General features: G+C 37.1%; 6 protein-coding genes across 28 annotated transcripts; 2 read left to right on the top strand and 4 right to left on the bottom strand.

The window, feature by feature from the left end:
• Positions 1-18485: 18485 nt before the first annotated feature.
• Positions 18486-95348, bottom strand: COBLL1 (cordon-bleu WH2 repeat protein like 1). Of its 3 annotated transcripts, none has more exons than XM_027678721.1 (14): positions 95279-95348; positions 53435-53614; positions 46795-46996; positions 45646-45874; positions 43933-43971; positions 42832-42926; positions 42468-42707; positions 36926-37070; positions 35804-35872; positions 30091-30349; positions 27545-27630; positions 24543-26170; positions 23733-23915; positions 18486-20777 (listed from the first exon to the last, which is right to left on the bottom strand). In XM_027678721.1, exons 1-14 carry the CDS (start codon positions 95320-95322, stop codon positions 20691-20693), a joined length of 3486 nt encoding a protein of 1161 aa, XP_027534522.1. In that variant the 5' UTR covers positions 95323-95348; the 3' UTR covers positions 18486-20690. The 3 variants fall into 3 exon arrangements, with proteins under 3 accessions (XP_027534522.1, XP_027534525.1, XP_027534523.1); XM_027678724.1 differs by lacking the exon at positions 95279-95348 and adding an exon at positions 72842-73011; XM_027678722.1 differs by lacking the exon at positions 43933-43971.
• Positions 95349-121718: 26370 nt separating this feature from the next.
• SLC38A11 (solute carrier family 38 member 11) lies at positions 121719-142935 on the bottom strand. Of its 2 annotated transcripts, none has more exons than XM_027678719.1 (12): positions 142751-142935; positions 140296-140413; positions 139803-139877; positions 139071-139205; positions 137310-137375; positions 135469-135575; positions 135236-135315; positions 127930-128000; positions 126887-127048; positions 125068-125180; positions 124236-124367; positions 121719-122571 (listed from the first exon to the last, which is right to left on the bottom strand). In XM_027678719.1, the coding sequence occupies exons 1-12, from the start codon at positions 142778-142780 to the stop codon at positions 122326-122328; spliced, it is 1335 nt and encodes a 444-aa protein (XP_027534520.1). In that variant the 5' UTR covers positions 142781-142935; the 3' UTR covers positions 121719-122325. The 2 variants fall into 2 exon arrangements, with proteins under 2 accessions (XP_027534520.1, XP_027534521.1); XM_027678720.1 differs by lacking the exon at positions 142751-142935 and adding an exon at positions 142497-142611.
• A 34191-nt stretch (positions 142936-177126) lies between these two features.
• On the bottom strand, positions 177127-250730 carry LOC113965373 (sodium channel protein type 3 subunit alpha). 5 transcript variants are annotated; one of them, XM_027678703.1, is made up of 29 exons: positions 250506-250730; positions 241933-242178; positions 241096-241347; positions 235269-235585; positions 231490-231608; positions 230619-230708; positions 228864-228992; positions 228269-228360; positions 226967-227239; positions 226605-226668; positions 225558-225699; positions 225205-225411; positions 222023-222322; positions 218535-218882; positions 216649-216781; positions 213976-214214; positions 210930-211103; positions 209330-209686; positions 207802-208287; positions 197661-197781; positions 196908-197062; positions 195685-195858; positions 189937-190059; positions 188198-188479; positions 185815-185868; positions 184520-184657; positions 182703-182807; positions 181343-181613; positions 177127-180509 (listed from the first exon to the last, which is right to left on the bottom strand). In XM_027678703.1, the coding sequence occupies exons 4-29, from the start codon at positions 235533-235535 to the stop codon at positions 179314-179316; spliced, it is 6039 nt and encodes a 2012-aa protein (XP_027534504.1). In that variant the 5' UTR covers positions 235536-235585; positions 241096-241347; positions 241933-242178; positions 250506-250730; the 3' UTR covers positions 177127-179313. The 5 variants fall into 5 exon arrangements, with proteins under 5 accessions (XP_027534504.1, XP_027534500.1, XP_027534502.1 ...); XM_027678699.1 differs by lacking the exon at positions 228269-228360 and adding an exon at positions 228081-228172; XM_027678701.1 differs by lacking the exons at positions 228269-228360; positions 241933-242178 and adding an exon at positions 228081-228172.
• Positions 250731-263486: 12756 nt separating this feature from the next.
• On the top strand, positions 263487-341507 carry SCN2A (sodium voltage-gated channel alpha subunit 2). Of its 7 annotated transcripts, none has more exons than XM_027678678.1 (27): positions 263487-263769; positions 285037-285356; positions 288203-288321; positions 290841-290930; positions 292641-292769; positions 293448-293539; positions 294445-294717; positions 298199-298262; positions 298831-298972; positions 299758-299964; positions 301386-301676; positions 304855-305235; positions 306339-306471; positions 307984-308222; positions 309090-309263; positions 310987-311343; positions 312977-313456; positions 323862-323982; positions 324352-324506; positions 326566-326739; positions 328815-328937; positions 333707-333988; positions 334512-334565; positions 335605-335742; positions 336382-336486; positions 336653-336923; positions 338179-341507. In XM_027678678.1, exons 2-27 carry the CDS (start codon positions 285090-285092, stop codon positions 339372-339374), a joined length of 6057 nt encoding a protein of 2018 aa, XP_027534479.1. In that variant the 5' UTR covers positions 263487-263769; positions 285037-285089; the 3' UTR covers positions 339375-341507. The 7 variants fall into 7 exon arrangements, with proteins under 7 accessions (XP_027534479.1, XP_027534484.1, XP_027534482.1 ...); XM_027678683.1 differs by lacking the exon at positions 293448-293539 and adding an exon at positions 293260-293351 and having other exon boundaries at positions 304855-305202; XM_027678681.1 differs by lacking the exon at positions 293448-293539 and adding an exon at positions 293260-293351.
• Positions 341508-343026: 1519 nt separating this feature from the next.
• On the top strand, positions 343027-445815 carry CSRNP3 (cysteine and serine rich nuclear protein 3). 8 transcript variants are annotated; one of them, XM_027678711.1, is made up of 6 exons: positions 343027-343127; positions 374221-374392; positions 418411-418581; positions 434064-434323; positions 441247-441543; positions 443057-445815. In XM_027678711.1, exons 2-6 carry the CDS (start codon positions 374245-374247, stop codon positions 444098-444100), a joined length of 1920 nt encoding a protein of 639 aa, XP_027534512.1. In that variant the 5' UTR covers positions 343027-343127; positions 374221-374244; the 3' UTR covers positions 444101-445815. The 8 variants fall into 8 exon arrangements, with proteins under 8 accessions (XP_027534512.1, XP_027534511.1, XP_027534514.1 ...); XM_027678710.1 differs by lacking the exon at positions 343027-343127 and adding an exon at positions 359960-360069; XM_027678713.1 differs by lacking the exon at positions 343027-343127 and adding an exon at positions 361936-362038.
• A 10723-nt stretch (positions 445816-456538) lies between these two features.
• On the bottom strand, positions 456539-476432 carry GALNT3 (polypeptide N-acetylgalactosaminyltransferase 3). 3 transcript variants are annotated; one of them, XM_027678717.1, is made up of 12 exons: positions 476321-476432; positions 473446-473533; positions 466199-466791; positions 465185-465357; positions 463839-463988; positions 463348-463582; positions 462479-462596; positions 461905-462105; positions 461019-461150; positions 460272-460373; positions 457535-457687; positions 456539-457073 (listed from the first exon to the last, which is right to left on the bottom strand). In XM_027678717.1, exons 3-12 carry the CDS (start codon positions 466705-466707, stop codon positions 456951-456953), a joined length of 1896 nt encoding a protein of 631 aa, XP_027534518.1. In that variant the 5' UTR covers positions 466708-466791; positions 473446-473533; positions 476321-476432; the 3' UTR covers positions 456539-456950. The 3 variants fall into 3 exon arrangements, 2 of the variants coding, with proteins under 2 accessions (XP_027534518.1, XP_027534519.1); XM_027678718.1 differs by lacking the exon at positions 476321-476432 and adding an exon at positions 475867-475972; XR_003533535.1 differs by lacking the exon at positions 456539-457073 and adding an exon at positions 459708-459889 and having other exon boundaries at positions 457632-457687.
• Positions 476433-480313: the final 3881 nt, after the last annotated feature.

The following is a 480313-nucleotide window of genomic DNA, read 5'->3' as shown; positions in this document are numbered from 1 at the left end:
TGCCGGGCGCGCCGGGCGGAGGCTGCTCTCGCTCCCGCTGCGGAGGAGGGGGAGGCGACGGGGAGCGAGGGGGAAGCGCCGCCCGGGCGGCACCGAGCGCCTTCCCCGGCACACGTGCGCGGGCGGCGGCGGCGGCGGGGGCGGGCGGCCGCCGGCTCCGCGCTGCGACGGGGAGGCAGCGCTTGGGGCGGGCGGGGGCCGAGCCGTGCCCTTCGGCCGCCCCGCAGGCTCGGCGGAGGAGTCAGGCGGGCCCGGCAGGTGCGCGGCTTCGGGGCCCGAGGCCGCGGTGTGACCCCGTGGGGCCGGGTCGCCGAGGGCAGCGGGAGCCCCGCCGAGCGCGCCCTGCCCGCCTGTGCCTCAGCCCCTACCCCGAGCGGGGGTCCCGCAGCCGGCGCTGCCCTCGGCCTGACCCGCGACCTCCTGCCCCGGGCGGTGCAGCGGCTCTGGCCGCACTCCGCCGGACGGGCCTGGCACTCGGCTCAACGCCTGACAAATCATTAACTAGGCTGCCCCATCCCTCTGTGCTTCGGGAATTTATGGTTATGCCTTGGAGAAATAAGGAATGACCGAGGCGGAGGAACAGACCCATTGCCTCGTGCCAGAAAAGCGGCTCGTGGGCTCCCGGCTGGGCCCAGGACCCATGTGCAACCAGAGCTCCGAGGACAGCCGAAAGGGAAGACGTTTTCCCTTCACTGCAGCCTGCACCTGCCCTGCTTTATGTACACAAAAACCTTTTTGGAAATTCCGTGGCCATCCTTATCAGCATTTACCCTGTTTCAAAATACAAAATGCGACTTGGCTGTATGAAGAACAGTTTGATGGCAGCAAGCAGAGTAGGTAAAATTGTGTCCGTCAGTTTGATAGTCAAAAAAGGAAAGGCCAGCCCCTGGTAAAGACAGCTGGATCTAAAAACCTTCTGACTGTCCTTGGCATGCTCAGGGGCAGTAACTGAGATGTCAGACTGGTGAAAATACAGAACGTTTTGAGGCAAGTGCATTGCTGTTTTCCTGAAACCACTGAAGAAATCATCACACACAAGCCAAAATTTCAATTCTGGAGAAAGATTTTTCTGTCATAGAAGCAATACTTATGGTTTTCATTTTGGCTGAGTCACAGATGATTTTGCAGGACATTTATTTTCAATGAAACGAAGGATTCCTTGTCCCCTGAACAGCTCGTTCTCTTATGCTGACAGCAGAAGTATAAGTCTGAGTTGATTAACAGTTCTTATATACAGAGTCTGGCAGATATATCAGGAATTTTACAGGGTCAGACAATTGACTGGATTTGCTTGCTGCTCGAGAACAGCTATCTTTTTACACAACTGCACAGACTAGATCACTGTGGGTTTTTTTTACAGGCATAAATGTGGCATGTTAAACCTCATTGTCTTCAAAACAATGGAAGGAAGGACAACTGGTATAGGTTCTCTACCTAGAGAACTGAGGTCGGGAAGAGATGAAAACCTGCAGATGGCAATTGTATGCTGATACTCATCAGCATTTAAAAAGTTCAGCCACAAAAAGAAAATATGTTTTGACTTTTCACCTAGTCTGTGCAACTTGTTACATAGCTGCAACCTGACATACATGGCATGTTTTTGTGTCTTTGGCTTAGTCATGTAATTGTTTTAAAATGCCAGGCAAATAAAAAAACACAATTAGAAGGAATAATAGCAAATAAATTAAATACTTCTATTTTTCTGAATAACTTAGCTAAGAATCTAATTAGTCATAACAGCAACAATACCACTTGTAGGAAAGATCAACAAAAAAATGAAATGCTATTATAATTTCACTTGCGTGTAGTAAGAAATAAATTAAATTTTTTTCTATATATCAGAGCCTGTTCTGACGCTGCTGTCAGTGTTTTCTGTGGGAATAGCATTGTATGAGGAAAATACAGTCAGTGGAATACAGAGGCACAGAAGGACCTATGTGATTGTTCCACTGTAGCATTGGAAATGTTGCACAGGTGAAAATGTGAAACTAAAGGTTGTCCTGACTTACTGTTTCTCTTTGCAAATAACTCCAAGAATAAAAAAGGCTTCCTGAGCTTGGATAAAGATATCTGAGAGCATTTGACCAAGAATCTGTTCAGGCGTAACCTTTTGTAACTCTTTGTTTGAATAAGTACAAACCCAGTAATCTCTGAACAATTAATAGAGTTAATATTAAAAGGCTGGCAGATTCCTGCTAAGTCCTGACACCAAAACATTTGTTGAGCTGTGTGACTTGATTTCCTTTTCATCATAAATACACCTAAGCTGCCTAGTGTGTTTTTTGATATTTGCTATGCTTGTGCAGCACAGTGGTTCTTGTTCTAAGACTTACAATTCCCCTAAAACTAAATTTCTGGGCATTCTTCAATACTCAACTCAGTAGGTTTGGGTTTTTTTCTCTTTTAATTTAATCTTTGTTAGTCCTAATCAGATCCAGATGTTTACCAAGTAAAATTAAAATATATGTTGAGAAAAATTTCAATGGATTCAAGCTATTCAGTATGCACCCCACTTCCAGAAAATCAAGCTCTTCAGTTCTCAAAAGCCTGTGTGCTGTTTAGAATCACAACACTTGATTAATGTGACAAAATTATGCCTTTAATTAGAGTAAACTTTCACAGTTATTCCTGACAGAGTGAAGGTTTAAAAAAATCCAAACCACCAGTGATTATCTTTGAAAACTGTGGAGGGTTTTGTTGGATTTTTTGTTACCTCTCCACACATTCCCCCTTGCTTTTATCAAAATACTCACAATATGATTTTGTATGCATAATGGCTTTACCATAAAAAGCTTTACTACAATTTCTTAAAGATGGTTACGCTAAGAAAACTAATGTCATACCTTTACACCATCTTTTGTCTTAGCTGCAGGAGTAGACAAAAGAATTATCTCTACTGAAGTACTAGACTGAAGTCAACAGAACTGGCTACTTTTTCTAGTGCAAGGCTGTAACCAGTCCTTAGTCTTGTCTCCCTCTACAATGTTTTCTCTGAAAGCCCCCCAAAATAAATTGCATCAGAAGTAATGATACAGAGGATAACCTTAAGAAAAAAGTGATTTGTTCAGTAAAAAAGGCATGCCCCAATTTAAGTGTATTTATTATCTTGATGGACGTAGAATACGTTGAACACATATTATGATCCTGGTACAACAAGCTGTGCGTTTTTGCTCTTGAGTATTTCAGAAGCGCATTTTTAACTTTTTAAATGGGCCCAAGTACTTCATGGGAGCCAAATTTATCCATTGAGCATGAGTAGAGATATCACTAGCTAACTTCTTGCCAGTAGTGCAAAAGTCTTTGAAAAGTATCTGTAGTTGAATGTTTCGTGAGGAGTCTTTCCTACTACAGCTCGCATTGAATGTTAAGTTTAGAATTATTATTAAAATGTGTATCTTTTATTGCAGATAAGGAAAAGGTTCCAATGGATTACATCAGTACCACCAATCTCAGTCATTCCCACAAGCTGCTTTTCAACCTAGTCTGAAACTCACTGTGTGTACAGTAACCCAAACTGCAGCACAGTAACACTCTGGTATTCCCCCTGACAAAATGCTCTTTTTCAGTACTTACTATCAAGAAGCAGATTTGCACTTGTGTTTTCTGTTGTTGTTTGGCTTGGGCTTGGGATTTTTTATCTATTGAAAAGCATGAATACTTTAGTGTACTCGTAAGAAACTTGAGTAGAGGGATGGATTTTATTGCTAGCTTTGACAACAGTGTTTGCTGTTTCAATAGCAAGTTCTGTGATTCCCTGTGACAGCTTTGTCCTCAGACAGAACATCCCCCTGATGGAATTTCGCCTTGAACTGTAACATAGGATCAGAATTAAATCCTGTGTGGGGTTTTGAGAATAGGAATGATACCCTTCAAATCAATCAAATCAAATCAAATCAAATCAAATCAAGGGCTTATGATTTCTGAAAGGTCGTTGTAGCTAAGAACAAATAATTAGGTTCAGTGTAGGGTTGACTGGGTGGCATGTAGGGCTTGTGAGGTGCAGGTCAGACAATGTGACATACTGGCTTTTGCTCTCTGCAATGAGGCTGCATCAAATCAGTCACTCAGCAGTGTCTGTAATAAACGATGCATCTGCACTGGCCAACCTTGAACTTCTCTAAGGCATAAAGTTCTCTCCTAGAGAGAACTGTAATAGTCCAGGGTGAATATTACATATGTATGGGATACAGTGGCTAGGTCTGCATCTAATGGTAGTTGAAGGTTGTCAGTTCACTTCCAGAAATAACTGCAGCAGTATATTATGTGGTTCATTTGTCCATAACTACCCAGAAGATTACATCTAGTCCAGTAGACATTGAGGTACTAAGGGTATTTCTGGAAGTGAATTGACATTGGATGACTTTAAACATCACATAAATTATAAACTATTTAGCTAAATTAAACAGATGATGTTTCACAACAGCAAAGAACTGCTGATAATTTTTACAGCCCTATTTCTGGAACTCCACCTTATACAAAGAACATAATTTCTGATTTTACATGCCTTCTGAATCCTGCACAAAACCACATAATTATCATGGAGGGAAGGTTTCAGGTGACTATGTTATCTGTGGTACTCCTTCTGTTTATCCTGCACATAGAAGTTCAGTTTCCATAATGTGAGTTGTTGGGAAATCAGATTCAAGATACTTAATGCCAGTCATTTTTTAGAATGAGAAACAAAATACAAGCATTAACCCTCCACAGAAAAACCAACCAACCAACCAACCAACCAAAAAAACCCAAAAACCAACAAACCCAAACCAAAACCCAACCAAAAACACCAAACAAACACAAACCAACCCCCCAAAAACCGAAGAAGAAACGTAGAGCTAAAATGACTTTTCACAAACAGCCACATAGTCTCAGCCATTTCTGAGCTGCTGCCAAGGACACTGAAACAGTAGAACCAGACAAAGCACAGTAAGACTCTCCAGATACACACAAAGAGGAAGACAAGTGTCAAGTTCTTTTGGGCTAAAAGAAACAACATACCTGGTCATACTCAAGGCAGGCAGCATTCCACTTCTGTTATCAGAGTACCGGGATGTTTTATGAAATTTAAAGATAAAATGAATTCTGTATTCTGAAAAATTGATGTACAGAGATTCATTTGCCTAAATGCAGACATCTAATACCAGTTTAGATACCTATTCTACCATGCCTCAAGAAGGCATGGATTTCCTGTTCATCCTATGTCACATGTGACACGTGTCACAGTGTGGATGTTTCAGATATCATTAGGCATTAAATATGGCAACAGACATTTGTATTTAGATGCCTGGATTTCACTCATATTGTTTCTTTTCTGCTTCTATAACATACAGCTCACAATAGACTATCCACGACTTTAAGAAAGTGAAAGTCTAGTAACATTGGATATATTGCAGTGTAAAGGTGGATTTTGAAACCTTTCATCAGATCTAAGGAGATTTTTCCTAGTTCTAGGAACAGTAAGAAATTTAAAATGTGTGCATATGCATATCTGCATGAATGTGAAGGGAGAAGGAATTCTTCTCTTCCAAAATCACTGGAAGAATTTAGCCCAGATTTGCACCCCCAAATTGCACCAGCCCTGGTTGAGCAAAGCAATTTCCAAATCAATCTACCTGTGCATGTGCAATTTAGAATACCTTGAAAATGGGCTCTGAAATGGAAAGCTCTGCTGAACCCTGATGATAGAGTCATTATGTTCCTGCCAAATGACAGAAACCAAACAAATGCTTATCAGTCCAGCTGGAATTCCTAAGGTAGTGCCACTGTATGATAACATACCTGCCATCATTTTAATACATCACCTGGTAGGACGTTTAGTACTCTTTGGAATTAATTAATCACACAGAGAAGGCCGTTTGCTCTGTCTCAAGAGTTTTTCCAAGAAATCTATATTCAGGAAATGAGGTATTCAATAAACCTTTGAAAAATCAGCCTACTGTTCATATTTTAAAAGCATTGTGCTGACTACTTGGAAGTTATTATATTAAAAGGTTATTAATGCAAATCTCTGTAATTCAGGAACCCTATCTAAGCACTTATTAAGGACCTAATTATCACAACATCAGTGCACCTAACATTTTAATGTATTTATTCCCTTCATACGGATGAGTAAATGTTTGCATCTTTATGTGCCTGAACACATTTAAAAATTAACCCTAAGTTGGTATTCAGAGTACCTGACTTTAGACATGATACCAAGTTAGGCTGGCCATCACCAAGAAGAAAAACAGAAGACTCCAGGGGTCAACTGAAAAACCTAAAGGGTTTAGTGCTGACAACCATCCCAGGATAATGTTTTGTTTCCTCTGAATACATGGATAACCTAAGGAGAACTGTCTTCTGACTTGTGCATCTCGTTTTACTGTCAAAAGTTAGACAATGCTAAGTGATTTTCTTAAAATCTAATGGAATTTGTGGCTGAGCAAGGAATGCAAACTCTGAGTCCAAAATTAGTACTCTAACAATCAGGCCATCCTTCTTTGTATAATGAAGGTTTCTTGTTTCTAAAAATATAAAAAGGTCAAATGCATTAATACTTTGGTAGTCCAAACAATAAATCGGCTTTAGATCTGGTCCAAAAGGCAATTTTCCTTTGAGCTGGAGAAAAAAGTACCTTTTCCTTTGATTTCATGTTTATTGAAGCTGTGCTCTGGAGTCGTTTAGTAGCTACTCTATTTCATTTAAAAAGTGGTTTTTTTCTAATAGTCCTAATTTTACCATGACAGATAAATAGTTTCATAACACTAAATGTAAGCAACCTTCTAGTTCATTTTTGTGTGTTTATGAAGGAGATATTACACCATACATGAATAATAACATACAAGATAATTCCAAACAATTGTGTTACACATAATGGCCCTATAAAATCTATTTAACCATCAAAAAGTCTTACAAAATTTCCCTTGAGGTATTGGGGGGGATTGAGAAAAACACTGGCTACTGAACAAGTTCATAAATAATTTTCACCTGACTTTGAAGAAATTTAACATTTGATGTATCTGAAGCATTTGGGAAGGATCACAAACTGAGATCATATCTAAAATTAAGAAAATTGTTATAGCCACTCAGCCCTTTTAAATTCAACCTTCAGTGCTCTCCTTCAGTTCCATAAACTTTTCCCAATCCATTACACTTGTCTGAAAATTCAAATATGAGAAAGCAAAATGGTTTTTGGTTTTTTTACATTATTTGAACTTATTTTATAAAACAGTGACAGTGCAGTTTTCAGACTTAAAACCCCCTTGAGCTTCCATCCTATCATTCAAGAAGAACTACCAGTCTAACACATCCCCTTGTCATAATGTCCAGGTCTTTATACATCCACACTAGACATAAATTTGTTATACTTTCTTATGACTGGATTTCTGTGCTACTGGATCATTCCAGATGACACACCCATTCCACAGATGGACGAAGCGCGCAGTCATATTTCTGTCAAATTCACCACAGCACATGATAAAGAATCTGCAGTAGTTTTATGCTTTTGTGTTGTCATTACAGGCTGTGGGGGGACAGACAATAACTAATTGGCAAAAAGCCTACTGGTGAAAGTTCAACCCATTGAAAACCTCTTAAAAAATGTGAACTAACAAAGTGAGTTTGAAGATTCTTCTTTCTGTGGCAACTCTTCAAGGCCTCAAGCCCATTTTGACATGTTGTCAAGCCATGGCTACAGAGCCAATAACACATATTAATCATATTAAACCAGGATGTATCACTGAGGGTGATACATGAAACTTACTGACATATTGTATTTTGTGCAAGTTCCTTAACCAAACTCTAATTGATATTCCCCAGCCTGCATGGTTTTAGTTGGAGAAGTTACTTTGCAGTGTAGCTGGAGGTAGCCCATTAAATATTGCATTCGATCCAATGTAATTTTAGTTCAGCAACAGGTGAAGAGAGTTAATTCTTGCCTGGGCTAAGTTTTGTTTCATTGCAACTTGGATTCAGACAAAAGCTGGTCTGAGTTTCCATGGGGAGTAAGAAGCCACCATCTAATACAAGACTTCCAAACACTTTACTTTTAAAGTGTCTTTAAAAGAAAGGTGTATTCTAATATATTTTATTATAACAGTCCCTTCGAAACATTTCTCCTTTTGTTTATTTAAAGGGAAAATCTACCATTAAGTGATTTATTAAGATATTAAAACCCCATTCCATTTTCTACAGAGTTTGGCTGGCTCTCAAGCAAGAACGTAGGCTTCTATTATAACATATTGGGAGCTTTCAGAACCAAAGCAATTCGTAATAAATTTATTCAAATTGACACATTTCTGGTTACAATGTCTTCATTATTTCTTCAGAGTTGTGAAACATGAATTATACCACTGTAACCACAGTACTAGTCAAGGAAATCTAATTTTCTGTGAAGTCTGTTTGTACAGTCATCATGTAGCTCAAGGCATACATTTGATTATTTTCTTGTACTGTTTCTTATATTGGTGTTATGCCAAAGGCTATGGTGATATTATTACCTCATTACATCTAATTCTAAAAAATATTCTTGCACGGCAGGTTCTAAAAATATATAGCTACATAACAAATTAGAAATAATTACATCACTAAAATCTATTAGACATACTTTGAAGAAAAGTGTATTTCACATTATTTTATATATTTCAAACACTTTTCTCTTTAAGCAGTACATGCATTTTATCATCATAGCCAGCAAGCTAGCCAATATTTTATTCAATTCAAATTAAAGCTGAATTAAATTAACACAGAATAGAATTCCTGAATCGTGAGAACACAATCATTAAAATGATCAACATAAACCAAAAAAGAACTTTTTAAAGCAAAATCAAAAGATTCTCCATAAGTATATTTTCTCTCATACTTTATTTATTAAATTCTTCTAACAAGAATTAAGTGAATTATAATAAAAAAAAAAAGTTGATAGCCTCTTTTACTGCTTCTTAGGATGGAAAGATTTTTTCTCTCTCACTTTGCTGTCAGAAATGAAAGCCTGAGCTGCAATTATTAAAGGTCTGAATTTGCATTTTTCAGCAATCCAGAGAAATGAGAGCAGCTACTGTCATGAGCATTACCATTCTAAAGTTCTTTGTATATAGATCTTCTAACTAACTTGTTGGTCAGCTCTTTGTTAAATGCCTTGCCAGTTATCAGATAATCTTATAGTAGATCAAAAAGAACAGCAAAATAAAATGATAGTTTTGTATACTCATAGCTGGTAAATCCTCTGTAAACTAATGCAACTGGATGCAGTGCCCAGTGCTAGAAGCTAACGCAGGAAGCTTGCGGAAGTTAAAGATGTATTATTGGATTAGTTTGTAAATAGCTATTAAGATCTTTGTCTCCAAACACAGTTCTCTTTTCCCCCAGTTCTTCTTGTTAAGACAGCTGGACTGGACAACCTCACAGAGCTAAAAACTCCCTGAAGCCAAGATCTCTCAAGCTTAATGTATTTTGAACAGCTGTTTGAGGATGAACACTAAAGTGAAAAAGACCCCTGATAAGACCTTGTTGGCCTGAACTACCAGTGAGAAGGATTGAGAGAACAGAGAGTGCAAGATCCCTTCTGGAGTAGTGGAAAAGGGTGCCTTCTCTGCCAAAAGTCAGACTAGTTTAGATGGTTCTTTAGGTAACTGAGCTGATTGAGTAAAATAGGCAATGTCAGCTTTATTCTATGAATGAATCTTTCCAGACCTGCCATGGAACACGTCCAAAACCAGCTCAAGCAGACACCTGCTGAAACTGTGTCAGGAGCTTATCTGCTAAAAGATATCAGGAAAAGTGAAAGCCAAGGAGAAGTTTACTGTTCCTAGGGAGGTTTGAAGTATGCATATTTTATTTCCATTTTCCCCTACAAAGTGCATTACTTGTATTATTTTTCACCGTGATCAGATATGTGCATATCTCTAGTTTTCACATGGAGTCAGCTGGGAAAAGCGGAGTCTAGCATAGCATCCTCTGATAAGTCTCTGCCCTGTTTAAATACTGTTGTTGCAGCAGTTACTGTGGAAGACTTCAGTGTAGGGCTACGGCCAGTGGCAACCTTGTACAGGGCCTTCACCCCAGGGCCAACCCATTGCCCATGTTCAGTGTGCTACGAGACAGAATAGCAGAGGTGAATTGATGCAGTGGGTCCTCATACTTTTGTCATACTTTGGAAGTGAGGCAAAATTGTATTCCTCTGCACAGGCAATCAACACCATGGGAATAAGTGTTTGCTTCCTGGTCCTGCACAGGATGGGAGAACAGCTGAAAGACAGTGTGTCTGCATGGTGTAGGTTCCCTGACCATTTCTTTGTCTACCTCTGGCAGATTGATGGCATGGTCACTCTTCAAAAGCTCTCGGTACACCTTGCTGTGCTATATATGCACTGCAAGTGAGTCATGGATGCGCTAGAAGGGCCTTCCAAATCCGTGAGAGGTGGTGTGGTGTGACGCCACAGTGAGGCAGACATTGTGGAGAACTCTTCCGAGTCTCCTGCACAGATGTGGACAAGATACTCTGACCTAAAGAGGTTTTCTGAACTGCTTGGCAGCAGTCACCTAGAGCAGGTGAGGTATTGCAATTGTTCCCAGAGTTCAGGGAATTAATGCATTTCCAGTGTCCGGCTGCTGCATAACTAAGGAAACAGAAACAATTTAACAGCTACTTCAATTTGTTTTCATATCAGGATTCCATTTTTCAGGGAGCAATAGTGAGAATATATCAAATTGTTGACCCTTTGCAAGCAGGTTTCAACATAAATTAATTGTTGTGTAAAAAAATGAATTTTATGTTTACAATGCTATTTGTCACTGAAATGGAGGCTCAGTTAGAGTCTCAATGATTTACTAAAGACATTTTAAACATAATGTCCAAACAATGCTACATAAATTAAACATGATGTAATTGAGTGTAACATTAAGTGGTTCATCACTGTTGATTCATGTGGAAATCAGTGAAATTTTACTGATCATTATGCATTCATTCAGTATTAATGTAGGTACCATATGTGCTTCCATAGGGATTCTACTGTTACTAAGCGTTCATTAAGTTTTAATGTACCATTAAAAAGGCATCAAAAAACCCATCTAAAAATACTGCCACAAAGGTAGTTCATCTAAAGAGAGTTAAAGCAGCATGTTTCACTTTAACATTGCAATACAAAGTAAGTTGATAATGAATCAGCAGAAATAGTTCAGAAGAAAATAGCATTTGATTGCAAGCCAGACTAGAAAGAATGTTTGAACTAAAGGCAATACATTCTCCCTGTATTTCTGGACAGATACTGTAATTATAGGCAAAAGTATTTATCATGCAAGTACATGGTCTCTAAGTTGGAAGTAATAAACAATTATCACAGTAAACTAAGCAACCTATATACATCATATATATATATACATATAGCAACCTATACATCATATCCTTAAGGTTTTAAGCTCTTTTGTTCACTGGCCTGAGAACTGAAAAGATTGCCTGTGATTCAGATGATCACACTTGTGAATAAATAGGATTTAGCAAGATTCTATTCAGCTGGATATTTAGTGCTTTAGAAGTGTGACCCCAAACTTCTCTCAAACTCTTGATCTTGAACAGAGTACATGTATCCTGCAGGTGATTTGCTACAGCTACAAAAGGAGGCAGATTCAAAAAATAAATGTGTCTAGGAGAAAATATTCTCTTCCCAAGATATTGAGATAAATGAAGCATAAGCCATGCTCAGACCTAGATCTTTGTTTTGATATACCTTGATGACATTTAACTGATAAACTGGCAAAAGTGTATAAGTTTCAAATGCCTATGGTACAACTTCTTATGTTATGTAAGGATATGAGTGGCACAGAGAACATGAATGGCGACTGATGAGTTAATGTCTCTTTCAGAAGAAGAATTGGAGGGGATTAAATTAAGCTACAAAGTGGAAGTTCACAACAAACAAACAAAAAAAAGAGATGGTTCTTCAGACAGTGTGTCATTTAGACAAAGAACTCCATATCACACTGTGCTGTGTAGCTGCTCAAAATTTACAGGAGTTGAAAGAATGAGTTGCTGAGTTTCAAACAAGACTAATTCAGACTATTAAATACATAGAAACCATCTTCACTTTAGCATTCTCAGAGCCAAAAATTGTGGAAGGTTGAGCATGCTTTTTATATTTTATAATCTTATGTTTTTCCCTAGGCATAAATTTTCCATCCTTGTCAAAAGCCAGGTAACAGGCTAAATGAACCCTCAGTTTGGCACAGTATAGCTTCAAGACTATTGCTTGAAGATACAGCGATTAATCTTGCCTTTGTGTAGCAACTTTTGTTTTGAAACATGGTTATGTCATCCTGATCAGTCTTCCACTTTTGTTTTTTACTGTAAAGCAGCCCCATTCCTTTAATCTTTCTTGATATGGTTTCTAAAGGTCTTATAACTCTTGTTTTATTCTCTCTCACCCAAATTGCCTTCCACCATTAGGTTAGCACTCTAAGAAGTCAGAATTCAATCTACAATATCTGCTGCTTTTAACTGTTTGTTTTTTGGTTTGTTTTTTTTTCACTTGGAGATTATGTTGCTTTTACCACTGGTGATCAGGCAACTCACATTTCACATCACCACCAAACTATGTTTTTAAAGTAATGTAATAGTTACACAAAATTAGACACACTTTCCTTTTCCTGACAATATGATCTAGCAGACCCTTCCTTACACCTTCTTATACTTTTATCTTTAGCTGGTGCCAAACACTATGCCTTTTACATCTACTGAACTTCCAAGCACATCTGACAGCCTAAAATATTTCTTTTCACTATGAATTTTTTTTTGAAAGGCATTAATAGCAGACACAGTTTAAATAAAATAAAAAACAAATTAAACTCACCATTAAACTCACTCATTTCCAGGCAGAGCCCTGAAGCCCACTTTCCCCCAGACCTCGCTCTCTCAAGGTTCCTTTTCCTGATGGGCCAGCCCCAGGTGAACTCCATGCATACAACTTGTGCCTGTGTCTCAAGGTAGCTTCTGATAAAGCTCTTAACACAGCTCACTGTAGAGCTCTGGTAGAGCTCTCTTACTCAGATGTGTAAGAGGGGTGCCATGCACTTAGCAGCAGCTACACAAACTGGAATGCCCTCCTCTTTCTACGCCTCAGTTGTCTTGGTAAAGGGAGATTCAGGTAAATGGTGCCTCTGAGACCTTTCTGTCCTCAGCATGCTGGAGATGGTCAAAATATGCCAACTCGAAGAGCTGGGACCACCAACAGCTTGACTGCCTGTGGGCTGTATGCCAGCAGACCTTCTGACCACTCAAGAATTGCCCCTCCTACTAGTGAGCTTTTGATAAGGGGTAACAGTCTGATAATCCTAGAAAGTGAGGCACCTAACTGTGCAGCTGCCAGGGTGCCCACCTTTCTCCCAGTTCTCTGCAATTTAAAAAGGAAGTCTTCTGCATTTCACTTCTTGAGCCTTTGCTTCACATAGGTGCTGGAATTTAGGATTGCAGCAGCTTGACACACATACCATAGGGATTTCCTGGTTTGCTAAGTGCACTTTGTAGCTGCAGGTGGCCAAATACACTTCAGTTTGAAAAGCACAAGTGCTTAATTAGCTTTTAGCAATTGAAGAAATTAAATAGTGTCTGCTGATGGGACCAATCATGCTGTTTAACAAAGGTGACCAATTGCAGCTCTTCCTGCATTCCATCTCCCTATTTAGTTCAAGTATTTAATTTAGAAAACTGCAATCAGCTTAATTATTTAAAATATTATTTTTACTGTATTTTTGATAATTCAGAGCTATATAAAGCCTTAAGCAACTGTGAAATAAATTCATTTTTCCTTCCTTTACCACTTCAGATTAAGTGTGATTGTAGCTTTCGTGTCTTACTTCTTGCTCAGGATCACACAGGAAAAAAAAGGAAAAAGAGAGATTAAACTAACAGGCAGACATATATAGCTGAGAAGAAATTATGAAATTCTGAGTCCAGCCATAGTTTTTTTTTCTTAACTAGAAATATATTAACCATTAGTAAGTACTCTAGTGGTTAATGTACACCAGCACTAGCACACTAAGTACACTAGTACTTGCAAATAGCCCCTGTTGGCCAGATTTATATTTTAACAGCTGTTGCAGCTGCAGGTTCTATGGATTTAACTCTCCCTCTGCCCTGAGCTGACTGTACACTTCAATGCCTTTACTGCTCTGGATGTTCACTATCACATACCCAAGTCCAGTCTTCAATATTCCTGTTAACTATTCTGTCACTTGTGAAGATTTTCTTGTGTATACTGTTTTTTAGCATGTTTCTGTTGCTCTGGCTATGATGATATCATATATCACAGGCAAAGCAAGGTCTGTCCTGCTGAGTACTTAGAACAACTAGTAAAATAGATGAAGAGGCTGAAGAAAACTCCATCAGTGTAAAAAACCAGGAATTTCTGAAGAATACATTCTAGTCTTCTCTTATATGATACATAAGGTGTCATTGTTTTGTTATGTGTATTAATAGCAACCCAACTCTCTCTCAGTAAAGAGTGGACATCAAGGGTATTGTACCAGTAGTTCTGAGGAGTATTCAAATTACTAAAGACAAACCTAAGAATTAGCTTCCCACCCTATGCCTAAACTCCTGTGCCCAAACTCCTGTTTTAAGCATTGTTTGGGAATGCCCAGATACTCATGGAAAGCAATGCTTTAGAAATAACCAAGCAGATAATTTGTTGAAACAGAAGACAATTGTAACAGCTGCTATTATCAAAACAGCTACTAAAAATACACTCATTGTACAATCACAAACTGGTAACTAGTAAACACCACTGGCATTTGTGTATAATGACACTGCTATGTTATGGGCAAAAGACTGTTCTCAAAGCTTAAAACATTCACAGAGGAATTTGCAACTTACATCCAAATTCAACTCTTTGGCATTCTTTTTGGCACTAGAGTTGTATCTGTTTCTGTTGGGAATGATACAGCCCTTGTTATTTCCAGGTTCATATATGCACAATCACTCTGAAATAACATTACCAATACAAGTAGCTGAAATTTCCTAACAGTTTTAGTGTCCTTTTCAGATACAGTTGTTTCTCCTTTTCCCAATGCTAAGAGATTTTCTTCCACCACTGTAAGAGCAAATGCAGAACATCCTGTTCTGTGCAGGATTGCATTTTCATCTTTGTGCCAATTACATGAATGGCTATCAGGAGTCATCAGGCTTCCAGAGTTAAGCTTTTAGTTTCTGGCTTGTCCCACATGCTTCAAAAGGGTATGTTTGTAGAACCCTTAAGGTAAAACAGAAAACATAAAACATGAGGTGAAGGGAGAAGCAGCACTTCCTATTGTTAGACACTGATGAAGAATACCAAATTCATTTAACATCATCCAGTGGGAAACAAGTGAAATAATTCCTCAACTGATAATTTGCCTGTAGATTACTCCTTTGTATAGTAAACAGGGGAGGAGCAGAAATATGTTTCTGGCTGTCCTCAGAGACATACTGATTCTCCAGATCAAAAAAAGCAAAACATCTTTTTCTCTACCTTATCCTTTCTCCTTCCCCCTCCCATTATTTTTTTCCCCTTAAGTGTCTTGAATAATTTAGGAATGACTTAGTCCATTAACAGTTTTGGTGGTCTTTCCAGGGTCATGGAGGGACGGGAGAAGGAAGTGCTCATCTCTTTCACTTAAACACTAGTAGTTGTGAAGCTTAATTCAGTTAAAAAGAGAAAACTATACATCTCTTCCGAATATGCTCCTTGAAGACATAAACCCATAAACTTAAAAAAAATCTAAAGTGCTTGTGTTAACAAGTAGGAATAGCTGACAAAAAATAATGCAGCTTTACCTAAAATATATCGCAATAGACTCTTGACAGAGTTCCTGTGTTAGTTCCCATGCCACATAGCTCTTTCAAGGAAGACAAACCAAAATTAAGTATTTAAGTTTTTAACAAGTGTAGTTTCCCGTTACTTGCAAATTTCATGTCATTTTAACAAGAACATCTTCCCTCTCACAATGCTACCTAAAGAGAATTTTTAAAGAAAAAAAAATCCATCTTATTTTCAACTGGATTATATAAAATAATTCACATAGAAAGCATCCTTTTCAATTACAAGGTGTAAAACATTTCCAGTGATACTGCTACAGCTTTGCTTTATCATCAAAATAGACTTCATAAGCAATCTGTCTACAACGAGTGATGTTTCATCTACCCTGTCAGCGGCCAAGCACTAACAGAATGTCACAGCTTCTGAACCTCAGACCATTCACAGCACCCACAAACAGTTGTCATGCCTGTGATTACAGCAGCTCCGGTCCAAACACACTATTTTGACTTCAGCCTCACATTCTGTTACCACAGACAGACAAATTAAGACACATGTTCCCTTCTGCAAAGAGCTCTATTTGTTTGGCTACCAACCCATCTACTTAGTCATTTACAGTTAGTCTCCTGTCTAGTTGTAGTTATCCAACACCTGATAGACACAGCCTGGCCAAGAATTCAAGGAAGTACACCCTGCTGCTCAACAACATCTTTCCTTTGTTTCTATGTAATAGAAGTCTTCTCAGCAACTGCATATTAAAACAGGATTCTAAGCAGCTCCAACTGAAAAATGTTTGCTTTAGCTGGTAACAGGTGCCTGTAACAAACTTTAAAGTATTCACAGAATCACAGAATATGCAGAGTTGGAAGGGACCCACAAGGATTATTGAGTCCAACTCCTGGCCCTACACAGGATCATCCCCAGGAGTCACACCATGTGCCTGAGAGTATTGTCCAAACACTTCTTGAACTCTGTCAGGCTTGGTGCTGTGACCACTTCCCTGGGGAGCCTCTTCCAGTGCCCAACCACCCTCTGGAAGAACCTTTTTCTAATATCCAGTCTAAACCTCCCCTGACACAACTTCTGGCTATTCCCTTGGGTCCTGTCACTGGTCCCCACAGAGCAGAGATCAGTGCCTGTCCCTCCTCTTTCCCTCACGAGGAAGTTGTAACTGCAATGAGGTCTCCTCTCAATCTCCTCTTCTCCAGGCTGAACAGACCAAGTGACCTCAGCTGCTCCTCATACGGCTTCTACTCAAGGCCTTTCATCTTCACTGGCCTCCTTTGGACACTTTCTAATAGCTTAATATCTTTCTTATATTGTGTTACCCAAAACTGCCACAATATTCAAGATGAGGCTGCCCCAGTGCACAGCAGAGCAGGACAATCCCCTTCCTCACCTGGCTGGCGATGCCCCCCAGGATATGGTTGGCCCTCCTGGCTGCCAGGGCACTGCTGACTCGTAGTCAACTTGCCATCAAGCAGTACTTCCAGGTCCCTTTCTGCAGCACAGCTTTCCAGCATCTCATTCCCCAGTCTGTACATTCATCCAGGGTCGCACCATCCCAGGTGCAGAATCCAGCACTTTCCCTTGTTGAACTTCATATGGGTGGTGACTGCCCAGTACTCTGATTTGTCGAGGTCTCTCTTAGCTGCTTTTATGTTATATTTTCATCCTTTACCTAGTATGTGTGATACAATGCCTCTTGGTCCATATCCACATAATATTCATGTCTTCCTTAGAGATCTTCATATTGCTTGCTACAATAATGCTAAAATTACAAGCAGCTAGAAAAACAAGGGCAATGATTACTGAATATATGTCCCAAAAATGGAGACAACAAGTTGTTTAACATCTTTCAGCTGCAAGTATGAGAGTTCTTGCCTTGATCTTACAACCTCTAGTCACAAGAATATTTCCAAAAGTTATCTGGTGATGCTGCCCCAGCAAAACTCTCCCTTCTGCAGGGTACATCTGTAGTCTAAATTTTATTCTTCTGTAGAATAAATAAAAAAAAGAAATCTTCTATAATAACAACTAACAAGATCTCTTTGCTTTTCTAGCCCTCCTTTACTTACAAAGCCCTGGAATGTGAACTAGATGAAGATGGCACTGTACTACATGGATATCTGCTGCTTCTTCAAAGAACTCGTAACAGTAAGTCACAGTGCACCTTCACTGGGGTCAGCTGTTTTGTTCAGACAATTACACTGACTATCACTTACTTCAATATCCTGACTTTCCTTCCTAAACATTTTGACTGCCATGCAAAAGGAAGGGGATTATCAGAAGTATGGCATAAGTAATTGCCTCCTGTTGGAAGACAGCCATGATACATGTGCAAACTGTAAGTATTCTTGGGCCCAAAACCAAGTCTGTTTACTGTGCATGTAAGGCATCCATAATAAAAATTTACTGTTGTCTAACCTGGGCTTGCAGTTACTAGAAACACTTACTTGAACAAACATGTCAAGTTCACCAACAAGAGTTTCTCTAGTAGAATTTAATAAAAGAGTATAAGAAAAAATGAGTGTCTAAAAATACAACAGCAAGATTTAAAAATGTCTTACATACACATGTTGGAAGAAGAGGGAAAGAGAAATTTTTGCTAAACAGTATTGCCAGCTACTAACAGAAAGTCTCATTAAAGAGCTTCACAGTACTATAGCATGTGTAGACATTTCAGTTATCAAGCAAGTTCAATGACACAAACAAGAAACCTTAAAATTCAAGTGCCGTGGTTTTAGTTTAATCTCTGATACACAAGATGATATTTACCTTCAGGAGTTCACATGAAAAGGTAGTTTATTTTTAACATATGGGACTAAGAAACATACAGTACAGTTTTGCATTCAAAACCAAAGAAAGCAACAAAGCATGGTTATTTGAACTTTACCCAAAACAAGAATAATTGGACTCTACTGATTTGGTTGAAAAAGTGAAACATCATACCGACTTGTACTACCACAGATGGAGATTAAATTAACTTTATGAAATAACTTTGGTCACCTTGGCAGCGAATACCAAGGTTAGAGAAAAAACCTGTAAGATCCTTGCACCCAAAGTACAAGTAAGGAGACTCTTTGCAGCGCAACCTCTCTCTGGCAGTTACAGATCAGCATGTTGTGTAGGAACGCTTAAAACACAGACTTCAAATACTGCAACAAACACAGACACTGGAACCCTGGGAGTGAGTTACAACTTTCAAGTCTGTCCCTCAAGATGCAGTGAAATCTAGAGTGTAAGCCTCAGTTGGAAACTAGAAAAAACCCCACACCTCTTCTATCTCACTGTTTTCAAGTGAAGTTGAAGCGTTCTTTCACAGTCAGATCCTGAAACAGATCTTTTGAACTACCATGTGGGCTCCCCCTACCCTTGGATTAAGCCCTTGACTGGAGGCAAAACAAGGAAGAGACAGAAGTGGTAACACACATTGACAGGGGACTAAGATACAGGAGAGTAAACAGGAGAGAACAGCAGTGAACAAATGTCCATCAACCCTCTTTATGAATTTTTATTTACTAAAATGTTCCTTAAAGAGTTTGAGCATTAACACTGTTACTTGTAATCAATAATTGACTCTGTAGGTGGAAAGTAATTAGACCTCTTTGAGATTATTGCACAAAAACCTGGCAGCAAACAATTAATAAACCTTTGAAATGCACATATAGATCAGTTTCTGAAATTGAGTTACAGAATGTTTCTAAAGTACAAAATATATATATTGTTAAAGAACAGAAACGAAATACAATTACTTTTATTTGAATCAAGTCCAGCAAGAAAATATTTTAAAATGGCAAATACCCCAGCACTTCCTGCATGCATCCATAATCTAGCTATTTTATCATGGGTGTTATCATATTTCCACTCCCTCCCCAAAATGTATAATCTTGACAAGAAATTCAAAATAGGTAAAATATAACACAAAGCATTCTCTTTTAATATATATTCCCATCTTGATATTTAATGCTTCATCTATAAATAGACAGTCTCTGACACAAGCATGATTTGTAAGTGCGTTATTGTGCTGTTTTAAGATTAAAATATTTCACATGAATAAGTCCAAAGCAGTTCATTCTTTAGTTATACTTCAAGTGAAAAAAAAATAAATTTCTTCTATTTCATTAAGTATCAAAACTGGAATTTGCATTTTATCAGTACGTGAGTATATGCTGATGACTACTTCAATATATATGTAATTCACAAAAAGTATTGCTTATCTGAGTGCTAGGTAAATACTATATACAGATACCCAAAGAGAAATGTCATGTAGTGCTACTGTTAATAAAAGTTTTTAAGTAGTACAAAAATTTTCAATAATTTATATCCTGATTTTTTTGTGTGTGTGCTACCAGGAAAAAATTACAGGAGAGTTAAAAAAAAAGTAATCAAAATATGTATCCCAGTTACTCTCTGCTAAAGGAACAAAACCATCTATTTTTTAGACAGATACAAAGTATTGCATTTAATTAAGATATTCTAGTAATTACAATTTTAATTTAATAAAGGAATATGGAGGCAGCATGTGGTAGATTTAAGTTCTTACAATCTGTTAAAGTAATACACAATTGAAAATTAATGATGTGATCTAGAATTCTTAGGTTGCTTCCAATCTGTAATTTCAGCATAGTGCTACATATTGTTCAGTCTTGAGGCTAAAATCAAGAATCTTTGATTCTCTTTCTATCATAAGCAAAGCTCACCTGCACCTTTTCTTAAACCTTTTTAGCAGCATAGTCAGCTTTATAAAGAGGAAAAGGCAAAATATTACCATAATTTACATATGCTAATAATCTTTCCAAGGCATCAAAAGACACAGCTTGAAATCCTTATAACTGCTGACAAAAATATATTAACATATACTTGCATTTACAGTTAGTGTAAAGTTGGCCTATGAAGCAGTAGTAAAGTGCAGAATATATTGTATAATATCTACTGACTAGCTTTTGCTTCTGTGGAATACAAAGGATTAAGTCTGGCTCTTCCATTAACAGCTATGGTGTTTGATGGAGGACCAACCTGGAGGCAGGGGAGAGAAAAAAAAAAAAGAGAAAAAATATTAAAGAAATATTAGCCTAACTTTCCATATTTTTCTCTCTACAGTATGTTACACAGTATTACTTCAAGGAAACAGAAATACTGTTACTTCAGTTAGCATTTTTCTCATTGCAGTCAATGACCTCCTATATGATTTCCGTACAGAGTGTATATGCTACAGAAGTGGAAATATAAGACATTACTTAAAAACATATTTTATTAAAAACATATTTTATCCTATCTAAAAATTCCATGTATAACTATTCAAAACATGAATTTTTAGTCCTTCTCCAGACCCAGTTGCAAAGAAATACTTGAAAAACATCACTAAACTAAACACTTTTTATTAACTATTGAATAGAGCTGATTTCTTTCTAACACTCCTTTATACCATGGTAATGTTTCTTTTATCAGGAGCAAACCATAACTTTTATGATAGGCAGCAAAGGCCTAAGTTTCAGTGGAGCTGCATAAACCAACGATTCCAACTGGAGTTAATGGGAGTTGTGGAGGCTCCACAGCCATAAGAACCACATACCAAAGCACAGTTTACTAAACACAATGAAAACATTCTCAAGAGAAAAAATGGTTAAAAAGAAACCTCACTTGACCCATTTTAGGTTAGTAATTAGTGAGGGCCCTATTGAACAGGAAAGACCAACAACACAAAAGGCCACAGATCTCAGCACTGCATACTCACAACATATTAAGTAAAACAGAGGGTGAAAAAAAAATTAAGGAATTTGGCTAGTGGTACCAGGATTTTATTTTTAATGATTCTCACACAGAGAGAAGCAAGTACCTGACAGACCTCTCTCACAATTCAAATCGATCAGATTATCACTCCTTTTCCTGACTGCAGTACAATACTGGAAGATACGAAGTGAATGCATTTTAAAAGTCCTTTCAATACTAAAAATCACTTCTGGGTGAAAAGAAGTTATTGATACAAAATGTTTCATTCCTCTATCCTCCTACTGCCAGTTCTCCATGTTAAACATAAAATGAGACCATGTTTTTGTTAAATTTGCCATAGGCCAAGAAACTTCTTTCTGCTGTCAGACATACCTGTACCACAGCATATGTGCTCTGGGTGAGAGTGAGAAGAACAGCATGTACAATTTTATGTTTGGCAAAACTTCAGTGAGTTCTTCATTACATTTTGTTTGTGTTCCAGGGTTTTTTTTAAGGCCTGTTTCAGGTTTCTGTGCTGCAGACTGCTCTTCTTTATGGTTATGGCCTCTTCATTATTATAATTTCTCCTTAAAAAGTACAGCCCTCTCCTCACTCCAGCCTCAACACATAGTGCACTGACAAAGGACATATCCCACCCACAGAAGAGAAAGGGAAGGGAAAACTGACTTCAATGATCATTTCTCTCCCTTTCCACATGCCATTCTTGTACCTACACTGATAAAGACTATATGGGTCAAATTTACAAGAAGGACATTTGTATTAAAAAAGAATGAATATCTATGTAATGAAGCTTTTCCTTGTTTTCTTTCTAGTAGAAATAGTTTTCTTGAACTTTGAAAAGTACATTATGGACTTTATTTTTTAAAACAGTTACAAGAAACTGGGCCAACAGCCATGCCTATGCATATTTCCCATAGAATCATAAAGCAAAGGTGACACACTATGAAAAATGAATAAAGTTCTGTATTATTCAGAATGTAATTATGCATTGGAGGAAAAAAAGGCTTTGATGAAAATACATGCAAACAAAATCCGAACAGTATTTCTGGTAGAACAGATAGATTTGACCTCTAACTGATTCCGAACAATACAGCATTTTCTTAAATCTTATACTGTTTTTAAAGTGGCTGTAGTTAGTGACATGTAGTTAGAAGTAATACTACTCATATTATGTACCATTTTTACTGACTAGAGATCAAAAACTACTTGAGTATGCTTGTAACTTTTACAGGAAACTCAATCTTCCTGTTCAGTGTAGAAATCATGGAGGGCCTATAAGCCTCAGAGAGGCTGTTGCACCACTACACTGAAACAAAACCTTATGTATGAAATGTTCCAACATCTGACCATCCACTGAAAGAATTTGACCTGAGGGTATCAAAGACTTCCATAAAACAAACAAACAAAAAAATCCCTTGTATCTACTCACGACACATCATTTGTTTCTTTCAAGTTTCAAGCGGAAAAGGGAAGAGAAAAAAACTACTGAATTTCTTTAACCTTCTGCAATGGGAAATTATTTCTTAATACAGAATGCAAAATACTAATGTAAGATCAAGAAAAGTTTGTTTGAGACTATGATTGTCTGGTTGCAAATTTAAAACAGTACAGATTTTTAAAGTGTGCAATGTTTTATCCAATGAGACATTTATAGGTTAATTTTAGGAAAGAGAAAAGAAAAATTAAGCCCCAGTTTTAACCAGAGGGGGCATGGGGGAAGATGGTCCTACAAGGACTGTTGACAAAACATTGAGAAATGTCTTAGTAATGATGCCAAACAGCAGCAGGAGGCTTGAAGAACATTTAAGAATTATCTGATAAAAGTCTAATAAATAGGAAAATAGTCTTCAGAGCTGTGTGTTATCTGCCTGCAAAAGATTGCAGCCACTTCATGTCTAGAGTGAAGTTGCTTAGCAATTTTCTAAAGCCATACACTCTCAAACATAAGTCAGATTTTATAAAAGATATGCCTAATTGATAACCTAGAGAATTGTTTCATTTCAGAAAGATTTGATTACATTTGTACTGTTTGAAAATACAGACATTTGAAGCTCTGCGTGTGCATTCACCAGTTTATTCTGCAAAATTGACCCCTCTTCCTCACCTCCTTTCCCATTGTTAAGAGACCTCCTGGTAGCACTTTGTACCAAAGCTAACTGCTTTTAGTGTCAGGCATTAGTATGGCAATTTTAGAGGAAGTACCATGAATTCATTGTTATGGATGCAGTGATGAAAACTCACCCTTTTCAATTTGGCAGCAGCTTCTCCAGAACGGATTGCAGCCAGCAAGCTCTGGTGGATCTGTTCTGGGTCAGAGCGCGGGAACGTCATCGCGGTTTGTCTCTTAGTGACAGGGGGTGGGTGGTCAGTGGAAGCACCTGACTGTGCCTGACTCTTCTGCTCACTATTCACATTGCTGTCTTTCTATAAAGGGACGAAGTGGGAGGAAAAAGAAACCAAAAAATTTTAATCTGAATTAGTTATAAATGGAAAACTGAGTCAACCTGGCACAAGGTTGCATAGCAAACTGCTGCCGTTCTAGTTTGGTTGATTCAAGATTTCAGAGACCAGCCACATTCCCACTGGAATAGTTTCTCCCTCAAATAATTATGCCAGCAAAATTTTATGCCTCCATTCAAGTGTGTTTGTAGCATGATCACTTGAAGCCAAATTAATCACACCTCTCAGAATTAAATTTAAGAAATTAACACACAAAACCATAAGGAACAAATCATAAGCACTCCAAGCATAAAAATAGGTATACACAGGATAAATGACTATTTAATTTACAGTTCTTTAAAGCGGGGGATGCTAATTATGGCAAGAAATAAATATTTCAAATCATCTGAATTATATTGGTCTCATTTTTAACATTCTCTGTATTCATGGACTTCATTATAATGCTGTTCTACTGCTGGACACCACTGGGTGTTTTCACTGTACGAATACAGCGCTTTCTGACCAGGGGAGTGGTTCACAGACAAGCCTTTAGACTGGTTGCACTAGATGGCAGTGGATCAACAGTCAACCAGTATTAGAAATAAAGTTTACCTTGTCCATTAGACTATTTTGTGGCCCCGCTGGTAAGGTCTGTAAGGAAGGGCTTTTCACTTGAGGCATGGAGGTAGCTGAGGAGAATTCAGCTGCCAAAGTGGCAGAGGAGAGTTCAACAGGAAATTCCTCTCTAGGTGCCTGGCTAGTGATTGTACGCGTCTTATTGAATGACTGCGACCTTTTGACTGCAGAGGAGACAGCAAGAGCAAAAGGAGATGGTCTTGAACTGGAGTATGGCTTTGGAACTGCAAAAGTTCTTAGAGTTTTTAGGTTCAGTGGTGCTGGAGGACAGGGGGGATAAATTAAAGGTTTATTGCTTTTAACAGGAGAAGTGGAGGATTCAATGTTTTTTCCATCATCAACTTTTTCTTCATCTGCTGGAGGAGAGGAAATACTTGTTTTATGTAAAGCCAAAGAAGTCAGATCAGGTGATGAGATTTTTTTCCCCATCTCTGTATTCTTAGCTTCATTCTGAATTGAATTAGGAGTACAAATGGTACTTCTGGCAACTGCAGATGTCACATAATGACCTGAAGCTCTTCGTTGCATCTGCAGATAAAAAGAACTAGGCTTTGTTGTAGGACTTAATGCATTTGACTTGTCCTGAGTCTCAGAAGAAGCATTTGTATTATCCAGGCTTAGCATCAGTGGGACACGCTGCTTGAAAGACTCCTTTTCCATCTGGTTGCTCTCAGTAGTAATCTCAGCTCCAGAGGTCACAGTATGTTCAGAAATGCTGTTCACTCCCTGCAGCAGATCATTCGCTGCTGCAGCTTCATTTTGTGAACCAACCTGTAAATGACCCACACTTTTTGACAGATGAGGAATTTCAGCTTGCACTATGAATTCTTTGGGGTCTTCATGCTTCAGAGAATCTTCCAAAGTAGATACCTCTTGATCCTTATGATCTGATGGAACTTCTGGTTCCCAGTTCTTCATTATTTCTAAGAATTTTGGAGGCACTATTTTATAAGTAGTCATGCCAATTTTTGGTATGTAATCCCTTGTAATTTCATTAGCAGGCTTAGGTTTAGGTCTGGTGTCCTGTCTATAAAAAGGGTGACCTTTTACAGAAAAGTCATCTGGAGTTTTTGCAGTTGTTTCTGGTGAAACAAAATTACTGCCATTTATACAGACGTGACTCTGGTCTTTTATGGGAATTACATTTCCATAGGTAACTTCTTGTGTCTCAAGATTTTGTTCTATTGACGTATCTTCATCCCCTTGCTGCGTTCCATGCATCACTTGAAGAAGGGGGTTGTTTGTATCTGTGTTATGTTGAGGGACCAATTCTCTGAATGTGGATGATTCAACACCCTGAGGAACAATAATTTCTTTCTGAGTAGACCTTCCCAAATTGCTATCCAAAGGACCTGTCTGGATTGCAACATCCTGAGTTTTTACTGTATCCAAGCTGCTTTGATTTGTTTTGTCATCTTGCTTTTCTGACATCAGTTGAGGATAATTCCTATGACTTACAGAGATGTCATTTTTACATGCCTGGAAGTTTGATAGTCTGTTAACTTCGAGCTTGTTATTTTCTGTAAAATCTACTGGTTTAATTTCAGCTGTCTGAAGTTCTTTCCCTTCTTCTGTTGTTGGAAGGAGTTTTGTATCACTGTGATCTTTAAGTTAAAGAAAGATTCCAAAATTAATACAAATGCCAAAAAGATTCAATCTTTCTCCTTACATCAAGAAGCTCTGCATCTAATGTATTTAACTACGACTGGCTTTTCACTGACATTAAAAATTTCCTTAACACTTGCTTTTAAAAGCTATTTAAAGATATAAATATATTTGAATAATATTGCCAAATAGTAGTATTCTAACTCAGGTATTCTTCCTTAATAAATAGGCTACTGGTGCCATGCATTGACTTAATAGAAAAAACTATTCTAGAATCATTTAAAAAGTGCTAATGAATTTCGGTTGATTATATAGGCATTGGTGACTCAAGAGCTCAAGGACTATTCAATATCAAGTTAGATACAGCTTTTATTTAGTTCCACACATTTGTGGCTTCTGTTCTTTAGTTTTAATGTCACAAATCTTATTTGTCAACTACACCTTATGTATTTGTACATGGAAACAACTGAAAAACATATGGACAAGAGCAATTTTCCAAAACTATTTTTCCTACTCTTTAGTTGGTCTGATAATTCAATTTTCTACCCCTGGACTAAACACGTGATCGTCTCCAAAACATGTGAATATTTGAGTCAAATTGTTTTAAACACAATATTGGGAAAAATTAAAGTCTTCGGGAATAATCATTTGAAGTGGTTATTTTGCGGGGGAAAAAAGTCCTCATTTCAAGTATGTTATAAAATGGAGGGTAAAATTTATATCACATATAAACAGGACTCATGCAGTGTTGTTATGATTTATAAACAGAAGTGTACTGAGTATAAAAGACTATGGAAGGCCTGATATATAAATCTGAAAATTAGTGTCACAAAAGGGTAAAATAAATCAGTCAGGTCACTAAATCCACAGAAAAATTTACGGTCCATTAGATGCACAGGATGTCGTCATTTCATTTCAGATCAGCGTGTCACTTTCTTCTATTTGTGCTTAAAAATATTTGCATTTTCATGCAGAAAACTCACACTAATTTCATAAGCAAAGACCAAATGATGGTCTCTTCTTCTCTGCTGGGGTATGGTACCCATGGCACCCCACATGGCAGGATAACCTTTGTGTCCAGCCTTCCCTCTCCTTGGCACTGTCCAACCCATCCCGCCCTACAACAGCATGATGCAGCTTTGACTACTGCTATAACAAAAATATACCAAAAATAACCGCTCCCAAATAAAAACCCTGCATCCAATTCTTGCCACCTCGTCTCAAAGAGAATACACCAAAGCTATAGAAAGTGTAAAGAAAATAATCTGATGATAACAATTCAAGAGTTGACTGTATTGTCATTTCTTCAAAGGAATAGAAAAGTTCTCTTCAACCTTGCTTTGAAGTATTAAAAACGAGTGGGAACTACTCACCATTGGTTGTATTTTGATCTAAAATTTTAAGCTTCCTGTCTTTTTCAAATCCAGCATCCTCACTGCTTATCTTAGTCTGTAGTCCTCTGCAAAGCACAACAGTACATTAAATATGCTGGTATCATTCATTTCAGTAAACACCAGAAACGATGCAAGAGAACTGGCAATATTCTCCAAACACAGATGGACAAAATAGAATCGCTCTGCCAAACACTGGAATACTCGACAGAATAGATTATTTTATTTTTTATAAAACAAGAGGAAATGCTGCCATGATATTCTACCAAAATGACAAGCAGCTCCACTTGCTTGTGTAAGCAGATGATCAGTTTTCCTTTCTCTTCTCCCCCTCCTTTTGCTTACACGTGCAGTTTGAACAAGCCCCTTTCCAGTAACAACTCCTTTTCAGTGAAGCCACAATGGTTTATCACTCATATAACAACACTAGTGTGAAGTGCTCTGACATGCCCCACATCTAAAACATGCCCTTGATTTTGTCCACACCACAATACACAGGAAGCTGCATGAGATGCTGACTGTGTATGAACACATGAACTGTGCAGTACAGACTTTTCAAAATAGTCCCTTTCTAGAAATACTTGGAGAACATCCACCAAACATATTACTTGCATACTAAATATTTTGCAAATGCATAAAGTATCTGTTCCCCTCAGATCATGGGGGACAAGGGAACTGCACAAATGTTGAATAAGGGGAGGTGGTGGTGGTGAAGATATTAAGTCCTTGGCTTAAAAAGGTAAGTGAAAAAGGCAAAAATACTTAAAATTTCTCTACAAAAAGTTATTAGAACTTCCAACTTCCATCTTTGCACTTTCTGTAGTTAGAAGTACTGGCATTATGAAGATTCCAATTCATTTGCCACATCAAATGCATTAGTTGTCAGAAACCAGTGCCTTGAGCTGACACATCTGCTTTGAATCATTTAAAATGATAAATTTCTCAATAACCATCCATGCACATGCTGCTTTATAGTACCAAATATACTGTAAATGTCCAATAAACCACTGAACAGGAGTGTATGCTCTCAAAATTATTGTTGGAAGAAAGTCAAAGCTCAGCCCAGCACTCTGTACTCTTGCTTATCTTCATTCCTTTTAACACAGCTGAGGGACTGAGCTACAACTATTAACAACAGGCTGAATTGGTCTTTTAATAGAAAAAAAAATAATCAAAAACCACCAAACCCAAAAGCCACAAAACACCACAGAGTATCATTACAGAAATTAGTGGTTTTGACTGGAATATTACACATCTTTCCCTGCTTTGATCAAAGTACTTCTCAAAGTAACTAGATCTTATATAAAAGATCTGAATTATCAAAAGTTTTCCAGAAATATAATGTCAGAGAAACCCTAGTTCTCATTTTGGAGACCCTCTGATATTTCAGGAAACAACTGCCAAACTCTAAAGCCAGAGCACAGTACAGGCTTAATGATACTCACCAGGATTATAAGGCATGAAAGGCTACTGCAAATTCATCGATGGGGTGGGGAAGAAACATCCCCTGGACAACTACCCAAACTGGCCCAATAACAAAGGTCTGACAAGTTGAAGACAACTTATTAGATCCCCATAGAGGAGACACACCTAAGTAACTGGGACAATATTTGTCAGGACAGAGCAAAGATTTTTGCAAAGTCACATTTGGCCTTGGACTCACAAAAAAGTCCCTACAGATACAAGTCAAAGCTCTCCTTACTACCTTGAAAGTTCTTCACTACTAGGGCAGTCACATTTTGGCTTCAGTACAATAATTGAAATAGTTCTTTCAATTTAATTTGGGAACAGTAGCCAGTTTAGTTGCCCCAGGGAACAGAGAAACAGTGAATTACATTAACACAATGGGACTTCTCTGGACAATCAACATTTATTTCAAGCAGGCACTAACTCATGTTGGGAACCTGCTGAGTCAGGTACTTTAACAAACATGCTGAAGGGCAAAGGTACAGCATCAACAGAAGGGAAAAAGAGCGGTTAAAGAAACTAATGTGTTTATTCTTTAAAAAAGCAGAATTAACTCGTTTTCCTGAGAGCAAATGGATTGAGACAGGTCAAGACAACATATAAGGAAAGGAAAAAATAAAAATTAAAGCCAAAAAAGTGCAAGCAACAGATAACCATGCCCAAAAAACCTGAAATGGCCTATCTACCCGTTTTTCCCCATCTGTAAGAAAGAATTTGTGTATTTTTATTTAACTATTAAATCCCAATTTTTTTTGCAGCATACTGCTTAATGAATAGAGTATTTTAGAGCTGGGTTCAGCTTTACTGGGGTCCAGCTGTTTGAGTAGTAAGGAAAGGGAGGCTTAAACAGAATAGCCTACAGAACACTTCATTGTCATTTTTGTTGAAAAGCTTCATGAATTACTGTGCACAGAAGAGTGCTGCAATGAAAGCTAAGCATATTAAAGCTCATCTCTCTCACAATTCTCTATTCAGTGCTCCACAATAAAACAGCACTGCGTTTTATTTGCCTCCCCCATTGCCTCCCCAATGCTCCTTTCTTTGTCACAAAACGTACTTACTTGCCATCTGTGCTCATATTTTCTTGTTTTTCTTCCTTGAAGCTTTGCGAGTTGTCTACGGAAACACTGCCAGGAACAGGAGTTGATGGAGCAGGATCATTTTTTTCATTTTCCAGTGGTACCTCAGCAGAGCTAAAGGCTACAGTAACCTCTCCTGTCCTGGGAGAGATATTGGTACTTTCACTGTTCTCTCGCTGTTGCACACTTATCTCTTCCCTTTCATCAATTTCTTCCAGGTTGTGTTCTGAGCTCCTTACACCTACACTCAAAAAAGAAAACAAAAAAAGCAAAAAAAAACAAAACCCAACAAAACCCCAAACAGCCCACAGCTCTCAATGCAGGGCGTAGACACAAAAGGACTGTTGAAGGCAGCCTAAATAGTCTGAAGAGGGAAAATTGACTTTTTTTATAATTCAGGTAAGTTAAAAAAAAGAAAAAGAGGGCAAAAAAAGAAGAAAAAAAAAGAGAGACCCATTCAGACTTTCAACTTCACAGTATTCTTTGGTTCTTTCCAGTTCTCTCTTTTTACACATCTGGTTTTGCATCTGTAACTATTGTATAACATTTTCCTTGTTTAGCCCAAGTACTGGATTAAGATACATCAAAATATATTTAACATTCTCATAATCCCAAATTTCATGGGGGCAGACAGTTTCATTTCCCCAGATTTCTTATACTTCCATTAGCTCTCCAGTGAGTTTTAAAACACACAGTTTCTCTATAATAGAGTAGGAATGCTAAAGAACTAAAGAGCAAACCAAATATCAATGTTGCCCATGGTTTGAACAAGTTTCATCATCACTATCAAAAATTTCCCATAACCATCCTAAGTGTATTAAATCATAGTTGGAAGTGTCTTGTGCAGTGTCTCATGTTACAGTAGGAAAAAAAGTTCATAGAGAAGTGTTAATCCATAAAAATACTGACATTTTGCAGCCAGAACATAGTTAAACTAAAAGGTTTAGTTACTGGATTAGGACACACATAAATCAGCGTACTTGAAGTTGAACTAATAAATGCATCTATTTCGATTTCCAGAAGGATTAACCATCACTAGCTTTACTTCCCTGCCAGCAATATATTCCTGTCACAAGATGATGATTCACATTTATCAAATATTAGTAAGCAGGCCATTCGATAAACTTCTTGGCTTTTAAACTTGCATTCTATATACAAACATAGTAATTCCATCCATATAATGCAATATGGTGCTGTGGAAGACTACTGGGAACAACCAAGTGTGCTTTGCCTGACCTGTCAGCTTTGCATGCACTGATACCTGCCAGGTACAGACTTTGCACTTGGGCAGTAATGTTTCAAACTTTTCTAAGTAGTATCAGTAAGTTTCCAAGTGTGAACCAAGCCAACAATCGAAACAAAAAGCAAGGAATACCGGAAAGTCGCATATCCCAGAGTACAAAAAAATCTTAGACTGACTTTTTTTTGTAGTGGCTAAGATCCCACAATGTTTCCAGTACTTCTTGAGAAGTACACTGTTATAGAAAAGTAATAAGAGGACTGTCTATATTGAAGAAAGGCTCAGTACAGAACAGAAACTTAGATTTTCCCAATAGGGTCATCAATTAAGAGGTCAGTAATACCAAAGTTACTCATTCACTGTTACAGAGCAACTTGTACAAAAGCCAAACACTTCACCACTTAATTCTTGGTATTATATTGCATTTTTGTAATAATGCTTTGTTGATCACATTAAGCAATGTGATCAACATGTGCCATAGTGCTGAATGCAGAGGTGATTTAGATCCCCAGGGAAAGAAAGGCAAAACTGTAAAGTGGTGCAGGTGAGCTCCTTCCATGTGGTTTCAACACAGGTACATACAAATATGCCACACTGGTATTACAGGGACTCCTAAGAATTTATTAGTCACGAGGGCCTTTTCTCCCTCTTACCTGCTGACAACCCCTTTCATCTCCACCTAGGGAAAAGTCATACCCAGCAGTCTCATACTTAAGGAGATCATTTTATTGATAGCAGTATTACTTTATGTGTGCAAAGATAAATATATATATCAGAATGCACAACAAAGCATAAGAGAAGGTGAGCAAACATCAAACCTGCTGAGACTATTCCACAGCCCATAACTGGCTCTCAGGAACACTGTCTCCTTCACTGGTGAGAACTATTATGCCATGGGCCTGAGCCATCACCACCCACAGGAACAAAGACTATGATTTTCAGTCTAAATACTCTATGGAAACCTGAATTACACAAACAAAGCACAGCCAGGACTTCTGACAAGAGAAATGGAAGCATTCTCGAGTTGCTATGGCTTTGTGCCCAGGCACTGCTGTCATCTCTCCGCTGCTTTTCCTCTGGAGAGGAGTGTAACAAAGGCTCAGTTGTATCTATACTCATGGGATGGAAACTTTGCTTGGGTTGGTAGGAGACATTCCTGACATTCCTACTATATGAAATTCTGTTCTTTGCTGTGCTAGAAACACTTCCAAGCTTTGGAGTGGACTAACCTGACCTACAAATGGATAATACCAAACAAAACAAACCCTTACACTTTTTCCAAAGTGCTCTACTTCGTTTGCCGGTATTAGATCAGCCTTGCTTGCTAGTGGGTTTTCATCTATTACTGGATCTCATTCCAGGCCTGGGCCACCACTGCTGCAGCAGAATAAAGTCTGAATGTATTTGATACACAAACAACATTTAACAACCATCCTGCACATACATCATGCAGTTAACTCCCTAGGGGAGCAGTTCAGATTTTGACTTGTTTCCAAACCCTCAGTCTATAGCTTTTATATGCAACATATCGCTAGGAAGAACTTAAAGCAATACTGGCTACACACTGTGGCCTTATTGCTTATACACTCTATATGTAGTTCCATATGCAGTATATATTGCATTTGTATCTGCACATAGTTTATCCTCTCTGAACGTTCGTCATTGGGTTTTAATTAGCCCTAAAACAACATTGTTAAAGCCTCCACTGTGACAGTGAAGATATACCTGATGAGATGACTGACATACCAACTGCAAGTCTCCTTTGAGTAGTAAGAACACTCTTTGCCCTGCAGAGAACAGGCTGCTGCTGCTCTGTGAGCTGTTATGCTCATAAGCACCGAAGCCGGAAAGCCTGACTGCATCATGCAAATCTGCTCTTGACTCTATAGCCCTTAACAAGGTTCTTAAGAGATACTGTAACCAATAGGATTATAGCAAGGGATTTGTTTGATGGAAAGTTATTTAAAAATCTGTAATTTGAAAATATTTTTTTAACACCATTTTACCTTCTTCCCTGGGAAAAAAAAAAAGACTAAGCATTAATTAAATTTTGGGAAGGGGAACAAAAGTCATAATTGAGAAAGAGAATTGTTGTTTATAATCCCAAATGTTCAAATTAATTCTCTGTCAAGGTTTATTCTAGTAGATGTGTGCCTTCAAATTATTTTTGTCAAGATACAGGCTTTTTACACCCTGGGAAAGCTGTCATTTCACAACAGAAATGTTGCCTATTCCATATTATATAGCTTCACTTAATGTATATGTGTCTAAATAGTGCATAGCTAATAGACACCAAATTGAATATTTGTAATGGTTCATCTTAGGGCAGAAGGTAATACTGTATTTGCAGCTTAGTTTTTTTTTTTTGCTTATATGCAGAAGTAGCAATGGATAAGAGAACTACTTTGGAATGCCAGTCACAGCCAAACAAAAGCTCACAATGCTTCCCAGAAGCCCAACAATTAAAGCAGTATTAATCCAAATGGAAGGAACTGCAGGCTTAAAATTATGTCCAACTTCACAATTAAAGAGATATTGAACTATTTTATCCATTTAAAACAATATCCAAATGTGTACAATTTTCAGACCAGGCATAGGACAAGTGTACTGCAGCTGATTGTGCCACAGGTTAATATGGGCTTTCACAGCAGGAGGGGCTTTGCTAAAAGGACCCTTTATACATAGGCCTCAGGACAGTTTCAGAGATGCCACCAGAGAGCAGCAGTATCCCATGAGAAAAAGAAAAAAGAGGCAATGAAACTGTACTATGTGACTTGTATCTACATTTAAAAAAACTGCACTACATTAAGTGTTCAGCAAAGGCCATTGCATGAAGACAGCAGGAGAACTAGAGAATGATGCCTGTCACTAACTGTAGAGGTAAATCCTAGGGCTCAACACAGACTATTTAAGCCCAGTGAAGATGACTACATTTTTCTATTTCTTTCCATTACAGCTTAAATTGGAATATTTAATTATAGAACTCAAATGCCTCAAGTAGATGTTCCTAAATCTATGGAAAAACAAACAGCCATTTCTATGAAGTTCAGGGCTGTTTATTTACACAGCACTGGAACATTACAGTGACAGGAACTGCAGAAATTCTAGCACAGATCTATAATCTTAAGACAGAAAAAAGTACAAGAAAAACAAAAAACTTAATTTTAAATCACAGTATGATAACCTTGCTTATCATCTTAGACCCACTGCATGTAGATAAACAGTTTTGAACACAGAAAATTAAGAAATAATAAACATAATAAACATAACTCACTTAGGATTGATTACTCTCCTTCATCTGCTACAACTAGGAAAAGGAAAGGTTACAGCTTCATTACATCTTCGGCCTCAGACTGCACAGTATAGGTTCATACTCTCACATATTGCGTTATCTATTCTTTCTATTTAATGCCTTTTCTGACAATTTAAATAAATTGCCCTAAACAGAAACCAAGCCCAACTTTACTGATTACTGATCTTCATTTTTTATCCTTTGCCAGAGACCCAGCATCCTAGCAGGTGACTTTTTCAGCTTTTGTGGTACATTTGTGTTTTCTTGGTCCAACCAATTTGATGGTACACTGGTATCCTGAATAAAACAGCTGGAGAACTTGCATAGAAACTGAGTATTTAGCCTCATATAATGCCAGTGGCACTCCACAGGCTTAGCATTTATAGATTTCATTCTTAGTGTAATGCATTGAAGAGCGATTTTTCCAGACTGCACTGGCACTGATTATTCTAAAAGCTTTTAAAAATTTTAGAAGACTTTTAGATGCTGTACCCAGTATCTGAACCCTACAGTCTGGTGCTTACAAACAAAAGTACTTCACAGCACAAACTGCCTAAATTAAAAAAGCATCACGTTCAGCAGCTAAATAATTGTATTTTAAACATCTATACTTTCACATATCACATTTTTTCCATAACACCCAACAAATAATGTATGAACAGCTATTTATGCATTCAGTTTATATTTACAACTTATGTTTTCAAAGGCTGTTCAGATGCCAACCAAAAGGCGGACGCAGATTTGCTCCTGCCCCAGGTTACACAGGTCAAGGGCAGCACAAAGCAGGGTTCTAAAAACAAGACTGGGCTTTAGCTTTTGAAAGATTTGTTATGAGGTACAAAAAATCATATAAATTATGTCTACATAATTCTTCTCTACAACTTGTGAGGGAGGTGGAAAAACAAGGATAATGTTTAGTTTATTAAATGTAAAGTACAGATACCAGTACAAAATATATTGTATGTGTTTCTGTAGACATTAAAAGTAAAATATCTTTATTTTAGAAAGCCATATTTGTACTTCAAGGGAAAAGTTAATTGATCTGAAAAATTAAAATTAATTCTATTCTTATTACACATCTGCAGTATAGTAATTTATTGCTATGAATTATCATAACTTGCTATGAAGTAGATTTTGTCAATGCTTTTGGAAAAAGAACCAACCTGTTTCAGGCTGCATTTCGGTGCTTCTTCCTTCCACTTGAGTGGAGGCTGATTCTGTTGTCTCCATTACTGCAAAAAGTGAAGCAACAACCTCTTTTATTTCCTCTCACTTTCTGCACCAACAAAAGTTCTAGATAAATGGTTAGATTATGGTCTTACAGACTACTGAGTTCTTCAAGAAATACATCTTCTCTTAAGCAACTATTGCGCATTGTCACATTTTCCAGATATTTTAATCTCAACTCTTTGGTATTTTTGAACCAGAGAATTGAATTTTTGATCAAACAGAAGAACCACAAAAAACTAATATAAAACTTATCTCTAAGATTCTTCTTGTCAGTCCATTTCCTGTTATACCCTCTCTGACACAGAGAAGCTAATCTTTTCTCCCCACCCCAAGCAGTCCATCTGAGCAACACAAACACAATTCTATACTTAAACCAACTATAATTAATTTGGCATTGTCTGTGTTTTCCTGATCTGTGTGCTCTAAATACCTGCCTTTCTCCCACTTGTGGGAAAATAACAGAAGACTGGTAAGGAGGACTGTAAACACACTCACGTGATTTGCAGCAGGGGTGCAAAAAACCACATATATGATACTAATTGTTGTTTAGTCCTGTGTGTTTGACAAGCAGAACACCTGCGTTTAGATAACATGGCCTGCGACAGATTCACAAGGCACCTTATCAAACATGCTGGAGATCCCTGCCCTGCTGTGGGAAAGATCAAAGCACAGTGGTTGGTAAACTCCTCCTGTGTGAACCCCTGACACAGAGGGAAAATCGCAGGTTTGTCAGTCCCCTTGCACGGACCGAGCTCTGAGTCCCTGCTCGGGTGCCTCTGCCCAGGTGTGGCTTCGAGGTTTCCCCTGTTGGTGAGGTAACAAAAATTAATTTACTCTTTGCATCTGCAGTCCTGTGGTTGCTCCTGTGTCCTTCCTGTGCCAGTTCACACACACTACGTAAGCCAGTCCCATAAACCAGCTCCTTACCACACGAAGAGGTTTGGCACTCATATTTTAACTTGAAATTCTTGTCTCCTAAGGTGGCGTTGCTTTAATGTTTAGCCAAACAGCTATACTTTCTGTTGCCTTCCAATTAAACAGCATAAAAAGATTACCAGGCTCATTACTGCTTTCACTTTGATCTTCTGGTGCTCTGGAGGGTGGTGAGGGCGCCTTGCGCTTCATCCTCCTTAGAGAGGAGTTCACGGAAGCAGTGTCACTGAGCGGCAGGGAACCTTTCCGTACTAATCCTGGAGGGGCCTGGGAAGGGAGACAGGGGAGGAAGATTATTAGCAATCAATGAAAAACAGCAAAATAGCTTTAGTAATTATTCTCCAGAAGTATTTATAATATACATTTGGGAAAGAGAGAATATATATCTATTACCAAATGTATTACGTTTTTCATCTTAATTCCTCCAAGGAGTTGTTTAAAAAAAAAAAAAAGATTTTCTACAGTAATTGAATATATTCACAGAGGTGCAACATAGATCAGTAAAAGAAAATCAGTTGTTACATATAGTATAAATGAGAATTTGAATTCTTTTATGCCCAAAGGCTGTCCTACAAACCCAAAATAATTCTTTTCTAAAATCATTGTAGAAAGAAGCTTCACCTACACCCCACTGCAATGACAGAACACATTTCCTTCTCCATTCCTTCAACAGGAGTCCTAACTGGGCTGTATACTCAATTATTAGAAATTTATTTCCCTCCGTGAAGTACTTCAACTTTCATAGAAATTTTTGGAATGCCCAATTTCAAAACTCATATTGGAAAGTAAACCGTCTTATAATACTTATCAAAGTTAAATTTTAATAAGTTGCAAAACAATAATTAATAGTACCTACTGATGTTACAGTGTAGTAATGTCCTCTCTATTGTAGTAAAAAAGTTCTTAATTCACAAATAATCAAAACCATTAAAAATGGACAAAGGATACCTGTTAAAGGCCTTATATTTTTATGATATAGCAGCCCAATTGCATTTTAAGTTGTTTTAAAAACACATTCTGTCTCAAAGACAGTGGTTGTAAATTTGCCTGCCATTCTTAATTGCAATTTGCCTTATGCTGAAGAAACCTTCTATATCCACATCTATTACAATGATAATGTTCAGGATCCCAGCAATAAAGGAATGCATTTTGCACTAGACACAGCTGTCTTTTTCTGTAGTAATTCTAATCCCTATCACTTTCTACTCAACAATACGATAAAATTCAGCAGTAACATTCATTTCTGGCTAGAAGGATCCACACAGCTACTGGATGGGGGCTCATCTTCAGAGAACTTCTCTGTGCTTCAATTAATTAGCCCACTTCACAAAGCACAATATCAAGGAACAGAGATGGTAAAAAAACACCTACAAATTCCTGTTTCACTAGCAATCCTTTTGAAAGCATCACAGTCAACAGAACTGTTGACAGTCTTAATTTCCATGGAATAAAACACTAGTATTTAGAAAGCTACCACTGAACAAATACATATCCTACAGTAAGCAGGATATTAAAGAGCAAAAGCTAGAGTATTTGATTGTACACAATCAAATCTATAAAGAAAATTACTCACAAGAGAAAAGATACTGGCACAAGATGTCTGTCAGGCAGTGTTTGGCAGCTCCTATTAGATCTCAATAGAATACTTGAATGAATGAACTGAAATGATGAAAACTATCTTCTGAGTCACCCTGGGCACGCTCGGTCATCTGATTTGTCTCACCTTGATACCAGGTATGAGAGATCCATAGATATTATACTGCACTGTAAGGAGCAACACTGCCCAAAACATTCACACAATTCTTCAGACATCACTCTAAAAAAAAAAAAATCACTTGCCAAAGCAAGCAACTCAAACCTTTTACAGCAAAGCAGAACTCAGGGCTTAAAAGAGAAAACACAAAGCACAAGGTGAAATGTTCTTTTAAGAACACCAGAGGACAGGGACATACTCTACTCCTAATTAAAAATACTTGCATGCTTGAATAGTCTTTAAACAAGTCAGTTTCTTGATTAAAATGTCACACAACAAAAATCACTTTACACTTTTATAGTTTCGTATTCACAGTTCCCAAATAGTTCTCAAAAAGGAAAAACAATTAATATTCAGCCTTTGAATTTATTCAGGAGAGGATGTCAAATACAATATTATTTCCCCAAATGAGGGGGTTTTTTTTGCTAAGATAATTCCTCCTTGCATTTGGGCAGTTCTATTTGTCTCCTCTCTGGTAGCTGCTGGCTGCAGCCCCTCTGTTCTGCACAAAGACACGTTTCTCTGCTCAAAGGTCTCACCCTCGTCTGCTTCACACAGGCTCCCTCAGCTGACTCGGCTGGCTCAGAGCTCTGCGCACACTCGCTCAGCCAAACAGATGTCACCAGAGTTCCCTTCTGCACAGAATGAGTGTGTGTGTTGGGGAGGGGAATAATGTTCTCAGCATAAGAGCACAAATGCTACTAGAAGATTTTTATAAGCCTTTCTACTGCCCTTTGCATCCAAAGAAACAAACGACTTGCAAAGAGAGATTTCAAGAAAGAACTAAATGTTCCAGTTGAGGTTCGAGTGCTGAACAGATTTTCTCAGGAATTATTCAACATATGAATATTAAGAGCTTTCAAATCCTAACAAAGGCTGTAATGTGAAAATAGTACTTTAAACAGATGGAAAAAAATTAAAATAATGTTATTAAGACATATCTGACAAAGTTGTGGAATATACATCTGGGTATTCATGTGTCATACCAACTGCCAATGATAACCAATGCTTTATCAGTTACATTTAAATTAAAATTTTTTTTAGAATCATTAAACTAATTAACTATGCTTGTGCAGAAACACCAGTGGACTCTGTCATAACTTCCAGAACATATGCCAGAGTTCTACTTTTAACACTGTACACCCTCCTCATCCTGGAACAAGCAAGGTTGAATATGAAACTTCTTAGTCTCAAATATGTACAGACAAATTTGGCACCAAATGCCACACTACCCCAAGCAGACACTTGTACATATCAGTGTTTCCCAAGTTCTAGCCTCTGTAAGCAGTAGCAGACATGGTGCCTTGCCCTTCTTAGCAATTCAAAAAACAAGTAAAGGTATTTAAGACATAATAATTTTGCAGCTGGAATGGAAGAAAACATAAGTATTTGGGAAAGAATATAGTAGTAGTGGAGCATTTCAGTGTGCTGGAAACCTTACCTCACACACCACTAGTACCTACCTCTTTTGCTCCATACATATCTTAGTTTAACAGAGGACATACACGCAACTGCATCATGTAGGGATATCAAAGCACATTGCTAGCCATATTGCTAGTATTTCTTTCTCCCCTTTGTACAAGTATGCAGGTAAATGGATGTCCAAGGTGTAAGAGCAAAAAAATGTATTTGCTCCTACATTGAGTGTATTCATGCTCTCAGTTTCTATTACATGACTTAAGCTTCCCAAAATAATTAAACTTAGACAAAGTACTACAGAGGAAGTAATATACCTCTGATCTATTGGAAAGAAAGTACATACAGAATTTATTTGGAGCAACTCAGCTGGTGATATTCTGTCCCAACACACGATATTACTATTATCGCCTAGGATTTATCCGCACCCTTGCTGGTACAGAGGCAAATACAATAAAGGGACAAGGTTATGCATTTGATGTACTGAAAAGTGGATGCATGCAACATTCAACCACCAATTCTGAAACATCTCAGAATAATAGCAAATGATTCTCATGCAAACTTCAGTATAGGTAGTCCTGAGCATTGTCTTCTCCGAGGTGGCCCTGACTCTACTCAAAAACTACCTGATGTCCATCGTATTCACTGCATCATTGCCCAACTTTTCCTTTAAAGGGCTGACCATGAAGTTGAAGGCAAGAAAGGCTCTGGTTTATTTTTTTAAGCATGGAACTTATCCCTCCCAGAAATCCTAACTAAGCTATTCTGTGACAGTGACTAAAAAAATCTTTTCAGAAGTACTTTATTGATTAGCTGCTTCCCATCCTTTCCCTATTCTCCCATCTTCTCCCTTCTCTTTCTTTTCCAACGGGTAGACTGGAGATTTAAATTTCTTTAGGGTTAGGGTTGTGTAAATGGACTGCTCTTGTGCTGCAGGAAGGTCTCCGGAAATGTCTCAGCACTCTTTCAAGGAGCAGCTTTATTCTCCAAGGAAGTATCTTACAGGGTCCCTCTCAAGAGTTCCCTTAACAAGTTGAGCAATATGTACCATTCAGTCCAAATTCATTAATTAGATGATATTTATTGGAAAGTAGATACCAAAGGACAAAATATTTTATTTGAATTAATTCAAAACACAGAGCACATTTAAATCTGTGTTTTCTGATAAATCACTGTGCAATCAAGTCAGAATGAAATAGAAGTCACCTTAGAAGTCTTTGGCATGCATTTCCTAAGGGGGTTGCACAAAGTAGTACAAAACAGAAAATCCACACAAAAATATAATTTGTGCTGTCCTCTCTTTGTGAGCTATTCAACTTCAGCCAAATCACTTCAGATGAGTAAGAAATGTCAGTACAAAATAATAAATCTAAGCAATTTTTTGAGTGACAGTCAAGCAGTCATACGTTACTTTTAGACATAATAGGATATTAATCATTTAAAGCATGTTGACATTAATAAATTATTTTCAAAAAATTTGAATTCAATTAAAAGACAAACATAGTGAGGTAAAAAAAGATCATTATTTTCTTCTCTCCCCCAGGTTCCTTTTATTAAAATTTAGAAAGAAACCTTTGTCTTCTTCAAATGATAAATGATAAAGCTTTTCAGCAAGGCACAATACACAAAGACAGAACTTCTATTAAACAGTGCTCTCTTGTGGTTCTGTGCATCAGTGAAAGACTAAATCATTGTATAAAGATAAAGGAAGTCACAGTCTGAAATTTGTCTCCAAGTCTAACTCAAAATTAATCCCTCAGACTTGTATTTTAGTTCTGCATTTAATTTTTCTAGCATGCCAATAACCTCATATCAAAAAACAACCTTTAACTGTATTCACAGCAAAGTATGAAATAAATTAAAAAAACTCCAAAAAATTTTAACCTTGTGCAACGCCAGGATAAGAGTTAATGCCTCAATTCTACCAAATTCCATTGGCAGAATTTCTTCAAGTCTTGGGATATATAGGTTACTTAAATATGTAGCCCACATCTCATAGCTTCGATAAAATACAGCCCTATTTGATTAAAATAAAAACGCTACTTTGACTCGCTGGGAGCACAACAATGTTGATACCGCTCCTCAAGAGGCCCACCTTTTTCTAACTATGTAAAGAACAAATTATTTATTATCCCATGTAACTAAAATATTAAAAATTAATAGAAATATCACAACATCAATTACTAGATATGATAAAGCAAGACCATGTTCTCACATGTAAGTATATGAGAACAAAAGAACAAAAAGGTGCTTACAAGACCAACTTATACAAGAAGTTCGTTTTACCTTTTCAAAATACAGCAGCTATTTTGGATCTGAAGTTTAAAAGCAATGCATCTTTCAATTCCTATAGTTATTTTCAAGCTAAATTTTTTAAAAGCAAGTACTATACTTTTATTTCCCATTTATTTCGAGCCTCATCATATACTAACAACAGGCTTGTCAGGATTATTATGTCTATACCTATGAAGAGAAGTGAAGGAAATGTAACTAACCTGTGCATTCCTATCAAAGCTGTTGGATTTCACAATATCAGGTGCAGGTCTGACTTGGGCTTGTGAGAGTTCCTGGGGAGCACTCTGGGAGTTTGGCATAGGTGGCAAAGGAGCTCTCCGTTTCTTCGGCATTTCTGATGGCAGAGTGTTGGAATCATACTGCTTGCTGACAGTGTTAGATCTAGTGATAGATGCTGGTCTTGGCTTGCTCATCAATGGAGTTGCCGGGGCACTGGCAGCCTTGAAGTGCGGGAAATAAAAAGAAATCCAAGTTACATACACTTTCTGGAAAACAATCAACAGTATTGATTGTTCAATATGAATAAGTTTCTAGAAGTTGTGCTGATACAAAGTTACGCCTTACTTGGTCCCTTTTCTTCTTGTTTCGTTGAAAAAAGCTGAAAAATCCTTTGTTTTCTTTCTCCTTCAGAACATCTATGTTTTCAGATTGGTAGGAGTCTAAAATAGAAAACAAAAGTTCTAGATATTATTTCATGCAGATATTATTTCTCCTGATTCTTCCTATTTCACTGAGTCATAAACCTCCTGCAGTGATACACAAAACACATCGTAAATCACCTATACTAATACTTTTTCTAGGTGCTGCAAAATGAACAGGTCTCCCACCATCCATGTTCCTCCTGTCCTTCTCAGAACTCAGGTCAGATGAGTTTCAGCAGCTCTTAATACCCCTAGCACTTACTCCAGCCCATCCCACTTGTCATATGTTATGGTTCATACTACAAAGGCTGTAAAAGGGAAAAAGAGCACAGTCTTTTCAGCCCTCTATTCCTGACAGCTTAAATTCCTGGCAAAGTGTCAAGTGGGACAACCCAGGCCCCAGCCTGCACATGGTGTGAGTATGGAGAAAGATCACCCAAAGCCTCGATCGGTCCTGCACACATAACTAACTGTGTGGCAGTCACAGTCTAGTGGCTTGCAGAATTTGTCCTCCTTACATTTTTTTTTTTCAGAGAATAACAGAATATTCTGAGTTGGAAAGGACCCACAAGGATCACTGAGCCCAACTCTTAAGCGAATGGGCCATACGGAGATCAAGCCCACAACCTTGGTGTTTTTATCACCAGCTGAGCTCATCCCGGGTTTTATTCATGCAGAGGATTTGTAAATGTAATAGTTGTCTCTTTTTTAATTTTTTACTGGAATGAACTTTCTTAAAGAAATCCCATTGAATGCAAATGCAATGAGCAACAGAAATCAGAAAAGCTGGTACAAGTATCAATATAAATGTGACCCTTAATGTAATAAATTGATCTAGGATAAAACTATAAAAAATACTTTCTATATAGCTGGGCATATCCATTTCTGCACTATCATTTTAAATATGCATTTAAGATAGGACAGACATATTACTCGTGTCACAGTTAAGCAGTTGTTACAATAGGAGCAGGTGGTAATGTCACATATGTGCTACAGTTTCACCGCCTATTTCAGTAAATCATACCTTGCAAAGACCGTAAATTTAAATCAACTGGTGATGTGGCTACAGAAAGACAAAAAGAAAGACAGAAAATATGAATCTGAATCAAGGATGCAGTTACAAGTTATAAACACAGAAAGCCAAGCTGAACCTTCAACATTAGGGAAAAATTAACTGGCTATTTTGCTGAAATTAAAGGATGTGCATCTTTACTGCCTAATACTGTCAGCCATCCAAGAACTTGAAACTGGAGACATGCAACACAGACTGGAATCTTGTTCGTAAGGAGGGAGGCTCCACTTATATTTCTGAAGCAAAGAGAAAAATCAGTATTTAGAATATTTTGCTCTGTAAGTTTTGGATTGTCAGGCAGTCCAAACTTGGAAGACAAAGAGGAATGTAAAAGCAAAATATGCTAATCAAATAAAATTTGAATTTAAATTCTATTAAATAAAAAGTATATCTCACCATTTACTTTTATAAAGATAACTGAATATTCAGAATTTTGAACCTGTCTGCAAAATTGAAATGCTGAAACTACTTCGTATTAAGAACTGAAGAATATCTAAATTTCCTAGTAGGGCACTGCCAATATATGCCCTTGTATGCCATCCTAAGCATTTCTGGCTGTTGATACAAATGAGGCACAAGTCATATTGTGCAAAATGCAGCTTTGCCAGTCTGTAAATGAAAGCAGTAGGTAACCAGACAACAAACCAGACAATGCACTATGGGCACATGTAGTCAAAGTAACATGTTTAGACAACTTAAAATACTTTGTTTTCCACTGGGGAAGAGAAAGATATATCATTTTTATTTTCTCTACGGAAAATGGACATATTGTCCAAATCTGCCACTCTGACCTTTAGGAAGTAACTGAGACAACTCTTAAAACTGTAACCATGAAAGAGTAAGGTTACCATATTTAGGTAAAAGAAGGGTAAAGACACAAACAAAACCCCAACAAACCCCCCAGGTTTTAGAGCAGAAATAAAGTGAAACAAATACAATCGTAGTCAAAACCAGGAGTCAATCAATATTACTGCTTTCCACATTGAGGTAAAATTTCCTGTGAGAAATGTCTAAAACAGATCAAACCACACTGTACAGAATTTTTAATCATAGTACAATAAATCTCATGAAAAACAGAGCTGTCCAGCTGAAATTAAAACCTGGACTAGGAATGTCTGTACAAAGATTAGGAAGTTAGTTCATTGTGCCCGTTGGACCGCAGTTAAAAACACCATTATTATTCCTTCACAACCTATAAAATTAGCAAGCAGCACTCAGAAATATACATAAACACCATCAGAATATTCTAACACTTTTAAAATTTTAAATAGTTTTAAAGCAAAACTAATTTTCTCTAACGTTTCCGTTCGTTTTAGGTTATCATGATCTTATGCTTATGAGCTAAGGGTAAAAATGTTGTTGCATTTTTTGGGAAAGGTGTGAGGGAAGAAAAAAAAAGCTTTGCTTTTAGTGAGGATTTGTACTCAGCTACCTTTGTTGGTACTTAACACTTGCTTAGAAAATAAAACTTCTATACAGCATTTCCAAAAACAAAAGTCCAGGTAAACCTGTCTCAGTTCCAAGTTTGTGGAAGACTAATGAAACATATACTAAATTGCTAGAAAATAATTTCTTCAGAAGTAAAAAAACCCAATTAAATGTATACATTATTAAAATATTAAGCAAATATCTTTTATATAATTGCAATTTAGAAAAATATCTTACCTCGACTGATATCCATGGCATATAGTTCTCTTAGTCCAAGGTCATTAAGAGATTTTGTCACATCAAGGGGTTCTTGAGACTGGTAATTCTTCAACAGCAGAGTGTGTGAAGGATCAAACTCACATTTGCTACAGATAATTGGTATGAGTTCTTGAAGGGGTGAATGTGGACTAACTCTCACGACTGTCTTCTGTGTCTTCTTGTAGTTTATCACTACCCTTACCGTTTGCTAAAGAGAAGAAAATGCCAATAAATACCAGCAAAAATTCTGAAAGAACTGGCATTTTCATAACAGCCTCAGAGTAACCACAGGAACTCCACTTATGGCCAACTTCACCAGTGTTCTAGGTTCAGAATCATTGCATAAGAAACTAAGAACTATTCTGCTATTCCCTCTAATGCAAGGAAAAGACAGGTGAAGCAGTCTGCTTCTCCTTTAGCACCTGCCATGTGCCTGTGCAGCAGGGTAGGCCTGGGGTGAGGTGCCCTGCGAGGTTATATTAGGAGCTGCAGAAGTCTGGTGATAAGCCAGGAGTGAGTATGTGCACACATGTAGGAGGAAGGTAAAAGTGCAGCAGAAGAGCACTTCTGGCCCTCTGCTCAGTGCTTTAGATAAATTACAGTATTCTTCTATACAGTAGAAGGACGAAGTTGGAAGGAAAGATTTAGGCAACATCCAGAATTTGGTTTAGTACTTCTAAAACCTTCTGCCTTCTTAAGAATATATAAATAAAGCCAAGTAAAAAGAGAGTACAGTATGCATTAAAGGAAAATGAACATACAGTCAGAAGGGCACATATATCACAGCATGACAGATTGTACAAGATGTTGATTTTCAGCTTGTGGAAGGCTGTATTCAGCCACACTTCATCTGCAGAAATATTCAAAATGACAGTAGGGTGGGGAATTTCAAATAAGATTGTAATATTTCCTTATTTTGGCAGCAAAGACATTTGCTGCAACAAATTCAAATATATATTACCTAAGAGGAGGTTATCAAGAACATAGAGTGAAGCATTTCCCAGAGCTGCAAGGTGAGAGGATTAGAGACAACAGGAAAAGCTGAAACAAGAGGCCGAGCTACCAGCTCAACATGTTGAATACAACAGTGACTCTAATTTCTCAATATGCTTTAACTTTAGTTCTCACCTCTGGTATAACTGGAGCAGGTTTCTTCTTATCTATTTGTTTTGGCTTTAAAATCACCTTTTCCACTTCAAGCATTCCCACTGGCGTGTTGGGTTTGAATTTAATCTGGCTACTTTCTGCTGATACCAACTCTATAGTATAACTTGATGGATTTAAATGATACTGTGCACAGAGAAAGACCAGCAAGTCCATCATGGGCTTCCTGTAAAAGACATATGGAATTGTCACAACAGGTGACAATTAAGCAGGTTATAACAAAACATGCTGCTAAACATTTAATTTAGCTCATCCCTTCCCTTCCATGACTAAATAATTACTGCCAGGCACCAATTCCAAATATCTTCAAGATTTAAAAAAATAAAATTAAAAAGAAAAATGTCAACCCCCCAAAAAAACACTAAAAGGAAAACAAGACCAATTTGCACAAAAGTATGCCAAGTGCTTGAGCAAAGGGGGAAATTTTTGCTTGTGTGAAGCAAAGCTTTCCTGAGGTCAACAGGGACATGTGGATTAGCCACCTCATTTGACATTTAGTGGGAACTTTAACAGTGGTGATAAATGCTTTGCTATTCGTTAAGTTCTCTCCTGAAGCTTGAAATTTTTATATTTGTTCAGAGTTACAAGGAACTTTATTTTCAGAAAGTCCCTTGTATGAAGGGATGAGGATGAGCTTTTTGGAAGGAGCAGGAAAAATAAAATTTGAGGAAGTCACCTTTTTAAGGAGGTTTTGCATTAGGGATCCTCAAATTCTCTAGGTGTTTAATATAGACAGAGGGAAAGAAGCTAAAGGACAATATAGCGGGTGGATACAATTTCTTGAGAAGCTCTGTGTGATGCATCAGATGTCCTTTCCACAATGAAGCCCGGCAAACTGAATTTGTCATGTGTAGTCAGTAATTTTATGTCCTTGTTCTCACAGTGCTCAAGGAAGAACATGCACAACGGCATATTAAGACATGCTGAGCATTTCCAGTTGTTACTGAAATAAATTTATTAAATTGTACTTTAAAAAGAAGTGCCATAAATGTTTAAATAAACCAAAGGTAAGGACAGTATACTAACTTTGCATGTTACAGCAACTGAATAAGGTTATAGTACTATCAGATCATTCCTCAATAATTTTTTTTGAGTTGGGTAACCACCTGTAAGGACAGTTTCTTTTTTACATTCTCTGCATCTCTCAGTTACAGCTACAAACACAGAAATCCATCACCTGCTCTGTCTCACAAGTGTATTATGAAAATAATTTAAAAGTCTGTGAAGCAATGAAATGGTATGTTGAAAAGAATGCTGAAGTGTCTATGAGAAAATTAATACAGGGTTTGGCTGGTATGGCTTTATCAGAAATCTTGAACTCTAGATGTAATCTCATAACACATGCAAGTATCCTGGTAGCATAGCCAAATGTGGAAATAGAGAGCTTCTACAAAGAGGACTCAGGCCAAGCAGAATTCTAGATAACAAAGAACATGAATACGTTTATTAAGTAGAAAGTTAAAACACACTTTTCCTATGATACAGTTCTGTAAAAAGAATTAAGAATGACTCAATGTTAGCAATTACTGTGAACACTGAATTTTTCCTCCCTTTAATTTACCCTAGAATATCATTCCTGTTTTCACTTCGTCTTTAAGACCAAGTGTTCCTTAAGCAAACTGTCTTCTGATCTCTGGCAGCAGGGCTGGACTCTCTCTGGTCCACATGCTACACTTCCAGAGGATGGAAACTGGAAGCTGACAGATATAGATACTACAGACATATTTTTTCCAGAGGAAAGTCTGCTTTAGGGGCAGAAGAACACTTGCCTCAGGAGACAAAGGAACAATAAGACAAAACAAAACATACAGAAATCATACTCCAAGGTATCAAAAAGTAGTTATCAGATGGTCTGAAGAGGTACAGAAGAATGTCATATATTCCCATGCTTTCATCTAGATGATATATATAGTAGTCTGAGGAATACCATGCAAAACGCAAAATAATAACTACTTCTCCCTCTTCACATAGCTAAACCAGAGAGTTTATTTCAATTCATCTCCTGCTAGAAGAAAGAAGGAGGAACTCCTCCATTTCTTGTACTTCTAATCTCTAATAAAACAAATACATCCATCTCACCCTAAAAAAGGGCTGCAAATGCAAATCATATCATTCCCCCATCTCACTGGGGGCTGGGCACGGCCAGGGAGGAGGGAGTCAGAGGTGACTGCAGATACGACTTCTGCAGTGACCTTTCTGGTTATCAGCATATCCAATAAGTTACCCATTACTTTTTTTCTGGTGCATTTTTATACACTGACTAGCTTTAAAAGCTGCTCTTCAGTTACTGGAGAACAGTAAGAACACCAAAGATGACCAGTGTGAGAATTCCCAAGCAAAGATCACAGAAAGCCATCCTATAGAAATTCACCACAGTGACAGGGGCAAGCCCTCACATTAACCAGTGACACAAGAAGTGACAGAATGATAAGTGAGAAACAGCTGCTCACAAACAAGACGGGTACATGCAAATTAGTACATGAGAACAGTGATTCAGTGCAAGTTTAATTTCCATTGGTACTTCCAGAAATGACCTGCTTGACTAGAAGATGATGGACTTTAAGTACCCCCATCCTTCACTGGAGGCCAAGACATCTTCAACGACTGCTTTAGAAAGGTATTCCTACACTGGTACAAAAATCAAGCTTTTCTTTTAATCACATCCTCCAAAACTTGTAAAACTATTTTTGCTAAAACCTTCAAGGATTGTAGATGGGAGAATACATCTATCACAGTAAATTTAACATAATTAATATTTAGTAAAATGCCAGAAAGTGGCCATCAGCTGCCTCAGACTACATCATCTCTTTGTCCTGTTTTATCTAATTTCAGTAAAATACTTATTTTAAATAACTTAAGTTACTTAAGTTCTGGAAATCTCTGATTTTAAATATATTTACATATTCCCACACCCCTTCATCTCTCATCTGTTTTCCTCTGGTTATTCCTACCTGACTAAATAACAATAAAAAGTGTCTAAAAGCAGCCTCTCATTACATAACATAGTTAAAGGATGAACCTTTACCAGAATGTATCAAACCATGTTATGTTTGTGAACAACAGTATAAGGTGTACCTTCAAATACTGAATCAAGTGTTTAAAGGAAAAACTGCATCAAACTTCCACACTCCTCTCCAAAAACAAGGGTTAGAAACTCGCTACTTAAAAAAAAAAAAAAACCAAAAAACAAAAACAAACAAACAAACAAACAAAAAACCAAAAAGAAGAAGTTAAGATTCTGATACAATCAAACTTTAGGAACAAAGCCTTTCCATCATGAAACTTGCACTAAGCACCTCTGAACAAAGAAAACTGTCAATAACCACCAAAAGTATTCCTAGGTATGGATGGAATATTAAAAAAAAAAAAAGAGATAGAGAGAAGAAACCTACACACACTGTGGCTTGCTATAGATCTCCAATTACTTAATTACTGTGGCTTCATGGTCTTCCTTGAAAAAATATTTACTAATCCTATTTGCTAAAGAGAAAAAGACATTTGTTGTTATGGAGAACAAGAAAACCCACCAAAACTCCCAGAATTTGTTACAAATAAATTTAAGTACAATAGGTTTAGAAAAGTAGGGCAACACCACAAAGCTTGTTATTCAGTAGGTAGCTATACAGAGTAAACCAACAGTTTATTAATGACTGAAAATACTCAGAATGGATCAAATGAAAACTCACAAAGGACTCATATAAAACAAATTCAGCAAAGCTAAGGTCTCTCTAAAAGGCATCTGAAACTGAAGTCCTGAACACACTACCCTGCAAAACTATGTTTGACACACCGTTTCCAAATTAAATGAATGTCACAATCATATTGGCCCTTGAAATTGCCAAGTTAATTTATTGATGCATACAACTGAAACTAATTACCCAACTTCAAGAAAAATTTCTCAAACTCTGCATTTCTTCTCTGTGGGAAACCAAAAAACTAAATTAAAATGATTAGGCTGCTAAAAAAAAAATAGTTCTTCAAGTTGGTTTGGGTTTTTTTCTTCTTTGGCTGTAGAAAATTCTTCAGTCATATGCTGTAAAATCACTCTGAAAAACATTCCAATTAAAAAAAAAAAAAAACAACTTCACTCATTTCTCTATTCCTGCCTCAGAACAGTGTACTTTCACTTCCTCCCACTCATTGCTCTTACCATGTTTGGGGGGGGGGGTTGGTCGTTGTTTTGAAATAACTGTTTGCCTGGATCCCCCTCCAGGAATTCTGATGTTAGGAGAGTGCACACATCACTGTCAGATCCTGAAGAGCTGAACTGAATCCCTGTTGCAAACTACTACGAAGTATAAATTGGTGTTGAGGTTTAAATAAGAGATTCCACCCATGCCTGAAGTTTCAGAACGAGGGATGAGTTATTTCAGTTCCCCTTCTTTTTCTCAGTCTTTCACTTTAGTTATTTGACATCAGCACAAGAATCAAATATTCTTCTGTCTTGTAACTTTTTTCTCTAAAATTCCTTCTGAATTTCATTCTGATCCTCTTTTGCTTACTTAAACATACTCAGGATTTTGATCTCTGTAACACCTTGCCTTGTGTTGCATAGCTCTTGCTATCCACTATGCCAAAGCAGAGGGAGCATACCAACCCAACTTTATCTGAAATAGAGAAGTTTCTTCTAGTGGACTATAGAATTTGAACAAATGGCTGTTCAAACTCACCATTTTGCTTTTTCTAGTACGAGATTTAAAAGGTATTCTCTCCTCAGGACATTCGAAGCTGCTCATCTCCAATTAGGAACAGGAAAGAGACAAATTACCAATTTGTCTGTTTATGTCATTTCCAGAGGGATCTTGCCTATTTGTTCACAAAATATGACTATCAGGATAGAGCAAAGCTAGACTAAATGATAGTTCGAAACATGTTTCACAGTGGATTGCAGGTCCTGCATAGTATCTCCTCTCATTCCGAGTGAGCTGAGCAGTGCTAATATTGGCTCTTATTTGCAAGAGAGACATTTATGAACTCAATCACATACAGTATCTGGACTGAAAAATCCCTGTAATTGCAGGATAATAAAACTTATTGGGAAACATATGCACTTCCAGATAAGCCTGTGAGGCCTGTCTTGAACACTGAGTACACAATGTAATCTGACCAAGTGAAGATACATGCAACACTCCTTTCCAGCACTTTGTTCTGAGCAAAGCATGAGGGAGGGCCATGGTACTCATCAGTGTGGACAAAGGGAGAGAAAAGAAGAAAGAGAAGTTCCTGACAGTGTACACATGGAGTCTCACCTTTAAGAAATTTTAAAAACAAAGGTAGGTACTGTATTTCCAGACTCCAATGTTCCTTGTAAACATGCTGGCAAGAACACCATAAAGCATCAGGTAGTCTCTAATTATTTCAGAAAATTTCTTCTGGGAAATAAAATCTCATATATAAGGTATCCTGAAAACCACACAGAGTCAAGGGGAGGTGTAAAAAAAACCCACAGGAGTTCATCCACTGCAGCTCTGGTGAACAAGCTCATATTTGATGCCTAAACAATGACCTCATGAACTCTAGCAAATGACACAGAGTACGAACGGACTCAAGCCAGACTTTATCTCTCATTAAGAAGTGAAGTAGGTATAAGCACACATTTACATCACCTAGTTTAAATGAATAAGTAAGTAAATCAACCTTCTTGCTTTCAGTAGCAAAGACATGGGTGATACACTAACATAAGCACAATACACAAACAGGTTTGTTTATTACAGCTTAGGATAGCAACGAACTAGCATCTGAGTTGCTGTGATCCATACACAGCCTTGAACAGCAGCCTCCTTAGTAGACCTGCTATGATAATTAACACAACATTTTAATTCCCAGGATTTATGATTTCAACCTAACAGTAAATGTCTTATCTAGGAAAATTTAGTGCATCATACAAAACAGTATTTTATTGAGATTTGTAGTGACCAGAAAAAACAACAGGTATGGCTACACATCCTGAGAGGTGCCACACAGAATTTCTGAATCTCAAAAAAATATTCTTCCCAAATGGTAGATAAATGTATAAAGTAGATGTTTCCATATCTACCCAAAATCATAGTAGAATAACAGAATCGTTTCGGTAGAAAAAGATCTTTAAGATCATCAAATCCAGTCATTAACCCAGCACTCTGAAGTCCACCCTTAAACCATGTCCTTAAGTACCACATCTTCATGTCTTTTAAATACCTCCAGGGATGGTGACTCAACCACTTCTGAGCCACCTGTTCAAATGCTTGATAATCCTTACCATAGCTAATTTTTCCTAATATCCAATCTAAACCTCCTCTGGTACAACTTGAGGCCATTTCTTCTTATCCTATCATTTGCTGCTTGGAAGCAGAGACTGACCACAACCTCGCTATAACCTCCTTTTAGGTAGTTGTAGAGAGAGAAAAGGTCCCCCCGAGCCTTTTTTCCAGGCTAAACAACCCCAGCTCCCTCAGCCACTCCTCATAAGACCTGTGATCTTGACCCTTCACAAGCTTCACTGCTCTTTTTGGATGCACTTTATTCTCAGGCTTACTTAACTCAAGTGTTTTACCAAGTGATTAAAACCTGGATGAAGGCTGAAGTAAACTTGAGAAAAAAAAAAAAAAAATTCTGTGTAATGTACCTCCCATTAACTGTAGTACACTTGATCACATCTCCTGGCAGGACCACTGATAGTTCAATATCTTTATCGATTACATTCTCTTTCTGTTCCATGATGAGGTTGGTTGACTCTATGTTACCAAATGGAGAAACAGCAGTGGGTGTTGCTTCAGAAGGAGGAGATGGTGCTTTAGATTTTCTTCTGAAATAAATGGATAAAAATTGAAAGTCAATTATGTATTTATACATATGATTCCATACTGACAAACTAACAATTCTCAAAACAGGAATGAATCACAATTTATCCACAAAGAAAAAAAAAAAGGTCAATAAACATCAAGCCCAAAACAAGAGTTTTTTATATGTACCTTGAAAAAATTAAATTAGTTACTTTTTTACCTCCCTTGCGTTATGCAAAGAACCCTAATTGTGCATTCTGCAAACAGATTTACTGAATTAGTATAAACAGAAATACTGTACTATGCAGTATGAACCCAAATTGCAGTGTCAGTGTACTTAATATAGAATAGATATGGGAGGAAATAGTGATATTTTTCCTCCCAAAATTTTTCTTTTTATTATTAAAATTATTCAAACAAATCCTACCAGCTCCACATTATTTACCTCTATACAGTAATAAAATAACAGTATAACCAATTCTACTGTGTTGTAATATTTCTTGACATTTCAGTCACAATCTGCTTTCACATATTCTCATCTATCCTGATTTCCTGTTTTAATTATCTTGATACCTTTCCCCACTTAGTGACTAGCCAGTGTACTCTTGAATGCAAAGAGCGATCACTAAATAAGTTTCACTTCAAAAAAAATCCAAAACAGCATAAAAGGAAAACTCTCTATATCTCTTAATATATTTATGTTACAGTAAATTCTGAAGGCAGCACTCTCATGTCCTACAACATATAGTCCACTATATGGAAAAGATACTATTATTAAGAATTTTACCATTAGAAACAAAACCAAACCACAGTGAAGACGCATTACCTCACGAGACCTTTTTAATTTCTTATAAACATTCTTCTAAAAAGCTTGAATGGAGCCACATTCACAGAAAGTTAATATATTTCAAACATAATACACAAAGTTTCCAAAAATACACTTGTCATTTAGATTCTGGAGCTGTACCAAAGTTTGTTTGCTTTAAACCTAACAAAAGAAATTAACTTCTACAATTGTCTGACAGAATTAAAACAAAAGATCTAGAGTACAACAATTAGAAACACACATCTTTCTTGGGAAAACAAAGTTTAAAGTCACTCACAATGAAGAGCAAACAAGGTCCAGAGCAGCATTGCAAAAAAGGACTGAGTACTGAGACTTCACATGACTGACCTGTTGCTGAAAGTGCTTAGAGTTTTGAACTTCAGAACTCCGTGCTGAATAATTAACTATTCACAGCCCCTCAGAGCTAATCGAGAGCACTCACAGGCGTCCCAACACACTGAATGAGGATCTGCATTCAAAATTTATACCGCTTCTCTGTTAATGTTTTAAATTAGTTTGGTGTGCTCCACATACAATTCAAGACGTGCAACATGAACCGAAAATTTAACTTTGGTCTCTAAAGCAGCTTGCCTGTGTTGTTTCAGGCTTATGCGAACACTGTAAAAAGTATGAATCAAATTTCTTTTTACTCCTCCCCAACTTCCTTAGGGTTTTTTTGCATGATTTTTAGCTTTCATATAACTGCTAAATATAAATTATTAGCTAATACAGAGCATCAATACAACTATTAAAAAGAAATAAAACACCTTAAACATAAAAACTCACCCTACAACATCAATACCAAAAAAAATCCAAACCCAAAGTGAACCAATACTGCTTGTCCCCTTCTTTCCTCTTTCTCACATCTTTAAGTGACTTCAAATAACTGTCAAAAGGTATTTATCACAACTGAACTCAGAATTTAATCTTTGAAGAAGTGTCACAGAGAGACTTGTTTGCAAATGTTACTAGACTCTATTTTCCATTGAGCAGACAAATGCAATTTTATCACTGGAACTCTACTATTACTAGAGAGTGCTTAATGACACACAGCAATAAATGCATTGTACACATCAGAAATATGGCTTTACTCATACAGTGTCTAACTTACACTGCAGAGAGCTAAAACCTGACCAAATATTCTTATCAAAACATGTGTGCAACAGCTGGAGATATGAAGCTCCATGTATCTGTAAAGAACACACACACATGAGATCACACAGTCTAGTAAGATTGCTGAAGCCTCACATCCCCCACTGCAGAGCCTGGTGCCCCACCCATCTCTAGCACTTCTGCATGAGCTTTGTGATTAGTTATGCTTATGTCTTCCACCCCACACAAAGGAGGAAAAATCCCCAAGTGTACTTTCTCAGAAGTCACACCGTCTGGCAACCTTTTATTAAACAACAGGGATTCCAATGCTTTCATTTTCTGTTTCCAGATAGCATGTTTCTTTTTACTTCCCTTCTCACCAATTCTCCCATCTCTCCTTCTTAGCCCAAAGTATTTGCATTTGGTCTTACAGCTTTCTTGTTATTTGAGTTTGTCTCTCTACCTTCCCAGAGCAGCAGTTGCCTGACAGGTAGGCTGGGCTGCACTCCCAGCCCCAGAGCTGGTACCGGACAGCAAGAACAATTCAAGTGACCATGATTAACATATACGGGTGATGATGGAAATACACTTGCAGGGACAGTTTTAACCTACAAACCCCTTCCTCTCCCTATTTTGCAGTTCAAGAAGCTGACACAGGTGGTTTTCTCACCAAGGCATCCTCCACACATCACTTCATTCAAACACTAAAAGTAACTCCAAGTCTACACCATCATTTCAAATACTTCTCCATCGTAAACAACAAACAAAAGCCTGGTTCTCTCTTGCTTCTTCACCTTTACCAGGTACTCAGCAAACAGAGAGCAGTTGATTTGTAATGATTTTGTTAAAAAGACAGAGTTGTTAAGCTAGTTTCTTCTCCTGATAAGGGAACCCATTATTTTTAGTAAGACCAAATACAATCGTAACACAGAGAATAATTCCCAGTCATATGAAAACAACACTTCAGAAGCCAGAAAAAAGGTGTTCAGTAAATAGTCTCACTGACAGCACCTTTCATGTTCAGATAGCTTCCAGATGTTCTAAGGACCTAAGCAGACCTGTTCTAATTTTCAAAGTAAACCTTAGAAGAAGTTAGAACAATTAAAAACCTGCTATTCATTTTCTTGGCTACTATAGAATTAAAGGAAAGCTGCAGGAAGAATCAAAGTGCAGTTTATTTAGCTACAACAAAGAGGAAGTTAAAAGAGAAATTTTAATCGAATGAGGCCACAACTCACAATAAGAACTCCTCTGGAAATTGTGCTGCAGTATCCTACACAATGTGGGTCCTCACTCATTCCTTGTCCCCAAGGGTCCCAGCCCCATCAACTGCCTGACCATACCTACACCAGACATTCAAATTGCCCACTCTCAACTCTGTAAGGGATGTGCTCCCCACTGTTTATAATCAGATAAATAATCACAGCAACATATTATCTTCTATGTAAATCTTCTCTAAACAACTGCTTAAGACAAAACAGAAAAATAAAAAATAAATAAAGGTTTCTTCTCTGATTCTTCCTAGTCCTGGAAAAGGCAGCCAGAGGAACACCCACAATGCTTTCACAGGGACCCATATAAGGTGGTGCAGCCTGGGCAGAGTTTCTATTTCCCTTGTTACCAGAGCACCTGGAGGCCACTGTTTATGCCAAGTCTTTCAGCTGGCCCTCATCTTGAAGAGATTATAGTGTTCTCCAGAGAACTGATTCACATCTCTTAGAAATTCAAATTTCTGAAGTCCCCCCTGCAATTCCTGCCTGTCTTTGTGACAGAATACAATTTCTATATTAAAGAATTCCTTCAGCCAAATGCAGACAGAAGACATTATCATTTTGTTAAGAAAAACAGTACATCTTTTTAAATCAAATGCAAGGCCACAAAGTCAATATTTTATGTGCTTCAGATCCCACTTCTACAGAATAAAGTGTCATTGCTGTATCTCGACAGCTTTGCTGCTTGCCAAAAAAAAAAATAAGAGTCAGTGATCTGAATGTGTGGAAGCCCTTTTTAAAATAAAGGTCTGACACAGTAAATAAATAATGCATCTATTTATTTGATTTTCAAAAAATTCCTGTTGTTAGAAAGTTTCAAACAGTATATTTTTAACTATCAGTAACTAGAAAAAGGCCCTATAAAATACTGAGAAATACTTGAACTGACAGTGACCTGGATATCCCAGTTGTCACCAGCACTTCCTTTCAATAAGAAACACTTTCCAGAAAAGATAGGAAATCTATCTGTTGTATTTGTGTACAACCAAAGGCCACAGCATTAAGGAATATTACTGTTTACAGTGCTTAACTTCCCATTTGGAACACAGTTACATAAGACCCAACACAAAGACAGCTTGATAGCACTCTCACTGAAATTATTTTGAACCTAACCTCCAAGATCAGAACCTTTTCTCAAGTTTTCTATAGCAATCACCAAGAACAGGAAAGGTCATAAAGATCTCACTTGCAATTCAGTCATCTCTAAGGTACTGAAATAGTTCATTAAATATAGTACAGTAAAAACCTTCTAAGCACAACAGGTAGAGTTCAGTTGATTAATTTGATTTATGGCAACATCAAGAACATTGGCTTATACACAAGCCACATTTTTTTTAATCAAACTTTATAAAATGCCCAAAGTACAAGCAAAACTTAGTTTTATTTTCACTCAAAGTCAGAAAAGGATCTAACTCTACTAAAATTACATTGAGAGAAAAAAGGCCACTGCAATAAAGCTTCTTCTAGAGCTTTTCTTGTCTTTGACTTCTCACCCCAAGCAATGATTATAATGCTTTTAACTATTACAATAATGCTGCTTCACTGCCACATCATAGTAGCAGACTGCCAAAACCTCACATAATCTTCTCAAACAAGAGTTCAGGCCTACATTAATAACATCAATTTGGGATTTTTTTTTACAATGATACATCCGTTTTGGCCAACAGGTATACAAAATATTTAGGCCCCTAGTTTCACATATAAGCATTCCCAGACCAATACTCATTTTTAATACTCACAGAACAAATTTGTCTTCTACACTAAGTTTATTCTGTTTCATGTTTGGGGTTAATGGTTTCACTGCAAGTCTTCAAAATCAAACACTACTTGCTAGGAAAATCCCTGGAGACAACTGCAGCATCACTATCTGATCTGCTTACGCTTATCATAGTCCAGCAAATGACTGAAGTTACCAAGGCAAGTCACTCAAAAAATCACTGCTATATATTTCAGGCATATAAATAGAAGACCTCTTTAAAAAAAAATTCTATTCATCTTGACTAAATTATTACCTGGCACACAGGGTTCTATAGAAAATTTGGGATGGCATAAGCGCTGCAAAAAAGGTTACTTTTAACTTAAACATACTGTAGTATTCTAATATTTTTCCTTAACATTTAGCAGCCAAAATATTTTCTGTACCAGCGTCATAGCATCTATATAACATGACTATCAGCCTTGACACTAGGTTTTTATCTCAACATCAATAGCACTGCTTGATATACAATCTCTCTCTTTATTTCTACTATAAAAGCACCAGCTAGATGTTAGGATCAAGCTCTGGATCAATGAGCGTCAAACACTGTCCATTCTTAGGTTATCCCTTCAAGCCAGGCTTATGATACATGTAGGACAAAATAAAGGAAAAATACTTGCTGTACATGCTCCTTAGAGAATTATGATCTTTCAGGTTCTAAACTCATCCTCTCAGTTATTTGGGCAACACTCTGAGGTCATATTGTAAGGATATTGTGTCTAGCAGGTGGCTCAATAGGTACCAAGGAAAAAATAGTTCAGAAACACATTTTAATTTCAGTTTCCAGGTAGAGGAACAAACATAGCCAATTTGTAAATCTTTTGTAATACTAGAGTATTTTACAGTGCATTTGTCTATACAGATTCCCAAGACTGAAAGGATATCAATATTGTAAATAACACCCGTATTTTAAAAATAATAGATAAGAGTGAGATGGCACTAGAAATAAGGCACTGGGTATATAGCTCTGCCAACAAAATAATTCATTGTGCAACTGATAAATAAAATGACATGGCAGTAGTACAGCTATGGGTGATAATAGTATTAATAAAGTGATCTTTGAAGATTATCTCTATGGGTTTACTCAGAAAGGTTCCAGCAAACAACAAAAAGTAAAATGCATTTCCACTGTCTTTTCATACATAATTTGGATCAAGAAAATAAGGCATCCCTGGAATCAGGACATGTTTTCAAAGGTCTTGCTAGAGAAAAGGTTTCCCTAGCCCATGGGATGTGTGGATTTACCCCCTAGATAGCCTCATTGCTCTGAAGAAAAGATTTTTTTTTCAGGAAGTCTTATACTAGAGAGAAATAAATCACAGAACTAGGACAGTAACCATGACAGTAAGGTGAAAGCTTAATGGAATCTTCGGATGTCTGGTTCACACTAAAAGCAAGAAAGGAGCAAATGAATCCTTTGGTTCCCTCCAGACCATTTGGAACAGACACTTGCCCCCTCTGATTGTCTGTCCCCATGGCAGTGGCAGTCTTGAAAACAGAAGTGACTGTATTTGAGTCATAATTCATGCAATGTTTCTCTTATTAAAAGGAAAAAGGGGCAATTCAGAGGCAATGTAAACACAGATCTGCATGATGGGCATGTTTTCAATTGTGCCCCTCCTAGCATTAAAGGGGCACCAACTCCAGTATAAACATATAATTAATGAAAGTACAAATCTAAAACTTTTCTAGAAAAACTATTCAGTCATTGTCCTCCAAAGCCAAATTATAACTAATATTACAATGATCTTTTCAAGTTCACTTAAAGCATATGAAAGACCCAACTCCTGAGCACAGATCTTGTACCATCCAAAGAAACATGGTTAGCTCCTGTCTAGGCATAAGAATTGCCTTGCTGTTAGGAAGACAGCCAGGAGCTTCAGAATCCTAGCAGGCAACAGAGGATAAAAAGACACTTTACCCTATAAATTACTATAAGTTTATTATTACTATTGAGGGATTATAGAAATGTGTTCTGATACAAAAATTTCATTCCAGTACATCCTGTTGCACCAAGAGAGGTAATTCTTTTTCTCCTAAAAAAAAACAAACACCAACCAAAAACAACAAATGAAGAAATATCGTGGAAAATTATTTCCGATGACATTACTTCTAGGGAGGTTAAGAATTTAGACTTCTGAAGTAAATAGGGCAAAATAAAAATGCATAATATATGTATTTGTACTATATAAAATACAAAATAGGACAAAATACAAATACAAACTCGGCATGTCTATGTGTGACATACCTCTGCAGTAAGCAGATACTCAAATCTATTTGCAACCTTTTCATAAAGTAAAAAAAATGCCAAAAGGAACCCAGATTTGCTACCAAAAGAAATAACAAAAAATCTGAATGGTATTCAAAACTATTAAAGCCTCCTATGACTCACTTAGCCTTTATTATATTTGCAGTTATGAAAACAGCCTGCCAGAATGGAAGGAGTGCAGGCAAGAGAAAGCAGTAAATCTGTAACAGTAATTGAGTAATATATAACTGGTTGAATAAACAGGAAAAGAAAACAAAGAGCAGCTTGATCTGAAAGGGGGAGCTTAACCTTTGATACACTAATAAATCTAACAAATACTTAAAACTCAGGCAAACACATGTCACCTCCGCTAGGAACAAACCCTCAAATCTTTTTCAAGAACTGCTAAAAGGTTGCTCATACAGATGTTTTTCTTCCATGACTAGTAAGAAAGTTCAATTAGGGGCTCTCAAATAGAACAAAACCTGAATCTGTCCCTCTGGCCATTATCTCCCAGCCATGAAAGCAGGTATAACAGCACTGTCTTTTCAAAGCCTGCAGATGAAACACCTAGCTTTGCTCATGGCTTTTTCAGCTGCTATTCTGAACATCAATAGATGTAAGAATTGTCAATTTAACTGAGCTTTGCTGCTGCTGCTTTTCTCTCCTGTTCAAAATAATTTTTTAGAAGTAACACTGGAGGCTGGCACTGGATGGATTTAGAGGCTGGGAAAGGTAAGGAAAGAAAAGCAGAGCAAAAAGAGGCTAATATGGACCCCTCCCTTTTCCCTCACATACACACATGCCTCCAACACAGGTACCTGGGTACAGGTACCAGGCACACTCAAAATCCCCTGGATCCATTTCTTACTGGATCCTTGCAACAGACAAGGAAGAAGGTATTTCTTCGAAGAAAACTGGCTCCCTGCATGATGGTGGTAACACGACCCATTACTTCCATTAGAAAGCCTCTGCACTTTCTGTAAAAAGGTACAGAACTTCAGCATTAAATAGAAAGTAGGAAAAAATTCTTATTTATATAATAATTAGTACAATTATCAGCAGTCTGCTCTGGGGAACGTAAAGAACCTTTCCCATACAACTATGCTGATGAATAATTTTCTCCAACTGCTACACTTCACTCCTGTATTCACACCCACATCCTTTTCAACTTTCACTACCACAAGTTTACAGCCAGTAGACTTCACTGCTGAGTTTTTAACACGTTAACAGATGATTTAGTGCCAGTAGCATACAGACTTTTACAAGAAGTTCAACTGAACTCTATTTCTTAAATTCTTTCTTTGTTGCTGTTAGCCAAGTGCATCTTGGCTTTGTGCAGTTATTTAGGTACTTAGTCCATTTAGCACACAAAATTGTTATAATGCTTTCCATGATAAATGAAAGAGATATACAATATCCAAGGAATACACAGAATACACAGCAAGGACTCTACTATATTAAACACTAAAATAATTGACTTTTGCAAGTTATTACAAGCGACTAGTGGGTTTTTTTCCAAACAAATTTTAGATCAAAATCAGAAGAAAGCAAATAAAAGAAATCAGAAAAACCTTACAGCCTCCATGAAATAACAGCATTCCTCAATTAAAATAATCTCAGTAACCTCATTTAAGTTTCAAGGCACCAATCATCAACTTAAAATAAAATATGCAACAGCTTCTCTATCAGAAATGTACCACTGAAATTTCAGCAGTCTGTATACCTGAATAAATTTATAGATCTTTATACATCCTCATCTTTGAGCCAGAAGTGGGATTTTAAAAAGCTTTTGTGTCTTTGACTAAAAGAATCACATGCTTTGTCTGAAAAAGGACAACAGACATGAATTATTCTTTCTTCTTACAGGTCTGTATTTAAGTTCTGGCAGTTTATGTACTGCCCTACACATGAATTCTGCATTCCCTCAAAGAGCAAGGACTTGTATGGTGCTGCAGGTATATAATTATCGGTAAATATTTTTCTCACAGCAAGTGTTAGGAAAAGTAAGAGAACATAAGTATTACTTTGAAGCCATTCTGCTGATCATCTAAACAAGGAGAAGGAAGAATAATAGCTAAAATTGATTATACTACTACTGCTTACCTTCAACATAACACAGGTTCTTCTCCATTAATATGAGGTGAGTTTCTTTCAATAGCATATGGAGGTAGAAGGGAGGGACTGTGTGTGTGCATGGCAAGCTCACTGCTTCCTTCCGCTACTGCTGACCTCAGTAAGCCTACCTATTTATAATCCCACCACCTGACCAAACAGCCTACAGAGTACATCTAGAGATTTGTATAGCCTGTAATCCTGACATATCTACTTCAGCCAATTCAAAAGAGAGTATTAAGTAGCTTTGTTATGTCTTCTGTGGCTTTATATCATAAAAAGAATCCAATCCTGTTTTCCGCACCCCTTTTATTTTTGCAAAACAAATTTAATGGGAATTTTTAGAATTAGGACTCATCCTTCTCTTCATGCATTTTAGCTTTCTCCATTTCTCCGCTTGTAAGATACCAAACTAAACAGCTCAGGTGAGCAAATTTTAGTGATTAGTAGAATATTCATACAGCAAAGGCAAATACCCATTTACATCCAGTTAATTTGATCATCAGTACTACCTACAAAATTATTGAAGCTTAAGATCTTTACAAATCAATTTCACAAACAAGAGCACAATACTTATGCTACCAGGAAAACAAACAACCAACTCAGCAGTGTTTAAAGTAGGATAATTTACAGAAGCCTGACCTCATATTCAGTTAAAACCAGAAGCTGCTTAAAAGCAATTCTCAATTCAGTTACCTTTTCCCAAAGTCAAACCTAATGCATACAGCCATGTGAGGACTGCTTACAGCTCAGTCTGCCCAGGGAGTGGGAAGGAATGCAGTCAACAAACTCTTTGGGCAAGTGCTGTCATCAATGGCAACATCCTGAAGGTTTCTATCACTTGTAAACGTTGCTTCTAGATCTGTATCAGGCCACAATGTGTTTCGAAGTGGGTTGAGTACTGCTTCAGTGAGAGGATAACATCTGCCTGAGTGCATGTGTGCTGAGTGAACAGCATTACTGACAGTTCCTTATCTAACCTTTCTTACCTGAGAAGTCCTGTCACCCATCCCAGACAAAACAGAAATCGAAGTCAGCTTTGCCTAAACCTGTGTAAGGTTGAACGAAACAAACAATCGGATCAATTGACTGTATTCAAGTCGACTGCCCTCTGCAACCAAACTTCAAAAATTAACAAAAGAATAAAAATCCCTGAAGCAATTTCACTTGCTGGATAATCTGGGGAGGGCAATAATGCAGATGCAGCCAGGCTTGCAGGACAAGACTGCCAGTAGCAAAAGTTCCAGTGTAGACAGGGTACCAGTGTTGGCTAAAACACCAAGATATTGCCTATGGCCAGTATGTCCTACCCAGGACAAAACACTGAGAATTTCACTTGGAGGCATTAATTACTATCTGGGTCTAAGGGCTATAGCTAGAAATATACAATTAATACAGTAATAAAATACCTGATTTTTTTAGTCCTGCTGTTATTTTGCAGTACTAAATTTTACATACTGTTTATCCAGTTAGCAATTTACTTTTTATGGTTTTCACAGATTAAGCAGTAAATTTATCACTGTTAAAAAATCATATGGCTTTCATTCAGGGAGTGACCAATGGGATTTTTTACTACTGACCACAATAAGCACGTGCCCAACATTTCAGATAGCCTGAAAGGAAAGAAAGGAAAGGTTTTCCACTTCTACAAGTATGTACCTGGCTATTTCCCCTGCATCTCACAGAGGTTACTTTTACTTTTTCCCCCACCAATATCACTCAGCATGGACTACTGGGTTTTTTTTTGGTTGTGTGGGTGGAGTTTTTTAATTGTTTTGTTGTTGTTGTTTGGTTGGTTTAGTTCCTAGAACACTTGTGGAAGGTAAAATGTTAGGAATTTTAAAAGATGGGGCATGAAAAGAGCTTACACAGGGTATTAGGAAAAAAAAACCCAAACCACCATGTAAGGTTTAAAAGTTTGATAAGAATTTGGATTAAAATTTTAAACTGCTTCTCATTTTTTCATAAATTATCTACTTAAAGTTCTCATTATGGCATTGCTGTGTAGCAAACACTTCTAAAAATGAAACATCAACTGAATTGTATCAGCAACAAAAGGCAATGCATGTGAATGGACCATAAACTGAGATTTATTTTATTTCTTGTGTGTATACTTTAAAAGAAGCAAACCATCTAATTTTGCTAAATAGAATGATGCTGTAGTGCTAAATACAAAACACTTTCTAAAGACGTCCCTGTACAGGTCATATTTTACTACAGATGTTTCATGATCTATAATCCATATAATTGTTTCCAAGACCAAAAGGACATGAAGACTTGTATATACCAGTGAGGAAAACAAAACAAAACCTTCCCAATATTCGTTTTTAGATCTTTAATACCTTCAGATTCACTTGTCTGTGATTACCCAGAGCATTTAGTACTTTTGCAAAGGGGAGAAACAAAAAGAAAAAAAAAAAAAAAAAAAAACACAAACCACAACTCTAAAAGCCCAATAGGCTGCTAGACTCCAGACAATGTGTATCAATTATCTGCATATGGAAAAGCTTCTCAGAATTATCTGTTTATAAAAATCCCCAATAGAGACATATCTGTGAAGCTGAGAGCTCTTTGAACCTATTGTCTCTCGTTATAAACAAAAGGCTGTTTTTTAAAACTATCTGATATTTCATCTAACCCTGAAATAGTAATGATTATTTTTTAAAATAATATCCTTTAGAAACTGAAGTCTGAAAGCAGCAAGAATAGCAGGAAACCTAGATTACTAGGCTAAGAATAGGCATTCCTCCAGATAAAGTTCCTGCTTTATTAAATACTCTCTCTTCAGTTGCTTTGTACCTACTGAGATGACATCTCATCTGTGATGGACCAACACAGCCAAGTCTCCAGGGACAGGCAAATAGTTTTGTTATATCAAAAAGAATTGGAGAAGAGAGCATAGACAAGAGGCTTCCAAATGGCTTGGAAGCAGACCAAGAACTTGTTTTTCTATGCAAGTCACACATCAACAAGGAAAGTAGATTTTAGATTGTATAATCACTCAACATTAAGAGGGACTTAATTATTTTACCATTAGTTAACATTTGGCTTAAGGATTTTGTGCATCATCATTAAACAATTCTGTTGCATGTTCTCTTTTTGCTTACTTGGAACAGTTAAAACACAACAAATTAGTACATGTACAAAAGGTAAATCTAAGAACATAATGACATGGTCTCTCAGCTCTCATGCCCCTTATATGAAAGCCACACCTTTGACCATCCCTCTTGATTCTCTCTGAGTCTTCTTCTGTTTTATTATATCCTTTTGGAGATGACAGAGTCTATAACTGGATTGTCAATATAGATTTATACACTGGCAAAATCATGTTTTCTCTTTTCTTCTCTATTCCTTTGCTAATGTACATGGCAAATTGATTTGTACTGAGTCTATCTAAAGTGAATTTAACCTCATTTTATTATCCATTTATTTTTGTAAAATTCTTCTGCAAGTCTTCAGTCATGTCTTCTCTTATTACTATGAATAATATTTTTTTTTACTGTCAGCAAAGTGCCACCTCATTATTAAGCTGCTTTTGTAGATTATTAGCATGTTGAACTAAGAGTTCCAGCACAGATACTTGTGGAACTCTGAGGTGGCAGCCCCTCACCTTCATAGCAGACCATTTCCCATATCTCTGTTCTTATTTTGGGTCAAATTATTTAACCTTGCAAGGTTTACCATTTTATGGCATGTTGTTCAATTTCCCTAGAAGGGTGTGGGCTTTTTGTCTTTTAAAAGATGAGCATGACTGTGCCAGTTGGCTTTTCCTCATATGTTTGGTCGGCACAGCCCTTAGACTCTTTTTATATTTTTACAGCCTTAAGACATTTACACTGTAGATACACTGCTATATCAACAATTCTTCATTTTATTCTAACTGTGGTTGTTGCATCAGTCTGCAGAGAAACAGATTCTGTTCTTAAATTCAGCCACCAAATTTATAGTTTGTCTTGAATACTAAGGTAGCATTTAAGAGACCTCACCAAAGCTGTCCTAGTTGTTGTGCAAATTCAGAACAAAAAGAGTGTGCCTACTCAGAAAACATCTGCAGACAAAAGGACAAACTCATATTTTGGGCCGCCTATCGACATCATAACTTCCCTTAAACTGGTGCCTGACCCTTTCACCTCTCTACCTCAATTACAACTTTTATCCTCACTTTCACATTCTAGATCTTCTCTCTCTACCCAGCACAAAAGGTAATATGCAAACATTGGCACATTTTTTTACCTTCCTGAGTCATTATTTCATCACAGCTCCTAAAGATCTGCCTCACTATCTCAACATTGTTTCAGTATGTTCTTCTGTGCCAATTCTCTCTTGCACCCCTGAGAGCAATTTTTATAACTTTTTCCATGGGACCACCACCTTCTTCTCACCTGAGGCTCCATTACACCTACAGACACCTGACAATTAAGAATCCATAATATTTCTTGGTAAGTACATGGTAGTACATTACAACTTCCCTCATTTTTAGGGTCAAAGAAAACCACAAATCAAGGGACTTGGGAACGTTCGTGTTGATTAAGCTCTATAGAGGAACACAAGGGTTAAGAAGTGGCAAAAACCCCAGTGTCCGATGAGCAAAATGCTTCAATTCATGCTCACTAGGTCAGAGAAAGAGAGAATACTAATAGAAGTTATCCAGAAGCTTTATTCACTTAAAACCAAAAAGAAATGCAAACTACAATACAATCCTCAACTTCTGAGTTTTGGTGATTCAGACATACTTGAGAGTATGACTTTGAGTATGACACCAAAATTAAGGGGTCAATAATCACTCAGAAATTACCATTTTGAGAAGTCAGCATCTCTTCCCCCCCCAAATATGGAAGTTACTAAACAAAACTGAAACTGAACAAAATACACATTACGACATGGTGATAGTACTGCCACGGGGCTCATGGTTGCCAGAAATAAAAGATAAGAAATTAGAGACAACAGGGGTTGTAAACGGGGGGACTTTTTTCAAATATTTTTTGTGTCAACTTGATATAGCTAGGTAACAGATGGTATATTATGTTTTTCCTGCCTTAACACAATTTAAAAACAAGCTACAGATGGCTATAATGAAATCCTCATTAACACACTTATATTTTCACAGTTCAGTATGGCAATAATGAAACTTTCAGGTCTGGAATTTCCTGTTGGTTAATTAGCGGTTAGGTTAATAGCCTGAGGAAGTGCACAACCCAAAAAGTTTCCTTGTTGTTTAATCATATAATTACTATATTCATATTTCTGGGAAAGCTCTCAAGACAGATTTAATGTCACAGTAAAGTTACCTTTATAACCCTCCCTGTTTGTGAAACAACAGTATTATTTTATTTAGCAGAGCGTGTAGGCAGGAAAGCCATGAACAGGCCTAATTCAGCTACCTCTGGGAGGTTTCAGCTTGTTTTTATTTTAGAGATACCAACTTAGAGAAGTCTTCCAATACATATTACAGCAAACACATTGTACAGAAGAGCTGGGATCAACAACCACTGGTCTACAGCTGCAATGCCAGTTTATAATCCTCTGCAAAAGCTTGAAATATGATATATGCTTAACAATACACCAAGATATCCCTAAATCTCAGATCTAGAAAGAGAACAAAAAAAATAGAATCACCACAAATCTTGTATTCAGGTTATTTCCATAAATTAAGCTGCTGCTATAATCACAAGGTGGCACAATGCCAGCTGCAAGCTGCATTATAAAACACTATGACTACAATAGTAGTCAAAGATGTAGAGTTCAGCACTAAAACCACCCTGGATTTCAATAGCCACAAACTAGTTACCAGCTGATGACAGGGTGCCTTCATTACTGTTCTACTTATGCTGTAAGATTAAGGCTGTAGCCCAAGCCATCCCCCCCCAGCCATGCCTTCCCTGGGTGGTGCAGCCACACCCCCACACAACCAATACCCGCGCTCGGTGCTGTGGAACAAGGAAGCCAGTAACTTGGCAGAACCAGGTCCCAAAACATTACTGAATGTTGCTGTTGAATTTTTTTCTTTTTTAACTCACATCACCAGAAAACTACATTGAGAACGTGTGACACCCTTGTCACGGGGCACAGACCAATGGAAACAACCACACAACTTTTTGAAGCGCTGGAGGTTCAAAAGAGGATAGCCACTGCCAAACCGTCCTGAAAGGAACATAATGTGGAAAACTTGAGTTGTGACTGAAGTTACACAGTCAAAAAGAGACAGTATCCAATTATTTAAAAGTTGTCATGCTAAAAATATCTTTTAAGCCCACCAAACTCACTTATGACAGAGAACCATAGGGAAAGAGAATTTGGATTCTCTAAGAATCCCATTATTTTGATAACTATTCTGTAAGATTCTGGAGCCCTCACATTTCTTTAGATAACAATTTATTTAGGCAACATTAAGGAGAATTTAAACAGTATTACTTTCCTTAACCAGCAGAAGCAGGAGCCATGCACAACAAAGACTTTCTGGAACACTAATGTCACTAAGGGATTCAACAGTCAAATACTCCCAAAAAAAAAAGTGAAAAAAAACTCTATGTTTTTAGAGATCTGAGAATTACAGCTCCAAAATGAGTTACTTTGCTTCCTTAAATCACTCTCAGAGGCCTAGAAAGTTAATCAGAAAATGACAGACAAAATAAAACTCCCTCAGTGATTTTCTTCTGGAAAATCCCATGTTTTAATTGAGAAACTTTCAGATCCAGTTTCACATACAAGTTTTCATAATTATATCCATTCCCTGACAGAACAGTCTGTACTTTTGACAGATCTTCTTATGGCACTGGTGCTGTGAAAAATTTAGCTGTAGCTTTAATGAGAAGTTAAAAAAGTTTCTTGTTCTGAATATTTACACGTAGTATAATGCCGCCTTTAAAATCTGTACCGCTGGTCAAGTTCAGTATCACTTGCTCTTCTCCTTACAAAACAAGAAGTTAAAAATAATTGCAGTGTTTCAATGCTAAACAGTTTGTGAAGCAAGGACACCTTGTGTTTGCTTCATCCAGCACTCCCTCACTCCATTCTTCAGAACAGTGTGGTGTTCTCTTAATCTTTTGAGTTCCTGTGCTTATCAGATGATAAAAAGAAAAAATAAAAATAAAGAAAAAAGCAAACATTCTACTACAGTTATAAACTTTGTCATGTAAGTTTCAGGTACTTCCTCAAATTGAAGTAAACACAAGACAATGGAAAAATTATACAGTTAATTGCACCGGGGTAAGTACTAAAATTTGTAATGAAAAGTCTTCCCCTTTTAATTACGATATCAAACAATTCAGAGCAGAGTTTGTTGTACAGAAGCTGAAACTGATTTACAGGAAGGCCTTCATTCCAGAGGGGTAAGAAGTCGTCTGAGGAGCAAAAGTCCATGGTTGGACTTCGGACATCCAAAGATGGCATGTGGGAAGGAATATGCCTCAGGTTCCCTACTACCCGTAAGACAGGAATGAGGAAGAAATACAGTGTTCTTTCTTACTTACTATGCACACACATAAGCTACTTAATTCAGATAAAAACATATCTTTGGAATCAGTATCACAGACAACTAAACTGGGATCGTATCACACCAACTTAATATTCAGAAGTACAAGTGCTCCAGTCGTACTCAGTCTCTATTACATGTGTTTTTTACCCAGCACAGAGTACGTCCATCCAAGCCATGACCACTCACAGTTTCTCCTGGAGAATGCTGTGGGAAATGCTGTCAAAGGCTTTACTAAGGTAAACAAACTAAGGCCCAGGTAAACAACATCCACTAGGCGTTGTCATAGCAGTACACTGGGTTGGTCAAGCCTTCCACAAATCCATGCTGGCTGGGACTGATCCCCCCCCCACAGTGGTCCTGTGTATCCTGCATGATGGCACTCCAGATAATTGCATGGGTATACAGCTCCCCACACAGTGCTATACCACTTGTGCAGACTGTCTTCTCTGTGCAATAGTACAAAATATGCTTAAAAAAAATTTGTATATTAATATATCCCAAGTTCTTAAAAGCTCTTCACATAGCAGGACTGTCAGCTTGATTTTCTACCAACTCAGAAAAGATTAAAAGAAGAAGTGATACAAGTATTCAAACACTTCTATTTGTATGGACTACAAATACTGAAATTCTATCAAATTAAAAACCTTGCAGAGAAAAAAAAATTAATGAAAGCAGAGGAAAGAAGAAATTCCAACAGCACAGTTTAAAGAAGCTGAGCTCTGGTGGACACAAAGAAAAAAAAAAGAAAGAGAAAAAGGAAAATATTTCCTCATGTAGTAAGAGACCTCTGATGCCATAGTAAGTTCACCAGTGTTTCTAGGAGTCTTGTCTTGATGTGCTGCTAAAAAAGCATCATATTATTGTAGTTATGTACCAGTCACAGAACATTTGGTCTGCTCTACCTGATAGTATCTACTTTGAAATTTAGGAATGCAATACACCAAGTTTTTATGATTCAGTGTTTTACTTTAGCCCTGTAAACATCGCAAGCCTTCAACAGAAAGGAGAACAGTTACAGTAAGTGGCTATTTCTGGCAATTTTTTTTCTATCAAACATCAAACAGTCCAAGTTAGACACAGCATATCCCAGAACTGAAGGAACAGTATGTATCAAAACGGGAGGGGGGAGGGGGGTGTTTGGGTTTTTAGCTCTGTTTTCCCTGTCCCCTTGTGGGCTGTTTGTAGAAACAAAAAAGCATCTTTTCATAAAGGTTCCTAAAGACAAAGTTTTACAGGTGAGTTCTTGTGACCATTTTTTTTAATTTTACTTTAAAGAAAGACATAAACAAAAGTACCTATCAGAAAGATATGGCAAGGGCTTACAGCACAGTCACGAATTTTACTTTCACAACAGCAAGCAGAGATTTTCTTTGACCATGAAATGAAATGCCATCAGAAACACTAACAGGCTTTTATTCACAGGGCTGACTTACAAGAATTTGATACAAAGTATACAAGTTTTTAATTGTATTTTCTTAAAACAAAATTGCAGTCCTTTTGTGATCTAAAGTCTTGAACTGAGACCTTTCCCCAGGCAAAATTTTAATATAGGAAGGACTCAAGTCAGGACCTGTGATACACAAGAATGTACATGCATGTGTACATTTCAACATTTCAGTATTGTGTCTTCTGTTTTAAGAAAGAGCATTCAGAATTATCCATGACTTACATTTGAGTCATTTGAAAAATAAACCCCAAAATCTAAAGTACAATTAACTTGCTCCTTCCATTGCAATTTATAGCAGCTTGAAGAGTTTCTGCAATAACCACCTTAAATCACAGACACATTAGTTTACACATGCCCAGTACTGCAGAAGCCTGATGCGGGTTAGAAAGAGCAAACAAGCTTCCTAAATAAAGACAAGTAATCAAAACCTTCTCTGTTGCTTTCCCTCACATCCACTTCTTCTACCTTTGGTTGTTCCCATGTGGAAATCCAGACTTCTAAAAACATGTATTTAACTGCAAGTATTAAACCACTCATAACCGTTTTACAATAATAAAGTACAGTCTTTAAGCATTTTATTTTTAAGCCTTTTGTTCATAGTTTTGCTTAGATATTTACTGCATTTATAATAAAAATAATACACAAAAAAGCACAACACTTCTTTTCAAAGAATGAAAATCTTTCTGCCAACACTAGAAAAGAAAATTCAATTTTTAATTCTCACTATTAAAGACTTTCCATCTTTAGTACAAGATTTTGCAACAAACAGTACAACCTACAGGTATGGACATTAGTATCAGATATTTCCACTGCTAGCTTTAAGATTCTGCAAGAACTCAGACCCCAAATTCATACACATCTACTTACAGTTCACATGCAAAATATATGAATTGGGAAAAAGAAATATTCACTTTCTAGAAAAGGCCAAGTATAACTTTTTTAATTATGAGACAAATGTGACTGTAAGCACCTGCTTACCAGAGAAAGCCTAGACACATTAAATACACAGCTTTATACTTACCAAGCTCTTACATTTTTCGTTTCTATCAGAGAAAAATACAAAGCCCTCAGTGAAGACGCTGAAGTCCAGAGGTGTCTCAATAACACATGCTGAGGCTTTGCCAGCCCAGACTTGATTTGTCCCTTAGTCACTCATCCTGCCTCTGCTCAGCAAGCAGCTCTGGGGCAGAGGCAGCAAGTGCTTGTGAGAGCGAGGGAACGGAGGCAACGCCGTCAGGCCAAGAACAGAGACACGAGTGTGGGAAGTGCCTTTTGTTAAAATAAACACTTTTGCAGTAAAAAAACATAGAAAGCATGGTCAAAGTATTACAATAAAAACTCTTACAACACTGAAAGCACTGATTTTAAACAGTCAAAAATGTAATCAAACACTGTGCTTGGACTACGGAGTGGCAGGCCAGGTTTTGGGCTTCTGGGGAGGGATGGTGGGCTGTGGCAGTAAGCCCAGCAAACTGCTGCTGATGCCTGCACTGAGCAGTGATGTTACTGCTCCCACCTGGACAGAAAGGGGAAGAGAGAGTGTTCTGCTGTTCCCTGACAGAATGACAGTAAGAAAATACAGATAGATAAAACCCTGCCTTTCATTCAGAGATGTTAGTTATCCTCACAGCAAAGCAGGCTGTAAGGAAGAAAACAAGTTCTCCTCTCCAAAGCATGCCAAACAGGTTCAGTGCTGAAAAGTTCCTTCCTGTGCACTTGCTTGGCGTGAAATATCCTCAACACTGTATTACTTCCCATATGTGAAAGCCAGTCTTGAACACACAGGTACTTACCCTGCCAAGGCAAAGCACTACTACCTCAAAGCATAATGCTGCTTTTGAAAACAAAGTCTCTCTGACATCCTTCAGTTGAAGTCAACAAAAATGCAGATGTCTCAAATGCAAAATAATATCGACTGTCTCCATAAGCAATGCTGAGCTTACCTAGACAATCTAATTGTAAAGGTAAACCATCTTCCTAGAAAACTGACTACCTGGAAATAAACTATTTGCACACATAACATCACTGGAACTGATGAGACCAATTAACGCAGTCCTTCAAGCTACTGCTGAGAATTGACATGTTTTACTTTCCAGCTCCAGTGTGATATTTCCTTTTCAATGACCAAGCCAGTCATTGCTCAGTGATTTGATGTGGTAGGTGAATAAATTGGTATTGCTCAGAAATCCTTTTCCTGGTTCTCCATCTAAGCACGTTTCAGCAGGGATAAATAACCCTGAAGTTAGGCAAAAAACTGTGCTGTACTATCTCGGTTAGACCAGGTCTGCAGCCAGGAGCACAGACATTTTACAAGTCCACAAGTAATTTTGCCTCTGGGGATGAGGCAAGAGAAACTGGTTGGTTTAATAGAAGCCATGAAAAAAGAAAGCCACAGGGTGGCACTAGAGGTAGGCTGTATTTTGAAACTACTTGGCTGCTTATTCTTTTCTGGGTAAATCAGAGTTTATCTAATCCCATCTGCATAAAACAGGAGAGTAGTTAATTAGTTTTCCTTCAAGCATTGTACTGTCCAGCAAGAAATATCCCTAGATATAAATCACATCATAAGAGAAACACCTACTTCAGAATTTTCAGAGTATTTTATAAATTAATGAAATGGCATTTAAGAGCATTAAGACAAGACTGCTATTGTAAAGATAGGTTAGGAATTGATACCTATTTTGGGTTTGTCAATTCATTTTGGAACAATTTAAGAAGAAAATCTCCATAAAGCATGTGCATTTTCATACATAAGCTAAAGAATTTTCTTCATACCATGATTTTTTATCAATGTTGCGACGGAAAAATCTCAGACAGTTCTCTCTTCCTCTGAGAGGAAGGACAGTATTAACCTATGAAAAAGTCTTAACACTGCATTCAACACCATCACATTCTTTTAAAACATTTTCATTCTTATATATAAAAGAATCATACATCATTTCATCCAAAATAGACAATTTATTACAGTAATGTTTCAAAGCTAGACTTCAGAGTCTATTTAATCTGCTTTGTTGGCTGCTTTTACCCCAAATTTCAAATCCCTACTATTTGAGTTAAAAGCAAAAACAATTGCAAGAAAAGCAATTCCTGTTCATTTAGTGAAGAAACTGATTTTCAAAGGAGATTTGGAGGTCATCCAAGATTGCAACAGTTACTTTCTACTTTATAAAACAAAAGTCCCTTCAAGGTATAAATTTGATATTTAAGTAGATTCTGAACCAACAGATAATATATGACTATGCACAACCACTTCAGTTGCTGAAGTCCTCATTCTAAGTTTTCAGTTTGAAAGTATGATCACTAACAGTCTTCCTTTGATGTTTCTAGTAACAAATGAAAATAAACAAAAAGTTTTATTTTAGTTCAGTTGCACCATAATATAAATTAGAACACCAATTCATCTCCTGTCATTTTTCTTACTCCAGAGGGCAAGAATTGTAAAAAACAGAAAGTTTTATTCCCTCAGACAGAAGTTCAAGAGTGGTCTGGTAATTGTTCCAACTGCCAAGTGGAACATAAGCCATTCTTTCTGCTACAAGATTGCTCCCTGTATTTATATATGGAGATTATTCTGCTATTAGATAGCATGACATTAATATATTGGCAAAGAAATATGCCAATATAGCTGTGACTTTAACATTGGATAAAGTAGATGATTATGTAATAGCATTGATTGCCAAAGCTATACAAATTTGATTTGAGTATATTATTTACCAATTTGTGGACTCTTACACTAAGGCACTCTATGTGTTAGTAAATGGTTTCAGAACATATGCCCGACAAATACTAAATTAAAAAGTTAGTGACCTGATAAGATAAACTGATTTTGGTACCAAAACCTCAGTGCCTGGTGTCAATGTCGCTTAAAAATGTAATAGAAAAATTTAACAGAAAAGTAATTAAGGCACCTCCTCCTCAAAAAACACAAACAAACAAACCCACTAGCCAACCACAGAACACAAAGGAAAATACTACTGTAAAGACTTGTCTATTATTATTTCCTCTGACGGATTGGGAAAGCAAAGGCTTCTGCGGAAGTGTTGGCATGTAGACACTGCATAACCATACTTAGAACACTTCATACAGTAACTTCCCAGTTCATCAATTACATGAACCAGGACACTGTTTGCATATAACACTCCAAGGTCATGTGCTGATGCAACTAATGGAAATGAAGTCCGTTAATTCTAAATAAAATAACTATTTAAGCAAAAAATAGACACACTGGATGCAATCTAAAAGTGCTTCAAATAAGCTTCTCTGTTCCCCTCTATTGACACCTATACCGTTATTAATAGAAAGCTAAATCAAAGTGGACAAATTCGGGAAGAAGGTGCATTGCTCATCAAGGCCATAACTTTAAAAGTATGGACTTTGAGAAAGCTGTGTGTAAGAAGATACATGGAAGTAACTAGCATGTCTTCTGTTTGAATTCTGTATTCTTCTGTTTTTTATTTTCCTTACTTAAGACAGAGAAGTGTTTGTAGTTAATTTGTACATATTTTGCACAGTTTTGGAATAACGTCTCTGGACAGCACTAGGAAACTTATGCAATTAAACTGTTAATTTTGCTTATCGTATTTCTAAAAATCAAATTGCTAATCATAACTTTGAAACTAGCCAATGCTAGCTCTCACAGTTTGTCATGAGTACTGGAACAGCATTTGGTCTACGATGTGCCATTACAGAATTTTCAGGTCTAGATGGGAGGTCACACACACACAACATCTCCAAGGGAAAAAAAAAATAAAAAATCAAATACTAAAATTTTAAATAAAATCAAATACCAAACAAACTATCCTGTCAATCCTAGTCCTGTCTCACCCAATGTAGAACAAACAAATAAAACAAACAAATATAATCTATGTTTTCACATCTCAGGTATCTGAGAACTTCATATCTATTTATTTATGCAGATGACTAAATAGTTCCTTCATTTTTCAAATATCTTTGAACAGAAGTATTTGTTCAAGAACATAAAAGACAGAAATTAAATGGCTGCATAGCTTTTGTCACTGCAATTCAAAACATTTATGTCCAATTCCTAACAACCACAGTATCACACAATTTTACACCCTTCCTCAAACTGCAATCAACATTTAGCCCAAATTTCAGCACAACCCACAGGAATTTAGATATAAGAAATTTTTAAAAGCAAAACAAAACCCTCCACACAGCTATTCTTAGCCAGCACTGTGAGGCACATTCTTACATTCCCATGGAAAGTTAACAGCACAAGGAGCATGGCTGCATGTTCCCTTGAGGCCAGGCACAACGGAACTGTTGGACAAAGAACAAGTTCTGGTCCCCACCACTTGCACATACACACAGATCATGGGAACTTACTTTCTCTGGGTCACTTGGCTACACAGCTGCATATGTGTAATTTGTTTTTAGAGCGCAAATGTCTTCCTTTAAATGAACAACCAATTACTCCATGATCAAAAAAAAAATCCAGAAGAGACAAAAATATCTGTATTGCTAGTATGGTATACTTCATAGCATAAACTAAACACACACACAAAGTCTGTTTCACTGAACAGTACACAACTACCTTATGAGTACAAATTCTGCCACATTAAAAGCTTTAGACAGGTGACTACTATCATCATATCAGTCCCAGGAGTCCAAAAACCATGATGCAGAAGCCCCATCTCTGTCTCTTGCTGGCATGACTAAAAATGACTTCAGTATTTTTCTAGCAGAAATAAATTGATTTTATTATCTATTTAAAAGACAGGTTAATAACAGCTATCAATAGTATCTAATGGATCAAAAAACTACTTCCACTCCTGGACTTCTACTCAGTTTCTGCTCAGAAGTCACAAAGACTTCTTTAACAATTTCAGTAGAACTAAGGAGTGAATGTGGATGGAAAACTGTTGTAATCATGTAACTGCAGCTACCATAATACACAAGTGACTCTGTGTTGAAAGTTCTGGGACAGCCACAAATTAAGTTTGTTAGACAAAGCTGGTCTAGTATTGACTCAGATATATTAAGAAGGACCAGAAAAATAGGCTACAGTTCTATTTGTCACTTCATATATGTATAGAGGCTCAAACAAGTTGTGGCTTGCTGCTAGGAGAGATCAGAATTCACCTGTCAAATTAGGAGTTACAGCAGGTAAAGACAGAGGAAACAGACTGAGTGATTCTGGATGTCTTCACCCTCCTCCTCCTCTTCATAAGGTTCACCGACCTCTCACCATCTTCTCCATCTAAGGATCAGCCATTGGCTACACAACCTCAGTGGATCCCACTGCTAATCACAGTATGAATTACGAGGACACACCTTCTAAATACTCACCAGCAGCCTGGCTGCTTTGCTAACCAAGAAACAAAACTAACATGGCTAAATAATGGATGTTCATAAAACACCTCCCAGCACTGCACTATTTCTGTGCATGTGGTCACATGGTTACTCAAGCTCACCATCGTCTCATAATTCCATTTTCTGCATATTTGCTGATGTGAAACAGGGTTGACCAGGGAGTATCTCTGTCATGGTAACATTGCAGACTATGGGAAACAGTTTTTCAGACTGCAAGTATGATCCAGCAGCCTTTAAAAATATTTTATACTATTAGCTTTCTGGTGTCAAAGGTGGCTAATAAGGATATCAGGTGACTATCAAAAACAAAGAATCAAAACAATGACAAAAGCTTCTGAGAAAACTGCAAGACAAATTTTACAGCTAGGCTGAGCCGTCAGTTCTCTATCTTCAAAATTAGTAATTAAGGCCTTTTTTTTAGCCCGAATTACATGACAGCATAACTTTATCACAACTGATGCTAAGTGATGCAGCTAAGTGACTGCGTGAAGGAAACGACAGAATCATAGAATAAATCAGGTTGGAAAAGACCATTAAGATCATCAAGTCCAACCATAAACCGAACACTGCCAAGTTCTTACCTTCTTCACTGGAGGGATGAAACTGCCTTTTCAGGTTGTCCACTCCTGTTCATATACTTTTAAATTTTTTTAAATATGAAAAGGATCAAAGGAAATTGGCCTTTCCATTTTGGAAAAGGTACATACAAGCTTATTTGCCAAAGGACCCAGTTGCAAGCCTTGGTAGCCCATCCTCTTTTATCATGTAGCTTTCTGAAAAATCTCAGTATTTTATTGCCAAATTCAAATCTGAAACTCCCACTTACAGAAACTTAAGGAATGCAAATCATCTCCTTCCTTTCTCAGCATCCTGTGCCTCTGAACATGACACTGTTATACGCAAATTACCAAGCCTAGACATTTGAAGTGGCACTAAGCAGACAACATTGAGGTCAGCCCTTTCAATTCTTTGATATGGCAGTTTTATCTCTCACCAGTCTTGTTTATTTCCAACAAAATTATAATAATACAATTTATTTCACTGGATTTGCGGGATATGATTAAGCTTAAAAGCAAGTTGAATGATCTCTTATAATTACTATTATTTCAGTATTGCACTAATTGCAGCAGGAATCCTTACCCCAGCTGACCAAATTAAAATAGAAGTCAGTGTATCAGCTGGGACTGTGAAATGCTATGGTGCAATGCAACTATTCTACCTAAAAGTCAGCTAGTCAAAACAGGTCAGATCAATAAAAATAGGTTCAGACCAGGTTAGAGCACCTTCCGGAAAATACTGAACTTTTTCTATGACAAAGCCAACATCTAACAATAGGAACCAGTGGTATCCCTGACTCTTGTAGTTTAAAGCCTTACATGATGCATCAGAGGTGCTACAAAAAACATGCTCCTTACAGGGTTTTTTAATCTTTTTATTTATTTTTATTATTGAGGACCTTTGTATGTCAAAACGGAAGTTTGATCAGTGAAAGAATCCATCAGAATTTTAATTTCTTCTTGATTTAATTCCCAGGATATCAGTTATTTTTCTGTTAATTGTAAGGTCAAAGAGGACCCCATGGAAGCAATAAGCAGCAGGAACTAAATAAACAGAAGGCCGGATCTTTAATGCAAATGTGTTTCCTGGAGGAAAGGAGTAAATCAGTGCAGATAATGTAGTACAGAAGCAGGAAAAAAGTTTAAAGAAAAATAAAAATCACATGTTCTAAAACAATCTGTTCAAAAGATTTCTCACTGGAACATAAGTAGCTCTTCAAAACCAGTGCCCTGCTGAGGAATTTACATACTTGCCAAGGTTTTAGTTACTAATCAAAAGCAACAGCTATTTGCTTTGTGGATGAAAAGTTGTAGTACTTGCTCAAAATTAAAAGAAAAAAACAAACAAGCAAACAAATCACAATTATTTTAAGGTACAATACAGCTGCACAGTGAGAACTGTCTGTGAGAGTGTGTAACTGAGACAAGCACCCCAGAATACATCCCACTTCATTAGAATTTTTAAGAAAAAGAATACAGGCAGTACAATTAAGAGGCCTTCAGAGAACTGAACCAGTTCAAAAATGCTTAATGCTGTTCAAATCCACCAGTTACAAGGTCACACCAGGATAATTCCACAGCATGTCTCCTGATAACCATGCTTCTGGCCTGTTAAAGAACATCATCCATTTATATGAACAACTAGAATTTAAAATTTTTCTTTAATAACCAGAGGGGAAATTATATGCATTTTCCAAAATCACTGGTCAACCCTAAATCATTACCTATCCTTATTAAATAAAGTACTGCTACGGACACTAAGATATCTGATAACTAACAAATATCTTTTAAAAAAGTAGTTTCTGGCCCCAGAAAAGGTTCCCCTTCATAGAAATTATTTATCTCTACATATAATGGGGTATCCTCCTAACTACATCTAATATAACTTGATCTGTACTACAGAACTCCTTGTGCTTCAACAAAAATACTTCACTCCCAATTAATACCTACAACCGTTTAGTACAGAAAATAAACAAACTCAAGATTTTGAGACTTCTTCCTCCTATTCTACCCCTGTGAAAAAGCAGAAAGAGGCAGATTAGAGAGGCCTTACATCTTCAAAAATACATCCATTAATTGTTATTGGAATACAGTCAAATCCTAGTTTTAATATAAAGTTATTTTATCAACATTTATGATTTTAAAAAAAAATTAAAAGTGGGTATAATAAGGAATCAGAAATTATGAAAAGGGGATACCAATAGGTACCCCAAGAGCCTCCATAAGCCTAAGAAGTTCCTGCAACATCCTTCTCACAGAACTTTAGCAAAATGTAGATAAATGATGGTAAAATAATGGAATGGTCATGTTGAATGTCAAATTCATGAAAACTATACATTTGAAAATGAATTTATATTTCAGTATAAAGCACAATTGATATTAAAACAATACTAAGTTTATGCTGTAAAGCTTTCAAGAGTTAAGATTCTTTCAGGAGTGAAGTATATCTGGTTTCCCGCACAGTCCTGCACAACTGACTCACCATTGCTGCCTTCTCCCTTTCTTATCAGGCTCTTTGTTCCTCTGCTTCCAGCAGCAGCATGGACTGGTTTCCAATCTGATTCATGGTCAGGATTCTTACTGCAGGGAAGCTAACTCTGCACTTGAATACAAATACTAAGAGGCTGCCAACTCTTTACTAAGCAGCGTAAACTGCTATGCTAAAGTCACTCTACCAAAACAATTCCAGCTTTGAGGACTTATAAAAAAAATTTCTATAAAAACATATCTATATTATAGGAATATCAATATAACCTTTGTCCATATACTCATTGTTGTTCCAGATTCAGCTACTTATGCAAAAGAGAAATTTACTTGTATTTCCTTAATAACAACCTCGGCTACCCTACAGTGTACTACAGATCTACCATGGGGGCTGGACTAGACCATATTCAAAGGTCGCTTCCAAGCCAAACAATTCTATGATTCTATGATTTCCCTGAAGAGAAAAAATAAACTGATGGAAATCAAAAGCATAAAAGCATTTTGGCATACTTTCTTCCTGAGGAGAGAAAGTGTACTTGGATATAGTGCTTAGAAGAATAAAAACTATTAAATTAATTTCAAAAACAAAGGCAACACCATTCCAGTCGGCATTAAGACATAGTAGAACAGTACAATGAGTGCAATAGGGGCAAAGAAGCACTTTAAAAGAGAATATGAAAAGAAAAAAAACAAACAAAAAATGGCTTAGGCTATCAAACAAAAATTTAAAGGGCCTATAAGTGAACTGTTCGCAAAAACATTGAGTAGAAGGAAAGCTGAGACCCTGCAAGGGGAGAAAACCACCTGGCCATTTCCAGATGCCATGACTAATGGGACACAGCTTGAACTGACGGGGTTTAACAGGCACTGGGGAAACAATTCACATACCCCTCAGTAAAACCACCTTTGACTTGAATACGGCAAAGGGGTTTTCTACTTGTTCTAAGCACCATAAAGAGATAAAAATAACCACATTCTGTTTGTCCTATTGAATAGAGGATTAAAATAACTGGCAACGTTTTAAGTCATGAGCTAGAGGTGGATTCACCAGGTCACAATTGGAAAAGGAGAACTGCCAGTCCTTGATAAGCTTAGCAATTACCATTCTTTTATATACAGAACTACTCTAAGGGAGTACAGCTTCCTTAAACAGCAATAATAGCATATCCTTTGATTTATACTGCAGTTCTCCAGCAATACAACCAACATCCTGTTTTCATCTTAAAGTACAGCTGGGCAGTTTGTCTATGGGCTTTATTTATCAGACCCTATAACTGAGTGCCTTGTCATTATAAGAAACAGCACCCTTCAACTTAGCAGTATTTTATCTTCCTGGTTCTTTCCTTATGAAAATTCTTACATGATACCAACCCAATCTACAGAGCACATGGATGCATACCAAGTGCTCTGAAACAATGTTACTTAAGTTTATAAATGTTAACTAAAATAGTAACACATTTCTCCCACCCAGGAAGTCATGTAAAAAAAAAAACCACCCAAGAAAATTCACAGAAAAAGGAATTTCTTACTTTATGGATTTCAGAGAAAAGGACAAAAATATTGCTCAAATTATCTAAGCTGTAAGATCTCCTAAAGCCTTTAAAACACAAATTCCCGATATCTTACACCATCTCTGTAAAGTTCTCCCTGGATTTACAAGTTTTCCCTGAATATAACAGCAAATCTTTGTAAAATGCCTAAAGGAATATATGTTTAAAACATTTGATTAGAGATCTCCCAGATTATTCTGTGTATTTAATAATTCTGTATCCTGTGTCATCGCAACAGTCAGAATCCTGTCAGAAATGCAGTATTTTCCACATTCTTACCCATGAAAGTAACCAGCCAAATAGCTTTTTGAATTATTTATATGCTCATACTCTGTAACCATGCAGTAACTCATGAACATGCCATTCATATGTTGTCACACTTTAGAAATAGAAAGACCAAGAGTGCTTAACTGTTAACCACTGGATTTGTTTAAAACAGTTTTAGAACAAATTCGTGTTTGTTGAATACATTAAATCACTAAAACCTTAAAAAATGAGGAAACTTTTGTTAGCTATATCTACAAGACATCAACATTTTTCATCCATTTATCCTCAACAAAATGGTAAGCAGCATATCAGTACAATCTCAGTGAAAACAAAAAGGCAATTACTAATACCCATATAGGGCCAACTTCTTATGTAGTAACTAATGACCCCCATTCAAGAGCAATAAAGAACCTAGGATTTGTCTACACCGGCCAAAAAAGGCCGTGTGGGGTGAAGAATAGGCAAAATTACACCAACACTGCTACAGCAGAAGAAGCCAAAGTGACAAGGTATGCAGATCAGAACATCACCTAGGCCAGAGCTTCTACTCCTGTCCTTAGTGGTAGAAGCTAGGTCAGGGACAAGCTGCAGATAGTTCATTTCCTAAAATCTCTCCAAAATTTGTCCTGATTTCTCTGATTTTAACTGCAGTAGATCAATGCTTTAACAGAATGTTGTCATAAAACTAAAGTTAACACGTGGAAAATCAGAGGAGTCAGTCAATCTGGATCAAAACTACATGGGCAGCTATCTACACAGATCATAGAAGCAGAACACTAAAACTCAGTTGAAAACTCTGAACTTTTCAGAAGTCCACCTTCACCTTATTGAGTGAAACTTCAAGTGCCAGTAACCCAAAGCCCACTCTCCTAAGTGCCACATTTTCTCTCTCCCACTAAGTATGGGTTGGATTTTGAATGCCGCACAAAGGAGGAAATCCATGGAAAGAACACTGTCTTCTTATCAGAGAAGAGACTCAAATTGTGGGTAATAGACATCCAGCTGTTCTTCTGACACACATAAAATGACAACGATCAGAATTTTTGAAACTTTTATTACATGGATATAAAGTCACTAACATATTGCTGTCAGTTTAAAGCAGAAAGGCTCTCTTTGGATCCAGAAATTCAAAGCTGACACTTCAAAAACATCCCAAACTACAAGAATATCCTAAGATGAATACAGGCAAAGGACCAAAAGCCTTGTCTAACCTTAAAAAGAGAAAAAGGAATTACCCCAGACTTTCATGATGACCAACAGTTTATCACTGGCTTCTTCTGACTGAAGAAGAGGATATAAAGAAGCTGCAACAAATCCATTCCACCAGTTCAACAGCAGCAGCAAACCTACTCAGTTTAGAACAAGACATGGAAACTTCCTTCTACCTAGATAGGCCATAAGGGAGTAGAAAGGTATGCAACTGCTGTTAATTATTCAATGACTACCAGAAACCAATCAACCAAAAAAAATGGCAAAGAGGAAGAATGAATCTCCATATCCAGTGTCAGATCTCTGAATGAATTGATCTTTCTCATAAAGAGTCACCAAGCCACTTCTTTCTCCCTTGTCATTTCAATATTTCAGTGAAAATATTTGTTAATTGAGTGATAAACACAATGGTACATAATACTGGTATAGCTACGTCAGTTTGAGGATGTGATTCACCTTTTCTGATGGATTTCATTTTACCATCAGGAGCCAAAAGTTTTTTTTAATGAGTTGAGCTAAATGACTGAATGTTTACAATTTCAACCAATGCTATGCCATATTTAGCTATGCCTTCTTATCTTCGAAAAAGCATCACATGCTCTTTTACAAACAGACTGGAGATCTTTCTACCATATTGAGCATTTATTCACATGATACCACAAACTGACTCAGGGAAACACTCAGTGTATGACTGAGATGTGAAATGTGATGTGACAGGATGTGGGAAGGGTCAATAAGAGCAGATAAGAGTTTTCCAGATCTCATTACGCTTTTTTAACTATTTTAAAATGAAAGTTAAAACATTTTAAAATATTACTTCTAACCTTGGAGCTTTTGATTCCATGTAACAGAAGAACTCTTTATACACTCAACCATTTTTCCTTTACAGGAGTATGTTGTTAGCAAATAAATTGCACACTTTTCAATTAACTAGGGTAGAATTTTGCAACAGTATTTCTATCTTAAGTTGCTAAAGTTCTCCCAGGTGGCTCTGACAAACATTTTTACAAAATAAACAATTCACTGGACACTTCATTTCCTACTGCAGATCTCTACACCATGAGCAGGAAGACACAGTATCAGCTTGTCTGAGAATAGACAGATTTCAATCAGGAAAGGTGAAGAAATATTCAGCTGTTCTTCTCTAGTGAAGACAGCATGCAGGATAGCAGCCTCTTATGCAGGGAGGCAGAGTGGTGACTGACACTATATAGGTCTTTCCACAAGACCACTCAGTCAGGGTACCAAGTAATTTTACAATTTCCATCTACACTCAACATATACGAAATACTGCTTGGCATTGTATAGGATGACGTCAGCATTTATGTTATGTGTCATTACTTCCAAACATTCTCAATTATAACATAAAATCTTATTCTGGATTAAGAGCTGGCAAACAGTCTTAAGAAAAAATAAATCCTGTAAACCTGTTAGCTGGCAGGCTTTACATATTGGAACTACAGAATCCAGGAAAATTTTGAGGTAAGTGAAAGCAGGAAGAAGATCTAACAACAGGAGCCTATAAGCGGTATCTTAAAGCCCACCACCAGAAAGAAAAAAATAAAAACCTATTGATTTGCTTGAATATTTCTAAAACTATCATAGTACCAAATCTCCATTTTTTTTTTAAATAAACCATTGAATATTTTTAAGGTTTCATTTAACATTTACAATTTATTGTGCTTCTTTCCTCCCTTACTCATTTGAGATTTATGGATAAAGATGCATTAGGGTAGTGTATTTTGGGAGGAAGACTGGAAAGTTTGTAAGAATGTTTGGGCAGTGGAAATACGAGAACAGTCAAAGATGCTTAGAAATAAGACAGAGATTCCAGCAGTTCAGACAGTGATGTCAGATCTTTATTACTTTTCCAAAATAAGCCGCTTCAGATTCTCTCCTATACCCCTCACAATTGCCAACCAGCTCTGAAGAAGTGCTTATGAAATGCTTTGGTTTTCCATATCTTCTACATTTTCACATTGCCTTTCTACAAAAGTGAACAAGCATTGCCTGCCATGTTGAGAATATCTCGACAATACCTATGGTGGAGGACGGAATATGTGTCCTTCACTGCAAAAGAAGCATCAAAACAAAACACCCAAATTACCTAGATTCCAAAATCCTCTGAACCCTGCAGTTATCGCTTGGCAGAAAATCAGACCCTTCTCCCTACTCCCTCAAAAAACCCCAGTCAACCATCAAGAAACAAGAGAAGCATTAAGAAGCTAAAGGAATAAAGACACATTTGACCCAGTTCCATCAGTTCGTTTCTACAACAAACATCTTGATAGCCTGTCACGCAGACATCAAATTAAACATACCTAATTCTGAGGAAGGACAGCATATAATACATTAATAAAATTACTGCTACTGGCCCAACAAAGTCCTAAGTAAACTCTGATTTAGTTGAAAGAAGAAAAAAAAATCCTATTTAATGTCTCTAGCTATCACTGCCTGCCTTAAGACCTCAGCTCCAAATCCTGCAATGTCCAAGGCATTACTCAGCTGTAGATAAGTGAGCAGATGAGATCAACAACTGCAAAGACAGTCAATGACCCTGCTTTAAGGGCCATTTGAAAGGGCCTGGGAAACCCTTCTCCCCTTAAACACTGTGGCAAAAATAGTCTCCATGCCCATATAAGTACAAGGGAATAAGATGCATTACGCTTGGTAAAATGTGACATGCAATATTTAAACACAAAGCCACATTTATAAGTAGAATCTATAGTTTCAGAGTGACGTTGGGGAGGAGGAATCAGATACAGGGAGAGCCACACACATACCAAAAAAAAAAAAAAAAAAAGTCCCACGCTAGATGGGCCCAAGCTGAAGGCCCAAGCTCCTCTTAAATCTGAAAATTTAAAAGAATGCACAAAGTCAGAATCTAAAAAGGTCCAATTGTCATGCTGCGTTGTAACCCCTTGAAGCAAAAACAAAGTACTTTTTTTACTAGTAGCTGTGGAGTTATAAACTTACTTGAAGTCTAAGATTCAGCAAAAAGGGACTTTCTCCAAGCAGTGAGTACTTTTAAAACTAAATGAGGTAAATATAGCTCAAGGAGGGTGCCAAGGATGGAATTAGTGAGGCTGCTTTGTAATGTGGGTGGAAGGAGAGGATCAAAATTGCAGGCAAGGGGAAGTCAGAGACCATGAATCAGAGACTGTGAGAGAATACAGAAAAGTTTATGTCTGGAGACTTCAGAGATTAAACAGAAAAAGCAATAATTCTTAAAAAATTCATAAGTTTGGAAACCTAGGAAAATTTTCAACATATAGTGGTACCTGATTTCTGAGGAATTAAAGTTTCTGAATTGAAAAATTTAAAAAAAAAAAAAATCAAAGCCCAGATTTCTGGCATGGTTTGAACTTCTGATTTTACACAAATGCCTGAAAGTCATCAGAAATTCCACTTCTGGAAATTCCACCTACAGCACTATCATCATCAACTAACACACACCTAGTGTGGTGACTTACTAACTAAAGAAGTAAAAATATCCATCCATTTCTACTCTCTCAAAGTCAAAATGGTTACATATTTAACTTTGCACGACATTAATTTCTAATGAAAAGGACAAAATGTTTAAATCCACAGCTACTAGTAAATAAAGATGTACTTCATCTTTGCTTCAAGGGGTTACAACCCAACATGACAAGTTTAAAACATTTGTTTTCTCAACTTTGTTATTAACAGACATCTTGGCTCCTCTTTTTTTTACTAGATACAGAGACAAAACATTTTTCCTCCCAAGTAGAAAGAGCTTTCAACATTGCTGTCACAAGAAAGTTAAACAACAGCTACCTCAGGAGATTACCTTCTACCTGCAATATTACATTCAGTTCTTTCATCAGTCTAGTTTGACAGTACAGAATAACTGATCTGGGCTTTACAAAAGTCAAGAGCAATACAATGATAAACAAACAACTGGTAAATAAGTGAATGAAAAAAACACACCAAAACAAAACAAAAAACACAACCCAAACTTGGCACACCAGATTCTTCCTTACTGTCCTTCAAATTACCTTGATACCTATGTATAAAAAGTTTCAGAACAATAGTAACACATAGTTGCCATTGCCACTCTACTGATGGTCCCACATCCTTGAATGTTGCTACTTAATTCACTTTATTCGGCAAAGCTTCCAGCACATCAAACTGGAGGGCATGGAGGGGACACAGACAGACAAAAAACCAAACTAAAGAAGCAAACTAAAAGTCAAACTGAATGAAACATAAAAAAATACAATTCATTTTGTGAAAAGAATAGAAGAAACAGTTCCTCCAGATAACTTTGTCAGTAGTAAGTCTGTATTAAAGGGACAGATGAAGATGCTTATGCTCTTCCCACAGCAAAATATTTAAAAGTTACCTGCTAAACCTCATGTATAGAGCATCAGTCTCTGGAAGAAAATCCATCTGAAGATCTGACATGAAATTCAGGTACAATATCAAAAGGGAAAATTAGTTCTCAATATGAAACTAAGGCCCATGAAAAAAAAACAAGACTGTTAAATCAATACATCAATAATTCAGGAATATTAAACTGAAAATGGATTTAATTTTAAAGAAAAATACCCACATTTCTAGTGCTGTTCCTTTGAGATAGGATGGTGTTTTGATTGTTGGGGGGGTGTTTCTTTCTCTGTGAGAAAAATTCAAGCTCACTACATTTCTTGTTTAACATAGAGCGACCATGTGCATTGTTTGGGGAGGACGAGAGGTTTATCTGTTATTAAATAAGATTGAGCTATAGTTTCCAAGCCACGTAACTCTGTTTCCAGAACAGAAATGAAAATGAAAGAAATATGCAGAAAGTATTTTTAAAACACACCTAAGAAAGCACAGCTTGGAAGCTATTTCTTCAATGAGAACCTCTGTAAAACTAAAGCTTCCAACAAAACCAATGCATTCTCACAGGAGAAAGCTTATGCCTAGCTAAAAATACTCACATACTCTATTTTCTTTAACTGAAAATAGCAATCCTGACAACTCTAGTCTTGCAGCCGAGTTGACATTAATGCAAACTACCAAGGGAGACATTTCATAGATTAGGGATCCATCCTTTAACTACCTATTGCACTTTGATCATTTACAACAACCAAAAGGTACAAACAAATGTACATGCCCCTTCTGAACTCGACAGCCTCCTAGAAAATAAAAAACAAATCCAGGAACTCTGAATTCTGCAAGGATTCCCATGGTATTCCAGTTCTGCAGAAAAAAGCATTTCTTAAACCATGAAAAAAAAATTCACTTTTATCCATCAGTCTATCACCATGGAGATTTTAAGTCAGAACACATCTACTGGAACTCCAGTTAGTAAATATTTAAGTCTACTTTCATGAAGAGTTGCGTTTTTAATTGTGCATCCTTATTTCAGGAGAGAATTCAGGTGAAGCATCATCATGTTTTTAATTGGTTGTTACAGCTCAGAACAGCAGGGGTGGTTTTCCCCCTTGAGCTCTCCATTGTCCTATACTGCACAGTAAGAGTTTCCTCTTCATTGTGCTAACACTGGGCACAGCCACAGAACTCTACAGGAATCTAGGAGCCAACATCTTGGCTTCTTGTCATCCTCTAATGCCCTGACGTCAGCTCTGAGTTTTAAAGCAGTACATAGTGACAGCAAATACCCACAGTGAAGAGCAACTCTTTCTCAAACAGCAGGCAGCTATGTGAACTTAAGTCAGAGTAGCAGGTCAGCTGTTGGGGAAGCAAGTGAGAGCCAGGTGAAAAGAAAAGAAAGTGCACAATCAGATCGGTTTTAACTTGCAAGCATCCATAAGAGAAGACCTGGCATTCCTTATATCCACTACATTAACAGAGCAACTCGTCATACTGACTTGTTAATTTCTAGAAAAAAGAATAAATATTTAGTTGAGCATGATAACCTTGCTACAACTCCAAGGGCTGGCTGGATAATCTGGCATCTGCTGCTCCCCAGCACACATAAAACTACAACAGTGGCAGATAGAAACAACAGCAGTCAAGCTAGAAAAACTTGCATGCTTAGAATTTTTTTTTCCAAGCTACAATGAAGATAGTCAGAAGCGGTACTGGCCTTCATGAGACCTATTTTTATGTTGCCAGACCACAGGAGAGAACACTTATTTGAGACTTTAAAATATTCTGAGTGAATTATTTTATCTGTCAGATGGCAAGAGTCCCGAAGACCTTCAGTTTCCTCTGGAACCTAAGCTTTTGGTCCCCTGCAATGAACTCCTTTCTTATTCCACCCAAAACAGATGTGCCTACTCAAAATAAACAGTGATCTTCAGGTTTACATAAACACTGTGACCTCATTTAAAGTACACAAAACAAAACTCAAAACAAAAAAAATCCAGTAACAATAGAAAGAAAAGCTACCATAAGATGACACCAAAACCCACCTTCCAGTCTCAAGCACTTCTTCCCCTCAAATGCTTTTATATCTCATGATCTAGCTCTCGCTTTTCTTTTTCACAGGATACCATCACACTTGGACAAAGTTTTGAAATAACTCTGCTGATTTCTCTATTTGTGTATTACGCTCCCACACATTTTTTCACCCTAGTATCCACATTCCTCAACCCTCTAATGTTTTCTTGATCTCATTCCCACAGCAACACACTCCAACAGTGAATATTAGCGCTAACTACTCCATAGGCACCCAGCTATGACTTCAGACTTGACAAAGTTCGAGGAATCAAACCGGCGTTTAAACATAACATTCAGTTAATGGCACCAGTGTCATGCAACTATTTGATATTGCCTTTGTTAAGGTAGATGCACTAAAAAGAGCAACATAATCACCTCAAGAAATGTTATGTGTACACGAGAAACTCAGCTGGTAAATTGGCCCCTGGAATGATTAGTATTCAAGTGGCTCCTGATGGGCATCCACCCACCAAGGAGCTAACTCCCTGCTTCAAACATCCAGCAATCTCTATAGTCACAAATTCTCAGAATTCTTTCCATTTTGTTATTGCTCCATTAGTTGTTCTTCATCAGGGTCATGGGAGTAAGAAGAACACACTATTATCTTTAAGACCTCAGTCTAGGAGATGAAGCTCATCTGAGATGGAACTACTTGTTAAACCCATGACAGCCTAACCTCTGTCCTAGTTAGCACTACCATTTAGTAACACAAGTACAAAAAGTCTTGCTTTTACTGATAAAAGTTTATACAACAGTACAGCATACAGAGGAATAGCAACAGCTAATTCATTGCAAGAGAAAAATGTAGTTTCAGTCCTGACCTAAATTTCACTAAACTGAGCAAATTCAGACACACACCCAACCCCAGTCTGCTGCTGTGGCTTGGCCATAGAATGCTTGGTTAGAAGCTATTGCTACACTTTCTGTCTCTCCCCACACTCCGCAACTGGGAGGACTTCCATTTATACTTGAATAAACCTGTGGCTATGCTGTGAACTAACTCAACGAAACATAAGGAAGAGAGCTCAAATCAGTCTTCCAACCTTGATGCCAGACGCTTGCCAACACTACACCACAGCTGATGTCTCCAGAGATTGAAATTATTTGATTAAAAACTCAACAGTTTACATGTGAGAGAAAAGGTAAATTTCTTGTTCTTCCTGAAAACATCTCCCACTTCCTGAGACAGACCTGGGAACCATGGGAAAAAGACTTCTCTCCTTTCTCCTTATTAATTTCTTCAAATACATTCACTAGGCCAAGCAACAGTGAATGGGAGCATGAAGACACACACCAGGAGTGTTTCTGGCAGTAGGCAAACCAAAGCTCTTTGGCTCTGCCCTCTCCCCCATACAACCATGTCTATCTTCAGCCCCTGGAGAGCAGCTCTATCTGCTAAGCATGTTTGCCTTAGTCTCACAATGAAAAGGACAAAACAAAGAGGGTTTGCTTGGCTAAAGCAGGTTCGAAGCTGTTATTTTGTAAGTAAGAATATAGCTTTAAATATGATTTAAGGGAACAAATGAAATAATGTGAAATTCTCAGAAACTCATTACAATTGAATTAAAGGTGGATCTCAATGTGCATTCTAATATTTCAAAGGATATCAATCTTCTGTTCACCTAAATCCACACTTGCTCCAATATTCTAATGGCCTATTAAGCTATAAACACAGTTCATGGTAAAATCCTGTGTCAACTACTGACATCTACTTGTAATGTAAAAACTTATTTACTCCAGGGTATAGAATATCCAGCAACAGGAGGAAAATTGTGTTCAAAAGGTGGGATACCAACTACAGTCACTTTTTTTATGTGCCAGTATTAAATCACACATTTTCCTATCATCCCATAACACAGACAATACATAAAGCCAATTCAACTCTGTAATGAACAGCAGCAGACTGTGTCAACTGGCCTGGCAGGAGCACACTGTCATGAGTGCTACTCAGGGTAAGATAGATGAGCTATAAAAATGCCTGAAAAGTAGGTCCAGCCAAGTTTCTTCTGCTAAAAGAAGAAACTATGTGTCATTACCAGCCAGTAACTAGGCACACCTCCTATTCATCATATTCCAAAAAATTCCAGCTGGGCACACTTTCTATTCACCATATTAAAAAAAAAAAACAACAGCAGAAGCTGGGGGTTTTTTTTATTTTATTTTTCCTGTTTCCCGTTAAGGTACAGTGAGAATAACAAGGCCATGTTTTTCACCAAATTCAGACAAATATTTTTATCCACAACCAATTTTAATAAACAATTTTTCAATAGGATAGCATAATCCTGTACTTAAAAAAAAAAGTCTTCCAAGATATGACAGAATCCTTTCCTAAAGCTTGTTCCCATAGATCTGATAACAGATCTTCTATATTGAAGAGCCAACAGTGACTAAGTTATGTAGGAGTTCCAAGACTAAACAAACATCAGTGCTTGAAAATTAACAAAACACTTTAAAGGCCTCTAGCCTTCTTAGCAGTGAGCATAAATAAATTTTCTAAGCTGTGAAGAGTTAGCAGTAATTACTCCACAGAACTTCAAATAGTGATTTAAGAACACATTAACTGGTAAACAGTTTTCAGCTGCAGATTATCAACACTTTCAACCTGGCTAGACAAGTTAAGAAGATATATCACATCATTTGGTAATACATTTAAAGAAAATTGCTATTTCAACTGAAATTCTTCCCAGATTGCACAATTTTTCCTATCATCTCAGAGAACGACAGTAACTGCTTACTATTCAAAAATGTATCCGTGGACCATTTTCAGTAAAACTGTAAGTTGCCATTTTTGGTACAACCACATTTTTTTCCTCAAATCCAGCATTTTGATGAGCAAATGAGACCATCTCCAGGAAATAATTAAGACTGCCAATAAAGAACTCTCGTAATAAGAAAGGCATGGTAACTTGATTTTCTAAGTACCAAATTAAACGGGAAGAGCTGATAAAAGGCCTGAAAATACACCTGCAGGGCTAACGTAATGACCACTGCTGTTAGCTACATGTTTCTCACAACTGAGATGTGGATGCTGACAGATGCTTGAAGTCACATAAAGGGAACAGACTACTTTTCCTGCCTCAGATGTCAAGCAGCAGCCAAAATTCACTATACCCAACAGCATTATGGCAGGCAACAGGCCTAGTGAAACTGTCAGAACAGCTAAAGTTTTAATTGTGTCTTTTTGCTTGTTTTCATGTTTCTGCCCACACATAAAACTGAGGACCTTCAAGACATACCGTTTTAGCCCCTTCCTAATCTGGAATCAAGCCCTATTATCCTATACGCTCAGTCCTTCCAACTGTGCTTATATACCCAGAGTCTTAAAAGTGCATTGATTATCTATTCTGTAATTATACCTTCTACATTGTTTAACAATATAAAGTTCATTTCTCAATGGCTACATATAAATGTGGAATGGTGACAAGGCCTTAAGTGAATAAATACCCAGCCTTTTTTGAGTCTTCCATATTCACTACAGCCATGACTTCAAACTGATTTGATTGCTGCTGCAAATACTACAGTAAATTGCCATCATTTGCATCTGTTTATCCTATAGACACTTGGTCAGAAAACCAAGTAATTCATTTTTGCATATAGTATGGAAGCTTTAAGAAAGTCTTTATATTAAAAAATACACTCACCATGTATTTTGTCTCTTCTATTTACAGATAACTCCAGCAGTCTCGCCAGTAGTTTGATTCACTCAAGTTCCTACTGAAGTTATTGAGCAAATTAATTTTCTTCAAACGTATCTGACTACTTAAGGAGAAATTATCCTCCTCCTAATCTATAACTGGGGTAGTTTTACTTAAGATTTAAAAAATATATTCTTTAAAGTTACATTTTCTGACACATTATAAGCAAATGTTCTGAGAGGCCTAACATTTAGAAAGAAACAAACCAGCCCTTTTACTAATCCCAACAGACGCCGCTTATTTATTTTCCTTGCCCCCCAGCGTGGGAAGTTACCAGAGCACCGAGGAGGGCCCAGAGCTCCCACACCGCCGCCACTCTCACCCGGAGAGCTAGAAGCTGACTCCGCACACCTAAGGATGCTCCGGCAAGTGTTGACCCGCAGAGATCTCCCCGAGGAGATTTCCCCAGCAGAGCCGCGCACCCGGCGGGTCCCGCGCTGGCAGCGCTGCAGCCCGGCACAGGCAACGGGACGGCGATGCTCGTCCCTCGCTCGCCGCTGCTCGGCCGGGCACCGCCGAGGAGGGCGTCGGCGGCCCGGCGGGCTAGTCCCGCAGCCCCGGCCGGGGGAGCAGCCCGCGCTCAGCCCGGAGAACCGGCCGAGATGCCGTCGAGGCTCCGGACGCGGCGCTCCGCCCGCTCCCGCGGCCGTTCAACGGTCGCGCCGCTCCATCTGCCCCCGCTGCGAGCCCGCCCAGGGCTCCCCCCGCGCCCCCGCCGCAGGAGCCCCGGGCAGGGGCACAGCCCGCCCGCCCCCCGGCGCCAGGGAGCCGCCTCTCGCCCCTGGCTGCTTCCCAAACGCGCACCTACAGCCGGGCGGCACCGCACCGGCCTCCCGGACCCGAGCTGCCCCCTCCCTCTCACCTCGCCCAGCCCCGCGCACGGCCGCGGCTCCCCGTCCGCTACCCCTCTGGGGCCGGGGCTCCTGCCCGAGCCGTGAGCTGCGCTTACCCGCAGGGCGGCGGGGCGGCTGCGGGCCGAGCGCGGGCGTCCATGCCAGCGGCCGAGGGAGCGCAGGGCGGGCGCAACCCGGGGACCCGCCCGCACGGCGCCCCGGCTCCCCGCCTCACCTGCTCGGGGCGGGCTGGCGAGGGCGGCCCCGCCGCGCTGCCCCCGGCGCCGCCTCGCCCCCGAGCGCGGGCATTGCCCGCTGTTTACAGTGCGGACACGGGGCGCCTTCCCGGGGCGGCGGCCGCGCTCAGGGCTCCACCAGGCTTTTGCCGCTCACGGAACCACACCTTGGGTGGAGGGGAAAAAACACGCACACAAAAAAAAAAGAAAAAAACCCAAACAAACAAAAAACTTCGCGGCGAGAAATTTGAAACGCGGAACCTTCCCCGCTCCGGCACACGCGAAGACACAGAGACTCCCTGTTCCCGTCCCAGCGCCTCCCTCCCGCCCCCGCACACCCGGCTGTCCCTCCGGGGGCGGTCGGATCGGGGACTCCGCTCGGCCCTGGCCCCGGGCTGTCAGCGGCCAGCGGGGGCAGGGCCGCTCCTCTCGGCTGGAAAATTCCTCTCCCTGAGCGAAGCGTCCCGGCGGCCGCCTCGGGCTCAGCTCTTCCCCATTCCAGCCACCAGGGCGCAAGGCGAAATCCCCACAGGTGGGGAGAGCTGAGCGCAGAGCCCGCGGTGGGGACTGTCCTGCCCGGCCACCCGGGCCGTGCCACCCTGTGCCACTGACGAGTGCTCCCGGGACTCGGCTGAGCCGCGATATACCCATGTCACGGGTGACGGGCCACCGGTGTCAGGAGCGGTTTCAGCCTGATCTTCACTTTGCTCGTTGAGCATGACAGCACCTCGGCTTTTCTATGCAATATGTAGTGAGCAGATCTGGCTGTTACGTGCTGCTTACCTGTGTCAGCACAGACTGCCTTTCCTGCTGTGCAGTGGGACCAGGAGACGATATTGCACAGTAAATACTTTATGCAGGTAATATTTTGGCCAGTGCTTAACAGAAGTTGAAAAATAGTCAACGCAAAGCATTTATACCTTTGGTTTTTTCTCCATAGGGAAGAAATACAAGGTTGCATTCTTTTTGTCCTTTTTCTGACTATTTCTAAGATTATATAGCTTAAAAAAATTAATATAATTCACCAATTGATTTTAACATTCATAATATTCGATGTTAATATTAATAATATCTACTATAGTACTGTATATAGCACAGTATAGATATTGCACTTTAATAACATTTTGCTTCTCCCTGTATGCCCTTCTGATTTGTACTGTGCTTCTTCAAAAAAGATTTTCGTCTGCTTTTATTTTTTGCTGCTTCAATGGAGACTAAACTTGAAGTCACCTGTAATGACAGACCCTAGAAGTTGTTCACACCCTGAATAACCACATGCCATTATCAGACACGCCCCATTAATCTGTGTTTGTTTCTTAAACCAAAAAATTAATCACTGGTGAGTCAGATGGGATTTCCCTGGTCCAGTTTTCAGAGAGACAGTGTTCAACGAATTGATCAATGAAGAACAATCTCATTAAAGACCTTATGTAAGTTTTTGATCCGTTTTCTCTTTTGACAGTCCACTTTCTTTTCTCATGGTCCTCAAATTGTTTGGCCCTTTCCTAGATTAGGATGAAGGTTGACAAATTCTTTTGTTATGTTGACTTTTTCTGCAGTCAGGATACAGTAATTTTCTGCATTCAGTTCGTAGCCTCCGTTTAAGTACAAAAGAACTTCACGTTTCTAACCAGGTACTTTTTGGGCAAAACCGTTACATGACAACATCTTCTAAATGGTAATGAAACTCCCAGGTTGCAAAGTGTGAGATGATTCAACACTATAGTGCTGTTTTGACTGAACTGAAGACCCTCATAGGTGATTGTGTACTAGTTGGAATAATGACATACATTGGTGTCATGTCATCCCTTCTAATAAACTTTGCTGCACCACCAGCAGATAAGGAATGGTTGTAGCAATCCCTTTGCAGTCTCATTTGAAAACCAATATATCCTATAGTCTAATTGTTTTGGCAAGTACTAATGCCACAAAGATTGCAATCTATAGAATAGCTCACGTGGGCTAAAAATAGAAACTCAGCAATGCCAGGCAGAAAAGTGACATCAGAGGAATAACCTAAAAAAAATTACTAATGGTAGCAATTTCCAATACAGCCTGGGGGATTATCTTAAAAAGCAGTTCACTGAATAATGCCGATCTCACTTTAAGAGGGGAGAGGTTATGCTTATTTTCTTACATTACCACATCTCTTATTCTTATCTTGGTTGTTAACTAAACACATCTGAAACACTGATCACTAGCAACATTGTAGGCTCTAAACTTGAGTGCCTGCAGGCCATGTTCTGAAGTGACAGTTTTATGGTAACTAAATTTAAAATAGGTGGATTTATGAGATACTGGAGATACCATTTGTCTTAGTTTTTAGAAACAGATTCTGAACTCCTATGGTATTTTGTTTCTTTATCAGTAGAAAATGAGTTCTGTGTTTGAGTTTCAAAAGATGATGATGGAGGCAAATGTTCTTTTTTAATTTTTCTATTTTCATAAAGTTTCCAACTTAGCCCTGACCTCAAGACATTTTTCATATAAAACAAACATAACTCTCATACACAATAAAAAGAGGACTGCATTAGAGAATACCAAGTGGGATATTAACACACATATTCATTGTCTCTCCTATTGAATAGTCAAAGAAAAAAAACACAACAAAACATTTAAAGTTCTCTATATTTTCCAAGATAATTTGTGAAGATATCATTAACAATTATTGAAGTGGCAGGTTATTAATTGCACCATTGCAATAATGTCATTTTTTTGTCGATGGGTTGAGGTAAAACAATCTTTTATCTGGAGGCATTAATCCATGTGACAAGTCACCACCCACTGCACTCTGTGAATGTGCTTGGTGCCACTGTATATTTAGTATAAATGTTTGCAGATTAATACCCAGTTCTGATTACTGTTAGCATAACCTTCAAGTTACGCATGTCATGAGAACTGTTAATTGCAATTGCTATTTGAAGAACTTTTCTCTTCCGTACAGACATGAAGTTCCAGGCAGCTTACTAACTATTGGATTTTCATATAACTTAACATACTAAAAACAAAGCCCTGCCTGTTCTGAAAAAGCATCAATATCCCATGGCATTTTTCATAACAGTCAGGAGTTGTCCTAGAATGCTTTAGTGGTGGTGGTTGCTCTCCTCTGTTCAAGAGGTTGCCAGAAATCTGAATACAAATATTTTTGAATAAAAGATGCTGTAGAAATGTAATAGTATGATTTTCAAGCGAGTATGCCTATTATTTCATGTGGTGAAAACTACTTGAAGTGTTAAATAGACCACAGGAGCCTTGCAATATTTTTCACTATTGTAAAGGTCTGCTTACAAGATCTTTTTAAATTTCTTAATATATAACAGGTTATTAGTGTCATTTTGTGATTTAAAGATATAACCAGAATGTACTCCTATTGTACACGGAAATCATACTGTGTCACACAGTAATTGTTTTGAATAATATTGTGCAAAGTAGGTGTGAAATAGAATATGGAATTGAAAGGTATTTTTTTGTTAAATTAATTTTTTGATGCATAATTCAAATATACTAGAAAGCTGAGCTGTTTTATTCTGTCAGTATAACAAACATGATAAAAATCAGGGTTTTACCCTTGTAGTATAAAGATAAAACAAGGAATTATTACATGCTCCTTCCTTTTCTTCAATGAAAACTAAATCTGTATGTAATTTTTTTCTACAAGAGCAGGCAATCAGCTTACATCACATCCTGTTCAATAGTCACCTTTTTTGTGTTTGCATTCCAGAATGTGGGTTAGGTTTTGGGAAGCATGCACACACATGTATATAGCTATTGAAAGTATTGCTGTAGGCACAAGGACAGGTTTTTGTGCCCATTTAAACTGTGCACTTAATTGAAGAACACTGTAGCCCCGTACTCGGCACTTGTGAGGCTGCATCTTGAATCTTGTGTTCAGTTCTGGGTCCCTCACTACAAGAAAGACATTGAGGTGCTGGAGTGCGTCCAGAGAATGGCAACAGAGCTGGGGAAGGATCTGGAGCACAAGTCTTATGAACAGCAGCTGAAGGAACTGGGTGTTTTTACCCTGGAGAAAAGGAGGCTGGGGGGACCTTACTGCTCTCTACAACTGTCTGACGTTACAGCCAGGTGGGGGTCGGCCTCTTCTCCCAAATAACAAGTGACAGGACAAGAGGAAATGGCCTCAAATTTTGTCAAGGGAGGTTCAGGTTGGATATTGGGGAAAATTGCTTCACAGAAAGAGTCAGGAATTGGAACAGGCTGCCCAAGGAAGTGGTGTGGAGTCACCTTCCCTGAAGGTATTTAAGACATGTAGATGTGGCACTTGGGGACATGGTTTAGTGGTGGATTTGGCAGTGTCAGGTTAATGGTTGGGCTTGGTGATCTTTGAGGTCTTTTCCAATCTAAACACTTCTATGATTCTGTGATCTCATCTGTAAGTACACAAGAGGAATAGTAAGCATTTTGTTAACACCTTTCTTCTAAAGAGCTGGGGGAACATCTCTAATTAGTAAAACATTACCATCAAAGAGAAGTTAAAAATATAATTTCTGTTTCTCATGTTAAATAACCTCAGTGCCCGGACATTACACAATTTGCTAAAATCACATCTAGTTTGCAACACAATTGGGATAGCACTAATTTATATCACTATTATTTGTATATAAAAAGAATTATTTCTCTCATCCCACAAAAGGAAACAGTAGAAAATATATCAAGTTAGAACTGTCCTATCTATGTGACCCAAACTAATATTAAAATAACCCTACAGGTAGGTTTGTTCAGGTATACAGTGCTTTGCAATGGAGTCCAATTACAGTAATTAAAGCGCCACAGCCTCCCACAAATTCCACTAATCTAAATACTGTTGCACATACAGTGCTATTTAGTCCTTATGTTTAATGCTATTTTTAAATAATTTATACATAGGTCATATCTATGCTGGCCATCTACACAAAGACAGGCTTCACCCTGAGAAGTAGATGGATCATGTTGTTCTAAATTGTAAGTAATGGAGTTGTCTGTTTAACACTTTGGCCTGATAGTTGAAGTACAAATAAGTCTACAAAAAGGTACCCCATATACTGTCAGATACAGGACTAAGTAATTTTTGCCTTTCATATAGGGTTTTCCAATAGTCACTACTACACAGAAAACTGTCCCAAATATTTTTTTGCTCCTAATGTGTGTATTACAGGCATTTACTTTCTTAGAGATACATTGTCCTTTTAGGTCATATTTAAGACGAGCATGATGATACCATGATGCATTCCCATTACTACCATTATGTTTTCACTCTGCTAGTATTTTATTTTTGCCTTTGGATCATCAAAGCGAATGTTTTATCATTTACGTGTCATGATTTCTAAGTTATTTTGTTTGTTGAGCAGTATTTTGGGGATGCATTAAACAACAATTTTCAACAATTGTTGAATTAGTGAGTTTCACAATTCACGTGGAATAACTTTGTACCCAAGTTATATTAGAAAGCTTCAGACAATGCTGAGTAGTGAGTGATTTAAGATATAGAATCACATATGCCATGAAGTGTCCTACTGCAATGCTAATTATTTTTAGAACAGCTTTGTCTAAAGCTTTCAAATCATGTTAACCACAGTAGTTGCAATGAAGGACAGATATTAATGAATATAAATGTTAGTCTTAGCTAGAGTTTAGAAGAAACGACAAGTTCACTAAATTGCTACCATGCATTAAATTTACAGAGTGTCCATATGAATGTACACATATAACTATGCTGTGCAAAAATCCTCAACACTGAAGTCTGTAAACTCTAAACAGTAAAAAATATTTCTGAAGAAAATCACCTCCAGGAAAAATACATTCATAGTATCTGTTCAATTGATTAGTAATGCATTAGCTTATAGCTTATTTTATCATATATCATCTCACTACAAGAAACATAATCTCCTTTTTCTAGTAGAAAATTACTCTTAGATCCAAAAGAGATTTGGGAATTTCTTAAACAGAGATACAGAAAATGTAGCAATAGCTAAGCTATCAGTAGAGGAGTTATCTTAGGTCCTGAAATCTATATTGCTGTAGTTGTACTGTGCCATGAAAACAAGATGTATTAGCCAAGGAGAAGCCTTATGCTGCATAAGTATGTATCTCTTGGTACTCAGCCAGCTCATTCAGAACTAGCCTGGGTAACTTTATAGGGCTAATGCTCTCTCTGGACATCCTTGGAGGTGCTACATACATTTAGTGAAATCTAGTGATATATGTGAAGCTGCTTTTGAAGCATGGAGAGGGAGTTAAACACTTAACTTGTACATTATGAACTGTGTGCTTTGATTAGTGTCCTGGTTGGAACGGCTGGGACCAATTCATCACTGGATGGGTGCAACCCAAAACCGTGTATTCTATAGCCTTCCATGCCATTTCCCCAGAAACTGTTGTCAGTGGAGGCCTGCGAGGTGGGGGGATGTTCCTGTCCTCATACCCTTTTATGGAATTCCCCGCTCTGATGCCCTTTTATGGAATTCCCCTCTCTGAGGGAGGGACTGAGCATTATCATGCCCTTTTATGGAATTCCCTACTCTGAGGGAGGGACTGAGCACTCCCGCCTGAACTGGAGAGTATATAACTGGGAGTTTGGGAACCTTGCCACCTCTCATGGGATCCAGAGGAAGACTGCAGACCACTGCCTTCAACTAGACTGCAGACCACCACCTTCAACCAGACTGAGACCACCACCCTCGACTGGACTGCAATCACCACTTCTGACCAGACTGCAGCAGCTCTCCCACCAGCAGGTTTATTCCCCTCTCCCTCTGCTTTGGACTCGGGGGTGGGCCAAGGTACACCACTCTTGTTCATACCCTAGGGTGCTGGGTTATACATTTGGGTTTTGTGGGTTAAAACCAATTGTCTGTCTGTATAATTGTACTTATTGCATTATTTTAATAAATTGTTATTCTGACTTATAAATCTCTCTTTTGAATTGAGTTCATTTTGCCTTGCTGGTTAACTTTTAAACCAGCACAATTAGACAACTGAATAAATGGGGAGAAGAGAGGGAAGAGACGCTCCTCCTCTGCAATGCTATAGGAAAGAGAAGCTGTTCTATGTGCAGCATGCTTATTCAGGTGTGCTTTGGGGACCTTCTGCTGGAATGGGCCCAACAACTGAGCTCCAAAGGGAAGTATTTATCATGTCTGTTTTAAACACAAGGTAGTACTGAGACATTCAGCACAGACAAATCAAAGATAATTTTCATCACATATGTGCATACAGTGAATTCTAAGGACTTGGAGAAATGTATTTTTTGGAAAAAAGGCTCATTCCACCTTCTCATGTTGGCAGTTTCAAGAATACAACACAGCACCAAGTTCTATTTAAGTCACACTGTAGGCACATATGCTGCTTCATAGATCCAGAAATTATTAGCGTTCTAAGCTTTTAGAAAGCTGGATTTTTTTTCCCCAATAAACCTATGAATAAAAGTCATGAACAGATACGTGAAGGTTTGAGTCAGAGTACGTGGCAGAGTTTATCAACTGTGATAATTCCCACAACTGTTTCAAACACATTGGACGGGAGGCCAAGGCTATGTATTACAGGTGAATGTGGCTTTAAGTCTAGTATAAGCCTCATCAGATGGAGATGAAATGTAAGTTCCAGAAATTCTTTCAGGTTTTCATCTGATAATTATTAGTGATCTGAATTGAGAGTTTGCATAAATAATTTCAAGTAATTTCAAAGCCCAGCTTTGACTGCTTTTTTTCTGCAGTTTGCCAGTGTCTCCTTGCAGAATTACCTCGTTAGTGAGCATATATATGTAGCCAACACAGCTTGTGCAAACTTGTCAAAGACAGTTTGAAACTAGCAGCTGTGTGAAGCTCAGCTCAGGCTAACAACTCTGTTTCAGAGCCAGGTTTCTGGATATGTAGAAGTGAAGTTATTTGTCTCCTTGGCTATGCTTAACTGCAGTACACAGGACAGGATAGCTCAAAGGTAGCACAAGTTTATTCTCTGATATGTATCCACGAGTATATATCACTGTATCTACCCTGTAAACAAGAAGAGGGTAATTAAGCAGCAAAGTAGTCTCACACATAACAATACGTTGCCAGCAACGCAGACTGAGAAAGCTGCCTTGCCTTTGTGTGTGTTGTATAAAAACATAACTTGTAACCATACCTATTTGCTATCGATTTATCAAACTGCAGTGTATATATTCAGCATCTTGAAATGCTTGTAATTTAAGAAGTTAAGTTTTAGCTAAGATTAATTTTATTTAAGAAATGTATGAAGCATTTTGTAGCACTAGTTTTCGCATTTTTTTTCATTGAGGGATTGTGTCTATACACCATAGGAAGCACATTTCTTGGCATCAGAGATGCTGTTCTTTCAATCTTCCTTCCTTCCAAATTGCTGTGCTAAAATCATCACTTACTCTCCACTGAATACGTCACAGTTCAGAAAATTTCATTTCTATCTTGACACAGACAGGAGGGAAAAATCTAGTTTGGATTTTTTCTGTTTACTATGGCATAAAAACAAATATAATGATGCTTAGAATCCTCACATGCTCATTACTATGTATATGTGCAGCAGTTTATGTTGCTTTTTACTCTACATTAACATCTATTAGTTCCCTCTAGTTAAGTACTGTGTACTAATCAGAGACAAAGGTTGCATGAAATTGTCCAAATATTTTCATTAAAAATAAAGTTTTTTAAAAAAAAGCTAGACTAGAGCTTTAAATTCTTTGTATGGAATCAGCAAAAGAAATGCCCTTAGCTCACCCGGTATGACTTGGGCATTAGACCAGAGTTAGAAGACTCTGCAAAATTCTGTTCATAGCAGTACAACCGCACAATTAAAACATCTGAAGATTCAGCTTTTAAGTAGCTAATTAAAGGTATTTTTAAGCTTTTTCTTTGGAAAGAAGAACTCAACTAAATATGGCAAAAAGATTTTGAATGCATCAGTCAGTCCCACTCCATGACCAGTGTGCAGGTCCAGCATCACACATTTATTCCACAAGATGTGAAATTGCCATTGTCATTCTACCTGGAGCCATAGGCCACTGAGCTGCTGTTAACAGCACTATAGCTATTTCTGACTTTGTGGAGTAGGTCCAGTGTTTTTCTCAGAACTAAAGGTTAGAAAATTAAAAGAGCACTCATTTTATCTCCCCTATCTCTTCCTGGAGAAGATTGGGCAAGTTAATGGGAAAGAAATTCATCAAGAGTTCTTAAATACAAAGCACCATCTCTGGCTCAGGAAGTTCCTGAACCACATACTGCTTGATGATAGGAATATTTATGGAAGTATACATGCTTTCCCTTCATTTATAGTGTTCCCTCAACATCCATTTTTGGACATTGTCTGAGACAGGATACCAGGCTAGATAAGACATTCAGTCTGACACTGAAAGGCTATTCTTATGTTCTGTGGTTCTTTAGATATATTTGGTGGTCTGACTTGAAAACAGAAAGGCCTCATTTTTTAATAAAGGCAAAAGAGTGCTATAGATGTATGTGGTTTCTTTGAACTTACTGTAATTACTATTTCAAGATTTTGCCTTCGGTCTTGTTTTTTACATTGTAATGCACCACACCTTTCAAGCACTTAAGCATTCAAAGAGCTGGTAAAGGCAGTTTGGTGGTGTTAGAGGGTAAATTACAGCTCTGGTAAATGACTTGCTTGGGTACTGACTTTAGAAGCTCTATGTAAAGTGGTGATCTGAATGGCCTCATTAACAACTTTGAGGTCAGTGTGCCTGAAAGTGAAGGCACAAGGACAAGGAGATGTTTTATCTCTTCCTAGCAGTGTATGAAATGCTTATTGACTGGGTTGATCCTTAGAAGTCAGGCCATTATAGTAAAATACAAGTTCTTGGGCTTCATTCCAGGCTAAGATTCACAAAAATAAACACGTATATGCTAATTAAATGCATCAGAGTCTATTTAGGCCAAACAGTTAAAGAGAAAAGACAGAAACAGGGTTGAGCTGCCCAGATGTAGAGGCAGGATAAAGTAAGGGGAAATAAAATGTAACCTTAAATGGCTTGTACTCTTTTTTTTAATCATTTTATTTCTTATGAAACTACATTTGAGAAATAGGCAGCTGTTGACTCTGATCAACGTGAAATCAATTTGAGCTGAGCCACACAACCATTTTTTAAGTGAACTAACTCGTCTCTTGATTTTACAGACAGAACCCTGCTGCATAACCCGTTTTAAGTAATTCAAGATGCACCTTAGAAGATCCTTGGCCCGAGGGCAGAAAATTTTTGAAACGTTTAAAGAGAATGAAAAAAGAACAGGAAGATAAAGCTGCACAGTGGCTCAGACGACAGATTCCTGTGAGGGCAGAAGGAAATTGTTTTAAATTATAGACTGTGATTATCAAGGTTAAAAGGAAACATGACATTTTTCAGCATAAAATATGAAGACTCAGATGAGAGGAAGAGAATCAACAGGTAAAAATGTCTGGCAAGGCCAGATTACATGGTTAAGGAACACAAAGGTGCAGGAACAAATTCATGGCACAAGTAAAAATAATGTCCTTGGGCTGGACAGAGGGTTAACCTTGCTTACTGAGGCTTTCATCCCCAAGTCACTCTGCCCTCTCTAGATCAGAGTGACTATCAGGATAGACTGTATAACTATTACAATAGTTATATCAACAACAACAATAATAATATCTGTTACTTCTTTTTAACTTTCCCAAGCCACCTTTTTTCCATTTCATGTGCCACTGATGAAAAAAATGCAGAGTGGATAAAGAAAAGTGCAATATGAATTTTGCCACAATCTCATCCTTAGTGAAGACTAAAAGAGTTTAATGCTGGTACTCTGCAAGATCTGATGACTTTGACCAACAGTCTGAGTCAAAATATCAAATTTGTTACTGTCTTAATGTATGAAAAGAACAGAAGTGATGCAGCTGCATCAAGTAGGATCATTCCTACATAAACCTGAAAGGTAGCAAATGTGAATCAGAATTTATGTACTTCAAACTGAAATGGCAGAGACAACTAAATTCCTAATTGTCTAGACAACTGCAATTTCTGGTTGGAATTACTGAATATAAAATTAATTTTTTCCTATGTATTTCAATAAAATAACAGTTTTTAAATCCTTCTTATGATAAATTATATCTGTTACAAAATAAATTTTCAGCTGACAAAAAGTAAACTCTAATTCATAAAGATTTAAACTGCTGCTAGTTAACCTGAATACATCTTATACAGTTAATATGATGCTTCTGATTTGCGAATCAGACTAAATATATGTTCTGTTGAAAGCAAAGCAAACAACAAAAGTGAATCTGTTGTATTCTAAGTCACATCACAGAAACATGTATTGCTTCTCCAGTTAAATCTAACGGAAATTACTGTCTAGAAAGAAGAGAACCTATTCTACCAACTCAACAATGCAGAACACAGACACAATGGACGTCACAACCTACTGACTTCAAGGGCAAGATCAAAATGCTTTGTGATTCTTAGGGTTGCAAATTTACCTGATATTTCAAGGTTCAAGCATAGGTGATTTCAAGGTTGTTAAGAAGTCTCATTTTTCAAAAGCATAGTTATTTAAGTCTCCATTTCTCTTTAAATTACTTCACAAAAGCAGGTAAAAGACTGGACTTAGAGAAGGATTACTTAGATAGGGAATAATGAGTAAGGGGGAACTATCTCAAACTATTTAAAATTTACGTGGAAGCTTTTTAATTTTTGCTTCCTAATAGATTTTATTATTGTGGACAACATGTACGTTGTTTTATACATGACGTGATACTATCTTGCATATTTTTTATTTTATAAAGACTTTTTGTCCTAATGCTACATACAGCAGGTTTTCTCATGCATAGTTGTTGCTGAGACTTCAATCAGAAAATCGTGCCTGTTCACCTGCACAAGGCAGAGAGCTGAGAACTGCTGTCCTATCTTGTGAGCGAATTTGTACCAGAATTTCCATCTGTGCTATGTATGTGCCTGGAAGGATACCAATAAAAGTTACTGATCATTGCAAAGATCACCCCTAACTGATGGTTCTTTCAATATAATTTTTGAACACATTCCACAGTTTAAGTTCGAAGAAAGATTTGAATCACAGTGCTGAAGGAGAAAAAAAGCCAGGAGGCAGATTTCAGAGTAACAGTTTTGTAATGTATTGAAGTTCTGCCCTTACAGATGTCCATTTTTCTAGTTTTAACTAAGTCTCTCTTCTTAACTCTAAATTAAATCATGAGATATATTTTGAAAGTTACTCCTGTGAAAGAATCCTAGACATCTGGGGCTTATGATAAGAAAAGAAGCCCTTTGCAATCTTCAGCAAAATAGAACATGGGGGAGATAGCGAGGGTAGCGTTCAGAATTCATTATCACGGTTGCTGTAAAGAGGATCTTCTCTCAAGAGCTGTAGCAACTACGTGTAGCTAACTGTTAGAAACAGGAATCTAAGTTGTACACAGTAACTTTAAAAATGACTAAAATCTGTAAGCTTTCTCTGATGACTGTGCAAATCAAATATCATCCAAGTAAAAAACAAGAGTACAGCACAGAAAAGGTATCCAAGTTCAGTATGATATGACAGAGAACAATACAAATCTGTAATGTGCTTAAGCCATGAGAAATTTAACCTGATGCTGGGGAGAAGAAAGTGAAATAATATTTCTTAAATCCTTCTGTGCAACAGAGCTTATTCCTTGTGTTTACCCAGCAAAGTGGCCTTTCCAGAGATCTCTCCAGGTTGCACCAGATACCAGCGAGTATCACACATTGCAAAATGCCATGGCAGACTGCAATCTGATTAGAACTGTAGCATTTCATTTCTAAACAGTCTACATCAGTTACAGATTAACAGAAAAGATTTAAATTATTGAAGGAGAAAATTAGTAGCTGGTAAAAGCAAGGTATGATAAAAGCACACTGGAACTTACAGAAAAACCTTAGCACATGATTGTACTATATGTTTTAGTTTAGCATACAGTTTATCATTTTTTGTGAGAATTCTCATCGGGACTAAATATACTTTCCAGAGATTATTAATTTGTCCAATGAAAAAACACAGAGATTTTACTGAATTGTAAAAGTCATCTCAAAACCTCTGAAGTCAACTCTCAAATTTACATAATAGGCACGACAAAAAATGTGACCTATTTGGAATAGTGGAATTATAATCTAATCTAATCTATTTAACTTTTTATGATTGCCACCATGGGACTGGTGGAAAAGGCACAGGGTGGTAATGCTTTTTCCAAATTCTGCTAGAAATCTTACCTCTCATTTGCTTCAGGATCTACTTCACCAGCAGATCCTGCCTGAATAGTACTCATATTTAATCTGCAATACATGGCACAGAAAATAAGAAGATAAGATCCCTCACCAAACTTACAACAAACAGCAAGTTCCAACAACTCCTCCAGTCCTCCCTTTCACTACCCAAGGGCATACAAAAGTTAGGTAACTGTTGCAATTTAATCTCTTTAGCAAAATTTCATCCAACTGACCTAAGAGTATTTTTTATGCTCCCATACCTAGATATATGCACTAGGCACCATAAGCCTGATATTATATAGCCTGTTGTAAGGATGGGTGGAGTCTACAGAAAGAGATCTCTGTGTCAGTCAGCAAGAAAAGCTTTCCTGAATTTCTTCCACCTGGCAATGGCTGTAACCCTAGTCACATGTAAAATTGTTAAGGCTCATAAACCCTTTTACTGGAAGTGTGAATAAGCAGAAAGGCCCTTGTATTAAAAATATGATTGAGAGCATCAAGTCTTAGCACACCATCTGCAGTGAGTGCACTCAAATATTTATTATGTAAGTTTCACTAAGGAATAGTCAATAAGCTTTGTCAGAGAGCTGATGAGAGTTCAGAGGAGAAAGCTGTGTGTCAAGCAGCTTGTGACAGTATAAAGAGACTACAGAAATATATGGATCTAAGTGGAGAGCTATCAGGCACTGAGAAGTTGGAATATGGCATTCAGTCACTCTCAGTTTCATGAATACACGCTGGATTATTGCATGAAGGGAAGCTGCAGCTCTAGCAATAGTGTTCTGCAATACAGGTGTGCCTGCTGCCAAAGATGACCTTCCTGACAAGTACCTTATTCTCATCTCAGTGCCCTGGATTCTCAATTATATACTTCATAGTCACTTTGACATAATGAATACTCATGGCTAGGCTTCACGAACGAAGATTTGAGAATACAGACTTCCTAGAATATTGTCTTATACCTTGTGATAAGAATGAATCCCCAAAAGTAGAATGCCTAGTCTCAAAAAGAGGCAGAGGCTCCTCTTCTTCTTTCTCTGTTTCTTAAAGCTCTATTTTCAACTGTTAGAGACTGCTAACTTTCTAACAGTCATCTTCACTTCCAGAGCCATCCAAGGATCAATAACTATCTCATGAATAGGTTCTTAAGTGTTCTGTGCTTCAGCTTGTCTCTTGTGCAGAATAATACTGCCCTGCCAGTGTTTGTTCAGCAGTTGCCATTGTCTGATACAATGGGCCTGGGTTACCATATCTCAGACCTGTTCTTCCAGCTAGTCTACATTCCTTGCCCTTGCCACTTCCAGGATGGGGAGATCCTTTATGGAGATACTTCCTGAGCCTGCCAAAGAGGCATGCTCCCTCTTCGTCAACAATAATAATTTTCATAATAAATTTAAAACTGAAACAAATACTTTGAAAAATATTTGATTAATAGCCCTGATAAAATGATATTTTTCCTCTTATGCTTCTTCATTCCAAGAAAATAAAGTATCACCTTTCTACATTGTAGATTGATTTCATTATGTCTTTTCCAAAATTTTCATATTTGTAACTTTTGTTGCTCTGTGCAAGTTCTGTGCAAGGTTTGTGGCATAACTTTATTAAGGAGGAGTTTAAGAGTTTTGCACTGGGCACAAACTATACGTAAAAATTATTAAAGTGCAAAGGGTTAGAAATTAATAATAAGAATAACTTAAGACACTTTATAACTAAAATGAAAAAAATAGTTCAGCAAGCTCAAAGTACTTTTGCTTAGGGAAATGTCTGACCCTCTCTTACAACTCTTCTCACAACTGCATTTTTCAGCTGTTTCATATACATGAAGCTGTAGGTTCTCAGTGTCTTCACGGATGTCAGGTATGCTCAGTAAACCAAGTATCGTAAAGCTCCTGATTCATGCACCCCTAACTGAGATAACTGTAAATAATCCCTTCCCTGTCAATTGGATAGGAATGATGTACTGAATAGTATGAATGCCCTCTGCAGGTCGAACACAGAACTGCTATAATTCTGGAATTAATTTCAGCCTGTGTGTTTCTTAAGAAGGAACTACATAAACAGGTCTATATTAGTCCTTATTAGCCTGTTCTGACATTGTCTGAAAACTGTAAACGGTACAGAGGCATCTCCTGGTATTGTTGATAGACAGCTGATCATCTATCACACACTTTTCACCACTCACAAAAGCAGATTGTGTCTATATTGCTGAATTAGACAGGAACCTGAAAAAGATCGAACCCTGGCGTGGTTTGACTGTACCAACCAGTATTCTTTCCCATATCCTCTGTATAAGGCTATCTATAAGTCTTTTACCAGTCCCAGGAGGTGCTGTGTATCCTTCCCATAGTTCTTAGTACTTTGAGCTCTCTCACACACATGCACATGCATGCGCACACAAATTATGCCTAGAGCCAGAGTAGTATTCTATTTTATCCAGGCAACATATAGGGCCAACTAATGCATATTGTGGATATAACTAGTTCTGTGCCATTTGACGTCTGATCTAGAGACCGGGCTACTCTCTCTAAAGCCTCAATAACCTATGCAAGAGCCAGGTTTTGAGATAATCAATACTGCATTTTCCTGAAGGGCCAGTTTAGTGTGGGGCCACCATTTGTTAGGTGGCCCACAAGCATCAGGTGAAAACAGCTTCCTGTTGAAGCTGTTATCAAAACAGGTGCTAAACCACTAGGCTTATATAGGCCTGCTCTGAGCCCGCTGCTGTCTTTGTCCACTACATATTGCCAGAGGTTTCAGAGCCTCTGTCACAGCAATCTCCTGTTCTTCACAGAAAAACAGCAGTCAGCAACTATTGCATGCCTGAACTCTGTGACATTCAGCCCCATGACCTCCATCTCAGCATATTCATGCTGGTTTTCTGACTGACCAGGTCTGCTGTGGATGAGATCAACAAAAATATAAATATATGCACTCAGTTTAAGATAATAATGATCTCATCCCTTAGCCAAGAATGAATGTGAATGAAACTGTTTGAAGACCATTACAAATTCAGAGCAGGAAACAAGGCTTTTAAACAGAGTCTTTACTGGAATAAGAAGGCTGATGGGCACCATGTGAAGTGCAGTACAAAGCAACAAAAGTAGTAAAAATCAAACCCAAGAAAGGATGGCAGTGTGACAGAGAAAGACTGCTTAACTTTAATAGTCACCATCATTTTTTTGTTTCCACAGTAGCTCCTGACCATTTCCATGAGAACATGCCTAAAGCATCTTGCCTTGGGGTAGATTGACTAATAAATGGCCTTGACTTCAAGCTGCACATGAGCTGCAGCTCTAACTTCATGTGCAGTACAGAGCAATAGCTGTATTCAAAGGCTCTAGATGCATAGATAAATTACTTGCTTGTACTTGTCCCTAACTTGGCCGTGGAAGTTCAGGTATTGCATACAGTCCACAAAATCAATACACACTGTTACAATGCCTGTCTGTTCACTGAATACATGAACAAATTACTTCATTCCTATATTTGAAAAAGCAAAGAGAGGTGTTCTATATACAAGAGGCTCATCTGTCTGCAGAATAAGAACTGAGGAATAGAAAACTATTTGATCAGCTTTGAGTTCAAAGACATGTCACAGCGTACATAACTTCCAAAATGGATTATTGTGACACTGGCAGTTACAAAAATACCTTTCTTTTTCTCTTCATGCCTACAGCATACCTGAAAGTCAGTCAGGCCCACATGCATGGCTTTGGACTTGCTGGGTTGTCTAATTCATTCTCAGTCTATCAGAGGTCTGAAGACATACTTGAGGTCCATGAAAATCACATTGTATGTATGTGCACACAATTTTGAGTTAAATCCTAATTAACATTTTAGTAATTTAATTTTTTTTCTGCTGGAAATGCAGCAATCTCAGTATCTTCCAGCAGAAAACTTAACAGAGACATGTTTCTCATGGATACTGCAGGTGTGCTGAGCACCAACTGAAGAGTGTACAGATCAACTATGGGAGCTGTGATTACTTGAAAATGCTTTTCCAAAGGTCCTGTATTAAGGTGCCTCCTGTTATGTACAACTTAAAAATAAACAGATAAATCTTTTTTTCCCTGATGCATGTGTTGAAACACTAATGGAAAGTTTATTTTAAGAGTAAGTCTATGACAATAGGCCTAACAGCAAGAGACAAAGACAGATACCTTGTTTTATTTGCATGTTGTTCGGCAAGTTTTTCTCGTTTCTAAAGTGCATTTTCTCCTTTCCAAAGAATATGCGGGTGGTTTTTGTTTTGTGTGTATGCACATATAAAATTTCTACCTCCCAAACTCCACTGTAGTGCACACTACCTGCATGGAATTTATGTAGCCCAAACTTTGTTATTTGTCACAGACTTCTTATATTAGTAGTGACTTGCGCAGCTGTCTACCCTGATATACAAGTTTGCATTTCTATATCACATCCCTGTCCTGGCCAAGACCAATCTAAATCATCCCTCCCTCATAAAATGCCACCACCACTACACTATTTGTCAGTTTTTTGGTGTTTTGTCAAATCCCTCTCTCCTTTCCACCACAGCTACCTCAAGGCAGTTACTGCCAATGTTAAGCTTTTACTGTTCAAACAAACTTCTTCATCAACTTGCCAATATATTTAATTAAAAACAGACTATCCACCTTGGGTGGGGCTTACACAGCTCCCAAGTTAGGTTCATTTTCACACTCTGTTGCATAAACTGAAGTGGGCATTTATCAAGGTGTCTGCAAGTGAAATATCCAAGAAAGTAGGGACTGTAAAGCTGCCAAGTTTCAAAGTACCTGGGCATACCATCTGCAGAATCTAGAATATAGCATGTCAACAGGTTGTCACAGCCATAGACTGGGACATAGCAGGATAGCAGAGCATGTTAAGCTTACTGCATTTTAACACAGGCCAATGCTTACTTTCTGAATATCAAATTAACATTGAATCTTCTCATTTGCAGATGGTCTTATGGTTAATGTATTGAGTATAAAATTTCCAAGGCTCTTAAGATTATTATGTATCATTGGAGCTTAACTTCAGCTCAAGCAGAGACTTTATTCAAAAAGCAACCAATAACATCTGCATCTACCATCACTGCTTAAATATTATTACAATTATCCTTAAATCTACCAGACAAACCACCTCAGTTTTAAGATAAAACTGTTAACATTTGAACTGAATCTAATTAATATAATAAGATAAAAGACAAAATTAAAACAAACAATTATTGCTAGGAAAAAAATAGTAAGAATTCAGAGACTGATTTCCAAAAAGTGTTGGGTATTCTGTTCTTCCACCCTTATTCACACTTCCATTTAATTCAGAAATGTGCATAATAGTCGTACTGTAAAGAACAAAAACAGAAATGAACTGAAAATTCACCATAACTCAGTTATGCTGCGACTAATTTTCGAGCACCATCTGCTGGTCTGCTTCTAAAACAACAACCGAATTTCTCAACTGCTGGTATCTCCCGGATAAATCATCAGGTCTGTATTGACTTATTACATATTTTGTTACCTATTTATTAAAAGATCCCATGAGTCATGTACTATCATTATACTAGAGGAAATAACAGAATTCATGTAATAATGGATGGCTATAGAAGAGATGTGTTGGGAAATTAAAATGGCTGCTCTGCAGTTAACATTAGTTGAGACAAACTTGTCACAGTGATGTTTTTATGCTGAAAAGGTTTCTAAAGTACATTGAAAATGAAAGCAACTTGGCCACTGTTTTCTCTTACCATACCATATGTCACCCTTACCACAACTCTTGTCAGCAAGAAGAGATATCACTGCAATCTTTTATTTCTTGCAGATTCTCAGCACTGCAAAGAGTTTTAGAGAAACTTACAAAGACAGAACCTCATCCTCAAATTCATCATCATGATTATTTCTTGCTCACCTCTTGTTCCTAGCAATATAGTGCCATCTGTTTTTCTTGTCTTTCTCCTTATTCCATTCCAGAAAGACTTCACATTTCCTCTAGGACAGGATGAAAATGTCCCATGTTAGTAGGAGCCTGGATTCTGACAGGACTAACTTAAAAAATTTGGAGCTCTATTCTTTCCTCCTTCTCCCGAGGAGAAATATATATGCTTAATTTGCACATACCAAAATATTTTGTAATATAAAAAAGCTGTAATTGCTTTTTGTTAAAGATAATCAATTTCTCATTTGAATTGCCTTGTAATGTCCAGTTTAGATTAAGACATTTGAATCTTACAACTTTATTCCCACACTTCTGACAAATATATTCAAATACCACAAAAACACATAATGCACTAAAGGGTTTTTTTTAAAACATAAAATAAAATAAAAATAGTTTCAGTATCAAACTGGAGATACAACTTGCAAGGCCTAGATGTAAAACGCTGTCTGTTGATCTGCTGAACATTTACTTATCTGAGTGTCTTATTTTTGAACAGCCACTAAAAATTACCAATTGAATTATTTATTTATATCCCATGAGTAATTTGTCTACTGCCCAAAATATTTTAGCCAGTCTAGATATAGTCTGTGTAATGATCAATATTTCACAATAAATCAGAATAAAATCTTGATTCCTACAATATTCCAACACACACTTAAACCTTTTTTCTTATTTTCATGTTGAAGTAAATAGGACCACTTCTGCATTTTTAGTTAACCATATATGTTCATAATTGAGACTTTGGAGTCCTGTGGAGGGTCACAAAAATTTAAATTCAAGTAAAAGAGCATGCAGAAGGCTGGTGTTCATGAATGAGTCTTTTCAGCATTGAAATATGCTTAATACTTCAAGGAAAATTAACACTTCGTACAGGGGAAAAAACCCCAAGTTGTTGGTCTGAATCAAGATGACTGTAAAAAGAGAAAATGCAATCAATTCTTAATATCCATTGATAATTCGCAGGAATCCCAAGGACATTGATACAGATTTTCATTTACAAGAGTAGTGGTAGTAGAGTTAATCCAAAAGTGAAGATCCTGGAATAACAAGTAGAAATGTTTCTGCAATTCCTTTAAGACATTATTCCAATTAAGACATTATTTTTGCATTTGCAAAACAGCACTTTAAAGGTTTGCTTGTGCTCTTTTCTTTTTTCACAATAAAAAAAAGGTAGGTATACTACAATGAAAATACACAGACAACTTTTTATTTATCGTTGTTCTATAGAGAAGGAAAATTTATAAACATTTTAACACAACAGCTTATCCAGTTTCCTGTTTGTATCAAGTTTACTTCATCTTCTCACACTAACAACTTCTTTCTCTTGGGTCACAGTGATATCCTTCATAAATTTGTACCAGTCCCATGATACTCTGTCTAGCACCTACTGACATCCTGATGCATGGGATATGTTATTTTATAATTCTACACTAGCACTGTTCCACTTATTATAGGAAATGGATAGAAGCTGTTGCACAAGTTCTTAAATCTCATCATAAGCAATAACCACTTATAAAACATTCTTATCTCAACAATTTAAAAAAACAGTCCACTGTAATGTAATTTACATTGTTAAAATACTGATGAGAGTTCCCAGTTTATATCTAACTATAGCACAACAAGCACAATGTTGGGGTTTTTCTTGGCTCTAGTTTTGGAAGCATTAACCATCAGTTGGGAATATTTGCAAATTTTCAACAAAGTTCCTTCCTCAGTTCTATGACGCTCCTCTTTTGATGCCGTACTGAAGTTTCAGGATGTTTTTCTTTTTGCATCCTGCTTTAGTTCCAAGATATAAGCCCTCATGGAAGCACCCTACAAGTTTCACAGTCTTCCAAGGAAAAAAATTACAATAGAACATCCATCTAAGGAAGAACTGCACCCTAATAAAAGAAGGTGGGAACAGATTACCAGCAATTAATAATACAAAGTAGCAAGCAACAGAACTCAGAAAATCTTTTAGAACAAATTCTGTGCCAAGAAGTCCACAGTTCTTCACTTTTACAGATTGAGTTATGTGTATGTTAGAGGAAACAGTATTTCTATCTATTGAAGATCTGCATTTTGAATGGTTATACTGATTTCCTGGTTCAGCTGGTGTTTGATAGCAGAAGCTGCCAAAGTGAAAGACTAGTTTCAAGCTTCCTTTCATACTTCTGCATTTCCCTGCCCTTTCAGTCAATAGTTGCTGTGGACTTCAGAGCAGACAGAGGTAGCTAAATCAATTCCAGAAGCTTGAATTGGTTTATAGCAAGCAGAATTGTTAATATCCTTCCGTTGTTATTCTTAGACAATACAAGACTGCTTATTCCCAGAAAGTACATAAAAATATTAGTTCTTTATTTAAAACAACAAGCTCTCTATATAATGTTATCTCTATTTTTCATGTGCAAAAAATGAAATTTCTTCTCTTGTTCAGTTTCACAATGAGTAACTTCTCCATGAAATATAATGGCATGGGCCTTCAGTCACCCGCAGATCCATGGGATCCACAGCTATGCCATTCCCTCTGTTAAAGCTTCTCATAATCTCGTCTTTGCCTACAAAGTTAGAATACTGATCCAGCTCACTCACTCTCATGGTCTTTTCCTATTACAATGCCCTGTAAAGCACTTAATGCAATAGACTGGAAGCACAGAGCTGAAAGAAGGAACCGCGAGGAAGAAATGCGTGCTTTGCCATTGATTCCCACTGCTTTTGTAGCTGACCTAAATTTAGAAAATTGACAGTGCTTCATACTTCTATGGTCTAGATCCCCTTCCTCTCTCCCAACATGCTGGTTTCAGGCTGCTGCATCCATACGCTTTTCCTACAGCTGGGACAAGTACAACAGAGACCACTAGCAACAATTTAATATGCCATTATATTTGCATCTCACCACTGAGGTCTACTCATCTAAAACCTAAATGAAATTACATCCGATTTATGAAAGAGTGGAAATGTCAATTATCCTATGATAATTGGCTAACTGTACACTTGCACTTGTCCCACCTTTCTAGGAAGGCTTCATGGTGGTTTATGAAGTCCCTGGAAGGACCAGCACCAGAACAGCATAATATGACCAAAGTTTAATAATTACTGCTTATGTTACTACAGCACCTAGGAGGCCCTGTCATCTATCAGAAGCCACTGTGTTAAGCAGTATGTGAATACAGAGAAAAAAAATAAGACAGCCCCTGCCTCTAGAAACAAAAATCATGAGAGATGGGTACAACATATTGCCAAGCAATCTCAGGCAGTCAGTCTTGTCAAAACAGCACCATCCCCACTGTCAGCTTTTCTGCCTCCCTCAATACAAAGGACACTGCTGAAGAACCTGCTAAGTTTACTGCTTGTGGCAGGCATAAGCTTCCCAACTGAAAGTTAATTTGCATGACCCCATCTAAATGCAGGTTTTACAGAATGACATCTGTAATTTATTCCTACAGTGTCTAACTTTCTTTTTGTCTTCAGGTCATTATTCTGTCTCTGTATTAATACAGTAAGTTCATGAATCTTATTGGGAATTTCCAGTGTTTAGTGGTGACCACTGTCTCTTTTAGGAAACCACATGTGAAAATTCAGACTTTCCCGTGGTTTTCTTCAAGCTGTGTTGCATGTGATTTTGGAATTCTATACAGTGACTGTAGCTTTTTCATACAGTATTGTCTTATGAAGAACCTAGAATCAGCATTTACTTAGGAAGGAAAAGAAAGATAAGCAGAAAGAGAGATAACCAAATAATCTAATTTCTCTCAATAAAGAGTTTTGAGTCATGTACTAAGCATGTACCTTAATCTCATCTTCTCCAGTAGCACGGAATGGCAGAAACTGGAAAGCTTCTACTTATTTCCTTCACTGGCCTGAATTAAAACCTAGTACATTTTAGAATTTACACCAATTAAAAAAAAATCCAAACAACTGTTGCAACACACTTTCGAGGCTGAAACTTGAGAATTCCTTTTAAAATTAGATCTCCATGTAACAGAGTTACTACAAGAATATAACTGTTCTGTGCATTATGCTTGGTTTTTGATTTCTCCCTCATTCCTCTTATGGGAACATGTTCAATCCTATGTTTTTCACTCACAATACATTTGTTTAGTCTGCCACTTTTATGTCTCTCCCTAATGTCTACTCAGTGTTCACATCAGCCTCCGAACAAATGGTCATGCTACATGTAAGTTTTGTTTGCCAATGAGTCACAAATACTAAACAGTGTATCTATTAAATAGATAAATATCCTTCCCCTATCAGATCCAGATAATGTGTGTAATATGAGATATAAAAGTGTTGTGTGTGAAAAATATATAGAATTATGTCCATTTAGCAAACCTGAACCATTTTCCTCCCCCCCTCCACAGAGATTCTTGAGGAGGCAGGAAAATTCTCTAGGGAGTCTAAGGTAGTACATGGGGTTTGGTCATCTGACAGACTTTCAGGAGGAAGTATTTTGTGAATGTGCAGAAGTCTGTGATTGACAAGAAGCACACTGCTCTAGAAAGTCAGAAGCTGTCTGCTTAGCTCCTGTGAAAATGGTAATTGTACATCTGGTGACCTGAAATGCCTTCTCAGCTGGAGAGAGGGACTTGGAGAAATTGTGAGTCACAGCTGTTCATGTAAAAATCCTGCCAGCAAGCACTCGTGGAACTTCACTGTTCTCTTTCTGCATGGACTCCATGACATTCTGTCACCACAGAGCATTTGGAGCTGGGAATATTGCTGCTCCCAGGACTCCTTCCACTTCTGTGCACAGCACAGCTCTGCTTGAAGTACTATGATTTTGGTGAGATACTGCATATGCTAAGGCCAGTGAGAGGTTCCCAATGGATTTTACAAAGTTAGAGCAAACCCCAGTCTGCAATGTTAACCAGACAAAACAACATAAAAATCTGAAAATTACTGAGATGAAAAAGAAAACTTTATTGTACTGAAATATAAAGAGCCAGGGGTTGTGATTTGTTCAGTAATTAAGCGATGCTACATACTTCCAGCTTACCAACCAAACCTTTATAACTACAAACCTAAAGCAGACCCTTCACTGCAAATCTGTCCAATAGTACAACACTGGGAGTAACCAGGTTTCGTTCATTCTCAGTGAGCTCTGCTAAAACTACCAGACTGTAAATTGCTGCTTTTGCCTTATATTCTTTTAGTCACAGAAAGACACTTTAGCCTAATTTAAGTATATTCACTAGTAATTCTTTATTGTGGTTATACTCTCTTTGCCGTAGTGTTTCCTGTTAAGTTTATGTATCTTTCTTTTCTATATCATCAAGACTTACTTACTGTCATATTTATAACAGCTTTATTTTTATATCCTTAAATACTGCATTGCTTTAGTGATATCTACAAATTTATTTTGGGGAGTCTTAGGTGTTTCAAAAAAAAGCACTGGCTATCACAATTTTTATTGTTAAATAAAAAGGTGCTTCTTTCTGTATTCAGACCTCCGAGGCCTTAAGAAAGCATAGAGCAGGTTGCTGTTATTTGTCATTTCAATAAAGCTAAGTTGCACTATGCAATACTGAAAAGGAAGTGACCACAGCTTTTATAAAGCCATTACCCAAACAGCAGTTAGCTTTATGGTATCCATGACATCTGACTTCCCTTTTTCAATATAGTTATGACTGGGAGAGCCCTATCATCACCTGGAAAATTCATGAGTGAAAAGCACCAAGCATATGATTACAGGAATGCAATTATTTTTAGCAAAAGAATCTTCTAAGAGCAAAAGAAGCTTTATCAGCAATGAAAACATTTAATGGACCACTACTACCTCTGACTTTACACTTCACAAAATAGAAAGAATAATGAAACAAATTTTCTTTAAATTTGCATTTGTAAAGTAGAAAAGCATAGAAAGACTCATCCTTCATAAAGGACATGCAAACACAATTTAATATCAACACAGCCTCAGCAGAATGTTTAAGTTGGACAGGCAATACTACAAGACATTGTAAATTATTCCACTGACACTCTAAAGCAAAGACAGCTTATAATTAAAACTTGAAACAAAGTAACACACTTCAACAGTGGGAAAAAAATCAGAAAAAAAAGAAAATAAAGCTCATGAGAGATTTCCAATTCATCAGAAAGATGTCATTAGCTGTCACAAGGAAATATTATTTAGGTTTAACTCCATTTGGCATAGAAGAAAGTGAATCTCATCCACAGCTAAGACAAAATCAGCTATTGCTGGATCTAAACTGGTGAAAAATATACTCTGTCAACTGTATTAGGTATGTGGACAACAGAAAAATTATTGTCCTCAAAGCTGACTCTATACAGGGAAATTAAAGCAGAATAACACTCACAGTTCTCTCTAATTGCTTTACAACTTAAGAAAAAATCCCAAACAAAACAAATAAAACAACCAAAACAAACAAGAAAACCCCACCATTCTAAAAAAACCCCACTAATTCTTAAAACATTCATTTTGGAAACACTACTTTTAAAAAGTGTGCTATTCTTACAAGTATTATTGCCATCTATTGACTCTTGCTTAAGATCTACTTAGGTAGAAGTCTTGAATGAAATAGCTTTGTCATGAAGTATGAAATGAAGACAAAAAACATCCCCATTAAGCAGCATAAAAATGAAATAGCCTTTTACATCTAGTTGGCAAGAGGAACCACAATGACCACAATAATGCAAAAATTAATTCAAAGTGTACAGTTTGATTTCATAACAAGACATTTTCAAAATCCCAGCATTGATATGACTGAGGATACTCATATTACTCAACTTCAAATTACTCATATTCTATAGGCATATGTGAGTCTATTTATAAATATATATATGTATATACGTACATAAATATACACATATATATATACATGAATCCTTGATGTTACATGAATTTTGGAAAACATAACAAATCGCCAAAATTTGACAAACCATGACAAAATGAACAATCATATACTGAAAAGAATCAGAGGACTAGAATGATAATCAATGTCTTCTCACAGCATTTGCTCAAACTGCACATGCCTGATACACAGTAATGTTTAATTTCAGTTTCAGAAATAATAAATGGGGTTATAAATGTAAGAATCAAACTGTGTTTGCTACGCATGTAATTTTTTTCTCTGTCAGTCTATAAATTTTTACAATGACAACCTAGTAGAATCTTTTTAAATTCACCTGTGTGGATTTATTCATGTGATATCTTTTAATTAGAAGACCACAAAATGTAACAGTTACAATTAAATTGTGTCAGTTACACTTCAGTCAGAATACAAAATTGCCCTTGACTTTAAGAACCACTATAAGGGAAGCTTTCAGCACTAAAGGACAGTTATTGCAAAATCAAAGACAGACTTAATAAGGGTCTTTCAATTTAACAGCAGAGTTCTAATACACAGAGATCCAGACATAGTTTTCCTCAGGACTTCAAAAAGTCCTATACTACAGTGTGCTAATAAATATACATGAAAATATTATAAAATTAATGTAAATGAAATTAAATCAATGAAACATGGGAGTTGTTTACATTACAGAACATTTAATTTATAGCTTTTAAACAGCATTGCAGACCAAGTTAAAAAAATGCAATCTTTTTTTTAGGCTTGCAAGTTATTCAAGTAATGTCTGCTGAAAGGCACCTCTGAGAATTTGTGTTTCAACAGTTAAAACTCAAGTCTTACCTGGAAAAGGATGGCAGCATAAAATCAAGTACATAAACACAGTTATACAGTTTAAAATTCTTAGTGCATTTCAAAATATGCACTAAGCTCTTTGTTCCACCCTCCTTTAAACTGGCACGTATGGCTCACTGCGAGATGTACCTGATCTAGTCTGGAGACTGGTGTGGTACCTATGGTGGCAGTGTACTGTTGTGAACAGAAACATTACTAGGAAAGCAGTAGAACATTTCTTTTCCATGGCTACACTCCTGGGGGTGCAAGACAGTCATAACAAATCCAACTGCCATCACTAGCACACCAAGAGCAAGAATCAGGCCGGATATGAGGTTATTGGAATGGTTCCATCGCTCCTTGGACAGCCTTAGATAACACGCTGATGGGATGATAAAAACAAGTGGGGTAGCACTCAGAACTCCCTGTGTATGGGAAACAATAGAAAAAAGCCTCATAAGTATGCATATTTAGATGTGAAGAACCAAAACCTAATTTTTAAATATCAGCTTCACTACTGACTAATTGTTTAGGCAAAAAAATACTGCATTGATGGAATGGTTGCTTTTGACAGATTTGTATATTTGGCCTGAATAGGTGTGTGTTTGTATGCACACATTTAATTACTTTTACTGATATCTACATACAGAGGTAAATTTTCTGCAAGTCTAATGTAAAAACAGAGGGGGAAAATGGGAAAGAAATTACCAACAGTTGTTACAAATGAGAAAATTTAATGGAAACATACATCCTGAGCAAACCAATAGGAATATTGATAATTTTCATCTAGTTATAATTTGGAAAAGGTTAACTGAGAAGAAACTATGTAGGTAATTATTTTAAAAGGAGGGTAATTGGGCAGCTTATCTGCATATTCTGACCTGTTTTATAATATTACTGCAAGCAGGACCTACTAAATCACTGCTACAAAAGTGCTCCTTATGGACCTCTTAGCAGAAACTGCACTGTGGATCAGAACAGTGTACATGTATCATAATACACATATGAATGTATCATATATCATACATGTATTATGTAGCCTAAAGAACAATTCCCTCCATTTCGTTTCATCACTAAGCATGCAGTATATGATTTGAAACTGTCAGTGAATGCAGGGACAGGGATGTAAGGAGGCAGTTCTAAAATATTTCTGCATAGAAGCAAGGGCTGCCCTTAAAAAGTTTCCTACATCTTCTAACTTTCACATTTTCACATATTTTTTATTTAAAGATAGATGACCTAAAAAGGTAAACTGTTAAGACATAGATTGGATTTTTTTTTTAATTTAACATTTCCTTTTATTAAATGTACATTCTGTGCAAAAATACTGATTTCATCTGTTAAGTCTACTTAGTCAAGTAGTCTAGGTCTTAAGCAGACTACATAGCAGTTCCAGCCAGCCAAAGTTACACAATGTGTTAAAACTGGTTCAAGGCAGCAAGTACCTTGTGTGGGCTGCATAGTAAGCTCCAGCTCTGCTATGAGGGGATACCAGACACAGGAATGTCTACTGGCAAACAAAGCAGTTCCCTTAAAAGTCATACACCCAGATTCTAAAATTACTCAGTTTTGTTCCCTGCTAAGTCCAAACCAGGGAAAAATTCCAGTTACTATCTCTCTGGTCTCACTACTACTGGTTCTTTCTTTCTACACCCCTCTTTTTTTTTTTTTGCCCCTTTGGCACAAGGCAGTCACTAGGATCTGTCCCAGTGTTTAGTAATTTGCCAACTTCATCAGAAGCAGAGACCAGAGAAAGAAATGCTAGATTTAATATCACTATGCAGTTTGGATGAGTATTTTAGTGATTTCTTCTGTAGTTTAAATTCATTTGTTAAGTCGTAGCCATTTGCCCTATCTCCAAAATTGTTCTAAAGGTCCTCCCCAGTCATATGAACTTCACTTCCTGAACTTCCTTTCTCCTTTATTTACCTGATTTTGAAGCAGTGAATAATTCCTTTTTTTCCCGCCAACATTACTACTGACTACTACGTCAAATTGTGTAAGATTTTCAGTAGAGCTGTGGATTTTACAGTGTTCTGTTTTACTAAAAAGTAATTTTTAAAATATAAGAGTATAGAGGTTCACTTACATTCAGCTCTAAAACTATTCCAAGGCAATCATACACTAATGATACACCAGTCGCCACAGCAATGATAACTACTGTCACAACAACATGGAAAACTGTTGAGAGGTTCCCATGGAAAAACACATTGGCAACCACCTGAAACAGAACCACAATTTTTAACCTTGTTTTTGCTCCTTATGTTATCAAACAGATATGTTATTCGAAATCTTCTAACCTTAGGAAACTAAAAGAATGTATGAGAATAAACTGACTGAATTTTACTTATCTTGATTCAAGGAAACATCTCCATCTGCTTCCAAAAATAATTCATAACAAGCATTACTAAAATTGCTGAACAATTCCAAGACTGACTTAGTTATACCTGCAGGATTTAGAGGATACTTAACTTTCTTCTCATTTGCCCACTACAGAAAAAAACCAAATTACAATTATTTATTGAACAGACATTTCCTAGATGGAGATGTTTCTAAAAAAAGAAAAACTATTAAGTGTAAAAAGTATGCTATTTTTGGCTATTCTCAACATAGAAACAACAGTGGTATTTATGCCAAACTTGGAATTTTAAGCAGTTCTGATATTATTAAGCAGTTCTGATATTATTAAGCAATTCTTAATATGACATTGGGTAATACAATAACGAATGTAATGCAACATTACATGGCCAGTGTCTAAAGAGTACAACTAGTCCCTTATATTCATAGCATGTATCAGGATAAAATATGGTGATATTTACTACAGATCAACCGTAGACTTCAGCTACAATATGTATTAATAATGTGAGAATATTATTATTATATAACAACATTGTTAAAGGGAAAATGTAATAAATTCTTACCTCTCTGGTTACAAAACATTCAAGGGGGAAGGTCAGAATTACAGTAACTCCATAACAAAACCTTCCAAATGTAGCAAGGTTGTCATCTCTACAGTAGTTTTCAAATATATCTCCTGAGGCACAGGAAAACATAATTAGCTTGAACTTCACATCATTTGCCTATTTGCAAATTGAAGTGCAGATTACTGGAGTTACTGGAGTAATTGAGACTTTCTGATCCCCTCTCCTGACACACATCAAGAAACTGCAGTTATAGTCACAAGTTGCATCCAGGAGAAACTTTAAGCTTATGCTGCTAGTAGCAGTGTTTTTCTCTGAAGTAGCATTTATCTTTAAAAAATATCTTAAAACATACATATCAGAGTTTGTAATCTGTTATCTCCCCCTTAACACAGATTTTGTGTGACATGCTGGTGTTTGTTTAAATAAATGTGACAGATTCAGAAAGAATCTGTGTAAAAGGTACATTTCCTCTAAACTGTAACTCCTAGAACAACAGTTACACAAAGAAGACCAAGAAGTTATCTCTAAAGAATTGCATTTCCCTGGTAATATCTAATCTTAGCTGGTAAGCTGTAGCGAACAATTTCAAATATTCTGACTCCAAAAGCCCATTATAACATATGGATTATTACCTAGCAAATCTTATATCTAACAACAAAAGCATTAGTAAAGAATTCAAATCATCATCTTGCTTAGCGTTTACCACAAGGAATCTGTAATAATGATCTCTGAGGCACAAGTGACAGTGCAAGACAGCGAAGAGATGACCCATCAGGTCTTTTCTATCCAATTACAACACTGTCTCATGATTTACTAATTTTAGGCTCGCAATGGCACTGAAGAAGCAATGAGGTGTACTTTACAGAAAATAGCCAAAAGGTGTAGATGGGGAGACAAGGTAATATGGAACCTGCTTACACTAGAGTTGTATGTTGAGGGACAGCTGCATCAGAATATATATTTTAAATGTCTCAGCTAGTCTGCACTTAGTCCAGCTACAGTACATCTAGTACATCTAGAACAGTAACTTACTCTGCTGGAGTAAGAACTGGAGGCAGGAAAAAAAGGATAGATCAACTAGTAACCCCCATCATATAATTCCTGTCTTCTCAACTACATGCTACTACTCATCAGAAAAGGAAAAGGCTTGGAAGCCTTCTACAATCTAGAATGTCACTATTAAGTAACAGAAAATCTGCTTGCTTATAAAATGTGTATTATTCCTGAAAAGGTAATGCACTGAACAAATTTATGCCTTGTCTTTCTGAACACACCTTTTTTACTTCAACAAAATTATGTTAAATAACATGATGCAACATCGGTTATATATTTGTACTTTTATGTATATTCATATACCCACAAAGGGGACAGTAGGATTAGCTACAGCAGAAAAGCTGTTGTAAAGACAGGAAATATCTATTAGTCAGAGATATATTAGCACAGACAGGAAAAAATATAAGAAAACGTACAGAAAATATATACCAGACACCCTGTAGAAAAATCAAGGCAATTTTTGTTCTTACTGCTCTCTCCTGCAGGACCATGTGACTAAATCACAGATTTTTAGTCCTCAGAAGTGTTTTGGCTATGGAAGTATTCAAAGAGGACTTTCACCAGTGATGCTTATACTTGGGAATCTGACACCTATTAATATGCAGCTGACACTTTTGTATCCCATTTTGGTTGTTGGGTAACCATGAGGAATGTCCATACATACTATGGTTTTTGTCACTAAGATATTTACAGCAAGTCAGACAGAAAGGCAGAAATGTAAGGATTATAGCAAGCACCAAAATGGAGGGACTGAGCAGTTTACCTTCTGTGTATCCTGTAAAAGTCATATATCCACATGCAGCGAACACGACACTGATTACAACAGCCAGTGAGACAGACGCATGTGTGACTTGAGACCAGTTCTTTAATGTGGGTTCTTCCAGAGACCCATATATTAAGAAGCTGTTATGGTTGCAGATGAATGCTGAAACACACAGGACAGTTCAAGCAAATGTATGACTTCACACATAATGCATAGAGAGACACAGCACTGTTTGAATCTACTTATTATTAAATACAAACATTAATCCTGCAGTGAGTGGCACAGATAAATGGCCAGAACTTTTACTTGCTTAGTTGATTTGATGACAGTGTATAACCATCCTGATTCTGATTACACTACCCTTAAATGTCATGCCATTTCCCACCCTCCACACCTCCATTCCATCTCTTCCTGCTCTTCTTTTGCTTAAGAACCCAACAGCAGATTTGAGACTATTTTTTTTTAATCCACAGAGTCATTTGCTACTTTCAGACTTCCTATGGCATCCATTTGAGGCAGCAGCAAGCATTGGGAGGCCTCAGATTATCACAACTCTAACAGGAAATAATATACCAGATCCTGCAGGCAGGAATAGATTTCAGAATGAGGACTTTTCTGCTAGAGGTTATCCAAGGGAATGCAGAGCAATCACAGCCTCCTCAGTTTATCAGTTAGACTAATCCCATTGATGCAGGTGCTTTGAGATGAGCTGGATTCACGTGCCCACCTCTGTCTCTGCTACAGTGGCAATAGCTAGGGGGCAATGGATGAGGATAATGTCTTACACCATAAAAATGAAATTCATATGGATGACTCAGTCAATTTCACTTTTTTTCCCTACCAGCTTAACATGAATATAAAAAAAACCCCAAAAACCAAACAAATAAAACCCCCAAACAAACAAACAAACAAAACAAAAACAAACAAAGAAACAAACAAACAAACAAAACTAAACCATAAAAAATTCCATTTCTTGGTCCAAAATATTAAATGATTTCTTACAGCTGATCTGAATATTGAAAAAACCAGAAAAAAATACTTACCAAATGACATCACTCCAATGGCTTGTACGGCATTTGATTTTGCAAATGTCCATGCATTTTCTGATTTGGGTCTAAAACAGATATTTGTTTTAATAGATTATCTTCTTTTCAATTATCAGTTATTAAAAATTACTTTAAATATTATGCTGTAATACAGAACTGCTAGTCAGATCTCCAGAACTCTGAAGTAGGTCCCAGTGTTCACAACAACTTTAAACTGGGGAGACACCTTTCACACCTCCCTTCTTTTGACTCAAGTATTTCTGTAACCAGATTTCACAGTAAAAAACGTCAGCCTGTTTCAGTTTTGTAAATAAACTCTTCAAGTCATCATATACCAAGAAATAGCAACAGGGAAAGCAAAGGCTGTTACTAAGGTTATTTCAATCCAAAATGTCTTCTGACTAGTTAGAGGTAATTTCTACCTTTGAATTTGCACATGTAATCCATACAGCCTAGAGATATCTTTTCCTAAGCTACAAATCAAGTGAGGCAGTCTACCTTTCTTTATACCAGTACCAACTATTCCTCACAGTAAAGAGATTCTGCTACTTTCCAAAAGACAAAAGAAAGTGTAAGAGGGTATAGACAAAAGAAAGTGTAGGAGAGTATATGGAGACTTTTATAATCAGGTAAGACTATAATATTCCCCATATCTCCTTCTTTAAGGTATGCCCACAGTTTTGGACCACAGTTTGGTAATTGTAATGCTTAGAGGAGGACCACAGAAAACCAACAACAAACTTTGTTAAAAAACATTTACTGCGTGAACTTCATCTCTGAATAAAGAACCAAAATGAAGAAATGGGGAAGGACACAAAATATCCTTTTCCAGAAATAAAATTTCCTAAAAACATTAAATGAAATTCACAAGCCAGTTAAACATTGTACTTGTGATATTAAAGCAGACAAAGAAACAAACAATGCAGAGAAGCTTGCTCTTAAAAAGTTGGCTGCTACTAACTTTGATTGCTGTTTTTATTTAGAGGAAAAGCTGCTGCCACCTGAGGCTTAGTTGCTCTTTTCCTACTGCCCTAGAAAGCAGTATGGCACTCAGGCCACTTCTGTGAAGGTAACAATGACAGCTTTGTCTCTCCCTCTCTCTGGTGACAACTAGCTGGTTTTGACAGCTATAGTGGCATATGCTGTGCCTGGTTTCATTGCTTTCAAATGTTTACATTCCACCTCCAGCTCCTAAAATTAAAAAAAAAAAAAAAAAGTTGCTGTTTCCCCTTTCAGAACTCTTATCTTACTATTTCTTGAGTGCTCAAATAGTCAACCCTTCATTTTTAATTAAACCCCCCCAGATTTACAGTATCTAATGCGCATTCAGTTCAGACTTAGACCACCTTTTCAGCTCTTAAGCTGTGGTTGCTAAGCTTAACTTTGAAGTGAACAAAACCTGAGTATAAAAAGAAGTTAATTTTCTTTGTCCTCAGATGTAGTATATTGTTTTGATTGCTGTAAAATACTGCTTCAAGTCTTAAGCAGCTGAATACGGTGCTCCTAAAATATCCTCAGACTCAGTATGTAGATGTAATAAATACTGTGGATGAAGTAGAGATATCTGGCATTTGTCTTGTGAAATAAGACTTCTGACCCTATATAGCTGCTGTAGTTCCTTAGATGGGCTCCCTTAACTTTATGCCACTGATTTCAAATCCCTATCACTAGAAGTGCCTGTGGAAATAATTTTGAGTGTATTAATTTCAGTAAAATATTCACAATTGATTGGAAAAATATCAATAATACTTCAAAATAAAAATAGCATATAGAAAACTAACACTACAACTGTTCCACTCTGTAACCACTAGAGGTCAGCTTTGATAGAAAACATACAGAACGAAAATTTGGTTTATATTATCTTTTGACAGCAGAACTTATCAGTTTTCTTTGGCCCTTTTCTATTAATAATTAAGAATTAGATTATCTAGTACCTTATAAACCAAAATATTTTTAAATTCACAGAAATAAAGAATGCTTCTGTCTGAAACACATTTAATATCTGTTAAAATGGTACATCCTGTGCAACATTATAGCTATATTATGAGCTCCTACAAATAAGGATTTTAAAAAAGGGAATGCAGAAATTTGGGAATTTAAAAAATTAAAAAAGGGAATTTAATTTGAAACATTTTGAATAAAGTGGCCAAATAATAAATTTAAAAAAATAAAAATCACAGTAGCTAGTTCTCCCCCAGCACAGTGTTAGCTTCTGCACCAGCAATATGCAACAGAACAAAATACAGCTTTACTTTAAGGATGAATGGCAAATCAGATTAGGAGTATTATTTGGGGGAAAAAATCCAAAAGAACAAAATCCTGCTTATTTAGCGGCCTAAGAAGATAAATTCCTTCCATTTTAGTTGCAGAATAGAGGAAGAATTTCAGATCCCTGATTGGAACACTACCAGCAGCTTGTAATGTCCTACAATGCATGTTGGTACAGATGTACTGTTTTCTACAATAGCTCATATACTGCTGCATGTGCTTTGAAAAACATTTTCCTACTGTGGGAATAGAGGGATCTCACACCATGAAAGCACTCAGTAAGAAATTTCATTTCCGAGAGTCAACAGCTGTAGAGTTGTGACCACATCAGTAAGAAATTATCCCCAAGTTCAGTCTGCAGGACATATAGACTTAAGCAAAGCTCCTGGAAAAGGGTGCAGATGATATGAAAGTGTTTATAGAAAATAAGACTTCATAGTCAGAAAGAGAAAACTGTGTCAGGGAACAGTAGGCATTAGTTATGGAAGAGCCATATAGTGAACAATCATACAAAATTACTCACAAGGCAAAGGGTAGCTAGTGGAAACATCAAGAGTCAAGGTAAACATACACACATTGATGTAAATATAAAGGTCTGTGTAGGCAGATGCACACACACCCTGAAAGAGTGTGTAGAATACAGGGTAACATCACACCTGTTGTGCTCTTTCAATCCTGCTGCAACTGTTCAAGACGGACTTTTTTTTTTTGATGGACTTTGTTCTGACCAGTTTGACCTACATTCTTGTTAGGGGTTGCTAGGGGAAGATTTTAACTGCTGCTTATACAAGAATAGCAGTAGCTGCAAAAATCGATGAATGACAAAACCAGCCAGCTCTCTGCTCCTCACTCAGTGTATAAAAACACAGGCTATGCCTGCATGAACAGAAAGGTTTCTTTCATGCCAGAGAAGAAGTATTAGATGAAACAACAAAAGGTAACAGAAGAAATACATTTTTGATACTAAATGTGCTTGTTGACAGCTGTACTGCCTATTATATATAGTAGAAGCTTTAACACAAAGTAAAGCCTGAGATGTGATTCTTGGAACAAAAATAATAAAAGATTTAGGAAAAAGACAGTCCAAGGGAGTCCCCAGACAGGAAAAAGTTTCAGCTGAAACTAAGACAACAGCAAGACAGACTGCAGGTAGTGAGGCTTAGTGATGAAGAAAGCCTAAAGGTTAAGAAGATAAGGCTCTACTCAGTCTTCAGCATATGTAAGTGAAAGTATAGTATAATAAGCAGGTCAGTGAGTTTTTAAAAGTTTTGAAAATATTCATGTTTCTCTACATAAGAACGGGGGAAATGAAAAGAACAAATGAACCAGGCAAAGGTTAAGACATCCTAGCAGGGTGAAAGGAATTTCACATCCAGACCATGAGTGAGAGTTGGGCAAATTTGTTTGGCAGTCTAAAACAGCCTATCTTCTACTTCTTGTAAAATACAGTATAATATTCCCCATCTATCCATGTTATGCAAAAATCTTTTCTGTCATTTATGTAGGAACACTACCAAATATAATACAGTAGCAGAGTGCATGAGAAGCAAAACATCTCTAAGGAAGGCAAAAAAAACACATATCCCTGATTTCAACCCATTTTGTGGGTATGAAACATTGACTGGAAAAAAAAAAGTTAATTTCTACAGAGGCACAAACTCATATTTTTGGCAGGGGAGCTACATGCTGGAATGAGTGAAAAATTTCCATTGTTTTGAATTGAAGATCAGGGACAAACCACCAAGTTTAGATACAAACGGGCAGTCAATCCAGGAACATCTCACAGATTAATTCAGGTTCAATTCAATTATTTAGATCTTTAGGAAACTAATGTTAAAATTTAAATTTAATTCTATTCTAAGGTAAAATACCTTTTTAGTTCTTTTTAAGCTTTAAAGGTTTAAAGATATTGAGAACTTTATAGATGCTATATATAACTTCAATCAATACAACAGAAAGAAAACGAGTACAGCTCACATCAGCCTTGGATTTTATATTAATCAAAGTCATCTCGTGAAAGAACATAGACAAGGAAAAGCTATTATGTCAGCCCCACTTAGTTACAAGTGTTTTAATTCTTCTTTCTTCCTTAATGAATTACTTAGCAATTCTGTAAATATATGGGAGCTTAGTTTTATTTTTTAATTTCATCACACATTAAAGTTTATCTTTGCTTACTATTGGATTTTTTTATATGAAGGAAAGAATCAACTTTCATGGTTTTTCCTGAGCACTTGGTGTTTCATCCCTACGATCAGCTCTTGTTGAGTAATTCTCACATCCTCTTTACATGTAGCAGATGCTTTTGAAGTTTTTCCTAGAGACTTATGTACTATGTAGACACTGACATCAGGACATTCTTTGTAAAAGAACACCAAATTAAATTTAAATGATCCATCTTTATAATATAAAGATAAAATATTTCTTTTTACAGCAATGAATGTTAACTTCATGCTGCAAAGCTGAAACTATTTTATACAGTATTAACATACTGAACATTTACTGTTTGAGATATTCTAACCTATTGTTTTTGATCACAGTAGGTAAATACCCAGCTATGAGCAGATGGAAATAATGATCACATCATCAAAATGTTTTTTTATCCAACATCTTGAAATATTGAGAGTAAACTCTAAGTAATCCAAAACACTGGATTTTATCTGCAGGTTCATTATGTCATTCAGGCAATAATAATCATATGGATGATAGTAATCAAAAGCAAAACTGAAAAACAAAAGGCACCTCGGTTTCTCAGTTTGGTATTTGTTATAAAAGGAAAAAAATTAAACTAAGTATCTATTAAACTATTCCTCATCATAAATACAGGGGTTTTTTCCTCTAGAGAACTAACATGACAATAACAGCCCTATAATGTCCCTGGACAAGCCGCTCCACTCAAAAAAACATCAAAATAAATTACATAAATGGAAGTGTGGCAACTTCCAAACAATACAGTTGTAAGGGATCTTAAGACACTTGCATTTAAGATACATAAATCTTTCTTCTCTGCTTCTCAGAGGGAATACCACAGGCAGGTGGGGCATCATGAACTCACTTTTATTTGCAGAAAACTTAAGGCAGCCATTGAGCATGATGAGAAGCACAGTAAATGACAAGAAGAGAAACACTAAAGGAATTGTGTTTGTTTAGTCTATTGAAAGGATCCCCAAAGTGGGACAAGTTTTTCACAGGTGTTTTTCAAGCATCTGAAAAAGAATGAGCAGTTTGCTGTCCTTCTCCACTGTGGTTAGGCCAAGAAGCAACCTATATAAAATGGAGTAAGAGACATGCGATACACATTTAGGAAGAATGCATAAGAATTGGAATGGGAAACCATGGAATTACCAAGAATAAATCACCTGTCATCAATGACAGGCACATAATCAGTTCAGCCATATAACAGTTGTAGGGATTAAATATTCTTGGCCCAATCGAGTCTCTTTGGAAACTCCAAATTATATTGTATTTTAATAAGGATTCACAATAAATGTGTTAATTCACTCATTTCATTTGTAATGTGATCAGACCCATATTAAAATAAAACAGTGTTCTTTATTATCACAGAAAAAAAATGAGAGATGGCATACCAGTATACAACTAACAAAATAATAGAAGAGGGTTTTAATAATTAACATATCTGTCTATACTTAACTGTAAAATAAAAATAGTTAAAATAGTAAAAGTAGAAAATGTAGACATTAACAAAATATTTGAAAGGAAAAAAAATTCTAACTAACATTTTATTAATTTTCTAGATGCATTTTTAAAAACAAGAAATGTAAAGGCAAAAATGAAAGTCTCTAAAGAATTAAAAAGTAAAACTTCAAGAATCACACAAAACCCAACATTACTTGTTTCAAGAAAAAATAAAACCATGCAATCCATATTTTTCAGTGCATCACAACTGTGGAGAAGAAACGTTACCATAGTAACAAGGTCATCAGTAACTATTATATATAGCTTCTTCCTTTTTTGACAGGGGATTTTGAGATTAACCTTTCAAATATCCCTTCAACACACAGTATGAAAAACATGCTGCTTCAGAAAGATGGTGGGGAGGGAAGTCCCACACTGTTCTGAGTGCGTCATTTTGTGGATGATAGACAACATCATCTGGGACAACTTTAGAAACTGCTATTCTAGGCATCTTCCTAGCATTAAACCTGAATACCCTGCAATTAACCCACGTATCACAGCAGTAAAACAAATGAACAATTATGCATAACAATGCTGAAACAATCCTGGTGGAAGGATCCACTTCTTACAGGCATGTAAGATATACCATATAAACCTGTTCCAATAAATAAAACAGCACATTCAGAAACAGCTTTTCATATTTATTATATCTTCACATTTAAAGGATGAAGAAAAATGCAGCTCTTCTAGGCCATTAAAGAAAAAGAATAGATTCATAACACTTTCTTGCAATACAACTACAAAAATATTGTCACAACATATACTTACGTGTACTAAATGGTCTAGAACATTCCAATGCCTAATGTTAAACACTACTTTTAAAGTATGAGTGCTGGAAAAGGTTTGCATGCTTTTTTCAAATAACAGAGTAATTTTTTTATTATTGTGTTCATTTTTTAAAATTTTCATTATTTGTATTGATTTTTATTATGAAATTATTATATTAACAGAAGAAGAGATATTCCTAAGATAGTAGCTATCTTCAGGTTGTAAATATAGGCCTTCTGACAAATGGACAAAATAAAAAAAAAATCCCAAATGACAGACAACCTCACATGTCCATTCAGGACACAGCTGCTGTTAGTCATATCATCTGCAATTTCCAATTAAACTGGAGGGTTTTTGAGACTTTTTCTAAATTTGCTTACATTCAAGAGAAGAAAAGAAAAAGAATAAAGTATATTTAGCTCTTCATTTTGTGTTACTATTTATAAAAATTTTTCAAATATCTGTCTGTCCCAAAACAGGCATGTTCCAGAATTATGCAAATATATGCAAGAGTGAACTAACAGATTACATAATCAAAAATCAAATTTGTGGCAAGTGTAAGAATACTCACACTTGTGGACTGAAGGTTACAGTTCTCACCATCACAATTATCAGGATGACAATGGTTAAAATCAGAGAAATAAGAGATATCTGTAAAGATAAAAATATTACTGCAGTCAGTAAGATGCTGAAAGGTTGTTCTTTTAGCAGTATAATGTATTTGTTAATCATTTTACATTAAGTTATGACTGGCACTTATTTTCTAATGGCATACAAAAAAAACCCAACACTGTTATGATTTACCTTTCCCAATTTTGCTATGTCTTGATATAAAGATATGGGTAAGGTAAAGATGATGGTGGTAAGAAGAATTATGAAGTGACGGTCAGTAAGCACGTTATCCAGCCCAACTAAAGAAAAAAGAAAATAATTTATTTCCTTAAGAGACTGACATGAGGAACAGATTTATTACATTTGAAAGTTTAGGAAAAAACAAACTTTTGGTGATCAAGCTTTTACCCCCTTTACTCAAGCTAAGTAACACTGAAAACTAGGCATTAACTAACCTTTAGGAAGCCATGCACAGCATGTGCATAATCAGAAGAATTCTGCAAATTCAAGGCAAATGCATAATTTATGGGATATATTAAACCAAAATTAGAAAGTCTGGCATTCCTACATATGGAGTAGTGTTAATGGCTTTCATCATGTCTGGGTCAATGTTGGGAGACTGCAAGTAAAACATTCTACTACTTCTTTATGCCATTTACTCTTGAGGATTTTTTCACACTGTGTGTTGACTTCAGTTACTGGGCTGTTGAAGATAGGTCAAATCTTAAAGAACGATCCTAAAAAAAGTTAATTTTGAGGTTTCTTTTGAACACCTTTCTTGCCATCAGCTGACTTCCACTTGCAAAATAGATTACCATGTGAAGGCAACAAGTTATAATATTCCATCCAATCAGTGGGATTTATTGTATGACTGCTGTTTTTTTTCAAGCCAATAACAAAATAAAACACATAGTTTCAGTCAGGCTACCATAAAGCCTAGGCTTGAATGAACACTTGCTGAATAATTTTGGCTGGAAAGTGACTGGCAATTGACATGGAAAAATCTGTGTTCCGTTCCCTCTTTTCTTTGAGAGATTATAATGCTTTCCCACATCTTTCCAGGTGGGTATTCTACCAGACAGGTAAAAAGATTTGCCATGCTGGGGGTTCCTCCTATGACAGAAGTCGTATTACACATAAATCATTAGATATTCACTGTCACTATCAATTTGATCAGATATGCACAGAACAACAGAGTGTGACAGTAAACTACATGCACACCTTGCAGGCTTCACATGCTGAAAACTGTAGTCCTCCTGTGGAAATCAAATAGTTCATACAAATACTAATTTACAGTTCATTGCAGACATGTTATCTTTTAGTTTAATTTCCCAGTGAAGAATGTTTTAACTTAGCTGGCTTTGTGCTAAAGTAGGTGACAAACGAGCACACAAATTGCTCTACTGATTCTGCTGTGAAAACTTAGAGTACAGGAAGGGACACAAGGGCATGAGTTAAAAAGCTCAAAATGCCACATCTGGTTTTGCAGTGAATATCTAAGAGAACTGAAAGTTACACACACAGTTCATGACCAGCTACTGCAGATACACTTAAGTAAACATTAAATTCATTATATTATTTGCAACTCATCCTGAATTATTCACCAGATGAAGTGCGGTTTCAAGTGCACTTCAAATGACCATTACAGGAATTATCTGAAAAAGATGACAAGAAATGATGACGTTGTAAATAAACAATTGGGGAAGACCCACTCCTATTTGCTTAGTATTTCACTGAAGCATGTGGTCTCTTCACTGACACGGTCCACTGATAACCAAAGACTAGGGGTTTTATTTAGGAAAGACTTATTGAAACCGAGAAAGAAAATACAAACCCAAAACCAAAAAACAAACAAACAAAAAACCCCCCAAAAATTCAAGAAAACCCACTCATAGAAATAGGCTTCAAGTTCTTAACTTGAACTATATTTAAGAGCAATTTAGAAGCAAGGTAACAGGTAATCCCCAAATACTTATGCTACACTCCTATCCAATACATAATCCCCCATTCTGAATTTTTTAAATGCCTCGTACCTCCAGGAATTCTCTGAAAAACTTTGGTTAAAGTGTCTCCTGTTATTATGTTGTAGCTGATCATAGCTTAAAGAAAAATAATTTTTTTTGTTAGTACAAGTCATATCCAAAATATTTGATAAACACTGAACACACATATTTTGCAGACTTCAGGAACACATGCCACTATACCTCTTATACCAATCCTGGCTAGCACCAACAAGTTATAAGTTTCAGGTTTAAAACAGAATTAAAAAAATTATTTAACACTTCCTTTTATTTTTTTCTTTTTTTTTTTTTTAAACAGGTACAACCTAAACAATAACTCAGCCTGATAAACAAGGCCAATGTGCTGACTTGAGATATAAACTTAGTTCAGAAGAGGCAAAAAAGGCTTTTTAAAACAGTTTGTTTCAAATAGCAATTCTTTGTCAGTTTATTTTCAAATTCTTGTTTCTATTTAGTAAAGTTCCTGTGTTAGTCTAATAATTAGCCCTGCAATGAAATACAAGGGACTTTCTAGCTTATGCAAAAAACTAGCAAAATCTTTAAACCAGAAGAAAGGGGAAAATAGATTAAGATATCAGATATGGACTTCCAGTCCTCCCTCTCATTAATAAGTGCTGTGGACTTAACATTCACATGTCATTCTTGTATAATTCTACACTAAAAGTGTGTAAATTTGTGCATGTGTGCATACATATAAAATATATTTATACACTCGTGTGGTATTCAACAGTCAGACAGCATACATGTAGGTATTGACCTTAATGCATAAATATCCACTGTTGTGAAATTGTAAGTCATTAACACTACTTATAAAAATTAATTCAAGCACATACAAGTGTATAACTAGTTCCGTGATAAGGACTGAGACCTTTACAATTCTTTTTCATATTATCTAGAAAGTAGATGATTTACAATGGGGGATAATTACATGTGTAACATTGTTGCCTGCAGTAACAGTAACTTGACTCTCGTAAAAATCTCAGCTATCTGTAATCGGACTGATCATTCCCAAAGTAGGAATTTTGACCTGGGACTCTTGTCACTAAGTCCAGACTCCTGGTATCCCAAGTCACCACCTCTTGCAGCCCCATGTGTGAAACTACCAAGATTATATAAGATTTGATTTGATCACTTTACTCCTGTAAGGGACAGATTTAAAATATCACTTTATTTCAAACTTCTTGTCTCATAAATTCCTGCCCAAATTATACCTGTTTGTTCTTTTACTGTTTCCTCTTCAAAGAAGTCTTGACTGCCCTATTTCCCAGTAGCTTGTTGGGTGTGAGGCTGAACTAGTGCTTTTGGAGAGCAATGACAGCACACAATATTCAAGCAAGAGCTGATTAGTGGCTTTTTCAATTACAGTAATATTGCATCTCTGAAAAAATAGTAATTCCATATACTCCTAAAGCAGTGTTTTCCTTTTGTTTCAGGTACATCAACTTTGTGCTCTGTTACTCATTCTAGAACAGAATCCCCTTTGCTGTTTTTCAGAGCTACTTTTGTCATTCATTTTTACATGTGTGATCATGAATTTCTCCGCTATTACATTTCAGTTCATTTCTATTATTCTGGTCCTCCAACTCATTGAATTCTTCCTCGGTCATTCTTCAGAACACACAAAGTAAATTTAATTATTTTTTTGAATAGTAGAGAGGCATATATAGTATATTCTTTACACAGTTCTTAATATTTAACCAGTGAAACATTGAGGCAATGTGAAAAAGCTTGTTAGTTATAAAACTCACACATTGATACTTTATGTGTTCTTACCAATAAATGGATATAAAAACTGAAGAGTTGAAAGAATTATATAACCTGCACGACCATAGGTTTTTCTGACCAGCTCTTGATATGTGTTGGTACTGGACAGATTTCCTCCTTTGATTAGTAATATAATGGAATAATCTGTTAAAATATAAAGTACTGTTAAAGACAATATGAACCAACTTGTGGTTGGTTACTTCTCATCTTCTTTCACTCCTTAAAAGAGAAAGTCTCTTAAAAGGAAAACAGAGGTATTGGGAAGATCAGGGATTAGAAATCTCACAAAATATTTCAACCCACCAAATCCAGGAGTTATAGGTTCATGTTGGAAGGAAAATATTCCAAATCATAGTACAACCAAATGTTTGCATTCTGTGGTACATTTAAAAACAGTGATATACAACCCAGTCAAGGATCAGTCTCCTAATTAGGGTAAAAACAGTGGACTAAAACAGGTCATTATGAGGCACAAATAAAAACATTCTTTCAAATGTTACCTTGACTAGTCTAAGAAACTAGGCTTTATGAAAATAAATGCACACAAAAAGCAGCTTTATATGTTGTACAGTGTAATTCTCTACTTTTACTAATCTGCTCAAGGGATTAGTGAGGTAAAGGAAAAAATTAGTAATTTTTACTCTCATAGATATACTTGTTTAAGGTATCATAAAGCTCAAGAACAGCCAAAATGTCACAGGACTAATTTTCCCTTTAAAACAGAAACTGCCTTTAGAGTACCTGTAATGTAGGCAACCACAAATAAAAGTAGTACTCCTAGAGGAAAACCAGCTTCCTTCATTGAATATGGCAATCCTGCAAAGAAAAGGAGAGACTTATAGAAGAACCTTTACAAATAATTATTTGTGACAACCAAAATAAAGAAATATTCAGATTTCAAAAAAAAATGCTAGGAATCTCCAAAATTGGACCAGCATGCTTAATAACCTCAGAAAGATCATTTTCAGTGAACAAAGTGTTCCCCAGGTGTGAAGTTCAGTTAGCACCTGTCCAACCTCTCTGATCATTATGGCCAAGAGGCTGTGGGGTATTAGTCACTGAGATGTGATCTCAGCTGACCCCTTTGCATTTTTGCATTGTAAGCAAATAAATATAGAGAAAAATCTTTAGAAACAGCAGCAGAAAGTAAGATGACAGTGTTATTCTCCAAGCTGGATAATCATGCATGAATAAACAAGGCTGAACACAGGAAAGCAAAGAAAAGTAGACTTACCTATAATGCCTGATCCTATGATTGAATTGACAATGTTAAATGCAGCTGATGCCAGATCACTGTTTCCTCCTTTTTTCCTGGGCTTACTAAGGAGGGCTATTTGGTCATCTGTTTCTACCTATTTCAGGAAGACAATGAAAACACTGTACATGAGAAAAAGAGCTGAGAACTAGGATTTTACATGTAGTCTATGAAAGATAAAGAACACCCACTTTTCATAGACTCAGATTTGTAGAGGTATTTTGATAAATAAATCCCATTTCTTTCAGTGAGAAATCAAAGGGGTATTAGGCATCTAATTCCTGTATAAGTCTGACCCATAATCTTCTGTAATTCTTCTCTGAAAAATAATAAGTGGAAGGACAGAAACGTATATAAACTCAGAGGTAGGCTGCTAAACAAAGAGCTTTTTAGTCACATTTCAAAGGCAGAAATGGGAATCAAGTATTTTTGAAAATACTTTGGCTAATACAACTGGTCAGTAAAAATTGCCCCTGAATCAGGGAAACGAAATTAATTTCAAGAGTTACTAGCAAAGCTTGTCAACATTTGGATATACTCTAAACCAAAGTCTTATCCAATATTTTAAATATTTCTGTGCCATTCAATGGTTTACTTAATTATGAATAGTTAATGACACTATAAAATCAGCTAGTCCCAGAAAGTTTCTGTGGGAAAGTCTGGTACAAGCCAAAATTCGAAGCACAATCTGTAGCAAGTGGCTTCAAAAATTAAATTTCTAATCTTCATAAAGTATTTCTTCATAAGCAAGCAGTGGTCCTTTCCTCAGATCACCACTATACTGTCAGAGAACATTTTAGAATTATTCATTAGAAAGACAGTATTTTAACTGAAGTTGTGAAATTCAAAAGAGGAACACTTAATGAAGAAAATGCCTGCCTCTGTTCTACAAAAGCAAAACATGGTGTACTTAGTCTGAAAGTAAAACCACTGTTTCATGGATGCAAGAGCCTATTTAACTTATATAGCAGGTAGTACAAACTCAGATGCTTGTCACTAATCCTCCTGGAAAAAAAAAAACTACTGAAAAATCTAAAAGTCATCTGTAGATAGAGGCATAAGCTGACAAGCATAAAAGTGCCTGCCTCAAGGAGAGCTACATATTTAATTGGAACTTTCAATCCTTAAGCAGTAGTAACATAAGAGTAATACTGGCTCAGATCAAAGGACAGTATAGCCTGGTATCCCATTTCTGAGAGTGACCATGGAAGGTGCCTAGGGAAGAGCATAAGGACATAGGAAATAGCCAGTTGGCAAATAATTTTCCTGTCCCAGCTTCTCTCATTTTGTGTATTCTGGATTTCCCAAAGTAGACGTGTTCTTGGCGCATCACATCCCTTAATGGATTGCTCTTTGAATTTTCCCTTTTTTGAAACAATGTATAATTTTTAGCATCTGCAATGTCATGTGGTAATAAATGCCATGTTTTAACTATGCATCATATAAACAGAGAGGTATTTTTCTTTGTTCTGAATCTTTCATTAAGTATATCCACCTGGTATCCCAAAAATTTCTGTCATCACAGACAAACCAACTGCTAATTTCTATCTTCTTCATATCACATGCAGTTTCATAAGTAACATTCTCCCTCAGCTGTTTTTTATCTAGACTTACTGGTGCTACATTTTTATCTCACTACTGATAGTGACAGGAGCATCCCTGTCATTCTCTCCTGAAATTTTAATGCCCTCTGCTACTTCCAGCACTGTACACATGGAATTGCACTGAACTAGAACAATCCAGTTCCCTCTCTTCAGTTGCTACAAGAAATGAACACATTGTGCATTGTGCAACTCTGGTCCCTTCCCCACTTGGAAGTGACCTATTTAAATGGGCAAAAAGGAGAAGAAAGGGCAACAGAAGATGTGACAGAGGTGAAACGGCTCCGGTAGCGCTCTCGAAGGTGCACCTGGCCTGCAGACGAGGAGGGACGTCTGCTGGGAGCCCGGCAAGAAGAGCTGTGCAACGCAGGAGGCTGCGGGAGAGGGAATGGGAGGCGTGTGTCTCTCGCTATGGCACCCACACTGCCGGGCACGGCAGGAGATGATGGGGCACGGCAGGACCACGCTCACGCCCTGGTCCTCACTCGACACCGAATTTCAGCCGTGCCCAGCAGCCACCCTTCCCCTGCCTCACAAGGATAAAGCCCCTCAGAAAGCATTTTTTCCCCTCCGTGGTACCTATGACTTTCTCCCTTATACGAGTTCGGGGACAACCGAACAGAGACGAAGAGGCCACCGCTGCCTCCAGCTCGGCCGTGGAGCGGGGACGTTCCAGCGGCCGGTCGCGCTCAGCCGCCACAACCGGCCGCGCTGCCTCTCGCACTCCGTGCCCGTCCCGCGGACACGGGCCGAGAGGGGTCAGGCGGGTGCCGGCGGGCTCGCTGAGCCCGGAGAGCCCCCCGCCTCGCCCGCCCCGGTGTCAGCCCCGGTACCTGGCGAGCGGCGGCCGCCGGCGGCTCCATCGCCCGCGGGGCGGGGGGGGCGGCGGGTCCCTCGCGGCGCCGCTGGGCTGCGGGGGCCCCTCGGCCGCCGGCACGGGCAGGGACCGGGGCGGCGGGGGCTCCCCCGGGCGGGATCGGGAGGGTCCCGCGGCACCTCCGCGGGTGTTGGGAAGGCGGGTGTGTGTGTGCCCGGCTCGCCCGAGCCCTGCCCGCCCCGCACACGGACCTGTTGGAGAGCGGCCCGGGGCGCGAGCAGCGCCCAAGCCCCGCATGGGCGGGCGGGGGCTGTGAGGCGGCGGCCCCTCCTCCGGGACGCCCTTCCCTGGAAACGCTCCAGAAAGTAAGTGCCTCTGCCTCGAGTCTGTGAGAGCTCGAGTTTACCCAGTCCTTGTTTATCCCGAGGGCACAAGGAAAGTTTTCTCGGTGGGATGTGCAGCGAAAAACAGCTCAAATGTCACTGCTGCTCATTCGTGGTTGCTTTTTAATTTCGATGTTATTGGCGAGGGCTCGCCACTGCAGTCCTTGTTTGTTCTCCTCAGAGAGGGCAAGCTGCTCTTAAGGATGCTAAGTCAGATAAAGAACACACCGAGGTTCCAGTGCAAGTACGGGAAGAGGCCAAACTAATTAAAGATGCAAAATGACAGTGCTGAAAAGTTTAGAGTCTGTAGATACCTCTATTACCTTGAGCAGCCTCCATCAGAAAAATGGTTTGTCAACATGGAACAAGCCACACAAAGAAATGCACATTTTAAACAAAAACCTTTAGGAAGTAGTAAGCACTGATAAAATTGGAGACAGTCATGAATTTTGTGAAGTATTGCTGCACATAAAATTTACGGCCTACAAGAGTGAAAAAACACTTTGGGAACTTAGTCCAGTTACTAGAGGGCACCATCAACTGAATGTGAATCCAAAATTTTCAACAAGATTAGATCATTATGGGGGAAAAAATCCTTGAGAGATGACAACTTAACAGCAGAAGAAAATAGAGCATGATAATTTCCTTTCTATAGTCTTAGGAACTCCTATATTTGATAATACTTTATAGGGTGAACTGTGGTGGTTAAAGGAGCACATGTGATGTGGATCAGTAATTTTGTCCTTAAAGATCTATGATGCATATGATTTAATATGGAGAACAAAGTGCACATGAAGAGCATATATGACATTTTTGTTCAACAGCTTAAGCACATTAGCTTCAACTCCTCCAAAAAAAGTCTCTAATCAGCTCCATGACAAGCTACAAGCTGACATGTATTCTTGTGTGACCAGTCAGATGACATGACTCAGCAGAGAAAAGTTTAGAGGCATAAAATGCAGAGAAAATTCCTGTGATTTATAGCAATGTTATTTTCTTTCTTGAACTGTACAAAGAATTCTGTGTGAAAACACATAATGAAGCTGTTTTAAAGCAGAATGTAGTAAAGCATACAGTATGTTTTCATGACAGTCTTCTACCAGACTCTCTATGTTTAGTACTGTAGCAACTTCCTCACAAACCCACATGCTCTACAATAGTCCCTCTGAGTTATGTGATTTTGTTTTAATTCCCATTTGAGGTGTGCATTTGTTACCTTAGAAAATACTTTCTGTTTTATGCAAATACTTTCTCTTGTATGTCCTTGCTATTAATCAGATACTTTCTTCAGACATCCTTTTGACACAAATTAAGTGAAGCTCCCACTGTGCAGCTCTTTGTATCTGAGTGGGACGGTGCCAAATGTGGCACCCACTTATTTAAGAGCCCTAGAATTTTGGTTTTATCCGTCATAGTGGCTTGATTCCAAGTAGTGTTTGTAAACTTATCAGTTTTAATTCAGTATACTAACAGTGAATTAGGGAAAAGAATTGGCACATCCCAAAAGATTGGGTAGAGGGGCTTTTTTTGTACTATGACAGCTCTGTGCTCCTTGCTGTGCTTTGGGATGTGGTTATTGCATGGAAAGCTTAACACTGGTTTTGGTCTTAGAAGCGTAGCAGTACATTCTGAATGAAATAAAATTACAGGATGCACTGAAAGTCCATAATCCAGTGTTTGCATTATGTTCCATGGGAGTTTGCTGCAGGAGAGTTTGTACAATAATTTACCCCTCTAGTTGCAGTGCAGGGCCGAGCTCTGAAGGATGCCAACACAATTAAACCACAGGGGTAAGACAATTACAAAAAAAAAAAAAAACAACCAGAAGACATCTTCCAAGAAGATGGACACAAAGGAAGTCGTGTCCAAAAAAGGAAACAGAATCATAAATCCTCATGAAATGTGGAAACATATTAAGGCAGGCTAAAATGAATTAGAGCAACAACCAGCAAAAATGAATCGTTATCAGTAACTGTAGTATTTATGAACAGAAATCCTGAGGATCCACAGAAAATTAAGGCTAGGTGGGAAGAGCAATCGTAACAAAATCAGAACAGAGAAAGTAGAGAGGGATTTTTTTGTTCACTGGAGAATATCTTGGGAAGTTTTCCACAGCAAAACACTTCCCACAAGGAGGGCCAAACAGAGGATATGCCTTATATTGAATTATTAATACAGTGATGAAAAATATTAGCAATAGTGATTTGGGATGATCAGATGTATTCATCTTGGAATCATAAATTAATTTGTGTCTGGGGAAGGAATTCCTAAGTTTTTATTTAATATCAAGAGTAGTAGTGGTATTGGAAAATGAAAATTGTGACATAAATATGACTTCCTAAAATGACTCCAGAAATGATCTGGGAAACTGTATATAAACGTACCTGACACCTCCACTGGGCAATGTAGTAGAAACTATAATAAATAATAGGATGGGATGGCATTGAGCTGTGTTGGCAGAGCTTTGTGGACAAGCCTGCACTGTTACAACTTTTGTTTTGCCAGTGTTACTGCTTGAGAACTAGATTTCTAAATGCCAATAAAACCACTGTCACCTTTCACAAGCATTAAACATATTAAACCAAAGAAGGCATTAAAAAAAAAAAACCAAAGAAAACTCAGTACTATAACTTTTGTGTACTCCAAGGATATTGTCTCGATCATCTGAAAACATATAAGGAAAAAAATTTAAGATTACACACAAAGCAGGCCTAGAAAAAGAAAAGCCATGTGATGCAAAGTGACAGACATAAAAGAGATAATTCTTTTCCTTTTATGTCTGTCTTTAAATGAAGGAATAAAACAGTAAACAATCAGCATTTTTTTGGTAGGGAATGATCTTTATAATCACATGTCACTTTAATGTCAGCTTCACTAGTCCTTCCTGAAAAGGTCAGTAACCTTTTACTTTTTAATAGTGCATTTGTCTGTGAGACAAACATATTAAAAAAGGACTAATGTTCTCAACAGTAAATTAATTTAGATGTAAAATACCTAATCTGCCAGTAAGAGATTATGGACCACTTTTAAAAACAATTTTGTTGAGAAGTGAGCTTTTGTGATGTGTGTGAGCAATGAGTGGAAACAAATATTGTTGTGCCTCCCTGCAAGTACGGTCAGGACTACAGGGGAATGTAACCTCCTAATAATACAGCTGTAGGCAGTTCTGCTTGTGTTGCTTAGTTGATGATTTTAATAAACACTAAACACATGGTCTCCAGTAAGAGTATATAGAGCATTGCAGAAACTACTTAAAAAAAATTCTGGTTTGACGAAAATGTTTGTTTACACCTGAAAACTTCTAACCTGGCCTTCATAAGAACCTGTACTCTTTGTGAAGTTAGTGGACAAACACTAAACAACTGAACTGGCAGTTACCAGTACAGTTTTTCCTCTCCTATGAGTTGAAGCTACTATAATCTGTTTTGGAGAAGTGTTGGTAACCTTTTGTGGATGGTTCTCATTGTGGATCCTGTGTCTTCAGTCTCATGTGACAACATTTTCCGCCTCATAGCCTGCGCAGTTGTGGTCAAAAGAAGCATAGGGAGGAAAAAGAAATCTCAGACTGCAACTGGCTATACACTATTAGTTGGTTGTGACAAATAATAAACTATTTATTTGATTTAAAACTCACATAAAACCAGCTAAATAAGAGAATTTGAAGCTTTACATATGAATTTTTCCTATGGCAAATTTGAAATGTAAACTCATTGTTTCTCTCTCTGATTCATTAACTCATGGGATCTGTATCTGGGCAAATCAAAACCAAAATTCTTCTGGTTCAAAATAGCCACAATGAAGCCCAGAGGGCAGCCACGCTGGTGTGGGAAAACTCATGACTCTGTTACACCCTATAACTCTTCAGCTAAAGTGTATGAACTCAAAAAGAACTTCTTATTTGCTTTCCTAGAAGTTTCTTTCATCTTTCTTGAAATTTGGAGGGTTTTTTTCCCTTGTGTACTTTTGACTTACAGCAGCTCTACTGTTGATTATTTACCATAATTGAGAAAGTAAGAGATTAAATTGTTACTCCATATTCAAACTACTCTCAGTGGACAGGTTGTCGGTACAATTAACTATGCTTGTGCTTAACTGAGGGTTTAGGATTGAAGTTGATGTCACACTTTTACCTGCTGGACTGCTCTCATTGGTGGGGAAAACTGGAGCTGAACCCAGAAGTCAATTATGTCTGCTTGATTGTTTACTAGGTATGAGCTAGAATTTGAGTGAGGAGGAAGTTAAAAAATTGGAATTTGCTTGAATGTTGCAGTAGCGAGTCTGGATATCTCCTTTGGTGCTGCTTGAACAGATTTGAAAGGGTATGAGAAAGCAAGCCAAGTGTGGCACTTCACCACTTGAAAAACACCTTTCATCACCAGTCTGATTGGATGTGTCTTACAAATCCTAACAGTAGTACTGAAATTTTTGTGCCACGTGTCTCAAACTTGTTATCTACCTAAAGATACATAACTCTGCTTATCAGAGTTATGTTATTAATGTAGGTATAAATCTTTCTCAGAGGCTGTAACATCTGGCTAATTCTGTCTCCAAGTGTTGACTATATAGATATCTATAAGTTGTACAAAAGATGTAAAATATTTTCTGGTCTACAAGGAAGCTGGTTTCCTTACCTCTACACTTTGATCCTGAACATGTGAATGACGTCAAAAGAAGTTCCCAAACTTCATTTAGTAGGGCTGTTGAGTTCTGGAAAAGTTTGCTATTTCTACAGTGCTAATATAGAACTTAATATAAAATCTGCAAGGGGAAAAAAAACCACTCTGAAAAAGGGTACTTTGAATTGTGAACTGATTGTGGAATTTTCACAAGCAGACTCTTCAACAAATGCTGATATCCCATCACATTTTGCTTACAGGAATGCAAAAAGTATCTGGGGGAAGAAAAAGTATGAAAAAAATCTTCCCCTCTCCTCCTGTCCCCCCAGAGTGAGTGTGCCAGCTTCCACCAAGCCTGGTGCCAGGCATGTGGAAGAACAAACAGAGTAGTTGGGTAGCAGTGAGGAAGGCATATGAGAGAAACAGAGTCTGTCTGTATCCCTGAGGACTTGATAAATTGGGGTGAAGTTGGGAACCATTTGGAAGAGTTGCGAACCATTGGGATTTATGGATTACATTCTGCAGACAAACAGGTGAGGCAAAGAGTCAACCACTTTAGAGATTTTCTTCTCCCATTTTACTTTGCTATTTCATACTAAAATTATCATTTTTATTTGAAGCTGGAGGTAAATGGTAACAGGTTCTGGTTTCCACAAACCAACCAGGTTTGTAGTAAAGGAATGTGCTTGAGAAGACTTTTACAATTTCTTTTGCAAAAGTTTTGGTCTCTCAAAAACCAAGTCAGTGTTTTTAGCCAGGTCTACCAAAAAGGTATAAACAAACTATACTGATATGCCTCATATTCAGTGGATAAATTTTGATGCTGGTAGTTGGTTGAGAAACCTGACTAGTTCCCAGGAGAAATATTAAAGAAATTTTAATTCATAAAGATATATAAGAACTGATTTAGGTAGCCACCTTAAGCTGTCTCCATAATAAGATTGCTCAGTTATGTCACCTTTGGTGCTGACTAAACAACAACAGTATTTGGCTGTAGCTTTGGGTTATTAACTAGTCTGGTTTACCCTGCTTCTCCGTTAGATGCTTCGGCTTTTAGTATCTACTATCTTATTTTCCTCTTTTGATCCTGGATCTTACAGTTTTAATTCATAACAACCTCTCATACATATTTAAGTTACTTTAAGCCCTTACTGTCAGGATATTTTTTTCCTAGATGATAGATATTGGTGTCCTGATAATGTTTAAAGAAATTTTAATGTTCAGTGCATAAAATGGGTTGCTTACTGAATATGCAATAACATATAAATTGGTGATGTCAACAGGAGTTGAACTGTGGGATCTTCAGGCTTCTTATTTAACCTTCTTTTCTGACTACAGGACTATAAGCATAAAAAAAAATGCTACAGAATTACTTTAGATTAAAAAATATAAATATAATAAAGAGAAGTAGGAGACCTAGAGGCAAGAAAGTAAGGTGCAAGTGACTGATAACTTACTAGCCTCCAGTTTGCCTGAAGGCATTTGGTGTTCAGAGAATGAAAGGTAAGGACACAGAGGCATGTTTGGCAGGCATATATCTATGTTTAAGGGTGTTTTTTGTGTAGCGTTCTAAGTTTCTTTGCTTCACGCATGGTTTTGATTTATGCTGAGTGCGATGGCGTTTTGGTTACGCACTGGTCAGCTTAACTGGTTCTCTTTCTGAGATGAAGCAGAAGACAGTTCTGGTATTCTGCTGGGTGTTTGTGATTCACTGATGGCGTGAAGCCATGTGCAATACTAGAGCTTTTACTGTAGTATTTCTCCAGTGCCTTAACAGATCCTATACAGAGGTAAACTAAGTTATTTTGATTACTACTTATGTGCTTTTATTTTCAAAGGGTTAAAATAGATATTACAGTACTAATTTATGTTACTGGGTCTTGCTGTTTCGGCTGTGCTTTTAGCGCTTTAATCTTTGAATGTCTTCAGAACAAATACTATTCAGGGGCATGATTCCCTTGATTATCAAGGAATATCTTCTATGTTTTTTAACATGGATGGTGAACTGATTACTTGTAGTAGCATAAAAAATGCTGCCCTTAATATGGTAAGCTCTTGGTTTATTCGGAAAACTAAGGTGAATTTACTGAACATTTTTTTCTAGTTTAGAACACAATATACTTTTGAGTATTAAAAAACCCCTTTCCTCATCTTTTCACGTGCATATCCCTTGTATCCGTAATACACAATTGTGCTGGTTTAAAAGTTAACCAGCAAGGGAAAATGAACTCAATTCAAAAGAGAGATTTATGTCAGAATAACAATTTATTAAAATAATGCAATAAGTACAATTATACAGACAGACAATTGGTTTTAACCCACAAAACCCAAATGTATAAACCAGCACCCTAGGGTATGAACAAGAGTGGTGTACCTTGGCCCACCCCCGAGTCCAAAGCAAAGGGAGAGGGAATAAACCTGCTGGTGGGAGAGCTGCTGCAGTCTGGTCAGAAGTGGTGATTGCAGTCCAGTCGAGGGTGGTGGTCTCAGTCTAGTTGAAGGCAGTGGTCTGGAGTCTTCCTCTGGATCCCACGAGAGGTCCCAAGGCTCTGAAACTCCCAGTTATATACTCTCCAGTTCAGGCGGGAGTGCTCAGTCCCTCCCTCAGAGTAGGGAATTCCATAAAAGGGCATGCGGATGCTCAGTCCCTCTTCCATATAAGGGTATCAGAGCGGGGAATTCCATATAAGGATATCAGAGCAGGGAATTCCATAAAAGGGTACAGGAACATCTTCCCACCTTGCAGGCCTCTACTGACAGCAGTTTTTGGGAAATGGCATGGAGGCTATAGAATACACAGTTTTGGGTTACACCCATCCAGGGATGAATTGGTCCCAGCCGTTCTAACCAGGACAACAATACTAATTCTTTCCTGAAGTTCTTTGCTAGTGTTTTTAACTCCTCTTTGCAGAATGGAGTGGTTCCTGCTCAGGTGTATACTCATACACGTTTCTAAGCTAAATCGTGAGGAACTCACCCAGCAAGGGTTAAGGAGCACAGCTTTTTGCTGAGCCTTGCAATTGTGTATTACCCCAATCCTCCACGCTCCCGCTGCAAATTCCCGCTGAGATTCCCTGCATTGTTAAGGAATAGCGTTACAGGTCCGCCAGGGTGCGCGGGCACCAGGGGGCGGTGTGGGGCCGCACTCGGAGGGTCCCGCAGAGCCCCCGCGGGCGCGGGGCCCGGTAGCGCTCACCCCGCTCGGGGGTCCCACTGCCCATCCCTGCGGCTCACACCGCCACCGGGGCAAAAGGGTGCTATAAACACGGCCACAATCGAAAAGAAATGGTGGAAACAGCGTCTGAACTCTGAATCTATTGTGGGCGTTTTGACATGCTGAAAGGATTTACCAGGGATGGAAGATAAAAATAAAATCAAGTGCTACTGTTCCAATTATTTTTTTTTCTAACAAGAGATTGTCATATTATAAAAACATGACAAAAATTATGTGCAGTAAGTGATAATTGTGTCAGAGATTAGTCAAACCTCCTGTCTTTTGTTGAGATGTTCATAACAATCTTGGTAACTTGGCATTCCGTACAACTGTCTGTCCAGTTATGAGTCTTGATAATTTTCAAACTCATTTCCCTTTGTTTTGTTTTTTCTTTATTTTTCTTTGTTTCTCTTTGTTTCTTTGCAGAGTGTGACAGTAAAAAGTAAGATGTTGCAAATCTGAGCAAGGAAGTTGGTGTTTGAATCATGCTATGTAAGTATTTAAGATATTTGCGGTGTAAAATGTTACAGGCAATAAACTGATTATAGTTTATTTATGATGTACCAAGTGGCAGCATATTTTTGCTGTACTTTTGGAAACTATTAGAACTCCCCATAAGTTTTTGCTTGTTTGCTATTTTAAAATATGATTTACAGAGAGAATATTAATGAGGAAAACTTGGACAAAGTCGGTGGTGTCACTCCTAAATGCTCTATGGTATAGTATGAATATAGCATAAGAGCTAGTCAATTCCATACACCTGTAGGATGTAATGGATTACTTTGTTATGCTTCTTGTGTGTTTTTGTTATTTGTAGGTGTGACTGACTTGTTTGTATGTATCCTGTAGTAGGTTCTACAATAATGCAGGTTTGGAGCACATGGGTATGTGAAAGATTGTTGTGTTTTTAGAAGAAGTAGAACAGGTTGTTTTTATTTTGCCAAAAGGCCTAGCAAGGGGAAGGAAAAAAGAGGGAGAAAACTAGAAATGGAGTGTGGGAAGTGATGATTTGAAAATGGTAGGACAAAAATAAGTAGGAGGCAATCAGGCTTATCAAATATTGCTTTGCTAATGACTTTCCTGCCATTTAGTTTCTCTTTTGACTGCATTTGCAGCCTCTGAGATTTTTCTTTCAGAAGCATTTTCTGATTTGCCAATCCTACTGTTTTATCTTAGTTAGGTGATTAAGTGCTTCCCAATCACCATTCACTTTGTAATCATATCTGATTGCTCATCTTAATCCTAAGTGAATACATTACATTGTGAAATGCAGCCAAGAAGTATCTGGCAAGAGTTGTTGGCTTTATTTTAGAGAGAGGTTGAAGAGCTACATGCAGATATGATTTTCTTATTTTTACATTATTGTAGAGAAGTGAAGAAAGAGGAAAGGTCTCAAGAGGAAAGAAAAAAAAAGGCAAGCAGACCTCCAATGTGTTGTCAACATGTCCATTGAAGTTCAGTAAAATAGCAAAACTCTTTTGAAGTATATATTTGATATAATCCAAGGGATTTGGTAAACATATAGAGAGCACTGTAGTCCAACATACTCCTACTGCTATGTAGGGACTCCATATAATCACTTACAGAGAGATTTTCCATTAGCAGTAGGATGTGGATGTACCTTAAAAATCTCTCTTCTTTGTCAAAGCACAAATGACAGATGGTATCAGTGACACCTTAGTTCTGTCTTCTGCTTCAAAATAGACTTGCTGTCAATTAATGCAGACTATGGGGGGAATTAAATTTGCCTATCTATTATTTATTTGTTAGTTAATACTTAGTATTATTAGCATTTCCCATTTGTTTGCTTGTTAACATTTAGCAGAATAAATCCTGACCCGTGACCAGGCTCCTACCCATTAATATACTGTGATGAATAAGATCAAATAAAAAAGTTGCATTCAGCATTCTATTTATTTAACATCATGGTACAACAGTAAAAATATATAGCAATATTTTCCAAAACACTGAAAATAATTAGGAATGAAAAGGATTGTATTTTCAGAAAGTTATTCCTGATTTCAGCATAATCTTCTCTTATGATGTTGCACCTACAGTTCACTATCTGTGCATGAGTTCCCTATTGCTAAAACAAGGATAATGATATTTTCCGTTTTACAGAAATATTGTGTAGAAAAACCCATTAACATTTTATCTCAGATATCAATGTGTTATATGCTATAGAAAATGCTACAAGTTAACAACAACCACAAAAAACCCCCTCATTACCTTTATTTGAATTTGGAAAAAAAGGGAAAATATGTATTTTCAATAAGAAGTTAAAGAATAATTTCACTTATATCACTGAGCTGAATTTTTTCCACTTTTGATCCATTTGGAGAATGACTTCTGTAGGAAGAAATCTGAGAGAAGTTAGAAGTTGCTAATGTGGAGCCTGCATGAAGTTGCTAAAAAGGAAAGCTATGTAGGAAGAGCCTATAATTTTCGTTCCTATCTTTGGATTTGGATTAATGCCCAGAATAGTGACAAATAGAGCGTCACTCTCTGGGGAAAGACTGAGAACAATCTCCATTGGCAATAACAACTAAAGGAATAGATAACTGTGATTATAACAATAAAGTGTTTGCTAATAAAAACAATCCTTTTCTATTTTCAGTACAGATAACTGGCAAGAGAGACTTTTGTAACATTTTCAATGGGAGGAAGAAAAGGAAGTGTTGATAACTGTGTGTGTGCAACTGTGTGAATATATGCATGATATATATATGCACATATCTATGTTCAACAGACAAATTCAGCTGGAGGTATTACAGAATATCTTGTATCTCTCAAGGCCAAAAACATACTTTTCCTAGGAGAGTTACTGAAGAGGCACTGTGTTAAAGAGCTTGGCATATGAGGTGCATGTATACCCGAGAACATCTTTTTCGTAGAAGTAGGAGTGGCTTGTAATACAGTAGTGGTGTTTCATTTGTCCTCTCTGTCATTTAATCTTCTTTGTTAAAAAAAAAAAAAAAACTAACAAAAAACAAAGTACAGACACACTCTAGTTTCAGTGTTAAGTACTTCCACAGACATTTTAATCCCATTTTGCTGTTATTGCTATCCCTTCAGCACCCTAACTTTACCTCCTGCTCTTCAAGAAACACTACCTCACCTGCTGCCCTCTTTCTGCCTTCAGAAGACCTAGGCCTACAGAAAACCACCTTGTGCTGTCTGAGTTGATAATATCCTCTGAAAAAAAGGGTAATGGACTTTTCTGGCTGTCTTTGAAGCCTGAGGGAACAACAGAGGTCCCTGTAGGTCTCACTTCCCTTATTCAAAATTCAAATCATTCTGTCTCTCTGTTTTGGAGGTAAAGTATTTATGACTGTAAGATGCAGTGGTTCTGTCTTTTTTTAGGAAAGGTTTAAGAAACTGAGACTCTGGCAAAAGAATAACAAAAAGAGGGCTAAATGGAGCAAAACTATAGTATTTTGTAATAAATAACTTCACAAATGGTTTTTAAAGCTTTGTTGGGTTTTAGTTTGTTTGGGTTTTTTTTAACATGTTTGTATACGTGACAAAGGGAAGCTCATACCACCTAGGTCTGTGTATGGAACAAGATGTTACTAACGTCCTGCATGAACAAAAGTTCCCCGGTGTGTATGGAGATAATAGTTGTATTATGTTTGAATTGTTTGGATTCCTTGTAGTGCTTTTGAAGCATGGTGGATCTAAAAGGAGAATGTAGAATTGTAAGAAATCCACTGCCAATGCTGACCAAAAAGCATCCAGAAACAAGACGGGATCTGAACAGTAGACATATTTTCCTTATCAAATGGAGAATTTACTTACAGCAATGTCAGCTTTTAAGTATCCCTGCCACTGTAGTATTCTCTGATCTTACAATTTTCCTCATTTCTGAGCACCAGTACCATCTTAGGAAAGGGATAAATTACATGTGGTAAGGGTCTGTCAAGGTTGGGTCTCTGTTGAAAGAACAGCTGACCACTGAATCCACTTCATGCATGGTATAACAAAAGGTAGTCTTCCAACACCTCTTCCTTCATTATAGAAAAGTATGCTAATGCAAACATGTATTTAAAGTTAGGTATGTTATTTATTAAGGTTCTTGCATATCCTACACGTTTTTCCCCAGTACATGTAAAATTTGATTATGACTATTGAAACAATTTCATTTTCTAAAAGAATTTCACAGTCTTACCTCTTCTATTTGGGGCACTCCCTACCGTGCATGTGGAGTAAAATTAAGAAAGATACAGTAAATAACTAAAATATAGTAAATATTATGCTTTAAAATAAAAAGAAGCATTTCTATTTACAGGAGTAATTATCACTATGTGATCAAATATTTTAGGCAATTTAACATATTCTACATATAAAGAGGCAGTATTATTTAAGGCAAAACCAGAGATATATATGCATATATATATTTTTATAGTAGAACCAAGGGTTAATAGGTATTAGCTGGTAGAGAGATCTACTTTTGGGCTGAAAGACTGCAGTAACTCAAACTAGTGACATTGCTGGGGAGGTAAAGACATGCTCTAAATATTAACTGGTATGAAATATTTTGTTGAAGCCCATTGTTGACACACATTCTTCAACAACAAGAGTCTGTTTGCAAGCAGAAGTAGGAACGTGTGATGATACAGCTGAACAAAATACAGTTCTCCATAGTATGTGCAGTTGCTAAGGATATAAACCTGTCAGTGATATCTCATTTTAGGAGTTCAGAGAACGAATAATAGCTCTATGACTAACTATTAATGATATGGAGTGAAAAAGAAGCACTGTTGGGTAACAGAAGGCAGAATCATTCTACTATATGCAGCGATGAACATTACATTGCACAAACAGTACAGCCTTGAAGTAGGGTGGGTGGAGGTGCAGCTGGGTGGGAGGCAGAAAAGAGGATTGAGAGAATATGATTTATGGGTGTGAAATAAAATCCTGTAAATAAATTTTTACATCAGAAATTTAACACTAGAGATGCTGCAGACTGAGCTGTGAGTTTTCAGATGGTCCCTGCTTTCAATTTTGGATTAATGGCAGTCATTTCCACAGCAACCATTAGTGACATTGCAGAAAGGACTGCAGCTAGAGTTTTTCCATTGTTAGACATAGTTATGGATGACTGTTTTTGTATTGTTGTTATAAGATGATCCTCTATCGATTCCTTTCCTCATTTCCTCAATACATGTTTTTACTAACATAACATATGCAAATAAGCATCAAATTTGTATAACTGAAATCTAGCTGAACAGCCTTGCCCAGGCTTTCTAAATGTTGATTTCCTAGCAGGGCAGTAGAGATAGCATTATTTAAATTCTTTTAAAGATTATTTTAAGATTACTGGTGCTGCCTTAAAAACATAAGTACAACTAATTATAAAATTGGAAATATCTGCATGATCCAGATGATCGCCAGTCGGTTATTGGTGCAGTTAGAATCAAAGAATTGTTAAGGTTGGAAAAGACCCCCAAGATTATTGATTCCAACCTTTCACCAAAGACCATCATATCAACAGTTCACTAGATTTGGTTCAGGAGGGCACTAATGTGGTCACAGTCATTATAGGCAGGATAAGCATAGACCTGCTTAAAGCTGAGAAAAACACGTTGTGAAGGAGTCGAATATCTTGATTCCTGCTACAGCCAAGGGATGGAATCACATAATGAGTTACAGAAGGGTATTTTCACTCAAAATGAAAATAACATTTTTATTATTATTCTATGAATAATTATTATTGAACCGTAATGTGATATTAAAAGCTTGCCTGACTGCTTTCTATTCTCTCAGTTCTATTTGCAAAATAAATATTTAGTAGTTCTCATCTACAGTGTCAGTTCAGAAAAGAACACTTGCAGGTGTGTTAAATCTGTTTTTTTTGCTGAAGTCTCCAGCAGCAGCAAATTAAGGCCAAGGAGTTCTCTCCCATGCCTGTAACTGCTATGTCGCTCCTTTCCCATTGTGCATCTCTGTATGGATGAGATTGCACGCTGTTAGAACATCTTGAGCTACTGCATTACCACACTAGCACACAAGAGTGCAGTGTAGGGGCAGACTGAAAAGATGTTGCAGCCAAGAACACAAACAAAACTGATTTAGTAAGTCTAATTTTAGGTGCAAGAGCCTTAACAGTTTCTTTCCAAATAATGAGAAACAAGCTTAAAACTATCTCAGTAGATATTATACGTTGTGCAATGTTCTTTTCAGTGTTATTTTTTTTATCTGTTTCTAATTTGTAGTTTGTGTGTGTATAATTTTTTTTTAAAAATTCATTTTTAATTAATTCATTAATTCATTTTTTCTTCTCAAATTGTAAGATATTTCAGCCACAATTTCCATAGATATTTTGCAGATATGTGTTTTAACAGATTTCACTGCATTACATTTTTTTAATTGATGTTTAATAATGTTAAGAACTATTTATTCCACTGAAGGTGAACACAGTCTACAAAGAAAATATCTAGTATGACACATTTTAAAAACACTTTCTTGTGGGATTTGTTTTGAATAGCTGTTTCTAAAAGTTTTATTTCCTTTAAACTAATGAAAGTTTTTGTATGTACAGCATTTTGAGGTGTTAAGTCATATAGTTAAGTCCTGCAACCCATCTAGTACCTAAACAGGCATAAATACTCGGAGTGGGCAGAGAATGACATGCAGCTAGATACATGTGCAAAATGCATGCTACAGTATCAATCAAATCACTTATGAATAGCAATGAATCAATTTATACAATATGAATATTGGGCAGCCTTGGCTCCAGAAGTATATGTCACCTTTTACCCTGCTGATTGCATGCACTGTACTCAACTAAATTAAATTCTCTGTGCCTTGAGCTAGATGAAGAAGGACCTTTTGAGTAGTAAATCCTTGACAGCAGATCTCTGCTTAGTATTGTAGAAGCTGACCTAGTCTTTCCTGACAGCAATTAAGGCATGAGGGATTAAAAAAAATTACATTTTTACAAGGATTTTTCTTGGCTTGTTACTTCATTTCTCCCTCATATATCCAACCTGAAGGACCAGTGAGTGAGGGGGTTTATTTTGTTTGAATTGGGTTTTTTTGTTTGTTTTTTTTTAAATTGTGCTTAACTTTGGATTTATTTGGTCTAAAGGTCACTTGATGGAGTTAAAACCCCAATGACATAGACCTTATATGCAGACAATCCTGATACCAGAAATGTTATATCAGTAATTTAAATTATTCCTCTGAATAATGCACTTAAAAATACAAAAGTGATTGTACATGGCCTAAATTAACTAAAATGTGGAATTTTAAATAGTAAGACTCTTTGTCTCACAGCAAGGTTCCCTATAGAGTAGGTAGGTCTCACAGCAAGTTTAGCCTACAGAGTCAGAATTTAGGCATGTTCCCCATGTGCTTTACTAGCAGTTCAAAGTGGGAAAAGGGGTTCATGATAGAATTTGCTTGGCTTTCAGAAGAGTCATTTTAAAATTTTGGCTTCTTGTTGCAATACTAATATCAGAAAGAAAATCCAGCATAACCTCATTGTATAATACAAGATCAGCAATGGTAAAAACAGTTGTAATGTTTTAGCTTTTATATACTGCCCAACATTTGAGATGTTTGCTTTTAAACACTTTTAGTCTGCTTCCATATCTGTATGTGTTTGTGGAGACCTAGTTCTGTCGAAAGGGAACTGGTGATAAAATATGCATAGTATTGTTAATAGTACAAAGATAACCCAGTATAAAAACCTCTTCAGAAATTTAGAAAACAGACTGAGGACACAGTAACTTAAACCTGTCTTTACATAAACTCTATTTTAAATCCATGTGCTCTTAGGCTTTGTAGCACTCATGTTTCCTCTCCATGTTGCTGCAGAAAGCTTTTGGTTGCAGATGGTCAAATAGAAAAACTGTACTCACGAGTTATTTAATTGTATTAATATTTATGGAATTTGTTGAACCAAGAAAAAAATATAAATAATTAATTTTAAGCAAATAAACTGAAGTTCTTATGTTAATTGCTGAAAAGTAACATTACAGCACAAAATTCAGTTGGAGACAAGTCACTAATTGATGTGTGCCCTGAGTTTTGATATTGGGGCCAGCACTCTTCAACCTTTCTGTCAATCACCTGGTGATGGGACAGAGTGCACCCTCAGCAGACTTGCAGACAATACAAAAAAGGTGAAGAGTTACTACACAATATTGTAAATCCAGTGGTTGTGCTGCCATTTAGATGGACCTGATCAGGCTGGGTAATAGAGCAGAGAGGAATCTCACGATATTCAACAAAGGGGAGTGCCAAGTCCTGGCAGTACATGCTGGTGGCCAAGTGGCTGGAAAGTGGCTATGCAGAGAGGGATTTTGGAGACCTGGGGGACAAGAGGTTGATCATGAGCCAGCAATGCACCCTCACAGCTAAGAAAGCCAACTGCATCCTAGGCTGCAGCAGGAAGAGAACTGCCAGCAGATTGAGGCAGGTGATCCTTTGTACTCAGTGTTGATGAGGTGATATCTCAAGTAGCATGTCCACTTCTGGGCTCCCCAGTAAGAGAAATATGTGGACTTCCTGTACTGAGTTTATAGAAGGACCACAAAGATCATTAAGGTCTTGGAGCATATTTTCATATGAAGAGAGGCTGAAAGAACTGGCACTTCCAGTCTGCAGGAGAGAAAGCTCAGCAGAAGTCTTATGTGTTTAAGCACCTGTTGGGAGAGAATGAAGAAAAGGCAGCTAGACTTTTATCAGTAGTCCCTAATCATAGGATAAGAGGTGATGGGCACAAATTAAAACGCTTGAAATTCCCTGTGAACAAAATAAACCCCTTGTTTTTACTGTGAGGATGATCAAACATTGGAATGAGTTGCCTAGAGAGGTTGTGGGGTCTCTGTCTGTAGAGATATTCAAAAAATGTCTGGAGTAGGTTCCTGCACAGCCTGGTCTCTGTGACCCTGCTTGTGCAAGGCAGTTAGACTAGATGATCTGCAGAGTTCCCTTCAAACCTAAATGGTGGTTTCTCTTACCTTCAGATAATATGGTGGAAAAAAATTATCAAAATGGCTGTGTATGTACATAAATCCTAAGTGGTTGTGCGTAATGAATTGAAATGTGGAAAGAAGCTGTGGTGGAATCTGTTATTGGCACAGCAATGCATCCTGTGCTTGTGTGCTTTCCCATAAACTTACTGAACTGTGCTTAGACCAGTGGACTCTGGTATCTTTCCCACTAGGACTTTACTGCTCCATACAAATTCGTGAAAGAAACTTTCTAGTTGCAGCTTTTGTGGGACAGTCTGTCAGCATATAATAGAATATGTTCATCTGACACTGTGGTGTGACAGTAAAAAGAAAGAATGACCTAATAAAACACACAATTTTCACTTAATATAAGCAGGTTTGATGGAAACATTTACAGACAATGTAAGACATTTAATGCATTGAGAGATTTAGAACTGAGAACTATATCAGTCATAACAGCTAGATGACCACTATAACACAATTTCTTTGCTTTCAACCTATAGAGCTCAGGTTTTTTTCTGTTTTAAGGCCTATTCTTACAGAGATAAGTAAAAACCTATAGCAAACAAATTTTTATAATTGTTTTTATTCATCCCCACCAACTCAGTGAGATAAGACTTTACAGTATATGAATTTTATCTCAAACCTGATTTTTATAATTATTTGTGTTAAAAATGCTTTTATTCTTTTTATTAGGCTTTTCTGCCTAGTTACGAGCATGTATAAAGTGTCAGTTTTCTGCTGTAGTAGATAGAAATTTTCTGCACTTGTAATCTACTGCCAGTGGTGCAGCTACTGGCAGTAGATAATGTTTTAAGCATTTGCATCAGTGAGCACATTTTACAGGCACTTTGAGCTATCCTACCATGCATTTGAAGGAAACACTGTGTCTCTTCTGACCACAAATTGAATTTACTTGCAGGTCTTCATTTTATAAAATATAAAAAGATGTTCAGTTTCTGCCAAATTCAGTTTTGTGTTTTAAAATCTCTCTTCTTGAGATAAACTGAAAGGCATTTTGAGTCAGGAAAGCTCTTGCTTTCCTGTAAGAAAAAAAAAAAAGCAGGTTAAATATGGGAGATGAATACTGGGGGGAAGCAAGGGGGCACATGTAGAATTGTTTTTAAGTGTTCAAAACCACACAGAATTCAAACCTAGAAGTTGGTGGGAATCAAAAATTACTTCTGTTTCCAAGATAAATTTGTCTCATCCTTCTCCATCCCTCCCCCTTTTTTTTTAAATTATAGTATTCAAACCAATCCTCTTCTACTGTCCCATTAAGTGCTGTGTCATGAATAGTGAAGCTCTGGTGGGTCCAGTGCTGAGCAACATTTTTCACATTCTCCCCTTAAAACTGACCAGAAACAAATATACTGAGAAAGAAGTTTAAGGATATGTAGAAGTGAAATTTAATTTTGTTTTATTTTCAGAGGCTATAATTAATAGCTTCTTTTATTCCAGGGACTGTTTTAGCTGTGTGCAAGCAGCACTTATGAGGTCTAGAGAACCTGCAAAAAAGGGAATGATAGCCTAGAGAGGAGGAGGTGGGCGCGTTAGAATTTTGTGAATTCCTGGAGTATATTAAAATTTAGGCAGTGATTCTTGTTTCGTAATAGGATGCTGCAGAATGTTTTAGTTTTTAAACTATCCTTGTCAGACAAGTCTTCATGCAAAATGGTACTTTTTGTTCATGAAGATTCATTCTTTGAAAAAAGCCCCAATGTATTGTCATAATTTAGTGAGTTTTCAGTAAATAGTGAATAAACAAATGGCTTTCCACATGCCACGTAATGTCTTTTCTAGTGGTGTCAGAAGTTCATGGGTCCATTGCTTTTCATGCTTTTTAGAGTAGTAGTGGTCTATTTTAATTCTGCTAATCCTGTATCTAGCTATGTCCTCTCTCTCTCCGTCTCCCTCCCTCTCTCTCTCTCTCTCTGTCTTGTAGGGCCTTTGAAGTTCTAGTCCTAGGAAGATTTATTTGTGTAATGCTATATATAATTAAGCAAAAAAGAGGTCTGATCTATTTTTTTTATGGAGCAAGATCTGTTCATAAGTGGGTTTGCCATACATTAAGAAATCGTTGCAAAATCTTTTGTGCTCCTTGATAAGTAACATCTGTATGTGAAATTAATATGCATCATGTGACTTGTGATACTTTTTTATCAAACTGTTTTGCAATGTAGATTTTTAATACATGTGCTTAACTTTTATACTCTGAAAATGAAACTACTAGTAAAGTTGACACCATATGGTGTTTCCATTCTGTAGCAGGGAGTAGGTGTTCACCTGCTGGAGTTCGTGGCTCCAATGTGAAGAGAATAGGGAGAAAACAAAGGGATCATGTCAACAGTCTGTCAGCTAACCCAGTAAACAGAGATGGAAATGTCAGCAGCTTATCTGCCAGGGGCGATGAATCACTTGTGTCCCTGTCTGGATAGAATCAGGATGGAGAGAGCTGGCTTGCCAGATCATCTGCCCAGAGGTGCTGTCCTGAAAGGGAAACAGTCTGCTGGCTGATAGGGTCCAGGTTAACCTGTAATCTTTTCTCAGATGGTACCATAAGCAAAGGAATGATCTAAGAGAATGAGAGGATGGTAGAAAGAAGAAATTTAAACATAACTTACACTAAGGCAGAATTCTTCAATAACAAGATGCATATCATTTAACACATAAAGTTGTTCTACTGGTGAAAAAAATACTAGAGTCAGGCAATTTGAATTCCAGTGTATGTAATCTCATGTGCATGGTAATACACTGAATCCAAAGAGATGTTTGTATGTTTGGGGTTTTTTTTCAACTTCTAATTCTTGTTACTCTCTGTTTCTTGAAGGAGTTTCGATTCTTTTTTTTTATTATTTTTTTCTAGGATTCTAGTAATAATTCTAATAACTCCTCCTTGGGAGAGTAAAAGAAGGTGTGTAAATCATAGTAAAAGGAGTGATATTACAGAGCTGTAGCTTTTATACAAGTATTCTGAGATTGTGTGTTAGGCTTTGCATCAATTATTAGATTATGATATTGAAGAGAATAGTGTGCAAGCCATATTATCTCATTGCATTTTAAAAATGTAAAAGGAATACCTTCTGCATGTAAGAATGTGTAGATGATAATCTCATTGCTTCAGTATTCAGTTGGATGAGAAGAGGAGGCTCAGGGGAGACCTCATCACTCTCTACAACTACCTGAAAGGAGGTTGTAGCCAGGTGGGGGTTGGTCTCTTTTCCCAGGCAACTGTCAGCAAGACAAGAGGGCATGGTCTCAAGTTGTGCCAAGGGAGGTTTAGGTTAGATATTAGAAAGAATTTCTTTACAGAGAGGGTGATCAGACATTGGAATGGGCTGCCCAGGGGGAAGTAGTGGATTCTCCGTCCCTGGAGACTTTCAAAAAGAGACTGGATGTGGCACTTAGCGCCATGGTCTAGTAACCGCAGCGATAGTGGATCAAGGGTTGGACTTGATGATCTTGGAGGTCCCTTCCAACCCAGCTATGATTCTATGATTAGTGCATGAAGCACAATTTTCACTCGGCATTATTTAAGGTCTGAAATTGTTTCTTGACTTTTTTTTGTCATTTTGTCTTACAACTTTCAGTTTGCCAACTTTTTTTTCTTTTCTTCTTGAGTGAGGATGCCAGAATGCGATGCAAGATCATTCCCAGGCTACGATAGGGGTCTATGTTACTTTTGGCCAAAACCATCCACATAGACTCTGCATGGGAATGCTCCGTTGTATTAGTAGCATCTCATTTACCTTTGGATACCTGTATTTTATATAGTACTGATTTTTTTTCTGTCTCAGAATGTCATATAAGCCTATTAAAATACTCTGCTAGGCATTTGATGTCAACACAGTTACTTTGATCAAATAAACCCGTATTCAGAAAAAAGTGATGTTTGGCAAGACTTAGTTCTCCTTAAGCTGTTCTGATGCTGATCAGTTATTCTAGCATCTCTAATTCTAAACTGATTGCAGTCTTTATTATCCATTCTATGATTTTACCTAGGATCAGTGTCAAAATAACAGTGTATATTTACATGTCTGATCTCTTTCATACTTTGCAAATACTTTGTGTTAATAAGAGGAAAAGGTCAAAGTAGGTGGTAATTAAAAAAGAAAGAAATCACGACAATTTGAAGAGTGAATTTAGGATAAATATAAGAAGCAGAAAGTATATAAATGTACAGTGAGGAAATATTAATATTGACATTTCTGCACTAATGGCAACCTCAGCCTCTATTCTTCGATGTTCTTTTAATGCACCAAGATCAGGTATTTTTATAATCAGATAATGTATTTGTATTTTGAATAGTATTTGAGCTTTTAAATGTAAGTGCACAAAGGATGGCAATGTATACCTAATTTTAAAGGAGATCTAATGTCCTGTGACTACTTTATTTCCCATCCTTGGTTCTTATCAGTTATTCCTTTTATGAATGCTAGAGTCTGTGGAAGCAGAAACCTTGTATTTATGGTATTGTGCACTTGTCTGTAGAATGCCACATTTTGTCATTTTGTCATCAAAATATTTTATATGCCTTACATAAAACAAGTAGACTTTCCATGGGGAAAGTCTAGAACACTTTTTAATGTAAATGTTACATACATTTGTGTAACACATACATTTGGACTCTGAACACAGAATGAAGTCAAGAAAATATATAACAGTTTCAGCCAGAGGTCTGAAGTTCTGCAGAGGACAAGCTCGTAACTGGATATAGTCCTGTTTACTTCAGCCTTTGTGCTTTAACTAAAAAGCCATCCTTTGGAGCAGTGACAGGGATGGAGCTAAATTTACTGAGTATAGTTCCTTAATATAACATATATTAAGTTCTTGCACCTTTATCTTCCAGAATGTATTTCAGAATGCTGAGTATTAATTACTTGGATTCTTTAGCTTCCTTGAAAAACAGGTGCTGTAATGTCCCTTGGTCCTTTGGCAGTTTTTCCTGTGTCTCCATGTGTTTGCCTGGTTTACAAGCTCTTTGGTCCAGAAATTATTTTCATTTGTGTATCACTTTTCAGCTTGTAATAAGGATCACGTTCAATAAATAACAATAAATCCATCCTAAAACACACAGTTAAATAGTAATAGATGCAAATACAATGAAAGAAAAATTACTATTGGTAATGTGAAGTGTTTTTCTCTTGCAAGTTGAGTGCCTTAATTTTTAATGAATTCCCTACAATAATAGACAGGTCACAGCTTATTTCTTACTTGAAGAATGTTCTGTGAAATTACGCTTTCTTTACATGGTTTATAATTGCCCAGCCTAGTCTCCTGAATTGTTTTACCTCTACTGTTTTTGTATATTTCTGCATATGCTTTAGTATCCCTCTGTAATTTGTTTTATTCTCAAAAATATGACTGTTAATTATCTGCTGTTATTTTGAATTCTAATGTGGCTTTGTATTAAACATTAGTTAATGTGTAACTGGGTTTTTTTCACGGAAATTCAAGAAAAATAAGGGTTTGTTCTTTCACACTTGTTTAAATTTTAATTGCCTTTTCAAGTAACAAGCTTCAAGCTAAGACTTGCAGATGTTGAAAACTAGGTCATCTTGTTTATGCACAAACCCTGCTTGCTGTACTGCAGAGTGATGGTCTATAAAAACACATTAGAAGGACTTTCCTAGGATTAGGCAAATCAATAAGAATGTTAGAATAACTTTATTGCATGTTGTCATGAAATAACCGTTATATTTTATTAGTTATTGACCTATTCTGGTTTTTACTTAATTGGATTTACTTTACTCATCCATAGTCTGATATTTAATTTTTAAGGAGATTCTTCACTAAAAATGTAAGTCATGGAATCATACTGGTATTTAATCAGCATTGATCCAGTGCTTTCCATAATTTGATATCATTTGTAGGGTACCTTTACACAGGACTGGTCACCACAAATATAACAGGATCATGCCAGATTCCATGGCCATACATGACCATTACATAGTCTTTTTAGGCATGAAATTAATGTAAAATATGGTGATGTAAAGCTCTTTCCTTCATTCAGCCCATGTTAGTCAGACCATATGCCCAGTCAGCGATTCATTTTGCTAAAGTGATCTGTACACAGGCCAAAAGTTTTTCACTGCAAACTCTTATTATTTGGCAATTAATCAGAAGTATGAGGGCAGTGGTAAAATGCTGACATCACAACTACACACGAAAAAAGTGTTTAGTATTACAGCAATAGTTTATACATAGTTTGTACTGATTTTTCTGTTTAAGCTGTCATTTATGGAGAGAGTATAAAAAATTTCAGGATCACATGAGGTAAGCTAGGGTGAAACTCAAAAGGTGAGATCTTTGAAAATTTTGTTCTGCCTTATCTGTGCTGCCTGTTCACAGCCAGCATCATCAGTGAATTGATTCTAGTGAGTTAAAATGCAACCTGGTTTCCTAATGAAGCTCTACTTGCAATTCAGTTTTGTTTTCTTTTTCTGAATCTCTTGCCACTTTATGGCAATAATACAAAAGATATTAGGAAAATTTTATTGGATTTCAGTGTGTTTTATGTCAGCTTGGCAAATAGCATAAGAATAATGCTTCATTTACCCCTGCTATTGCCCAGTCTTGTTCAGAACAAAAAAATGCAAAGCTTTATGAGAACTGAGAGAAAATTGTTAGTGTTTTATTAGTCTTAATTTTTCTGTTATTTATCTCAGATTCTGTAAATGAGCAGAGTGCTTATGTTAAAATCTGTATTAATACCAACCTAAGAGACCAAGGGTCTGTCTCCAGAGCATACCTTTCTTTTGTATTTTTCACCTTTTTATTACTCAGAAATAGGATAAGAATAGATATACTAGAATCTTACTGCAATGCTTGGTAGGTTGAGTATATTGTCCATGTGAAAGGCTTATTATCTCTTTCCATTTCCCTGCTTCCTCCTGTTCTGCTTGATATCTTTGCATCTGCTTCTATTTTAGAGACATGTATGTATGTAAATAGATGATCTTGTACAATTTGTGATTTATTTAGTGATTCCTCCACTTTCTGGTAGTGTGTGGTTTACTCAAAACAGTAGAACTTTAAACTCACTGATAGGACAGAAATGGAGGAAGTTGACTTTGTTGTTTAGAACATTGCTTACTTAGGAAATTTATTTTATTATTTAAGATTAAATTTGCAAAAAGAACTAGGCTAGGTTGATAGTGTTCTGTTTTTCACCAGATGACTGGGTTTTAACAGAACCTCTTCTTTATGACAAAGGCTATCTCCTTTAAATACTAAATAACTGAACAGTGGAAACAATCCTATTTTCATCTGAAATTTTCAGTGATTCAATGTGAGTGATACTGTAGTAAGTAATTAATTATCAGTTGTGATGCCACCACTTTCACTTTTCTTTATATACTGGGTTCTTTGACTTCACTATGTGGTCTGCTGTGAATCCTGAATCTTACTTTCTCTTCTTTCCCCCACTACACCATGAGGGAAGAAATAACATTTCCTAGTTGTTTTATTCATCACAAGATCAAGACATATTTTAAAGAAAACCTTAAGGCTTGAGGCACATTTAAGAGCATGTTCAATAGCAGCCAAATGACTGTCCAGGGACTAAAACAGAATTCAACCCTTGCTAGCATTTTATTGAAGTCTAACCTGTGATGTCTTTTGTTCATTTATGCACAGATCTCAGTTGCATCACTTGAGTAGCTATGCAGTGCAGTCTGTACAAATGCCATAAACTAATTGGATAGGATGTGTAAAGTGTGGCAATAATCTCTTCATCTCATCTAATCTCATTTAGAATTATTAAAACAACATTATTGTTTATCAATGTTGTTGATAATACTGGCTGTGTATGTCTTGTCAAATGCTAGATTGGAATTGTAGGTACAGGTGATGTGTTTTCTTTGAATCAATGTTTAACTGTTAATTTTATAAAGAGTTTCCACTATTCATAACTAGAGAGAGATTTTCATTAGAATGAGAACAAATAAAACACATGAAGTGTCATAGCAGTTTGGGAGTTTCTGCCAGGGACCAACATTTCATGACACTGTTGAAGTTAATCACCAACTAATATAATTTTGTTATATGGCTTTGTATTAATGTATCAATATTCCACGCAGGACAGATAGAAGGGCTGTTTGCATTTTAGAGCAGTATTTAAGCACATTTGAGATTATTTTTCTTTGATGGTCATGATTTTCTGACAGTTTTATATATATATATATATATATATGTATGGGAAAACCCTTTTGATGTTTGTACCACTGCAGATGCCATTAGGTCTTTACTTTTGCATTGGTGCTTGCTCTATGCCATGTACAATTTAACTGGCAGCCAAAGCAGTAACAAAGTTGTTACTCAGCACCTCACAAAAGTGGTTTTGACTGATCTCTCTTCCTGTGTTTGGAAAAAAAAAAATCTTTTTTTTTCCTTTTTAAAATTTTTTTTAAAATTACACTAATTTATTGATGTAGTTAAATCATAATTTATAACTGCATTACTATTTGTTTCAAAGTCACCAAGTTTCCAGCCTAGAGTGTCTATCCAGCTAGAATTACTGCTGTATCTTGGGCAATATTGCTCTGCGGTTACTTCTTTAGGACATAAAATAATCATTGTATATGTCTCACCTACCAGATGGTAGGTTGTATTTGTATCTTCCATTTGTCATTCAGAAACCTTTAGATAGTTTATATGCAGATACAAGATACTAATTTTTCTGTAATAAATTGTAGAGTTGATATTAAAAAGTGTATTGTAGTATATACCCACAAGATGGCAGGTTAACTTTAGCACATGTGACCTTTAGCATTTGTTGAATTTTGGGTTTAGACATGAAGATTTTGTTTTATTGATGTCAGAAAGCCTCTGCCTGCCTGTTAAATGAGAGTATGTTGGAAAGAGTAACTATAGGCAGAGAGTACAAGCACCTCTCATTTCTGCAGTTGTAAGGATTAGTCATTTAAACAATAAGTATCTGAGAGTACTGAACCACTCTTAATTTCTCCTAACTTTACCAAAACTCTGTCTTCTCTGCTAACCATTTGAAAGATAAAATATTTGCTGTTTACAAATTATCTGGTAAAGGGTGGAAGAACATCTGACATAATCTCTCCCTATGACAACGTGCCTCACTTAGTGGACGAGGGAATGGCTATGGATGTCGTCTACCTAGACATTACTAAAGCCTTTGACACTGTTTCCCATAGAATTCTCCTGGAGGAACTGGCTGTTCATGGCTTAGATGGGTGCACTCTTCTCTGAGTAAAAAACTGGCTGGATGGCTCAGTACTGGGGCCAGTCGTGTTACATATCTGTTTTGATGATCTGGACAAGGGGAGTACCCCCTTGTACCCCCTCAGACAGTTTGCAGATGACACCAAGTTGGGTGGGAATGTCAGTCTGCCTGAGGGCAGGAAGGTTTTACAGAGTGAACTGGACAGGCTGTATCAGTGTGCTGGAAAGTGAAGAGAAAGGAGATATTCACTGTGTCTTGCCCAGTGTAAGATCAACTTAAGGTAGGGGCATGCAGCCCCATCTCAGAGCTGTGAGGTGCTTCCTAATTCCACATTGTATGCATAACCTGAGGTAGATACATAGAATAAGAAGGAGGAGATCCCCTGCTCCCATCCTGTTTAGTCTGTCTCTTTTCTTTGCTGGGATGCATTTCACCTGCTTGTTTCATTATACTGTTTACTGCTTCCCTTCACTGAGTGGTACTGTGACAGTAGTTTAGCCAGTTTCTCTGTGATTTTTGGTCAGCTGATGTTTGGAGGCTCATAAAACTGGCAAAATGCTGCAAGCTGGACACTGTTAACTGCAGACAAACAGTGTGTAATAATCCTTGTTCATTTCTCCTGGAATAAAAGCAATGTGCGTTAACAATTGCTGCCCATTTTAAATTATTTCTGTAATGACTGCATTTTCAGATTTTGACCATAAAGCATCCCTTTTATGATTTTATGATCAAAATTGCATTTTGAAGAGTGTGAAGCATGCCAATTAATGTACATTTTCAAGACACTTTTTTTTTGTTTGCTTTACTGATTCATTTTCATAAGCCTTTAATAATAAATCTAGAACTTTCTTTAGATTTTATCTTTTGAGAACTGTTGTCATTTTCTTTGTTTTCTGTTAAAATCAGGCTATTCAGAAATGTGCTGTATGCATTCAGCAGCAGCAAAACAAAGCTTTGCATTCTGGCTCATCGCCTCCATTGCAGGGGCAGACAGGTGGTGATGTCTTGTCACCATGACTACATACAGCCCTTAGGGAGGGCTCTTGTAAGATGATAGTAATTCCTGAATGGGGGAAGGGCATGAAGATATTCTCCTTCTAGCTGTGGGTTCCTTTGTATGGGTTGCACATGATTACATGCCTACCCTGTCTACCCTGTCACGTGCATGTGTGCTCCCTGAAATGCAGAAAGGGGAAGGAATACATCACTGCAGACAGCGCAGCAGGGGCTGTTCACGTTTGCCATTTAAAATCTTCATGTGGATTGGAAAAGCAAGAGGACAATCACAGTTGGACTGTGAGTTGGACACAGCTGGAGCTTTAGCATTGTATGAACTAAAGGTTTTCCCAGAGTTAGGCACTTCAGAAGGAAAGGTATACCTGTGCTGAGGTGAAAGCATGTTAACATGGCAGTGTTTTATGGCACTGGTCTGAATGGGAAGAGAGAGCTCTGTGGCTATGACCGCTTCTAGTGGCAGAAAGTAGACATGCATGGTGGGAAATGTTAATGAGAATAAATGGGGAAAGTCCTTCAGCTCACTCTTCCCTCAGTATGTTCCAGAAATTTAGGTAAGTAGAAATATGAAGGGTGAGTTTGCTTAGGACCCACAGACCACCAGCTTTTGCTTGTGAAGGAGGCCTAATAGCATTTTCAGTGAAGAAATGTGGTTTGACCTTGTTGGTGTCATAGCAGAAAAATGAGATTGCATCATTTTTGGCTTCAGATTCAAGTGGCTTATAAAAATGCCACCTAGTGAATTGCCAGTATTTTCCTTCTACATGCTTTCTGTGGCCTGACCTGGTGTGGCCTCATTTAAACTTCTGAGCTCTGCCAAGACCACAGCTGGAGTTGATATTGCTGCAGGATGCTTGTCGTTTCAATTCCACTCCTCCTTTGCAGCAGTGCAGGTAAACATTTCTGCTACTGAATAGGGAGAGAGATACTTGAGAGGTATGTAAGAGAGTTACTATAGACTGAAAAAATGGTGAAGCACTGCCAGACTTCAAGGGACAGAACACAGTAATTGAAAGCTGGGATTTTTTTGTGGTTTACATGACTGAAATTTTACTTTAAGGACCATTCAGTTGTCGCCCTGTTCTGTCTACATCTAATACCAGGTGAAGATGAGCTGTGGAAAAGAGTTTGTAATCTGTGATATTGCTAGTATTATTTAGTGTTGGAATTTTCAGCCTGAAGTTCAGCCAGGAATGCTGTACACAGACAACAGAAAGGTGTGTCTGCTTCAAATTAATTTGAAAGAGAATATAGTGCTCTAGGAGAGTAAGATGCAAAGAAACCCTGCCTTTTTAATGGACAATTATTTAGAGTGAATTGGCTAAACGGGAGAAAGGACTACAGCTAGTACTTGAAGTGTGTAAGTCCCCATGTTGAATAAGAGTTACTACCTGGATCTTCGATTCCCAAGGGGAGAAGCTCTGTGTATGTTTTCAGTGAGGGAGCAGCAGCGAGCTACAGACAACAATTGGTCTCCTTTGTACTCCATCTTCAGATGCAGCATTTCCTTCAGTCTGCTGTTTGTTCCTAATGATTCTGGAAAAGAAAAAGCAGTGACCTAGAAAATACAGAAATATCATTTTACTGTAAAATATTTACCATCTCTAGCTTCAGCTAGACAAATTCTGCAAGATGTGAATTGGGAGCAGCCAAGCTAGTAAACTGCAGTGTCTTCCAAAACTGTCAGTTGCATATTTTAATCTGAAGTACAACAAGAACGTTCTTGTATACATGCACAATCTGTAAAATAGAAACAGAATTGTTTCTATTATGCTCCACTGACAGCATAAGTGTTCTGGGCAAGTATTCTGAGATTAGCAAAACAATAGGGGGCTTTGTATTTTGGTTACCTACGAAGTTTTAGGACTTGTTTTTGCACACCGATCATAGAGACATACAAATTGTCAGTGTCAGAGTTCTGGTGAACTCAGATCACAGTATGCCAAAAAACTATGATCATGCTGGATCTAGGAACTGAGAGTTCCCCTATAGGGCTGCCCATTGAGGGCCAAGTACCCCTTAAGGCTATTTGTACTCATATATTTCCATATATATGGGCAACAAGCAGGATATTGCTTCTTGTCCCCATTTGGAACTCTTGACATTCTTCTGCTGTGTATCAGGAACCCAGAGGGCAGGGTGGAGGATGCAGGTAATTTAAATACCACTGCTGTCTGCCTATTGCACAACCTGGATGCACAAGGTAATTTGTTCTCATTCTTTGGTAAAAAAAAGAAAAAAGAGGAAAAAAAAAGTGTGCTAAATGGAGCAGTTACAGTTTTTTCATTTCTAAAACATCTAATTGAAAATACGTGTGTAAATTAAGCATTTAAAATACAGATTCTGGATTAAAATACTGCATTATGGTAAGTGAAGATAACAGTAAAATAAAAATCATTGCTTGTCCTAATTTCTGAACAAACTCTGCAACACATGAATTAAGGATGTGCCCGGTGCAGATGGGAGATGTTAGTAACATCCTTTCTACACAGAACACATTCATGGAAGTAGCATATGCTCTGCCAGTTTTGCCTCTTTTCACTTTCAGAATTTGAAAGGAATGTGCTGTTCCCTGGACTTGCAGTAGCAAAATCTCATCCAAAGAATAAATGATACCTAGGATATGTGTCCCACGTGGTAGGATCTGACTACGCCAATTAAAACTACTATCCCTTTTATCTTCTGTATATTTTTGTGGTTATGTATTTAATTTAATGTTTCTTAGTTAAGAGAGAGAATTTATACAGCTTTTACGTTGCATACTTTCACATGCTTCTCAGATCTTTCTCTGCTTATTTGCATGAAGAGGTAGGATAAGGCCTTTGGTATTCAGCAGAGACAAAAAGCTGTTTTTTTTTTCTGGGTCAATCAATTTCCTTCCTTAGATCAGAGCTGGGATCTCTGAAGTGTATATCAGAACTGAGCTTCCTGCAGTCGTAAAATTAGACCCATCACTGTCATCCCCCTGTAATAGCAACAAGAGAAAAAATGTGAAGAAGTGTAAATTTTTGTGGCTGTTCAAGTCAGTCAATCAGTTCAAATTCTCTGAGGAAGAAATTCGTAATACAACCACTTACAGTGTTTGTATGACATAATTAAAAAACCTGTGCATGTTATCTTTGAATACAGCTGCTATTATATGGCATGTTGTTAAACTGTTCTTTTGGTTTGCTGCATTTGATGTCACTGCATTAATCTGAGGGAAAAAATGGCATGACCCACTTTGATTTAGGATGACCAGTTTCACTCGTTAAGATCATACTTTGCTTGTACTTTGCTGTAAGCACATACCTGGGGCTATGTCTCCTGAAAGCAAACCTAACACTTTTACATCAGGAAAATGGTGAGGCAGAGTGTTTGTGGTCCATGTGCAAGCTATAAGGCTTTTACAATAAAGAGTAAATAACCCTCTGATGCTGAAATTCCCAGGAGAGGCTTATAGTTTTATAAAAAACCCAGCATTGCCATGGAAGGTCTGGTAAATCCTTTTTGTATTTTTAATGTGTGTTTCCTACAAAAACAAAGAATACCTTTTAGGGGTGATACCATTTTCCCTGTTACCCCTTAATGTAGGTTATGAGAAAAAAAAACATTAAATGGCTTTTATTATACAGGAAATGTACTTGAAGTGTAGAATGCTTGGGAACGAATGCCTGCTTTACTGCTATAAATTGTTCATGATATGTCTTTTCTCATATGCATCAAGCATAGCACTTGCTGCAGAGATGCATGTGATTTGTCTTCTCTCCTGAGATGGTAATTGGCTTCAGTTTATTTAGGCTACTGCAGTACAATTTATTTTCTTAACTTAACCAAGCCTCATGTTGCAGTATGTTTTCTTCTATGAGGGTGAAGTATTTAATTTGTTAAGTGTTGGAGAGTGTGCGTTACATCACAAAGATGAAGCACACCCCTGCTCTGTGGTGTTTAGTGGAAACAGATCACAGCACTCCACCATCCCCCTTTACCTTATCTTGTCTTGTTATTAAATTGTACGTGAACTAATCATGATCTTTTAGAAAACATCCATTGTAACTAGCTCAGTAATTTGAACACATGACTAATGAACTGTGGTTGCTATTTGTTTTGTCTATTTATAATTAAGTATTTCTGTGGTTTTGAGCCTCACTCGCTTGGTGTTATTTATCTTTTTGGAGGCTTATCTTTGTCTGGATAACCAAACATTCTTCAAAATGGCAAAAATTAGAAAATAATAAAAACTTATTTTAAGTATAAGATTTTGTTGTTAGTTAATAATCTTTCCTGCTTAGATTTATGTGGGTTTTTTTAATTTTATCTATCTAGATGAAGAACTAAAGAGATGAACATCAAAATAACAAATGACACTTCAAGAGAGTTAAGCCCTAAATGTAAAAGCCTTCACACAATTGTGACAATTCATGTATCAATAATAATAATAATAATGTATCATGTAAATCATATACTAGAGATGAACCCTCTGAGGGCTTTCTTCATTTTATTTATTCCCATCATGATTTTATCTTCCAAATGATTAAATTTGTTTTTCAATAAAGTACAGTATGCAGTTAATGATGGACTAAGAAGTGTTGAGTACTCACCATTTCCATTAATGGATTAATGAATTTCACAGTAAATACATTTGACTACTCAGGATCTTACCTTGCCATAATGGCAGTGCTGCTTGTCTTTGTTGTGGCCAGTCTGCTCCTTCTTGGAGGAAATGGTTGGGCTTTTTTTGCCACCACACACTGATCTTTCCTCCTTTGTTAATATTACTTCAGTGCTGAATTAGCTTCAGTTAATTCTGTAAGCTCATTACTCTTTCATGACTGTGCACATGTTAGTACTGCCGCATTAGTGCATGTGAGACACCGGGACTTCTGTGAACACTTGCTTGGGAACAGCATTAAGCTGTGCTGCCCCATGAATTAATTTGTAATGGACTGAATAGGAATATGTCTCCTTTCTGGGCATCCATGTGGAAATTTTTTCATCTAAAAACTCATTAAGGAAAAGTACTGAGCAATGAACTTATACTAGGAGAGTGACCCAGCTCTACTGTCAGCATTACTAATGCTCTCGTTTTGGCAATACGTGACAGATAAGGAGTTTAATACAGAGTGGAAGGCATTTTGTCTGTGATTGGACATGTTGAAAATTCACCTGGATCACTATAGTTATACAATGACGATTTTAGGATCTAATAAAATACGGGGCCCCCCTTTGCTGACTGGAAACAAAGGAGGACAAACAGTGGAGAAGGGCTACATGTACAATGTGGTGGGAGTATATGACTATGCTTGACTGGAATAACCATCACTGCTGGCTTGTCTGGTAGCACATAGAGAGTTCTTTCAAGTGGGAAATGTCTTTCAAATGTTCTGGAAGCATAGGAGAAGAGTAATGTGAGATTTAAATTATACAAACGTGATTGATTTCTGTGGGAAAAGGAATAGGTAGATGGGAAGAAGTCGTTCACAGAAGTAGCAAAGGGTAATTAGGAGGACACACATGCCCTCAAAGCAGTGAGCCTATTTCCAATCCAGGTTAAACCAAGACCCTCAGCCATTCCTGCTACTGCACCAAAAGGATTGTCAGTGTTTTCGCACGTATAGTACTTGGTAATGAAGATGGATACAATAACCTTAATTTGCAGAGTACTGTAAGAGACTCCAGGTTCCTGAAAATGAATTATGAACTGTCATTCCTCATCAGAACACTTGCCAACCTGTTCACAGAGCAAAAGTTCTGCGGATTTTAGATGCTGTTTTGAACAGGTAATATGAATAGATAAAAGTAAAATACAGTTGTTAGATATGAAGTCAGGAACCATAGAAGCAGAAGAGCTCCAAAAGTATCTGGAAGTAAATTGAATCATTTATAAGGTTAGATGAGGTAGTCAGAGGAGCGGCGGAATAAATAATGTACGTGACTTTGACTTCAAGGATGTGCATACTGGCACTGACAGAAGGTAGAGGATTCTCGCATTTGGGCCTGCAGGCCAGGTGCTTGTAGGGATGCCCAGCCAAATGTGGAAGGCCATGTCTTGAGCTTTAACCCTGTATTCTAAGAGGGCCAGGGGCTAATGGTATGAGCAGGCTAGACAATTCTGCAGGTTCTTAGTAAGACATTTTTTCTGGTGTAGGGAAAGCCATTCATATAAGCAAGTATGGCTTCCCTATTGCATGGTAGCCCAGCTCAGAGACTGCTGCAGCAATTGCTGATGCTTATCATATCAAGAGATTTTAATAGATTGTAGTGTTACAATGTTCCATCAGTTATTTCATGGTTATATAAGCAATTCAATATTTAGCCAAAATATGGGTAGTATGGCATAATATCCACATATTAAGAAACACTGAAAACATGTCAGTGAGCAAACTCCAGGAATATTCTACTTACTACTAATTTTTAAATATAATAATATATTTTAAATTCAATAAAATAATATGGTGTTCCAATGCCGTATATCGTTCTGCCCTTGAACAGCTTGACAACACTCATATTAAGTCAAAAGTTATCGTGTAACATCCAGATATTATGGTTATGCACACTGCTTAACACAGCTGAGTTTCAGTATGGTTCCTTTCTTGTGAGATCAAGTGAAATTGTATTTATTACTTTTGAGAATTGCTGAAATAAAAAGAATCACTGTACAACGAAACCCCACTTTATCTGTTTGCAATGAGCACTTTGGCTGAATGTTACATGGGGCCAAACAAAGGAACTTCGTTGGTGAGTTTGTTTGCATATTTAAAACATGAGCATTGCTCATAAAACATGAGCAGCTTTGGTGGCAATACTGTGGCAAACTAAAACAATACCTTAGGTACTGAGCAGTGCCTTTATGGTTGAGAAGGGCTCTTGAGGGTTGACAGAAAGGCTGTTAGGTCATCCTGTGTTATTCTCAGACAATATGCTGGTGACAAAATGTAGAAATCAGCAGAGTCTGATCAAAGTTCTTAGATTATTTTTTTTTAATTATTTTACCTAAAAGTTAAAATAAGGTGCTTAGCCCTGGTGAAAAAGAAAGCATTTTTTATTTGCACCAAAGCCAGTTTTTGTCTTTCTTTAACCAACAGAAGGACAGAGACAAAGCAAAATTAGCACAATAAAAAAAGAAATCTTTATTTTTTGGCTCATTTGTAATATTGTTTGCGTTGTTTATGATAATAACAATTTCCTGCATGCATTTCACCAACACATTACAAGTCAAAAGCATTTGTAAAAGAAAGATTCTACATTTCATGTTAGCTTGTGTATGAAACACAAAATGTCCTGATGTCCTTGGTTATACAAATGTGCCATTTTTTTCTTGGGAAATATTTTATTTGTACAAGCCTAACGCAGCATGATTCAAAAAAGAATAAGAATAGACTATGTAAACAGACACTGCAAGTTAGCAAGGATTTAACGAACTATGAGACTATCTTGGAACTTCCGATGCAAACAGTGCTAGAAATTTGCACAATCCCCTAATGCTTTCCTTGTTATGTCCTGTAACTATTTGGAAACAAGCTGGGTTCCAGATTTACACAATTTACTTCACATTGAAATATATGTAGATATAATATTAAAACAAGATAGTCTACAAATACTCACTTTTTTTTCCCTCATAGTGTGATGATGCCGGTTTGGAATTACTGTGGTTAGAAAATAAGCCATGTGAATGAGAAAAGAAATATAAGAAACAGTGATCTAAACTTGAAGACACTTTTCTTATATACAAAACTGTTGCCAAATGGTATTTCTTTACATTATTTATATATGCTAACCACATTTTCAATAGGTTAAACAGTTTGTAATATGGCCTGTACAGTCTGATTCTACACCATATAGCAGCCACTTCAAATTTAAAATGCAAAATTAAAAAAGCTCATAAATAGTTGCAAACTATTGCTTAATGATTTGAAAGAATGAGGTCTGGTTGGACAATTTGATTCACTTCACCACTGACACATGGTTTCCTAGAGTGGAGACTGTGGACAGTGGAAGGACCAAGGTACAGCAGCAAAAGCATTGCAGTGCATCAGTGATACTCTCCTAACTATCTATAATGACACAGAATATAACATGTCCTGTTGAGCTCTTGTGAATTAACCATACTGTGGTACATATATGATGCAATTCAATGTGGCAAAGCCATTTAATTCTTTTCTCAGATATGCACATCAGTATGCAAGTAATATTTACATGGAAAAAGGTATTTTATGGATTCATTGGATGTTGGCCATAATGAGAGAAGACAGCAACCAAAGAACAGTCTAGGAAAAAATCTGAGCTGTTTAAAAAAAAAAAAAGAAAACAAAGAGAGCTCCCAGATATATTTTGGTGAAGCTATTTTTCTAGTGCAGAAACCACACAATATTTTTTGAGCTGTAAATATTTTAACAAAACCATGAACTTGTTCATGTTTAATGATTCACATAAAAATAAGTCATTGCAGATTCCTGTAAAATAGAGGAGGCTTTCCAGGCACATTAATCTGGATGCACATAATCTGGATGCAGCCATACAAGTAGTTAGAACACCTCAAATTTAAGAGCAACCCTGACATGAAAGTTCTTAAAATCTTTAGCTTTGTGCAATGTCATATTTTTATTTATGCATGAGTGACAAGTGCAGCATGCCTATGCAAATCACTTTTATCTGTACATTATAGAGAATCTGAGAGTAGAACTCCTGGTCCTCAAACCTCTTTCCCCAACATAAAACCTATTACAAAAATAGTCACATATAATAGTAAACAACCTGTGAATTAAAAAATGATAAATACACTAATATCGATTTTGTAAAAATATGACAAATGTAGCTGTTGCATTACAAACAGTGAAGAGAATTACTGTTCTACATATTGTGAAACATAAAGTATCCTTTTGCACTTATTTCATGCTCTGTCTTCTCTGTGGAGCCACTTTTCCCCTCATTCTTAGCAGTGTCAGCTGTAGTGAAAACAGTAACCTCTTGTCAAGTTTTTTACCCTGATTGACAGAGTCACAGTCTGATGATGGAGGTTCACTGTTTTGTTATAGGCACTGACCTTAAGTATATATATAATGTATTTATATGCACACACATGCGCGCGCGCACACACACACACATATATGTGTAAAAACTGTCAGTTTGGCATAAACCTCCTGCAGGAGTCCAGTTGTTGCTTCATTCTCAAAGACTGTAAACATGTTGTCCCACAAGAAAAATGCTTAGATCATTTTTTTTTATTTTCCCTGATGTCTTTACCTTTGTAGTTCTTTTCTGCTTTATCTTTCTCATATTTTTCTTTGTCTGGCTTTGTTACACTGTCATAAGAAGGTGGGGAAGTTGTAGAGGAACTCTCATCTGTTTTTTCTGGAGTGGAGTTCCCCTTTAGTTTATCAATAATTATCTCTTTTATAACTTGTCCATCTCCTTCTTTGTTTTTATTTCTGTTATACATACTAGACACCTGTTTAACTTTTTGCCTTAAAAGATAACATCTGTAAGCACGCTGAATGATGACAGCAGACACCTCCTCCTGCTTTCGTTTCAATGTGGTTGTAATTGGTTCGTAGGAGACTTTAGAAGGATTGGCTGCCATAAACCGATCTTCCATCTGTATTCTGAGGGCATCCATCTCCCCACTTTCCCCCAAAACACGCTTTGTGAAAGCAAACAGGATGTCGAGGCAGTGAATTCTGTCACCACTCACCATGGGCAGATCCATTGCAATGAGCTGGACTTTGTTTGGTTTTGCGATGAGAAGAGGTGGATCTAACGAAGCTGCAAAATCTGATAGTTTACTATATTCTATGAATTGTGTTGCATCGGGATCAAATTTCTCCCAAACCTCATAGAACATCTCAAAGTCGTCCTCGCTCAAGGGTTCAGCGCTTTCCTCAGTAGCAACACTGAAGTTCTCCAAAATCACAGCAATGTACATGTTCACCACTACCAGAAAGGAGATGATAATGTAGCTGACAAAGAAGAAAATCCCAACAGAAGGGTTGCCACAGTCACCTTTCACAGAGCTCCCCGGATGATCTTTATGGGGATCACAGTCGGGCTCCCCACTGTTCAGAATTGGGGCGAGCAAACCGTCCCAGCCAGCAGATGTGGTGATCTGAAACAGGCAGATCATGCTGTTGCCAAACGTTTCAAAGTTGAACATGTCATCGATCCCAACTTCCCTCTTAACATAGGCAAAGTTGGACATGCCAAATATCGCATAGATGAACATGACCAGGAAGAGCAGCAGACCAATGTTGAACAGAGCAGGAAGAGACATCATCAAAGCAAAAAGCAGAGTGCGGATTCCCTTGGCGCCTTTAATGAGGCGCAGGATTCGACCGATTCTGGCAAGTCGGATGACTCTGAATAGTGTGGGGGACACAAAGTACTTCTCAATCATCTCAGCTAAGAACATACCTAGAGAAAAAAAAAGTAAATAATTAATTCCAATTTTAAATTTATTCATTACCTATAGAAACATTTATGTATTTCTATCTCCAAAACAATCAGTATAGGGAGTATATGTTATAGGAAAACATTATATAAGTTATTACATTTTATTGAAAGCTGTTATTAAGGTGGAAGCATCCTTCTTGTGTTGAAATGCTATCTCAGAGAAGGGAAATAACTAAAAGAAAGTCTGCCAGGAAAGAGAAATTTATGTTTTAGATACAGTTAATTCTTGAAGCTGAGCCTATAACCGCTGTCTTTTATGAAGGATGATGTTGGCTTAATTTTTGCAAATCGGTGATTTTTTAACAGATCTACACTGTATCAGCAAATCTCTCTCAGATATGTCACTCTTTAAGAGTAAAGGTTTGTCGCATGCCTCATTTGCACCATGGAGAGTCATTAGCTTTTAACTGACAGAAATCTATTTACCAAGATCTCAGCAAAAGTAAAGAAAAATCTCACCTCTTTCACATAGTTTTCACTTTTCATACTGAAAGCAAACCTGTGGTTAGTTTGTATACATCACTGAACATTACTCTTTATATTTGTGCATGTTAATCTAATGTGCCAAACAGTTCCTTTATGTCTTTTGATGTGGAAAGTGACAGTAAATCTAATGGGAAAGAAAAAAATCTTATATGCAACATTTCATATATTGTATGCCATAAAGTATGAAGATCTGAATCAACATGTAAGTCAACGAGGAAACAAAATTTCATATTCGGTATCAAACATTCTTGAAACAAATGTTCTCTATTCCTTCCACTAGTTCTTTCTGGAAAGGGAATTGCTCTTACCTACTATGGAGAGAATCACAACGACAAAATCAAAAATGTTCCAGCCTATAGTGAAGTAGTAATGGCGAAGTGAAATCAATTTCAGCACAAATTCTCCAGTGAAAAGGATAATAAACACCAAGTTAATCCGGGATAAAATTGTTTCCATTTCTTTACTCTGGTCATCTGTTTCTACCATCATTGTGACCATGTTAAGGCAGATAAGTATCATGATGCTGATGTCAAATACTTGTTTGGTTACAAAATCAAAGATCATGCCTTGGAATTTGTTCTGCAAAAACAAAGATTGAATACAGTTTATACTATGAAAATATTTGGCTTTACAAATGCCAAATGGGAAAGCAACTCCCTTCAAGATTTAGGAGTGCAGAGCTAATAAACAATATAGGTGCTAATATATGCCCAACTCATGCTGGTTTTTGTCTCATCCTGTTAGAGTGAATCAAGAAGTTCAACACTGCTGGCTGAAGAAACAGGAAGGGAAACAATGCAATAATAAGAGTAATAAAAATGACAATTGATATTATTGGTGTAAAAAAAGCTGTTATAACTTGATAGCCAGCAAGAGTACCAGCCGAATAGAAACTAATTTTCTTATCTTTATTCTCAGATGGCTTTAGAATGCTAGCCCTCTTTCTTCCTTAAACTAATTGTGCTTGGTGAGATCATTAGACCACTGAAGTTACATGTCTCAAACACATCATGACTGCAATATCCTAGTTTTTCTTTAGTACTTAGCGCAATGTTTATGGCCATATGTCTCTCCTTAAGGCTATTTATAACTGCTTGGTGCATAAGGTGCAACAAGTAGTTTATTTTTTCCAAACACTGTAGGAGTTCAGTAAATAACAAGAGTAGTGTCTTATCTCAGAGACAAATTTATCCTAGTTTATGCTTTACTTCCTAGGGCATTCTTTTATTCCATAAGATTTTCTGCATCTGTCTTTTTCTTTCAGATTAGGTGACCACTGCCCTTTCTGTCTTCAGCAGCAAGGGCCAGTGCGTCCCCATTTCCTACAAATTCTCTGTGAGGAGAAAAAAACAAAAAATGACGTTTATCCCTGGTAACAAGAACCAATAGATGATCCAATCAACTGATTTTCTAGGACTTCGGCAGGAAATTTTGAAATTTATCACATTAGCGTCATTAAATCGTACAGTTCACACTTCAGAGTGTATGTTTTTAAATGAAACGTGAATTATCTAATCTGATGGATTCAAAAGGGGACAAATTCTACATTTACAAGAAAAAGAGTGAAAAAACTATTTTCTTGCCAGACATATAACTTTCTCTTTCTCTAATATCATAATTCGAAATGAGTATTTAATATTAGGAGTATACGAATCAAATTGCTCTTACCACTGGCCTCGGAATAGGTTTCTGTGGCTTTTTGGATCCAAGTTTTTTCATTGCATTGTAATATTTCTTCTGTTCTTCTGTCATAAATATATCCTGACCTCCAAAGTAAAGAAATAATATCAAAACTAATTATTATCACGTCCACACATAAAACATTTAACTATGATATGTTTCTCTGTAATATAACATTTATATTTTATATTTTAAAAAAGGGTTTTTTTCAGGTATTTATAGTGTGGATGGCCATATACATTCCTAACACACAGAGAAACCCCAGTACTAGTGCCTTGTCGGGTTGACAGTAGAGTTTTTCCAATGTCTTCACGCTCATATTTGCTGACACGGCTAAAATGGTTATTTCTCTACTAATACTGGTAAATAACTTGCTGATTAGGATATGTTTAGGGAATAGAAGAGTGACTACTGTCTTCCATGTCCTGTATTCTATATAGATTTTTAGGATTACAGCTAGACAGGTCTATAAGTGGCATAACTTTGAGACAAAAGGTGTGTCAAGGGAGGGTGTCTGTGTCTAATCTGTGGGTTTTAATGACTAAAAAAATCACCTTTGATATAAACTTAAGAAAAGTAAACCATATCATGCCATAGCAAATTATAATTAAACCACTACTGGAACCTTGACTAACTCAAATTAGCGCTTGTTTGCAGATGCAAAAGCTGCCAGTCAGATGCGCAACTGACTGACTGAATTTCAGTATAAGTAAATTGTGCTTATTGATGAGTCTGCACTGAGTCAGATGGAAGCACAATGTCAAAGTCACTGTCTGCTAAACTGGCTGTCACAGCCTGAAGTATCATCATAATTGATAGAAAGTAACCCCAGATGTGTTTATGACTCTTTTAGGAATCTAAAGAATATTTTCACATGGAAAAAATTCTGTAGTTCACAATTTTCTATTACCATATATTCAGTTTAGTACTGCTGTTTTTTATTTGGTGATTGGATAAATGCAAATCATATGAGACTGCTTTTTCACAGCATAAAAAAATTTAGAATGACCCTGAGGTTCTAGTTCTTTTTGGCACTTGAAGGCTAAGAATTGTGATGCTTCCAAGCATCTTAAGTGTGATTAATTGTATTTTTAGATTTTTAAAGTTCTTTAAAACAGAACTGTATGCATTATCAATAGTATTATTTTAAACATACTTGTGTGTCAAATCCATACAGAAAAAACACCCTTCCCATTATACCTTTATTATTGATAAGAAATTATAGCTTGTATTTGTGTCTAATGACTTCATCTCATTTCTCACAAAAGCGTGTTAAAAAAACAGAGCTCTTTTGTACACATTTCAACTTGTATCTATAAGCTTATTCATGTAAGGGCTGTTGGATGTATTCTTAACCCACTCTTTAATCAGTTTGCAGATCCATTATCCACTGTGTGAACACAATGCCATACTGCATCTTCATTAAATGTCAACAGTTTATAAGATTAATTCATTTATCTTAGTTCTTTAAAGTTAATGAAAAAAAGAAATTATTCCATGGCAGATAATATTACTTCTAATCAAACCAGTAACACACATTCCCTTTTTTCGTCTTCATTTTAGTTATTTACACAATCTGCAAACTATTATGAACTGACTCTTAATTTGTGCCTCTACATTTGTCAAAATGCTAAAATACAAAGGTCAAAATCACATCCACAGATTTTAAAACAGATCATTATTAAAAAAGAGACATTTTTATTCAAGGTCTTGGAATTACTTTTGATTTTCATTACCCTTAAATAAATAACTTATTAATTATAGCTAATAATTTATAGCACCATGGAAACATTTTAAATACTTATCTTCTTTTTTTGTTGGTTGAAGTTGTCTATAATGACACCAATGAAAAGATTCAAGGTAAAAAATGATCCAAATATGATAAAGATGACAAAATAGAGATACATATACAAGTTGTCCTCATACTTGGGTTGATCTTCTACCTACAAAATATTATAAATTTTATTACCCATGAGAATACTAGATGTAAAAAACAATGTATATCATTTATAACTAAGTATATGCTATCCCAGCTAGAAAAGCTATAAACTGCACTAATTTATTAAAGAGATCCAACATGTCCACTCCTATCAATATTTGGAGAACTGGAAGCTGACAGAATTATTGCTCATATGGAATTTTCAAGTAAATGTGCCCACAGATATGTTTGTGTATGTAACTATATAAAAAGTTCCTCATATAGAAGGAAGAAGTAATGTGGGACTTAGAGCAGCCATTAGTACTTAAAATTTTAACAGCAGAAATCTAAATATTTTATACTATATTCAGTATATTTTCATGCAACAAAATCAGTAAATTTTCCTATCGCCTAAATCTCCCTGTAACTCTTTTGGTCTTGCATGAGCATTCTTACATCCAGCTTAGAACAGATGCTTTCAATACATTTCTAGTGAATATATGTTTTGTGAAATCCATTAAATTGAGGCAAATGTCAAGGAGGATTTTGCATTGTCTTGATTCTTCTGGTTTCCACATCTCAACATTTGCACCTCTACAGCAGGAATGAGTAGGAATGTAGAAATTCTGAAGATAATGAAACATGATATTTTAATCTGGGAGACAATATCACTAACATGAGTATTTGTACAGGTTAGACACAGTTTTAGTTTTGTACAGAAGATAAAATTCTAATCTCCAGAAAGCTTAACATGTGATCTTCAACCTCAAAATCCAATTGCTCCTAAATATCTAGACAACACAACTGCTCAACCTAAGGAAACAATTAAATACACAGTCATAAATTATGACACAAGATTAATATATTCCAGATTTAATAACTGCATTATATAATCTCAAATGAATTAATTCCCATGATTACCAAAGGAACGAGTTAAAAAAACTCTTCTTTGTTCTTTTACATTAACATTAGCATTTCAAAAAAAAAGTCTGCCTAAGTTAATTCAGCTTATTTGGCCTAAACAGAAGGAAGTGGGATTAATTCTTTCCAGTAAAAATTTTAAGAATCGAAAAAATATGTATTGGTCCTGATTATAATTTTTCATTCTATTTTGTGTGTTGCTGTTTAAATTCTATATATCAGAATATAAGCAACAGATGATCTTTAAAGTCTTACACTTACATCTCGTGAATCAACAGCAGCATACATAATATCCATCCATCCTTTGAAAGTAGCCTAGAAATAAAACACAGTTGTTTATCTTCCCTGTAAAAATTCAAATTAACTAGGTTATTTATTTATTTATCTAGACCGTAACTGTTAATAAAATCAATTCTAAATTTATAAACCACAACTAACAACACAGGCATAATAAAACATTTTTCATATGTTTTTTGAGAATGTATTTTTTAGGTATTTCAAAAATGTTAAAAACCAGGCTCCGAAGGTCTCAGCAAGGCCACAGTGTGTTTGGAGCTACAGATGATTATTTGGCAGGTGAAGAATGATAGACTTAGACAGACATTAATGCTAGAGATGTTTAGGTAGAATCCACTAGAATCACCCATGGCTGCAGCCATTTTGTTAAGTTTACAGCATGAATTGATGAAATCAGCAATACAACTTATAGACAGATACCAACATGCATCTGTGTCTAAACTGACATGGTATTTTTAGAAATGTTTTAATCCCACATAGCTAAAAGGAATAGACTGTTAAAAGTAAAAATATACATTGGTTCTTGAGAGATTTGTTTTACAGAAGTCCAAAAAGTGAACTGTGAAAGAGCTGCGATTAACATCTATAAGAATTTGGCTGAGTTCCTATAGAGACTTTGTCTAGATAAAGAGTAAAAAAGATCTGCCATCTTTGCTCTAAGAAGGTGATTTTCATGGATGCGGAATGTCCACTTTCTAAGGAACACCAAAGGGTTGGTGTGACATGCTGGCTGGAAGTGTGAGTGCACAATTATTAGCCAGGGTTTCTATCTTTTTCACAATAAAGAAAAAAGAACTAAAACACATGTGAAATGAACAGACAAAGAGCATCAGTCCTGAGGAGATTCAGGAGAAGAACCATCCCAAGGAATATATTTCCATCTGTGCTTGCCAGAAGTAGCTCTGGTACTTTGGTACAGTTGCCAGTTTTCACGGCAGAAAACTTGCACTCTGGAAGTGTTCATATCATCCTGAATCTTGTAGTGCAACAGCAGTTTACTGGGAAGGTATGCTTGGAGCCAGGCTCCACAGAACTTTCTGGCTCAGTTGACAATTGTCAGCCATTCAGTGCACTTTGCATAGCAATATTAGGAGAGGAGGAGAGTTCAATAAGATCAATAAATGCAGAATAAGAGTGGAGGGAGACTGTTAATGGAGACAATCAGATGAAGAGGTGAAGATGCTCAAGGATCTCTTAGTCTCTGCAAGAAAAGTAAAGGTCAGAAGAGAATATTCAAAAAGGAAAATTTTGGAAAATCAGGACGAAGAAAAAAAAAAGAATGAAAGGTTCACAGTATTGAAGTAGTCATTGAAGACCAAGACTGTCTGGATATGTCATATGGATGAAATTCAGACAGAGCTTCAAGAGATTAGCAGTTTTCCTTGCTTCTTCAGAGGCAAGTATTGGTAATAAGACAGTTCAGTTTAATCTCCAGTACAAGAGTAGCAATGAGATCTGAAGTCAGAGAATCAGAGTCATCATTCAGTACTACTACTCAGGACATGAGAGCCACATTGCCTTTAGAGGCAAAACATTTTAAGCCAGGTAGTTAATTTTGGAATTAAGGTCAACTAGAAATACCGACCTACTCTGAGATAAAAGGGATAAGCATACAATTCTTAGATAACTTTGAATATCAGATCTGTAACAATCTCACGACATTTCTGACATATTTTCATTCAGTGAAGCTGTGTGTCAAGTTATAGACAAGTGATTCTACACTGTTCAATCATCTAAATGTAATTTTATGCTTTTTTGCTTGTGTTTTGGGTCAATCCCAGCTATCAGAAGCTCCATTCTAAGCCAAGGAGCCTGTAAAGAGCTAAGGTCTTCATTTCTCTGACGTAAATAAAATATGCTCAGTATTTAGAACAAAGGCACTTCTGTACTACAGGGCACAGGATAAGGAATTGAAGGGGAAACACAATTTACATATTCTGTATAAGTAGCAGTAATTAATGGAATGAATATACCATGCAATACAATAACATCTAATACTTCATAAGGATAATACTATAAGTACCATAATGCTTATTTAGTATATTATAATGACTCTTTAATAAGCATTAAGGAATATGATAGTTCTATACTGTGCACCACTAAAAAGATTCTTGTACCTTTTCCACAAACTATTTTCACATTATCATTATCTTTATCATAAGACTGTATTCCCTAGCCTTGGAATGGAAAACTACTCTACTACCATTAATACAAAAATTACAAGAAACAGTGCAATAGAGCTGTGTGAGCTGCACATCACTGCTACAAAGAAATTATTCCACTACTTAACAGTCACTTTTCCAGATTCTTTAAAAGGAGCAAAAAGAAAATATATAAGTTTACTTACTACTTGAAGCAGAGCAAGATATCCAGCTCCTACATTATCGAAGTTTACTTTCACGTTTTTCCATCGGGCACTTTGATTGTTTTTTATGAGTTCCTGACACTGAGTATAATTGTTGACATCACTGATATCAAACATCTCGCCAGTCGTGGTGTTGACACAGTGATAGAATTTTCCAGCAAACAGATTTACTCCCATGATACTGAAGATTAGCCAGAATATGAGACATACCAGCAATACATTCATGATAGAAGGGATTGCTCCTACAAGGGCATTTACAACCACCTAGTGTACAAATTAGACAAAATAGCCACTTAGTTCATGAAGAGAAAAAAAAAATTTAAAACACTTTAAAAATGTTAAAAAAGTATTAATATGGGATGAGCAGTTGAAATACTACATTAAAATTTATGGAGGAAACATTAATTAAGGTTTAATAAAATGCTAATGAGATTGCAAAAAGCAAGAAATAAAATAACATGGAGCTAAAGACAATGCAAAAGTCTGAAAAAAAATCAAAAAGCGAAAGAAAACCTGTTAGTAGCAAGATGGATTCTTAGAATTTGTGTGCTCTAGAGAAAAAGAGAGAAATAAATGTTAAATTCCAACAATATAAATCAAAATCTATAAATAAAAATAAATAGAAAATAAACCAGAAAAAGCTTAAAAAATGATGGTGCAGAAGACTGAATAAAAATGTCTGCATGTAAAACTATCATTACTAATGATTTTATTCTTAGAAACTTTATGTATATATTGCCAGCACTGTATTTTAGTATCCATATACAATATAACACACTACTTACTAAGAAAGTGAAGAGCTATGACCAGACTATAAACATGTATCGCAGCATTGGAGTACTTTTGGGTGAAAAATTAAAAGGAGATTTCTCAATAACTTTTCCTTGTTTTTCCAGGAAATAGCATAGTTCTGCATTTTCAGCAGACAGCTTACAATAGAGGTTTTTTAGGTGTTTTTTTTTGTTTAGTTTGTTTGTTTTGTTTTTGTTTCTTTTGCTCAGATTGACAGAATGTGAAAATAATATTTTTCTCAACAGGACGGTTTTAGCTGTCTAGGAGGAGATGTAAGAGTACAGCAGATGCATTCAAATTAAGTAAAAAGACATTAGCTGAGAAAACGATTTCCCATCTCTCCCCTACTGTACTTCCAACCCTATGCTTATTTCAGGTGTCTGTTCGGAATATCTTTCCCTAATACCACAGCATTTATTGTGGGACTTTTTTTTCCCCAGGCAGATAGATAGGAAGCCACAGTGGGGCTTTAGTTTCTGGTGTGTCACTCTTGTCAGCTTCTTAATTTTGTTTTGTTTTCTGTCTAATCCTGTTCCATCCTGAGCCACTGACAAACTAACTGAAGTTAGCTACAGAAATTGATAAAAAAAGTTCCCAGCTAAACTGCAAAAAAACCTCCAACCCTTTGTTCTAAAATCTGTCATGTCCTTTTACTTTTCTAGGTCCACAAATCAGTGAAAATTTCAACAGTCAGTGGGCTGGGATAAGACAACTGCAGCAGTGAGCACGCAAATGTAATGAGCACGAGGTCTGATCTCCAAATGTGAGCTGTACACAGGTCTTGTTTACAAGGACATGGTGGAAGGCCTTTTTCCACATTTTTGCATGTTTTCGCATTCTGGAGTTCTCTGAAGAAGGCATGAGAGGAACCATTAACACATTAATTTTTATATGCATACATTTGTTCAGACTCATTCATTTTATCTCACCCTCATTCCTTCAAATCGTGACAAGGCTCTTAAAGGTCTTAAAGCTCTTAAAGTCCGTAGTGATTTAATGGCACCAAGTTCAGAATAGCCCAGAGCATTGGCTATTAAACTAACCAATGAGACCTATAAAATACAGAAACAATATTATTTTAAAAATGTTTCTACACTGTTTATTTAAAAAAAAAACAACAGATCAACAATGAGAAATTGAACAATGCCGCAATTTTCATACTTGCTGGAAAGGCAATAGGCCTCATAAAGGCATGGTTGAAAAAGGAACATATGCTATTACATGTCTATTATGGTTCAATAATGTTTAACAGTCATATGGAAGCACAGTGTTGGTGAAGGATATGATTTTCAGGAATATATAAAGACAAAATAGCCATACTTTCTGTAACTTTGTTAAGGTTTAACCCTCCAAACAAGTTAAAATTCTGAATATATTAGAATATTGGATTAACTACTATCAATCTTTTGAATATCCAGAATCACTAATAATATGCTAAATATTTTAGTGGTTAATTTAAAATATTTGTTATAAATATTACTTCTAAGTCAAACACTGAGTTCATAGCAACAATAACCAGGATATTTCTGAAATATGTATTGAAAGAGTTGGTATTTTCTCACTTGCCTGACAAATCTATTTGGTTTTTAATATAGGAAAATATTTTGTATAAGAAAACATTATGGGATAGATATTAACAGACACTAGCCTTATAAATCTCATAGTAAGAGCTTTATTATCTACAACAGTAGTAAGATCCTGATGATTGTTATTGGGATTTTATTATAAGACAATCCACTTAAGTGAGGCACAATTAATTTGCTTCTCAAATGGAACTGAGGTTTAGACAGTGTTAATGTGAAAGAAATTAATTTACTTTGAGCAGTTTTGGAGACAGGAGTGGTGAAACATCATATCTTACTCATACTTTATTCAGTTCTACCACCAAAAGCATGGAAGACACATAAATGAACATAGACATATTTCGGTCCTTGAGAAAATTCCTCAAATGTTCATTTCTGTGCAGAGCTCTTCAAAGGTTGTACAGAAATAGGCATTCACTGATAAGAGTGGTAAGATTTTGTCCATTATTTGAAACGTGGGTATCCTATGTCACTTATATCCATAAGGAACAATTAGATGACTTATAAGAGTTACAAGATCATGTCTCAAAATGACAATCCAAGAGCAAATACAAATCAATTATTCATTACTATGTTGCTATATATATTAATCTAACAGAAAATAGTATTTTAGTGAATTCATATCACTGTATATTTCAACTGGATTACATGCCAGGATGTAATTCTTTTTATTAAAGGAAAGGATTATTTTATTGCTGTAATGGATAAATGGAACTTGCTGTGATTTATAAGCATATTAGAAAGAATATCTTACTCATTTTCTGTAGTCTGTAACTGAAGTCTGTTCTCTTACAAGAGATAACATTAGTGTTTCTGCCATTACATTAACTTTGTCATTAACTGTTGTTAATAACTGTCATTTTTACACCTTATTTGTCTTGTGATTCTGCAGTGAAAGAGTTCTTTTTCATCCTTAGCCACCTTTAATATATTCCAGAGATAATAAGACATGGAATTTTCTGTATTTTTAATAGAATATTCATTTATTCATTCACATCAACAAGATGCCCATACATGACAATAAACTTTAGTGGAAAGACAGCACATTTTACGAATGAAAATTAAACTATGAAACAAATATTAAAAAAATCCCTCTGGGAGAGTAAGACATCTCTTTTAAAACTGAACTCACATTAATGGCTACTTCATTTTTTACCTTTCTCCCCAAACTAGCACTATGTCTTAGCTGTGTTTCACAAACCAGACTCCTTCCAAGCTAGTTAGATAGTGGCAGCTCCTCTAAGCTCAGTGGCACTGTGTGCACTGGCAGTTCTCAGGTTCTGATTGTAAGGTCTTGTTTGTGCTTTCTATTTCAAACTACTGGCAGCTTTCTTATCATGGTGCTAATGCTATTACACCATAAACCTGAAGTTGTTTCTCAGAGAAATACTTCATCTGTTGAAAACAACGTTTCCCTCTGAAGGACAGTTCATACCAGAAGCAAAGATCTGCTTGGAATTCTATTGGATATACAGCTGTTCTGTACTGCTCTGGTGTTCTTAGTCTTCTTAGCTTGTTCTTCTCTCATCACTTGTTTTGTTGCTAGTAGGTGAGAAAATAAATGTCTCTAGACACTGATAATTAGATTAATTTCTTTATTTTGAGATAAGAATGCATGCAGATGCAGTAATTTTAAGAAATGAAAAAGAACTCAAAATAGTGGAAAGATTTTCTACATTTGTCTCCTAAAATGGTGGGGTTGTATGTCCTTATTTTTGTTTGTCTTCTAATGTAGAAACTTGGCAGTCACAATTTGCCCTGCTCAAAATCTTCAGTCAGGGTCATCATCTGAGCCAGATCATTGTTCACACAGCTTCACCTTGACTTTATTTCTATTTAGGCCTAAAAGTTTGATCCATAGGAATTCTGTGATACTTGGGGAGGGGGCTAATTATGATCCTATGCTAAGGTGTATGGATTTCTGTATGTACTTCATGAATAACTCTTAATTTAACCTGTTTTACTGGCAAGTAATCAAAATTTATTTTGTTTACATGCACAATTGCAAGTTATGATTCTGTTCCCTAACTCACTGAACAACAGTCTTGGGGTTTATGCCTATGTCATCTGAATATCCCTTTGGATTAATTAATTTATTTCATTATTTTCTGGATTTCCCAAGCCAGATAGCATACATGTTAGGACGCAGGTAATGAAACATGAGACTGGCTAGGAAGACAAAGTGACATTTCTTTATATATCTGGTTTCCCAGAACATCAATATTCTTATTTCCTATTAGTTTTATTATGAAGTTGTCCCAGCATGAGTTGCCTCTTACTCTATGCACATAGCATATAGTACAGTAGTATAATGCGACCTTCATATTTTCCAGAATGTTGCTACTGAGTTAATTATTCTGGAAAGCTAATAAAAGGGTTGAAAGCACAGTTTAATTAAATTACTTTAATTGTTTCACAAAAAGCATGAAACATTTTTAGCTATATGAAAGAAATATTAAACAGGCCATCAATATGACCATCTTTTAACGTACTATAACACAAGCTCAGTTGGAGGATTCTGCATTTAATCGTTCAAAATCTGTACCCACTGGAATTCTATCAGGTGTTAGCAATTTCAAGGTGGTCAAATATTTCATTCCACTTACAGACCCGTTATTGTCCCACAGTATTTGGCAAATACATGATTTGTTTTAAATGTTACTTATTTCCATTTAATGCATGTATGATTTATTAGCACAGTAATTTAAAAATAAAGTGTCTATACCAAATTATAGGACCAACTCATAAAGTTAAAAAATATACAGCATAAAATGTTATCAATTAAAGATTATCTAAGATTACACATCATAGCAGAAAACTACACAAACAAATGTAATAACTGAAAAACTGATTGGGTATTCCCTGTCATCTTTCCTGATGTCCTAATTAGTTCCTAGCTTGGTACGTGGCAAAGACAACTTAGAATCATTACAGCTGTACCTTAAAACCTAGACAAAATAAACTCATGAGAGATGACTATGGAAAGAGGAATAAAAGCAAAAACCAAAGTACAGGATGACATGTTCCATACAATCTAGTTGTGTTGGGTTAAGACATTGTTGTCTCAAACCTTTACTGGATATCTCTGCCAGAATTAGCCTCCCTCCAAAAAAGTATGTGCCTTATTCACAGCTGTCTGCATATAAAATTCAGTCTATTTGCTGAGACCACCGATAAATGTGTTTGATCTAATTTACCAGATTGTAATTTTAGGTACATAAGCCACTCTACTGAAATATCTGCTCCTGGCTACAGACATTGTTGCATCAGGCAGAAGAGTGGAGCAGAGAGATGGCATGATAAAAGTCTTAAACTGAGGTAGGCAGATGTACCAAGAGTCACAGCTGTAAACTGACAGAGCTGAAAATTACCATTTCTTAGTGTAATTTTTAAAATCTAATTTGGTCACAGACAGTGAGAGCAACTATGGTTACTTCTCACACTGAGAGACTCAGGTATCTGAGATATTAAAGGTCAAAGCCCTAAAGGACTATCAGTGTTTACTCCTGAATAATTTTAGAGAATGGAATTAAACAATTTGATTAACTTTAGTCACTTCTAATAAGGAAGGAGACACTGGTGTTCTCACTGGCAGAATGCCACTGAATCACACCTGTTCAAACTGTCTGTTAAAGCAGCATAGATTCTCTGCTTTTCTATAGGAAGATAACATGAGCTCACATATTTCTTTCAAGTGCTGTCTGATGGTGCTAAAGAAATTGCTGAATTAGCCTTAAGCACAGTAAGGCATTTTTTTACCACTTTATGGAACATTAAATATAATTCTTTAAAAGTAGAAAGTTCCAATCTCATTTAGTCATGCTTTTGTTTATAAAATTATAAGTTACGGGTAAAAAAGTTAGCAATATATGCTGCTTTAATTACAATGATATACTTTATAAGTCTAAGGCTAAACTAAGAAACCATAGAGTATGGCTCAGAATAATCTGTTTAGGTGTAAGTTAGAAAAAGAATAATTAAAACATGAGTTATAGTTTATCTAAAAAAAAAATCCATTCCTAACATAATCCTGTAAAGGAGCATCTTGCTACTTCATTAACATTCTCTTAAGCAAACCATTAATTCATGAGTAGAGCAGATTTTCAGGACAGATCTAGAGATTAACTGTACAACAAAACTAAATTGAGCTAGCTTAGAAAAAAGAGATGGTCTTTCATTTTGAGTTATGGGCCAATCTAGGTAGTTTTTTTCTTTTTTAGTGGGAGTTACAAATCTGATACATTTCTGCATACATAAGGGAAAAATATTGATGGGACCAGGATTTATGCAAACTTCTCAAGAAATATAGCAGCATGGACAGAAATTACTATCAATTGCCCTGAGATGCCATCTCTCAGTTCCACAATGAGGACATGTATAGCCAATGAACTGGGTCAGATAATGTGTGAAGGCGAGAAACCAAAATATTCTGGGAGCAAAACCAACTTTGATCCCTTCTGACAACATAAGCAAGGCCTTTGCACAGAAGTCTATCACAGCTGGGAAGGCAGCCAAAAAACCTTGTATTCTCTTCTATCATAAACCCTGCCAAGTTACAGCTGATTTAACTATTGCAGATTGTCAGCCTATTAAAACTAATTAATTTTTAGACCAAATAGCCACAGCCTTTCTGTTTTTACTAGAAATGATAACAGGATAGTTTTGAGGGAGAAAGTTCTGAGAACTCAGATGAAATCTGGACCAAATGTATTTTGTTTCACTTGAAAAGTTGCAGTGTTTGTAGAAGAAACTTGAACAATGAACTGTCTTATTTGCTAAGGAATAAAGTAGTATGATCAAAGTCTATTAAAGATAGCATGTTTAAAAACCCATTTTTTTCCCTATAAAATCTCTTGGTACATCGTGGGTATGAAATTATTAACCATCAAGAACGTCCAGACATCTTTTTTGTTTTAGCATATAAATGTACTTCAAATAACACCTCTAGGTCACTATGGGCTATTATTAATGCAGTATAACTATACAATGTGAATTATTTTTGCATGTTTATAAGATTACTTAGTGGTAATGAATTTTACAACATCAAAAACTTTACTATAGTGAATTTTACGATATTAATGACTGTATACTTACATCAACAATCAGGAAGTCCAGCCAGCACCAGGCATTAGTAAAATATATTTGAAAACCATATGCTACCCATTTTAAAAGCATTTCCAAAATGAAAATATATGTAAAAACTTTGTCAGCATATTCCAGCATGGTCTTGATAGTTTTGCGTTGTTCAATATATATATCTTCAAAAGCCTATAAAAATATATCCAGGTATTACTACTATTTCACAGAATATGGATGTTAAAATTAAGGAATAAATAATATAAAGTAAGTAGGTTACAGCTAATATTTCCCATTGTTCTTCTTCATCCTCTTATTTTATATCTTTCCCATCTTTAACCATATTACAAGTTGGAGCAACATTATGTATTCTTCCCTGTCTGGAGTTGAATATATATATGTATATTTTATTTTACTAATGTATGAAGAAATAAACTCACAGCATGATTTTTTATCCTCTGTGGTATTAAGAAACTTTCATATAAACACACAAAAAACCCCAAACCTTTCTTATACAACATCGGTTCTAGATATGTCTATTGCATTCTAGAAAGCAGCCAGAGGGATTCCATTTCTATCCTCCATCAAAGGAGGAGGAGGATTTCTATCCTCCATCAAAGTCAAATTAAAAAGCAATGTAGTTGCTAGAATGTACACGTATGCACATTTATATTGTAGCAACTGTTCAACTTGAGTAAAGCTGGAAAGGCAGGTAATGTAAATCTCTTTGGAAAGTGGTTGTTAGGTTTAATTTGCTGCTGCACTCTTCCGTAGCTCCTGCCTCCAAAAAAGGAACAGAGTGAGTAATTATTCCATTTCTTGGCATAGTCTTTCATAAGGAAAATTCAAGGAGTGGCTGAGTCTAGAAGGAATTAAGGATTTAAAACCATACATTTAGCTATATATTCACAGTTGACAGTCCTTTGTACTCAAATCTCTTGACAAACAGGCTGAAAATTGGCAGGCAATTTAAACTCTGAGTGGCTACGCTGTCTTAAAGAAAATTGCATAAGTTTTATTTTTACACTGGTAAGACAAAAGTATCACTAAAAAGGTGCATGTGAAATTTATCAAACTTTTTCAAGTTTGGGTCAAGTTTCATTCCATCCTGAAATGATAAAATGCAGGGAGTTTTATACAACTCCAAGGAAAACAACTCTTTCTGAAACAAATTTCGTTTTTGCTTTTGCTCCTAAAGAGATATCTAATTATATCAGCATCTGCAATTTTGTTCTACTTACTAGTGCTCCACTGCTGAGGAGAATCATGAATACAATGAAAGTCTCAAACCAGTTGTGTTCAACTATGCTGTAGCAGGTCTTTCTAAGATTCCACCAAGTTTTTCCTTTGCCATCCTCTATACTTACTTGACAACATGGAAATTTTTGCACACAACCTGCATTAGATTAAGAGACATTAGGATCCAAAAGCCAGTTACTTCAAAGTCAATATTTACTGTCATATCAATATTGTTAGAAGCTTTAACTAATTTTATAATTTTTTTAATTAATCACTGGAATGCTGAATAGGATATCACATCACATAGGATGCTGAATATCTGAATTTAGATAACTAATCTTGAGATAAACCAGACAATAGGAGACATAATTACGAGTAAAGTCAATTCAAAAAACATTTATTTTTTTTGACTGTTGACATGTAACTGTTCCAACTGTTGGTGGAGTGACACAAAAATTTATTTGTTCCAAATTTAAAAGGCCCTTTCAAATAACTGAAAAGCATTTTAATAGCAGAAAAGGTAATGACATTTCTTCATTACAAAATGTATGCAGTGGCCAGATAGATAAAGTTACTTAAAGCCTATGGAAACCTTGTTTTTGCATCTGATTTCCAACATTCTAGGCAAAAAGTATTTTCTTTTGATTTTTGAGGTCATGAAGGCCCACTAGACGTGAAACCCTCAAGAACTTAAATGTGCTAGTAATAATGTCATTTTAGCAATACATCTCTGAAGTCAACAGTTATTCTACAACCTTCTGTAAAACAGGCTTCTGGTTCAAGAGCTTCTTCACTTTCAATTTCTGCTTGCTCGCCCTCTCCAGGAGGAGCAATATCAACTGTGCTGCCTTCTGATGAGCTTGATGCATTTAGTTTCTGCAAGTAAAGTTCCACAGAACAATTTTTCTCATTAGATACATATTCTATAAGAAATGAGACTGAATCAAATAATGCCAGTTTGACTTCTGAAGAATGGTAAACTTACAAATATGCATCACCAAAAGTAAAACCATAGTAATGACATGTACATTGTATAGTTCTGTTTTCCAGTTTATCTTCTCATAGGGAACATTTAAATATAATTTAGCTACTAACCTGATCCACGTATATGACTTCTGAAGAATTCTCAATAGAATTAAAATGGGAGAGTCTACCTGTACCCAACTCTTAAATTACTTCATTTTCTTTACTGTTATACTGGATTACATTGAAAATGTGTCTTAGTTTTCTGAGTGAAATGAACTAACAGAAATCTCCACTAACACACACCTTATCTGAATTTAAAAGCTGTAAATATAATAGCATTTAATGGCAATTTTCTGCACAATTTAATTTTTGCATAAAGCACAAATTAACAGATCCAAAATATTTTCAAGTCTCGTGTGCTTATTGAAAGACTTCCTGATGTCCCTTTTATCCCAAATCTTTCTGTCATTCTACTACTTTTTTGTATAGTGAAATACTATAGCCCTTACTACAGTAAAAGCACTTCTAGATCTGAAAACTGCAAGAATTGGACAGTGATATAAAACAACTCAAATGAAGAAACTTTTTATCAAGTACATTAAAATTCTGATCAGGTCAAACTGTTTGTCAGTCATGCAAGACTGCCCATAATTTTGTCCTTTTAAGAAAGTGTATTTTGAAAGGACAAACCTGCTAATAATGCACAGAACAAATGCAATAATCAAACAGAGTTTATAACTTGTTTTCAGTTGTCAATACTGTTGTGTCTTTAATTGTTTTCATCCAAAATATATTCTTTTTTAGTGTGAAATAAGGCTTGTAATCAGAAAGCAACATTAAAAAATCATGGCAGTGAAATTCTTCTGATTTATCCCATGTAGCTATAGCACATAGGAATTTCAAGGGGGAATGTAGAATGCACCTCTAGCTTAAATACTTTAAATTGTAGAGGTACTGATGTAACAAAAGGGCATTTGGTCACTGACTAGATCTGTGGGTTTAGTTTAGCAAATCTGGTCATGTCCTTTGACCTTTGGATGAAGGCCATGTAAAGAAAGATGAAGACCTTTCTACACAATTTTGTTGAGAGAATGCTTAATACCAACTACATTTCACATGTAGTTTTCAAGATAGTGACATTTTTAGAATGTCAAAAGATTTGAATGATTTTGCAACAAATAATAACAATAACTTGTTTTTTGAAAAAAGAGGCATTTCCATGTAGTCTCTTCTTCTTCAGAGACACTGCTGCAAATTAAAACTAGTTATTCAACTCTTTGGTTAAAACCCAGTCTCTTCAGGAAAATATATTGGCAGATAAGGGCTTTCTCTGTCAGAAATTAAGTAAAGGGCACATATATCTTAATATAGCTTTGTAATCAATTCTTTCCTCATATTCAACTCTTACATGAGATTAATGAAGTTTAAAATAAAGGTAATGTTGGGTAATCAATAATTTCAGGGCTAATTTTCAAGAAGCTGACTTTTGCACACACGTGCAAATGCAGTCAATATAGGGTCACTCAGACTTCAGGTTGTTACTGCATTGTGACCAAAAATAAAGGACTTGTCACATAATAGAAAAGATTTATGACAAGCACACAGGTATGAGTTTAAAAACCATTCTTTCCCTTTTTAGATATCATGATCTGTCATACATGGAAAATCATGCTGACAAATGTGAAAAGATTTGGATAAATACATTGAGAACTAGATGCTTCCAAAGTATAGGTTTTTTGCTTAGTAAACATGTTAAAATACCTTGTTTCATATTGGCTCTAAATGGAATCATTTATTACTGGTCATGTAAATCTGTAAGTCTGGAATAAAATATTGCATATCTCATATTGTGAGAATATTTTTAATTTCATGATCTATATTGCATTTACAAACCAAAATGCCCAGTAACGTACCCTATATTAAGCATTATTAGCACACCACCTTATTATCCACACATAAGGCTCTTTCTCCTTTAAAAAGGATATAATACTTGTGAATTAACTCTCTTTTTATATATCATAGAAATACCAAGAAATAAGAAGTCTGAAACTTGTCATTGAACTTATAGGCAGTTTCTTCATTAAATAAAACCCAAATCTTGTGAACATAATTATCTGTCACATTCAAGTTAGGGAAATTAAAGCTAATTCATGGCCCGATCCATCATCATTAAATCAATTACTGACTGAACAGCAGCAAGGTAAAGGTTCATAGTAAGCATCAATTCTAAATCTAGGAGTGCAAATTAAAAGGCAGGCAAAATTTTAACAGCATCTTTCCAGGTAAACTCTGCTGCAAATAGTCCTGTCAGCATAGCTGCTAAAAACCATGTGACAAAAGTGCAGTTTATAACCAAAAAACTACTATAATTCTATTAAATAATTTTCACATAAAGCATTCCCTTCACTATTTTTCAAATAATCTTGAACAACTGCATTATTAAGAAAAAAACCTCATTAGTTAATAAAACTCCTCTTCTTTGCTTCAAGACCCTAAATTAGGAAAGAACCAATACATTTTAAATAAGGTGACATTAATGATATTCTTTCTAGCAATGAAACTAATAAAGCTAGTAGGAAGCTCAAAATTCATGATAGATTAGCACAATCTTCTTTTCAGCTCATAAATGTGATTATCAGCCTCTAGGACACACCATGCCCTATAAATACTTTGCATCTTTGCATCTTCAATGATATCACATTTTCCTTTATAAGGAAACATTTGAAAGCGATTGCTTATGATGCAGCATTCTCAAGGCCTGAATCAGCAAAAGAACATGCTTGACTAGAGCAGAAGCCTGAGCAATACTGTGAAAATCACACACACACACACACACACACACAAAATCAGACTACCTCAATGGGATTATATTTTTCTGAAAACAGTAATATCAATATTATTGTGTAGAATATAACAGAAAAAATGCTTCATCACCAACCCAAATACTTGGTTAATGTATGTATAATCAGCTTCCATAATGTCCTTTCAGAGCAATGCATCTCTTATCAACAGCTTTGATCATTAAAACAAGCTTTGACCAACAGCATATTAGTGTGCCCATTTACAAGAAAGCATTCACTTAAGACCCAGTCTTGCTCTCATTTGATTCTATTCTAGATTTCAATAAGAGCAAGAGCAGGCTACTAAAATTTTAAGCTTTACAAATGGCTTCATGATTCAAGTGACAATAAAATAAAGGGATTCAGCCATTACAAATTGCCTTTAGTAATTTAGCCATGTGGTTTTATCCTTTGAATCTTGAAAGCTGCACTGTAATTGAGTGAAAAAATATAAAATAATGAAAATTGATGATTCCAAAGTGATTCTAAACTGACTTTAAATCTCAGATGTTATGATATTTGATTTTTATATAATATTAACAAAATTACTTTAAAAATCTCTTTCATTAGAGGTTTATTTGATGTTTAGAGCATATCTTGGTTTAAAATTTAATCAGTAAAATCTGAGAATTTTCAGAATACATACCAATTTTAATTTCTTTTGGCATGTCTGGGCAATTTAGACTACAATATAATATAGGTAGATAATACTGCACTATAATCAAAGGTACAAAATTAACTACTTGGTGATCCTTTTGAAGCTAGTAAACTCTGCCTAAAGGAAACAGCTTTCAATCCTGCTATAGGACTGAAATCTCAATCCCTTCAAAATTTTGATGCCTAGTTTTACTAAGATAATTTGACCTCCTTAGTTTCATATAACTTTGATTCCTCTACTGTCCCTATTCCTGAAGGCTCTGCCAATTTACTCATCGATGGAGGGCATGTTTGCCTATAATGAAAAAAAGTTAGGTTAAATATATATGGAATTTTTTTAAAAATTATGTTGACTACTCCATAATCTTTCTAATTTACACAAAAGTCCCCCAACTCATTTACAGACCGCTATTGTGAAACACATTCCAAAAAAATCACTATTTATGAAGGAGTTTAATATTTGAGAAAAGAGGATTTGTAAAATGTTTTGCTTTGAGAGTTCTTTAAGGAGAGTTATTTCCTGTCATTTTAGCAATTATGAAACTGTTTTCTCTGCTTTCAGTTTATAAAACTCAAGATATGCACTGTCCAAATGAATACAGTGCAGTTTGTAGCATTTTGAATATTTGCATTACAGTGCATTGTAGTTTTAAAAGTACAACACTGTAATTTTTATGCAAGTAGCTACTGCAATAATTCAAATGTTGTTCAACAAGGAGCTGAAGTCATGGCAGTAATCATTTCATAAATCACTTAACACATTTCATTAAAAATTTACATTTATAAGGGCTGAATCAAAAAGGGTTGTTTTTATTTTTTAAAAACTATGCATGCTCCCTTTTTCTTTGGCTTCTTTAGCATATAACATTCCAGTACTTTTATGATCCATACTTCAAAACCTGAAGAGCATGCAGTTATTGTTAAAAACTTTATTTAAATATTCAGAAAAATCATTAGCAGAGTTAAAAAATATATGTTGGGGTTGCCAATCCCACCTGACCATGCTGTGATGTGAGTCCCGTGACTCAGCAGAGAGCAGCTGTGCATGTTTCTACTGTCTTGCAATGGATAGGGAAGGTACATAGCTGAAGAGCATGCAGGCCAGTCAAAATCCATTAAAAAGTGATTATATATATATATACATATATATGTATAACTTGCTTAGGTAACCTGTGTGAAAGTGGTGACACGTTGCTCTACCTGGTTAAAAAGCACCAGAGCTGCATTCTTGATTGCTCCAGCTTGGTTTTACCCCTGTGAGAAGTAAGAATGGTAGGTAGTGAAGTTCAAGACACAGGATCACTAGTTTTCCTCTTTTTGGAATCTCTAATTCAAACATGGCTTTAACACAATTAAAACATTATTATTAAATATTTTATTATTAGTTGGAAAAAGGGAAATACATACCACCTGAAATATTCAACAAACTTTTCTACAGAACTTGTTAGTTTATTTTAGAGAAATTAGAAATGCAGAAGCTAGAACTAGTAATCTGCACTCAGAAATTGTGATGCATAAATAAAAATAGAATGAATAAAATTAACAAAGACATGGTTAGCAGATTTGGAAACTATTTCTGTATTTATATAGTGCTTAATGCATATTAATGAGAATTTTAAGGGGGTTTGTTTGTTTCATGTTCTAGTCTTCATTTAATTGACTAAGTGATTATCTCTTTTATTTGAAAAATATATACATACAGTAAGCAAAATACTTTGAAGCTGTATGGCTTCCCATTCTTCCTTCATCCTCTAATAATGATAGAACTTCTAGATCTCAATGAAAATAAATTTCTTCAATTTCTATTCAGATTAAATGTGATGAATTATCATATTGTGTAGGTTTCTAGTTTAGATTTAGTATGCTATATACTTCTGACTCTATAATCTTTATATAATTGTTTCAAAAGAGGATTGTATCAGTATCTTACAGTGGAACATCAGTGTATCCAGAGATATGGTTTAAATCATTATCCACAGCTAGTCCATAAATTAAATAATTTGTGACTTTTGAAGATACTGTCCCAGAATTCGTCAGTTTGAGAAAAGATAATGTAGCTTGCTGGACATTTTAAACATGGTAAAGAATCATCTAACAAATTGATCAAATACTACTGAGTCTGTTTTGGTTAAGAAATTTATTGAAGCCCAATGATAATGCTTAACTTTTGGGAATGCAATGACTGTGTTCTTGTCTTTTTAACTTCACCGAGGCACAAAGGCACTAGTGAAGCCAATCAGAAAACTAAACTTATTCCTTGTTTTGAAAATTTAGTAGATCAGATGATGAAGGATATTTTTAATTTTATCAAAATCATCTGCTGTGATTTCAGAAGTCAATTGAGTAGCCTTACTTCTCCATTCTGAATTTGTACTTACTGTATATATACTGTAGATAGAAAGGGTTTTGGAATTTTGAATGATAGAGGCCTATAGGTATATGCACTTCTTTAGTTGTAAAATAAGCTTTCTGTAACTGAGGAATATATTTGAAATTATTTTTCCATGTTGAAATATAAAACTTTATTTATAAAGCTGTGAATCAGATATAATGAACAGTTGTTAAGTGGCATACAATATACAATAGTTAGGAGTCATGTTTGGTAAGATTACCATAGTGTAGTCATTTTACTGATTAGAAGCATATTTTATAATAGAAACAGCACCCACAATGCTAATGTTAAAACCCACCAAATTATCCCCTTTAGTTACTTCTAATTTTCTTATTATCTTCAAAGTTAATGGTCTTGAATATCTTATTTTCAGAACAGAAATCTTGAGGTTTTTGTGATGATTATTTCATTGGGTATTGCACCTCTATTTTCTGATTATTATTTAAAAAACCTTCAAATATCAACGAAATGTTCGCTTCTTTGAGGTACTTTCAGCCAACTATTGCTCTAAAGCATTGGGTAACTTTATAATCTAATAAATATTACTGTCCTGTTTCATCCAAAGAGAGTTCCTCGAATTTCTAGTGATATGTATTAGAAAGATCTTGTTTAGGTCTGAAAGGTGCAACCAGATTTCAGAATAGGTTCTGGCAGATTTGGGAAGTTATTAACTAGGAAATTAATTAGAACGTGTTTTCATGAAACAAACAAAAAAACCCAACAAACAGGAAGAAAAAGAACTAGCCTTCCAAAAGAAGCTCTGTGTCTAGAGTTATTTTGTACCATAGTATATCTGATAATAAAAACAGGAAATATTACAATTTGTTCCTCACTCACCCTCAATTACAATTTCTATAGTAATTACCTGCTCCTGGCATATTCCTCAGGGGCACACAGCCCCTACCCCACTTTTGGCATGACAGACTTCAAATAATCATTCTGCTCTTAATGTTAGTGAGTCAGTAAGACACCAGAAAAAATGAATCATTTTATAGTTCCTGTGCAGATGTAGCTTCCCACAGCTCTGTTGTTAAATAAAATGTTAAATAAGGGATACCTCTTCAAAGTATTTTAAATGCTAAGCACTGCCACAGTTAAGGCAGGGAAAGTTCTGCTCCATCTCTTACCCCTCCTTTTGCAGACCAGGCCTTCTAGCAGAAATGTTGTCTCAGTGGTACACCGTGAGAGGCAAAACAAAGCAAATGATGGTGTACTGTCCTAGAGAGGTAACTTAAACACTGCAACAATGGACTCTTTATCTTCCTTAAAAGACAATCAGAAGGCAGCAAAAGATTCAACAGTACTGTTGACTTGGTCAGAGAAGACTGGGAACCTTCACCAATTCCAGTCACATGCCAGAACATCTGTTCATATATTACCAAAGCCAGTGGATTTTTATACACAAAATAAAAACCCCCCCACTTTATCCTTTCCCTAGAAATCATCCTAAAGGAATAAGGAATCCAGAGCCGAAAGTGCAATTAATACAGCACTCACAATTTTCAGGGCACTGTCTGATTAGATACTGCTCACGATATGCACACTTGCACTGTATGAATACATGTCAGAGCCAAACACTGTGTGTGAGCAGAATTTGTGGGAAGTGTTATAGCTCCAGCTTTGCAATGGTATCGATGGTAAGGAAATACTGAGGCTGCACAGAAGTGCTAAACCTATCCTTACCCCACTGAAAATTTCTCCACAATTTCCTGTTATAAACACCATCTATCAGTTACTGCTGGATTTCCCACAGTCACCCGAAATTTCCATTTTCAAATTGCTTATATGGACTTTTGGATTTGATTTCTCTTCCTGAAGACATATGGATACAAGTCCATAAAAAAACCCCACAAAATCTCTTTTGATTTATTACCATCCAGAAACTTCAGGATGGCCTTAGAAAACAAAAGCATAATGCCTGAACCAAGCAAAGATGGGGATGAACAGTGCAATTGACTTGTCAAAGTCACCTTGAAATTGGTGTTCAGAACTTCTCAGCACAACAACAAGGGTTTTTACTCCTTTTTCTTGTGTACATATATCACATATTCACCTGGAAAGCAAAGGAGTTTCTGTCTTTGCATCGCATTTTGTTTTGTCCTCAGCTGTTTTGATAGAATATACAGCAGTACACTGTAAACTGAGCCATTCAATCTACCTTAAAGAAGAAATAAACAAAAAATACCTATGGCACAACCAGTGACCTGCCTTATAGCACAGACCCACAAACACTGAGGCAGAGAAAGGGGTAAACACTGCCAGGGGATCACTAGCCAGGTGTGGATGGGAACTTCCCAAGTTGTTCTGCTGCTGAGGATGACATGTCATGCAAACACACATTTAGCATCTGCATAGACTATAAGCCCCTCAACTTCTTAATGCATATTACAAACCTTTTAAAAAGTAACATATACAGAAAATTTCTAGGCTTGTGACTTCATAAAATGAAGTTACTAGCAAGGCACTTTTGATTGTATTAAACAGAACTAACCACAAGGAAAGCAGTAAATGTATAGTAAAATATAATTTTAAAAAATCAGAATATATGAAAAGACATAGAAGACTTTGCTAAAAGTTCATTGGAAATGACAATCAACTTTTATTAGATCAGCATTCATGAAAAATACTGAACTCTCAGGCTCAAACTCTGAATGGGTTTTTTTGTGATACTAATTGATCTCATAACTTACACCACTTTACAATTCCTGTATTTCTTATATTCTTAAATTGCCATGGATAAGCACTACTGCTATACTGTCTTATATATCTGCATTGAAAAAGTCTGTGTCATAACTAAGCAAATTAATTGGTGATAGAATATCTTGTTCTTCATCTTACAGTTGTTACACAGAGCAACATTCTTTGCAGCTGCAAATAAGCACACACTCTTTATGTTCCTTTATGTTCTTTAGCAAAAGACCCATACTCTGATTCATTGGATCATGGTTATCCCCTAATTTCATGTGGTATAGTTTGACAGCGCTGAGGAATACATAATTATTTGCAAATATAGCAGCTGTACAGCTATGATAAAGTCATGAATGCAGGGCTTCTTTATAGAAGAGTTTTCTTTATGGTAAACAAACCCCTGTGTATCAATGAGTTATCAAACAACATCACAGCTTCTAATCTAATTCAAAACAAATTTACCTATGGTTCCTGACCCCTTAAACCTCGAAGTTCCTTAATTTCTAATGGCACTGAATATAATTATATTCTGATAATGCATTTATTAGCTTGTTGTTGATCACTACTCCAACAAACAAAGTTTTCCTTGAATACAATTAGCACCTGTTCATGATCACTTCTGGTATTTGAGCCACTTAGATTTCAAAGCACATGGCATTTGGTTTTTAGACCAGCTTCTGTCACTTTGCATAATAATAATAGCATAGAGCTTTCAAGTAAGCTGTTTCCACACGCATCTGTATTACAAGATCATTCTGCTCTCCAGCATAACTTGAGATACTTCTTTACCATGACATTCTTTGGTACCTGGATTACTTTAATTAATGGTCTCTGAACCCAAAGTCTATACGAATATTACTCACAAAACTTTTTAGATAATCCAGAATACATTACTGATTTGTGATGTCTCAGGGTTAATTTTTAGAACTACCCTAAGTATCAAAAAAAATATTTTTTCTCCACTTATATTTGCTTGGGTATGTATACTCTTGATTGGTCCTTAGCCTTCTACCCTTATTCTAGAAATTCTTATGGCATTGTAGGTACTACAGAAAGAATGCTTTATGAAATGTGTGCTAGTCCTAAAACCTCAACAACTGTGAAAGAAATAATCGTATTTAAAACCAAACATCTTCCAAATGTTAATAAACAAAGTACTAAAAATATAAACTCTAATGACCCTTTACTAAACCATCATATAGGGTGATTTTTTTTCTTGAGATATAATTACATAAAATTCTAAAACATAAAATATACTTACACAAGATATTACAGTTTTTAAACAGTTCTAAATATGTAATTAAAACATGAAAATGCATGACAATTTAATTGTTAAGATATGAAAAATCCTACCTGTTTGCTTTCTTCCATATCAGATTCGCTGCTAAATTCTTCTGTATTTAAATTTTCAAAATCTGATTCTCCAACAGCAATGGGCACTGTCACAGTGAGGCCTGGGTTGTTTATAAATGACATATAATCATTTTCATCAATTGCGTATTTTTCCACACTGCTGCCTGTGCCCACACCACTGGTGGTTCCATTCCCGTCTTTCAGATAATTCAGATCTTTGCTTATTTCAACAGCAGTATGATTGGAAATGCAGCTGTCTTTCTTATTGTTTAGCTCTTCAAGTGCTTTGATTTCCTCTAAAGATTTCTGCTTTCTAACGAAGGCTTTTTGGATGAACTCCTGTATCTTTTTTTTGACAAAATCTATTCCCTTCTGGATCCTTGCCACAGCAATCTGGAGATTGTTCATTTCATTATCATCATCTGTAGCAGCAAGGTTGTCTGAACTAAATGAGCTCAGCAGCAAGGCCAGAAATAGGTTCAATACCTGGAAGATGAGAGAATACAGAGGTAAATACATACATATAAGAAGTGTTAGACTTGGCAATGCTAGGTTAACAGTTGTACTTGATGATCTCAAAAGCCTTTTCCAATTTAAACAATTCTATGGTTCTAAAAAAAATTAGTAGAGCAGGTTGCTGATCATAAATAACTTTCTGGGGCTCTGCACATTTCCGTTGACAATGTCAAGACTGCAAGGTCATGGAAACGACTGGGGTACAAACATTTTGAACTCTATTTTATAAAAATTTAAATCATGTTAAAATATATCACTAAAGAAAGAGAATTATGACAGATAATGAATTATAGGTTTTGAGCATATCAGAATGAACCACAAAGTTTAACAATAAAAGAAACTTAAAAATAAAGTATAAACAATTCATTCTATTTATAACATTGATTTCTAAGAACTTCTCACCAATTCAATATTTATCAATTGAAATTTTACATTTTAACTTGTCAGCTTGATTTAAAATTTTTCTATAAGATTTTAAGCACATTTTTAGGATGGATGGCAAATCACTTTGTGTTTATTTTTTTGGGTTTTACACCTAAAAAGCCCCAAAGTTCAGTACTTAAATTCAAGGTTCTAAACAAGACCAGCTACACTAGACATTATTTTTATTAAGTCAGAAGTACAAGTGCTGGAGTTAGCTGTAATGAGAGTACTTCTGAAGAAGCAGCTTTCCAGGAGCTTGTGCAGCATAAGCTGTATTACTTCAAGAGTAGTGAGGAAGACATTTGAATTTAAACAGCACCTCTAAATTAGCTGCAGCACTCCCATGATAAGGTGTTTGATTTGGCATTTTGGTGTACTTCTAAATTCCTGTACCCATTGCAAGAGTGCTTCAGTGTATGAAAATGAGTGAAAAAAGGAGAAGGAAAACATTTTATGTTTTCACCCAAAATTAGCACATTCAGATTAATTTTTTAATTCTAAACAGAAGTATGACAAACATTTTCATTCCACAGCTCTAAGTCCTATACATTTGCATTAGAGTTAATGCTCAAAAATGTTCATCACGTACCACTAGGTTTCCAATCACCATGACCAGCATGAAAACAATAAGGCACATGGTTTGGCCTGCAACCTCCATGCAGTCCCACATCGTTTCTATCCATTCTCCACACAGCACTCGGAATACAATCAGGAAAGAGTGGAAAAAGTCATGCATGTGCCAGCGTGGAAGTTCACAGTCACTGGAGATCTTGCAGACACATTCCTTGTAGCTTTTCCCAAACAGCTGCATCCCAACCACAGCAAAAATGAACACAATGATGGCCAGCACCAGGGTCAGATTCCCCAGAGCCCCCACTGAGTTGCCAATAATCTTAATCAGCATATTTAGAGTTGGCCAAGATTTTGCCAATTTGAAAACTCGAAGCTGCAAAACAGAAATGCAGAGGAATCATTAGTGTTAGTTATGAAATAGAAGTTAGGTTGAAGTTGTTTAGCAGAGCATATCAATTTCTGTAGATTAATTTGTTCTTCAGTAGGAACATACTATTATTTTAATGGAAAGCAGCGAACATGAAGTATTTGTCAAAAATGCATTGTTCAACGTTTCATTCTAGTGATGCACATAGTAAAAAAATCTAAATTTGTGTTTGTATGACATTTTATTTTACATTTTTAAACATCTACTTACAGATGACTGATGAACAATTCTTCAAGACATTTTAGAATTTCATACTCTTTTCATCACCTTCACTACACTCTTTTTGCTGGTTTGGTTGCACATTTCCCTCAGCACCGCATTAAGCTTTTCATGCTTAGTTAGAGGACAATTTTTTAAGCAAAATGTTGATGCTGATATTGTGATGTCCATTCAAATCATAAACACTAACTTACAAACAATATTCATGACCCAAACTGTGTTATGTGAAGCTGGTTACCATTGCAAGTAGTGCTACTAAACTAAGTCACTACTTCCTGTTCTATATATTAGGAGATAACGTAGGTTTTCAAGTCATGTGATAACTACTGGTAATAAGGACTTTCAAATCATGAATCTTATGCCTCTAGAAAACATCTATAAATCAGTGTACAATACTAATTGATATTAAAATGAGTTTTTAGTAGAAACTCATTAATATTTAAACATAAATGTTATCATAATCAGCTTTTTACGACTCTTTGTTATATACAATGGAGTTACCTGAAGTTTTTTGTTGGTGGCCATTGAAATAAATGTGTAGAGAGGATCTGTTTAGGGTCTTTACAAGTAACACAAAGTAATGTTCACAATATAAAGACAAAAAATGTTATGATACTTTATGCTGGTAACAATATGTATGTTTTTACAGATATTTAGCTCTAATGAAGTAATGAAGATGTACAAAATTCTTAAAAGACAGCAGTTAGGGTGGCAAAGGATATTTGTAGGATAGAAGATCAATAGGATAATTTTGATACCAAAAGATATTGAAGGATATCAATCGACAAACACCTTATCAAACATGGCTTGCAAATTAGGCATATAGGAAAAATAATGAGAGCTACTGAAGTTTACAATATATATTTAAATATAATTAAATATTTTAATTGTTACAGGCACCAGCTCTCTTTTTTTTTATTATTTTGAGTGAGACGATTGCATGCAAATATTTAATTGTCAAGGTATTTACCAATCTGAATGACCGAAGAACAGATAATCCTTCAACATTTGCCAGACCAAGCTCCATTAAACTAAGGCTAACGATAATACCATCAAAAATATTCCAGCCTTCTTGGAAATAATAATAAGGGTCCATGGCAATTATCTTTAGTACCATTTCTGCTGTGAATATTCCAGTGAACACCTAAAACAAAATGTAATTAATTAACTGAGTTGTTATGAGAAATTTATATACCTGAGTAAATTGTCTTAATGCAGCTCGCGATCTCATACCTGTTACTATAAAGAACAGCTGATTGCTATCTCTAAATGGCATCTAAGTATTTCTAAACACTGAAAACTATTTACTAAATCAGGACACATATAGTAGGACAGAGGTTTGATAAACATACAAAAAGGTATTGACCAGTCAGTAGCTCAGCTCCAGCTCAGATTTGACTGTGCGTGCTGGACCATCCATGCAGCAAATGATGTGATGTGATCTGGTGTTTTCAGTCCCGTTTTAAGAGGATAGTCCCAGTAAAGTAAAAGAAGGTTTGACAGCCATTTTTTTCCTAGCTCATAGTCTAAATAGAAGTGTTAGAAGATACTCTCTAATGTCAGACTCTATAAGGACAGACTCTCTAAGGTCTGTCTTGTAGGAGAGAGTTGAGGAGAGAGTTGTAGGAGGAGTTTGGGTGGAATAGACAGGGGAGTTTGGAGTTTCTTGTACTGGGCTTTTTGTAAGGATATAGGGGTTTCACACACAGCTACCATGCTGTGTGACAGCTACTTCCTTTTGTGAAAAAGAACTTCAGGGTAATAATAGTATTTGAAATATCTGGAAGTGCCGAATGTGAAATTATCAATGCTTCTTAGTGTTTTAAGTCCAGAACGTAACTCAACAATCTTGCAATGAGTAGTGATCAGTGGTTCATGCAGCATAATAAACATGTTTTGGAGCATGATGTAAAATCATAAAAACATATGAATATTCTGTACAACAATCAAAAGATATCCTATATCAAGTCTACTAACGTACACCAATGTTCTCTGCTATTGCCCTGCGAGAGTTCTTTACCTAGCTTGTTCTCAGTCCTACTACAAAGTTTTATGGTAGCAAAGCTAACTTTTTACAGCACTATATAACTATACTCATAATTACCTATTAATTTAAGAGGATCAGGAGGTGGATATAATGCTTCAGAAACATTCACCATTGTCCAAGTGTAAATATTAACACTTTTTAAAGTGTATACTTTTAACAAACTAGAGCTATAGCCAGAAACATTATACTATTAAATTGATATATAAGACATATTTCTGTATTATCAAAAGAATGTAACAGGTATTCCTATATGTGGTAAAAAGAACACAACAAAGAAAATTATTCTTGACAAAATTCTCATATTTGTCAAAATAATTGAAAAAAAACCCATGAAAAACATTTCATTTCAAGATATTTCCTATTCCACCCACAAACTACTTTTTCTTCAGCATAACCACATCCTTAAATACAGAAATACACTTTAACAGAAGTAAACGCAAGTTTTCTTATAATTAGGAATTTGAATACTGAATGAATTTTAGTATTATGGAAAATTAATAATTGCATTTTAGAACTTCTTCAGGCAGATTTGTCATATTTAATTTATTGTCAAACACATTGTGATGTCACAAGCAAAGAGTAAATTAACATAATTTGAATGGAAAGCACAAAATTAAGGTTAATAGATTAATACAGCGAGGAACAGAGAATTTAATTGAAACCAGCAGGAATAGTATTCAGTGCACATATACAGTCCTAATTAAGGATACCAAATTGTTACAAAGGTAGTTAAAAATATGACTGTTATTATACTCTAGCTTAGAGTAAAAAAAAAAAAATGAGATGGGAAAAAGCAGAAGACCTTGTAAACATAAATAATTGAAAAGAAACAATTTTACCAATATGACAGACCAACATTTTAAACTACAATATTCTGTAATCTGTCATGAACATGAGAATAAGCTGCAATTAGATCTTTGTCCAGGAGAAAGGAAACTGTAATGCACACAAGAACACACAGGTAGTAAGTTCAATTTTAGTTCTATTTTTAAAAAATGTCATAGAAGGATGTATTACTAGTACATATAAGGAAAATGTTTAGACTTTAAAACATTCTCTGACTGAGAAATCTATTAGTGTTCCATTTAAACATTAGCTGGCTTTTCAAAACTAATCTTTTTGAGAGATTAGTTCAGAACACTTGGTTGGTTTTGATTTTCAGGACTGCACGCTTTGTGAGTCAATCCAGACCTCTCCTATGTAAACTACTGGTAGTCACATGAGCTGACAAAAATTTAAAATGTATGAATCTGCCTCTGAAATAAACACTTGCAAGGTTCAGCCCTCTGCTTCCTCAGCACTAGAAGCAAATGGAGAGAAACAGATAAGAACATGTAAGTGTTATGCTACATTCAGGTATCTGCTGAGAAAAGGAATTACATGTAACCCTAAATCTCTGGATCAGGTTAAAAATGGGAAAGGCATCACCAATAAACTCAGAGATAAAAGATGTCTTTTTTTTAGAGATTAAATAGTAATCTTCTCATTTATTAAGTATTTTTAGTTACCTAAAGTGGCAAGGACTTACTGGTAACAAGGAATATGCCCTTTTTTGGAAAAGTACTTTCACAGAAGTGTAACAAAAAAATTCCAAGAGAAATTCTGACATCTGAATATTTAATTTTGTACCGAAGAAAAATATTTTCTGTTATGGAATATCAGTACCATAATAAAAATTACATAATCTACCTTAACATTTTAAAGAAAAAACCTAAGGCAGACATCAAGAAATGTGGCATTCCAGTGAAGACTGCACTTCCATACACATTCAGTTATTTCATTATAGTAGTTACAAAATAGATTCCTGAAGCGTAAAGACCAGCAAAAATTGCTTTATCCGTGAAAATCATAGATATAATTTCTAAACTGATTATAAAAAAAAATCATAGAATAAATTTAAAAGGTATTTATACATTTCTTCCTTTAGAAAAGGGTATTTACACCAAATAGTACATGACAAACCACTTACCAGGTTCCCCACAGAAAGGACACTGCTAAACTGTTCTGTCATTGGGTAATGTTCCATGGCCATAAACAAGGTGTTTAAAACAATGCAAATAGTTATAGCAAGATCAACAAATGGATCCATCACAACTAAATTGACGACATGCTTTACTTTTAACCACGGACTCCAGCAATCCCAGATCAAGAAAGTATTTGCAAATCTGTACCAGCACGGTGGGCATTTCTGTCTGGATTCTTCAAGCTCTGAAAAAAAATAGAAAAAATGAATATTCCAATTGTATCCTCTGGAAGTTCTTCTTTAAAATACGGGAGAAGATTGTATCATTCCAATAAACAGCTTTCACTAACACAGGTTTTCTCTCACTTATGTTTAGCCACCTAAAAGTAAGGCACCTAATTTATTTAAGCTCCTCTGCAATCAGTGGACAGTGAAGTACATTCACTAAAGGGTGAATCATCTCAACATCTGCCTAAAGAGAGAAATGTGTTTGTCTTTCCCATGACAGTAGGGAGAATCTAGACATTTAGTTTAGGTTACTTGACTTGCTTACAGCAGATATCTTAATTTTGGATATTAAAAGTTAACATGACTCACTCATCAGAGAGCTGATGTATACAATTAGTATAAGCTTTATAAAAGATTGACATTTTTGTGTTAAGTATATGAGGACATATTTTGATTTCAGATACTAAAAGTGTTATATTTGCTACTACACTGAACCACTACAATATCAGAGAAATGATTTGGTGTGCATATCTATCATTTCTTATTTGAATCAATATTTTTAATATACTGAATGCCTATTTTCTTATTTTAATTAGTATTAGCAGAACAACTCTGTTGAGCAACTCCAGAACAACTGCTTTCAATTAGAATCTTTGCATTTCCATTCCACTGTCAATATTTTCAAAGTTACAGAAGAATATTAACTTCTACTGAGTTAATAATAGCAAGGATGAATATCTAATATGATGGGATGTTTGAGGACAGCCCAGAAGGAAGATTGATGTTTGCCTAAGTGAGAAATACTTATACTAAAAATATGTAAGACATGGACACAAGTTTTAATAAAATTTCTACATAGTGGCATCAACCCAATTCTGAAATTTCCCATTTTTCGGGCATTCCTTAGAGCACAGAGAGATCTCTATCATCATGACACTTATGGGTGATTTTGCTAAAATAGCAAGCATGCTGTTTTACAGATTTCCTAATAAGGACTTAGTGCAAAAATCTACACTTTGAGGACCAGTAGATTGAATTTTTGCATCTAATATTGTTGTATATGGGTGGAATTACTGGAATAGCAAAGGTCAGTTGCCAGCTTTCAAACTGATAGAAACAAAGAAGTTCTCCTAGCAGAAAAGGGTATCATAAGTAGTAAAAGACTTCTATAGTCTCTATAAACCATAACAAACAAAGTGCTTCTGAAGGAATATATGGATCAGGTGGAATAATCACATTTCAGAACATCTAACTCAGAATGCTAAAAGTAAGGATACGACTGGGCTTAGACAAAACAGGCCACTCATACTGGACACTGAGTTGACACAGGAAACTCCATTGCTGCACTTAGCAAATTCTGAAGTAGTGGAAACCAGATGTGGTAAGGAGGTCACTATTGGGACAACTTAGTTTACGTTGACATGTTTTTTCTGGTCAGGAGGATGGAAGGACAAACTATTTACCTGGAGGAAGAGTGCAGCACCCTCTAAGGAGATATCCTGTTTACAGAGAGGAGAACCAAGAATTGCACACTGAGAATTAAGAGGTCTCAACAGCTCACACCTGCTCTAAAGGTGATATAAACCTTATATTTCTGACTACATTTAGTTTGGGATCTATCTGAGAGCAAAGGGCTTCAGAACTCACTTAAAAATTAAATTTTGATACTGGCTTAATTACACTATAAAGTTTCTTGGTAATTTTCTGTCCATTTAGAACATGGGTTGAAGCACATCTGCAAGGTTGGTCTGACTATAATAACTGCCACACTTTGCCAGTATCCAGTCGGTAGATCCTTTAAGCTTATAAAAATACTTTAAAGGCATATGTGTGAAAAGTGAACATACTTAGTTTCCATTAAATAAGAAAAAATATCCCAACATTGTATGATTTTTAATATAGCAAGTATATTTTTTTTTATCTTTGATGGCTAAGAAAGTTTAAGAAATGCTTAAGAAAGACACCGTGTGCCTTGGCATGAGTTGATTACATGAGTTGTTTTTCTTTCTTTAAAACTATATTTCTCATTCCAATTTCCTATTGCCTATCCTTGGATTTAAGTTTTAAGGGAAATGACTCTTCTAGCACATCACTGCCTTTATGATGGCAATTTCAGTCTACCTGAATTGATTTTTCCTGCAGATGTCTAATGGGAAGAAAATCTCTATATACTCTGTTTGAGTCTGTAGCAATCCCCTAGCTATGATTATTTTATCTCTGTTAGTCCACTCAGTAGAGTAATATTTTGGAAGGTGTCATGAAAAATAAATGGCTAAGCATTTAGAATGCGTAAATTATCTTGGAAATGCTCAAAAGCCTTTTGCATCTGATGTACAGAGATTTCATATGTCCAGTTTTACATTTACAAAGGAAAATATGTAAATAATTTTTCTGTACATGTAGTTAGCAGAAATTCAATGAACTGCCTGTCAGATAAAATGCATCAAGTACCTTCCATTGTATTTGTAAGTATGCTGGCTATGCTCATTGCTCTTTGTCGTGCAGCAGACTCTTCCAGCATTTCCATGGAAATTTGATAAGAACTCAGTCTTCTTTTCCTTATTTCTGTTTCTGTAGTGGTGCCCTGTAAATGAAATACTGAGGAATTAGACCATCCTTTTCAACAGTCAATTAACAATTGTAGTGAAAATCAAAATCAGCTTTGTGCAACATACTAAGTTTTTCTTACACAGTGAAGGTTTCTGTTCCTGTAGAGATTTCTTCTTCATTGAGGAACTCAGTACTTTGTACATTGCTGTAAATAATCAACTGGAAGACCCAGTATCAATGCAATGTGGGACCAGAGGTAGTTGTCATTTAAATGACTGGCTGAACAAAATTTTTGCTAGGTATCTTTTGATTATTATTATTATTTCAAAAAAATGCTCAAAATTGAAATCTGACACCTTAATTTCTCACAGCTAGTCATGTTAAATAATGAAAGTGTGAGTACAGAGAAAAGTGAACTTTTATTTAAGAAAGTAACGTGGATACAAGAAACATGAATATAATTTTAGGAATTAAGTATATCTACGATATCATTTAATGTATTCCTAACCTGATAAGTGTGGTTGGAAAATTTTATATAAGAAAAACCCTGCACCTTATTTAATATTTCTTCTACCTAATTCTCACCCACCACAATGCTCATACAGAGTTTGTGATAAATTCTTGCAATGAATTTGCAAGTCCTCTTTGTTTTGTATGGCTTCTAATTATCTTTTCAAAGCAATAACACTCAACTCTGATTTAAATGTGACTAACTCTGCATCATGTAGGTGTCCTTACAGTTGCTTTGCTTTTCTTCTGGACTGTTACCTAGGGATCTAAGCATAGGAGTGGGATTAAAAAATCTTGGTTCCTGCTTTACCACTGATTCTGTGATTCAGAGAAATCACTTACTCTTTTTCACATTATTCTGTCCCCATTCATGAAAAGGACAAAAAAACTTGCAGAACTCTTAAGGGATTTTAAAGTTATCTTAGTGTGAAGGTGAAAAATCATCTTTGAGCATTCACTAGTACTGCTTCTTTAGAGAAGATTCTTGAGTTGAATGGCTGATTTCAAGTGAATCTATTTCTGAAACAGAACTATATATGCATAATCTCTGAGGTAATCTGATGGAATTTCTGGTATGAAGGTCTATATCAAGACAGAAAAAAAAAGATAAATGTGTAATAAAAGTACTGAAAACTCAATACTTATTTATAATGCAAATATTTTGCAGCTTAGATAACAAGCTATTATAGACCTCAAAATACCATACTGAATCCATAGTAAAATACTATATATGAAAAGGCTTGTCTTTTTGAAAGTTTGAAAGAGCATCTTAGTTTACAGAAGTCTGAAACTGAGACTGCAATGTAATGTAATTGCAAAGGTACATAGGAATTCATGTATTTTTCACATGAAAGTTATGAGAAAAAATTCCTCAAGATAAACTCAGTAAGGAGTATTTCTATTAACTATCATGACAGTAGTAACTGCATTCTGCTTAATTTTACAGATGTTTTCCTGTATATATTTCCAAGCCATAGCCTTAGTTATATATAGAATCTCTACCTTTGTTGAAGTGAAACTTTATATAAATTGTCAAATTCATTTTTTTTTCTTTCTATGTGTAGATCTCTCACTGAAAGCAATGAGAATATACTACTTTACTGAGGCTCAGAGATAGGAGGTTGAGGACTTATTTTCCTTTATGTTCTGTTATTTAGAAACTATCCCAAATTATTTCTCATTGCTCTAAGAAATCATAAGGAATGCAGAGATAAGGAGTAAGACAAAATTCTGCTCCTGAACCAAACTGTAATAATTACTGGTTTACTTATAATTACCTCTGGTATGAGCTGACCAGTGGGTGAAGTTAAAGCTGAAGGTCCTCCAACCAAGGAAACTACTCCATTGCAATCCACAGTGCTGTGCATCTTCCCATTTACTGGAAGGGCTGGTATCATTCTAGATGACACACTTGCCTGACTAATGTTACTGTTGCGCCGTTCTCCATGTCGATTTGGAACAAAGAGAGAATCTCTTCTGCTCTCATTGTCTTCAAGAGTGCTGTGCTCATCATCAGCAAAATCATTTTCAGATCCTACATCCTTTGCATGACCTCTGAAACTGAAAATGCTTGTTTTGCTGTTGCGCCTTGGTGAGAACAGAGAACCACGAATGCTTAACAAAGACTGTAAAAGATTTAAACCAAACCAAACAAAACAGCATTAGAACTGAAGTTGTAAGTTCTTGGCTTTTCAAAGAATAGTTACAGTGCTGGAGGAAGGATAGCAAATTTTTTTTCCATAGTATAACTGCGTCCATTAGGTGAACGTGCTCATCAGGGGACCTGAAGTAGAGGGGCATTTACCATAATATAGCAGGACTGAGGAAAAGTTGTGCAGAAGATATAAGTAAGGTTGAACAGTTTTGAGTGAAGAAGGTGCATTGAACTGGTACGGACCCACGACTGTGCTGGAGGCAGTTTTCAGCAGCACTATCAAGGGTTTGCAGATATTTGTCTTTTAGCCCCTGGATTCCTAGGGATAACAACTAATAATGCTCACTCATCATTGAAGTGATCTTCAGTTTGGCATTAAATTTAGTCTAAATTGATGTAAAGAACTTGACTGACCTCTTCACAATAGGCTCAACAGTGTGGGAACAGCAGTTCTCCCTTACTACATATTTTATTAACAGCCTTCATGAATAAATAAAATGAGTACTAATTATGGAGAAAAGAAACCTTGTATTCAGCTTTTTTCAATTCTGCATTTGTACAAATTTTCACATCTTGGTACATCAAAAAGCTGGTTTGAGATGATTCTCAATTTTTCGCTAGTTTTGCAGGTGGAAAATGCTCATACATAATAGCAGTGGGTTTTATCCCAGGATAATTGAAGTGAAAGTGAAAATGGCCCTGAAGTGTATAAACCTCTGTTAATACTGTGAAAACCAAACATTGAATATATAGATAAATCAATCCATATGTATCTCTGTATATTCATAGTCAGATGTATAAATTCACACACATAACATGTGTGCTGAACTAGTAGCACTGTCTGTTATAAGGGCTGACAGGTGTTTATCATTATGAGATACATTTTTTTCTGCTCTTACAGCTATACCAAATTTTTATATTTTGGGATGAAATTTTCTATGCTGGCTGTCAGCCCCAGGCTGAGTTACTTGAAGAATATCAGCCAAATGGTTTTGCTAACCCATTTATGTAAACTTGGCTGGAGAAAAAGTGCTGTTTTGCTTATATTGAAAGATAATTTTATCCAAAAAAAAACTCTAGCTTCTACAGAGTATGACATTGAATTTTGACAAAGCAGTGAACTAATTACTACACCCTTTTTACATTTCTTTGTAAAAGAACCTACAGTCCTTCAAAAAATCATGTGCCCACTAGGGTTTCGTATGACTACCAGTGATACCCTTATTCTTTTAGAGAATGTTCCCATGGCTGCTAGGTTTTATTTGCAGGCCAATCTTTCCAGTATGTGTTACCATGTTCTGAGCACAGCTAATTGCATCAGCCCCCTCAGGGATTTGGGAGGAGGGATGCCTGCTCTGCAAGTCTCTGCTGCATTGAGACAAAAGATATAAGCTGAAATGGCTATAATTTTAACACATGTAGAGGCAGAAATATATGTATCTACATGCTCTTGGAAAGTAAGGCCTGAAAGGAAGGCTTGACTTTTCTGGTAGGCTGCATCATTCATCTGGACATTGTGTCAAAGGACAAAATCTCTCACAGGGGCCAGCTGAGCAGATTATCTCCTCTTACCATTCTGCCACATTGTTTCATGTTCTGGACCCTGTCTCACTAGTGAGATACTGCATAGCTAACAAGACAAATGAGCTCTTCCTTTACTAATTCTACTGTTTGCAATTCTTTCATTCTTGTGGCACCGCAGTTTTAGTTATATGCTGGCAACTTTTGCCCCAATGCATTGTTACAACTGCAAAAACAATCACCAAGAGAGTCTTTAATTAATAAATTATCCTCAACATGGGTGATACAGGGAGGTCAATTTCATCTCAGACCACACATTATCATTTTGAAGAGATGCATTTTGAGTGACTCTGTCTACAAATGCTGTGACTGTGTGCAGCCTTGAAGTAAGCAAAGGTATCTCAGAATCACAAAATCATTTAGGTTGGAAAAGACCTCCAAGATCATCAAGTCCAACCTTTGACCGATCACCACCTTGTCAATTAGACCATGGCACTAAGTGCCACATCCAGTCATTTCTTGAACACCTCAAGGGATGGTGACTCCACCATCTTCCTGGGCAGTCCATTCTAATCTCTAACAATCCTTTTTGTGAAGAAATTCCTCCTGATGTCCCACCTGAATCTCCCCTGGCACAGCTTGAAGCTATGTCCTCTTGTCCTGTTGCTTGTTGCCTGGGAGAAGAGGCCAACCCCCACCTGGCTACGATCTCCTTTCAGGGAGTTGTAGAGAGTGATGAGGTCTCCCTTGAGCCTCCTTTTCTCCAGGGTAAACAACCCCATCTCCCTCAGCCACTCCTCATATGATTCACTCTCTAGACCTTCACCAGCCCCATTGCCTTTCTCTGGACACACTCCAGCACCTCCATGTCTGCCTTGAAGAGAGGGGCCCAGAACTGGACACACAAGGTACAGCCTCACCAGTGCCAAGTACAGAAGAAGAGATCCTTTGATTTATAGGAGTAGAGCTTTGAAGTTTGGACTAAATGATTTCCAGAGGTCCTTCATAAACTACTTTTTTTCTATGATTGCAATGATTCTCCATAATGTATTATGAATTTCTAATGAAAAAGAATGGTTTGACTAAATTCTTATAAATACAAGCCCAAACAATCCTTATGTAGTTCATCTTTATTGTGGAGTACTAGCACTACTTCTCTCATTATCTCTCTGTTAAAGAAGCTAATAAAGGAAAATAATAGAAACTAATGGTTATGTGGGATTTCCTATGCAGGGTATTTTGATGTTGTAGTCTGCTAAAAAGCCCACATATCTATATACTTTTGAAATGGATGCAGAACAGAGAACCTATGGTTGATTAATGCAAATATATGAATACTAATCAAAGAGTCTTTGATACTTTCTCCAGTCTACTAGATACATCTTCAGAAATACATTTTCAGAAATGTGTTAAGTTTACAATTGTTCTTGGTACATTCTTTTTATACCTGTGCTAATAGAATGGGTCAAACCATCTCAAAATGTAACACTGGAAATGGTAGTACCACTGTTTTTTTCCCTTCACTCACCAGTTACATAACTTTCAACATATAAAGCTGCTGTAAAGTCCATGAAAATGAGGGTGCTGTACCTGGTGAGGAGATGTGAGCCTTTTTTCATATGTCAATTGACTTCCTTCTGTGGAGAAGCGGAAACTTTTTCTTCTGATACTGTCTTCTGATTCGGACTTGGGGAATTTATCACTATCTCCTTTGTCCTCGGCTTCAGACATTTCTCTCTGCCTTCTTTTCTTCCTTCTGTTTCTTCTTTCTTTAGCACTCTTTGAGCTCAACTTTGATGCTTCTGAAGAGCTTTCCAAGAGTTCTCCTAATCCCCCTACACCACTGAAATCTCTTGATGCAACTGATGCCGCTGCTACTGCTGCTGTTGTCTGTCAGGTTACAAAGCAAGGTATTAGTAGGCTAAAAAAAAAGAATAATTTTATAGTCTTTTATCAACTTTTTTTTATTATCACTGTGATAATAATGTTCTTTGTACACTCTTGATTATGTAAATATCCAAATCCAAACAAATTAAACTGAAGATAAAATACTGAGTTGTAAAGCTCCTCATTGTTAGCAGCATCAGCTACTTGAAGCACTGACTTCAGCAGAACAATAGCCACACTATTCATTAAAGAATTGTTGCACAAGACACTGGTCTAAAATAAAAGTAACCAGAAAAGTATAAACATAGCGCTTTTTCATCTATTTCAGAACTGCTATTCCGTTTGGTCTTGAGAAAAGTCCCATAACATGCTCTAATTCAGTTGATGCCTTCTGAGTTCTTACAGAGAAAACTAATGCCTAGCATTCACTTCATCAGTTAATGTATCATAATCCAACTACAGCCTACAAGTAGTTGAATCCAGCCTTTCTTCACTGTCTTTATAGCAAGGATGCTCCCCTTTCTCTCCCTCTACCTTCACTGGGAAGAGCCACACTCTCTAGACATATCTTCAAGCCCTGCCTTCCTCCCACATTTCCCATGGTATCACCACTCTATGTCTTTGTTATAGATATGCAAAGGTACATTTATTGTCTGTTGGTGCTGCAGCCAGAGATAAGAAAACATTGAGATTTTTTCTCTGGTGGAAAAGAGTAGGATTATTTACTGGAGCAAAGAGTCATCCGAAAACTCAGGACCAGTATCTTTAGCTACAGTGCTCAGCCTACTTGGTTTGCTTCATTAGGGAAACAGGTTCATTTAGTCATCAAAAAAGGAAGAATTGAGAGTATGTTCAGTGCTGTTCCTAGAAAGAACTGTGGGAGATTCTATGAAATTCTGCAGTGGAAAATATGTTTGGGAAGGTAATAGATTGCTGTGAGCTTACAAAAAATGGTGGTTTGATAAATGGCAAGAGACTAGGGTTATATAACAAAGATAACTAGTAATTATACAGCAAAACATATTATATTCAATGCCAAGTATTTCAGGAGTGATGACATACCTCTCTACAGTGGGAAAGGGTAGTTTGAAAGCTCGTAGTATGAATTAATGTCTTTCTTTGCCACAATATACAGCCCATGCTATACAAGTTGACTTTATACAGACTTATTCTGCTAAAAGGAGCATTAAAAGGATTCTGAAGTGTTTATAAATTAAAAAAGTGATACTCTAAGTTTTGTCATACTGGTTCACACAATATCATCCTTCAAAGACTCTAACAGAAACAAAGGCAGCAGATGCTGAGTCATCACCCATCTACTTCATAATAGTAACAGCAAAGGTCAAACAAGTGGAGCAATCCAAAGACCACTGTGATAACTTAATTTTGTGGATGAATAGGTTCAGTGTCCAGGGGGGTGAAGAGATGGGTCCCAAATTCATTTCTCATTCAACAGCTCAGTAATCCACCTTGTAATGGCTACTTTCTGCTAATATTGTCACAAACAAAAAAGATACTGACTGTAATAATGCTTTACTTATAATGAATTTATTGGTCATTCATTTTAAAAAATGTGACTTTCCAGAGTCTTTATCCAACCTGCCTTATAGTCTCCGTTTCATATTCCGTTCTTCCTAATTCTGAATCAGTTTCATCTGTCTCAATTCTCAAACATACAAACATATAGATGAGCCTCCTGATATCTTTTGATATAATGTGATTTAGTGCCTTTAATGGATTAAAATAACAGATTTAAGAAAAACCCAACAACATACTCTTTGCTGAAATTTAACATTTTAAAATTTAAATTTTACAGGATTCTGCTTTTTCTTTAGTGATTTGAAAGTGATAAGATTTAATGACTGAAATAAAGATAGGCTAATTAGATTTCACAGGTCATACATAAAGATTTCTTTTCAAGAAAAAGATGGAGAGTTTCTCTTTTTATTATCACTTTATGGAGTCATTCAAACTTAGTGAAAGTAGTTGTAAAATAGTACCAAAAATATAGTTTCATAGAAGATTCTAATTTGCTTGCATTTTATAAACACTGTCCTGTTGAAAATTACTAAATACCATTTGAAAAGCAATGGAAAGTCAGTCCAGAAATTAGACAGGTGGCCGACTCACAGAGCTGAACTCCTGCATACATCTACTTTTGGATAAGAAAGCCTTTCACAAAAGTATCTACTAAAATGTCTTTTTCTCATAAAACTTTAAATAATTTTCTTCTCTTTTCAAATAAAACAAAGACTACTTTAAAAGAATTATGAAGTAATACCTCTGTTAAAAATATTGCTTGTCTGGTTATGAATATTGCTCATCTGGTTATGAATATTGCTTGTCTGTTCTAAGGGTATATAAACTTCTGATTTACTTCAGTGTCAGTTACGGATATGTTTAAGTGCCTTCCTGGACAGAAACCTAAAAGAACACAGACTACCATCCTGCTCTCTAGTTGACGAATATTTGTGAAGAACTACTAAGTACGGCAAGCCTGGCAATTCTCACTCAAATTTAAACAAGAAGTAACATCACTAGACTTTTTTCATGCTGTTCATAAGATCTGTAAAATAAAAGCATCATGAATTACCACTACTTACAATCAGGTTTCTAGAAGGCTCTTATCACAAATATTTTACTTTTCTAGTTTTTTGATGAAGAAAGTATCATTCTTCTCTGTACCATTAGCTTGATTTTTTTGCTATTTGCTATTTGTTCCCGTTTTAATTTGGCTATTTCCACATTTATAACTTGCATGGTAAACAAGACCTTTCTTTTTTTCCGTAATTCATTGCACATTTCATACATGTTATAATTCATAAAAGATTTTTATCCTTGCCTTAAGAAAAAGGCTGTTTAGAAAGTACAATTTCCATCACTACCTGAGCTTCTTCTTGTTGCTTCTTGAGTTGTTCCAGCATCTGCTGAAATTCTGCCTCTTTTTGCTCTGCTTCTTCCATGGTTGCTTGATTCTGTTCTTCATAGGCCATGGCGACCACAGCCAGGATCAAATTGATCAGATAGAAAGAGCCCAGAAAAATCACCAGAACAAAAAATATCATGTATGTCTTCCCAGCAGCACGCAGTGTCTAGGGAGTGGAAAGCATATGTTATTCCACCACTTATCTTTGTTACTGTAACAGTGGTATGCTTTCAGCTCATGTAAAAATAAGCCTATTTATAAAATTTCAGATGTCACCAACAGTTTACTTGTTATGTCATAACAATTTCTTACCAGCTGATACAGGTTTTCCCAGAAGTCCTGAGTCATTAGCCGAAACAATGACAAAAAAGCCCAACTGAAGGTGTCAAAACTTGTGTAGCCATAATTGGGGTTTCTACCAGCTTTCACACATATATACCCTTCTGGGCATTGCCTGCATGAAAACCAAACAGGAGGTGCTTAGTCATAACTTTTATTCCCCTCTAGAACATATTTATTATCTGTTGGAACAATACGCATTATTTTCCCACAGGAAATCCATCAATTACAATTAAATTCATTCAGAAGAAAAAGTCCTAAGAAACTAACTAATTACAGTGTAAATGAAAGATACCCTTTCCATCCATTCACTGGTTGAAATGACCTAAATATTAAACCTCTCCTCAGTCACGTTTTGCAAATAGAATCTTCATTCCAAATGAATCAATTCTGAGCAGAAATAATTGCTAATAGATTGCTAAGGTTACAAGCAGATTAAACAATACTATTAGCTAAATCCAATTGTAGCATTAGGGATGTCCCTATCTATAGGGATGTCCCTATCTGATATATATATGCTGATATATACATTTTTAGTAAGCCTCTTCGCTGTTGCCAGTCAGATATCCAAGTTCAGCTGACAATTCTAAGGTCATAAGTGGGCACATGTGAATGGTAGAATTTGCCAGGAATAGAAGAATTCAGCTTGAAGAAAAAGATTCAGTCTTTAACTGTGAAGTCACTGTTGTGCCTTCTTAATATTTTGCAGGCTCTCTTTCTCAGTTCTAACTTTTGCTTTCCTTTTACTTTTTTCAATCAGAAAGTCACCAAAATAGACTTTACAAGAGTTCAAATTTTATCATTAACATCAACATCATTTTCCAATTAAGCAGGAAAAAAGGCTGTTAATTAGTGTTTTATTTAGACAAAGAGTAAAATATTTTGACTTAAGCAAGAAATTCTTGCTTAGCAGCAAAACTCCATCAGTTCTATAACCCTGCTAAATATGGAGTTGCAACTAGGTTTTGTGTTATTGTTTTTTCTACAGAGGATAACAGAGAATTTTTGAAAGGGTCTTACCCTGCATCAGAGCTATTACCACAAAGTAGGGCATCTCTTTGTCCTTCCAAAATGTAAAAATGAGCTGTGTAGAAAGTATTAGAAATATATATGAATAAATCAAATAAATCTGAAATTGCTACAAAGTAAAACAAAAATAAATTGTGTTAAAGTGTCTAGCTGCTAATTACTTTGTGGCTTGTTTAGAAACCTCTCTAGCTATTGTACTTTTTTATTGTATGTATTTCATCTCTGTCAGTCAATGACTACAAGCAGTTCTACATAAGGCAGAAATATAAACTACAGAATGTTCTTTGTTTGATCAAAAATAGTTACATATTTTAGCCACAAATGTATTAAAAAGTTATATCAGATATTCTTACTTTCGTCCTCAATGTAATCCTTCCAGTTAAATGTGCTCACTGTCATATTAACAAATGTACCATTTTCATTCATTGTGCTGTTAAAGTAGGAAATAATGCTTATTTCAAAAGTAGAATTGTCTGGAGGCCACTGCAGGCATTTATTCCTCAAGTTGCCCATGAACAGCTGCAGCCCTATCAGTGCAAATACACTCAGACAAAACACAGTCAGGATCATCACGTCTGAGAGTTTCTTCACAGACTGAATTAGGGCTCCCACAATAGTCTTCAGGCCTGCAAAGAAAAAAGATCCATAGAATTATCAAACAGTATCTTTGCCCTTCCCATATAATTAATATGTCATGCAGACACTTAAATTTTTTACTTTTCAAAAAGTAAAGCTTCATGAGCAGCCTCAGAGCTTGTGAAGATGAATGAAAGAAAAAGATTCCTTTTCATGAATAGGCAACATACATATATTCCAATAAACCCAATATATAATGTTATTCTCAAGCAGGAAATTTTATCAATCATGCCTTCCTATTATAGATTTGATTCCATTTCTTAATTTTTCCCTGCATTTAATATTCTGCCAATAATTCAATTTCTAATTAATATTAAACATGACTTCACAACAGTATGAAGATAGCATGAAACAGAATTGCAAGTAACTTTGAGGAAAAACTCATTTGCATTTGATAAATTTTCCTGTGCATCCTTTATTTCCTTTTTGGTAGTTTTGTTGTTGTTGCTTCATTTTCTGTAAGACTAATGACAATTTTAAGTGGCAAAATAAAGGAAAAAATTCAAAACCAAGAAAGCCAGAGCACTAAAGCTTTTGTAATGTAGAGGCAAGTTTTCATAATAAAATGCAGAAAAACAAAGCAAAATAACCCATAGGCCTCATATTTTATGTTTCATGCAAGCATCTGTTAAACTCAAAGGCTGATTTTGCAAAATAAAAGAAGCTAATGCTGAAAAGGCAAAGAATCATAATTTAGGTTTATGATCCATGCCTTTGTTTTTTTCTTTTTTTTGGCAACATGAGCAGCGAACAGCAAGACTTATGCTCAAAGGAAGTGAATTCGACTTCAATGGAACGAAAGTCAGCCTCGGTGTTTAACCTCGCTCTCACCTGGAATGACTGATATTGTTTTCAAAGCTCGGAGAACTCTGAATGTTCTCAACGCTGAGACATTGCCCAGGTCCACAAACTCTGTCACATATCTGTAATAGGGGAGTTCACACACAAACACAATGACAGCACACAAATAACAGTTGGAGATACGAGGGGCCTAACACCTTACACCAACTTCTTCTTACCTGGAATTACAGAAATAGTTTTCAAAGCTCTCAATACTCTGAAAGTTCGAAGAGCTGAAACATTGCCTAGGTTTACAAATTCTGTTACATACCTGTAGGATTAAATCACAGTTATTCAGAATTGAGGCAGAGCTTATACTAATTATGTGGGTCTTCAAAACCTCTGTGGCAATACTAGCAATTGTACTTCAAAATTTACCTGTCTCTTCAGTACATCTCACTTTAATAATTATTTCCCTCAATTTTTCTTAAATGTCATTGAAGTGAAACTCACTGATTTGTATTAGAACAGCTAATTAAACTAACTAGCTTGTAATGGGATGGTGACATGAAGTCAAAGGGATGGCTTCATTTCTGGTGAGCAGAAAAATGTAGGACATGAAATTAGTGTCCCTCTAGTAATTCCACTAGTGGCTGACACTGTGTGTCAGCTCCTGCTGTATTTTACTTTGATTTGTGCATACTAAAATGTGTGATACAATGTCTAAACTTCACAGGTTGCAGAAATTAAGTGTTTAAATATATATATTTATTAGAATAATATTTACCACTAATTTCATGCCCTAAAAGCTTAAAAAGTTCTTGAACCACTTACGCCATTAAAATGACACTGAAGTCAAGCCAGTTCCATGGGTCTCGCAGAAAAGTAAAACCTTCTAAGCAGAAGCCCCTTGCAAGAATTTTGATAAGTGATTCAAAGGTATAAATTCCAGTGAAAGTGTACCTGAAAATCATCAAAGCAGGAATAGTGGATTTTGCATACTTATAGACAGTGCCATTCTTTAGCAAAGATGACTTACAAGAAAAGTATTTAGAAGTGAAAGGAGTAAATCATTAACTTCACTTGCCCTAAACATTGTAGTCAAAATTCAGTAGTTGAATTTTGAATGTGATATATATGCTACTCATTTTCTAAAAGAGTGATTTAATCTCAGTTCATGTGCTTGAAAATAATTTCAGACTCTAGTATTTATAGATACATTTCAGGCTTTGATATTTATATGTAAATTCTCTGGCACTCCCAGGGTTGCCTCTGCTTGCATTCATAAATCAGGTAGATGTCTAAGTGTTACAAAAAATGAAGAGTTTTTTTGGTGTCACAATCAGAGTTTTGTGAAAATCAGTTCTGGATAATAACTATACTCATGTCTATATTACATGTTTATTTCATAAATAATCATTAAATATAAGAAAGCATGCTCAGACTGTTATTCTTGAATATGTGGAGCATGATTGCAAGTTTACCTGTGTGGGAACAACCATTCATTTAACAACATAGAACAGTCAGTTATAACCAGCATAATGCAGGCACTTCCTGAGACCCACATAGATCTGTGTGGACCCTCAGAATAAAACAACTCTACCTACAGACCGTACTGCTCTCTTTTCAGACTCTCAGCAACTCTTAACAAGCCATAGTCACTGCTGAGCATACTGGGAATGGGTTAATAGTAGTGGTTTCTAAACACAGCATTCAGAGTAAGGCTCATTAATGCAGTGAAATAAATAAATAAAAATCAATAATGGCTATTTGAGAACAGGAGGGAATGAAAGAAACGAGTGGTTAGAACCAGGTTTTTCTTGAGTAGTATTATTTAAAATAAAAAAATAAAGGGTTTTGAGCAACCTGGCCCTGTGGAAGGTGTCCCTGCCCACAGCAGGGGGTTGGAACCGGATGATCTTCAAGGTCCCTTCCAACCAAAACCCTTCTTGATTCTATGATTCTACAATATTTCAGAGGAAAACACCTATCTGTATTTTGCTAGAGAACAAACACGCATTTATAACCATGAACAAGAAAAACAAATAGATAGTTTGTTGTTTCCTTACTTCTATCAGCTCTTTGTTTCTCCTTCATAGGTAAGGCCCTTTCCTCAGCTGTTTGAGTTTGTTGTGTTTGGGGGTTGTGTGTGCTTGCTATAGCAGGCACTTATGAGTTCACATGAGTGAGCCACAATAAATGTCCCACTGTGATAAGATCATGGATACTCAAGCAAAATATGGCTGGCCTCACCAATGGCATGCAACAATTTTACGTGCACATTTGTAGTTCTGGAGCTCCTTTCCCGATTTACAGCTCAGAATATCCAAGAACAAGAGCTTCTGTTCGTATTTCACAGTAGAAGGTCAGATATTCCTCAGACATAATTTTAAAGAACAAGGTGTTACCCTTAAACCCTTTAAGTTATTCATGAGGAAACCAGAAAGATATTGATGATCTCATGGAATCTGATTCTTCATGAGTCTAGACAAGCCCATTCTGGCATGCAACTTTTCATAAATGCTTCTTGTTTGGAGTCACACAAAAACAAAGATTAAAAAAAAAAAAAAGTAGAAATGTTTAACTTACTCTACATTCTTTGTCCAGTCTGGAGGGTTACTCATGGTCATAAATACACAATTGGTCAAAATAGTGCACATGATAAGCATGCTGAATAATGTAGATTATAGTCAAGGCATGTAAGTCAAAAAAGCATAACAGTATTTTATCTATTTTGAATGGTAAGCCATCTGGCATGTTATGGTGCACTTCCGTAAAACAATGCATTACTTTTGTAATTATAGCAGGTTTAGGTTTTAAATGAAACCTAAACACATCCTTAAGTCCATAAAATATGATATGACTACCCAAATGTAATTACTTATTGAAGACAGGGGGATCATTCTAAAAGATCTTTAGTCAGAGGCTGGTTGTTTAAGCCCAAGTTTTCCTTTGGATGTGACTGAAATGTATTTGAAAATACTGTTCTTTATCCTGAATTTTTTATAGGACACCTACCCCAGTGCTGAAAATACAATGCTGAAAAAGCAGCTCTTTACACATGCTCTTTTGTCCTTGCTAAGTGAGTCTAGTTCATGAATAGTACTACTGGTCTTGGTAAAAGTGTGACCTTAGATATGTTCAAGTGCAATGGTTTGTTACTAATTTGGCCTTAGCTGCAGGGCTTAGTATGGCATCAGGTCTCCTTTTAGATATAAAGCCTGATATTTAAACTCTGACAGCTTTAGGTGGTTCAGTAGAGAATTCTCTTGGCAAGAATGAAGATCATACTGTAATTCATCTGTAATATTGCTCCTTTTTAAAGTGTGAACAGTTTATATTTATTTAGCATAGTACACCCCCATGGACACAATTTGTGTATCCACATGAAAAGCATTATTTCAGTCATTAAATAGTTTTAAATGGCAAATCTTAAATCAACATTAAGAGAAAAGGATATGAATGTACCAAAATCTTGATAGCAATTTTTCTGACAGGATTAAAAGGAGTTAAAATATACAAGGCAGATGTGGCGCTGAATCGGAAAATTGCTTTTCCCTTATTCAATACTATGAAAGTCTGCAAAAAAGAAATACAAAATTAAAATACAGTCATGACTACATAAATATTTTTACTTCCTAGTAAAAGTTTCCATTCTCCACCTGAGAGGTACAAGTTCCATTCTACTGTCTTCCCGTGGTAGGAAAATAACTGATTTCTATAAATACAGTTAATTAAGCCTTCCACAGCCAATTCTCCAATTTGCAAAGTTTTCCAGCTTGTGGACTGGGAATTATAAAAAACAATGACAGTTTATCAATAAAGCAAAATGCAGCATTTTATCACTAAAATATTTCTGTTTTATTTCTAATCAAGTCTTTGATTAAAGTGAGTTTCAAATTAATCAAATACATTCTACCTTGTAAGCAAACACAAACAAAACCAAAATATCAAAAGGGCAATTCTAAATGCCAGTTTGTATTTGGAACAAATCCTTGACAGAATTATATACACATATATATGGCAACAAGGAGAAATACCTGTTACTACGCAATCAACTATAACTTCAAAATAATCTTTCTTTCATTTTATATTTTAAATACTACCAATATCAATTACACTTATATTCTAAAAATATATCTGTGAAAAAAAATAAAAAGGATTAATAAATTACCAGCTGGCATAGTTCTGAGCAGTCTGAGACAAACATACACCAGAATTTGGCAACCTATGACAACAATCTTTTTTTCAAAAAATTGCTGGGTTTGATTCTAACAATATGCTCTCATTTCCCCTATATGTGAGCAGCAAATTTAGCTAGTTATTATCTTTTAAAGTTTGACCTGATAAAGCTGTGGTTTGTGTTCATTTTATTCTGTTCCTGTTGGCAGTCATTGCCTAAGTGTATTTGTGCATGAATGAGGTTTACTTGCATCTCTGGTGCTGCTTGAAATTTCTTCAGGACATAACTATTCTTCATTCCTTTTGCTCTTTGTCGATGGTAATGGCTCTGCTTTGTGTTAACATAATAGAGTCTTTGTTACACTCTCAGCAGAGCTATACAGTATCACTGTTCTCCATGTTGATTTCCGTTCTCTGTAAAAAGTTGGCTGTGATCAGAAAAATGCTGCCCTCTCCACAGCCTTTACTGCCTATCTGGTCTGTCATCTCTGGCAGGGAAAGCAAACCTCTCCACGGTGGGAAAGAAAACAGGTAAAGGAGTGTTGCTGGTGCCTGTTCTCAGAATAACATCAAGGAAATGCTGAGGGTGGCAAAGAATGGACACATACTCATTGGCATTTCTCTCTGCCCTACAGTCCTTCACCCAGCTGGAAATGCTAGAAAGATGTTGCCTGTCCCAAGGTCACTGCTCCAGCAGAGCCTGAAGACAGACTACAATTCACATATGATTTTTTCTGCACTGACAAATCAATGATTAAGAGTAGTTTCTGCTCTACACGGGGGGAGGGATGACTAATTCTAGCCCATCATTTAAGATATCCATTTGTTTTCTGTTAAGCACAATTACACTGGTACATAATATAAATACAAATGTCACCTGTGACAAAAGATTATACAGTTTACTAATTGGTCTCATAGACTAAAAAGTCCATCAGTAGCCTGTGTTTTTACACTTTTTCTCCAAAAAATCATACTACTTTTTCCGATAAATGGAGTTTAGAAACTATGCTTCAGTACTTCTCAGTTTTCTGATACTTCACTTGCAGAAGCCTTGTTCAGATAACTTTATCCCTGAATTTATTTATGCAATTTTATTCCTGTTTTCGTTTATTTGTTCTGTTGTTTTTGGTTTGGGGTTTCTTTGTTTTGTTTTGTTTTTGTTTGTTTGGGGGGTTTTTTGTTTTGTTTGGAGGTTTTTTTGCAATTAGTCCAGAAACTTAGTGCGGACAATTATATTGTAAGTAATTTTGCATGGAACTGTTGATATAACCTAAACCATAAACATTAAAATAACCCTTGGCAATGCTTCTTCTCTGAACTTTGATTTCTTTATGTTTCCTTAATAATGTTAATATTTGTGTTATCTTCAGCACAGTTTATTTAACTTCAGCAACTGTTAGGTTACACAATTACATACAGATTCTGATTTATTTTCTGCTTTTTTTTCCTGTTTCCAAATCCATAGTTTTTAAACAGTCTTGCAAACCAAAGGCAACCATAAATTTAGCCACAAAACTGAGAGTATTATTTGTACAATTTTCTTCCTAACAAACAAATTTTCTTTAGACTTTAAAATATTTTAGGTCTTGATTGTTTTATAGTTGCTCAGTGTCAAGCTTCTTATCTTGATGGCAGCCTGGAATGCTTCTAGCCATCATCAGAGCAACTGTGTCCATTTCTCTGTTTCAGGGAGACAGAAAAAGATAATCCCAAGGTCTTATCCATAAAACACCTTCTGCATTTTTTAATTTAGGGGTGTTATCCACATCCTGATCTTCCTTCACTCTCCTTACCCACTACACTTTGCAGGTCTATCAGGAACTGAGAGAACATCTTGATACTGCTAAAGGAGCACACAGAAATAAACAAGAATATAGAGGAAAACCTGCTCTTCCTGTCATATGTACCTTTCACTAATCACTGCAGGACATAAGGTACTTTTAACTATTCCCAGGCTGGACCATTTCAGACCCTGGAGGAGTTCAAAATGGTCTACAACTAATCCTAGCTATGGAGGTATACTTGTTTGTTCCCTGTCTTTCTCTTAAGTGAAATAATGGCAGTCTGTTTCCAGACTGAATGGATCATTGCTGCAAGACCAAAAGACACACACTCTACTGCACATCCTGACTTTTAAAAAGTCAAACCTTTTACTTTAATGGAACTGTTTGAACTACCCTTTCTATATCCAAGTCACTGGCTTGCAGATCATGTGAAAAGTAAGAATCTGTATGACTGTGCAAATTTTAAGGGAAAATGCACCTCTTTTAGGAGTTTACATTCTTCATGGAGCAGAAATATGCTATTAATGGTCCAGTTGTGTTACAGCCTCACACATATAACTCAGAAACATTGCATTTATCTCACATATGTAACTCTTCACTCTGCTCTTTATGGAAAAAAACTCTTTAGAACACCAGAAATGTCTTTTTTCGATTCTTTACTCAAAACCAGCTTTTCCATGGTGTCTGCCACAGATTTGTAATTGACACCTATCCAGTAGAGATCTACCACAGCAATGCCAAGCACCTCAAACAATAGTTTTCATTGTGGTAGTTTTTATATGAGCCAAGATTTACACACAGTCTCTATATGCTACATATATATAGATAGATATATTTCATACATACATATATATGTTTACATATGTTATATTGCTATAGCAGAAACAAAGAATATGGTTACAGTCCTTTATTTCACTAACTTGTATGGATGCTACCTGGCTATCTACAACTATGTCCATTGCAAAACCATGCTCAGAACATCTCTTGTGTCTTATCCAGTCTTACTGCTATATTGAAATCAGGAAAATTCACTCACATTCTCAAGTTCAGGCAAGATCATGGAAGCTACATCTTCCTTACAATGAAGTAAATTACAAGTTACTCAACAGAATTGAAGCAGTCACAACACTAAAGAGCATAAATCAGTTTGGATAAATGAAAGGATGTTTCTGTATATTTAGTGGATTGATAGCTCTAACCATCATATTTTGTGATTAAACTTTTCTAGTGTAGGAAATTAAATTCTATTTTGTGCAAAACATTATTCACTCACTTTTTTATTGATATAATATGGGTCCAAGTCTTCCAAAGGTTCAGATACCATTCCTGGAGGTATGTCACCGTAAATAAATGGCAGTGTCTTTCCTGCCTCCAAGTCACTGTTTGGTTTTGGACCATTTTCATCATCATCATCTGTATGTTCTTGCTTGGGCTTTTTTGCTTTTTCTTCTGCACAACGCTTTTCAATAGCTGCGAGAGAATCTCTAGTAAAATAGCGGAAGCTTTCAGGTCCAGGTGGTGCCAGCAGTGCCTGTGCCATGTTTTCATCCTGCAAATTTAATTACTTTTAGCTTCTTGCATAAGAATGACCTATAAAAGAAAATTAAATAATTTAGGCAAACTAAATTGTACCAAGAGAAAAAAAGCGCCAACATTTGGTCAGAAACTCTTTCCAGGCGTAAACAGAAGCAGCATATTTCAAGGCTGAACAAAAGTTAAAAACAACTGCTCAGAATTCATTTATATATTTTATAAATTATTATTTAGCTTTTTCCTGCTGATCCAGAAAAAGCACTATTTCTGCCCACAAACACTGCTTTGCCTCTGTCCTTGGACTCTCTCAGTTAGAGCAACTGCTGATACGAGTGTTTTAACAGTATGGCTTTTTTCTTTTTTTTTTTTTTGTAACACGAAGTGTAAACACATGTTCTGTGAGGTACTCTTGAAAACTGTAAACCTATATTTTACTACTTAGATTTTATCTTCCCGTATTTTTTCAAGTATAAGTAATAAAACTTTACAAATGCAAATACAAATTAAATGAAAAAGAAAGTTTTGCACAACTAGTGCTGTTTAAATGACAGCAACTGAATTATGGGAGGAACAAGCATAATTCTTTCCTACTGACAGTTAACTGTGGTGAAGGCTAATATTAGATACCAAAGGTTAGGTTGCATTTATTGACTGTCTGTGAGCTGTGAATCAAAACCACAGGCCTTTTAAGTAAAAGGAAACAGGATGTACAATCAAGACTATGTGGAAAAAAATGCTGCTTCTGATTTTTTGCAAGGCAAGTGTTACAGCATTATTTCAGACTGAAAGTACTTTGAAATCTAAGACTGGTTCCCTGTGAATGTCTTTAGCGCCAGTGCTGGGTGATGCTGCTTTTTCCTGCTCTCTGCACTGAACTCTCCACTGTACAGCAGGTCTCTATATGAAGCCCTGCAGTGCATCAGCTGAAAGTAGTGTTATTTTGTCTCTTCCAAGTCCTTCTGCAGGAGGGCCAGTTATTTAAACTGATGCACTGTACAGCACAGCTGTACTGTAGACATGAAGAAAGCTTCTCTCAAGGAATATCTTGGAGAACTATGAGTTAATGTAATGTGCAGAATGAGAGAGATTCTGGAGTGGCTGGAGATACAGATGCAGTATAAATGGAAAAATAAACTGGAAAGCCAGCAGACAACCTTATCACAGGTTTCTACGCTGAAACTTCTGCTACTAATTTTTACTTTGTACAAGATGTAAGCCTTTGCTGATCCCTTTTTTAAAAAAATTAATGTAAATCCCAATTATAAGAATCCTAAACTCAAAATTGCCCTTTATTTCAGAATTAAAAGAACATTCATTCTCTGGATACAGTCCACAGTCCTTTGATTATTACTTTTGCCCATGCAGGATTAATAAACTAAGAAGATATTAAAAGTTTCCCTTTGGTCTTTCTGAATAATTCACTGCTTTATTCCACACTTTACAGGTCTGTGATTCAACTTCTCAAGCTAGGTGCCTTTTCTATGAAACCAGTCTTAGAAAGCGCATAAAAAAGAGTCATCAATGGGTCTGTCTTGTCTTTATAGTTCAGTGCATTAGTTTAGAACAGTTACAGGTATGAATGCTACAACACAATGCACTGCCCTCACTTGAAACAGATGCATTTGTATTGCTAGAAGTCCACAAAGAGGCCAACAAGTGACATAGGAAAGTATTAGCAGCAGGGGTTTCACTGTATTTCTCAGACAGGCCAACAAAAGTGCTTTAAAAAAGTTTTCCTGACAAGTTGGAAACATTACTTGAGACCTGCCTCCTCTACTCTCTAGCACAGTTATATCTTTCCTGGCTGCTGCTATTAGAGAAGAAGGGTTTTCCTATACTAAATGTGCCCCAAGCATTTTCGTTCAGATGACAAAGCTTAATAGAACAACACAGAAATAGTATTTGATTAGTGTTGCTATACATGCATTAATTTAATGGAACAATGAAACAAAAGTTGTTCTGTTCCCTGTACTGAGCCCTGAACAAGCCCTTCGCAATCCTTGAACGATGAACCACTCATTTGTTAGTGATAGCTTCCCTCTCCTTCCTTCACTGGTTTTTAAATCATTTTTTATCTGGAAACTAAACTGCCAGGACATGAATGATACTAGGCAGAATTCAGAATAACTTTCATTAAAAAACAATCTTTAAAGAAATAGTCTCAAAAATATGTGTGGTGCAGGCCTCTCAGTAACCTATGCTGCTCAGCAAAGAGTTTCAAGCATTTGAAATACAATTTGGGCCTAGATACCATATGTATAATGGTCTATAATTCAATTAATTTCATTAGAAAAATAAGGTTCCAATTTATTAAAGACAAGCTTTTGCCAAATAAATTCATTTAGCTGTAACTGAGCATTGCATTTCATAAATCCTTCTCCAGTTTTCCTTCAGTGTCTTCCTTTAAATAATAAGATTGAGCAATAAACAGTACCCATATGTTCTTAATTTTACATGTGGTTCAGCTAATTATATTATGTCTATGGATAACTTGTTAAACTTTTTAAAAATATAATTCTTGTTAAACCTTTTTAAAAATATAATTATCTTCTCAACATTTACACAGAAGATGAGTCAGAAAGTAAGTAAAATATCTGTGCTAACAATGTCAAATTAATTTTTCTGCATCTCTGAAAAAGCCAGAAGAAGTGGCCTGAAGGCATCTATTTTCGTGGTATTTTAAATAGGGCAAATGGTAAAAGTGAAAGTATCAGTGTAAGTAGCAGGTAGATACTAGGATTATTTATTAAAATCATCGGGTTATCTAACAGGTTATTTGCACTTTGCTTGAAACAGTCCACACACACCTTTCAAAATTTTCCAGGTGGAGAAATAGCCAACCTTGAAGTGGTTGGTTTTTTTCCCCTTTTGGAGAACTGGCATGAGAATTATTTCCCTGCTAAAACCTTGAAAAAGCTGACTACTGAGATTTTGATTCCATTAAAACTGAAACCATTAGTTAGGGTTGGAATAAGTGCAAATAATAGCAAATAGAATCTGTAAAATGACCAACTATCATAGTTTTCTTATGCTAATCTTTTATTTGAGAAGCTGTAATTTGGGACTAATATCTTCCTCTGTGCCAAGCCCTGCAATAGCCTCCCAGATGCTAAACCCTGGATTAAAAACTCCCCTCTAAATCACTAGTGTTAATAAGACTAGCTGTCTCACATTGAAATAAAGCTATTTGTCCAAATAAAACACGTGGGGTTCCCACGGTAGGAGAGACAGAAACAACAGGGCTAATGGCACCACCTCAGCATCAGCTGGGCATTATTTTCTGCAGGTTAGAACTAAAAAGTGTAGCTGCTGGGTGCTGATATCATCAGAAAATGACCTCAACTCAAACTATCACTGTCCTCAGGAGGAAAGGGGTACAGAGGGAGTGTAGGGACAGCCTAAAGAGATAAGTCTTAACTCTGTCTCTTAGTATTTGGGAAGTTGCTCTGCAAAATTCACATACTGGTTTTCTGGGAGTGAAAGTAAGTTACGTGTTTAAGTTACTATGCTCTGATCAAATTACAAATCAGGAAATGCTGCCTTCAATTTGTTCTAAAAAAAAAAGGATGGGTAAATATTAGTTTGTTGTGGACAAGATCTAAAATGAAATATTTTTATTGACATTTCTCTCGGCATTTGTGCACAGAGACTAATTTCATGAAGGAAAATCAATCCCCTTATCTGCTAAAGTGCTTTGAAATATTTAAGTTATAGATCATTGTCCTTTCATAGCTGACATTTATCATGTTTTTCCTGGCATAGCCACCCTATTTTTTGCTTCTTTAAAAATATTTGAGTAAGAAACAGAATTTTGAAAAGAAAACAAGAGACCCAAAATGTCACTGCTGTAGTTCACAGTGGTTCACAGTGGTAAATGCAATGCAAGGCAGATTTATTTATCTAAAGAGACATCCAGTCAAATCTATCGTGGATCCTAAGGCAAGGAATCCATGCAAGTTGGCTTCACAAAAGTAGGTATTTCAAGGAAAGGCATGACTTTCTTGAAGCTGAAAACAGCCTCCAGCATTTAGCACCTGGCCAGAACCTGCCCCTTCTTTAAACTGTAATCTACTAATTTAAACTATGATAGTTTGTGTTTGCAGGTCCTCACTGACTAACACACAGGATTTATTTTCCCGTTTTCCATTCAATTCAACGTTTACCATTCATCCATTGTGTCATTTTCTTTAGACTATAATTTATCTGTAGCAATGACTATAATTTTTGTCTGTATTTGCACAGTCAGCCTCAGTAGCCTATAGGCATTAGTGTTACATAACTATTCAAAATAAAAATAATGAAATCAGCACCAGGTATGTATTAATAAAATTAATAACTCACAAAGACAAAAACAGTTACTTGTTATGAGAATATGAAATCAACTAATAATGGTATGTCCCAGAAATAATATTCCTTAATAAAAACTTGCCTTAAAATTTTTTAGAATGGGGTAGTGATAAATACTGGTAGTTCACAGTGGCTGAAACCTGACCGAAGAACAGTAAATGCAGTAAATACTTCAGGTCTTCAGGGATATTACATGCAATTTTATTTAATATCCTCACTAATGCCTTGCAATTAGGTATGAAAGCATATTAACTAAATCTTAAGAACCCCAACCTCAACAAAAAAAAACACTGTAAGAGTTTGGAAATCTGGTAGAATATATTATATGAGGTTCAGTCTGAGTGGTGAAAGACTAGGCAGATGGGAAAACACTCAAAACAGATTAGATTAGAGACTGGAAAGCAATTTCAGAACTATCTGAAAGATCCAGAAGCTGTATCTTGGGAAAATATCGTTGGACACAGCTCACTCTCATCAGACCTTGCTATGGACAGTCTTTCCCCGTGCTTATTTGCCTGTTTATGCCCATTGCCATCCCACAGCCATCTCTTTTCTTCCCTCTATCTCACTGCAACATTTGCTTTTGAATTAATTTGTTCTTATTTCTTCTCTCCTCCTGCCTAGGAGTGGCAAATAATGGATTATGATTCCTCCACCAAGGCCAACTGTACGTAGTAAACAGGAGTAAAAACTGATAGGTTATGTAAAGGCATGAATCTAGATTCCTCAGATATGTATCCGCAAGTTGCAGGACTCCCAAAATAAATCATCTGACCCATTTATTTGTAAAAATTCACCCAAACCTCTAGGAATTCTTTAAATGGAGGCCTGCCTTATATTTTCTTCAATACCATAAGTTGCCTCTGAGAAGGTGTGAAAAGAGATCAAGTGTCAATACTTGAAATATTGGAGAAATCTGAAGGACAGATGAAAACCACGTGTAATTTAAGAGGAAGAGGAAGGGTCTCTTTCTTAGCCCATCAACTGAGTTGGAATACAGTACTTAATTAACATTTTGCAAATACCTTCCAGTGCTAAAGATCCCTAAATTATAATGAAAAATAGCTACAACATACGTAACACAAATTTCTATGTCTAGACCTCATTAAAGGGGTTCATTTCATTTTCCCACTGGTATTTTAGTGAAGGAATGCAGTGCTATATCAAAAGGCCATCTTACAAAGTGAAACATTATTTCCGTGTGAGAAGAAAAGTCTTACCTTTGTTTTTCTAAGAAATGCCAAATCTCAGAATTTAGCCCATGTATCTTGTGCTAATCTGAAAAAAAAGGCTGCATTTCTAGCAGAAAATGGAATTGGCAAGAAAGGTTTCTCCTTGGGAGCTGAAGCTTCTTCAAGACTGAAGTTTCATTAAGACTCTCTCATTCTTTGCTCCTGTGTCCAAAGCTTCTGAAAGTTAATTGCGGTAGACAGAGATAAGTCTACATATTCACATAGACATATTTTTCCAACCTAAGAGCACAGAGAGGTAGAAAAAGCAGGATTCAAAACGGATTATTCCACAAAACCTAATACAGACCAAAAGTACATTTTAGAATATTCTTTAGGTGATATGAGTTTCAAAAATTCCTTTTAAATTCCATTTAATCTTTTACCTTCATGTTTTAACTAAAAGGGGAAAATTAGTCTTGTTGACATTACTGCATGACTAGTGGAGTCTTTAGTAGACATGGGATAAAGATAATTGTGTGCCCAGGCTAACAGGAGTGCTCCCATCTGGCACTCGGGGAACTGCACAGTGTATCATTACTCCCCACTGGATTTACTGTCTTTAACCAGGAAGAGAAGTTAATTAACCCTGTATTTGCATGAAAACACAGACACTTCTTCAAGTTTTCTTACAGAATGTTGATTTGAGTGTTTTTCTTTGCATAAAACTTTTTCTTCCATGTCAAGTAACGTAATAGCAGAAAAAGACAGTATCTTCAGGTTCCTAAATTTAAAGATTGCATCATTGCAAAAGCTGACCAAAGGTTGGTTGTGGCTTCCTCGGTCTTTAATAATCTGAGTATCTAGTTAATTAAATAGTCTACTTACATCTTACAAATTTTAGTCTTCAGCCATTGAGATTGAGATGAGCTGTCTTTGAGACATTTATTCTCATTTGGATATCTCATCTAGATGTATTTCTGGCTTTTGCTGTACTTTTTATATTGTTGTTATTTTGCTTTTACTCCCAGAGAAGAAGACATCCCTCTCTTTTAGGTCTCTGCTCCTGCCAAAGCAGCCCTCAGTAATACTTTTATCCAAATATAGTGAGAATGAGCAGCCACTGTAGAAACTCTGTAGATAAAATAAAGAAAATCTGAGTAGACACAGATCAGGTCAAAGAGAACACAGGAGATGGAAAAACAAAAAGTGAAAGCTTTCTATTAGATCACTGCTTCTCCTGTTTTTACATTAGAAGATGTCAAAGTCCTCTGACAAGAAAATATGTTTCAAAACTAACCTAGAATTTACCTAGTATTAGTTCCTATCAATCTAGAATTACATTTTCTCTGAAGATACAGTAAGTGCTACCACAACTAGAGCTTCCACTGTTTAATAATGTAACATCAAGTCATTCCAAGGATTGCTAAGAACAAATTCTTTCAATGCCTTGGTCATTTTGAGTAAGGCACTGATTCAGCACATTTTGCTGTGGTGAGTCACTACTGGAGAGGCTCCACTGAAGACATCTGAAAGCTGTGTCTCCAGTACTGACCTCAGGGGATCATGACTCTGCCACCAGTGATACTTATCCACCAATGCATATTTTACACTGAATGCAGCTTTCCCTGGGGGTACGTAGGGGACTTCCCCATCCCTTTGCCTAATGGGCGCATCTGGATTCTGCCTCTGAAGCAGCGCTGGGGCTGAAATCTGATCTCATGGTCAGATACAGCAAAATGTTTAAGTGCTGTTGCCCGCAAGTTTAAAAATAATATGAAAGGGATTCTATAGCTTCCTATTAAAAGAGTAATCACTAATACTAAACATTCATATGACATTTATTTTCAAAAGAGTTTTACAACTATCAAGTTGTAAAATATCTGGCAGTTTGAAAAATGTCGAGGAAGCAATTTTGAATGTGAAAATTCTTAATAACTCTAGCCGTGCAGGTAGTTTCAATAAATCTATATTTTGAATTAAAGCACAAGGCAGAGAACTATCACCTCATCTCTACGCATCACGGTAGTATAGCAGTATCAGTTGTTGTCACAGCAAAACTTGAAGGAAGGAAGTTGGTTGAATTGTGAGCCCTTTGTCCTGAATATGTAATAGGCTTAGGCCATGTCAGTGTAATTTCATTACAGGATTTCAATTAACATCTCATCTCATCTCATATAGTTTTTAGCTTTTTTTCATATAACACAAATATTTGCAATACACTAAAAAACCAAACAAACCTTTGGGTTTTTTTCCCTTAAATGCATGTCTTTGGTTCTCACCCCAATACCAGAAGTTTTCATAGGTGGGTCCAGATTATACAGTTTTACTGTAGCTGAAGGTGATGATAGAGAATTATTTTGACTGATAAAACATTGACCAAAATAATTTTTATTTAGGGTACCTTATCTTGATTCATTTCCCAAGAATGAATCATAGGTAAAATCTCAGGCCTAGTCAGAGGTGATTCCTGATAGACAGACCATATATATTGTTTCCTGTAAGGCTCTTTCCTGAAGTCTTCGGCATATATGGCATGAGCATTTATTTTAAGACTGGTTAGAACATCTTTCAAATTCTGAGACGTGATATTGCTTCAAAAAATGTTTCAAACTATATCCTCACACACTTGAGCTCCCTTTCAATGTAATGATAAAATGGAAAAGAAAGAAATAGGGTTATTAAAAATTAGATATTCTCATAAAGACCATTATAGGGCAATATGCCAGGGATGGTGTCAACTAAGTGAAATCTAATGTTAGAGGCAAATGCAATGAACACAAATCATGGGCAACCATATGGACATTTGGTGTTAAGGAATTATGAAAGTGTCAACCCAGTTTTAGATTAACAAGAAACACAGTTACCCACAAAATTAATTGTACCTAATTCAACTAATTCCTAATATTTTGTGTACTCAAAATTTAAATGTGCTGACAAGTGAAACACTGGTACATTCACCAGTATCCACTGGGAAGGTGTTAAAAAAGTTACAATGAAACATCAATTAGCAATATCTAAATACATCGCAGTAATGATTTTGCTTGAAAAAAAAAGAAAGCTCAGTTTGTAAAGTAATACCAGCTTCTAAATTTTTCTAGGTAAACTTATGAAAATGCATTTGCAACAGAAAATATTGCTTATGAACTTAAGAAGAAATAACAAAATAAACTTAGAAAATTAATTGAATCATTAAGAACCACGCAGCTGGAACACTTACTTTCCTAGTCTTACTATGCCCCAGAAACTAATCAATACAAAATAGGGAAGAATAAACATCATATAGCACAAGATTAATGGACTGTATTTAGAATTTGACAGTTGTCTAGGAAACCGAAAGGGAAAAAACTGGAACTTCTATTTGAGAGGCTTACACACAGTTCTTGGCTGAATGTGATTGTTACTACACAGGGAGGAAAATGCACAGAAAGTCAACATGAAAATAGAATGCTTTATACTGGGGTTTAACACAGCATATAAAAATGTACATGGATTTCTCCAAGGCATTTATTCTAGTATCATGGAAGGGTCTAATAAAACTTAACCAAGCCTTAGGTTTGGAATGTTTTCCAAATGTATTATGGAAGTATGACTTCAAACTAGTCACCACCTACACATAATAAATCCAAAGGTGCAAAGCCTATGAGTTACAAGTTCTACCATCTCTTTAAAAGTTATCTCTTGTAATATTGAAATTTCAGTATATTAAAAAAATATTGTTCTAATTAGAGGCCTACAGCTTTAAGTAACATACACTACAGCAGCTCCTAGAATTCTAGTATTCTTCCTATTATAACACTAACTAAAGCAAATTGATGTGTAGGAAATACATAGCAAGAAATTTAAACTGGTATAAGTAAAAACCTTTCAGGAAGGCTCCTTAAATACTCAGTTACAGCTTCGCTTAGTAGGTAAGAAATTCCTTCATAATACAGGTTGAAGTTTGTTTATATTGCTTTTGGTCAGAACTTCTGACTCAGGTCATATTTCTTCAAATGAACATTTTTGGCTTTAAATATTAGTGACAGTCTTTTCTTTAGACATTTCATGTAAATGACAGTAAACATTAGGATTGCCCTTCTTCAGTTCAATCTGACCTTGGACTCTTGGGCCCTTTTGAGATTGCTACTAATTTCCATCATCAAGTTTACACCACTCAGACCTAAAAATAACATTATTGATTGCCTTTTTTACTGTAAACCCTAGTACTTTAGCTTTCATTTGTCATAAACAAGTTCTACAGATGATTGGGCTATTAAGTTAAAATAACCTTACTTTTTTTCTTTTAAAGATTCAAAGCTGTTTGTTATGAGTGGAGTTTGCTCCTTGATAAGATGCAAGAGTGCAAGTTAGGTGTATGCTTTCACTCACCATTTAAAGTGCTCTTTATGTAACATAAAAGTTACCCCACAGTTTAGATCTAGAGAACTATTTTTCTACAAAGAATGCTATTCAATGGAAAACACACTCAATTATCTGTTGAAATAAAAATAATTATCTGTGGTGAGAAATGTCTGTCTCTGAGTGTCACTGTAGACACTCGCTGTAGCCACTGGTAGGTTAACTTTGCTAAAATGTATAGGGATTCTTTATTCCTATGACTTAATATCCTAATTTTGTAGTCTACCAGCTTGATCCTTACTGTCTAACTGCTGCACAATCACATATACATTCAAAAGTAAGTGCTCTTCATAGTAATTGTGGAGAAATCTCCATGCTCAAGGAAATCAAGTTGGTATAATGTTAACTGCATCTGAGAAAAAAAAAATCCTGCGTTTTTAGGTGGGACAGAGGCAAATTCACCTTCAGATTTCGAAGACCACCAGACATAGATTTCAAATATTAATTAAAAAGGGATAAAATACTCTTGTATCAAAGTCTTGGTACAGTCACAGTTGTTCTCTGTGGCTGGCCTCTGAGAAGGCAATGACAGTTGTTTGCTAAGTGTACTTATTTTAACATATGAAAACTTCATACTTGGACATATTTACAATTAAACCAAGAAATCTGGTCTTCTGAGAGCATATTTTGAACCAACGGAAATTTGGAATTCCTCAGTTTGTCCAAACATTTAAAGACAGCACAATAATGCCTAAGAAAGGGCAGAGTTTTCAGGATATTCAAACCAAAGCAGGCAAGAATTTGGGACGTGTGGGCCCAAAGTCAGGCTACATGGACTCAGGAAATTTCTGCTTCGATTCCAGGACAACCAGGCAATGAAAGGATATGATCTATGAGAAATGATGGCAGATTATTTTCTCAATTAATACAGAAGCCATGTCACATAGTGCTATGTTGCCCTGTATAAAAGAATTATTTTTCTTGTGAGCAATTCATTTACTTATTTAATTCTTCATCAGCATTTTTGTAGTGATTTTGAACACAGGTTGTAACTTTCTAGGAACCAATATAATCATACATAATAATATTTTATGATTAAGAAGGTAAAGGAAGTTTCTCATTGTTCTTAAAATAAATTATCCTAAAAGACCATAAATATTGATCCCCCCTCATATTGAAAAGGGGGGCCTTAAAATGCAATAAGCATCATCTAATTTAAGCATAAATAATCTATAAATGGAAATTTCCTGCAGTGTATACCTATCCCAAGATCACCCTGTTAATTAACAGTGGTTATACTGGGGTATGATAAAGGGGATCACAGAGCCAGTAGTGCTGATATTCTTCCCAGCCATTTTCCATACTGGCATCAGTGATAACCTTTCAGAGTTACCAGTGTGCCTGATACTTTTGTTCAGGAAATCCTGCAATGAAATACAAGGATGTGCCTGAGGCATTGCAGGGATAGGGAGTCAGCTGTATGTGCTCTTCAGATGATCTATACATATGTAGTAACTTCAAAACATGAAACATCAGCTTTGCTGAGCAGATACAGCATGTATGCAATCAAAATATCTAGGATATACACTCAGTATATACATATTCAAAATCTGATGATTTGATAAGGATATATGACATTGAGCAGGTGGATCCAAGGAAGTGGCAGGAGAAACAATTCCAGGTTGAAAAGGGGACCTGTGAACATGGTAGCTCTATGACTACACTTCCCTCAGTAAAACTACTCAGTAAAAAAAAGATCAACAGCAATAAAGACTAATAACTGGACAAATAATTAATCTGATCATAAATAAGCTTTACCTCAAGGTTTTACATGTAAAAGAGCCCCATAAAAGCTCAAGCTTTTTAATTCAATTTTAATTTTTTAGTTGCATTTTTCACTGTAAAACACATTCTGTGATTTGACCTAGTTGATAGCATAAGAGAGTGGTAATTTTTTGTAAGAAGACATTACAGAACTGGTGACCACATTAAAATTTAGTAACAATTTGCAATCACAGTTTTGGGGTAGATTAGCTCATGTTTTTGAGAGTTTTTTTATTGTTTGTTTGGTTTGCTTTGTGGTTTGGTTTTGGGGTTTCTGTTGGGTTTTTTTTTTGTACTGGGTTGGGTAATGAACAAATGAGATACTAGATACTTTTGTGACCTAGAATTTAACTTGCTTACTCCTCTTTAGGATTACAGTGGTAGTACACACACATTATGGTTACTCCAGAGCATATGGTGTTCCTACTCTATATTTATATTCAAAGTAATACAGCACTTGCCTGAGCTGCTCTTATCCCTATTCCCTCTGCTTTACCTCATCATAAGACAAGGAAAGTCAAGCAGTAACACTATCATAGTAATATACTAGGGATTCCAGCTGTTCATAGAGATAATTTTGATGAAAGCAGATGAACTGATTGTAAGATACCAGCTCCAGTATCCAGATCCTATGGCAGTCCTATTGGTCAATATCACACTTAGAGAGATGCCACTGCAATGTGCTTCAGAGCTTTTAATCAGGAGTAGTAGATGTAATGAGTAACATCAGGTTTCCAATTAAGAGGATGACTTTTCCTATAGATGGATTTTGTGGTGGTTGACCCTTGATTTGATGGACTCACTGAAACCACAGTTCAGAGTCTGTACATGTGTTCTGTAACAGTCTGAATCAATTTTATTATGATACTTCAAACCTTGGGAGGATGAAAAAGCCAGTATGTCCTGCAAATGGCAACAGGATATACTACTGATTAACAGCTATAAGGTAAATAAAAAACACCGAAGAGTTACACCGAGTGGAAAATAAGCTAACTAGAATTTGGAATGTAAAGTTTCTAACTAGAATTTTGTGATAAAGAACAGAGTAAAGGTAACTTCCTGAAACTTATTTTTAATAGCCATTTTCAGAGTTCAGTAAACAGATCATCTTAGCAAATAAAATACCCAATATCAGAAGCTTGCATTTATTTTCCCTTAGGTAGCAGAGTTCAAGCAATTTTTTTCATTTGTCATGTTATGGCGAGAACAGCATACGGGTAAAAAGGGCCAAGATTTGTACTTTAGAGAACAAGGTCACAACTTGCTTGCCTTATACAAAGAACTCTCTTAGTATCTTCTATTCTCTGATTCATCAAAAGTTGTGGGACTCCAGTAATATAATTAGTACATAGCATACACACAACAAATTATATTGGGCGAGATGTGAGCAGCAGAATGAAATGGATATCATCAGTCAGAAAGTTCCATCTTACATCCTACCGCCCTTTTTCCTTCTAAAATCCTCACTCTTTTGAAGGCAAATCTCTCCATGCCTAATCTTCATAAGGTACAAGTTAACTCATCTAATGCTATCTGTGAAGAAGAAGAGGTAGAAGCACAAAATGTGTCACCAGCATACTGATTAAAATCCCCATACTTTCTATACTTCCTTCTTTCCCTTGATCCTTCCTCGCTCCAGGTTACCTGATAACAAAGGGAAAATTACCAAACTGCCACTCTGACAATCTAAGAGGGCATAGGGGAATTGCTTTATGTTCTCCATTGAAAATGTGAAATTGTCTACCTTTGCTAGCATCTAGTATTATCTAAACAGAATTTTGCAATACTGTGCTTAGTTGGCACATCTCAGAAAATTGGTATAGGCGCTAAACTTCTGCTTATTAGAGGGAAAAATAATCAGCTGACAACACAAGCATAATTTCTGTAAATATCAAGGCCTAATAAAAAACAGATCTGTTTAATAGGTGCTACGAAGCTTTGAATTACTGCAGCAGCTCACATTCTTGTCTGTAACAATCTTTCATTCCCAAATGGAGATGTGCAGGAGAGCAAATATTAAATATTAAACTGTTGGAGTTAAAAAGTCTCCTTCTGAAACTGTTTTCTTTACAAATCAATTATAAAAGTACAAACATGATATATTTCTAAAACAAACATCATCATTATTACTGATTATTTATTTTGAAGTTACACAAGGACACCACAGGCAGATTGATTTGGCACCATAAAAAAATACAAATTAAAAACTTCATTCTTTCGTGTCACTACTTCAGGTACAGGCCTCACTTGCTACTCTGAGTAGCACCTGAGACCCAATCCAGCTTTCTTGTCATATATGGATTGAGGTGGTGATTTGTAATCTGTGGGTTCCTTATTCTGCTGTATGGGTTTTTCGGCATTTTTTTATTTCTACTATTTTCTTTTGGAAATAATTTCCAAATCAATACTAACATAATACATATACTTTTAACATCTATGTGTCTGTAAAACCACTAGTGAAAAAAAGAATTCACATATCAAAGGGATCTTCAATAGATATTTTTCATTTACCTTTAATAACTGACAGCTTTAATTATCACTGATAACAATGAATGAGACAACACATGAATGGAAAATAAAATATAATAATTCTTGTGCTGATTTCTCCAAACAGTCCTGTTAAGAAGCATATATTAAGCTTGACACTAATGTTACAGACAAAATGTGAACTATATATTTAGTGTGGACCTCTGCTTAGTTAACAGTTGGTGAGCCCATTCTCTCATACACACAGACACACAAGCATGAAAAAAATGGCAAAGAAAGAAAATATTTCCATATATATTTTTTGCAAAATTTAGCTAATAAGGGAATTTCTTCAAAAAACATATATATACATACATATATATATAAAATACCAGTAACAAACAACATAGATTTTATTCCTGAATCATCAGAATCTGAGATGCTCAGAATCTTATGAGACCTGCTGTTCCTGAGTCTGAATATCACCAGATTTTTCTTCCTAGGAAACAAGGAACAAGGTCACTTCAATAAAATGCTTGGAATTAATGTAGTATACCTTGATGATAAAATGATCTGATTTTGCAAGTAAGAGTACTGCATCACAACATCACATTAAGAGTAGAGGCCAGATACCAGATTTAACGAGGTTAAAAAGAAAAAAAATCACACCATCATCACAGTCAGTCACTACAAAATGGCTTTGAATTCCCCATTCCATCTTTGGCTCTACCTTAACAGCAAACCAGAGGGTACAATCCAATTCTGAAACATGGAAAAGATCATGTTGCTATGATTTATTATGGGTAAAATTAAATGTTTTTCCGGCTTACCTGATTGAAGGAGAATGAACAATCACAGCAAAGCCCAGCATCCAAAAATAATATATGTCTCCTCCTGAAATAGTCCAGATTTCCATCCACAAAGCTTTACTAATTAATTTCTGTATTCTCAGTGGAAAAGAAAACACAGAGACCTTTCCAGAATCCTCTCTGATTCTGCCTCCGCTTCCTGTTCTCAGTCTCACTCTATGGTACCCAACATATATCAGAAAACAGCTTATTAGGAGAAGGGGGGCTGGAGGGAGGGGGGATGGATGGAGGGGGAGAAGTGACGAGCCCGCAGCACCTGACGTGGCAGCTCCACCTACTGGTGGCCAGAACAACAGGGACCGAGCGCAGCCTCCGAGGCTGCTCCATCCCAGACGTTCTGACCTGCACTTCAAACAGCTCCTGTGTAATAACTTCCTTCAGGCAAGAAGCAGAACAGATCAACAGAGCCACATTGATTATTGAATAGCCCCTTAAAATACTTTTTCTGAAAATAATTAAATTTCAATTGTCTATATACATTGAGCAGAGCATTTCGTTTTAAATGTGCTGTTTCCTTTAAAAATGCATGGGAAGGGAGGAATGTGTAAATAACAGAGCATAGCTACTGACTGCCCCCCTAACTCGTGTATGCAGAATTTGCTGATTATCTTGATACTGTCTTATTCATTAAACACTACTATGCATTTTTTGGCATCATGTTCAATTCTTTCATGTGTGTAAAATGTACTCATCATGGCTAGGCTTCGCGAACGAAGATTTGGGAAGGGCTCTACCCATTTTTCATGCAAGCGCGTTGGTGGCTAAAAAGGCCAATACGAGAAAGGCAAGTCCGGTTGCAAAAGACACAGCAGAAAGACTCCTTAGATGGTATATTCTGCAAGGTTCGATTCTTTCTGCGTTGTCTTTTCTCCTCAAGAGTGATCCTGCGTGCCTTCTCAAAAGCATCAGCAGCGTTATAAATGGTCTGTCTCCAGGCCTCCCGATTAGAGGCCAGAGTGGACCAGTTATGGTGATCAATATGCCCGAGGCTGAGTTGTTGCTTCAGGGAGTCCTTGTATCTTTTCTTTGGAGCTCCTCTCTTGCGGCAGCCAGTGGCAAGTTCACCATAGAGCAGGATCTTAGGGAGGCGGTGGTCCTTCATCCTAGAGATGTGCCCTGCCCAACGCAGTTGCGTTCTCAGGAGCATGGCCTCAATACTCGTGATTGCTGCCTGTTCGAGAACAGATGTATTGGTCACATAGTCTGACCAATGGATGTTAAGGATTGTACGGAGGCAGCGTTGATGGAAGCGTTCTAGGAGACGCAGGTGGTGGCGGTAGATGACCCATGATTCGGAACCATATAAAAGAGTAGACAGCACTATGGCTCTGTAAACACTGATCTTGGTACTTTTCTTCAAGTGTTTATTACGCCAAACTCGTTTATGGAGTTTTCCAAAAGCACTGTATGCCTTCGCTAACCTATTGTCTATCTCCCCATCAATCTTACCATCTGAGGAGATGAGGCTGCCTAGGTAATTAAACTGTTGGACTGAATTGAGTTCTGACTGGCCGATGGTGATGTGGGGACGGTGGGGGACTTCCTGAGGTGCAGGCTGATGGAGAACTTCTGTCTTCTTTAAGCTGACTTCCAGCCCAAAGAGCTCAGCAGCCTCTGCAAAGCAGGATGTTAAACGCTGCAGAGCTGCTTCTGTGTGGGCAACAAGGGCGGCGTCATCAGCATAGAGCAGCTCCCGGACAAGATGGTTTAGGGTCTTAGTATGGGCCTTCAGTCGCCTTAGGTTGAATAGGCTTCCATCAGTACGATATCGAATGTAGATACCGTCCTGATCGTCGAGGTCTGCCGAGGCCCTTTGAAGCATCATACTGAAAAAGACTGTGAATAGGGTAGGAGCGAGAACGCAGCCTTGTTTCACACCATTCTTTATTAGAAAGGGCTCAGAAAGTGTGTTGCCATATCTGACTTGGCCGTGCTGATCCTCATGAAGTGAGATGATCATTTTAAGGAACTTGGGGGGACAACCTAAACGTTCCAAAATCTGCCAAAGACCTTTTCTGCTCACAGTATCGAAAGCCTTGGTGAGGTCGACAAAGGTTACATAGAGACCTTTGTTCTGTTCCCTACACTTCTCTTGCAGTTGTCTGAGAACAAATATCATGTCTGTGGTGCTCCTGTTGGCTCTGAAGCCACACTGACTTTCAGGTAGAATTTCTTCTGCTATAGCGGGTATTAGTCTGTTCAGGAGTATTCTTGCCAAGATTTTGCCAGCAATGGAGAGCAGAGTAATACCACGGTAATTTGAACAGTCTGATTTAGTACCTTTCTTCTTATACAAGGTGATGATGACTGCATCACGAAGGTCTGAAGGTAGTTCGCCTAGTTCCCAACAGCGCACCACAAGCTCATGAAATTTAGCATGGAGTGCAAGGCCCCCATGTTTCCAGACTTCAGGTGGAATTCCATCAACCCCAGCTGCCTTGCCGATTTTCACCTGCTGTATGGCCTTGAGGGTTTCTCCTAGAGTGGGGGCAGTATCCAATTCGTATTTCACTGGTTGTTGTGTGATGGACTGAATTGCTGAGTCTTGTACTACACGGTTGGTACTGAAAAGAGTCTGAAAGTGTTCAGACCATCTATTCAGAATGGAGGTTTGATCTGTCAGAAGCGTTTGACCATCTGCACTGAGTAGTGGGCTTTGGACTTGGTATGTAGGCCCGTATGCTGTTTTCAGGGCCTCATAGAATCCTTTGTGATCCCCTGTATCTGCACATAGTTGAGTTTTTGCAGCTAGATCGGTCCACCATTTGTTCTGGATGTCACGGAGTTTCTGTTGGAGCTTGCTGCAAGCAAGACGAAAGGCTGTTTTTCTAGCGTGACAGGAAGGCAGTGCAAGATGTGCTTGGTGGGCGGTTCTCTTCTTCCTCAACAATTCCTGGATTTCTTGATTATTTTCATCAAACCAGTCCTTGTTCTTCTTGAGGGAGAACCCTAAGGATTCTTCAGAGGATTGCAGGATGCTACTTTTAATATGCTGCCAAATTGTTTCGGGAGAGGAAACTGCAGAATCTGTGGAATGGATATCAAGCTTAGTTTGAAGGTTTGCCTGGAATCTTTCTCTTACTGTGGCTGATTGGAGATCGTTAACTTGGAGTCTTCTCCTTGGGATACTGCCCCTCTTGGGTTTGAATTTGAGATAAAGGTTGAGTTTACAGCGCACAAGCCGATGGTCTGTTTGACATTCTGCGCTGGGCATCACGCGGGTATGGAGGACATCGCGGACATCTCTCTGTCGCACCAAGACATAATCAATGAGGTGCCAATGCTTAGACCTGGGGTGCATCCAGGTTGTCTTCAGACTATTTTTCTGCTGAAAGATAGTATTGGTGATGGTGAACTGTTGCTCCGCACAGAATTCTAGCAGAAGTCGACCATTATCATTGCAGTTTCCAACACCATGCTTGCCTAATACTCCTTTCCAGGCTTCAAAATTCTTACCTACTCTGGCGTTGAAATCACCAAGGATAATGATCTTATCATCTGCGGGCACCTTTTGGGTAAGACAGCGCAGGTCAGTGTAAAATTTATCTTTTTCAGCAGGGTCAGCTTGGAGAGTTGGGGCATATATACTGAAGATGACAACGTGTTGCTTGTGTAAAATGTACTATGCCTATGTAAAAAGCCTAGCTCAAAGTCTTTCTTTCCCTGAGACAGGATTCCTGGGCATGTGCAGATTTGCATCTGCTTACCTAGGACTCCTCTGGCCCTCCTGAGAAGGGTTATTAGAGCAGTGGCTCCAGCACTGCCTGGTCCAAGGGCACCATCATTGAGTGAATAATGTCCTTCAGGCAGCATATTATTTTGTCCTGCATGTCAGTTTAAGGAGTATTGTGTCTGTGGAAAGGAAAGCGTAGGAACGCTGAGCAATGTCAGCAAGTGTGTGCAGTATATTGACCCATAGCCTGGGGTTAGAGGCCACTACAGTTCCCAAAGAATTTAAAATCAAGCTACTAGCTTTGTTCAGTCATGTGGGATTTAATGAACAAACATTATTGCACAAAACAAGAAGACAAGCATATAAAAACAATGAATATTTTGCTTCCTTGTAGCTCCTGTAGTTCCTTTAAATACCTTCTCTGCAGTGCCTAGAAACAGCCCAATTCTCTCTCCCACTGGTCACACACTTCTTTTTGGAAGTGAGAATCCCAGGGCACATATCCAGCCTGATGATCACTACCAAATCACAACTGCACAAAGCAGCAGTAGTGGTGGTAACTGCCTATGATTCATGTCCCACACCTCTAATATGAATAGACATCCCTTTTTCAATTAGCATTTATCCTTAAGCATTTGTGCCAATTTGTGAGTAGTCCTTTTGATTTCAGTTACACTTGCTGTGTGCTTGACAGATATCAATACCAAATTCCTGAATCCGGCAGCAGCAAACAGAAGTACATATTTAGGGGATGTACATATTCTGTATGTACAGGATAATGTCTGTATATTAAGTGAAAGAGATGTACCCCACCTTGAAAATGGGTTTTTTGTAAAACTGGACCACACAATGATACTCCTGATCACATTGTTCAAGCAAATCCCCTTTTTGTTTCAAAAACACTTTGCAAGCATGAACATATACCACATTCTTATTTAAAAAAAATAAAGTTTTTCTCCCATTGATTTTAATATTTACATTTTCAAACTTCTAAAAGTTAAGAAGAAATGTATTTTTAATAAAAAACCTGTTCATTGGCTCTACAGCATAGGTTTGGCTTTCATGGGATTATGCGAATTTAGCAAACCCCTGAGTGAAGAAAAGCTGATGTCTACATTTTAAACTGCTTAGGAACATTGTTTCGCAAATGCATTGTGTTTTGAAAATCAAACCAGTCCTTGGGGAGGACTTTCATTTGCATAAACGCTGCATTTCTTTTATGTATCATTTTTAATCTTAAAAAAATTTCTTAGGGGTCTTCGGAAGTTTTCTTTAGATAGTCTTTATGTTATTGTCCAAATGTAATCATCTAGTAATATCATAGTTAAGGAGGAGTTACACATGATGAATCTGTTTCTTTTGGAAAAATAAAGACATTCTAATCTACATAACAAACTATTTCAACCTTGTTAAAAAAATAAGAAACATAGTCCTTAATACTAGCTGTGTAATTCCAACAGAAATGGGTGTATAAAAAACACTTCTGAACCTAAGCTGGTTCAGAGATTTGAGTCTCTGATAAGTTTTACAAAAGTATAGTCTTAGAATAGCTAATCTTTGTGAACTAGCATTCCACAAGATGGTTAGATTAATGTCATATTACTAGAGAACCCCCGATCCTACTTTTTTGTGGTCCTTATATTTATTACAATTTTCTGTGGTATACCAGTTGATACAATGACTATACATAATGTATTTGTTGATACCAAGACAGCCTTCTCATAGGTGTAGGTCTGATATTAGAGAAACGTTCTGCCACTGATTTAAACAGTTCAATTATCAACCCTCACACTACAAAAAAAATCCAGAAAATATACTTTTTGTTTGTAGAAATGCTCATGCCACACAAATTTATGGTAAATATTCATTTATCAATATTGCAGAATCCTGTAATGGTTGGGTTGGAAGGGACCTCTGGAGAACATCTAGTCTAACCCCCCTGCTAAAGCAGGCTCACCTAGAGCAGGTTGCACAGGATTACAGACAGGTGGGTTTTGAATGTCTCCAGGCAAGGAGACTCCACTGTGTTTCAGTTTGTGCCCATTGTCCCTTGTCCTGTCACTGGGCACCACTGGAAAGAGTCTGGTCTCATCTTAACATCTGTCCTTAAGATAACTGTATGCATTGATAAGATCCCCCCCCTCAGTCGTCTCTTCTCCAGGCCAAACAGGCCCAAATCATCTATAGCTCATATATGACGTATATTCTTCTTTAATCAACGTCCAGGATTGTCTCTATAGTGATTCAAATTCACTGAAACCAGTTAGAGTCTTTGATTTACTGAAACAGAGTTTGAATTGTGCTCTTAAGAACTCCTTACCACTCTTAAAATCTATCAGTGGAACAACAGGGCAGAAAAAAAACCCTACATACAATTATACTACAAATACATCAAACCATCTATATGGAAAGGCTGCCCCCCAAAGCCCTCCATTTTTAAACATGAAAATTTCATTTAAAAAGTCCATATAAAATGTATATATGTGACACACACTATGTATACAAAATATCTCTCCTTCCTTTCCTCTTCTTCACTAGATCCCACGGCCAGATCTAAAAATCAGAAGTGGTCATTCAACAAACAGGCTGCTTTGACAAAAGTAATTTATAACAATGCCAGCCTGACACTTGTTTCAATTTAAATTATTTGTACAACTTCTAATGAATCATCACTGAAAGTTCAATTCAGAAATTACATTTAAAAATCTAGCTTGAAAAGCCTTGACATTTCTAAATAATCTGTCTGGGAATCTTGCCCCAGGTGCAGTTATGCTCTCAGTAATGTCTGAATAAATGCAAAGCTATTCAGTCACTTTTAACAAAACAGCTGAAATACAAATTTTGAAAAATCTTAGTTCCAAAGAGAAAAATAGTTTTGAAGTGTTAAACGAATGAATACAGCCCCTGTATGAGGTCTTATAAGGACAAGCCCATGTAAGTTTTCATCAATGCAGTCATCAGCCTGGTTATAACATCAAATATATTGTTTGATTAATACAATTACTTTTGGACAATAATTCTCTTTACTAATTCTCAGGCACTTTTGTGAACAGTAACGTGTACTTAAGGGCACCAAAATAGAAGACTTTATGTCATAACTATTTCTTCAACTACTTACCTGTATTGGCCTTTGAAAGTGGTTGAAATTGCAGTATTTAGCTAAGTGTAATGAATCTGACTTCAATTCAAGACTGTTTAAGTGTATAAAACTCTTTTTCTTCATCATTGGTTTCTCTCCTTTTTTCTCCTTTTGTCTCTAGTGTGCAGAATCAAAAAACTCTGCTTTTAATAATTTTGTACCACCTACTAATGCATATTTACAAGCTGTGGACCTGACATAGTGGCTTTTCAATTAATAATCTCCACTTTCACTTGAGAATGTTTTTATTTGACTGCTGCATACAGTGGTAAGCAAAATTTAGGGAAGTGGAACTGCAGTGGTCTAACGTTTTAGGAAGATCAGTGGTAGACGTGCAAACGAGTTTTTACCATTTCTTTTTATTCGAAAACTTGTAGGTTGCACATATGGAATTTCAAAACTGGGAAAGAAAATACAAAATGTGGCTAGCAGTCAAATGCAACAGAACAGAACTGCAGAACTTCTTGGGATAAAGACAAGCCCGAGGATACAACTCAATGCCACATCCTCACTGTATCACCAGTAATAACATAATGTTCTGTTTGTACAGGCTCACTTAAAAGTATAATGACTTCATAGTAACTTAAACCTTTGACAACTAAAATATTTTAATAGGCCATAGAGCACACTGTCTGAAAAATTAGCTGCTTTAAATTAGTCCTAATATCATAATAAAGATATGTGATCTACAATCTGTACTTTAATGGTTGTAGCTTTTAATGATAATAAAATTATTTTTAAATTAATGTTAATAAATAATAGTTAGACCCCTCCAACTCTTGGAGAAGAAACAATACAAAGGCCATACAAAAATGGACTCAGTTGTGATAATTCCCTTGGTTTAGTAAAAACGAAGTAAAAATAAGTCACAAAGCATAAACCACCCTAAGCACCTTCCATATGTGCCTAAGTGCTTCCAAAATATTGACCTCAGGTTACAACTTTCAGATGAGCTACAATCACAGTTATAAAATTGTCATGAGCTGAACAAAATGTACACAGCAATCACAGCTCAGAGATGTCTTAAAATATTCAATTTATATATGCACACACTCTGTTCATATATTTAGAAAGAGTAGGAATCCTGTTTTGAAGAAATGAGATCATCATGTGAGACTGATGTCTGTTTAGTCTAAGTTCAAGATAATTAGCAGCAGGCAATAATAAAGTAACTGGTCAACAAAAAGATTTTTTTTCTTACACCAGTGATCCTCAAGCTAGAGGTGGGTCTGGGTGGCACAATGCTTGGCTTCAGGAGCTTCACAGCCAACTCCACTTGGCATTGATAATTACTTAATGAGAGAGTTGGTGAAAAGTTCCATAGGTTAACTGGAAAGATGTAGCTTTCCCACCATGTTTCTTCTAGATGTTTCTATCCTCTAGCATGTAGCAGGCACTGCATCCACTGCCACTGCACAAGTTTCAGAATTTCTGATTGCTAGAAGAAACATTCCTTCTAATCATGTTAATCTTGCTTGATAAGATTTTTTATTTTATGTCTATTTTAGCATGACACAGAAGAGTCATAGAAGGCAACTAATTTCTTAGGAAATATTTTTTTGCATGACATGTAACATACCTAAAGAACTTCCAGAGATACAGGCCAACAGCTTAGGAGGATTCTGAAAAACAGTAGATATTTATGTGCATAATAAGAGTTAGAACAGGGAGCAGGCATTGTCTCAGATAATAAGGATTCAGTATCTAAGGCTTGAAAACTTCTTGTTTACCTTCCAGAACTTAATGCATGTATGTGTCTCAATTCCTCAACTATGAAATGGAGATAATTCCTGACTTCAGAAGGGGCTATAGGATAAACTAATTTTGTTAGCTAACCAAGCTATAGAGATCAAGAGTGAAGACATATTTTAATATTCCTTGTAGCATCCAAAGGGGCCAGCCAAACCTAGGAAGCTATTATTTCAGGCCCTGTATATTCACAGACCATGTTCAAAAGAATCTACTATACATATATGACAAGACCAATAAACAAAGATGAAATGCAAGCAATCGATTTCAGAGTGAACAAATACAATTTAAGATAGGCAGATTTTAAGAGGTGGAGAAATGAATTAAATGATACCTCAGCAACAAGTGCCCTAGTGCTCTCAGAGCTAGTAACAAAATCTAATAATGTCCTCCCAGGACACCTATAAACAGAGAGATTGCATTCATACGTTTTCATTCCATTTATTGCTACTGAGTCATGTGGTTTAATTGGTCAGATGAAAGGTAATCATCACTTGGAGAGAGGAGAGGTTTTGCTAAGCAAACCTCAAGTTATAATTTATTTATTTGGTAGTCTTTAAAAGCTGGAATGCTAGAATAATTGCTCTGTTTAATAACATATGCTTGCCAAGTTGATTTTGCATTAGAAAGTTTCTCTGCATCTCAGTATGCCTAGGACTTATCTGCACTAAAAACTGTACCTTTATAACTAAACTGTGAAAATATATTACAGAGAGGTGACAACAAATTTCAAACAATTGACTCTTATATATTAAAGAAAAATAGCTGTACTTTGATCTGCTTTCGGCCAAGAATTATGAGGATACAGAACATGTAAACTATTCAGTGCACTGAATTGTGAAGTAAGCACAAGCTAATGCCTTAATGGTTCTACTACAGGCATACAACATCAACGAGAGCAAAAATGGAAGTGAAATGTACTTTCAAAAACTGTTGTACACGTTCCTTTTCAAATCTGTCTTCACCGTTGTTCATTAAAAGGGACTTCACTGTTAGCCCCAGGTAGCCAAGAAATTACTGGCTTTACATTTTGAAAACATTATGAATGTGATACAAAACAGTCCCTTCTTCAAAAATAATTAGCAAGACCAAATAGTTTTCATTACATAGAAAAATATTTAGAAATCTTTTAAATTCCAAAGCTATCTTTCTTAGGCAGAGGTAAAATCTGGCAGCCTGCACTAATACACCTCAGATGCAAAGATTTTAGATATGACAGAAAAGCAACAGAATAAAAAAGACTGATGATGTTTACTAGTCACCAATTTCTCTTTAAGTAACCCTGGAACAGGGAAAAAATTAAACATCATATTTAGAATAATCTCAAAGTTCAGTTTCAATTTAATGAGTAATTTGCAAAGGTGACTCTCAGACTTTAAAGACAAGAATGATAGGCTTTATGATTTCATCAGAACTAAATAACAAAGTCTAATAATTTTTGATTGAAATTAATTTATGTATTTTAAAAAGATGATATATCAAGGAATCAGGAACCTGTTCAATCTGCAGACCTGTCTTTTGCCTTAGCAATTTAGAGATTCAGCTCTAGAGTCAGAGAGTTAAGAGATTTGTGGATTAAAAAAGACAAAAACGAAAATAAAGGGTTCTAAATATCTTCTTTGAAGCACGTAAATGGCAGGTGTAGATAAGTGTCTGTTGGCCAGAATAGCTGCTAGCATTGCTCCTCAAGCTTAACAGCCCATGTGCTGTGGAAACTGGAGTTTGACCTTTTGCCCATCTCTTCTGGGCAAATGTTTTTGCATGATTTAATAGAATGGTTATTTTTTATGCAGATGACTGTTAGCCATGCTCTGAGAGGCAAAGAGAAATTTCTGGTAGAAACGAGCTCTATCAGCATGGTTGAATAAGCAAAAAGATTCTTCCAGCTATGCTAGTTTTAGGACACTTAAAAAAAAAATCATGAGATCTGTTCAATGGATATTTGTTTTCATTCCTATATTTACTATAATTACTATGATTAATAACACCATGAATAAGCCATGTTGAAGATGTTGTTGGGGAGCTTAAGGAGACTTAGAATCAGCTCTGAGAGATTTACTGGAATCTCTCTGAATCTCTTCTGAATTTTTCATAGAAAAACTCTTTATTTTCTCACAGACATGTAACTGAAAGTTTGTGCCACTGAAAAATGCAGTTTTTATGAGAAAATTAGAAAAATGCTGTGAATTTCAGCAGTTAAAAGTCTATTGTCTTTGACTTACTGTGGCATTTTATTGTGATATATGTGAGATATTATCATATCTCATTTTCACTGTACTCTTCAAGAAGATACAGAAAATCAAATCTTGCTTTGCGAATGAGCTTTACTACTAAGGTGTAATTGTCATAAACCTACAGATTAAAGAAGTGAGACCATAACAGACTGTAGAAGGATTAAGATTACAGAATATAAAACAGAATAAAAGTATCTATGAGTTTGTGAGAGAGAAAATATCCTGTATAATGGAGCAGAAATGCATGTTTCTTACCAGTACACTTTTAACTAAATTGCTACACTACTGCTAAGAATTGTATATTAGTGTAAGTAATAAAAATTCATACAATCTCCAAATCTCTTATAACAGTTTTATCTCACTTTTAATATTTCAGATTTTATTAATTCAAATTATGTATATTTTTAGATAGCCTAAAAGTTTTTGTTTTATTTATGAAGTAAGTTGAATTAATATTCGAAACTTTAATGTTACATATTCCAATGAAATTATTGTTTTGTGAAAAGTACCTTCAAGAAGTGACTTTAGAATTAGGCTTAGAATATCAGCTTCACTATTTTAGGTCGAAAGTAAGCCTATATTCATTCATAGTGCACTTTCATATTTATACAAAGTTGTCAAAGTATATTCCAAAGTATTTCCTGCTCCGTGCCCTCGAGAGTGCGGGTACTGGGAGGTGCAGTGCCCGTGGAGCCAGGCCGTGCTCCAGCACCGCGGACAGCGCTCACTGCGGGCAACGCAGGCGGCCCTTCGCGGGGAAATCCTTCACAAGGTATAAATATTATTTTTGCATGAAATAGTACTTCATAGGAAAATATCCTTAAAGCAAAGTCAGTCTACTGTGTACTTTTTTTTTTTTGTGACAATAGGATTTCTAAGACGCTGAGTCCACGCTCACACGTAGGTGTTCTGACCTATTATTGTAATTACTTGAACTATTTTAATACTTCAGAGTTCTTACATGGTCCAAGATCTCATTGTAGGGATTGAACAAGCATAGAAACGGATCATTTTCCTGAAGACACTCCAAGGGCTTGTGATAACCGTGATGAATGGTTTAAGCTGACACAACTGCAAGTTGTTACTCAAAGGGACTGTCTCTCGAGCTAGTTCCCCGTGTTGACATCAGTGATTTTTGTAATGAGTCAGATCACGGATCCTAATTAAAAATTCCATGGTCTTCATCTAGATTCATTCCTAGTTAACTTTTGCATTTTTTTCCTCCCCCAAACCCCTCCCATGTTTTGGTGTGATTAAATTTTCCTCCACAGCTGAGAACTGTTGAGCTAACCCCGTGTGCAGGTGGCTGCTGTGTGATGTGACAGAGCAGGTGTACATGATAGAAATAGAAGATAAAAGTAGAAACAGTCAGCTACCCAGCATTCCAGTATAAGGTATCCTTTAGTAACAGTAAATCCAACACTGCTATTATGGGAATAGTGGCTAGAGACAACTGGGTGAGGCAGTCAACTTGTATATTAGTCTTTTAGAACTAACAGTGTCCTGAGTACGAAAGATCAGTTTCAAGGCGCTATAAAATGCAATAGAGCCTTGGGTTAAGATATATAAAACAGGTCACTCTAAAAACTCTTTACTAAGCAATAATGTAATAGTACTGGTGAAATCCAAGCATCCATTCCTCCTGTCTTACATAAAGATCTTTCTTCCTTTGTCTTTCAATGAGGATATAAATGTATATAGCAAAACTATATAGTTTTGCAGAATCAATAATCAAAAGGAAAATAGCAAGCACTCTTATTTTCTACTATTTTGTAGTTTGAGGGGGTTCTGAATAAAGAATGACTTCTTTATTTCTAAACACAAAGTGCATTAGGACATAGTAAAATAAAGATATCTGGCAGAACTTGAGTTTTCTGCAATTATTTGTATATTGATGTATACTTCAATGTAAAAAAAAAAAAAGTTGTGGAGTTTAAGCCTCAAGCCCATTTTCAAATGTTTGTAAGCATTTATTAGTCTTTATTTTAGAGCTGTGCAATCCGGGACTAACTGCGATCCACACCTCCCCGGTGGCTGGGCAGGGTGTGCGGATCCAGCGGGCTCGTCCTGTGCCAGTAGGTGGAGCCCGCACAGAACCCGCGGCCGCCTTGTTTCCTCCCCCTCCGCTCTTCTCCCCCCTCCCCCCCTTTTCATATCCCCCACAACCAATTTTCTGATCGATGCTGGGATTCAAGGAGTGAATCTCAGAACAGGAAGCAGGCGAAGAGACTACAGAATACTGCAGAGGTTCCTTTGTTGCCTCTATGGAGAGGTTCTTTCTTTATTTCTTTCCTTTTCCATTTCAGTGAAATTAAGAGTTTACAAGCTTCTTTGCCCAGGAATCTGTACCTGCAGTAGGAGCCTCTCATCATCTATCTACAAGTGTATGGATATTCCTTATGCTATGATTTTTAATTCTCTTTTAATCAGGTAAGACACTATTTTATTTAATTGGAATGCTTTAGACAACAAATTCCAGTTGTTTTATACCAAGATTCTTCTCTTGTGGTGCCACACCTAGTTTTCAATTAATATTAATAGAGCAAGAGGAAAGAAAATCATAGCCATCTTTACCACGGCATGGATTTTTCACAGCATTTAATTAGGTCTTAGCACAATAATAAAAATGTTGTTGCTCTTTGGAGGTTTCTGATCCGATTTTTTTTTTAAGCTTGCATGTTTATAAGGATTACTTTTGAGTTTGTGTTTTTCATCCTAATTGTGGTAATTTGTTGCTGTTATTTTGAGGTGGTCATCCACAAGTGTTTTCTTTTTCTACTGGAGGCTATACTGTGCTGTATTCAGAATACAAATTGGAATGTGTTTTAAAGCACACTAATACATCCCTGGAATTGCACAGCTTTGATGCAGAAATGTGCTGTTGCTTCTTTATGCTATCTTCAGACTGAGGCTTTCTTTACTTCCTAAATTCATCATTTTATTTCTTTGAGGCATGGGAGATTTACAGGATTCTTCCCTCTCTCATCTCCCAAAACAGCCTCTCCCTGATGGAAGACAGAATGGAGGACTTGTCTGTCACTAAACATGGTTTTGCACTGCTGCATATACCATATGAAACACATATGTTTTGTGAATTGTTTTACATATACAAGAATGAAATTTTTATTAAAAAAATTCATTCCATATTGCATGAGAGGGAAAAATTATTCCTTTCGTTATTTTTTTAGAAGCATGATACACACTGGGAGAGACAGCAGAATGACTCAGGAGGTGGGAAGCTCATGCAGCACCCCCTGACTTTTCTTTCAAACCTTCTGGTCTTTTTTCTTACCTTCTTTGAATTACATCAATAACATGTTTAGTTGGGAAAAACAATATAGAAATGCATAGACTTACACAGTCACAGATCAGAGAAGGGGCTCAGTAGCCGATTTGTGAAAAAATAAAGAATGTGCAATCAGTTTAAATGCATTTTGCTTTTGATTATAAGGTGGTAAGTAGCACTTAATCAAAAATTTCACACACCTGTATAAAGGTGAACTTTTTTCTTTTAGTGGTGATTAGTGAAGCAACAGAAAATTGCCTGTTGGGATTTGAATGCTGGATGCTGCGTTGGGTTTAGATGATTCCATAGATACATGTGAAATGTTAAGAAGGTTCACGCTCTTTCTCACCATCTGTGCAGGTTGCCTGCCTGGCTGTATTTTTGTGATTGATGTTTACAGTATGCATATCTGTGTATAGCTCAGCCATTGTAGTATCTGAAAATCTCTTCACTAGTGGTAAAGGATCCTCAATTCTTGAACAGATCTGGAGAAACGATGAATAATCATGTCCAAATGATCCGCAATTTCCTCCAGTGACAAATGCATTAAATAAATGATGCTCTCATATGTCTGTAGGCCCCACTTCAACAACAAACAGGCATGTCTATGGGATGACTCACATTCTTAATATTAGGAAAGTGGACAAGTACCTGGCTCTGTTATCTTGATTTTTAGACTGCACCAATTTTAAGGGAAAGAATAACTTTTGTAATCACAGAAATTTTACAGTGTTCATAAAATGCACCTAGTAGGCCAAATGAGCACGTAGCTTCAAAGACAAGCTATAGATTAACTTTTATGTTAAAAAAAAAAAAGAAAAATCCATAGAGTTATTACAGGTTTTGAGTATGTTCACTGTGAGCATTAGGTCTTGGGAAATAAGAGGCATATAAATGGCCATATTATATCAAAGCATGGTCCAGTTACCTTTCAGTAGGAACAAAGTTGGATATTTCTGGAGAAGTCCAAGCAAAACTTGACCCTAAGAGAAAGTTGGCCCTCTCTACCTTTTGTGAAACTTAATTTTAGGGGGTATTTAAGCCTTCTTGCTATTTTGGTTCATTTGAAATACACTTAACAGAAGTGTACTCTGTACTCATATAAGCATCAGATCTCCACAGGAGATCCCAGCATACCTACTCTGCAGCCAGAGCAAGAGCCCAGCATCAGTTACGCTGCCAGGGCTGCTTGCTGATGATTTCTTTGTCACAGACCTGGATGAATGGTTTCGTTGGGTCACTGCCTGCAGCACCACTCTATCCCCAAGTAGCCCTAAAACTCTCCCACCAAAGGGATGGAGAGGATACTAAAATCTCATATAGTCTATCTGCTCGAATCCTACTTGGTAGCAAGAAATGCAACCATAGTCCCCTCTTATGCATACAGCTCTTGGCTGGAGCAGGAAAATCTCAAACAAGATTTTACTGTGTTGCTTCCAATGTTTCAAAGCCATGCACATGCTCACACCAGCTTTTCCAGAGCACAGTGTGGATCCTTTGCAGCCACAGACCCTGGTCCTGTATTCCCCCTGAGTGGGAGGAGCCTCTTGCCCATCAGAGCCCTCCTGTTCCTCTCACCCTCAGTCCCAGCTTGCCAAGCAGGCATCAGAGATCCCAGGGCCTCCTTTCTAGAGGCTTCCTGAAGTCACTCGAATAAATCCATTCCTTGTGCCTACTGTCATCTCACTGACACCTACCAGCCTCAGAAATGCTGGGTTAAAAGGCATTTCTGCCAATGGTGGCCTGAATCTCCTGTTCTTTTGTAATTGTCTTTGAAAGGGAAATAATGTACCTGATTTCCAAGAGGTGTTAATGATGGGAGGCAAAACACTGATTAACCACATTCATGTTATTCAGTTTGAATTCCAAGTTTGCAACTTTACCTCTCTTATTTCTGCTCCTGAACCTACTATTGTTCCTTTTTTCCAACCCTTACCTCCAGATGAAGTTAGGCTGCTTCCTCTTTCTGCCTCTGACTGGTTTGGGACCAGCAGAAGGGCTTTGCTTCCACCCCTGGTTTCCATGTTTGATGCCTCAGCAGCTATCACTATCAGTGCTGCTGAAGGGGCTGCTAATGCCAGGCAGAAACATAGTCAACATGTGGCAGCTCTGTAAGTATTTATTACAAGCCGCTAAGAAGCTTTTTCTGAGTATATTTAGAAATTACTTTAGAGAATTGCTGAATGGCCAGATTTCAATAAATTTAAACAGGAGCAACAAAATTCAAACTCTTATATTGCCTGAGCAGCCTACTTGACACAATTTGGAGTAAATAGATTGTAGCAAAAGTTCTCAAAAAAATGGCTGGAAATACATTTTAATGCTGCAGTATTACCATCATGCTCATTAAATAATTACAAAAATAATTTTTAATCTTCCTATTAAAAAAGCAAAGAACATAGGTTCATCGCTCTTGCCTATTGGTTTATAAACTTGTAGATTGGTGAAATAATGGTTTCAAACTTTTTCCAATAAGCAGAGTACAAATGTACTTTTTCTATTAATTGGTGATGATTTTGTTGTTATAAGCATTCAAACTGTATCAGGAGGATATATGAATCCTCATTGTCAAGTTAAGCTTTTCTTTCTAACTTCGTCGAAAGAAGTATCTCACCATTTATAGTGTCATTAAAGAAATAAATCCAGTCTCAACAATTAATGTTTGGCAAAGCTGAAGGCATAATGAAGAGATTAACATGATGGAAACTATTAAGCAAACAAAACTCTGTCAGCTCTGTTCATACTATATGGAAATTTTTTTTTTTTTTAAGAAATCATGAATAAGTTATTTTTTAGGTCTCTAGCTGAAGTTCAGTGATTGTTTCTGTATGAAGTTTTCATAAGTTTTGTGTAATTGCGATCCCACTTGCTGCTCGATTCTTAGCTTGGCTTCCCTTAAGTGTGAGCAGAATCTGATTTTGGCCAGAAGAATTGTTCTTGAACTGCTAGTGGTTCTTACTCATCTTTCTGGAGATCCTCACAGGTACTTCCCATTATGCATTAAAAACGCAAACTTCCCCTACTAAGAAAGAGGATTATGTTCAATAAGATGATGATTGCTCTATGCGGGATATATTTATCTTACCTGCACAAACTGGTAACATACAGCGTGAGCAGGCATGCATTTTAAGATGATGGATGTCCAGGTTTTCAACATAGAGCAAGTGGTCTTTTCATCCTCTACAGTGGCCTTGTCATATCACAGAAGACGCCTGATTTTTATGGCATTTGGTGCTGCTTGTCTGGTCTTATATGGAGTTGTAGCATATGGCTTTGAGTAATTTGGAAAATGTCAAATGACCCACTCTAGCCAAAAAAATTGGGTACCATTCAACCCTGCAGTAAAAAGCATGACGGCAGTAGGTCTAGCCAGCTCTCAGCTCAGCACGTTGGTTTCAAAGGCAGCGTTTGTGCTGTATGGAACTATACAAACCCACCTGATTATTTTGGCCTACTAACATCATTCTGTAGCTTTCTGGTTGCTGGTACTGAGTTAACTTAACTAAAGCTACAATATTTCCAGATCTAGTGCTGTCATTCCTCTGACAGCAGGGTGAATTTTGCCTTAGATGAATTACTACCAGCAGGCTTTCACAGTGGGGCAGAAACAGTCTTCCTCTCTGAATGGGTGTTATTTATACATTTTTTTTTGCTATACCAACCTCACCATGTCTCACCATCCTCAGCGTAACTGCAAAATCCTCCACAGACTTTGACCCCAATGTAGTTTTGTTTGATGATAAATGTAAATGACTCACTCTGAAATTAGGATTCTGACTCAAGTTCTCTAAAGCAATACACTGTGTTCTAGACTCACCCATTTTTCTCAGTAGGATCCCAGATATATTAGGAGCTAGATTCCATAGATGTATATAAAATGGAGTCAGATGCATCCTGAAAAATTTGAGTCTGTGGTCTTGATAGAAATAGTGGCTGGAGTTTAATGCATCATAAACTGCATGTAGCAAGGTTAGAAACAAATGTCCTTTGCCTAGACACTGGGATTGGGATGTGCTGTTTAAAAATTAGTTCCATAAACAGGTGCAAACAAAGAGTATCTAAACAGACCATGTGCTTATAAAGAAGTGTATGGCAAATTTCTATACAAACACTATTATGAAACAAAAGCTCTGCCCAGGGTAGATGAAATTTGACAGCCTATCTCTATGTATACTCATTGTATTTTGTTTACTAGTAAATATTTCCACCAAGTAAAAACCAGTGGAAAATCCTACCTCTTGGGCCACAAGGCAAGATTTGTTAGATCAGTTTTCCCTACTGGAAGTCTCCGGCAAGGTTATTTTAACTGGGACTGTGGCACCCAAGGTCATATCACAAGAGTATAACAGGTGTATTTGTAGAGTGTGTGAGCTCTGTGTGTTTCTCTTTGCTGAGAGTCAATAATGCAACCATGGAAACTAAAAGATAAGTACTGACACCAGGCAGAATGAAAAAATCTTCCATCTGTAGTTGTGTTAACCTGAAAGCAGACATGGGGCAAACACTGCACGATTGTTTGCAGATTGAGACTTCAGTGATGGCTGCACAAACACCCTGTGCAAATGCACTCGCACAGGTTGGATTTTGCAGTGCAGAGGCTGCTTTCCATTTTGTAGAATGGGAAGCACTGCAAAAGTGCTAACAGGAGACAGCTTCCAAGGTACCACCTTATACTACTGAAAAATTCTCCTAGTGAAGCAGTGAGAATATGCTTTGAAAATAGGGTGCAGGTTGAGCTAACCTTTTATTTCCATCTGGCTTCTGGAAAATACTGATAGACAAAATGGAAAGCACACAATTTTACTGTCAGAAGCAATGGGGAGATGCAAATGTTAAAAATTATTAGGGAAATCAATTTGATTAGAAAGCAATAGATTGTAAATGTTACTAGGCCACACTTACAAGAGTCACTTTTCAACAGAATAACATTTTACATCTTGCAAACAGTTTACTTTAGTAGTTATGTTGGCTAAACATGCAACAGTCAGAACATTTTCAAGACTTATTGTTTCAAATTATTTTTTACAGTACTTTCAGTTAAACATTTAAAGTGCTTCACAGCCTTTACATTTGCGACTGTAAAAAGATATCTGTGCTTTTGCCAGCTGAAGTTTTTATGAATTACATGATCTTTGATCTGAAGCAAAGCTTCGGCCCTCTAAGCCAAGCCAAAGGCAGGCTAGTCTCACAGAGAGAGATCTGGGATTTTACTCTGCTAGTATCCTTCGGGGGTGGGGGAAAACCGAACATAAGCCTCAGGGTGTGATGATGATGACTTTTATTGTTACACAGAACACTTGGGTGCAATTACGCATGCTGATATCTTGCTCTGTGGAGTGGTAGGGGCTGGGAACCCAGAAGCGTTCTCCATTGCTGGTAAAGGGATTATATAGCTTTTCTCAGTATTGACCTCACTCCCAAATTAGTTTAAGGATTCATACATTCTCAAAATAATCTGTCCTTAGTGAGAAAGATGATGGATATGATGCAGAAATTGAGTGAGCTGGTACAAATATTATGAGGATGGGTGAATGACTCTGGAATTGTGGTAAGGAAAGGAAATATCCCCTGGGAATCTAGAGAAGAGAGACGGATGGGGGGAAAGCAGTTAAATGTAAGAGGGGGGAAGTGAAATTTTAGGAGGGTACACAAATTCAGTTTATATGAGAAAAAAGTAGAATACATTGCAAAGGAAATCTTGACACGTATCCATGTTCCTTTATGGAAGTAAGCAGTGTGGCATGCCTGGCTCCAGTGGGAAAATCTCCTTGCCTTGGTACAGCTCCAAGTCGCAGGTGATGCTGTGAGGAAGGAATGCTTGTATGAACCCTTTGGGGAGCTCCTGCATTCCATCTAATCAGAACCTGTTTTGCTGGCTCAAATGTAGTAGGAAAGGAAGAACTCTCCTGAGGAGGTTTTCAACATCTGCTCCCTTGCTTTATTCACATATACTAACAGATGCAAATGGAATATACTGTAAGAAAATTTACAGTTAGGAAATTATTCTAAACTGGAGAAAATTATCAAACTCCACAGAAGAAATCTCAGTTCCAAGTCACCCAGTTATAATGTGCTGCAGTTCTATTTTAGCCTACAATTTTGTAGATTATCCTCAGCAATCCTTCTTTTCCCCATAGATATAAAATACTATAATGAACAAGCCTCTACTCCTTTTCTTTTTTTTTTAAAGTTACCTTGAAACTGAATCTGTATTTTTAAAGAAAGTGACTAAACTTTACAGCTGTTGGTTGTTTTACCCCTCTTATGAAAAAAAATCAGGAGCTATAAAAAATTAGTTTGGGGCAGATATATGATGTAACTATTCAGTTTTCCATTTCTGGCACATTACTGTACTTAAAAGGAGAAGTGGTACAGAACTTTTCTTAACATCACTACCCAGGAAAATGATGTCTAAGTATAAAGCAAGCACCCATGCTATTCCAATAATACTTTGCCACAAGGTAACTTACTAAGGGATTCTCATGAATTTGGCATGTTCCAGCTGAGGTTCATTTTAAGTCAGGACACTGGTATAATCCATACTGTGCAGAATGCCAGAATAAACACACTCATAAACACCTTCTCTCATCCTACATTTATGAATCTGTGTTGCTCCCTACGGCCTTTCAAGTTTCTTGATGGAATACTGATACTGCCTTTGTGCTCTTACTTAACTGCACGTGTCTGCCATATGCATTTTGTCCCTTAGGATAGCCTGATTCATAGAGATGTTTTTAGAGTGTTCAGTTCTCAGTTTATGTCTTGATGCAACAGTTGGGTTATCAGGACACTATAAAAGGCAAACAGAAATTGGGCCTGGTAAACTGTTTCAGGGGGTTTTAATGGCATTTCTATCTAATTGTGGGCCAATTAACTACTCTGTTTCCTTTCAGATTAAAAAAAATCTTCTAAATTTAATAGAGACCTGTTTAATGCTTTCTAATGTTATATGTCTGACTGAGCTTTTCATTACCCGGAGAAACAAACATGCTGGTCAGGTCACCAGGGAGCAGTGGTGATGTTTGCTGTCTTCGTTTGCATGAGAGGGATGAAGCTGCAGCTCTAAAGTTTTCCAGTGGTTCCTGTATGATGATCTGGGAAATGCTATATCACTGCTTGGCTGTTCTGCACAAGTCACCAACCATATTACTCATCATGGGATCTAATTTCCTGCTGCTTGGTCTAATGTTTCCTTTTCAGTTGCCAAATTTTGAATATACATCCAGCCTTACGTGTCTTACACTGGTGACATCTTCGTTTAAAAGATGTAGTTACTCAGCTGTTAAAATGGCTGTAGTGTGAAGTTTTGGACAGTTGGCAGAACCATAATACATAATAACTATTAAAATTACAGTAATTAATCTATATTGTTAAGTACTACAACAGGAATATTCAGTTCTCACCCTGTCTCTGTTATTGGGTATCTGTCCACAAACCACATATATTTTCATATGTCATTCTGGTTCCAAAACCACACATGGTTCTTCTCAAAACGCAAAGTAGGAATAATAGTAATAGGTACAAAGTAAGTGGCTGATATTTAATAAAGAAGTGGGGAAGTAAAAGGATCCACTAAATGTTTCACATTTTAAAAATCACATTAAAAGTACGTTAGTAAGTGACAGAGTCAACCAGTCAGTTGTGGAACACTAAATTAAGGCTGTCTTTACCTTCTGGAAATCACACACATGATTTGTAGCCACCTGTGAAAGCAGCAGTTTGAGTGAATTGCCTGCCATCATGCAGTACTGAGTAGGATTCATCTCATCTCTCTCCCTTTCTAGTCAGTCGAGAGAGAAAGGCACTTCTAGAGCAAAACTTGCCTCATCTTAAGGTAGATATCTGAAATAGGTCAGAAGAATTGCCTTTTAAAGCACCCATTTTTCTTCAGTGAATATGAAAGGAGTTCAGATTGGCTTAGATGTGGATGCCTAAAGATACAGGCACCTGATGGCAGAGAAGGGGAATCCTCCTTCATGACACAGGCAGAGGTGACACCCAGTTCCCCAAGACAGCATACAGATCTTGCACAAAGGACAGTGCTTTTTGCCCACATATTTATCATCCGTTCTTCTCTTTTCTGCTAGTCAGTTCTCCCAATCTCTCTGCACTACCAATGAATCAAGGAAGTCTCCTCCAAAATTAATCTCACTACTTGTAAGAGCTCGTTCATATTGTATACTGCAGAAGACAGTGAATATTGCATTAGTGTATCTACTGACAAATGGACCACAAGTAAAGCAGATCTCAATTTGAGTATATGCTATCATTTGAGTCCTTCTGCCTGCAGTTATAGGTGTTATTTATTGGACTGTTTGTACACAATTTTAGGGAGACCATATTGATACCCATATGAATGATCAGGAATTATTTAATGTACATTCACACATATCTTAGAGCTCCGAACCTGTCATCTTTATAGTTCTTTATAAACTCATTTTCTCATCTTCATATCTAGCCTTCCAATTAATTCCAGTCCAGTTATCTCAGCTTTTTATTCCCTCTCTTGTCCATTCATCCCAAGCTGTTTTGCTTTGTCCTATCTCAGCTTGCCCTATTATAGTGGCTCCCCCCCTTCCCTTTTCCTTGACTTTTTCCCAGCCTGGTCTCCTTTGAGGTCAAACTGATCAACCTACACGAATTTCTTGATCATAATAATCTACAAGTCTTTGAGCTTTTCATGTCTCTCCAGCTAGCCTCCAGGACTATTGCAGCTAATTTTGAGACAGTCTCTTTATCCAGGCAGACAGTTCTTACACGTATCATTTCCCTGGAGGTTTTTTATGCTGTCTGTCTTCAATCTCAGATATTTCTTCCTAAATGCTCCCTTTTCCTTTTGTATTTCCTTCTGGATTTTGGTGGAGTTTTTCTTGCTTGTTTTTATTTGGTCTGGTTTTTTTAAGAAACACCACATAGGATGATTTGGAACACAAAGATGAAAGCATTCCCACTCCTGGGTCAGCAGAGTCCACAAAGACAGACTTCAGCTGCAGGAAATCCCCTCAGATGGACAATGAAATGTTAACAGGAAAATGCATTATCTCTGTAATTCACACTTTTAAACCTCTGGGGTGTTCTTTCAAATATATGCAAACTAATTTTTCAAAATTTTTCAACTCTGGGCAAGTATTAAAGATACCATTCCAGAAGAAGAAGTCCAAAATTCAGAATACTGTTTTGCAAAAATTGCTGCAGGGGTTCATATTCCTGCTTTGCAAATCAGCAGCTATAAAATTTTAAGGAGAAAAATATACATGTAGCTTTTTCTTGGAAATGGTTCCATCATTTGACTTGAAGCTTCCCTCCAAAAATCAGTCTGAGGGGAAAATGGAAAATTTTAGCCCCAGCACTTCAAGTTTGGCATAACCAAGCAAGGAGGGAACAAAAAAAAAATTGAAAAAAGGACAGGTTGAGCATCTCAGTAATAAACAGTACCATCAGCCTCATCTGCAGTTATCATGAAACATGACAACCCGCAACTAGTAGCTGGCTTGGACCCATCTGCACTATGTCCCTAAGGATATAGTAACAACTGCTAACCCATAAACCATCATAAGACTAAAAGAATATTTAAAGTAAATATGGGACCTCATCTGTGACTTAATTTCCAGAATCACTGAAACCACTTTGCTTCTGGCTTATTTAAAGTGGCACTTTCCTGAAACAATGCCAGTTCTCCCAATGCAGTGGCAAAGGGAATCTGGTGGAGACCATACATGTGGAGGGGAGTTGTGCTTTGTAGTTGTGCTTTTTTTGTGCGTTTCTATCTGCTTTGGAGACTTTCCTATGTTTCCAGGTGCAACTGCATAGTAGGGACGAGTAGTGCATATGAGGAAACATTTTGTGGCATCCTGCCCTTGAAGGCTGATAGATATCCAGGGAGTTAATGCTTCTTTCAAGCTGCATTAACCCCTGCAAGATCCCCTTGGCAGCTGGTGCAGTGCAGCTGCAGGGAGCCTGTCAGCTTCAGTACAGTTCTCAGGGGGGAAATTCTCATCTGTTATCCATGGAGATATTTGTTTCCCCCATGTGGGATGGCCCTCACGCTTTCCGTGTCTATTGTGTTTCGGGTTTGGAAGAAAGTTTCTCAAGAAGCAGTGTTGTTACTACTAAACAGTCTTTGCAATTGCAGGCCTATTTAGAGAGTGCTCCGTTTAGATCCAGATTCTCTTTGTTTATTTTGCAAAGTTACAAATTGATGTGTACCTTCTTCATGCCTTCTCGCATGTACTAAACTGAAAACCAAGCATGTAGTAGAGGTTTTTTCTTAAAAATGTACCAACAGCTTGAAGTGAGTGGAGATGATGTAAGAACTGTCCCAGCGCCCCATGTCCGTTTCCATGGTTTTACAGTCATCGTTTCCTATTTAAAAAAACCCGCAACACTCTCCTCAGCCTGGAGAAGGGGAATTGGCTGGCTGCAGGCAGTGAGCAGCATGGCTGACTATCTGTATCCAATACAGACGGTTCACATATTTAGCAGGAGGAGGGATGGTGATTTCCCTGGTTCCCTGCCGCCCTGATGGTAAAGCCTGAATTTTGCTTCATCGCTGCTCAGCTCAGCTTGTGGGACAGCGGGAAAGGACCTCGCCCGGCAGGGCTCCAGCCCCAGACTGGCCCAGAGCCTCGACTGTTCCTCGTGGGCGACTCCTGAAGGGCGGGTTCTCCACATCCCCGCGGAATGCGGCCGAACCCCCGCTTTTCCACAGCAACCCCCCTCCACGTCCGCCTCTCCGCGACCTGCCGCTATCTGCCCTCCACTAAACGCCTGCTCCTTCCCTCCCCTCCTGCTTCTCCCGTATGATCAGGTCCGGCTGAAGCAAGCGGGGGTAGCTTTCCTCCTGGAAAGGCCCCGTGCCGAGGGGGTTTCTCGGGGAGTCTCCGCAGCCCGCGGGCGGGGGCGGCGCTCCCCCCGCGCCGCGCGGTGCCGCAGCCGCCGGACCGGTTGCCTGGCAACCTCCCCTCGGCGCCGCGCCATTGCGGAGCCCGGCAGCTCCCCGTCCGCCTCCCCAGCCCGCTTTTCACTCGGGATTGTCGCTTCCAGCGACATCGGACTGCCCACCTTCCCTCGTTTTGGCAGCTGGGGGTGCCGACACCCGGGCCGGCGGTTCGGTGCCGCACCTGCGGCGCCCGCCGGCGGGGCGGGCTGGGCGGTGGCGCCCGGCGGGCTCCGCCCTGGCTTCCCCCTCCTGCCTTTCACCCACCGCCTTCGCCTTCCCCACTGCTTTCCGCATCGCTCTCCGCAGCGACCGCGGTGTCGGCGTGTTGGCGCTGCCAGGTTCCAGGGAGCGGGTGGAAGTGTTTTGGGTGGCAGTGGAAGCTGGTGGCAGCAGTTCACTGAGGCGGAGGGCTCGGTCCTTGGCCCTTTGTCCCTGGCTTGAGAGGAGCTTGGCCCGGCTTCGCTGCCGGGACCTGACGTGGGCTTACGTAAGCCATCAGTGAAAAGAGACAGTCTTGCTCGTAAGTTGTGTTTGCAACAGAAGGCAGAGGCTTTTAAAGTGGAATCACACTGTATTTCCCACAATCACTTGTCAGGAGGTTCAGAATCATGATTTATGATTGTTCATCCAAAACTGCTAGGCAGATGTTAGGGGGATATTAGAATCTTCTATCTACCTGGTGTCTTGTATTCAAAAAAATATAAATTACTTATGAATTTTCTGTAGCCATGCTATAGTTAAGATTATTGGAGATTTCATTCTAAACATCTTTACGTAATGCCCGTACTGGGAATGTTAAACTCTGAGTTCTGGTTTGTCAGGAAAGAAATCACAGCATGTTTTATTAACAGCATAAGTAGTCAGCACATTCTCATGTTCAGGCATCTGGAAATATCTAGCTCATCCCATACATATGGCATTTCTGTTATCATTACATCTTTGAATTGTATGTTCACTCTCCCCACACAAACACACTAAAAATGGATATATCTCTAGCCTGACTGTACTTGTGGGGATATGTTTCTCACAATGGGTATCAGGGCAAAGATTGATTTAAGAAAAGCCCATAGCAGCTAGATAAATGAAAGGCCTTAATCACTTAGCCAGCTTCATTAGAGATTTGGTGAAGAGTCTTGCATTGTTTTCCCACATTTGCTGTTTGTTTTGGAGACAGTATTTCTCTTTTTGTCAAGGGAAACTTGAACTGTTGTTTTGAATCTTTCTTGAGTGGGAATCAGCCTTTGTTTTTTCCTCTGGTCGAGGAGAACTGGAGGACCTCAATGGAGTCTGGCAGAAAGTTTATTTCACTGTATTAAAAAAAAAGTTAAGAATGGTATTTTCATCAAGTGAAAAAACCCAAATTTTCTAATGCTAGAAGGAGAGATTTAAGGGCCTCTTATCTGGAAAGACAAGTAGCTTTTTTGTTCAGGCACTGACATTTGGTTGAAAATCAGCAATTGTTCAAAGGCCATTTCTGATAAAAGAGTAAAATGGAGTAATTTTAACAAATACAAGTCATTGCCCATTATTGGTTAACAGTAAGTAAAGATAACAATCTACTGATTTTTACCATGTGTTTTTCATATTTCTTTGGAGTACATCTTGACATAGCCCTGTGGGTAGTTTTCTGAAATAAGTTTTAAAGAGAGTAAGAAAATTGATTTGAAGGACCCCCAAACTTTTGATGCCTGCTCAGCTGGTGCTTAGAAAAAAAATCCAGGAGCCGTTAGTTGGGGTGAAATAAGGAAAGGATTTAATTGTGCCAAGGCAAGAGATGTTACACGACGCGCGACGGGCTGTGCCCGAGATGTTACGTTTATAACAATATCTGGCCAATCCCAAGTGTGTCCACCCTCTGACTTTTGCTCTGGTCCACCCCCTGGCCCACCTCCTGGAATTGGGTCGGGGGGCTTTTTGGGACCCCCTCTTCATCATCCTTCATCATCTTCGGGGTACAGAGAGCAGAGTCACCCAGTTCTTTGACTCTGTCCTGCGGTTTAGGCCAAGATACAAGCATTCCCCAAACAAGACAGGCTTGCCTTGACTAAGAGACAAAACATCTTCTACTGGATACGGGGGTAGGGTTGATATGGGGAGTATGGAATGGGGTAAGAGGATTAGGGAATGTATAAACTAAGGGGTGCTAGGGGAGGAGGGAGAAAGGGGTTTGTTTCTAAAATCTACTTCTATTACCTATAAAACTTATAAGGTAGAAAAATAAAAAAACATTAGGGGCTTTAAGGCATCACTTTCCCAATAGGGATCTTTGTATACCTGTTTTCACATTGGAAGATCCTTGCTGCATATTTCGCATAAAATGCTGTCCTAACATCCATGTTGAAAGGTAAAGAGTAATCCTGATCACCTTCTGGTCTTGGAAGAGCAGTCCTGAGCCTGCTGTAACTGAATGCAAATGCAATTTTGATCTTTAGATTTGCTAGTGTTTGGGCATTTTAATAACCCTTTTTGCCTTGTTATCCTACTTACGCTGGGTTCTACGCCGGGTACAGGCTCTGTGCCAATATTTGTTGACTACAGCTGTTAGAGCCCTATTGTGCTCCATTATTCAAGAACTGGAGATCCATTTATTCGTACTCTGGCACCTTGAGCCCTCTTGAGTTTGCATGTAGGAGAAGCACTAAAATTTGGATGACACCAAAGGTAGTCAGCTAGTCCTTTGCACTCTAAAAGTGAGGAGACATATTAAGCCTCTTAATTTCTTTTCTGAAGTGTGGTGGATCATTTATTTGATCTGTCTGAAATCTGGCCAGCTATTTACAGTTTTCAGCCAGACCAGTGAGCTGATCTGGGTAAATTGCAGAGGTGCAGAAATGCTCAGACCAGCACAGTGGGAAATGAACAGGGTAAAAGCGGGTGGAAAATGTGTCTGTCCTTTCTGACAGCATTGTCTCATATTGGCTTAAGATTTTCAGTTACTGCATTTTCAAAGGTGACTTGCTAGTTATACATCCATTTAAAATGCTGGAAAATGTGTAGGAAGCTGTATTTTTATATAGCTCTTCTAAGAGCTATTTGGAAAGATTTGTTGTGCAGGAACACCTACTGTTCAAAGTGCACAATTCAGCACGTCGATATTGTATGAAGGGACCTCTGTCACAACTCTGGCTACTGAACAGACAGTGCAGCGTTGTATGAAACACACAAACCTCAAGCACAGGAAAACTGATGTTTATTTGCTGTCTAATTTCAGCCGTGGAGTAGTGAGCCCATAAATCTTAGCAGAGATACTACACCAGCTGTAAACCTTCTACCTTCAGACAGGGCCATCACATGTTATACAATCTTTCATGCTGTGCCATGGAGTGCTGACAGATCCAGAAGGGTTACAGAGATAATACCCTGTGAGATGGAGCAAGGTATTTCCAGGATTTATTTTACCCATGTATAAGAATAACAGTAATGTGAGCTGCAAGTAAGAGAATGGACTAATATAGCTTTTCTAAACTCGATTGTTTTAATTTCTTTTTGTCAGGCTAGGTAAAAAGTACTGGAAGGAGAGGGTAAAGAAAAACTGGGGGCAGATCTCTCCTATTCCACACTAGTGCTTCCTTAGATACTCTTGTCCCTTTCTCTCTAAAGAAGTCTTTAGAATTTCTTGCATGTGATGTAATTTTTTTCTACACTGCACCTCCACTGAGTTTTCAAGAACTTTCTCATTGCCCAGTGACTGAAATCAAACCCCCTTTCTTTTCTGCTTCTCTGGTATATAAACAATAAGCTCTTGCTTCCTTGAGGCCTGGGGAGAAAAATAATAGATGAAGCAGCACAAAACAATGAGAAACCTATCTTATTAAAACCCTAACACAGTGAGGGCCTGTTAAAAGTTTCTTGATTCTCATCCTGATCAGTTTTGCTGTAAAACTCACACTCACCACTGATCTTATTTTTTCCAAGGTCTAACCTTTCTTAAAACACTTAAATGATTGTCGTGTGTCTACTCTGTTCATTCCGTTTTTTCAATGGTAAAAGGTTTTCCTAACAAACCCCTCTTGCTGCAGTTTAACCCCACAACCAGTTTGCATATATGCTAGATAAAAAGAAAACAAATTCCTCCTTTTCCTCGGAGGAGCTTTCTGGCCGTATAAAGACTGTCGCTGTGTCTTCAGTCAATCTTTCCAATGTAAAATTAAGGCAGAAAGAGCTCAAATCCTACATTTTCTTGGATTTTTTTCTCATAACTTACATTTTATTGCTGTGGCCTGAATTCTTTCCATACTTTTTGCAATGTAATACCCAAGTTGGACATGCTGCTTCAAGTAGAAGAGTAGAAGATCAGTTCAAAAGTTTATAAATCCAAGTACTTGCTTTTTTTTTTTCTTGCAAGACTGACAATTTTCACTCTGTGATATCGTAAGTACTCCAGATCATTTCCTGCAGAGCTGTCGTTGGATTCTTTCCTCATCCTGTAATTTTTCTGTTACTTATTCTTGCCTAAATAAAAAAGGTGGAGCTTTTATCTCTTGAATTGAATCACTTTTTGAGTCCATTGTGTTATTTGCCAGTACATTTTTATTCTAATACTATCCTCCTGTTTACCTGTAGCCCTCCCAGTTTCATGTCATCTCAAAGCTAACAAACCTGTTTTTCAGTCATCTAGATCACCATGAATAATTTAGTAGTATAGTAAGTGTTTTAAGTAGCATGGGAGGAAGAGGTGACAGGAATTCAGTGTATTTGATTAAATGGATACTATTTACAAGAAGAAAAAGCTCTACTTTTCTACCCCTTTTGCTTTTTAATTAAAAAATACAATTTCATTTTAGAGCATAAACTTCAGACTTTTTTTAAGATTAAAGTTTTTAGGGTAGTACTAACATATCTTGCAAACTACCACAAGTATCACAGTAACCTACACTTTGGTTGAAGTTGCTTGTCATTGTTACAATTTTGGGACAGATTTTATTTAAAGTTTAATTTATTATTTCAGCAAAGAAAATGGACAAATGCCAATGTATTTTGCTCTTGTCACAAAGTTGGAAGGCATTGTCAAAGACTGAGCAAGCTGTTATACAGAAAGGACTAGATGAGCTTGATGACTGGTGTTACTGGAACAAGATGAAATTCAGAACTATAAATGAAAAGTCATGCACTTTGGGGCGATCTCATATAGTACAGGAACACACAGCTGGAGAGTAAAGGGATCACAGAACCACAGAATGATGGCAAATTGCCACTCGTGCATTTTAATGCTATGCTTTACCATTGAACAAAGACAGCTAATTTTTACAGATTTCTGAGGAGAAACTGTCAATGTGTTTTTCTTCTGATTTTATTAATGAGGATTGTTTGTAGGTGAAGAGCTGCTCGGCAACCAGGAAAAGACTCACAAGTTTCTCTTCCCTATGTCCTGACAAAAATCCTTTACCCTCATGTGGAGTTTCTTTACATATGACATTGAACACTTCTTCATCTCTACCCTTTGTATGGGCCATGTGTTTTACCAAGTCATTAAAGGACAAGGTCCACTTCAAGCTTTCAGATGTGCCATAGTAGAGGGAGGATGGATACCACTAGTGATACAATTGTTCATAAAATGTACCCATAGCTGTAGGTGGGAAGCTAGACAGTAGCCAGAAGTTATCTATTGCCAGAATTATTATACTTATTTCACATTTATTTTTTAGGTAAATTTTGACAATGTTTGAACAATAGTTTTTAAATATAGGCTATGTTGGATTGGGTTTTGATTGATATTTGCTATTCAATTTAATATTTTTCCCTTTCTATTTCTATTAATTTTATCTGTTAGATTTATTATAGCTATGTAGTATCTAATTATTTTAATATATTTTTAGGATTGTTACTAGCTCCTTTAGATGTATTGCTGTGGTCTCATCTGTAGAAGTACATATATTTCTCTTCTAGACTGCAGAGATCATATTGCATTTCCTGTCTAGTCTGTCTCTTTAAAATATATGTTCACTTCTTTTTACAGCCTAGTAAGACTAGACCCGAGCATCTAAGGCAATGGGATACAATGTGTCACTGGCTATTTGTCTTCGCTTTTCCCTGCCTAACACTGTGCATGTAGATTGTATAGCACTGGTGGAAATCAAATTGAGATCTTGGGTAATTTCAGTCCCATATGATAAGAAACAAATAATTAGATGCTGTAACTTAATATGCCACTAATGGAAGAATGAAGCTCCTTTTCCATATTGTGTGAATAAGCCCAGCTTTTCAGGTACTTGATTTACTGTAACTTTCATATTTAAGCAGCCACATAAACACATACGTGCATATCCACACAAATAAATAATCAAAATGGTTTTGTAGTTAGAAGCTCCTTTACTTCTCATGTGAATCTGTGCTGTCTCACAATCCTCTTACTTTGAGACTTCAGAGCAGCTCCAAGTAAACCATAGTTCTAATTAGAGCCAGCCAGAAGTTTTCATCCAAAGCTTCTTTTTAACAAAAACATTGGTTACGTGGAATTGTTCGTAAACTTTTTGTTGATTTCATCAAATCATCTGTGAAATTAGAAAACCTTCTCAAATAAAACCTTTCTAGGAAGGCTTTAAACATTATTTTAAAATGTTGTGTAATACTTACATAAGTCAAAACTAAATCAATACTTTTGATGTGTTTGAATTACATTGCTCATTTGGCATATATTTTCTTAATTGCTGAAAATTTCAAAAACCTTATTTTGATTAAGTCAAACTGATCATTCTATCACCACGATTACCAAAGAAACAAATTATCAATATTTTCCTTCTCTTCATTGTTTCTTTTTCAAAGCCACAGTGGCATTTCTTCAGCTACTATATTCTTTCCTTCTCCAACCTTTCTCACTTTAGCATGACCTTTTGCTTTTTATTACTTTCCACAGCTTTTTCTTGTCCTCTTCACAGCTGAAGGAAGGGTGATGGTAGGGAGTAATTGACTACCAGAACATCTGAATGTATAGATACAGCAAGACCTGTGTGCTTGAAAAGTTTGGAAGAGATTTGTGTACGTGTGAGAGAAGGAGGGAAGGGCATAAGGTCGATGGTGAGGTAGGAGAGAGGTAAAAAATTTTATTAGTGCAATGGAAGAAAAAGGACAAAAATCAATAAGCAAAGAAAATAGAGAGAAGGCAGAAGAGTGGAAAGAGGTAGGATGGCATTTCGGTGGAGTGGTGCCCAAAAGCAGTGTCTTACTGATTTGCCACATGAAAGGGGCTTACAGTGCTCCCGATCACCTGCTGTAGCAGGGAGCAAGAAGAGATGATTTCTGTACAGGAACTTACCACTGCTGTGAACACTCAAAACTGCCCTCCTTCCCTCTCATTGCTGGCTTTCCAGATTCAGAAAGAATACACATTGAATATATTGTATGCATTTATTTTAGAAAATTTACACAAGCTATAGTTTAAAATAATCTAGACTGACAATAATATGGTTTCAGCAACTGCTTTGGTTGTACACTGCCATTGTAACCCCCATTTTTTAATTTCTCTTACTTTGATATCTCTCCTACTTTCTTTCTGTTTCACCTTCACAGTTTTAGCTGCTATGGTCTCCTCAACAGTAACTGCTATGTACTCAAAAGAATTTTTGAGAATCCCAAGACTTGGCTGGTTATATAAATTTGTATATTTTAGTCCCAGAATCTCAGTTTAAGCAAATGTTTGAGCATGCAAAAATTCTTTACCATTTCTGACAAGAATTTGTGGGTGTATATCAGTACCATCTACTGGCAATAGGAGTTATAGCGCTTAGTAGGCTCACACAGGAAATGCCAGATTTGACTTCAATAACCAGGATCCTTCAGCAGGAAGTTAGGTGTGGTCTGTAAAAGGAGAATTAAAAAAAAAAAAAAAGAAAAAAGAGAGAGAGGAAAAAAAAGAAAAAGGAAAAGACATGATGGAATTTTAGCTGCAGTCTTCCTTGGTGCCATTCCAAACCCACATAAGTGCAAGATTCTTCACTGGTAATGAATTTTTAATTGTTTCCTGCAGTATTAAAACAGAATTATGCTTTTTCGGTTTTTTTTCTTTTTCCTTCTGTAATTAAAAATATAATCTAGCAGGATTCTGCTGCAGGACCACTTTCATTTTCCTCTATAACCTTTCTACTGCTACTAGTCAGTGCAGCTTCCAGCAGCAGTTTGCTACAGACCGTCTGTGACAGAATGCACCAGGTGCATTTTCCTGCAGTGGGAGAGCATGCTCAAGGGAGACCTGCAGGAGTTGGGATGTGTGTGGATGTTTGTGTGGGTGTAAATGGCTGTGTGCATATGGTTGAAAAGGAGGAGAAAGCATCATGTTGCAGCTTATTTAGCAGCCTTCAAAAATATGAGTTTGTTGCGGCTGTGCTGGAGTCTGTGTGTTAAGCGAGGCAGTAAAATAGGATCCTGCTGATTGTATTCAAACTCTTGTATCATTTTAATTTGATAACTCTTTCTGGGTATATTGTCTTACCTAAAATTTGTTGCTTTATTGCATTTGCTATATTTTTAGTGTGCTTACTCAGAAGGACTCTTGAGAAAAATTCTTGTAGACTACAGCATAGATCCTGTTTGTGATTTCAGATCAAAGTATTTGCATTGGGAATATTTCCCACTTGTTCTTTTTAACTGAACTGTCTGGAGACATTAAGGAGAGATCGTCCTGCTCTTGCTAGTGAAATTTATGAAAAATATATACAATTTATATTATATATCAAACATAAAAGATCTAAGCGTAGTATGTAATGATTAAAGAGCATTTTTATTCCATTCAGCAATTCTTCCAGTGCACAGTGTGTTGCCAGGCAGGGGATCTGTATACAGGTGCTTAGGCTTGAATCTTGTTTCCTGAGCTGGCAGCTCTGCAAAGGCAGCATATTTGTATCCAAAGAGAAGGAGCATCTCGTATTGCTTTCAACTGATCCCTCTGGCTTTACATGGCAATAGTGAATTCTAGGAGTCATTTCTGGTCCATATAGCTAGAGGGAGGATTGGTCCAAGATGCAGCTTCCAGGATAATAAGGAGGTGAGTTGTCTGGAGTCTTGCTCCTCAACACCGAATCAAACACTTCAGAACTGTTGATTCCTCACCAAACACTTCAGAACTGTTGATTCCTCACACTGAATGTAGTGGAAAATATCTCCTACTTTAATCACTGGAATGGATAACATTACCCTTAATAAAGGCAAAAATATGTTATTGTATTGTATGTGACTTTTTTATCAGTCTATAGAACTGACTATCATTGCAAGCACTAAGTTAATTCAAGTGAATTTTAAACTAAATGTTTTAAGAATTGATACTTTCAAGACAACTCTAAGAGGCAAACTGCAAAGGAAAATGGTTTGTCTTGAAATAAAAACAAATTTAAAAATTCATTTCACAGCAGCCTCCTCTTGGATGATGACTATTAAATTTAACAAGATGTCCCACAGAAAATTCTGTGAAAGTATATTCCTTTAAATTGTTCGTAGCTGTCTGTATTACTCTAAATTTTTTCTGTATTTTTTATATTTTTAGCACTTTTTTTATGAGAGAGGCTAAACAGTAACTAAGAGGTGCAGGATGAAAAGATGGCACAATCAGTGCTGGTACCACCAGGACCCGACAGCTTCCGCTATTTCACAAGAGAATCACTTGCAGCTATTGAGCAGCGTATCAATGAAGAAAAAGCTCAAAAATCCAAACAGGAACGCAAGGATGAGGATGATGAAGATGGCCCAAAGCCAAATAGTGACTTGGAGGCAGGAAAGACACTGCCATTTATTTACGGCGACATACCTCCAGGAATGGTGTCCGAGCCCTTGGAAGACCTGGACCCGTATTATATCAATAAAAAAGTGAGTGTGTTGTATATTTCTATCAGACTGTTAGAAGATTAAGTAACAAAAAACCCTTCACATAGTATTTCTAGTTTTTTTAATCCAGTCCTTCAGTCCTTCCGTCTAATACATTCCCCCAACAGCTGATCTGATTGGCAGAAATCTCCACTGTAAGAACAGAAATTAGTAATGCAAGTGTGCAGGACCTCGTCTGTCAGTAGAGGTACATTTAGATTTATTTTAATATATCTGACATTTTACAAAAACTGTAACTTTCAGGGGTTTACACACAGGCAAATTGAAGAAGTAGCACAGCAGTTATCTTTTGAATTATTACGAATTGCCTTATTACAGATATGAAAGGAGCAGATCTTCAATATGAAACCTTATCTCAAAGGCAGCCAGGCACCTTGTAACTAGATTTGTTCACTGTCATGTGGAAAGCCTGGGTTGCATTCTCTTGGTGCTGGGAAGGATAGGGAAGTATGTAAAGGTAATTTCTGAGGATATGATGAAGATCATCCTCTTCCATATTGTATTCTATAGAGGCATCCTATATCCAACTTAGTCTGGTTGAAAAAGTTTTGACATCCAGCTCTATATTTTTTTATGATTGTTTTCAAAAAAGAGGTGTTTAAAAGAGGGACATAAATAAAGAGGAGGTAGGAATTGCTCTTGGAGTGTTGACAGAATGTTACATAATTTTAAAAATATTTCTCTGGAGATGTTAGTTTAAAAAAAACAAAACATGTTTTCTTTTTGTTTAAAGTAACAACCACTGTTGTGGCCAGAACAAAAGTGCTGAACTTCAGAATTGTGTCCAGATGGCCTTGGTTTTCCTCCAGAATTTCAGTCCCTTAGATTTTGGCATCATATGTATTGCACCATCATTATTATACCAGTAAAGAAGAAATTAACGATTCTTTTTTCTGTTTTCATAATTTTTTTCTTGTGCTTTCTTTTCTTTTTCTGTGGAAACTAGCTAGCGAATAAAACCAAGTGAATTTAAAAACAAACAAACAAAAAACATGAAAGCGAAGAAGCTACTTCAAAGAAAAATGAAGAAAAACCCCAAGAATTGTCATGAGTCAAACTTGAACTAAGTGAAAAAATACAAATGAAGATATTTCCTGCAGGAATTAGGGGTATGCCTTATCAGTAATATGTTGAAGCAATAGTGATATAGGCATACCATGGGGAACTAAACAGAAGAGCTCATAAAAAATCAGCTGTGCCTGAAATGTTCATTGCAGAATTTCTAAAACTCAGTTCATGTATGGAGAATCATGGGTTAAATTTGAAAACAAGGTTTTCAATTAAATATCATGTTCTGCTCCCTTTACTCAAGTGATTTACCCTGTTGAAGTCTGGAAGGCAAATGTTATTTGGGTCAAAGTACTGATTCTTTCCTTCTTTCCCTGTTCTGTAGTAGTAAAAATCTGAATTCAATGCTAGAACTCCTGAAGTTAGAGCATGTATTATCATGCTTTGGAAACCAGAAAAGTAACTCTGCAATTAAATGTGGATGTGAGGTAAAATCCTGAGGAATGCTTGTTCCTTATTGAGAAATGCACAGCAGTTGTCTTGATCTTTTCCAAAAGCATAGTGATTTCTAGTAGGAGATACAAGACTTCAAGCTGTATGTTGCAATCATAATTCCTCATATTATTTTTCTTGGTGTTCTTTGAATACCTTTGAACATCCTTGTTTATGCTGGGCTCCATTTTTTCTTTTTAATATGTCTTGATGAGTCAGCAGCACACAAATGATACTTCATCAGACATTTTGTCAGAGTAAAGGGAACAGAAAACATAAGAACTCTGATTATTAGAGGCTATATTTTAATGGACCCCAGGAATAACAGTAAGAGAGTTGAAAAATGGTGATAGTCAATGGCACATTACAGACCAAACCTTTCTCCCCTACAATAACGGACCAAAGTGTGGATTGAGAATCAATAGTTATGTAGGAATGCAAACATGCTCAGTTCGAAAGTCTGAAATTTATTATTTCAGGCCAGGAGAGGCATTGTGTTTTCAGGATTTCAGCTGCTCTATTTGCCACACCTGCTCAGAGAAGTAGAGCATAATCTCTACAAATGCTGCCCTCTGATTCCAGTTGAGGCAGATCACGGCTACTGGCAGTGTTCCAGGTCTGCATGGCTAATATGCCCTTTGGGCTTTCTAGGACTGCCACAATGCTGGCTAGATCCACTTGCTTTGAACAAGCATGAACTTTGACCCATGTGTAGAAAGAAGAGATGATAGGAATGGATAAGAATTTCCCCAGATGTGCGGGAATCAAAAGAATTTTAAAAAAACTTAAAGACTTTATTCTTCTTTGTTTCCCATTTTTTAAGAAATTATTACATTCAGAAATGCCTTTTTTTAATGTTAGTAATACACGGGTTATTGCTGAAACTGTGGAGAGACAGTGAAAATACATGGATTAGTGAATTCTGTATTAGGTAAAAATAAAGCATGACTCAAGAAAAATAGACAAAATTGCAAGTATAAAGCAATAGTTGGAAAGGGAATACATTATTCTCAGAATACAGTGAAAACTACTGAGTACATTAGTGTTATGTTGAACACTCTTCCATATTTTCATGATCACTCTTGGAATTTAGATACTTTGAGATACTATTGTCGTTGATTTCTAAATAAACTTATTAAAATGTTTTCATTCAGTTATATTCATCGTAATTTGGCTGGGCCCTATGATGTTTGAACTGGACAAGGAATTGTGTAAATGAAAGAAGAGCATATTGACCAAATACAATTAATGATGAAATAAAAATTATTCTGGGTTTGTAACTTGGTATCTTGTAAATGCTGTTTTTCATTCTGTTTTTCTTTTTCCAGACCTTTATAGTATTGAATAAAGGGAAGGCAATATTCCGATTCAGTGCCACCTCTGCCCTGTACATGTTAACTCCTTTCAATCCTCTTAGAAAAATAGCTATTAAGATTTTGGTACATTCATATCCTTTTCAAGTGGTTAGTTTAAAACTGTACTGAATGAGATGTTACTTAGTATTTAAATCATTCTCTGGCACATGTCCCAGGATCAATATGATCTGTAGTGCTTTGTCCCTCTTCTATTACTATTTCTGTCTTCTGTTCTTTTTCTTATTCTCTTTTTACATTTGTGTTCATTGCTGTATCCTAATATAGTAATACCAGAAGCAGACAACCAGTCATCGTCCTTTACAATTTCTTTCTCTGTCTTCTTTCTTCCCCCACATATTTTTTTCCTTCCCTCTTATTTTTCCTGTAATCATCATATCTTTTTTTCATCTTTTCCCCTCCTCCACATTTTTCATAAACTGCAGATATATTGCTCAAAACACTTTCAGTTCTTCACTGATACCGTGTGTTAAAATCATATCTTTGATCCCAGGTCTGTGCTTGCATGAATATTTAGTGAAAATATGGTTTCATTATTCCTTTTCATTTTCTTATTCTGATAATAATTGCAGAAAGATAGATTCATAAACCAGCTTAGGTTTCTTGTTTCATTATACATTCTCAGTCCTATATGTATCTCACCTGTCTATTTTATTTCTTGATCATTACTGCATTATACACATAATCCTGTTGATGTTTTAATTTCAGTCTTCAGGTAGGTCATGAGATTTCCACATTGCAGGTAGAGATTTGAAAAGCTAAATTATTGTAATTGCTTACATATTATTTTGTCTTTTTCAATGTTATGATAGCTGCCTATAGTAGGCATCCCATTGGTCTGATCCCAAATGCTCATATGAGAAATGAGGGCATTGACTTCAGCAAGTCTGCTTACTTAAGGAGCAAATACAAATGTTTGCACACTTATTTTTACAAATACCTAACGTAAGCACACTGAAAGTAGTTCTGTGTGTAGCACTGCATATAGGGATCCTAATATCATGTAGAATAAATCTTGAAAGGATTTCTTTCAGTCTTGTTATAGTGGAAGTCTGATAATTACAACAGTTGTTTTGTGTTGGATGTTGTTATCAATGGCTAGCCTACAAATTGCTCCAGAATCAATCATGATACTGCATAGCCTGTTTTGAATTTTCTTGCTATAGGTGCCACTACAACTAATTATTTTTCAATTATATAACACTCTTTACCATATTCTAGAGCGTTATTCAGTTATGTGGAATAATAGAAGACTCTGGGATTGAGACGGTGGTGAAGAGTTAGTCACTGAAGTCAGAATGTTAGAAAATGTTGTTCAAACTTGTGGGAAGGTATAGTTATTTCTCCACTGATGAAAGAATAGTGAGGATTTGCAACTCTGAGAGGACATTTCATCAAAAAGGATTTTGAAAGCCTATGTAAAATACAGACTGGGAAAACTCTCATAACATGGGTTCTTTATGTTTTAAATATTCCTTTCTCTTCTGTTCATATATGAATTATAGAACAAGAAGGTAGTTTCTGAGTAAGGGATTTAAATTATATTTACTGAGCAGAAACCCAAAGAATAGTTGAATTTAATACCACAGTTGTTCCACAGTTCAAAAGGCAGAGGTATTTATTGTCGTTTGAAGGTTTTTTTAATTAATGTAGCCATGCAAAGAAAACTTCATGAGGGGAACCTCACTGTACTTTTCACCCCATTATATTCGGATTTCTGTTTAGGAGCACTACATGAACCTCCAGCTAAAGCTCTTCTCAAAATCGAGCTTTGTCCTCTCTCTAGTTTCAGGTGATGGTGCCATCATGTGGACATTTTGTGATTTACCTGTGTGGTTTTCATTTTGGTGGTTGTGTTTTCATATCTTAGAAGAATGTAAGCAATTCTGAGAGTGACAGGTTGTAGATCTAGAGCAGTTCTGTTAAAATAAATTATTTATGACTTGGACCTGTTCAGGAATTCTTTTCAGATGTTGTCTTTTTTTTCTGAGGGGAGGAATATCATGTGCCTTCCCTTCCAACTGCATTTATATTACAAAAGTCATATAGAACACAAACAGCAATAAAATACTTTTCTCCCTAAGATTTCCCTATGTTGTCTCCTATTATGTTGCAGCTAGCTTTAATATATGTATCATAATGATAAGCAAAAATTTTGATATGTGCCAAATTTTATGGTGAAACAATGAAGAAAATGTATTTTTCATTCTTTTGTATGCATGAAGCACATCAGATTTGTGTAAATCATCTAAAAGTAATGATTTTTTTATTACTCCAAGAAATTAGAAGCTACTACTTCAAATTTTCACGTTTTTATTCAAAAAGAAAAAACAAGATCTCCTAAAATTAAGAGATGAGTCTTTCCTTTTAGTATCTTTCAGATTTTCTGATTTTTTGTATATGATTGTTCTCTTTTAGCTATAAAGTGGTGACTGTGAAAGATTTAACATATTCAAGGCCTTTCCCTGGCTATTAAAAGGGCTGGGGAGGGTTAAATTGCTCCTGAAAGTGAAAATCTACCAAAGCAGTGTGTTATTTGATACTCTTTTTATGAAATTTTTTTCTGGCTTATATTCCTTAACTCTTAACCTACATTATTCAGCATGCTTATCATGTGCACTATTTTGACCAACTGCGTATTTATGACCATGAGTAACCCTCCAGACTGGACAAAGAATGTAGAGTAAGTTAAATGGATTTTCTCTGAATAATATTCAGTAATCAGAAATAAACTGCTGTAAATTATTTTATATCAGGATGGCATCCCCTGGCAGCAGGTACCTTGTTGGCATATCCTTTCAACAGCTATTCTGATGCTAGTTTCTTCACTGTGGCGTTAAATACATGTAATTGTCTCATGACATGTTGTTTAATGTCCATCTTCTGTTTACAGTATTAGATAAGGGATGTAAGAAGAAAAGCTAGTCTTATGATCATACAGAAAAAGTGAATTATAAATGTTTTTTACAGCATTCTATGTTGCATCTGTGGAAGAATGCAAAAAAGGCGCTCTTTCATCTCAATTGCAATAACCATTAACAGATAAAGGGATTATCTTATGGATGGCTGTATTTACTGTACTGCAGCTTTCTTTTACCAAAGCCAATCCAACAATGGAAAGCATGTATGCAAAATAAACTGTTAATGAAACTATTGAAATGGTTAGCTAATCATTGGCCAAACATGATGTCAGCTTGTTGGCTAAGTGTCCAGTTTGGTGTCAGCTACATGGTACCGATGGACAACGACACTTCCAAGGCTGTAGACCATGGTGTGAAACACTGCTCTTCATGGTGCTTCATTTTTGAAATAGCATTTTATGCTTCTGACCCTTTTTCATTCCGTAGTGCTTGGGATGATACATACCTGTTTAATCTCCAGTAATCAAAAGTGAAATCATAGGGCTATTAAAGTTAACAAAGGCATTCTCATTTTGAGTTCAGTGCGAACCCTGTATGTATGTCTAGCATTAGTAAATATTTATGATAAAGAGTGATTGCTTGGATATTTCTTCTTGGTTTTGTGTTGTGCATTTAGATTTACAACTTGTCCTCATCTGTTAAGTAAAGTTGTGCAGGAGACATTTTTTAGTAATTGAACTGAAAACATTCACATTGGAAAATGGTTTTCAGGTTGGCTCAGTTAGAGTAAGCTTGTTAAGCAGTTTAATTTGAATTATTTTTCATTAAAGATATAAATTAAATTAAATTTCAAGATGACATCATTTGGATACAGAAGATTGAAATGACACAGAATGCTGGAATTAAATATTTTTTTAATTTACATTTCAACTGCATTTTTTTAGTCAAAATGAGTAGCTGAATTTTATTGACATTCAAAAATATTTTTGGTTGTTCTTGCACATGATTTTGCATCTGAAATGACTTGTTTCATTCCAGTACTGTGTCTTGCTGAAGGTGAAGTACTGGATATACCTGCTCTGTAATGAATGAGGGCTGATGAGGGTTGGCACTTGTGAGCTCATGGTACCAAGCAACATTTCAGCATAAAAATAGCATTGAAGAAAGAAATTTTTAGTCTGGAAGCAACTTCTGAAATCCTAACATAATCCATCTGTGTGTTTTGTTATGACGTGAGTTCAGACTGGACATAAACATGCAGCAGTGAAGTAACTGGGAATTTTGCCTCTCTCTTATTGGTATAGATTACAGAATTTTAACTTAAGGTATGGGTTGTCATTTAGTTTTTTAATCCTAATTTCATGTCTCCTTCCTTATGGTATAAAATTATGTGTATGATTAAAGTTGGTTGTAACTGCCATTAAATTCTTATGCCTCTTAAAGAGAAGAAAATGAAAATAAAGCAACTAGAAAGCATAAACTGTGAAGATAACGTGTGTACCTGTAATCTCTGTCTTGCATATTTTCTTCAGATACACTTTCACTGGAATTTATACCTTTGAATCACTTATTAAAATTCTTGCAAGGGGCTTCTGTTTAGAAGATTTTACATTTCTTCGAGACCCATGGAACTGGCTAGATTTCACTGTCATTACATTTGCGTAAGTCTTCTACTTTTTTTTTTAATAAATATTCTTTCTGATAGCATGAGATTAGTGACTAAAAATTGCCTCATATCTTGTCAGCCAGAACATTTGGAGCCTGGACTTCCTGTGGTTTCAATATGTTTCTTCTACCTCTTTTACACATTTTAGTATTTCTAACCAAGCATGTGCTGCAGAGGCCAGCATGGTGTGCCAGCCCATTAGGATTGGGAATGCCATCAGCCTGAGCTGTTCATATCCTGTCTCCTTTCTGCATACCAGAATTAAAAGGAATCCTCTTGACTTCGTGCTAATAGCTGACCAAATTAGGTTTCAAACATCATGTCAATGTGGTTTATTTTGATAAAACTTTATTTAATTTTATGGGCAGAAGTATATTTATAACAAAGGCAAAATACAGCGAACGGTCAAGAGGTCTTGATCAAAGACCCGAGCAAATAGGATAAAATCTGCCTCAATTCTGAGTAACTGTGATTTAATCCTACAGGTATGTAACAGAATTTGTAAACCTAGGCAATGTTTCAGCTCTTCGAACTTTCAGAGTATTGAGAGCTTTGAAAACTATTTCTGTAATTCCAGGTAAGAAGAAGTTGGTGTAAGGTGTTAGGCCCCTCGTATCTCCAACTGTTATTTGTGTGCTGTCATTGTGTTTGTGTGTGAACTCCCCTATTACAGATATGTGACAGAGTTTGTGGACCTGGGCAATGTCTCAGCGTTGAGAACATTCAGAGTTCTCCGAGCTTTGAAAACAATATCAGTCATTCCAGGTGAGAGCGAGGTTAAACACTGAGGCTGACTTTTGTTCTACAAAAGCTGTATTCACATTTTTAAAGCATAAGCCTTGTTTGCTACACATTGTCAACTAAACAAAAAAGCAGGAATCAAGACATGTAATTTTATTTATATTGATTCATGCGTGTATTAGTTGTGTTTTCTTTTATTAAAAAAATCAGCCTTTGAGTTTAACAAATTCTTGCATGGGATATTTGCAGTAAACAGCCTATGTGATTTGCATCTTATGACATCAAGCTTTCCTTTACATGTTTTAAATATAAGTTAATTTTAAGCTTTCATAGTGATGCAAATTTTATCATTTATTGAAAGCACTTGATATAGCAACTTAATTCAGTTTTAACTCACATATGAAAAATTAAACTCTAAATGATAGCATGGGCCATGCATGGGGTATTGTTTTAAAGATGTCTTTCTTCTCCAAACCATCACCCCTCTTATATTGTAAGAAGATTATTACAACGTCATTTAAATATGCACTGATAATGTCTTTATAATGGGTTTACTAATGTAGAATACATTATAAAAGGTTCATATAAGAAAGGTTTGGGCAAGAAGCATCAGCAAAAAATGAACAGTGCTATTCTATGTAGGGTTGAGATATAGCATGGATAACAGAAGCACTTGTTTTGGCATAAACAATGTGTTTGGAATTATCTACTTTTTATTTCTGTACACTATAAAATAAGCATAAACCTACATCTTTTCACTCATCTTCACAAGTAATAAGGCTTTTCATTAAAATTATTGTATCACAAATATTTGAGTAATATACTAGTCTTTTTGCATGAAATCTCTATCAGGAAAAAAATGACGTGAATTTTTTTGTGTGTGTTTAGTATCTATTTAACATCATAATAAAAATCTTTTCTCTTTGCAGGCTTGAAGACTATTGTGGGAGCCCTAATTCAGTCTGTGAAAAAGCTCTCAGATGTGATGATCCTGACAGTGTTTTGTCTGAGTGTATTTGCACTGATAGGGCTGCAGCTGTTCATGGGCAACTTGAGGAATAAATGCCTGCAGTGGCCTCCAGACAATTCTACTTTTGAAACAACTGTTATTTCCATCTTTAATAGCTCTATAGGTGAAAATGGTACATTTATTAATACAACAATGACAACATTTAACTGGGATGAGTACATCGAAGATGAAAGTAAGAGTTAATTATATAATCTGCTGCATTGATTTTCTGGAATTTATTTAAACAGATACAAGAACATCAGTATCTTTCTCTTGCCTTTTAAAGTGTGCAGCCTGGCCAACAGACATGAGAGAACTCATTTTCTCTAGTAAATAAAAGATCAGTCATAATATAATTTAACATACTCATAATACCATACTGGATGCCAAAATATGTTTTTACCTTTTACCGAATATGACTTTTAAAGTAAAATCATATCTCAGTTTAAACCAGAAATTTCCATGCTAGCTTCAAGCCTCCTGAAGTAGAGTGACAGCCCTAATATGGGATCTGAAATGTAATAGCTGGATTAGTGCAAGATAGTGCCCAATATCATAAACCCACATTTGAACGTCAGTTAGCCCATGAGTCCTGCCATAGCATGTCAGTGTAACTATGTTGTTTCTTTACATATTGGTGAGTGTCTCTGCATCACACTCTCTTGCACAGCACATACATGCCTTTATGACAATACTGGTGATTTACCCCATGTTTCTCATTCTTGCAAAATAAGAATTAGATTCCATACTTCCGTCTTTTAATTTGTTTCTTTTCTTTGGAAAATCAAGAAATGAGTGTGTTCGTCTCCTTTGTATCTCATAATACAGTATTCTACTGTTTTAGGTAGTTAATGTCACCACTGTGTTAACAAAAATAGTTTTAAAGTTCAAGTAGAACAACTCTGAACATATCTGTAGTAGATTGCTATTCTATCTTTCATAATGGTAGTGTCAGTTTCTCCTATTTATCTGTTCAGCCCCTTCTATTTATTTTAGTGTATTTATTGTTTTAACTTCATAATTAGGCACAATCTCAGGGTTTTTATAAAGTCTGTATAAATGTCGTAACTGATGACTATATCACTGAAAGTTAGAAAACCTCAGTTTAAGAATTAAATACTTTTGGATCCAAGTCTCATTGCCTTATAATCTTTTAATATACTTATCGTCTCAGCATGCTTGTGGTATACAAGTGTCATGGAGAAATTTTGAATGATAAACTATTCATAAAACCATCTGAAGAACAGATCCATTCCGTTCCTTTAGTTGTTTCTGGTACTATATTACACAAATAGAATTTTTTTTTTCTAAATATCTGACCTACATTTTCCTAATTTCAGATTGAATATATTACTGCTTCTCCTGTAGAACTAGAAATAAGATAATCATAGACCAATTTGTATTAGTCTTTATGATCTTTAAAAACTCTTATCTTCTTTATTTCTGGTCTTTTCTAAGCCAAGCCACGCTATTTTCTGTTTTGCATTTTCTATACCTATTTTCACTTCCCTTTTTCTGTTTTGGACTCTTTCCAGTTAGTTGGGAATTTTTTTTCTTGTTCTTCCATTGCCTTTTTTTGTTATGGGATTTGGTTGGTTGGGGGGTTTTATGAGATGTTTAAATTGGGTACTTACTCCTCTAACAGTTACTTCTAATTTGTATCTTTACCTCATGTGCCATATATGCAACATTCCTACTAACACATTTCAAAATTACCTCAGTTTTATGTCAGCACTGTATTGTTGATTCACAGTCAACTGTGACAGTCACTGCATCTTTTTCTACTGTGGTGGCTGTGGCCACATCCTGTCTGTTTTACATTTATGTATTTGATTTTGCCTTGTCAAGTGTAGGATTTTCCACTTGTCTCTATTGGAATAAATCCATTTGCTTTTGGACCAGCTTGTCTGTTTGTGAAGGTCATTCTAAATTTCAGTTATCTTCTCTCCTAGCTTGATATCTTCAGAATACTTGATGCATTTTTTTCTGTTGTTTCATGGCTTGAGTTGGTAATGAAACTTGTTATGAAAACTGAGTCTAGCACAGATCCCTGGAGGATCTTCAGAGAGGTATCCTTATGAATTGACACTGGGTCACTGGTGACTCCTCTCTGAGAATTTTTTTCTAGTATTTTGTGGTATTTCCAGCCAGAACATATCTCCTTTATTTGCATATGGAATTGTCATGTAGGGCTTGTACACATGACTGTTGTCCTGTTATTAAATTAGCAGGAGACAGGAATAGTTTTATATATGGCATATTTTTTACAAACCCATGTTGACTATTTTTATTACTTTATCATTACCTTTTTTTTTTAAATCTTATTTAAGTGTTTTCAAAAATAGTTGGCTGAGAGTTGAGCTGACTGGATGGTTTAACTGGATTCTCTGCTCTCCAGAGGAGAAGCTGTCCCACATAAGAATATGAATTAGGCCGACAGACAATTTTGAAAGTCCTGCTTGGAGCCTATTTGCATCTTTAAACTTCTTAAACTGTTTAAGTAGAGGTTAGATCTCTCACAGGGTCTGACTATGTGATCACCAGAATATCTGAAAATTCTCTGATTTCTTATCTGATATCTGAGTCTAGGTTGCTGATGTATAAATTATGCACATAATCTCTCTCTCTGTTTAAAACAAGCAGATTTTATGCTGCCTCTGTCGTATACAGGTGGTGACAGAGTAGAAGCAGTCAATAGGAACTGGTTGCAATTCCCTGCTTGTCTGCTTAGCATTAGTCCTCAGTTAGTTCATGCCAGCTAAGATAGTCTGTGCCAGCTGGCAGTGAATCTCATGGAACCATCTGCTTCCTGGGAACAGCCAGAACATACCTAATTCTGGCAACTTTAGCTTAATATGCCACCTGACCCAAAAATCTCCACTAGAGATTCCCATTTTACCATGAGAATCCCAAACTGGGAATCGAAGGCAAATTGTCTTTCCTTTTATGCCGCAAAGCAGAACAAAGAAAATAAAAGAATGTGTCAGGGGCTTTTAAGAGTTTCACCTCTTTAAATTATGTTTTGCCTCATTTTAGTAGTTAGCCAGTTAAAAAATACATACGGGTTCTTCAAGTTCATTCCTCTGCTATAGAATTTTGTGTAGTAATTTTATGTAATGTACAATAAAAGCTTGGTTTCTCCCCCAGCTGCTCAAATTAAGATCCAGCCAGCAATTTTTTGAGCATGTTGTGTTGTTTTCATGCTGCAAAATTTCAGTATTTTTTCAAGGAATACTTGGATAAAATAATATGTAATGAAAAATTATAAATTAATAATACTAAGTATTCTATATCGAAATGCACAAAAAAGGCAGAGATTTGCCCTCATCCTTTGCCTTGTTTTCCTGCTGTTTTTCTATTTGCTGACATACACAATTTGGTATTCCAGCCATTATATCTTAATAATTTGGTTAGGTTTCTGAGAATTAACTGTGCAACTACCTTTCCATTTTCTAAAGAAAGGCCAACTTTAGGACTCTACAGAAAACCACTTTCCTGTCAGGACAGTATTTTCCATGCTTTTATCATTCCTAGCCATTGTATATTGCGGTTAAAAAGTTTGTTAGATCTACTAATTTCTTTCAAGTGTAAAAGTCTATATAATTGCTCAGTTTCCATTGGGCATAAATGTTACCTTTCTCATCACCTTTTTGATATTTTTTTTTTTTAATCAGGTCATTTCTACTTCTTGGAAGGACAAAATGATGCACTGCTGTGTGGCAATAGCTCAGATGCAGGGTAAGAAAATGATCATCATTTTTCATTATGCATAAAGGAAAAAGAATTAGCTGCTTAGAATAGCTCAGGTGTGGTCAACTTTAATATCAACTGTACTGTAGAGTTACAAATTACCAGTGTTTTGCATTTGAAGCTATACCTAAATACAGCCATCTATGTGATTTGAGTTTACACAGGCACTTCCATCTGCATCTTAGGCTACTTTTCTAAAGGTAACCACATGAATGCTGTGTGCATAAATGTTGCCGCCAGCTTGCTGGCAACTGTTTATCATCAGCCATGCTACTTGATGTTCTTCTCTTGTCCTGGTGGAGATGTGTTATTATGACAAATTGTGGGGAAAGGGAGATAATACTCATTATATTATTAAGGCATTGAAATATCATTAGGAAATGGAATTAAAAATTGAAAAACAATAAGATATATATTTTTATCTTAGATATGTAGAATAAAATTTTACTTGTTCATAGTTTTGTTAGCAACTGGTACTCCTGAAAAATTTTGTTTTACTACAGCATATGGTAATACAGAGTAGTTGTTAAAAATAGCATTTCCTCTTCTTTTGTAGTCAATGTCCAGAAGGATATATATGTGTGAAAGCTGGTAGAAACCCCAACTATGGCTACACAAGTTTTGATACATTCAGTTGGGCATTCTTGTCACTGTTTCGGTTGATGACTCAGGACTTTTGGGAGAATCTTTACCAGCTGGTGAGGACTTATTAAAATAAACAGCACCATCACCAATACCATTACTACATAGTACTTGCATAGTTATTGTCATTTACATGTCCCTGAGGCCTTTGGACCAGAAATCATCTTTAATTTCATGTATGTAAGCTATCGTTTTAAACAGTAAGGCCCTTATTAATGATTTAAGTTACCATGTGCTACTTAAATACATAATAAGGAATAGCTTTTATGAAGGTGGTTAAACATTATTGTTTGTTTTCCCGAATGTGTAAATGAACTTAAGTTGTTAAAGTTTCTTACCCAAACATGCTGTAAGTAAATGCTAGTGAAATCGATTTGCAGTCTAGTAAAAATATGTTCTGTTTGAAAAGGTTACATCTTGTCCCTGAACTACACATATCCTTAGTGTGAAGGACAGTAATTTTGTTCACTGTGATATTTTATATACTGCACTGTCTTTGTGGCAATCTAGTTTGGGACTGATGAGACAAGAAGGTAAGATGCTGATTGGCCCCACTACTGTTAAATTTAAAGGCTATAATGTAGATATATAGATTATTATTGGTATAAGTTCTGAAGTATTCAGAATCTGATTTCCCTTGACAATAGTAGACATAAAAGTTAGATTTTTGCATATATATTCAGGATATATTATTATTTCTGTATTGAAGAAGTAACTAAATAATCTTGTGTTAACGCAAAACAGTTTTATAATGTATTTATAGATTATAACACAGAGGCTACCATGTTATGTAACATTATTCAAAGTCTGCTAAAAATGTGTATTATCTCTTTTTCTCCAGACACTGCGTGCTGCTGGGAAAACATACATGATATTTTTTGTTTTGGTCATTTTTCTGGGTTCTTTTTACCTGATCAACTTGATCCTGGCTGTGGTTGCCATGGCCTACGAAGAACAGAATCAAGCAACCATGGAAGAAGCAGAACAGAAAGAAGCAGAATTTCAGCAAATGCTGGAACAACTGAAAAAGCAACAGGAAGAAGCTCAGGTATCCGTGTAAAGTAGAATTTCTTCTTCCATTCATGACTGTGATTGGATGCTTTATGTCCAAATATGAGAATACTTTTACTCTCCTACTCCTAACAATGTATTATTCTGTCCTATAAATTCCTTCTTATTGCAAACAATCTTTAATGTTTCCATTGCACTGTTTCTGCTGGGTCGAGTGAACCTGTTAATTTGTGACAAAAATGATAACCAACAAGCTAAAACACTGGCTTTTCAAATTGGAAATGGATATCAACTTTTTAACTGAGCACTTGAACAAGTTGCCCAGAGTGCTTGTGGAGGTAGTCAAGAGCTGTCTGTATATGGCCCTTGGGCAACCTGCTTCAGGTGACCCTGTCTGTACCAGAGAGTTGGACATGATGACCTCCAGGGCTTTCCTTCTAACCTCAACCATTCTGTGGTTGTCTGAGATGGCGATGGGGATGTGGGGGAAAACCCCCAAACAGTAATTCTGTTTATATAAGTAACAGAATCAAAACTATTGTAGGTGCTATAGGAGAAATATTTTGCTTCAGCAATATTTGGCTTTTTCTACTCCCTCCCCATCTCTCCCAGCAGAAGGCCATAGTGTTCCAGTTTTAAAGAAAACTGGAGAAAATGGAGAAACTGAAGAAAACAGTTCTGTGGTGCAGATGTAATGATTATATACTGCTTTGAAATTCCTTTTCATTTTTTGAAGGCTGTCAAATCTAATAATTGATAATGTCTGGCATGTGGCCACCGACATAGAAGTTGAACTATGTCTTCCATATAAGGACGTGACTGAAGTCAGCAGTCAGGGGTTTTTGTTTCATTGGTTAGTTGCTCTCTGTTGGGATTTTTTGGTTTGGTTTTTTTACCACAGCTTGTAAAGAAGTGTTAATAAAATGCTCCACATATTTTGAAAACCAAACAGCACCAGGTATCTAATAGTCTGTAGTTTAACACATTTCTCTGATTATGATCTGCAAAACTGAGATATCAATGCCACACCAGATCTTTAATAGACTAGAGAGTATGCAAAATCCATCAAAATGTTGTAAGAAAGTGTTGCTTCCTGTTAACAGGGATCTTACCAGTTGCTTGAGCCTTGAATCCTTACTTCTACGAAGTATTTCAGATGAAAAATTCATTGCAACATGTTGCTCCAATCTAAAACAGATGCTTACTCACTTGTTTATCTGACAGCACAGTTTTCATTGGGTTGCTCTAACTCCTGGTTTATGGAGCAGTGGCAAAATTATGGTCTTTGTGGAATTTCACAAATTATTTTTCTGATGATATACTGGGTTCACTGAAGTCGAAGCATTGCTTTTATTTCAAAATAATAACTTTTTTTAAAAATGGCAATAAATTTAAAATAGTGAGTGGTGTGTGTTTTTGTATAAATGTTGTAAATTGCATATGTGCTTGTACATATAGGCAGCAGCAGCAGCTGCAGCAGCTGACTCAAGAGATTATAGTGGAGTAGGTGGAATAGGTGGATTCTCCGAAAGTTCTTCTGAGGCTTCAAAACTGAGCTCAAAGAGTGCTAAAGAGAGAAGGAATAGAAGAAAGAAAAAAAAGCAAAAAGAACAATCTGAAGGCGAGGAGAAGGATGGGGAAGAATTTCACAAATCTGGATCAGAGGACAGCATCAAAAAGAAAGGTTTCCGATTTTCCATTGAGGGAAATAGACTGACATACGAAAAGAGATTCTCTTCCCCACACCAGGTACCGCAGTATTATTACCTCTTAAACAGCTTTGTTGTCTACTCATCATATAAACAAAAGCCTGTAAAGTAATTTGGTTAATTCTTGCAAGATACCACAGATTCATTAGCATCTTAACTCAAAGTATGACCAAGTTAAAACTTGCAGCCAGATATGAAAATGTAAAAATTTGAGAGATTTTGGGTTTATTCTAAATTTATATGTGAAAATTCAAAATTTTGTGTGTAATTAACATGAGCTGTATTTCAAGTTTCTTAGTGCAAATAGACCCATCTCCCCATGAAGTTGGATGTGTTCAGCATAATCAGTGGCTTCAAAATATGGTGCACACATACAAAGAAATGTAATGTTTCAAATGAGAAAAGCACTAAAATTTTGCATGCAAAAAGCTCATCAGAAATTACATAAATGTTCATGTGAAAATTGAAAAATTAATTGATGTGAGACCATTAATTGTGTTATCTTAAAGAAGGTAGAAATATGTGTGGCAATGTGTCCTTGCATGTGTTCCCTTGAAACACCAGTGATTCAGAGTGCCATCTGCATCTCCCATCCAGACATTTATTTCCTTTGATAGTTTTATGTTATCCCTTCTACAGTTTTCAAAGCTCCTCTTTGTTTGCCCACCTCTCACTCTCCCCTCAGCACTTCAAGTCCAGATCCCACATCCATTCTCTCCTTTTTCTGCCTCTTTTTGTACCTCAGTATGCTTCTTCCTTTTATCCCCACCTTCTCAATTCTCCCTGATCTTTATGAGTTGCTTTCTCCCTCTTTTTAGTCATTATTACTAAACTCATTCCTGTCCTTTTTAATCCTCTTCTGTTACTGCCTCTGGAAAGCCTGTTTCATCCCTTAATAGATCATGAGCATTCATATTCTTTTCATGTATCATTTTCTCCAGCTCCCATTCTCAAAGAAGCTCAGACCTCTTCATCCAGTGTTTTCTTATTAAGGACTGTCCTTCTTAGATCAGACCACGGTGGGAATATAATGTTTCCAACTTTCTATTTCTGCCACTCCTTCCACTCCTGTTGTACTTCCTTTTTCAATAGTACTGCATCCTTCCCCCATCTCACCTCCTTGGTCTGCCACCATTTTGTGTTGTTAACTGTCTAACTAATCTCTGTAAGACTTCATTGCTGAATTTAGTTACTTCGTGATTCATTCTGTTTCTTATACAAATTTTCACACCTGTATCAATTGACTTCAACTGCCTGTTGAAGACCCATCTGATCCCTTAGGTGCATATTCTTGCCTGTGTCTTCATTCAAACAGCAGCCTTATTCAACTGCAGCTCAATTAATCCATCTTGTGAGAAATTAAGCATTCCTCATACAACTTGCTCTTCTAACCTTTTCATCTCCCAAGTTCATTTACAGCTGTTTGACTATGGCAGTCTAGAAATCCCTTCCCCTCTGGTTTTCCAACCTTAGTTCCTTTTCACTCTGGATTCTAACCACTATACAGAAGTTCCACTCATCAGTTTTTTCCTAGAGAAAACTCAGTTTTGTACCTCATCTTTGACTTTTTCCTTAACATTTCATTTTCTTTCAATGTAAATGACCATTTTCTTCCTCTCGAAAGCTTGTTCTTCCTAACATTCATGATTTTTTGTCCTCTCAATTCTCCTGGTTTAGCTGTGCTTTAGAAGATACTTTTACCCCTTTGTCAGTTTCAAAGGGATTTCCACAAGGCCTTTTGCTAGTTCCTTTTTCTTTCTCTCTCTTTTTCTTTTCTTTTTTTTTTTTAAACTCTATTCTGGACCCACAGCTGTGAATCGTGTCTAACTTGGGCCTCTTTCCATTTCCCAATTACTGCTGTATTCATCAATGCAATGTTGTTGCAAAGTGCACTAACCTATCCCATTGCTTTTATCTAATCTGCTAGTAAACATATTTACCTAAAGAAATTTTTTAATACCATTAAACATACTGTACCTAAAGTTCCTCCCAACCCACCTTGTCTACTTACAGTAAACAAGTGAAATCCTAGCTTTGACTGACCCATGCCAGCATCCATAACCTTCTGTTAAATTTTCAAACTAGTTTCTTTGAGCTCTTTCTGGTATGCTGCCTCTCATGCTTGGAAGACACTCCCATGAGTTTTCACAGAACACTTCATTGCTTTCCTCAAATCCCTCTTTAAAACTCTCTTTTACCATGCTGCCTACAGAAAGCTTGACAGGGAAATGACTTCAGGTGAGCTAAGATGACTGTTTATCATACTCATCAATTTGCCTCCTTGTATTCCCTCTCTTTTTGTATTCATCTGTTGTGTTGCACTTAGATGATAAATTCTTTGCAGAGTGCCTTTTTGTTCTGCATTTTGCAGTACCCAGAACAGTGGTGCTCAGATCCACAAAGATAAGTTGCAGAAGAGAAACAAAGACACTGCTTTGACTGCTTTGTTATGTATCATCTCTGCTGTTCATAGAGGTCTTGGGTGAAATCAGGTGCTAATGCTAATCAATCAAGTCAAGGCAATTACTGATATGAATTAAAATTAAGAACATGTATAATTATTTGTAAGATTAGAGCATTATTTTTATTCTGACCCTGATAAGATCCTTGCATAGCAGAACATTTACTCACATGAGTAAACTGATGAAGATTAGTGAAGCTGTTAATACAAAATTACAGGCGTATCTTTGCGTATTCAGGATAGCTAAGACTTTAAAAAAAAAAATCAAAACCTTGTTGTAGCCTACTTGCTTAGTATCTAAAAAGAGATGTATTTTTTTAAACTAGGCAGTATTTGGGAACTACCTCTGTGTGCAGACTGAGTCACAGGCAATTTGCCTAAAATTTTATTTACTCAGCCTGTCAGACTAATGCCAACCTGGAGTAAACAGTGTCTAGATACACTTACTCAGTTTATGAACAGTTGGTAATAACACAGGCAGAATAGCAGAGGAAACAATTCTGTAAAGCAGTTTCTTTTACTCTAATTAAACCAATTGATTTCATATATCCAAAGCAGTAAAGTAACTAGTCTTCGTCTGTCACTTATGTGCTCTTTGTTTACTACCCAAAAGGGAGTGTATTAGGGGGGGACTGTACCAGTTCATTTCTTTGTAGATTACTTTACCCTTTAAGACATTATGGGTTTTTTCTCTATATGAAAATGCTGTATTTTAAAGAATTTTCATCTGATAATAATTGTTTTTATTTGCCTACAGTCTTTGCTGAGCATTCGCGGCTCCCTGTTCTCCCCAAGGCGCAACAGCAGAACAAGTCTTTTCAGCTTCAGAGGTCGAGCAAAGGATGTAGGATCAGAAAATGACTTTGCTGATGATGAGCACAGCACTTTTGAAGACAATGAGAGCAGAAGAGATTCTCTCTTTGTTCCTCATAGACACGGTGAACGGCGCAACAGTAACATTAGTCAGGCCAGTAGGTCATCCAGAACAGTACCTGCACTTCCAGCAAATGGGAAGATGCACAGCACTGTGGATTGCAACGGAGTAGTGTCTTTAGTTGGTGGGCCACCAGCTCTGACCTCGCCTACTGGACAGCTCCTGCCAGAGGTGATGATTGATAAAGCAGCCTCTGCTAGCAATGTAAGGAAGTCTGCAATAGCTCAGGCATGCTGTTCTCTCACTGTAGGATCAGCAACTGTTTCTACCAAATTTATTCACTTTGGCAATGATTGCCTTTCTGGCCAAGCTGTGAATGCTCCTTTCATATATTCCCATTATAAGCTAAAGGAAAAACTGAAATTGTCAACCACTCATTGACTAAATATGTAAAAATACATGCTAATTTTCTGGGAATTAACAGAATTGCATAGTAAACTTAGTCTGTGTAGTCTTACACCCATTGATTCATTATTCTTAGTTTTAACTGCAAGGTTCTGTACTTTAAAGGATATCCAAATGGAAAAAAATTGATTATATTTACTTAATAATATTTATTATATTTAATATACAATACATTTGTTGTATATAATATTATATAATATATCAATTATATATAGAATTATATCTTTAATATATATGTTTAAATTAATTACATTTACTTAATGGAATATATTAAATGAGCATTAACTTCCAACTGACCATACGTGAAACTTTTGATGTAACCCTGATACTACAACTTAGATGGGTTGTGATAGTGTTCCTGTAACATAATTAATTTTTCTGTGGGGTTTTTTCAGTCAACATTACTAAATATTTTTTCTTTTATTTCATTCGAAAAAATGTGCTAGGAAATTGATAATTTATTCCAAATTAAGAGTTATCTAAAACGCACTTACTCTTTGTTCTTTTACTGCTAGCTGTGTGGGCTGTGCATTTTCATGTTTAGAAAAAGACTTCACTGCCTAATTAGAACAATATTTATGGCAGAGCTCATTGACAAGCATTGTGAAAAATTTTATAGTTTAGAAACTGTTTATAGTCTAAAATCTGTTTTAATGTCCAGCCCTGTTTCAGCAAAATACTTAAAAACATATTCTTCAGGCACAAAAGCAACCCTACTGCAGTATTTGACTATTTGCTCTATACAAAATTAGGCATACATTAGTGTATTGCAAAGCCACAGCATGAATGGAGCATGGTGTGTGACAGCAGTATTTTAAACCAGTATACTTCTGCAATAATTTAAGTGCTATTCTTATTAAATGAACCATCAATTAGCTATTTTATCGGTGCTTTATTTTCAGGGCACTACTACAGAAACTGACTTAAGAAAGAGACGGTCTAGTTCTTACCACGTTCCTATGGACTACCTAACAGATCCTAGTGCAAGGCAAAGGGCAATGAGTATAGCCAGCATGCTTACAAACACAATGGAAGGTATGTAACACATATCTTTTTGTATGACAGTGCCTTAAAGTGCTATTAAATGTGTGAAACTTTAAGTAGTACTGGCGTTTTGAGGCAGCTATGTCAACCTAGAGGGTACAGACAAGAAGAGATTTCTATATAGAGGTAGATTTTTTTTTTTTTTTTTAATATGTAACTGCTAAATTTGGAAAAGCAGTCAAGCTTCCAGTATACTGATAGGTTTGAGGTGGAAGCAGCAAGCTTCTAATTTAAATGCAAGTGAAAACAATTGTTCAGTGTAGTCTTTCTCTAGTAAAGTTACGTTTTGGGATAAAAGATCTTTTTACGTTACCGAAAGGGCTATGCTTCTTGCGGCAGAACAATCCCCTTCTGCCAATTCAATATACCTGCTGTTTCACAAAGGAAGGATCACATTCTTCTTTCTGTAAGGCTAAATGCAATGAACCTGAATCAGGGAATTAAACAACTATTTGTAAGAAAGGGCAAAACATTACTTTGAGGCTTGAATGTCTGTGTTCAGAATAGCAGATTGGAAGGTAATAATGAGCAGTTGTGGATATGTGGACCATAATGCTGTTTAAATAGTTATCTGACTTCAGGTTTGCTCTAAATGTTTATCTTTCATGGGGAAACTTTAAAAAAAATTGTTGGAAGAGACATTAAAGATCACCTGGTTCCAAACCCCCTGACATGGGCAGGAATACCTCTTACTGGACCAGGTTGCTCAAAGCCCCATCCAAGCTGGCCTTGGACACTTCCAGGGATGGGGCATCCGCAACTTCTCTGGGCAACCTGTACCAGTGCCTCACCACTCTCACAGTAAAGAATTTTTTCCTAATATCTATTCTAAATCTACCCTCTTTCTGTTCAAAACTCTTACTCCTCATCCTCTCACTCCACTCCATGATAAAGAGTACCAGGCCATCCTTCCTGCAGGCCCCCTTTAGGTACTGGAAGGCTACACTAAAAGGTCCCTTTTGAGCCTTCTCTTCTCTAGGATAAACAACCCCAGCTCTCTCAGCCTGTCCTCATAGGAGAGTTGCTCCAGCCCCTGATCATCTTTGTGGCCTCCTCTGAACCAGCTCTAAGAGGTCCACATCTTTCTTATGCTGGTCACACTTCTTTTGGTGCTGCCTATGAGGAGATTGGCTTTCTGAGTCATGAGGTCATGTTCAATTTTTCATCCACCAATACCCCCAAGTCTTTCTTCACTGGGCTGCTCTCAATCCCCTCATCACCCAGCCTGTATGACAGATTTCTGAGAAAAATTTGTCTTTTGCATCTTATGTAGCTTGTGAATAGTTCTTTTATCTATTGAATCTTTAGTATACTTTTTTCCATTTTTTACAAATTACAAAAGAAGTTGTAGTTTCTTTTGACTGACTGCAGTCTTGGTTTCAAAATATCAACACAGTTGATCAACAGTACCTTGGAAAACAGCATTTAGGCTTCAAGGAAATACCCAGGTGATGCTAGAATAGAGAAACATGTTTAAAATGTTATTTTTATTTTTCTCTCCAGAACTGGAAGAATCCAGACAGAAATGCCCACCGTGCTGGTATAAATTTGCTAACACTTGCTTAATTTGGGACTGCTGTACTCCCTGGCTGAAAGTGAAACATATTGTAAATTTGATTGTGATGGACCCATTTGTTGATCTGGCCATTACTATCTGCATCGTCCTAAACACCCTGTTCATGGCCATGGAGCACTATCCAATGACAGAACAGTTTAGCGGTGTGCTTTCAGTAGGAAACCTTGTAAGTCTTTCATCATGTGCCATGTATGTGAAATGCATTTTTATTTAATTCTTTTGTGACCTATGCACAGAAGAAAATGTTGACTAGATATTTGTAGGCTTGGGATGGTTGAATTTAAATTTACATTTAAGCTGTTGACATTTGTGGATTTCACAACTCTTGCTTTACAGAACAAAAGATAGTAAGATTTACTGATTTTTAAAACCTTCAGCTTCTGTCATTGAAGCTGGTTAAAGGAATTTTTATTTTCTTCTTGGATGGATAGTTACAAATCATCAGAAATTTTAGTTCCTTTCCCACAGTTATTCTGCTCCTCACTAGCACCTCCTGAGGTTCTGGGTATTCAGGGAATTATAGAGGAGAAAGACCCAGTAAGCGTGGCAGATTTACTGCAACTCTGCAGGAACTGGAGGCATGGAATGACAGTGCCTTCCACAGGTTATCTGAAGAAGAACAGTTCTCAACTTTCAGTATAATTTTTTTTCTTAATGAAATAATTGTCGCTATCATAAGCTTCTCTTTATCACTAGAAGCAAAAACATGGCCTACATGCAAAGATGAAATCTACAGGGCATTAAAATCTGAAGAGATTCTCTGTATTGGCACACACGCATGTTAGCAGGCTAGATAAAACCCTCATTTTCCCATGTACCTCTTTTTTTTTGGAAACAAACTGTTGTGATGCATATGTGAGCTTCAAATCTGAATTTTATTCCTAACCCCAATGTATGGCCATATAAGGAAACTATTCAGATTTATCATGAATTGCTTACTGAAAATATAACTTACCAAAAGTTGATACCAGTAGTTTTACTTTTTAAATATTGTCTCATTAAATTGGAGTAAGAAACTGTATTTTCTTTGCAGGTGTTTACTGGAATTTTCACAGCAGAAATGTTTCTCAAGATAATTGCCATGGATCCTTATTATTATTTCCAAGAGGGCTGGAATATTTTTGATGGTTTTATTGTGAGTCTTAGTTTAATGGAACTTGGCCTTGCAAATGTGGAAGGATTATCTGTCCTTCGATCATTCAGATTGGTAAGTATACTAAATAAAATATGTTTCCATGTTATTTCTTTTGTATTTGTGCATCTATACTTTGTAGATTTTTCATTTGTACCTTACATGTGGCTAAGACAGAAGATCTTTTCAGAATTTACAAAATGCTTGCATACCCACTAGATGGCATGTATCTATTATGTCAAGTTTGTTTTACGTATCATCTTAGTAACATCTATTTCTCCTTCAAGACATTGTCATCATCAATTCTATTCCTGCAATAAGTGTGCTTTAAGGATTAACTTTTTTTAATAGAAGTATCTCTTAGAGTCTTCTCCCTAGATGAGCAAATGAAAAATGCAAGAGCCACAGGCCCTCACTACTTACGCCTGAAGATTAGTAAATCAATTAGTGAATAATGGGTTAGTTAATAAAAGTTTATTGACAGTTTTAGCTTATAGACTTCCATTACCAATGGGCTTGCATGGTTAGTTTTAAAAGAGAGTAGTGTTAAGATTTTTCTTTGTATAGGGGTCTTTCATCACTGCCAGCCTTTTCGCCATCCTCTGCAAGGTCCATTTGCTGTCTAACAGCTTTTCTGTTCAGAAGTCACTGCAATATTTCTGTCTATTATTAGATATTCTCTTTCATTAACAGGAGCTTTAAAAACCTTGGTCTTGCTGCAGACTAGGTTAGCATGCAAGTAGATGGCCAAATCCTCTTCTGAAAAGACCTACACAGTAAGAGACGTGAAGCTAGAGTTCCTAGTCATCAAGCTCAACTTTTACCTTAAATAAAGCAAAAAAAATATTTAACTTTCAATAAAAGTTAAATAAATCCCCTTTAAAAAAGGAGGGGGTTCAAATACATATGTTTTCTTGTTCTGTGAGTAGCATTATACTCCACTTTGCCTGAAGTCTGATATCTGTCTGGATTGACTTCTCTTGCAGTAGTAGAATTCTAAATTTGCATATATGTATTTTATTTGTATCTCATCTCGTGACAAAATATTTTGTTTTAAATTCATTGTAATACTGTCCTCTTATCTGAACACTTGCTGTAACTTTCCAGTAATTTCATTTTTTTCTGGTTTAATTTGTACTTTATTATTATACTTCCCTTTTTTTTTCTCCTCTATGTTGTAGGACAAACTTTGTAACACACAGTACATTTATTTTAAATGACAGAAAAGATATTGTTAAAGATATTTTTGAGTAACTTGTATGTCTGACATTAACAACTCCAGCTTGTTTCTCTTTCTAGGAAAACCGTTTCTTCCATCTCACTGCCAGTTAATATGAAAGTGATCTGGAAGTATCTATAAACTTATGATCCTATTACACTGATCACATTTCATATGTGCTCATTTATTTTAGTAATATTCTCTTAGAGTTAACTAAAGGAGAAAGACTGTTTTGTCCACCTTGTCTAACAAGTACAACTTTTTTGTAAATACCTAAGATCACCAAAAGAGGCAAAGTCTGAATTAGAGTGATAACTGTGATAATTGCAATGTAATTGAAATAAGTGTAGAAGACAGTATTTTTTATTTGTTATCATTTAAATCGGGACTTAAGACCTGATGAGTTTTCTTGTACAAAGAACTGGAAACAGAAATTTTGTAACTAAAATTTCTAAAGGTTACATAAGACATGCTTTAGACATAGGGTAACTGAAATATGAAATGTATAGCAGTAAGTTCATTACTTATGAACTACTATTAGTAACATGAATAACTGTATCCCATTCTTCTGTTTTGCAGCTTCGAGTTTTCAAATTGGCAAAATCTTGGCCAACTCTAAATATGCTGATTAAGATTATTGGCAACTCAGTGGGGGCTCTGGGGAATCTGACCCTGGTGCTGGCCATCATTGTGTTCATTTTCGCTGTGGTTGGGATGCAGCTGTTTGGGAAAAGCTACAAGGAATGTGTCTGCAAGATCTCCAGTGACTGTGAACTTCCACGCTGGCACATGCATGACTTTTTCCACTCTTTCCTGATTGTATTCCGAGTGCTGTGTGGAGAATGGATAGAAACGATGTGGGACTGCATGGAGGTTGCAGGCCAAACCATGTGCCTTACAGTCTTCATGATGGTCATGGTGATTGGAAACCTGGTGGTATGTAATCAGTGGGGATTTTTTAGAACTCTTAGAACATACTTCCTATTTTTTATGATTTAGAAATCAGAGAAGAAGACTGGAGGAGGGCTTCAGGAGATCATGTAGTTCATTTGCCTTTTCTCTAAACCATGTTCAAATACACCTTGATCATTTATGAAAAATATTTGTCTGCATTTTCTTTTAAATCTCAGTAAGTTTATAACCTTTTTAGCAAGATCAGTGCTGAATTATGCTTAGAGTTAAAAATGCCTTTTACATGCCTTTTAAAAAAACATCTAACTTAAATTACCTTTTACAGCCAATTAAACTAACTGGTCACAATAGTGGAAACTGTTAGTCTTCATGACAACATTTATAATATTAAAAGCTTACTGTTTCCACTTTCAGTCTTTTCTTTCTGTAACAAACCAAGCCTAGCTCTTCAATTTTTTCTCATAGGTGATGATTTGTAAACTATTTATCCCTTTTGCTACTGGCCTCTGAATTCCTCCTAAACAACATTTTAAATAGGGACCTAAGTAGTAATAATGTGGAATAATTATATTTCCATTTCTTACACCCAATATTCCTTGTAGTACATCCCCAAATGACATGAAATTTCTGTACCAGCATTGCTTTCCTGATGCAGCCTCTATGCCCTATTCTGTAGTGCTTCCACCTTGCAAGTTTTCACACCTTCTGTATATATACACTTTTCATTTTTTTCTAAACAATAATTTCCTGTACCACTAGTACTTCAGAATTAAATGTCCCATTGATTTCCAGTTATTTCACCTGATTTACCATGGTTATACTTAATTGTAGTTCTTACTTGTTGAGTGCTAGCATCCCCTTCTCTCTTTGGTGTAATGCACAAATTTTATAAATATCCTTATCCACAGGCATAAATATCAACTCTTACCAGACTAATGTGAGACTCCTGTGATATACCTTCCAAAATATTCTGCAAATTTGAACAGGAAGAATTGACAAATATAATTTAAGTTAACTGATTTTTAATCGGTTTTGCACAGTCTGTCATAATTGCATGCAATCCAGATTTCTCTTGTATGTCTGTAAAATGTCATGCAAGTAATTCTGAAATAGTTTCCTGAAATTGAGGTGTATCCTACCTGTGGACCCTTTATCACTTAGCAAGTTTTCTTGCTCAAGTCCAAAATAGACTCATACATTCTTGCCAAATATAAGTTTATTGTGTTCTGAATTAGAGACACTGAAACTATGGTCTGTTCAACAGTAGAAGACTGGTGTCTGCCTGCATTGTCCTGGCCCATGAACACTACGGTGGATGTAGCTTGCATAAATTACTATATTATGCTGTATCTTGCCTCCTTGTGTCATTCTCCTTTTTGAGAAGCAGATCTACACAACCAGTGTGAAGGAGAAAGTCAAGGGACAGCTCTGATTTTCACTTATATTAGTGAAGTTAAACCAGCTTAAAATGTTTTTTGGCCATATAATAAAATGTGGGGGACAAGGATTATGGACTGGAAAGAATAGCAGGACAGTGGGTTGAAATAAAGTACTAGCTGTGAAATAAAATTTATGTCATATTGCACAACTCATAATGGAATTGCTTTTATGACTTAAAAATAAGAGATCTAATATATTTTTCCTTACTGTCTTTTAGGTACTCAACCTCTTTTTGGCCTTGCTGCTAAGCTCATTTAGTTCAGACAACCTTGCTGCTACAGATGATGATAATGAAATGAACAATCTCCAGATTGCTGTGGCAAGGATTCAGAAAGGCATAGATTATGTGAAGAGAAAAGTGCGTGAATTCATCCAAAAAGCCTTTGTTAGAAAACAGAAAGTTTTAGATGAAATCAAACCTCTTGAAGACCTAAACAATAAAAAAGACAGCTGTATTTCCAACCATACAATAGTGGACATAGGTAAAAACCTTGCCTATCTTAAAGAAGGGAATGGAACTACCAGTGGCATAGGCAGCAGCGTGGAAAAATATGTTGTTGATGAAAGTGATTACATGTCATTCATAAACAACCCAAGTCTCACTGTGACAGTGCCAATTGCTGTCGGGGAATCAGATTTTGAAAATTTAAATACAGAGGAGTTCAGCAGTGAGTCAGACCTGGAAGAAAGCAAAGAGGTAAGACTATTTTTAAATTTAAAATACCATGATGCTTTTCTTTTTTTCTGAAGGTTACTAGTGTTGAATTGAAATCTCTCTTTAATTCCTTTATAACAGCATTTACAAACTTGTAATGTTATTTAAAATGAATTGATGTAAGGTTGCAAGTTTTGAGTGAGATGGTGGTACAATATTGCATTTACAGTAATAATCAAGATGCATAAGACAATATTTTAGAAAATGTTTATTTAATTAAATCTTTAACAAGCAAAGGAATCAATTACTAACCCTGAATACCAGAAGTCATACAAAGTATGTGTGGCTGGTACAAGTTCCTCCATGCTTATTTCACCAGTGCAGTTTATTTATTCCTTTATCTGCTTTCTGGAGTGCCTCCTGTCAACTCAGCAGTTGATTCCAATGTTTTTAACCTTTCTGATATTGTTGGAATACATCTACATACATCATAGATAGGTACATTTGAATACTGGACCAGTATCTAAACAATTTCATATAAATCACTAATAATCCTTCCAACAGTAACAGAACCACTGAAGAAGTGAAGTAATGGCCTTCTGGTAAAAAAAGCTTTATACCTCAGTATAAGATGCTTTCATATGACTACCCATTGTTATTTTCGAAGCTTTAAGATATTTGAATCTACTGAATCTACCTACTCTGACTGTAATAAAATGTACCTCTTTCTGGCACAATGTGATGCCGAGTGAATACATCCAAGCTAACACTTAAAGAGTTACGGATGCCAAAGCATTATTATCGTGTTTAACCCAGTGGTCTGTCCTGCACAACTGACAGTGATGGAGGCACACCCTCTCAAAGGAGTAAGTTTATGCTATGCTTAGTACCGATGCTAGATCATTTGGCATTAGTATGGGTATTTTTAAGCAGTATTGCATGCTGTGGGGTAGTTAACAACTAACATAAAGGTTTTCATAAGTGATTTTCTCATGCTTGAATCTCAGGGTATAAATATGTGTAAGATTCAGTAATTTTCACCCTGAGATCCGTTTTTTACAAACTGTATTACATGTTTAGTCATTTAGTCTTTTTTTATCACAAATGTCTTTATTGTTCTTTTAAAAATATTTTCTTTTCAGATTGAATATATTAGTATTTATCTTACTCTTCAAAACCATGACTTGGGTGTAGAACAAGTCAGAGTTTGTTGTAGTTTAACCTCTAATTTTTTCTGTGTAATGAAGAGGAAGTTTCACTGAATGTAGAATTTTGGTTGATTCTATTCTGTCTTTGTACATAAGATAAGAGAAAGAATCTTCTCAGGCACCTTTAAGCCACATAGATCTAGAGCATTGCTCTGTCCTTCCACTGTTCTATTGTCCCATTGTTAACTGTTTCAAAAGTTATTGCTGCCAAAGGAGCAGCAAATTCTATTGCTGATCTGGTGAAATTCCACCCATCACTGAAATCATCCATAACAAATGCATGTGACAGTAATGGCACAGATAATTTTTCTGTCTTTTTGTGAATCGTAGTTTTTTAGTGTAGAACTGGTCCTTCTGGGTTTGTTCGTCTTTTCAAGTCCATCTATCCCTTTCAGCCTTTTCCCTGCTTAGCAACTAGTGATAGCCAGAGGATGTCCTGCAAGTTTGGGAATAAAGTGTTTTCAGTTCAAGTTCAGTACTAGGAAACTTAATACTTTGCATTTCTTCATTACAAAATATTTATTCCTGTCTTGGTGGCATTAGAAATACCTATCTATCGAGCTGTATTTGTCTGTAAGGTTAGTATAGTATTTTTATTGGTTTCAAGGGTGCTGTAAACCTAACACTTTTTATAAAACATTTTAAATGCCTAAACTGGAAAGTGTGAAGAAGATACTGTTATTCTGCAGATATATTATAAATGATATTTCAGATTATATTACTCTATGAATGACATTAAAAGAAAATCTGACACAAACACAGTGTGTTGACTGTGAAATTCCAGTACATTTAGAAGTATGCACCCAAGAAAACTTTTCTCCCTTTGCTGCTTATTTTGTGCTCCCACTCATATCAGATTAATTCTGATGATGTTACTGATTATGATATTACCACTACTCATGGTAGTAGTAAACCATGTTTTAATTGTCATAAACTTTTCCTGTGCCTGTTCACTTTTAAAAGTTATGAAGTTATGTATGTATTAACTGAAGTTTATAGATTACAGCTCTGATAATTTTCAATTGGCAACTTCTCTGCAAAAGTTTATTTGGCAGTGTAGTTGGATTCTACCAATTTAAATACTATATGTCATTAAAATGACTGAAAAGTGATTTTAAATATTTTCATTAGTGATTATTAGATTAATAAGTTGCTGAAGTCTGTTTTTAAAAATGTAATCACAGGACTGTTCTGTACTAGTGGAGTAGTCTCCATTTCTTTTGCTGAAACTACAATCGTTGCGCAGAAAATAATTTGTGATTCACTGAACAGTGATAGCAAGAAGGAACTTGCCTAATGATTAAGGCATCTGTTTTAAGAATGAAATCTTTTCCTGCTACAAAATCTATTTATACTTTTTTTAACAGTCAGTAGTCAGTGGCTAAAATATCTTGAAATAGGGACCAAAATCAGATTAATTCCCTGATCACCAATATTCTCCCATTTGCTTCTTTTTGCCATAGCTCTTTCTTTAACTCTTTACTGCACAAGAACATTATGTCAGTAGAAGAGATGGAAGATACACCTCATACAAACCTCTGTGCTGCTGGCTAGCAGGGCTGAGTATGACCACAGTGACAATGGTGCACCTATTACTTCATTGTGGAACAGGACGGGATGACTGCTGACTGTTTTCAATAGCCAAATCATCCCTTCTTCCAATGCAAGGACCCTAATTGGGTTATTCTACAGGGTGACAAAAAGTATTGAATTCCTATGGGGAAAATTTTAAAGAGGTTTATCCCACATTTTACATGAGTTCCTGTCATTAAGCTTCCCCCAAAAAAGGAAGGCTTTCTACTCCACATAGCATCTTTAGAAGAAAACAGTGTCCTCGCTGCATTCTTGGAGGCACTTAATCCTGTTGTCCTTCAGGAACTGCAAACTGATCAAGTGATAAGACAAAGAAATGCATATTAAGTCAGGAATGAGCTAGTGCCAAGCAGTTTTGACTGGTCAAGCTGAAACTTGTCTGAGCATATTCAGGACCAAAATTTCTTACACTTGCAGAAGCTGAAGGTGAAAAATTGAAGAGAAAGGTTTACAAATTTCAGGAACTTTAAATAGTGACGGAGCAGTAAGCAAAGATTGTGATCATATTTCTTATTGAAATGCCTAGATTTCAAGTAGATTTGAGTCACAAAAGCACATTTTTAAAATATTCATCCTACTTCCTACTCTTCACTAGATACTCTTATCCACGATGTTTTTTGATATAGAATGATGGCTTATTAGTCAGAGGAACAACACTCTTGTCATGAAAATGATCCATAGCAAAAGAAGGCATTTTTTAATTTAAAAAAAAAAAAGTGGCTACAAATGGCTTTTTGTTTAAGGCTTCTTCTTTTTTCCATGCTATAATGTGCCTTACATTTCTGGCCTCTCATGTTTTTCCACTTATATGATACTGCTGTTTCTGAGTTCATCTACCAGAGACTGCACAAGACAGCCAGAGGCTGAAACAGAGCATGTGTGTATGCTTCTCCTTGCTTTTATGTAGACACAGAATACACATATTCACCCTGGTATAGGGCAATAAGCTGAATTTCAACAAATTAGTTGTGATTTATTAACAAGTTTTAATTAAGTATACTAATTGGGTGCATTCTCTATTGTAACACACACACATTCCAGTATTTTAATGGAAGTGTTAACTAGATTACACCTTTCTAGAAACAATACATACAATGTAGTACATGCATAGTAGGTGAGAATTAACATGGAATTTTATAGAAAATTGCCTGAAACCTAAGATTAAATTAGTTATAAGAACACTGTGTCCATAAGAATGGCAGTGGGTGAATACAGTGTAATAAGGGAATTAGAGTACAAATACTAAAGAAAACTTTACCATGGAAGTAGGGCTATTAGTAAATGTGGGACCACTGTGCTGAGTCCATTGTCCTATACATAAAGGTCTATGAATCTCAGCTGCATTACTGCTATCCAGTGTAGAAAGCATAAAGATAATTTTGCCATTTTAGATGCATAAGTACTACAGGGATGGTATATATGGAAAATTTTGTAGTACATGTATGACTGTGTAATAATTAGTTAAAATAATAATAATAAAAATAATAATAGCTGGTAATAATTAATGTATGCTAAATGTAACTTCTAGGCCAGTAATTACGCTAAGTTATACCAATTATAAGATATTTTTAAATGGTTTGGAAAAATGGAATCTCCTAATGCTGTTGCAGGCACATTAATAATCTATATTTTACTTTAAGCAATATTCAGTGCAAAACACCAGAGGTGCTGTGTCCTGAACTTCCTTTCCTACCGTTCTTACTTCTCACAGGAGTAGAACCAAGCTGGATCAGTCAAGCGAGCAGCTCTGGTGCCTTTTAGCGAGGCAGAGCATCGTGTCACCAATTTTACACAGGTTACCTAAGCAAGTTATACATCTCTATGTATATTCTACTTAATCACTTTTTAGCGGGTATGGACTGGCCTGCATGCTCCTCAGCTATGATCCTGCCCCATCCATTGCAATAAGTACCAACATGCACAGCTGCTCTCTGCTGAGTCACGGGACTCGCATCACAGCATGGTCAGGCAAGATCGGCAGCCCCAACATTTCTGTGGTACAGATGCTATACTGTCCATGATATTTTAATAGTATTTTGCAGTGCATGCTATGTACCTTGCCCAGTCTTTATGATATAGTTTTCAGGTTTCTATTTTTGAAGGGTTTTCTTTTGTTCTGAAGGAAGACAGAATATGTAACACATATGCTATATTTCTCATCAGAAGCTTACATAAGTCCATCTGTAAGTCATGTTGACAATGAAAAGCTGCTAGCTGTTTTGGAAAACATTCATACTATTGTATTTTAGCTTATAATGGAGGTAACTTTCAAACTCATGATAGTCATGTTTTTGTTTTTCACTTTTTTTTTTTAGAAATGCTTTTCTTTAGTACTTGTACAAGCATTTAGTTATTTTGGAGATTAATATGCAGTACTTGAAGCACTGTTAAGCATGAAATTAACTTAATTTCTGCAGTCAAAGCATGTGACCATAATTTGGTTAAAAGGATTCATGCAAAACTGGTATTTGGCTGGTCAAACATTCAGAGATCAGTTCTGCTCTTACTTACGCCCACACTTACAGGTGTAGAGGTGCAAAGAGAAAAAACTAATAGTAAGATCTGGCCCAAATTAGTCTTACTATAGCTCTTTAATTTTTGCTCACAAATTAATTACCTCCCAGAACATCTAAAATTGTCTTGAACTTTCTAATCAGTAAAAAATAAAGTTCAGCAGTCTAGTAAATAAGCTACTGAGTTTGGACCAAAAAGTCCCCAGCTTCAGTGTGATTTACATCTCACCTATTAAACATTGCCATAATATTTACAGCACCACAGCCGTATAACATTGCTTCCAGTTTGGTAAATCAGTGGAATTAAAATATACTTATTGCAGAGCTTTTTCTCTTTTTTTTACAGAATAATTTATCTGATAAGATGTATTTTGATTTAAAAATATTCATTATTCAAAGTCTTTTGATGCTCTGAAGAAATTAGGCTTTGTATTGTTTGTGAATTGGTCACATTGTATTGGCATATTGTGATTCATAGTGGATTATGTTAAGTTGTTAATGTTAGAGTTAATTGGAGTTTGCTTATTTAGTCTTTGCAAACAGAAGTCCCTTACTCTGTTCCAGAAATATCCTCTCACTATTTCTTGTGTGAATTTTAAGTAGCTTCCAGTGGGAGAGCTTTTTCCCACTGGAGCATATTTCCACTGCTACTTATGATGCTTTTGCGTTCATACAACTTTTTTGCAAATATTTTCATTTATGAAATGCTCATAAATAAGTAGATGGAAAGAATTTTGAATATCAATAAACTACAGAGTGGGCTATAATTTAGGGATCCTGGGTTGCAGTATTCACAGCTAATAATCATCACAAAATGGTTATACCTTGATTAACAGTGTTCTGGTATTTTGTACTGATAGAGTTAGTATGCCTGACTGTATAAGAACTAGAAAGAGTGACATCCAGATTCCACTTAATTATACCAGGGGAATCACAGTGCTATTTACCACTTCACTGTTTTTATAGGTGATATATCTGTACTGAAAAAGACTGGATAGTTGGATATAATATTGCCGTGTATATCACAGAACATCTCATTTTCATACTGACATCCACACAGCAATGAGAAAATAAAAGCAATGTAATTTCCGTTATTTAACATTTTCACAGGTATTTGGGAGGAAAGGAAATTGAAAGCAAAACCAAAATGGTGGTTTCTCTTGGTGCCATCTTCCTGCTTGTGTCTGTTCTGCTCTTTGCTCCTTCAGTCTCTTAAATTATGACTTCAACACCTATTAGTGGCATCCTGGCCAATCATGAAATTTCAGCTTTGTTAAAAATGTTAAGCTAAGAGCTGTTCAGCTACTCTCAGATAACGATCTTTGAAACAAAGAAAGAAAGAAATGTTAGCAGTTAAAAGTGTCCTGGCTGTAAGTGAAGCAGAATTGTATGAATCTGTGAGATGTTGAGGTTCAGAAAGTAATATTGTAAAAAACTTCCTGACCTAATCTTGGCTGCTGCTTTTTGTGATGCTGCTCTGATAGGCAAGCTGCTTTCCTATCTTGAAAGCTAAACTAAAACCTGTATCTCATACTATACTGTATTGCTGACTAAAGCATGACTGGCAAGACTGTTGGTACATGTGATGTAAAAGATATATAAATCTCTATGATAATCAGTATTCTGCTGCTTTAGAAACACGTAAGTACTTTTGTCCCCTTACTGTCTTCTGTGTGAAGGAGATGGAGTATCTACATTCTAAGGTTTTGAAAAACAGATTTCTCTGAGAATAATTTCCTTAACATACTATTCAGAAAAAAATGAATGATCATAACTCTCAAAGAGTGTCTAATGCTTGATCCTGATAAATCTTTTATAATCTGCATGACTGAGTACTTTTGAAATCTGGAACCATGGTATAACAAAAAGCTTAAAAGGGATTTACTATTAGATCAAAGCTAACAGTTTAGTTTGACGATTATCTTGTTTCTACAGGTTCATTTTTTTTAAAGGCTGTATACATGTTAAGTATATAGTCATTGCCTAAAACCAGTTTTTATAATGCAGGTGAGCAGAGAACAGCTTACCAGGTACCAAGGTAACTTTCAGATATGTTAAGGTAAAGAACTGGGATATGTCAAATACCTAATATATCAGGGTCTGCAATTAGGGGTAGTCTGGCTATCCAGCTGGATTCCATGTGTGAACATTGGCAAGTCACAGTAAGTGGTAGAAATAGTCTTCTTATGTATTTGGAAGCATATGGACAAAGCATAATCAGCAATAACCTGGTCCATTTCCAGGTGATGTTGTGTTGAATACATAGAAATCAGTACAATGGCCCTGCGTCAGTTGCTTTATGCCAGAGCACAAGTTTGCTGTGGAAATATGTGATTGCTACTGAGAAGTTTTCCTAGCATACTGAATTTAACTGATTTGATAAAATCCTAAGATTTTGTATCATAAAACCTTCCTAGCTGTTTGTAATGCGTACTGAATTTTATAAATATTGTGTAGAATGACATACAATAATTTCAATGTTAAACATAACAAAGGAAAATGAAACAAGTAATTATATCTCTTGAAAATTTCTATTTTTTTCCTCCCCAAATGATACTGAATTATTACAGATTGAATTTATTGAATAATTTTTATAATATTCCTCTTTATATACTGCTCAGGTTGGGGCTAAATTCAGGTATAATAGAGCAGCATGCTGAGGAAATGCTCTATTACATCAACAGAAGAGTAACTGAATTCTCAGTGGGATAAGGCATTTAATTGTTTCATTTCAAGTATCAGCTGCTGTCGATTCAATTTAGAATTTTTCTGTTCAGCTTAACTCCTGTGATTATTGTTACAGCTCTGTAAAGGAAGCATACCAGATTTTTAGTGAAAAGAGATGTGTAAGATAAAACTTACCATACATAGTGCCCCACATAAATTAAGCTGTCTTTTTGATGTTCCTGGTAATTGACAGTTCTACTGATAATTTTCTGCCTTTTCTGTCTGATCTTTTTGATCTCTCCTTATAGTGGATATCTCAGTTCTTCCATGTTAACTGTTAGTCTTACACGATTTCAGTAATAGGAATTCATTATCCCCTGTGCTTATTAAACTAACTTCATAATATCTGAGTTACTGAACTCTTCATTTTCTTGTAAAAGAATGGACAGTAGGTTTTTCAAACTTATCGTTTAGCCAGTTCATAATTTTTGTTTGCTCTGCTACTACTACAGCATTCTGTCCAGATTGGAATGATGCAAGCAACATTTTAAGAAAACACTTCATAATAAAACCAGATAGTCACTGCTCAGTTTAAAAATAATTTACTGTATTGTATTGATAAATGGAAATTTTTTTACACCATATATACATTTCTTCGGAATGTACCTTGCATTTATGGTATTTCTGGCCTTTTCCTCAAATTGGTGATTTACTTCCATTGATGTTTAAATGCTGTGGTCCTTACTTGAGGACTACAGTTTTTATTCCATACTTTCCAGTTTCTCAGTTTTAGAGGCAGTATTCCACAATGACCAAACTGCCATGCATTATCTATAATTTGAACATATTACAGTGGGAAATTTATAAATAATAATCTACAGAACAGTGTGAATCCATATCTCTGTACACTGGACCTGACCTCATGGATGCTAAAATTTGTGCACAAACATGAGACATTAATATGTAAGCTGGGATTTTAAAAAAAATTTAGAGAAAATGAGTGTGCAGATATCACTGAAATTAAGTGCATAATACACCCTACAATATATTTTTCCATTTGTTTGGTCTTCCTCTAAATTGTGCTCTATAGTGCACCACGGTAGACAAAAGTCAGAGTTAAGCCTACGTCAAAATCACAACACAATATATTGTCAATGTGATTCAGTAGAATCAGAGGGGGGGGAAAGGAATGAATCTTCTTTTTGTTTGAAGAACATACTGAATACTTGCTGCAATGTAAAATTCCATTCAAATCTTAAGTTACTTTCTGTATCCACAGACTAATATTGTTTACATTTCCTTTACAAAAAACTGAAGCTTCTCAAAGATGTTTTAAAGGAATAATGCCTCTAACTTCAGATTTAAGTGTCAGCAAAAATACATATCTTTAATGTTACCATAGACCATCTCTGTTAAGTATTAATTCCCTGTAGTCTCTATTTTAAATCTGCTTACATCATTCCCTTTATAAGATTAGCTACTTATCAATGCAGCCATTTTACTGATGTTATACTCCACATAGTGATAACATTAGAAGAGCCATAGAATGCTGTGATCAAACTACTTTTACTTATTATAGTACTCATATTTGTCTGTTGCCAACATAATGTGATGGTGTAAAAGAATAATTTTTAAAGTTTGAATTATATTATCAGTATGATTTATTGGTGCAGTATTATTTTATGATGGTATTGTTTTAAAAGCATTTGTTTTCACTTTAGTCTTCTAAAGATTTTTTTTTTGGCCTTTTATGGCGATTGGACATCTATGTGTACTGTACCAAAGTAATAAGTAGTTTAAAAATGCACAATAAATTCAGAAAATGCATTTTCAAGTGAGAATGCAAAACATCAGCTACTGCTCTAAAGTAATGTGCTGCTCTTTTGGAAACAGAGAGAATTAAATTATCCTATACAACTCATAACATGTGTTTTCATGTCAATGATAATAAAAAGTTTATGTTGAAACTTTTTAGATTTTTTCTGACTTGATAGAATAACATTTACTTGAGACATGAAAATACATCTGTGGAGCTTGCTGTTGGTTTGGTCATGACGTTGGAAATTTATTTGTATTAACACATGCTATCTGGTGTAATCTAAAATGCAGCCACATGATTGGAATAATTAAACAGTACAAAATGTGGAAGGCACCCAGTCCTGACTTCCTGAAATTTCCCTTCTAAATTCTTATGTGTGGCTCAGAATAGTAGTCTAATAATTTCAGCAATTCCTTGTATGAAAATATCAAAATATTTTCAATAGGAAAAATGCACATGATGTAGTTTCTAATCTTGTGACCTCACCTGTAGTAGAGCAATTTGGCATTATAGATTGTAGATAAGAAGTTATTTTAATGTCAGACCACGGAATACATGCAAAATATTTTGATATGCATTTCAAACATTCATTTCTATTCAAAATAACTGAAATTGAAAAACGTAATTATGTGGGGTTTCATTCACAGAAATTAAATGCATCCAGTTCATCAGAAGGCAGCACAGTTGATATTGGACTACCTCCAGAGGGTGAACAACCAGAAGCAGAACCTGAAGAAGTTCTGGAGCCAGAGGCTTGTTTTACAGAAGGTAGGGAAAGCAAAATATATGCAAGATACATAGACCTAATGGTATTGCCTTGCACTGAATTTTATTTTTATTCAAAAGCAGAAAGAAGCTTTGTGATTATAGTTGTAATTTCTATTTGCATTAGTAAGTCCTTCAGAGTTACTGCCATAGATTACTGTTCTCGTGTGTGCTCTCAGAATTTCTCCTTGGAAGGTATTATAAAAGGTACAAAGCTTTAACTTCAAATATTGAAACAAAAATGCTTAAATAGGAGATACTTATTTACAAGCATCTATTGCAGTAGCACTGAAATAAATGACTACTGTTCACTGTAATTCCTAATAAATACTTACCTTATTCTGACATCTTAAAATTTATCATCACATTTAGGGTGTGTACGGAGATTCAAATGCTGTCAAGTCAGTGTAGAAGATGGAAAAGGGAAAATCTGGTGGAATCTTAGGAAAACCTGCTATAAGATTGTTGAACACAACTGGTTTGAGACCTTCATAGTCTTCATGATTCTTCTCAGCAGCGGTGCTCTGGTAAATTAAGTGTGAAACTATTGTGACTATTTCAAGCAGCAAGCATTTAGAATTTCTGTTAATCATATAGCTGCAGGGAACAAATCAGAATTTGATATCCAATTCATAAATGTTATAATGTAAACATGTGTCAGCAAGTATTTGGCATATGTTATAGGTTACATAAGAGTTTGCTCACAGGCTATGAAACAAATAATTTGGCAAGTTCAAAATTTAGATTTAATGGAAATAAATAGTTTTATCAGACTGGTGTTCAGATACCTTCATATTGGCGATAATAGTTTTTTTTTCTCATATACACATTTAAATAAAAACACAGCTGAGCTAGGAACTTATCAAGAGCAACTTGAATCGTCAGACTGAGATGTAGGGTGCCAACATGTTTCTGTCAGGTATTTTACAGATTGGTGTTAAATCAGGTGTACTGAGTAAGTACTGAAATAATTAGTTCCCCATAGCAGGAGCAAAATGTAATGTTCTTGCTACACTTGGTTCAATGCACAGTGATTCACGGTCATTGTAGACATTTTCTTTTGACAAGAGAGTTCTCTCTATTTAGGATTGTTTTGTGGGTTAGCGTGCAGAGTGTGGTTTCAATTATTCATCAAAAATACTGTATCACAGAGTCATTTTTAAATCCTTCATAGAATTTTGATATAAAGTTGTAGCTACCACAAAGGAAATCCTTATGTCAGTAAGCCATTGCTCTCTGTAATGCATTGACCCTGGCTGGATGCCAGGCACCCACCAAAGCTGCTCTAATCACTCCCCTCTGCAAGTGGAGAGGAGAGAGAAAATATAACAAAGGGTTCATGAGTTGAGATAAAGAATGGGAGAGATCACTCACCAATTACTGTCATGGGCAGAACAGATTCGAATTGGGGGTATTAATTGAATGTATTACTTACCAAATCAGAGTAGGATAATGAGAACTAAAATAAATTTAGACATCTTCCCCCCACCCCTCCCTCCTTCCCAAGCTCCACCTTCTCCCTCTGAGCAGTTCTGGGAGACGGGGAATGGGAGTTACAGTCAGTTTATCACAGGTTGTTCCTGCTGCTGCTCAGGGAGAGGAGTCCTTTCCCTGCTCCAGTGTGGGGTCCCTCCCAAGGGAGAGAGTCCTCCACAAATTTCTCCAACGTGAGTCCATCCCATGGGCAACAGTTCTCTATGAACTGCTCCAACATGGGTCGCTCTTCCAGGGGGTGAAGTACTTTAGGCACAGGCTGCTCCAGTGTGAGTCCCCCACAGGGCCACAAGTCCTACCAGGAAACCTGCTCCAGCTTGAGCTCCTTTCTCCATGGCTCTGAAGGTCTGGGCCAGGAGCCTGCTCCAACATGGGTTTCCCACCAGTTCACAGTCCTCTTTCAGGCATCCACCTGCCTTGGCGTGGGATCTCCTCCATGGGCTGCAGGGGGATCTCTACATCCCATTGACCTCCATGGGCTGCAGGGTCACAGCTCCTTCACCGTGGTCTGCACCATGGGCTATAGGGGAACCTCAGCTCTGGTGCCTGAAACACTTCCTGCCCCTCCTTCTACACTGGCCTTGGTGTCTCCAGGGCTGTTATGGTCACATGTTCTCACTCCACTTTTCCTGGCCACAATTAGCTCAGTGCAATAACTTTTTCCCCCCTTCTTAAATATGTTATCCCAGAGGCATTACTATAATTCGTGCTTGGCTCGGCCTTGGCCAGTGGTGGGTCCATCCTGGAGCCAGCTGGCATTGGCTTCTCACAGAAACCACCCCTGTACCCTGCTACCAAAACCTGGCTGTGCAAGCCCAATACAGTATCCATGGAAACAAATTAAAATTAGTTTGGAGAGTGGTACTACAGTAAGTTTTGCATGTCACTGTTCAGCTTAGCTGAAAGCTAAATATTGTGTTTGGACCCAGCTTTATGAAAAGTGTGAAACGAAAGCCAAAGTTACACTTGAGGGAAGGATATATGCCTTATCATCACATATATTTTTTCAATTCAAGTTCTTTCTTGGCCATTATTTACCACACTGCAAATTGTGAAGATATTTAATTATATCTTCAAAAATCTTTTTCGCAGGCATTTGAAGATATCTACATAGAGCAACGTAAAACTATCAAGACTATGCTGGAATACGCTGACAAAGTTTTCACTTACATCTTTATTCTGGAAATGCTTTTAAAATGGGTGGCTTATGGCTTTCAAACCTATTTTACTAATGCCTGGTGCTGGCTGGACTTCCTGATTGTTGATGTATGTATTCTTTTTCATGTCCTGTACTACAGGCTCTAAAAATCAGAATATTATGTTTTCAGGATAAGATTTCTGTTCTATTAAATGAAAACTCTATTTTAACTGTTGATGTGGTATGGTTTATAATTCTTTTCAGAAAGGAAAAAATATTCGGGTATACTTATTACTCTAGAGATGTTGTATTGAAATTCTCTACTTTATGAAGTAGTAATGCTTTATTGAAATAATGATTTTTACTATCTTATTTTTTGGTGGTATGGAAAGGATCCTCTTCAGTTTTTGCTGTATATGGAAGCAATTTCTTTAAGGATTTCTAATATTCTAATCAATTACTGTAAGTGTCCTGTCACTTACTCTGTGCAATATGAAAGGAAAATACTGCTAGGAATTCTCAGTTCCATTGTACTATTCAGTACTCTTGCACTTTTCACCATATTGTGGGTGACCTCAAAGAGATGCTTCATAGAACCATAGATGAGCCCCCTTAAAGTGGGTTCTCAAGTGATTTTCAAAAGGCTGCACTACCAAGGAGCAGATACACATTGTCTGAAAGAGACCTACTGAGAAGTGCATTGTGATTTCAAGTCTACATGCCCAACAATGTATGCACGGTGCTGGGTAGCACAAATGGAAGATTACAGGTCTTCTACTATATAGCAGATATTAATTTCCCTTCCATCCCCAATAGCCTGATTGTGATAATAGGCATCTCTCTGTTCCACGGATGTAATTCCCATGGAAAGCAAGCTAAGAAGGTGTCTTGATTCACTTATTTGCTCATTTCAAAAAGCAGCAGAATTCTATAGGAATTGCTATGTATCTCCCTAAAACTACAATGACATGATAGATCATGGAGTCTTTACTACACAGAGCTTGGAAAACATTATAACTTTTAAATCTATACCAGCACTGCAAATCCTGTGATAAAACATGACTATATGCACCTTTAGTATTCTGTGAATGAGTCTGTACCTTTGTATAAAACAGTGTATTGGCTTAGTCATCAGATGTGTAAATTGCCATGACCAGTAGAGCTTGTATTTATCAACAAATATTTTATTCTAGTTTGATAATCATGAACTTAGTTACTTTTGTGAAGTTTATAAATAACTTCACTAGTTTTTCGTGGCAACCTTAGTCTGGTGCAATTTTTTTCATGAAAAAATTAATATCCCAAGCATTCCTTTTAATCTGTAGTCAGGGGATTGAGATAAAAAAAGTGAAAAGATCAATTTGGAGATGAAAGAATTGAGAGAACAGGAAGGATGGAAGGGAAGGGCTTTAAATGAAGGGAAATAGGGGGTGATTTCGTTTATTTTTTCTTTATTAGGGCCACTCCTTCCCAATGGCTATTATAAATACATTTCCAAGGATTAATGATGAAAGATAATTGTATTATTTATTTTACAGCTACTCTAGTTTATTTACTCATCTGCCTGCAGACCAGACCAGCGTTATCCAAGCCAGAATTGATGAAGTGGTTAAAGGAATCACAGGGAATGTAATGAAGTGTGGATATGCCTAACAATGAAGCTTCTACCATTGTCTAACAAACAGTTGGTTCTCACTCTTGATTAGTCTGGTTAAATGTGAACAGCATTGGTAGCTATGGCTATTGAATGAGATTTTCTGGACACTAGAAAATTATATTTGACCAAAGGCCAGGTCTGGATGTGGTTTTTGAGAGCTTTTACATTCTCATCAAGTTCTGAAGATATCATGGGAAGTCCTGACCTAAATTGGCCATTCCAATTCACTCAGCTTTTGAGAGTTTTCTTTTTGCATGCGACTTCGTTTTTCTTTAAATACCACCAAATGTTGACTGGTTTATGTGAATGTAGAAGGCATTTTTTATACCATTCTGCCAACATGGTTTCATCAACAGGTACCTAGAATATACTTTTATTCTACTTTGTCTGACTTGAAAGATCTTTCTGCATTATAGAGGGATTCCTGGAGAAAGAGGTCCAGCCTTGAATCTTCTTGAGAAGTTCAGGGCACGCATCATTCCCACCATATGTCTCGAAAGGATATACAAGATGAATGAGCAATATTGCCTTTCTGTTTTTGTGTAGGTCTCTTTGGTTAGCTTAACAGCTAATGCCTTGGGCTACTCAGAACTTGGTGCGATTAAATCCCTTAGGACACTAAGAGCTTTGAGACCTCTAAGAGCCTTGTCGCGATTTGAAGGGATGAGGGTAAGACAACATGAAAGAATTGAAATGCTGCATGCATACACGGAAACAATGCATGCAGAATACTCAGCGGCAAATCCATGCAGAAGTGCTACACTGTCATCCTGTATATTTCACATTTATCACTAACATATAAGCAAAAGGCTTCATCTGCTTATATGAATTCATGTGTTATTGCACACATTTTACACTTATTGAGGCTCCTTGGCCTTTCACCTTATTTCATATTTTCATGGATGGCCCAAGGATTTATGAACTGCATGGATCTATGCAATATTACTACAAAACTGAATTTATCCCATACAAATACTTCCTACTATAGTCAGAACAGTTTTAAAAAAAAATAATTCCTCTCAAAAGTGTGTGCACATACGCCCATGTATATGTGCACATGTGTATTTCTTACAAGTGTAGAGTATCGTAGACAGTCTATCAAACATCTTTTAACCTACAATTCTGTATATCTTAGTTGGGAATGTCTGTTACAACTAAAAGTTTTGTAATGAATTTGTACGTTAATAAGTAAATTGGCACTGTTAAAATACCTTCTCTCTTTCGTATTAGAACTATTACATTCTATTTAAGAAAACTTTTCTAACATATCAGAGATTGAGCTGATTTTATTTCTGGTTGCGTACTGCTTTCCATATTGATTCTAAAATGTTGATTATAATCTATAGAGCACTAAGCAGCCTGAAAACATATCAGACTTTTGCTGTCAGAGTTGGGTATATTTGAGAATAACCTGTCCCTAGCTGTTCATTAGCAGTGTGGCAGTTAACACAGCTGAGCCCCTCAGCTACCTAGTGGGGCATGCTCAGTCTCTTCCTGAGCAAAGTCAAATTCATTAGTTTAGATCACTTCTTCAGTGCACTGAAATGGACAAAGATGTTATGCTTTCTGCTCTAGAAATGTTTCTCTTAGGGGTAGTAGTGAACAACTGGAGATGGTAGATACACGTAGCTGTTGGTAGTACCCGCCACAGGAAGATGTCTGACATACACCTTCGGGGTCCATCTGTCTCTCCTGGACATACTGCCACAGATCTAAACAGCAGATGCACCTGAACTGGAACCCTATTGCTGTCATTAAAAGTGATCCTTTTGTGAGCTCTCTGCTGCGATCACTGATCTTTGGCACCCCAGGTTGTAAGCTGATTAGTAAATTTGTAACTCAACTACAAATTGGCAAGAAGAAAATGTGATGCTCTATGTGTGTGGAAAGTAAGAGAAGAGGCTTCAATCAAAAAGAAGACAGGCTTTGGTGAAAGATTATAAATTCAAATAGGAAATACCATTTCCTTGTCTCCAACACATTTCTGGAGCTTTACTAAAGCAAATTTGAAAGTGTGGGGTGTTTATATCAGGTATAAGGCCTGTCTAAAACCTCAGTAGTGTTTCACTAAAAACTGCATTAGCTGGGTTTTTTTTTTAATGACAATGATTAGGAAAAAAACCAAACCAAAAATATTACAAATTTGATATGCACAGCAAATTGCTTATTGGCAATTTATCGTGGCAAGGAAAAAACAATCACTTTGTCATGAAGGTTTATTGGTAATTGTCAGTCCCATGAATTCTGTGTTGGTGTAAACTTTACCTACTGATTGAATCCTGATCTGCCAACTGTATCTTTGTAAACTACTCAGATATGGAGGAGATTTTTGACTTTAGCAAAAGATATAAAAAAATTAGATAGCGTCAGACTAGAAATATGATCTATATTTTTATTAGTTAAGCAATTAACCATTGAAATTTTCCTATGCATATAATGAATTTTGCCTTATTTAAAGTTATTAATTCTAGGTTTAGTGTCTTGAATGACACAGTAGTGAAGGTGATGAAGGAATGAGTATGAGAACATTTTAAGGTCTGAGACATGGAAATTCAAGATGTCTGTTTATAACATAGTCATTTCATTGGTGTTTACCATATATGAACTGAAAATACAACAATATAGTATGATGCATATATTTGCATAGGTGCTTAAAATTACTTCAGTGAGGATTATACTTCCCATACACAAGTGGAAAATTCCATTCTACACATATAAAATTTTTAATTCACTGTACTATTCTCTGGGATCAGGACCTGTGCCCACCCAAACCAATAATTAATGGGAAAAATTGCCTCTATGAAAAATGCAATCTTTTCTCTGCATCTTTCCATGACTATTATTGCCAGGGAGAGTACACTTTAATTTGCACTTGGTACTTCATGAAAAGCCTGTGTGGATATAATTAATCTGTCCATGCTGTGTCCCAAGCAGTATCAGTTACTGCCACATGGTGCTAGGCACGTAAGACCTTTTTTTTCAACCAGAAAACAACACTTTAATGTCTTTCTCATGCTTCCGCTAGTTTCACTTGCCATCAGGCCTTTCCCTTTTTTCTTATACCCTTACTACCACTGGAAGTTGGGACATGTCTGGATCAGTTTTTCCAGTGATGCACAACTGTGTGTTTTGAGTGTCTTTAAATGATTCATATTACAAGTTGGTACTCAAACTAAAACCAGAGAAAGTAGGTCAGCTGTAGGAATCCAGCAATTAAAGAATGAAGAATATGACTGGACCTACAGCTGTAGCAGAAACAGGAACAGAATTCTCAGGTGTACTGAGACTGGAAGCTTGAGGACAAATATTTTTACTTCATTAACTATCCCTTTAAATCTCAATAATTATTCCTGATGGATGATATCACTTCATTTAAGAAATCTACTTATATTTTTTAGGTAGAAGAATTGAGATAATTTTAAATAAAATTTATGCAAAAGTAATGACCAATACATTTGGAAAATATTCCCAAACTAGGAAAAAATTAACTTGGCATTTATTATTCCAGTCAAACTTGCTACTAAAATCAGTGAGCTCATGAATTTCCAATTTAAACCAATTCAGTATTGTTTTTAGAATATTCATTTGCTTGGGTCAAACAACTCCTTATGGCCTTCCACAGTCATGATGTTGACAATGCTGAGTACAAGCCTGTCAGCAGAAGACAGCACTGTTAAAATAGTCAGAAGAGATTTATCCATTAGTCAGGGAATCCTCTCTACCCAGTTGCTCAGTGATAACATGCTATACTATTTTTGCTTATTGATTTATAATAGGTATTGCTAAGGAGATTTTTAGTATGATTAAGAAACTATTCTAATTTTTTAAAAATTTCCCCATTAGATATAACCAATTATTAAAATGTGATTTAAAATATGGGGGAGGGGGGGAAAGCAAGCAAGCAAACAAACAAACTAAAGGATGGCAGGTGTGGACTTAATTCAGCATTCTATGCTTTTATAGAGTCATGAAGTAATTTACATTGAAAGGAACCTTATTTGGTCCAGCTTCTAAATTTAACATAAAAACAATTTCATTGAAGTCCTATAGGATCTCAAATGTAGTCCAACGTAGGTATCACCCAAAAGAGGTAGTGTTTTGGCAGGAATGGAACCCTGAAAGTAAAACAGGTATTTCTCCTTTCCTTCAGCCCAATGCAACTTTAGAGCACATGTGAGAGTGGTGTTCACCACCTACTCTAACATTCAAAGGTTTTATTTTCTGTTCTGTAAAATGGCAAGGAATGAAAGGTGATCTACCTGGATGACTAATTTTATAATTAATTGATTCTATGGATGTTATTAATTGTAGATATAATTGTAATACCAAAATACTTTACAGGCTTAAACTACGTATTTGTGTTTCAAACAGAAACAATTAGCTTAGTATGCTAGAGGATCTGCCCTAGTGCCTACATTGTAGAAACCAATTAATTATAAACTATTCCATCAACATAATAGCTACTGTTCTGCATTAAAAAAAAAAAAATCTTCATTAGGGTCTAAGGATCTGATTCAGTTGTTTTGACGAAGTTGGCAGCAGTGCTCCACAGTTACTAAATTTTATATTCTTAGAGTTATTTACAGAAAGATTTAAAATAAGAATTAACTAATTTAGTGGTTCATCAATTCCATCATTAAATTAATAATTTTCATTCATAATGGACCTACTTTCTCCCTAATTTTATTTTCCTTACTGTTTTATTTTCAATCTGGCATCTTTTTAATCATTGCTCATCATCATACATGAACTCATTTTCACATTTTTCTTTCCTGAAGCCTGATTTTTCCCAAAATTCTTTTGGGAATTAAATCAAGTCTCTTCTTCAAGTTTTATCTGCCACTTGCCTGAACCCTAACAGCTTTGGTGTGTTCGGACACTCAGCAGGTTTCCTGGTTTGAACACTGCTGCTTTTCTCATTTTATATGTAACCATCCAATGAACATGCACACATGCCTAAGTTTTATTTTTAAAAAGACTTAAAATGAATTTCAATTAAAAATTTGCTCGGTAATAGATTTGAACTGTTTACCCAGTAAACATGTAATATAAAAAATTTGGTTTGATTCAATCAGTGATAATAATTATTATGGACATGATTTTGCAGACATACATTAAGTAAATATTCTAAAAAGAACTAATAAATGGGGTTTTTTTCTGATTATTTTTTTAGTTTGTTTTACTGGTTTGTTCTTATTTTTTCCCAGTCTTTAAAGCTACCATTTGCTACTGTTTGTATTTTTAACTTCTAATTATGTTGACATTTTATCTTTTCTCTATACTGCTTTTCTGACTTCTTACTCTCAACAATTAAAAAAGTGTAACACAGATATTAAAACTATAATAGAGTTACATTTAAGAAAGGCTGATGATGCATTTGTAAGGTACTGATGCCTGTGTTCTTACAATGTCTCTCTTCGGTTTCATTTGTCCTCTAGGTCGTTGTGAATGCCCTGTTGGGAGCGATTCCATCTATTATGAATGTGCTTCTTGTTTGCCTTATATTCTGGCTGATCTTCAGTATCATGGGAGTAAATCTATTTGCTGGAAAATTTTACTACTGTGTTAACACTACAACTGATGAGAGATTTGACATCAGCCAAATCAACAACTACAGTCAATGTGAGGAGCTCATACAAAACAATGAAACTGCCCGGTGGAAGAATGTGAAGGTTAACTTTGATAATGTAGGCCTTGGTTATCTTTCTCTGCTTCAAGTGGTAAGTCACCACTCCTTAATTTCTATTTCTCTTTCTATATCTCTGTTGCTGACTTGTAACAGTAAAAAGTTATTTCTTATTGTTTTTTTAATTTAGAAATTTTGTCTGTCACTTCTTGGTTTCAGTTATGAAGTGTGGGATAAATGCATGACTCTACAGAAATCATTCAAGACCTAGGGGCTGTGCTGACTATGAGAAAAAAATATGTAATTTAAGCCTAATACACCTGAGCTGTATTGAAAAAAATAACTTGCACAAAAAAAACCCTTTTATATCAGATATTACTCATAATGGATAAAAGTTCTTAATAGGTGCTATGTCCTCTATAGTGAGATACTAGAATTTGCTTGCAATTCTTGTGCATGAATAAAACATACAATAGAAGGCAAGAGTCAGCTATTAATGTTGCACTCTGCTGGTTTTTACGATGAGACCTAAAGACACTTAGTCGTCAGGTCTTAACATTTCTGACAAGCCATTTTCCAGGAAAAGTGTGATGTAAACACCAGTGTTCTTTTTATAGGCTACATTTAAAGGATGGATGGATATCATGTACGCAGCTGTGGATTCTCGTAATGTAAGTAGAGTCCCTTGACTCCATTTGTTTTGACTGAATGAGCTCTGAGATTTGAGAATGTAATTTTAACATCTTTCAGAAATAACAATAAAAATGAGAGAACAAGGAGCTATTATAATCTTGTAGTCAAATAAAATGGAAACCATAGGAAAAATACAAGAGATAGGGAAAGCAGAGGAGCAGTCCTAAAGGATTCCACGTTCTCGATGGTATGGTTGGACCAAAATTCCTCAGTCCCACACCAGACTTAACTGTTGCCTGAAATGCCTTTTCCTCCTCTTATTGTGCATCGAGGAATTATTTATATTTGGAAACAGGCACCTATACAGAGATAAGTTTTTTTGTAATGTTGATCTTTTTTTAAAGCTAAGACTTTCACTGTGCTCTGCAAGCCACTCCTTTCTTTAGGGCACAGTGCCTATTTTTAATTTGGCCTGTGCATTTTCTTACCCTTTTGCCTCCTCTTTGCTACCTTGGTGCAAGTTTTTCTTTAGTTCTAAGTAGACAACTGAATAAACTGTACTGGTAAAGCTCCAGCTACACTCACAGCAGGCCTGTTGTAGCTGTACCAGTGTGCATAGCTGTACCAAGAAAATATGCTTAGTCTAAACATGGCTTGAATGCCTCTCTTCAATAATCCGGTGCAGTTTCCTAATTCCCATAGCAGTGAAAGCTCTGCCTGCCCACATCAGGGGCCTCCCACAAGATTTACAGAAAATTCTGCAGATTTACACGCTGGTGTTTCTCCTCATCTGTGGACTCAGATAGATGGAACTTTAGTAGTTTAAACTAATCGTGTCTTCAGTATTTATTCTACATTCATACAGGCCAGTTACATTTTTTAAAATGAAATATCAAGTTTGATAGCAAAGTTCTTTTTCAAGAATGTAACTTAATAGATTGAAAGTCAGTGGAATGGATATGTCAGAACTCGACTGTAAGAAGCAAAGATCAGAGTGATAGAGCTCGAAATGTTATCCAGCATATATTTTGTGCTCACTGTTAAACTAAGGTTTACTTTCTATGCCTGTTTTTGCAGGTTTTGGATCAGCCTAAGTATGAAGATAACCTGTACATGTATCTTTACTTTGTCATCTTTATCATCTTTGGATCATTTTTTACCTTGAACCTTTTTATTGGTGTCATCATAGACAATTTCAACCAGCAGAAAAAGAAGATAAGTACTTCATCATTATTCTGCAAAGAAATCGAACAAATGCTTGGTTTTGGTCCAATCATGAAACCTTTATTCATTAAGTATTTTTTTTTCTTCTATAATAAAGTAATGTGAGCTCTGCATACTAAATACATTGAATTATTAAAGCTTACAGCTTGACTTGATGAGGGCTTGATGGACACTTGACAATATATGTCTGTCCATGGTTAGTGAAATACTCATTGTCATTTTTGTAAAGATGTGGATTTGGGGCTGGAGTCTACAGTAGACTCATAAAAAGTCTATCCATCGAAATAGCAAAATTAGCTATAAAAACTCTTTGCTATATTACCTTCATATCACAGAGCTCAGCAGTGTAGATTTCTGAACTTTAATAACAAACTTTGTATTATCTTCATTTGTGCTCTTTAGTCTTTTTGTTTTGTCAACACTGCATCAAAAGGTATCAGTGTTTCAGCTGCAGAACTTAACCCTTTGTGTAGCTTAATACTTAATTTATAAAAATTATAGAAGAGGATTTTTATATCTGTCCTAAATTTTCCCACAGATGAAAATGTGAACAAGAGTGATTATTACTATTATTTTTAAGTAATCGATAAAGATACATGATTGTAACCAGTTTTTGTCTCTTTGGTTTACTTTGGAGGTCAAGACATTTTTATGACAGAGGAACAGAAGAAATACTACAATGCAATGAAAAAATTGGGTTCGAAGAAACCACAAAAGCCTATACCTCGACCAGCAGTAAGAATAAAAATATTTTCTGTTATTTTTACATCTGTATGAAAATTGGATTTTTTCAATTATGCCTTAGGCTGAAATAAGCTGTAAGCTAAAACAAGAAGGGATATAAGAAAAGCCTTATTTATCTCAAATACTTTTTTTTTCTCTTTCCCCCCACCCCCAACAGAACAAATTCCAAGGCATGGTCTTTGATTTTGTAACAAAACAAGCATTTGATATCAGCATCATGATACTTATCTGCCTTAACATGGTCACAATGATGGTAGAAACAGATGATCAGAGTGAAGACATGGAAAACATTTTATATTGGATTAACCTGGTGTTTATCGTACTGTTCACTGGAGAATTTGTCCTGAAATTGATTTCACTTCGCCATTACTACTTTACTATAGGTTGGAATATTTTTGATTTTGTGGTTGTCATTCTCTCCATAGTAGGTAAGAGCAATTAATTTTTATGAAATGTCTAATTCTGTAAAAACAGAAACATTTTTGGCATGTAAAATCTATTTATATTTTGGTTCAACTTTGTCACTAGAAAGTCTTATCCATAAAATAACTGAAAAGCGTATGGTGAGAAATTGTTTAGCAAGAGGCTTCATACATTCCTACTTTTTTATTAGTTGAAATTAGATCTTTATTCTGAATTCAGTAGAGATTTCAATGCATACATAAAAATCAATTTTGATATAAACTTAGAGTGGCAGTTGCAGGTGAAAGAGTCAAGCAATCCAAAATCCAAGAGCAAAATCTGTGTGGGACTATTATTGGCTAGCATGCACATATCCTAGGCAGCAGGGTAAAACCCTTAGCTGACTTCAGAGTTTTGTTTGATCTGGAGAGGTTTCATGCCTGAGCTGGAGTGAGAAACTGGAGATGCAGAGCTGAAGCAGATATAGTAACAAATAATGACTCCACTAATCTTTGCTTTACCTAGAGCAGCAAACCTGAAAGAACTGAGTAAAAATTGTGTTATTTTAACTTTTCAGAACTCCTTAATATGCAAATCAGTTTTACTATATTTATATCCAAACAGGATGTAGTTATTTTTCTGCTTTGAGGCACATAACATAATGCTCAATTCTTCTGCTCTTCAGTGAGGTTTAACAAACGTTTTTATTACCAGTTTGTTTACATTTGAATTGCTGTGTCCCTAATAATAAATTTGTGTTCATGTTATTTTATGTATGATTAAGAAGTTGCAGTTCTCTACAAACATACGTATTTTCTTTGAATACCATAACTTGATTACATTACATTTTAATACTGCTGTACATATGACCTTTCTTCTGCTTAATTGAGATTATTTTTGTTACAAGTAAACAGAAGGGTATTCCTCTGGTCTCAGCATTTGCTAATATACATACACTAGTTATCAGTTTGCCTTAAAAAAAGATTGATGTTGTGTATTTGTTTATCTGTTCACATACATTCTCGTGCAATTAATACTCAGAAACATCATTGATGCAGTTTTCCATTATCTTGCAAATTGCTTCAGAATTTCTATTGCGATTTATGAGTTTCCAAAGCATACCAAACTATAAAGGCTTCGTAAAAACAACTGAATGGCTAATTTCTAAAAATCTGTTTAAATATCCTATTCTTCTAAAGTTCTACAATATTTGTAGAATAAATCTTTAGCAGTTGTTTTTAAATATAATAATCTTTACTGATTTAACTTGTTTTTCTCTAGGTATGTTCTTAGCTGAGATGATTGAGAAGTACTTTGTGTCCCCCACACTATTCAGAGTCATCCGACTTGCCAGAATCGGTCGAATCCTGCGCCTCATTAAAGGCGCCAAGGGAATCCGCACTCTGCTTTTTGCTTTGATGATGTCTCTTCCTGCTCTGTTCAACATTGGTCTGCTGCTCTTCCTGGTCATGTTCATCTATGCGATATTTGGCATGTCCAACTTTGCCTATGTTAAGAGGGAAGTTGGGATCGATGACATGTTCAACTTTGAAACGTTTGGCAACAGCATGATCTGCCTGTTTCAGATCACCACGTCTGCTGGCTGGGACGGTTTGCTCGCCCCAATTCTGAACAGTGGGGAGCCCGACTGTGATCCCCATAAAGATCATCCGGGGAGCTCTGTGAAAGGTGACTGTGGCAACCCTTCTGTTGGGATTTTCTTCTTTGTCAGCTACATTATCATCTCCTTTCTGGTAGTGGTGAACATGTACATTGCTGTGATTTTGGAGAACTTCAGTGTTGCTACTGAGGAAAGCGCTGAACCCTTGAGCGAGGATGACTTTGAGATGTTCTATGAGGTTTGGGAGAAATTTGATCCTGATGCAACACAATTCATAGAGTTCAGTAAACTATCAGATTTTGCAGCTTCATTAGATCCACCTCTTCTCATCGCAAAACCGAACAAAGTCCAGCTCATTGCAATGGATCTGCCCATGGTGAGTGGTGACAGAATTCACTGCCTCGACATCCTGTTTGCTTTCACAAAGCGTGTTTTGGGGGAAAGTGGGGAGATGGATGCCCTCAGAATACAGATGGAAGATCGGTTTATGGCAGCCAATCCTTCTAAAGTCTCCTACGAACCAATTACAACCACGTTGAAACGAAAGCAGGAGGAGGTGTCTGCTGTCATCATTCAGCGTGCTTACAGACGTCATCTTTTAAGGCAAAAATTCAAAAAAGTGTCATGTATATTTAGTCAGGATAAAGGTAAAGAGGAGGATGATCTGCCCATGAAAGAAGATATGATTATGGATAAACTAAATGAGAACTCTACTCCAGAAAAAACAGACATGACCCCATCCACAACCTCCCCACCTTCTTATGACAGTGTAACAAAGCCAGACAAGGATAAATATGAAAAAGACAAATCAGAAAAAGAAGATAAAGGTAAAGACAGCAAGGAAAGTAAAAAGTAACACAGAATGATGTTTGGGATAAACTGTTTACAGCCTGAAAAAGTATGTATTTGTGTCAACAGGACTCCCGTAGGAGGTACATGCCAAACTGTCAGTTTTTACATATATAGATATATATATAATTATATATATATATAAGGTCAGTGCCTATAACAAGACAGTGACCCCTCGTCATCAAACTGCAACTCTGTAAAACAGGGTAACATCTTGACAGGAGGTTGTTGTTTTTAGTACCAGCTGACAGTGCTGAAGAGATGATAAAATGGCCAATCGGATGGTAGGGACCAGTTAAAAAAAAAGGGTGCAAACCTATGAATCTCTGTGTTTGACATGAAACACACAGTACAAAAATTGTATCCACTGTTAGCATTTCAACAGTCACATTTGCCATATTTTTACAAAAATCAGTGTTGGTGAACTTATCATTTTTTAATTCACAGGTTGTTTACTATTATATGTGACTATTTTTGTAAATGGGTTTTATGTTGGGGAAGGGGGTATGAGGACCAGGTGTTCTACTCTCGGATTCTCTATAATGTACAGACTGAAGTGATTTGCATGAAGGCATGCTGCACTTGTAGTTCATGCATGGAAAAACATGACGTCGCACAAAGCAGCAGTCTGACTACTTCCATATTTCAGGGTGGCTCTATATTTTGAGGTGCTTAATAACAGTATCCATCTAGTATCTCATCCAGACAAATCTTAATGTGCCTGTAAAGTCCCATAGAGTCTACAATAATAGAACAGATGTTTTATTTTTTCATAAGTCATTAACTGTGGTCGAACAAACTCTGCGTAAAAATTTTTCCAAGGGACATGAGTCCACTTTTAAGTATTCTTGTGTGAAAAACCGCCTACCTGACCTTGGGAAATTGTGTTTACCAAAAACTTGCAAAACTTAGGAATTATAAAGTTGTTCTGCTTCACCCTGCAGTATCATTTAGCCATCTTCTGCTCTCAGCAAGGTTAACATTATATGTGTTGATTAAAAAAGTATCGTCTATGTAAATAGTTATTTTATCCCGTGGTGCATGTTTGAGCAAACAAATAATGACGTGCACAATATTTATTGCATCAAATATGTACCACAGTAAGTGTAATTTGCAAGCTCTCAACAGCTAATATGAAATATTCTGTACCATTATAGATAGTTTGGAAGCTATCACTGATGCATGTTTATCTTGCCTTTGCTGCTGTAATTCTACTCCTTCCACTGTTAAGAGTCTAATATGGGAAGCCATATCTCAGTGGTTAAGTGAAATAAATTGGTCAATCGGTCATCATTCTTTCACAACATCAAGCAATAGTTTGCAGCTATTTAAGAGCTTCTTGCTTTGCATTATAAAATTTTAAGTGACTACTGTACGGTGTATAGTCAGACTGTACAGGATATGTTGCAAACTGCTTAATCTGTTGAAAAATACATGGATAGAATTTTCTAAGAAAATATAAATATTGTAAAAAATACCATTTTATTTTATTTTTCAGCGTTTTGTACATAAAATAAGAAATGAGAATTATCTTCAGGTTGATGTTACTGTCACTTTTGTTACTTTCTATCCATAGCACTTTTTAATTCAAGAACTTCACAAAATAAGAAACAAATGAAAGAATGGGGTAGCTTTAGGTTTCTGCTTTTTTATTAGTACTGTATTTTTGCACACATTTTAATGTGAAATAAGTTTCAAACTGAGTCCAAAATGCACTTGCTTCCAAATAGATATAACTTGTAATTGAAATGTGGTGGGGAAGATTTGTTTAAAATTCTAGCACTGCCTGCATCAGAAGTTTCAAGGTAGTCTTTTTATTCATGAAATCTTTACCAGTGTTTGTTTACATAGACTATTCTTATTCTTGTTGATTCATGCTGCACTAGAACTGTTCTAAATATAATATGGGATCCACAATGCTTTTTTTTCCACAGGAATTAAATAGCAAACTTGTATAATTGATCACATCAGGACATTTTGTGTTTCTTACACAAGCAAAAATTCGATGTTGACTCCTCCTTTTACAAAAATATTGACTTGTGTGTCGGTGAACTGCATGCAGGAAAATGCTATTACCATAAAGAACAGTAAACCACATTACAGTTGAGCCAAAAGAATAAAGACTTCATTTTTTATTGTATTTAATGGTTCTTTGGTTTTTTTTTCACTACAAACTATTGGCTATCAAGAGGTGCTATGAAAATAAAATGTGAATATATAAAGTGTTAGAAATAATGAGTAATGATTAGAATTCATTATAATAATAGATTTGCAAAAATTAAAAATAATCTAAGCTGTATGCTTTCAGAAAGATGTTTAATATGATTTGCACTTTTCAGGTTATTAATACGGTTTAGGATCCTAGTAGGATAATGTTTATGTGCTCATGATGCTTAAATCCCCTTTTCATATAATTTATTCTGAGACAACTAGAAAAACAGATGTTAACTCTAGCTATCAAGGCTGAAAAGCAGTATCGTTTCAACGATACTTTACATTTGACGTGAAGAATTATCTTTGTGCTATAAAGAAAAAACTGTTTACCTCATAATTTTAAAAGTGTAATTTATTATTTTGTGTTAAGACATGAGAGTCAAATTTTTAGGTAGCAGTCATATTTGAGTGCTATTTCAAAAAAGAACTTTTCTCTGTTGTAAATTTAAAGTCATGTCGTGACTAAACAAATTAAAAGCACAAACTCTAATAATCGTCATAGGTATGCAGATGTGCACATTAGATACTTCATAGAGTATCAGGAAACCCAGATATACCCAACGATCTGTGTTATGTGGAAGTCCAAGCTTTGGCTGTGGATCCCAGCAAATGGAGCAGTGGGATGGTGGGTGCCCTTCATCTCTTCCCTCCAAAGTCTTCTACTACTGACGGTCTGTGGAGATTGTTTACTCTACAAATGACCATTGCTGCATTAGTGTAGCGAGCTCTTAGGCTGCAGTATTGCAATAGAATTTTTACCTCAGACTGTGAAGTAACAGTTGTCAGGATAGGGTGTAAGATAGAGAGAGAGGAGAGAATCTGAAATTCTGTAATTTAAGGACAAATTTTCTCAGTTTGGTTGGTTTTGCTGAAAAATTAAAAAAAAAAACACAACAAAAAAATTTTGAAAAAAATGCAGGTACATAAATAATATACGCGTATGACTTAGACCATTCTGAAAGCAATCAGTATGCGTCCGGCAGGGGTTTGTGATTAACAGAACACTAGTACAAAGGAAAAAATTAATTAAATGCTTCAAACGTGACAAACAGCTGTGGGTTTTTTGGGTGCTCTCCCCCCCCTTTTTTTCTTTTTTTTCTTTTTTTTTTTGCTAACATATGTAGAGGTGCTGGGCACACTCGTGTCCCATCGGACACCGGCGCTGCCCGGGTGTGTCTCCGCAGCGCCTCCCGCGCTCCCCCCGCCCGGGCAGCGCGCGCAGCCGTGAGGCGGCTCCGGCCGCTCGGTCCGCCCGCGGCTTCGGGACGGCCACGCCGGCCCCGGCACGGAACCGCCCCCCGGCCCCGGCACAACGCCGACCTCTGGCCGCTGACCAGCGCCGCCCCACGGCCCAACACCGCCCCCCGGTCCCGGCACAGAGCCGCCCCATGGCCTTGGCCTAGCACCGCCCCCCAGCTGGGAGCGCTCCACCCTCCGCTCGAGCGGCGGGCGCGGCGCGCATGGAGCGGTGGGCGGCGGGCAGGTAGGGAGCGCCTGCTCCATCCCGGCGGCCATCGGGGGCCTCGGGACCCGCCCGCGCCTGCAGGTGAGGGGGGCGCGGGGGGACGCGGCCGGGGGCGGCTGGTTCCTGGGGGCACCGCGAGCTCCGGGCGGGAGGCGGGGGCCGAGCGGCTGCCCGGGGAGGGGGGAGCGGCCCTCGGGAGCCGCTCGGGGTCACCCCTCCCTGGGGTCACCTCGCTCCGGGGCTGGGAAAGCGCCGCTTGACCGCGCTCCCCGCCGGGGATGGAGGGCTGCGGCCAGGTGTCCCCGTTACTTGCGGTCGCCAGCGAAGGACCGGCTGGCGAAGCGGGGAGGCGGCGGGATGCGCTGGGATAGCGGCGGTTCAGGTAAGCGCAGGGGCGGCGGTGGAGCCCGGGAGCACCCGCTGCCAGCCCGGGAGCGGCGGGTTCTGGTGAGGAGAAGAGCAAACCCCACGGGCACATGAGTCTGTAAGTCACAGACAGAGTGATTGTCCCTAAATCGGAAAGGCAAACAGTTGTGCAGGGGCAGTGGCTGACCCAGGCCAGTAGTGCTAAATAATAGACTGGTTGCTACAGGCTGAAAAACACACTCAGTTTCCCATGTTCTTTCACACGTACCGGTGAATTATATCCACCATATATTGTAGTGTTCTGAATGAGGTTGCATTATACTGGGGGAAGATTTGTTAACAAAAGTCCGCCACAGAAGATTTCACATCCACGTTTGTCACCTTTGTTTTGTCAGTGTGCAAACTGGAGAATGGATTTTTTTACATAGCAAAGAGGCTTGTAAATTTTAATGTTTTTACCCTGAGAAGTGGCAAAGTAAATAAAGACCCAAGGGCAAAAATACTGGAGTGGCATACCATAGGGTGACTCCAGAACGACTTCTGTGCTATTTAGTCTTGTCAGAGGAAAGCAGGCCAAAGTAATCTCTAAAATACAGCTTTTAAAAATTTAAAAAATAAGGGAAGGTCTGCCCTTTCTGTATACCTGTTCTTATCCATGGTTATTGTTTTAATATGTTGTTTGTGTGTTTCATTGTATGTATGATAGTTCATGCTAGCCCAGCAACATCCCTTACTAGTTGAATGCAGGGCACTAAAAACCTCATCATAATTTATTTTAGAGAATTCAATTAAGAGCAGCAAAACCAGAGAACTTGGAGAGATAGTTTGTGACTAAGCATCCTTTATTTTAAAATGTTCTTGGAGCTTTCAAGATCTATTTAGTTTTTATCATGAAATGAATAGAACTTTCTTACTTGTGTAATAGTCTGAGAAGTGATTGCAGCATGCAGTGTTACCTTGCTGTGATTTTACCTTTGTGATAGGTCTTGTGCCGTACTTTCTAGATTTTGGATTCTGTAAGGTTTTTCTAATAACAGTTTAAAATTATTTCCTGCCTTTGTGATTGCATAGCAATGGCTGTGGAGAGAATGAGCAATAACCAATGGCAAGAGGTTGTGCAACACATCTTCACTATTGTAAATTGTTGTACTTTGGAAACAAATGGCCTTGAAGAGAGGCTACAGAGCAGCACACAGCCTAGTTTGGTACTTTTCACACCGATAGCACAGCTTGGCTTTACCACAGACAGGTGTTACAGCACGGATGTGCGACCTTAGTCTTTTTGTTCAGAGTGGAGAGGGGGTGAATGGAGCTGAACTGTGGTTTGGTTTACTTTCTACAGGGGAATCTTCTACAGGTGGCTGATGTTGACTGACTGTTGTGGTTTAACCCCAGCTGCCAACTAAATGCTGCACAGCTGCTCGCTCAGTTCCCTCCAGCGGGATGGGGGAAGAGAATCAGAAGGGTAAAAGTGAGAAAACTTGTGAGTTGAAGATGGTTCAATAGGTAAAGCAAAAGTGGTGCGCATGAACAAAGCCAAACGAGGCATTTATCCACCACTTCCCATGGTGTGGGAGGTTTTCAGTCATCCCCGGGACAGCAGGGCTCCACCACAGGGAACGATGACTTGGGTAGACAAATGCAGTCACTCCAAACATGTCCTCCTTCCCCCAGCTTTATATGCTGAGCATGACACCATATGGTGTGGGATATCCCTGTGGTCAGTTGGGATCAGCTGTCTCAGCTGTGTCCCCTCCCAACTCCTTGTGCGCTCCAAGCCTCCTTGCTGGTGGGGCTGTGTGAGGAGCAGAAAAGGCCTTGACTCCGTGTGAGCCCTGCTCAGCAGTAACAGAAACATCCCTGAAGTACCAGCACCATTTTCAGCACAAATCAGAAACGCAGCACCACAACACTAGCTACTAGGAAGAAAATTAATTCCCTCCCAACCAAAACCAGCACGCTAATTTAGAGTAACAATGAGCCAGAGGATAAGGTTTGGATGTCTCTGGCAGCAAAGACATCTGCCTAATGTGTATATGAATCTGAGAAATGCAGAGCATCCGTGTCACTGAAAAATGGATTCATCAAATAGATGTAATGTTAAGTGAAGGACTGATATGTACATATAAAATGATCAAGAAGATTAAATATTTTCCTATGTTTTTTATTATTTGTAATATACATTGTTGTGCTATATTAGTTACTTTCTTGCCCCATAACCTGTTTAAAGAAACTTATATTTTTGCTAATTCTAAAAACTTTTCAAATTAATAATGCCATGCTATTTTGAATATAACAATTTACCTTGAAAAGTATTTCACACTTAACTGTTTCACTTTGTTGTAAATTGCTTGACTTCTCGAGCCCAATTTAAATACTTTTGCAAGCCATAACAAAGATGCAGGTATTGCTGCCCCCCTCCCCATCATCCTGTTTACTATGCGGCTCTGATTGGTAAAAAAACCCCAAAACCTGTTGCATTTCCTAATTCCTAGGTGAGTACCTTCTCCATTAGCAGGGCCTTGCATCACTCTGAATATCCTCAGTTATTTGATGATTTCTTTTGCAAGACCTGAGCGGTTCTGTGCCAGGGTGCATGGGCCAGGTCAAAAAGGAGAGTGGGCATGGCCAGATTGGAGGCAGCCGCCCTTATCTGCACTCCAGGGAGGGGGATGAAATGAAGCTAATCCAAACTAATTGGTTTCAGTGATAATACATTCTGTATAGTGTGCTGTCTGATAAGCAAGTGTTGTTAGAACAGATAAAAAAGTATTTATTTAAGAACAGATAAAAAAGAATGTATTTCCTAATTAATAGTTCTGAAGAGCAATCTGGAACTGTGAACCAGTCTGCAGATAAGACTTGTACCTAGTTTCCAAGGATTCTTTTTAAACTAGTTTGCCATAATCTGATAATTAAGTAGTTATAATGTTAAAATGAAAAGGTATTTTAAACATATATATTGAGACTGCTTTGACATATAAAAGCAATTTTTGCAGATACTGTTCTGCAGAACTGTTTTCTCCAGGGTTTTTTCCCAACTTCATTGTTGTGTTATGAATTGGCATATGTGACCTGGGGGTCACATCATTTCAGTGCAGTACTTACCATGCAGTGTTCTTGAGACATTTTGTATCATACACATATTTGACAGGAAAATAAATCTAGTGCCTCGATAAGAGTATAATGGGGTGCTGAAAAGGGTATGTTTGATCGTATACATTCCATGTTATTACACGGATCCTTTGATCAGCCTGTTGGGATTTTTTAATTCACACCTCTGGGAACTGTTTGTGTTCAAGTGGGAATTGCGTGACTGAGTTTGACACTGATTTTTCACTTAGCTTTGAAGTGCCAACAGCCTTCTCAAAAGGCTTACTCTGTTTCAGTAATCAAGCACTAATTTTTGTTACCTGGTGAGAGCACAGATACGAAGGGCAAATTGCATGTATAACCTTGAAATATTGTTTTAAACAATTGCATTAGGAGTCTTGCTTTATACGGTTTGTCCTATGCAATCTTATTTTTTTGTTTGTGTACGTGCTTCTCACCAGGTGCATTAGTCTTTTTTTTGTCTCTTCTGTCTTTTTCAGAAAGATCTGTTTGCTCAGTCCATCTACACATAGCACAGTAATGTACATCAATACATACACTTTGTACCAAGTATATCTGGAAAAGACATATATGCAAGCTGGTATTTTTGCACTGGATGTAGTAGATCTTAAACACAAATTTACTTAGCCTTATTTTGTATAAATAATATATACATATGATCAGGTTTTAGTGAAAATTTGCAAAATATTTGTGGAAGGAGGGTTTGGAAGTAAGATTTGAAGAAGCATTTTGTTGTCAGGTTGAAAATACTCAAGTGTCTTTTATAAAACACCCTGGACTACTGGTCATTTCACAGAGGACTTGTTTCTGTTACAGCCTTGCTATGTCATGACTGGCTTCTTTTGCAGTTCCCATGGCAACAAGGATTTTTGAGCTGCAAAGCAGGATTTGAGGGGGTATAAATTTTCTTTATTACAGATGAAATTTTGTTCCATGAAAGCTGATCAGATACTCTACTGTCCCCCTTCATTTCCCTCCCCTTAATCATCTGTGTTTTGCCCATAAGCTTACACCTAAATAGGAATTCCTATTTGACAAGAATACAGTTACCTGCTCTAATTTTTAACATAGTATAAGAGACGGTGGAAAAACTGTCAAGGCATACTGTTGTGATAGCATAGAAAAACATGTCCTCTTCCAAGTGCAGTCTTGACAAACAGGAGACCACTAGGTAGAAATTTGTATGTTGATGTATTTGTGAACATTGCATATGCATATAAAAAGTAATGACAATTAAAGTTGCTCAGGATTTGCATTGGGTTCTGCTAATGTTTAGTTTGGCTTGGACTTGTTTCTAAGATGCATTTATAAAATATTTACTTTTTAAATGGACTTATACATTTTAACTAAAAGATCTCAAATTACTGCTCCTGAATCACGAATTAGAATTTATTAATAGTGCCAATAGTCCTGTATGTTTTTCTGTGTCTATCCCTCACCGTCTCAGATGACTACGTGGCTGGTTTGGGATGTATCCTGAACCAAATAGTTACTCTATGAAGGCTTATCCTGTAACTATACTTAGGGCATGGGTCATTTTTTCTGAGTTAGGTAGGTGTTCTTTGTTATTATTTTTGCTTTTGAGCACTTGTTCCAAAATAAGAAACCAGTTATTCAGATTGTCAAGTTCCCTCCATGCCCCAACAGTTAAGTTTGGGTTGTTTTGTTTTGTAACTGGTATAAAAGATAATGGGAATGATGCAGTTGCTAAAACAAACAGCATGGGTAAACTAGATAATTTTATGTTGTAAAAGCCTCTGAAAAGTACATCTAAGAAATCTATCCTTATGATATGGGAAGGGCAATTTAGAGATGCATTGAAAATAAATTTGGAAAGTGAGGGCCAGTGACCTACTGGTCTTCATGTGATTTGGGCTGGGAGACCTCTGTCTTGCCCTGCCACCATCACCACTGAAATGTAGGATTATGATGGAATCAAGAAAAGGATAAAACACCACTTTGATCTCTGCAACTGAAGCTACTCATCCAAAGACAAGCAGTTCTGCTGGACAAATATTGTATAGGGGTAGAGCAACATAGTATTTAGGTAATAACTTCATCCAAATACCCATTTGTAAAAGACTTTTCACTAATGCTATCACCTGCGTATGTCATAGCTGTGACAAAATAACCTGAGAGAGTTACACATGAGAGGGAAATTGAGCTAGACCCAAGGCGTGAATACTCTGGATACATGTCAGTTTTTTCAAGTGAAGATTGAAAGTTCTGAAATGACTAATTTTAACTTTTTCTTCCAATTGACTTCCGCCAAAGTCAATTTAGTGCTAAAATTTAAAAATAATAAAGCTTATAGGCTATAGTAGTATATAATTCGGAATGCTGTATGTGGTTCTGGGACATCCATGTGTTTGGGAATTTAAGAAAATCAAGCTATGAAAACTGGACTTTGGAATATGGGTCTGAAAAGATTTATGGTGACTGATAGCATCTGGCAGAGTATTGCATTATCTTCTGCCCTGCCTCCCAACACAACCTCAACCCATTTGTAACAGCTTGAAGGCTTATTTTGGCATTTGTTTTTCTGGCTTTGCTTGTAATACCAGGCAGTGCAGTTTTTCAGTGAATAATTTGTCCAGTGCTCCCTGAGAATTCAAGAGAACAGATAGTTGCTAACTTGGGTTTTATGCTTGAGAAACATGCAAAGTTTAGGGGAAGGGATCCCTTACATGCAATTAAAGAATAAGAAGAGCTGAGTTGCAATGTCAGTTATTTTCTGTTGTTTGTGGAGAGGATGTGAGGCTGGTGATTGTGCATGAAGCTGGATGAATGGGTCACACAGCCAGCTTCTGCATCTTCCTTGAGACGCATTAGGAGGAGTGACAATGTGATGACATAATCACTGACCCCAGATTGTTCTCGGCTATAAATCCTCTGGTTGCAGTCTCCGCTGTTTCTCTGCATGTGCTGTTCACATTTAAGGGCTTTTCAGATCATCTCCAGCACCACCTGCTGCATAATGGAAAGAAAACAATTGTACTGTGTATGGAGCCAGCTGACTCCCTGAGTGGAGCTGGGGGTTTGCAAAATACATCTCATCTCAAAGAACTTGTCTGCTTATTCTCACTGACACCCTGTGCACTGGTCACTAGGCTGCCATTATGGATGAAAAACAGAATAAAGTAGTGACTCATTTACAGGGACATACACATTTTTGAGCAGGTCAGATACTGTTTGTGTCTTCTCATGCTCATGTACAAGAAATACGCACATCCTAATGTCTCTCTAATTACAAGAAGAGAAGCTATTCTATATGTGAAGCATCTTGTCAGGATGAATATATTGGTAACGCTTGTCCTGCATGGAGATAACATGAGGAGATAAGCAACAGGACTTCTTGACTGCAAGTATTCACTAGGTGTCAGTGCGTGATTGCACAGAACTGATGTTCTTTCTGAGAAGTTCTTTGCCTGCCTTATGAATAGGGATTTTAAAGAAGATTCCTGCTTTAGTTTTCAGAATGCAGTGTGGATTAAATTTACGAATAGCTAATGATTAAAAGTAATTATTTCAGTCTTTTTTTTAGGAGCAGTCTGATAAAAATTCTCATCTAAAAAAAATTACTGACATGTTTTGTGCTTAATGAAGATAATTTAAAGACTTAGAATAGTCCCTAAATTGATCGCTGTTATGGTTTCTTGTCAGTATCTGGTATATTACTGATCAAACACCACTCATACTGCTGCTGATCCTGGGTGTGACCAAATGTATCACAGTGATACATTATCTGTAAAATGAACTTAATTCTTTGCAAAACTACTGTTTTCCTTCAGGGTTGTTGAAGATCAAGTTTGTAAATGTCAGTAAAAGAGGAGGCAATCCCCATGAATCTAGCTAAATTTGCCTGGTTTTCTGTTCTCTTGCCAGACTATGTCCCTAGAATGAAATACCATGTTTATTAGAATATCTTGAATTGCTTGTGTCTCAGCATTAGGTTTTTAAAAATATTTTTAAACAGTTTAAAATCTGTATTTAGTCTAGTTTTAGTAATAACTGATTAGGGAACTCATCTTTTAATCTGTATAGAGTGATCAGCATTCATTAGAAGTTTAAATTGTTGCAAAATGGATATATTTTGTGTTGCATACGAAAGTATTTGGTGGGAACTGCACATCAATAAGTTAAAATAGCAAAAAGAGTTGTTCAGTTGATAAATGCAAATACTTGTAATGGCTTTCCTGTATCTTCCAGTTTGTATTGAACTTCTATTAAATTTTAATCCATAGCACTTAATGAATGGTAAAAGCATTTACATGTTACCCTTTTATACTTAATCTGTTCACAAGTGAGGCCTTTTTTTAGAACTATTCCCTGTTACCCTAAGGGAAGTGCTGATAGTTGTGCAAATAGATAAGAGAAGTTAGCTTGGTTACAAAGACAAGTTTTTTGAGTGGTGCTGTGCACCATACATATTCAGTATGTAGCAGAAATATTGCTGGGATTGTCTGATGGCCAACCTTCAGTATTTTCCCTATTGTTGTAGCTCTATAAGAGTGCCATCTTTGTTTGATCTTACCACTTACCTGTCAGATAGAAACCATCTGACCATCAGACAAAGGCATATTCCTTCCATCCCAGTGTCCCTCCAGTTAAATTTAAGCACTGCATCTCTCATCACGGGACACAACTACCGGACTGGTCAGATTTTCAGACAAGATCCATAAGAGATACAGTAGGACATACTGAATCTCCCTTACAGATATACTGAATATGAACACATGTAACAAGTTCAAAATACAGGAGAGCTTGAATGACTTCTCATAGCATATGACTTTGATTTTGTGTCTCTGAACACTGAACAAAAGCCCATTCTCAAGCTTCAACTGCTTGTTAACTTCACCAAAAATTATTACCTATTCATGATGATGCAAAGTAAAGCAGACTGTCACTGTCTTAAAGGTTGTTCCTAACCTAAGGCTTAACAATTTATGTGTAAGAAGTGCTGGCTTTTGTTTTTAATGACAACTTTGGGATTCTTCCAGGACCTCTCTTCAGAAGCTGATATGTCTGAAAAGAGATCTCTCTGCCTAATGACAAATTTTTTGTCTTACCTTGTTTGACATGTCTTGAGAAAGTCGTTTAAAATGGTAGTTTCTCTCTACTGTCCCGCTTTTCATTACCAGCCCTGAAGCTTTGTTGGTATGGCTCCTTTGAAGTTCATGATTCTGCTAAGCAGTTTCTTGCAGGCCTGCTGCTGCAGTGAAGGTGATTAAAAAGGCATTTGCAACTCAGGAAATCCATTTGATGGCTCTCTGCAGCTGCAACTTTTGAAGTAATGCCTACTGTGTTTTTTCAGTAAAGCCAGTAGAGCTTGTGTCTCTGCAAAACATGCAAAGAGAAATTCAGTCATCCTGCATTTTACTGGGATTTCCACCTTGCTGAAATGGGCATAGCAGCACGGTAGGATGTCTGAATTTCTGAGCTTTAGAGTATTGACAACTGTGTGCACTTGAAATCCAAAGCACTGATCCCTTTTCTCTGGGTGAACTCTTCTACCAATGATAGACATGTACCTGTTTAGTGTAGTTGAGAGAAGTTCCTAAGGAAGTGGGAGACTTGCTTACTGTTTTATCTCAGCCTGAAAGTGTTCTAATTGATATCTTCATCTCTCAGAAATGTACCATAATTGACAAGCTATGAAATAATTTTGGGAAGATAGTGCTAAGCACGGGTCTGCCTTTTTTTTTGTTTGTTTGTTGTTTTTTTTTGTTGATACTGGATGAAATGAGGCATAACAGTTGTTCACAAGATTGATTTGGAAATAGGGACTAGATTCCTGTTCCCTCCCAAGTGAGTATTCTCTTCTAGAACACTTTTACAAATCTGTATATGAAGACACAGGTCTATTTTTTGCAGAATACTGCTTGCTTTGGTGCAGCTGAAGTTCATGTCACTTGGGGAATGAGTACATTTCAACTTAGCAGTAAAACTACATACATTTTGAATTCCACTTAGCTATGATGGAGCAAAAAGGTAAATAAAGACCTTTCTTGTTACAAGGAGCAACAAGACAAAAGGCAGCTGATCTTTGATATAATTTCTTTTTTTTCCCCTCCTTTTTTTTTAACAGATATGTTGCTTACAAGCTTTCTATTTGTTTACTCTTCAATAGCTTAACTTAATGCTGTAACGATCATCTCTTATGATTAAAGATCTTTACCCAGGGCCTATGTGATGCCTAACTTCTTATGTTTGTTGCAAGTACAATGGCATATTTTACCTTAAAGAACCAATTATGTTATTTTAAAAAATACATTCTAGAAAAAGCCATAAATATTCTGTGGAACAGGTGCAAGAATGACCCCAAGGAAGTAGTTGTATTGAAAGGCTGGTGAGTACTGGTTAGTCACATGTCCTTATGCACTGGACATGACTTCCTTGGATGCTCTCTTTCCCTGTCTCTTTTGGTGAGCTGTACATTAGCAGCACTGGGGAAAAACAGTAAGTACTATCAGTAGCAAGAGCCTTTCTTAAAGCTGTGCATGGGGTAAAGGAGGAACTCCTTCAGTGATTTCTGGAATTAGATTTTATACAAGAGTATTTAAAAATGTAGTACTTGTATTGGTAGAAAGCAATGTTGTTTTGTTTTATTTAAACCAGAAATTAGGTTATGAAAAAAATGTTTTATATTTGTATAGTGTACTTGAGGACCTGATTCACTATTTGGTGCCTCTCTTTGATCACTAGTTGGCATATGGACACATATGTGGCATATGGCACAAAATCCAAAATCTAATACAGAAGAAGGGTGACTTTTAGATATTAGCGTAGTCTTGTGACCTCTCTGGTAATTTATGTGGACTGACTGTGGCAGTCTGCCAGTATTAACTGTGCCTGAGTAAAAGGCTACTTTTAAGTGAACGTGACCAATAGGTGAGGCTGGCGACAGGGTAGCTGTAGAGTCATGCATGAAGCTGGGTTGGATGGAGAGAGCAGAAAGTTATAGGGAAAAACCAAATTAAGAGGATTAGGACACTGTGCATATGGTTGGAATCAGGATGATAGCATGCAGGGCAAAATTTATCTAAATCTATTTGATTTTTAATTTTATTCTTGAAAAAATTAGAGATGCCCACAGTACCACCTTGGGGTAAGCATCAAATATTTGGAGGAAATGTATTTAGGTATTATCCCTGTTCTTAATGTTTTCCCACCTTTCCTGTTTGAATTAGATGTTTGTAACTAACTGTGGTATAGCTGCTTAGGCTCAGAATATTTGGCTTCACGCATTCATGGTTTTGTACGTTTTATTAAGCTTAAAGGTTTCATCAAGTTGGTGCTTTAAGTAGAGGAAGAGGAATATAAATAAAAGAAGAAACTCATCTAACTGGAAAAATAACCCTTATTAATCTTTCAGGTACTCAGCTGTAGTGACTAAGTAAAATCTCAAAAGGTGCCTGTCATAGCAGTGAGAAGTGGCATTCCTCCCTGACTTAGCTGTCAGTCTGTGTCTGTGTTCCCTTCAAAGGGGGTAATACCTCACCTTTTTTCTTACTGTGCTGTGCCACCACTATGTTCCTCACAGCAGATGTAGCTGGAAACCAGGAATTTTTATTTACAGCTAATAAAAACTGGGTTAGTAAACTTTTTCAGGTTTGCTTAATTTTGCCTTTCAGTCATGATGGGTAGATTATGGTTCAAGAGAAGCTTGTTTCTGAAGTCTGTTTTAGGCTTTTGTACTGTTATTTGGTTATGAGAAGTCAATTCCTGATTTTGGGAAGAGCTTACCTGACTCAGTATGTAAATAAGCAAAATTGGAAATAATTTCCATGCTAGAAAGCTGCTTTATAAGCTGGTCACAGATGAATTAATGGCAATCCAGGTATACTCTTGTGCAGAAGTTTTTTGCTTACCTTTTATCTCTTTTTGTGTCATTAATGACTTCTGCTTTGACTGAAGGCAGATGACTGTACTCTTGAGTTGATTAAAGGAATATAAATGGATCTTAGTAAGTGGGCGGGAGTCTGAGAAACTTGAAATTTATGTAACTTGCATTTCTAAGAAGTTAAAATTAGTCTGCCTTGAATATGTTTTTGAGTTTTACCCTTTAATTTGTTCTTACCTAGCACTATTTTCATGGAGGTTTCTGCGGTGTGGTTTTGTTTTGTTCTGGGTTTTTATTTATTTATTTGACTTTATTTGATTTCACAAGCTCTCTACATATATTTTAAGAGGAAAGGAAAATGTGGTTTGGTTTTACTTGGTTGTTTATCAATGAGTAAAGAAAAACTTAAGTGCTGCAGTACTGTTTATGTTAAAACTAAGGAAGAAATGCTGTTTGGCCTTCAGCAGCGCAATAAGCAGTGTAGCCCTTCTCCCTCCTCCTATTAAGGAAACTTCCCAGTCTGACCATTCAGAAGCCACTCTGGCAATCACACTCCCAACACCAGAGACATTCACTGCTGGGACCAAAGCTCCACTGACCCGACGGGTCCCCACTTGACTCCCCACTCACAGTCAGACCAGTTTCCTTACCGGTTCACTCATGGTTTCCCACGGCAGAGTTTCAAATATCTCATTCCATAAAGCAATTTATTCACGGTGCACTAACACAGAAACAGCTCGAGCTGCTGCCTTCAAGGAGGGACCTCCAACAAAGGAACCCCTGGGCTTTTACACCCTCACAGTCCAGGTGAGCACAAGCTTCTCTTCCTCCTGAGTCTTCAGCTCTTGCTCCTGCTCCCCTTTCAGTGTCCATCCATACACCTCACTAATGTCACCTGGCTCTTGCTGTGTCTCTGTGTCCATTCGTGTGGCTGGCATCGGGAGTCTTTGTGCCCTTTGATGTCCCAAAGGTTGGCAGTTCATGGCCTTGGGCTCCAGCCCGGGACTCAGTCTGCATCTCAATCTGCAGCTGACAAGCCGAGCTACCTGGACCAGGTGTATTCCACAACACCTCCCAACCTCTCCGTGTAGTTTTTACAGCTCCTCAATAGTTAATTCCTCCTAATGTAACAGGAGGAATGTATTCAAATGTCAGATCCTCTGACTGGTATGATGTGCCTTTATAAAAAGGGATTGGTTTCTACTGTTCTGGACTGGAACAAACACACCTTGGCTGCTTCAGACACAGTAGAGTTTTCTTGGATCTATTAAAGAGTAAAAATGTATGAGTGCTGTGGCTAAGTAATCCTACTCTTCTTTCCTGAAGCAGTTTTGATTTTCAAACTGTGCGATGTATTTTCACTGTGCATTGCCCATAATTATCCACCACCTTCTCCAATCTGAACAGTCATCCCTTCAGGCTTCATTAATGCAGTCAGTAGGGCATTAAAGCCAGTACAGCTTGTTGTATGGCTTTGCTGTTTGACTGTGGAGTTCTGTTTTTTTTCACTTGTGGAAACTGTATCACACACATCCTGTTTGATAGCTTCTCACTGTTTAAACCTCAGACTACTGGAGTTCTGCGTGCCTTAAGAGATATATAAGACTGGTAGATGATGGCACTTGTCTACCATTTGTGAGAAAGAAACATCAATTTTCCATTTATTTTCAGTCACAAATCATAAGTAATTTCCTTGCAGTGGCAGCAGCTTCAATTAAGGAAACCTTGGCCTGATTTTCATAATCAAACATTAGTGGGTTCTGGTTCTTTTGACCATGCAGGATTTTTCTAGGAAGCTGAGTGCTCACCAGTAAGTCATACATAGTTCATTCATTACCTTTTTTTCTTTATTGGTATTTACTCTGCTTGGGGACGATGCTGACATGTTTCATAATGACACTGGATACTAAGTTGACACATGGAATGGCCAGGGGATATGAAATTCCTATAGTCTTGTTGCTGCCTTACCAACCAGGTTCCTCCTTCTTGAAGTGTTTGCACAGAGGTGTAGGATGCTGAGAAACAAGGTGTTACATGTCTCCATTCAGGAGATCTAGTAGATCTAATGTGTGGAACATGACACCTTCCTGAATGTGAATAACGTCCTGAATAGTGAATAAGGTTCTTATTTCTAGATAAGTGTGAGGAATTTGTTTTGATGTCCAAACAACAGTCTTTCAGAAGAGTGATTATGCTGTGGGAGACCTGACCTTTTCCATTAACAGGCCAGGTGGTAGTTCTTTTGCTCCTGAGCTGGACAGGAGCTGCTGCTTTTCGTAGGCAAGTGCCTGATCCTGCAGTCAGTAGCCTGGGAAAACAAACTGGTAACAGTCTCAGAAGTCTGCCTGTAGCTTTTTCCAAACATCAAGCTCCACCCGTGTCTTCGTGAAGCAGTATGTTAGAGCTGATCTCGCACTGGACAGAGGAGATCTACAGTAACTGTTTCTAATGGAGCACTGTGTGATAAACTATCACAAAGTTACATAACGTGAGGATAGCTTCTGGGATCCAGGGGCTGTGTGAGTGCCTGAGTGGGGATCGAGAGATGTTAGTTACCAGGAATCATTCTTTGAGAGATATACATCTCCAAGGCCCTTTTGCCCCCACCCATTGTTTCCCTTCTCTCCTACTTACAAAGATTTGCATTTCAGAAGAAACTAAAATGGTGCTGAAGGTGCTACCCAGTACCCTAACCAGAAGATTTATTCAGGAAGGCAGTGATCCTGTCTCAGTACTGTCCTTCCATACAGGGATTGCCAAAATCTGGTCTCATTCTTTGTAGAGTCAGAAGAAATGGAAGTAAATATTTGGGTAGCAACAGACATAATCTCAGAAAGCAGTGAAGAAAGTTGTTGCAGGAATCTGCTTCCTGATGAAGTTTTCCTTTTGTCCAGTATAACAGCTCTGGAGAAAAAAGATAAATGTGTGTTGTATGGAGTATCAAGTATAGACAAATTACAAAAAAAAAAAAAAAGGAGAAATAGCCAAACAAATACAAGCACTAAGAGTAATGCATTGAGTCACAGCAGGGACTGAGTACAAACCTGGATTCAAAAAGGAGCCAATTTCCTTTTTTCCATATCTGTGTATATGTGATTAATTAGTCCAATAATGGCACTTTGGAGCTGGAAAGCACTGCTAAGATTTAGCAGGTGCTGGCTCTGGAAAGGGACAGTCAGGTCCAGGTGCTCTGCTGGGGAGCAGCCAGTGCAGCAGGTGGCTTGGAAAGGGCAGGTAAGACAGAAGTCGAGGGCAGCCCAGCAGTGGGGAGCAGGTCAGGCCTGGGGATGGCTGCCAGGCTCCATCTGGAGTCGGGTGGAAAGGCACGTCTGAGATCCTTCAGGAGCAGGCAGTCAGGTCTGGGTCAGCCCTCCAGGATCAGGGGCTGCCTGGCTGGGCCCCAGCAAGGCTGCAGCAGTGGGAGCACAGTTCGGCAGGGGCCAGGGGCAAGAGGCTGAACTTGAAGGCGGGGTCCTGGCAAAGAGTGGGCAGGGGCTGCTGCTCCCTTCCTCTCTCAAGGCCACCTGCTGTGCTGTCTGTAGGTTGGCCTTGTGCCCAGGCAGCCAAACCCCCACCTGCACCGGGCACCTCAGCACCCTGCAGTAGTTGCAGAAGTGATTCATATATTTAAAATGCATTTATCAAGTAAATGAGTTTACTTAATTTTTAATGTGCAAATTGGGGCAAGTTTCACAAGGACTGTCTGATGTTACCCAGAAATCCAAGGAAACTGGCAAAGTTGGGTTACGGAGATTGCACAGACCCACTGTTGGGGAGGCTCCTGTGTGCAGCCCTTGTGAAGTGCAGGGGAGGCACCAGCCCAGTTAATCAGTTTTTGTTGTAATGCTATTTGTGTTTTACTTTAGAAACACAGTTTGTAGAGTTGCTTCATTCTGGGAGCGTTGAAGAGCTGTTGGGGATTTTGTTATTAATAACCTCATTTTTTTCATAGTAGATTTTGCTAGGTATTCTGATTTATTTTGTTTATACTGCCTATTTTTCTGACTACCTATTTTGATAGTGCTTTGGGGATGAAATCAGTGTCGCACCTCGCATCTGTATTTAAAAGATGTTTATTAAGTCAAGTTTTGACACTACAATTCTGTGTGTCTGTGCATTTCCCTCAGCAGTCAGGCTGGTTGAGAGGTGAAGCCTTGGTGCTCAACTCCAAATTTCTTTCTGCAGATCAAAATAAATTTGAAGAAGTCTTCCAACCAATTGTTTATCAGGGCAAAATGTCTGTTTAGGTTTTCCTCAGTGTTCCCTACAGTTCTTTCCCACTAAAGAAAACTGCATTGATTGTCTGGATTTGAAATCTAATAGTTTGTTAGTGCTTGCAGGAATGGATTTCCATTTTTCTAGGCATATCGGAAGAGGTTTTATGTTAAACTGAGGTAATTTGGTTAAAAAGACACCTACTTCACTTGTTAAGACAGAATCTAAATGTTATGCACAGGATCTGCTGGCAGTTCGTTGTGATAAGAGTGACAGCTATTTTTTTCAGAAGCTAAATCAGCTATTACTTTGTACTGGAAGTATGCTAATTGGTATAGTCTTGTGTGGTTAAAGATCAATAATTCAGTGAAGAGAACAGATGCTCTTATTTAAAGGAATTCACAGTTAATTTTATTGGGAAGCTATAGCTGAAGATTGAAATTTGTAAACACAAAGGTATTTGTCAGCTTCTGCTGCTTAACATTTTCCTTTCAAGGGGAAATCCTGGAGTACAAATGCTTTGATGTAGCTAGGAAGACTCATGCTTGATTTTGATTTTAAATGTAATTAAACTGTCATAAACTAAATGTGATGTTTTCAGCTGAGCTGATACCCAATTTATATAGATATGAAAAAAATAAAAATTCTCTGATCTTGGAAGTAATTTTTTTCAACTAGATTTAAGAGGCTACAAATAGACTAATAGTATATTTGAGGCACATGAACTGAAAACTGTTCATCTAGTCATTTTTTGCATTTGAATTCTTTAGGTAGAAAGTTTTATGTGAATGAAATTCATGCACCACATTGAACTTTGTCTACTGTATTATAAATCCAGTAAAATCATTGCACATGCACCAGTTATACAGGTAGACCTCAAACAGAAAGAGGAAAGTAGGAAATTCCTGGCATCTATCTCTGAATTATTCTAATTTGCATTGAGATTTCAGATCCTTGTTTGTATAAAAGCACCACTGTTATTTTGATAATCACAAACTTTCCTAAATACACAGCAGCACTCTTCACTGAAGATCTGGATAGCTGAGTCAGACTCAAAGAATGTATACAGGCAGTAACTGTGTTCCTACAGCTGTTTGCTTGTTTTTTCCTTACAAAAAGGGGCTGAAAGGGAGAATTACTATTCAGTAGTGGAGCTGAAGGTTTATTAATAGAGAGACTTTTTTTTCTTCTTGTCGTTTAATTTTGTCATTACCTTTCAGTACAGAGTGTCCTCACTGATTACTAAGTAGCTCATTAAAGCTGGTTTTTAGATGTGCTTTTTTGTTCTGTTTTCTTCTTGCTGTTTTCCCATTTTGCTAGCATGCAGATGGGGGTGGGGAGTGGGAAATAAGGGAGAGAGCATGTTCCAGAGGATGCCAGGATGACTTCAGTTATTGGATGACTGCTGTCTGATAGACGGAAAAAGGAGGAGTAAACCTTTCATTCTGCACTGACAGAGCTGAAACACAGAAACCCGATTTACAGGTAAGGGTGAAAAAAATTCCTGTTATGAATAGCTATTCTTGATCCTTGCCACAACATTTTTCAGATATAACAAATGCATGTACAAGCATCTTGCTTGTTCCTCACAAATTACTGTGAAGCAGCTTTTCAGTTATTATTCCTCCTACCCGGGAGGTTTCAGCCGATGTGAGATCCATGAGCAGTGAAATCACAGGCATGCCTGATGCTGACAGCTTTCTCATGTGACAGTGTACGCATTGCATCTCATTGATGCCCAAGTTGTTCAGTAAGCTGTAGGAAGAGAGGTCATTTTGTGTGATGGAAACACTTGCTGTTGAAAATACAGTGTATGCTACCAGCAGGAAAAGATTGCTGGAAGATCTAAAAATGTTCTCTTTGCGCTTGGATAGGAAGATGAACTGCTTCTAAAACTGTGTCTTATTTAGTGCTGAACAAACAGTGAGAATGGTTCCTCAGAACAACTGAAAAGGGTTTTGTGGATTTTTGCATTATTTTTAAGTTTGGCATGAATGTGGTTGATAATTGAGTCATAAAATTGTCTTTGTCATAAAGGAAAACATGGTGCATATAATTATGTGTATGAGACAGATAAATCTTGAGGTACCTACAGCATTTGTGTGCCAGTTTTAATAAACTGTCGAAATAGGTTTCTTCTGCTGAGTTTATGTTAGCAGCAGCTGTTCGTTCACAGAGACTAGAGATGGCAAGTAGCAAATAAGTTGATACGGGAAATAGATTTGTTTATCAAGCCATGTTATATGAGGATGTAGGACTACAGGCAGAAGTCCTGGCCCAACTGAAAGAATTGAGGATTTTGATATTGGCCTCACTGGGCCAAGCATTTCAATGTATCAGCTTCAATGTGGACTTACTTCCACATTTTACATGTAGTAAATAATTATTATACACATCCCCATTTTTCTGGTTTGAAGCAAAAATCTTAATTGACATTAATAAATTCTGATTATCATTGGTTTGAGAGTATATGTATTAATAAAATATATTTATAAAACTAAAATGCTCAAATTTAGTTTTAACAGATTTCAGAGATTAAAATCAGTAAATGCATGCATCTATTTTTGTTGTATTCACTGACTGAATTCCCTTAGAGCAGATCTGAAATTATTAAAAAGTGATGTCATTAAAGAAAAACTGGAACAAGTCAATAGAAGTCTTATGAGTGCTAAAAAGCACTGGAAGAAGCTGTCTGCTTATTTATGTACCTTATAGCTGCAACCACTGGAGTGGTGTCCTTTCTTCCTAGCTGTTTCTTCAGAAAATGAAGCCTGGTATGTTTGCTAAAAAAACATCAGTCAATCAAAAAAAAAATCAATAATTTACAGCAAATGTCAGCAATTCACAGATTATTCTAAAGGCTAACGAGCTGTATCTTCTTTATTTTTCTTGTACTGGAATGTAAACACTGGCAAATAACACTGACTGAAAAAGAGTTGAGTTGCATCCTAAGATTTGTTATTTGTAAGTAATAGATATGTATCTGAAAGCATAAGCAGAACTGTTAAATTACAGTCTCAAATCCATGTATTCAAATCACTCTTCTCCCCTCAAATGAAAAAATCTGACTCAGAGGAGCTCCAGTAACAGAGAGGAGTTGATGAAAACAGAGATCTAGTTCCACATGTGTTTAAATTATTCTGTCTCCTTGGAAACGCTGCTGCTGCAGATGGATTTGGCTTTTGGTGGCTAAAAATATCTACCGCTTAATAACGACAGCATGAAAGATACTGAATAAAACTACTGTGCTGTCACTAGTTTTAAAGTTCCCTAATGATTCAGGTATTCTACATGAAGTACAGATTTGCATTTTCTGTCCAGTATTCCCTGTCAGCTGCTGCCAGCACTCACAAGCTCAGTGGAAAGGAGATAAGCTCATTAGCCTATGTTGGAGACCCTGCTGAGAAGGGAGCATGTGAGTGGGAGAAAGACTGGATGAAGAGTTTGAAATCAGGTAAAAAGTTGGTTAAAAAAAATCACAGTGGTGATGCAGGTATGTGTTGTATAATATTTGAAGATACAGGTTTATTTCCAGGAAAGTCTATGATAGGAAAAATGTGCTTAAGCCGTGTCTTTGTAAGTTAACAACCTGTAAATGCAAGATTTTTTTTATTTATTGCATTAATGAATGCTTCCTTGTCAGTTGTATCTGCAGGTGACTGAAATATCATACAAACCATTTTAAGTAAAATACTAAATTACCTTAAACAAAAGCCAAAATCTAAATTACTAAGAAACGTGTTGTAAGCAAGAAATGCCGTTCCATTACTTAGCATTGCTAAGAAATTTAATCTTTTAAAGAATTAATTATTTTCAATTAAGAATTTGTAACCACTGCTTTCAGCAGTTGGACTCGATGATCCTTGTGGGTTCCTTCCAACTTGGAATATTCTATGATACTACTTTTTTTAATCCTGTTCTTTATTATTTATTCCCTCCATATGTCATAACTTCTTTTGTTGTTAACTGGTCTTCAGTATAAATGAAAAATATCACTGCTGTTTTTTCAGTTTCTCTTTTCTATTGGATGGCTTCCTGCTTGTGCCTAGAAAACAAAACAAATGGCATTTTCGTAGTGGGTTAAACATACCTCTTTTTCTTTTGTTTTGTTGGTATATATGTAATTTTTTTGTAGCATATGTTAGTCAGCATGCTGATTCATTTTTCGTCATTGAACAGGGTATTTTTCCTGTTATGCAGTGTCTTAAAGGTAGTATTAAAATATTACAAGGTATTGTTGCACCTACAAATAATGTATCCTCTGCAAATTAATACTAAAATCCATTTTTAGCTGACAGCAGAAGTACCAAAGGTCACTTAAAGTAAAAATTGAATACTTCATTTTGATTACTTGAAATCACAGACTCAGTTAGATTGGAAAAGACCTCTGAGATCATTGAGTCCAACTTACAACTGAACACCACCATGTCAACTAGACCATGGCACTAAGTACCACATCCAGCCTTTCCTTAAACATCTTCAGGAATGGTGACACCACCATCTCCCTGGGCAGCCCATTCCAATATCCAGTCACCTTTCTGCAAAGAAATTCTTCCTAATGTCCAACTTAAACCTTCCCTGGCACAGCTGAAGACTGTCCTCTCATCCTGTTACCAGTTGCCTGGGAGAAGAGACCGACCCCTACCTGGGTACAACCTCCTTTCATGTAGTTATAGAGAGGGTTAACCCTGAGCCTCCTCTTCTCCCGGCTTAGCAACCCCAGCTTCCTCAGCCACTGCTCATAGGATATGCTCTTCAGACCCTTCACCAGCCTTGTTGCACTTCTCTGGACCCGCTCCAGCACCTCAATGTCCTTCCTGAATTGAGAGGCCCAGAACTGGACACAGACACAGGACTTGAGGTGAGGCTTCACCAGTGCTGAATACAGGGGAACAGTAATGCTGGCCACTTTATTTCTGATACAAGCCAGGATGCCTTTGGCCTTCTTGGCCACCTGGGCACAGGCTGGCTCATGTTCAGCTGCTGTCAACCAGCACCCCCAGGTCCTTTTCTGCTGGGCCACTTTCCAGGCATTCTTCCCCCAGCCTGTAAATTCTGTATGGGGTTGTTCTGGCCAAAGTGTAGGACCTGGCACTTGGTCTTCTTGAACCACACAGCCTGTCCTAGGTCCCTCTGCAGAGCCTCACTACCCTGCAGCAGATTGAGTCTGTGAATTTGCTGACTGTACGTTCAATCCCCTCATTCAGTTCATCAATAAAGATATTGAACAGAACTGGGCCCAACACTGACCCCTGGGGGACACCACTAGTGACCAGATGCCACCTGGATGCAGCACCATTCACCACCACACTCTGGGCCAGGCCATCCAGCCAGTTCTTAACCTGGTGATATGAGTGAGAGGAAAGGATCTGGTATCTTCCATTTGGTAAGAAACTATTAACATACTAAGAAAGCAGATTATTAAATGGATTATAGAGACTTTTCTATGAGAAAAATAAAATTTAATCATAGCGGACCTTCTTATTGAGAATAATTTGTTTTCTATTGAGATAGACAAACCTGAGTTGCTTTAATTTTAAATCCCCCTTTTCTATGTACGTAATTTAAGATTCCATGGAGATAATCTAAAATGGATAAAATCTAAACATTATTTGAGAAAGTAAAGGTGTGATAACGTTGCTGGAAGTAGCATCATTGCGTTTTATATTGGTAGTCAAGTTGTGCCAATTTGACATGAATAATTTGATTTTTTTTTTTTGGATATAGAAGCAAAAGTTCTCATCTGGTGAAAATAGTAATGAGAAAATTTGTTGCATATTGCCTGTCATGCCTAGGTTGTGGAAGATGGTGATGATAACATGGAGGAAGTACTGTTGTTTTTTTTTGGTTTGGTTTGGAGTTTTTTAAAACAAGTTGCAAACAGATGAACTGAAGTTTCTTCCAGGCTAGATTTTTTCAGCAATTTTTAACATTGCTTGTTCATGCCTGAAGGCAGACAGTTCTGTGCTGTACAGCTAATATCAGACCATGCAAGTGAAGACAAGCTATCTTAACACATTTGCTGCTCTCCAGAAAACCCCCAAACTATCCATTCATCTTGTTTCTAAAGTCTAATCTCCTAAAATGAGACCTTTTTTTATCTTGTCATGTAGAAATAGTACCATTATTGTCAATAATTATGGCCAGAGCAAGGTATGAAGTATTTGGTCCTTCGTTACTTAAAATTTGCATCTTTGCTCCCCTTTCACCACTTGGATGCATACACACATCCCTTAATACAGAAACAGTTAAGTTGGAAGAGTTTGCTCCCATCTTTTTAGGGAAAAAAAAGGGGAGGGGAAACGCATTTCAGAGTGAGTTTTGCAAAATGTTTCAGTACATTTTTGTGTTACAGGTTCATACTATTGCTCTGGGAATTCAAGTGGGGCATGCTGGTTGTTTTTGTGAGTTTGTTTTATTTGTTTTGTTTGTGTGGTTTTTTGAAACTCTGTTAAAGACTATGTATTTCAGAGGAGCAAATGGCTGCCCCTTGTGTCAAGATGCAGAGAACATGGGCCAGAAGAGGAGAGCTGTTGAATTCACGCTCTCTCTGCTGGCTTTGTTAATGGTGAAGGAGCAGCCAGGCTGTGTGTCAAACAGCAGGCAACAGGGAGCTGAGTACCACTGTATTGGGGCTACAGAGATGGGAAGACCCCTTTGGCGTTTGCCAGTCATGACCATGCTGAACTTTGGCAGGAGCATACTGAGATATACAGGATACCCTGCCATGTTGTGCAGTTCCTCTGCAGGCACTGAGCAAGACTGATGTTCATGAAAGAACAGTGGGGGAAATCAGTACTGGAAATCAGTACTGAAATAGTACAAAGAGGTGTTGCTATGAGCCAATTAGTATTACTACCTGGGCTAATCAGGGCAAAATTTATATAGAAGACTGCTTATTTCCAGCACTCAGGAAATTGATAACATTTGAATCTTGGTTACAGAGCTGGACCCTACTGCCATTCTTGCAGCTGGGAGCAGCATAATCCAAAGCTGCTGTGCCAAAAGCACTGCTGCCAGTCTCAGAACCTCACTCCAGATGCTGGGAAGGTGCTAAGCAAGCCAAATGTTATACGTCCTTTTGCAAAGAGGTGCAATAAAGATGTGTTGTTGGTTTGCTGTCTTCCATGTAGCAGACAGACCAGTTCTCCCCATCCACCTGCATGGTCATTCTACTCTAAGGTCTGTGTATCTGTAGAAGCCAGTAGGACTGATAGTAGTGTTTTTTCTGTTTTCACACTTCAGTTTTATGAAGGGTTGTGACATCTCCTGGCCAGACCTTTGCTTCAAGTAGTCCGGCAGTACAGTCTAAACAGTAGTAAACCTTTTCTGGGAGCATACATACAAACACTGAAATTTATTCTAGGATACAGATAGAAATTTCTTTTTTTCTTTAAAAAGAGCAAAAGAAAATCTTCTGCAGAGATTTTAGGTGAAGAGATTTTAATTAATGAAATTTCATAATGAAGACTTAAAAATCTGTAGGTGCCAAATACCAGATCTTCAGTAGTGTTACCTGAAGGCTTTGGAAAGGACTTTGACAGGTGCTGCTAAAAGTGTCCTAGATTACTTATATGCAGGTTAGGCATTATGAAGCTGAGTTTGTGACCCAGCTTCAGTATGCCTTTCTCCTGAATCTCCTGTGTCCCTCCAGGACTTCGTGTGATTTATGCATTTTTCATTCTCATAGAAGCAGTTCTTGCTGTTGCAAGCTTGGAAAATTGTTATAAATGAAACACAAGCTCAAACTAAACAGCTTTTTTGGACAAATCTCATCTTGTCAGGAAAGCTCTCTTGCTGAATGCCTCTGAATCTGTTTCTCCCTGGTTGCACCTTCATCATTGGAGACCTGTGTGCTAAGCTCCTGGGTTCCTGGTTGAATTAATACTACCTCTTACTCGTGTTATTTTACTCTCTGGGGAGCATGCTGAGAGAAAACTTGAGAACCAGCCTAGAATTGTCTTCTGTTGGCTGAATCTTGAAAGCATTTAATTCAACTGTTGACATCAGTTGATGTAGCTAAGAGTTAAAAAACCATTTCACTGCTGTTATATGCAGGACTCTTGCACTGAGATGATGGGGGGATATTTGCATGCTGGTGCATGTAGGACCATGTGAGGTGCTTTTGGAAGACTAAGGGAGCCAGATCGACCAGCATTGCAGAGACAGGAGGTGAGCATATGCCAGCATTGTTTCTGCATTTTAAATTCCTTGCCAGTGGAGCTAGGTAGCATGTGTTAGTGTACAACGATGTGTAGGCATTCTAGAAGATTAGTCGATTAGAACTCAAGTGTGAAATCAGGAGTGCTGTAAAGTGGTGGTATAGAAACCCTGCAAAGAGCAGACTTGGCAGGATTTGGCTTGTGATGCCAGAACAGATTCCCCAGGTTGAATTGTGCAGTCGTATCCTGCAGGATTTACTTGGTACTGTGAATTTAGATGGAAGCAATCGAAGAGAGGAAGACTTTTTCTGTTTTATGTATGTGTAACTTGACCACTGCTGTAAGCACAAATATATGAGTAAGATTATACTAATGTGCCTATACAGTGTAGTCTCTTAAGTGGGATTAGCTTGCTATGTTTTTTTAAGTTTCACAGATTGTAGTGCTGAAACTACCCAAGCCTACCTCTGGCAACTGGTGCTTGTGATTAGAGCTGCCAAATACAGCAAAACATGTATTGCAAGCGTTAATTTGAATTCTGAACAGCTGTTTGATTCATGTTCATGTACCTCTGTTGTTCACTGTTTGTAAGCATACATGCAAATGATTTTTTTTGTCTGCATTAATGCAATTCTTTACATGAATAGTCATTTTTAGCAGCAAATAATATTCTTTTTGTGAGTGATGACATCACTGAAGGTGCTTTTGCATTTGACTACCTTCTCCCTTCCCAAATTTAAAACTGTCAGTTACACAGAGCAATAATTCAGTGCAATATGTGGAACCAAGCAAGCACATTGATTAGTTCACAACCATCTCTGCTGCTGACATTTATTCACAGGTAAAAAAAATGTCTTTAAAAAAATGAAGCTTTGTTTGCAAGCTAAGAAAAAGACCTAAATTCAAAAACAGTATTAATCACAACAAATAACCCAAACATCTCTACTTGTGAGCATCAATATTCATGATTTGACTGTGAAATTATTTGCCAAGTCTCCCTAGCATATTATAGTACACGCTGACTGGCCAGTGGGTGGGAGTTGTTTGTGATGAGTACTTTGCAGTAATGTTTTATGTGTAACATCTGTTTTCTGCATCCTCCTGTTCAGTTTGAAGTCATTTGCTTAGAAGTGTTTTATGTTACAGAAGAGAATCTGTGTTGCTGCTACAGACTTTAAATTTTTCTGTATTTTCAGATGATGCATTTGAGACAAAGCAAAATGCAGTGTGACTCATAGGACAGGTATTTATTCAATGCCTGCCTTTTATGTTTATTTTTGTTTCTATTTTCAGATAAAAACTTTTTATCCAGATAGATTTTATCATGAAATGTGATCAGGTCTCAAGAAGGAATTAGTACAAAATAAGGCTTCAAAAATGAATCAAAGAAACAAGTAATTAGATTTCTTCCCCTCGCCGTGCCCCCCAGCCCCAAGTACCAATGTGTTCTTGGGCTTTTTTTCTCTTGATTTTTCCTGAGCTTTCGTCAATAACTGATTTCTATAGTGAGGCTTTTCTCTAACTCACAAGGATTTGTAATTTGAAGCAGGGTCCTAATTTATTATTTCATATCTGCTTTGTTATGTTTACTGCATATGGTACATGCTCGATGTTTGTCTTCATAGGTATATTCCATGCTTGTTCAGTTTCCCAAGTGCTGATGTATGAGCTGTATACTAGAGTGCTGAATATTGCAAAACATTTATTTGAAGATTTTGGCAAGAATGAAAATATCTTTGGTTTTGTCTTTGTGACTTGTCCTGATTTTGTCTGGGAAAGAGTTTGCTTTATTCTCAGTAGCTGGTTTACTGCTTTTTGGATTCAGTATGAGAAAGATGTTGATAACACACTGTTATCAATAGTTGTTGCAAAGTGGTGCTTACCCTAAGTCAAAGACTTTTCAGTGTCTTCTGCCCTCTCAGTGAGGAGCTGCACAAGGAGCTGTGGTGATCATGGCCAGGACGGCTGACCTGAACTGGCCAAAGGGATATTCCATACCACAGATCATCATGTCCAGCATATAAACTGGGGGACTTATGTGGAAGGAGGCCACTCACTGCTTGGGGACAGGCATCAGTCAGAGAGTGGTGAGCAGATGTGTTGTGCATCACTTATCTGTCTTGGGATCTGTTGCTCTCTCCCTCTCCTTATAATTGCAATTATTGTTGTTGTTGTTATTATTATTATTAAATTTTGTTTCAATTATCAAATGGTTCTTATCTCAACCCATGAGGTTTACCTTTTTTATTTTTAATTCTCCCTCTGCAGGGTGGGGAGGTGGAGTGAGTGAGCAGCTGCATGGTATTTATTTGCTGGCTTGTGTAAAACCAGGACACCACTGCAGAAAGATTTTGTCAATTCCCTTATTTTCATTTTGTCTGTTATAGTAGTATCTTTTAGCACATTTCAAAGCAATAGCTGAAGTGCAAGTTAGGAGACATGCTTTTACCTCTCCTTACAGTGCTTATCTAATGTGGTCCCGGTGCCTTTTTTTTTTTGGTGGATTATTTTTTGGTTTACTTTTTTTCTGTCCATATGTGTGTCAGTGAGACACTGAGGATATCGCAACCTAAAGTTAGGGTTTGTAGAACAAGGTTGGCAGTGTATGTTGTCGCAATGCCATAAGAATTTCCTCTTGGGAGCACTGGTATATGAATGCAGTTTCCCTCCCCTTCACTCCCTCAGTAATTCTAATATTACTCTTTTGGGGATTTTTACTGGGATTTGGAGATGCTTGCTGCAACGAGATTGTTACAAAGATTTCCTAAAATTTCCAGCCTTTTTAGGTACCAGAAAAAAATTAAACCAGCCAGGCTTTTACATTATTTTACTTTGTAGGTTCCAGGTAGTATTGTGACTGTTTTAAATATATCCCCCACATTTACATGGGATTTTTGTCTTCTAGTAATAACATGTTGCCTCTCAACTTTTTAAATATATGGTGCCAGCCAATTATCTGGCATCATAGCAAGGCAGAACCTGTTGCCATGGAGCTTTGAGGACCTGCAGTCAGCATACCTGCAGCTAGACAACTACAGAAATGATCTCTTTGTAGGAGTAGTTTCTTCAGGGTGGAGGAAAACTAGGAAAGAAAGGAGGAAAAAATGAATGGTGGGGATGTTTAAGAGAGATGTATCCTTCTTGCAGCCCACATCCATCATATGCTTCTGCTGTGTCAGGTTGCCATTTTCTTGAAGAATCCTTAACTGTGTCAGGCAATTGGTGTTTGACCTAGAGCTCACAGCACTGTATGTTAGCTGGTTTTCCTTGCTTTAATACTCTGCTCCCTCCTTTTCAACTTTGTTTTGCTTTGCTGTGGATTAATGGCACATGAGCACTGTGAGGGATGGCAGAGGATGATGTATCACATCGCTGTGCAAGGATTTTTTGTGTGAAGGATATATCAACAAACAGGAAAGCTTCCAGTGCCTGCTTGTTACTCAGTTGTGTGAATCAGCAGGATGCTGCTCCAAATGAATCATAGCTACCAGACAGCTATTTAGTAATCATCCAGAAAGGTCTGTTTCTAATTGAACTTTTCAAGACAACTTTCGCTCTTTTTAACCAAATGGGTAAGTTTAATATAGCAGATCTCTTAACTGTAGCTGGTGGTTGTTTTTCAGTGTTTGCCTGTGAAGGCTGAACCTCACTGGTGTCTTACTGGAAGTCCAAGAATATTGTTTCACCATGCTGCGTTTGTTTTTCTTAGTCATGTTGTCTGGTTCCTGTAGTCGGTTGTGGACTTCTGTGTACTGTATTCTATACCTATGTACATTTGCCTTTTTTTTTTTTTCAGAATACACATATTGCTACAGTACTTCTGTATTTGAGTTTTCCCATCCTGTGTGGTGGTACTTTTTCATATGTCCTAAGTGACTTGTTTTAGCAAAATTGTACTGCTGTGTACTTACATTACCTGTATGATTCCTCTTATCAGATACGAGATTTATGTATAGTTTTGCTTTCCATTCATGTATTGAAAAGTTGACTTTTGTACATCTTCGGTGCCTTATCCCCTAAACCTGGAGGGTCTTCTGTTCAGATGAGTTTGGATCCAGATTTCTTTGAGACTGCAGTTGCTTCAGTTTGATTCCCCAAAATCTGAGATTACCTATTCAGTTGTAATTATGGTGCAGGGCAAAGACCAATTCAGTTGAGTTCAGTTGAGCTGAGTCCTGGTTTCCTGACTGTGGACTTATGGAACTGTTCGTGATATCACTAACTTTGTGCCCTCATTGCTGATAGAAGTTTGACTGTTGCTTATTCTTGTTGGTCTCTGGCATATATCCCGGCCTTCCACTGGGATGTATCGTATAATGAGCAGAGAGCAAAATAACAGTTTCATAAACAGCACTGGGTTGTGTGTCCCATGCTTCGTATGTCCTGGTTCTTGGAGAAGTAGGTCTCGCAGGTACTGCGGGATGCCTGTGTAAACAAGGCAATCAGATAGAACATGCCTTGTGTGCTACTGTGCAGATGTGCCTCTTTCTGAAGAATATTGGCTTATGGAGAGGCATCTGTTTATACAGATGTTATTCTGAAGGGATCTCCCGCTGGTACATAGTGTATACAAACAGCTTTAAATACTCTCTAATCTATCTGTGTGATAGCCAAGCTCTTAAATAATGGAAATGTCTCCTTTCCCCCACATAACATTTTCCTGGGGAGACTTGATAGCAGAAAGATTAGAATCAACAGATCTCGGGAAAGTGGCAACACCTGAATTGTATTGCAACTATTTTGTCAAACAACCTTCTCAATAATCTTCGTAGAAGATATTCAGAACAAAAATCAGGCAACAGTCACACTAAATATATATAATGGATAGTTTTGCCTTCTTTGTGTTGTGGTGATGTGCAGGTTCTGCAGTATTCCTGTACCTCCTGGCTTATCTAAATCAACTAGCTGGGTGTAGAGCTAACCTATATGCCATTTCCAAGGATCCTGGGAATAATTTGTTATGGTTCATTCTATAAATCTTAATGAAATGGCTTTGTTACCAGGTTGTGGCACTTGTTGCAAATGTAGGCTGTACCAAAAGCAAGTAAATTTAAAACCCTTTGTTGTGAAAAATATTTGTTTCTGCCACTTGTTGTGAACAGTTCTGGCTGTTGAGACTCTCTATCTGCAATGGCTTTACTGATGTGCAAGATGCACATTAGTCATCCAGTCACTGTGTGGTATCGGGTGGAAGACAGTGTCTGACAAAAGGGCTTTTGTCTGGAAATCATCTCAGGCTATGAAATCGGATCTTGCTCTCTGACAGTCTGTGCACTAGTGATGATTGCAGCTATTAGGTTTGCCTTGCAGTGCACTTATGACTGAGGTTCTTTGGAACTGGAACTCCACAACTCTTGTAGCCACAATTTCAATGGGCACAGACATGGATGTGATTTAGGTCTCGCTTGTACGATAAACTCTTTGTCAGCCCATTTCTCACTCTCTTCACTGAGATGTTTGAGTGTAAGCATTTTCTTTCTCACACTCCAGCTGCTTCTTTACCCTCTTCTGCAGTCAAGCTGTAATCCTGTGGATTTGATATTGCAGGCTGTTGCCATGGAAATAATGGTGATTTCACAATTTCAGTGCTGTAAGCACTGCAGGAGGCAATGGAAAAGGTAGTTGGCAAGAGATAGAGTGAGGACGTGGGGGACAATTCAGAGGAGTTGTTTCTAAATCTGTTTTTTCAGGGAGGGGGTAAGGGGTTTCTTCCCCCTCTTTGTAATTGTGGAGTTTCAGTGTGTGCGTGTTTAGTTCTTTTCTTTCTTTTTTTTTCCATGTGTAAATGTGTTTTTACTAAAGTGTGATTCATAAAAATGTCATGTATTCTTACATTTTTTGCAAAGGTTATTACAAAGTGATGCTTAATTCTCCTTTCCATGTCCTCAGAATAAAAATACAATCCTTTCTTTGCAGTTCATAGCAATTCATTTTTGGACAAAAGGGCAGAGGTTGAGATCTAAGCATATTCTGTTTGAGTTATATATTTAGCCTGAAGAAATCCCTTTCAGGAAAACATTTTTTTTCATAAATAGTAAAACAAGCTGAGAACATCATGGTGAGCATATGCATTCAAAGCTGTCTTACTGAGAGTATTAAACCCAATATATTCGTTATTTAATTTTTAGTGTGCTCTGCATATGAACAAGTTGGGAGCTGAAAGTCATGTTTATGCAGCATCTGTTCTTAGCATTATGTCAGGATTCCACATCTATACTGAAATCTTTTCTCTAATTTAGACACATCCATAAAGGTAGAGTGAAGCTTACTGGAGGAAATAACTTTGTTATAAAATCAATTGAATTGGCAGCTTAACAAGATGAAGGCAAGTGGCATTCAGAAGCATGAGAACTTCTGGTACTATATGCTTAAAAGCATCAAACAGCAGCCTTTTTTCCCCAGCTATTTACAACAGTGTTTCACTGATAAGTGTAGTCAGAGAGTAGATGTTATCTGTAACTTTTAACTTAAGATCTTAGAATTAATTTTCAGTCTTCAGTAGGATATAATCAGTAGTGATGGTGACAGTAAACTAGCAAGATAATTTTTAATTAAAGATAGAGAAAAAATGTTTCAGCCCATCAGATGTATTAAAATGATTTAGGAATTGCTTTAAAATATTTTGATATTTTTCTGCTTGGTATTTTATAAATGGGTATATGAAGATCAGCTGTTATATATGAAAGAGAAACAATAAGGAATATTCAACATGACTCTGGCTTTGTTGGGCAATGTTATTAGGAAGTCAAGTCCATAAGGATAGATTCAGTCCCTTGATACTTGTTTGAATGGAAATAGTCTACATGTGTGCCAGTACTCATATCTGAATTTCAAAAAGGCTATGCAAGAAACTCCTGCATAAATTAAAATGACAAAATGAGCCAGAACTGTGTTTGCAGGGCCTGCCCTGATGCTAAGTGTGTCATACAGCTCTCAAACCTAATTGCAAATGTGGGCATTTGTTAGTACTGAGTATTACATAAATCAGACCTTTAAAATAAATCAAAAGAGAATATTTTTTTCTGAACTATATTAATTAGTGAACACTGATTTTTGTCATGTGATGTTTCTTGGTGCCAAGTAAGTTTCTAAGTGTTGTATAAAGGCACATTTTTGGTGAATTATATTGGAGTATGTATACTTTATGCTTGGCCCAAAATTGCTGCCTGACTGAAATATATATATTTTTACACATGGGATTGATTATAGAATTTTCTTTGCACTGGCAGAATACAGGTAGCATTTACATTACGGATGATAAATTTACATTACAGATGATAAATATACTGATAAGGTTTTTTTGACATCTTCTTGGAAAAGTTGTTTAAAACTCTTGGTAAGGAGTTTTAGCTACAGGTTTAGCTACAGGTAGTAGCATCTGATTGGTATGTGAACTCTTCCAGGGTGAATGAATTGGAAGACCTGCACAGGAGACAGGTGTGTCAGTGCCTCATTGCCTCTGTTCCTGTTACAGGTGTATGTTGAGAGCATTGCAGCGATGAGTGGAATTTTAAAGAGGAAGTTTGAAGAAGTTGGTGGCACCTCACCCTGTTCCTGTGTGTGGGAATCAGACGATGACATGTCTAGCAGTGAGAGTGCTGACAGTGGAAGTAATGTTCATCCATCCACTTCTAATCATTTTTCTCGTAAGTACTAAAGTGATGTGTCAGGCACGATACTGCTTTTTATACAAGCTAAGAAGGGTTCATTTTACTTGTAAGAAATACAGTGACGGCTATCTGCTTTTATTTTGAAGTGGTTTTCTGTTTTATTACATTTAAATGCTGACACCATGAGGAACTACTTATTTTTGAAAAAGAACTATTTCATCTGGTAATTGTTTCTGTGAAAATTTGTATGTCAAAGTGAGTTTCAGAGGAAACTCCACTTTTATGCTGTATCATTCACATCTAGTTAGTATGAAATGTTTTAAGTATATATGAGCATGTCTTCCATTTTGGGTGATGATTTGGGGAAAGAGCTAATATCAGGAGTAACTACCTTTGAAGGCCAGTGCTTCTGCTTAGTGCTGTGTGATCAGAGGTGAGAGTAGAGTACACGATCAGTACATGACAGAATCTGATCAGTCATCCTGCCCCCTGAGCCAGTGCAACCATATGACTTTCAGTCTTTTTCTTTCACTCGTTACAGGAGTAAACAGATGAAGAAATTTATAATCCTCCCTGAGAGGGTGTTAGATTCATATTTGATGTCTCCATGAGACACTTGAAGGACGAAAATCCTTTTCTTGTTCCCACTCAACCAGCTGAACATGAATAGTTAATTTACAGCATATTTTTCTTCTGACTTCTCAGGTTGAGAATACCAGTTACTAAACTGTCATAAATTGTGGACTATATAAAGCCTCATATTGACATTAAACAGTGTGTAAATGAGTAGCAGTAAGTGATTTGGACCTTATGTGACAGTTCATATGTAGCAGCAAGAAGAGTGTCTCCATTTTTTAGGATTTTATGTATTGTCTGCCTAATAAAGCTAGGCCAGAGCTATTTGTGAATTACAGCTGTCAATAGAATTAGTGTAGCTCCTTATCCCAAAAGGAAAAAGACTCCTCTGAGTAAGAGATACTTCTGTACCACCTTTTCTTAGAGCAGACTTTTCAAAAGTACTCTGAGGACTCTGAGGATGTTCAGCTGAGAGTGGTGGTGAAGGGATTGTGTTTTACTTTGACTGGGCACCACAGGAATCTGTTCTGAAACCTGTTGTTCTTAACATCTTTACTGATCACCTGAAGCAGGTGACAGTGACTTACATCGTTTGCAGAGAACCACATTGAGGGGAATGGTTGGTGCCCTTAAGAGAAAAGCTCCCATTCAGAGGGACCTGGGCAGACTGGAGGAACAGGCTGACAGGAGACATGCAAAATTCAGCAAAGACAAATACAGCTATGTACCTGGGAAGGAAGAACCCCTCCTGTGACACAGGCTGGGAACTGACCTAGTGAACTGTGTCCAGGTTTGGTCCCACAGTGCAAGACTTTGATAAAATGGAGCAAGTGCAGCAGAGGGTCACCAAGGTCATGAGAGGGCTGGAGTGTTCACCATATGACCAGAGACTGAGGAACCTGACTGTGTTCAGCCTGGCAAAGGGAAGGCTCTGGGGGGACCCAGTAGAAACCGTGCAGTACCTTTGAGGAGCTCATGCAGAATGTGTGCAGCTCTTCCTAGTGGTCAGTGATGGGAGGGTGAGAAACCAATGTAGATTGAAAAAAGATGTGTTCCGGCTGGATATAAGGAGAAACTTTTCTCCTTGAGGATAGCCAGGCACTGGAAAAGGTTGCCCAGAGAGGCCGTGTAGTCTCTCTCCTTACAGATTCTTAAGACTTGGCTGGCTAAAGTTGTGAGCAGCCTTATCTGATATCTCAGCCGTCCTTGAGCAGGAGGTTGGACTAGAGACCTGCTGAAGTCCTTTCCAACCTGAATAATTTGTGAGTTTATAGCTTACGTGTATCAGAGATTCAGAGAGAGCTGAAGTAGCACTGCTTGTTCTTGTTCCAGAGCCAAGTTCACTGGTAAGCTGAGAGTGGTAGTAGCAAGAACATGTCCAGAAGCAGTGAATGTACAGTGCTGTGAATCCTCAACTAGACTGCTTTTGGGGGTGGTCTGATAAGTCTGTAGGGAACTGTGTTTTGCTTTATCAATTTACTATCTCTGAGATCTATTTGCCCCTTTTTACTGCAAAATCTGTGTCTACATCCTGTGTAGACAGGATACTTTTGTCTCTGTTGCCTCACCTCTGTGAATACAGATGGCAGACCAGTACTTGGTTTGAAAAGCCCAGGTTTTCTGTAGGCTTCTTGCTGAATGTAGAGTGGTAGTGGGAAAAACAAAGACTGGGATGATTTGAGACACAGGTAGATAGGAGGTGTCCCACTCCCCCCCTCCCCAACTCATTACCCTGCTTTAATGGTGCTTGAGGCTCTTGATGTTGGCTTTTAGAACTTGAACTCTCCAAATTTAGTGATAGAATTTTCAGCCTGGAATTTCTTCTGTTTCACAATCTGCCAGTGCTTTTGTCTACTGAACAGGTGTCAGGGCATGATGCAGATACATATATTTTGCTTAGCTTTAATTTGTTTTCCATTTTTATGTAGTTTTGATTTTTGGTTGGTTTGGAGTTTTGTTTTGGTTTGGGATTTTCATTTATTTATTTATTTTCATTGTTTCATTCTTGACAGAGTTGTTTTCAAAATTTTACTGTAATCTGTTGGGTTTTGGAAGTACAGTTTTATATTTTTCTGGGAAGAATGGGTTTATTGGAGTGATTGCTGCAACAGATTACTACTTACTGAAGATTTTTTGGAGGATCTGGAATTGGGCATTTTGTATTAAAACTCATTTCTTTGCAATCAGATTCTGATAGTAGTGGTTTTCTGATTCCTGTCCTCTGTTGTGGTTATTTTCTATTAGTCATCAGCTTCTGCAAAATACAAATGCCCAATTTATTAACAGTCCAAAATCTCTAGATGTAAAATGGAAATCAGTAAGAATATTTCCAAATAAAGATTTTTTTTTTTTTTGTGCAAGGAGGTTGCAAGATTGCATTGCATAACATTTGAATATGGAGCAAAACAAGAAAACACTTGCTGTTGCAAACAACTCTATCCTCACTAGCATATGTTACACACAAAACAGCAGGCTTTTAGAATATGTAAGGCGTGTTTGCTCTAGCCTCATCTGAGATGAGTGTAAAATTCTTACCTCCTCAGCCCACTTTATGCAGTAATGTGTTTATTCTGTACACGTGATGTTCCATGAAGTCTGCTCTCCTAGTGTGTGCCCAAAGCCATTCTGCTGTTCAGAAAAATCTAAAAAGATTCATATAAATTCTTCCTACTCTTATTTATCAATACATGTGCAAATTCATTGCTTCTCCAAGGGACTGCTGAGACACACAAGAGCAATCTAAAAAATTCTTTATTGTACCATGAGCTCCAGTAAACCCTGTCAGTACACAGTAATTCTTTGTGACAGTGGAAAGTTATAACAGTATTTTAGAAGCTGAATGTAGATGAAGGCTGCCGTTAATAATTAATACTCAATATTATACATTAATATTTATATTTATTTTCCTGTGGTAGCATGTTTTATTAAAAAATAAATGTGCATATCCAAATCAGTTAAATGATTACAGTACCCTTATATTGCTTTTCATTTCCTCAGTGGCATCCATGAAAATGAATATGCCTTTTTCAGAATCAAAGATACAGGTCTGCTGCATGTAAACACACGTGCATATATTTATAGTGTGAAAAAAAGTGTAATTATATATGTATATAAGCTTTGTCAAATTACATGTATATATACACGTGTGTTTCTGTACATGTATATGTACAAGTGCAGTAAATATGGTAATGGCAATCAGAAGTGTTGAGTGATATTTTAAATGTGAAGTCTGACAGAATGCTGTAGAACTAAAGAGTAAGAAGCTGCGGGGGTTTATACATGTTGTTGACTAGGGTCCCAGTCGTGGTAACTAAAGAAATATATCTGTCTCTCTCCCCCTGAGGTTTAGGATTGGTGTGAATCAGGCACTTTTCTAGTAAGAAGCCTGCACTATATAATGCAGTAAACAAATATGTCATGCCATTTTTTAAAGGAAATGTCATTTGTATTTTTTTCCTTTGTTCCCTTAAAAAAGTTTACTATTTTACTCATGGGTTGTTTGCTAGTTATCTTCTGGAATCAAGATTTCACTTTGTTTTAAATCAGAACTTTTTCTTCCAAACTCGGGGTTAGGGAACAGGTGAATTTCACTGGCTCAAACTTTTAACTTCCATACAACTGGAAAGTGTCTCTATGTCTGTCAGTTAAACGTTTGTAGATTGCTGAAGTGTGTTACATACCAACTATGCTCACTCCTGCCATTAAATTAATCCTTAAGCAAGGCGCGGATGGGGGTGTGGTGTGGGTGTCAGTGACCAGTTTAACAGGTCTGGAAATGACTAGATGCAATCATGATAAAACAGAGTTTATTTAAGATAATTCTAGGAAAGCATAGGGAATGCAAATACCTATTTGCTCTCTATTCAAAATATGTGTATCTAGTTATTTTGAAAGAATAAATTAAAGGCAAAAATATATCTTAGGAAACTAGCTGAAACAAAAAGTCTCTTAAATTTCATCACAAAATTTAATTCAAGGCTCTAAGATTATTATTTTTTTTAAAGATCTGAGTACTTCCACATTCACATTGCTGCCTTTCATGTTATTTGTGGTTAAGCTACTCAGTTTGCTCACCTGCAGTGAGGCCAGCCCTACAGTATTTCTGTGTATTATGATTATTTTCTTTTCAGCAGGATGGTCTCTGCTAAACGGGCAAGTGGTTGCAGTAAGGCAGCCCTGTCAGTTAGTAATTATGAAGTGTCAAGTGGTTCCAGTAAAAGACAGAAGAACTCTGTTGTGTGGAGTTGGTCTATGAATTAGCTCTGGGAGATGGAAAGGCTCTTGTAGCCTTTGTTAGTCAGAAGTAGAGTTTTATTTTACAGAGTTTGTCATGGGGGAAAAAAACTGAAATAATGTTTGGAATGAAGCTGAATCATCTTGGGTTGGGGCAGAGGCCTGCAGATTAGAAGTCCTTTTCTGAACAGCACATGCAAGAGACAGAAACTAATGGCAATATAGATTTTTTAAGTGGTTTGCATCAATTTAAAATGCCAAAAATGGGATCTCAGAAATGCTAAGAACACTGACCAAAAGTCCCTCCAGGGTATCTAAGATGTGTGATCAGAGAAATTCTGTCCCCTTATAGCACTGAATGTTTTGGCAAGAGTCTGTTTGCTGTTAATGTAGCCAGTGCGTAGAGCAGGAGTGATAAATACTGTTACTTTTCAGACTCTGAACAGATTATTAAAAACAATAATAATACATGTTGTTATAATATTCTTTGTTGGATTTGGGAAACTGCTTGGCTCCCCAGTTAAATTCACAGAAACATCTCCAATAAAAAAACCTGAGCCTGCAGACATTTTCCATTACCCTGTTGTTATGTCATGACTGACTTCAGTTTTACAGTTTCTATGACAACCGTGATTTTGATTGGTAAAGAATCAAGTACTAAAGGATTTTTTTGGGCTGTACAGTATTTTTCCATCAAAGGAGTAGAGTGAAAATATCAAGATGCTTTTCGCTAATCAGTATCAAAGTTGAATTGCTGTCTAAATGTGGATACCTGTTTGTGGCAGACTCCACATACACTAATTTTTGAGATAGAACATATGAGAAAATAGCCCTATTACAGTTGCCAAATAACTCTCTGTAAAATTAATGATAATTTATACTACAATTTAAGACGTTCTTATTTCTCAAGTCATGTAGATATATACGTTTCCAGGTTAACCCTTAAGAAATGTACTTATCAAGACATGGTTCAAAGCAACACCACTGGATTGTTTTCAGAGGCTCTTTGGCAGTTTTTACAAGTCATCAGCAAAATGGTACTTGATGAAATTTCATTAGGTGGGAGTAAAAAAAAAAAGAACAGAATGCACAGGTCAGCAGTTTGTGGTTACTGGGGAAATACAGAGAGGAGCTAATGAAGAGCTGATTAGGGTGGGAAGACAGCTTGTTGACTATGTCATGTATGAAGGAAAAGAGAGAAGGAGGTTCCCTAAGATGAGGAGCTTGACAAGCAACAGGGTGTTTTTCATTAGGAGCAAGAAAGCAGTGGTAACAGATTTTACTTAGTAAATATGTCAGCTTGCAGAAAAGGCTACAGATTGGCTGGCTCAAAACTGGGAAAAGAGGGGGGGGCTAATGAACAGAATGAGAATGAGCCAGTTTATCAAGATCAAAGGAATTTAATGCTCCAGGAGTTTGCAAATTCTTAATTGAAGTGAGTCATCCTCTCTCACTACATTGATGTGTATGGAACATATTTCAAAAACAAATTAGAAAATTACTGGGAAATGTTGATTGAGATTTTGTAGCACTTCTGGATCTGTTCTGTATTTGTCAGTTAGAGAAAGCACCTTGCACTAAGAACATATGAATAAATTCTGGTCCATATTCAGGAACATGTACTGTCAGCAGGTCTGGAACCACCTTCTGCAGGCAAATCTGGGATCTCTAGTTCAGAATGATGCTAACAGTGTATGAAATTATGTTTGCTGATTGGTGGTTTTCTGTGAGATTTGATAAAAATTAAACGGGATGGTTGGATATTGCCCTTGGTTTGTTAAACAGAGTAAAAATTAGATCCACAATTGAAGTAGTATACCAGATCAACCCTTAGCCCCTGATTTTAGACTTTTTATAGCAGTTGCTGTCTTTAGATGCTACTACAACATGCAAAATAATTTAAATAACTTTATGGTCTAATTTATAGAATGTGAAGTTTATTTTTTCTCTCACCAGAGACTCGTGCGTGCAATTTTAAAAATGCAAAATCATGATGACCATGGATTTCTTGACAAAGAGGAACATACCTAAGCCCACAGTCTTGAAAATTCTTTCAGAAGTTCTTCTTTTAGCTTGGATTTTAACTAATCTCAGCCAACCTCCTTCTCTGGAAAAACTATAAGGTTGAGATGTAGATGAGCTTAGTTTTAGTGAAGACTTGCTTCATGGTCTTTAGCAAATAAGATCAGAATTTTAAAATGTGTTTCTAAGGGTAAAAAACCTTAGGATGTCTTGGGTACTAAAAGTCACTGTCCTGTTCTTCAGATAAGAAGCAGCATTATGACAACATTTGGATACCAGTGAAAGCTGTGGGTGGCCTGATACCGTTATACTAGCTTCTGTAGGGAAATAATTGGTGAATCAAATCAAGAAGGAGGGAAAAATGGATTTTTCTGTTTCCAGTTTATGACTTGGAATAGCTTAATTTTTGTCTGAAAAAAATGTTTCATGCTTGCTTTCTCTGCTCTATCCTAACACTGGCTTTTATCCCTAGTGAGAGTCCCAATGGCCCTTCAGCAGATTTCTTTGAATTGTTATATGTGTTCCTACAAAAGCAAATGAAGCTTCAGAAAGATTATTGCAATATCCTGTCCTTATCTGGTGCCATGTTTAGTATGTATTCTGCATTTTATACTAGTTTACAACTTTTCCTACCAGTCTGTGTAAAGATGGCTTTTAAGATGTTTTGAAATTTAAAGCCAAATTAGATTCAGTGCTTTTAACAAAGCATGTTGTCCTACTGGCCAGGTTAAATGTGCCCCTGAGCAACCTGATCCTCATGGGTGGCATCCCTGCCCATGGTGGGGAGGTTGGAACTAAATGAACTTTAAGGTACCTTTCAAACTAAACCACTCTATGATCATGCATTACTGTAAACTTTATAACTAATGTCAGTCTGTAACACCCTCCATACATGAACCATTGGATTGTGTTTTCTCCTTGCTGAACGTTGCTCTGTTGTTCTTTGCTCACACAAGCAATAGGCGTGACTGAGGGGAGTTAACACCAGAAGGACAGCAACATAAAGGCACAGTTTCTGCTGGTAGTAGATCTTCTTTTAGAAGTTCCTTCAATCCAGTGGCTTGTTCCTGCTCAAAGGACTTTTTCTCCATCAGTTGATACAGCTGTTGTTTGTATTAATATGCTGTAAGAGATCTTCAGTTTCTGGCAGTAAGCTGTGAATAGCCTTCCATGGGATTTGGTTTGGTTGTTCTTTTTGTGGTTTGTTTTTGGTTTGGTTTTTTTTTGTTTTAATAGACTAGCAGTTGTGCTTGCAAAGCAGAATTAATTGACAAGCAGATGTACTTAGGAGTTGCATCTTTTCTTGGTGCTTCTTGATGAAACGCTGTTTTAATGCTAACAAGAAAGATGCAACTGTATTTCTTATCCCTGTTTTCAGTCTTATTAGCCTTCAATTATTGTATTGTACTAGGGTTTTTTGGCCCTACTGGGCCTAGACCTGGAACTGCTTAAGATGAAAGGCTGTATCTGCATACAGAGAACACAGACTTCCTCCAATAGTTTACAGTCTTATAAGACAGCAACGATATACAGTGAATGTAGGACTGTAGGGAGGACTAAATCCATGAGAATTACTGACCGATGAGCAAAAAATTCAAGAACTTTGACTGAAACATTAGGGAAAAAGAAAAGTATTCTGCTTCCTAGAGGCTGTATTGACTTCTTACTTTTGTCCTCCTCTGTAGCCCTGATTCATCTCCCACATGTATTCTAGTCTTGCTCTTTGAGATGTCCTGGTCTCCTGGCAGTCCACTGGTGTGCACTGAACATGATGGTGTATTGGAGATCCTGATCCTTACAGGAATATAAAGAAATTGAGTATCAATCCCCTCCCCTCTGCAAAATACTGTAGTGATGTTTTCAGCAGTTGCAATTAGGAGAATATATACAAACTATTGTTTCTTTGGAATTTGCCAATTCAATGTATTAAAAACAACTTCATGAATTGTTTGATTCTAAAGCTCTGATGGAAACGAGACAACTTTCTCAAGCTGTCTCCATTCAATGATGGCTTGTCTGTTTGTCTTCCCAGCAGTCTTGCTGCAGTGCCTTGTGTTCACGTACCTGTTCATCTGTCTGTTTTGAACTTTCAAAGCAGGTGAGGGGACATGATTCTTCATTGATGGTATTCAACAATGTTGATCATCATTCTTCTGTTCACTGAATATGTGGCATTTTTGGTATTCTGACTGTGAATGTGAAAACTGATGCTACCCTACTGCTACCCTATTTGTAGCATTAATAGCATTAAGGCATGTGGGTGGCTTCCAGACCTCAAAGCTTATAATTCAGGGTTTTTATAATACCTGAAAAAAAAAAAGTAACTCATTTAGTCTGAACTCACACAATAGTGATACGATTGTTCTGAAGGGGAAAACCAGTTAGCAGTTATCAATGGCATTGGCTTGTCCTGCTGTTTCCCAGTTCACTATCAAAGCCAGTTCACTCTTCTTGTAACATGGAGTCTTTTGTGTTTTAATGAATTCATCATCAATTATATATGCCCCAGAGTAATAGTGGTGAGAAGTTTCACTGTCAAGCTGACTGAAGACTATATGATTTTGTCCCAAGTGAGGCTTTAACTGTTATTATCCGTGGCTCCAGCCTTGTTACATGACTAGTTTTCACTGTGTGCTTGTGTGCAAAATAATATGCCAACCCATTAACTCCCACTTGCAGTGAATGTACTCAATACACTGTCACAGAACTAAGCTTAACCTAATGGCAGTGCTTGTTGACTTCTGTGTTAAGAGGTTTAGTGAGTTGCTCTGTATAAATATTTTTTGTATTTATAGCTTCTTGTAAAGTTGTTTGTGTCCATTTTGGAGACTTCAGGCTTGAGATACAGACAAAGAGCAGATTTTTTAGAACTGAAAACTAAGTTTTGTGTGTTTTCAACTGGTTAGCTGAATATTTTATCTAGGTGAGGAGATTAGGAAAGGCTTTTGAAAATGTTTAAGCAGGAGTTGTGTTTGGAAGTAGACTAATGGCAATTCCAAGCACTTCTTTGGCTTTTCTTATTTTCACTGAGGTATGACTGTATTTGTACATCACCTGCTAGGAAAGCAGCCATAGGCAGTGGTCATCTGCAGAGCAATAGTTCAGCAGTGGTTACTATGGAAACCATAGGTGACCTACATTTCACCAAAAAGTGATCAAGTTTCTTTTTGTTTTTTAAATGAAGCACACCCATTGATTTCTGCTACTGCTTTTCATCTTTTACACATTGTTTTACTTAAGTAGTATTCTTGGTTTTGAGTGATTAGTGTGGAATGGACATAAAAATCTTGGAGCAGAGATACCATTTCATTGTTACACTACTATTTAAAATTTTTGCCTTTGCTGTCATGTCTAATTGTATGTTCTTAGCAAGAAGGTAACACAGTTTAATTAATTACAGTGTGCATTATGATAATGTATTATTTGTATAGCTACCAGGATGTGGTCTGTAACAACTTGCAGTGGCAAGGCTCATTCTTGTGAATTTACCTATTTCACTAACATTACAAGTCAGTAGGCTACTGTATGAATAAAGCTACTTGAACTATTGGACTTCAAGTAACCATCAAAAATGTTTTTTGCTTTAGTAAATTCATCTTCCTTTAAGGATGTGAGAATTTTCTCAAAAAATGAGAATATTCTGCAGACAGACAAAAGAGCAGCCAGGAGAGAGGACAAAGTGTGACATTTCAGATAAAGCTTAAGTTCGCATTTTAAATATACATTTCTCACTGTGAGATTAACACAGAATGGTAGGAATTGGGTCAGAGCACGTGCCTAGGAAAGTCATTAAATGTTGTGATATGTCTAGAACTTTGGCTTGCAGATGAGCCAGGCTTGGATTTTCAGAAAATTTTGTTAAAATAAAACGGAGAAAGGATTTACTTTAATTTTTATTATTTTTTTTTAAATTTGGGTGAGTTTGATGGTCTTTATATAAATACACTGTTCTGTTTTGAATTGTGTATTATGCTTTGTAGGTGAAGGAATCTTTAGTTTCACACAAATTAAGGACAGAGAAAAGCTACAGTATAGACTTTTTTGAAACCAAGTATATTTTTTGTCATAAGTTTATGGACCATCTGCTAATTCCTGAAACCCTCTTGTAGCCATGAGTCTCTCATGACATTTGGATCATAAGCACCCTGCAGTTGGTAATGGAACCACCTCCCAATTTCTCCTATATTTCCCACTTTCTCCTCTGTGCCCACGCATCTCTTGTAGCCTGTTTTTTGCTTGGAAGTTGATACAGGCACTCATTTTCATCTCTACTGCACGGTATGCTATGCTCCATCACTTCAGTCATATGTTATTAGATTAGCTACAAACTCATTTGTTTGCATACCTCAAAAACTGAGACATTTTTTGTTACCTTTTTACTTGCTTCAGAAAGCTCGAATTGTGTGCTCTCTCTGCCTACACTCTGATACATGCAAACAGCAGCAGTAGTATTGGCAAGAAATATTACTGGTGTAAAACAGGAAGTACTACTTGCTTTTGGATTTGATCTAGTTTGCCTTTATGATGCAGGGTTTGATTATCACCTATAGTTCCTGTATTCACAATCAAAATCTTCTTTTCCCAAATCATATTGATCCTAAAAAATCTGATGTATCCCTTAAACAGAGAATAGCACAATAGCAAGTGTTGCAGCTCTGATGCTCAAAATCATAGCGAAGACAATGTGTAGGATGTAGGAGTGGTATCCCAGGAGAGTCATGGCCTGGGCTGAAGGAGGGTATGAAAATCACCAGGGGTGTAACTGGAGGACCAAAAGCTAAGACTGACCAAGCTAAGATTTTGACATCATTTTAAAACAGGATGACACGTATTTGGGGCCAGAATGGAAAGGGACACCATGCTGGTGTTTTCTGGGGTGGAGTTAATTTTCTTCACATGGCTGGTATGAGGCTGTGTTGTAGATTTGGGCTGAACACAGGGTTGATAATACAGAGATGATGTTGTTATTGCTGAGCAGAGCCAAGGCCTTTTCTGCTTTCCGTACTGCCACGCTGGCAAGGAAGTGGGGGATGTATGGGAAACTGGGAGCAGACACAAGTGGGACAGTGACCCCAGCTGACCATAGGGATATTCCAGACCATATGACATCATGGTCAGTATATAATGCTGGGGGGAAGAATGAGGAAGGGGGGGATGTTTGGAGTGATGTGTTTGTCTTCCCAAGCCACCGTTACCGTTACCTGCTCACCTGCAAATGGCTGAACGCCTGCCTGCCAGAGGAAGCAGTGAATTAATTCCTTGTTTTGCTTTGCTTGCATGCGTGGCTTTTGTTTTCCCTATTAAACTGTCTTTATGTCAACCCACGAGTTTTCTTGGTTTTACCCTTCAATCCTCTCCCCAGTGCCGCTGGTGGGGGAGAGCGAGTGGCTGCGTGGGGCCTGGCTGGGGTTGAATGTGGCAGACACAAACAGGCATCTGTAATGGCAAAACCAGGACTGTTGCTGGCTTGTGTCACCAGTGCCTTCTCTCTATGCTACGGCCACAAGTTTGCAGTATGGATCAAATGTTAGTTCTTTGATTTGGTTTTCCTTTACCCCCCCTCCCCATCCCAAAAACTATATCCAAAAATGTCTTTTACCAAAGATATCCAACCTTGCTTTAAGGACTTCAACAGATGGCAAGTCTGTCACCTACCATAGTAAGCAGGATTAATGTTTAATTGTCCTTGCAATTAATGAATTTTGTTCTGTTCAGTGAAATACAGGAAGGTTTTCAGACTCCCTGTTGTGTCAGAGCAGAAGTAGCTCATGTGTACCAGAAACCAAATGTGCATACTGGCTATGTGCTTAAAGGTTTATGATCATTTATTTTATATAGATAGATAGATATAAACACACATATATATGTAATTTTCTAAAAAGTCAGGTCTGCTCTTTTGAAATACATATTATTTTATAAGTCCGTAAATAATTGTTTGCAACAATTAAATATTTTGGTAACGTAACTCCTGTTGCTTACTCATACACGTGACTCACATGTTCTGCTGAATTTTTTCACCCTGATATGGTACCTGGTTTCATTGCAAACAAACTGAATTTTCTGTTTATTCTGTGAGTTTGCATATGGCATCGCCAATACTTCGATAGAAATTCTAAAAGTTTATTGGTATCATTTTAACAGTAATGAGACATGAATTTCATTTTTTTAAGGACAGATTAAGGAAATGTCTACAGACTGAAAACATGATTTCAGAGATGTAAAAATCTCCTGAGAGAAACTGGCGTTCTTTGAGATCACAAGGTCAGTAGTACAGTAGCAGTTATTCACGTGCATATATCTATACAATCATATAGGCCCAATTTCATTTTTGTAGCATTTGATGATACAAAACACGATGTTATATTTTATGTCTCTGCAGAGATTTTGATTAGCAGTTTTGGAACAACATTAGTAAAAGAAAAATCGGGTTTCCAGCTGCAACTTTGTGTTTAAAAATGCTTAAAATTCATGCTGAAAGCTATTGGATTAGTATACATCAGCAGCTTCCAGTGTAATTAGATGCAGACAGGTAAAATGTTCCTAACTTGTTGCCCATGTTTGTAAATAAGTTAATTATTGCATATTTGCATCTTTTGTCACTTGCTTGCAAAAGTATCAGCTCTTTAATGTTTTGGAAAACAAAACACCAACTTAATCTGAAGAGGTGCTTTCAAGGCTTCTTTTGTAATTTGTCACATCATGATGTGATCTATTTTTTTCAAAGACTGGAAGTAAGGGATATGATTTAGCCACAAAGAGCTGGTCAACACATCTCAAATAGTAAATGTTTTCAGAGAACTCTGTGTAATTAGTATAATATTTTAATAATGTCACAATGTAATTTACAGTGCTTGATAAAGAGCAAGAAAATGATGATAGCATCTTCTCTTGCATAACCTGTTTGTAATTTCATGAAAGCTTTACTCAGATACTGGAAAACACGTATAATTGTTGCCTTTTACTTGTTTGTTATTGGTACGTGATTTTTAAATGTTACATGTACTGATGAAGGGAAGATCAGAAAGCACAAGTGTAGGTAACCCTTATTCCGAAGGGTCTATTTGATTTATGGGTTAGCCATGATATTAATGCAGGCACTAAACCTGGCTGGTTTTTTGGGGGTCTGAGTGCAGTGGTGTGCAGATTATGTACAGCATCTTGTGGACATGCCCACATAGACCAGTAGTCCATGATCACAGAGTTACTGATCTCCTTTTCTGATTTACCTTGGTGAATGTCTTTATAGCCTGACTCAAATGAACTTTTTATATTATTTCTTTTTACCTTACCTGGATTATCCTTTTCACACATTACTGAAGGTAGTTGATTCTCTTTCAGTAGCTTAAGCCATATATTGTATTGTGTCTGATTTTGATTATCTGATAAGTTTCTACAGTGAAGAGCACAAAAGCCACTTATAATGAAGGCTCACTTGGCCCAACTTTCCTCATTTTTAGTGCATAAGTAAAGATGAATACATTGGAATTTTCACATAATATTCATTTAAGAAAGAACACTTACAGTATGGAAGTATTTTTCTTTTGCTGTACTCAAGTGATGTGAGGTATGTTTCTCTTATTTGTGTGCTTAGCATACAGTAAGGTGGAACGCTACTGAAAAAAAAAACTCAAATGAGAAAATGGTACTGCTGACTTAAGAGGTGCTCCATTAAGTTAGATTGGTAAATGCTGCAGAAGAAATTTCCAAATGATCCTTAGTGTTACCGTTTGTCCACTGCTGGGTGCAATTAAAAATGTGATTTAGAAAGGTAATAGACCAATATTCCTTTAGTGACTGCATAACAGAGGAGGGTTGTGGGGAATCTGCAAGTAGGAAGTAAATTACATTACAGCAAGCTGAATAGTGTACTGTTAATTTTTGCCCTTCTCTGGACAGGTAGCATATATATATGCAAAATTTTGGGAAACTCTTCAGAAGCATGTTATATTTGTGTTGCAGTATAATAATAATGTCAACTGTTTTTGAATTATATAAATAAGTCTTGCAACATAAGTTAATCATGTTGATGATGCTGTGTGTGTAACATTTCAGGTAGGTTTTTTTTCCTTACAGTAACACATATAAGAGGAGAGGATGTGATTCTTGGCTTACTGTGGGATTTAATAAGAATCTTAGACTTGTTTAAAAATTACTTTTTTAGTGATCAAAATGCTTCATTTATTTCAGTAAGCATGAAAACATGCGCCAGATTTTGGAATCAATTTCTTAGATGCCTAAATGTTAGTGATCTTGCAAAACTTGTTGATACAGTTGTACCTAAAATTCTGCGTCATCATCAGTCACTGACAGACATTTACTGCCTACTACTAACTCCTTCTTATATCTGCTATTGTAATCCTTCAGTGTGAAACCAAGCTTTTGTCATACTGTTCTCATTTGAGATGTGGAGGAAGGATAGGAGTTCCCACCCCATCCCTGCTTCTCCCTCCAGTACTCGGTGTTCAGTTTCTGGTCTACATAAGAGATAATTTGAAAGGCGTTTCCTTTTCCCGGCTTTATTTAGTAAATAACATAAGTAACCTATCTAATACATGAGATAATAGCATAAATAAATAATATGATAAAAGAACAGTTACCTATTGTTTTGATTTTTTTTTCTCCCTTGCCCTTTTGTTTTGTGAATTTTGTTCTATGTGCTCTTTAAATGGCAGGTTAACTGCTGTAGTTAATTAAAAGGAATAAGCAAATTCCAAAACAAGGACAAGCTGGGAAAATTAATAATTTAACATCAAATAGGTGGGATCTTTGAATTTCTCTTTGTTACAGGACAGACAGATGATAGAAATGTCTGCATACCTGTAAGATGACAATTTTTATTTTTGCCCCATCATACATAAGAGGGAAGAATTTCCAGCTCATAACAATTCTGCTTTGATTTTTTTTTTTTAATTTTAAATATCCAAACACAAAATCCTTGTCCACCGTTTATCTTCACACCATAATATCTGGCTAACAACAAAGGGAAAAAAAACCACAACAAAACAAACAAACTCCCAAACAAAAACCAAACCAAAACACTTCTACAAGTCTTGAAATGTCTCTGCATTCACAAAGTCTGAATAGCGATGAGGATGAAAAATTTACATGTTCAAATCTGAATCCACTGTCTTAAGAGGGGGGGAGTGGAGAGACAGCATAAGTCACTAATCCAATTGTGCTAGAACAGCTGCCCAGATACAGCAACTGTGAAGTCTGTGCTAGAAACACTATTAAGTTGTTTTTTGACCACTGTGTCATGTAACTTTGCTGTATGTGCAGTGTTACAGTATCTGGATCCAGTGCTGCTTTAAGACATTTTAGCTGGTGGGGATAAAGGCCGATGAGAGCTCCCACACAAATGCGGTGTGTGCGTCCTCCTCCCTCCTGCTGGCTTGGGGCTGCTTGTGCACTCAGTGCAGGAGACGTGAGACATGCAGAGATTTACCAATGACTATAAATTTCTGAAAGGGACAATCCCCACTATCACAACTGCAACAGTTTTCCCATGTCAGGATCTATAAAACTGCAGGACAGCTGAACAGAGGATGTTTCAGGAACAAATGATGGCATAGTTTTACTTTTAAAAAGGACATAATTTAATTTTATGTGACGGTGTCTGCATTTTAATGCATAGCATAATACAGCCTGAACCCTTTGGTTGAGGTCAGCCTATCTACTAGTATCTTCTTTTAGTAGTAGTTTATCATATGAGGAAAAATTCTTCTCTTCCCATAAATATTTTCCAGTGGTTAAGTACAAGAGCTTTTAATCAGAAATCACAATATATGGGAACTTAGAAGATTTCTGTGACTGTAAATTCCCTTCTCTCTAGCACTTCTCTCCCTAGAAATTAGAAATACAGAATAAAAAGAAAGGCACGTGTCCCATGTTGCAACTGGGAGAACAGCTGCTGTAATTTATCTTGTAGTACTTGGAGCTTTTAAGTTGTGACCTGTGCTTTCCTTCCTGAGAGTTTTGCTAAGATGCTAGTATTAGTTATAAATAAATAAATATTTACTGGAGATGGCAAAACCCAGTATCTGGAGAGCAAAATTAATTTGTAAGTCTTGTACTTCTTAAGATGTAAGCTATAAAAATGCATGATTTTTCCATTTCAGGACTGGGAGACAGTTTAAAAATCCCAAGTAATTCCACTGGAGAAGGTGTGTATGTAAAGAATAAGCACTTTCATAGTATTTCTACCCTTTTGTCTGTGAAGGTACAGATTTTGTTGATAATATGATGTCGTGTTTGAAATGTGACACAGAGAATTCACAGACTTGCATTTTTAGCCTCTAGAGTTTCCTTCCATTGGGAATTTGAAGAATTCATTAAATAAATCTGACTAGAAGAGACCAAAGCCCTCTTCCAGTACGGTGCTTAAGTTAGATTCATGCTTAATGAGAATAACTCTGCTGGGACCATTGTTTTTTAATATCTGTTCTCACTCAAATGGGGCCTTAAAAATTCAATCATCTAAAATTGCAGCAGAATAAATGGTTAAGGATGCTGATGAACTATTTCCAAAAAGCATACTATTCACGCTTAATATTTTAAGAATCCGTTTCTCCCTACCTCTATTTTTTAATCATCATCCCTATTATACTTTTGATTGATTGAAAAGCATTATGATTCAGAGGCCCAGTTTAGTACTTAAGTAAGTCCTAGACACATTCTTGTTATTTCTAATCCGTCAAGAGTACCCAACAGCTCCTTTATTTTCTTTATAGCAGCCTAATGAGGTCAGAAAGGTCTGAAGAAACTAGCAAGAAAGGTCAGAGTGGCTTATGCATGGGTCCTTTTCTGTAGGCTGATACTCAGCATGCTGGGAATGAGTCTGGCTATAGTATTTGGATTCTGCAGTGAAATAATGACATGAGCAATTCGACAAGTAGTCTTCATTATCCTTTCCCACAAAATGTATTTCCACAACTAGAGCAATTAGTAGGGATTATCTTTGAGAGGAGAAATAAATGACTTTTAACTGCTTAGTGTGTATTAAAATTATGTTAGATGTTTTAAAATTTTCCTATCTGAAGAATTGTTTTGTATTTTAAATTCAAGTGACAGCATATCACCCTGATCAGAAGAAACAGTACTTTCCCATCCACTTACTGATATTACTTAGAAATAGAATTGTAAAGTTCATATCGCACTTAAATTTTCAGACCTGCCACTATAATTGTCCTTTTTTACCCCCCCCGCTTTTTTACTGATGAAAGTGCAAAGTAACTCTGAATTGATTTTCTTCCTCTTATTGTTTGACTTGTTTAATGAAACAGGTTCTCTCTTAACTGGTGATCTTGAAGCGTACATTTTCACCATTAAGAGCACAATTGTGGGATAAGTAACATAAGATATTTGATTTTTTTATATTTTATGTTTTCATATGGAAATGCTAGGTATGGAAAAGTTAAGCTGCTCAAAGTCTCACAGAATTACTCATAAAAAGTGGATTTTGGGATCTAATTGATTATGCAAACTGATTCCACATCTGTGCTGTCAGTCCAATGCTAGCAGTTTGGTAGGTTCTTCTTACAATCCAGAGAAAAGCTTTGCAGTATAACCATTAGTTTAAGTATTAATGACATCTGTATAGTGGAAATAACAGTAGTATAGCAGTTAATAAGTTCTCGGCTTGCTATTAGTTGCTAGTTTTTATTCCTAGTGGTGAATTGTATGCAGTCAGGCTATGGCTTGAGAGTCCTCAGTGGTTACCCACTGTCTAGTAAAAAATTCCTCTGCGTTTTATTTGACATTTAATATGTGGGCCTCTGAAAACTTGGGTTTGTTTTCTGAAGATCTGGCTTTTGACTGATGACTGGCTGTTGAATAGAGACCATAGTGTTGGATATCCTTAGAGTCACCTTGTTTGTTTGCTTAGATGGAGTGAAACACTGGATGTGTGGACAGGCAGGAATTCTCAGTTCTGGTTCAGGCTATATTTGACTCAGCTGTCAGCCTGTCTTGTATTTTGGATTTTGGCATTCCCCATCCCACTGATAGTAGTCCAAGGTCATTGATGTATTTTCAGCAAATTCTCTGATTTTGTATAACAAAGTGATACCTTTCAATATTCCACTTTTTGCTTAGTGCACATTACACTTGGTGAATTTTGCTTCTGAGTTTGCTGGTGGGTTAGGATCCAAGGGGAATTCCTTTTTATTTTTCTTTTTAATGCACAGAATTATGTTCCTAGCATAAATTGGCAGTCTGTGTCAAAGTATGATATTTCTGGTATTCTCATTCAATTGATTTTTCTCTGTTATTCAGTTACTTTAGGACCCATGTGCCTTATTTTCAGCATGTATGCATTAGATACAAATATATTTCCTAGATCTCAAAATAAAGATTTGGTCTCATCTTCCACAACCCATCTTCAAGAGTTTACCATATTTCATCTTCTGAAATGTTGGCTTGCCTGTGCTTTTTTCCCCACTCTTGGTTCTTTTATTCTTCTAATTGCTACTCAGTTTATTTTTGAAAAGGTACTTCGTTCCTTCCATATCTTACAACTTTCTACACAGTTATATTTTTAGTGACCTTTTCATTTCCATCTGTACTTTTTCTGGCTAAACTAGGAAAAAAAAAAGTTTATTTATGATGTCTGTGCTAACAATGGATGTATCCCCTCAGATTTTTCCTGTAAGACTGTTTTTCAGTAAGCAGTTTCTATCCTCCACGATGGTTGACTTCAATCAACTGTGAAGCAAAAAAAAAAGTTATGCAAACTTTTTAGCCTTTTCCAACTCAATATCACAAAATCCTGGCCTTAAAAATGCATTCTTGCTGTGTTCTCAGCACTGCTTTAAGAGTGGTGTTACTTTCACCTGCTGATGCATCTCTTTATATCCCCATTAGCATCAATTTTTACTGTCATAAATGTACCTTCTTTGTCTCTGCCTCTTGAAATAGAGGCAAGATCTTGGTCTTTCCTCTCCACTTACCTGTCAGGGTTCATTAATATCGGTAACTTTAAAAATTTTTAACTCCTATACTGTTTCTAATGTTTTTGAGCAGTTCCTGCTAATCTATTTCATTGTTTTTTTAATATATTTTTTAAAATTCACCTTTGTCATGCGTATAGAATTTTCAGTTGCCATGTAAAAATAACTGTTACGAGATAAGTGGTAGGTCTTTGTTCTCTCTGCAGCCCTAGGTCTTTGAATCCATCTTTGTTTCCTGCTTGACATTTAAGATATTTAGCTTCTAAAGTGATGTATCAGGTTATATATAGCTTTTAAGGCTGTTAATGCTGTCATTATTGTGGTATGATAATTTAAGGCATCGGCAAGGTTTGTGGGGAAATTAGCATTTTTTAATTAGATTAACTTCTACAGTTAGAAAAGTAGGCAGGTTTTTGTGTCTATGACCCCTTTCTTATGTCCTCAAAGGGTTTGAGTTTCCTACTCATCTCAACTTGTCTACTTCAAGATCCTGCTGTTCTCTGCAAACTTTGCCTATGTTATTGCTTGACACACTGAATGTCACAAGGTTTGCACTGGTTGATCTGGGTCTGTTCCTGCGTGATTATGATCTTTAAGTAATTTTTTAGTTGTTTGCAACTATAGAAAATAAGAAGAAGATCAGCACGGAGCATGTACCAATTTGGTGTTGTAAGTATGTAACAAGCTAAATATGACAGCTTTTCAGGAATTCTCACAGTACTGGAGATAATAAGAAAACAGCAGGATACACACTGCAGTTGTGAACTCATTGCCATTGTAAATGACATGGAATATGTTTTCTGAATGTAAATGGGGTCACTCCTGTCTCTAAATCCAAGACATCCAGGGCAGTGAGAATGTCTTTTGCTCTGAAAAAGTAGAGCAGTTGGCACTGGCAAATACTTCTTGAAATCTTAAATGGCTGAAGTCTGCATTTACAATCCTGTATCCAGAGAATTATGTAAGTGCTACCAACAGTGGATTTGGGGCAGGAGAGAATTCCAGGTAGGCAGCTAGACTAGTGGTAGGGTCACTGAAATCCACCCACCCCGGAAGATGGAAAGAAAGGGCCAAGAATCTTGACTTCTTGTTCTTCAGTCTGCTGAGTTCTATGAGCTTGGAGCTTTTGATCTGGTAAAAGTCTGTTAACTGCAAATGACAGCTGGTGCTGTCAGCTTGCACCTTTGCTGTGACCTGGAAGGTCAAAACAGACACACTGGCTACACTCTTTCTAAATATCTGACAAGCCTAGTATTATCTCAATAAAGCAGTAATAAACATGGTCCTCATGTTCCTAAAAGGAAAAATATTGTGATAGAAACAATATTATCCTCAGTGCTTTAAGAACCTAGGCCAAAGGGGTAAATCTAGCTGAGAAATCACAATCGTTGCAGGGATGCCAAAAATCCCGCTGAGTTGGTAATTGCTTCTTTTCTGCAACACCGGAAACTGTCAAATGATGCAACTTTGTATCAGGTGATATCAGCGGTCCCTACAAGTTTTGCCTGTGCCATAAATCCATGAGCCTTATTCAAAGTATTTCAATGTAATCCTCATTGAAAGTCTAACTTTTTTAAGCTGTTCACTGGAAAATATGTTGAATAATGATTTTAAAAGGAAAAAAAAAATTTCTCCCCTACAAGTGCACCAACACAAGAGGCTGCAGTCTTTAGGGACCATAGCCTGACATCCTCAACCCATGGCTATTGTACTGCTGTCAGAATGATAAGTGTGTCTACTTAATATTGTGAACAAAACTCTAACTGAAACATGAGGTTCTGCAGCTGGTAGGTATCAAGCAGTTTAATTAAAAAAAAAAATTCTTGAGGGTTTCTGAAGTGCTGAAGTCTTGAAAGATATTTGGGCTATAAAAATGCTCTAATAAAAGTCTTCGTTTAGTTCTGATCCCTTTTAGGTAGAACTTTAGATAAAACAGCCACTCAATAGCTGTTTCTATAAAAGAACTTCCAAACTTGAGCATGTTGCAAAAATGTTGATCCTTGCACATTTTCAGGGCATGTGACTACTACACTTAACCCTTTAAACTCTTGGAAAAATAGATTGAAAACACAGTGTCTTTGAGCACCAGTTGAAAACAGTGCAATCAAATTATGACGTTATGGATTTAAACCAGTGCATCCTGGAACTGTCCACTGATTTGCTAATATGAATGTGGTTATTTAAATGCTGCTATCCATCTTCTTCCTAAATGGAAGAAATGGCAATCAGCATTCCTTAGAAAGCACATTTCTGAATTTGAGCAGCTTACTTTCATAGACTAGAATCATAGAAAGGCTTGGGTTGGAAGGGACCTTAAAAATCATCCAATTCAAAGCCCCCTGCTATGGGCACCCATTTAGACCAGGTTGCTTAAAGCCCCATCCAACCTGAACTTGACTACTTCCACAACTTCTCTGGGCAGCCTGTTCCACTGCCTCACTACTCTCTGACTAAAGAATTTCTTCCTAATGGCTAATCTAAATTTCCCCTCTTTTAGTTCAAAACAGTTTCCACTTGTCCTAAGCCCCTTTTAAATACTGGAAGGCCATAATGAGGTCTTCTCCAGGCTCTCAGCTTGTCTTCATAGGAGAGGTGCTTCAGCCCTCTGATCATCTTTGTGGCCCTCCTTGGGACCTGCTCTAACAGGTCCATGTTTCTCTTGTGCTGAGGCCCCCAGAGCTGGATGGACCACTCCAGGTGGGCTCTCATGATGGTAGAGGGGCAGAATCACCTCTCTTGACATGCTGGCCACTCCTCTTTTGATGCAGTTGGATTTCTGGGCTGTAACCACATGCCATTGGCTCATGTACTTTCTGAAGCTTTAGAATGTTACAATGACATGGGGAGAAGTTTGCTGTAAAAGTACAGTGGTTTGGCTTTTAATATTATGAAAATGTGTATTCATAGTAGGAGAATAATTTTGGATGCTAAAACATATGAAAATATTTTTCATTTCATTTCTTTAATGCTGACTTACGGGCAAGTGAAATCATTACCATGGTTTTTAGGGTACGAGAAGGGAAATCGCCTGTAAAATACTTTTACTTTATTAATGTAGGCCGCTGTCAGGCAACATAGCGGGGGGAAATATGTTGTGTTCTGCTGGTAGAGAAGACTCAGGATAAACAATAAAATTCCCATTGCTGTGCTGATGTTATCCATGATGCTAGTAGACAAATGAAAAAGTAAATAAAAATTATTTTCAAGTTCTGCTGAATACACATTACTAAAGGAGAATCAGTTTCTAGGCTTTAAATGTTATTTGAAACAGTGACAAGTTACCATATAACCTGTAATTCAGTGTTCTGTTTTTTATTCTAAGTAGTACATTGAAAATGTCTTATGTTTTGAGTCAGAATGCTTCATAAACTAACTGCTATAAAATTTACGTTACTGCTTAGATCTGTCTCTGTGTCTGTTATATTTTTACATCTGTCTCTGCTCAAATTAATATACTTGTGTTTATGGTAGACAGGAACAAATGTAAAAATTGTAACAATGAAAAATTCATCTTTCTGTGGAAAATGAAATCTAAAGAGCTTTTCTGCTCCACTATGGAAGTTGAGAAAACAAGGAGTGAGGCAATGATGTTGGTTTAGCAACAGTGGTGCTTTATAAAGCTCTGTTGATGACAAGTCCAGTCTGCTTCCTTCTGACTGGATTTTTTTCTTGTTTCAACCGCACTGACTCAGTAAACTTTTTTGGTTTACTGTGGTATAAGGAAGACTAGAATAACCAAGTAGTTGGAGAGAAAAATACTAGCTATCATGCTTGCTTCAAATATCTCTTAATTTTATTTATTTTTAAACTTTTTGCTGGTCAACAGCCAAGTGAAATTTGTAAGCTGGAAAATAATACTATGGGAAAAGGTGTGCTTAGTGACCAAGCAAGAGCAAAGGGAATGGAGTAAGGAGTCAGTTATAAACCAAAAGGCACCTTTGTTTCTTCTGTTTATGTCTTGCAATTTCTAACCACACCAAGCATAGTTTTGCGTAGTTCTGAGTTACTAATCTGCATGGATCACATTGCAATGTCTGAGGTGTCATGGAAACTGGCTGGAGCAAAGCTGGCTTATGAAGCACATACAAGACAGCACAGGCAGTCTCTCTTCTTCAAGTATCTGCCTTCTAAGTGTTTGTTTTTTAAACAAGCTAATGACCAGTTTGCTTTTTCAAATATAACTTACTTAGTTTTATTTGAAAAACACTATGCTCTGCTGGCATTTTGAATGATGGCTGTATGAAGCATTACATTATTAATTATCTGCTTTGATTATTCACATCATCTAACACAACAGCAGTCAAGAGATTCTTTTGCCACTTGGCTATACACCTCTCAGTACACTAGTTTGCCTGCCAAAGCTAATATTTCTTTGATTTTGGTAGTTAACTATCAGGTTGTAAAAGGAGAAAGAAACCCTGTATGTTTACTACAGGGGGGTATTTTTGTTTGCATACAGTAGCTCTTCTAATGCATAGTTCCTTTCAATGCTGTTTTCTGAAAGGAAGGGTGCTTTCCTTTGAGATATCATCCTGGAAGAGGTTAATTTTATTTTGGAAAAATGCAGGTTATGTAAGATGTAGCAAGACTGTATAATTAAAAATGAGGTTGTTTTCAAGAGCTGTTTTACTAAAATTCATTAGGAAGGGGTATGCTGTTCTATACCTCATAGTATGTGTAAAGAGAATTTACTGTTACTCTGTGCCTGCTTTTAGGAAGTTGGCCCTGGTCAAGCAGGTGCTTTTTAAGAATCAGAAAAATAGCAAACTGCACATGGCATCCTTCAAATTGACTAGACTCTTATTTCAAAACATGGTTGTATTTCTTTGTTGAAAATGTCATTTATGAATGAGTAGGATTTTCATATTTGCACAATTCAGGAACCCAAAGTGTGTCATTCTTCCTGGCAGGCTATAGAAATCCATCAAGCCCCAGTATTTGGCACCAAAGAGTTACCATGACACTACTTGAAGATGGTTTAGCTGTGACTGTGATATATCTAGAGAAAGCAAGACATTTGGGGCCAGGGTATGGAAATTTATTTGATTAAGTTATATTTGGTCTAGAAAGAAATAAGTAGAATTTATACTTAAGATTATCCTACCCCAGTGTTACTGATAGTAACTTCAGATTAATTATTACACTATTTTCTCTTAGGTGTGCATTTTTAACTCTCTAGAACTTCTGTAATGGCAGAGTTCCACTGGAAGTTTGCAGCTGTCCCTCATCCTGAATTCAAATTAGAGGAGTTGACATGGGCAAGTTTTATAGATCTTACCAAAGAAGTGACCACAAATCATCTATTTCCAAACCTGAAAGCCAGTACTGAGGCATTTAGAGCTGCTGCTGCTGTAGCTCATAAATTGCAAACCATGGCATGTGAACCATGCTGTTTGTAAGAGCTGGAGTAGAGCATGCATGGTCCACTGAACACGTTTTATAAATCCTGGACTTCAGATCTTTTTTGGCACTAGACTGCAAAAGTGTTTCAACAAAACCCTCTTTTACTCAACTGGTATGGAAGTTATGGCATTTCTGGTGTACTTGGAGAAAGAGGAGCTCTTGCATTTTATTACAAGGTACAGGATTCCAAACTTCAGAATAACAAGGTATTGAGTGCAAGGTGCCCCTTTTTTGTTTCATGAAATTGAACAGTCTGTTCCTGTAATTGTTTTGATTCGTATCTGATTCATACAACTGTGATACAGGATACTGAACAGCAGATTAAGTTCAATATCTAACAAAATAATTTAGTTGTATAAGGTGGAAATTATTTGAATTTCAAATCATAGGCTTAGTCTGATTTGCAATATATGACTGTTTTTGGGTTGGTTTTGGTTTTGGGGTTTTTTTTGTTTGTTTTTAAATTCTGTGCAAGATCTGTATTTCAATGCATATAACCTTTGTAAAAGTACTCAAGTTTAAATGCATATAGAGTAGAATAAACCAGGATTTTACCCTTATTTACAGATGGTCAGCAGATTCTTGATTCTGTTTCCTTACATTAGAGAAAAGGGAGCTCTTGCTTACCTTGACTCCCGTGGGAGACCTTGGGTAGAAGAGACTGCCAAGCATTTGCATTCACCCACTGTTGTTTCAAGGAAAGGTGAATTTGGATTCTCTTGAAGAAGTCCTGTCTCTTACAAGAGGGGTACCAGAAAGTATTGTTTCATTTGGAGCTCTTCTTACTAAGGAGTGACAAGGGAGGTCTAAGTTCTGGCTCTTGGGTGATCTATAATGCCTTCCATGGTGGCAAAAAGGCACTTCCTCAATAGTACGTTTGAGCAGAAATTCAGCAATGTTGCTCTGACATCTCTTCAGTAATCCTGTAAGAAGAGAGTATGGGATGGAATATAATTTAGTTACCTAAAAATGTCAAGTTAGAATTAGGAAATTCCAAATTCCACTATGGAAGATTGAAGCTTCCCTCCCTCCCCCTATCAACCTTGAAGAAGTGATTAACTGAGGCTGCCTTGGAGACTGCTTGCTGCTATTGTCTCTTGCAGAAACAACACTTTGCTGCTAACTGGTTTAACTGTATCATGTCCTTGAATGTGTTTTCCTCTAACAACCTTCCAGGATTTCAGAACTGTTCCATAGTGTATATAACAACAAAACACAAAAATGTGACAGTAGTACTATTTTTCTGACCAGTTTTTGTTCCTTCTGTGTGTCAGAGGTTTGGTTTTTATTTTTTCCCTTAGTGCTACTGCAGCAAAAATGCCTGCCTTTTGTTTACGTCTTCCTGCACTGGCATCGTGACATCATCAGTGATATCGCCAGGGGAAAAAAAATGCATAGCTTTAGCTAAACCAGCTGTTCGTTAGCAACTCATCTAGTCTACTTTCGTTTCTTCTCATTAATGTATACACAGTAGTGCTTTTTGCTTTAGAGACATAGAAGGTTCTCAGCCATGAACAATCTGCTCGATCCGTGTCGTTGGGTAGATGAAAATGGTGGCACTTAAAAATACACTCATTCTTGATAACAGAATTTTTTATTAAAAAACATGAATGTGAGAGTCTAGAAGATATTCATTACTGGATTTAGTTGTGGGTAATTCTCAATCTTTCACTAACCATCTGGTATAATTCAGTGTAATCACAGACACTGCATATCAACTGTTACAAAACCTTAATAATACAAGATGAGCAAGATGCCAAGAACAATAAAGAAATGAGTTTTGTCATTGATTTGCATGACGACACGGTAAGGCGAATGAAACTGTATTAGTCATGCTTGTCCCTTCTTCCATGCAAATTAGTAGCAAAACTTCCACTCACTTCCATAGGACCAGAATAATGCCAACCATGAGCTACGAGCTGTCATTTATTCTAATGAGAGAAATCTTAAATAGAATAAGGAGGTATTTCATTTGTGGAATGTTAATGAGAAAACAGTTTCTTCTTGCTATCTTATGTTATCAAAATCCTATGAATTATTCTAGAGATAATTGACTATAGAATAGCTGCATCTTTGCAATGTTAAAATTATGGATAATTGTGTGTTCACTACCAGTTTTCAGGGTGGAGAAGAGATGTTCATTTATCATCACTAGATGGTTTGTTGAGAGCTTTAAATTAGAATATTTGGCAAATTCACTCTGTAGAAGGAGTTAAACCATCTCCAAATATTCCAGCATGGATCCCTCATACTGATAATGCATCAGTGAAAAAAGATCAATAATATTTACCATTTTCTATAAAGGCTTTTGTAATTTGAATGTAGATATTCACTCATTCTAATGTGAAATGCTTGGGTAAATATTAAGTTTTTAAGCAATATAAAATGGTATTCAAATTTATATTTTTTAAAAAATAAACAACAAACGCCAACCAACCAAACACGCGCACACAAAAAAAACCCGCCCTGAGTATCACCAACTATTACCAAGAAGAGATTAGACTTCATTGTATTACATAATTTGTCATTCGGATTTGAGACTAATCCTCGCTCAAATGGCCAATTCTTATTCACCTGAGTAGGCTCACTGAAGCCAGCAAAACTCATTTTACGACCAAAGATTACAGGATAATGCCCTTGACTGATGAGACAAATTCAAATCAAGGGGCTGCTTTTTAGGTACAATTTTTCATTCGGAAGCTCATCCTCTCCATAAAGGATAAACACTGGCAGATTAAGTGTTGGCAAAATATTACCTCTCCAGAATATTAATTTCAGCTTGCGCCGTGTGCGGAGCGATGCAGACAATGCATGGTTTGTGCCACTCCCCACAAGAAAAAATTACTTCTAACAGATCTCTTGAATTTCTACTTGGACCAGTGTTACAAGTGGGAGTGTTAATGATAATAATTGGGAAAAAAAAAAGTTGAGGGGATTTCCATAACAACTGCTGTCTTAATGAGCTAAAGAAACCTTAGAATTTGTTATTCCTTCCTCATAGTAGACCTCAGCTGATAAAAATATCTGTAGCCGGTGAAATCAGTGGCATGCCTGGCTTTCTCAGACAAAACTCCCATGTGATCACACAGGCAGCCTCAGTGAGCCTGAAGCTGCTCAGCAAGCAGTAGGTAATGAGTCTTTGTGCAGAGCGAAGCTCTTGTGGCTGAACAATAAAGCATATGGTACCAGCAATAAAACACAGTGCTGGGAGATTTAAGAAGATTCTGCTGCAAGTAGGAAGACAGTGAATATGTCAAACGTTATAAAATGACGATCAATCTGGTTTGGTTCCTAATTAATAAAAACAGTGCATGGATTGGAAAAACAACAATTTGAACAGGTCAGTTTTTTTTATAGATTCTTCACACACTTCAGTATTTTAAATATAAGTGGGGGTTTTGCTATTTCCTTATTATTACTAAAGCCAGGTTTTTTTGCATTTTGTAAGGTGGGATTGGAAGGATTCACATCGATGTGATACCAGGCTAAATAAATTGTGTAAGTTGTGTGATCAAACTCATTGTAAAAATGTTTCTACCATTATTCCTATGCAATTCAAACTTCAATTGTGCATGAAAAATGGGGTATCAAGTAAAATTAAATTTATGCTAGATGGATCATTTACCAATATCATAAAATATTTAGTAACAACAATCTATTATTCTGCTATGTATTTGAGACTAATTCTTTCTCAGTTGGAGATCTGTAGCGTCTGTGTTTGGTTAAAAATAATGTAACATTAGAGCATATCTAACAGTGCACTTATGTTTTTTTCTACACATTCTTCTTGGATAATTTTGAAAGTGGTGTTTTGTCTTATTTTTAATGCAATTATATACACATAGGAGTGATACATTATAATCCTCTGCCTGTGTTTCACTCTAATATTAATGCAATATGTTATTTTTCAAGCAAGTATTTATTTTTCATTGTAGTTCTTAGTTAATTATACATAATTATTTTATTTTTTGAAAACTGCTCCCAGAGATTTCTGTGGCCTGTGTTTGTCTTACAGAGGCTAGACATGCAGTTTTTCTGTTGTATCACATCACGTAGAAATTAACCACGTAAAAGTTTTAATCCTGCAATTTCTTTACGGTACTGTTTGTTTGGGTTTTTTTCCCTTTTCTGAATACTGGAGATCGTGAATTAGATATGTTGGCAATGCCTCAAAGAAACAGATGTGGTGATTTTGGGGGAGTATTTCAGCAGAAAGGCAATGGAGCCCTTGAAAAGCAGTTGGGGAAATACAGAAACAAAACCCGAAACGTTGAGAACAGAATCTTCTTTTATGTGCACTTATGATTTCAATGGGGAAATGTTCCTTATAAGCATCACGTTGATTTCGCTGCCGTGTCCCTGCGGGGAGCGCAGGGCCCAGCGCTGCCGGGGCTGCGGGCGCAGCGATGCGTTCGCGTTGTGTTCGTATGGGTTCGCTATTGTGTGTCCGCTGAAACGAGCCGTGCACAACCCGACCCTCGCCGCCCCCGAGCTCCCTGCCCCCTAGAAATGAAGAGAGGGAAAAGGGAAAAGGAAGCCCGGGCTCTGGCCGCAGAGCCGGGGGAGGGGGGAGTGGGTCTCCTTGGAAACCGCCGCGGTGGGCGGGCGGGCTCTCGCCCGGGTCGGGGCGGGGGTCGCGGGCGGCGCCGCTCGTCTCTGGCCCCAGCTCCGGCCCTCGTTCCGCCCGCGGCTGCGGCCCCGGCGGGGCCCGGGGCGAGGGGAGCGGGGGACGCGGCCGCCTGTGCCCGGTGTGCTGTGCCCGGCGTGCCCCGCGGCGGGGGCGGGGCAGTGCCATGCAGATGAGGGGGCGGCGCTCGGCGGGGCAGCGGCCGGGGCAGGTACGGGGGGCGCGGGGCCGGCGGCGGCCCCGCTTTGTCCCGCGGCGGGCGCGGGGCGCGATCGCGGAGCGCCGCGGGCGGTCCGAACCTGCCTCCGCGGGGAGCGGGGCGGGACGAGGGCTCCCCGTGCGGGACCCGGGGTCTGGCTCTGCCTCGGCAGCGGCAGTGCAGCCCACGCGCTCTCGGATTAGGAATCCATTATGCATAATATTACAGTTGTAAATATTACTGAAAACTAATTTAAATTGCTTTGCAATCCCTGTTTGAAAACAGTTCTCTCGTGAAAGGTAATTCTGCATTAAAAAGCAGATACAGCTTGGTGTCTCAGAAAGCAGGCCTGTTCGTGTTTTAGACAATAGATCAGAAAGGATGTGTAAAAGTGCTTTTTCATCATACTAAGGTGCAACTATTCATTTGTTTCACAGGGAACCATGGTAAAATCACAGTAACACTGCGGTTTGTACCATCAGATTGGATGAGATACACTGAATGTGTCACTCTATGCTAATTTAAATGTAGAAAATATAACAATATATAGTCACAGAATTATCATATAATTACAATATTTGTTTAAAATTAATTAAGTGGATTTTAAATTTCAATTTATGGGACAGTTAGGTACTTAAAGTAAGTACATACAGAGATAAAATTAACAGTGTGCTTTAAAATAACAATAGGAACATCCCAACAGAAGAGCATTCCCACTGTTAAAATGGAATCACAACTTTGAAATACACCTGTCTTCTTCATTTAGGCAGGCAGAAAACAAAAAACCAAGCGTTTTTCCTGTGGATCAGGCATTTCATGTTCTAAAGCATTCCCAGTATTAAGTTATTTAAGGAAGTGTAAGTAAAAAATCCTGAAGCAAAAAGGTGTTTTGTGCTGCTGCCAAGTTATGATAATTTTGAGATACACTTTTTTCCCCATCTATATTCAAACTGAGGTGTATGTTTATGTAAACATTTTGTGCTGTAATTTGAATGGTGGCTGTTGACCCCTTTAAGAATCATAAATAGAACCAAATGTTTCTGTAAGTATCTGGCATTTTGGAGACAGAGACGTGATTATGATCTCCCATATTACCAAAGTGTAGCGTTATTTATACTAATTTACTTCTAGATCTGAGGACCCCAAATCTGGTGTGTAGTGTTTTGGTTTGAGAATGTGCAGTGTTTACTGTGTATGTTAGATGTTTAATCTCATTTGTTTATTGGAGAGAGGAATTTGCATTTGTTGAAAAAGTTGTTGCTGTGGACAGATGCAATAGTTGACTAAAGTTTAAGTTCAATATTAATTGAAGACGTGTTAGTCATGGTTTAGAGTACACAATGGCAAATGTTTGGAAATTCATTCCAAAGCTTAAATATTTTCTCTGAAATAGCAACAGATGATTGTGTCATCTAAAATTCTTACTTGCTCTAAAGGGTACTTGTAGTAACTGAACCTTGAATTTGAGAGTTGTTTTCCCTTTCAACAAGCAGGTGGAAGGTCAGGCTGAAGCAAGGCAGGTATAATCTATTGCAAGATTGGTAAAGCTGTCTGAAAGGTAAATTTACATGTAGTCTGTCAGTATCTCTCTTTGTCCTTGCTCTGAACCAGTTATGATGCTGAGAAAAACTGGATTATAGATGTGCCATTCCTTCAGTAAAACATCACCAGATATCATCACATCCTTACAACGCTGATGTCATTCCAAGTCCTACCAGTGAGTTTTGATCATTGTTGCTTCATTTTTTTTTTGTAGTATTTTTGACCCAGAAGAAGGGACTGAATATAGATAAAAGACAGATATGACTCATCTACAAATGCACAAAAGCCAAAAATATTCATTAGGTTAAAACAGCTCTGAGATAAATAGCATGGCTTTAATTTTCCATCTCTCCATAGATATGGATAAGTATGAAACTTGTGATAAATGGGAGATGTGACTAATAGATAAAAAAAACTCCAACAAAATACAACTGAAAAATTGTGGTCTTCTTTTTTCTTCACATTTGCATGTAACTCTCTCCAACAGCTCTCCTTCCTCTAGTCTTATTCCCCATCCTACAAAAAAGGTTTGCATTTCTAGTATCTCTGCTTCAGTTTTCCATCACTTAATATCATTTTTCCACGATGAAACAGGGAAAATGGGAAAAGGAACAAAAATGTGTGTCACATCAAATGAGAATTTGATGGAAAATCCACTTAATATAGAAGTAGACAACTTCTATATTGTGAAGTTAGGGACAGAAGGGAGAAGAGCTGCTTGAGCTTTTCAGGTTCTTCTATGTTTAAATGCAAAAATATAAGCAAAGATATTTCTTAAAACTTAACATCAAAATGCATTGGACCATTTGCATTTAGTCTTTCTGATGAACAGATAGATGGCTTTTTGTTAGTACTTCATAAATAATTTCATAGAATATTTAACTTGAAGTCCTGGTTCATTTTGGCGCTGGTATGTATCCTACTCTTTCATAAGCAGTACAGGTTTGCATATTTATTTTATTGTCAGGTGTGAAGTAGGAAATGTGGGTTGCATGGTATGGAGCCTGACCCTCGTCAGTTGTTCTGAGGCATATGGGCAGGAACTACATCATTAAACAATTGTAGCTTCACCATCTGATGTAGTTCTTGAATTTTGATGAGTAAATGCAACCAAGTGATACCATTATGTAGAGTAAGGCTGCAGAGTAAATAAGCCTCTGTTGTAATTGTAGCTCTCATTAGCATGCTGCTCCTTCAATACATTTATGTATTTAATTCTGGTAAATCATTTCTGTATATGCCTATAAATAAGTCATATTTTTCATCTGTGCTGCAGACAGGGGTAGATGGGTCTGCGTTGGGTCCGTGCTGTGGCAGCGGTTCCGGTGTTGGTACCTCAGGCAGCTGGCTCAGGCCCATGCGCTGTGTGAGGGGACAGGACCTGCTGGGGTGACTCCACAAGAGCTGTCCCATAAACACAGGATCTGTGGAAGGGCTGATAGGCCAGCTCCAGGCCCTATGGTTCCCTACTGGGCATCACAGCTGGGGGAAAGCAGCTTTCATTTCCAACACATCTCCTTCGGCTGCCTGAAAGTGGGGCTCGGGACTCCTCCAGTGTCTGTGGGCATCTCCCTCCAGAGGAGCAGCTGGTCCTTCTGGGAGGATGAAATAGGCTGACACTGCAATGGCTTCAGGAGGAGGTTGGTTTTTTCTAAGTAGGGATCTGAGTTTGATAATGAACTTCTCGGTGATTTAAAATCTGTTCTTTGTTATAATTGAACAAAGTCTGCTCTTAATATATCATGAATATGTTAAAAAAGGAAGCTGGATTGCAAATGTTTTTAGTTGTATTTCTCAAGCGATAGCAATCACTAGTAAGTGCTATTTGTATGGGGGTGAAAGGGTAAACAAAAAAATGTTGAAAGCTACAAAATGTGTTTAATTGTTTTTAGTGTGGACAAAAAATGATAGCACTGCTGACTTCCAACATGAATCTGTGACAGCTATTCACAATCAAACATTTTTGTCTTTCAAGTATTCTATTATGGGGGTGGGAGGGAAACCCCATGATGCTGGGGGGACTTGGAGTCCTTGCAGGGCTGCCATTGTTTTGCTCTCTTACAGTACCTGAGTCTTTATTGAACCATTCGCTTTCAGAGTAGCTCAAGGTTTAACTTTGTAGCTTTCAGTTAAGTCGCTCAGTTGTTTACTATTATGCCCTCCTCACCCACTCTTACTTATAAACAAACATCTTTTAACAATGAAATGAAAAAGCGAAAATTGCAGAGTATTAACCTTCTCATCTCAGCTCCCCTGGAAAAGGCAGAATGATCAGAGATTTGATAAATCAAAATGTATGAAGTAAAAAAACCCACCACCTCAGGTTGGAAGCATAAGCCACGTACCTTCACAGCAGTGCTTTTCTGGAGAGCGTAGGACAGATAATTAATTTTGTCCCAGCAGAGTCCCCTGGCTGAAGTGTTGTTGGATGGTCATAAGGTACTTACAAGTCAGGCAATGCAATGGGAATGGGCTGGCTGCTCAATTTGTATTCATCACTGTCTTAATGACAAGAGGGCCTTGGGAATCGGATGGGTATATACTTACCTGCAGCTCTTCTGTCAGCCTTCTGGAGAAGTTTTCAGCTTTGAATTATGAAGTGAACTGAAAGGGATTTTTAGATGTGTTTATTATGATGCCAAGTCACTACAGCCAAAACCTCCTGATTTCCTTTAGTATTAAAAAAAGAAGTGAAAGGAGTCAACATTCAATTTTAACATAGCTGGGAATCTAATTTTAGGTCAGCCTTACTAGTGAGTGGTCTCTCCTGTTAACGCTATACACCCTGCCTTTGTGTGGCTCTGTGTTGATTATACACATGTACACATGCACAGGTGAATAAGGACCTCTGGGTAATTTTCGATGGCCAAAAATCTGAAGTTATTTTTGGAAAGATTGCCTATGATTAAATATGTGCCTTAAAAATCCTCTTTGAGGTTTTCAGTTATTGAAATTTCTGAGAAGACAACTGACAGAGAAATGTTTTAGTTCATTGAATATGCTTATTTTGTCTGCCTTCATAAAAAACATCCTATTCTATGATGCTGTGGTCACTAAATTTGGGACTTTGATATCTTAGGGCAGCTGATCTTTTTGACTGATTTCTTAAGGACATCAGGTGTATGCAATTATGCTTTCTCTGTGCCTATCCTATTGCTCAATATGTCTATCGTATTTTCCTTATTAGTTTTTTTAACCAGATACCTCCTATCAGCTGAGCTCGGAAGAGAAACAGTCAATCTTCCTCAAGTGTTGTGCAGATGGGTGGTGAAACGGAAAAGAGAGACTGTTCACACCAGAGAAAAACAATTTGCACTATGACTAAGTCCCTGATTATGAAAGTAACCACATAGAGGAAAGCTTAAACAACATGACCCTGGGGAAGAGCATCAGTGAAGCAGCCCTTGTACTGTGCCTTAGGTCATCCAGCCAGAAGAGGCAAATAAGTAAATGATCAAGATCCATTAGTTCCCCAGATTTTTTCTTTCTTTTTTTTTTTTTTGGTAAACTTGAAATTATATTCTACTGATATTTTTAGCTAATGACTGAGTAGCTTATTTTTACCTTGTGCTGTTCTTAGAAAAGAAGGTGAATTGTCAATGCTCTACATATGTGTCAGAAGGAAACTTACCAGTTTTGGTATAAATTCATTGTTTCCTGCATTCAGTAATTTGTTGTGTATGTTATGGGGGGTTTCTGGTGAATTGCCACCATCAGTGTTTATTGTTGAAATAATATTTTTGCTAAAAATCTCCAGGGTTTTTTTCAATAAACGTATTGGGTTTCATGGTTTAATAGATACACCATATATGGTGAAAAGTCAAAAAGCAAATAGGAGAAACAGTAGTAATTTTACATCTTTTTTTTTTTTTGTGTAATTTTTCTGTGGGTTTGAATGCCTACTTAGAACTGTCTTGGGTTTCATGAAACCTGCAGATTGTAACATTATATTTGGGTTGTGTGTTGTCCTTGATCTAGATAGAAAACTTGAATTATTATAGCCATAAAGCTATTTTTGAAGATAGTAATTTCAAAACATCACAGCCTTCCAGTAGATATTAATAATTTATATTTTCCAGTTCAAATAGTTTTATTGACTCTATTCTCTAGGGAGAAAGATGCACTTAAGCATCTTTTTACTAATTTTGGCTTTACTTGAGGCCAAGCCTTGAATGAAGTCATGATTTTACTCTCATACCATGGAGCTATATTCATTTCATTGGTGGCAATTGAATGTTGGCTCCTGCTGACCAAAATTATGTTTTTAGGAGCCTGTTTCACTCTTCCTCAGATATTTCCGCTGGAGAAAATAATAGGTTTTCTGGTATTTTTGAGCTGCAGTTTAGTTTCTACCATTTTCTTTCAGCTTTAGAGTAGAAAAAGGAACAGGGTAACCTCTTCAAGAAGCATTTTGGGCTACCAGAGATGACAGTCTGTCACTTTAAGTGGCTGCTAATAACTGTGTCAAATATTTACTTGGTATCTTAAAAATGTGCACAGTTCTGTGATGTTACTAGAGAATTGGGTTAATTATGTTCTTTCTAATTCTAACATTTATTAAAAAATAAAAACAAGCTGCTATGGGAGATTTTTATGCTTTTGGTGTTTAAAAAAAAGAAAAAGAGAAAAGAAAAAGTAAAAAAAAAAAAACCATCAATCCAAAATTTTTTGATTGGTTGCTTGTAAGTTGTTGGATGCAAAGAACCAAGCTCGTACTGTAAGTTTTAAATGTCTTGAATGTTCTGAAGTCAGAAGAATATGGTCTGACTCTTTTAGTGTCAGGGGCTTACAACATCTTTCATATTTTCTCTCACTGAACCTGGAAACTCCTGGAGCACCTATGTCTGCGTCAGTGGGTGTAGGAGAAGGTATTCCTGCAACTGTGCCTTTTATTGGGTGGATGTGACAAGACAAAGGCATTGGGTTGGACAAAATCATCTGCCAGGCTGGAATTTGAACGCTGAATTGAGGAGAGGAAAGTTGAAACAGTCTCCATTAGGGAACGTGCTGAGCATGTCTATTGTATAACGCTGCAGCAGTACTAAAACGCAAATGGCTGCTGGCTGTGCACAGGCAGGTCTTTAATATCTCAGGATTTGGTGCATAATAAGCTAAGACCCTTTTTCGTGCCACCTCTGTGATGAATTCTTATTAACAATATTTGCTAAAGCATATTAAACATGTGCGTTAAATGTGTACACATAATTAAATTTTGCCAGTGTATGATAGAAGAAAACCTCTGTTAGAAGAGCAGAGTTAAGTAATGAATAATTGGTAAATAGCATAATTTTTGCCATCATATGGCCTTCTACTTCTATTTTGATATCCAAAGCAATGTGTATTTACATTTCAGAGATGCCTGTTGAAGCTAAGAATGTATTTCACAAGGGTACTGCAAATAGTCTAACCGTGTTAGGGCAGTGTTCTGCTTCACAAAATAATTCTGCTGAGAAGCTGCATATATTAGTAGAACTGATCTGCTTCTGCTGATTGTGCTGAGCTAATGCAAAACCTTAGCTATATGTTGGGATACATGGCAGAGATGAACACCACTGCATGGTAACACTCAACTTCGAGGACATCCATATTTTTTTATATCTGCTTTGTTTACCTTCTCCTTTATAACTGGCCTCTAGTAACAATGACAGTGCATGGCTTTGCTATTTCATTTATATTTCTCTTAAACAGTGAAGGAAACTTGAAACTCAGTATTTTTGTCTCAAGAGTCTGGGTTCTGTAGGAAAGGAATATTTTTGTAACCTTTTGCTTCAATCCCTTCTCATCTCTTTTTCTGTCTCCAGTTTTACCTCTTTCATTGTGCTGTTATTCTGTCTGTATTGTCATTCTCAAAAACTGACTAATATAGGCAATTTTTCATCTGTTTAGGCACATTTTTGACATTTCTCAAAATGTCTCCAGTAAGAATTTCAAATGTTTTCCTTGATGTTCTTTGGAGTGAGAATGCTTTTCAACCACTGTAGTTGCAAAATTTTTTAACTTATCAGTGTTTTTTGACATAAATAAAATAGTTTATCTCTTTTTCCTTTTTAAATATTTTTGCTAAGTTTAAACATGTGTGAACATACATATGAACTTGCAATGAAGATGAGAGAAAATGGGTAAAAAGTGAGAGAGTAAGAGCAAGCTCTTCATGTTTCCTCTCCAGAAGAAACTATTTAGAGGTCAGAATAGCCAGCATAATTGATTCCTGCCAGAGGCAGTATGAATTTATATCTTTACCCTTGACTTGACTTTTAGCCTATATTTATTTAGCCATTTAAATTGTTGTAGCCATTTCTTTTGACCATGCCCTTGGCAGTCTCATTGTTGACACTTTCACTACACTTCCCCTGCATTTGAAATAGTAATTGTGGAAATATTTTTGAAAGAAAGAATCTAGGCTCCAACTGAATACTGTGTCACTCTCATCCCAGGTGTTAATGCTTTCTCAATTAGAGCAAACATTGTGTAGCACAAGGTATATTTCCTCATAGGGAAGTTCTGACTAAATATTTAAATTATAATCTTGACGTTACGTTAGCTGTGATATGCAAACTTAAGGCTTTAAAGATGTAATTTAAGGGTGTTAAGAGAGAAAAGTTGATTTTAAGGTGGCCAGAAGATAAAATAACGGAATTCTGTTGCCTTTTGTTGAAGGGGAGAGAGATTTATGTTCAGAAAAAGAATTTTGAAAATTAATAGGCCAAGCTATCATTATGCCTAGTAGTTAATACATCTGCTTTGTTTTTCAAACATTTTCTTTTAAAGTGTTTTAGAATTGATCAGAATCCATTGTATTTGAAGGCAAGGCAAAATGACAGTGGCAGCAGAACTCGTTTACTGATGCAGAGGTGCAGTAGCATAGTGTAGGGAGGAGCGTGTTTCATAGCAGTGTTGAGATGGCTGTAAAATTTCCCGTCCTTCCAATGGCTCTCTTTGAGCAGGAATGCTTTTTTTCCTTGCGCTAAGGACTGTCTGTGGTCATTGAGGGCCGCAGGTCTTTTGCTTCTGAGTAAGGTTTCAGGATTAGTCCCTAAGTCATGTCCCCTTAATGAAGTAAGAAGCAAGGCAATTGGAGGTTAGATGCTTGAGAGATAAACGTTTTAATCCCCTATGCCTATGTGGTTACCCTTCAGCATGGAATGATGGCTCAGCTGCTTCCTGTTGGAGCTCCCTGTGCTCCAGGTCACAGTCCAGTGCCCGCTCCTGAAGGCAGGCACACAGACCTTCCCTTTCAAGAACAGAGCATGGGTCACTCGTCCTCTCAAAACATGTTTCTTGTAAAGATCTGCTGCCAAATGGGTTTCTTGTTAATTTACACAGTAGAACAGCAAAGAAACTCACCAGGATGCTGAAGAGTCGGATCTGTTGTTCAGTAACTGCTGCTTGCCTCTAAGCTATTGCTTAGTGGAGAGCATCCTCGTCTTTTGCTTAGGTGGAGGCCATTTCACTGGATAGAAAATAATGCCAAGAGTCACAGTCCTAAGAGAGTGGGCACAGGTACAAGCCAAGTGCTGCACTGTATTTACCAGCCTTCAGGTACATAAACAGTTGCTCATGGTTTTGGGCCTGGCCCCACCTTTCCATCTCTTTTCCTTCTCAGTGTGCTCTGCACTCATACTGCATTTTCCTTTTGTTGTTAGACACCTTACTTGGAAGAACACAAAGTTTCAGGGAGACCTCAACATGAACTTATTCAGGCATCTCAAATCTCTGTAACTTTGTGTATGTGCAGAAGTGCCTTTATGCTGGGGGAATTTGAAAGTGAGAAAGTGAGACCCTGGAAAAGCTCACATGCGTTTGAAGAAGACAGTTTGGTGACAGGTGGGCAGAGCCTTCTAGAAAAGGGGTTTTGATCTGAGGACAAGCCAAGAAGGATTTTGGAGTAATTTAAAAGTTACTGATTGCTCCAGTGAAAGCAACTGTTTCTCGTTCAGCAGGCAGTAGTCAGCCATTTGTATGCCCCCGTGCCCTTGCAGGGGGTAGATGAGCAGGTGTAACTGTGAGGTGGCAATGTGTACCTGTCGAGATGGCACATCACTCCCTCTGCTTTTGTTTTCTGTCCCTAGGGGCTCTAGTTCCTCAGCAGACAAGTTGTCTGTATCGAGGACCAGTGTTCCCTCCGCATTACTGTCATGAGCTGTACGTTCTGATGGGAATCCATATCTTGTTCTGGGGATCATTAACTCAAAATTGGGAAGAATCTGAATAGCAACCAAGTGCACAAGTGTTTTCAGACCTGCAGTTTCTTGCTCACTTTCTTTTCCTTGTTCTGTCTGATGAACATTTTAGTTGCCACATTAGAAGTGGGGTAGTGTCAGCAAGAGGCTGTGTGGCTTTGGGGAGCTCCCCAGAGGCAAGGCTGTTCAGGGTGCACAGCTGTGAGATTGAGAGCGTAGGAAGAACGTGCCGGCTGCTTTCCAGCAGCTGCAGCCATTGGACAGACTCCCTGGCTTTGGGATGAGGAACTTGATGCTGCAGTTCCATTTGTGTCTCCATCACCATTCTCTCCCTGCACAGCCCCCAAATATAAAGGCATTTCCTAGTTCCATACAGGATCAACAGATGTACCGTGCCTCCCATGTAATATAATCACTGCTGGTGATTGAAATGGAAATATCACTATAATATAGCAAGAAGATGTCAGTGACTTCTCTTCAGCTATTTCCACTTTGTGGGGAGTACCTGTGTAAGTGGAGTTCTGTCTAGTACAGCATGCTGCTAGACAGTGGTGCTTTTCTGCTGCTCTTTACAGTCCAAAATATTGTAAAGATTGAAACTGCTGTGATTTTGGAGGGTCTGTGGCTATAGTTTCAGGAGCTGTGGTTTTTTGTGTTTTTTTTTCTCCCAGTAAACTAATGAGAAATTTGTTGCCTCAGGAGATCAAGTCAAATGAATTTCTGAGATGCTGCGCACTGTCATATAGCAACATTTCAGCCTTATGCTTAGGGGAAATTGACTGCAAGGATGAGGAAGCAGAGCTGTGTCCGCAGTGGTTGTGGCTGGATTTTGCATCCCATTGCTTTCCACTGAAGCGTTAAGTAGTGACTACTGCTGGAGACAGGATATTAAACTTGGTGTGATCGTTTGTTTGCTTCTTAGAGATTTTGATTCTTAAGAGGTGAATGAACTCCATTATTATAAAACTTTTGTTCTAGTCCTTGTAATTAAATAATATAATAAAAATGTTGTATAATGTATATGTAATTTCTAGTTTTGACTTAAAAAGGCAAGTTTAAACCTGCGCATAACTCCCTCCTGCTGTGCTTAAGAGCTGGTAGGCAAGGTAAAATGCTTTGTCGGCAAAGCAAAACAAGTAATTAGAACTAACTTTCTGTTGCAATGGAAAGAAACCACTATGTTCTTACCACCTCAGCCACGGAATTTCCTATAGATAGACTTCAGTGTTTGCTGAATTATGATTTTGAGCTGGTCTTACAGACTGTAACCTGGTGAGTCCTACTTTTTCTTTCCTTTTTTTTTTAATGGTTGTTTTGTTGGTTCGGCATTTTTTGGTTTTTTGTAGTTTTCATCCTCATATACTCACCTTGATCCTGTTCTAGCTTCATACCAGGCCAAAAGTTGGATGCAGATCTCTTCATGCTGTCACTTTGGTTTTTTCCAGGAAAGAAACTGGTGTTGGGAGCTATAGAATGCATAGGAAACTTTGAAACTACTTGGTATGAGACCAAGTGTGAGCCAAGATAGCAGAGAATCTGCTGAAGTTCTGTGCTTACAGGGTCAGAACAGAGCACCTACATGACTGATACTGTGTACTAATTGAAAAGATAAGAAAGATACAGACTAGGGACAGCATTCTCTGTCTTTTGCTGCCAAGTGGCAGGATGCAGCTCTTGTCCACAGTGGCTAAGCTGTCAAGCCTTTGCCAAAACCCAGGTGCCCTCATCCAGCCTGCCTGCTGGGAATGGTTCTGGTGCCTGCTTCATCCTGCGTTATCCAGGAGAGCGTGAGGTGACCAGGGCCAAAACCCTGAAATGTGCTAATTGTTAAGTAATATGGCCAGTACTGGAGTCTCTGCCTTAACCTTGTCTTCTTTACCAGTAGCCACTTAGCCCAGCTTATGATAGCTTCTTAACAGATTTATTGGTTCTTTTAAATGTAGAACCATGGAAATGTTGGTTGGAAGGGAGTTCTGGAGGTTACCTAGTTCCAGCTTTCTGGAAGGAGCAGAATGTGGCTGGCTCAGAGTTAATGAGTCCTAAAGGTAGCTCCAGGGATTTAAAGAAGTTCTATTTCATGAGAAATGTAAATTTCTCCTTTATTTTTCTTGCTTTCAGTGGGATTTGGCAGAGCCCTATGGTAAGTCTGCAGTGCTAGGTGTGTGTCCTCTGCAAGTGTAGTATGTCATTAATCCTAGACAAATTTTTTGCCTGGATAAGTGTCAGCAGTGCTTATCTTTGCAGTGCTGCAGGCAGCATGGTGGCAGCTGTGTGTCCTCTGGGCAGACTCCAGCTGTTCTTGATTTCTCCTCAGTTACTTAAGAGCACGCTTGCTCTGTAATCATGTGCAATATTTCTACCTCTGCTGCTAAATTTCTGCTTGAATACTTTGCTTTATGATCTTCTACTCAACCTCAGGAATATATTAGGCATCTTACTTCTTAATATGGGTATCACAGAATAATTTAAGTTGGAAAAGACCTCAAAGATCATCGAATCCAACCATTTACCTAACACTGACAAGTGTACCACTAAAACATGTCCCCAAGTGCCACATCTGGGTGTCTTAATACCTCTAGGAATGGTGACTCAACCACTTTGCTGGCCAGCCCATTTTAATGCATGACGACCCTTTCAGTGAAGAAATCTTTCCCAATATCCAATCTAAACATCCCCTGGCACAGCTTGAGGCCGTTTCCTCTTGTCTTGTCACTTGTTACTTGGGAGAAGAGGCTGCCCCCCACCTGACTACAACCTCCTTTCAGGTAATTGTAGAGAGCGGTAAGACCCTCTCTGAGCCTCTTCTTCTCCAGGCTAAGTAACCCCAGCTTCCTCAGCTGATCCTCATAGGTCTTTAAACCCTTCACCAGCTTCATTGCCCTTCTCTGGACTCACTCCAGCACCTCAGTGTCTTTTTTTGTACTGAGAGGCCCAGAACTGAACACAGGACTTGAGGTGCAGCCTCACCAGTGCCAAATTCAGGGCAACAATCACTACCCTGGTCCTGCTGGCCACACTATTTTTGATACAGGCCAAGATGCCATTCTTGGCCACCTGGGCACAGGCTGGCTCATGTTCAGCTGCTGTTGACCAGCACCCCTAGGGCCTTTTCTGCTTGGCCACTTTCCAGCCACTGCCCCCAGCCCGTAGCACTGCTTGGTGTTGCTGTGATCCCAAGTGTGGGACCCAGCGCTTCGCCTTGCTGAACCTTAGACAAATTGGTCTCGGCCCATCGATCCAACCTCTCCCAGGACCCTCTGCAGAGCCCTCCTGCTCTCCAGCAGATCAGCATTCCTGCCCAGCTTGGTGTCAATCATCTGCAAACGGACTGAGGGAGCGCTCAGTCCCCTTGTCCAGATTACTGATAAAGGTATTAAACAGGACTGGCCCCAGCATTGAGCCCTGAGGAACACCACTGGTGACGAGCCACCAGCTGGATTCCTCCGCATTCTCTGGGCCTGGCCATCCATCCAGTTTTTAACCTGGTGAAGAGTACAAGATGTGCGCAGCCAGTTTCTCCATAAGAATGTGGTGTCAAAGGCTTTAGTAAAGTCCAGGTAGACAACATCCACAGCTTTTGCTTCAAACACTAGGCAGGTCACTTTGTCATAGAAGGGCTTCAGATCAGTCAAGCTGAACCTGCCTTTCATAAACCCATGCTGGTGGGAGAAGAGAGAAAATTTGGGAGGCAATTGGTGCCTCTGACTGGGGTGAGGAATTTCTGAATTCCAGGTATTTTTGGAGCACTAAATTGGTATATGGTCTTTGTGACTTCACTGTCTTTTCTCTGTCTGTAATATTGGAACTATGAGATGGATTTCTTATAGAGTGATATGAACACTGGTTAGATCACATATATTTGGTAATGGGAACTGTAGTGTTCAGGATGATTTCTTCTTACTTAATTTCATCCCTGATTGTGAACATTCCTTTGTCCTGTGGCAACCAAGGGAGGGACCAAGTCAGGCTCTTTGAAGAGAAACTGCAAGTTGTTTCTTTGTTTGAAATTTCACAATATAACCCAGAAACCAGGGATGCTATTGACATCAAAATGGGAAAAATACTCCCTGAAAGCAAGCTGTTACATGTTATCCTAGTGAAATAACCATCTCTGTACATGTCAAGTTAAAGTATGACTTAAGATTTTTTTTTTCTTATAGCTTCACTGTCTCCTAATTAATTGTATGTAATTTCATACTAAATGGTTATTCAACACTAAAGTGGCAACTTATTGGTACTTCTAAGTAAAAATTACTTTGGAGGCTATGACTGCATATTTTGCAGCTAGATGTTTCAGTGTCTCATTGCTTCTGTTCCTGTTACAGGTGCGTGTGACAGCATCGCAGCGATGAGTGGAATTTTAAAGAGGAAGTTTGAAGAAGTTGACGGCTCCTCACCTTGTTCCTCTGTGCGGGAATCAGATGATGACATTTCTAGCAGTGAAAGTGCTGACAGTGGTGATAGTGTCAATCCATCCACTTCTAATCATTTTACCCGTAAGTACTAAATCTGTGTGTCTAAAGAATGATTCCTGTTTCTCAAAATAAAGTAAATTTTATGGTTAGATAAGCATGATGATTTTTAATTGAACAGATGATAAAATGGACTCCCTGTGGTGTTTAGTTTATGACTTGCTCAAAATGACTTAGTGAACTTGCATCCTTTTGACTTCTTGTTAATTATATAAAACTATTTGTCGTTGCGAAAGTTGGAAGTCACTTGGAAGCTCCTACCTATTTGCTGTTTGAATTATGTAGCTGTTTGTAGTTAACATTGGGAGTTGTGCTTAGAGTATTTCAGACAGGCACTGTACGGAAAGTGCTTTATATAAGTTTGTTTATTTTCCTTAGGTAAATGTAGTGCAGCTGTCAGCTGTCTGCAATACTGCATTGGTGAGAGTTCTTCTCCGAAGGAAATATAAGCTTTCTTTTATTTGGAATTGAGGAATGTTGTGTATGGGACACATTATTTCAATAGTTTCTGTTCTTCATGTAGCACAGGGTATCTCTGTACTTAGGCAATGGGTTTGTGTATGGATATACATTTGGTCTCAAGTTAGCAAAGCTACGTGTGCAGCATATGTTTCTGGGAAAAATTAGTTTACAGTTTATGTTTGCAGTTTATGATATTAGTTTTATGTGCACATTTTAAAAAGCAGAGGTTTGCCTCCAACCCTGTTGCATATAGATCTCCCTACTGGAGTTAATTTGTGAAGACTGTGAGCTGAGGAGTAGGTGAGATTCCTCATCACTGCCTGTACACAATGTGGTCCTTGTCACTCTCTGGTTTGGATTGTGCCTGGAAATCATGTTTGTATATGGGATATGAATGTTCTGATAACTGATTCGTCTACCAAATGCTGCTGTGCAATTTGAGCTGGGGTTTGGACATGAGGGTCCAAATCCTCTTTGCTCTAGTGTGGAGTGCTCCTGTGCAAGGAGGGCACAGGCACAACTTTTCAAGTGGGTTTACATGGAACACTCACGATGTGCTATATTTAAGATGCAGTACTAGTAGGGGACCTATTTTATTGAAATGCCACAGAGGGGTAAGCAACCCAGTAAACCTCTTTGGTAGTATCAAGAAATATCTTGGTAACAATATTGTCTGCATGCTGATATTCTAACTTTTGTTGAAGGAATTAGTTGATGATTCATCATGGACTGAAAACAGTCTTTTTACATCAAACAGTCATTCCCACCCACATAGAAGACAACAATTTTTTTGTGAATACACAGATAATACAAAGAAAGCAAATAATTCGGGGGAGAAACTTGGAAGTTGTAATACATGCATGTAACAAAAAGCTTTAATTGTAGTTGACACAATAAATAATTTATTTTTTGAATAAAATCTGCAAGGCAAACTATAGCATTTCAGTGTTATGACTAATGATCTATCCAACTGACATATTTGTGGCCAGAGTAATAAGTGTTTATCTGTGTGTGCACTCACACACACACACTTATAGAAATTGTACAGATTACATTTTTTTAAATACATATATATATATCTAAATCAGTTGGCAATATGGAAATAGAAAGAGTAAATTATTTGCATGTGCATTGATACTACTTTTTAAAAAGTATTGTCTTTAATATAGGTGCACCAACCTAAATTCCAAGAAATCAATTACAGAATCCCAGTATTATATAAGGTTGGTCTGGGAAGAAAAGACTTGAACTGATGGCCTTGGCACTATATTTGAATAGGCAAACCTCAAGGTCCTCAAGGAAAAGGCTTTTGGAGACTTCTTTCAGTGTCTGACATTGTGCTTTGCTCTTACTGTAATGCAGCATGCTTGCAGGGCTTTATAAAGGTGATCATTTTTTATTGGTAACAAATAGAGGATATTGATGGTCAGATGAAGTGTAGAATGAAAAGATGGTTTAATGCCTACTTAATTGCACGCATCTTGCATCCAGACTCTCTTCATTGTTTTGTAACTTTACCAAGGACACTCCATGTTGCACATGATAGGGAAGTCAGATTTTGTTAATTCATTATTAAAATGCTGCAAGTGAGATTTTGCACCTTCTTCTTCTCTCTTAAGCATATCTGTTACTTACATGTTTACACAATCAATATCTACCAATTGAGTGGTGTTAGAAAAATCACTTCTGATGCCTTAGGCACATCTGCTTTTTTACATAGGAGCAACTCTGCACTAAAAAGATGAGTCTTAGTGATGATGTATTATACTAAAAGTTAGTATGTGTTTGCAATACAAATTAATCATGTTTATATTTAACGTAAAAATGCTGAAAGATATTTTCAACTTGATAACTAACTATCTCTAGTGAAAAACAGCTTTTGTTGAGATTGGATTTTTATTTTGTTTTATTCTTCTCGCATTTTCTTGAGGCTGTGTGCTTTGATTCTGCAAAGAATGTTTTAACTGGACGTTTGTTGAAATTTTTATATGCACAGAATTTTTTTCATTTGGTTTGTATCAGTTGGTTAACATCAGTGATGTGTCACATCATGTATGATATTGGATGCTCTTCAGGGCAGGAGCACTTTCCTTTGCGTGTACTTAGATTTTTTTTTTTTACCTTCTAGATTTTTTTAAACAGTTTTATTTGAAAAAGCATATTTTGAGTTCTGGGAAGTAATAAAAATCTGATCATACTGAAATAAATGCTCAGTCCTGTCTTGTCAAAGCTGAATATGTAGAAATTGTCAATGTTATGTCTCATAAAGACAGGTGTCTCACAGAGCTACTAAAAACTACATGCAGATGTGTTGTACAGTAACAAAACTCTTAACAGTGTACATTGGAAGGTGTTTTGTTCATGCTCTAAACACATTCATCTCCCAAAATAAAAGATAAGACCTTTTCCATGTCGAATATTTGAATCTGTACTGTTAAGGATGAGGTCTGTGAGACTTTTCCAGTAATCAGACAGAAAAGAGCCAGTGCAGAAAAAAGACTGGCCAGATTCCTTGCCTCTGTTACATGCCTGAGTACCTCCTTGATGGTGGTTATCTTTCTAAGCCTTTTCCTGACATGTTATACCATTTGTCTTTGGTGAGACAGTGTCAGATTCTGTGTACTGTCTTCCTTCTGGTCTGTTTTCATATAGGTAAATATGAAATTCAGTATAAACCCTCTTTTACTGACTGGAAATGAGGGGGTTGTAGGTGACCTGTAGAGTCAACAAGAGCTATACGTTGATTCTGAAACTGAGAATTTAAAAAAATCCTAACATGGTCCTCTAAGTCTTATTTTTCCTTTCTAATTGACCTGACAAAGAGATAATTTTAAATCACTTGTAACTCCAGCCCTTTCAGCGCTTCAGCAAGCAGGCAGTTGGTGTACAAATCTATCTAGAATAGCTGATGCATCTCAATATTTACACAACCCTTGAAACAGTATGTGTTGGGTCAGATAAACAAGAGCCTTTCAGCTATCCTGCTCCATTAGCCTTAAGGTCAGTTTAACCTGCCAGCTAAATGTGACACACAGCTGCTGTGGATCACTCAGGTGGGGCAGAACTACCAGAAGATAGCTTTGTTCTCAGCAGTTAACCCTGCAGTGTGATGGCAGGAAATACATGACTGACTACTACACAGGGGTAAGTACAGGGTTTCTTTAACAATATATCCATTTAAACAAATAGAGACACAAGTGATGACACAAAAAATGAGTAAAACCCTAGCCTAAGTTACAGGCTTCTGAGTTAGTAAATGAAAAGTACGGTCTATAAAGAACAGACAGCTGTTACCAGGTTTGTAACAGAAAAAAGAATAAAATAGTATTTTCTTGACCAGGAGTGCATTTTTACACATGTGCACATTTTTAAATCTCTTAGCAAATGGTGTTGGAGTGCCTTGATTCCTGCTGGCAGATATAATCCCTACTGCCTTTTTTACTCACCTTTCTCAGTCTATTGAGGTAATTTCAGTTTGATTCAGCAGGTCATTAGTCACACTGCAGATTTACCTTAATGGATGCCAAGGCATATTACTAACTAGTCCCCATACCTGTCCCATTTCACAGCCCCACCTTCATCTCAGAAAGAGGGATGTTCATTTTCAAGTAGCAATCCAAGTTTGCATATACTGTATGAGCAGGAGTAAGAGCACGTGTTCCCTTTTTCCTTAGGGATACATGGAATACAGGGCAGGAGCACTCACAATGCCATTTCAGCACTTTAAATTGCCCTCTTCAGTTAGGGCACTTCACTGCTGTGTTTCCTCAGCTCCGCAGCGAGCTGATGAATCTGGAATTGCTATTCAGGATGTCAGTAAAACACCCTGACCGTTCCTGGGATTGTGTGCACTGAGGGACACGGGATTCCACACTCCTGCTCAGGTGTGGGGGATATGTGCCCTTCCAGAGAAGGGCAGTGAAGCTGGAAAAGGGTCTGGAACATAAGTCCTATGAAGAGCGGCTGAGGGAGCTGGGGCTGTTCAGTCTGGAGAAAAGGAGGCTCAGGGCAGACCGTACTGCTCTCTGCAGCTGCCTGAAAAGTTGTGACAAGGTGTGGGTCAGTCTCTTCTCCCAGGCAAGGGGAAATGGCCTCAGATTGTGTCAGGGGAGGTTCAGGTTGAATATAAGGAAAAACTGCTTCACTGAAAGAATAGTTAAGCATTGAACAGGCTCCCCAGGGAAGTGGTGGAGTCACCATCCCTGGAAGTGTTCAAAAAACAAGTAGACATGGCACTTCACAGTACAGTTTAAAGGGTATGGTGGTATTTGGTCAAAGGTTGGACTTGATCATCTTGAAGGTCTTTTCCAACCTTAATGATCTATGATTCTGTGATTCTTCCTGCCTTGTTGAGATACCTGCCTCTAAATGAGTGAACTTTTTTCTGAAAAGAAAAATACCCAACTTTAAGTTACAGAATTGCATACAACTGAAAGACCTCGGAAGACCTCGTAAAGTCCTGTCTTTTACACTTTGGTACTGGTAAAAATTCCTCATAACATACTAATCACAGATGCATCTCTTAAGAAACGTACTTTGAGGAGCTGCTGCTTTCCTCTGCCATTTCAGCTTAAGTGTAGTTTAGCTGAAACTTTCTGAGTTTTCTTCATCCCTTGCATGAAGTTCACCAGCACCAGCTTATCTGATAAGGGGATCATCACCAACAGGAGGTACTGCCATCCCACAGGCTAGTTGATAACCTCCATCAGTTGTCTCTGTATTGCCATTAACATTGTCACTGTCATGAGCAAGGTTATCCTGCAGCCATAATCACAGGTCCTGTCATTCCACTAATTAGGGTACTGTCTTTAGAGTGTTGGATGCCTTAGGTTCATTAGGAGTGTGACAGGTCAAGGGCTCTGAGAAAACCCTTTGATCTCTGAACGCTCTTGCCATCTTTTGATTTTGCTGTTAAAGATAACGAGGAATTTGATATTACAAATACATCCCTGTTACACTTCCTTCAGTATGGCCTTAAAAGTACTGTTTGAATATTCTAGAGTTGCTAACATATTGAGATTGCCTCATCTATGTGGCCATGCAGAACTTGGAAGAAGGCATGAAATCATTAGGAAGGTGTAGCTTCGCTTAAATTACCTTTGTAGATGAATAAAGCTTTATTTAGTGTAAGGTCAATAGCACAAGGCATTACCTGAGCTTTGAACTTAAGCTGTGTGTTTAATTGCCGGTTAATGATGGAATTTAAATGACTTAGAAGTGATGCTACTGGCTTATTATGGAAAAACACTTAGGTGTAGCTAAATGCAGGTATTCTTTTTTCATGGCAGCTTGCAGTTATTTATATTGCCAGCAACCAGGCTTGGAATTTCCTTGATAATGAGGAATATGTTCTTACTGCTATTGTTAACTCATGTTATGAAGTGCTAACAGGTTGAGAGATTCTGATATTTGATTTTAAATAAGTTGGCTCATCCGAGTACTAAAAAACAAGGAATGCAAAGCAATTCAGTTAATCAATGCAGTGCATTGTTTTCTCTCAAAATCACGCAGAATCACAGGGCAGGGTATGCCATGACAGGATCTTGCCTGCTGTCTTTCATCTGGAATGAGGACTACTGTAGAGGGAGTTTCTAAAAATTGCAAAGAGAGGTTATGAAGCAGGCTCCCACTGGGTTTTAGAAGGATTTGTACAACTAATTCTTATTTTTTAAATAAGTTGTCTGCTATAAATAGTGCATTTCATATGCTATACAACTAGAGTGACAGTTTTTGCCTTATATGATGTTTTTGTTGGCTTGGAAAACAACAAACAAATTTTTTTGTTGTAGATGTTCATGACAGATACACAAAATATGTTTGCAAATGCAAAGTCACAGACAGCTGAATGGGTAGTTGTGTTTGTATCAAATGGCTATTCACAGAAGTCACACATAAGATGGGACAAAGGATTGCCTGTAGCGTAGTAGGAGAGCACAGCAAATGCAATTGTTATGCATGGGTGTTCCTGCAAGGATCCCTGGTAGCAGCTTTCCTCCTCATGAAGCTGGGGCTAAGGTCAGGAATAATCATCTATGAAACAGCAGCTGGCATTTAGAGTAAATGGAGAGGCAGAGAGCAGTTAACCATCTCCACTCCTTCCCGCAGGCTGATGATGTTTGCAGAGTGGAGAAACGGGACTAGTATGATGAATGTCACAGAAAAGCTTTCTGGAGATAGAGGGTGCTGAGGAAGTAAACGTAAAGCTTTCACTGAAATTTCAGCAGTAAAGTTCCAGCTTTTAGCATGCATCCCCAGAATTTAATGTTTCTGTGAGATTTTAGACAAAGCTCTCAGCAGTGAGGTAAAATGTTTAAAGTACAAGTTAAAAACCTCTCCTATTCATGTCAGACTTGTCTGTGAGCTACTCTTTTTAGAAAACCTTTTCAAATGTGACTTAAATCTAGCATTAGGCAAGCATTCCCATTGAGCCCCTCCCATGAGGTGAATTTATCTTTGGCTTTACCCTAAAGGGAGGTACCAGAAGGATGGAGTGGTGAAATGCTACTAGGGTAGGTGTTACTGTTCCACAGCGTTGTCCCTCTCCTTCCTGTCAAATTTCCACTACTCAATTTACACCTTTTTGAGTATGCAGTTCCCTTTAAGACTTCCAAATTCAAATTTATTCTATGAAATACCTCCCTGCCCTCAAGCTCACATGTTTCTTTAGGGGGCTGTATTTTGTTTCACAGCGTTTGGTCTTAATGTGGATTTCTAGCATGTAGGAAAAGTGTTTTATCATTCAGGGTTGAAAATTTGTAAATTTAGTATATGAAGACTCTTAGAAAAATATCTTTTGGGAGGCAATGGGCTAGAAGGAGAGGTAGGAGAAAGAGGTAGAAGCAATTTCTGGATACAACCTTTTCCCAGCTTTTGCTTTCTGTGAAGGTCGGGAAGCAAGATGGCTTTTTTAAGCGGTGTTCTAACCTGGATTACCGTGATGGATTAGGCTTTGCTGTTCTGTGGTGTTAGACTGATGAAACACTGCATGGGAAAGTCATGGAACAGGTGGAGAATGGTGCTAATCCTTCTTGCCATAATGGTTTTTATGACAGTAAGAGTATGTAAAAAGCAGACAAACAGGTAGTAGAGTGTAAGAAATGCAGCATTTCCTCCGGTCTAAGAGCTTTAATCCAAAAGTCTGCTTCATGCATGTTTTTTTCAGCCTTTTGAAATTTTCACGTGCCTAAAATATTTCTGTACTGGTGACAATGAATTGCTTTGCCCTCATTGATGCAGGAGTGTGAGTAATCTGCTGGGGAGCCATATGGTTCACATTTATTTTAATGTGTCTTTGACATCAGGAGAATAGCTGAGACAGCAGAAGAAAGTGCTTATGTCTTGGAGTTCAGCCAGAACTGAGATCGTTTAAGTTTCGTAATCAAAGAACTACCAGTTTTCTCAGTAAAAAATGTTTGAAAAACATGATAGGCTTAAAATGTTACTCCTATCAGAATTTAGTAAAATGAGGAAGCAGGTTTTGCATTTTATGGATGGATACAGCCACAGCAGGTGCTTTTCCTGAGTAGGAGTTTGGGCTCTTTGTTGGCCACTAAACACACAGAAGGAAATGCTGTGTCTTTCACAGGTTTCACACTGCTGCAGCTCCACTGCCCAGATGGAAAAATGAGGATGTTCAAAGGTGAACAGTGCAGGTGTAGAGTGCCTTCTATGTATGTGAGAGCAATTCAGGAAAACTTTGTTTCGGTCTGCCAGCACATTGTTTTTGTTGCTTATCTATTTTATCAGTTATAATTTACTCATATGCAAATAGAACTTGGATGATTCTCTTAAGAAAACATTGGACTGCTAGTGTAAATATTGATTTTCGCCTTTGCATTTTCCCTTTTCTATGGGATATGGAAGTTGTATGGGCCAATAATGACATCTGTTACAAAGACATAAGAAAATATGATGACCAAGTATGATAAAACCTGAATTTTTCAAATGTGGAAAGAGCTGGGGGGTTGTGTCTTGTCATTTTTCACAAATTCACAAATAGATAAATAATGGTTATTCTCAGGGATGGGTGAAGAAAATACAGCTTGAGGTGGAGAAGGGAGGGCACCACAAACAGCTGCAGAACTTTGTACCAGTGGTGGGAGGAGGCAGTGGGGCTGTTGGGTGCAGGTGGCACCACCAGGATCTCCCCCCTTTCCTCTGCGGGCTGGGGGCTTCCCAGCCTCGTTGGCTGCCGTGGATGGGACAGGCTGATAAACAGTTCAGCCCCAGAGGGCAGTAGGAATCTCTGCTTCTATCTCTCCTGGTGTAAAATATCCTGGTGTAGGGTAGGAAGAGGAAGGAAAAGCACATGACTTCAGAAGTTAGAGAGCTGTAAAAAATGAGTTAGTAAGGAAATTCTTCAGTCCCTAATAATACATACAATGATAATTTTTGCTTGCAATACAGAAAGTAATACAGAAAATCTTACCATTATGAGGCTATTGGTAGGAATAAGGTCATGGCAACCATCTGGTTTCTTCGGTATAACTACAGCACTAAGGAGACAGTCTCTAACTGCAGTGTTCTAGTTACATTAAAATATAGTGCAAAAATATTGACACTTATTTGTTACAAATTAGTGTATTGCTATATCTTTCTTTACCTTTGCCTATTCCTGCAGGAATACATTCCTCTAGATGTGTGTTTAACTTTTCTGCCATATAAATTACTTTGTTCTCTTTCATTAACTGTTGTTGAACAAGGGTCTTTCTGTATTCTCTAACGTCACATGATGTGAACGGCTTTCAATTTTCTTAGCTTCTTAACTGAAGACTCTTGTTCCAAATCCAGAAAGTATTTCCTCACTTGCTGTGTTTGTTTGATGACAGCATTCCAGCACAGATCAATGCTTTGTACAACATACTTTAGCCAGGATGAATCTGACAGGGAAGTTTTATTGTCAAACCACTCTTTGTAATATTTTCCCTTCTCCCATTAATTGTCATTGTGATGGAGACTTATGGGAGACAGCAGCCTAAGTAAGAAGGAAGAGCAGCCATGGAGCTGTGTTACAGAACAGTTTTCCTTTTTAAGGCTATTGTTATTTTCATGATAGCTGTATTTTCTTTTTTTACACTGATACTTTCTTCAATTTGGACATTAAAGTTTTATTTTTAGAGTGTCTTTGAAAAATTAATTAGTGGGGCTTTATGTTTTACACAGGACATGCTGTGTTCTGGAAAAATCCATTTAATGCATTTGATCAAGCACCTAGAAACTGAAAAAAAAATAAATCTGAGAAACACTTAGTCTTTCTGGTAAACCATCTTGTATTCCATTACTTTTAGCCACTGGGAGATAAGAACTGTGCTTTTTGGTAGGTGAAATGTTACCATTTTAAATTGCAACCATTTTAATAAGAATAGTGTTAATAAAGGTTATGACTTAGCGTCCCAGTGTGGGAGATGGTCTTCAACTATGTGTGTAATTTATCACCTGTGGGAAGAACCATAATGATGTTTGTGTGCAGCCTATGAATAAATCACTGAAATCTCAGTTTCTTGATAGACTGCTGAATGGTTATCTCTAGTCTGTATTACAGTCAATGACCAAAAAAGGGTCTTGCTATAACACAAAAGTCCGGCATGTGGTGTTTAGGCACTGCGTTATTCTGCAGGTCCCGGCTCACCAAACAGGTATTCTTAAATATTGGAAACCTTAGAGCTTCCTTGTGTGCTCAATAGCCAGAGAAGTCTGTAGCCAGGAATTTTGCGTAAAGAGAAATGACAGAAATATATGCAGTCATGAAATAAATTATAACTGCTGTGGATAAAGAGAATTGTTATGAAGGAGAGAGGTTAATAACAGAGAAAAAATGAGTAAATGCATCCTCTTGTGTGTGTGTGCAGGCACTTCATGAACAAAGAGAGCTAAAGGGAAAGCACAAAGAGCAGGTTGTGTTTCCAGGCTGGGTTAGCCACACTTGGGTTAAACAATGGTTTGCTATTAAAAGTTTTCCTTCTTTCCTTTAAGTCTTTTGGGCTCACCTTTAGGAATTTTGTTTACATACAGTTGCCATTTTTGCCATACATGGTCTGTGGTGCAGATGACTGTGCTGTCCTGTAGCTTGGTTCAAGTAGGACCTTGATGGGACTGTGCTGTGGCCAGATACAGCCCTGACTCTGCAGCAGCTGCCTTTGCATGGCAAGGAGCTGATAATCCTGCAGGACCTGGCTTGACTCCATGAGGAGGAAGGCCAGTTGCAAGTAGGTTATTAACTTGAGCTCTGCTCAATCCAAAAACAGAGCCACTCAAATGTCAAATGCCAAAAGTCAAAATTTCAGTAGTTGATATTATTTCAGATTAGAACTCACAACGGTCCTATTTGAAGATATCTATGTCTGAAGACCTTGTTCAGATATAGTGGCCTTTTCGGAGAGATAGTTCTGTACTGGTAGTTATGTTCTTACCACTATCGTCCTTCCCTCTGATTATTGATATATTTTATGAATTAGAGTACTTGTGTCTCTGTCAAAAATATTTAACTCCATATGATCTTGAAACATGGAACTAAAAATTATATTAAATGTTTAAATACATGAGAATGGAGCATTTGTTTCATTCCATGGAATATATCAGACTTGTAGTATATAAATGTGTTAAATATCATGTGTAATCCATAGGACAGTTTTAGGTGATGATGAATATTTTTATTCCCTCTGGCATCCTCACCCACCAAAGTGGTGACATTCATTCTCAAAAAACATCTTCTAATTGGTGTTGACAGTGTGCGTCCAGCAGATGCTAAAAAACCACCTCTCAACCTCACAGCCTCTGCCTGCAGTCACTACCATCCCTGTTGTGTGGAACAGATGATAGTGGCATCCACTGATACCACTTGTTACACAGGCAGATGACATGGAAATGCTTTTTTGAGACTGGCCAAGCAAGGAAGCCATTACTAGACCTCTTCTGGAAAACTGTGGTGTTAACACTCTCAGTGGATAAATTTATAGATTACAGGCTTTGGCTTACCTGCAAAACCTTTGAAACTGACTCTGGAGAGGCCTGCAAGCCTTGCACAGTCTGTGTCCTTCATTCTGATTGGAGCTTACTAACTGATTAATGCCAGTAAATTTTGCTTGCTAATATAATAATAGTCAGTAAATTCATGCTTTCTAATATGTCAGAACATATGTATTTTGTATGTTCTTCTGCTCTGTCTTGAGTTAAGCAGTGTCCTTAGCAGTAATTACAGCTGATTTGAATGTACTGTTTAAGGTACAGTGCATGCAAAATAACATATGCCCCTGACTCTTGATAAGATGCTCTGAGAATCTGAGTTCTAGTTGGCTTGAAGGAAATGTACTGCATTATAGAGCACTTTGTCCCTGATGTTGGAAAATGTCCAACATTTCCATTCAATATCTAATAATACTTTTGAGCTCACATTAAGGCAGCCCTCTGCTCAGAGATTTTAGGAGGTATAATAGAGCAAGAGCATAGTGCCTTTGTGGTGCTGACTGTGCTTCCTTTCATGTCCTTGGTTACTGAGGTGGTTGCAGTTCTCACATCTCCTTGCTGGCATCTCTCATCTATGCTTTTGGGTAATCAAATAAAATCCACTAATCTTTTGAAGTTCCTGCTAGATCTGTTCTTGTAAACAACATTCTCATAAATACGAATATATTCTGACTCCTTCTTAGCAGTAGCATACAAGAGATGACCATGGGGTTCTTCACAGAGCCTTAGTTCTGCCCTTTATTGAGCTCCTGGGTGAGACAGAAGCAAACTCAAAAGATAGGATGTGTTTCAGAAAAAATAATCCCATGTATTCTGAGGGCTGGGAATGTTTACATGCGTGTTTAATTATACAGATTATCATATAATTTGTCTGACTCAGAACTATAATATTAATAAATAAAATCATGAACTTTAATGGCATTTACAACAAACGCATGTCAGCTCTCACACTGTCTTAAGTGCTGGATTTATAGTGCTGCTGATGGTGCAGTTACAGTATGCCAACATTTTCTTGAACTTCTGTTTAATTGTACTTTAACACAGTTTTTCTCAGCGATACATTAAAAAAAGCAAACCAAGCAAACAATTTTGATGGTATGGCACTGATAATTCAATTATTAAAAGCGATAAGAACTATAAATGCATTAATGGGTTCTTTAAGACAGCTCATGACAACTGCGGTCTTACTGAGAAACTGCTGACAACTTTTAGGCATAAACATATGGCAACGCATGAAAGTCATGTTCTACATTTTAATAGCACACACATGGGCAAAAATCCACATAGTGGAAAACTAGTGTAATCTAGTTTTTATCATAGATGACTTTTTTTTCAGCTGGAAGTAATTAGAGTGCAGACTCATCTGTTTAGCTTCATTTAATTATTAATATTAGTGTGTAGTGTCTGAATAAAACTTAAGGTTCATTGCTTCATGTATAGCAAGTAGTATGAAAGTAGCATCTCTGCCATACAGAGATTGACAGACTTACAAAACATGAGTACTTTTATTGCAGCATTTGGTATTTGTGCCAGTAAGCAGCCCGGTCAGGAGTTCCATAGCTAAAGTATAAACCAAATTACTATAAACATAGACCTTATATCATAGATATTGAGGTTTACAGTTGAAGATTCAAGGGTATTCACTGGCTTGTACGATTTACAGAATTACCTTCTATATCTTCATGAGACATATATATATTTTCAAGAGTAACTTTTCTTTCCCTGAGTATTTTACTATAGTTTCATCTCTCATTCCATTTGTGGCTGGTTCATTTAATTGGTAAAATAGCTGCTTGCCCTTCAATAGCTGCCAGTATTTCTTCCAAAATAGAGGCATCATCCAGGTGGGATCCAAATAACATTGATAGTGTTACATCAGAAATTGAATACACCCCAGAGTGGTTTAGATACCTCGTTCAGCAGAAAAAGGACTTTTTAATACATACTTCCCTATGTACTGGAGTGTATAGGCAGTGAAGGTTCTGATTCAGAGTATTAGCTTTTATGCTACGTTGAAAGAATGTCACAGTATCAAAATTGCCCCATCTTCCAATTGCTATAAAGTTGGTTTTATTAAAGGTAGTTTTCTTTTGAAACTGTGGTATATATGAAAAAGAACAGCACATTAAAACAATATTTTATATAATGCAAAATTGACACACCCCTATCAACTAATCTCTGCTAACGAAATAACCCTCTTCCCCACTAAAAGCTTCCTATAAATATTTTTGACAGGCTCTGTTGATATGAGATTTGCTTAGTCATGGAGTTTGCATGTAAGTTAAACATGCCTAATGTAAAAGAATTTGTCTTTTGATTCCACTGTGTACATCCTACACCTTTTTGGAACACCCTTCACTGAGAGCATGTAAGTGAATATAGGACCTAAGCTTATGTATCTGTTTTATATTTATAATCTAACATACCTGCATGCATGTTATTTATATAATAAACTATACTTTTAGCCACTTATTAGTATTTAGGAAAAGTAATACTATTTCAGTGTTTCATTGAGCCCCAAAGTGGTTACGTCAGTAGAACACACTGTGTGTAATTTGGATACAGGGCTGTATTTTCTAATATGCTTGTTTTTCCTACAGTTAGGTAGATCATGCTGGGTTTTTTGGACAGCATTGCTTTGTGTAGAAGTTTGGGGATTTACATTCATGGTGATTAACATTTCACTACATAATAATATTGGAGACTGAACTGTGTTTTAATTGTGACAATAAAGCAGACCTGTTATGAAACCAAGGCTGATAGCCAAGTGCTTCCTATCTCTAGAGGCAGCGCAATTTTAGATTAGCAGTGTACATCACGTTGCTCTTAACTGCTTTTATAGAACAGTTCCAAGTCATTCAAGAGTGTTCTGGCACCCTTTAAATAATTTTACTGCCTGAATCCTGGCAGTGAGGTCTCTCATTCACACCTGCACACACCTGCAGTTCTTGCCTGTAAACTGCAAAGCAATGACTTATTATCTGCATTCTCAACAACCTGTTGCCATTTTGCAATAAATCAAATAAATTGGACTGCTCATCTTAAAAATCAGGGAATGTCTCTTATCTTTCTCAAACGTTTGTGTGTCTTTTTTTCTCTAAAGGCTCACCATTGTTACCAGTGAGAAACAATAGATTAGTATTGGGGGAAGGAGTTACTAAGTGTCTGTAGAACAAAAAGAAGAATATTTAACAGTTAAAATTTGGCACTTGTTTTTAAACAAATTTGTTTCATATGATACTGCATATGTGTATAAGAAAAACTGAGCATGAGTGTGAGTGGAATCAGAAAAGAATTAGAAAATACTAGATATCATTTTTGTCAACATCCTACACATTAGAAGATGTGCACACACACACCTGTGTTCAGTAGATGGCAACAGAAAGATAGATGAAGATAAAGAAAAATGAAGTGGGTCCGACTGCTAAACAACATTATTCCTGTATCATTCAGTGTTGATGATGATGATGACAGTATGAATTTCTGAGACAGTATGAAACACTAAACATACTCCTTTTCTAGTTTTTCTAACACTAATTTATCACAATTTGGATTATAAGAGATAGGAATCTTTTCTGTCAGTGTGATCTAGTGCTTTAGAGATGCAGTTGCAGATCTGTGCTGCCTTGCTGACAGAAGGGCAGCAGTGTACATAGACCTGTGAGGGGCATGGCCCGCAGTTCTCACTGCTGGCTTGTGCAGCATTGTTTTGTTCACAGGGGTTGGAAGAGGTGCAAGCCTGGATCACTGTGGTGACACTGTGAAAGAAATTCCTTTTGCTGGGATTTAGTTGCTTCCTTGGTAAAATGATAAAATGTGATGGGAAACAACTGCCCTGGCCAAGAGTTTCTCTTCTGAAGTAGACGACGGTGTTCATGATTGCAGCAGTTTGTAATGGCTTCTGGGTTTGCATAGGTGGTAAATATTTCTAATGTTATCTCCTCATTTAGACTGCACACCTTGGAATATAGTGTCTATACATGTGTAGGTAGTCGGGTGTTGTCACTTGTGTAGTTCCATTTACCTCAACACATCTGCCATGTGGCTGAAGTTATTCATGCTGTGATCTCCATCTGTTCCAGCGTCTTCAATCCTGAAGAGAGAGAAGCGGAAGAGAACAAAAAATGTCCATTTTAACTGTGTTACTGTGTATTACTTCACGAGAAGGCAAGGCTTCACCAGTGTTCCCAGCCAAGGGGGAAGCACACTGGGAATGTCCACTCGCCACAACAGTGTGCGCCAGTACACACTGGGAGAGTTTGCGATGGAACAGGAGAGGCTTCACCGGGAGATGTTGAGAGAGCATCTGAGGGAGGAAAAACTCAATTCTCTAAAGTTAAAGGTAAAAATTGTTTAAGACTTTGATCCCTGCCTTATTTATTTAAATGTGTGGAGCCAGAGCCATATGGGCCCAATGTGTGTTAAACATTTTCAATTGAAACAGGCATTTTTCTTTTTTCATTCTTTATTTTATTTTACTGAAGATGTATTTTTGTTCGATAATACCAAGTGCTCTTGTAGCTGTCATTGCTGTGTACCTCCAAGTGCTTTAGCGGGAGATTGTTGTTTATTCCCAGTTTTCTATAGAGAGGGAAATAAAAGCAGAGAGTGGTGGAAGTTAGCCTTGAACTTCCATGTCCAGCAGAAGTCTGGGAGTGCCAGAAAGAGAATGAGTCTTCTGACCTGTGCACAGGCCCTATTAGACAAGGGAATGGTAACACCCTAAGTACAGAAAGCGGAAGTGCTTGTTTTCTTGGCCAACTTGAGTGAATTTGGCAAAAAGTAAGAAACAGTAATACCAAAATGTTTTCTTTTGTAGTGTACCAATTTATATGATTATGTGTCTTTAATATTTCACCAAAGAATGTCTGCATCAAAGAAGAAATGTGTCAGACAAATTACCCAGCTGTATCAGTTTAGCCAGTCAGAACAAATCTTTGGTACAGTTTTCACAGAATCACAGAATCATTAAGGTTGGAAGGGACCTCTGGAGATCACCTGCTCCAACCGCAACCCCCACCAAGGCAGGGTCACCTAGGGCAGGTGACACAGGACACGTCCAGGAGGGTTTGGAATGTCTCTAAAGAGGAAGATTCCACGACCTCCCTGGGCAGTCTGTTCCAGTGCTCTGCCACCGTCATTGTAAAGAAGTTTTTCCTCATGTTGAGATGAAACTTCTCGTGTTTTAGTTTATGGCCATAGCTCCTCATCCTGTCATTGAGCACCACTGAAAAGTCTGTCACCATCCTCTTGGCACCCACCTTTGAGATATTTATTTGCATTAATGAGATCTCCTCTCAGTCTTCTCTTCTCTAGACTAAACAGGCCCAGCTCCCACAGTCTCTCCTCATAAGAGAGATGCTCCACACCCCTGATCATCTTTGTGACCCTCCACTGGGCCTTCTCCAGTAGCTCCTTGTCTTTCTTGAACTGTGGAGACCAGAATTGAACACAACACTCCAGATGTGGCCTCACTAGGGCCGAGTAGAGGGACAGGATCCCCTCACTTGACCTGCTGGCTACACTCCTCCAATGCACCCCCAGGATACCATTGGCCCTCCTGGGGCCAGCTTCCCCATGAAAATGTCCTTTAAAGTAGAGCATAGCAGAGGAAAGAAACTGTGTATTTGAGCAGAGAACAGATAAGGGGATTGTGTTCTTGGAAGTGTCCCTTATGTCACTTTAAAACTGGTGGCAGAACATTTTATGTTTTTGTGGTAGATGAAACACTTCCTGTGTCATGACCTTTATTACATGTATTTTGGGCTCTTTTTCAGATGAATTCTGTAATTAAAAGTGAACAATATTCAGAACTGTAACTGCATTTCTGTGTTGCATGTCCTCTTCTTTTGTGATAGTACATCTCTGTCTCTGCTGTTGTCCAGAGCAAAGTGGCACCCTCCAAGTTTAAGAAATGCCTTTCAGCATTTTTCCCATAGAATGACCCACGTTCATGAGTTTTATGTCTGAACACTTGAGGAAGTGTGCATGACCTATACATTTGTATTTACTTTTTTCAGTCTCCTAATTGTTTTTTTTTTTTTATTGATAAATAGATTCTAAATAGCTAAATGGATTCTTAAATAAATTAGTAAGTTTGTAAAATGTGATCTGTCATAAAACCACTCAGGACAACGGCAAATTAAAGACAGATATTGGACAGGTTAGAGTGTTAGTGACTTATCACTAGATAGAGATTATACCTCTAAACAGGATCTTGAGAGCATCGAGTGTGAATTGTGCTGTGTGAGTTTAACTGATGACTAACAGTAGAACCCTTGGCTGACTTCCAGGAATCAGCTCAAAGAGAGGAGTCTCCAGTGAAGTGAGTAAAGAATAGCCAAGCACGTAAATATTTCACTTTTCCTTTTTTTTTCTTAGCTAAAAAGTAAATAAAGAAAAACCACAGTTCGTATTTAACTTGAAAGATTTGATGAGGCTTTTTAGCCTTCATCTATATAGATTAGAGCTGGGCTCTTTGTCCTTTTATAGTCCTCCTCTTGACTGGGATGGATTTCTTTTCTTCATTAACTTGCTTCACTTCAGCCCAGGCTTTTTTGGGGATATAGACCCTACTGTCTGCTTGTCTTCCAAATACAACATGTTTTTCCATCTTCCCAGTCACTTGAGTAGACGATAATCTTTATTGAGACTAAGTTCCTGCAAAATCTCTTCATAAGTATTTGGTGAATAAGGAGAGTCTTATTTGCATCTTAGTAGTGTTAAATTTTTTGCTAGAATAAAATATCTCTTTTCACCCTGGGGTGTGTATAAAAATGCAGGCAGCAAAAAACTTCCTTTTTGAGCAAGTCTGGTAATCTCAGTTTACTTGCATCCCTGATTATGCACTTGAGATAAAAAAAATTCAAACATAAAAAGCAACTCCAGGATTTACTGAATTAGTGAAGAGTCACTGTAAAGTACTGGGCATGTTTTGTTTGCTTAAGACAACAGGGCTGATTTTCCATTATAGAGATGGAAGAGCCGCTTGGTCATTCACATAGTTTCTAAATGAACACAAAAAGGAAATGGCATTCTAAGGTGGCAATGTCAGCAATTATGGTCTTTAATGAAAATGTGCTAATCAGGTTTGCATCAGAATTTCTGTACATCACAGAAAAATGAAGGAAATGAGGAAATGAAGTAGAGCAAAGTTTGCTCAGAGGTTTTTCTGTTTGAAAAACATTATGCAAACAGAAAGTAACATTTTCGGTGTGGTTTCTAATTTGTTTCCTTGGGATTTTTCTTATTTTTGGAATTGCATTAAAATATACAAGTCAGTGGGTAGAAAGTGCTCTCTCGTAGAATTTGTTTAAAAAAGATAGAACTACAGGAATATATTGAAATTGAGCTTCCGTAATATTAGGTACTGTTTATTATTTTGCTTGCCAAAAGCGAAGGGCCAAATGAGAAACATGTCTAATTAAAAGCAGATAAAGACACTGAAATCATTTTCAAGTCATTTTGACCATTTAGCACCAGCACTTTGGTGTAAACAAACACTGCTGACAGTGGCATAAACACTTGTTAGCAGCAGAGTGTGAAAATTCTAATGGCAATCTGGACATAAAAGACATATTGTCAAATGAAAGGTACAAGGTAGTCATTTGAGAAAACATTGAGTAAGCACAATAAATTAGCTGGAATAGTCCTTATTGCTTACTCATAATGTTTCCTCAAATTAAAATTTATTATAACTATTAGCATGAGACTAGTGATGTTAAGGCTCACAGGTCTATGGACACAGTTGGTTTCCTTTGTGGGAAATTGTAAGGCATAATTTCCACCTAGACAGGCAAAGGTGTCAATCCTAAATTTTACTGAGTTGGAGTGAATTTCACCCAAAGGCTTCACATATTCATTGGCCCTTGCCTTGTTCTGTGGTTATGACATTAACCTTTAGCTTTATGAGAGAAATTTACCCAGCTACATATCAAATTTAATTCAGATGAGCAATATTATGACAATCAAGAGAACTTAATACTCCCCTGAAGTTCTGTATTGGAATGTATTTGATGGTTCATGATAATCTTACTCCCTCTGTAGTTACCCAGTTACTTGTTTGAATAATGTTAGGATCTTTCAGTTCATTAATTCATTTGTTCTTTATGTGGCAAAATTGAGGGGAAAAAAAATCAGAGTAGACAAAAAGGAAATCATCCAGCAGAGGAGTCAGGAGCGAAGGTACTTTGAAATGGCTAACTGCTGCCTAATCCTGCTTGATGCCCAGGACGTTCCAGCCTGCTGGAGGCATGTAGTGTTCAGCATGTGACTGGAGTCCATTCCCTAATGCTCTACTGCTGTGTAGCAAGGCAGTTAAGATTTGCAGAGGAGGAGGAGAAATACAGGACAGGATTGGTGTGGTTCTGTAGGTGCTTTTGTAAGCGGAACAGTTACAGCATTCACCTCATGGGTAAGAGCCCTAAAAGTTAATTTTTATTATGGAGTAATTGAATAAAATGCTAAAATAATTAAAGAAGCGGGGATTAGAATTCTTCCCCATCCCCAGTTTCAAACTTAAATAACAGTGCTCTGCTTAAGGAGTGGTTTGAGCCTTGCATATATAAAAGTAGAGAAGTCAGATTTCTTCGGTAGGTCATTTCCCTATTATATATGAAACCAAAAAAAGGGCAAGCAAGTAACATAAATACACTGTACTTAGTTCTACCTTGCTAACATAAAATGAAAAATATAAAAAACCCTGAAGTGTGCCATTCTGGATTGGAATATTCAGGCTGAGTTTTGTGTACAGTGGAGTATTCCCTCTCCTTCGCTTCAGGCAACTAATTCAAGATGCATTTAATCACTGTGTGGATTTACCTGTCTCTCACTGCAGAATGTACAGACAAAGGGATGACTTCTAATGTTGCCTTTCCTACCTTACTGAATTAATACGTTGAAATACTTAGTGTAAATAGTCTCTCCATTGTCCCAGGGCCAGGCAGAACTTTTCCCAGCTACCGTAATGTGAAATGCATAAGAGAAAATGGAGTAAGAAAGGAAGTTTGAGAGGACATTTTGAAAATGCGTGTATTTAAGATGAAGAAAGAGCTAGAAGGGATTTGAATGATATAGGGATAACAGACATGATATGCTGAAACATTGCATAAAATGAAGGCACTAAACTCCAAAGGCTTCAATCAGGGAGAAAGTTTGAGAATACACTGAAAAGAGAAAGAAACAGTAATGCTAAAGTGGGTTGTGGAAGTGGCAGAACATCTCTGCATGAACTAAATACAGTGCTGAATTGCTAAGAAGGGATGATTGCTGATATCAGGAGAAGTTTTCTTTGTGCAGTGTAATGTGTACACATAAACTGTACATAAGGACTACGTCATGACCCTGAGACTCCTCCTTTAAAGGGAGGAGTATGGCTTTTAACCTGCCTTTACAAGTCAGGAGTAACTAGGTTGTGGAGTTTTTTCCTGTGATTGTCTTACACAGTTGTTACAAGCACAAAACTGCGATTGCCAAAAAGAGTAAGCAGTCAGTAGGAGGTCACTGTCAAGTAATTCAGTAATGCCATAAATGACAGTTACAATCCAAAAGACTGTGGAAAGGATGACCTGGTAATATAAACGGGAAACTTGAGCAATTGGCAATATAAGAAAAGCAGAAATAGTGGAATGGGTAAAATCGAGGACTGCTTTCTCATACATCAGAAACATAGCTAGATGGAGATGACACAAATTAGCAGAAAAACGGGGAGTTACTTTTACAACTATAATTGTTAAATGTCTTAACATTGACCTGCACAAGAAACAGGTTATGGTACTTATGAATTCAGTATTTTATCTGTATTTAAAACTGGTGCCTAAAAATTTATTTGAGATAACACGCCAAGGTGAAATTTTCTGCAAGTAAATAATGCAAAACCAAGAAAGAGTTTCAATGGCTATTTTTCTATAGGTAAGAAACATTCAAATGGCATGTTTGTAGTGAATGTCATTGTCTCTCTGAATTTTGTTTTAATTTTTGATATTGTTTTGACTCTCAAGCAATTTTCTCTGTGGAAGAACTTTTATGAACCCTGTGGTTGTTATCTGGCAGATATAACCAGTGAGCTCTACCTTTCTTTCAGAGCAGTAATTTTTTTCCCCTTTTCTCCTTAACTATATTCACCCCTTTCTCTATGAGATGAGTTACAGGAGTATGGTACAGAAGTGTGCTATCTTATGAATGTGGCACTGGATGTTTGTTCTTAATGCTCATGGCCATTTAATTTTGAAACAATTTTTGAAAGGTTTGAGAGCTAGACTGTACAAAGGTAATAATATAGTGCCAGGATACTTGTTTCTATAGAGGCTCAAAAATTCATATTTCTCGGAAAAGAGCATGAATCCTCTTAAACTTTTCTCAAGATCCTCCACAAGAGGTTAACAACTTGCTTCCTTTTTTTCTAAATATATTCATTTGTTAGCTACCTAACAATAATCTGAACTGATGACTGAAGTACTACAATCTATGACAACACAAAGCTAAATGTGTTCTTTTCAGGACCAAAGAGAACCAGAAAGAACATCAGAAGAGCTGTATGCATCAGCACTGTGAAACACAGTGCTAATAAACATGGAATCACAGAATCATTTAGGTTGGAATGGAGTAATGTAGATAGAAAGGGGCAAAACTAAGTGACTTCCAGACTTAAAACTATCAACTCAAGAAGCAAACACAGCCATCTGCCCAGCTCATTAAGCAGAAATACTGCTCTGTGTTCTCAGCTATACGGACATCAAACAACTTGTCAGGCTAAAGAAGAATAGGATAATAAATAGTACATCGAATACACCATTTACAAACCTGTGAGGCATCATCATCTAAACCTCTGTCAGTAGTATAATTACTATCTCAAAAGAGATATTTAAGAATTTCAAAGAGCTCAGAGACAGGAATCAATTAAGGTCTCAAAAATTATCTTGTGAAACAATATAGAAAAGACTAGAATTTCAGACAGACATGAGATCTGGCAGTCAATGACAAATGGTAAGCATAGGTAAATAAAGAACAGGTAAGTAACTAGAAACTTAGGAAAAAAATTATCTTCATTACAAAAATGGTACTAAAAATGTATATTTAATTCATAAGCTAAATGTGAAAGAAATGCCTGATCACCCTACATGTGATCATATTCTGGAACTTACTGGCAGTCATGCAGCGTTTTTACATACAGCTTTGCACATTCACAATGCATTACACAAAGTTGCATCTGTGACACACATATGTGTGAGTGCAGTTCAGGACTTTGTTGATTGTTCTGTGCAACAGATGACAAAGAATGGGACGGTGGAATCTGAAGAGGCCAATACTCTGACGCTGGATGACATTTCTGATGACGACATTGATCTGGACAACACTGAGGTAGATGAGTACTTCTTTCTCCAGCCTCTGCCGACAAAGAAGCGCAGGGCGCTGCTGCGAGCGTCTGGGGTGAAGAAGATTGACGTGGAAGAGAAACACGAGCTGCGAGCCATCCGCCTGTCCAGAGAGGATTGTGGCTGTGACTGCCGTGTCTTCTGTGACCCAGAAACCTGCACTTGCAGTCTGGCAGGCATAAAATGTCAGGTAAATGTCTACATTATTGCCAGTTTAATTATCTGGGGGAGGGGGGTGTGTCCACGCCCACGTGTGTACTTTTTGTTGTTGAAGTTATAACCATTGGAAATCAAGTATTAGTAACACTTGTGGATCTCAAACCAGTTTTTTAAGGCCCTGATTTAACAGTATATAGTGGGCAATCAATACAAACAATCTCCTAAAGCATCTTTCTTTATTTTATGATCGGTTTAGGCACATACATGGTCTAGGGTGTTTTTTTGTTCTCATACAAGTGTTCTGCTCCTTGTACTCTTCTTTAGCCTTTACCTAAATAGGCAGATGCAGACAACAGAAGAATCAGTAGCCTGCCGATTTCAGAACAGATATTATCTTTGATTTTAGAGACAATTAACATACACTCCAACTGTGAATTACAGTCCAAACTCAATGAGAAACAATGAATGACACTCTGTGGTACTGTCCTTTATGTAACATGCATGATACTTAAAATCTATGCATGATAAATTTGCATGTAGGCAATAAAAATATGTATCTGCTAATATAGCAGATTTTTCCTCTGCAGACTGAAGAGGTATTTCATATTGTACATTTACATAGTTGTCAGCTGTACATGTCCCAAAATATTCCCTAAAAGAGGTTTCAACTAGTTTCTGCTGAGTTGCTGTTGTGCAGCTGAGTTTTCCTCCTGAATGCATTTTTCATTATCTCATAAATCCAAGCTAAACTTTCTCTACTATTTTAAATAATATATTCTCCTTGCTGTTCCTGTTTTCATCTCCACATGTGGGGAACACGTACTAAATTATGTTATAGGGTACGTCTCTGCATCATATCTGATGTTTAGATATTACAGTGTAGGTGAAAGTCACAGACCTTCAACTGTCTAATGGAACTGGCTGACATGAGGATTCAGGCACATTTTTAAAAACTTAATATGAGTATTTTTAGATGTAGAAGTTCTGTGCACAGTCTGTTGAGATTACAATATTGCCCCTAGAATAGAGTGGGATACCTTTTAAAGTACACTTGTGGTTTTATTCCTATTTTCTGTGGTCAGGTGTCCCCATTGGCAACTTTATATAGTTTCCTATATATAATTCATTTTGTTTCAATAGGTGTCTAGTTTCCATAACTTTTACCAATTTTTACCAAATTTTAAGATGCTTTCTGGTAATGATTTTGCCTGGATTTGAGCACAAAGTGAAGTAAAGCTGTAGCAGATCCATAAATACAAAAACTACCTATTTTTTGTTCCACTGTGTAGTACTTTCACCAATGGAACAGAAGTGTGTTTTTCCTACTGTGCAGCATTGATGCACGTACAGATCCCTTAGTGTTCCTCTCAGTACTGGTCAGTTCCGGGGCTGACTCCCTGAATTACTGTTGGCTTTAACTACTCTTACAGATATTTCTCAAGGTGAATGCCACTTCACCATTGTGTTTCTCTAGGCTGTCTAGGTTCTGTCATATCTCCAGGCTTATGCTACGTATTGTTAATCTATATTCTTTTCTTTAAAAGGTGGATCGTATGTCTTTCCCATGCGGTTGCACTAAGGAAGGGTGTAGCAATACCGCAGGTAGAATCGAATTTAACCCTATCCGTGTACGGACTCACTTTTTGCACACAATAATGAAACTTGAATTGGAGAAAAATAGAGAGCAGCAAGTTCCAGCACTTAATGGCTGCCACACTGAGATAAGTGCACACACTAGTTCTATGAGTCCAGGACCCCATCCGGTTGAATATTCAATTGCAGAAAATTTTGAGATTGAAACTGAACCTCCGGCTGCAGTTATGCATTCCCAGTCAGCCGAGGACTTGGACTGCCCAGGGGAAGAGGAGGAAGAGGAAGATGGGAGTAGCTTTTGTAGTGGAGTTACAGATTCTAGCACACAGAGTTTAGCCCCTAGTGAATCAGATGATGATGAAGAGGAAGAGGAAGATGAGGAGGAAGATGAGGAGGAAGAAAAAGCAGATGATTTTGTAGAAAGCATGGGCTCCCATGCTGATATGGTGCCTCTTCCTTCTGTCCTTTGCTACTCTGATGGAACTGCTGTGCATGAAAACCACTCTAAAAATGCCTCATACTATACTAACTCTTCAACTCTGTATTACCAAATAGAGAACCACGTTGCTGGCACTGCTAACCAGATCGGTGAGACTTACTCAGAAAGGGATGCTGTCAAGAATGGTAGTCTTTCTCTGGTGCCTTACAACATGACTTCTGAACAGTTTGTTGACTACACACGGCAATCAGAGGAAACTTTTAGCAGCCCTCATTACCCTTCTGCAAACCCCTCAGTGATTGTTTGCTGCTCATCTTCTGAAGGGGATGGCAGTGCTCCACGTAACAGTTTATACACTGAGCATAGGCCAAGTCACCCGCAAGTGGAATTTCACTCCTACTTGAAAGGTCCTTCTCCAGATGGCTTTGTGTCAGCTTTGAATGGCGACAGCCACGTGCAAGAGCACCCTGCTGAGAATTCACTAAACCTCCCAGAAAAGAGCAGACTGCACGAGGAGTGCATCAAATCTCCAGTGGTAGAAACGGTACCTGTTTAATATTAAAATTATTCTAGGACTGACTTCCTGTATTAAAATTCACTCCCATCGGATTTTCCTAGAATCTTACTTTTTTAAGAGGTAGACAACACTTGGACTGTAATCAATGTTCCAGACACATTGTGTTTTCTCAAGCTACACTGGCAGTGGTATTGCACAACACATAAAGATTTAAATAAAAATAATCAAACCTTTTTTTGATAAAAATAAAACATGTAAGTAAAAAAACACAGCCAACCAATTTCAAAGTAGCCTACCTATGGACATGTGTGAAACCTGCCAAGCTATCTGAATCAAAGCTTTGTGTTTTTGACTGTCGGGCCTGTGCAAAAATGTTAAAAATGATACTTTGAAATAATCATGTTTAGAGTCCTAATTTTCAACGTATCTGAAAAGATGGTAAGTTTAATGTAAAAGTAACTACTGTACAAAAAAAGTTTTAATTGTTCTGTACTGTATGTATTTTATTTATGGTAGTTTACAATTCATGTTTTGAAAAAAATGAACAGCATGTTCATTTGAGCAGAAGATCCATAGCTAGTTACAAAGAGCATATCTACTTTTCATCTAGAGTACCTTGTATTCTTCCTTTTTTTTTTTTTTAATACCATTTCTGGTAAATTGTCTTGAAACACATTTTTAGAGTGTGCTGTTTTCTCGTTTACTGTTCTTGACAAACAGAATAGTCAGAAAGGGGGCATTTACATCTTCTAGAAAGGTAGACAATCCTCCATTAAAACTAAAATCAGTGGCATTCCAGAACTAGTACCCTCACCTCAAAGAAAAAGGATCTTGTATATAATGGCAAAGCAGTAGCTTAAGCTTGCACAGCACCTTTTAGCCCAACAACCATTCAGATACTTTGCACTTTAGTGCTGTTTTGCAGGACTATATTAACTGCGGGAACTGTGAACTACTCTGGAGAAATGCCATAGCCCCACTCTCTGAGGTGTTTCTAAGATCTTAAAATTCATTGTAACAAAACTTGGATGTTTTTCCCAAGCCAGTTTATGAATATGTCAGTATGCAATTTATAAAAGCAGAGCCTTATTGATCAAAGCTTAAATAAAGCATGGGAAAAAATGCGGAACTCTCTAGATTGCCTAAACATTTAACAGTTTTAATGAAATATGAGACTGGCTTTTGTGGACTTCTGATCGTACCTCAAATGTAGCATCATTTGGTCTAAATAGGAAACAGCAGATTCAGTGAGGAAAAAAGCTTTAGAAATTTTGTAGCTGCAAAAGTCTGCAAGCAAAATAGCATGTGCATCGTATGGATATCCATTACCTTGTGATCCATTTGTTTTTAAATGAAATGGGAATTAAAAGTACCTGCTGTATATCAACCTTTAATTTATTAACCAACCTTGCTCTTGTCTAGAAAAGGAGGCATAGGAACCAGGTTTTCACTGCACTGGAAATTCTGCACTGCCTTTTTTTGATTTCAAAATCTATTTTAGCATTTTTATTCTTCTAATACTGAAATTTTATTTATTCTACATCAAGTAAGTTGAAATGTAGACCTGTCTTGTTTGTCAAACAAGAATCAGCATCTTAGTTTTATCTGTGTCAAATCTAGATGGTTAACAGTGTGCATGTAAACACAGTGTAAATTTTAGCTCTGTAACAATGACTCTTCTGGTTAGAAGCTCTTTAAAACATCATGTACAGTACTCTAGTAGAAAAACTGCCAGGTGTAAAATGGGCTTTTCATTGAAAAAAAAAGCTAACTTAATTGTTTTTATATGAAATCTGGGCAAAGTGATCTCTAATGTTTATGCTAAATTAGCAAAATATTTTTACTCCATGTAGTAACTGGAAAGGTTTTTTATTTACTTGTTTCCACAAGAAGTCCTACATGTTTTATATGAACTGCATTGAAAAGTCTAGTTCTCTAGGGACTGGATTCCAAACTTGCAACGTATTCCACCTCCTGAGAAAGCACATTGATGTTGGTTATCTGGCTCAGCAATTCCATAGCTGCTGTTCCTCCTGTAGTCACAGAACACTGTAGTCTCTTTCTCTAAGGCTGAGTAGCCAGGTAAACACCTGTATTCTGCAACACAAATACCCTTGAGTTTTAAAGAGAAACGTGCTAGTTCTTAAAGTTCTGCATCTGAGAATAATATTATTCTGTTCAGGATCTTCTAAGGGCAAATGTAATAAGTCTCTGTGTATACAGGCATCTTGCATCAACAGCGAGTTAAATTTGGCACTCTCACTTAACACCAGCACCAAAAGCACAAATCTCTTCTGCTTGAGCTGGGACAGTAGATGAGGATCAGGAGCAGCTCTTTACCCTCAGAGTGTGTTGGAGAACCACACGCACTTTACTGGGGTATTTATCTCAGGGGAAAGTTAAATGAAATCTTTTGTTTTGTTATTCACCCCCTTACTGAGCAATAAGAAATTATTTTCCTGGCCCCTGTGCTTTCACCTGAAAAATATCTTTAATTTTATCAGCAAGCACAGTAAGTGATTAACTTCATAAAATATATCTCATCCAGTTTTTAAATACTGAGGTGGTGGTTATTTACTATTTCCACTCGCACAGGCTTCAGATCCCAGTCCAGGTTAATATCAGCACCTGTATAAACTTCTGAGTACTTAGATGTGTGTGTTCCATGCCATTGGGGCATCAGGGATGAATGCGGCCAAATTCTCTCAAGCCTGCAGCACAGGATAACAAGCAGTTACATCTTGGAAGAGAGAGGGTAGAGAAAGCAGTGACTATATAAAGTATTTGTGATACATTGTTTTCCCATGTTTTAAGTAGTTAATTCCTGGGAAAAAGTAAAATGTGCTGAATAAGATTTAAGTTGAAAAAATACTCCTAATTGACTATCTGGTGATAATGTAGACAGTAATACCTTTATTTTAGTCTGATCTGGTATTTTGCAATCAAGCTTTGATCTCAGGATACAAAGTAAACAAATCTTGTTTAGTTCTTGCAACAAGTTATAAAGCCAAGTCTGTTTATAATTCATGGAGTTATATTAATAATGTCAACAACCCTTCTAACAGAGAGAAACTCATACTGAGGAAATAAACCCCAGAAACCTCTTTTCTAAAAAACAGACTAAACCTGTTGCCCAGCCAATTCCACACCAGCAAATAACAAAGCTAAGGCCTTTTCTAGCATGTCTAAGTTAACTAGAGTGACAAAAAAAATAGTTGCAGCCCTAACCAAACAGGAAGGTTAATTTAACTGACAGGTGGGCTAATTTACCTGAAATCTAGAGTAGGATGTAGAAATCAGGTGAGAGTCAGATTTCCTACCACTTGATTAGACTTCGATGTTTTGTTTAGAACAAAAAACATACTCTTCATTTAAGGAAAAACAAGCTTAAATACATCATAGTATGGAAAATATTTTAATGTTATTTTCTGGGCTAGTATATAATAATGCATGCTGTATACCATTTCTCAACTGGCTAATAGTCATTTTGATAACCAGTCCTTTCATTTTGGGTAGGCTGTTTCTGTGTGATAAAAGTATTATATTACTAAATGATAACCAGCAGTATTTGCTTCTGTCAACACAGTGTATCATTTGAGGAAATGTTTACTTTACTGATAGTTGTATCAGCTTTATTTTGCAAGATATCTGGCTAGTGACAAACACTCCTAAGGAACCAGGTAATCATTTATGATTATATTGCATAGTTCAGGAAAATGAATCATAACATAAGCATTTCCCTCTGTTAAAATAAACCAGAATTTTCACACAGAAGATCACTGGAACAGCACCTAAAACCAGATGCCTTTTTGCCTATAAGGTGAACTTCGCCTTTCTTGGAAAAAAGTGCATTGTTAAATATATGTAAATCTTTAACTGATGTTAGACATGAAATTAGAACTTTTCTGCACAATTAATTACAGCAATTGCAATTGCTTTCTAAGAGCTATAACTCATGTCCACTGGAACATCCTTAAAAGTTCAAAGCTGGTCAGTAAAACTTTCTACTATTCTTTATTGAGTTGTCTGCCATTTAGATCAGAAAGTTCTAGATTTGTAAAGTTTTACTGTTTTTCATTTACACAAGCTCCTGCTAGTGAATCATAGTTGGAGTTGGCATTAATTTATTTTAAGGCCATTGTACACAGACATAGATACAGTTCAGCCTGATCAGTGCTCCGGTAGCAGAGCAATCCTGTCTTTTGTGGAAGTGGTGCAGAAATCCCGTGTAGTGTTGGTGGTGCTGTTACTGATTGCTGACTGATCCAGAGCCAGTTTCACACCGTACCTGGGTGTTTTCTGTCAGTAAATGTGATAACAAACCGGTCATGTCGCTTTCCCTACCTCACAGGGAATATCTTCACAAACACAGCTAGTTTTTTAAAGATTGTATACATATATTTGTATGCAAAACAGAACATATATTATGTTTTTTAATATTTCAGGTGTTCCTGACTCTCTGATAGAAATGTGATATACTAGATAGAGAGTACTGGGCTCAGAGAGAGTAGACCTGGGTTCTGTTGGCTTTGCCTTTGTCCTGTTGTGTCACTGGCATCCTCTGTGCTCTGGTTTGTAATGTACTTGGAGATACTGTGATAAAACATAATTCTTTAAAACAGGCAAAATACCGGTTTATTCCTCTTTTTTTTGGTATCATAACTAAATTTTTGTACTGCAGACTACTCCAGTTTCCAAATAAAGCCCAGTCCAGAAGTGAACAGAAACTTTTCACTAATGTGAAGCACAGCTAAAGCAAGCTCTCCTTTCCTTAGACTGGATTTCACAGCGAAATTTCACAGCGAAAAATTAGAATAAAAGCAGTGTTGCATATACAACATTTACCTGTCAAGTGCTTAACATTTGAGCAGCAAGATTGTAGTTTGCCTGCAACACCATACTTGGAAGCAGCAGGCACTCTTACTCCCCTGCACAGTGTCTTCTTTTGCTGGCTGAATTCTGTCAGTTGGAACTCCTTGCCTGGACTGCTCCTGTAGCAAAGCAGCTGCCCTTACTCAAAGGTAAAGCAAGAGACCCATGATATCCTTTTAAAAGGCATTTGCTAAATAAGAATCTTCATTGTTACAGCTCATGAGTTGTATAAACTCACGTTCATTGTGCCAGTTGTTTTATTTTCTGAAACAGTCAGGAACAGGGACAGAAGAGGATGATAGGGAAAATCCTCAAGTGTTCCTGCTGAGACTGAAGAGTTATTCTATTATCTACTTTATTATGGTTGCAGATCATTTGATGTAAAATACTTTGAAAAAGTAGAAGTAACTCAGAGACTATATTCTATAGAATTTATTTCTAAAATATTAAATCTGATTACTATTTTTTTAAAATGGTAGAAAACTGTTATTTTCAAAACAGACTTACATGTTCTGTGGTGTGAGAAATCTCAGCATTTGCCTTTTCAGTGTTTCCAGGTTTTTCTAATATTCTTAATTTTGCTATTCTCTGTAATCATTGTCCACGTGCAAATTATCAATTGTCCATTTTCTCCAAGAAGTGTCAAATCCAAAGCGCAAACATTGTGAAGTGATGAACAAGCGCAATTTAGTTTTAAAGATGTCCAAGTGAACACACACTTGGGTTCTTCACAAGTTTTTCCTTTTCACTGTCTCTTCCCACTCCTAAATCCAAGGCAGCTTCTAATTTTGTTGCTAATAAACGTGCCAGAGTATTGTTTCAACTTAAGGAGGAAAGTTATAACAACCTTGAGGACTTTTCTGCTACTCTAATGGCTGATAACAAGAATTTTACTTTTTATATGGAACATCCAATTCATGAAACGTGTTGTGCAGCCTAAGTGTTCTTTTTTAATGCCTTCCTTCCTGTCAGTGTTTGGGAGGTCTGTTGTACAGTAAGACTTTTCATTACAGTCGAACAAAAGGGCAACTCCTGTGTCCTCTGTGCTGTGAATTAGATCTTGAAAAGCCAGGTTGGGTGGAGCTTTCAACAACTGGATCTAGGCATCTCTGCCCGTGGCAGGGGGGTTGGCGCTACACGATCTTTAAGGTCCATTCCAGAGGAGGCCATTCTGTGATTCTGTGAGTTAAAATGTGCGTTGCTCTGGTGCTGTCCAGTCTTTGCAGTTGGAGGACACCCAGAACTCAGGAGGTCCCACTGCCTGGAGAACCACGTTGCTGATGCTCTGTACTGCAGCTTCTCAACTGACAGGGTGATAGTCTTCATCCAAGGCTGGGGGTGGGACAAAAAAAGTCAAAGGGTAAACTTTGTCCTTTATTTACTCAGTGATCTTAATTTGGATCTTAGCAATGACACTTCCGTTTCATGAATGAATGTCCAGTAGAACCAAGTTGAAGTTTGCCTCTCGTGTGCATTCTTCTCTAACTGATCACTTTTCCAATAAACCATGAAGATGGGATTGGCTTTTCATGATAGACAGGAAAATGGAGGAGGATACAAATACACATCATTGTTCTAACACAAGAATCAAGGTACTCCTTGGTCTTGAAGCACTAGAGTGAGGGGAGGATAGAAAGAACAATTTAGAGGAAAAGAAGATGAATGCAAGAGGCAGATTGATGAGGATTATCTTTCTTCTAAAGGGCAAACCAAAACATTACATATTAAAAGAAAAGGAAGGAAAATGGGAAATTAAGATTTCTCCAGTACAAGGATGGAAAAGTATATGGATGTTCACTACAAGCTTGCCCATGTTAGATGATTATATTGATTCTGTTACTTAATATACTTTAAACCAAACATGAACTCAGTGCAAACAGGAAATCCCATTTTTCCAGACCAGTTACATACAGGTGGCCATTAAATAAAAGACTTATCCAAATGCATGGGGTAAAAACTAAAACGCAAAGCCACACCTAGAAGCACTGCTACCATGTCCTTTCTTTGCCTATGGCAATTACAAAGTCATTTTCAGTATCATTTTTGTTAACTCTGCTCCCAAGCACATATTCTCATATAACCAGTTTCTCAGATAACAAGAGACGTTAAAAGCAAAGACAAAATATGTGTCCTTTTTTATTAGCATTTTAGTTTGGGATTTTCAAATGAGACTCAGTACACATTATGGCAGGTAATTATTTTAGGTTTCTCCATCTGGAACTTTTAAGGTATGTTAAGAATGAAGTTTTGGGTTTTGCTGGGGTGCCAGGGGATCAGTACAGATACAGATTCGGCACCAGTTTTCAGCTTCTTGAAAAGATCATCCTGTGCACTGGCAGCTGGTTCTCTTAAAACAAAACCCAAAGCAAACATGCTGTTTTTTTCCCAGCCATTTCACACAAGTACCACCAACTACTCCTGTAAACAGTGCTTAACAGCTGGGCCCTTCTTTTAATTGACTGACTATAGGCGCTTCTATGGAAATACGTCTGAAGTGTAGTTTGTGAAATATGTTAAAAAATTGTTTGATGTAAAATAAGCGCTAGACATTTAACAGTGCAAAAATAGTCAAAATCTGTAGATTACAAATCCATTCCTAAGAGCCTCAGCCTGTAATATTGTCTTAGTAAAGTTGATCTTTTAAGTTAAATTGCATTCTGATGTAATTACCTTTTACAAATAAAATTATTAATACAAATGTACTGGTTACTACCTGTTAACATAAAACATGGCTAATTGGTTATTTTGATTTGTTTCCATCTATAGCAAATAGATAGAAAATTTGTAAAAAAAAAACCAAAACCCAACACTTATTACCTTTTATATGTTTAAAGTATTTTCATTGTTTTAACAAATACAGACTATGTAACATTTACACTGTCTAGTCCAACCCTGTCTTTCAGGAGGTTCATCTCTCTCTGTGTATATATATATATATATATTTCCCCATAAGAATATAAAATTGCTTTTGAAATTTTAGTTGGCAAGTGGTAAATAATACACCACAGCATAGATTCAAAAGCACTTAAGCTGATGGTCTTTCAGACAGGTAATCCACTCAAGTGGGACTAGTAAACCTGTGGTGTAATTGCAGCCATTTCTTTAAAATTTGTACATTACTTCTAACTTTACTAATTTCTGAGAAAATAATTATGTTAAGTACTTAACATTTTCCATTACAGATTATCTTGTATACTAAAATAATGGAGATCTCAACAGTAAAGCAAGATATTTAATTGGACTGCTGCTTTTAAACTGTTTGAAGAAGCGAAGGGAAAGAAAGTTCATCTTAAAATCTGTACATGGAAATAATTTTAAGCTTCATGAACTACACATTTCCTTAATTTCCTTTTTTTAAACAAGCTGTAACATCAAAGATGCCACAGGGTAATATAAGCTACAATAATATTCAACAGAACTTAACCTAGACCTTACGTTGTAATAATTTATTCAAATTAACTGTATTCTTCTGTATTTATATTTTCGGTATTTATTATGAATGATATGGAATTTGATGTATTTATTGTGGCTTATTACTGCAGTGTATATATTACAAAAATGAGCATTTTTAAGTCTTAACATTAGTTTTTTTTGTTAATTAGTGGCACTTGTATCAGCTGTATTTTTATTATATATTGTACAATATATATTGTCCATTTGTTTGCAATGAAGTAAAACAGGTTTCTACGTTACATCATGGCTGCCAGTGAATGTGCTTCTTATTTCTGCTGTGCACTCACAAGAGATTCCTCTCTCAACTAAGAGAACCAGAATTAATCCTGCAGCTCCTACCCAAGATCTCTAGAACCTCCAAAGACACTCTGAAATTTCAGGCATTTCTCCCGTTCCTCATAGTCTGACAACATAAACAGTTTGTGTGGAGGGGTTTTTTTTGTGTCTGTTTTTATTTTCAAATATTTGTATACCAATTAAAGAAATAAACAGAAATGCCTTGTTAGGTATATCCATCTGCCCTTTCATGATACTACTGCCTACACTTTTCTTTGGCCAGTGAAATAAAGTATCTGATTCACCTGTGCCTATCATGGTGAATTTAATATTTTTTATTATAAGGTAATGAAGCAATTGTTTTCAACAGCTGTTGGAATAAAATTTTGCACCAGCTCTCCCTGGTGGACAATTTGCAGTAATGTTATACAGCAAGTAATTTCAATGGCTACAAATCAAACAGCTACATTTCAGGACAACTGCTTATTTTGAAAACTGCCAATCAACACTGCTTCATTAAGAAAATATTGATATTTATTAAAATTGAGCTGTACATTTCTAAAAGTTGTCCCTAAGTGTGCTTTAATGATAAATTGCATATACCTAAATTATTTGAATTTACAAAAACTGATAAAGATCTCTAGATTATGAAAAAAGTTCTCACAGGATTTAGGGTATTATTTGTTTTTAGTTAGCAGTTACACAAAATGAAATAGATTAATGTCTGCTATCACACTGCCTTTGGCATTGCCTTGAACTATAGTTAAATGGGCTGCTCCAGGGCTTGCTAAGCCACACTGACATAAAAAATGTTGTAAAACAACTTTCAACACTGGTGTTCTAATTCAAGATACCAGGATGCCAGTTCAGAAGAAAGAAGATTTAACACTAAGGTTCACTTGTAAGTTATCTATTAATAGTACTCACATTATTCTATACTCACCCTAGAGAAAACCAGCAATTACTGCCAAGGGTGATAAAGTCCTCCAGTGTGGCGAATTCACACTGCAGTGAACGGTGTCATAACCAGGCAGAGCCACAACCAAGCGTGGACCTCTTGTTCACAGGCTGGAGCTGCCCAGAGCCACAGGCCCTGAAGTCCCAAAATGTTTAGGACCCGCTTTGTCCTGCTGGGAGTGGGGCTGAGGTGTCCTTGCCTGAAATCAAGCCTTCTTCAGCACTTGTGATTACCTCCCTGGATGTGTAAGAGAGCATGGTGAGATGCAGGTTAACACTGATGCCTGCTGTTGTAGCAACCTTCAGTAGTTTATACAGCCATTTGATTGATGTATGAATTTTTACATGCTGTATATGTAATAGTATTTATCTTTTTCCCCTTCATGGGGGCCAAGAAGAGCTTTAAATTAGAAAAAAAAAAGAGAGCCAGAGAACATCCCTGCAATAAACCAATTTTCTGAATGCCACTTTTAGGAGAACATTAATAACATCCAGAAGATGCTGCTGCTTTTTTATTAAATTACAAGAAAACAACCAGAATCCAACTTTTTAAATCTCCAGTCATATTTACAGATCTCCTATTGCTCTTCTACTATGATGTCTACATATATATACACATACACACACTCTCTCTCATGCGTGTATGAATATTTGGAAGTGCAATATTCAGTGTAGACATAGAAGTTAATTTCAGATCTTCAAACAGAATAGACCAAAAACCTCATTTAAAGTTTTAGATCTGCTTCCCTCTTTTCTGGCAGGTAGTAGGGAATCCAAGTAAGGCTGAACTGCTGCTGTACTAAGTACTGCAAAAATACAGACTAAAATGTCACTCATAGTTTAAAGGGTAGTAAACATACTTAAAAAAACAAGAGCATAATAGGAATTTTGTCCAACTGGCCCATGTTAGACCAGAAGTCTCAAAAAATGAAAAGAAAATCTTAAAAGGTAATTTTTAAATCACAGAATTAATTTTTGCCTTTCACACTTAGAACTAAAGACAAAATATAATAACTAGGTGAACTGCTACACCTAATCTTTGCAGAAAACAGAGTAAAAACTGCATATATTGCTCTATCTGCTATGATATGATCTTAGATTACCAGTCAGAAAAACAAAAAATACAAAGTGGAGCTTCTCTAGCATTGCTCATGAAGAGGTTCCTCCCTCTGAGTGCAAGAGAACACTTGTCTCCTTAAAATTCAAATTCTACCCTCGTTTGGAACAGTACCTCTTAAAAACCACAAAAACCCAACTGGTAATGAGTTCATAAATGATATTAACATATGCATATTCCAGTCTGACAAGTTTCTAAGAGATACGGGTTGCATGAAAAATTTATCCTTTGGTGATATTAAAAATAATATAATGCATTTTTTTGTATAACATGAGAACTAAGAACTAAAAGAACAAGTCCTTTTAAAACACTGTGCTAAATACCTTGTCTTCTAGAACATGTTCCTTGAACACTGAGTTCCCATTTCATAACTGGGGTTCAACACAACACAGCTGCTCTCTGTGTAATCTCCCATCCTCTATTCATATTGTTCAACAATTTTCTTATTGACCTGCATTCTGTTTTTCCTCATCTCCTCCAGTTTGTCAAGAGCCTTTGTTGCCCTTCCAATATTGGTTTGATCTGCAAAAGTAATACTTTGTATTCCATTACCAAATTAAAACATTTATCAGAGGACACAGGCAATGCTGTTCTATACAACCTTCCAGTTTCACAGTGGAATTAATAACCCTTCCCAGTACAGGCTTTTTATCAATTTCTGTTCACAGTTTATCAAGTTATTTTAAGTTGTTCAGCTTTAACTTCACAGGATGTTCTCACAAGTGTCACCAAAAGCCCTACAGAAGCCAAGACACAACGTAAAGGCATTATCAAGCCAGAAAAATAAATTAGTTTAAGGTAATGCTTCCAACAAATTATCACTGGTCCTTGCTTATTCACTTTTTTGTCTTTTAGATGACTTAGAACGACTAAAAGGATTTCTTCTTGCTTTTATTCAGAAACTGAACTCATTCTGCAGATACCATTAAATTATCCACAGACTCCCTCCCCCCAGTAGAAGTAAAAAACCTCACATATCATCATTCATCCACCCACCAGACCCAATACCTAAATCAGCATTTATCTGTAATGATATTATTTAGAAAAAAATTTATTATTAATGTATTTTGTTCTATTCAATCTTTGATACCCACCCCTTCGAATTTATTCTCAGCTTTATATATTTGATCATGCAGCTAAATATTTTTGTCTTCACTTTAAATTTTTTTAAAAATAGATTATATATTTGATTATGCTGTATTATTTTCTATAGTTAGCAGAATATTTAGGAAGGCCAAGGTCTCACTCAGACTGATAGAACTGAGGTCACTCATTTGTAAAAGGGGAAACAGAAACAAGAAAAAGAAAACATTCAGGTGTTCACACAAGAGATCACGTACAGATCAAATTAGAAACCTGTGAGGTAAACATGGCATAAATCACTAAAAGGTAGGGGAGAAAAGTGAGTTTAGTAGATAACAAGTAATTTAAAAGTAATAATGAGAAAAATGCTGAAAAAATGTGTAAATGTTAAGAGGCTGGGAATCTATTACAATATAACTGTCATAAATGTTACAGTTCATGAAATATAAAAAAACCTATATAGAAGTAGTTTTGGCTAAACAAAAGATTAGTATTGGGATAAGCAGATTTTCCATTAGAATAATCATAAATACATATTTCAGTGAGAATTACTTTTTTCTTCTACAAAAGGACTGACTTGCTAGAAGCTGAGCATAGTATGGTAGCCTATTTGGCTTTTATCTGACAGTCAAATATTTAATTTTTCAAGTGAAGAAACTTAAAGAATATTGAGAAAGTGTCACTGAATAAAGTAAATTATTAAAAAAAATGTCCACCAATTGAGCATAAAAATATAGTGTATTGGGTTTTAGACAGCAGACAATAATTTCTCACAATCCTACAGAGAAAATTAGTCTTCTTCAAAAGTACTTAAAATGTGTGAAAAAACAATACACATATGGCCCCCAAGGTGAAAGAGGACTAATAGGATCCATAAATCAGTGGTCAACATATAAAGTCTCATCACAGAAATATTGTAAACAAAATATAATCAGGATCTCAATTATCTTTGGTATAGCAGAGTCCTAGGGAATCTCCGATGACACATTTTATATCCAACTTAAGAGGGAAAAGAAACTTTAAGCATTTTGCATTTAAAGTATCACTTAAAATGCAGTATGAGTATATAATCGCAGTTCAGAATGGATCTTCTCTTGTAATAAAATGCTTCTGGCCTATAAATATGAAATCTTAATTGTTCTGGCCAAAGATCCACTTCTGGAAGGGGTCTGATGGATTACAGGATGCCAAACTTGGATGCTCTCCGTTTCCTGTAAGGCACATATGTAGTGCTGCATTGTACAGAGTTTGATCCTAAAGTGAGTAAAAAAGGAGGAAAAAAAAAGTGAGCAAACAATGAACATGCTATTTCCCCCACTGTTTTTCCCCCAGGTTGACTGCTAAAGGTCATACAGATAGGGCAGAGGGGGCTAGCAAATAAATAAAAGTGGTACGCAAGTGCCAACTTTTTTTGTTAGGAAAATTTTAAAAAATATTTTAAAAGATACAAAACATCTGAAGTGGCTTCCAGGTGGATGTCCAGACATACACACTAAAGGATATAAACTGTTTTTTTAAGTGACACTCCTACTAGTGAAATCGAGTTTTGATCTGTTAACTGAAAAGCTGAAATTACCTATGTTTTCCTGCCAAAACTAAACTTACTCTTTTTTGGCTTCTGAGTTTGATTTTGTTGGCATTTTCACTTTTACTGGAAATCTAAAATTAAATAATATAAAAGACCACTGATAAAAATGCCAATTCACTGCCCCTACCTTTTGGTGCAGCCATTGCTCCTCTCCAACAGCGAAGGTTTTCTGGCCTTTGTAGCTGCACTCTCGAAGCTGCACAGGTCCCTTAGAAGCACGTAGACAAAGCTCCTTCTGAATGTTATGTCGAATTTCATGGTGTGCAGAATATTCAAAGTACTATTTAAATAATTTTTAAAAAATTCAGTAAATAAAAACAAACAAAAGTATTAAAGTCTTTGAAATTCCCATATACAAAGTAATAAATGTACTTTCTTATTCGAAAATTTGAGACTACAGAATAATTTCTGGTTTTTAGCAGACACACTTTAAAAGTATTTACAAAACTAAAAGCATTTTTTAATACTAATGCAATGCTTATTTATATTTACATGAATAAATTGCAAATGGCACTAGCTGCATATGTATTATGATGCAATACCTCATTGTGTGCTCCCACACAGATTATATATAATTCAAGGAGGCAAACCAAAGACTAGGGATAGTTGCACAGATAAATTTTGGTATTTCTTAACTTTAAAAATCTGTATTCAATTCTGTTGCTGGATTTTGTTTTTTCTTAAAGAAAAAAAAGTCACATGGAACAATACTTATTGCTGTATGCCAACTTTTTCTGCTTGATCCAAACAATACATGTCAACAATAGGATGCTGTTATGTTCTCTTGTGAGCTAGCCATTAGAAAAGTAATATAAGCATGTATTTTGTGAGTTAATTTTACCATGATTTGCTGACAGCACGGTACTGTTAAGGCTCAGGAATTCTAGGCTATAATTCTGGTCTTAACAGGGATTTACTTCTAACAGTTAAGAGACACTGCTGTCCTTTTATCCCTCTAAGCCCTACCCTAACATCCTGGTCTTTTCCTTTTCTCCCTCATTAAACAGCAGATTTCCTATCATTACATCCCACTACCACTGTTTCTTGGCTCCACATGTCAGCCGCCTTCACTGTATCTTTCCTTTGACTATTAAGACCAGTTACTCCCTTGTGGCTTTCAACCATCTGTCCAATTGGTCAGCAATCACCTCCTCAATGGAATCAATGGGAATAGCACTGAAGAACAGCACTGAGGAACAAACAGGCATCTCCCTCTTAAGACTCTGTGACCAACATTAATCCCTGAAATAGGTGCTGATAGGAGTGACCATCTTAGTCACTCAGCTCTCAGACATAATAATTTACTCTTAATCTGGTAATCTGACTTAATCTGTCCTGATTTATCTTTTGAACTTCAAAGTCTCTTCACGCACTGAAAATATGACTTGAAAGCTAAGTTTAAAACTTCATTAATTTTGGATATTGAGATGGGCACGTTCCCAGTCCCAGAATATTCTAAAAAGGAAGAATAATATACAACTGATGTACAACTCTGACAAAAATGACAGATAGCATGGAAAATATCAGCCTACACTGATAAAAGTCTGGTAAACGATAGAAAACAACTGAAAACAGAGCATTGTAATGAGAAGGGTTATGTAAGCAAATATGCATCCCTTGAGCATTACCAGCAAAACCAATATTAAGGTTCTCTGAAGGCTGACATTTAAAGGGCTTCAGACTGTTATTTTATGGCAGAAGGAAAAACAAAAAACATAACACTTGAAAGTACGGAGTTTTAGTACAGTCCAAGATAACTTAGAGAGAGAACAATGGAAGCATACAGCAGATCTCTTAATACAATGTCTCGGTACAGTGTTCCTGAATTACTAACTGCGACAGTGTGAAAAGGTTCTTATAGTATTAATCCACAACAGAATAAAAAAACAAGTTCAATATTGTAAGAAGCTAACATAACAGGGTAGTTATTAATCTAGACAGCATTCAATCTCCCGCAAAAACGGATTAGGAAAGTATCAACTAACTAGGATTATGTGTTTGAATTTTCATAGTACCATCAATGGATGGCTTTTAAGGTTGAAAAAAACTTAACCCCCCCAAAATAACAATTATATTCTAACGAAAATTTTAAAACCTTTGCTGATGTTCAGTTATTACAGATCTACAGTTGTTAAATTCTATTGACTCTTAGAGGCAACAGAGAAGTGTGCACTTCTGGGCAGGGAAGATGTTCCTTTTATTGGTATTGCAGTAGTGACTGGAGGATTCAGTATCTGACATCTATTGCAAGTTATATTGTAGAAGGAATAGAAACACTGCTGCCTCCAAGAGCTATGCACCAAAGAGAGCTCCTCTTGAACAAATGGGATCATATTATTCACTTGCATTAGCCAGTACAGGATAGGCCACTGTGACCTCACACTATGAGGCTGCAAGCATGATAGGGAAGGTGGCTCAGGCCTGGACACTTGGTCTCCCATTGGCTGGATTCCAACCAACATCTTCCTTGACACTGCGAGTCCTGGTGACAGAGAAAGAAGCAATAGGAGGAAGCATAAGGAAAGGAAGAATTAAGAAGACAACACTGACAAGACAGGAATAAGGGTAGGATGAAAACGTTTTGCACAGAAAAGACAGGTCAAGTGAAGCAGGGCAACTGTTTGAAATCTGAATTTGTATGCTGAACTTAAAACATCAGAAGCGGGACACAACATTTAGAGTGGTATGGAATTTTCCTTTAACAATATATGTAGGAATTAACTATTAAAGAAAAAAGGGAAAAAGAGAGATGGGAGAGAGATATTTAATATTAAAAATGAGTCCATTTCATTAAAATAAATGAAAAGCTTTTATATGGTAAAGCCACAGAGGAGATCATAAAAATTATGTACCAAATATTTTACCTGATTTCCTCCAAGTCCATGACAAGAATACATAATCAGTGGTTTGCCACCATGGTTATTTTCACCAACATCCAGACACATGTGGTTACCTATATTTTTTAACTAAAGAAAGGGTGTTATCAGGATAAAAAAAGCTCAGTGGTGATGATAAAAAATTAAACTGTCTCATATACAAAGCTAATCTTTAGTTCAACAATTACAGCTGTTAGTTCATTTTTACTTTCTGCTATGCTTGAAACTAAAATCCTGTTCTCTCAGTTAATCTTTTTCTAACTAAAAGCCTAACAACTACCTAGTCACATATGGAATTATTAGCCTACTGGTGTACAGTGTGTACAATGTTACTGTTATTCAAATTACAGTTTGAACAGATACACATAAAATATTCAAAACTGGAGGAAGGGGAAGTTTTATTTGTAAATACATGCTAAACATTCATGTTCAAGCTAAGAATTATTACTTCTTTAATACTTTTTTCAGTTTCAGCAATGCAATGTCTAAAGTTATTTGGCAGGGAAAATGACTATTGACATGAATAAAAAATGCAAATTACATAGCTATTGACAAAGCTATAAAATATTCAAATAGCAAGGTATGCAGAAGAGATTCTTTATCGAGAGTAGTAACAGAAAACCCTAGAGAAGTTAATGATAGCTAAAATCTAAAAGCTATGGCTAAGATAGCACAAAAGATTAGCAAACTTCCTGGATTATGAAAACTATAGAAAATAATTAAAATTAAACTTACATATCCAGAAAACAAGGGATTCAGGTCTGGCACATATGCTTCTGGATAAACATTACTGAGATACCAGGTAAAATTTTTACACTGCAGACGGTGCCTCAAATCAAGTCTTTTTGAGATGTCTCCAAATGTTTTCTGTTAGAGTTGGGGAAGTAAGGAAGGATGGAAGATAAATATATTAAAATTACTAATATCAATTTTTTACACGTAAAGTTATGATATTCTGTGTTCTAGTATTAAGCAAGTTTTAAGTTTCATTTGTTGATTTTTTTCTTGTTAATGCTATACTACTAGACAGTCATGAAAATTTATCACCTGAAGGAAGAAAAATAGCTTCTCAAAGGGAACTCTAGATTCTCGCTGGACAGAAAACTTACAAAGTAAATAAGCCAAAACTCAACCTCCCTTCAAAGTAGCTGAAGTTTATAAGCAGATAGAGGATGGTTATCCATCATTGAATAAGCTTTATTCTGCAGCTAAAGAACAACAAAACCTGCTTTTTAAGTAAAAATACTAAGCAACTTGAGACTAATAAGACATTATGTTCCTCACTCCAAAAAATAAGTTAGTTTACATTGTCTGTGCTCAGTAGTTTATCTCATGCTCTTCTGGTAGTTCCCATATCTGCTCAAAGCAAACAACCCAGGACTTTAGAGAACATATAAAACAACCCACCAATAAAAAAAACTCACCATAAAAAACCAACACTATCACTACCCAAACACTTTAGTTTTTTCATGTTTGTTGGGGCTACAGCAATAGGCAAACTGAACTCTGACTTTTCATTAAAATATCTAGAATCCTTACATACTTTGTCAATAAATAACTTTTGCTCACCAAAACTTTCAACGCAGCAAGTGTGATTTCTAATACCACCACCACCACCTACTTGTTTCACAATTTTTGCTGCCTCTGTGTTTCTTCGGTAAAATATTTCTTTATATTCATCCATCCACACTTCTGCAAGGCGAACTTGATTACGTGTGATCACTTGAGTACCTTTTGGGAAAGTGTGGGGACTCTTGCTGCGAAAGACATGGCCAACAACAGAGCAAGGCATGATCTCCAACTGTCCACCACATTGCCATACCTAATAATAACATTTAGTGTGTAAGTACACTGCAATTAGAATTAAGGGGGTGGAAAAAAATTCAGCAATATTATTGTTCACCAGAAAACATCAAACCACTAGTAAGAGTACATATATCAAGCATTCCATAAGTGAATTTCCTAATCAGGTAAACTTTGAAAACATACATTTCAGTTATCAACCTTAAACACATTAACAAAAATTAAAATCAGTTCAGTGAGCACGTTTGTATTTTAGTTCAAAGGCAATTAGTAATTCACTTTTCCTAGTTGGCTGATTCAGCAGAGGAGCCAAGATCTAGTACTAATTTGTCCTCAAAACCCCTGTACACTGTCAGCATAGAGACAATTGCTAATTAGGGAGCTAAACTTACTCTGAAAGACATTTCTATATTTTCACCTCCCCATATTTCCATTTCTTCATCATAGCTTCCGATGTGTTCAAAGTAGTCTTTTGATATTGAAAAGAGACCTCCAGCAAAAGTAGGTGTTCTGCAAAAACAAAATTGAAGGAAGACAGGATTTTTTAAATATAGATGTAAAATCATGGTATAACTGTTCTAGGAATTTTCTATGCATTTGTCAGTGTTTCATTGCAGTGGTGCATTTTCCTGGCATAGATAATACTTCTAGCAATTAAATCTGCCCACATGGAGTCTCATTTGACAGTTTTATTGTCATTTATTAACAACTCGTTTAGACTGATGACTGCTGGTATAAAAGAGAGCATCAGGAAAACCAACATATTTTCCTCGTATGGAGGATATCAAGTAAAATTATTACTCATACAGACCAGTAACCTGTCTGTGGCCAAAACAGGTACAATTATCATCGAACACACTACTGTATCAGCCTAGTATTTGGGTGCTCTGACCCATTTTGTCATATTCTTTCAAGTATGATGAAAGAGAAGCCCAAATCTGTAGTACTGTCTCTGAAAAAAAACTGTGTACAATCCTCCTCTGCCCCCTCCTGCTAGGAATATAATAAGCAATAAAAATTGCTTGCTATATCCCTAGTGTACATAGAAAAAAAAGTAATGCAGAGCAATTACTGTCTTAAGGAGGCCATATTTTTATGAAAGCTTTAAAATGTGGTTCTTAAAGAAAATACTACAAAAAACATCTAAGATACCAAGATGTCCGATTATACTCATGTGAAGAAAGTTTATTTACAAACTGCTGTTCATAACAAAACCCCCATGAAAACAGAAGGATTTAAATAGTATTCAAATTATGTTTACCTAATGGGATAGGTTTCATCTTTTCTTCTTTTGTTTTCATGTTTAGGAAGAGACTCCCATCCAAATGACAAACTCCAATCAAAATTTCCTCTATTATGGCTATGCCCGTAAGGAGATGGTTTACTGAATTCAAAAGTATTGAGATCTATAGAAGCAATGTCAGGGCTTACAACAGCGACAGGGTTCTCAGCTATTCTTGCCAATAATGGCTCCAACCAGCCATAAAAGCATTCACCTGTGGAGACAATAGGAACAAACACTGAATCTTTACTTGGCTATAAAGTAGTACACAGGGAATTTTTCAACATGTCCAGCAAGCCAATATAGACTGCTTTTAAACAGCATTGCTAATTATACTTTTAAATAATATGAAACAGCAATAGGGATGTTGATATATTGCAAATGCTTATAATTCATAAAATATCTGCAACATTAAATCAAAGAGAACAGCATTATAAAGCAGACCTGGCATAGTTACAGATTACACTTACAATGAGCATCCAGAAAGGTTAGGGTCTCTCCTGTTGCTACGGAAGCTCCCAACAACCGTGCTGTGATCAGACCTTTTCTTTCCTTCTGTCGGACTACTTTAACTATTTGGAACTGTTTCACATATTCATCTAGTTTATCGTGCAGGTATTCTAGAACAAGAAATCAGTTTTGCGATATTCAGTGTATGTACATGCCCAACATTTTACATTATTAAACTAACAAGGTAAACAACTCATTAACCCCAGAAACTACCTCAACATCAAAACTGTAAAAACTCCTAACTGCTGAAGGTTATTTTTAGGGGCTGAGTTTTGTTGGGGGTAGGGTGTAGTAAGAGGTGACTGGCAGAGAACAGGAGATGAAACACTAAAAATATTCTAAACGAGAAAGGACATGCTAGTACATCTCTGCTGCAGCATTAACAGTTTGAATACCAATTCAACCTCCATTTTCAGAGCAAATGGATCACAGACCTACATTATCTGTGGAACATGCAAATCCTTTCCTTAATGATGGCACATTTACACAGTTTTCAAAGGCTCTGTTTACAACAGCAACAGAAACCATACAGAAAACTATTTAAATGTTCAAGGTTTGAGAAACAACCCCACATCCCTCATTATACATCCCACACCATCTTCCATACTTTGCCCGTCCTTAGCATTAAACTGTACTACTGATCATACTTCACATACCAGTGTGCAGTATACTAAATACAGACTTGCAAAAAAGCGTAAATACATTAATAGAAGCATGTACGTATAGACATGTTCCTCTAAAGTTAAGCACATGAAGTTTTTTGAACTTGCATGTGTGTTCACACTCAGTATACAGTTAATTATCTTTGAGAGTCAGCTGGAGCGTTGAAGATTATTTTTCCAATAAATAATTTTACTTTCCAGTAAAGACACTTCCCTTTGTATTAATGAAATTAATTTGCATAAAGACAATCCCTATGATAAAATGCAAATTGCCACAAGTATTGGCAAATTTGTACTTGGATACTTTGTTCTATAAATTGCAATTGTTTTGAAGCACAAATTACAAAGCTACTTGTCATGCAACCAGTTATGCAGTTAAAGCAGCACTAGAATTGGAAAAACTAGAAATAGGATTTAAAAACCTTTTAGAGAACAAGAATTTCATATCTGACTACCTTATGGGAAAAAAAGAGGAGGGAGGACTATTTTGTATTTTAAAGAAAAAGAAAGGAGCAAACCCACTTAGAATACCATTATACACATCAATGGTGCAAAGAGATATCCTCTTAATCATTTTATCTGCTACCATAACATGTCTTCAACTAAAAAAAAAAAAAAGAAGTGAAAATAGAGGGACTTCTTACCATCTACACTGGCATCGTCCACCAAAATAATCTCCTTTAGCAGAATGGCAGGAGATGTGTACATCACACTGTGGACAGTTCTGAGCAGAGTAGACCACGCTTCATTATGAAAAACTATTACAATACTTGTGGTTGGCAATGGTGGGCAACGCTTGAACTTTTGTTCAATACATCTACAGATAAGAAAAGTGTCAGGTGTTACAAAATAAACAACAGTTTTTTGACTCAAACTCTTAAAAGAAACCCTTCTCTCTCTAGTATAAAGCATTATAACAGGACATTAAATATACACTTACTGTTTGCCACCTGTCAACTTTAGAGCCTGGAGGTTATTACTCCAAGGTAATAACCACAGCCATTGCCTCACAAAATACACAGTTATGCTCACCAGTCATGCTCTAGCAAAGGTTATGGGGAGCTGCACCACAGGTACCAGCAGCAGCTCAATAAGTTCAGTCACTCCTGGCACAGATGGCTGACAACATGTAATCTGACACTGAGAGACTGCTCATAACCAAAATCCACTCTATCCAAGTCCTGAGTCTACATTAATAAAATTTTTCAAAACTACAAGACTCCTGCTGAGATATTCCATTACCTTGTTCAACAGTTTATAATTTCCTAATTTATTAAATTATGCTGATGGTTTTATTAACATTGAATACTAAAAAAACAGGGGGTGGTGTTTAAATTGGAAAAAAGTTTAAACCACATTTTCAGTTTTCTTCTAGGCAAAACTTTGCATGCTTCCTGAAAGTTACTCAGAAATTTTAGCTTAAAGGCAGAAGCAGAAAACCTTATTTAAATATGGTTACTTTGAATTCAAAACCATGAAAGAAGTGAGCTTTTCTAAACATTCTTGGCTTTGGCACTGCAGACTGTTATGTACAGCCAATCATTATGTATAGCTAGGAGACTTTCCTAAACTATCACCTAATGCTGAACTCAAATCACTTTGCAGTCTGAATTTCTGAGAAGTTTTTCAACTATCAGGACATACAGATTTCAACATACTCAGGAGGTCGAGTGTCTGGTCCAAGGTCTCGGTGTAAAGAAATCCTATCACTTGCAAATGCATTAAAACAGTGTTTCTCTTCTCCAAGCTGTTTTTCTTTCTGTTCTTCTGAATTTAAGTTGGTGGTTTTAAATGCTTTACCAGAAGCTCCAGGAGCATTAGGATCTTGAAGGGGTCGATCTAGAAAGGGTTTTAGTTCCACCGCAGTATAGTGCCCTGGCAAACAGTGTCTCTCTCCAGGAATCTTAGTTTGCCTCACTGGTGCTTTTATCTGCATTTTTGGCTTTGCACCTTTGATATTGTTCATAGCATTTAACACAAGACCTAATACATGACTTTTCTTTCCAACAGCTGGCTCAATTCCTGCTTCATCTTTAAAATCTTGAACACCCACTTCTCTTTGCAATAAAAATAAAAATACCAAAAAGACAAACACAATAATGCTAAACTTCCAAAGTTTCCAGTGAAAAAGTGTCTTGAATAGTTTTTGTGTTTTTTTCAGGGCCATTCTAGTTTTAAAAAATTTCACACGACAACTTTTTGTGAGTGTTGTTCTTCAAACAGGTCACAGCATTTCTTGAAATTATAATACCTATAAATTAAAACAAAAAGTATTCATTTAGGCATCTAGTATATTCAACAATGTAAAGCCACGAGAAATTAATGGGGAGGATTTAATTCACAACTCCCAAATGTCAAATGTTATGTGTGCTACATCACTTAAATACACATCAAAGCTATCTATAAGATACCCCAAATGCCCTTTCCCTGTTTTTTGGTTTGGGTTTTATTTTATAAATACACTTCAAATAGAAGAACCAGAAATTAGTGTTTTATTCTTAGTGGTATGCCTATTTCTACACAGTGCCACTACTTCACATTCATTTTGTTACAAGTTGGCTGTTTATAATTAGAAGAAAGTGTTGTTTAAAGTCTTCTAGAAGCAGAGAATTTTAGTTCAATGAGGGGATAGAAGGAAAACAATACACAGGTTCAAGATGTATGTCAGAGAGAGCCACATGAAAAGTGAAATACAAAGACAGGAAAGACTTCTCAATCAATATATTTCAACAATTTGACAGTTTCCAATATTTTTTTAAAAAATCTATTTCAAGATAAGTAATCAAATTCAAGTGGGAAATTCTTAGATTAATTTAGTTATCTAGTATACATGTTCAATGCAGACTTTATACAGGTAAATTGGACTAGGTTAATTTACCCTGGGGATCAATTAATCATTCTGTATATTTTTTCATTCACCTGTGCTGCATTTTCTGGCATGTGCTGCTGCAGTTCATCATGAGAACATGCCAAAGAGCTCTTGTCTTTCAGGAACTCTGCCACGGTTTTTTTCATATTCAGTGGCTTTCAAAGATGAAACTATGAAAAACATTTGAGGACTACCAAAATCTAACTGATTTGAATTAAATTCTCTCTGCAAAACTGGCAGTTTATAAGAGGGGGAAATATAAAAATCAGCCTGAATTCAAGAAACACCTTCATTTTTGTCTAAATTGCATGTATGTAAACCGAGAAAAGAAATAAAGAGCATCTAGCTAAAAGCCACAGTTAGTTCCCACGTGATAACTACTGATCACAAAACTGAAAAAACCCCCTGCTTTTCTATTTATTTCTTTGAAATACAAGTAGATTCTGCATTTCTTAATATATAATAATAATATATACTCAGGAAGAGATACAAGTCGGAGAAAACAAAAAAACCCCAACCCTACCTAGTTTCCTTCAAGAATTTGTAGGAGAAATTAAACATCTGGATTTCTTCACATTATACTGTGTTTCAAAGCTTGTGTCAGCTTAATAAACCTATACATTCAAACTCCAGTAATTTTACCAGAGTTATTGTTAAGAGAATGCAGAGGGGAGCCTATTACATCATTGCCAGAGAGATACTAAAAGGTACCAAAAATGTGCTTCACAACTCACAAAATTTAAAAAAAAAAACAAAATAAAACCACAAAATCAGTCCACATCTGTCTCACATATTATTTTCCCATTTTTCTTTAGTGCTGAAAAATTTGTACTACAATATCAGTACCTATATACTTTAAAACCAAGAATTAAACTTTCATTCCCGATGAAAGGATTGCAACCAATTTACCGAACTGCCAGATTGAAAAATGTCTTGTTTTCTCACCATATCTGGTGGGTTTATCTTGACTGGCTGCCAGACACCCACCTAGCCACTCTCTCCACTTCCCATCTTCAACATGACAGTGAGAAAAAAATAATCACAGAATATGCTGATTTGGAAGGGACCCACAAGGATCATGGAGTCCAACCCTTAGCCCAGCACAGGATCATCCCCAAGAGTCACACCATGTGCCCAAGAGTATCATCTAAACACTTCTCAAACTCTGTCAGGCTTGGTGCTGTGACCACTTCCCTGGGGAGCCTCTTCCAGTACCCAACCACCCTCAGGGGGAAGAACTTCTGTGTAATATTCAACCTAAACCTCCCCTGACACAACTTGAGGCCATTTCCTTGGGTCCTGTCACTGGTCACCACAGAGAAGAGATCAGTGCCTGTCCTTCCTCTTTCTCTCACAAGGAAGTTGTAACTGCAATGAGGTCTCCCTTCAGTCTCCTCCAGGCTGAACAGACCAAGTGACCTCAGCCACTCCTCATACGGCTTCTCCTCAAGGCCCTTCACCATCTTCATTGCCCTTCTTTGGACGCTCTCTAAAAGCTTAATATTATCTTTCTTACATTGTCGTACCCAAAACTGCACACACTATTCAAGGTGAGGCTGTCCCAGTGCAGAGCAGAGCGGGACAATCCCCTCCCTCGACTAGCTTTTGAAAAACTCTTTTTATTGTCCCCCACCTTTCTGGCAGCTTCAACTCCAGCTGAGCTTTGGCTGCATGAATTTTCTCCCTACCATGGCAAATCACATGGGTTGAGCTAAGGGCAGTGTGATTACTTCCCAGTTACTGTCACAGGGAAAAAAGACTTGTAATGATGGATTTTAATTTACTGGCAATTAAAAATAGAGTAGGATGGTGAAAAAAAAGACTCAAACTACCTCCCCTGGCTCAGCTTCACTCCTTCTTTGCCAATTCTTCCATCTCCCTTCTCCAAAGTGGTGCAGAGGAGATGAAGAATAAGGGCTGTGGTCAGCTTGTCAGACACTATTTCTACCACTCCTTCCCCTTCACACTTTTCCCCTGCTCCAACATGGGTTCTCTCTGTGCAGTACAGTACTTCAGCATAAACTCCTCCAGCATAGGCCATCCATGGGTTGCAGTTCCTGCCAGGATCTTGCTCCTAGCATGGCCTCTCCATAGGCTGCAGCTTTTTTCACGGCATATCCACCTGCTCTGGCATGGGGTCCTGCACAGGCTGCAGTGCGGATACCTGCTCTGGGCTGCAGAGAAATACTTCTTCACCACAGTCTTCTCCATGAGCTGCAAGGGGAATAACTGCTCCAGTGCCTGGAACACATTGTCCCCCCTTTCTTTACTGACCTTGGTTTCTGCAGGGTCTCACATTTTTCTCACTCCTCTTTCTCACAGCTGCTGTGAAGCATTTTTTACCCTTTCTGAAATACCTCATCACAGAGGCACCACCTGCTGCATGGGTGGCTCAGTTTTGGCCAACAGTGGGTCTATTTTACAGCTGTCTGGAACCAGCTGTGTCCAGCCCAGAATGGGGGGTGAGCAACCCCTGTCTCTTATCACAAAGGCCACCTGTGCAGTCATCCTCACCACCACCCCCCAACTTGCCATGAAAATGCTATACACAATGTAAAACACTGACATATGTACAGATTAGCACCCAGACTGTCATTGCATGGGCTACAGCCTCTGCAGGAATGCTTTTGTAACACCATCAAAAACAAAATCACATTACTGTTTCTCAGTGCACCATGCACAAGCACATATGGTACCAGTAAATCTTAAAGCTTAGAAATCAATAAGCAATATAAATATATCTTCCTCAAATGGAAAAAAAATCTATCTAGATATATAAAAATATATAACTTCTTTATCTCATAAGCAGTCATTAGGCATAGTCAATCAGGTAAACACATGGGGAGGGAGGGCATTAGCATTTGTCGGCTGGTTGGTTGGTTTCCAAACATTGTTGTTCTCAAACTTCTTTTATCTCATTAAACATGAAATTATGTTCTCCAACTTCCTCTAGACCTCTTCCTCTTGGTAAAGAAACTTAAATTTGTTCATGACAAGAAAAAGGTTAAGCTGTAATGAACATGATGGTGTAAGATATGTCAAGAGAAGTGAGGTTAAAGTTAATTCTATACAGCAACATTGTTTTACACTGAAATTATGCTTAAACTGGAGAACTTAATCAATATTTGAGTTAAATATTTACATCTGCCTCATTTTGTTTTAATGAGCTAGTCTGAGACTACTCAAAAGGCTAGAATATAGTGTGGCTGTTACCTGTCTCACTACCAAAGAAACCTTTTAACTATCTTAACAACTACTTTAAAGTTACAACTGTCAGATTTCCAAATATCTTCAGTATTTCAATTAACACAGCAAGACTTACATATCTTATGCTCACTAAGACATTGTTTTTTTCTAGTTTTATATTTACTTCATTGCTTCCATCAACAAAAAGGAAAAATGGACTCAAAAATACCAAATATTTCTTTCATAGATTTTTAGGACATACTTCAGAGTTTTGATGCTGTTTTGATGCTGAAATACTAACCTAATCTTCACAAAACATAAAAACTACATTTGTACATTTTACCAAAAGCATAAACTAAGCATCTTGTTGTTTTCATTTGGGACGATTTCCTGCAAAAATTAAGCACATAAAATCCTCAGAATTCTCATGATTAACACAAGTTAAGATATCCATAAATCCAAATAACGAAAATCTGAAATTAATTCAGAATATTTTTTGCACTGCCTGTTTTGCATACATCTGCCTTCAGACAAATAAGTCATTAAATTACTCTCCATAATGAGCAACCAAGAGCAAGTTATTCAGCATTTGTCCTCCTGTGTTACTATATTCACTATTATTTGCGTACACTTGGACTTCTCTTTGACAACATATTTCCTTTTATTGGATACATCTGTCTCAGCTGCTCAGGTCTAACTACAGCAAGCTGCCACAACACACAGGGGAAATGTGTCTTGTCCCTAGAAATGAAAAGACAACTCACCTGTGTCAGGTGTGTTGTGGCAGACAGCAACAAACCCTTTCAATGTGGAAGAGCAGTTTGCAGTAGCACACATGGCACGCAGGACGTGCACAGGAACAAGTGCAAGTGATGTTTCTTTTTTAGAGGAAGGATTGAGTGACAGCTTTGGGACAGCATGTGCAGCAGAGATGAAGTGGACAGAGGGTCATTTGCCACAAACATACAGCAAAACCTTTTGATATAGACAAATGCTGAGTGCAGTTTTGTTAACAAAATATCTGACAGGGATATTGCTTACAATTAGAGAAGAGCTCTCTGTTGCACAAAGTAGTAGCGTTTTCCAGAACAGAAGCTACATTGTCTGAAGAATTTTTGCCATGAAAGCTGTATCTTACTTAGGATTTTCACCAGGATAATTTTGTAGCCAGAAATACAATCTTTATTCTGCACAAATGCCTCTTACATTTTCATGGCACAGCAATGTCAGTAAACACAGACCAAGCTACTGTTCAATCCTTCAGGACATGCTGAAGAACTATGTGGCATGATTAAACTCCCTGGGGTGACTGTTTAACAAAGTGTTTAATCTTCTATTCATTAGTGTTATTTTCACTAATAGCAGTCTGGATTCTTACAGCACTTTGAAATTACTAGCCCTAAACATTAGAAGTTTTTTTTTTTTAAGAAGAAAATAACCAGAAAACTAATACATACTACAAAAGTCTTCTAAAAGTGCCAAAAAGCAGCTGCCACACTACTTCAAACCATATCACATGGGTAGTGTGTGAATTCAATGCAGTCTATGTTACATTATACCACCCACTAACTCTGATGTCAGACTGTCTGCAAAATCTCTTACTTAGAAGAAAGCCTCCCTACTGTAGCCAACACGCAGACAACTCTGATTTTTTGTTAGCTTGGTCAGAACAACACTGTAGACAATAATTCTTTTTGTATAAAAGAAATGAAAGTGTCAATATAAACCAAATCAGCAGAAATTCTTTCAGACCATGCCAGTGAGGCAAAATTTATTGAGGTTACTATCAACAATACACTTGACTGCAGTTTTTTAACAAAACCATTTTAAAATCTACTTTTTTTTTATCTGAATGTCAAACAAGTTTCAAATGTTTCCTGACAATGCTGCTTATAGAACATAAAAAAAAAAATAGAAAATACTAAGGAAAAAATACTAAAAGCAATTAAAAAAAAGACTAAAAAAGGGAAAAATAGGAAAAATGTTTCAGAACTATTCTAATCAAAACTATTTAACTACATGACTTTACTTCAACTTAATCCAAGTATTCTATAATTCTAGTTTGTCTATTTTTGTTATCAAAGTATACAAACCCTTATTGTCCCTTTAATAAGAAGTGGGGTGTGTGAATAGAAACAATGAGAAAATTCTTTTGGAAAAACAAGACCTGACACTCATGATCAACTGTTCTCCCCAAATTAGCAAAAGTCTGACAAAGATACTTCAGGATACTTTACCTGTAAGAAGTCCTACTTTCACCACTAGTATTTCTGAATCTAAAATTCCAGACAGGTTTTTTTGCATGAATATCAATGTAGATATTACTAAAATATTAGTTACTGAAATAATCAGTTTGGTAAATTATATTTTTGTCTTCTACCACCATGGAAATTGTAGGGTTTTTCTACCAGCAAAAAAATAAATAAATCACTGAACAAAACTGTTCCCACTTCCTAGAAGTATATCCTAGAGGAACATACATTCACACATGCACCTTTTGTGACAGATTAAGAAACATCCAATTTAGAGTGAAGTTTTCATACAAGTTTACCTTAATATGGAATATGAAGGCTCTTCATACAATCAAAAACATTCAAAAGTACTTCAGAAATCAGGGAAAATTTAAAAAGTTGCTTCAGTCCAGCAGACTATGCTACTGTTTACAAGCATATGAGCCCTTGACTTAAATAAAGGAACAAATAATAAAATGAGCTGTACTAAAGTGAAAGACTATAGCTTCACATAAAGAGAAACAGAATCAGCCGACTAGTTTCTATCTCCATAATTGCAACAAAAGAGAACTGCTTATCTGCTTCACTAAGAACACACTCCTAGATAGGGTACACATACCTAAAAGGAACAGAGATTCACAAACCCCAGGTGCTGTTCCTCGGGGTACATTCTTTGAAGCTCAGCCACTGGAAATGTGGTTCTCCTCCTGAAAAAAAGTTTTAAGAGGAATACTGAATGTATTCAGTTCCTGAGCCTTTGTTTTAGAAACATTCTAGCAAATGCTGGATGCAATCTGCCTCACTGATTATTACATAGAAATGAGAAGCTGTAAATGGATGATCACACAGAAGGCTGAAGAAATTCTCAGCAACAGCAGCACTGAAACAACTTGCTGGAGTACAAGTGGGTCAACTGTCTCCTTCAGCAGTTTCTTTGAGATCAAAAAATAATTGGGGAAAAAACCCCAAACAAATCATCACCAAACATTCCACGTATTCTAATGGAAGTGCTTCAAACTATCACATGCTCTTTCAAAACGAGCACTAGTACTATTTTTCTACAGCCAAGCACTGTATGTGATAGGCAGAGTTAGACAGTTCCCTGGGACAACCAATAGCACATTAAAAATATACGGTAAGCATATATTATAAAAATATTTATGTCTTATTTTTACAGACCTGTGACTGTACATGGTGTAAAGACCTGGGATATGTAAATAGCATGCACTTATCTCAAATTTAAATTTCACTCAACTGTGTATCTTGCCTTTTTTCTTGGTTAGATTGGTTTGGGCCTCTGTTAAAATAATTTTAGACTGTCCCTAAAAATGCCATGATGACAAGTGAGCATGATAGCAGCTGTAAAGTGTTGTTTTAACTTAGAAGGATTAGTGTCTGATTATCATTTAAGCACCAGAAGATAATGTCTGGATCATAACCAAGGGAACTTTGTTTGTTTTCCTGATTGTAGTAATGCTTCTAAGATACAAAAGCATCTGAGTATCAAGTGCAGGTCTTGAAATCACAGTTTTCTGACTGGCCTCAACCTCTTATCGAAGTGATAAGTGAGAGTCTCCTCATGGGAGATTTACTGAGATTTATTGGGTCAGTGACTAGTAAACTAATCTCTGTCAGAATCTTTCAAAAGTGTCTTTGCTTTCCTCCTCTTCCCACTTCAATGTTTATTTTCCAGCTACATTTCACTGCTGAATAACCTTAGTCCCCTCAAGTTAACCATTTGACTATTGAATTATGAAGTCAGTAGTTCTGTGACATGATTTCTCTGTTTGTAAGCAGAACTATTTCCTATGGCACATATCAGTGAGTATTAGGAAAACTCAGACAATGGTAACAGCAAGTGAATAAATTCATGCTTTACATGAGTGGACAAAACCTAGCACTTCATGGTCTAGAAACTTGAGCCACTTTCAAATCTTGTAAAGACAAGTACAGCAATGAGAAGATTGGGATGAGAAACTCATCAGTGCTGGCAGGCAACTGAGCAGCAGTTCGTATCAAGAATGCGATTCTCAACATTGATTCCAAAGAAAGGGGAAAGCCTGCACTAGATATAGCTCTTGGAACAGATCAACCAGGCAGCGAACTTATGCAAAGCAAAAAAACCAATTTCAAAGCAACATGGCATGTCACCTAGAGCCATAGACTTTGGGGGAATGTCACAGAGATGGCAATTATATCTTATTCCTATTTTAACAGATGTCAAGATATCCGGGCTGCCTCTGGTACTACCCAGCCCCCAAAAAGGGCCAAAGTTAAGTGGCAATAGCAATTACGAGGAAAACTGGTCTTCTGCTCCTTCCCACAGTGCAACAAAAATAGTAATTCAGGCTCTCTGTAACCAACTTAATTTTTACTTCGCTCTGTTATTGAGAAGCCTTTAGATGACAGTAGCAGATGCCAAACTGACCAGACCACTGAGCAAACCTAGCTAAAAAAGGAAACCAAACCCCGTGAAGTTGGCTGTTTTGTCTCAGTCTTTAACTCTTGTCAGCTCAGCAGCGTAACATCGGCTTTAGTCAAACCTGAGTAGATCAATGTAATTTGTAGTTTTTTAAACAAAAGAGTTCGTTTTGTTACAGATGACTACCATATAAAATATTACTGAGATGCGTATATAACATTCATATTTCCAGTAATATTTTTTATTTAATCAACAAAAAAGTTTATCCGTAAATTCTTTTTTGTACAAGAATATTTTAAACAAAGTTAAAAAAAAAAACAAATCCACGACACTGAGGTTATTAATGTCAAAATACGCTTCCCCTGTCAGTTCTCCAGACCCCAGAAAACATTCTGTAAGTATTGTCACACGCTGTGTAGAACACTAACAAACCGCCGGGGAAAAGAGACAATGTGGTAACTTTTCAAAAGCACTTCGTGTAGGATGAACTGTCCCAGAGCTAGCTGGCAATGTACACAATGGAACTACCACCCTGCTGCTATGGAATGAATGCGGTACTGTGGGCAAACCCTTGGGCGGGATCCGTACGTGGCAGGAGACACCTCCCTCGGTCAATACCTTCGGTGCATCCGGCCGGCGCTTCCCGGAGACCCGTTTGCCCAGGCGACAGCCTGGGCTCCTCGCCCACTCCCCGTTGGCCCGGTGCAGGGCTAGCGGGGCTGTCCCGGCCCCGGGCAAGGCTCGCAGGGCTGGGCTGTGCCGTTCAAGGGAAGGGCCCCGGCGCTGCGGCCTCGGGGGGCTCTGAGGGCACTGCGCGGGGGGAGCGCGCCGAGGGGCGCCTGAGGGGACTCCCGGGGCAGCCCAAGCCCCGCGCCCGCCCCAGGACCGCTCCCGCCGCGGGACGGCTCCCTCACGTCACGGCTCCCGCCCTCCCCCCGAGCCCCGCGCCCGCACGGGAGGCGGCGAACGGAGGAGAAGCGGCACCGGGCGCTGCCCCGCCGCCGGCCACAGCCCGCGGCGAGGCCAAGGGGGAGCGGAGCCGCGCGGGGGCTCCTGCAACTGCCCCACTCACCTCGTCCGGCGGGAAGAAGGCGAAAGCGCTGCCGCGCGAGCGGCCGCGGGCACCGGGAACACCGGGAGTCCCGGGAGGCCGGAGCCGGGCGGGCTCTGCGGCTTCCGCCCCGCGCCCGCCAGGTGCGCCCGAGTGGCCCGCGCCTGCGCCCCGCGCGCCCGCGCCCCGCCCTCACCTGGCGCCAGGTGCGCGAGGCGCCGCCGGCGAGGAGGGGGCGGTGTGAGGGGTGTGAGTGCGGGGGGGCGCCCGGGAGAAGCCCCTTCCCTCCTCCCTGTTTTCCTCCCGCTCCCCTGGGACGCGGCGCCTTTGGCACAGTAACACAACGCGCCCCGCAGCGGAGCGCGCGTCACCGTCCGAACCATGGAGCGCAGTTCGAGCGCCACGGCGGGGGCTGCGGGTCTTGCTTCAGCCATCGAAGTGCGATGTGGTGCAAGACGTGGTTGACCAAGCACTCCTCAGCTCAGGTTGCTCGGAAACAGAACACAAAATCCCTCAGAGGTGAGATCACAGATCGGAGAAGGGATATCACACTGAGCTCCCTCTCTTCACAATGCGGTTTCCCAGAGACAGATGCGAAATCTCCTCTCTATTGAAGCGTGGTTTAATTCACGGGAGAAAAAAAAATAAAGTACTATTTGCACTCCCTTAATGGAGTGTAGAGTTTCCCCTTCTTCCTATTCTCAAATCACTGTCCCAGCCCAGCACTTTAAAGCTTCGTTCTCTCACTGCTGAACTGCAGGTAACAATGAGCTCGGCGACTATGTGGGCAGTTGGCAGTAGTTATACTGATTCTACAGCAGTAACAAAAATGTTGATACCAGTTTTTTTTACAGATTAATTAATATTGCCCAGGAACTCTTAATAAAAGATTTAGACCAGCATTTATCACAATTAACATGTTCTGGTATTTCTAGCATGTTGAAATCCTTCCTTATGCCTTTGAAAGTTGAGGCCTGAACTACATCACCTGAGACATGCACCGCCAACATTCAACTTTCATAGCACAAAATTAAAGTAAGGCAAATTTCTAGTGTGAACATTTAAAAAGCTGCTGTTTTCCAGAATAGAACCTGCATTAACAGGCATATTGACTCCTTAAAAAAACCCAATTCCAACCAAACATCAAGAACAACAAAAAAATAACTTCAGAACAAGACTTAGACTGTTCACTTAGCTCCCCTTCTAGCAAGCACCATGTCACATAATTAGCAACAACATATAGCAGAGATAAAAGCATATGATTTTTGCCATAATGGTCCAATTCTCAACATTTTAAGGCAGATCAGTGTGTCAAACAACAAAGGGTTCTAATTTCATTGCAAGATGAAGCAAGAGGTAAAACCACTGAGCAAATAAAGCCAGATCACGAAATCACTGTTGTGATCTTCGAAAAGTGGCATAGTCACAAGCTGATGGAGAAGTACTTGATAATGAAATACTTCCTTAATTTCTTATTTTCTCTCTGTTCAGCATTGTACATGGAACACACTAATGAGCTATCATCAGCTTCTGAAGAGCCAGAATCCACTCCCACTATTGAGACTTCCCTGAAATGTCTCCTGAACCAATTTCAAAGATAATTACTTCAGAAAGTTTTCAGCAAATTCTTTAACTTTATAAACTCTGTTTAAAGCATTGTGTTTATAAATAAAGTACTCACCTAATGAATAACAAGATTAAAGTTTAGTTTACTAAACCAGAGCTGCCTGGTTTTAGAAAGTCTACAGCCTTTCTAAAAATTACTGTAGCTACAATACATTTGAGAACTTATTCACAGTAGACAAACCTTGTCCAAAAACAGGAAAAAACTTTCAAATTCCTTTTACTCTAATTTTGTTTAAGAGTCTTACTAGTTATTTTTAGCTACTCATACTAATTATTTTGCCTAATGATACTTCCTAGACCATCTTCTAGTATTGGTACAAATGTGAAAAAAGCAGTAGCAAATTAAAAAAGAATTATTACTTAGAACAGTTACCAACACTTTTTACATACTCTCTAGAATATATTCTAGGCATTCTGTACGTGCAGGTAAACGGGGGGCAAAAGAGAAGAGGAAGAGACACCTATGGCTTATGTTGCCATGGCTACAAGATGCTTAGATTTTCAGTTTCAGTGAATGAATCAATAGAAACCACAGCTTCACTCTCCTCTTTTATTCATCAAAGGCAAAACTGGAAGATGGGTTGCTAAGCAACATCACACTAAAGAGTGCAGTGCTTTGAAATCAGCATTACTGACTCCCCTCCATCCCAGAAGTCTCTTCCATTCAAACGCATTTATTAAGAAAAGGGCTAAAAAATCCCATCAAACTACCAGAACATGCATTTTTTAAAATAAGAAACTGAATTAACACTTTCAGTTAGCTGGAGTAAAGAGAAATGGCACAAAGCCACTCCTTCTGCAGACAAAGTAAAAAAAAAAAAAAAAAAAATTGTAAGCACAGGAAAACTTAAACTGGCTTACATAAACCAAAAGGGATATGGAAAGGGCATTTATTTCTTCTGAGATGACCATATTAAAGCAAGATTTTCTCTGAAGGACTACTTAGAGCCACCTTTTTTTTTTTAATTGAAATCCAAAGATGTGTGTCATTTACACTCTTCTTTTAAAGACCTCATCTCTAAAGACACCAGTGCCTATATAGGCTCAAGACGGCTAATGGGGATTCAGAAATCTTTTACCTGCATGCAGGTTTATGCATAAAACTCTTCACCAGAAGTTAGCGACAGCAAGCTTAAAGTCTCAGTTCAATTTCTATCAACTAATTTCTGTATCTTATCACTATCATGACTTAATCTGTCACACCCATCTTATGAAGGGCTAATGTCCATCTCATGAGAAAAACGTAGATGCAGATGTCTTGCCTTTTTTGAAAACATCTTGCATTTATTAATATAAACCCACCTATTTTTGTTCTAAAATTCAGCTTAATGTTATTCCTATGCTATCCAGGAAGCAACAACACATTGATCCTGCATGAATAAGGCTGTGTACAAAGAAATGCTGTTTTACTAGAAACTGCCTCAGTAAGGTCTATGTACTTATTCTTTTAACAGTGGAAAAAAAATGCAAAAGAGCATAGTTTAAGAATTCATAGCACAGTGACTCCCACAGCCCAGCTTCCTTAGAGTTCCCTCCAGCCTTAGCATTTTCTAGATCCTTTCACGTTCCTCCTTCCACTCCAATACTGTCAGTTTTTCCCTACTATACTAAATCTTTGTCCTCTGAGCTCTATCATACTGCAAAACTTACAGGCAAAAAAACCAGGGAGCTTGTACTGTACCTGGTACAGTCATGTACACAGTCATGTACAGCCAGTGCTCAAACAGAAGTGGCAGGTTACACCATAAGTCTCAAGGTTCCGTAGGGAAGGAGAGGACACTTATTTGAGTCTTTTCTCAATTCTAATATTTACACAAATCTTGTAGAAGTGTCATAGTCCTGAAACACATCTATTCATTTTAGTTTAGCTGACCAAGAGCTCAAAAGTTACTGGAATACAGTAAACAAACTGCAAACACCAGCAGGCAGCATCACTGTGTAAGTGATGCATATCCATGTATCCAGGAAACAAGGCTATAAAGTTACTCAAGATACAGCATCCAGGTATTGATATGCAATATTAGATCAATTGTAAACAGGCTGCCTTTTGCAGCCTTATCATTCAGTTGTCATAAAAAGAAACCACTGAAAGTGACTTTACACAATGTCAAGAGGAGAAGCTAACAGCTGAGGAGGAAACTGAAACTGCTTATAAAATAAAGCAACTTAATCACTAGCATTAAGAATTCCCTTTTCGTGCCAAAACATTACTTTTCTAGTAAGATACATACAACAACAAGTGCTGTTTGAAAACCAAATACAGCAGTACAACAGTGGGTTTTGTTAGGCATTATTTTTTTCAAAAATTCTGCATCAGTGAAAACAATGTGATCCTTCTCCTTCCTCTCATTCATAACGTGCTATTGCTCCCTTAAAGATACACAGGTA

This window comes from Neopelma chrysocephalum, unplaced genomic scaffold (assembly GCF_003984885.1).
Source record: "Neopelma chrysocephalum unplaced genomic scaffold, ASM398488v2 Primary Assembly neopelma1_44, whole genome shotgun sequence".
NCBI classification, from domain to species: domain Eukaryota; kingdom Metazoa; phylum Chordata; class Aves; order Passeriformes; family Pipridae; genus Neopelma; species Neopelma chrysocephalum.
Note: the sequence above shows the minus strand (reverse complement) of the source record. Positions and strands in the feature narration are given on the sequence as shown.

Coding starts and splice junctions, on each gene's coding strand:
- GALNT3 (XM_027678717.1), bottom strand. CDS start 466,707: ATGGCCCTGAAAAAAACACAAAAACTATTCAAGACACTTTTTCACTGG. Junction 463,989..465,184: donor GGACGATGCCAGTGTAGATG/GTAAGAAGTCCC, acceptor TTCTTGTTCTAG/AATACCTGCACGATAAACTA. Junction 457,074..457,534: donor AGCAATGGCTGCACCAAAAG/GTAGGGGCAGTG, acceptor TACTCACTTTAG/GATCAAACTCTGTACAATGC.
- LOC113965373 (XM_027678703.1), bottom strand. CDS start 235,535: ATGGCACAGGCACTGCTGGCACCACCTGGACCTGAAAGCTTCCGCTAT. Junction 225,700..226,604: donor GGTAATAGCTCTGATGCAGG/GTAAGACCCTTT, acceptor GTTTTCATGCAG/GCAATGCCCAGAAGGGTATA. Junction 195,859..196,907: donor TCCTCAGCAGTGGAGCACTA/GTAAGTAGAACA, acceptor ATATTTTTATAG/GCTTTTGAAGATATATATAT.
- SCN2A (XM_027678678.1), top strand. CDS start 285,090: ATGGCACAATCAGTGCTGGTACCACCAGGACCCGACAGCTTCCGCTAT. Junction 294,718..298,198: donor TGAGTACATCGAAGATGAAA/GTAAGAGTTAAT, acceptor TTTTTTAATCAG/GTCATTTCTACTTCTTGGAA. Junction 309,264..310,986: donor TCCTTCGATCATTCAGATTG/GTAAGTATACTA, acceptor TCTGTTTTGCAG/CTTCGAGTTTTCAAATTGGC.
- COBLL1 (XM_027678721.1), bottom strand. CDS start 95,322: ATGGACGCCCGCGCTCGGCCCGCAGCCGCCCCGCCGCCCTGCGG. Junction 46,997..53,434: donor TGTACTACAGTTAATGGGAG/GTACATTACACA, acceptor TGTCTTTTACAG/GAAGCCCATGATGGACTTGC. Junction 37,071..42,467: donor GCTTTGATAGGAATGCACAG/GTTAGTTACATT, acceptor CTCCCTTCCCAG/GCCCCTCCAGGATTAGTACG.
- SLC38A11 (XM_027678719.1), bottom strand. CDS start 142,780: ATGGAGCCGCCGGCGGCCGCCGCTCGCCAG. Junction 140,414..142,750: donor CGGCGGCCGCCGCTCGCCAG/GTACCGGGGCTG, acceptor TTCCTGAAATAG/GTAGAAACAGATGACCAAAT. Junction 124,368..125,067: donor AATGTTTTGTAACCAGAGAG/GTAAGAATTTAT, acceptor GTTCTGTTTCAG/GTGGTTGCCAATGTGTTTTT.
- CSRNP3 (XM_027678709.1), top strand. CDS start 363,935: ATGAGTGAGAGGAAAGGATCTGGTATCTTCCATTTG. Junction 363,971..374,220: donor GATCTGGTATCTTCCATTTG/GTAAGAAACTAT, acceptor TTCCTGTTACAG/GTGTATGTTGAGAGCATTGC. Junction 374,393..418,410: donor CACTTCTAATCATTTTTCTC/GTAAGTACTAAA, acceptor TTCCTGTTACAG/GTGCGTGTGACAGCATCGCA.